Source organism: Manis pentadactyla, chromosome 4, assembly GCF_030020395.1.
Source record: "Manis pentadactyla isolate mManPen7 chromosome 4, mManPen7.hap1, whole genome shotgun sequence".
Taxonomy (NCBI): Eukaryota; Metazoa; Chordata; class Mammalia; order Pholidota; family Manidae; genus Manis; species Manis pentadactyla.
The window spans coordinates 128,322,406-128,899,121 of record NC_080022.1 but is presented as its reverse complement, the minus strand read 5'-3'; the positions used below and the strand labels follow the sequence as shown (position 1 = coordinate 128,899,121).

General features: G+C 42.9%; 1 protein-coding gene and 2 long non-coding RNA genes across 3 annotated transcripts; 1 reads left to right on the top strand and 2 right to left on the bottom strand.

Moving 5' to 3' along the window:
• The first annotated feature begins 140,485 nt into the window (after positions 1 to 140,485).
• LOC118931226 (dynein axonemal heavy chain 9-like) lies at positions 140,486 to 489,861 on the top strand. The gene is given in 70 exon segments (XM_057500855.1): positions 140,486 to 140,941; positions 148,337 to 148,533; positions 150,329 to 150,487; positions 151,882 to 152,012; positions 156,077 to 156,288; positions 157,812 to 158,045; positions 165,348 to 165,515; positions 167,182 to 167,298; positions 168,769 to 168,919; positions 177,596 to 177,710; positions 181,227 to 181,295; positions 182,754 to 182,880; positions 185,228 to 185,483; positions 186,544 to 186,785; positions 191,455 to 191,590; positions 193,725 to 193,921; positions 194,015 to 194,182; positions 194,185 to 194,441; positions 213,655 to 213,877; positions 214,512 to 214,678; positions 221,397 to 222,267; positions 224,733 to 224,863; positions 225,177 to 225,303; positions 228,980 to 229,132; positions 230,355 to 230,480; positions 231,599 to 231,838; positions 232,167 to 232,327; positions 257,394 to 257,550; positions 267,140 to 267,244; positions 272,765 to 272,922; positions 275,392 to 275,530; positions 277,526 to 277,813; positions 301,550 to 301,760; positions 306,108 to 306,235; positions 308,036 to 308,144; positions 309,344 to 309,491; positions 313,497 to 313,671; positions 317,525 to 317,698; positions 318,176 to 318,383; positions 328,928 to 329,093; positions 330,252 to 330,354; positions 330,914 to 331,153; positions 338,530 to 338,691; positions 342,002 to 342,204; positions 352,542 to 352,704; positions 354,785 to 354,908; positions 366,219 to 366,361; positions 366,733 to 366,894; positions 367,094 to 367,327; positions 381,797 to 382,057; positions 398,135 to 398,560; positions 403,945 to 404,064; positions 406,393 to 406,581; positions 408,989 to 409,224; positions 410,715 to 410,837; positions 411,843 to 412,047; positions 414,005 to 414,169; positions 418,879 to 419,019; positions 423,160 to 423,330; positions 425,061 to 425,183; positions 431,999 to 432,192; positions 434,356 to 434,504; positions 443,438 to 443,565; positions 446,135 to 446,362; positions 449,042 to 449,233; positions 450,089 to 450,280; positions 454,702 to 454,872; positions 460,372 to 460,554; positions 478,868 to 479,257; positions 488,833 to 489,861. Coding segments are annotated over 70 exon segments (13,467 nt in total). The 5' UTR covers positions 140,486 to 140,524; the 3' UTR covers positions 489,061 to 489,861.
• LOC130683436 (uncharacterized) lies at positions 464,987 to 468,288 on the bottom strand. The gene is made up of 3 exons (XR_008997157.1): positions 467,362 to 468,288; positions 465,237 to 465,377; positions 464,987 to 465,142 (listed from the first exon to the last, which is right to left on the bottom strand). It is a non-coding gene; the product is annotated as an uncharacterized LOC130683436 (long non-coding RNA).
• A 4,501-nt stretch (positions 489,862 to 494,362) lies between the features above and the next one.
• Positions 494,363 to 495,799, bottom strand: LOC130683435 (uncharacterized). The gene is made up of 3 exons (XR_008997156.1): positions 495,440 to 495,799; positions 494,648 to 494,755; positions 494,363 to 494,482 (listed from the first exon to the last, which is right to left on the bottom strand). It is a non-coding gene; the product is annotated as an uncharacterized LOC130683435 (long non-coding RNA).
• Positions 495,800 to 576,716: the final 80,917 nt, after the last annotated feature.

Below are 576,716 nucleotides of genomic sequence, written 5' to 3'. Positions count from 1 at the left end.
AATAGCTTAAGCTTTTCCTTTTGAAGGAGCCAGTACAAAATCTAAAAGTTATATAACTAATTGGGTCAGGCAGTAACTAACTTGCCTTTCTAATACTGCTCAATGGAGAACACTAGTTATAATTACCCTCTCGGAAAAGAATTTGGACACAGGTTCTCATGCAAGATTAAAGATAAAATAGAAGGTTGTCAAACTCAAGAGGATCCATGATTCCAGGTTCACGGGGTGATTGTCCTTATTAGTCACTGGCAATGTCATGTGTCGGTTCCTCTCCCAACCATATATGGAGAACATCATAAAGGATCAGAGTTCTAGGGCCCCCTGGGTGACACCCACAATTCACTTGGGTAGACCACTGGTTAGACCTAACCTGTTGCTTCTGATACACATATCTTTGGTCATATCCTTTCTCTAAGTCTAGGGGCACCAAAACTTTATGTGGAAGTGAAGTGGTAAGAAATCATCAGGCTCACAGAATTCTTTGTGTTGATGGAAGAGCTCAGCTCTCCTCATCCCCTGCTGTTGGCAGTAGCCACAACCTGTGGCTTAAGCCCCAGTTGCCTTTCAGTCTTCCAGGAGTCTAAAAATTGTCCCTGACTCTTATAGACCCCTCTTTAAACCAGCTTTGACTTCCTAAAGCATCAGTCCATGGGGTCAGGCTCTGGCAAGGAGGAGTGATCTCATGTCAGCTCTGACCTCACTTTTCTTTCTGGTGTAACACCCCTGATCAATAACACTGAGACGAGATGGGGTGAATTTACCCAGTTCCTTGAACCAGTATGATTCTTGAACATCACTCTGTGCCAGCAAGTCCTTCACTTTCTTTCATTCTCAACAATTCTACAAGCTAGTTTCTCTGATCTCCCTGGAACAGAAGAGGAAATGAAAGCTTAGAAAGATTAAGCACCTTGCCCAACTTTGCACGGCTCTTGAGCAGCAGAGGTAGTATCAGAGCTCAGGTCCAGCAGACTTAGGGTTAGGATAAGGTCTCACTCTAGAGCCCAACTTCTTCCCTGGCCTTTCTTGTTAAGAAAATGGGGTCATCCTGATAGCCTGCCCTCCAGTAACTTGGCTCATTATCTGGAAGTTTTGCAGTGTGGCCCCTGGCCTCTGCAGCATGGGTCAGCTATGACTAGGTTGGAAATGCACATTGTCTGGTTCCACCCTAGACCTACTCAATCAGAAATTCTGGGGGAGGGACCCAGCCATCCAGGTTTCAGTAGGCTGTCCAAGTGGTTCTCATGCATAAGTAAGGTCTGAGAACTCAGACTGAAACAGCAAAACAGTGACTACATTTAGTCTGTTTGGTCTCCTGTATTCTCTCACTGACCTTCTGCCTTTCATGTGTTTTAAAGATTTCTTGGATTGGTTTTGAAGCCCCTCATATTAGTTTTAGTTTGCCAAAATCAATTTTAATTCCCTGAGGATATCATAGACGTCCCCCCACCCAACTCCCCCAAGCCCAACATAGAGAAAGTCTCTATCTCAGGGGGACAACACCTGTGTGCTCACCTTGCCAGGTGAAGGATTTTCTGCCAGGTGCCTGAAGTTTTATTCACCACACTCATGAACCCAGAATCCCAAAGAGTACGTTCAAATATCTTCAGGCTTTCTGGGGTGCAGTGACTTAAAGAAAATAAGCACTCTGCCTCTCCAGCTTCCATGTTCTTTAATTAATGAAGGTCTACCATTTTATGATTCCCTTTGGGAAAGGGAATGTGATTTTCTTTTAGTTTCCTTTCCCCGTAAGGATATTTGGAGAAGATAAAGATGTTGTTCCTGAGTATATTGTCTGTTGCTTATTAATAATAAGCTATGGAAAGATGAGCTTTGAGATCTACAGAACTGAGTGTAAATATCATTTCCACTTTACTTTGGAGATCTTAGGGAAAAAATCAACTAAAATCTCTCAACTTTATTTGTTCACTTTTAATATGGAGAAAATAATACCACATAGGACTATAGTGAGAATTTTTTGGTGTTTGAGAGTTAAGTGTCCAGCACAGTGCTGGGTATACTGTAGATGTTAAATAAATACTATTATTATAGAGAATGAAATTGTCTTATTTCCTCAGGAGTGCAGGTATAGAAGGTATGGAAGATAAATGTGGCATAGGTTCCTCAAGGACCCAATTTCTTTCTTTGTTAAAAATACAAGTGTGATTTATGAAGACAAACCAAGTCGATTTAATCTCATACATGTTTTTTAGTTTCTAAGATACAGGATGATTCTGAAGGAAATTTAGACTCATCCTCATTCTTTGTATTCTGTACATCCTGCCAGCCTGACCTCATGTATCACGTCCATTCCCTTTATTCTTCAGTGCACTCCATGGGAACAGTCTGGAAAGCACTGGACAGTAGGACATTTTCCAGGGGCTGAAAGCAGTAAATACGCAGATGATGTTCCCCTGGGAGTCACTTTCTGACAGTTAGATGGGGACCATGTGGTAATAAAGAGCTTGCAGAGATGTCATAAATGGGTTCCTTGGGGGAAGACAGGACATGGTCACTCCTCATATGCTCCCCAACCATGAGAGCCTTGGGGTGCAATTCCCACCCACTGGGCTCCCTCTGCTCACAGGTCCGCAGATACACTAGTGCATATTCAGATGATAGAGTAAAAGAAAGAATCGGATTCTGTATCCCCTAGGCCGCCATCTCCTTCTGCTACGCCATTCCAAGCTGCCATCACTGATCCCCCTAGCTCTGGTCAGACTTTGAATAGCTTTCACTTTTCGGTTAGGATTCTGTTCGGCTGCAAGTAACAGGAAACAGACTTAAACTAAGAGGAATTTATTTGCCTCACAAAAGACATCTGTTTCTTTCCTTCCTGGTTGCTTGAAGCCTGGAAATTCCCAGCTGTCACCTCGTCCAAGCATTCAAGGGCAGAAGAGCAGGGAAGAGGGGGAGTACTTCCCCAGAAACCTACGTCTGCCCGTGTCATTTCCCCACTGCTGCTAGACAGTCCTTTCCAAACTGGGACATCGACCACGCCCGTGTGTTTGACTAACACCCATGCAGAGAGGCAGTTTGGGGTGCTCAGCTGGCAGCTCTTGGGTCTGGGGGAGTTTCTCCTATGTCAGCAGGGTGGACCAGCTTCTGTGGTTGGAGCACCTGGCCGTGGGTCTGGCTCTGTCCTGCAGACTCACCTGGCCTAGTCCTGGCTGGCTGCCTAGGAGAGGGCAGAATCATGGTAGGCCTCTGGAGTCCTGGCCTGAGAACTGGCTCAACATCTCTGCCTCATTCTGTTTGGCCAAAGCAAGTCTATTTGGCCAGTTCAGCTTCAAGAGCTGGAAAAACAGCAGAGTTCCCCACCTCCTTCCCATTGGGAGTGGGTGCAGTCACTCTGCAAAGAGCTGTGCACACCGGGACGGCTGCAGAGTGCACACTGTTCATCCCCCGCAGACCCATTAGCTAGAACTGATGCTGGGCAAGTGAGGGCTTTGCCTCGCCTGGCTTCTCCACTCCTTCCCTCCTCCTCTTCCTCCTCTCCTTCCCCCTCCTCCTTTTCTGCCAGCTTTACCTGACCCTATAATAAGGACAGCAGGGAAAAGGGTGCTGGGAAAGAGCATGGGAATAAAGCACCTGCAGTCCCAAGCATCTCATTTAACCCTCATCCTTGACTTTACTAATAAAGTTCTTGGACCAGCATCCCTATTAGACTGTCAGAAACCTCAGCCCCGATATATTCCTATTGGCATGTTCCAGAAGCATTCATTTTGACCCAGGCAGCCTCAAAATGGCATTGGGCTCCTGGTGAGGTGCTAAAGGTGCTGAGTGATTCAGAAAATACACCTCTTTTCTTTTCCTGCCCCTCCCCACCATTGAAATGTCAGTCAACTCAAACCTCTGCGAAGTATCTGTGTGTACAGAAGGGCACCCTGCCTCCTGGGCTCCCCTAGCTCTCCTCAGAAACATGCCCTGTAATAAGGTATGAAGAAAGGCCTTTGAAACCTTGCATTATAATACCTCTCCCTGAGAATTTTTACTTGAAGCCAAGTGATTTGTAAGTGGCATGTAGGTAAATATCAGTGTGGATGCAGAAACTGGCTGGCTACATTGGCGTTTCAGTGGCTATAATATGTACGTATACTGGGAACTGAATTAGGGGAGCGAACTACCATTTTCAGAGTATTTATCTTGTTTAAGTTGTTTTTATGTCTGACTTCCTCCTTTCACAATCTTTTGAGGTAGATACTTGTGTTCTCACTTTATGAATCCAAAACCTGCATCTCAGAAAAATCAAACTGTATATGTTTACATAGATAGTAAGCAAAAGAGTTAGGGTTTGAGGCCAAATCCGTCTGATTCTAAAACTTATGCTCCATTTTAGGAAAAAAACAAACCAAAATAAGAATTAAAATAAAATCGTAGAAAGGCTATCATTTGAAAACAGATTTGATTGGCAAACTGGTAACAGTAATAGTAACTACAACAGCCATGTTACTCCCATATATAAAAGAGAGGTATAATCTATATCTATTAAACCATAAAAAGTGAGTAAGAAACTCAATGATTCTGTTCACTAGATTCAAAAATTAGGGACCTAGTCCTTAGAGCTTGAGTAGGGTGATTTTCAGAAAGATCAAACTATTAATTAACAAAATAGGTAATAAAATTATTGTATGTTACCATCAGGAGATGGCTTATTCTAAAAACGTTAAGTAGGTTGAAGAAGCAAATGGATACATCCTTCAATAATTGTGTTTGAAACTCTGATTGCAGGATGACGTTGAGAGAGTGATGTTCACTTAGGACCATGCTGTTGATACCACCTGATGACCAACTAGACAGTCTGTTCATTCATCAAAATGGCTTGAAGGTTTACCTTGAGGTGTTGAAAAAACATCTCTAAGACAGGTTTTGCCTCTTATAGGCTGGGGCCCAACTTGAAGATGCAGCCTTCAGTCCTGTTAGGATTTAGCTAAGATGGTTCATATCAGCTTCTAAATAAAGTCACTGCTGGCATTTTGGTCATGGTAGGAACAGAGCTTCTAGAATTTGAGCTAGAGTCTGTGCCTTTGTGAAGTAAAATAATTCATAGATCAGAGGTCAGGATGTATGTGTCCATCTGAATAAATGCAGTCTCTATTATTATCAAGGGAGATATCTAGGAATTAACTTGGTCAGTTTTAAGGAAAGGCAGCCAGGAGAAGTACTCAAGAAATATGTGCATCTTGGGAGCAGGGCTCCGTGTGGAATACAGACCACATATGCCTTCCTTAACCCTCCAGCTTCAAAACAAGTGAATGATTCCAAATGTTGGAAGTAAGACTGAATATGTCAAATGTATCATCAAAAAAATGAAATAGAAGTCATGGTTCTTTTTGTCCTGTGACAGCATATTTTAAAAATCATTTTGATAGAGAATTTTTAAAAGAACCTGAGGGTCTTGGTGTCCAAGTAATGATGATGATACATCATTTATACCATCTCTACTTGGCTGGATCTTCTCTCTCAGCTCCATAAAGGGTAGGATGTTTTATCACGGTGGATATTTTAGCAGTATGACTCAGTTCCATGTTGCTGTATGAGAGACTTCTCTGTTCTACATTTTCTCCCACCTACTCTTCTTAACCATCCCTTTTATTTCTTTGTTCTTTTTTCTGTCTCCCCAACCCAGCCACCTCCCAACCCCCACCCAACACACACTCTTCGGCTTGATTCCGGGATCCCCACTTAGTGGCTGTGAGGTGCTTGACAAGTCTCATAACATCCTGGCTATTTCCTTATATGTAGAAGAGAAGTAATAACTGCTCTGCCCACCCCACTTTGCAAGCTGCTAAGTGCTATGTAAATATGTTTGCTGTGATGATTATTGCTCTAGCCCCACCTTCCATACTGTAGTAGAAACATGTCTCTGGTTGAGGCTGTCCGTCATTCTGCTTGCTGAAGAGGCTCATGTCATTCTGCTTGTTGAAAAACCTGCCTACTGTTGCCCTCGTGTTCTTGGGCTTAGGATGGATTTGTTCTTTTCCCTCTTAACTTCTAGAGTCTTGGTTATCTACTCAGTGGAGATCATTCTGCTTCTATTCATTCTCAGTGGCCAGCAGTTACCACTAACTGGGCTGCTGCCGGTCTTTGTACTCCTCTGCTCACCTGGCTGTCTTCCTTCCTCCCTAGCAGGAGATGGGAGGCTGCCAGGAATGGCAAGGGATGTGATTAAGTCACAAGGTATAACGGAAAGAGAAGGTAAGACAGGAACTGAGAAAGTACTACCATTGGGACAGTTTGGAGGGTATTGGGGTAATTCCAGAGCAGATTCTCTGTTGTTACCATAAATTCACTAAATAAATGTGAGATAATATCACTGTTCTAATTAGATGACCTTGGATGAACCATTAAGGATTCTGGATGGAGTGGAGACATTTTTGTGTGGCTCTTGAAAACACCATGCAAAGATTTGTTGAATTCTTAGAATATAGCCCCAAAATTTATTATTTCTTTGCCAAAATTGCCTGTAAAAATAAGTACCAAAAATAGTGACCTATAAATTTAATTAAACAATTAATTGTTTGATTTTTGTCTTTGGAGAGAGGGAATATAGAGTAATGGGAATGACACGGGGAGAGAATTCAGATCTACCTTTTCATTCCATTCCTGCCACTTTCTCCCTGGGTGGCCTTGAGCAGTAATAACAACTGCACAGCACTTGTCAGATTAGGGCGCACCTTTATGTTCATTGTCTCATTTTTACCTACCCATTGTGTCATTGTTTTATGGTGACATAAAACAAGCTTATGGACCTCAGCTGGGCCTAGGTCCTGCCCCTCCATGGGGATCAGTTATGTACTCTGAGCAAACCACTGACCTTTGTGATCTGTTTGTTTCCATACATGTAGTAGAGTTAGTAAAGCATTCCCAGATGGCTGTTTCAAGTTAGACCATGTGTGTAAAATGCTTTGCAAAATCCAAAGAATCACACAGCAGTTTGTGGGATTTGGAGAACCAGGGAAGAGTTGTAGACCTTCTGCTTGCAGGGTTCTCGCTAGAAGCAACAGAAACTAACTCTTTAAGTTAAACAGCAAAGAAGCATACTGGAATGCCATCACCGAGTTCACAGACTCAGTAGCAAAGCTGAAGATCCAGGCTCAGAAACTATCCAGGAATCAGTGGAAGGTGGGAGCCAGAACTGCAGCTATCACATGCCATAGGAGGAGTGTGACTGGTCACTGTTCTTGTCACAATAGGCCCTACTTCCACTACCCCTGGCTCCAGAAGGAGTTGAGACTGCCACCAAAAAGATAAATTCTACATGGTCACTTGCCTTACAACATTGTTTGTTCTAGATTCAGAGTCCTCGACGGGATCAGTCAATTGGCTGAGAACTGGTTATCTACCTGCTTGCAGTCTACTTGCCAGGATGCTGAGAGGGAATATCTAGCTAACCCTCTCAACTTCCAGGGTAGGAGGCAACAGTCTGCCTCCTACCCCTCCTGGGATTTCTGCCCACTAGGAAGCATTTTCAGAAGTCAATTTCAGGCACTTTGGGTCCCATGACTGACTGAAGCACCACACGTGACTGTGGGCAAGGCTAAGATTTGCTGTACCTCTTCATTCCCAGTCTCCTAGAGCTTTTTAGCATTTTACACTTCTTCATACAAATGTATTCAGGCCTTTGAATGAATGTCATATCTCTCCCATATACCATGCACTGTGGTGGGATTCCTCTAGCTCTCAAATTGTGAGTTTTTTTTATGTTAAGACATTTCCATGTAGCATTTTCCTGGTGATAACACCCTTTGCTAAGAACATTGTTTTCCCAATGAAATTTTAGAGCTTCAGATTTAAACTGAAGATTACTATCAGAAGTATGCTGCAGATTCAGCAGAGAGGTATAGCTGGAAAAAATAATTTGTTCAACAAAAAGAAAGAGGAAGTAACAGCACCAGGGAGATTTCTAAGCCCCATCAATGTCTGCTGTTCAACTTGATTATATAAACCAAAGAAGGGTTGTACAAGTCAAGGATTTATAGCTCATAACATGAATCTAAAGTTGTGTCACTTCACCACTGCCTAGATCTTACACTGCAAGCTATTTCCACAGATCATCTTTTATCTCAAAGAGGTTTTTTCTGACTTCTCCAATTATTGTCTGATTAGAAACAAAGAGAGGGGCCACAGATTCCAGTAAGGTGATGAATGAGTATCTTAGTCTGAGTTCCCTAGAAAATGGAGCTTGGGGTAAATTCTTAGGTGTTAACAGTATAGAGAGGAGTACAACTTACAGGGTGGTGGGTGAAGTGTGGAAAACTCAGGAGTGGGTCAGGAATGGCAAGAGAGGAAATACAGGTTATATCATAGCTTTTATAACAAGCAGAGGTTATTGCCCATCTCTCAGGATGTTTTCAAAAAGGCTGCCTTAAACTACTTCATGTTTTAATTGTCCCTCTTGGAAGAGGAAGGGAGAAGAATTTTATGCTAACTCCTGTCACTCTTTGGTTAGAGTTGTTCCATGTGACATCAACTCTCCTAGATTTCTGGGTTTACATCCTAGGCCCTCCAGTAACCACCTAGGAAGGCCAGATCCATGGCCCAAGCCACAATGTTCAAGCAGAGCCTGTAATGGAAGGCAGCCAGTGGCACTCGCCCTCTCTCCCCCTGCAGCCTCACTGGGTTAGCTGGGCAAGACATCGTATGTATTAAAGAGCCCCACAATGTCTCATGCCCAGGAGTGAGAGGCAAGCAGCATTCACAGAAAGACACAAGACATGCCTATGAGTGACATGAGGGACCTAGAGCAGCCACCAGAGACCCCAGTCAACTAAACAAGTGGACCACCACAAAGGAGAGTACAGAGATGGAAACATGCCTTTTGCACCTACAGAAATGCATTTGGGGTGGGAGATCTTCATGGAGTCTCACAAGTCCCATCAGCAGAAAAACATGGATAGTATATCCAGAGAGGTTAACAAACTAGGTTACATATATTAAGATAACCCAAAAACCTCTTCACTATGAATACTAAAAAGTTCTGTGTAAAATACAAATACATTAAAATACATGGGTGGACTCAAAAGAAAGAAGGAGAAATAATTGGCTGTAGGAAAAATGAGGAAATTTAAACCAAATTAGTAAATGTATGGACTAGTTTTGTATCTACTCTTGAAGGATAGAAAGAAGGGTTTTTTTTTAATGCCAATAGCCTGTGGTATTGAATAATTTTTTCTCCCGCATACAAAAAGGATACAAAACCTCAGGCATGAGCAAAGTGGGAAGCATAGAATCAGGGACCTCAAGGGACTGCATCCCTAGTACAACTAGAAAAAAATGTATACCCACCAGCACAAAACAGTAGCAAAGAAGCTTTTCTTTCACTTTCTGCATCTGGATGGGAAAAAATGTTTCTTCTGAAAAATCAAAACCAGGACTGCAGTTTTAGAGGTTTGAGGTCTGGATTTATATTTCTGGAAAGATAGAAGGAACCATCAAGGTGAAATATGTCATAAAACATATAAAAATTGATCCTGAGGCCATGATACTCCTAGGGGGCTCAGTAGAAGCAAAAACAGAAATATAGTGGAAAGGCAAACCACAAGATTTCTGAAGGAGAAAGGAACATTCCACAAGAGATCAGTTCACCAAATAGCCACATAAATTATTCGATAATGAGACTTCCAGAACTTGAACAGAGCAATCTAAAAAAGTATAGAACAAGTGTGTTTAAAATTACTGAAAATATGAAGAAAAAGGATTTGTCCTACTAATAACAAATTAAGGTCTTATGAAAAAAAGAACAGGTAACTTTTAAAAAGAACCAAATACAATTTCTAGACATCTGAAAAATAGTAACTGAAATTAAAAACTAAGTGGAGAGGTTAAATAATAGATTAAATACTACCAAAAAGAGAGTTAGTAGATTGGAAAATAATTAAAGGAATTTATACAGAATGCCAAGCAGAGAGAAAGTATACAAAGGAAGAGTTATGCTAAATAGTTTAAAATGTGAAGATCCCATATATAAGTCATATGTCATATGTTCCAGAAGGAAAAGATACAGAGACAATATGGGAGAAACAGTATTTTAGTAGATAATGCTAACGTCTTTTCTAACATTGATGAATGACTTGAATCCACCGATTTGAGAAATACAGTGACCTTCAAGCAGGTGAAATAATAAAAATCCAAAATCACAGGGAACATTTAAAGCAAGAAATTAATGACAGTTTCCTTACACAGGAACAAATTTGAACTGACAGAATTCTCAACAATCACAATTGTGCCATAATAATGTTGTGATGAAATGAAACTACCATCAACTTAAGAGTCTCTAACCTGCTAAACTGATTCAGGAGGTAAGACAAAAGAAATGCATTTTTGCACAAATAAAGACTAAAAAAATGTACTTTTATCAAATATCAACACACATACCAAGTGAAAAAGCAGACTACAACAGGGAATGCACAGTATTATTGACATAAAATTATGAAGCCCAACACTGAATTATATATTGTTCATCTGTTTAAAGTACAAAGCAGCATTGAGAAAACACAACCACATTTAAGATAGTAATTACTGCTGGTTAGGATGGAAGGGAGGCAGAAGGGATGGGAAAAACGGTACAGCTTCAGCTATGCCTTCAAAGTCATATTAAAAAAAATTAAAGTCTGGAGAAAAAATGGCAAAATATTAATGTCTATTGACTCTGGATTGAGGTACCTGGTGTCTGTTATTTTCATTTTGTATTTTCCGTGTGTTTGAAATATTTCAAAATAAAATTTCTTGAAGAAATAAATCTATATCAACTAGAAGAAGGAAGGAAGGAAAGGAGAAACAGGGAGAAGGAAAGAAGGGGCGGTCCGTCATGGTAAGCTCTTGGAAAGTGATAGGAAAAAAACTCAACCTTGTAGAAAGTGGAAGTCCATTCCAGTCTCGGTGTGAGGAGGTGACAAGGAGACCTGGATGTCAAGTCAGGGTCCTCTCAGCAACTGTATGATCACACACACAGACTGCCCCTTGCTGACTCTCACTTGTTTCATCTTTTAATTAATGGGGTCCCTTCCATTTCCAGCATTCTGTTGTTCTGCTTCCTTTGACTTTTTAGATGGCCACATTTTCAAGCATAAAAATCACTTTTCACTAGAGCATCTGTATTCATAAGGCTTTCTTTGTCTTCAAGTGACAGAGAATTCAGCCCCAAGTGGCTTAAGGGAGGTGAAAAATTAAATGGATTATGTAAGATGAGAAACTCAGGGCTAGGTCTAGCTTGAGGCACAGCTAGGTTTGGGGCTCGGAAACACCATCATGTGCCCGGGGTATTTTTCTTTAATCGCCTACGGTGGGCCTTTAGTTACACTAGCTTCTTCTCAGCCATCAAGTGTGATAGGCCAGATGGTGGTTGTAGCCAGATGGTGATGGCACTCCAGCTCTTAAATCCTCTTTTTCCATATAGCAAGAAAAGCAAAATCTCTTTCCCTGAGGCCCCAGTGAGACACTCATTGTGTCTCATTAGCTTTGATAGAGTTCTAAGCCCAGAACTGAGCCAGGCAGGGACCTGAGTGGAGGAGCAGCTCTGAGTTGAGCCGACCACGCTCGCACTGGGGCACAGGCACAGCTTCACTGTAGCCATTTAGAGTGTGGGGGGTGTCATTTCCCAGAGGTGTGGTTACCTGGAAGAGGAAGAATGGATATTGGATGACAATAAAAAATAAATAAATTGTCCACTGCAACTGACAATCAGGAGTGATTTCCCAAAAAGAAAAGTGTAAGAATTTTAGTCTCTTTTTATATGGAATGACAACAAATGAGAGAAAAATCTTAAAAGTGAGGAGTATTCTAAGCATAAGCAGGGGCCATGCAGGGACAAACGCATTGTGGCTTCTAAATCCCTGTTTTCGTGAACTAGGCAGAAGCTTATTTTGCTTGAGATGTAGCTTTAGGATCAAATGAGTTCTAATTAGAATGACAGGCAATAATCATGGGAAATATGGGAAATGACATGTTTCTCATAGTAAAAATGAAAAGGAAGTGGTTTAAGGGTTATGTGGATTTGTAGCAGACAGACCATGGCCTCTTATCAGGAGGTGATGGGGCATCATGCACACTTCTAGAGAACACTACTGTAGAAGATGAGTGTGTTTTTTGCCTGCAACTTTGCCCACAATGCCTCTGTCAGAAGTAGAACTTGAGATTCTGAAAATTATTTACCTTCACAGCACTGTAAGGAAAAAAATTTTATTTATTTTTGGTCCACTCTCAAAACCTAATAAATCTTAACTAGAGAAATCTTAATAATTTAAAATAAAAATAGCTATGTTTGTACCTAATAGGTGCACAGTAAATATTTGTTGTCTGGGATTCCCATAGAGTTTAATAATTCTGGGAATGGAGGAGGGTAAAACACTGAGGAGTAAGGGAAGACTGGGGAAGCACTTCTTTATCCTTCCCTCCTTATCTGCTGAACCAGACATTCTAGACCTTCCATGTCCATCTTCTCACCTGTTCCATCTTCCTTTCCCACATTCCTGTCCAGAAAACAGCAGCAAATCCCACATGGCAATCCTGTATCAACCCCTGCAGGGGCTCCAAACACACTACTAGAAGTGACATAATGCTCTGTGTTGTAAATTCAGATGTACTCAAGGCCCTGAGGATGGTGCCAAAGTTCCCTAAGGTTCCTCAAACGCTCAGAAGAGCCCTCTTTCATCCCCTTTCCTCTTTCCTCTTCTAAACTCCCTGACCTTCTGGCCCAAATTTATTCTGCCAGTTCCCATCTCAACCCCAGCTGGTTCCTGTGCCTCCCATCCATGCTTCACTGGCAAGTTGTATTCCTAGGCCCTCACTAATTAATTGATTAATCATTATTTTTTAAAACTACTCTCTGAACAATTTGCCTTTCAGGGGTTGTGTTTGTGATGTAATTTACATGCATTATTAAGCTAAAGGATTCCCTTCCAGTCAGAGGTAAGCACGTAAGGACCAACAGGAGGTGAAGAGAACAGCGTCCCTGCCCACCACGTAAATGAAGCAAGATAAAACCCCCAACATGAAGTATCCTGGCATCTATTCATGGCACCATGTTCTTGAGTGGGGAGCAGGGAGCAGCGCCTAAGTGCAGTTCAGCTGAATTGTGGCCATTTGTGGCCAGGCTGCCCCTGGTTCACTACTTTAGATTGAGTATAATTGTTGAGACCAGAACAGCACTCAGGAGCATAGCTGCTCACCACACACAAATGCTCCACCTGTAAAGGGAGGCATGAAGTCTGAGATGGGTGACGGCTAACATCTGCAGAGAATGTACCCATTTCCCAGCTACTAGGCCATGCTCTTTATGTGTAATACTGTTTTTCACCCTGACAACCCCAAGGCTTATTTCATATTCCATTTACACTAAAGAAAACAAGCACAAGGAGGTGGAATAATGTTCCCAAAGACACAGTTACTAAGCAGCGGGACTGAACTTGACTCTCCAATAATCTGGCTGCAGAATCTGATTTCACCCATTGTGCCAAACTGCCTTCTGATAAATTAATGGGAATAGGGGTGGGAGACCAGGATGTGCTCAGTCTTTTGAAACAGATGAGGTAGAGTTAATCAAGCATGAGGAAGTCTGAGGTCAAGGGATGCACACAGGTGTTCTAAAACGGCCCAGTCCCAGTGGCCAGGCTAGATTTGATGCTAGTACTGTCCCTGCTCAAACAAGCAGGCTGTGCATGGGGACTGGGTGGTGGCAGCAAGACTGCCTCCTTAAGGAAGAAATTGGCTCTGCCTATTGTGGCTTCCACGCCTAGCAGTGCTGGGCATATAGCCAGCATTTGTATTGGTTATCTACTGTGCTGTAACAAATTATCCCAGAACTTGGCTTAAAACACAGATTTATGAACTCACAGATTCTGTGGATCAGGAATCCAGGCATGGCTTACTTGTGTGTGTCTGGCTGACAGTTTCCCACAAGGCTGAAGTCACAGGTCGACTGAGACCACAGTCACCTCCAGGATCAACTAGTGGGGACCCAATTCCAGTTCACTCAGGGTTGGTTGGCAGGATTCAGTTCTTTGTGGCCTGTGGCCCAGATGCCGCCCACAGGTCCTTGCCACGGGCCTCTCCGACAGGGCAGCTTGCATCTTCAGGGCCATGAAGAGAGGGCCCAGAGAGAGAGAGAGATAGAGAGTACCAGCAGAAAGTCACAGCCTTTTTAAAACTAATCTCAGAAGTGATACTCATCACTTATGCAAGTCCCTGGATGGGGCTCCATTCTAGGGGAGGGGGTCCCACCATGGTGTTAATATTAAAGGGTGGGAATCATGGAGGCACCTCAGAGGGCTTTCCTTACAGTGTGCAAAGCCTATCTGCCCAACTGAACCTTGCCCATTAAAAACCCAAATATCACTTGTAGCAGTTGGGAAACAAAACCCATAAACTTAGGTTGTTATCTACATTAACCTTTCAGGTTGAAAGTGATTATTCAGTCAGGAACATCAAGACAGTTACCTGTGATCAGGTGTTTGATTAGAGGAAGGAAGGGGGCTACTCCTTGTTAGCACCCTATCACACGTACTAAACGTGAGTGGATATCCCAAGGAAGATGTAAAGTCCCCACCTTCTGAATGAAAAAACCAAGACTCACAGAATTAAGGAATTTTCTAAAGGTCCCTAAGCCAGGATGGGGTGGAGTTAACTCGGGTCTTCCTGGCATTTTTCCACTTACCTTCATCATTAGTGCTATTTGTCAAATAGGTCCTGTTCTACCACCCTGGGACCATAGAATGACTGCACTCGCTATACTTCCTGGGAGGGGTTGGGCCAGGAGACTGGTTCTGTCCCATGTGTTGTGCATACAGGTGAAGAGTCCAGGCCTGAGTTAAACTGCAAGACCCTTCAGAGGCCTCTTTTCCCTCTGCTGTGGCACCAGCAAAGTTTGAGTCCCTAAGTGACTAAGATGAGCAGACCCTTTCATTCCACCCCCACCAGCCCAAAAAGGGCATGTGGCATCTGGAGTTGTTGAGTCAGGGCAGGGAAGGGGGAGGATTCAAACTCTCCTGGCTGATGTGCCACTAAAGAGAAGACCAAGGAGCAGAGAGTGGGGGTCGTGCAGGCTGCCCCAAGGGGCTCTGGTTCTGTTTTGCCTGGCGGGAAGGCATGTTAGGCACTTACCTTCCCTTGGGTACCTGGGGTCCATGGGGTCTGGGTCCTGACAGACTTCTATTTCTGAATGCAAGTGGATAGAATCAGTACCAGAGAGCCAGTGGCAATAGTCAGAAGCAGTGTGGGAACCCTGCTGCCTCCTGCACTCTGAGCACTTGTGCACACACAACGCAGGGCTGTGTTATCCCTTCCAAGCCTGTTATGACACACACAGCTCAGCAAGAGGCTTAAGTGGTGCAGCATCCTCACATCGGAACAGCTTGTCCCCGAGGAGCCCTGGTGGCCACACCAGGCATTCACTAAGCTAGTGTCCCCTCCGCTGGTCCGAGGAGTGGCTCACACAGGGGTGAGTGTCAAGGTCTGGGACAAGTTGGGGAGGGTTCAAAGCACAGATAATTATGTGTCCCCAGCATCTGCCTCCCTCCCACACATCCACCCATTGGAAATGTGGAATTGCCTTCTCTTGCGCTGCCTGAGCCGTCAGCCCCAAAGCTGGTTCCTCTGGCTTTGCTCCTCTCCTCCATCCTCCATTCCACAGAGCAAAGCCACTGTCTCACCGTATGCACCCTGCACAAATCCTGGATGGACGCATTTCCCTCGGTGGGCTGTGTGTCCTCCGCACGGCAATAGCAGAGAGGCACCCTCTTTACCCCTCTGTCCATTTACTCCACACCCACCATCACACAGGGCTCTAGGGCTGTCTATCAACTGAGTCAAAGAAGTAACACTTTCAACTACATACTAAACCTAGTTTTTCCCATGCTCCCAGGAAAAAGCACCCTTCCTGAGGGAGTGACTGTGGACAGCCTCAGCTCTGCATTTTGCTTCTTTGTCCTTGAGGCCAAGATTTTTTTCAGAGTGATTCCTTTTTCAAGCTCCCACCCTGTGAATTTGTATCTGCCCCACAGGAAACCCCACTGCTGGGGCTGATCTCACCCAAGCGCTGACCATTCCATGTACCTCTCGGTGAAGTACTAGGTTATCTTAGCCCAAGGTACTCAGTCTATTAGTATGCCCAGAGCCTCTGGTACCACCTTCCAAGGTAGATATATGTGCTTTAAGGAGAGAAAAAAAACCACAGAGTGCCTCTTCATTGGCCTCATCTGTGTTTTCAGTTTCCACCTATGATATAGCCCTTAAAACATTGCTTCTGTTGCTAAATACAGTTGAAGCATCGCTGACCTGTCCAGCCACCCTTGCCCCTCATTTGTTACTCAGATGTAACAAACTGAGTTCACTAAATGCCTTGCCGCCAGCAGAGTGCCTCCCAGGTACTCCAGAATCCTAAAAGCAAATTTGCTTGTAAGAAAGAATATAAAGCTGCAAGTTCACACTGAAGGTCTAAGTTCTTCCATATGAGCATGGACATTGAACAGTCAGGGAAGGGAGAGGACAGAGGCCTTGAGATGGCAAAGGGATGGTTCATTGAGAAGAAGCTAAAAGAATGAAAATTAAAGCCAGATTTCTGTGACTTCACACCTATACAGACAGTGGGTTCTGCTGTTGGCTGTGAGCATTCCTGCTGGGACACTAGGTGGGGTACATGCCTACTCAGAGTCAGTGAGAACGGGACAGGCACCCAAAACATTCACCTATTATAAGTTCAAGTTCACTGCCTGATTTTTACGCTTAGCCTACTTCATCAAGCGTTCTGTTTATTTGTTTTTTGTTTTTTGTTTTTTCATTACAATTACATGAAGAACATTATGTTTACTAGGCTCCCTCCTTCACCAAGTCCCCCCCACAAATCCCATTACAGTCACTGTACATCAGGGTAGTAAGATGCTGTAGAATCACTACTTGTTTTTCTGTGTTGCACAGCCCTCCCCATGCCCCACCCCCACATTATACATGCTAATCGTAATGCCCCCTTTCTTTTTCCCAGCCCTTATCCCTCCCTTCCCACCCATCCTCCCCAGTCCCTTTCCCTTTGGTAACTGTTAGTCCAATCTTGGGTTCTGTGACTCTGCTGCTGTTTTGTTCCTTCAGTTTTTCCATAGATTAGTGAAATCATTTGGTACTTGTCTTTCTCTGCCTGGCTTATTTCACTGAGCATAATATCCTCTAGATCCATCCATGTTGTTGCAAATGGTAGGATTTGTTTTCTTCTTATGGCTGAATAATATTCTATTGTATATATGTACCACATCTTCTTTATCCATTCATCTACTGATGGACACTTAGGTTGCTTCCATTTCTTGGCTATTGTAAATAGTGCTGTGATAAACATAGGGGTGCATTTGTCTTTTTCAAACTGGGCTGCTGCATTCTTAGGGTAAATTCCTAGAAGTAGAATTCCTGGGTCAAATGGTATTTCTATTTTGAGCTTTTTTGAGGAACCTCTATACTGCTTTCCACAATGGTTGAACTAATTTACATTCCCACCAGCAGTGTAGGAGGGTTCCCCTTTCTCCACAACCTCGCCAACATTTGTTGTTGTTTGTCTTTTGGATGGTGGAGATCCTTACTGGTCTGAGGTGATATTTCATTGTGGTTTTAATTTGTATTTCTCTGATGACTAGCGATGTGGAGCATCTTTTCATGTGTCTGTTGGCCATCTGAATTTCTTCTTTGGAGAACTGTCTGTTTAGCTCCTCTGCCCATTTTTTAATTGGATTATTTGCTTTTTATTTGTTGAGGTGTGTAAGCTCTTTATATATTTTGGATGTCAACCCTTTATTGGATCTGTCATTTATGAATATATTATCCCATACTGTAGGGACCTTTTTGCTCTATTGATCATGTCCTTTGCTGTACAGAAGCTTTTCAGCTTGATATAGTCCCACTTGTTCATTTTTGCTTTTATTTTCCTTGCCCAGGGAGATATGTTCATGAAGAAGTCGCTCATGTTCATGTCCAAGAGATTTTTGCCTATGTTTTTTTCTAAGAGTTTTATTGTTTCATAACTTACATTCAGGTCTTTGATCCATTTCGAATTTACTTCTGTGTATGAGGTTAGACAGTGCTCCAGTTTCATTCTCTTACATATAGCTGTCCAGTTTTGCCATCACCAGCTGTTGAAGAGGCTGTCATTTCCCCATTGTATGTCCATGGCTCCTTTATCATATATTAATTGACCATATATGTTTGGGTTAATGTCTGGAGTCTCTATTCTGTTCCAAGTGTTCTGTTTTTTTAAAAAGGCTGAAGTTGAATGAATCAGAGGGCAGGATGTCACCAGAACCCTGGGGCCACTGCATTTGAAATGTATATTATATATGGGCAGTTCTAGAGAAAATAGTATCTGTCACAGTTGCTTAGCTTCAAGCAATGAAAAACTACTGCCTAACTTAGGCAGAGAAATAATTTATTGGAAGGACATCGGGCAGCTCATAAAAACAAAAGGAAGAAACAACCCAGATATCCATCGACTGAAGAGTAGGTAAATAAAATGTACTATATCCATGCAGTGGGATAGTATTCAGCCAAAAAAGGAATGAAGTCCTGACACATGCCAGCACATGGACAAAGCTTAGAAACATTATGCAAAGTCAAAGAAACCAGTCACAAGACATGTGGTAGGTTCCATTATTAGGAAATGTCCAGAAGAGGGAAATCTAGGGAGATAGAAAGTAGAGGTAGTGGGTGCTTGGGGCCGTGGAGCTGGGACAAATGGAGAGTGACTGCTAATGGGGATGGGGTAATAAATGTTCTAAAACTGATTGTGGTGATGGTTGCGCAATTCAGCAAATACATGAAAAAAAAACACTGAATTGTGTATACTGCCATTGGGTGGACTGCATAGCTCAATAAAGTTGTAATATATTTTTTAAAAGATTATGTATAAAAGCTCTTCAAAAAATAAAAGGGGAGGGTGGAGGTTCTGGCTGAGAAATACTCAGGACCCAAGACACTCGAGAGGGTGCCTTTCATGCACTGAATGACCTTCAACTGCTCTTGTCCTGATGTTCGCTTACTTCACTCAAGATGCAGAGTCTCAAGAGAGCATCTTATTAACTTGCTTGGGGATTTGCAGTCTAGACAAGACTACATTGAGTGAAAAGCGGGTAATTGCAAAAAAGGAAATCAGGAGGCTGTAACCAAGGGAGGAAGAGGGGATGAGGCCAAAACTCAAGCCCAGTCGCTCCCAGTATGCCCAGGGCCCATTCTGTGTGTCATGAGAGATGCCTTGTTTTTTAATTATTTTGACCACTCACCTGGGTCCATACTTATCACAGCCCAAATAAGTTTCCTCCCCAGTTTTCCTACAACTATTTGCAGTGGTATCTAATCCTAATGCAAGCTGATCTTGGCCTGAGCTCTGAAGCCCTCTGATCTGCTCCCCACCCCCACCCCCACCCCCAACAATTCCTTTTGCAGGCTGATAAAGATGGCATTCTCACTTTTCTCAGCAGAAAGCAGGAGGTGCAGCTAGACTCAGGCAGATCCATCTTCAGTTTCTTCCATTCTCCCTTGTGTCTCATCTAGGCTTTTTATTTTTGTACAAGAGAAACTTACATAAAATATCATTCTTATGTATTATTTAACTGGTACCTAGCAACATTTTTCCCACGTTAAAATTTTTTTTCCATTCTGTTACATCACTCTTGTCCCTAGTTACCTAACATATTTAAATAGCCCTTTAACCTGAAATGCAAAGAACAGAGAAGGAAGGGAGAATCTATCACCTTGTTTCTAAATCTCGGTACCCTAACCTCCACAGATTCTAAAGACTGAAAACAGCTAAAAGGTGTGGGTAGAGATACTATTACAGACTAAATGTTTCTATCCCACAGAATTCATATGTTGAAGTCCTGACCCTCAGTGGTGATCGTAGTTTTGATGAGGTTAGGGGAGATATTTTAGGTTGAGGTCATGAAGGCGTGGCCCGCTCTTTCTCTCCCATCTGTACAAAGAAGAGGTCATGTGTGCACACAGCAAGATGGCAGCCACCTGCAAGCCAGGAGAAGAGGCCTTCAAATGAAACCTCCCCTGCCACAACCCTCCTCTTGGACTTCCCAGACTCCAGGACTGTGAGAAAATAAGTTCCTGTTACTTTAAACACCCAGTCCATGGGATTTTGTTACTGCAGCCCAAGCTGACTGATACAGGCATTGACTCACACCTATGTGTTTATAGATTCACATGGTTTTCTATAAAATACACAGCTCTATCATCCTCTTTTAAACATTACCTGACAATTATTTATAGGTTTCTGACTTACCTCCATCCCATTCATCATCAGAAAGATTCCCACTGTTCATTTTCATAGCATCTCTGTATTTCTTCTTGGTTGTACCAAATCCAATTAACCACGTGTTTTGATTCTGCTGATCCTGCTAGACTGTAAGCTCCATGTCCAGGGCTTATCACAGTAAACGATGGAGAGACAGTTGTTGAGTGTTTAAATGAATGAATGAATCTTGATGTAGCTGAATATTACTGATTAGTAACTTCTTTTGCTTAGAATTCTAAGCAAAGAATTCTAGTTAAGACATTTCAAAAAGCCTAACAGAGTTGCAAGTTTGATCTTCAACTCAATGATACCCTTACAGACATCTGGCTTTTCCAACCATAAGGCCAAACTCATAAATGGCTGTCCATGTTGTGACCACCGCCAAGCAAAGCTGAAAGGCTTAGGGGGTGATGGGGGGAAATCATTAGCCTCTTGTGTATCGCACACATGTTGCTAAACAGTGGCTGTCTTAGTTTGTCCCCCTGACAGCAGAGCCTGAGAGAGGGACTTGGGTCTGGAGAGGGTGTTCTAAGGAAGCAAAAGTGAGACACAGGGTAATCAGAGAAGGAAGGAGAACAGGCCGACATCAGGTCCTGCGGTCCAAGTTGCCGCATTAACAACAGGGGCATCATTAAGCTGTGGTGTGTGGCAAGTACCCAGAATTGTCTACTTCAAGGATGGGATGTTGGGTCACTCATCCACTGGCTCTTGTCTCTTGTTGATTTGAGGACAGCCCCAAGCTACTCATCATTCTTCCAGGCTGTTGTGGGAGAAGATGAGGATTCCTGCCGGTTTGGAGAAGGCTCAAGACAGAAAGGGGGAAGAGACACAGTGCAGTCTTGAAGTGGGTCTACTCTTGCAGGGAACCGTCCCCCACAACTGTGCCTAGAACTGGAGGTGGGCTATCCCAGTGCCGGCCACCACAGCGAGCCACCCTGGTGGCTAGCATCAGCTCAGCATTTTTCTTCTGCAGGAGCACATTCCTTTTGTCCTTCACCCTCGACTCACGTCGGCAATAGACTTTACAGAGAACAGGTGGCACAGAGGGATAGGGCTCTTCAGTAGCCAGACAGGAGGATTCCCCTAATGAGGAGCAAAGCAATGGTCATTTCTCCTGGCCCTCCTAATGGAGATTCCCACTGCACATGCTTGCATGTTATTTTTAATGCCGGTGTCCTGTTTCTCGTACGCATTTTCCAATTCTGCAAGTGAGTCCCAAAGGCTAACAGGTCCTCGGGAAGTGTAGTGGTGGCTGTGGGGCAGCCCAGGCAAGGGGGAGTCGAACAGTGGCTCTGACTTGGGGGTTACAGACGGTTAGTGCTGCTGAAGGTGTGGTGGCAATGATAGCATTGGGAATAGGGTAAGGTGCCTCTGGCCTGATGGTATGGTGAGGCTTGGAGCCTTGGCAGGTGGAGTTAGGGTGGGTGAGGACTTCTGCCCTCCTATTGCCCACCCTTTCTCCAAGGTTCTCTCATACCCTCCCTCCCTGAGGGCCATCTCTGCATCACTCACCTCCATGCTCAATACAGGGCAGATGCTTGGTACCTGGTCTTGGTTTAATTATTAGCTAATTACTTACTTAAAGATCTGTTTTGACCTAAGCATTATTTTCTCAAACACTTTGGTCTGTTTTCATCCTCACAGTTCTCCAAACACTAAGCTACATTTAAAAATCTAAGTTGCACCATTAGTTAGGAGATCTGTCTACTTAGGCTGCCATAACAAAATAGCACAGGCTGGTGGTTCAAACCACAGAAATGCACTTTCTTACAGTTCTAGAGGCTGAGAGTCCAAGAGCAAGGCACCCGCAGGACTAATGGCCGGCGAGAGCTCTCCTCCTGGCTTGGGGTCCGCAACCTTCTCACTGTGTCACCATATGGCCTTTCCTCTGCGAGCATGACTGGAGAGGGAGAGTTCTCTTCCCTTTCTTATAAGGACACGGGTCCTCTCGAATTAGAGCCTTACCCTTATGTCCTCACTTAGAATTTATTACCTCCTTAAAGGCACTATTTCCAAATACAGTCACACTCACGGCTAGAGGCTTCACTATATGAATTTTGCACTGGCATAATTCAGTGCATAATAATAAGCATATGTAACAAGCTCATTGTATTGTAAAGGTGCTATTAATTCATCCTGTTGGAAGACAATTGGCTAGAGTATGACTCACCTTCAGGGATCTAATTGATAGATGATGAAGCAGAAGTTATGGGAAGGTGGGGCCTCCCAGAAGCTAACCCTGATACAGGGATTCACGTGCAAGGGATTTATAATGCACATCCTAGAAGGCCGCCTGGTAAGGGAAAGGGGAGGCAAGGCCACCGGGAGAAGGAAGGAAATGTGCACACTGAGGCCAAGTCCCAAGGACAGATCCCAGGGGGGGCTCTGGAGTATTAATTATTGGTAGAGCTGTGCTGATGGCGGGCTGGGCTTTCCTATTTCTGAACCTGTTGGTCAAGCTATGGGTTTTCATGGGGGACATGAATTTCTAGTTCTGTGCACCCAAGAAAATCCTTCAAAGAAAGGCAGATGTGCCCACTGAAGGCAAAATTACACTTAACCTAAAGAAGAGGTGCACAGAAAGGGTCCAGGACCCAAGGAATCAAGGTGGACCTTCAGTAGCATGTGCTGCAGATCTCCTGGAAGAATAAGATGTATCTATGACTGGAGGGGCTGTCAGCACAGGATCTGGCATTCTGAGCGCTGCTAACCTCCCAACCTGCCTCACCTCTCCAATGGAAGGCATGAAGTTGCTTGCTAGCCACTTCTTCCCACAGAGGACTTAGGAAAGCCCTAGTATTTAACAGTAGAGAGCCACCTACTTCCTGAGTACAAGCTTCAAAGACTAGTGGCCTCTCAGATTCCTGGGGGGAAAAAAGGTGTGGACTGGAGTCCAGCATAGTCAAGTAGGATCCTGGATCCACAGCTTACTAATTGTGTGACCTTAAGCAAGTGACACCATCACTCAAGTAAAGTAGTCACATCTAGCTCATCCTAAATGTCATCTATAGATGAGGACATTATATAAATAAAGCTGCTAGGAAATTACCCTGCACTCAGGAGCACCTAAAAAACATTAGTTTTTCCTTCCAGCCTCATCTCCCTTCCTTCTGAGGAATCAGTTGCACACCTGCTTCTGGAAACACAACTCTGCCTCCTCCTGTCTCTTTGGTTTAAAGTTTCTAACACTCTGGGGAGAGAGGGTTTTGTGGTCTGATGATGGCTCTTCCTTGCATGTTTTCTCATCTTTTACTGAGAAGGGAAGAGATTCACCCTCTTTCATAATCCAAAAGATACTGAGAGGATGGACCCTACTTGTACTTTGGTGGAGGAAAGGGGGCAACAGCAGAGGTGGGCACAGCCGGCTGCATCCCCACTGAGGAGCAGCCAGAGGTTCCTCGGTGCACTGGCATGGAGAATTCAATCATTCATTCATTTGTTCCCTCTTGGTTATGAACCTGCTTAGCGCTGTTCAGGAAACAAGAAAGATCAGGACTGGGAACCTGCCTTACAGGATGTTTCTCTCCTTTAGAAGCTAGAAAATGGGAAAGAAGTGCAGAAATAGAAGATTGGTAGAAACTAAAAGCTAGTATTTGCTGCTTCATAATTAGCACTCAACTAGCCCACAAAAGACTTTTCTGGGTTTATTTGAGAGGAGAGGGGATATAGAAGGTGGATAGGGGAAACTCTGTTTTACAACAAGAACATGCCAGCCCCTGATTCCTGCTCCTGATCCCTTCCTTCCCTGTCCCCTTTCTCCTCCACACACCCCTGCCAGTCTGGACCCACCCAGGAGTGAATGGAGAACCGGGTGGCATGGTGGAGAGCACACAGGACTTTGGGTCTGGATCCAGAGAGCCCGGGGGCTATTGATTTAAATTGTACTATATTGCTGACCTCTCTGTAGGTTTGGCCGAGCCATGGTTTCTCTAAGCTTCAATTTGCACTTGTACAGTGGGTGTAAGAACTGGGGATGATAGAGACCAAGGGCCTGAGTTTAGCAGTAGCCACATAAGGAATAGCGGTGTTTGGTTTGCCTTAACTGCCACCATCACTGCTGCCCCCATGACTCTGGGCTGCCTCCAGGGCCCAACAGTGGATAACTGGGCCTTTGGGTTTGGTCCTTGCCCACCCCAGGCACTCCCAGGCATGCTCATCTGCAGCTGCACTGAGCTGTAGGAGAGGGGAGATGGATACAGGAGGGACTGGGCTGAGCAAACCCTGAGCATCCAGTCTACTAAGGTTTCATCTGTCATCGGCATCCTTCCTTTAAGCCGACCCACTGCTCATTAGCACTTCTGTCCAAGCTCAGGCAAGGAAGTTGGAGGAGACAGGGCTAAATCCTGTCCATCGTGGAAGTTCTAAGCAGAAAAAGAAAGCCAAGATCTAGACCAAAGTTGGGTTGAAGTGGAAGGGCCCACAGTTACACTGAGGTCTGTGACGCTCTCTCCCCAGCAGTCTTGGGTATTTGAGTGGAGGCTCCATTTGACAGTTTAAAACACGTGCTTGACCCAGTCTGAAAAGCCTTGTCTTCAGGACTCTTGAAGGAGTCTCTGGCATTTGAAGAGTTTCTTTCTCTTGAAGCTGCCTGAGCCCTCAGACGAAGGCTACCCATCTTGACATTGAGCCTATGGCCAGGAATTTGCACACTTGGATTCTGTCTTCAGCTCCACCCTTTATTATGTCTGCCTCCACATCCCCATCTCAGAAATGGGCGGCATGATGCCCCTCACAAGGAGAGAGAGAGAGCATATTAGTACATGAGCATCCCTTAGCAGTTATTCTGCAAGGACTGAGCTTTAAACTATGCACGAGGCTTTGTTGAGTAACAAGAATATTGGAACTAGTACTCCTCCTCTTCTTCCCACTTATAATCGGTAATAATAATTCTTAATAGGAGCCTGCATTAAGTGGTTACTGCAAGTGCCAGGCCTTATAGCTTATCTCTTTTAGTCCCCACAGCTACTCTATAAGGTTGATCTTATTATTCAATGTCTATTTTCCAGATAATGAAACCAAAGCACAAAAATTGTATGTAACTTGCCTAAATCTATGCCTCTGGTAAGGTCAGGCCCATGGAATAAAAAGCTAACAGGGCACATCATTTGTCTTCAAGAAGCTGATAGTTTAGGGTGATTCTCCACCATAATAATCGCAGCGTAATATTTGTGCCATAACAGAAATGATACTAGGATAAAATTGTTCTGAGAACAAGAAGGGAGGTGTCCACTTTTCCTATTGAGGTGGATGGGGAAGGAGAAGGTCAGAAAAGGTTCAAGGGACCAGAGACATTTTAGCTAGACACAGAGGTACATTTTCCTTCTGTAAATATCTGTAGGGCTTCCAATAAATGACAAGTATAAAATAAAGTCAGAGAAATATAAAAAGGCAGTAGAAGAATCAACATAAAGAAAGGAAGAAGAAAGTAAAGTTTTTATCTCTTTGTCTGTTTCCATATTTTCCGAAAGGAGCCATAAGGAATTTTCACACAGGTGGCATAGCATATGTGAAATGCCCTTTGCCGAGGTTACGGGGGAAGCCTCAGTGAGACTGATGGCTCACCAAGCAGTCCACATGGAGGTCCAGGAGAGACCACTCACTATTTGTGAGCTAGGAGGGATCAACTACGTGGATTCAGATGCTTTAGACCAAAAAAAACTACCAATAATGACAAAAAATCTGAGCCCCCAATCTCAAGTCACCCAAAGAGAAAATTCTAGCTGCATACATAGATCTAGATGGAGCTTCTTCTCAAACAGGCAACACCCCCGGGGTACAATCTAAGGGAAGAAGGAACAGAGATTTATTTAACAATGTTTATAATTCTTTTGAGAAATACCAGGAGGCCACAAAGCAGTTAACATAATGATTGAAAATTAGTAAATGAGAATCAGATGGGACTCTGAGCTTCCTGGCAACCATGTCAAAAACGAAAAGATGATTGCTTAGATTCACCTGGTTATTAGAAAGACAGAGCCTTACCAGTTCCATGGAGGAGATCATGATTTTCTTGGTGTCAAATTCTAAAATAACTTTATTGCACAGGGCAGATAAATTATTAGCAAGCAGTGAGTGACAGTTTTGTAGAAAACAAAGGTGTAGAGAGGTACTTTTAATACATTTTTTAAATGAAATACTGTATTTTTATTTTTTTACTGGGCATTTGTACTTATATATTTAAAGCCATTTATTTTGAGGTACATACAATAAAATGCATGAATCTTAGTGTACAGTTTATGACTTATTGGCATGTGTGTACACTCATGTAACCATCACCCAGATCAAGATATCAACCATTCTCAGTAATTTTTCTTGCCCTTCAACGATTTCACCCACCCTCCAGTGCTTTCCCCTCTAGCAACCATGTTCTCTGTGTTTATGAGTCCATTTCAGTTTTGTTGTTTGCTCATTTTCTTTGTTTTTTAGATTCTACAAAAAAGTGAAATCATATGGTTTTTGTCTTTCTCTGCCTGGCTCGTTTCACTGAGTATAACACCCTGTCATGGCTCATGGCTGCCACTATTGGAGCTTGTTTGTACTAATTAATTCCTGGGGCTCTGACCTTTGGAATATAACCCTCCTAAACCAGTTCTCCAGCAGTCCTCCCCAGAAAGGCTGCTGTCAGCAAAACACTCCCGGACAAACAGTGAGTGGAAAGGAATTGCAGCAGACAGTTGAGGGCAAAATCCACACGTCGGCACAATGTGGGGGTAAATGTAGTTTGTTCCTGCGTCCAGCCTAGGACACCAGTCGTTGTTCTCCCTCTGTCTGGACGTCTCTCATCAGCCACTTGACCCAGCTTTTCCTGACCGGCTGCCATGGAAATTTCTCATCTCATGTTGCCTTTATGATCTTGTGCAAATCACTTTAATTCTGAGCTTCTTTTTCCTTGTTTGAAAACAGGAGTAGTATGTGCCTGCACATCTCCCACAGATGTGGGAGAAGCCAATAAAATATGGCTTCTGGTACCTTCTAAGTCTTTCAGTCTGACTAGTTGAAGCAGCAGAAACAGTCTCATTCCCAGCGTTTGCCTTCCTAAAAGTCTTCACCCTGTGATCCTCTCCCATCTAGACTCCGAAGGTCCCCATCTGAGCCCATCTCTCTCGGGCACCACATCAACTTGCTTCTTCCAAAGGGAAGCAGAGAGGCATCACTTTTGTCTCAATAACAATGTACTATTTTCAGATGTAGATAAAGCCATAGGCGTGCAAAACAAACAATGCACCCTTAAGCACAAGAAGTGGAGGTGACATTCAGAACCTGAGTCACCGGCAGCATTTACAGCTTTCTGAGGAGGGAAGGTAAGAAGGAAACAAAAAGAAAGGGTCTTTGAATGAAGAACGGCAGGCTCAGAAATTAGGGCTGAACTAATTTCACCCAATGTGGGGTAATTGTCTCATTCCCAAAATACTCTGGAAAAGTGGTGCAATCTGTGGGAATAATGAGCAGTTGACTATTTTAGCTTAACTGCTGCTGACCTCAGAGAAGACCCCCCACAGCTCCCCAGAATGGGCTGGATCAAACCTGGGAATGCAGCCTCTTGCCTGGAGTTAACAAAGATCTCTTAATGCCAGACTCATTAAAGGCTCGCCCTGCTCCAGCCTCCGCGGATTTTTTTTACCTTTCCAACTAAACCTTTTCAGAGAGGAGGCAGGAGTTTTGTTTCTCTCCATATATGAAAAATACCCTTGCTGATTGACAGATTCCTCCTCGGTCCCCTGCAATGGCTTCCCGGGAGAGCTGCCTCATTCACGGCCTTGTCACAAGGCTTGTCATCTCCTTAATGCATTTTTCTCCTTCCCATTTTCCTCCACTCCGAACCAGAGAGTCCCATGGCCGGCATGTTCTCTTCCTGATGGGAATACCCACATCGTGTAGGAGAGGGCATGCTCTGCAGAAGAAGGGCTGATAGACCAGGAGAAGGCTTACCAAACCCCTGAACAGCTGGGAGCAGGGGCAGCTCCATGACTGTGGCGCTTTGCACTTTACAGTGACACCCGGGACTCCACTGTAGCGGTCTATGGTGGGTCCCCAGGACTCGGTGTGCAAGGGCACTCAGTGGGGATACAATAACTGCCTTGTTAGGTGAGCTCCCTGGGAGCAGAAGGGGAAAAAAAAGAGCAGCAAAGAGGGAGCTAACTCTTTGGAAGTACGTCAGCAGCACCAGGAACTTTGCCCACATTATTTTATTTAGTTCTCAAAAGCGCTTTCATTATCGTGGGAAGAAGAGGAGGAAAGGAGTGTTTCTAACAGTTAGGTGTCTCCTGCCAAGCCAGCGTGTGTATGCCTCCATCACAAATCATGCCTTAGCTTTTTTATATGACAGTCTTGAACTCTATAATCTGAGTGTCTATTGTGTGTCCCACCAGACTTACTCCTGGAGGACACCATGCAAAGAAGACAGACAGATAAATGATTCCTCTGCTAAGGAGTTTACAGTCTCTTTGGAAAGAGAAAGAAAAAACAAGGAGAGAAGAAGAGAATTAAGATTTATTGCCTGCTTCTTGAATATCAGGCACTCTTCCTACATGATTTTGCTCAGGTTGCACAGTGGTCCTTTCTGGTAGGCATTAGCATCCCCACTTTATTGATGAGGAAACTGAGTCTCAGGAAGGTTAAGCAACTTTCTGAATTTTGTATAGCTAATAACTGGCTGTGCTGGAACTGGAGTTCTTGTTAAAGCCCTCTGGCCAAGTTCTGTGAAGATCAGTAAGACGGGAAGACAGTTGTTAAAACCTTTTGGAAGGGTAGAGTTTGAGATGTCCTCAGAGATTAGATGAAGGGTGGATGGGAGAGAGAAACAGATGGGATTTCATGTGTCAGAAAAGCAAGAGTCAAATCCTGGATTAGTTACATGCTGACCGCCTCGCGTGTTCAATCTCTAAAAGGATTCATGAGACCCAGTTTATATATATAGGACAGTTTCATTATAGGCTAAATATATAGCCCAGCAATAGCAGGAGAAGGTTTATGCATTCAAAGGGGCTTGGAGGTCTAGTGTGCAGGCTGACACACAGGATATGCGCTGTCCTCAGGCCTTGAACCACCACCAGTATATGTGCAAAACATCTCAGTGCCAGGACATCCCAAGTCCATTCATTGTGAGGGTCTCCTATAGTGAGCTAGTCATGTAGGCACATTCTATCCACAGGACCAGCCTTAGCCACTGAAACCACTCGCCCATCCCCAGCCTCCACTAAATCAAGTTGCAAATCATAAATTCAATTATTACTAAACAATGACAGGCTAAGATATCCTGCTCCACAATAACTCATGGACCCATGGCTAGGGAACATCATTTACCTTTAGTAAATACATGCCCATAGTGTTGGCAGAGGGCCAGTGGCTGTGGAGTTGAGTGTGTGTTCAGTCCAGAGCAGGAGGATTAGCCCATGCTGTGTAAGGTGAAATGCCCATGGGCAGTGGAGGGGCCACTGAGGAGACAGGACAGGCATGGGGCTGGAGTCAGGCCGTAAGAGGCTAGTCTGGGACGAGCTGACTATGGCTAGAAACACCTCAGTCCCTGACGAGAAATGAGCATGGCGGAAGCTGCTTCATAAAGCTTATGGCCCCCATATCAGGCAAGACTGGGCACAGGGATGAGGCAGTGACTGTTGCAACAATCCAGGTCATAGTGTTTTGAATTAAGGTGTTACCAAGAGTGGGGAATAAATGTAAGGTGGTAAACACAAAACTCAGGGAAGAAGAGAGGAGGCAAAAAATTCAGGTCTGAGTGAAGGAAAGCATGCCAGTGGCGAGTGGCAGAAAGTGGAATATTTGAAAATAGAGCTGGGCTGAGAAGAAAGATTACTGTAGGATGATTAAAATGAAGTTAGAGATACATGAAGCGTCCAGGTTGAAGATCGGTGGGAAGCTGCAAAAAAAGTTAGGAACAGAAATTGAGGCTTGGAACACTTGGAGGTCAGAGAGAGTGAAGAAATGGTAGATCTTATAAAGGAGGGAGTGGAGATCACAGATGTGGAAGACAGAATATGGAAAGAAGAGTAATCAACTTACCAAAGCAAGAGGGTGTTAGTTTCCTAGGGCTGCGGTAAAAAAGTGGCTTAGAACAACAGAAGTTCCCCCCCGACCAGCGCCTGAAAATTCCCTTCTCTGGGCTCTGTACGTGTGGGCTCCTTTGCACCGTGTTTTAAATGTCACCTTCTCAAAGGGCCTTCAATCCAAATTGGTCGTTTTTATATCAATTTGTTAACCTATTTGTTATCTATGCCTTTCCAACAAACACAGGAGCATCCTTAAACAGAAGGGTATTGTCTCATAGTTCTAGAGGCTAGATGTTTCCAGACCTGCTTCCTTCTGAGGGTTCTGAGGGATAATCCATTCCATGCCTTTCTCCTAGTTTCTGGTGGCAGCAGGCAGCCTTGTTCTTCCTTGGCTTGTAGCCATCTGCCTCTAATCTCTGCCTCTGCCTGCACTTGGACCTCTACTCCCTGGCTGTCTTCGTGTAAGGACACCCATCCTGTTGGATTCCAGGCCCACCTACTCCATTAGGACATCATCATAACTAATTACATCTTACAGCTACTGTGTTTCCAAACCAGGTCACATTCTGAGCCTCCTGGGGTCAGGACTGCAGTATGTCTTTCTGGGGGACAGAATTCAACCTCTGATGAAGAGTAATCCAAGAAAGCAGGGAGAGAACCAAAATGTAGGGAGACAAGGGACCACACCAACAGAGGAGGAATCTCAAGAGAGGACAGCTGGTCAGTGGTTTTGGAAACCCATTGCAATGCATGATGCCTTTCCTCCCAGTAGGCAGTGAGCCCTTGCCTTGTACACGCTGGGTGCAGGGTCACCATGGGCCTTCGGTGTTTGATGAAAATGTTGCTAATTCATTCATTGATAAGGAGCAAAGTAGACCAGGACAGGTGGGAAAATAAATGATAATAAAACCTAGATTTGGCAAGGGTATCCACGACCAGGTTCAACAGAATGACAAATGAAAGAGGTCAGACTGCTGGGGTTTGGGGAGGAATCACACTAAAGAAATGAATCCTTTCAGCAGTAAATGTGCTCCTAAATCCCCCTTCCCACTAGTCCAGGCATCTCAAATGCATGGTTTTGCCCATGCCCCTACCCCACCCCTTTCCCATTTTCCCATTCATCCTTTACACCTTTAAAATGATCTCAGGGTTTTTTCTCCACTGTACACAACCTGCTATCTTAACAGGCCATCACATCCATTGGGCATTTTCTATTTCTTATTTTCTTTGCTCTCTGGAAGAGGAGGAGATGAGAAATAAGTATTTATTCATATTTATGCATACACAGAAATATAAATACATGTTTATACAAATGTATTCATTTAATTTATTTAACAAGTTTATTTAGCATCTACTATATGGCAGACATGTTTCTATGTCCTGTGATTGCTCTTGAGGAGGTTACACTTAGTTGGGGAAGACAAGGGTTAAGTAATGAAGTGATAACTATGGTAGTTACAGAAACGTGTAACAACCAGGAGGGTTATCAAATCAAATGGAGGAATGTGATTGAGAGTGACCGGGTGGGGGTGGAAAGAAGGATCTGTCTGTAGAAAGGGCATTTGAATCAGAACAGAGACACAGACACACAGTTACCACAACCCAGGACAAGTTGCTCTGTGTTGGTTCAAGAGCTGAGCCAGGCCCAGGGTGCGGATGTTATATGGAGGCAGAATCAGGCACCATAGAACAAAGGCTTTCCAGGCCATCAGAGCTGCTGTCCATGGAATGTGCTGTATACGGAGCCATGAGGCATGGAAACAGACTTGTGGAGCATCTCTTCCTTCCTCCTCCTCCTCCTCTGTCTTCTCCACTCCCTCCTCACCCCCAGCCTGGATCCAGTTCTCTGGGAAACACTCCTCGAATTTCCTGGAGCCTAGAGCATAGTCAGGCATCAGCATGAGGATATAAGTTTTTGTTTGGACATAGTTTTCATCATTTGGGGCAAATACCCAGGAGTGGGATTCCTGGGTCGTCTGGTGTATCTGTATTTATTTGTATTAAGTTAGATCAGTAAGCCAAACTATTTTCCTAAGCAACTGTTATCCATTCAATTTTTAAAGTCAAAGCCTAGAAATGACTGTCTATCCCTCTCTTTCGAAACATAGTTCCCATGTTCGACTTATCTGCAGGTCTTCATGGTTCTACCTCCAAACATAGCTACAAATGGTCGATTTCTATCCATCTTCACTGCCACCAGCTCAACATAAGTCACCATTATCCTTGTCTGGGTGACTTTAGGAGCTGTCCACTCATCTCCCACGCCCTCTCTGCCCTCCCCACTGGAGCATATTCTCCACAAAGCAGAAAGTGATCCTTTTAAGACATTCATCTAATCAGGTAGCTCCCCACCTCAGGCCCCCACCAATGTCACGTTGCCCCTGGCCTTCAGGCGCTTTGTGATACGGCCCCGCCGCCATCCCAGCCTCTTTCCTCTCTGTGCTGTGGTCCGCTGGCCTTTGAATTCCAGACGAGCGGAGTTCACCCCCGACCAGCGCCTGCAAATGCCCTTCTCTGGGCTCTGTATTTGTGGGCTCCTTTGCACCATGGTTTAATTGTCACCTTCTCAAAGGGCCTTCAATCCAAATTGGTTATTTTTATATCAATCTGTTAACCTATTTGTTACCTACATCTTTCCAATGAACACAGGAGCATCCTTAAAACTGGCATCTCACCCAGCCTGCCACGAGTACCTGGGACAGTTCCTGGCATGTATTATTAGGCTTTTAAGATTATTCAGTGAATGAATGAATGAGTAAAGGATGACTACTCATCCTTTTTTTAATACTACCTATTAAAAAAAGTAAAGGAGAGGGAGTTTGTGGAGATTTGACAGAGGAGAACAGTACTAACCTCCTAAGATTAGGATCAAATGAGTCACTGCATGGAAATACCCTGCACCATGCCTGGCACACAGGAAACACCAAGTAAGTGTGAGTTTAAAAAATGGTAGTGGCACAAGGAAATTTGTGAGAAAGGAGGAGCTTTCACCTCCTTAGGAGAACAAATCTCTTCCTTCCTTCAATGAATACATACTGAGCCTACACAAAACGAAGCCCACGAGAACAACACAGGTTGCTCCAAGAACAGCCCAGAAATGCCAGTTCTCACCCCACTCTAGAGTTCTCTCTCCGTGACATCCCCACCCTCCACAGAAACCACGGGAGGGGGCTTGCATTCCACCTTTGGAAGGGTATTGCCCCCAGGGGGCACTGACTGGGGGCTGTTTGCGTCTGCAGTCATGCACACCTCCAGACCCTTGTAGTCATCGGGAACTCTCAGAAGTCTCTCTACACGCAAAACAATAAACATCATCTTATGATGCTCTCAAAACCACCTTTGTATCAGAGCTAACCCACTGTCTCCTACTGAGCCTGAAGGATTGCAGTCTGAGAGCAGAGATCCAAGTACGGAAGTCCATATTGTCTTCCAAGCACCCTCACCCTCTTTTCTCTCCTCTGAGTGTCCCGCTCTCTCCCCATCTCCCGCTCTCTCCCAGTCTCCCTACCTCACTCCAGCAACTTCAAATTGTCATGGTTGGAAAAGCCCTTTGTAAATTTAAACCCACCCCCTTACCTTTCGAGTGGTAATCTTTACCAGATGAGTCAGGAAGGTGTCATTGTGCATGGACGAGGCATTTACTAAATGCATATTTTTAAAAAGCGAGTGAGTGGGAGACAGAAGATTGGAAGGAGGAAGGAGAATATATCAGTGGCACTATGGGCCTGCCAGGTCCCTTCTAATTTCTCACCGTGGAGGGTGGTACAGGCTGTGTTCTGCACAGAGGCACCCGGCAGGGAGAGCCTTTTGCTCATTGGGGTTGTGGTCACCCAGAGGAGTCTCCCTTTTTCTAATTCACCCAAAGGTACCAAATAACCTGGCAGTGGCTCTGTGAACACCCTCCTTCGAAGACAGAAATGAGCAGAGTCTGGACTGGGAGCGAGCACAGCTGAGTCTCAACCTGGATTCCGCTGCCACCTTAGACAAGATGCAGCCGTTTTCCAGCTCGCAGAGGCCACATCCATAAAAATAATGTGTGTGGACAGGAGAGCTGTTTTGCAACATTTTACTTCATAGCTGCAGAGCCATGTCCTCTGATGAAATTATCTCAGAAGCCAGGAAGTGACGGAACAACCTTGAGGGTGTCCTTGGAGGTGGCAGGGGCCTGCACCTGCGTCCCCACCATGGCCTTGCTACACCCCTCCACACAGCCCCACCACAGTCAGGGTGTCTCTTTAATGTTCTCCTCATGCTGTATTCCTGTGATTTTATAAGAACCTGCCAAGCAGGAAAATATCCCCTAGTGATTGTAGGGAGTTGTGCACACATGGAAATAACAAGGCCCATGATTCCACTGTGTGGCCTGGCCTGTCAAATAAGTGATGCTTTTCAAGCCTTCCTAGCAGCTGCTCAGCGCCTGCCAGCTGCCACTCATCCACTGCTCTTCACTGAGGCTTCTACCCTTAGCCTCCACCTACCATCTCATCTGGGCCTCTGCTGTGGTCTATGCTCCCTCAACATTGGGAGAGTCTTGAAAGAAGTGAGGCCCCCCTGTCAGTTCCAACTCCCTTAAAGGCCTATCTGCAAATCTCTGCCTAATTGAATATTCCTGGTGGACAACTGAATATTTATTATATCAAAAATGCTCCACAGGGCCCTGTCTTCTCCACTATCTAAACACAGTCTTTCTAATGCATGCAACCTTCTCCAGGCTGTGGCCAGTGCCCCTTTCTCTTGCCCCAAAGTGCTGTCCCTGACACTCATCTCTCTGCCATGCACTCCTCTCCAATTGCTGTTAATTCCAACCATCAATTCTTTGTGCCTCCACCTGCCTCCAGTTTTCCAGAGGAGCCCTTTCTGTATTACACCACCCCCACCCCCATATAGACCACAGTTAGAGCCCAGGTTAGAGCCCTTTTGCAGAAGAGAAGCTTCCCATGAGCTTCATGAGGCTCATTTCTGCACAGGGAAATCCATTTTCCATCACCTTCCATAAAGATAGATGAGATACTAATGCTTAACAAAAGCAACATCATCACCAAAACAACTAGCATTTATTGAGTACTTACCATGTGTTAGGAATTGTCATAAATTCTTTACAAGTCTTTTCTTTCTCAAGTCAAACCCATGAGCATCTCCTGGGGAATAACAGAACTTTGTCAGGCTTCAGTTTTCTCATCTGCAAGATGGAGAAAACACCTGCCTGCCGTGCTGGTATGTGGCTGCAGTGATAAAAGGACATCAGCTTTGCAAAGCGGTTTCTGGGCCCTGGTATGAGTCCTCCCTCCTCGCCCAGCCTCTGGGTTTGTTGTCAGGAAATAAGGCTAACGGAGCCAAGGCTTGAGCTCTGAGCCCCGCAGAAACAGGCAGCAAGGGAGGAGTGGTTTTCTGTGGCCCTCCTGTTGAGCCTTGCCAACCAAGCCCCAATGAGGATGGATGCACCCATGTGTGGCAAGGCTGTGTACTCTCGCAGGAGCCCCAGCCATGCATACAGACAGTCATGGTGGCTGGGAAGAGGAGCTCCTTGGGGAGTGCTCTCACACTGGACCACAGCCCCTCATTCGGGACTGATGCCACCTTTGTGCTCTTGTACCTGTTGAGCGCCCGCCCAGGAACTAGCCAAAGTGCAGTGCCTTTCCCAGGCCCGCCTACTCTCCAAAGGAGCAGGATGGCACAGCACTGCCCCAAGACTCAGACAGGCTCCATGCAGAGCTGCCATGAACCCACTGGGTGATCTCTGACTGGTCACCCAACTTCTGTGAGTCCTGATTTCCCATTTGACAGAGGGACGTAATCCCTGCCTGCATCTTCAGACTGAGAATGAAACAGGGTCATGGTGCAGAAGACATTGCAAATACAAGACTCACTTCAAATGCCCCATCCATCATGAAGCCTTCCCCTACCCACCTGTGGTGGATTAATCTCATTCCTCTGGGCTGCATCTGGAATAGTAATAATGTGCCTTTGTTACAGCACTGCTCCCAGCCTGCCCTGAAGAGTAAGGAGTTATTCACATGTATCTGTTGGCCTGCTAGACCCATCTCCATGGGGCAGGCAGGCAGGATGGGACTCTTAACTCATCTGTACATTCACCACATATGCAGCACAATGTCTGGCACAGGGCAGATGCTCAATAAATGTTTATTGAAAGACTGAAGGTCATTGCTGCCTGGACTCAGTGTCTGTGTTATATTTTATGTGCCGTTCAATATCTGGAGGTAGGAGAAGCTGATTTCTTTTAAGGGCCCCACTCCCCAGCCTGGGGTCAGGCCCCAGTTGAGTGAGCTGGTGATGCAAGTGGGAAGTCATTAGAATGGTAGACAGCTGGGTTTGACACACAGAGGCCAGCTCCTCCCCTCCAGCATTTCCCTGTGTTCAGCCACAGAACACTTGGATGGAACCTGATGGAGTCTTGGAAGCAATTTCCTCTTGTCTCTGAAATTGCTTCCTTGTCTTCTGGGCAAATCCCTGATGGGGCTGGAGAGATTCCCAGCTGCTTAATATCCAGCCTGCTGATAGGGGAGATTGCTCATCAAAGCCCAGAATCCACACGAGCTCAGGAGGGAACTGTGGACAGCCTTGGCCATAGAGGTCTCAGACAAATGGCTGCCCAGCAGATGGGCCAGCATGGAGCAATGCACATGATAAAAGACCAGAAGATAGGTCCTGTGAGGAAAGGATGAAGCCACAGGTTTGAGGTATTGTGAGCAGGAACAAATAACAATGTGTAAGTCTGTGAACATTTTCTGCAAGAAGGATGGCAATGCCCGGCTCAGTGAGGCTGGAAACAGGAAGAGAAGGGCATGAACTGCTACACGAGGGACTTTGTTCAGACCAATTACCGAAGAACTTCCCACTGCCTGGCAGTCTGCACTGCTGCATGCTGGGATGGACTCCCAGAAGCCGCTCTGTGATCTGATTTTCTTGGTAAAAAGGATGGACTTAAGCCTAGCAGAGAAACCCAACAATGTTTGCATCTGAAAGGAAAGAAAGCTGTGAGCTTTTACACTTCTCCCTTCTGAGTGGATCCAGGACTGCAGGGTGACCCACCAGACAGAGGAGCCAGAGAGAACCCCAGACCTCTACACTTGCACTAGGGAAAACCCACATCCCTTTGACATATGTCTACCATGACCCCTGGGGCATGGGTGTGCCTGCAGAGAGAAGACGAGGCCCTGTCTATTAATCAGCTAATGACTGACAGAAAGCCATAATTAATGGATTGCAACTGGGATAATAAGTGTGCTTGCAACATAGAGGGACTTATTTTATCATAAGTTATTGATTAATTCATGAATGAATATTTGATGGTTTCTGTCTTCCTCAGGAACTACTAGAATGTCCAGAAAGTGTGAGTTGAATCCGTTAAGAATACTTGAAGCTGTTAAAAATTAGAATATTTGTTATAGATATAAGCCATCTTTAATACACAATTCAAAAGGAAACATTTAAAAATGTACCTAGGATTTGTTTCATAGGGAGGTGTAGTAGGACATGTATACATGGAAAGGGCTGTCATGAATGAAGTTTTTATACTCAAGGATCCCTAGCATCAGAAGGCACAGCATATGCCATGCAAAGCCACAAGGGGAGGCACCAGGGTCAGCGGCCAGTCAGGAGGCAGGGGCAGTGAGGGGGAAACATGGTTAAGAGCCTTCACTGTAGTTGTTTATTACACTGTAGGTGAGTCACGGTGAGCCGATTTAGCATTGGCTAGTTTGATTAATGTCGGTGGGCTTAGAGGCCACAGGGCTGACTCCAGTTGCTGGTTGCTTGGCCTTTGAGTGATTAAGGCAGGTCCATAGTGGTCCAGGGTTTGAGAGACCTGTGGAGGAGCTGGAGGAGAGGGGGTGTGGGCTGATTGGTTAGTCTGCATATGAAAGGCTTACTCACAGGCAAGTCATTCACTGTCTCTAGGAATTAGCTGACTTCCCAGTCAGTACCTCCCAGCAAGGCCCCAGATGCCAGGGCATCAAGAATACAGAAAACAAGAAAATATAGTTAGTATGACTCTACGTCCAAAAAGGTAAACAGGGGCACAGTTTACAGTTGTGCTGATGTTGGTGGTCAACTGGAAATCAGTGAACCTTAGAGAGATGCAAAAATATTTTAGGCAAAGCCATACAAAGGGATAAAAAAGGACCAGTAAGTTTAGAGAAAAAGGGCAATGTGATAGAAAACAGATTAAAGCTTGCCCATTACCCCCCTCCTCTCCTGCTCTGCCCTGGGTTGAGAGGGCAAAGTCACTGCGAATCTGTGACCTGTAAAACATGCCATGGAGGCCGAATGGTTTATTCAGTTAGGATGCCTGCTAAGGATACCATCATTAAGGGTTTCTCCCCATCATGGGCCAAGAGGTCTGTCTGTGTTCCAAGACCACAGATTCTCATCTTAACCCAGCATGTGTAGCCTCTGGGAATGAATCAGGCAACTGCTGAACCACTGCCACCCCACCATCAGCACCACTGAACCCAGGATGGGGTGCTGGGTGGCTGCCAACTGGTAATGTCTTTAGCAGGATTTACTCGATAGCCACTGCCAAAATCAATGCCGATGGTTGAACAGTCCTCTATGAGAGCTTCTGTTGGCTTCCCTCCTTGCAAAGATAATAAATACGGCTGACAGTGTCAACTGCAATATATAACGTAATATATAATATATAAACTGTATATAATTTGAAGAGCCCGCTCATTCCTTTGACAAACATTTGCCGAACACCTGCTGGAGCCAGGCATTGTGCTAGGTGCTGAGGCTACAGCAATGAGCAGGAGAAAGGCCGGTCGCGCCCTTGTTTAATAGAGGATAAACAAAGTAATGAGTTTAGTTAATTACACATTGTGTAAACGCAGTGACAGAAATAAACAGGGATGTGTGGAGGAGAATAGTAAGGGGGCCAACTGACAGGAAGAAGTCAGGTTTGGCCTCTCCGATGGGAAGTCACTTACACAGAGATCGGGAAGCAGAGAGGAGGCCAGCCTGTGGCCAGGCAGAGGAAGCGCTGCCTGCACAGATGGAATGAGAAGCGCACAGTCCCCAGGAAGGAAGAACAGGAGTTGTTCTAGGAACCAGACCCCGAGCAATGTCAAGGAATTTGGATTTTATTCCAGGGCAGTGAGAGGGTTGGAAGCAGGGCACATGACCCAAACAAACTAATGCTGTTGTTGTTTTTCAATAGCATTTGGGCAGCTCTACGGGGACTGAGTTTCAGGAAGGACAGAGGAGAACAGTCAGCTAGGAGGCTGTTGAAGGGACAAGTGGAGAGAGAGGAAGGTGCTTTGGGGGCAGGTGGATTCCGGGTGTGGTTTGGAACCAGCAGTGGAGGAGGGAGCGAGGGGAAGACGACCACTAGCCTCCCGGCTTCCAGCTGTGGCACTAGGTGGCTGTGCTGTTTTGCAGAAGGAGAAGACTGGGGAGAGAAGCCCCCAGGGATATTATCATTAGAATCATCACGACAAGCATTATTCATAATGCTCAGCCCCACCTCGGGTCTCAGAGAGCTGTTGGTAGCAATACCCAGGTTGGCCTTAATGTGCCCCTCCACTCTCTCTGGACGTACGGGAGTAGCTCTCTCAACCTCGGCACTATTGACATTTTAGGCTGGACGGTTCTTTTTCCAGAGGGCTTCCTGTGCGCCGTAGGGTGGTAAACTGCACCCCTGGCCTCCACCTGCTCCAGGCCAGTAGCAACCTCTCCCCCAGGTTTGTAGTCATAAATGTCCCCTAGAGGACAAAATTGGTCCTGCCTGAGAACCACTGCTCTGGCAGGCTAGGTCGGAGCACAGGGACTCAGAGGAGGATGCAAAAGCTCATCTACAGCACAGGGAGTTCTCTGGCCTGCCTGTTTTTGGCTTTGGGCATGTCCTGCAGCTTCTGGGCTAACAGCGGTCTGGGGCGGGGAGAAGGCCTCCCTCAGCAGCAGAAACACGCATCAAAGTGAGTACCAAGTGCCCATGGCAGGTGCTGCCCCACAGATTTATGTGACCCCCATGAGCACTCCTTCTACATGTAGGAAAGCAGAGGCCTACAGAGGCTGAGTCGCAGGCCTAGAACAAGGAGGTCATCACAGGCGGGAGGCAGGGCTGGAGCTCAGGCCTCTGATGCCAGGCCCTGTATTCTTGTTACCACAGTTACCTCTACTGGAGACTGAGGCTAACTTGAAATAGCATCTGGGTCACTGGATGCCAGACAGGCAGGAGCGGTGACACTCCCTCATGCCACCAGGTACGCTGGTCTTCCAATTTGGTCCTTGGGCTCAGGCCCGTGGGGACTCACTGGTGAGAGTCATGTCATTCTCAGGAGACCTTACTGGAGAGGGCCTGTGGGCTGCTGCACCTCACACCCAGCCAAAACCTAACCGCCCTCTCACCAGGGTCCCTCACAGCCTTGCCAGCCCCTTCAGCTTAGGTCCCACAAATCACAGCCACACCATTGCGGAAACACAGCCACCTTCCCGCTGAACCAAGCAGGCTTCCTTCAGACTTACAGGGTCTGAAGCAGGCATAATCCCCATTCCCTCAGTGCCCTCTCCTTGGTGCAAGTCTCCAAGCACACCGTCCTCCCCAGATGAACAGGGGGCCACCTCAGTGCATTCCAGACCCAAGTCCCAGTGGTTCCATGGGGGAGCTCCTGGGCTCTGTCCCCCAAGAGATATGGTGGACATTGGCTTCCTCTACTTTATAACAGTGATCTGCAACCGATCTAGCCCAAGAACCATGTCATAAGTGACAAGCAGCTAGTCTGTAAGTTCCTTGGGAATTGTCACATGCCATTTAGTATTCCTTATAGTTCCTATCAAATTCCCTTGCATGCATTCTGCACTGTGTACTGAACTGATGGGTAGGTGGAAAGATGGAAGGATGGATGCGTGCATTGGCAGGTGAATGGATGGATGGATGGGAAGTTGAATGGATGAATGGAAAGAAGGAAGGAGGCAAGAAGGTTCACGAGGCATTTGGCTTCAGGTCATGTCTTCTACCTAAGCTCACTTTCCCATTCAGAGAATCTTATTATAACTCATGCAACCAAGTCTTTGACTTTTGAGGAACACCAGTGGGACAGTATATAGGTTTATTTTAATTTTTAATGTGTTTAGTAATCAACAAGTTATCCACTTGAGGTTGGATGAAGAGTGAAGTCAGATGTTGTACTCACAAAGCTGATCATCACCATGAATTACTGCATTTTGTACCCTTGACTTTCAAATATGCCTTACGAAAAGCCTAAATGCAGAACACACAAGTGCTCCCTTTTGCAAGGTACTGTTCAGGAGCAGTGCGCCAGTCAAAAGCAGCCCATGCAGCTGCCAGACAGCAAATGGAATACAGCTCCACCGTGTGCTGATGTGGGTTCACCACGTCTTTAATCTCTGCAGCCCTGTCCCCTGTCCACAAAGTGGAGATAGTAGTGATATCTACCTCAAAAGGGGTCTGAATCAATGAGATAATGTTTGCAAAGCTCTAGACACAGAACTTGGCATGTCGCAAGCACTCAACAAATAAGAGCTGTTACTGTTCTTCAGTTTACCAAGTGGCTCCTTTAAAGAGTCAAAACCCTTTATGAATCTTTAAAAAGGTTTTTATTGAAAAAAAATACAGAAGAACAAAAAGAAAACCAAAGTTGCTGCAAATCCCACCATTTATAATAATTAAAGGTGTGGGAATTACTGCCCTTCTCCGATCCCACACTCCTTTGCTTAGATGCCTTTAATAGACTCTTTCCCACCATTCTGCTGTGCTTCACTGCATATCTTTGTGCTTATATACATGCATGCCTTCCTATATAAAAGCAAAACCACACTATCCATATTGGTCCGGAACTTATTCCGCTTGACAGCATGTCATGGAGAATGCTCATGGACAGCTCATTCTGATCTATTGTGCTCTTGTTTTAATAGCTGCAGAGTACTGTGCAGCATAAATGTGCCATCATTTATTTATCCAGGCCCTACTGATGGACATTTAGTTTGTAATCCTCATGTATCTCAAGTGTCATATAATGGGAAAAAGTCGTTTGCTTATACATTTTGTAAATCCCTGCCATGCACCTGTAAGTCATTTGGGAAAGAGATAGTGAACTGAAGACCATGCAGAGTATTTTTTTAAAATTTACAATACACTCTAAACCGTATGATCTACAGATTTCATGTTTTCTTCCTCCTAGTTGGATGAATTGTAATTGTTAATAACATAATTAGTCCAATCACCATGTCCACCTGGGTTCTAGCCCCATCAATCAAAGGAGAACTGTTTCTCATAGATTTGGGGTTTAGGAATGGGAGACCCTGTTTTCCAGCTTGCCTGAATGATTTCTAAGTCCCGCCACCTTAGGAAAGGTGTGGCACAAGGTAAAGCTGACACCCACCACTGTGGCTGACAGCTTTCCTTTGCACACAGGCCTGAATCACATGCTCACTTCCCCAAATGGACCGGTTGTGTTCCCTGGTGAAGGTAACCATGAAAGCTCAGAGCCCCATGGCTGGGGAAGACCCTGTCCTGCCCCCAGGCAGAGAAAACAATCAAGCCCAAAGGAAGTTTTCTTTGACCACTCAGTAGTAGAGGCCACCACCCCAGGAAGGTTTACCAATAACAGTGTCTGTCTTTTAAATTATTTTATTATTCATTATGCCTCTCATATTCATGCTTTGTTGCTGCTGTTTGCGTCTATATGGCATATGTCCTATATTAGATTTTCAGGTCCTAGAGGGCAGGGATCAGGCCACATATAGCATTATTTACTGTCTACTGTCTCCTGTGTATAACAAGCACTTACTGCATATTTTAAAACATTGCACTAAGTTAAGAAAATGACTTAGAGCCACATTGTTAAAGTTTGAGAGGAGTGCTTTCTGGTTTCCCCAAATCGGTATCTAGTTGAAGGAATTTCTGCATTGTGTAGAGGAGATAAGAGCAGTGGGCTTCCTAAAACACACAGCCTTCTCTGCCTCTAGGTGCTGTGCAGGCACAGGACAGAGAGGGTATAGCCCTTGGCTCAGAGGAGGGAAGGAAGGGGCTTTGCGGAGAGCCAGGGAGTTGATGTTTGGGAGGGAACTCAGAAACCCATGACTTAGACCTGGCAGGCTACTTTCTCAGCTTCCCTTGTTGCGATACCATTGCTGCCCACTCCCAGGGGAACTGGGAGCTTCTCTAGGATGCTGGAGTCATGCTCTGCCCTCCACCCACATCCTGGCCACCTGTCTGCTACCACCCTTCCCACCCACTCCCACCCCTGTGCTGGCTTATCCCTCAGCCCCCACAGCCTGCTCGCCCTCCTCTGCCCCAGTCCTGGGCTCTGGAGGAGCCCTGGTGTGGCGGCACTTCCCTGGGTCACCCTGCCACGCCCTTCTGAAGGGCAGCCTGATGCTGCTGCGGCTCACACACCTGCACGTGTGCTGAGCGCCCCGGCACATGCAGCCCGCACTCCTTCCCCCGCAGCTCTGAATCAAACACCCCTGAGAAGAGAGCTTATAATGGTCATGCTATCTTTGTTGCCCTCAACTCAACTCTGCTAATAGCAGAGACATTCCTTCTACCACCACCCCAAGCCCAGTGCTTGAAAACTCAAGCTGAAGAAGGTTCTCACTGAAACAGAGTCCTGGGTAACACAGGGAACTGCATGGCCCTGTGGTCACAGATAATCACATGGGGATTACAGACGGGCTCACTCACTGTCCATTTTGGCAGAACATTGCCTTCATGTGAGCCATCGGGCAACCCCACAAGTCAGAATGCTGACAGAAAGCCTGTAAGTGTTCAGATCCACTGGACAGAGAAGTCTCGATCTGAGAGGCTGGTCAGGGAAGGAACCTGAGGATGATTAACAGGCCGTGTAGGAGAAGGGGCTCCAGGAAGGGGAAACTATCCCCGAAGGAGGCAACAGCCCCCACTCCAAGGTGCCCTCTGCTTGGTGGCAGCTCTGGCTGTCAGTGCCATTTCAGAGGGTTAGGGGACCCAGCACTCACAGCCCCAGACCCACCTGCCCTGAAGTGACCTGCTCAGATATGGACATGCCCAACCTGACGTCCCCAAGGGTCTGTCACCACGGAGGGAAGAGAGGGAACTGCATGGTCCTGTGGTCACAGATAATTGCATGGGCACTGAAGAGGGACTCACTCACTGTCCATTTTGGCAAAACATTGCCTTCATGTGAGCCATTGGGCGACCCCGTGCTGGGGTTCAGTCCATGGCAAGGGCACTACTAGAACAAAGGGCACATGCTTGGAAATGAACCATCTTGGGTTCTGACTCCACCTCTGCTTGGTACTAGCTCTTTGTGCTTGGACAAGTCATTTGTCCAAACCTTAGCTCCTCATCTATGAAATGGCAAGGCTGGATGTAGGTGCCCCCAGCCCTCTCATTCCAGGACCTGCATTTTTGCTCAAGAACCCAACCATCAAACTGCTGACCAGTCCTGTCATAAATGGGTCTTAGTGGAGGGTGGCTGATGGAGAGGAGAGGGGGTTGTGTGTTGGGAAGGACAGTTCCCATCTCCCTCAGGCCCCATGCCCTAGGTTTTTCAGGGGTCTACAGTGAGAAGGATTAAGAGGGAGGAAGGAAGCCACATCGGCCTATTGCTACCTGTTACTCCACATGAATGCTCAGGTGATCAGAACCCACCATCCTCCACTCAGATGGTCACCAGAACCCTGCTGTCTGCATCCATTCTTTGAAGGGTTATCTTTCTCCCAAATCTCCATGCCAAAGCATGATATTAGTTTTCTGTTATTGTTCTAACAAATTACCACCAATTTACTGGCTTAAAACAGAGCAAACTTATCATCTTACAGTTCTCATGGTTAGATGTCCAAAATGGGTCCCCCTGGGCTAAATCAGGGTGTCAGCAAGGTGTTCCTTGAGCCTCTAGGCTGTGCTTCTGCCAGCTTTCAAAGGCTGGCTGCATTCCTTGACTCATGACTGCATCCCTCAATTTCTATCTCATTGCCACCTCCACTTCTGTGACCCTGAACTTCCTGCTCCTCTGTTCTCAGGACCTTTGATTTCTTTGGGTCGACCCACAGAGTCCAGGATCATCTCCCCATCTCAAGACCTTAATCTTATTCACAATTGCAAAGATAACATATTCACCATTACAGGGACATCCTTAGATTACCATTGTTCAGCCTGCCTCTGGTGTGTTTGCCCTGGAATCCATTTCTCGGTCACACGACAGCCTCCACCTCCTCGTGCCTGAGTCTCTGCTCCTCAGTCTGGCATTCCGCATCTCCAGACCACCCATCCCAGGCACCACCCTTCCTCCTTTCCTGCTCATCCTCCACAGCGCCCCCTTGCACAAGATTTTTTGTAAGCCTCTTTCCTGAAACTTTGGGTTAGGAGAGCAAAAATAAAAGCAGAGAGCAGGGAAGCTTCTCAGCTGATGTCAGACATTGTCAGTCTTGGAAATTCACTGGCCAGTACCCTCCACGGGGATTTTCTCACAGCCCGTGTTTTCCCCTGAGCTGGCCTCCTGCACCTGGCTCATTGCTCCTCCTTCCTGTTTATTTGTGACTCCTTCATGCAGATTAGGCTGTTCACCCCCATCTCCTCCTTCTGAGATGACTTTTTGCATGTCCCGAATGTCACCAAATGCCTGCTAACCAAAGGGCTCTGGGTTTTCCCCCTCAGCAGCCGCAAGGGAACACCAGAAGCTTTGAAATGGCAGGTTTTGCTTTAACGTGGAATAGCCCCTCGCTCATGTCAGTGATCTGACGGGAACATTACCAAGTGTATTTGACATGGTTCAGAGTTAGATCCTATGGGGACAAATACTTATTTCCCTCTTAAGTGTTCACTCACTCATTGAGTGTTTATTAAACATCTACTGTGCCTGGGGTCTGCTCTGAGCCTCAGGGTTTTAATGATAAACAAGTTAGCATGCACACCCCCGGCCCAACACCACCACACACATTTAACTTCACATATAGACCCCCCTCCCCCAACTGATGGATTTTAAAGATCAACTCTACTTTTGGTCACCTTGACCATATTTGGACAATGGTCCTTAAAGACTTCTCCGTGTCCTCTGTTGTTTATTAGATGGCAAAAATGTGTGCCAGGTGACTTTGTCTCTGCATAAATGAAGAAAAAACTAGAGGAAGGTGGGGCAGGAGAAGCCTTCCCCCCCATAGGTGTCTCAGTCAAATATAATGTAATGCAGAGCCTCTGAGCTGACAGTGGGCCTGGCCCTCATCAGGAGCCCCAACACACAGACCTCTCGCTCTCTTAACTGCTTCTCACTTCTTGGGGTGTGGGAGTATTTGATGAATTCAGGGCCTCTTCTTACAGCTCCTGTTGATGTAAGAAGAAAATATCTATGTTTGGAGAGCTTAGTTCAGCAGAATAGATACAATGTAAGTGCCTGAAAGCAGGGTTTGCTTTGGATAAGCCTCCTTTCAGATGGAGAAGAGCCGAGTATTCACTTTTCCCTCTACGTGTTCGGGTGTGTGTGGCAGACATCTTTGTACCTGTTAGACACAGCTTCTAAAACCCTTAAAGCTTTCACAATCTCCTTGATATTGGAGGTTGGTTCCTTTTTGTCCCTGAAAGCTTATTGAAGCATAAAATTTTAAAGCTGGAAGGGACCTTGGAGAACAGATGCATTATTTAATTTATATTTTTAATTTTTCCACTTCAACAACTTGGGGGAGATGAGTTTATCCACTCCTGCTCACTGGTCTGTTCATGCACTGCCCACTTGTGGCCCTTTCACCCCCACCCCACTCACCAGGCCAGCTCTCTCCTTGAAAACCCCTCCTTGGTGTTCCTTGCGTTGCTGAAACACCATCCACAGGGGTGCTGCGGATTCTCACACCTGTCCGTGGTCAGGGTGCGGCGAGCTTCTGTCTGATCCAGGTAGCTTAACTGGGTGATGAGGGCCAGGCTGCACATAGACAGGGCCCAGATTTTGTACGTTAAGGACAGAATCAACCAGGAGCATCCCCCAGGGCGTTGCCGACATGCAAAGGCTTGCAAGAAGATAGCTTACTGTGCCTGTTCATGGCCTGAGACCTCAGGCGGCTGCAGGCTGGTTTTCCTCTGCACACTTACCTCAGGAGAGGGGGAGCTCTGTGACCCCAGAGTTATTCCCAGTGCAGTAACAGGACAGCGCCTGGATTTGTCAGCATACAGGCCAGTCCAAGCCTGATTCTCAGAGGGGGAAGCTGGAAGCCCCTCATTCCTTTTCAGAGGAGAAGGAGCACTCTGATGGCACGAGCTGCAACCTCACACTGCCTACCCCTTCTCCCCTGAGGTTCCTGTCCCGACTGTAGGTCAGTGTCAAGGGAATGGGGAGGGGCACCCCTGTGCCCACTGTGAAGAGCCTCACTGTTCTGCATGGGCCCAGTGGGGTCAGAACCCACATGACCAGGGCAGCTCTGTGTTCCCATCCTAAGCTTGCTTGAGTTTCAGGCCTGACAGTACATGTGGCTGTGGGGAGACAGCCCTCCCAGCATTGCAGGCTGAGCCTGGGTCCCAGAGAAAGGCTGTTGCTTCACCTGCCACTGCCCAGCCTGCACCACCATAGCCCCTCTCCGCCACCCCCACCCACCTACCCCCGCCTGAGTCTTGGATCACATTCTTTTTTGATATCGTTAATGTACAATTACTTGAACAACATTATGGTTACTAGACTCCCCCTACATTCAAGTCCCTCCCACATACCCCATTATAGTTCACTGTCCATCACTGTAGTAAGATGCTATAGAATTGGGTCATGTTTTATCAGGCCAGTATTTCCTGCCTGTCCAAGCCCATCTGAGCAGGAAAGGCTGTTCCTGAAGAGGCCCCAACCCCCCCCTGTCCTGATTTAGATGGAATGGTGTCTACCATTTCCTATGAAGATAGCCCTTTGGGCCCCATGCCCTCCCAAAGACAGAAGGAAGCTGGGGCACACGCAGAAGGAGCCCCCTTTGGTAGGCTGAATAACGGTCCCATGCTAATCCCTGACACCTGTGCATATGGTATTTACGGGACAAAGAGGATTTAAAATTGGAAGATTATCCTGGATTATCCAGGCTGGTTTAATGTCATCACAAGGGTCCTTGTGATAGGGAAGCAGGTGAGAGGGTGCCCGCCGGAGAGATCAGAAGGGGCTGTGCTGTTGGTTTTGAGGATGGAGGAAGGGGACATGAGCCAAGAATGCAGGTAGCTTTTAGGGCAAGGGAACAGATTCTCCCCTACGGCTTCCAGAAGGGACTCGGCCCCATACTCCTTGATTTTAGCCCAGTGAGACACATGTCAGACTTCTGACCTCTAGAACTGCAAAATAATACATTTATGTTGTTTTAAGCCACTGAGTCTGTGGTACTTGGTTACAGCAGCAAACAGGAGGCTAATATGAGCCCAGGAAGGAGGAAGGCGGAGCACATGGTGAGGGGTGACGCCTCCTTGGGCCAGGCCCCCTTGATCCGAGGGGCCACGTAGGGGCCCCGGGTCTCCGCTGTCTTGGACCCGTATCTTGGTGCTCAGCTCTCCCCCTCCTCCCACCTTCTCTGACTGCTCAGCAGATCTTCTGTCTGACTGAGGGGCATCGTGGGGAAGCAGTTTGCTCTCCTCAGGTCTGCCACCTCTCCTCAGTGGCAGATGGTCCAGCTGTGGCTTCCCGTATCCTGGGTGTGTCAAGGTGCTGACTCTGAGTGGAGCTTCCATTCACGCAGCTGGGCCACCTCAAAGCACCTCTTCTGTTCTCTGATCCAAGTTTCTCCACTTCAAATGGCCAGTTATGAGTGCACAGTACCAGGGAGGTCCAAGGGCTCTCTAGGGTGGGTTTCTTAAAGATCTCAGGCCCCAGAGGCATATGTAGAAAACTGCTGATGCTCCTCCCCTCTCTCTTAAGAACAGTGTCCCCCTTAAGGAGACCCCCTTAAGATCACCCCAAACCTCCATCAGTTTGGATTCTTTTCCACAAGGATTACAGCACATGCTTGGGAACAGCCGGGATCCAGCCTTCCAGAGGTGGGCATCCCCTGCTCATTCTCTGTCAATAGCAGGTGAAACAAGATTAAAATGAGTCACAAAGCAGACATGAGGGGTGCAGTGGTTTGATTCAGTAAGCACTGAAGTCATAGCCTGGCATTTGAAGTCATACCAGGGAAGGCATGTGTGGTGGTAGGGCAGAAAATGGTCATCTGTTTTTCCCTGGCAAACGTGCAGTGCAGTGTCATCTCTGCCACTCTGTCCTGGCAGGAAGCAAACAGTAGATGTGAACTTGGTTCCGCATGAGAGGGTGAGCGTAGTTAGGGGAATGAATGAGGGAGATTGCAGCCCATGGTGGCTGGCAGTGGTGGGGAGTTGTTGTAATCCCTGACCTAGAGGAGCAAGTGACGGGTGGGGACTCCAGTTTCCAGAGAAGATATGGGAAGGCCACATACAGGAGCTGGAGTCAACCAGCAGTGACCCACAGGGCATGTGCTGTGGGAGCAGAGGCCCCAGCTGACTTCCCTCCACTCACCCTCCAGCCTCCTGCTGGTGACCCCTATTGGTCAAGCCCAGCTGGAACCCGGAGGGTCAGGGAATTGGGGATGCACACAGTGGGGATGGTGACGGTGGATTTGGGGAGCGAACAGAAGACGCCAACCAGCATGCTTACTCTGCTCCCATGTGCTGGCCTCCTTCTGTTCCCCAACACGCCAAGTTCCCTCTCATCTCTAGCTCAAACGCTATCTCCCTGGAGGAAGCCTGCCCTGACCTCTGGATCTAACGTCATGGCACCCGACCCTTATGATCATATCTCTGCAGCTTCTACCACCGTCTGTGATGAGCTTGCTGCTTGTTTACTCCTATGCCTTATGTCTCTAGACGGGGACTGGTGGATCTGTTTGACCCACTAGAATGAAAGCTTGGCAAGGGCACCCCGTTTTTCTTTTTCTCCACCACATCCCTAGCAACCAGCACTATGCCTGGCACATATTCCCAAACACATGTTGAATGGATCAACAAACTAACATTTATTGAATGAATAAACAAATGAATGAAAGGGAAATCTAAACCACGAGTAGGAGCTGTCCTGGTGGTGTGCTGCCATAATAGACATCAGAAGATGCAGAATGTGGCCAGGTTCACCCCAAAGTCACAGGCCCTGCCTGCCAGGCTGTCCCCCGACTCTGTGGAGTGTGTCCCCATGGTGGTGTTTTCTCTCAGGGTACTCCCCACTTGGGTTCCAAGAAGGGGCCAGACTCCCCTACACTGTTACCTACAAGACAGAAAAATCTGAGCTTTGGTTGGAAGGAAATGATACAACACAGTGACCACAGTTCTGTGCTGGAATCGTCTCCGAGGGTGCAGACTTACAGCAACTTAGGATCTGAGTGGGTACGGCATCCAGGATAGCACAGAAAGGGATCCCAAGGGGAATCTGACTGTACTACATCCGGGGCTATTCCAAATTGAGATAAGTCAGTTAAAGATAAGTTATTCAAATATAAATAAGTCATTTAAAGATAAGTCAGTTGCAGGAGAAGGGTGAAGTATATTAAAAATATGGAGTAATATAAAAGATAAACATAGCATTCAAGAATTAGGGATTAAAAATGATTTAAAATATTTAAAAACATGTAACTCTTAAATGGTATTTATTAAAATAGAGGACGTCATCCACTTAATAAATATGAGATAAAACAAGAGGTAGTAAGGGAAAAAATGTAGTGAGAATATTTGGTATCTTGATCTGGGTTATTGTCATGTGAGTGTACACACATGTCAAGATGCATCAAGCTGTACACTAAGATTTATGCATTTTATTGCATGTACCTCAATAATTTTTTCAAAAATAAACTTAGAAGTAAAAATTGCTCTGGATATTTATATAAAATTCTGGCTTCCAAAGCTATCCAGGTGTATGTGTATTTCATGTACATCTGAAATAAATCTAGCTTATGGAAAATTGAGAAATACCTTAATAATTATGTTATTACAATTTTGATTTTGATATATAAAATTCCATGCTCTCTAGCATGAGGGCACATCTATCTATCCATCTATATTTATATCTATACCTCATCTATATATATCTATATGCAGTTACAATGTTAAAGAAAAATTAAATATCATGAATATACTTAAAACAGGGGGTAGTAAAACGACAGACTGAAGAAGTTTTAAGGGCCTGGTAGGTTAAGGAAGAAGTGAATGCAAGCGCACATGCTATTGGAAATGGCAAGGAGCAAAACAGATTCCATGAAAAAATACCAACAAATGTGGTATTTAATGTAAAGGACCAGCTGGAGATGCTCTCCAGATGTTGAAGCAAACAGGAGCAAGAGATGGAAGCCAGACCAGACACATGGAGTTTGAGTTCAGAGAGTAAAAGCCAGCATATAGGTAAAGGGATTCTTCAAGAAAAGTAAAGGAGATTCATTTTCTTTGAAAGGAATCAAATCAATATGAAGGATAACACAGGACAGAGTAGAAGAAAACTTCCCTGAATTTAGGAAGACTTGAATGAGCAGATGGAATGGGTTCCCCAGGCATAATTAATTGAAAGTAACCAACACATAGACGTATACTGAATGTGACAAATGGAAAAAGCAACTAAAGTCAGATTTGCCACAGAGATAGCTAGAATGTGTGATGCAAATTCCAGAAAAGAGATGCTGAAAAGCTGAAAAGAGGGAGAAGGAGAAAGAAACAGAGAGAGACAGGCTGAGAGAGAGCAGCCACACATAGAAGAGAGAGAGACGTTTTGATCCGGGAAACACCAGCCAACGAAGGTGGTGTTGGCTTTTGAAAGCAGTGCAGAGGCTTCCTCAGATCAGCAGAAATCCCAGGAATGCCCACCTGAACACCAAAGAGGAGTCAGGAGAGTTCACAGGGCAGGCCTGGCACCCAGGTGGCGACCACGGAGACGATCCAGACATACAGACCCAAAAAATTACTGCCAACGCAGCTACAAAACAATGCAAATGTCATGATTCTTGAAAGCAAAGAAAACACACAAAAAACAAAACCATTGTAAGGATAATCATTTATCAATGTTATTCAGGGTCAAAAATTTGATAGAGTAACCACTGGTAAACCTGGGAGGAAGAGAGAAGATGAAATATGTGATAAACTGGACAGGAAAATACCAGGCAACACAAATTTTCAAAAGAAGTGTGGTACATAGCATTCAAGTGATAAGTCACTTACATGGCAGAGTCAGTTTTTATGAATGAAGTAAACAACCCATAATGAAGATCTAATAGGCCTATATCTCTTCTTGTGCATAATAGCACATCAAAATACAGAAAGCCAAAGTCGTCGGAAGGAAGAAAAACAGTGACGGAAATAATAAGGAGGGCCATTTCTCAAATAAGACCCTACTCATCTGCATAAATATTCAATAATTAAATATTTACATCACTAACCCACAACAAAGTCAAATATTTTCTTTTCTTGTGACCATGGGACATTTACAAAATTTGACCTTATATTGGGCGGTAAAGAAAATGTCAGAGAATTGACTGAACAAAAATGAACGAAAACAAATGACTTACAGAATGTGGATATAATTAAATCATTGGAAAGGAGTGGGGTGTAATTGATAAAGAAAAAATAAGACATTAATAAATTACAAAGCATAATGGGTTAGCAGAATTGAGCCAAGAGTCAACTTTAAACAAAATACAAATAAAATATACAAAGCAAGTGTCTTTAATTAATAAGAGAGAGCTAGAGGGAAAGACATGAATATAAAAAGTAAGGACCAATATAGGGTAAGAAAGCACAGATATAGAAAATAGGCTTGTTTATATCCACAAAAAAAGACATTTCCTAGGCAACTGTGAATTACCAAAATTAATTTCTAATACAAACGTTTAAAGGCCTGAATGGGTGGCAAATCATGGAAGGAATTGAAAAATTGGTCAATAAATTGTCCTCTGAAAAGAAACTAAGCAGAGTTCAATTTTCAGGCCACACTGGAGCCTTCTGCCGTACTGCACCACCAAGGCGAAGCCATGACATGTCTCTTGTCCAACTGAAGAAAAACTTTTTATTTTACCATCATAATGTCAGCCTCTTCTCTATCAGGTACCCTAAAATTAGCCTACCTTGGGTTTCTTCTCTCTATCGAAAAATCCTCCCACAGACCCTATTTCCTGATGTCCCTCTATAAGTACAATCAGTGGAACAAAATGATCCAGCATTCCCCACATTTTTAAAGCAGAGATAGGAGCTATTTTGTCAGGATAGGATTGGAGGAAGGCACAAAGACCTTGGAGGCGGGGACCACGGGGCACAAAGAAGCAGAGGTAAGGCTGGGGGAGCTGCAGCAGTGGAGGGGAAGGAGTCCAGAGCCCCCACATGTGGCAGCATGTACAGTGCTCCTGAATCCACTCTGGGGCACGGGGACAAGTTCTCTCTGCCAAGAAGGCAAGAGCCATCTAATGGGCGGTGACACGGGGCAGGCCATGTGTGTGCGTGTGCACTGGGCACTCAGCAGCCAGGCCCTTTGTGGATGACACCCTCTCTCATTAATTACCTGAGGGTGTCATCTTGGCCGGAGCCAAGGCCCAGGATCCCAGGAAATCCTAGGCATCTGTGGAATCGTTGGTGGCTTGCAGCCTGACCCACTGTGAGCATGCAGCCTTGTGCACTGGGCAAAGCCTCCTCTCCAAGATGAGAATCAGAAGTTTTCATGCAGTTATTACAATGATTGGAATAATGACCCACAAGAGCAAGGAGATTCAAGTTGGCCCCATTCCTAGGGGCAGACCCAGAAGATGGGAAGAGGGAGAGAAGAGGACAAAAGATAGGGACGAGAGATGCTTCGCCAGCACTTTTTAAAAAACACTCCTTCTAAATGCCTCTGGATTTGTGTTTTTCATCCAGGCTGGATGTGCTACAGCATTTTCATTCCATTCCCTTCCCCTCCCTCCCTACCTTCCCAGCACATTCTGTCCCAGCGCTGTTGATTTCTGTCTTGCGACCATTATGGAAATCTGGCTTCATTTCTCCTCCTAATTTATGATCTTGTTAACATGCCCACATGCCAAATGGTCCTGTTCTTCAGGTTGGGAGATAATGAGATAAACAAAAACTGCTGTAAGAAGCAAATAGGGGGAGTTCTTTTTCCTTGAATGGGCCGCTCTCCATTTCTACAAGTGGGCTTCGGAGGCCTCTGCTGTAGCTCCCTGTGACTCTAAGCAGGTGAACAGAGCTCAGCGGCACTCAAGTGGCCAAAAGGTGAGCTCTCGCTTCCGTGCAGTGCTGGAATGCTGTTCCAGAAAGAGACAGTGCCTCAGGGTCACCTGCCTCCCTGGTCCCCGGTAGCGCCAGGACCTATTTGTCCTTCCCTGCATAGTACCGCGTGCTTACCATGCTCACACCACCTAACATGGTCACCATGACTACTTATTTTTCTTTTTGCATACTACATTGTAAACTCTCTGGGGCCAGACACTGTATTTTTTGTTTTGGAACCCACAAGGCCTGATGCATACTTGGCAGATATTCAATAAATAATTATGAAAACCTCCACTATAAATATGCAAACTTCTGCTAAAGGGAAGATCAAGATGCTGAATGAATAAGTATACACCACCAAGTGGCATAACCAGCAGAATCTATCCGTTGGGCTGTCAGAGTCCCCAGTCCTGGGTGGAGGCTGAGCCACGTTATCTTTTCCCATGCCAGCAGAGATGCCCCTGGGGTGAGATCATAAATAGACACATTGAGGAAGCATTTTCCATCACTCTTCATCCACCCTGAACCCCGGCATCTGGGTACTAGGAGGAATCTCAAGGGGTCATCTTATCTACCTGCTTGTCTTCATCAGCTCTCCTCATAGCTTCCAGGAAGATAGCTGTCTGACATACCCTAAGAAGGGACAGTGGAGAACAGGCAGACTGCAGTCACTAAGTTTACACCAGTAAACCATGTCGCTCAGTGCAGTTGGCATCTAGCCCAAGGATCAGCAAACTGGGACTGCAGGCCACATCTGGGACTGCTTCCATAAATGAAGTTTTATTAGAACACAACCCCACTGTTTGTTAACACAGTCTTTAGAGCCACAATGGCAAAGTTGAACAGTTGTGACAGAGGACATACAGCCTACACAGCCTAAAATATTTACTCTCCAGCCCTCTTGAAAAAAAGTTTACAGACCTCCAATCTAGGGAAAACATAGGCAGCCCTGTTCATGCACCTGCATGAGTTTGCATGAGCACAGGTGGGCCATCGTCACATCCTCCAGCAGGAGGCACCAACAGCCATGGTGATAATGAATGAATGAAAGATGAACGAATGAATGAAATGAACGAATGAGGCTCCCAGTTGTACCAGGGGCTTTCCACCTCTCTTGGACATCCAGAGGATATGACACTCGCTGGGCCAATTTAAGTCTGAGTGTTACGGTAGAATTTACATTTCCAGTGCTGTTTTTCACCGTTTACAGATAAACTTTCTCACTAGCTTATCACTATTAACCATAAACATTGTTCCCAGGGAATGTTGTAGCATTTGGTTGGGAGGAGGATGGGGGCAAGGGAAGGGCTGGTAGCAGTCTTGTCCTGATCCCACATACCCAGTCACATATCCAGGAAATATCATCAAAACATAGGGAGCAGGAATGAAAAGCAGCCCCCTGCAGTAATTTACTCCTAAGATTAGGCATCAGCCAGAAGAACATGCTGATAGAGTTCCAAATAATAAGATTAGTCTCAACCAGAGGGGACTAATACCGCTGATTCTTCCTAAGACTGGAAACATTTCAGTTGAGCAATTTGCTCATGTCAGGACCCTTTTGTAAGGATCCTCTGTGGTTGGCCAGTCTCTCTTGAATTCCAGCTTGGAATGATGTTAATTTGTTTTGCCCCTTTCCGAGAACCTGGAGTCCCAACTTAGGGATGGGATCCTTTGCAGTAGCAAGTCACTGGTGACAACTCACCTTCGGGCCAGCTGCTCTGAGCACCATAAAGTGCCTCTCAGAAAACAACATTGGAGCCTGACTAAATATCTGCCTGGGTTGCTTTAAAAGGCAAGAACTGTTCAAATCTCATTCAGACTAAAGGTCAAAAGTCTCTCATCAGATGGGTTTTGGTTTTGGTGGGAGGCATCGGTCTAAAGAACCGAGAGTGTTGTAACATGGAAAGGGGAGAGTTATGTTTCCAGTGGAGAAAAACTTCTCTGACATTAGTTTTGCATGAGGCCAACCCTGTGAGCTCTCAGCTGTCTGAACAAATAACTAGAAGTAGTAATACACAGCAGCTGAACACAGGGTCCCCTAAGTGATCCTGAGGAAGTCTTGATGCTGTTTGTAGTCAGGAATTAAACTAAAGCTCAGAAAGGTGAGGTGAATATACAGCCAAACCTAGAATTCCTGATTCCTAACCCAACCTACTAACAGAATTACCACACTGCTTCTTTATATTACTCTTTCAACATCAGAAGCCTGACTGAGCAAAAGAAAAGGAAGGAGAAGAAGAAGAGGAGAAGGGAGACATAGAAGAAGAAGGAATTTGTGGCCTCATTTTGCTGAAAATGCCTGAAGTACTGGACTTCAGGCACGGCTAGATCCAGGTGTACAGATGGTATCACCAACGATCTATCTCTGCCCACCTCTCTGTTCTGCTTTGTTCTGCATTGGCTTCATTCTCAGACTCCTTTACATTCTTCCTCAAGATTAGCAGTCTCAGCAGGAAGAGAGCAAAGTCCCAGGGCCGATGCTCATTGGCTCTGATCTGCCTCGCTTGACTGTGTGCCCATCCCTAAACCCATTACTGCAGTTGGGAGATGTGATACTCATGTCCTCTCCTGAAGTCACATGGATAGAGAATGGGAAATGGGTGGTTTCCAAAGAAAAATGAGCATTCTGTTCCCAGAGGAAGGGATGGCGGATCCTGGGGAGCCAAGTCTGCAGATACCCATGCTGCTTCCTGCCAGGTCTGTCTCCCAAGCCTGAAGTCTTAATTTGGTGGTGTGTCAATCTTCCTGGCCTGGATCCCTGCTATGCAGGTTCTTCTCCTTGTTCACTGTTCTGGGCTAAAGAGAAGTGTCAACTTCTTTGAGGGTCTTCCCCTCACCCCCAATTAGCTGAACTTTCCTCCAATCCTGAGCCACATATCCCTTTATTGAATCCCAGATCACTCCTTCCACGTAGGGAGAAGTCTGCCCCAGACCCGCTGCTAGCCCCTTAGCCACAGTGCTTTTCAGGGCCTGACTTACATGGAAATCATTCTGTTCACACCTGCTTTTGTGTTTCTTTCTCCTATCCTAACGCCACCAGTTCTTCCTTGCTTTAAACTGTTTTTCACAAATCTCCCAATCTAATCAACTGAGTTTCTGGCATGCCCTTATTCATCAACACTTAAAACTAACTCTCCTTTGAGTATATAGATTCAGTCTCACTTGCATATAACAATAACACATTGTAGCGCTTAAATATGTTTTCTGTAATGTGATGTGGTACTTCATAGTTTGAATCTCACTTATTCTTCATGTTAATCCTGTAAAGTAGGCAATGGCCCCATTTATCAAATGCAGAAGCCACCTCAGAGCCTTCAGTGTGCCAAAGGGTGGGAGTGGGAAAGGGGCAGATCCGGGACACAAACACCAAGGCCAGCGTGCATCTCTTCAGCCACACACATTCCGAACCATGAAGCGAAGCTTAGCACAGTCCTCACACTGGGACTTTGCTCCCCAGGGACACTGGCAGTGCCTAGAGATGTTTTGGTTTAGCGGGACTGGAGGGAGGTGGGAGGGTGCCAGTTTAGTGACATCGAATGAAAACCAGAGATGCTGCTAACATCCTATAATATGGGGGACAGTCCCAGCCACCAACGCACCCCCTCCAACAGCAAAGAATTATCTGGCCCCAGAAGTCAGCAGTGCCCAGGCTTAGAAACCCTGGCTTCCGCATATGCAAAGAAAAGTGTTTCCGTCCGTAGCCCCTAAGGGATTTCCCTTTTGTCCTCAGCCATATGCAAACTAAGTCAGCCATTATGGTGATGTCCTCTTTATCTGATGGGGTGGAAATACACAGGCCTGTGTATGCGCGCAGAACCAGGGCTGGTGGGCACCCCCTTCTTCCTGCCATCCATTGTATTTTACACACGGCCAGAGCGTGACAAGGCTTTGTCCTGTGCTCATGGTTACGGAGCAGAGCTGGAATGCAGGGCCGGCCACAAGGCGCTGGGTACCCAGGCGTGTGGAGGCAGGAGACGGGAGAGAGGGGAAGAGAAGAATGGTGAGTAAAAACAGCAAGGGCAGATGGGGATAAGAGATGAGGCTGGATGGAGATGGGGAGGGTGGGAAGGACGTCAGGACCTGGGTGGGAATGAGAAGAACATCCCAGGTCTTGGGGGAGGCAGGGCCCTCCCCGCAGCCTCCACCAGCGGCAGGCAGTTCGGTTTTATTGTGAGTGTAATTAAGTCAGAAGCAGTTGCCATTAGTCACACTGTGCTCCAGAGGTTTCTGAGCCTACACGCTCTACTACACTCTGGAGAGGCTCGGCCGGTGGTGACATGGGTCCATATTCTGCAGCGGGAAGGGAGGGCAGACCTCCATCCCAGGCCTGCCCTCCTGTTTGTGTCTTGTTTCCTGCAGACTGGGCGATAGCAGGGCGGGAGGTGGGGGCACAACGGTCAGTGAATATGTGGGGCCAAGTCCAGGGGAATGTTTATACACAGGAGCATTTTGAGTTTGATGGCTGTGCAGACCTAGGACTCCGGCTCAGGCTTCGTGCCCCATCTCAACCTCTCTGAGCACAGAAGGTGGAGAGAGACCCTCGGGCACTGCCCTGGCTGCCCGTGGCGTCCTCCACCCCAGTGTCATGTCCCATTAGGGAAGTGTCCCAGCATGAAGATTCTCTAGGAGAGGACTAAGCTAGGGGCCAAGGCAATGGGGCCCTGGGGGCAGGCCCAGCTCCATAACTTCCCGAGTGGCCTGGAGGGTGAGACCTCTTATCAGCAGAATGAACCAGGAGATCTTTCATGGATATAATGGTCCTAAGTGGAGACTTTGCCAGGAGGAGTTGTCTATGGTGAGGGAGAGAATTTTGAGCTCATGGAACCATAAGGAAAACAGCCCAGGCGGTGTCCTGTTGATCAGATAGAGAGGAGTAATGGGAGGAAGGTCTGGAGGGCTCATGGGGTCCATATGAGCAGGGACTTATATGCCAGCTCAGATATGAGTGTCCGGTTTTGTGCAATTCCAGGGAAACTACTGGAAGTTCTGGGAAGTGAAGTGTGATGTGACCGGGGTCCTGAATGGGAGGCTGAGTGGGGGTTCCTGCCTGGATCTTCCTGTTCTTGAGCATTCCAAGTGCTCAATCAAAGGGGGACGACAGGTATGTGATGCTAAAAGGCCACAGAGGGTTGATACAGGTTCCAAAATGTTTCTTCTTATTACTCAATCAGGGTCCCATTGTCCAATCACCGCAACAGCATTAAGTTGAACGGGCCCTGACTCTGACTGATAAAAGTGGTGTTGCACTGACCAGCAAGCAGCCTAAGCTTGCTGATACCCTCGAAGGCAGTGCTTCAGGGGCCAGGAAGGCCTGAGGTTGAAGTCTCAGCTCTCCCCTTACTAAGGTGGGCATGTCCAGTGGGGCAATCTTTGAAGTCCCCAGTCATCTACAGAACTAGGATAGGGAGTAACTCCATGGAGTGCCTTGCATGGTGCATGGTGAGAGCCTCATAAACACGGCTGTCTTCTCTCCATTAATGCCCCCCTTGTAACATACCCCTGTGGGCATCCAGCCTTGGTGTCTCTTCACCTGACGACGGGGCAGGGCAATTTCAGCTTCCTCTCCAAAGCCCAGTGCCCTGCATGTCCACACTCCAGAAGCAAGACCCCAGCTCAGGGTCTCTGCATCCAGGCAGTGTTGCAGCTGCCTGACCCCTTTCCCCTCCCTCTCTTCCACTGACTTTCTCAGCATCACACACAGTGAACTTTCTTTGCAGGCTTCCATTCTGTCTGCTCTCATCTATCTGACAGTCTCTCTCAGTCATGGTGGCAGCCTCAATCACAGAGCTCTGTGACTGGTAGGAAGGGAGCTTGGAGGCCAGTCCATCCACACCTCAGCCTCATTGTGGCAAGTGGGGAACCCTTCCGTGATCCCCCAAGCACTTCAGTTTATTGCTTTTCCATGAACGGGAAGAATGTTCAGTAAGCTTTGGCTAATGACCACTGTTTGTTCAGAGGACAGTGAGGTCATCTCCTGATCCCTATGGCCACTTAGCCAGTTAGCCAAATATGGTTCCTGGACAGAAATAAAGCAATTCCTACTTGTTTGGAAACACACACACACACACACACACACACACTCTTTACACCTGTCCAAACCCCTGTGGTTCAAGAGCAGCCACCTTCACCTCTTCCAACCCCTCAGCAGGGGGTGGCCAGGCACCAAAGCAGGAGAAGCCCTTTAGGGTTGGTGATTCCCAGCCTCGCCAGCCTCAGAGTCTCTGGGCTCCCCCGTAGCCTGAGGCAGCTCATCAGTGCAGGCATCCCCCCGAGACTCTGGCCTTGGAGTTCCTGGCATATGGATAGAATGGAAAAGGAAATAATATTTCACTTCACAAAAAAAGTCAACTTAAAATATTTCCTTTACTGATTTCTGTTCTCCCTTGTACTTTTTTTTCACTTGTGCTTTTTTTATACTAATTTCTCATTTGAGTCAAAAATTATTTCAGCAGAGAAGTGGTGATTAAATCTGATAATTAGTAGAAATACCAATTAATGCAGGCTGCATAAGCATGAGGCAACCCTCATTCACATCCTTACTGGAGACTGGGGTTCAGCCAGGGGCTCCTGTCTCCCCCACAGGATCATGGTCCATGTGCCAAACAGGACTGGGGCTTTACCCTGTCACAGCCAAACAGGGGCAGGAGCAGAGGGCTTCTCTCCCTAAGCCCCTCTCATCTCCCTTACCCCACCCCCCTACTTCGTTAGAATCCACTGTCCTAACACCCCTCCTCAGCCCAGACCCCCCATCCTGTCACCTGCCTTTCCCCATCTGTGGCTCAGCGCCCTTACCCAGCCCTGTCACAGTGGCCTACTGTCCATCCCACCCTTGATTCCATCTCTGTTCCCTAAATTACTGGTTACTTATCAACCAGGTGTCTGCAGGTGTAAAGGCACCCCTCTGCACACCCAAGGAACTTCCAGCTAGTAGGAACTTCAGAAGGGGACAGTGAACATGGGCTTTCTCCAGATGTGATGTCTGGACTCCTGTATCAGGATCCCCAATGGCAAGGACTCTGAGCCGTTTTCCACTGCTCCTGACATGGTCAGGCCACTGTGCCATCCCTCTGAGAAATAAGTGATCATGTTGGTCCGTATGTTTTTGGTTCACATTCTCTCAGTGCCTTTAGTTTCAAACCATCATGGGGCTGATTTATCTAGGAAATGGGTAACAGTTGTGCTGTTCTTGCTGCAGGCCAGACTTTTAAAACACAGTTAGAAGCTGAGGAAAAGAAGTGTCAGTTATTAAGGGAGGCTGCATGTGGAGGATTCCCAGAGACTTCTCTAGGGCACCTCTTTCTTGTCTGACCCGTGGCCCCACTCAGACAGAACAAGGCCTGAAGCTGCTGCTGGAAGTCTACCCATTCATCCATCTACCCACCTATCCATCTGCCCATCCACCCACCCATCCATCCCTACATCCATCCACCCATCCATCCATCCCTCTACCCGTCCGTCCATCCCTCTATCCATCCATCCCTCTATACGTCTGTCCATCCCTCCATCCATCCACCTATCCATCCACCCACCCATCCATTGATCCATCCATCCACCCACTCACCCACCTACTTGTCTGTCCATCCATCCATCCATCCATTCATCCAATCATCCACCCATTTATCTCTCCATCCACCCATCCATTCCACAATTGCTTATTGGTGACCTCCTATGTACCAGAAATGATCTGGTACCTGCTGTTGTAGCCACAGTCTACTTGCCACAAAACTTAAGATTCTGCAAGCCTAATCTCCTGGGAACCAACTGGGCCTTTTATTTGGCAAACAAGGATCTCCAACCCAGTGAGATTCCAGATCCACAGGAGGGCGCCCCTTCTCTTACCACTGCTTTTTTTCCAACCAATCTTTAATTACCTGAAACTTCTTTTAACATTTTTCAGTCCATCACAAATGAAACTTACAAGCAAGTTTTCCAAGAGTTACCAACTTGATTTGGATTCATTATAGAATAAAATTAACAAGAAATCGCCCTAGCCCAGGGTGTTGTACGCTCAAATGCCCACAAGTGCTAGGCATAAAATGAGATGAAGTGGGATAGGTGGAAAATCATAAGGAGTGGTGGGGATTGTGACAAACTGGAAAACATAGTCTCATTTAAAGGAGCCAGCCAATTATTGATCTTTCTCCAATCATTTCCACATGGGAATGCAGATTTTGTGTGACTGTATTTTCTCATTTTCCAAGAGATGTCAGGAATCCAGATTTTGTATATAATTTCCTAATCTTTAAAACAATGAAGGCCAAAGAAATCTCTCTACAGGCAAGATTCAGTGTGCACACTGCCTCCCACAACTGTGGTCACTAAGCTATAGACTCTAGCAGGGATGAGTCCCAGAACCCTTTATATTTTTTCCTGAGGCTGTGACCTGGAGAAAGAAGAGAAGAGAGTGGTGTTGTGGACAAAGGAAATGGATGAAGAGCAGGGAACTTCAGTCATGGGAGACCTGCCTGGCTCATATTCTGAGATTACTTCTAGAAATTATTGTGACTCAGAGGTCATTTTCAAGTGCCCTGATTTTCATCAAGCCTGAGGAATGGGATGGAAGCGGTTGATTTATGGGTTATAACAATCACTCTGGCAGCTGTGAGGGGAAAGGGGTGGTGTGGCAGAGTCCAAAGGAAAACAGGACAATTGCTGAATAGGCTACTGTAGTAGTCCAAGCAAGAGATGACAGGTGTGGCTAGTTGTGGCTAAGGTGCACCAGCCAAGGGGATGATGATGCAAGGTAGCCGTGGCTAAGGTGCAGTGTGGACAGACAGGGCTGCCCAGCCACTTTGGGCTGCCAGCCTCGAAAACAGCAGAAAGTTTGTCAAACCACCAGGGAGACAGCATTTCAGGAACCAGTTCTAGCTTATCAAACATTTGTCCAAAATTCTACCCTTGACCCAACCACAAATTGTTACCATCCATGTTTCCCCAAACCCTGAGCTCTCTAGCCCATCCAACTGTTTTCTCTTTCCTTCCTTATACAAAGCCCTCTCTCTTGGGCCCTTTTCCTGAGTCTACTCCTCGATCCCAGGCTCAGACACTCCCTCTTCTCTGGGCCCTCACAGCACCACCCTCAAGTGTGGTTAAAGCCTGTTTCTCTTTCGCTGACATATGGCACAAGTCACTGGATACCTGCTCCCAGGCTGAGTTTTGAGGAGCAGGTGTTGGACTTTATTTCTTTGTATATTCATGCCTCTGCTCCCAGGAAGCACTTAAGAAACACAGGGTTTGGAGAAGGAAGAGGGCAGGAGAAATGGTTGGGGGACTCTGCCTGGCCTGAGGGCAGGAGAAAGGGTTGGGGGACTCTGCCTGGCCTGGCTCGGCAGCTCATGGCTCTCCTCTTCCTGCCTCTCTCCTGCACAGAAGGAATCCTCAGGTGGGCAGGTGGGGTGTGCTGGGGAAGCAGAGCTCTCACACTGAGCAAGGGGGTATCTTGTGGCTAAGGCTTAGCTATTAGCCCAAGGGAGCCTCTTCCTGTAGGGCCTTCCCTGATGGCCCCTCCATCTCTGAGCTGGCCCACCCCCTGTCCCCCAGACACCCTCAGTGCCCCCACATCCCAGCCATTCTCACCCTCAATTGGAATCGTCTCCCTGAGCATCTGTGTCCTGGGGGCCTATGTCTATCTTCTGTGAGAGAGAAGAGAGGGGAGGAGCGATGTAATAAGGGAAAGAAGAAGAAGAAAAAAAAAAAAGAAGGAGGAAGGGAGGAGAAGGATGGAGCCTGGATGGTCGGGCCAGACAGGCTTGGTCTGGAATTCCAGCTCACCCACATCATAAAATGTGTGACCCTGTAGGAGTTACTTTACTTCTCTGAGCCCAAATCCCGACATTTGTAAAAGACTGGCTTGAGGATTTGGGGAGGATCTGACATGCTTAGCATAGAGCCTGCCAAAATCGCTCAATAAATGTTTGTTATTTTTACTTCATTCTCATTATTATTACTAAGAGAGGGAAAGGGGAGGAGGGTGAACAGATGCTGCTGTCACCCTATCCTGCTGTCACAAGCTTATCCTGGGGACCTCTGGGGGTTTCGCTGGCAACAACTATAGGTGCTCCCCCTTAGCAATGACACATGGGTGGCTTCCTAAGGATGCATAAGTGACATCCAGCCACCTGAAGCTTCTCTTCTGGAAAGAAGGACAAGGATGCAAACCCCACATTTCCTGGGGAAAGGAAGTTCCCAGGGCCAAAAGTTCACTGCGTCGCTGAATTGGGAGAGACAGTGCAGGACACAGAGAGCAGGTGGTGGGAGCAGAGCTGTCCAAGAGGTGGTGCAGGCACCCTGGGTGGGGCCAGCGCTGGGCAGAAAGGGGCCACCCTGTAAGTGGGTTACAGAGCATCATCGTCCCCTCTTTAGGACCTTTCATTCCCTCCAGAGCATTTCTACATGTACTCCACCCTCCATGCCCCCATGCCTAAACCTCTTCTGCCTCACTCCCCTGCAGCGCGCATCTCCGTCTGCCTTCTGTGGGCCGCAGTGACAGGCTCCAAATAGCTCTCTGCCTTGGTAAAATGGCTCTCAGCTAGTTAGCACTGTGGAATGGGCTGATTTGTGCAATGGTGCTAAGGTCTACTCAGACTGCATGTATACTCATTCCATGCTTTAATAGGAAGCAATGCCTTACTTAGTTCCTGTTGAATAGTGGCTACGAACATTTGCATTATGTCTGTGGAGTCTGAGACCAAGGTTGAGAGTCAGGCAGGTTGGCCCAGAATGCATTGGCAGAGGGAAGCTGATGTCGTGGCACATGCATTCTCCCTCTCCTGTTCTTCATTCCCCTCACAGATTGCATTCTGAAGTGGGATGGAGGCCCCTCCTGACTTACAGGAAGTATCGGAAGAAGTAGTTTGGAAAATCAGCCTTGTGAAGCCCCAGAATATTTAGGGATGGAAGCAGGACTGTGAGGGGCACAGCTCCAGGGGCATCCCTCCCACTGCAGTCTCTGTGCACAGCCCATGTGGTCCTATCAGCGGTGCTGGATGGAAGGCATCTTAGAACCTTAGTCAACTACTTGACTTTATAGGTAAGGAAACTGAGGCATGGAGGTGAACTGACTTGCCCAAGTTTCTGTGGTAGCATCAAGTAGGGAACCTCCAGCCCAGGATACATTTTAACCTTTCCCTTGTTTGTTCAAAAGTCCAGCTCTTCCCTCCTGCACAGCAAAGATATATCCATAGGTAGCCACTGGTCCAGTTCTTCCCATACACATACAGAATGTATGTCTGTATATCCACTGGCTGTGTCCAATATGGCAGCCACTAAGCACATAGGGCAATTTAAATTTAAATTAATTCAAATGAAATGAAATTAAAGTTTCCTTTCCTGAGTTGCACAGCCACAGGTTAAGCATTCAGTAGCTGCATGTGGCAAGTGGGTACCATATTGGAATTTTTATCACCTCAGGAAGTTCTACTGCGTGGACATAGCTGGGATATAGCTTATACTTGGGTCCACAGGGAGACAGGGAGGCGAGGCAGAAAGAGTTGCTTTTTATTTTTAAGGTGTCCAGTGTGCCAAGCATGGTGGCAAGCTCCCTGTGTATACGACCTCCTTTGGTCTTCACGGTGCCTCTCAGCGATCCCGTTTTACAGGTGAACAACCTTAAGTCACTTGCCATGGTCGCACAGCCTGCCAGTGGTGAGCCAAGACCGCAGCTCAGGTCGGTTTGCCCTCAGAGGCCAGGTACTTAATCAGTAATCGCTACTGCTTCCAACAGATAGAAAAGCCTGTAGACCAAAGGGCTGCTATAGAGCCAAGAAACAGATGCCATTTTCAAGAAGGCAAAGACGATTAAAGGGCTCAGAACCAATTACAGGAATTAATAAGGCTTGTTTGGTGCTAAACGAGAAGACCCGGGGATGATTTAATCCCATCTCTGGGAATGGGAGATGGCTCTGTAGGCAGTAGTCCTCTGTGGGTGCTAAAGGCCAGAGAAGAGCAAAGAGGTGGAGCAAAGAGAATTCAGATGGTCACAAGGCGGGGCTTCCCGAGCACCGAGAAATGGAGAAGGCACAGGCAGACAGGTGCCACCTGCCACCTGGGGATATTCAGGGAGAAAGAGCCTCCAGTTACCTTCCTGTCGTGGTCCCAGTGGAGCCTCGCAGACAGTGGACAAGAACAAAAGAGACTGTGTTGGTTCTCTTAGTGGAGTAAAAGGAGGGGAAAGGGAGAGAAGGACAGATGGCAAAGGAGTTGCTGTGACTCTGGCCAGTGTCTTGCCAGGAAGTGGGCAATTCCTCGATGCCAACTCACTTCACTTAGTCCCTATTTCCACTTGGGTTATTTTCAGGTCCCTCTGCTTGAGCCTCAGGAGTGAAGGAAAGGCTAAAATGTCTGGAAATGGAACCCTATGGAAATTCAGTCTGCACTGACATACAATGTTGAAGAAGGTTGGGGCTAAGAGCATCTATTTGCCAGGCCCGGAGCTGGGTGTTGGGGTTTACAAAGCAAATACATCACCTCAACCCCCAAGGAGCACACACTGGTTTACTCTGATCCCAAGGGTCTGCCTGAACACAAGGCAGCTCCCTGGGATGGGTCTGTGCACAGAGCCAGGTCTCAAGATGTCTAATTGGTGAGTTTCAGGATCTGCTCTTTGGGGGAGACAGTGGGGAATGGGCAGACAGGTGGTTGGGAAGCTGGATTACCTTTGTTCAACCATTTCTTTTCATTTTATTTCTCCTTCTGACAAAAGTGCTATTAAAACTCACCCAAAGTTCCCCCTCTAAGAGCTGGCAGGAGTCTAGGGGTCATCTAGTCATACTCATATTACAGATGAAGAAACTGAGACCCAAAAAGGTTACGTGACTTGCCCAAGATGGCTCAGTCAGCTGGATGCAGGGCCAGGGCCAGAACCAAAGGCTGACAACATGGACGCTGTGATGGCAGTTCTGACCGCGCAGGGTGACATCCTTTGCCTAGTACCCAGCTCTGGGAACTTAGTCACCAAGAGTAACTTAAACAAAGCAAAACCAGGCTCCTGTTTGGTCATTTTCCATCCCTGGATTTTTCCAGTGGGACTGGAGAGTTGAGGTGGGGCTGGGGATCTGGACGGACAAGGGCCTTTGATCTTCTTGACGTCGCTGAGGTTCCTGAAGAATGTGTCCCCATTATCCCCACTGGTTTCCTTGCTCACATTGTCCCTGCTTCTCAGCCTGACGATCAGTTCTCCTGTCTTTGTCTCTGTGGTCACCGCCTGCTTCTTTCCACCACCTGCTTCTTTCCCCCGCTCAGAGCCCAGCCTCTGAGACAATTCCAGAAAGCTCTCTGAGGTTCCCTAGACCGTTTGACCTTGGAGATGTAATAAGGTTCTGTATATTGTTGCCATTGTCAAATGTAAAGCAAATGGCTGCATTTTAACTGATGATGTTTATCCACTGACCTCTGGGCTCTGTATCCTCTGCTCTGCTTTGTGTAGGAATGTACACTGGATGTGGCCAGCGTGGCTGCGGCTGGGATCTGTATTCTGTGTGCGTTTGTGTCCTCTGTCCATCCCTCTGGGATCCTTCTCTATGTACAAGTATGTTAATGTTACATTTTTGCAGCCTTCTGATGTCTGTCTCTGTGTGCATTTACCTTGTACCAATGTTTACAATATAATAAAAACAGAACCAAAAGAACACAATCCCTTCTGGCAATTTTTAAACTTAGGGGGTATGCTTACTTATCTGGGATGCAAGTGTGAGTTATTGCTGAAATGTTGGTGGGTGGGTTAAACATCTCAATGACCTTGGAAGGAAAAAAGGTCAGCAGGTAAGAAGGTGCTCCTGTGTGAGGAGGAAGAGGGAAGACTGGCTTCACAGGCCTTGCAGGTGAATCATTCCAGCCCAGAGCGCTCTACATGAATTCTCCAAGCGTAGGGCAGAAGTGTGGCGACTATTAGTAGGCCAAGTCTCCCGGTGTCAGTGGGAGCTCCATGGCCCCCAGTCTTTGGGAGGAGTTTTAAACCAGTCCATGAAATTTCACCTTGAGAAAAGCTCTTTCATCATGAGGAGGAGGCTGTCTTTCCCTTCTACTCTGCCCTCTCGCCGCTGATCACAGGAAGCCCAGGGAACTTAATGCATTCAGGGGAGACTAGGTCCTGTTGTTAAGGATGACCTGTGACTGAGTCAACCCCTACAGGAGTCCCCATGTCTGTACTGCCTTGACCCTCTGTCAATTCCGCAGAGGTGTGCTGAAAGCTGGGGCCACGTGGGAGATGGCAGACACAGCATCTGGAGGCTTCAGTCCCTTCTCTGCTTCTCTCCTTGGCTCTGTGCCCCTGTGGCTTCCTTTTTATTACTCATCCAGCAAACATTTACTGAGTTGCCTACTAGGTACCAGGCACTCTTTCAGGTACCAGTGATACAAACACAAGCAAGACAAACATGGTCCCTTTCCCTAGAGGGCTTGTCTTCTAGTGGGGGAGGTGGCCAACGACCCAGGCACAGGAATAAGACAGATGTGAGTCACAATCAAGGTCATAAAGTGGGGCTGGGTACAGGAGTGACATGCACATGCTGTAGACAGGCAGGTCAGTGAAACCCTCCTGAGAAGGTAAAATGGGCTTGGAGCTCAAGGACTGGTAAGAATCAGCCTTGAGAATCAGGCAGAGGAATACCACAGACAGTGCTTTGAAGTGGAGATGAACTTGCTGTGTTAGAAGAACAAAAACGGGGCTTGTCTGGAGACTCTATGAGAGCAAGGAAAGGAGCTGGGTTCGGGGAGGAAGACGAGGCCAGAAGAGAGCCGATGTCCTGGACCGTTGTTAAAGAGAGTAAGCGTTACTCTGAGCATGGAAGCCTCGGGGATTCCAGCCCTGTTGTAAGTGGGCTGTGTTTTACACTTGAGCAACACTTTGGAAACTTGAATGTGAGGGGTGGAGGAAGAGGAGTCTGGGATGCCTCTCAGCTTTTGACCTGAGCAACTGGATGAAAAATGGAAACTCTTGAGCCCATCCGTCCTCTTTCCTGCCTAACTCTGAGCATCTCCAACACACCCCACATGCCCACTCCTGTCCTTCTGCCCTCTCCCGTGCACATGCCAAGTGGGAGGGGGAAGAACTGAGAGAGACAGACAGACAGACAGACTACTGCCTTTTCCACATGCCTTTTGGAGGATGTCTCTCCTATAGTGTGTCTTGCTCCTTGCCTCTCAGGAGAGGATTTCCTTTTCAGGTGATCATATTAAGTTTCAATGAAGCGCTCATTTGTGAGAGTATTACATTAAAGAAGTCTAAATCAATCATTCTCATTTATAGGAATAATGAGCATTGGGGACAAGATTTTATACCTGAATGAGACAATAACACCATCTTAAACTCCTCCCGGGAAGGGTTGATTGCATGAAGCATCCATTGACTGTCAAAGGATGGGCAGGCAGGGGGATTTGGACTCCGAGGCCACACAACCTTAGTTTCCCAGCTAATCCAGATCAAAGGAGGGTGTGAAAGCCCAGTTCTCTTGCTGGAGGTTTATCCACACCCTGAGCATGAGCAGAAGTTGCTCAGTCACTGTTAGGGGAGCCCTTTCCTGAGAAGGTCTCCCAAGCCCATGAGCAATTCCGGGGTGGGGAACTCACTCGGGCATTCACGCAAAAGCACACACCCATAGCCAATGACAGCCCCACACATAATCTGCACCTGCACGGAATTTACCACCTACGAAGCACTCTCAGCCTCCTTCCCTCTTTGGAGGCTCACACAACTAGGTGAGGCAGACAGGAGCTGGAGCTTCAGAGAGCTCCTGGAAATGCCTGAGGCTGCCTCACATCCCGAGGGTGAAACTCAGAATGAGCACCTTCCAGGACTGTGGGGAGCTGGTTACTGGCCATGCAGACAGGTCCCCACTCTCACCTTCAGCAGCTGCTGCCTGGCCTGGAAACTCCCAGCCCTTTGGGTCACGCATGCTGCCTCCAAGAGACACCGAGCAAATGCATGAGTCCCTACACCAGCGAGAAGCACATAGCTGGACTTTTCCCTGAGGGAACGGGGTGAGTTGGATAGGGCGGACTCCCACTCCCGGGTAGCAGAGGGAAGGCTAAGGTGACAGAGGGCAAAAGGCAGGCTGTGGAGAGAGGACACACAGCTTCCTGGTATTCTGCCATCTGAGGAATGCTTCATGCACATTGCCCAGGGTGGGTGGTGGGGGTGGTCTTACTGGTCACCTCTCCCCTGGGGAAGAGACGCTTAGAAAGCAGCAGTCCATGGAGGAAGTGGCCAACTTGAGGTGAGAGATCATAGAGGAGAGAAAAGGAACATAGCCAGGGCAAAAGGCACAAAAAGGGGACATGGGTGAGAAGCATGCACTTCCTGCCTGCAGCTTTGCACAGAGCTGAGCCTTCAAGGGACACCAGTGATTGGCATCATCCCAGTGATGGAGCCCTGCCTCTCAGCCACATCACTCACTGCCCCTTCCCAAAGCTTCCTCCTCTGATTCTTGATATCACCTTCTCCAGGAAGCCTACCTTGCTGCCTACCCCTCCAAGGGTCCCAGTTCTCCCACTAGGATGCCATAGAGTAAGCTGTATATCCACTACCCTGAGTGCCTGAGAGGTCAGAGAGCCCTGTCTGTGGGAGAAGAGCATCAGCCTCTGTTCTTTCTTCAATCAAAGGCCTTCCTAGACTAGACAAGAACATTCCCAAGCAGAAACACCACCCAGTCTACCTTGCCACGTAACAGGGTTGGTCAACAGCAAGAGGAGCTTGCCCAACTCCACAAGTGTCTAGGCAAAAGCCACAACTCCTGGGATCCATCCAAGAGGTAAGGAAATTCCCTGCTGGGCCTGGTTCCTATGCAGAGGTTCGGAACCTGTCCCATTGGGAGGCTCTTTTGTCCTGTTCAGTGCATGGCAGAAACAGCACAGACATTTAAGAGGCAAAGGTTTCAATCCAAGTTTTCACTATATGCCAGCTGCCTGAATTGGGGTGAATAACTCACATCAGCCTCCAAATCCAGTGCAGGTAGCACTACCTGACCAGTGCAGTCCAGGGACAGCCAGGCCAGTCCCAAATGCAGAGGCGAGCCAGAGGCATGCAATATGGGGACTTTGGGGTGTCCCCCACTTACTGAACAGATTACATCACTGCTCTGACCTTCAGTTTCTTCATCTGTAAAAGAGTTTGATGTCTGAGGTTACCCCTCTCCAATGTGAATGTTCAGTGATTTCAAAGTACAACTTAATGTTGTACCTTCTTCTTTTAGAGTTAGAGTTCTACTCAAAAATCACCTCCTTGATCTAGATTTTGATGGCCCATTTAATAAAAAGTAAGTGTATTATGCCGGCCTTAATACATAAACACCTTGTCTCATCTTTGGGCCTGGAGGACTGTGCAACTCAGGTCAGTCTGTTTGCCTTCCTTTTCAGAGAAAAAAACAAAAAGAAAGAAAGAAAAAAATAGTCTCATCTCTTCATCTCTTTGGTGTTTTTTTGCCTTGGCCGCCAGGACACTCACAGATCAGTGCAGCTCCCAGTGATGATAATCAAAGCACATCACACCCCAGTAACAGCTGATTCTTCTACCTCTTGGAGTAAATTCTGTTCTTTATTAACCTTACATGCATAACTTGGTATGTTCATACCTCAGAAGACAAATCAGGTCCACTTGGAAACTGGCAACATTTAAATCACTTCAATTTTTTAAACATAAGTAACTTTATTACTGAAACAATATAAGTAGATTATAGACAAATCAGAACATACGAATTAGTCAAAAAAGCAATTAAAAAGGCCAATAATCCTACATCCAAAGATAACCTTTTATTATATATCCTTCTAGATTATTTACATGCAAACAATTCATATAAGTAAAAGGGAATTATATTCCATTATACGTTTCTAATATGCTTTGTTTTCCACTTAACATGTATGAATGTGTTAATTATCTATATTATGAGTTGTAAAGGCTGAATGGCCTTCTATCACTTGGAGTTCTATCTTATATTCAACGAATCAGCTATTGTAGACACTGAGGTTGTTCCCAGTTTTTCTGCTATATTAACAAATTTGCAGTGAACTTGGTCAGTTATTTTCTTAGGATCCATTCCTATTAATGAAATGCCTGGGTGAAATGTCTATATATTTTTAAGACTTTTGATGCAAATTACTGGGATTCATTTCCAGAAATTTTATAATAATTATATGAGTGCCTATTTCCTTTTCCTTTCCCAGGAAGCATGTGATTTTATTTATATTATTATTTCTCTTAACTTTTAACATCTAACAGATGGAAAATGGTATCTTATTGTTGCTTTAAGAGACATTTCTTTGCTCACTGAGACTGGATACTTTTTCATTGTTCATTGACCAATTATATTTCATTTATTCAACCAATATTTATCACCTTCTGTGTGCCAAACACTCTTCTAGCATTTCTTCTATGAATTCCCTGTTAATGTAAAAGGATACAACTTTTAACTGAGCACTTGCTTCTCAAATCTCTTCACTGTCAACCTATAACATGTCTCTGGGTAACAGATCCTATAAGAACACTTACGTAAATTCCCCTCCATCATACATGGAGACAGTGAGCCTCAGACCTCTTCACTGGCTTCCCTTAGCCTGCTGTGCACCTGCCTCTTCACCACGTAAGTAGAGAAATTTGAAGGGGAGGCCCCTGCAGGGATACCAGTAGCTGATCAGCCCTCCTGGTGCAGGATCGCCATCAGCGAATTCGCTCACTCTGGAGTCGAGCTGCATGACCAGAAGCTCCATCTCATTAGTGCCCAGAGCTGATCCCGAGCAGGCTGACTCATAGTGACTAAACTCACAGGAGACCTGAGCATATAAACCAGTGAGCCAAGTCCTTCATTTGTGAACCAGACATTTGCTGGACACTCTGGTACAGTTTATCCCTCAGGCAAGCTCCAGAAGCAGCCAACACCTCAGAAGAGTGCCCCAGGGAGCGGGAAAGCAGGGCAAGGGGGGGCAGTTACAGGATTTGACAGTATGCTCACTTCAGGCTCTGATGAACCCATTTGCCCCCCTCTGCCCTGGTCAGTGCTCGGTGGGCACTGCCAGTTTGGGCTCTGGTCACAGCTGCAGCCACCGCTTGCTGTCCTGTCCATCACTGGTCTTTTTAAAGTGATTGGGACTCACGCCTAACATTCTGATTTGAAGTTTCATATTCTGTTTCACTTTATTTCCCCTGTGTTCAGTACACGCATACTGACAGCTCATAGCGTGTCAGGCATCGGGCCTGAAGACTTGGCTTCTGGTGTGCCTGACGTAACGCAGTGGCAAGGTGCCATGGTATCTATCGGTCTTAATGTTTTTTAAGGGAAAGTGAGTAACCAGTTCTAATGATGCCCTCCTTTCTGGAGTGGCTTTTATGATACTTTGAAATGGTGCAGTGGGTAATGGCAGTGGACCTCTCAGCCACCTCGGCCCATCTCTGCTTTCAGCCACAGCTGGGTGTGACTGCAGGCTCCCTCACAAGGACAACCTTTGTGTCTTTGTGTCCTGTCTTAGGCACACCTTTGTGCTTGGTGCACAAAGGCCCTGCCTTATGCAGGAGAAGCCCCCAAACAAGAGCGAGTTTACACACCCAGGGTGGACTCTCAGCCAATGTGGGAAGGGAGCCAGCCCACAAATGCTCCAGCCGCCCTTCCCTCGGTGAGCAATGCCAGAGGCCCCACACATTTCTCAGAAGGACCTGGCATATAGCAGCCCAGGTCCTACTGCACATCCAGCCTCATTACACACCCTAAACATAAGGCTTGTCTTCCCCCTCCACAGTCCAGAGGCTGTCCCCCAGATGAACAGCAGGCACCACATCCTTGGCTCTACCTGTGCTTTTGAAGGGGTGTTGTGGAGACCAGGAGGACAGGTCTCAGGAGCACAGGGAGCTGAGAAGCCAGCACACAGAGCTCCGTGGACCTCCCTTAGAGACCGCAGCAGGAGGTGGTGTCCCTGCCAGGGAGTGCGAAGTCCCACAAGGCAGCCCCAGAATTCCCCTAAATCCTATTTGCGTGTCATGGGGAAGAGGCAGTGATAATACCAGAGGAACCTGCAGAAGATTCTCAAAGATCTAAGACTCTGTGTGTTTCTTGGGTTCCTGAGAAGCTGAGCCTGAGATGGGACTCTTGGGTGAGCGTTTTATTGAAGGACTTTTCTCAGTAGGAGGAGTAGAAAGCTAAACAGGGCTGTGGGCTAAGCAGGAGATGGCCTTTCCCCTGAGAACCCTGCATCACAGTCCAGTGTTGATCACGCTCAGGGCAGACGCCTGGCCTGGGCACCCCTGGTCAGACACTGAGGGCGCCTCCACCCCAACACTTCCCTAGCTTGGTGGTTCAGATTCTGGCCAGGGAAGTCACCCCATGAGCCAGGGGAGATGCACCAGTTCAACAAAGTGGCCCTGGATGGGACGCCGGTAGCATCCACTGTGTGTCCCTAAGTGAGGCGCTCGTGAGCCGCGAGGAAGACCGTTCTTCCCCCCCATTCTCCATGCTGCGCAGACTCCCGCTCTGGCTGTGTGCTCTGGAACTTCCCTTGCCCAGCTGTCTGGGTGACCTTTAATCTCTCCAACAGAGGTCGCTCAGGGGAGTGCCAGGGCTTCTCTCCAAATACTGCTTTTAGGTGTTGTGACATCATCCCAGTCATTAGCATGTGAATGCTCCTAAGGTCCCTCATTCCCTCCAGGGTCACACCCTGATAATTAGCTGTTTTTTTTAAAGTAAACAGCAGACTTTCTTCAAGTGTCATGTTGCCTCAGAAGCAAAACCTCTACCTCTGCTGCAAGGGTCTCTAACAGAAAACTCCGGGGGTCAGCCCAGCCAGCCTGGTGCTGGGGGCAGGTGTCAGAACAGCTCCTTGTAATAGTACCTCAGGGTCTAATTCCGCACCATCCTCAGAACTTCAGTTTAAGACGCTAGCTTCCAAGCCCTGCTCTGCTCCTCACCAGCCAAGTGACCCTTGATGACACACTTATCCTCCTCCAGCTGTGGTGAGATTATTCATTAGGTGAATAAGGATTCAGTTCCAAAGGACCAAGTGAGTGATGCACTGGCAAACCGTCTTCGGTGTGGGTGGCAACTCGGAGAAGGAACCCTGCTTGACAATGGTTGCTGTTTCTGTGGTGTGATAACTCCACCATGGCTGATTTCAAAGGACCCCTGGCTTAACAACCACCTCACAAAATTCCTGAATGTTTGAAAATCTGCTCAGGGGAGAAGCTGGGAGGTGGCTCTAGCATCTTTCAGAAAGGTGGTTACAGGTACCGGCCCATGTTTTTGAGAGAAATGGCTTAGGAAAGGGGCCACTGGGATTTTTCTCAGCCATGAGATAGTTCCTACTGGAATGTCCCTAAGGGTTTTGTCCTGATGCTTGTTCCAAACCTTTGGACATGTTGATAAGTAATCCCAGCACTCTAGCCAAGACCAACGCCTGTGTAACACCTCTGGGTGCAGGCATCCTGCTCAGAGATGGTGCTGAGATGCCCAGTCTATGAGGTTTGGGAATCTGGTACCACAGGCAGGAGTCTAGAAACCAGAAAGAGAAACTGGCAGGGGGCATCAGGGGGCAGCTCTGTGTTTAATGACATACGAGTCATAATGGTTGATAGTGTGATTATCCAGAAGGCCGCTGGAAGTGGAGCCTGCACCCAGACACAGCTGCCCTGCCTGTAGGCTGCTTTCCACCCATTCAATCTTGCCATAGACCTCAGCCCTTGGTCACCTTCCCCGGAAATAATCCACTAACACCAACAACGTTAGTGAGGGACAGTGTAAGATTCATAGACAATTTCATGGGGCTTCAAAGTCCACCTCAGACATATCTGTTGGCCAGAGTTCCCCTGACTCACGGCACCTCTCCTGGCCCTTTCTTGCCACCCTCCCTGCTTATATGTTGAGAAATTTCTGGTCTGCCCTCAGGCTTGCATCCCTGACTGGGTCCGCCCTTCCTTCATCATTGCTCCCATGCGCCCTCTGGGGTCTCCTCTCTGCCAGAGGGTTTATCAAAGTATTTCCTCCAACCCTTTGAAAGGTCCCCCTACAACTGCATTCTGTTCAAACCCTGGTCTCTGTTTCGTGCCATAGGAAGGGTGGGGCTGAGGTCCACATTTTAGATGGAGCACACAGAGGTGAAGGGGTGCACGGTCAAGGGCACACACCAGGTCTAGACTACCCGGTCCCCGGTCCCATTGTTATCACACATTAACTATGTGAGGATTGGCAGTTCCTTGGTTTTATTTCTGTGCCTCATGTGCTTCTACATAGAATGGAGATGTTAATATTGTGAGGACTGAAGGAGTGAATAGATGGTGCTTAGAACAGCAATTAGCACATGGTGACACTAGCTGTTACAATTATCGATAGAGGTCCATGATGAGAAATAGATGGACTCTTAAATGAGGAGGGTTAAAAAAAAGGCACGACAGAGATTTGCTGGGCTTTAACATGCTGAGCCAGGAAACACACACACACACACATACCCTGTGATCTATACAGGCTCCTTTCACTTGAAATCTATGATCACAGATCTCAAGTTTGGGGTTAATCCTCCTCCTAATCCTATTATTTTTCTCTAACAACTTGCCTCCCGCTCTGAGACAGCCATTCTCAACCATGTGGCCTATTGGCATCATCTAGGGGGTTTAAACTATCATTAGCTGACAAGTTAAAAACACTAAATGGAAACTAGACCACGGTTTGACCATAGTTGCTTTACACTGCCGTTAACACTGTGGCTGCCCCGGGCCAACCCAAACCAACTCCATCCTCATCAGGGCTGGGGAGGGGGCAGGTATGAGAGTGTGCTGAATGTCCTGCCGGTGATTCTCTGGGCAGCCAAGAGGAGGAACGTTCCTTTAGGATGATCCTTTCATGCTTTCTCTGTCCTCCAAGCCCCCCTGCTCCTCCTTCCTCCAACTCCCAGCTGGCAAACTCGTTTCACACTTCACAGAGAAAACTGAAGCTGCTGGAAGGACACATCCGCCCACTGGAGCTGAAGCTACCACAGTGGCTGCATCTGCGGGCAAGGCTTCTCCCTTCTCTTCAGCAAAGGAAGGGGTGCCTGTCCCCACCAGTCATCAGAGATCCTGGCCTCTTTGCCGTTCGCTCTTTCAGTTGCCCCTCTTTCAGCTCAGCATTTGCCTCTCTGGCATGGAGTCACTGCTCCTGGCATACACACATGTTCTGGTTTCTCCCATCTTGGGGAAGAACGACAAAACAGACCTTCTTCCTGACCCTTTATCCCGTCCACCTCTCACCCCCATGACTCCAGTCAAAAGAGCCATCTGTGTACACCCATGGGCACGGGCAGCAGGGTTTTCAACAGCCGAGCGGTGGAAGCAACCCGAGGGTCTGGCAGTGAAGACCAGATAAACAAAATGTGGTGCACATGCAGTGTAGAGGGATGGCATTCAGCAGGCGCTTCGGCATGGGTGAGCCTCGGGGGACAGTATGCTGAGTGAAGTAAGCCAGTCACAAAAGGCCAAATACTGTAGGGTCCACTGTAATTCCTAGAGACAGAAAGTAGAAAGGTGGCTGCCTGGGTCTGGCTGGAGGAAGGAATGGGGGGTTATTGTTTAGTGGCGTTGGGATTCCAGCTTGGCATGGTGGCAAGGGCTCAGTGGATGGATGATGGCCATGGTTATACACTGGGGGGAATGTACTTAGTGCCACAGAACTGTGCATTTGCAAATGGTTAAGATGGAAAATTTGATGCCATGTGTATTTACTGCAGTTAAAAAAATCACAGCTGTATACAACCGTATTCCCACTCTGACCTCCCGTTTGTTTCTCAGCCCACAGCCACTCTGGGTTCTACTTCCCCCACTGCACCAAACCTGCTCTGGCCAAGGTCACGTTGACATGCATGTGTACAAATCCAGTAAACTCCTTCCCTGCCCGCCTCCACTTAGACTCCCTGAAGCACCCCGCTGTCTCCCTGAGATGCTCACTCTCCTGGTTTCCATGACGCCATGCTCTCCCATTTCCTCCTCCTAGCTGCCCCCCTCTCTCCAGGCCTCGGGTTCAGGGGGTAGGTCTAAGGGTTCCTCGGTTCTCTCCTTGTTTCTCCTCACTGCGTATATGCTGCTCTTTTCCTGGAGAGCTTGTCCCCTGTCATCGCCAGTGCAGCCTACATGTCGGTGACTCCCAGGGTCGCATCTCCAGGCCCAACCTCCAGCTTCTTCTCTGAACACCAGACTTGTAAACTGCACCTCCTGCTTGATGTCACCATCTCGGTGTCTCATGGGCACCTCCCACTTCATGTGTTGGGAATGGAACTCTTGACTTGAACTGTGCAGCCACCATTCTTCAACTCTGCATAGCATCCCCATTTCCCTCATTTCTCTGGCCCCCATATCTAATGCATTAAGTAGATCCTGACAATTCTCCCTTTAAAATTATGTCTGGATCTGTCCACTCCTTGACGTGCCCACTACTCTTCAGTACCAAACACCATCTTTCCTCAACTAGACAGTTGTGGTGGACTTCATACAAGTCCAGAGTCCTGGATAATTCTTCTCCTCCCACCTTATCTCAAGCCTATCTTCTCCTTGCCCTCAGCTTCCATGCTCTAGCCACACTGGCCGTCTGGGTCATCGCTGTCTCTCAGCCATGCCTGTGCTCTACTTGGCTCGACTCCTTCCTGCCCCAGGTCCTATGCATGCACACATATATTCTTCCTTCTTCCTTCTCCTGTACTCCTTCCCCTCACCGCCCCCCATGTCCATTTGCATGGCTGGCCTTCTGTGTAAGTGTCACTTCTTCGGAGAGACACACCTTCCTTGATCACTCTAGTTAAATAGGTAATTCAACACACCTATGTGGTACCATCCATCCCTCAAGCCTAGTCTTGTCTTCTTAGGCTTTATCACCATAGTGATTATTTATGTTTGTTAACTCATTATTTTAATAATGAGTCTCTGCCAGTAAGTTCCAACCTCCATGAGCACAGACTCCTTCCTGGTCTGTTTGATTCCCACTGCATTTCTAGCTGCCTTTTGACCATGTCCACCCAGGACACACAAGGTACACTCAGTAATCCTTGTTTGACATGGGCACACGGTCACCATGGGACATGATGCCTTGGAGTTAAAGCTTTAGTTTAGATTAATACTTTTCTGGCCATGTTCCAGAAGTTTATAATCCTCAGTTTTCTCCATTTTTTACTTACTAACAAAAATTTAATTCTTTTACAGTAAGACTGGTGATCTCAAACAATATTAACCAGTGGATTATATTACTCGTCACAGCAAGTTTTTTAGTTTAATAATTAAATATATATTTTTTACTTAAAGCAATATTTTGTAAAAAGGAGTATTTATTTGGTATTTTTTTCACAAATGCCTAATACCAACTTAACCTTATTCTTAGTTTAGGCAAAACTTTCTTGGGATTTCAGGCTTCAATCAGCCTGACCTCAAACTATTTGCAGGTCATTTGAGAATTGCTGGCTACAGACTTTAAGAGATTCTTTCTTACAATGGCTGCCTTTTAAAAAGTTGCTTTGAAAAAACTACCTAGATGTTCACTCTTCTCTCCTAGCTTATCTTTTCTCTCCTTGAAGGGACAGAAAAGGAAGAGTAAAGAGGGAAAGCCTACTTAAAGAGAGATGTAGTTCTGACATTGTTTTTTAAGCCCAAGTGTCAGAACCAGGATCTGTCTGGTTAGTAGATGAAATATTTCATATAATTCAGGCTGTGCTTTTCTTCCTCATTCCAGTGAAGTATTTTCAACAGAATTTCTTTATACTGAATTGCATGCAATAATATTTTATATGTAGGCTTCTAGAAGCTTCTTTGCCTTATCAGGTCCCCAGGCCTTCAGATCACAGATTGCCTCAGATTCCCTGTCTTCAGAGCCATTTTCCAAAACAACTTGTATCCTTCACTGAACAGACCTGTTTAAAGAATATTCTTATCCATGTTTAAACACAGTTTCTCAGCAGATGTTTACACTGGTTTCAGCCTGGAGACTGATGCTGAGCTCTGAGCCTCTAAAAAAATCCCATGGTAAGTTTTCTAGAAGCCACCAACTAAGCCTGCTCATTACTGAGCACAGACAATGGGTATAGGCACATTCTAGAGCTGAGCAGAGAAATTGGAAAGATAAAAAAGAGAAAGAAGGAAGGGAGAGAGGGAGGGAGAAAGAGAGAGAGAGAGAGAAAGAGGAAAGGAAGGAAGGGAGGGAGGGAGGGAGGGAAGGAGGGAGGGAGGGAGAAAGAGCAAAACGTATGCTGTTTGCTCTGGCCAGATTTGCTGCCGTGGGACAACAGTGGATTCACCATTTTCATTTCTGGCAATTTATTCCTCCCATTGTCTGTGGGAGGATTAGAGTCTGCAAAGAGAATTTGACAAAACACCAAGAAGTGTATCTGTATAAAAATGCTGAAAGATCACTGCAGAAGCAGGCAGATGTGCCTCCTGTGAGCCTGGAAGATAGATATCCCTTTGAGCATTTGCAAGGCGTGAGAGAGAAGCAAAAGTTGTAGCTTGGAGGTTGGCCACTGACTAGAGTCAGGCTGACTCCCACTAATTACACTAATGATGGGAGTCTAATGTTGTGTGTATCTGCCTTGAAAATGGGATGCTTTGATATTTATTTAAAATGTGCTTGTGTTTATCTGTTTTATTCTCCATGTAGTGGGTGGAGAGTAGGAGTAGAGAGCTACAATCTTGAACTCTTTAAAAAGAGTTTAAACACCTTTCAGCTTGAACCATGTGATAAGGTCACACTTGTGCCATCTGGTCACAGGGCCCTAAAACTTCTGAGAAAGAGACCAGAATCCACCTCTTCAGTTAGGAATTGGCAATGAATAAAATCACAAGATAGCAACTTCTGATCAAGTGGGGGAGAAAAATAAGAGTCCTAGAAAGACAAGTTGTTTTCTTCCTTCTGTAGATTAATATGGTCCAGAATTATAAAAATAAAGTGCAGGAAGAGGCAGGCTGAACTCATGGATAACAGATGAGTAACATGTTTTAAGAAGCAAGATAATTCTCTGGGGAGTGGGCTTATAGGTAGTTTTGTTTTATTTGCTTTTTATATTCTGAATATTTTGCAGCAACATCAGTTACTTTTTTTTTTTTTTAAAGAAAACAGATTAGAGATGGTTTGGCTTTATTGCTTTTAGAACACTGTCTTGATAAGTAAGTCCTGCATATTCCAAAAACCAGACACAAGGAGCGGAAGGTTCTCTGCGTCTCACACATGGAAGGCCAGCAGGGTTTTGTTGTTGATGTGTTATTTGATTTTTATTGTTGTTCATGTTATGTCTCACCTTGTCACAGAAGGCATTAAAGGAGGGTTAAAGGCAAAAGAGGGCTTAGAAGGAAGAGAAAGTGAAACAAAGGTGGGGGATAAAGGAAAATCAGGGATTAAGCTAAACCATAGGGCTTAGCCATCTACTTGCCTGTGTATTAGGCCTGGCCATTCTAACAGCCAGGTGGAGGAATGGAATCTCTTAGGGTGTGTAGTTCATAATGTCCATAAGAAGAAATAATGTCCATCAGCTAAGAGATGGGTGCTTATTGGTATGAAGATCAAGCCTCTTTCCTGCAGCGGTTCTCATGAATGGGGAAACTGTGACATAATTAACAGGGTTATCCTGAATGATGATTTCGCAGGGTTGGTTCACATAAGGACCTTCAATGGACCGAGGGCATCAGAGGAAATGTCGGTAGACGCATTGGTGGCCATGTTACACTGTCCTGTGAGCACCCTGCTCTCTGCTGATTTAGCTGGCCCAGATATGATTTCGAATATCAGGATGAGTCAATGGCTTATATTTCCTCCCTACAATTCTCCCTGGATATTGTTTCTTTCAACCAAGCTACTGATGAATGTTGCATGGTGGTGAGCTGGGAACAGTAGTCCTGGGTGCTCTGCATCATGTAATAGACAAACAGGTCACATCTGCCTGAAGGAGCTAAGAGGCCTGGTGAGAATGCTAGCCTCATTCTTACAGCAGACCAAAGCCAAAGGTGTGCCCCAGACCATCCCCACAGACACCACTGCTTTCTGCCTGCTCCACAGATGTACAGGTGGGCAACCAGAGCATCACACCTGCATCCAAATAGCAGGGGCAAAATCATTTTAGCCTTCAAAGTTTTGGGGGCACTTTTGGCCATGTGCCTACCCCAGGCAAAAGAGAACTCTTAACACAGATCTTCGAGTTTGAACGCTGCCACATCATGGTACCTTCAGGGATAAACAATTTGCAAAATAAACAAGGTAACTTGTATGAGATTTTGTGCAAACTGGATAAGAATTAGTAACTCCTACCAAAAATAATACTTCAGAAGATGACCTAAGTCAGAGGTTGGGTAATATGTTTTGTAAAGGGGCAGAGAGTGACTATATTAGGCTTTGCAGGACATAAGGTCTCCAGCCTACTGTTCTGGCATGGAAGAGTCATGGACAATATGTAAATGAGTAGTGTAGCTGTATTACAATAAAACTTTATTTCCAAAATAGGCAGTGGGCCAGATTTGGCCCACAGACTGTAGTGTGTCAACCCTATGTCATTCTTTTTGGCAGTAATTACCCAAAAGGACCAGTTTTCTCATCAGGTTATTCCTAATTTAATAATCAAATATCATAAACAATATAAAAAGTTCATTCAGTATATAAAAAGAATGATTATCTTTCTCATCCCTCTAATGGATGAAAATGCATGTATACAAGTCACCCAACAGGAGGAGCAGAGCCCAGCATGCAGAATGGTCCCTAAGCATCCCTGGAAGCAAACACCGTTCTTCATTGCCCCATTCTAGCTTGTTTTTAAAACTCAGCTGTATGATGAAGAATTACTGCCAGACTCTAAGTAAAAAGGGGTCTCAGGTAAAACATCAAGTCCATTGCCTGGATTTGGAGCGAAAGGTGAATGCCTCCTGGTTTCATTCAGAATTTGAGCATCCACAGATTAGCTTCCCTCCCTGAGTCAGACCACCTTATCTGATCCAACTGTCAAATCTATAAGCAAGCCCCACCCCCAGACTTATTTATTACTGTTTGCTGGGTCATCATTTGTTTTGTTTTTAAAGATAAAGAACTTCAAAATAAACTTTAAACATCATAAAGTCCTAGAGAGTAAATTATAACCTTCCTAAGTTGTCTTTACCTGCCTGATAGTATTTATCAAACTATGCACTTATATCTACTGTAACAAAAATAAATATGAAATAATTACAAATAAATAGTATTTTTAAATGTACAGGATCTATATAAAGAAAATAGTATTTACTAAGGCACAAAATAAAGGATTTCAATAAATGGGGGATATATACCATGTCCCTGAATGGGAAAAATTTTCATCTCCAAGTCAGTCTATAAATGCAACAATGGAATGCTAAACAAAAATCTAAATTTGTAATTTCACAAAATAACAGTAAAATATATCTGGAAGCATGTTGCACTAGACTAATGTGTATGTATTACACATGTAAAACTTACATTTTACACATGTAAAAATGCAGATGGACATTTGCATGGCTAGATATTTAGATATTTAAAGGTAAAATAAAAATGTGTCAATGAAAACAACATGAGTGAGGCCCCAAAAGACAGAAGCAGCAGCATGGAATCACATGGTCCACAGTGGTGGTTGACAGGGAAAGCTCTGAGACGGACATCTGGTGGAAATAAATGTTTGCTTAACAGTGAAGAACATGCCTGTACTTCTGTGCACCGCGTGGGAACCCAGGGACAGCAGTGGGCATTGAGAAGCCCCCAGCTGGGGTCCATGTCCCAGCGAGATGCCTTCAGGCCATAGCAGCTGATGAGAGCAGCCTGCGTGCGCCGCTTTACCTCGGCTTGCTCAACACTCCATTTTCTTTAATCATCACCTGCTGCTAATATTTTATAAGATAGATGCCCAGTCGAAACCTTGATTTGCTCTAGTTTCTCCTCTGCTATCAAAATATTCTTGAAACCAGTGAATCATTTCTGGATGTAAATTCACAGACACTTCACTCTAAAGACCTCTCCTTGGCTGGGTCTAGGATGAAGATGGATTTACATAAAAGACAGGAAGGATTGTGTTGGACTCCATAGTTAACCACTTTAAAACAAGTTACACTCCAATCTCATGATGTAACACAATAAAATCCATGTATACTGAAGATAAAAATACCAACAACGGGACCATAAAAGAATAGGAAAAACAATATTCATGCCATCTGGGAATGGAAATGGTGTCTCTGAGTCTATCCCAATGCTAGGCTCAGAGTCTCTGCTCAAAAACTGCTTTTTGAAAGATAAATTAATAAAATGCCAGACAAAGCACAGAGAAACATATAGATAACTTCAACTCCATTTGAATTTAAGGTATTTGTGAGTCAAAAAAAATTAAATTACAACACAAATGATAAAAAGAAATTGGGATTAATGATGCATTATGTGGTAGATGTGGGCTTGATATCCTTTATACAGAGAATTCTTAAAACTTTTTTAAAAGTCAAAATAAGATGATCACTCTCATGGGGGAGAAATGAACAACAGAAACCATCAAACATATTTAAACATTTTCCAAATATATTTCCCCTGTCAAACATAGGGTAAACTTTAAAAAATGATTAATTTCACTAGTAATCAATGAAACAGATAGGGCTTCTCCACTTGGTGGAAATGGCTCTTCCTAAGAAGATAATACCCAAGGATCCTCAGATCCTGCACTCTTCATTCTAGAATTAAAATAAATATCAACCAGCACATTCCTGACGAGAAATGAAACAAAAATCTTTAAAGTTACATTCCCTTATAACCTAAAAATTCTAGAAATTTACCCCAGGGCAAACCATTAAGGGCATGCACAAAGGTCTGCCCACAGAGATACAAAGTATCCTTGACGATACCATTGTTCGGTACATTTTCACGATACCATTGTTTGTGAAACAACTGAACGGAAACAACGGAAATATCTAACACTAGGGAACTGGTTAAAAAAGAAAAACCTAACAACTATGATGAGGCATCTGTATGGCTAAATGCTAAGCTACTGTTTACCGTCGGCACAGAAGAGCTCATCACTGACTTTGAAAAATACTCAGTATTTTGTCACCAAAAAATCACATCAAAAGCAGTTCTGCATTCTCCCATTTTTTTTGTGAGCCAAAAATACGTATTATTTTAGTTCATTTTATTTTGGAGTTTTTCAACAATTCCATGTTAATTATATAGTTCTTAACAATTAAAAGCAGTGACAACTGGAGTGGTTTTCCGAGGGGAGACAGAGACGCTCCCAGAGACTCCCAGAGCCCCATAAATGAGCCCAGAGGTGTGATGCTTCCCGTGGGTCCCCTGGGCTTCATCACACTTGAAGGCATGGCTCAGAACACCCCGGTATGAGTTCTGGCTGCTCCGTCGGCCCGTCTGTTGTCAAGGCTAGTCATTTATTCAAGATGTTCCTTGCGGAAGGCTTCCCATACTCAGGAGGAAAAGAAGTGGTGTATGAATTTTTCACAGACGAAGCAAGGATATGCTTCGTAATGAGGGAGTTGAACTCTGGAGTGGTGGCAGACATCTCTCAGTCTAACAGGACAGCCTGCTTTGCAGTGGAACTGTACAGCAAATGGTGGATTTATTCATTGTCCTTTCGTCCCCAATCAGCTGATATTTGTTACTGTACCACAATGTTCAGATGGCCAGGATTCCCAGAAGATCAATAAAGTCTTTTTGGTTGCCTTAGTAACTGATATGAGTAGGATGTGCCCATGAAGAGAGCCATGGTGAAGTATCAGTGAGCAAAGCCTGGCTCAGGTCTGGTTGGTGAGGGTTAGACGGGGGCTCTGCAGCCGACTGTCTGGGTTCATCAGCATGTGCTATGCCCAATAGCCATGTGACCTGGTGGAGGACTGCTCTGTGCCTCAGTTTTCTCATCTGCAAAATGGGGATCATATTAGTTCCTACCCCTTAGGAGTTGCTGTAAAGAAGAACTAGAGCAGCATATGTAATAGACCTAGACAGTCCCTAAAGTTTACTGAGTCTTTTGAATGTATGATGCTGACAGTGATCAGTGGCTCCAGAAATCCATACTCTTGCCCATTCTAGGTGGGAGGCTGTTTTTTTCCAGTTTATTCCAGCCCCTGCAGGCTTCCCAAGGCACATATCCCAGTGCTCAGCACAGCATGATATCCAGGGTCTCCCCTGAGTATTATCAAGGGGCACTCCACATCCATCTCCCCTGGGCACCTGAAAATGGGTTTGTTGGTATGGAGGGGGACAGTCCTTCTGGAAGAGGTGGGGAGCATTTTATATAGAACCCCAAACACAGACCTTCTCAGGGACCTGAGAGAGCCTGTGAGTGTGGACAGCACACTGGGCTGTGGATGTCATCGCAGCTGAGCTGTGCCTGTCAGGCACAAAGTCTGGCTGACACAAGTGCTGAAGCCAAGAGCCAGTAGGAATGAGTCCCCCAGGGAAGAAATGTAACCGAGTATATATTATCAGCCTCTTTATATCTTCCACCTGGTGCTTTGCTTATGACACATAAAGACCATAAATTTCAGAGACCACAGTCTGGATGTAGCTCAGAGTTGATTCAGTCCTCCCATTATCTCCCACTTGGGTTCATACAGATAAACTGGACGCCATTTGAATTTAAGGTATTTGTAAGTCAAAAAAATTAAATTACCAGACAAATGATGAAAAGAAATTGGGACTAAGCGTCCTGTTTTAGTCCTTCTGTTATAACACATTACCACTGCTTGAGTGGCTTACAGACAACAGAAATCTATTTCTCACAGCTCTGGAGGCTGGGAATCCAAGATCAGGATGCCAGCACAGCTGGGTTCTGGCGAGCTCTCTTTCAGGTCGCAGGCAGCCAACTTCTTGTCATATCCTCACCTGGCAGAAAAGAGGCTAGGGAGCATTCTGGGTCTCTCATATAAGGCACTAGTCCCATTCATGAGAGTGCCGACCTTGTGCCCTCGTTGCCTTCCAGTGCCAGCACAGCAGGGCTTAGGATTTCACCCTGTAAATTCTGAGGGGACACAAACATTCAGTCCCAAACCCCTCCGACCTGACTTTCCTGTTCATTCTAGTCTTTCCCACCAATCAATCCTTAGTAAACAAGGTTGTTGTCATATCATCCCTGTGTTTGGGAACCAGTAGCCTTTTAGGATAAGTCAGAATCTTCAACCTGCCAAGAAAAATTGCCATAATCCAGCCTTATTCTTCCCATCTTCATTGCTGCCTTTCCCAGCACCACACCCCTGATATGTAATCCTAACCCTGTCCTGCAAGCTCCACCCTCACTCTTTATCCGCGCCTTCCTTCCTCTCATTTCCCATCCCCCCATCCGGAATCAGGTTTCTTTAATAGTCTTGTTCAAGGTTTACCTTCTTTATGAAGTTTTCCCTTCCCTAACTATACTCTGAAAAAATCTTCACAAACAATTGATGTACCCTCAGCAATTATAAATACACATATTTATTATTTCATTCAAAATATCTATGGAACATCTATTGTGTGCAAGTACTATTGTTTCAGACCCACCTCCATATCTCCCTAATTCCCCATTATAATGGACTCATTTACTTATCCAGTAGATGCTTATTGAGTGTAAGCAAAGCGGAATCTCTGTTACCCACCATCATCACAACACAGTGTGTTAGAAGGGACAAGACATTCATATAGTAATTATAACACAACATAGAAGAAAGTGGTACATGCCCCCAAGAAATTACACAGCATGAAAGAGCTCGTGAGAGAGACTGCCTGAAGCTGATGGGATTGACGGTTGTAATGGAAGAGGTAGCCTTTCAGCTCTTCTTGAAAGATGGATAAGAACTGAGCAAATGGCAAGGGCAGAAGAGACACATTCCAGGGAGAAAGAATCAAAGCATGGGAAAGTGACGCAACTCAGTGGAAAGACCAGCAAGAGGCTGTGTTCTGGGGCTATCCTAAGAAGGTCATGGGCAGGAAAGCAGGCAAGGGAAGGCAGAGGACCCCCAGCAGGTCCACTGTTCTCCAGAGGGCCATGACCCACAGCCCAGAAGCAGTACTCCTCATGACGGTCCCCAGAAAAGGGCAGTCACTGCTTGAACTGGTGGTCTCCTGTGTCCTATGTCCCTAGCAGTGTGGTCAGCTTTGGCTAGGCTGCACGCACTGATCTGATGATGGTTTTGAGATGAAGGAACAGAGGGGCTGCAACGGGAACCTGGAAGATTGCCATCAATGGGGACAAGTGAGGCTGAGGAAGAGCTGCATGGCTCTGGGCTGAGTAGAGGGCATCCTTTGCAGAGGGGCATGGGGTAGGCATGAGCAGAGATTCTGTAGATTAGAAACTGTATAAGCTTTGCTCCAAGTATCAGCCATTTTTTACCAGTTTACAAATCAAGAGAACTTAGAGTCCCTGGAAACACTGTCCAGCTCTGTCGTTGGTGGGGCAGATGAGTGTCTATTTGCACATTTGAACAAAGTGGCCATATAGTGCAGACCTCCAGAGCACTGTATTTGCAGTGTGTAGATATGAGTTTGAATCCAGTGTCAGCCACCCGATTTTCTGTGTAATTTTGGACAACTCAGTGTCATCTATAAAATGTGAATGACCTCACAGAATTGTCATGAGGCTTCAGTGATGTAATACTTGTAAATTACTCAGCCCAGGAAGGGTTTGATAAAACAAATGGTAGCTGATAGGAAAAAAGATGACTGTCTTTGCCCAAACAATAGAACTCCGTTTTACTGGGAGAGCAGTGTACGTGGTTTCTTGGGCTTGACTCCAGGCTTAGACTGTCCTCCAGTTGGTATTGTAATGTAAAGAACAAATATGAATATTGAAAATGGACCCAGATCACAAAGAAATTCACTTCTTAAAGGGAAATGTGATACCAGGTCCAATACACTCATAGCTCATGGTAGTTACAGGACAGATGCAGATCCTATGGTGACCTACTTTTGATTTGGGATATTTTGAGGTTTCCCCAAAGACTGTAGGCTCTCTAAATATCAATCACCCCTCTGTTCTATTTATTCCAACTGGAGTCACCTTTTGAGATATGGAGCCACTTTGTGTCATCCAGTAGATGTGTTGGGTGCCTAGATTGAATTCAGGAAATTATAGGATCAGGTGCCTGTGGGAGGAGAGTATCAAATTTGCCATAGAAACTCACACCAATCCCACTTCTGAGAGAGCCCACCTGACATGCCAGCTTGGCCCAGGGATAGAGATGAAGACCATCCCACCACCTCCCAATCCACCTCCTTGCATGCCTGGTACTCATACCCTAGCCTGGCCCCAGGCCATTCAGGGCCTTTCAAGGTTGACTGTCTGTGGGTAGGATTTAAACAGCTCTCAGGGATATGCCAGAATCCTTATTGCCAGGAGGAGGATTAGTCCTCTCCAGCCCAGGGGGTGGTAAATCCTCTTTTTGGGGTGATCACAAGAACCACTAGCAGAATAATCACAGCTCCAGTGCCTCCCGGCTCAGACCAGCCCAAGCCCTCATGAAGAAGCAAATCACAGCAGGTGGCAGGCAGCTTCCTGGGGAACCTAAAGTTTGTCTTTTTTAGTGGATCTGGCAGAAAACACATTGTTTTCCTGGGTGCGTGTGACATCCCATGTGCTGCCTTTCTTTTTTCCAGGCAGAATTGAAAATGAACATCCTTGGCAGAAGTGGGGAGGCAGAGCAGGTTCTCATGGGAGGCACTAGCACAAAGCAGACTCTCAGGGGTGGGACACCGGGGCTCCTGGTCAAAGCCTCTGAAGCGAGAGGAGGTAGAGCAAGACAGAGAAGAAGGGAGAATGGACAGGATCACAGGGATGGATGGCCTCACAATGTCCCTGGCAATCAAGTCAGCTTGGGAGGAATCCCACATCCTGACACAATGACTCACAGGTCTGCCTCTTTATATCAACCTTTTCATGCCACCAAGATTAAAAGGATTATGTTAAGATGAATTAGAGTGACAACGAAGGTTGTCACGAAGAAGTGCAAAGGATGGATTGGATTTGAGTTTGGAAAAGGAGGGTGCCTTACTCCTCTGCATGCTCATACTCAGACGCATAAAATATTACAACCCACACGTCTGGCGACCAGCCCAGAAAATCTGCCACTCTGAGCCTGAAGAAGAGTGTAGAGCACACAAAGAAAGAAAGTAGGACAGGCAATCAAGTACCATCACCATGTTCTCCTGCCCATTTTTGGCTGCCTCAAGATCTGATTCATTTACTCATTCATTCATCACTCAGAAAACTATACAAGTGCCTCCAAGGAGCTCAGCCCCAGGATTATTTTGTTAAGATAAACACTAAAGTAATGTGATCAATCTCCATCAGCAGAAATGTTCCTTGCATTAATAGTTGGGGAAAGGTGCCTTACATGCAGAATTTAATCATCTTTGAAAGAGTAAATGAATGAGATAGAGAAGCAAAAAAGCAAAGTAATGTTGATTAAGCACCAAATGCAAATGGTGGTGGTAATAAATGCTTTGGTTCTCAGAAGGGCAAGCCCCTTTCTTGTGCACTGCAGGACCTGAGGATGGCTTCATGGAGAGAATATGAGTTTTACCTTCAAGGATCGGAAAGGGTTGGAGGAAGCAAGGAGAAGAGTGACCCAGGTGGGAGATGTTCCCCAGCAAAGCACCCAGGTGGTGATGGGTGTTGGGAAGAGCAGAGGGAAAACAAATCCCTAAAAGTCAGTGCTGTGTGGGGTGAGTTGAAATGGGCCTATGCCTTGGGCAGCTTTGAAAATTGCAATGACATCTAGCATTTCTCAAAGTTGGGTCAGGATGCTAGCTGCAGAAGTACCACCCAGCATGCTTTTAAAAATGAATCCTGGGCCTGCCTTCAATCACCTAAATCATAATTCATGAGATGGAGAAAGAGCCCAAAATTGTTAATGAGTTCCTCAGGTGAATGTAAGGTATACCAGTTAAAAAGCCTTGGCCTTAGGCATCTAAGTTTTAACCTATTGGTCACGTTAACACTTGCAAGCTAAAGGCCAGGGCACAGTAGCATTTAAGAAGGACTGGCCTACCTGGAGTATTGCCAGGGGGATTCAAAGGGTCACTGACTCGGGGCAGAGGAAATCAGGAGGTTATCATAGCAATTCCAGAGCATGGTGATGAGGCCCAAGCCTTCAAACTGTCTCTAAGCAATATGCATATTACCTCTTCGTTTTGTAGTCTCAGTATCCCATTGATCAGTCAACATTTACATCTTTGGATATTATTTGTATCTGCAACCTTCCTGTGACTCAGTAAACAGAAACTGTTTCTGCTGTGTCTATCACTGAATTACCACAGGAATGTCCAATACTGAATGAATCTCTTTCATCCTCTCCCCATTCTAACACACAGACACAGAACTGCGTGCATACACATACATGCACGCAGTTCATTTGCTCCACAGAGAAAACTAGCCGCTTCCCTTCTCAGGTAAACCAGGCACCAGTGTGAGGACACTTCCTCTCAGTGCCAGCAACCTCCCAGCTGCAGACACAGGAGGCCATTCCGATTCTAAGAGACCTGGTGACTACAGGTGGTCCACATGTTCTCTTGCTTACCTGCTTCCTTCAAGCAGCCATGGATCTCAGATAGAGATTGTTCTGTCACTTTGTAGTCTTGTGGCACATCGATCGATGAGTCCTGAGTGCTAATTAATTGGTACGTTATCCAGCTCCATCCATCAGGAGGCTGATGGCCCTGACTGGGCACTGTGCCAAAACCCAGGACACTCTGAAGGGACGGTGGGGAGGAGGGAGGAAGACTGGTGGTAATTGAGGGAGTGCAGATGTGATCCATTGATAAGTCCAGGGAGAGACAGGATGCCAAATCTAAGAGACTGTATACACATCACTGTAGAGAGGAGCTCCAGGCAGAATCGTGACATCCTTAACCTGCCTATTCTTTGAACATCACCAATTCCACTCTTCTCCCTTCCACATCAACACCTAGCTGCCCACACACTCAAAACTCCATTACCTAGAATTCCATCTTCCCAAACCCCCATAGACCATCTTTGGATCACAGGATGCTTCCTCCATTTGACCCTTCTGTCCACTCCCCACTCTCCTTAGTCTCCCGGATGCTGACCTTTAGGATCACTTCATTGGGCTCTCTTGTTCTGTGGATGCTAGTTGGGTAAATGGGAATCCTGCAGAGAGATCACAAGGATGGAGGAGAACGAAGTCAGGGTGCTTGTTTCCCATGCTGTCTCCCAGTACACTCGCAGGGGCTGGGCTATGTTCCTCAACCAAAGATCGGGAGGTCCTGTCTACACAGCTCTACCTCCTTTGGGCTCCAGAAGCCACTCCCTCCCTTCACCACTCAGGCCCAGTTTGGATAAAGCCTTTCCATCCTTACCCTTCCCAAGGCACTGCACTGTCCCTTATGGGTTCCCTACATTCTGCTCACACCTCTAAAACAGTCCCTTTATTAATGCCCTCTGGAAATACTCAGTTGGATGTGTATCTGTTTCCTGACTGTGTTTGGGTAAAAAAAAAAATCCCCATGTCAAATAACTAATAAAATTGGTGGTTTATGGTTAGACTTCTCAGAGCCTTTAACATATATGGTGAATATGTGAGAACAAAGATACAGTCTTAGAATCCAAAACTTATCTGACCCAGAACCACCCTCCATTCTCCCTCCAATCCCAGAATTCAGAGTATTTCAAGGAAGCCCACTCTATCCCAGCAGCTAAAGGCAGCTAGTAAAGGGGGGACAGAGACACCAGAAAATGTATAGCTCTGTGCAACCTCTTCTGGAGAAAACAAGGGAGATTTTGTAAACAGCACACAAGCTTTCCAACAGTGAGGCATCATGAAAAAAATACAACCTAATATCTAGTCTTTACTCTGCCACCAACTTTGTGATATCAGGCAGGCCGCATCTCTTCCGTAGGTCTCTTTCCTCACCTGTGAAAAGAAGGAGCTGAACTGGATCAGTAGATTTTAAGTTTAGAGCAACTGGAACTGCTTCTTCAAATGAAATCTTAGGCAGAAGCCCCATACAGAAACCAAATGGAAACCAAGTTGCTCAAGGTGGGGTGGGACAGGGGGCAGTGCTGAAACGCCGCCCACTGGACTCCGCCACACCGTAGCCCTCGAGGAACTTGCAAGGAATCCACGAGATTTCCTGGAGCCAGATTTGGAGACACTATTCCTGATCCTGTGCTTATGGCAAAGCTGGCAAAAAGCCCCACATGGAATCTTCATTTTTGAAAATATGTCAGTTTTCAGCAACAAGTAATTCTGTTTGTCTCAGGGTAAAGGAGCTTTGGAGCCTAGTATATGCTCCCAAGTAGTGTCCTTAGTAGCAAAAAACTTTTCTTAGCCAATATTCTATTAAAATGTGTGGATGAGTGTAAATGAGATCTCATTCTGCCTGGATATAAAATGTTTGGCCTAAAATATATTTGGGAGTTCACTGATCCCCAAATGTTTGAAAACACCGTCAAGCTGCTGAGGGACCAAGGACCCAGGTCAAAGCTTCCGCTTCCTTCCTTTCTCCCTCCAACATTTTGGCTGAGCACTGAAGTCTCCAGGCTCTTTGGGAGACTCCACCAGCCTGGTGAAGAAACAGCTGGGGAATGACCAGGGAGGGCAACCCAACACCCAGGTGTAGCTGGCTGTGGTCCAGTGAGAAGGTTAGCAAGTCTCCCCATAGTGCAATGACAGAGCTGGACTAAACTGATAGAAAGAGCTATTTCAGTTCCGTAGAGATGGACCAGAAAACATACAACAATCTGAGAAGTGCTTGTGCTTGAAAAACTGCTGAACTTCAGGTAGCAATGGTGAGCATTTCTGACATTCTTGCCTGGGGCTCCTCCGAGCATTCCCACATCAGTCAGCACAGAGGCTCTTTGGCCAGGCTGTGAATGCTGGGAACTGGGCTGCTGTTAGGCCAAAAGGGACTGCCTGCACTGGGAGTGTTGGTGACACTCTTGCCTTCTCACCATGTACAGATGAGCGTCAGTACAACTAATGGCTGACTTCTCATCTAAAGCAACAGCCAGAGGCAGCTGGGAAGACCTATTCGAAATGCTCAAAGAAAACCTGTTAACCAAGAATTCTATATACAGTGAAATTAACCTTCAAAAGTGAAGGTGAAATAAAGACATTCTCAGATTAACAGACTGAGAAAATTCGTTGATCACAGATCTGACTTACAAGAAATAAACACTAAAGAAACTTCACAGGCTAAAGGGAAATGGACGCCAGATGGTAATTCAAATTCACAGGGGAAATGAAAAAACACCAGAAATGATAAATATGTGGTTCATGTGAGAGACTCTATACACATATTTGTCTCATGTCTTAACTTTTTTAAAAGAGAAATTTTATGTTTCAGTAATTTTAATACTGTTGGGTATACATATATATGGATGGATGGATAGATGGATAGATAGATAGATAGAGAACATGCATGACAATGGTCGTACAATGGAGGAGGGTTCATTGAGCAGTTCCCATGGACAAGAAGATTGTAATAAGTTAAGATGTGTATTGTAATCCCTAGAGTAACCACTAAGAAAAAATATTTTTTTAAATACAGTAAAAATGTCAAAGGAATTAAAATAGTACAGTATAAATACAGAGACATACCATGATCATGGATTGAAAGACTCAACAGAAGAAGAATGTCAATTCATTCCTGTCAACATCCTTGCAAGATGTTTTACAACTATACAGAATATTATCCTAAAATTTATATGAAAAGACAAAGGAACTAAAAGAGTTGAAATAATTTTTTAAAGGAAAAATAAAGTGGGAGGGATCAATCTTCTCAATTTCAAGAAATATCATGTATCTTCAGTAATCAAGGCTCTTTCTAGTATTGGCAGAGGAATGGCCATATAGATCAATGGAATGGAATAGAAAAACCAGAATTAGACCCACATAAATACGTCCAACTGACATTTTGAAAAAACAGAAAAGGCAATTTAATGGAAGAAAAAGAGCCTTTTTAAGAAGTGATACTGGAGCAATTGGGCATCTGTAAGCAAGAAACCAAAAATAAAAATAAAAATAAAGATAAAACAAAAGCTTCGTCCTCAACCTAAGTCTCATACCTTATCTAAAAATTAACTCAAAATGGATCATGGACTTAAATGTAAAACATAAAACTATAAAACATTTAGAAAAACAATAGAATATTCAGCACCAAAGGCTAGGCAAAGAGGTTTTAGACTGGACACCAAAAGCACAATCTATAAAAGAAAAAATTGATACATCAGACTTCATCAAAATCAAAACGTTAGTTCTGCAAAACAACCTGTTAAAAGGATGACAAGACACAGTACAGACAAAAAGAAAATATTTACAAACTGTATATCCTACAAACAACTATTATCTAGGCTATAAAAAGAACTCCCAAACTTTAACAGGAAAAATGCAAACAACCTGATTAGAAAGTGGGTGAAAGTAATCAAGAGACATTTCACTGAGGAAAATATACAGATGAAAAACAAGCACATGAAAAGATGTTTATCATCATTAGCCACTAGGGAAATGCAAATTAAACCCACAATAAGATATCATTGCATAGCTATCATAGCTAAAAATGGCTAAAATAAAAAAAAGAGACAACATGAAATGCTGACAAGAATGTGGAGAAACTGGATTACCCATTCATTGCTGGTGAGAATGTGAAATGGTATGGCCGCTTTGGAAAACAGTTTAGCAGATTCTTTAAAAAATTCAACATGCAACTACCATCCAATCCAGCTTAGTTGTGCTCCTAAGCACTTATTCTGGGAAGACGAAGACATGTTGACAAAAACCAGCACATGAATGTTAATAGAAGCTCTATTCAACATCACAAAACTGAAAACACTCCAGAGATCCTTCAACAGAGGATGAGCTGCAGTGTGTCCATCCTATAGAATACTTACTATTCAGCAATAAAAAGAAATCACCTATAAATACACTCAGCAACGTGGATGAATCTCCAGTGAATTATGCTTGATGAAAAAATACAATCCCAAAGGTTACATACTATGATTCCATTTATATAACATCCTTGACATGACAAAAGTATAGAAATGATGGAAGGTTAATGGTTGCCTGGGGTTAAAGAGTGGGTGGCTGATGGAAGGCAGTGTGGCTATGAAAGGGCAACATGAGGAATCCTCCTATGTTTGTACTTTGACTGTATCAATGGCAATATTCTGGTTCTGCTGTATACTATAGTTTTGTGAAATGCTACACAAGATAGATCTGTGTTTTTTCTTACAGTTGCATATGAATCTACAATCATCTCAAAGTAAAAATTTTAATGTTAGTAAATGATACAATAAAGGAAACATTAATTTTACTTATAAATCTGTGCTACGGGCAGGGCTCAGTGGGTATAGCTCATCTCTACTCCACTTGTTTTTGCCTGGGCAGCTAGAAGCCCAGGGGCTGGAATCATCTGAAGCCTTACTCACTCACATCTGACAGCAGATGCTGGTTGTTGATGGATAGCTGGAGCTGTCAGCTTTTCACATAGTCTTTGCACATACCCTGAACTTCATTGCATCACGGTGGCTGGGATCCAAAGTTGAGTGTGCTGAGAGAGAGAGAGCAAGTGAAAGCCGTATCTCCTTTTGCCACCTAGCCATGGAAGTCACGCCATGTGACTCCTCGGAGGCAATTCCAGAGCCCACCAGCTTCAAGAACAGGGAGAATACACTCTGTCTAATGGGAGAATGAGACGGTTCTGGCTGAGCATGTGCAACTAGGAATATAGCTGTGGCTATTTTTGTGAAATGTAACATGTCATAGCCTCTAAAGACTGATGTTTTCTTTTCCAAATCTATAAGACTTCCCCAGCTACCTAGTTTACATGACCAAATTGCTCCCTTATAATGATTCTTAATTTCTGGAGAAGGAGCTCAAATTGGCCCTCTTGAGTCATGTGTTCACACTTGGTCACATCAACCATGACCTAGAGCTTGGGCTGTGTGGAGGGGAGTAAGGTCACAGCAGATACTGCAACAGGGAGGTGGAGAGAAGGCAACAGAAGGCAGGGAAGTTTTCTGAGCAGGAGGACCCATTTTTAGCTATCAAGACAATCCAGAAAGTGCCAAAGCACATAAGGTAAATTTTCTTTAAAAACTGTTTGCTCTGTCAAGAGACAATATAAAACAACATAGCACAGAAAGGTTAGCTATTACAGAACAGGCAAAGTTTATCAGGCAAATGCAAAGAGAAAGCTGGGTTGGTAGTATAAATACCAGCTCAAGAGGACTTAAAGGCAAAAAAAAGGCATTAAATAGGACAGAAAGGGTTATTTAATGTTGATAAAGGGTGCAAGCCACAAAGAAGACATGAGCACATGAACCTTTTTGTGATGAATAATGTAGCTATGACATATGTAAAACCAATTCTATCACAAATACAAAGAGAAAATGACAGGAACACAACAGTAGCAGGAGACCTTCATATACCTCCCTCAGTCTTTGACAGATTAAGTAGGCAAAGAATGAGTTAGGATAGAGAGGAACTGAATAATGCATTTCATGTGTCTGACTTAATAGATATATGTCAATTCTGTACTCTACAGAAAGAAAATATACCTTTTCTGTAAGTATTCCTGAAACATTTATAAAAGTCAATCATATATTAGCCCACAAAGGAAATCTCAATAAATGCCAAAATAGCAGAAATTGTGCAGGCCCTGTTCTCTGACCACAATACAATAAAACAAAATTAAGGGCAAAACTTCAAGCCAACAGACCTAAACACTTTGAAATTTAACAACACTCTACTAAGAAACTATTGGGTCACAGAGAAAATCGAGGCTGCAGTTAGAGAATGTTAGGATACAATGACGGTAAGAACATTGCACACCATCGCTCATGAGAGAGCACCAGAGACAAACTCAGAGCTAAAGACCCTTACATCGGTAGCAGAAGAGAGTGAACATAAAGGGACTGAGGACTCAGGCCAAGAAAGTAGGAACAATAACAGTGTAAACCAAAGAAAATTAGGAGCCAAAAATTACCAACTCAAAAAGCATACAGTAATGATTTGAAGACAAGAAAATCCTGATAGGTATAAAAGGTAGTTCTTTAAAAAAGTATAGTAATGAATAAATTGTTAATCCAGAAAACATTAACTCAGAAAATTAATAAGGAAAGGGATATAATTTCACATATATAGGGTTTTTATTGAAGTTCTGTTATAATTTTAAGCTAATAAAAATGCCCAGTGCATTTATTTGAGAAAAATATAAAAAACTAAATTTAGAATTAGAAAACTTGGATGAATCAATATGTCAGGTGAATGTTGCCAAGTTGAGATGCAGATGATCATGTGTGATAATTAAGGATGTGGGCTCTAGCGCCAGCCTGTCTGGGCTTACATACCAGTTTCATGTGTTGGTCCAACTATTCAACCTCTCCAAACCTCAGTTTCTTAACTCTAAACTGGCGATGATAATATCTATCTCCTAGAGTTGTCATGCAGTCAACAAAATAACAAACCAGCCCCCTACCACCTTGTTAAGACTCCCAAAAAGGCACCAGATGTTTTTATTAATGCATTCAATCAAACTTCCAAAGAACAGATATTTCATATGCTGTATTAATAGTGTCCAGGTCTACAGAAAGATGGAACGCTATTCACCTGACTTTACAAAATCATGACCTTAATATAAAAACCTGACATAGTAGCACAAAATATACAAATTTTCTTTGGGAATATATGTGAATTAAATAAAACATAAGCAAACAGTGCTGTAATGAAAGAATGAAAGACCAAAATCAAATAAGGTATTTCCCAGAAATAGAGGAGTGGTTCACTCTGAGGCAATCTATAATCCACTTCATCTCTTTGCCAGCCGATTGGCAGTGTGTTGACCTAGAAGTGCTCTACTAGGTTATTTGCCTAAGGAAATGAGACATGCCCTCTTAAAGCCTTGTGTTCAGGGTTGTTCGGTGTAACATTATTGAACTTTTAAACAATCTAAATACACAGTAAGTCTATATATTAGATAAACATATGCTTAAATTACATGTAGAAATATACAGTGGACTTTTCTATACAAAGGACTATTGTGGAACCACATAAAATATTTCAAAGATTTCCAAATGTGAAAATATATTCAAGATGTGTTCTCCATTATGTATAAAGGGAACAGATTAAAAGGAGCATAAATAGCATGTTCACATATATGGAAACTACACATATTTAATTATTTATGTATATGTACATGTATATATAAACATTTAGGTTTAGGTTCTTTCTTTCCCTACTACAAAAATGCTGCAGTGAATAACCTCACACATTTGTTATTTTGTACAAGTGTGAGGATCAAATCACTGTATTTTTCTCCAATTTAAGACTTGTAATCTGATTCTCATTTGTGCATGATGAAATATGCAAAAGGTTCATCACAATATTGTGTGTGTGTGTGTGTAAACAGATATACAGTAATTTATAGTGAGAGGGAAACAAAAGGAAATATAACAAAATGTTAGAATGGTTATTTTAGGACAGTTTTAATTTTCATCTATGTACTTTAATTTTTTTCATTTAATGTCAATGTAATAAAAAAGATAAAATGTTAGCAAAATATTTGAAGTGATTCAAACAAAAGGAAATGCTTTGCACACAAAATATCCAGATTTAAGACATTTATCCTGTTTCTAAACTCATCTTTTACATAAATTATAAGAACTACTTCAAATAAGGCATTAAGGGGTTTTTGACAGCGTCTGGAGATCGGCAGGCCAATAATATACATTCAAATGAAAATCATTGTGAAGTTTAGCTTTTAAAAGTGTTTGTGAAAGTGTTTAGCACACAACCTGGAGCCCAATGGTTACCAGGAGTTATTAAGTGAACCTGAATTATCCCCCCCTTTCCTGGCAACACCTAGACTCTGCAATGGAAGACTGCAAGTGTTCTCTAACTGCCACTCCACCCTCAACCTGAGCTCTCTCATTTCTCAGGACTGTATCTTTGATGCGTTCATGTTGCTTAAAGACAAATAAACCAAGAAATAACAACAACAGAAAATAATACTAGTTTTCTTGTTGCCTCTAAGGACATGCAGAAAAACCCTGTCCTTTATCTGTCTGTCTGGAGATTTTCTCTTCTTGTCTAACCAAGCCCAATGTAGAGTTGATTCAACCTTTCCCAAGTGTTTTTTCCACAGATATAACTTAACTTTCTGTCTTGGGGAGGGAGAATGTCTTCATGTGAGGAATTCTGGCTTATTGCCAAAGCCACACCCCACTGGATGGTATCCATGACTATTGAAAGTCTGGTCTGCACCAAAGGAGTGATACAATTATTCCACTGGTCTGGGAAATTTTGTCTGGTAGGAGTACATAGGATAATATGTCTTAGAAATGTCCAGAACTAAGAGAAATCTGGACAAAAAAAAGATATATCATGGGTCTGGATTTAGGAGATGCTTATAGGACCAGGATTTAGGCACTCACTGGATATGGAAGATTGAGGGAAATGGTGATGAATGACTGAAGTTTCCCATTCCAAGCCGGTGAAACATTACTGTGGACAGAAGTTTTGAACTCTGGAGAATAAAATGAGCTCACTTGGGAACATAACGGTTTGGGCGGAGGGTAGGAATTTCAAAGGACTGTTCATACGTAGTTTAAAATCAAACCCTATAGACAGATGACCCTCAAGCTAGAGGTGTGGACTTGAGAACACTTAATTTGGGCAAGAAAGTAGAGCCGCATCTTCATGAAGACACCTGAGCCTTATGGAGCTCTGGTATTCAAAGACTAGAAGGGGAAGCGGGGTCTGATGGAGGGGCTGGAGAATGAGGAGCCAGAGGGTGAAATGCCAAGCATAGGGAAGACAGTGTCAACAAGAAGATGGAAGGAGATGGAAGTAGACCTTCTGGCCCTTATGATGTAGTTAAACCAAAGTAAAGGCCTCGTGCTTCCTCACCTCCTTGCTTTAGTTGAACTAGATGCAAGCACCCAGGAAAATAAAATACAATGCTGAGTCGAAGCAATAATACAATGTTGAAGTGTGCTTTAGTAGTAAGCCAAATCTTCCTTCAGATTTAGAAGTCCTTAAGGTGCCTTGAACTCTGGGCTTTGGCAACTATGACTATTAATTTTGCGGTTTGCTCAGTCTACATGGACTTTTGCATTATCAACTAAGAAAAATGCTTCGAAATATCAGGCTGTGTCATTTATAGGTAGGACAGAGTCTAGAACCTAGGACTCCTGATCCCAGGCAGTGGTGAAGTTCATGTCACCTTGCTGCACCACGTGATGCACCTGGACACCTGTATGTGGGTCAAGCCAAAGCCCCATCAAGAGTGAGCACCTTCAGCTGCGGATCCTGTTCCTGGATGCCCTCCCTAACACCCTCCCCCACCAAGGGTCTACTTGCCCTGCCCAGTTCCCCACCTCATATATGTATACTTACCAATACTCCCTAGGCTCCAGCCTCCATTCTCTTCCTCCACCCACATCTACCCCAACAAAGCTTCCATTGCTGGCCAGCAGGACCCACGAATGTGGGTGGATCACCATGGTGACAAAGCCCTGATGGTGAAGGAGACAGCAGCAGTGAGGAAGTTCTTTGAGCCAAACTGTCCCCTGCCCTTCATGTTTCCAGGGCATCAGAAGGCCAGGCTTTTTAGAAGTACTTTCTTGACTCAGAGGAGCATGTTAGAGGTCAAGAGTGGGGCTGCTGTGTTGTGAGACAATGGAATGCCTGAACTCTTCTTTAAACATGTCTTTTCTATGATTTTCAGGTGATCATCTGTATAACCATCCGATTTTAAGCAGTGCTACCCAGACCCCTACACATGGTGAGAGATGTTTGAGGGCTCTGGGCATTCCATCCTATTCCAAGGGCTTCATCCTTACTACTGATGCCCTCTGGGGCATCACACATTTGGCCACTGACTCACTGAAGCCAAGCAGGTGTAAGGAGCCAGATGCCTGCCCTCCTCCAGGGCCACAATGCCTCATTCTCACTTTTAAACCATTGTCCTCTTAGTCTTCTATCTCCAATATCAACAGTGACCTTCCACCATGAAAGGGAAGGAGGGAGGCCCTTTCTTAACCCATTTTTCACTTGCAATCTTTATCACTTCTTGCTGTCATAAATTCCATATGTCCACAGCAAGGAGTGAACACTCTTCTTTGCCCAGGGCTACTTGTGGTACCATTTACAAATGCCTTGAAACTTGGTAAACTACACCGATCCTCCCAAACCAGACCTGGTGACTTGAGCTTTAGCCTCCTGGCCGGGGAAGAAGCTGACCGTTGCAGATCATGGGACTGTCAGAATAATGCCAAAGGGTTACAAAACCATGTCTCCCTCTTAGAATGTAACACTCGCCCACCAGATCACAACTTAACATCTGGAAGTGCAGAGAAAAACTATTTTTGGTACCTGCTCAAACTTGACAAAACATAAGACAGCCATGGACATTGTGAACTATCAGTCATTCTTCTGTCTTTGCTGTGAAGGACTGAAAACATCATTAAATGTTAGAGAGAAACGCAAAACAAAGATAAATGCTATAGCTCATCTGGCAGAGAGACCGAATCACTCTCATGTCAGATTATGTTCTGCTTCAGCATTGAGATTGAGGGACATTATAATTAGGAGGACAGTAGTGGACTATTTCAATGTTCCCCTCCAGTGCTAGACTCCTAGTGGATACATGTGATGAGAACAACAGTTTAACAAGATCTTTCAGGTGGTGGGGGTCTAGGAAAAATTAGAACTAGGAGAAATTGCAGAGATGAGCTAAAAGAAGCTGATGCAATTGGTGCTGCTAACAATGGAAATAGAAGGGTTCAGATTGGAAACATTCTGTAGCAGAAATTGGGAAAATATAGTTACTAACTGAATATGGTTGATGTGAGTCAATTATGAGCAAAATGAAGAACCATCGTCAATTAGAAGAATGGGGGAGACTCAGTAACACCATCTGAGGAATCAAGAAAGCAGCCAGTGTGTACAAGGGATGGAGCCGTTGATCATGAGCTCGGATCTCCACACCTGGATCTGGATATGACCACAGGACATGCAAGAAAAATTCAACAGGCAGCTGTAAATGCAGACGTGAAGTCTGGAGGGACATTACAGCTGAAGACGTAAGGTACACTTTGGAAGCAGTAACAGAAGCCTTGGGAGTGTGGGGCAATCTGTGCAAGAAGGCTGAAAGAGAAAAGCAGAAGGCAGAGGCAGAGAGCCTGGGGGATGCCCCTGGTGATGAAGCAGCAGCAAGAAAAGGAGCCAGAAAACGCAAGCAGGGAGTGCTGTGCTTGCTCAGTAATATTCTGGAAGAGCAACGATGAGCTGGTTTTCCCCAGAAGGAGCCAACACAAGCATAGCCTTTGAATACAAAAGCAGGAACCATTCTTCCTTCCTCCTCTTCTTATTTGCTTTTCCCAACCAGTGCAAGGAGATGAGGGTAGATAAGGCCCAGTCTCTGACCTAGAGCAGCTCACAGCCTAGTGGAAGCAGGGTTTCCTCTGCATTCCTTCCTTGAATGTCACACTTTTCCCAGGAGCTGGTACAGTGACTATGAAGACAGGAGGCAAGACTGTCTATATGATTAACCAAAGAGCATTCATTGGATCCTTATTTTGGGCCACGCACACTAAGAGGGCAACAGAAAAACTGGAAAGCGAAACTTCTGCTGTCAAGGAGATTGTAGTCTTTGAGGATCAGCAAGACCAACTCAAGTCAAATGATTGGAGATTATGCAGACAATAAACTGGTGATGCCGAGAAGAAGAGCTGTCGGGGCTGGAAGAACAGAAGTCACTGGAGCTAAGATGTGACATTGTCATAGTGAAGGGTCTTGAGTGAAGGGAGAGCGGGCTACAGGAAGGGTAAGGAAGGGCATTGGAATAGGAGAGACAGCATGACCAAGGGTGCAGGCGCAGAGAGAGGCCATGGAAGAGCCAGCCTTCGCGTAGCAGCATGTTGTGGAGCACAGTGTGGAGTCAGAGCATCCAGAAATGTTGCATTCGGAGGTGGGTGAACTGAGTGATGCCCTCCATGGGAGCATGATGCCAACAGGCAGAGGGAAGATTGTTCTGCAGCAGAGCCAAAAGTGAAGAAACAAGAGCTAAGGGACTGGTCGCTATTACCCAGTTCTGGGTAGTGATGCTCCCCCCTTCCTGCCCACTCCACTTCCTGGCACCTTGTCCCGATCCATGCCAGAGGGGCACTTTCTGTACAGCATGTTCTGATCTCTCAGGGATGGAGGGTGTCCCCCACCCCCTCACATATGTACTGAGTTGGCATGAGCACTGGCTCATTGGCTGAGTGCCCTGGCTCCGTCCCCACTGTTGGGGGTGCCAGTGAAGGCAGGAGGGATAGAGAAGTCTTCCATGGCTCAGCACTCTCTTTGCCAAGAGAGATGGGAAGCCACAGTCCTCTGATACACTGGTCCAAAGCCAGAGCCTGCCCCTTCTTGGAGGCCCCAAACCGAGAGGATGGAGGACCGATGTGAGAGGTGCCCTCCCCCCTCATTCTGAGAACGGTACCACTGTTCCCCTGTGTGTTGACTTCTTGCTGTGCCTCAAGTCTGCCAAGCTCCAGCACATGCTTGTCTCCCTTCCCCATATCTCCACTCCCTTCTGCCCACTTCCTCACCCTCACCTGCATCTCCTCTCCCCCCCACACCTGTGCTATTGCTAATCTTGCCCCCAGAGCCAGCCCAGATCACTCTCCTCATCTGTCTCTCATCTTTTCTTCCATTCCTTCCCCCTCCCTTTTTCCCAGGGCTGGCATTGAACAACACTCCCTTCTCTCTCTTCAGATTTTGGAATCTCAAGGGAAGGAGGGAGAGAAGGGGCATGATGTGCCAAGTATTTTGCCTACATTCTTCCCTCCAGAGGCTCCGATATGGCTATAGGAGCTTTGGAGGAAGGAACTGCAATGAGAAACTGGCTTTTAGTTCCTAGTGGCTTGCAGGGTGCAGGTCTTGGATAGGCCCAAGTGGAAGGGACAATGTGAGAGGTGAAATGACATCACAGACAGTGTGCATGGAGTCTCACAGGAGCTGGTCCTGGACCCACTTCTACGGGCATGCGAACAAGAACAGTCGCTCCTCGTTCAAACTCAGGTTTTTCTGAGCGTGAGGGCTGGGTTTGCCTAAAGCCAACAGGGAGAAGACAGAACCTTCACACTGCTGTAGATGCTTTTATGACTCCCCTCAGCTCCAGCAGGCTTACACTTCCACCAGACAGACTGTGCAGGAAGAAGGAGTTTGCCCTGCCAGCGTGCCAGTGGCAGCTGAAGCAGCACCTGCCCCCAGCGTAAGGGAAACAGATTCACTCCCACTGCCTGTGTCCCTGCACAGGGTCCAGGAGAGCGGGGTGGGGATGATAGAACCTGGCCCCTTCCCTCCTGGGTCCTCACTAACGCCATGCACCCCTCCCTTCTTTTGCAGAGAAGCCACGGATGAACAACATCCTGACATCGGCCACCGAGCCCTATGACCTATCCTTCTCTCGCTTTTTCCAGAACTTGGCCCACCTGCCCCCATCCTATGAGTCTGCAGTGAAGAGCCACCCCAGCAAGTACTCCTCCCTAAAAAGGCTAAGTAAGTGGGGTTTTCCCTGCGTTGGGGTCTACCTCAGTGCCCCACGGTACCCCCCATGCTGCACTGCCTTGCCGTCCACCTGAGGGGACCAGTGGAGCCCCAAGAACAGAGATGTAGCCTGGAAGGCGAGCATAGGCAAGCCCCTTGCTGGTGTCCTGGATGGCGTGAGTCTATTCTCCCCAAAGACAGAAGAGAGGCCATGGAATCCTCAGAGCTGTTTTCCCACAGGAAACACTGCTTCAACTCAAACACCAGTTTAACTGCAAGAGAAAGTCTTTCCCTAGCCTCACCCTACAGCTGCCATCTTCAAACCGTGAGCCTTTCTCACTTCCCATGTCTTTTGGAGTAGAGGCGACCAGTGCCAGAGCTTTCTCTGAGACCAACCCGGACACCTGGCTGTGGACTGGCCCAGAAACGGGCTCCCCCCAGCCCAGCCCCCACAGTCCTGAGACCCTGAGACTCCCCACCCCCACACACGCCCACTTCATCACTTGAGTCTGGTTTATCCAATGATCCAGCTCTGCCATTTGAGTCTGGGGAGCCTTGGGGAACAGACGGACTTAACACATTAGGATGTCAAGAGGGTATGTGGTGGGACAGCTCTTCTCTCCTGGCTTTCTGAGTCTTGGGTCTCTGTCCCCATTTACACACAAGTCTGTTTTGATGGTCACCCAGTGCCGTGCTGAGCACTTGCCGGAAGCTACAGGGTAACCTACCCTGATAGAAAGCCCATGAGTCCACAGCAGCCACCTACAAGGTGGAACAGTGGGTTTCTACAGCTAGAAGTGGGGATCCCTAATTATCCGAAGAATCTGATGCCTGCCTGGGATGAGGAGATCAGGAGGCAGGGGCAACCTGCCAGTGACCTCCTGGGAAAACTGAGCAGAAGTCAACATTCCCACATTCTGCAGAGATCTGGAAGGCCATGTGTAGGAAGCCTTATTCCCAGAACTTGGGGCAAAGTGGGCTGTGTGTGTCCTGAGTGTGTTCAAGGGTCCAGCAGGCAGTGTGAGCTTGGCAGGGCCTCCTGGATGGAAAGAGGGTTGGGGGGTCTGGATGGGGCATGTATATAGGATGTTCTGGCCTGCTCATACTGCAGGCAAGCCAAGTATGTGGGCTCCACTCTGTGGCTGTGTGGAGGCTGGATGCCCATGTGCTGGCTTCCTATGCATTGGCTGTTACTCCAGAGAAGGTGTTACTATGTTCCTAAGTTACCAGCTACGCCTTTTCACAAGTGCCTCCTGGTTGAAGCATCTTATTTTATTCTAGCTGGAGTGTGATTCTCACTGGAAAGCTCCTTGGGTGTTTCCGCAAAGCCCAGGGAGCTATTCTGTTTCAGAACCATGGTGTGGCAGAAGCAGTAAAGACGCAGACTCTCAGGTCCCTCCAGACAAGGGGTTCTGAAGCAGAATCCGCATCTAACAGGATGCGAGGTGCGCACGTGCAGTGGACAGCACTGCCTCCACCCGTCTGGGCTGCAGGGTCCCTGTTCAGGCCCAGAGGCAGTGCTGAGGTCTCACCCCAGCTACTTCTCTGTGTCTCCTCTGCAGCTGACAAGGAGGCCGATGAGTATTACATGAGGAGGCGGCACCTGCCCGACCTGGCTGCCCGTGGTACCCTCCCTCTCAACGTCATCCAGATGTCCCAACAGAAGCCGCTGCCACGCGAGCGGCCCCGCCGGCCCATCCGGGCCATGTCACAGGACAGGGTCCTGTCCCCCCAGCGGGGCCTACCGGAGGAGTTCGGCATGCCCTATGACCGCATCCTGTCTGACGAGCAGCTGCTCTCCATGGAGCGCCTGCATTCCCAGGACCCACTGCTGTCCCCGGAGCGGATGGCCTTCCCAGAGCAGTCCCTGTCGCGGGCCATCTCGCACACAGACGTCTTTGTGTCCACGCCTGTGCTGGACCGCTACCGCATGACCAAGATGCACTCCCATCCCAGTGCCTCCAATAACTCCTATGCCACCCTGGGCCAGAGCCAGACAGCAGCCAAGCGCCAGGCCTTTGCCTCGCGCAGACACAACACGGTGGAGCAGCTGCACTACAACCCGGGCCACCACACCTGGTACACAGGCAGCAAGGCCGAAGTGACTGTGTGACTGGTGGGGCAGGGCCAGGCTGCAGGCAGGACAGGGCAGGGGTCAGGAGCGGCCTGGAGCAGAGCTGCTCACCCTGCACGGCTCCCTGCCCTTGACCCCTCTGTAGGCCTTGGTGATGGCAGCCTTTGCCCAGAAAGCCATACCCACCAGGCACACGGCCTGTGGCCTGGCACTGCACGCTCAGACTTGGGATCTACAGCAAACACTCCCACTCTTCCAGAAGAGTTGAAGGGGAGTGAGGAGAGGGTGAGGCCCCAGTCTCACCACCCCGACCATCACCAACCTTCTTCAGTCCCAAGCCCCCTCTCCCCCTCCTGCAGGCTCAGCTGCAGTTTCCTCAGCCAAGAGCCCCTGGCCTGGCCCTGGTCGGGAGCTGCCTGGGTTTGAACTGGCCAGCAGGTGCAGTCAATGGGCTGACCCACTAGGCTACTTGGTCCATTCATTGACTGAAATCCGCATCACAGAAATCTTCTAGTGCCTAAAAACTGCCTGCTTGCTCTCAGAGCCAGGGAGCTGCCGTGTCCATAAGCACAATAATGATTCTCTTCTGCCTGCTGGAACTCTCTGGTCCCCACCGAGTGGCCCTTCCTTCAGTGACCCCCTTGGGCCCCGTCTGGCCCTGTGCCCCTCTCCCCAGCCCCAGGAAAGGGGGTGTCCCTTCCTTCAGCTGCCTCCCTGTTGTTGGGAAGCCTGCCCAACTCTAGTTGGCTGCCCCACCCTCAAGGGCCCCCCACCCCTTCTCTGGAGGACTCTGCCCTACCCCTAGCCCTAGATGTTCAACTCCTGAGTTCTCTAGGGCTTTGCTGTAGCCCTCCCAGAGGAGAGGAGCAATAGGAAACCAGGACCTTTGGGGTGTCTCTGCAACCTGATTATCTCCACACTTCCTCCAGGCCTCTAGGTCTGAACTATGACCTGCCACTCAGGCCTTCCTTTCCCTCCCCTGCTCTGCATCCTGGAGGCATCTGCCCATGGCCTGAGTGGCAGGTGGGGAGGGCCACTGTGATGCCCTGGGTATCAGGAGCTCGCCATTCACATTGTCCAGGGCTCTGCCTGTCTCCCACCGTGACTGTCAGGCAGGATTGATGCAGATGCTCCCAGAAAAGTGGCTCAGCCCTCAACCAAGGGGGACCGCAAGTGGCTGTCCTGCTCCTTGCCTACTACTGTCTCCCTATCACTGCCCACCTGCTTGGCCTCTTCTCTGTTTAGAACCAACTCCCTCTGCCTATTTTCCCTTTCCCCACCTCCAGCTCTCCGGTGGCTCCATTACTCTCTCCTGGCTACTACTGCTTCAGGACCAATGCCTCCTGGGGATCAGAGCAACAGAGATCCATTAGCAAATGCAAACAATAGTACTTCAGGTTACTGGTCTGGGGCTTAACCTGGCAGCTCCCCAGTTGCTCCTCTGCAGGGGCACTCAGGCACCAGGCAGCTCCATTTCCTGTCGGGGGAATGCCACTGCCAGCCAATCTCAGCTCCAGATCTGCCTGGGGCATGGGCAAGGTGTGACAGCCTCCTGGAGGGTGGACAGTGAAGTAAACAGCATCCACTCCAACAAGACCAGAGCCTGGTGGGAGAGAAGGGGCTCCCCATGCTAAAAGCCAGGACACCTCCCTGGGCTGGAGCCAGGGGAATCAGCTCCAGACTATTGGGTGAAGGGATAATACTAAAAATGTGACTGTTGGTGCAGTCAGACTCGAAAAGCAGTGACCTTGAACTGGGATCTTTAGATTCCCCCAGTTCTGTATATATGTATGGCCCTTTAAAGGGGGTGGGGCAAGGAGAACTCCACAGGGTCAGTCCTGGGAATTTTTAATCCAACCAAATCCACAGGTCACAGATACATCCATTGACTGAGTCTTCTTACTTATTTCAAGAATTCCAAAGCTCTTTTCTCCCCTGGAGGCTCAGCATCTCATGAAACATTTGGGATTCAGGCTTGGGGTGATGAACAGAGCCCCCCAGTAACTCCACTGGATGGTGGCCCAGGGAGTTTGAGGCTGGGAGGTCAGGGATAACTCTCTACTGCCCTCCCCTACAAAATACATAAACCTCCTCAAGGGCTGGTCCCCAAGGGTTTATGGGAGTGCTCCAGAAGGCAAGGCTAAGAGGTGTGGGCTGGAGAAAATCACTGTAAATAGAGCAGTTGGCCATTCCCGGAAACAAAGGTATTGTATACCTGGCCCCCTGAGCCCACCATCCTCTAATCCAGCTGTGAAGCCTGCTTGCTGGTTTGGAGGGGAAAGTATGTGTGGGGGGAGAATCCCCTCTCCAGGTGTCCACACACATGTACACCCCAAACCAGAAAGCTGATCTTATAGATCAGATAGAAAGATAGAGGTATCATCTCAGCATCAGGCATTCCAGCCCTCAGGATGACACTTCTCCCCAGCCCTTTGTATCTCAGGGGTTGATAGGCTGATTCCAAAACACTTCTCATCCTAGCCTTACCACTGCTCACTTTAAAACCTATAGCATCAGTTGGATCAGAAAACTCTACCTGAACCTTTACATCTAAAAGATTCTCCTGCCTCACCCTTGGGTCTGGAAAGAGGGAAGGGAAGGATGGAGGGAGGGAAGAAAAGAGAGAGAAGCCTACAAATGTGCTCCAATTTAGTCCTTCATTTCAAAATCCATAAATTATGTCTTAACTGGCACACAGAAAGATCTCATTTATTCAGTTGCCCCATCAATGTGTGCAGGAGAAGAAAGCCGTAGTACCAGGCACACTCGCACAGCAGACAGGAGAAGATTCTGGGGCTAGAACCCAGATGTCGTGACTCCCAGTCCCACCAGGCCATACGTAGAAAGACCAGCCCTTCCCCAGTAATGGAAGCCCAAGGCCTGAGACTTCATTCTGCTTGTTTTGTTCTTTGTGAAAGTCTCCATCGCTCTGTAGGCAATGGACTGGGTCTGCACAGCTTGTCACCTGCCCTGAAGGTTCTCGCTGGTCTCCCTGGCCTTTGAGGGCAGTGAAGCTCCCACAGCCCATCATGCATTTCCACCTTTCCTATCTTGCTTCCTCCAGTTAACTCTTGACTCCATGAGTTCATAAGTCACAAAGGCTTTCCCAAGAATTCCTTTATTCTCCTAACTGGGCCTCTGCCCTCATAGCTCCCCAGTGTCTTGGGCGATGGGTCTGCCTTCTAAAAAGTTCCAAACCTTTCCTTAATCCAAATTTCTCCTCCCATCTTTCTACCCTCATACTCCAAATTTCCCATCTTAGCCTCAGTCTTCTGTGCCAGAAGTCCTTCCTCGTCTTCCTGGCCCTGCCTTCTTCCTCCATTTACCTTCCCCCATCCCTCATTTCTTTTCCTGAGTCCTGTTACACACTCTAGTTCTAAAACTTTTGAGCTTTCAGTGACAAGGAAAAACAAAACATCCCTCAGGTCTTTGGTTTGCCTCATTGGTTCATCCTCCACTTTCATCCCCTGCGAGCTGATACCCCAGGGCACAGAGCCACGGGCTCTCCCACTCTGGTCTTTGGGAGGGAAAGGAAAGAAGCTGCCCATCAGAAGCATCATGGTTCAAGAGCAGCTTTGATTCCTGTAGCCGGCAAGTCCCCTGAAGCTCCTGCTCAGCCCACCACTAGCCCAGAGGTGCCTTCTCTGGCCAAAGATTCATATCTTTGAGGGTCCTCAGCTGCTCTTTCACCTCACTTTTGCCTGTGCTGCTTGCGTGTGTCACAGATCTCCCTCTGTCCCAAAAGACTGGAGAGCCTCAGGTTCCCCAAGCACAGAGAAATATCCATTCCAATAATCCTACCACCAAACAATCCATTTTGTTCAGAAATACCTTGTCTGCCACCAGCCTCCCATCATCAGATTCCATCCACAAGCAACTGTGGACCCGACCCAAGGGAATCCCCAAAGGGCTGCTGATAGCTTGGGCCCTAGGAAGCAACTGCTCCAGGAAGAGTTGACTGGTCACCTCCTCTATACATTCCTCCACCATCTTCTCCAAACATGGGAAACTTTGCTCTGGAGTATTTTCAGGTAAGCTGGTTGTGTTTTACTGAAGTACATTTCAGGGATCAAATACTATTTCCTACAAATGCAGCATTTTAATGACTGATTCAGTAAGAAAGATATGTCTTCCTGGGCTTCATATTTGATCTCAGAAGGCAGCATACTACAGGAGGATCACACACAGGACTGAGGTTCTTGGAGACATGGGTTTGTCTCCATCTTGCCATGTGACTGAGGAGTCACATTCTTGCTCAATGCCTCAGTTTCCTATATGTAAAGTGAGGGCCTTTGACGACATGTGCTCTGAAGTTTCATCCAGCTTTCCACGCTAGGGCTTTCATTCCCCACTGTTGCCCCCTCCTTTCTCCCAATTCCTCCCTGCCTCCACTGGCTGCACACATCCCACTATGCCTGCCCCATGGTGATGAACCCCAAACAGCTAACAGAATCATTGCCAGAGCCTGGGGTGGGCTCCACAGTCTCAGCCACCCAGGAAGGCTTTCATAGCTGAAGGTGTATGGGCCTACCCATTCAATAGGTCACCAATCATGTGTCACATAGGCACACCTAAATCACCCTGGGTATCTGTGTCATTAGGGAGCTCTGAATTTGAAGTTTTCATGCTGATGTGGTCCTTAAAGCTGGAGGGAGGTGGTTCTGATTTCAGAGAGGGGATGGGCTAGAGAGAAAGGTCCAGAGGTTGGCTCACAAGGGCATAGGGTTTGTATTTGAGGGCAGTTTGGAAATGCATTGCAAGCCACAGAGCAGAATGGCTCTGTGTGGCAGTGAATGTTATTCTATCATACTCCAGAACCTGTGTCCTGAAGACTAAGTCTGGACGCCAGGCTCCATCCCAACCGGAGGAGGGGGAGGCATCACCCCTGGCTGCTAGGAGGTGGGCACCCACCCCATCTGAGCACTTTTCTAGCCCCTCCTCATGATGCTACTGTCCTCCTGGTGAAAGCTTGTGAAGCAAGAATCAAGAGTGTAAGTCAGTATCACCACACCCATCTTGTAAATCAGCAGACACGTCAGTCAACCTTCCGTCAGTCAGAGAAATAACATGACAGGTTTCCTTAACACCCTTTTCCCTGAGGGCAAGGAAGACCCCTGCTCAACTTTGCTGCCCACTCCTGCTGTGACCCTTGAATGCCACTCCACAGGAGGACTCATTCACTTGCTTTGTAGTGGCAAATACTCCTCTAGTTCTGTAACTCTACTAAACATTTTGTAGTAAAGAATTCTTGAAATTCTCTAATAAAAAGCAATTCTTACTATAATATTTTTAGTTCGGGAACACAATTTCCTAAAGGGGGATTAATGAACATTTTTATGCATTAGCCCAATTTATGGATTCCATGTTTATTATATGGTAGTTCTGATGAAAAGTACCTTTCTATCTATACCTTTCCTCATAAGTAAGCTTCATGGTGAGCAGTGCTCTTGTAACTGCTGCTTCTGTACAAATCTCATCATTCTACTTACTTGTCAAAGCACATTCTATATGTACTGTAAGCAGATATCACTTCAGTAAGATTTAGTCTTAAGGATTTTTCCACTTTTGTCAGTAACAGATATTTATGGATTAAAAAAAATAGGGCCGTTTCAACAGAACCTGTGTCTCCTAAAGTAGCCACATGCTTACTTACACAAACACAATGCCAAAACTAAAGGTAATTAAACATCACAAGAGGATGTAGAAGATCATTGGAGATGGAAATGGAGGCAAGAATTAACTGCAAATGGGAATGAGGGGACTTTTTAAAGTGAGGGAAGCACTTTAAAACTGGATTATGGTGATACCCACAACTGTAAAAATTTACTAAAGCCCATCAAACTGTACACTTACACTTGGTGAATTGCATGATATGCAGATTAGATCTTAATAATGCTTTTAAAAATGGTGAACAAAAGGAATGTAGGAAGGTAGGCTTTGGACAAGTGCCAGTGGACAAGGTACACCAATTCAAAGCAGAATTAAAGCGTAACTTTGTATCTACATTGGCCCGCTCTTGTACTGTTATGCTTGGACATCGGTCTCAGTTTAGTTTTACAGTTAACTCTGATAGTTACCATGGGTGATTAGAGTACAGGTGGTTAAACATCCATGCCATTTGAACTGGAAAAACAAGCTGAACCATAGAAATTGATTGAGACTTGGAGTCTTGCTCAAGACCCTCTTTCTCTGGACTGATTTTTTAATATTATTTTCTTTGGCACACAGTCACTTTTGCTGCTAAGGTCATATGTTGTTTTGTGTTTTTGAATTTTCACCATAACCTAGATACTGGTATGCTCAGGTTCAGCAAACAAAGTGTTGCCAAACAGGACATGGTCTTCAGCCAACTTCATTACCTTCATAGTTCCTAAAATCTACAGTCAGTTATATGCTCTTCCAATTGCCCAGCTCCTTCATAATTAAAACACTTCTCACTGGATGCATTGAGCTTATATTAAAAAATTCTTTTATTATCTCCTGTGAATGGCGATCTCTACCTAAAACAAAGTTACAAACCTGTTTCTAATATATAATTCAATACAAGCCTGTTTCTAATACATAATTCAATACAGACTATTCTAATACATAACACATAACCACACGTATTCTGAAATGTGCTTTGCTCACTACAGCAATAATTATTCCAGTGTTATTGCTTCTAAGTCATAAATGTCTCTAATGCATGATGACTCATAGCAAGTACACACAGACACACACATACATATTACAAGCACAGGAAAGCATCATTAATCTATATTCATTATTGCAAGGAAACCCAAGGGAAAACAAAATCCTAAATTGGAGCATTTTTTTAGAGAAATGCAATTTAATTACAATGCTTACACATACAAATTATGACTAAATTAAATTATCAACATGTTTCTTAGTAGAAACTCTCAGGAGCCCTTCCTATTGAACAAATAAGAATTATGCATAATTAATATAAAAATGGTCAAGAAGCATGGGTCAGAGAGTTGTGGACATGCTTTAAATGGTATCTGACATACTTTAAAAGATTCTTCTCTTAAATAGGCTAAATGTCCCCCCTTTAAATATCATTAACTCTAGCAATTTGTTCAACGTTTTCTCTTTGATTCTCAAAGGTAAACCTCAATTTAGTCCCCATCACAGTTGTCACTAATTTCAAACTGGTGAGACCTGAAAAAGTAAGATCTTAATATACTATCATTAACATGCCAAGGCCAGAAAAAACTCATGTTGGAAGGACTGAGATGCGAGGAGTCTCAGAAAGATTTCCACCTTCAATGCTACTTTGGCCACTGATCTTTCCCCTCTCTGGCTGAGCAAGAGAAGGAGGCACAAAACCTCTAAGGAGGAGTAAGAAAGATTTTCCTTTCAGATTCTAAGATGAAAACCAAGAACACTACTGTTTGGGCTGCAAAATGTGTCAGGAGTGGGCAAATCAGCAAAAGCAGAGGTTGGGAATGAGTTTGGAAAGTTCTAGAATGAGAGAATCAGTAACTTTTACACTGTGGACATGTTGCCAAATGTCACTGCCAGATCTTGGTTTCCTCGGCTATAAAAGTTGGGCTGTTAGACTTGAAGGTTCTTCCCATGTCTGATATATATCACTGAATTATCACCAAACAATACTCCAGTTCTATCTGGGCTTCTAGGTAGCTGAATGAACTTGTGAGTAACATGTGCTGGTGTCTTCCTTGGCCCCTCCCATCTCCACTTTCCCATCCTGTGAGAATAAGATGCAGTCAAAGACCACTGCACTGGGAGTCAGAAGACCTTGTCCATTGTACTGGTTGGGCCAGCATTTTACTATGTGACCTTGAAAGACTGACTTCTCCTCTTCAAGACTCAATTTTCTCATTCAAAACAAAGGGAGTAGTTCAGACAACTCTAAATCGCTAAAATCATTCTCAGCTTCATTAGTCTCTGCTTCTGTGACCTTGTCAAGATTTTGCAGGGAGCTGGTGAGTTCAGCAGGTACTATTCATGGCATGAGGGTGGAGTGGGAAGGCAGAATGATGGGAAGGAAGGAGAAAACCATTGGCTAGACTCACCGTTTATGAGATAGCATCTTCCCAGTTGCTGGCATATCTACCCTGTGTCAACAAGATAGCTATAGAGGAAGAAAAGGTATTAAGCCAGGGGAAAAATAAGGTCCTTAGAAAATTACCTTTTCTGTTTAACTTAACTTTTTGTGATTTCCCCAAATCAACGAGTTGTCTGTTTAAAAAATCCCAAAGAATGCATTTTCACAGGGAGTTCTCAACACTTAATCATTTTATTGTGTTTGCTCATAGAAATGGGGCTCAAATGTGTGTTTCAGAACCAGGGCCCTCTCCACAAAGAGGGGAGAAGTTCTGCTTCCAGCCTCAATCTCAGTATCAAGTCAAAGTTCTGGAGATACATGTCAAATATAGAATAAATGCCGGGATCATCGCCCTCATTCCCAACCGTCAGCATCTTAATGATTCTTTCTTGGACCATTTATAAGAGCGTCTCCTGCTGGTTCATCATGCCAACCATGGAGAAGAACTCCTCTGCAACCTAAGGGATACTGGTCCATATATTGGTCTTCATTCCAGACTTGGCAAAAACAAAAAACTGCCATCTAATCCAGTACTCCTCAAAGTGTTCCCATAGACCAGCAGCATTAGTACCACTGGAAGCTCATTTCAATGCAGACTGCCAGTCCCCACCCTAGGCTACTGAATTAAAATCTCTGGAGGCAGGACCCCAGAACTGGCCTTTAACAAGATTCTTAGATGACGTTATGCACATTAAAGTTTGAGAAGCACATCATTCTGCCTTATTTAGTCACTTCTGAAATTCTATGACCCTATGATAAGAATAAAGACATGAAATTTGGCATCTATCAATGGTCCCACAGTTGTGGTCAGGGAACCTCGGATCAGATACTCCAAAACAGCTGCGATCGTCCACCCTCGGAGCTGTGGGCAGTTGTTAGAAATGAAATGTAGGGTAAGTGCACACTGAGCAGCCTCTTTACAGTAGGACACCCTGTAAGTGTCAAAAGCATCCCATAAACAGAGCACCTGCTCTGTAGCTCCAGTCTCAGGACCCCAGAGAAGACAGGGAACAGAACATACTAAAGTGGATTCTGTGACATTGCATTAAAATATTTCCCTACAACAGGGTGATGATTTTAAACTATGGTGGGTTTTCCCTCTGTCCCTTGACCCCCACTGTTTCCCTACCATTCCAAACTATAACAGGAGCACTCTATCTTTCCCTAGGGAAAAGGCAGAGACCAGAGCAAGAAGTTTTGTTGAACCTTGACTTTTAAAGTTGACTTTTGTTAAGATCACAGTAGCAAAAATTCTCATGTAAGTGCAAAAGCCACATGGTGGAAAGACAGTGTTTTCTTTGATATTGAAACTGACCTTTGACTATCAAGAGCCAGGCTTGGTAAGAAACCACAGAGTATACTGCATATATAAGATGTGGCAGAAGAGCACGTCCCTGCTGTACAGAGCAGAGAGTGACACCTTCCTGCACTGAGAGAAGAAATTCAGGGAGAATTAGAGAAGAGAGCAAGAGAATAAAACATATATATCTCTGACACAGCCCTGACCCTGATCACCACTGTGGGGTGGGCTATTAGGGGTAAGAGGAGTGAGGAGATGGACAACAGAGCCCTCCAGATAGACTGGAGGATCTGAGAACAAAGTGGACTTCTGCTCAGCTTCCTGCCTAGAACTCTGAAAGGAAAAATTTCTACCTATACAGAGTTGAGCCCCTCCATCAGCTTGAACTCTAGGCACCAAGCCCGTAAGTGATGCCTTGGCTAAAAATTTGAAAGGTATCTCTGAAGATGGGTATCTTGGGGCTCACAACAGCAGAGGGCCACCATTACAGAGAAACGAAGACAAGCAAAATCTGCATATCTGAGTTACAGCTATAAATTTTCAAGGTGGTGCACCCATAGCTGGAGATGCAACATCCCTCCAGAATCGTGTCAAGCCTTTCAGTCTCTGCATCTCTGTACATTCTTAAAAATTACTGAGGACCCCAAAGACCTCTTGCTCGGGCAGGTAACATCTACATACACTTATAACATTCAAAATTAAAAAGATCGCTTAAAAATTTGTTAAATTATTTAAAAATAATAAAACTATGATATGCTTATTATATAAGTTTAATGAGAAAAACTGTATTTTCCACAAAGAATGAGAAGAGTGGGATTATTTTACATTTTTTTGTGGGCAAATTTCTTTAATGTCTGGCTTAGGCAAAGGTAACAAGATTTTGATCTGCTTCTGCAGTTAGTCTGTTACAATATCACACCTTATATGCCTCCCCTCACCCAGAGGCAGCCTAATAAATACAGAAGGAGGAGGAGAAGCACCAACAGAGGAAAGGGGGAAAGAAGCCCCCTCTTCCACTGCTGCTGGTTGGCCCAAAGTAAGCCCAGGCTTAGGCCAGCAAGAAGTTTCAGTTTCACACTAATTTGGAATTGTTGATATTATAATGAACTGGGCATATTAATTATTAATCTGAGGAGTTACCAAATGGCTTCTTATTTTCTAAGAATAACCTGAAAAGTAGGAGGTGGGAGAAAGGAATAAAGTTGCTTATTGATGGCATATAAGAATTTACATGCTTTACATAAAGGTTATATAGATACACACACCTAAATGCACCTATGGGACCTTTGCAAAATACTCCAGATTATTCAGGCTAAAAATTCAAAGGAGGATCACAAATTGTAGTAATAAGAAACTATATGACATCCTCGATAGACTATAAAAAGACAAGGCTTTTATTTATCAGGGGTAGAAAATCTTAAGGATAGATAGGAGATAAAGGGAAAATGGTGATGCACTGGACATTTGATTCTTTTTCCTACATCATATTTCATCCTGGCTACCATGCCAGACTCCTCGCAGCTCCTGGTAATACACTCCAGCTTACGTCAGCCACCAATGCAGCCACCATGATTCTGACCAGACCAAATAAAGTCCATTTCTTTAATTTCCAAATTAAAACTTAGGGAAAATTCCTTCCTTCTCAGGGAAAAGATATTAATTATATGAACCTGGAGCTACCAGTGACCTTGTCTCACATAACTTGGCAGAAGGATGCAGGCAGTAAAAAAGAACAGTAATGATAGCTAACATTATCAAGGATTACTAGACGCAAGGCATTATTCCAAAGCATGTTGCATGGGTTAACTCTTTTAATCCTCATGCCTCATGACAACTATCTGTTCCATTGTTAAGGAGTTTGGCTTCATCCTAAGGACTAGGAGAAGTCATTGAGGGGAGCAAAGGAAGCGTGGTGGCAAGATCAAGGTCATACCTCAGAGGCATCAGCAGAACAACTACTGTAAAAAATAGATTTGAGAAATTCATGCTGAAGGCAGGGAGACTACTGAGGAACCTAGCTGTATAGTGCCTGGAGATCCACCAAATCAGAACTTTGCTGCATCCTAAAATTTTCACTGCATACAGCAACTTATTGATAACTTAAAGATTCCAAATCACTTTTTGGTTATTAAACAATCATTTTTAATAATCCACATCATTAAGTTTTTAAAAAATATGTAGACTAATCAATTAGTTACCAGTAGATAGTTTTTGTCACAAGTACCGCTTTCTATTTGTCTTCCATGCAGGACTCTGATTATTCTGGTTATACAATGCTTTAAATATGAATTGTGTATACGCATAAAATGTGCAGATAGAAGAGTATGTAAATATACCAACAAGTCAATTATGTTATCACTAAGTAGTGGGACTCTATCTGATCTATAGTTTCTTTAAAATATTTTCTTCATGTTCTTGGAAATTTCTAATTTTCTATAATAAGCATATATTCTTTTTCTATTCAGAAAATAATCACCACATGCAATGTTATAAATATCATAAGATCACTATATGAGTGTGTGTAGTAAATTGAGTGGAAGAAAGTTACCCCCAAATTATTAACAGTGGTAATAAGTCTTGGTAATTTAAAATTTTCCTTTTACTTTTATGCATTTTTCCCAATTTTCTATAATGAGCATGCACTACCTTTTAAATAAAATTTACTGTTTTAATTTTAAGAAGTGGAGCTGGAGGACTCACTTTGAATAAAGATGCCCCACATTCCTGAAAGCAAAGCAGCAGATGCTGCAGCCATTCTCCAGTAGAACGCCTCTATAAAGGTGCCCCAGTAGTCACACAGAGGTTGGCTTAAATCAGGTAGACTCAGCTATGAATGGGAGGAGTACCACTGGGCACTCACCATAAGGGGCAAAGTCTGCCATCAGACTTCTCTGAACTTGGCCCCATTTTTCTTTCCTCTATCACCCTCTAACAGGCACAGAATGCATCAGTTCCATTTGTAATTGGGGGATCTGTGAGTTGGGGCTGGGCTGAGTGAGTAGCAGCTGAGCCCCTTGAAAAGGGCTTGCCTTCTCTGGTCAGCCCAGTCCCCATCACTCCCTACTGTATCCCTTATAAGACAATTATTACTGCTTTGAGGAGACACAATTTCTAGGCTGGCTGTCTTTCATATTAGTCTATTAGATCTACTAGGAAGTAGTGAGAACTACATCAGGTAGGAGCACATAAGCTCCATCTAAAAAGGGCTGCACCTCTCACCTCCAGCCGATCATTACAATGTGGAAACAGCAGCCCAGAATGGCCTTTCATACTGTTAGAGGACAAAATACACTAATTTTTAAATGATGGCAATTAATTCATTTAAAAAGAAAATACTCTCTGGGCCAAGGAGTTCTGGCTAAACACAAGATGTCTGTGAGCCATGGTTTGTTTTCAGTTGGGTGACTAAAAATACATAAGCTCCAAGTCCAATAGTCAGAGCTAAGATGTCTTATTCTCCCACATCTATAGCAGCTCTTAACCACTGATACTGAATATTAGGGATGGAACCTGTAATTCCAAAAAATAGTCTTGGCACCAATAAACAAGTAATAACCTTAAGCCAAGGGGAATGACCAGGGCATTTCAAGAACCCAGAAGTTAATGGATAAGAACTCTTGGGTACCAGCATCTCCCTTGGATCCTGAAAATTGGGGATGTAATCCCACTTCCTGGTAGGTCATGGGATATAGGTTTTATGGCTACATAAGGGGCTATTAAACAATGTGAGCCAAGCATATTCTACATGAACCTCTGACAGCTTACTTCACTGAGCTGGCCTGGAGCTATCATGTGCTTGTTTCCACAATGCCCTTCACAGGTCAATAAAGCTGCTGAAGATTCTGAGCTGGACTGGCCTTTGGTCTCACTGTGTTAGCTCTGAGGCCCCTGTGAAGCTGTGTCACCAAGAAAAAGTCAGGTAGCAGTAAATTGAAATCATGTCAAAAGACAGCAGAAAGTGAAAGACAAAATACCAAATTCCAAACACTTAAATCTCTCCCTCCAACTGTCACTTCTCAACCAAGAAATCTTGGAGAGAAATATATTCAATAAGAGGAGAGCAAAATAAAGAAACATAATTGTCTAGGGCCATGAAGAATTTTAGTGGCTTCACTGGAACTCACAGAAGACTCCATTTCTCTAGTTAAGATTGGGAGGAAGAGGAAGAGGAAGAGACTCCTCTCAAGTCTAGAGCAGAGCTGGTTTACTCAGAGTGCCTGGGCCTTATTAGACCTAGGCAACTCCATTTCAAGGTGTTCTCCAGGTCAGCTTACACTGACGATGGGGGGACAAAGATCTCGTAGGATGAGAGGCCAAATGGAGAAAAAAATGAGAGCGTGGCTTTCTTTTTGGAAAGACTAGCTCTAGCCCAGTCTTGTTTATGCAGCCCTGTGAGTAAACTTGCCTCACAAGCCTGTGTGTTGGGCAGTGGTGGTGGAAGAGAAATAGGGGAGTGTAGTGTAGACAGCCAAGGTGAAACTGTGGTTGGCCCCTCTGTCCACTAGGAGAAGTCCCTGCCCTCCAGACTTCTCTGGATGTGTGAAGAAAGGATGTCCCCAGGCTTCCCTTTAGACTGGGACCAAATACTGTTTTCTAGGAGTTGGTCAGTCCAAATCAGAGGTCCTCCTCTTTGGATTAGGGTGGGCACAGAGAAAGAGAAGTAGACCAGGAAGTTGCTTTGAGCTTCTGCCCCTTCGGAAACCAGACATTCTCCTGTCTTTCTGTTAACTTAAGGACTCAACTCAAGCCTATGGTCAACCAGTGGGCACTGGTGACCTTCCCTCGGAAGGAGAGCAATAAAGTGACAGAGAAGTCCCACAGATGCTGTCTACACCTTCACGGGCTGCCTTGCCAGGCTTCCCAGATCTCCTATGACCCCCCAAGGACCGGGGAAGGAGCAGCTCGCCCCTCACTACCACTCAGATAGTCCCTTTGATTCTGCTCTCGGAGACTGATGAAACAGGTCAAGCTAAGACTGTGAAAATTAGGTGTGTCCCCAGGCCATACTGGCCAACTGTCATTCTTCTATTTTTCCACAGACATTAAGCTTAACTCAAACTCCAGATAAACTCTTCAGAATGGGCTATACAAGATACACCAGAAAATAATCTAACCCAAAGAAAGCAGCACCTTCAATTCAAAATGCACAAATTCGTTGCCCTCCAGGGAGGTTTCACAAGATGAACCTCGCTGCTCCCACTGAAAAAGACACAATCTCCCTGTTTCCTTATTTACCAGGGTGCTAGTCTGAACATGCAGGTTTTTGATGTCACCTCCCACTTGTAAACACAGAGCTCACTTGTTAGACATCCCCGTGAAGGACAGGAGGCAGGACAGGAGAGCGCTGACGATTCTGGAGCCTGGCCACTGCTATCAGGGACCTTGTATTTACTCTTTGTGCTTCAGAAAACTCATCTGCAAACTGGACATTACAATTGTCTTAAGTCACAGGGGTTTTGTGGGGTATGAAATAAGTTAATACGTGGAAAAAACTTAAAACAGTACTTAGCCCAGAGTAAGCAGTTAATGAATAGAAGATGTGACTTACTTTCAGTATCTGGTGTATGTGTTTGTGGAGGAGGAGGGATTAATTATATAACTTTCTTCCTCTCTCAAGTAGTAACAGTCCCCCTTGTTATGGCAAGGTCTGAATAAAGAGCCTGTGCTTTGATCGTTTAGGTGGTCTTTACGTATTTCCACTTGTGTCATTGTGATTTTGGGCTGTTTCGGCAGAAAGCATTATCTACTTGGAAAAAATATAGGTCCCCACCCATGGTGAGCTCAGATACCTGGAAGATTTCCTTTATCCCAGGTAGAGGCCTGGATAGAGTAAGCCAGGGAGCATTTCTCCACTTTGAAGTTCTCAAACTTCAGAGTGCATCAGAATTAGCTGGAAGTCTTATGAAAACACAGGTGCTGAGAACCACTCCCCAAGCATCTGTTCCAGCAGATCTGGGTCAGGGACTGAGAATTTGCATTTCCTATCGTATACCAGGCCCTGTTGATGCCAGCCCAGGATCACACTTTGAGAACCCCTGGCCCAGCCCTAGAGCAGAACAGGCTGGCCCATTCCATCCCAGGGCTCTACAGGGCTGGGTCGGCTTCCCACTGGAGAGCCCTTACAGCCTCTGTGACTTCAGTCATGATCCCAGTATCTGAAGGGATCCTGAGGAGCAAGGGGCAGTGGCAGCCCAGTCTTCTCTCAGGAACTGTCACCTCTCCAGACACTTTTTCATATAAGTAAGAAGGTCTGAAGGAACAAAGAGAGAAAAGGAGGTAGGAGCAGAGAAACAGATGAAGACAGACAAAGTGAAAGGGAGAGAGGTAGAAAGGAGGAGAGTTAAGTGGGGAGAAACAGAGTCAGCTCTCCCCAGGCCTTGGCCCTGTGGAAGGAAAGGCATCAAAACAGCCCAACACTTCTGGACCCTGGTAACACACTGGAATCACATGGAGAGATTTTAAAACACAGCTCAGGGTTTGGGCCCCATCCCCAGACACTGCTTCAGTTACCCTGGGCTGGGCCTGCATACTTTGAAACATCCCCAGGTGACTGTAGGGTGAGAACTGGGCTAGAGAACTGCTCATCCAGGTACTCATGCTGAACCCTTGGAGAGAGCGTGCAGGTGGGCTCTGTCCAGTGTATCCCAGGAGGAACTTGACTCATCTGGTTCTGCGTCTCCTATTAAGAAAGGAGTTGTGGCTAAAAGAACAGGAAGACAGTGAAAAGGACCTGAGATCTTCCTCTTCCTGGAGGCAAACAAGAAAAATCAGGAACGTCAACTTTGAATTTGAGAGAAAATAGCAATTAGATAAAGACTTTAGGGTCTCTTCACTTCTTCTCAACTCTGTACCTTCAAGAATGGCATTCATTTTCCATCACAACTCTTTCCCACCTGAATCCTCTTCCTACGCCCACCCTCATGACCAGCTCAGAGGTAAACATCATCTTCCAGATGTTTGATAACACACACATTGCTTCATTCATTCACACAGTCATGACTGGATGTATATTTTGCAAATTTATAATCCCACTCCTGCCAGAAGGGCCAGCTCCCTAAACCTCTTAGATGTGTGAATTCCTCCAAAATCTAGAAGACCACCTCTAAGAACTAAAATTAATGCCAAGCTCCAGAATTCCCACAATCACTCAAAAAAAGAGCTGCGGAGGTTTTTTCAGCAGTTTTCCTTGCTCTGCCCACCTGTATCCTGGGGTGGAAAATGCACAGTTATACTCTATAGATTATTGTGATTAAGTGGTGTGTAGAATTCATTTCTTTTTAAATAGCTTCTATGCTTCATAGCATATTTTTGTTGAGACAAATATGTGTGAAAAGCAAGTGAGGGTTTTTATTGTTTCACTCATTTAATTAAGTATTTCTTTCATCCCCCTGGGAATTAAACATTGAATGGTGAATAAACACAGGGACATGTGTCCACGTTAATTTCTGGTTTACTGCCTTAATTCAATAACAGGGTGACAATCAAGAGCTACCTCTGTGACCTGGAGTCAAAGCGATTGAAGAGCCACCCTTCACATCTCCTCTAAAAATTGTTCTGGGAAGTGTTTCTCATGTTTTCTCTCTCAACTGTGCCCAACATGGATTCCTTCCCCCTGACCAATAAACATCTTCATCTCTTCTTTCTTGAAGAAATGTTTCTTCACCTGCCACTTGCATCAGCTGTGACCCTTGTTAAAGGAGGACAGAAAATGCAACTCAAACTGGCTTACAGGGGAGGGGCTGTCTTCGCTCATGTAAATGGAAAGCCCCGTGTGCAGGTTACAGCTCAGACATGTCATCAGGAACTGCTCCCTCTCCTCTGTCAGCTCTACTTCCATTGCCTTGGCTCCATATTTTCAGTTAGCCCTTCTCCTCATGGTGCCAAGACGGCCACATTAGGTCTGCTCTACATCTTCCTAGGTTCAAGTCCAAGAGGAAACAGGAAGCACTCATTTAACCCGAGTCAAACCAAAGCCTTGCATCTGACTCGACTGTTCATGGGATCACATCTCCATCGCCACATTGGTGACTGTGGACAGGGGACAGCATGATCCAGTTAGCTGAGGCCAAGTCACACGATTCAGCCCGACACTGGGAATTGAACCCTACCAAAAGTACCTGGGCTGGGGGTAGGGTACCCAGTGATTCAGGGGATGGAGATAGTTCCCCAAAGAACAAGTGGTGAACAGTTTAGTAGCAGGGTGAATGGGATGGGCAGGGGTAAAACACATGAACAAGCAAAACCATTGTTCTTTAAATCACCCTTCTGCTGACTTTGGAATAATAGGGAAAGTGCAATATGGAAAGTAACTAGGCTCCTAGAATGTAGAGAGCCTCTAACATTGTCCATCTTATTATTATTATTATTATTATTATTATTATTATTATTATCAATAATAACAAGTTTGGGTTGTCACTACATGGTACCTCTCTCTGAAGACAAGACTGCTATGGATAAAATGAGAGTTCCTGTGGCCAGGATTCTCACCTGGCCCTGGCTGACTAGCTCACTGCACACCTGTGGGCACTGCATGGCTGTTGACTCTATAAAAAGAGCACTGCCCAGTGCTCTGGGCATGACAATGTGGCAGGGCTGCAGGAGAGCAGAGCAGAGGCTGGAGTGGTGGCAGTGCCAAGGACCGACGCCAAGAGGATGGCTGTGTGGGATGACTGTGCAGAGAGGCCCAGAGGATGGCTGTGTGGGACAGCTGTGCAGAGAAGCCCATAGGAGAGCTGTGTGGACAGAGGGGCCCAGAGGCAGAGACTGGCTTGCTGCATATAGACTCGCTCTGAGTGAATGGGATTCTAGTGACAGAGCTGCCACCTGGAAATAAAGTTGGTTATAACCCTTTCACCCCAAAGAGCGTTCTGCTATCAATTTTCTTTGGTCACATTGAATCCATAGTGAACGTGGCCGGGGCTGAAACCCATTGGCAAGACACTGCACACTATCCATCACTGCATCCCCCAGGTGGTCAGAATGAAAGGCTAATGAAATTTCTGCTACTCCTACAGTCCACAGAGAACATGCTGGGTCATGAAGGAGAAAAGAAGTAGTACCATTAATAACCATTAATGAGAAAGCACAATATGGATTCGTTGTTTAAAATGATATCTAGCTAGGGACCTTAATGCAATCTCTCTGTCTTGCCTGAGGGTTTCAGCCCCAGGCAAGTTCACTTTTGATTTAGTGAGACTGAAAATTGACAACAGGATGTTCTTGGGGTGAAAGGGCTTTATTCCCACAGTGGCAGGTGAATCACTAGAATCCCATCCACCTCAGAGCAAGTCTGCATGCAGCAAGCCAGTGTCTGCCTCTGGGCCTCTTCTTCCCCACAGCCATCTCAACCTCTGTCCTAGGCACTGCCACCACTCCAGCCTCTGCTGTCCTGTAGCTGTGCAGCCCAGAGCACCAGGCGGAGCCCTTATATAGAGTCAGTAATAACGTATTGCCCACACGTGTTATAGTGAGCAAGCCGACAAGGGTCAAGTGAGAATCCCAGCCATAGGAACTCTCATTTCCCTATACTCTCCCAACTTTTCACTGGAACAACTGAGAAAATACACAAAAGAAGAATGCCCTTCACTTTAATGTATATGACTGATTGGCTACATGATTCCAGAATCTGCAAAGAATGACCTTTTACCCTCAAGCATGTGGAAACCACCAAAACACATTCTGAACTTAACTTCATGAAACTGAGACTACTTTATACCTTTCCCACCTTGTTTTCTTATGAACCAAAGATTTGGTAATATCTAATCTAAACTAGAAGTTAGCAAACTTTTTCTGTAAAGTGCTAAGTATTTTTGGCATTGTGGGCCATCCAGTCTCTGTACAGTTACAACTGTTAAGCTCCACCCTTGCAGTGTGAAAAAAGCCATAAATTTTTCATAATTCATAAATGAATAGGCATGTGTCTTGCCAATGGGTTTCAACCCTGGGAAAGTTCACTATGGTAGATTCAGTGAGACCGAGAAATGACAATGGAACATTCTTGGGGTAAAAGGGTTTATCACCTGGCTTTGTGCTACTATGTCTACATCCAGCAGTCTGCAGGTCTGTAATTCCCCCTCCTCTCACATTTGCCCAGAGCACTGATCAGAGCTCTTTATAGAGTGACTTGGTCAATAATAGCTATTGCCTACGGGTGTGGAAGCATTAGCCTAGCAGTAGGCCAATTACATCATCAAGGAGTTTAGGTTCTGGGTGAGGATCCTGGCCATAGGAGCTTCAGTTTTCTCCACAGCATGTGTGTGTTCCAATAAAATTTTATTTGCAAAAATAAGAGATGGGGTAGATTTGGTCAACAGGCTATAGTTTACTGACTTGCGATGTTAACAAGTGCTGAGTATGTGAAGTGACCAAAATAATGTTTCACTCCCTCCTATCCTCCAGCATAATCTTACCCCACACCACCCATCCTCATCATCTTTCTACAATCAGAAAAGAAACTCCCATAAAACAATGGGACCGGATGTAGGTGGAATTCTGGAAGGTATGTACATGGTAAAAGGAAAGGAGCGACACACAGCAGCAATTCACCAGAGAATTCCGCTTTATTAGGGAAAGTTGCTGGGTTATATAGGAAGGGGCATGGGGTGATTGTGGTGTTACTTCTACGGGGCTGGTGGCTATTGCCTAGGTGCTGCGATTAGGGGGGTGAGGGGTGATTGGGGTTCAGATGGGGCCAGCGGGAATCGAGGACCTGGAAGAGAAGCAGGAGTTTCGCCATCTTATGGGTGGGGGCCCTTCATTCCCCCCTTTCTCCTCTATGGGGTTGTGGACGTTGCTTTCTCTCTGACTGCTTCCTGCTGAACAGGGGCAGAGAAGGGAGTGAGGGCTTGAGGACTGGGAGGAAAGGGTTGATAGGACTCCCCACAGTAAGGACGAGTAGATGTGGACTTCTTCAGGTTGGAAATCAGTGAAGGTTCCCTATAACCATAGGTCGAGGACTTGTTGATTCCAATGGTGCCAGGAGGATACGGGTGTCAGAAGCCAGGTGTCTGCGGCCATTGTTTCCAGGAACAGTTTCCAGCGGAGAGAGGGGTCTATCTCAGCGTATGGTGAGGACGTTACGTGGGGGTGAGGGATCTTCTGTGGCTAAAAGCTGGTAGTTCCTGAGTAAAAGCTGGTTGAAAGTTTGATTAGAGATTTTACCGACTTGGGATTTGATAAACTTTACTATACAAGGTAAGAACAGACAGGCGAGAAGAATGATTATTATAGGGCCTGCAATGGGCCACAGCCAGGTGAGGAAGGGGTTTGTTAGTATTGAAGAGAATGGGTTGGAGGAGTAATACTGTGGGTACCGGGAGTTACCCATGTAGTGAATGGCGCAAGACCAGTAGGGACATCTCCGTAGGTGTCTGGCCATTGCCTGCAACAGGCTTGTTTTTGGTCATAGAGGAAGCAGAGGTAGGGAGAATAAAGGTAGCTGCTAGTGAACACTTCGGTGGAGGGAGGAAAGTGGAGGTATAAAGGCTCGGAGCAGCCTTTCAGAGGGCAGTCTGATGTGGCAATGAGGGCAGTAATTTTTGTTTGATGCTGTGTGTAAATCTGTCTGACTTTGAATCACCATACAAAGGAGGCTGGGATGGTGGGGAAGACAATAGGAATGAGGAAAAAAAGCGAGAGAGAGCGAGGGAGCAGTAAAGGAGGAAAAAGTCATGATTCGGGTATGGATGGCAAAGGGGGTGAACGGGATTTTGGAGGAAAGAGGACAGTAAGGTCAGGAGTCTGGAGGGAGGGAGAGTCTATAAACTTTTGTAGGTTAAGAGATCCTTTAGGTGATGTGGGGGCAGAATGGTAAGGGGCGCCCCGAATGTCAATTTATGGGCTTCCGTCTGCAAGAGCTGTCCAGCGGCTAATGCCCGTAGGCAGGGGGCTCATCCCCGAACTGTGGAGTCCAATTGCTTGGAAAGATAAGCTACTGGGGCAAAGGATGGGCCATAATATTGGCTTAGGACTCCTAGAGCTTGACTGGACCTCTCATGAATGTATAATGAGAAGGGCTTCAACAAATCAGGAAGATGGAGAGCTGGGGCTTCCACAAGGGCTCCACGGAGCTTAATGAAGGAGTGTCGGGGTGAGGAGGATAATGGTTCTTTAGGGGGGCCCTTGCTGAGGTCGTATAGGGGTCTTGCCAACAGGGAGAAGTTAGGGATCCATGCTCTAAAATACCCAGCCAGGCCTAGGAAGGAAAGGATTTCTGTCTTGGTTTTGGGAACGGGCAGGTCAGAGAGGAGCTGTTTTCTGTCTAAGGTAATGGACTTTCTTTGTTGAGATAGAAGAAATCTGAGGTAAGTGACAGAAGGGGAAGAGATTTGAGCCTTGACGGGGGATACCCGGTAACCTCTGGAAGCTAGAAGGTTAAGTAGGGAGGCAGTGTCAAGTTGAGACTGTTCCCACGAGGGACTGCAGAGTAGAAGATCGTCCACGTATTGTAATAAGGTGGACTCGGAGTGATCATGATGAAACTGTTTGAGGTCCTGAGCTAGGACCTGTCCAAAAATATGGGGACTATCTCGGAAGCCTTGTGGCAAAACTGTCCAAGTGAGTTGTTCAGAATGTCTTGTGTATGGGTCCGTCCAGGTGAAGGCAAAAAAATCTTGGGAGGAGGGGTCCAGAGGAATAGAAAAAAATGCATACTTGAGATCTAGAACTGAGAAGTGGGAGGCCGAGGCAGGGATCTGCGATAAAAGGGTGTATGGATTTGGGACTAAGGGATGGATAGGGACGATGGCCATGTTGATGAGGTGAAGGTCTTGGATGAGGCGGAAAGATCTGTTGGTTTTTTTAACAGCTAATATGGGGGGTATTAAATGGGGAGTGAGTGGGTCTGAGGTAATTTTTGTTTAAAAGATCTTGAATGATGGGTTGGAGGCCTATGAGGGCTGAAGTGGTTAGGGGGTATTGGGCCTGAAAGATATACTGAGAGGGGTCATGTAATTTGATAGAGGCAGGAGGACATAGAGCTACGGAGGGCTTGTAATGTCCCAAACTTTGGGATTTACAGGGTGTACGAGGGCAGAACTGGAGCTTTCATTGGGTAGAGGGGGGTCGTCAGCTATGAGGGCCATTAGAAAGGGAGTACTGGGGGCTGTGGGAGTGGATATAGTTATGGAAACATGGAGGAGAGAAAGGATGTCCCATCCTAGTAAAGGGATGGGACACTGGGGCATAACCAGGAAGGAGTGGGAGAAAGGTATGGGATTGTCTTGGATTGTGCATAAAAGGGGGGGGGTTTAATGGGAAAATCTGTTTACCTCCTACCCCAACTATAGGAGTAATGGCAGCCGTGGTAGGGCCCCGGTATTCTCGCAAGACTGAGAAGGTGGCTCCTGTATCTAGGAGGAAGGAGATGGGGCGACCGTCTACTATAAAAGTAACCCTGAGCTCCTGTTTGGTGATGGAAATGGTCGGGCGAGAAGCCCCTGGGCCCCGTCAATCTTCTTCTTCCAGCCCCACTACGGCGGGCTTAGGATGGGGGTTGTTTGTCCAGCCTCCCCTTCGGGTGGCTGGGCAATCAGACCCCCAGTGGCCCTTTTTGTGGCATCTGGGGCATGGGGTGGTAGTAGATCTGGGGGAGGGGCACGCCCTTGACCAATGTCTTTTGTCCGCACTTGAAACAAGCTCCTGGGGGGGCTTGTTTGTAGAGGAGTGCCCAGGTTGTGGTTTTATCAGCTGGGCCAACATTTGGAAATTGGCCTGATCAGCCTTTTGTTTACGGCGTTCTTTCTCCTCCTCCTGGTTATGGAAGACTTTAAAGGCCACTGTTAGGATCTCAGTCTGTGGGGTAGCGGGGCCCTTTTCTAACTTTTTGAATTTAGCTTTAATGTCGGGGTAGCTTTGAGCCAGGAAGTATGTCATAAGGACATGTCTCCCGTCAGGCGTTTCTGGGTCCAGGCTGGTATACTGTAATAGGGCTTGAGTGAGTCTGTCTAAGAACTCAGAGGGAGCTTTTGAAAATTGACTCTTTACGAGCTGCTTTTTTCAGACCTGCTATTAAGCAGCAGGAGAAGATATCTCGAGAGCAGAGACTCACGGCAGTGTTATAATCTCAGTGTGGGTCTTGTTCTGGGACAGCGGTGGGGCCAGGGGGATAGGTGGGGTCAGTCCTGTGGGTTTTGGTGTCGTGCGTTTGGGCAAAGTCCCAAACTCATCTATGCTCTTCAGGAAGGAGGGTATTGGCTAGGAGCATGAAAATGTCATGATGTGTGAGGCTGTATGACTGGAGGGTCTATTGAAACTCTCTGATATATGTTGTGGGATCAGTGGAAAAGGAACCTAGGCGTTTCTCCAGTTGGGCTAAATCTCCTAAGGAGAAAGGGACGTGAACGCGCACGATGCCTTTGGATTCTGCTACCTCCCGGAGGGGGGCGATCATTTTGGGAGGCCCTCGGGACTGAGTCTGAGGAGGACTGAAGGGTTCTGGCTCAGTCTGTGGGGGAGAAACAGGTGATGGGGGCAAAGGCAGAGGAGGCTCTTGGAACTTAGGGGGGGCTGAAAGGCTCAGGCTTGAACTGCAAGGGGGGTGAGGTGGGGGAGGAGATGGTGGTGGAGGAAGGGGGTGGGGCTGTTGTAGGAGAGAGCTAGGAGAACTTGGGGGGTGGCGTGGGGGGAGGAGGAGGCGGCGGCAGCAAGGGAGGCGGGAGGAGGAGGCGGAAAGGTTCCATATAGGGAATCTCCTTCGTTTTTCAGGCACTGGCAGTAGTTAAAGAGATCGTGAGTGATGTTAGGATCAAGAGGTCCCCCTGCGGGGCCATTGGTTGTGATTATCTAGGGGGTATGTCAGCCAATCTTGGGAGCAGTATTTGCGGAGAAGTTTTGGTTTTATATCAGACGTCAGGGAGAGGGTGGCTAGATGCTTGAGCAGGCATTCAAGAGGTGAACTTTCAGGGAGGGATGAGGAGGCTCCCATGGCTAAAGGACAGAGAAGGAGACAAACGGGAAGAGGAACGGAGACCCTCGGACTGGGAGCAGACCGCAAGGAGACAAAGGGCGTCCCCGATGATCCTTGGTGGTCTGCGGAAACTCATATACGAGTCGGTTTCTTAGGAAGTGTGGGTCGTCACCCAGACCTCTCTAAGAAGGCAGAGTGCCGGAGTCCGAGGTACCTAGTACTAGGAATTTTCGGCGGAAGGAATTTTCGGCAGAAGGAACGGAAGGTGGGGGGGGAAGGGAGTGTTCTCATCCGCAAAGGAGTCACCTCCTTTATGGCTGTTGGAGGAGGGGCCTGAGGGTCTACCGCAGCCGTGAAGGCCTGAGGCGGGGAGAGTTCTCTCCTCGTCCCCGAGTGTCAGGGCCTTGCCGGACGATCACAGTCAATGGCGCTGCGATAGCTCGGGGAAGAGCAGCCCGCTCTGGGGGAAAACTTACCCAAAGGCCAAAGAGGAGTGGTGAGTGTGAGGAGCCAGCGCCGGAAAAAGAGGATGAGGGCAAGCTGCTGCTGGTGTCCGGGGAAGACAGGGCCCAGTTGGGGTGTCCCATCTCCCGGGTTTCGGCACCAATGAAAGGAAAGGAGTGACACACAGCAGCAATTCACCGGAGAATTCCGCTTTATTAGGGAAAGGTGCTGGGTTATATAGGAAGGGGCATGGGGTGATTGTGGTGTTACTTCTACGGGGCTGGTGGCTATTGGCTAGGTGCTGGGATTAGGGGGGGGCGAGGGGTGATTGGGGTTTAGATGGTGCCAGCGGGAATCGAGGACCCAGAAGAGAAGCAGGAGTTTCGCCATCTTATGGGTGGGGGCCCTTCACTAGGAGGCAGTAAATAGTAGTATTTGCATGGTATAAAGGTATATTTCTCATGGTCACAAAACAGATTTTCACAAAAAATTAAAAATAATTGTCTTGCCAATGGGTTTCAGCCCTGGAAAAGTTCACTATGGGCTCAATGTGACCAAAGAAATGACAGTAGAATGTTCTTGGGGTGAAAGTGTTATACCCAACTTTATTCCTACAAACGGCAGGTCAATCACTAGAATCCCGTCTACTCAGAGGGAGTCTGCATGCAGCAAGCCCGTCTCTGCCTCTGGGCCTCTCTATCGCCACAGCCGTCTCAGTCTCTGTCCTCGGTGCTGCCACCACTCCAGTCTCATCTCTGCTCTCCTGCAGCCTTGCAGCCGTGCCACCGCATCATCCAGAGCACTGGGTGGAGCTCTTTATATAGAGTCAATAACAACGTGTTGCCCACGCATGTGTAGTGAGCTAGACAACCAGGGCCAGGTGAGAATCCTGGGCACAGGAACCTTCACTTTATCCACAATAATTATGTATTTAGAGACAGAATATACAGACATTGGCCAGAGCATATATAAAAGCATACCTTCACTTTATCCACAATAATTATATATTTAGAGACTGAATATACAGACAATGGCCAGAGCATATATAAAAGCCTAAATCTGATACATGATCTGCAGCAAACAGTCCAGGAAGCCAAATGTGGGGAAAATGGAAGTTCCTATGGCCAGGATCCTCACTGACCCTAAACTACTTGATGATGTAATTGGCCTACCGCTAGTCTAATGCTTCCACACCCATAGGCAATAAGCTATTACTGACTGAGTCACTATGTACAGAGAACTCTGCCCAGTGCTCTGGGTGGAACTGGAGACTGAAAGTGGATTATGGACCTGCAGACTACTGGATGCAGACGTGATTCTATTTTCCAATCTACCATCATGAGAATAAAGCTGGGTATAAACCCTTGTGCCCCAAGAACATTCTGTTGTCATTTCTTGGTCTCACTGAATCCATAGTGAACTTACCTGGGGTTGAAACCCTCAGGCAAGACACCGAACAATAACCCCTGTAGTAATCGCCCAAAACCACCAGAGTATGATTAGTAACTGACAATTTACTTAATTATTGCCCTCACTTCCAATTTAGGCCCAATTTAGGACCAAACACACACCCCTAACCAATCACATAAAATGCTTGGCCACTAGCTACCCTCCCCCGGCTTCCACAGGCCAACAGCCTATAATAGGGGCACCTGAGCCTTCTCTTTGTTCCACAAAAAGCCCTCCCACTCCCCTGCCTGCCTTTGTTCTATGTCAAGACGCAAGGGATGGTGGCTGACTCCCTTGCTAGAGCAAACTCGAAATAAATGACCTTTCCTTCTTCTCACTGGGGTGGTCTTTGTTAATTTCCAATACATTGTTGTTTTCCTGTAGCTAAGTTTAAGTTGCCTCATGAGATCCTATTCTAAATTGTTTGTTATCAATCTGGGGCCACCATTCTTTATAAGGCAGGGAGGGAACTGTCAGAATCTCCTTTACTATATGATTCTTTGTGACAATTTGCCACTGAGTGGAATTCACATGGCATTTGGAAGAGGGAATTGAAAGACATGCTGTTGTTCATGGATACAGCTGCCATATTCCCAAATAATACTACAGGACATCTAGTTAAATTTGTATGTTAGTTAAATAATTTTTAGTTTAAGTATATCCGATTTCCCCACACATCCTTATATGCACTATTTGGGGCATACTTATACTAAAAATGTATCTGTTATTTATCTGAAATTCAGATTTCACTGGCCGCCTCTCTTTTGCCTGTCAATCTCATTTACTTGGAGGACACAGTGGCCAGGTTCGGTGCCTTTGCAGACCTCTCCAAGAACTCCCGCTTTGTGGTTCTGCAGATATATGCTTTTTAAACACATGGCAGAGACAATAGTGTGAAAGGCATGTTATTTGTTTAATTTTCTTGTAAGAGCCACCCACTTAAGAGGGAGGAAAGGCTTAAATTGTATTGCTTGTTTGTTTTAACTCTGAGAGCTTGGCTTTGGGTATACAGAGCCGAGGACCACACGTCGATATTGTTAGTGACAATTTCTGTCGTTTTCCAGCTCCAACCCTCCAGACCTTCACTTCCTAGCTCTTCCCACAGTCATCTAAGTTCTACTTGTTATAGTAAACCCCTTATTTCTATAATACTTGGAGTGGCTCTGACCAAGCCCGGGCTGATCCACCCCTGCCCCCCGTCAGCCATAGGAACCAGTCTTTTGAGTTCCAGGAAATTCAGAATTCTTCCCGTTACCCTCTTTTCGGAGGGTTGTGAGTTCCTAGAGAGCTTATACCTACTGGCCATCAGAAGCGGGTCTATGTCTGTCTTTTGCCCTCACTGAGATGTAAACCATCTTGTTAGTCCTTGTAACCAGTCCGTGTAGACATCCACCAAGGCCTCCAGGGGATGCAGGTCCTGCTGTGTCCTTGTCAGCCTGACCCTATGCTGGCCCTCTAAGCATTTTTGTTCTCCTCCTAACCATGAAAAAGGCCCCTTGTCCCTGCAGCCTGTGAAGGCAAGGCAGCATTGAAAAGCCACCTTCTGGTTACTCTCCTCAAACCCGGCCCTCCCCCACTGCCGCTCTAGCACAGGAGCCAGGCTGCATAAAAGGACTTCACGTCCTCGAATTGCCCGTGTCTTCCCTGGCAAGCCAGGCTCGGGTGTCCCCTCCCCCTGGACACCCAAGCTCTCCCAGTAGCTTTCGTGTCTTCCCCCTTCCCCAGACTCTCCAGAAAGGATCAAGAATTCTACAGCTCTAACCACGTTGTCCTCTACTGTGCATGCCCACCCCTCCCCATCCTAGAAAGAGTTCTTAGCTCCTTTTAGGGAAATCTGCTCATCAGGTCACCAGGCACTCCTAGCCCTCTACCTTTTAGGATATACATTCTAGCCTCTCAGTCTTCCAGACCATGCTCTGTATATTCAAAGCCAAGCTCTTGGGATTAAAACATATAAGCTGTACAATAAATGCTTTTCTCCCTTTTAAGTGCTTGGTTCTTACCATGAAAGAAAAGAAATAGCATGGCTTTCACTTTATTGTCTCTACTATGTGTTTAAAACTATTCAGGAATTCAGTGGACTGTTTTAGGCTGTATCCACACTCCCCTAGGGCATTAAATGTCACTACCTCACTGAGTAGAGAGCCACAGGACAACATCAAAACATATAGGAATAAAAAACCTCAGTTAGTATTTCAAAATGTATCCCTTATAATTTTTAGCACATTCTCTCAATCTACACTACCAGAAAACCAGACCAGAAAGTACAAATGGAAAATAAGTAATAATCAAAGATTCTATAGATCAGTCTTTCCTACTGTAAAGGAACACATCACGAGAACTGAATGGGCTCTCATAATTCAGGCAAAAATTAATTCAGTGGGAGTTCGGCTATAACCTGAAACATTTTTAAGAATCACAGAGACAAAAAGAGAGGGGGACAAATGCCTCAAACAAACAGGTAGTTTCAAATGACACCTACAAAGAACAAAATCAAGCTGGCTTCAGACTTCTCTTCACTAAGTTTTGAAAAAGCAATGGAACAATTTCTATAGAGATTTGAGGGGAAAACAGATATTACCCTAAAATGTTACACCTGTGTAGTTTTGGCTGGAGATATGGACTTGGGAGCTAGCAGCATAAAAGGAAGAATTTTTACCTTGAATTAGCAAGTTCATACAAGGAGAGATTTTAAAGTGAGAAGGCCAGCAGGTCTGAGACAGATGCTTAAGCAACGTCAATATTGAAGGGATAGGTAAAACCAGAGTAGTCAAAGAGACTCAGGGGAAGAAGCCAAGAGGTGGGTGATTGCCATGGAAATCAGCAGTCTAGAATGTTTCACAGTGAATCAGGGATCTGTGTTGAAGAGAACCAAGAAGTAAAGAGAAGGGTTGAACAGTGTCTACTGAACCCAATGACAAGCCACTAGCAACAGACTGAATTATAAAAGTTGTGAAATTTAATCACTTAAAAATGTAAAGATATTTGATGTATACCCTTATAAATCTAATAAAATGTTAGCATTTCTATGAATAATAATTTACTTATTCCCAGTAATGGAAATGAGTAGTCCCACAACATTCAGAGTACAAGAAATGGCACATAACTTTTCTTAATTGTGAAGTATATCATACATACGCAAAGAAGCACATAATATATATGCACAGTTTAAGAAGAATGATAAAATGAAAACCCATAAGCCAGGTTAAATAAAATATCACCAGGACCATAAGGGGCCCCTGTGGGTCCCTCACCATCCCATGACTTTTCCCCTTCTGCCCCTGAAAAATGATCAAAATCTGAATTTTAGGATAATCATTCCCTTAGTTTTCTCTAGATTATATATGTCTAACAAAATATCATTTAATTTAAAACTAATAAATACTGAAAGGACTCCTCTGCAACTTGTCTTTTTTTGTTTAGCATTATTCCTTTTAGATTCTCCCATGTTGATGCATGGAGCTGTAGTCCACTCCTTTTCACTGCTGTATAGTATTTTATTCTATGAGTAGTATACAACACAATTATTTTTCCATCCTATCATTGATGAACAACTGGTTTGTTTCCCATGAATTTGCTCTCATGAATATGGAACAATTAATATTCTTATACATGTGTCCTGGTTGGAGCTCCAGGTAGCCTGGCCTCTCTCCTTCTACACGTGTACCCAACACATCTGCACATTTGTATTTGACTGTCTTCATTTAGTGGTATCCAAGATAGCAGCAAGGAGACTAACAATGCATGCATATTCTTTGAATTAAACCTTTATCACTATTTTGAATATTTGATTTAGAAACATTGATGTAGATTCAATATCCACAGCATCACAAGAAATTTCAACATACCATTTGTCAAGGAAGAAAGCTGCTCAGTTCTGTACATATAATGCCAACTGTTAATTTTTGAATGATTGTGAAAGGCTTTAAATTTTGCATTACTGGCTTGTGTGAACAAATTTCCTGTCAATGATGACTATCCAGAATTTGAAGGGATCATTACTAAAAAGTGTTGAATAGGAATTGTGCATGGCCATTTCAAGCAAAAAAATCTGACATAAAAATGTTATGCTCATGGAAGCAAGTCCAAATTTCTAGTTTATGAAAAGGAAATAATTCCATCTGAACAATCACACAAATTCAACTCTTCCTTAACACCATTTGTAGTTGCCGGCCTCTAAGATGTGCACCAATGAGTCCTGTCTTCTGGTATTCATGTGCTAGTGTAGTTCCCTTTTAGAGTGAATGGGGTGGACCTCTATAATGAGTAGGATTACACCAGAAATGACAATGTATCATAAGAGGTAACATGGCTTCTGTCCTACTCTCTCTTAGATCACTTGGTTCAGGGAAAGCCGGACATAATGTTGTAAGGACACTCAAGCACTCAATGGAGAGGTCCAGGTGTTCAGAAACTGAAACCTCCTGGCAACAGCCAACACTGACTCCACATCCAGTCAGAACCTTCAGATGATGCAGCCCCTGATGACATCGTATCTGCAATATTATGAGAGATCCTGAGCTAGAACCACCCAGATAAGCTGCTCCAAAATTTCTGACCCATCACAAACTATGTGAGATAATAAATGTCTACTGCTATTTTAAATAGATATTATTTGGAGTGATTTGTTACACAGTAAGAGCAAATATACTTGTATTTTTGTTTCCTTATCATAATTATACAAAATAAAGATGGTATTAATTGTTTTCAGTAAATCCCATACAGACACCCCTGCTGCCAAATCTCTTTCTAAAATGGAGATTAAGGTGTACAGTTGGGGGAAAAAGGCAAAAGCTGGCACTGTCAGTGTTCAGGAGGCTTCATTCTTAGACCTCTTCAAGGCATCTTCACAGGTTCCCGTGTTTGTATTTTTATGTATATTGGGACAAAGGGACAAAGAGGATGAGGGGCAAATAGGCCATGGTGGGGTGATAGAAACTTTATTGGAAGACTTTACAGGAAGTTAATGGTCCTGACTTTATTCTCTTTGTAAAACATGATTAGGATTGACACTTTTGGAAGTCCTAAGCATTAAAAAAATGATGCCTTCCTATGTGCAAAATACAAACTCTACCAACTATGGTATGTGTAGGAAGGCCTCAACATTTCTTTTCCCTGATGCTTTTTTTGAAATGCCAATTATCAAATTCATCTTAAAAATCATGTGTGTGTTTGTTTTTGTTCCTTTACTCCTGGTTGTTCTACTGTTGCTACGGCAATGATAAAACACTCTTTACAAACATAAAGATTCATTTTCTATGGGAACATTTTTCATCATAGCACCTCCTGTGCTATGAAATCAATCATTTTACCTTCTAGCTATAGCATTTCCTGAGGGCCTCTTGTTAGCCTCGCTGCCTTTGATAAGGGCTTATTCTGTTAATATGCCTTTGAAGCCCATTACAAGTCTTCTTTTTACCCAGAAATGCTGCTGTCTCTGGTTGGTGCCTATAATTAGGGAACAGGGCAGAAGGGAGCTCTTTCAAACCTGCAGTTCTCATGCTACCGAGGCTATATCTTTCCTTGTCCCATCTCACCTTACTACATGCAGAGGACCAGGTTATTTATATCCTGATCATGGAGGATTCAGCAGGTGGCAAATGCTAATTTTTGAAAGGTGTTTCACATTATTCCTTTTTGAAGACAAGGTCCAGATATACAGCAGGAATGGGAGGGTCTGAGCACCCTGCACATTTAAAACTGCTTTGCTGCATTTGAGAAGAACTGATTGGGGGCATACAGAAATCAAAGTGATCTCAGATTCTGAGTTCCCATTTGTCAGATGAAGCACACACTTAAGGCACGGACACAGCAGGACACTAAAAAACCTCTTAAAAATATAACTGGTAATATAATTCTGAGGCTGAGCTGTGAACCACATGTTGACTATTTAATTTTAAATTACTTAAAATTAAAATTTAAAAATTCAGTTCCTCAGCTGCACCAGCACACTTCAAATGCTTAGTGTCCACATAAGCATTGCTCTAAAGTATTTGCTTTCGTGGCAAATAAATTAAAAACATCACTGAATTCCTTTACATCCATTTTATGATCTGACATTATTCTTAAGTTTGAAGTACGCATTTGGGGACTAGGTGAGACATCCAGAATGTTTTCAGTGTCTGGAGACCTCTAAGGAATGTCATCTGACCTTAACTGGCAGGACCCTTAACAGCATTTATATCCTACAAACCAGTGCCCTAGGACCATCACCCTCCAGCACTTGCAATAGGAGAGACAACACGCTAAACGTGAGCAGCCGCAGGTCTCCTAGCAACAACGACGCTATCCCGCCCCTTCCCCAGCCTTCCCTCTCTTACCTTATTAGACAGGAAGGGGCGGGGCCAGGAATCCTGTGCCCAATAGGAGGGGAGCGGAGGAGGGAGCCCCGGCTGCGTTCCCGTCGCTAGGGAAACCGCTGCTGCCCGAGGCGACCAGAGGCCGCACGATGCCGAGCGCGGAGGAGCGGGCCGCGCTGGCTGAGGAGAACGCAGAAGACGAAGCCGGCGCCGACCCGCGCCTGCGACTTCTGGGGGCCTACGTGGTCCAGAGCCTACGGCCGGCTGCGGGCGCCTGGGAGCGCTGCGCGGGCACCGCCGAGGCGGAGAGGTTGCTGCACGCCTTCCTGGGCCGCGATGCTGCGGAGGGTCCGCAGCCGCTGCTGGTGGTGCGGCCCGGGCCCGGGGGCCTGGCGCTGCGACCCGGGCTGGACGCGGGACCCGACTCTGGCACGCCTCGCGCTAAGGGGCTTTTTTTCCTGCGCACCAGGCCCGAGCCGCCCGGGCCCCACAGCCTCCGCGGCTCGGTGCTCTGCGGGGACGTGCCCGCAGCCCCTCTGGAGCACCTGTCCGCGCTGTTCTCAGAGGTGAGGGTGGGTTGGCCCCGCGCTGCAGCAACTGGGGAGGTGGAGGGGAGGAGGAGACGGGGCGGCGGGGAGGGGCCAGGGGAGTGAGGCCAGGAGCCCAGTTTGGGGTGTCCGAGGAGAGCAGGATGGTTGGGGCGGGTCCCAGTTGGAGTGGAGGGGTGGGGCTGAGTGGGAACCGGACGGAGCTGACCCCTGAGACGTGAGGCAGCTGTAAATGAGAGCGGGGGAAATATGAGTAGGGGCCAGGTCAGGGTGAGAAAGTCTAGGGACTAAGCTTGCTTCAGGCCTGGCCTGCGTTCAAGCCGAAGTGAGGGGACGCTAAAATCCCAAGGGTGCCTGCTGGGTCTTGACCGCTTGCTTTTTAAGGCTGTGTTTCTTCATCCGTCTTGGACCCTGGTACTGGGAAGACAGGAAATGGTTAACAAAGGGGAATTTCTCTTGGGTCAGTGAGGTGAGGGAGGTGAAATGCTATCTATAGTGTTTACTTCTGGAGAAGATTTAAAAGGGAAGGTAGGCTGGCTTTGACTTCATCTTATTCATTCATCACACAACCGTGTGCCAAATGTCAGCCCTGTGCCAAGATAAGAAGTTGGGGCGTCCAGTTGGAAATGTCCAACAGGCATTTGGAGGGGTCTGCCTGGAGCTGGGGGAGAAGCTCTCCAGAGATATGGGTTATGGAGTGCTTCCATGAGCCCACAGCAGAAGCCTGGAGAGTGTGGGAGCTTTCAGGCAGGGTGCTCAGGAGAGATTCTTGGGACATTTAGATCTTTCTGGAATGGGAGTAAGCGTCCCTGTAAGTTGAGTGTGCATGCTTCTGGAGGCCCAATGCCCTGGATCCTGCACGCTGTGAAATAAGTGTTTTCAGAGTACTGGTTATGTGGTGTTTCATGTGACAGGTGCTATGGGGAATACCAAAGAAATAGAAGACAAGATCGCGCCCATGAAATTACTCATGTATTTAAAATATTTAAAGCTTGTATGACTGGGGTGGAGGTAGTTCTCTTAAAATATTTAAAGCCTGTATGACTGCGGTGGAGGTAGTTCTACGACTTGGCCCCAGTGTTGGAGCCAGGTTCTGGAGGCTCCCTGCCATGTCAAGTGTTAGCCCTTTAGCTGCTTTATCAGGAAGCTACTGAAGGGGGAATTCCAGAAGGGGCTAGAGTTGCTCTGAGGGGCCCAGAGAAGCTAGAAGCTAGGTTTCTCAGTAGATGGGGAAGTGTTTAACAGCCCAAATGGCTTGACTGCTGGGCATTGTCTGAACACCATCCCTGCAGAAGTCCAAGCTTGGGTAAAATCCCCTAATGTATGGTGGTGATGGGAAGTGCCATTGGGCTCAGAGGTGAGAGCTGTGTGGGTGGTCTGAGAGCCTGAACTAGCCTCAAGTGTTGCACTGGCTCCTGAATAAGAAGAAGGGAAGGATAAATTGAGAACAAAGTAACTTTTGAGGGATGAGGAGCAGACTGGACAAAGGTTCAGAGATGGAACTACACATGCATGTGGCAGACAGTGGGTCCATCCCAGGGTTGCAGAAGGAAATGTATCCATCAACAAAGGCAATTCAAAAGTGATTTTAAAATAATTCAAACCCTCAAATGTTCCAGAATTTTCATTGGTACATTGAAAGAGATTGGAAACAAACTGACCGTTCATCAGCAGGGTACTGGGTGAATGAATGAAGGTCTATCTATAATTAAAAGAAACGACTGATGTGCAATAATCCTTAAGATAACTTGTGTGTATCAGAAATACACATAAAATAAAATTCACTCTCCCATTAATTTCCAAGTGTAAGGTACAATATTATCAGCCACATGTACATACACTGTTTGTGCCACAGAGCCCAGAACTCCCCCATCCCACATGAATGAACTCTATACCCACTAAACCACTCCTTCCGCCTCCCCAGCCCTTGGCAACCACCACTCTACTTTCTGTACCTCTGAACTTGACCATTCTAGGCACCTCATGTAAGTGGAATCATGCAGTATTTGTAACTTATTGTAACTGGCTTATTTCTCTCAGCATGATGTCCTCAAGATTCATCCATGTGGTAGAATTCCCTTCCTTTTGAAGGCTCCATAAAATTCCATGTTATATGTACACATTTTGTTTATCCATTTCTCCCTGGATGGACATTTATGTTGCTTTCAGCTCTTGGCTATTCTGAACAATGCTGCAATTTAAATAATTTTTTTTTATTTTGCTGCAATTTAATAATTTCTAAGAGGTGCAGAATTGTATGTATAGTATGCTACCGTTTCTAGGTGGAAGATTCACTTTCAACTGCAAAGCTTTTGTAGTTTGTATGGTACCTCTTTTAAAACTCTAAATAAAATAATTGTATTTCTCAAACCTCTAACAACAGTCTTTAGGCCATTCACCCACTCCTCTGCCACCTTCTTTTTGTATGTGCCCTGAAGCTACTCCAGAGTCACTTCAGAACCCTGCCTACCCCTGGTGCCCTAAACCCTCCTGCCCCTCCCAGCTCTGCTGCCAACCCTCCCTGCTCCTGTGCATTGGCTGAACCAGGCTGCATGCTCCCCTTCAGCAGCACTAAAGTGAAGTCCCCACCTGCCTAAGACAAGGCTTCCTGGGTTGTGTGTGTGTGTGTGAGTGTGTGTGAGGGGTGGGGGGATGTTGGGAGGGGAGGTGTTAACCAGGGTAGGAAGCTATACCTTTTAACATTTTTGTCCCATTACACTAGTAGAAAGTAAAGAAAAAAAATGTTTCCAAGGAAGAACAGACAATTTAGTAACTAGTTCTTCTGCTCCCTTTCTTCCTCCTCCCAATCACTTTCTGCACTGCTGCCTGGTTATTTTTCCTACAGCTCTGAAAGATAGATGCTGTTGTAAAGTTTTGTGTTTTGGAGAGAGAGCATGGGATATGGAGTTGCATGGACCTGGGCTCAAATCCTGATTCCGTCACTTTCATCAGTGTAATGTGAGCAGGTCAGCTCACCTCTTCATGTCAAACTACCTTGCAGGGTGTCATGAAATTTAGAACTAATGTATTAGGGCACCTGGAACAGAGTGTGTGATGTTGTAGATATTCCCTAAAGGATAAGAATTATTGTTGGTCTGCATCCCATTTAAAAGTGCCCTCACTTCTCTGACTGTCCTGTCACCTTTCTCTAACCCAAACCTGACTCTCCTGGGAGGCGCAGCCTTATTTCCCCCACTGCCCTTCTACCTCTGAGCCTGGAGGTGAGACAGGTGTCCTTGCTCCTCTATGCTGCTTCTTGATTCATGTTGGAAAGCCTCCAGTTTAAATCTCATGCCATCAGACAAAGCCACCCTGTCTCCTCATTGCTGCACCAGGTCCTGATGACACTGACTTCCTTCCTCTGTGATTGGGCTCCCAGTCCACTCTGACCCTCCCCAGCATTACTCCTGTCTTAACAGGTGACCATTTCAGTAGACATACAAATGATCCTTCCAAACAGGTGGCCTCTGGGCTCCTTGAACCTTACTCCTCCCTATCTTAACCACCCTTTCCCACCCATTCCCAGACCTTGAATTACCAAACCATCCCTTCATGATCCAATTTCAGGCACCTCTTTCTCTGGCCACTGCTCCTGTTTTCCAGCTCACTCTATCCCTTGTCACTACAACAAGCTCGTGACCCTGCTAGAATCTCCATTCCGTGGCTCCCACCACCTTCCCACTGTCCCTCTCTCCCTGTTACCCAGCTGGAGTGCACCATCATTCTCCTCATTCCCTTGCTCCTGACTGACTGGCCTCTGCCCTGCTTTGTTGTACCTGCTTGGCAAGATCATAATCCTGGTGAAATCCAGCCTCTGCCTACTCCATACCTGCAGCCATGAAGCTGAGTGGGGCCAGAGAAAAAAAGCAACTGGCTCCGCTTTAAATTCATGGCCCCAAACCTCCAACAGGTTTATGCTTTCCGACTGACATCCCATACCTCCAATGCCAATTTTTTTCTTGTTCTTCATAATCACTCTTGCACACTTTCTTTCTTTTCCTCAAATATCCAAAATCTCCTCTATCAACCTCACTCTGTGATGCTTGCTTGGTTTAAAAAAACAGAAACAATAGAATAAAATTTCCGCAACTGCTTTTATCTAGCCCGTCTGCCAATAGCTGTACTCGGTGCTCTGCCATCCCCCCCGTGGCTGCAGACTGTCTGCTGTCACCTGATGCCCACCCTAGGACTAAAACTGCCGCTTTTGGACTAATTCTGCCCATTCTCACCTTGAGGTGGTCACTCCAGCAATCCTCCCCTCTCTCCTACATTCCTGTTTTTCCCCTCTGCACTAGATAATTCCCATCAAACAAAATCCTCATTCCTTCTGCCAACTACCATCCTATTTCTATGGTCCCCTTTCTAGCAACATGTCTAGAATCCATGTCTATTCTGGCTGTGTCCCCTTCTTTCCTTGTTTTATCTCATACACACTCACAGGGCTCTTACCTTCGCATTGCATGGAAGAGAAATGAAAGAACTTGCCAGTGTCTCCAGTGACCTCCATTAATTGGAGGCTCATTATCAGTACTCTTCCTGCTTGACCTGCGAGAAGCGCTTGACATAGCTCCTGATGACCCTTTCCTTTCTTCCCTTGGCTTTTAGGAGATAGCCTTCCAGTTACCTTCTATCACATGGCCACTCCCTCTCAGTGTCCGCTGATGGCACCCCGACTCCTTCCCAACTTCCTAACATGGGAACCCTAGGGCTTATTCCTGGGACATCTTTTCTCTACATATACTCAATTCCTTGTGGGCACTCACTCACCTTCAGAGCTCCACAAACAATCTGTACCTGACATCTACCTAATTTGTTACCTTTAGTCTTCTCTGAACTCCCAGCCACCATATCCAACTGCTTACTCAATGTCCCCAGTCAGAAGTCCAACAGATGTATCAAATGCTAATGTGTCCAAAAACGCATTCCTGGTCTTCTGTCGAGACATACTCCACCCTTTCTGTTCCCCACACCAGTTACTGGCAGTGCCGTTCCTCCTGTTATTCAAATTCCAAAGCTTGGAGTCATCCTGACCCCTTTTATTTTCTCACAGCCCTGTAACTAATCCATCAAGAAATCATGGTCGAATCTTCAAAATGTGTATAGGAACAGACCATTTCTTATATCTCCTCCACTACTCCCGTGCCAAGCCACTGCCTTCTGTGTCATAGCACAGCTTGCTAACCCATCCCTTTCTCTTGCTTAGGCTCCTGACAGTCTATTCTCAACACTGCAGCTGGAGTGACCCCACTAAAAAAGGTGTCAGACCATGTCAGCCCTTTTCTCAAAACCCTCCAGTGATTGCCGCTCCTCTGAGGGGGAAAATCAAAATCCCACAGGTAGGGCCGCCTGTGCTCTGACCTGCTTGACTCAGCCCTGCTCTTCTCCATAACCCTGTTCCTGTTTCACTGACCTCCACACTGCTCCTGGGCCACCCTAGGCATGCTCCCACCTCAGGGCCTTTGTGCTGGCTATTCCTTCTACCTGCAGTATGTTCCCCCTAAGGGTCTGTACCTCACCCTCCCTACCCTCCCTAGACTTTGTTCAAATGTTACCTTCTCAGTGAGGTCTGCCTCCCATCACTCCACTGAACAATTACAACCCCTCCAGCCCACATTCCTGATCCTCCTCACCTGCTTTGTTTAGACTTTTTTTCACAGAACTTGGTTGTTGACTGTCTCTCCCCTAGAATATGAACTTCATGAGGTCAGGAATCTTTGTTTTGCTCACTGACACACCTTCCCAGCACCCAGAACAGTACTAGCTCATAGTAGATGCTCAATAAATATTCATTAAATTATTGAATGCATAGTTTTTCATTTCATCGAAAGTCCATATTTATTATTTTTCTATTACTCAGAGCCCTCCAAAGTCCAACCCAAGCCCATCCACCACTTTTTCTCAGACAGCAAGTATTATGTTATCCTATGAATCTCTGCTGAGAGCTTCCTACATGCCAGACCTTAGGGAGGATGGTGGGTAAATAAAGACCAAATGAGATATAGTCCCTGCTTTGAGATCCTAGGAGAATTCTTGTTCATACTCTCTCCCCTGGTAGGCCTTTGCCCTGGGCCCAAAGAGTCCTTTCTTAACATAAATATGAATAAAGCTCAGTTTGTGACATTCTGTCTCTGTTCACCTTGTTGTAAGTTCTCAGTTCACTCTTTCCAGACAGGGCAGGCAAGGATCACCCTCCTCGATTCACATGCTGGGTCCAAGTATTCTGTGTCACAGCCACACAGACTCATTGGTCATGTATAGAACCCACCCAACCACATGAGTCCATATTTTCTTCTCAGTGTAGTTCTTTTTCCCATTACCTGATCCTCTGTTTTTCTTTCTCATACTCCCTTCCCATCATCTGAGCTTTTGACAGGCATATGTTCCTAGTGAGGTGTGTTAATTACAATTTCTTAAGTTGGGAGTGGCAGGAACCTCAATTTAAATTAGCTCAGAAAGTTCAGAGCATCATGATCCAGGGCCTCCAGTGATGTCACAGGACTTGGTCTCTCTCCATCTATAAACTCCCCCTAAGGGTCCACGTGGTAGCAAGATGGCCACCAAATATTCCAGGCTCAGAGAAAAGAGAAAGCTTCTCTCCCTCAAAAAATTTAGACAAGACACTGATTCTCATCGGCTCCGATTTGGCCACAGGTCCTCCCCTGGATCTGGAGATGAGTGCCAAGGAAGAGGAACTATGCTGGGTGGCCAAACCAACTAGTGTTCACCCTCCAGATAGATTCAAGGTCCTCAAGCTGGCTTACTTTTTTAAGATGCCCCCTTAGGCCACCTGTGGACAGAGTCATCCTTACTTGCATCTGTCCTGTGTTTTGCCTCTGGCCTTTGGGACAGTTTCAGTCCCCTCCTGCTCACCCTGCTGATGAAGGAGGGATTCCTGCCCCAGGGTTATGGGGATGGCTGAGCACACAACACTGGACAGATGGGACCAACAGCAGTTTATTCATCACATACTCACAGCCCAGAGGAGCCGGATACAGTGTCGTGCAGGGCCACATGGGGGCTGAATTTGGGAACAGAGTGAACAACCAGGGCTGTGTGAAGCCCTCTTTGTAGTATCAAGAGGGGGTGGGGTGTCCTGTGGGAGGATGGGATTGACTTGTTTGAATAATTCCACTGGCTGGCATGGACCTGAAGCCTGCTTCTCAGGGATAAGCAGCAGCTGGGCCTAGTCCTTTTGATAAGAAGGGCTGTTTGGCTAGGGGACCTTATCTGCAGGATAGAGTCGAGGCCCTCCTGATTTTACCAGGTGTCATAATGCTGGTTCCAGTGTCAAGCCCCACAGCACCAGCACCAGAGAAGGCGGTGGAGGGCTTTCTGGGTGTTTCTCAGATAGCTTTTCTTTAAGGTCTCAGAAGTAGAACACATGCCTTTCTTTCCCATGCATGTCTGTTCCAGGTTGTTATCCCTGTCTTGGCCAATGAACAGAATCACCTAGACTGGCCCCACGTGGTATGTCAAGATGTCCGGCGGCATGCCCACAGCCTCCAGTGTGACCTCCTGGTCATCCTTGAGCAAGTGAAGGGGAAAACTTTGCTGCCTCTTCCAGCAGGCTCAGAAAAAATAGAGTTTGTGGGTTCTGAAAGTGAGACCGTGTAAGTACCACCAGCCTGGCCATATGGGCCTCTGAGATATGGGAGATGCTGGTTTATTTGAGTGTTTTCTTTATGTTGTTCCTGACTGCACAGCTCCTTGTACTGCACACAAGCCCACTGTCTGCTCTGTTTGCCAACATCCTTGGACTGTATATTTCCACTAATTATCACCCTTGCCCTGTCCCTCTGCCTGAAGGCTTTTAATGCTCTCACAGCAACGTGGCCCTTCTCCGCTCAGATTATTTCAGGGCCAAGAGCAGTTACAATGGGGTCACTAGTTTGCTTAGCAGGACAGCATGTCATCATCGGCAAAGACCCAGCCTGGGGGTCCTGCGCCACTGCCCAGCATTCACCCTGCACATCATTTCCCTGCTATCCTACCCCCCCCCCAGCAGCTGGACACTTTAAGTCCTAGGGATTTTTTTCTTCCCCTGCAAAAACAAACGTGGCTTTGTTGAGGCTGAAGGCCATACTTCCTGCACCAAGGGCGCATTAAAACACCAGCCTCTTCTCCTTTTCAGAGTGAAATCCACCAGCTGCTTCTACTTACCATTCCTGCTGTGAGCTACCTTTGTTTTTTCCCATGAAAGGCAACCAGAATGGGTGTTTAACCCCTTCTAAGCCCTCCCTAGATTTATTTATTTTTAAAAAGTTGTATAATGGGCGATCTTTTTCTTTTTCTTTCAAGCCAGCCTGTGTCTCTAAATGATACATTTTGTCATCTTCTCTCCAGCACCTCTATGAGTGTGTGACAGCAGCTACATGAGGTTGGCCTGCCATGTTGCCCAAAGTTTCCAAAAATCTGACTCATTTTTATGTGCTCATGGCTCATGATTTGAACTGAAGAAGTATTGCTGGGATGCCAATGTACTTCATAATGAGTTTTTGCTATTGGAAGTAATTTGCTACATATATAATTTGAAGCAATTTCCCAGTTAACTGGAAAACTTACTGTGGTTTAATAAAAGTATCCAATTTTCAAAATAAATAAATTTAAATTACCCATTTCCTGTTTCTCTTGTATTTTAACATAATAACATTCAGTTGTAGTCAGTGTGTCCATATATAATTATTATTGAGTTTGTCTCCCTTTGTTCAAATTTGATAACTTCCCAGAAGGCTGGATCATATTTCAGGGAGGTGACTATCTTCTACCTTTAATATCTTCCATAATCCCTTGTGCCATATCACTGCTCAACAAATATGAATTTAACTAAATTAAGTGAATGTGGGTTTCTCATAAAAATGCATATTATAGATTCTCTTTGTGCATCAGTTGTGCCCTGGGTTCTTGGTATGAATGGTTGTCAGTTAAGACTTTGTGAAAAGGCAACCACAGTGTGTTTTGGATGTTCAACCCCTTTCAAAATATCCCTAATTTATTTATTGTAAAAAGGTGTATGAGGGGGAAGGAAATGCTTGGGAATTCCATTCTTCATTGGAAATATGAGGACAAAATGAAGTCGACAGTGGTGTTCAGGTGACTGACAGTCTGCCTTGGAGAAGGAGGTAAATGAACTGTTTCCTCTTGGGGCTCAGGACAGAACTAAGACCAAATGAAGAAATGGCAGGTCGTGAATAACTGTGTGTATGCCCATGCACAAGCATTTTGTCTGGGGAGGGAGGGCTTGTACTTTTCACTGACCACTCATCAGAGGCTATCATCTAACAAGTTACAAGTGCCTGGACTAAATGGAACTCTGACCTATTTTTAAAAGGTTTGGGGTTCTGTTTGGGGGACACCCAGAATTAAGTCATTTCCAGTAGCCCAGGGGATTTGTTGTGTCTTCCACAGCTTGGATTCCACAGATAAGTCAGTCATCTATGCAATCGAGTCGGCAGTGATCCAGTGGAGCCACCAAGTCCAGGTGGTACTCAGGAGAGAGTCTTCCCAGCCACTCCTGCAAGGGGAGAATCCCACCCCGAAGGTGGAGCTGGAGTTCTGGAAGAACAGGTAGGTACAAACCCTGGGGAGCAGATGGATACAGAGGATAATGCCTGGGGAGCCGGCCACTGAGTCTGCTGCCACTCCCAGATGTTTCCCATCACCCTAGGGCAGGCAGCTCAGTTGACAACTTTTCTATGCACAGAAGATGCATACTTTTCCCGAGGGACAGTAGCCATCCCTCCTTTCTTGGGCTACAGTCAGTACATCTTCTGATATTTCTTCAAAAACAGGCTCTTTCAGCTACTTGTAAAATTAATTAACTCTCTTTCATATCTTTCTTCTACCTGTCTGCTCCTTCTCCATTGAAAACTCAAGGCTATATGCACACACATTTTGTAAGGATCTAGACAAAAGAGGATTTTGGTGGTTAGCTGCAGAGCAGTCTCTCCTAGGTCCCAGCCAATGGTTAGGAGGGCTGGGAAGCCCTTTATCCACTATGTCCAAGCCCCACAGGGTTCCAGAAAGACCTAATTATTGCTCCTGCTCATTACCCTCCTTTCTCCCAGTCTGGCCTTGGGTTTCATCCCTAAGCAAGTTCACTATGAGTGAACCGAGTGAGACCGAGAAATGACAACAGAACGTTCTTGGACTAAAAGGGTTTATACCCAGTTTTACTCTCCTGGCAGTAGGTTGAGCACTAGAATCATGTCTGCATCCAGCAGTCTGCAGGTCCGTAATCCTCCTTCATCTCTGCCTCCACCAGAGCACTGGACAGAGCTCTTTATATAGTGACTCAGTCAATAATAGCTCATTGCCTACAGGTGTGAAAGTATTAGCCTAGCAGCAGGCCAATTACATCATCAAGGAGTTTAGGGTCAGGTGAGGATCCTGGCCTAGGGGCTTCAATTTTCCCCACACTCCCCATTTCCTGGTTCCTATTTATCATTGTGCTGATTAATCCTTTACTCAAAAGCAGACAGATGTTCAAGGCAATGTCCCTGTCCATGCTGTGAATGGATATTGTCCATGTCAATGACCAGGCATGCCTATAGGGCTCCAGCCCTGTCCGCACCATTGTGCTGGGTTGCCCCCCACCCGGTCCACCCACCTTGCCTGGTTTCTGACCTTCTGCTGACCTACTGTGGGGCCTTCCTCAGCCTTCTTCCTCTGACAACACCTCTCTCAACCTGCCCCAAACCTCACTGTGAGAGCTAATGACTTCCAGCTGCCAGGCTTTAAGCCACCAGATGGTCACAGTGGGGCTCCCTGCTGTTACCTCCTGGAGCTGCCCTTTGAACCTGTTCCCATCTCAGGCTTTGGTCCTCATGGTCCAGGAACAGATGCCCTGGCTGTTTGGGCCAGAGCCGGCCTCCCCTCTGTCCATGTGAGGGTGGGTCATCGCAGCATGGCTAGTGTTTCCTGATGTTCACCTGGCTTCACCCTTCTCCACCATGTTTCAGGTCTGAGGATCTGGAATACATTTACAATCAACTGAGAACGATAAAAGTGAGGGGCATGGCTGGGCTCCTGGACAAGCTTCGGAGCAGCTACTTCCCAGCTTTTCAAGCCATGTTCAGAGATGTCGTTGCAGGTGAGGACCAGCAAGTATTTTCATAAATACGTTTGACTGAAATTTTGTATTTAATGCTGAATCATCATCTGTCTCAGATTTCAGCAGCTTCCAGTCCTTCTAACCTTGCGCCCTGACATAATCTGGTATAGTGGCGAGAATTCCAAATCTCGAAGCAGGAAAGCAGCTACCCTGTGCTCTATCTCTATTTTATTCCTAGTGCTTTGTGACCTTGGCAGAGTCACCCAACCTCTCTGAGCTTTTGTGTGTACCATGATTATGACACACACACTAACCCTGGACTTCCTGGGCCACTGTGAGATGTTATCAGTGGCAGTACTATATTGACTGTGCTGAATTGTCCAAACGCATATTGTAATTTCTCACCTGGAATCCGGAATTCAGGTTCCTCCAGCCCCAGCTCCTTGAGAAGTTTGTTCCATTTCTAGCTCCATTCTGCTTGTTCTGTTCCTGCTGTCAGACAGGACTGCAATTTCCTGGCCATCTGAGTACCAGGCAAGATCCGCCCTTGTCAAAATTGCAAAGCCATCAAATTAGAAGTAGGTAAATTTTTTCAGGCTCCATCCCCTCTCCCCAGTGTACTTTCCTTCTTTCCTTTCTCCTATTGAACCTCCTCCCAGCTCTTCAGTATTATAGGTCAGAATGCACTTTTAAAAAGGTACTTGCAATTTCTTATGATTTAAGCTTAATCCAAGCAGTGATGTCCAAACCCTTTTTCTCTTCTGGAAAGATGAATTTACTCTGTTAGAGGTGAGAGAGCCCTGTGTCTGGAGCCCACTAGTCACACCTTGTCCCACCTTCTCTTCCTCATGCCTTGGGGTTTGGAAACCACTCAGCTAAAGGGGTGAAAGTTCCAGTGGGGAGTTTCTGACATGTGCTTATAACAGATAAAGCAGCATAAGTCGCTAGTCTTTCAGGTCCTTCTGGGCCTTAAAATCTTATCAGAGAGGCCACTCTACCAGCACCTGAAGCTAGCTTGGAATGCAGGCCCTCTTGAGGCCCTAGTTTATTGCTTCGCTGAGGGATTTTGTGTCCTGGAGGAATCAATAGTTGTTCCCAATTTATACTTCATTCAAATGGGACAGGTGTCCCCAGAGTGGTGTGTTTACCTCTATTGCTGTGAGGGATGACTGTGAGAGACGTATGGACAGGTCTATTAAAAATGCATGAAAGGGCAACTGTTTTTAGCAAGTGACACTAGTTTCCATTTGTGGTAGTGATTTGAAGTTTTCATTTTATATGATTTTATTTATCAATTTAGAGAAAAGTATTGGGTACTACAGATAGTAAGCAGACATGACATATCAGAAACGAGGGATGCAAATGACTGAAATCTAGAGCTCTGAAATAAAATAACAGGTAGTAAGAAAAGTAAAAAGTAGACTTATGAGTTGGCTCTTTAGAGCCCCAAATATATTTTTCATGTTAATTGATCCATAGATTATAATCATTCATATTGATTAATAGTTATAAAAGAATTTGATTCTTTTACAGTAGAAGATATGCTGGCAATGAAAAGAAATTAGAAAAAAAACAATACTGTTATAATAATACCAGATACACACTATTCTAAAATTAGAAATCCTTGAAATATATTGCTTACTTCCAATGATGGAAGAAAAGAAATGTTGATTAGAGAAGTTAGGTAGACTTGGCCTGAAATTTTGGTGGGGTCACCTGAGAATAAAAAGCTTTTAGAGGCTGGTGGTAGATTTTCTCATTTCTAATTCAGTTTCAGAGCATCTGTCTTGCTTTACCCTAAGTAAATGTATTTACATGTGCATTATCATTATTAGTCTCAATCAGGTAGTCCTTTGGCTACTGATGGACTGAAGAGGGGCAAAGGAGAAGAAATATTCCTGGATTAGCAGGCACAGATTAAAATACAGTGATACATAAAAAAGGTGGTTAAAATGATGTAGGAAAAGTGTGGGGAAAAGATTGTCTGCAATAAGAACCTTGGAAAGCTAGAGGCAACAGAATCCTGAAGGGGAGAAAACAGGGCAATGAAGACTAATTAGGGAGTTCTGTCTCTGGCCACCAGGGGCAGGATTGCTGAGAACAGCCTGGTTGTCAATCCAAGATCTTTAGTAGGCAGGTATGTAGAAGAGAAGTCAAAGTCCAGTAGTATGGTGGAACCAGCCTGGACTGGCTAGCAGTTTCTCGTGAGAGCCTGCTGTATGTACCTCTTTTCAAACCCCCTGCCCAACACTCAGTGAAGTCAATTTAGTAGCTTGAAATCAGACATGGTGGAAAGATTGGGATTATTTGCACCACAGAAACTGGCAAATGCTACAAATGAAGGCTTTTCTCCCCAAAAAGCCTGTTGTTAAAGATTTACCAGCAAACCACTAAACATCACTGTGCAACAGGCAGTTTATATTTGCATTTTTAAAAGGTGTGTATTTAACTCTGTTCATCTTTTCATCTACCTTGTGATCGAAGGTCATTGTACCCTGAACTGGATAAGCCAACCCTCAGATATTTCTGCACTTAAAAATTAGGGGAGTGCCTGTTTGGCTACAGGAGATTTTGCTTCTTACAAAAGACATCATAAAGAGAAAGTTACTCTGGCCTGGTGGTCTCAGCCCCTTTTCCTATAGCACATGTACAAGCAGGCATGTGCTCAGGAGAGTGGCTGCTAGATTCTGGTAGCGCCTATTCCCACGCAGCTGTTTTGATATTCACATCAGCTCCCCCATTTAAGAATCACTGCTTTAATCAATTTACCATGACATTTGACTTTCAAAATCCAATTCACATACTGCTTCCCACAGCTCCACTTGGGATATAAAGTACAGATGTACACATCACAAACTACTGTGTGTCATGAGCACCACAACCATCCAGTGAGGGATTTAACATGATAAATACGTGGGATAATCTTGATTTTGCTCAGCTAGGCAGGGCTGGCCAATTCAGAGGCAGACCCTGGGCAAGGTATTTGAGCCTTAATATCTTCACTTATAAAGTGGGGATAATAAAGCTACCTCACAGGGCTTCCTATGAGATGGTACACATCTAGTGAGTAGAACAATGCCTGCATATTGCAACTGTTTACTAAATCGTGCATATTTTGAGCTTTCCTTTAGGAGGAATGCAGAACTTCACCCACATAATATAACCTAAGAACATCTTCTCTCATAGGACAGTACCTGATTATCTTCTTCAGCCCAGGAATGAACCAACCTGTATAAACTCACCCTCTGGCTCAGTTTGTTCAATGGGCTTTGTTCAGTACCTTTTAAGTGGCCATACAGAATTAGTACCTGATGCTATGGGTTTTCCTACTTTCTGGTCTCAGGCACAAGATGACTGGTGAAAGGAGCCTGTTTTCTTGGCTGCGGTAGAAGAAAATGGCAGGAGATTTTCCTAGCTTTGAAAACAAATGGAGCCTTGCCACAGTCAGGCTGGGCTACTTCTCTGTTCCCTGTAACATCTCCATATGAGCTCAATGAGATTTCTCATTACCATTTACGGGACACCTGCTTTGGTCTGGGCACCGTGCTGGCTGTGTATGAAGAATCTCTTCATGCTACCTTCAAACCTTCAGAAGAACCTTTCAAATTTGTTACTGTTCAGACTATTTTTGAAATTCAGAGAAGTTAAATTTAAATATGCCCAAATCATACAACAGAAAAGCACGTGAAGGCAGATCTTTCTGATTCTAAACCTTGTCCTCTGTCACCTATTCTGTGTTTCCTCAGAGATAGCAGTACAGAAATTAGTGATCACCAAGTACCTTCTACACACAGAGCACCAGAGCAGGGCCAGGAGGGCCAGGGAGAAGTCCAGACACAGGAACTTTTGTGCGAGACTCCTCAGATGGTTATCCTTGCTATCCAGGGGTCTTCAGATTTCAGTATTTCCTCCTTAGAGCTAGGAAGTTTTTAAGAACCAGGCTTCTCTGTTCTCAAAGTTTAAGAAGAGATTGCAGCCAGTGCTTTACAGATCTTTACTTCCCAGGCACAGGGCTCCTCTTGGTGGCTAAGACCCTCAGTGGCTATGACACGCGGTGGCTGTGAGCCTCAGCAGGGAAGGTGACCATCTCCTATTCCTTCCAGCTCTGGCAGAGGCGCAGGACATCCACATGCACCTGAGGCCACTCCACCACCACCTGGAAGCCCTCGAGAGCATGGAGTTTCCCGAGGTGAAGCCACGGCTTCAGCCTCTGCTCCACGTGGTCTGTCTCATTTGGGCCACGTGCGAGTCCTACCACTCCCCAGGGCGGCTCATGGTGCTGCTCCAGCAGACCTGCAACCTTCTCATCCAGCAGGTTGGCTGCCCCAGGATCCCGAACAACCTGTCCCTGGGGGCTGGTGCACTGAATCACAGGGAAGAGGAAAGTGTGCACTTTTTTCAGGGCAGAGTATTATGGTGCAAAGGTTCTCACATTTGAATTATGTTACATCACAGCCAATAACTCCCCAAGCTGTTCTCATAGTGCTGGGATACTTGGGAGGACCAGTTTTCCTTTCCCCTCTGCGCAAGCCCTGGGGGAAAGTGAAGGGTGGGGTGGAGGAGACGAATTTTGACCTCTTTAATCACCTGTGCCAATGGTCTGGCGTGAAGTCAGCACCAGTTAGGAATGTTGCCTCTGGAGTCAGGCATCCCTGTGCCAAATACTGTATCACCATTTGGCAGCTGGGTGTGCCCTGGCAAGTTCCTTACCTGCTCTTGTGCCTCACTCCACGCTCTGTGCAGGGGTGAAGAGGACTGATCTCAAAGGGCTGCTGCATGGTTGTGAGGCTCCAAGGTGATCATGTGCAGCAAGGCTTACCCTGAGCCCTGCACTGCTGGGAATTCAGTGCCTGTGAGCTACAGAGTCGCTTCTTGAGTCACACACTTCATGCTCTTCCTTCTTAGGAACTCTGGTCGCAGCGGCCAGGGCAACATGAACCACGAGGAAGCCTTAATGAGGCTTGAGCAACCTGCCCCTAAAACTGGCTTCTTTTACCTCTAAGGAACTGTAACCTTGAGAAAACAATGAACATGCTTAAAAAGTATCAAATAATAACTCACATCTATGGAGAACATTGCAGGCTGCAAAACACAGTGGCATTTTCATGATCTCGGTCACTTTCAGATGCCCCCTGTGCAGGGAGAGCCTTATGAATTTATTAGTATGATTTAGGATGTGGGCTAAAACTTAGGTTTAACAAATTGCCAAAGGTCAACCAATACAGGGCCGGAAGCCAGTTATTGAGCTCCTAGACCAGGACTGCATGTTTGGTAGCCAGGACTCTTTTGGTTGAAAATATAAGGAAACCCAACCACAACTAGCATCAGCAGAATAATAATTTGTTGGCTCATGCCTAAGACTGGCTTTAGCCCTTAGATGATGCCACCAGGACCCAGTTATTTCTGCCCCTCCCTGGGGTGGGGAAAGTGACTATCTTAAGTTGCTCCACAGCCTTCCAGGTTCAAGTCTCTTGGAGACAGAGAAACAATTATAGTTCAAAGAATTCTTGCACTTGAATTATTTTACTCCAGAAAACAATTAAATCAGGAACCCTTGGGAAAGAACACTGTTCCCTGTGCCCCCCAGCTGGCCCAAAAGAAGTCTCGCTGTATTTTCTTACTTCTGTCCACTTACACACCAATCACTGGCAATCTGGTTTGAACCCAGGTCCCAGTTCACCTCTGGAAATGAGGACAGGAAAAGGTGCTTCCTGTATTATGTTTCCAAAAAATATTGCTTGGGCTAATCATTCAGTTCTCAGTTGTGGGATGGGCAAAGCTATGGGATGTCCTGTACCTGCTGGCTGGCATAGTGACACTCATCTGTTTAAATTCCAGGCCTCTAATTATCTCAGCCCAGAAGACCTCTTGAGAAGTGAGGTGGAAGAAAGTCAGAGGAAACTGCAGGTCGTCGTGGACACCTTGAACTTCTTCAAGCAGGTGTTTCAGGACCGAAGGGGGAATCTCCATACTTACTTTAAAAAGAACCAGGAAGTGAGGGAGTGGGATTTCCCGTCTGCTTTGGTTTTTGTGCATGTGGACGGCTTCCTGGGACGACTACTCATGGTGCAGGTGAGTGTCCTCCTGCACATCAGGCTCCCAGCTCCATACAGGAGTGAGTGATCCAGAGTCAAAGGGCAAAAGAGGAAAAGGACCAGCACGACCTGGGGTGACCCTCTGCTGGCGGAACCCAGAATAAGATTCAGTCAGTTTTGGGGTTGATCATTGGACTGACCTCATGTAATGGTGGTTCTGTTAGAAGCTTAGGAAATCCCGTTCATAGACTCATTTAGGAAGAAGGCCCAAGGAATCAGTCAACGAATTCAGCTGTTTTTCAATGTACCCATAATCTTCAAACTTTGTTTCAAATGAACTCTTGCTCAGAATTCCATGTGCAAGATGCAGGTGAGCTGATCTGCATGCAGCTGGCCATTCCCACTCAGCTACCGTGTCGACCTTCTCCTGCTGTACTCTCGCCCTCAAGGTGGCTCAGAAAACTGTAAGACTGAATCCCGGTGCAAAAGAAACAGGACTTTGGCTAAAAGTTGTGACTTTCCTGCAATTTTGTAAAGGTTAATATTAACCTTAGTTTAAGGGCAGGGTGAGAAAACAGGCTTTTTCCTTTCATTGTTTTCATCCTTAGACTTTAATATGCTTTGCTGGTCTTTTTCTACTTTACACCTCTGCAGGGAGGGTAGTGGACATAATAAAATGAAATAATAGTTTTCCTAAAACTTACTTGAGAAATTTGTGGTCAAGTTCAAGATTACTACAATAGCCACAGGGACCAAGAAGGAATTAGAATCATGTTTCCAGCTATGATCAGAGATTTGGGATGAAAAAGAGGGGATATGTTGAGAAGAGGCTGTAAGGAGTGGCATAAACAATGGGATTATGAGAATAAGGGTGTATGAGATTGAATGTGTTGGTTTCAGTTCAGGAAGCAGTGGTCTAGCGCTGGCACGGCCAGGAACAGGGCTAGGAGCTGGGGATACAATGATGGCTGAAACCTGGTTTTTCCTGTAAGAAGCCTGGTTTAGCCAGAAAGCAGGAGAAGGTACACAGACGAACGGAGGAGATCCAAGATGGAAAGACAGGAAACTTCACTGAGGTGTATGAATGCCATGATAGAAACTGAAACTGGTGTGCAAGGAATTGGGAGCAAAAACAAGAGGTCCCTGACTGAGAGGGGCTCTGAGAAAGTGTGGAGGGCAAGAGGAAATACGTTTTGAAACTGGAGTAGGAATTCTCCAGAGAAAGATGCTGGGGAAAGGCAGGGAGGCAGAGAAAATGTGTAAGCGAGAAAGCCGGAAGCTAGGTCTTAAGAAAGGCTCACCTTAAACCCTTCTCCAGATCATGGCGAGTGTAAATAATTGATATCTATCTTTATCCTAAATGCCTCCTTTTTCTGCAGCTGTTTCCATGACCGCTTGCTTGTGTTGCGCAGCCTCTCCCCTCCCCATCCCCATTCCTCTCCTCTCCTACATCAACCCCACCGAGGGCTAGCCCGGGGCAGAACCTCCCCCTCCAGCCTGTCCTCCTGCAGCCACCACAGTGGAGGCGCTGCTGGCCTTGCCTGGCAGCCACCCTGGGAGGGGAGGAGAGCACAGCTCCTAAGTGACTGTTGGCTGGAGCACACCTTACCCTGTGCACACGTGCTAATGATGTGACTTTGCATATAGACAGCTCTTCTACCATGAGGGCCCCTAATCTGCTGGGTATATTCAGTAAATATAAGCAGCGCCAGCCCCCAGCCTCCCCCGGGTCATTACCCTCACAATAGCTGGCTCAAAGGCTGCTGTTTCTTTCTGAATCAAGGGCATGGATGTGTAAAAAGCAGTGGCCCCAGTTTACTCAGAGGATGACTTGAATGTCACCACGCTCTCTGTTGCTCTGCTGCTTCCTCTCCTGAGTTTCCCCTCCTTTGCTCTGGTTTATTTCCTTGCTCTTGGGCCAAATGCCACCATTTCTTTTCTCTACTGCTTCTGGCTCGTCCTTCTCTTCTACTTTGTTTCCTTCGCTTTCTTTCTCTCTCTTGTTTTGTTTCCCCTTACCTCTGTGGTTCACCCTGAATTTCCATGCTTTTCCTTTTTCCTGTGGCTGCTCCTTTCCCCGTCCTGGTATTTCCTCCTGTCTTTCATGGTCCATCTCCCAAACCCATGCTCCAGCTCACCCCCTGCCGCCTGGCTCCCTATCTCTTCCCTGCTCGGCCCAGCACAGTGGACATGGGCTATTGATTACCCAAACATATTTCATGTAGCCCTTTAGTTAACATTCTGTGTATCTCTGTGATCAATGCCTGTTTGAAATGGGATTAATCTGCTTCTGTGCAGCAAGAATTAGGATGAACCCAGCCTTATTCATACCTCTTACTGTTCTAATGCATCCAATATGTGGCTGCCAAAATGTGGGCAGCTGCAATTAACAAATGCACGAAGCTAAGTTAATGAAATGACACGGATGCATTTATGCTTCTGCATGTTTGCATCCAGGGCTATGTTGTGAAGGATTGCTTTTCATCTCCTTAGTTCTTTTGGCCTTTTTTCCCCCTGATTTGTGTTGTTTTTCCTCTCTCTCTCTCTCTCTCTTTTATTTGAAAAAGTTTTATTTTGCAGATTGCCTCTTCCCTCTGGGCGCCTGCTAAAAGGAAGTGGGGTGGGGTGGGGTGGGGAGGGGGCCACTCAGCAGGTCTGCACTATGTGGAGTTGCTGAGTTCTCAGGATACCATCCTCCTCCTCTGCATCCCAGCCATGACACAGCTCATTTCTTACAGAGCCAACCCTTGAGGAAGGGAAAGAATGGGGAAAAAAAGAACTAACATGTTTCAAGAGCCCATCTCCAGCCTGTATCCTTACAGTCATCAAAAAATCGAGTTATTGATACCTGCACTTTAAGAAATGAGCACAGTTGAGAATGACACATACATTAACATGCCCACAGTTCCTCAGCTGAGGTTGGTGTAGCTAAGATTGTACCCAGAGGCTTGTGGCTGCGTGGATTGTCTCCCTGCCTCACTCAGCTGTCTCCCAGGGAGTTCTCAAGGTCCTCATCCATCCCCTGCCCTGTGAATGTTCCAGGCTTTTTCTCTGGTTCTATCTGCCCTTGTTCATTCTGTCTTTGCACACTCTATTTTTACCACATGATGTCTGGATCTTTTTTCCTAAATAAACCATTTGGCTTAAATTATCATTCCCATTTAATGAGAGGGCTTTGTTAGACTTGATGACTTACTTAGGAAATCACCAAAGTATATAAAATCTTTGTAATTTGAATAAATAGTCAAAAATCTAAGGGAAAAGAGTCATTCAGCTGTCTCTTGAATCCTTCCTTCACCCTGCCTTCTGGCTTGATGCTCCAGCACACACTCACATTCACGCATACCTCACACACCGTGCCCCACACACACACATGCACCAGGCACAGCTCCTATGAACACACATACCACACCTGTGCACACAGATCACCACCTGTGCACATGTGTGCTGCACATACACATACCCCACAACACATACATACATACACACAGACCACATATACCACCATCACCACCCCCTGGATACATACATACTCACATCACACACCCACACAGAGTTCATTTTTGTGCCATAATATTGTAGATTCCGCAGACCCCCTGTTTATGTTTCTGCCTGCAGCCTCCTCCCTCCAAACAATGCAGTAAGCAGCTTGGAGAGAACCCTTATTTCTTTCATTATGAAATTGCTGTAAAGCTGTGATTCACTTGGAGACAAAATGATTTCCTGCTGAGGCTTTATACGAGGTGATTAGCAGGGAGATAGGTAGGTAATAAGCTGACCTAATATACCCCGCTTTTTCCTTTGCTTTTTCCACCATCTCCAGCCCTCTGCTTCTTTTCTTTCTGGGCCTAATTGGGATGGCTTCTTTTTCCGGCTGCCCTAAGTGTGTGGTCACGTAGGAGACCATTAGCTGCATAAGGTCGGCCTCTGTCGAAAGGTAAAGAAAACAGTCTTTTCCCCAACGACCTTTTGAGATTTTCATCTATGAATGTCAGCTTTGTGCTCTCCCTTAATGAATTCTGGAGACATTTCTTTTAAGCTGTGGTATGGCCTCTCCTTCCAGAATGGGCTTGTGTTTGTGGGACTTGCCATTATTCCTGATTTTGATTCTATGCCCCACGGGCCATGGCATGAATGGAACCTTCCCCCTCACCCCCTCTAAAGGTTGTACAGCTCTTCATAAGAATAGGACGTACTCGGTCCAGTCAGCCGCCTGGGACCCTGTGCTCTTTGTGGCATCCGTCTGGAAACGCACACCTGTTTATCAGCCATGATCCACCTTTCATCCACACCAGATCCAGTGACATCAGAGTAAAGATAGTTAATTATGGTGGCTACTGTTTACTGAAGTCACACCAAGGCAGTCTGCATGTAACTCAGTAACCCCAAGGCAAGTTGGGAATTGAGCCCATCTACAAGTTGGAAAAGTAAGTGTCTTGCTTTAAGCCATATAAACCCCGGGGACTTTTAGCCCTTGATCTGGGGCACCTTCCGCAAGGCCTATACCCCTGAAGTTGACATTTTCAGCCTGTATGTACCGCGGTGAATTTCATGTGTTTACTACTGTGATGAATAAAAATGGATATTTAAAAAATACCACTTAAACCTCCTATTGGTGTAAATTGCCATTTATCTGCTTTGTGAGGACTTGTAAATAAAAAATGAGAAGAACTTACATTTAAATATTTTAAGACACAAAGATATAGTCACCATCATTATGATGAATCTGTTTCTGCAGTTGTAAGACAGTTTCTTGCCTTATTCAGAAATCTTCTCTATAATACTTCTGATGTCAAACTTCTACTAAAATCCATCCTCATAAGGAGAGCTTACTACCTCTCTTAGCAGCCCATTCTACAGTTGGACATCTCTGGATATCAGATGGTTCTGTCTTATTAAGTGGAAGACCACATGAAATTGTCATTTCTTGTAGGTCAAAATGGTAAACTACAAGAAATCTTAGAAGTTTAGCCTCCAAGTTGAGCTCGAACTTGCTTCCTTGTCCTGTTCACCCATTTGCCTTAGTTCTTGCCTCAGAGAAGCACCACGCAAGGTTCTACCTTGAGCTTTTGGCCAAATGCATTTGAAGGCGCAGTTCAGCCTTGGTTTAGAATTCTCTCCTCTTGTTTAGTTTTTCCTATTTTCTCCAATTGCTCCTGAGATCATGGTTCCTAGATTTTCTACCACCTTTTCACCTTCTAGAGGTACTGCTGTAGCTGTTAGAGTTCAAAGATCATATATTCATTCATTCCACAAATAATTCTTCAGTGTCCAGGACTCTTCCAGGGACTGAAGGGGGCTAAATAATATATTATAATGCCAGAGCATGGTAAGAGCTCTGGAGAAAGCTTAAGCAGGGCAGCAGGGCACAGAGAGTCCAGAGGAAAGAAGGAGTAGGATGGGGGGCTCATTTAATAGGGGAGTAAGGAAAGGTCTAAGACCTTGAATTGAACCTCAGGTGAATGTATTGCTCATTATGTGTTTGTTAAGTTACATAAAGTAATGTAAATATGTGTTCTTTTTGGTGATAGAGTTTCTCCCAAAATAGAATGACTGAATAAACATTTCTCTAATATCTATGATATATCTGTTAGATTGGAGATGGAACACCTCCCAGTGACCAGCCAAAACCATGCCTTAAGTATTCCTGAGGAAAAAAAAATAGTGCAACAAAATTATAGTCTAGTTTTCTGATATAATCAAACATATCAAGATGCATCTGTCTTTTAAAATGGTTAGAGAATATTTCCTAAAAATTGAAATTGACATCCATGGGATGATGAAAAATTGGTACCCAGGTGACATTCCATGGCAGGCACAAATACATTTCTCCTGTAACACTGATTCCAACTAAGCACTTGTTAAATGACTTAATTACTACTTAAGTCAATATCACTTAAGTAAAATTCATTTCAGCTTTCTTCCCAGTATATAAAGTTGAACGTGTTTTTAAATAAAGACTGACCCATTTCCCACGATCAGTGGCAAGAGCCTCCGGTTTGGGTGTATATCTTCCTTTGCTAGGCTGGTTCTTTCTTCTCTCTCACTTCAGCTACTTGCTGACAGCAGCCATGCCTGAACATAGCTGAGCTAAAAAGCATTGCCAGGTGGCTTCCCAAGATTGCCTGCATGCACCCTGCCAACCTGGGGGAGCCACTTCTTACCACTTCCCAGTGCCTCTGTCACTTCTATTGAAGTATTGAAGTTGGTGTCCCCACAAGAGAAAGGAGCTGGACAGGCCTCTGCAAGCCTGAGGGGTCACCCGTTGGCAGTGGCTGTGGGCAGAGGGCATATCCCAGGACCCTGTGGGGTTTTCAGCATCGTGACACAGTGTTCCTCCTTCTTGCCCTTCAAAATTCCTCAGAGTAAAACACCCTCTCCTAGGGGGCCCTGCCACATGTTTGCCAAATCACACAAAGGTAACTTTTATTTCCTTCTCTCCTATTGAAGAGGCATGCTCATAGGCTGGAAGTTGTAATGGGAAGAACATCTTGGTTTGGAGGTTTTTACATGAGATGTAAACACAATGTGTCATGTGAGTGTGTTCTGGAGGCTGCTGCCCTATCAGCTCTTTTGGTGGACTCGGGAGGGTTTCTCCCCAAGGCTTTGGGTTGCACTGTCCACCTTCACTTTATTCTGAGCACAGCCGGGACACTGGCATGTCAATAGCAGGGATAGTAATACACACTTACTGAGTATTTACTGTGTGCCAGGCGCTGGTCTAAATTCTAAGCCTGCGCTGACTTACTTACCTCTTACTATTATTATCCCCTTCCAGGTGAAGAAACCCAATGCAGAGATGTCAAGTAATTGCCCACTGTCACCCAGCTGACTGCGGGGTGTATCACACTGCATGTACTTGGCAAGAGCAGCCCGCAGGTTTCTTTTCTTGCTGAGAACTATTGGAAAGATCTGCTTTCCTCTCAGTATCCCTCAAGATAGCTGCCATTCTAAAACCAGATACAATGGTCTTTTTTAAATAGAGTTTTAAAAAAATCAGTAGTAAAGCCACCAGTTACATAAATGATGTTATTATATTTTAGTATTTATAAGAGAACACAAAAAAGAAACAGGTATAAATCTGATTTTTTGTTTGTGTGAATTTTGTCTATCTGTACTTTCTCTCTGCTTTGCGATTGAGTTTAGCCAGGAGTTATTTATAACCACCCAATCTAATAATAAGGTTACATACAAAACTTATCAGGCTTCACATTTTCCTAAGCAACCATCACCCCCACATGATTCTCAGCTCTTCCCATACTAATCTGAGTGTTATCTGCTGTTGTTATCATCATAATTATCATTATTATTTTAATTCTTTTATGAATTGTCCTTGTAGGATCTTCTGAACACAACCTTGGACTTCCACAAACTGGGAAAGCTTGAATTTAGTGGCTTCAGAGGGAAAGCCCTGAGTCAGCAGATTCAGCAAATGTATGAGGAATTTCAAGAGATGTACAGGGTCTTCTCAGAATCTTCTTATGACTGCTTGGACCCCCAAAGCACGGTAGGGCTTGGAAGGGCCCACCTGCAAGCTTTTCTCTCTCAGTTGCCTCCAGCCTGTAGAGTCTGGGTATTCCCTTGCATTTTTCCTGTGCATTTCCTTTGGCTCCAGAGTCCATGGTTTGATCAAGAGAGACTGCTCCTAATTATTCTTTGTGTTGGGAGAAAGGTCAGGGAGGGCCCTTCCAGCTCTTGACTATTCCAGGGCTTCAGGGATGCTGAGATGAGTATAGGGTGATCTCAGAGGCCCCGGCTGCAGGTTGCTCTGCCACTTTCAAAGCTTTAAGCTTCCAGCAGTGACTGCCACACAAAGGCGAGGCATCCCTGGGCAGAGTTTTATTTGTGGAGTGGGGAGGCATAAGTGATGCAGTCGTTTCTTATCTGTTTTTCTGATGTAACCCTGGCTCCCAAGAGAGTAGCCCTCAGGAAGGCCAGAGTTTTCCAGGATTGGGACACAAGAACCCACATCTTACCTGCAGCCCAGGGACTCTCAGATCTGTGAGTCCAAGTCCGAAGCAGAGACAAAGATGCGAAAGGGCCAGTACCGAGCAGCAGACGGAGCTCCCTGGGGAGGGGGAGGCTGGGTTACTGGAGAAGGAATTTTAAGAGCACGTGAGGGGAAGAAGGAGGAAACTGGAGGCTTGGAGCACCTTCAGACAGCTGGAGATTGTAGCTGGCCAAACCCCATAGTCACCACTTCCTAAAAATTCCATTAATCTAAAGAAGGAAGGAAAAAAAAAAGGTGGACTACAAAGCAGAATATATTCCATGTGTTTCCTAACACTATGGTAAAACAAAACAAAACAAAATTCTAGGCATAGGGAAACATACTACAATGTTCATGTGGCTGGGCTAGGAAAGTAGGAAAATACTATGTTTTTAATTTTTCTTTGTCTTTTCATAAGACTATGCATTCCTGTTATAAAGCAACAATATCCAATAATAATCATTTCACAAATTAGAGGTTTGATTTAACAACGTTTCTCTGAAAATTGCTACATTCTAAGAGAGAGAACAGCCTTTAGGTTGCCAGATGAAATGCAATAATTGGGGCATGCTCATACTACAAACGGTATTCAGTGGTCTGAAATTTAAATGTAGCTGTGTCCTGTATTTTTATTTGCTAACTTTGGCAACCTCAGGAACAATGGCTAGCTGCTGTCTCAACCAATTCAAATGCACTTAGAAGAAATGGTGTGTATTAGTTTAGTAACTTTGTTCCTCATGGCCAGATGAGTTTGTTTACGGTGAAAAAATAGGATTTTGACTCAAGGGAGGAAGGAAAGTAGATGGTTAGGATGGAATAACCCTGTGGTTGGGGCTGTTGTGCTGAGGCAGCCCTCACAGCGGCACGAGCTGGGGCTGTGAGTGACAGAGAAGGGGCTTCAGGAGGGGACAGGTGACACAGAAAGGGAGGTGACAGGGTGCTGGCCTCACACTTGACTCCCTTTGTCCTTTTGTCTAGAGTATCTGGGGACAAAAATGCTGCAATCATAGGGTAACTGATGACCTACAGGGATAACAACTAAATCACACCAAGGCAAATTTTAGAAAATTAAAATAAATCCTTAGTATAACTTACTGAAATACAAAGGTTGATAGTAAAGAGCATAGTGGGATTGGCCTTTAGAAAATCATGTTTTCTTTATGTCCATATGCTGTCTCTTTAGGAATTTGAAAATGATGTGTCTGAATTTAACCAGAGAGTAAAAGATCTCGACCGAAGACTGGGGACTATCTTTATTCAGGCCTTCGATGACGCGCCCAGTTTGGAGCATGCCTTTAAGGTTTGTGTGGTCGCATGGACCCCGTGCCCGATTCTTCCCCTACCCTCATCTGAGGAGAGTAAGGATGCTCTTCCAACTGTTTTGTTCCTGGTATTAATTAATTAATATCAGATATTAATTGTCCCTGATAGTTCATTGTGGGTGTCCTGGGGCCAGGGAGTATGCAGAACTGGGTTTCTCAGGTTGATTACAAATGCATTTCTGTAAACATGATGAGGAAGAAATATTTTTCAAAAGTTTCTTTTGGAGCGGGCTCTTTGGGCCTTATCAGTAGGGTACCCATTAGAAGTGAAGAAATCTAGTGGTCACTGTCCTGTAACTATGGCTGTGCAGGACAAGTGGCTACTTAATCACTGCTGTCAGGTTGGTTCAAGCTGGAACAAACCACTTGCCATGTTAATGCTTACAGAGTTCAAGTACAAGTAACTAGACTAAGAAGACCTGTGTCCTTGCCCTATGATGCCCAGATCAGATGGTACAAGCACATGGAGGGGAAGGTTTAGGACGATGAGCAGATAAACAGCTGCGTAACTGAGAATTCTGAGGCATGAGGCATGAAGATGTAGTAAAACACGATAAATCTTCTATGGAATATGAGGAGACCTATTATGTAAAGCCTTAAGGATTAGAACCAGAACTAATCAGTGCAAGTTACAATGAGCAGATTCTGGCTCAATAGGGGAAAGAGATTTTTGTCAAAACTGCTCAGAGATGGAATAGACTTCCTTGAGAAATTAAGTTTCAAGTCATTGAAAATATCTCAAACATAGAGTGGATGAATGGAGGACAATTGAAGAACAAGCTTAAACTCAGTTTGGGTGACCCTATGCTCTTCTAGAATACTGGGGCCCCCAAATTGCCAGGTTCATTAGCCACTTAGGGTGTTGAGTGTGTGTGTATGTGTATGTGTCTCCTTTAATAAATACCTGCTACCTGCTGTTCCATAACTTGCATAGGAAGACTCTTGGGACTCCTCTCTCCAAGCATTTGTTAGTTCTTAGAAATTTGTCAGAAGTTTGTTAGAATTGGTTCTCTCTGAAAGTTTTTCTTGCTCCCACTCTCAGACTTTAGCCTTCTAAATTCTCCTCAACATCCAGCCCACTTAGCATTTTTTTTTTCCATATCCATTTTCACCCTCCTCTATTTTCGGTCATATTTTATGTAGATCAGCTTAACCTTTCTGACATTTCTAGTTTTTTCTTTGTTTTATCCTTTATCCAGATTCTTACAACACAGGAGGGTCTGGTAGGTAATTCAACAGATAGGAGTCCTTCTTTAGAAGCAAAGGACAGGGGGGCAGACTATGAATACCCACCAATTAATGATTATTGATCCAGTTGCACAATAACAATTTCCTGACTCTCTTACTTTGGTAGGCATGTGAAAGGAAAGCCAGAGAATAAGATTTATACAACCACAGAAAGGTTGAATCTGTGACTTTCTCCTCTTCTTTCTCCGCCTCCTCTGCAGCTCATAGATATAGCAGGAAAGCTCCTTGAAAGACCACCAGTAGCACAGGATGTAGCTGATAAATACTTGGTGCTCATCCAAATGTTCAACAAAGACCTGGATGCAGTGAGAATAATCTACAGTCAGCATGTCCAGGAGGAGGCAGAATTTGGTAGGCTTGATGCCAGGGGGATGGGGTGTGGAAGGGGAGGTTCCATTCCTGGGAAGGGTACGCTTCACTCCTATTGTATTTATTAAATGTTCACTGTGTATCCATGACATTTCCAAGAAAAGTAAGCACAGCCTTCTTACCTGAAGTTCCAGACCCTCTTGGGTGATTTTAGAGTGCACTGAACTGCACATTTCCCTGTATCTGGGGCTGAGATTGGCAGGCTGACATCTTGATGGCTTCTAGTTCATTGAGACCTTAGCATAACGTATGAGTTGACCCTTGATCCATGTTGCCACATTGATTAATCTCCAACATACCTCAACCCACAACAGATTTGCACATGCCTGAGAAAAGTTGCTGATCCCTTCCAATGCCATAGCAACCATGCTTCTGGGGGGAGGAACCAGCAGGAGCCTGACAAAGGGTGGTCCCACGCCGAGATATGATGGCTGTATTTTTATTGCAGTTCTTAATCTTATCTGTTTGAAAGTTAAACACAAGATCAGTTCAGTTTTACAAATATTTCTTGGATCTTTGCTGTAAGCAGGACACATTTGTAGACGCTGTATGCAGAGACAGGCCATACTAAGGGATAGACTACTTAATACCAAAAGGTAGTCCATCAAGGAACCCACCATCCCTGAACAGAGTTAACAATAACACATAGCAGAGTATAAGTAGTGCTCGATTTGAGTCCTAAAGAACCATAACAAAACAAGATGAACTGTGGCTGGAGGATTCAAGGGAGAATGTATGGAGGAGGTGGCAAGAGGCAGAGCCCTGAAAGAGGGCATGGGCAGCCCAGGCCTCTAAAGCAAAGACAGGGGAGAATGTGGAAGGTGCCCAGTCAGACCTGCTTATAGCCAAACAAGGCGTAAGGAGAGAGATCAGGGCAGCCCTGGAGTTTGCGCTAGGTTGTGAAATGCTCTGCGTACCATATTAAAGAACCCAGAATTCACTATTCAGGCAATGGGAAATCATCCAAGGTTTTTAAGTATTGGAGTAGCAGGACTACTCTGTCTATGAACAGGTTTCATAGTGTGGCTATTAAGAATGCTTCCAGTTAAGAAGCTATTCTCAGGAAATCTGTTGGCCTCGGCTTTATGTGGGATAACCCTCATGACTTCATCCAGTCAAATATGGAATTCAAAACCTAGGATACCTTCAGAGGCCCTATTAGTTTTCCATTCCTGCCTGGCATGTCATCTCAACCTAGTGTCTTAAAACCACACACATCATTTTTCTACAGCCCCACTTGGTATGCCTTGGTTCTCCGCTCAGAGTATTACGAGGCTGGAATCAAGGTATCAGCCAGGCCGAGTTCTCATCTGAAGGCTCAGAGGGGACAAACCACTTCTGAGCCCATTCTTGCTGGTGGAATCCAGTTCCTTGTGACTGAAGGACCGAGGTCTCCATTTCCTTGTTGACTGCCAGCTGGGGGCCACTCAGCAACAGAAAGAGCTCCCATTCCTTACCAGCTGGCAAGGCTATGTAGCTGCCTCCATCTTCAAACCAGTAAAGGCACAGTAAATCATTCTCATACTTCAGATCCCTGACTTCCTCTTCTGCCACAGAAAACTCTCTGCTTTTAAGGGCTCAGCTGATTAAGACAGGCCTGCGAGGAGCCTCTGCCTTTTGCCATACAAGATAACATCTTCACAGGAGGGACCATCTCACTGTATTCAGAGCTGCTACCCACACTGCAGGAGGAGAGAATTATGCGAGGATGCAGTGTCATCCTAGAATTTTGCCTACCTTGGGGGCCAAGCAGAAAAATGGCAGTAATGGATCTGGGCTGAGCATGAGACATCAGAGTGGGGATGTCCAGGGTAAACTAAATGAAGGGGCCGCATTCAGCTTCACTTGCCGGTTGGAAGTGGCTGCTGATTGTTGCCAGATCTTCCAATTTTACAAGGGAAGCTGGAAACTGACTTTTTTTCAAAAAATGAAATCTTATAGTTGTTAAATCTGGGCCACTAATTATAAGCAAACAAACCTACTGTATGAATTAAAATAAGAATAACCAGGCAGGATCATGGGAAGATGTCAGCGTGAGTAGTTCAGAGGAAATCTCCTCCCCAAAACCTGTGGGCAGGTCCCCGCAACCAGCGCCCTGAGACAAAAGAAAAGCGAGTGCTTTCTGCAAGTCTTAAAAAGACAGGGACCCCATAGCTGGATGAAGTTGTCCTGGCAGCTGGGAATACTGGGGAAACTTAGGCACCCTAAATGGAGACAGTGCAGCTCTGAAGCCCCTCACAGAGCTAGGCAGCCTGCCAGTCATTCCTCCAACTGGCACAGACCCTGACTCACAGGCCCAGTAGCAGGAGAGTGGGAGTGCGCGCCGGGGGCAGAAGTGCTGGAAGGAACCAAGAGCAGATCCATGCGCCACAGGAGAGGCACGTGCTAGCCTGCAGTGGCAGGACCGAACAGCCTGGGCACGGCTTGGGCCCACCGGTGGCAATGAAGCCAGAGCCCGGTAGAAGCCTGTGTGGAAAAGCCCTGCGCGCACCAGCAGCGGAGCCAGAGGGAGTAGGCATGCTCCCAGGAGCTGACCAGAGTCCCAGCCCAACACACAGCCGCCCGGGCCAGACCCAATGGCTGCTGCTGCTACACAGCTGCCCGGCAGGGCCTCCGCTAGCATGGAGGAGTGCACCTGGCATGCCTGCCACTCCCTGCAGGGCTCCGCGCTGCTCTGATGGACACCCCGCCCGCAGCAGCTTAGGAGATTAACCCGGTGGCTGCTCCAAGAGTGCAGGTAGCCGTCACAGGCAGCGGAGAAGGGCAAGGCATCCAGCAAGCAGGAAAGGACTTTCTTCTCCCAGCTGACACACCTGCAACCTGCCTACAGCCACTGCTATTACCGTGAAAAGGCAAAAAAATCTGGTCCAGTCCAAGATAGTTACACCTGATAAAGGATCTGCAGAGGCAGACCTAACCAGTCTCCCTGAAAAAGAATTCAAAATAAAAATCTAAACATGCTGACAGAGCTGCAGAGAAATATGCAAGAGCTAAGGGATGAAGTCTGGAGAGAGATTACAGATGTCTGGAGGGAGATTACAGAAGTGAAACAAACTCTGGAAGGATTTATAAGCAGAATGGATAAGATGCAAGAGGCCATTGACGGAATAGAAACCAGAGAACAGGAACGCATAGAAGCTGATGCAGAGAGATAAAAGGATCTCCAGGAATGAAACAATATTAAGAGAACTGTGTGACCAATCCAAAAGGAACAATATCCACATTATAGGGGTACCAGAGGAAGAAGAGAGAGAAAAAGAGATAGAAAGTGTCTTTGAAGAAATAATTGCTGAGAACTTCCCCAAACTGGGGGAGGAAATAGTTGCTCAGAATACGGAGGCACACAGAACTCCTGAGAGATGAGATCCAAAGAGGTCAACACCAAGACACATAATAATTAAAATGGCAAAGATCAAGGACAGGGACAGAGTATTAAGGGCAGCCAGAGAGAGTAAAAAGGTCACCTACAAAGGAAAACCCATCAGGCTATCATCAGACTTCTCAAGAGAAACCTTAGAGGCCAGAAGAGAATGGCATGATATATTTAATGCAATGAAACAGAAAGGCCTTGAACCAAGGATACTGTATCCAGCACGATTATCATTTAAATATGAAGGAGGGATTAAACAATTCCCAGACAAGCAAAAGTTGAGGGAATTTGCCGCCCACAAACCACCTCTACAGGGTATCTTAGAGGGACTGCTCTAGATGGGAGCACTCCTAAAAAGAGCATAGAACGAAACACCCAACATATGAAGAATGGAGGAGGAGGAAAAAGAAGGGAAAGAAATAATCATCAGACTGTGTTTATAACAGCTCAATAAGCGAGTGAGGTCAGACAGTAAGGTAGTAAACAAGCTAACTTTGAACCTTTGGTAATCACAGATCTAAAGCCTGCAACGGCAATAAGTATATATCTTTTAATAATCACCTTAAATGTAAATGGACTGAATGCACCAATCAAAAGACACAGAGTAATAGAATGGATAAAAAAGCAAGACCCATCTATATGCTGCTTACAAGAGACTCACCTCAAACCCAAAGACATGCACAGATTAAAAGTCAAGGGTTGGAGAAAGATATTTCAAACAACAGAGAGAAAAAAGCAGGTGTTGCAATACTAGTATCAGACAAAATAGATTTCAAAATAAAGAAAGTAACAAGAGATAAAGAAGGACATTACATAATGATAAAGAGCTCAGTGCAACAAGTCCATATATAGATATGTATATAACCATTATAAACATATATGCACCCAATACAGGAGCACCAATATATGTGAAATAAATACTAACAGAATTAAAGGAGGAAATAGAATGCAATGGATTCATTTTGGGAGACTTTCACACACCACTCACCCCAAAGGACAGATCCATCAGACAGAAAATAAGTAAGGACACAGAGGCACTGAACAACATGCTAGAATAGATGGACCTAATAGACATCTATAGAACTCTACATCCAAAAGCAACAGGATACACATTCTTCTCAAGTGCACATGGAACATTCTCCAGAATAGACCACATACTGGGACACAAAAAGAGCCTCAGTAAATTCCAAAAGATTGAAATCCTACCAGCCAACTTTTCAGACCACAAAGGTATAAAACTAGAAATAAATTGTACAAAGAAAGCAAAAAGGCTCACAAACACATGGAGGCTTAACAACACGCTCCTAAATAATCAATGGATCAATGACCAAATTAAAATGGAGAATCAGCAATATATGGAAACAAATGACAACAACAACACTAAGCCCCAACTTCTGTGGGATGCAGTAAAAGCAGTCTTAAGAGGAAAGTCCATAGCAATTCAAGCATATTTAAAAAAGGAAGAACAATCCCAAATGAATGGTCTAATGTCACAATTACTGAAATTGGAAAAAGAAGAACAAATGAGGCCTAAGGTCAGCAGAAGGAGGGACATAATAAAGATCAGAGAAGAAATAAATAAAATTGGGAAGAATAAAACAATAGCAAAAATCAATGAAACCAAGAGCTGGTTCTTCGAGAAAATAATAAAATAGATAAGCCTCTAGCCAGACTTATTAAGAGGAAAAGAGAGTCAACACACATCAACAGAATCAGAAATGAGAAAGGAAAAATCACGACGGACCCCACAGAAATACAAAGAATTATTAGAGAATACTATGAAAACCTATATGCTAACAAGCTGGAAAACCAGGAGAAATGGACAACTTCTTAGAAAAATACAACCTTCCAAGATTGACCCAGAAAGAAACAAAATCTAAACAGACCAATTACCAGCAATGAAATTGAATTGGTAATCAAAAAACTACCAAAGAACAAAACCCTTGGGCCAGATGGATTTACCTCGGAATTTTATCAGACATACAGAGAAGACATAACACCCATTCTCCTTAAAGTTTTCCAAAAAATAGAAGAGGAGGGAATACTCCCAAACTCATTCTATGAAGCCAACATCACCCTAATACCAAAACCAGGCAAAGACCCCACCAAAAAAGAAAACTGCAGACCAATATCCCTGATGAACATAGATGCAAAAATACTCAACAAAATATTAGCAAACCAAATTCAAAAATACATCAAGAGGATCACACACCATGACCAAGTGGGATTCATCCCAGGGATGCAAGGATGGTACAACATTCGAAAGTCCATCAACATCATCCACCACATCAACAAAAAGAAGGACAAAAACCACATGATCATCTCCATAGATGCTGAAAAAGCATTAGACAAAATTCAACATCCATTCATGATAAAACCTCTCAACAAAATGGGTATAGAGGGCAAGTAACTCAACATAATAAAGGCCATATATGATAAACCCACAGCTAACATCATGCTGAACAGCGAGAGGCTGAAAGCTTTTCCTCTGAGACTGGGAACAAGACAGGGATGCCCACTCTCTGCACTGTTATTCAACGTGGTACTGGAGGTCCTAGCCACGGCAATCAGACAAAACAAATAAATACAAGGAATCCAGATTGGTAAAGAAGAAGTCAAACTGTCACTATTTGCAGATGATATTGTACATAAAAAACCCTAAAGACTCCACTGCAAAACTATTAGAACTAATATCGGAATTCAGCAAAGTTGCAGGATACAAAATTAACACACAGAAATCTGTAGCTTTCCTATACACTAACAATGAACTAATAGAAAGAGAAATCAGGAAAACGATTCCATTCACAATAGCATCAAAAAGAATAAAATACCTAGGAATAAACCTAATGAAGGAATTGAAAGACCTGTACCCTGAAAACTACAGGACACTCTTAAGAGAAATTAAAGAAGTCACTAACAAATGGAAACTCATCCCATGATCCTGGCTAGGAAGAATTAATATCATCAAAATGGCCATCCTGCCCAAAGCAATATACAGATTCAATGCAGTCCCTATCAAATTACCAACAGCATTCTTCAATGAACTGGAACAAATAGTTCAAAAATTCATATGGAACCGTTAAAGACCCGGAATAGCCAAGGTAATCCTGAGAAGGAAGAATAAAGTGGGGGGGATCTCGCTCCCCAACTTCAAGCTCTACTACAAAGCCACAGTAATCAAGACAATTTGGTACTGGCACAAGAACAGAGCCACAGACCAGTGGAACAGAATAGAGACTCTAGACATTAACCCAAACATATATGGCCAATTAATATTTGATAAAGGAGCCATGGACATACAATGGGGAAATGACAGTCTCTTCAACAGATGGTGCTGGCAAAACTGGACAACTACATGTAAGAGAATGAAACTGGATCACTGTCTAACCCCATACACAAAAGTAAACTCCATGTGGATTAAAGACCTGAATGTAAGTCATGAAACCATAAAACTCTTAGAAAAAAACATAGGCAAAAATATCATGGACATAAACATGAGTGACTTCTTCATGAACTTATCTCCCCGGGCAAGGGAAACAAAGGCAAAAATGAACGAGTGGGACTATATCAAGCTAAAAAGCTTTTGTACAACAAAGGACACCATCAATAGAACAAAAAGGTATCCTACAGTATGGGAGAACATATTCATAAAATGACATATCCGATAAAGGATTGACATCCAGAATATATAAAGAGCTCACATGCCTCAACAAACAAAAAGCAAATAATCCAATTAAAAAATGGGTAGAGGAGCTGAATGGACAGTTCTCTAAAGAAGAAATCCAGATCACCAACAGGGACATGAAAAGATGCTCCACATCGCTAATCATCAGAGAAATGCAAATTAAATCCACAATGAGATATCACCTCACACCTGTAACGATCGCCATCATCGAAAAGACGAACAACAACAAATGTTGGCGAGGTTGTGGAGAAAGGGGAACACTCCTACACTGCTGGTGGGAATGTAAACTAGTTCAACCATTGTGGAAAGCAGTATGGAGGTTCCTCAGAATGCTCAAAATAGAAATACCATTTGACCCAGGAATTCCACTTCTAGGAATTTACCCTAAGAATGCAGCACTCCAGTTTGAAAAAGACAGATGCACCCCTATGTTTATCACTGCACTGTTTACAATATCCAAGATATGGAAGCAACCTAAATGTCCATCAGTAGATGAATGGATAAAGAAGATGTGGTACATATACACAATGGAATATTACACAGCCATAAGAAAAAAACAGATCCTACCATTCGCAACAACATGGATGGAGCTAGAGGGTATTGTGCTCAGTGAAATAAGCCAAGCAGAGAAGGACAAGTACCAAATGATTTCCCTCATATGTGGAGTCTAAGAACAAAGGAAAGCTGAAGGAACAAAACAGCAGCAGAATCACAGAACCCAAGAATGGGCTAATAGTTACCAAAGGGAAAGGGACTGGGGAGGATGGGTGGGAAGGGATGGATAAGGTGGGGAAAAAGAAAGAGGGCATTACGATCAGCATGTATAGTGCATGGGGGGCACGGGGAGGGCTGCGCAACACAGAGGAGACAAGTAGTGATTTTACAGCATCTTACTAAGCAGTGGACAATTACTGTGAAGGGGTATGTGGGGAGACTTGGTGAAGGGGAGAACCTAGTAAACATAATGTTCTTTCTGTAATTGTAGATTAATGATACCAAAATAAAAAAAAAAAAAGAAGAACCAGGCTGTGCTAACTCTGGGCAAGTGCTTCACAGTCCACATGGCCTGTCTCACTTATAATCTTACTAGATTGTAATAGGAACCCTGAGGTTATTATTCCCATTTTATAGGTGAAAAGACTGAGCCCCAGAGAGATTAAGTTGTCTGTTTAAGGCAGCATTTCTCAAGCCTGACTGTGCAATTAGGATACTCTCAAGAGCTTTTATAAAAAATACAGGTGGGCTGGACACTGCCCCCACCACCCAGATCAATTAAATCTGAATGGCGAGGGCAGGGCACAGGTGACGCTGATGGGTAGCCGAGCTGAAAGTCACTGCTATGAGGTCAGAAAACCAGTGGGTGGTAGAGCTGCCTGGGGACCTCTGTCCGCTGACCCTGTTCAGTGTTCTCCCCAAGGCCACACTTTCTTATTCCTTAGCAGAACATGGTGATCTTGCAGGAACACCCCATCTCTGTGTGAGCACAGGTGACCTTAGCATGTGGAGGTAGACGAGACCAAAAGCAGAGGCTGGAGGTGTTCCTGGGGCAGAGTGGGGCAGGCAGCTAGAGCCTCCCTTCAGTCTGGCTGTGCTGTATTCCCAGGGTTCTCCTCAGTGCACAAGAACATGCCCACTGTTGCCGGGGGTCTCCGCTGGGTGCAGGAACTGAGACAACGCATCCAGGGACCCTTCACCAACTTTGGATGCATCACACATCCGTGAGTATCTTATTCTCAAAGGCAGGTAGCTTTAGGCTTCTGCTGCTGCTCTGGATTTTGAGTGTTAGTAGAAATGCAACTCACTAAGACACAAAAATCATACTCATTTATTTTCATTTCCTGCAATTGCCCAGTGTCTAGTCCATTTGGGCTGCTGTAACAACATACCACAGACGGGGTGGCTTATAAGCATCAGCAGTATGTTTGCCACAGTCTGGAGGCGGGAAAGTCCAAGATCAAGGTGCCTGCAGATACAGCATCTGGTGAACGGCTTCCCGTTTCATGACGGCTGTCTCCTCACTCTGCTCACATGGCAGAGGGGCCTCTGTGAAGCCTCTTCTACAGGGCCACTAATCCCATTTGCAAGGGCTCCACTCTCATAACCTAAGTACCTTGCAAAGGCCCTGCTTCCAGACATCATCACCCTGGGGATCAAGCTTCAACACAGAACTTTTGGGGGGACATAAACATTTAGTCCACAGCAACCACATAGCTGTTGGCCAAACAGTAACAAGATTGATATATTGGACTAATTAAGGGGCCTCTTGGTGTTAAATGAAACTTAATGGACCACTGTCTGACCCTTTCTGCTCTGTGAGGTTCCTTTTCAGAGGAAAATGAGTCAGAATTTTCAAGCCCCCTGGAATTCCTCCTCACAGCTGCCTCTGACACAATGTCTCTTTGGAGGCTGCTGGAAAACAGTGAAGCCTAGTGTCAAGCATGGTGTAAGGACTTTATGTATGCATCAGAACCCCGTGGGTGCCTATAAAAATGCAGATTCCCAGGCTCACCCCTCGCCCACTGGATCCCAGTCCTGGGATGGGACCTGTGAGTCTGCTTCCTTGGCAAGCCTACCCAGGATTCTGACAACTGACGGAGTTGGAGACCTGTGACCTACCTCATAGCTGCATCTGGAAGTCAGGCTAGTGAGCGCCTCTCGACTTGCTCGAAGCGAGAGGGAACATTTTGCCATGTTCAAGATGCTTCCTCTGGAGGCCAGTCTTTCCCTGAGCCCTCTCTCTAAAGGCTCAGTCTCATCTAGAGCACCCACTTTGGCAAACACAACAGCAACAAAGGAAGTGGAGGCATTGGAGTTACGGGCATTTTGATGCTAGGAAGGGCTTTAGAGACCCAAGGGCCAAGACCAAATGCTTTCAGGGGCCTGGAAGACAGTGCAAGACAGCCAGGAAGGAGCCCTGAGGGATATGCCATCCAGCCTGGCGAGCAGAAGAGCAGAATCAGTGTGAGCAATCTCCAGACTGTTGGAGAGAAGCTAAAAATCTGGATATGTATGTGAAATGCTCTACTTCAAAATTCTCAAGTATTCTACATTTTTTCAGACTCCACACAGATCACACAATCATGCTCCTGGGGCAGGTCTGAAGTGTCATGGGGTAGGAGGGTGGCAACCATCTGCAGCATCTGCTCTGATCTGAGTGAGAGCTTTGTTTTGTGGATGAAGAAACTGAGAGAAGCAGAAATGAGGTGACAAACCTAAATTCACAAAGAAAGGCAAGAAAAGAACTGGAACAAGAGCCTGGGACTCAGGGCTGCTAGCCCAGAGCTCTTCCTAGGGGCCCCTACCATGGGAAGCTTGGCGGCAGGGAGAAGATGTGAGTGGGTGGGGAGGAGTGGGTCTGCTTCTAGGAAAGTAGACAGCAGTAGCTGCCTGTGGTCTAGTTCTCTTGAAGCAGACTCCAACGTGTGTGTGCAGGAATTCAGAGATGCTCTTGGGAACAGCATCTGGGGGTTAGGGGAAGGGATTGGGCAGAGGGAGAAGTGAGCTGTGGTACAGTTGCAACAAGGCCTCAGCCCATTTTATGGGGAACTCTGGCCCTCTGGCATTGCCGGGCCTCCTACTCCCACATCAGCTTGTTGCTTGTTGTCAGCTGTCCGGGGAGGGGCCCAACTTGGGGCAACATGGCTTTTTCTGGCTGAGACTGTTCCCAAAGAGGGAGGCAACCATATTTCCTCTCAGCTGCCTTTTCCTGGGAGGGGCCCTGAATGGCACCCCACCATGTCCCCTACAATTCCCATGGATATGCCATTGGTTTTAAAAATGAATTCACATTTGTCTTGCACTCTCTCTATATAAATTGGTTAATTAAAGTGTTTTAGATGCCTCACCATGAAGTACAGTCTACATACAGGCAGTCAGTCCTCATTCCTATGACCTCTTGGGCCTTCTGGCCAATGCCACAGACCCCCCGTGTGAGAAGCCCCTCTCTCCTCTAGCCTCTTTCTGTTCCAGATACAAAACTGAAATCTTGGATCATGAACCTTGCAGAAATCCCACAGCTTGAGAGGGGAGCCCACCTCCTGGTCTGAAGCCCTTTGTACTTTTTACTGCCTGGCAGCCGCATCTGCCCAGTCACCATGTAAGGGAACTAAGCACCTGGAAAAAATGGCCAGGAAATCCAGGGCTCTCTCTGCAGGCATGAGGGCTTACACTGAAAGTTCAGGAGATCTTGTGAAGACACCCTGTATTGGTTTATAGAGCAAATGGATTTTAAAGAATCTTTGCAATAAGCTGCACCATTTTGCTAACAGAACAAACAAGACCAGAACCTCCAAGACACTTAGTGTGAAGGTTTCTGAAAATGATGGATATTTCACCAATTCTCCCAGGAGCTGGACTCTCCTGGGAACATACCGTGTTGCAAAGGAGTGTCAAAACTGGGGGAACAAGTGTGGGTAACAGTGCCTAGAGCCAGACTCTGCTCACATTCCTCTGTGGTCCTCACCATCCCTGTGGAATCTGAGTGTGTCTGTTCACGTGAATATGTGTACATGTGCATGTGTGTGTCTGCATGTATGTGCATCATGTGTGCCCAAGTTTGGGGGCATAAGAAGAAGAGGGAACCTCCTAGGAACATGTCAATGAGTAATTAGTAGCACGGTTTCTCATTGCCTGTCCTAGAGGGATGTCAGAGAGAGAGAAATGTATGTGTACACATACGCATGCTCACACACATACATACATGTATATAACAATGCTTATACATATGTGTTTGTATGGATAAACATTGTTATATACGTATATGCATATTATAAAACATTGTTATACACACATATGAAACACTTTTATATACATATACGCATGTATAATGTTATGTCACATAGTTTTGTTATGTTATAATGTATAATTATATATCGTTTTTTTTCCCTAAATATAAAATACAACAGCACCTAGAATTTTTCTTCCATGTCTCAATTTCCCTTTCATTCATAATTTTGAAGGACTTCATTTCCCTGTGCATGACTGGCTGGCTGGGGTGAGGGGTGGGTGGAAGGTTCTGCCATCGCTGTCATCCTTGGGGCTGCTTGTGTTTCAGAACGTGCAGATGCCCCCTAGTGGCCCACAGAGGATGTTCAGGAAGAAGAATGAAGGCTCATTTTAAGGGCATTTGGAAACCAGCTCAAGAAACTGTTCTTTATAGGCTGCAATTTGTTATTCAGACCATTATTTGGACTTCTTCTAATGGGGTGCCATTTTTTTCTCTGTTGTACGGATAGTTGCATGGAATCAGCTGAAGGAAAGTGCACGATACAAAAATATGAAGCCATGCTCTCCTTGCTGGAAAAGTAAGCACTTCTGGGATTGTCTTGTTCTGCAAATTGCACAGGCCCTGTGATGCCTTTTGCAGTCCCGAGTTGGTTCAGATCCTCATTGGCTGTGAAATGTCACCCTTGTTTTAAGTTATAAAACCCAATATCTGTGAGTACAGTGCTTCTGGCTTGCAGACACAGGGCCTCTGGGGAATGCAGCTCTATTCTAGAAACAGACACTTGTCCAGTGTAGTTTTGTTGGGAGCATGAACTTGGAAATCTAGAAAAAGTAGGGTGCTCTTCCCGGCACTCTGAAATCAGTGTGATGGGAAATCACAGCAGCTGCTCACTAAGCAGAAAGCAACAGTTTGTGCTGCACAGAGAGAAAATACGTTTTAAAAATATTTATTGTATCCTTCTATGGAGAAAGCATAAGAATGAAAATTTTGCAGGGGTTCATAGTTGTTCCTGCTTTAACGCTGCGGTAAGTCTTTTGGGGGCCCAGGGTCTGGTGCCCACACTGCCCACAGTTGCCAAATCTCTCAGTGATCATGTCACCACATCTCCTGGCTGAAAAGCCCTCAGGAGGGCCTCCTCCCATCCCTTTATCAACACATGCAAAGCAAAGCCTTTTGTAATGTGGCCCTTACCTCCCTCTCCAGCCTTGACCCTTAGCCCCTCTGGCCTCAGGTGTTCTTAGCATACACTCTGATGTTTTAGCTGTTTTTTACCTCCAGATTTTGGCCATGCTGTTGTTTCTGCCAGGAACACTCTTCTGCCGCCCAGCCACTACTCATCCTTACACTCAGCCAGGCATCGCTTCGGCCCCTCTTCCACAAAACCTGCCTGGCAATTTCCCTGTCACCCCCACCCCTGCCATTAGGTGCCTAACAGCCCCGTGCAGCTCTCTAGGCCTGCACTTGCTACACTCCGTTTCCCACGGCCCCTGCCACTAGCAGCCTTTACCACCTGGTGGGGCACTCCTGGTGGCTCGGTCCCCTTGCCCAGTGCAGGGCAGGTGTGCAGTCAGCCTGTGGAGACTGGACTATGAGTGTCTGTGAGCTGCCTGCAGATTAGTGTGAGAGCAGATCTTACCCAGTTACTTCTTCCCACATTGGCTGAGACTAATCACAACCTTTATCCCCTACAAAGACCTCATGGAGCCTCTCTTTCTGCTCACCTCTGATGAGCACCATTAGAAATGAGGGGTTACCTGCAGGAGCTACCATGCCTGGCTGAGTCAATGACTTTGACTTAAGAATGTATCCAGGTATTTTACTAATAGTATCTTCAGTTCATGGTTTTATATATATGTGTGTGTGTATATATATGAATGTACATATGTATATATACATGCACACAGATAGGTATGTTGTATATATGTTAATATATCTCTCTGTATAGATATATATGTTCATATATCTTTAGTAAATCATTGCTTGGTGTTTCGGGGGGAGGTGCTTATCAAGTGGCTGTTGTCTCTGATCTGCACAGATATGAGACAAGTCTTTATGATGACTGGTGTCAGACGGTATCAGAGAAGTCACAGTACAATCTTTCCCAGCCACTTCTGCAACGTGACCCAGAGACGAAGCAGATCACTGTCAACTTTAACCCACAGGTAAGTCAGGCAGCAGTAATTTCCTTTTGTGTTCTTGAAGAGTTTTGCTTAACTCTGCTGATTTCAAAGGCAAATGGCTTTTTATTAGAGCATATAAGAGCTGCTCAAAAGAATTTGCACCCCTGATTTCCTTTTCAGGATGAATTCTCCAGTGTTGTGTTTTCTTAAGTTGTCCAATATTCATATTTTTCTCCAGGGTTAGCGGATATATTTGCTTTGATTTTGCACAACAGAAAATATTGCAAAATAGTCTTTAAATTTTCATATGAGAACAGCTTTATTATGAACTTGACTTCCCATATGAAGTTAGGGAAGTACACATAAGATTAACTCATCAAGAAGTTTCAATATCATATTTTAGGTATACTCTACCTGAAATTCCGGAAGGTATTTAAACAGGTTACAGACATTGCTACCCCTCTTGGGACAGATAGAAAAACAGCATTACAGACCAGTTAGTACCAAACAGTCGATTAGGCCTACCTTGAATGCACACTCTGTGTGAAGGCGCTGACTAGAGGCTGGAGGGCCGACCAAATGTAACACTGGTTCCTGTTCTCAGGGAGTCCTCAGCTAGTTGGGAGCTAGAATCTCAACATGCACAAATCTATCTTTATTAGATACCATAAGGTGAACCTCAAAGGAGTAGCTTTGGAAATAAGAATCCAAAATAAGATTTTAGCGATTCTCAACCAAGGCAGTTTTGTCCCCCTGGAGGCATTTTTGGTTGTAAACTATGGGGTGAGTGCCAGTAGCACAGAGTGAGTAGATAGTGGGGATGCTGCTGGCTCTTTACCTTGCACCACAAAGAGTTTTTGTCTGCAAACGTTAGTAGTGCCACGGTTGGGAAGCCTTGGTCTAGATGATCCACGGTGGAAGACTGTGTGGATTACAGCTGCCATGGGCAACTTAATGCTGGAAAAAGCTACAGCCAAAAGTTAGCCCACATCAGGAAGTACATCATTCAGCCAAAGAAAAGTATTGGCCACCCCGAGCTAAAAGCAGCCACCTTCCTCTGTCCTGATGGCAAGCTCTCTGGGAATACAGTGTAGAGAGAGGTGAAAGCTAAGCCAATACGCATTTCTTCAAGTCACCTCCAGCCTGTGGAACTAAATATAAATATGTATGTATGTAATATCTCACCATTGTTTTAATTTGCATTTATTTGACCTCTGGTAAAGTACAAGTGTTCATTAGCTGTTCATGATTTTCCCATGAATTGCTTGTTCATGTCCTCTGCCTACTTTTGAGTGGAAAAGGCCTCTTTTCCTGTACATTTGTTAGAATATTTGATAAGTATTTTGTTAGATATTAAGAAATCTGTTGCAAATACTTTTACCAGTTGAAGTGTGCCATTTTGTTATGTGTATATTTTATGCCTCTAAATTTTATCTTGTATTTTGTGGTTCTGAATGGCTTTCTCTACCTCAATATTATATAACTACCCCACGTTTTCTTTTAATATTTGTTTTCATTTTTTTGCATCTAGATTTTTATTATCTGTCTTGAGCTTTATTCAAAATCAACTAGAGGCTGAGATCATTGTTACTGCCGAGTAGTTAGCCTTTGTCTAAACCTTGAGTAGAGTTGGCTAGGCAGTAATGAAGAACTGGCCCTGGCCCCCTGGAAGGAGAGTCAGGAGCCCAGGGCTCTTACACAGAGTGGGGAGTGGGGAGCAGTGATGGGTCGGAGGACTTAACAGCTTTTTGTTTTGTCATCCATACCTATGCACATCAGAGGTGCCAGGATGACAGATAATGAGAAATGGAGCCTGGAAACCCTTCCATAAACCTGTTTTTTCACTTGGCCACATCTGCTTGGCTTCTCACTTCTGCACTTGCCACTAAAGTCAGCATCCCACAGAAGTTCAGAAAAGCCTGGGTGACTTCCATTTTCTGACCTCCTCATATATTAAAACGCACAGACATGACAGCCAGGGGTTACTGACAGGAAGGGATATTTCAAATGATTCTTTTCCATGGTTAATATTGTACAGTGGGCATCTCCCCTCAGTTCTGTCCATGTCTGTCACTATGTGTTTGACCTCATTTGGAGAGGATACTGTTTGTCCCAGTTTGAGTCTTTTCATGCACATGGGTGGCCCAGACCAGATGAACCTTGTCCTTCAGACCACCAGCTCTTGATGGGAACTGGTTCAGCCAGGACGAGCTCCTCCTTCTGCCTGACAGTTTCCTTTTCCAAAACTAGGTTTAAGGAACATGTAGGAACAGGAGTTCAGAGGGGACCCAGAGGGTATTTGCATCCCTGGGTTTTTCTTGTCCTTGAATGACATTGCCGATACTCACTGCCATGGAACTACAGCCACTTACATCAGTTCTTTCTCCAGCTCATTTCAGTGCTGAAAGAAATGAGTTATCTCGAACCCAGGCAGATGAAGCACATCCCCGAGATGGCAGCAGCCATGTTCTCTTCCAGGGAATTCTATCGGCAGCTTGTGGCTAACTTGGAGCTAATGGCCAATTGGTACAACAAGGTTTTGAAAAGTCTGCAAGAGGTAGAATTTCCATTAGTGGAGAAAGAGCTGCAAAATATTGATCTTTGCCTGAAAGCTGCAGAGGAGACTCTCAACTGGCAAATGGAAGGTAACGGCACCACCTGGAGTCTGGGGAAAACATGGGGAGTCAAGATCCTAACAAGCTGGTAGATCCTCAGATGATACCCTGGTGATCTGGTTTGTATTTGAAACAGAAGTCTATCCCCTCAGATGTATATCCAAAGTGGAGAAGACAAGGGAGATTGGTGTTCCTTCTTCCTTCTCTTTGGAAATGATTAGTAGGCTTAGAACATTTTACTGCCAGGCACCTGGGGAGGCTGCACGATTGCTTGAGAGAGGCTCCATCTCTCACAGTCTCCAGCATATACTGGGCACTCCATGAATGAGGAATTTTAGTATATTACCACTGTTAATGTTCTTAACTAGACTATGAACATCTTAAAGGTGGGAACTTTGCATTCGCTTCTCTTGTATACTCTGATTCAGTTCAACAAATTTTCATTGATGGATTAACCTATGCAGGATTGTATGTGAGAGACTGTTAGGAGACTGACCCCTATCCTCAAATAACTCACATGTAGTGGGGACAACAGACATGGACAACCCAAATCACACAAGACAGGCTGTGAAAATAAGCCATCATAGACTTAAAAATAAAGTATGGTGAATCACAGGGGAGGGAGATTAATTTGCATTAGGATCCTCAGAAGAGTTAAAGTTTGAAAAGAAGGTCACAGTCAACTCACAAAAGTCTTGGAATGCCATATTAAACAAGTTGGAACTTTATTTCTTATACAAGGGGAATGATATTCTCAACATTTAATACAGTGAAAGTTCTTTAAAGAAATAAGACTCGATAACCCCAAAACAAGTCACCAAGTTGCCCTGCTGTGCCCTAGCACTGGCACCAACTATTGTTGTGTGTTTGGTAAACATCACTGTTTCTTTTCCTGAATAATCACGGTTCTGGTAAGAGCTGATTTTTTGATACAAGTAGGAGAAAAAGGCCCTTATGATAATGAAGTGATGTGTACAGAAAAAGTCTTTTGAAACCCAGTAGTGTTAAATCCCTGTCTTTCATTGAGACTAGACTTTTAGCTGTGCCCCTGTAAACTATCTCAGTTAACTGTATTTCTTTTGGGGAACAGGTATTTGGGATTATGTCAGTCAAATCACCAATAGTATTCATGATCTTGAACAGAGAATTCAGAAAACTAAAGACAATGTGGAAGAGATTCAAAACATCATGAAAACATGGGTGTCTCCAATATTTAAGAGAAAAGATGGAAAAAAGGAATGCCTTCTTTCCATGGATGATCAGCATGATTGAGTGCAAAAATCTTATAGTCTCATCAAAGAATCTGGCCTTAAGATTCACGCCCTTATTCAGGTAATAACCTCTCAGACACACATAACACTAGTACAGGGAAAGCCTCAAGAAGTGTGTTTGGGTGCAAGAAGTAACTTGAAAATTAGAACAGTCAATAGATGCTGTGTCTTCTGCAGTTAGGAATAGCAGTTTATACTCATAGCAAAAGAACTAAAACCAACAGAGAGGGGGAGTGAAAAGTCACATTCTGCATCAGTGTGTCAAAATCAGTGCTATGTTAATAATGACACCACTTAGTAGCCACTTAAGTCCCACACGAAACCTCAAAGGGGATGCCAAGGACAGAATCCTAAAGTGCCTGCTACATGAATCACCCCAGACTTGCCCATGCAACCTAGTGAGGACCTCCAGCATCATTTTTAGAACCTAACTTTGTAGAGCCTGATGAGGTGAGAGATTACCATGGTTCCCTAACTGCACTGGGTAAAGAGAAGAAAACAATGCAGAGGACTGCACTCCATGCAGTGAAGCTCTGCCCTGCCTTGTGATCAAGGCAACTTCCTGTCTTATCATCAGAGGCCGAGCAATGGAAAAGTGCCATAAATGGCCACCAACTCCAACCCCACTGGAGCAGCCATGGGGCAGTTCTGGCTGGCAGGCCTCAGGCACAAAGTCAATAATGAGTCACAGTTGGTAATTTGGGGTTACCTATGCTTTGAAGCATGGTAAGATGCTGCACTTTTGATTTTGTTCACTTTCTTTATCTGTTTTCTAATATGTTGTTTTTTTTATTTTATCTTTCTAGTTAACTGAGGGTTAATTTGCTCATCTTTTTTTCCTAGCCTGTCAGGGTAGAAACTTAGGGTACTGACTGTAAGCCTTTCTTTCTTACTAATGCAAGCATTTGCTGGCATAAATTTCCCTCTTAGCAGGACATTAGTGGCATTCATACATTTAATCTGCTTCATTCTCATTATCTTTCAGTTTAAAATTTTTTCTCTTGCAACTTCTTTAACTCAGTGGTTGTTTAGAAGTGTATTGTTGAGTTTCCACATATTTGGGGGTTCTCTGGATATCTTAATGAAATTGGTATCTCATTTAATTTCCTTGTGTTCAGAGAAAATACTCTAAGATTTCAATCATTTGGATTTCCCTGAGATTTGGTCCATGACCTAGAATATTGTCTATCATACTGCATGTTCCCTGTGCACTGAACAATATGTTTGTTCTTCCATGGGTGGCTGTAGGGTTCTGCAAATACCAGTAAGTTCCATGTGATTGGTAGTGTTGTTCTGATCTTCTATGAGCTTTCTGCATGTTTTGTCTATTTGTTCTTCTAATTACTGAAGGAAGAGTGGTAAAATCTCCACCTAGGATTTTGGGTATGTCCGTTTAGTCCTTTAGTTCTGTCCGATTTTTCATCATGTATTTGAAACCTTGTTAGTAGGTACAAACACAGGTTTATAATTATTACAACTTCCTGATGAATTGACCATTTCATCATTATGAAATTCCCTTTTGATTTCTGGTAATACCCCCTTGAAATCTGTTTTCTCCTGATAATACCATAACCTTTCCTTCCAGACTCACCATCCCTACTTATTGCCTTATCCATCTGTTCCCACTCTTTTACCTCCAACCCATTGCTCCTCTGGATTCGAATTTATTCCCTTATAGACAAGCAGCACATGGTAGAAACTTACTTTTCTAACAACTCTGCCTGCTAATCTCTGTAACGTTCAGACTATTAACATTTGATGTAAGTACTGGTATGGCTGGAGTTAGCTCTGCCGTTTTGCTATTTGTGTTCTACTTGCTTCATCTTCTTTGTTCCTCTACTCTTCCTTTCTCACCTTGTTATTGATGACATATTTTTTAGGATTTAATTTCTCATTGGCATTTCAGCTTTTGTTGTTGGATTACATTTGCAGCGGTGGTTCTATGTTTCTGCATGTCTCTTGAACTAGTCAAAATCTGCTTACAGTTTTCCCATGAAATATGAGAGATACCCACACTACAGTGTAACCTAGCAACATATGGTTCAATTCAAAACCACCCTGACCCCCATCTATCACAGTTTTGAGGTGTGCGTCTGTGTGAGTGTGTGTGCACGTATGTGAAACAAATCCCACAGTAGAGTATTATGATTTTTTGCTTTAAAATTTCAAGAAAAATGTTCATTGTGTTTTATATTTACCCACAAACCCACCATTTTAAGACTTGTTCTTCCTTTCTATAGAACTGAGTTACCATCTGTGGTCATTTGTCTTCAGCCTGAAGAACTTCCTCTGCTATTCCTTGTAGTTCAAGTCTGCTAATGACATATTCTCTCAGTTTTTGTCTATCCAAAAATGTCCTCATTTCACCTTTGTTTCTGAAGGATAGTTTCACTGGACGTGGAATTCTGTGTGGACAGTTTTATTTTTCTTTCAGAAGTCATCTCATTGTCTTCTACCCTCTATTTCTGATGAGAAGCCAGCCCTAATTTGCATCTTTGTTCCTCTATATGTAATCTATTATTTCTCTCAGGCAGCTTTTAATAGCTTCTTTTTAAATCTTTGTATTGTTTTCTGTTTGACTATGACGTGCCTAAATAGGTTTTCTTTATAGTCATCCAGCTCGGAGTTGGGGATTTTGTATTTCAAAATTTGGGAGTTTATATTTAACAACAGCATCTTGAATCTGTTTTTCCTCAGATTTAGGGAGTTTTTAATCAATTATGGCATTCTTGTCTGATAATGCTAACATTGATTTTATTTTCTGAGCCTGTTTTTTTAGTGTGACTGAAGTGTGTTTTTCTCTGACTTAAAATAAGTCTAAGGAATAGGCATTCCAAGATGGGTATGGCAGCTATTTTCTGAGTCTATTCTTATTAATTATTTTCTCTCTTGGTTAAATGTCACATTTTCCTGCTTCTCTGCATGTCCAGTAATTTTTGTATTATGTTCTAGTCACGTTGGATGCTGCTTTAGAATCTGGGTGTGATTTCCCTTAAGGAGTTTGTATTTTGTTTCGGCAGGCAGTTCACTTACCGCTTGATCTCGTCGATGCTCAATATTAAGCTTTGCTAAGGGAGGGTCTAAAGAGGCCTGACTCTAGATCAGAACAGTTCTAATCCTAAGCATATCATTTCTGGGGTCTAATGAATTCCTGGGTTACCTGCAGATAATTTCTGGTAGAGCACAAATGTCTTCTGGCACTGCATGACCTAGACAGTCTCCATTCAGCTTCGAGCCTCAGTAACTGTTCTCTGCCAGGCCTTGCAGAGCCTTACCCTAAATGTGGACAGCTTACTATTCAAGGGCTCAAGAGGACTCAGCAGCCTTAGCAGCCCAGCTCCAGTGCCACCTGTTCTGCCCGGCAGGAAGGGTGCTGTTACTGAGCTCCACTTCCTCATGCCGTGGTTGGGAAAGTGTCTATGTAGAAAGCCAGATGGTTGTGCAGCTCACCTGGATATTTCCCTCCTCTCAAGGATCACATCTCTGTATTGTTGGTTACCCAGTGGCCTAAACCAGTTGTTTCTTGTATTGTACCCAGTTCTATAGTTGTTTGTAGAAGAGTAAGTCCGATCTCATTCCTCTGTCTTGGCTAGGATCAGAAACTTGAGCTCTTTCTTCTTAGATCACAGGAAACCCCAACATGTCTGCTCCTTAGACCATAGTAGATCTGAGTTCGTAGAAAGGTGGAAAGTGCAGACTGAGGGAGGAAATAGAGTAGCCATGCAAAGCAGTCATGAAAACCGGAAGTTTTAGAGAAAAAAACAGACATGCACATTTTAATAACATCTGAGAGAAACTCTATATCATCACTGTGTTGTTTGTGTGATGATGGACTTTAAGTTATTAGGAAAATCTTCAACTGACTGAGAAAGGAGAGCTGTAATACACTTTAGAAACTTCAGAGTTTTGTCACTTAAAGGCAGGATCCCGAGGTTGTTTTTTATCCAGGGGGATTTACAACCTGGAAATGTTTGTAAAGGGATAAGTGAGTGTGAATCACCTAGAAATTTTACTCCTGCAAATTCATTACCACTCACTTTGGAGAGATAAGATGAATGGGAAGTTGCTGAAAAAAGGCTTAATAATGAAGATGAGACAGAGCAAATGGGATAACTCTACTTGTTACAACCACCAGGTCAGGAAAGACCGAGAAAGAGAACAAGAGCAAGAGAGACAGAGACAGAGGGAGAGAGACAGAGAGGGAGAATGTGGCATTCATTTATGTGTATGTGTTTTCTCAATTACTCCGTGTGATGAAGGTTTTGAGTTAAATGACAACACAAAACACTCCAGCTCATTTCTAGGGATTGTCTAGGAAATGCCTTACTTGCTTGAACCCCAAATTTCTTATAAGCCTTGAGTCATAACACCCCCCACCCTTGGTAATCCCTCTGCCTCCCCTGTCTTCTGTGCTGAGGCAGCCTCCTCCCTAGCCCAACAGCCAGTGTTTATGAGGTGCGCACACTGCACCCAGCAACATGGCCAGATGTCACCCTCCTTTCTCAGGGACAGGATGATACCTGCTGTTCGCTGCCTGGGTTAACTTTGTGTTCCTTCCAGCTGGTGGCTAAAACCATTAAACAGAATGGATCTGATACACATGTAATAGCAAAGTCTTCACAAGAATGCTTTTTTTCTCTATGTGTTCTTTTCATTCCCATTACTGGTGACTAGACCAGTCCTTCCATGTTATTAAACGTGGTTTAATAATTCCATTCTCTTTTTTGTAGAAAAACCTAGGTCTGTTTTCAGCAGACCCAGCCTCTAATATCTGGAAGACTTACGTTAAATACATCGATGACATGTTGCTGGATGGATTCTTTCTAGCCATTGAGTGCTCCCTCAAGTACCTCCTGGAAAATACTGGTATTTACTGGCTTATGGATGTGGGTTATTCCTGGAGAGATAACAGTCATAAAGTGTATTGACTTACAGTAAAGGGTAACTGAGCATTCTGTGACTTCTCCCAAAATGCTGTGGACATTTTGTGAATTACACACAGTAAAATAGCAAAGGTATTGAGTTTCTAAATTGTTCAAAAGGAAAAGACTTCTCTCCAAAACTTGGACAATAAACCAGGCTCTCAAACAGTGAGACCTATAACAAAAGCAAAACCATAAAATCTAATCAATCTAAATCAAGCTTCAGAAAAGAGGAGTGATTGAATTAGAGCCATGGGAAGCATAGTCAGATTGCTTTGTCTTCCCTGGTCCACCTTCCTGTTTGCCATCTTCTCAGGGTTGGTGAAGCCAAGACCATTCCCATGGCTTGGGCTGGATGCCCCATCCTCCCTCAGAATACAAATCCTGCCCAGGTCAAATGCTGCCCACTCTACCCAGGAATATTATCCCCCTTCTGACCTCTTAAAGTTGCTTGTACCAAGGTTATGGAACCACCAGGGCAGTCTGGTTTGGATGGTAATAATGCTGTCTTTGCATCTGACACACAGATTAGGTTCTCATGTTTGCACATGCGATGAAAATCTCATGTGGTCAAAAATGGTCTTGCAAGTCTTTAAAACCCTGTAGACTACATGCAGCCTGATCTATCAAATTATAAGTATCTAACACATATAATAATGCGGAATAATACATCGTGAGTACATACACAAAGCACAATAGTACAGATGTTTTAAAACTATCCTGTGAATGTAGTATGATTGCAGTGGTATTGGTAAACTTGCATTTCCCCAAGTTAAATATGTGTTTGATGGGACAAAATAGGATACATGATCCCTACAGTTTTGAAGGCAAGACCCTAGTCTTACATATCTTTGAGGATCCCAGGTTTTTTTTAGTTAGGGCGAATGGCTAAATTCTGGTAACAAAAACTCCATTTGTACTGTGGCTTAAATGACAAAGACCTCTATCTTGCAAGTGCTGGTCTAAGCTTCCTGCCATCCTGCCATTCTTCAGGGCCTCCTCTTCATTTCTGTGGTGGAGCTGGGTCACTGCCACATCTGCTCTCAAGCCTGTGACAGTGGGAAAGACAGAGCGTAGGGGAGAAGAGGCTACCGCCTCAGTGGCCCTAGCCTGAAAATGGCACCCGTCACTTCTTCCCACATTCCAGTGGTGAGGGAGTCATGTTACCACCCCAAACCGCAGGGAGGGTGGGGGAAGGTGGCCACATACCCAGTCAAAACTATTTCTGGGGAAGGAGGGAATAATGAATTTCAATGCATAGTCTCTGCTGCCCACAGTATCCAGCAAATAACAGTCTCCTAAATATTTCTACAGTCAAAAAGATACACAGAAATAAGTGGCCACTGATAAAAGTTTAAGCATTAATCTTGTCCTTGGAACATCTTGCCCCATGTTATATTTTGACTTAAATTTAGCAAGTTAGTCTAGTAAGCAATCAGGGATTTATTAATTATTGATACCATTTTTAAAATGTTCATCACTTCAGGACTACCGAATTAAAATAGGTTGTGTTTTCATAGAATAGGAGCTGAACAGATAGGATTATAACTTCTCTTTCCTTTTCCTGCCTAGTAACCACAGACAAGCATACCGCTGTTCACCTAGGGAGTGCCAGTGGGAGTGCATGCTTTGTGCCTAGGAAGAGATCAGCTGCTTCCAAGAAATTGACTTTGTAAAATCAACCTGTTCTCAACCCAAGGCTCTACTGTGTGCTCTGGCACCCCCCTGGCCCTGCCCAACCCAGGAGGCCTTGGGAATGTGGAAGGGGACTGGCTTGTGTTGATCAGTCACTGGGATATGCTCTCTGAAGACAAGGAGAGTAAATATCCTGCGATGCCCAGGACAGCCCTGTACAAGAGTTGGCCTGTTTAAAATGTCAGGAGTTCCCCTGTTGATAAACACTGCAAGACTGTCACCCTCACCTTTCCTGGGGTGTTAACAAATTTTACATTTCCATTTTCCTATACCCAAACAGCTTATCTAAAGGAAAGGAATGCACTGGGCATTTTTAAAACAGCATTGCAGTTTGCTCATTGTACCCATTCTTCTTTGTTCCATTTGTTTTCCTTGTTTTACAGAATGTCGAGTAGGACTCACCCCAATATTTGAAGCACAGCTGAGCTTAGCAATCCCAGAATTAGTTTTCCATCCATCCCTGGAGTCTGGAGTGAAGGGTGGCTTCCACGACATTGTTGAGGGTCTTGTCGCCAGCATTTTTGGAATATCATCCTTGGTGCCACGGCTTTCCCCACAAAACGGCTCTCCCCACTATCAGGTACTGGATCTGTGACCATCCTGCCTTCCAGCCAGCTCTGGAACTTCTTGAGAAATGTGGGTGTAACCTACCTGCCATTGTCTTGCTCCCCAGGTTGACGTGGAGGGCATGGCCCGTTTGGCCAGCATGAGGAGCACCCTCATGGAGAGGGTTCAGAGCATGATGGCCCTCTGCTGCAGCTATCGGAACACCTTCAGCCAGTATTCCTACCTCTACGTGGAGGACCGGAAGGAGGTCCTGAGTCAGTTCCTGTTGTATGGGCGCGTGTCCTCACACCCGAGGAAATTGAAGCCCATGCAGAAGATGGCATCCCAGAGAACCCTCCCCTCCTCCATCAATTTAAAGCACAGATCGACTCCTATGAAAAGCTCTATGAAGACGTGTGCAGGCTGGAGCCCATCAGGGTGTTTGAGAGCTGGATGAAAATTGATGTGCGACCCTTTAAAGCATCTCTACTGAATGTTATTAAGAAGTGGAGCCTCATGTTCAAGCAGCATCTTGTTGACTCTGTCACCGACAGGTAATAGAGTTGTCCCAGCTTTCTTCCAGTATCCCAAGCTGTTGAGAACACCATGTTTTTAATTTTCTTTATATTTCCCTATAGGTTCATTGGTTAAATTAAAAATTAAAGCAGCTGTTGGAAGTTCCAGGCTTCTGGACACCAGTGGAAACTTTCCTCCTGCCTTTACTTTGCTCACCAGATATGGCCTCTTTTTGTTTTATTTTCCATTTGGTGCCCAGTGTGTGAAAGGCACCCAGTAAGTGGTAAATAATGTTCTGTGCAATCATAGCAGATCCAGCCTCCCCTCACAACTCTGACTGAAATCTCTTTAAGCCTGGGAAGCAGAGGGCGTCTAATGGACCTCTTAGATTTTATTTCTACCACTTACTCCTTGTCTCAGATGATCCAGCTGGGCAATGCGGACGTCACTAAATCCACACATTCCTGATGCCTGCCTGGGCCATTCCAGCCATGTGATAGGACTGGATCTGACATTCTGTCTATTCCACTGTGGGCTTAGACTCCCCAGCCCAGCACCAGGCTCACCAGCCCAGAGCATCAGCCTCTGATAAATAATCAGTCTGGGCAGCAGTCCCCTGGTCACCTCACCTTCGCTTTGTCCCTGCGGATCTGCCACAGTCAGAATGTTGATCCCCATCCCTGCCCTGAATCTTGTGGGGAGCCTTGGTCTCTCTGTTCAGTGTTCAGCCTTTGATATGACAGCTGGTGCTCCAGGGGAGCCGACCTGTCCCCTCCCCTGCATTTGATGCTGCTCTTGGTTAAGGTACAGCCTCCCTGCTCGGTGAACTAGAGCTGTGAGCAGAAGGAAAATGGCCAAGTCGGGTGTGTCTGTCTGCAAGCAACACCCCAAGAGACTTGCAAGGCTGGTGGCCTACCCCTCCAGGCAACCCCAGAGAAGCACCACAGGGTGTTTTAAACAGGGCTTCCTAGGTGTTCTCTAAGAAGCCAGTTTTCCATGTTCACAAAAACTTTTGCTCTCCGAGGAGCTGAGAGGCAAGGAGCAGAAGCCCTGGTGGGCACAGGGGCAGCAGCAGAGGTGCCCCCAGATACAGCACCACTGAGAGCGGCGGCTGCTCTGGCTGTTCTTCACTGGTAGGTCGGATCATCCGGAGATACAGGGGTATGTTTCAGAATACAGGTTTAATTTTTATATAGGTGTGGCATGGCTAACAGAGAATCAGTAGGAGATGACTGCCATTGAAAAGATAGTTTGTTACACTTGTAGATTCCAAGAGGGAGTGTAAACCTGACATGGAGGGCCACACAGAGAAGCGCCAGGTTCCATCAGGAGGCAGAAGTGTGAGAGGGAAATGTGGGCAAGAGACTCCATTCTGGTTTCCATGGAGAAAATGGGCAAGGCAGAGTGAGCAGGTTTGGAACTGGCTTGTTTGAATCATTTCATCAGGCTCTGGGGCACAGCGGCTGTCTCTAGTTGTCTGACACCTGGCCCTGGGGGGCTAGGGCAGGTGTTTATGGTCTGGATGTGGGCGTTGGGTGGAGGAGATGGTTGGGGATATGGACTTTGGGTTGACTGGCTTTCTCACGAAAAGCATGCTCAAAGGCAAGTCCTTTCTATCCCTAGGAATTGGCCAGCCCTGGGAGGGGCGGTCCCTTCAGCATCAGCAAGGCCCCAGATGTTTGAGCATCAGGAACACATGGTTGGTACAGGGTGTAGTGACAGCAGCTGCCTTGTCTCTACCATGGAAGGCTTCATGGGATCTAACCATTTCACAGGATAAGCATGTCGTGGAGCAGTTAGGAGGCCTGAGTCCTTGTCCTTCAACCCCTATTTCACTGTCTCTGAAGGAAGGCAGGATGACTGGATTCCTCTAAGGTACCTCTAGTATTATCAGTTGGTGATTCCATAAATTGAGTGCTTTGCTACACTTTGGGAGAATGTGTTACTGTGTTCTCAAGGATTAGAAAAAATGGAAATAATGAGGACAATGAGAAACATTTATTATTGAGTGTCTGCTATGTGTCACATAATTATGTGATTCCCCCAACCCTTAATAGGTCAGGTGGAAGCCCCTCAATCCTGCCTCGCCTTACATCTCATACACTTCATTTACTGTCGGAAGCTCAGCCCTTCTTTATCAACTCTTCTTTTCAGCTTGGGCTGTTGTGATACTGTGGTTTATAATGAGAAATATGTATTTGGTCTTCATCCCCATCTCTGGCACAGAGCTCCTAAAACCCTTGGGTTTTCCTAAGTGGTGAGAGTGAGAAGGTGCTCTTTGTTATGTTAATGAGGTGACTTTTGGACCCATCTAAGGATGGGGGCAGGTTACCAGGAGGACAACCATGTGGTTAGAAGGTTGGGACTTGCAGTTCCACTCGCCTGGCTTTGGGGCATGGGAGGGACGGGAGGCCAATCGATTGCCAATGGCCAATTATTTAATCAATCTTTCATATGTAATAAAGCCACCATAAAAACCAAAAGTATGAGGTCCAGAGAGCTTCCAAGTTGGTGAACATCTGGGGATGTGGGGAGCATGGCAGACTCAGAGAGGGCTTGGAAGTTCTGCACCCTTTCTCCTTACCTTGGCCCTATTAATCTCTTGTATCTGGCTGTTCTGAATTCTGTCCTTTTATAATAAATCAGTAATCTAATGAGTAAATGGGTTTCCTGAGTTCTGCGAGCTGTTCTAGCAAATTAATAAAACTCAAGGAGGGGGTCATTGGAATCTCCCATCTATACCCGGCCAGTCAGAGGCAGAGATGGTAAATTGGGCTGTGACAGGTATCTGAAGGGAGAGCAATTTTGTGAGACTGAGCCCCTACCCTGTGGGATCTGATGCTACCAGATAGATAGTGTCAGAATTGAGTTGAATTGTAGGACACCCAGCTGGTGTGGGACAATTACCTGGTGGTGTGGGGAACGCTTCCCCACCCCCAACACACACACACATTGAAACTGGAATTCGAATCCTAGTAGCCGCCATAACAAAATGCCACAGACTGGGTGGCCTAGAAACCAGAAATTTATTTCTCCCAGTTCTGGAGGATGGGAAGTCCAAGATCAAGGTGCCTGTGGTTTGCTGCCTGTGGGGAGCTCTCCTGGCTTCCTCACTCTGTCCTCATGTGGCCTTTCCTCGGTGTCTCTGCACACAGAGAGAGAGAGAGATCTCTTTCTTTTTCTCATAAGGCCACTAATCCCTTCTGAGGAGCCATCCTCATGACCTCATCTAACCCTAATTACCCCCCAAAGGCCCCACCTCCAAATTCCATACCATTAGGGGTTAGGGCTCAAACATAGGAATTTGTGGGGCGCACACACATTAGGCTCATAACATCATCTAAATTCTCATCCCTGTTCAGCTCTTCATGCCCTGATCTGGCTCACCCCCGACCTTGCCCTCACCAAGCCTTCCCACAGATCTCAGAATCTTTCATCAGCAAACGCCCACTGTTCCCTTCATCATCCCCCATCCTCCTCTTTCTCTAACTGAACCCTGGCTCACTCTTGAGGACACTTCTTTGCAGCCCTCTCCTGTAGAGCCTGATTTTCCTCCTGTATCCCTCTGAGCCCTGGGCCTGGAGGCACTCTTACTGGTCCTTGCTTCTTCCAGACCATGTCTCCACCATCCTCCCTCAAAATCCCCAGCTTCCCTGGAGCAAGTTCTTCCAGACATCAGCACTTGCTGTGTGTCTTTGCTGCAGCTGCCTCCTGAGCTGTTAGCCATTCTTCCCCATCACTGCAGCTCTTACCATCTGGCTCAGCCTCCCTTCCCCACGCTTCTGCTGACAATCATCCCCAGGGAGCCAACATCCACATAGAGTCTCCATTGTCCCTGCTTCTTACTTTGCTGACCTCTCTCCCTAGTGCCCTTCCCCTCCTCTTTACCTCTGCTGCCTCATTCCATGTCGTGCTCTCCGTGGGTGGAGGAAAAGTTGCAGAAGTAATTTCTGTCCCTTCAGAGCCTCAGGTTCAAGCATTCCATTTTCTGACCACCACCTAGTATCCTTCCAACTCACGTACTTGGCAGCCCCACCACATACTTTCTTCAGACCCATCAGGATCCTCAATCCATTGACCCTGATGCTTCTCAGTGTGTCCTTGATGTTTTATTTTTCGGTCCCTAGTATAAATGAAATTTTAAAATCATGTTTTTGTGGAAATGGAATTGACTTTTGTGTATTGATTTTGTATCAAGCAATTGCTAAATTAACTTATTAACTCGAATAATTTGCTTCCTTCTTTGGGCTTACCATGGATATAGTCATCATCTACACACTTATGATAGGTTTATTTCTTTCTCCTCAGTCTTTTTATAAAATGCATTTCATCGCTATTTCTTATCTTGCCACACTATCTAGGACTTCCAGTATAATGTTGAATAAAGTGGTGATGGCAAGTACCCTTGTTGTGCCCCAGTCTTAAAGGGGATGCCTTTAACATTTTATTACTAAATATAACATTTGCCATGATTTTGTGTGTGTGTGTAGATTCTCTTTATCTGATTAAAGAAGTCCCCTTCTATTCCTAATTTGTTAGGAAGATTTAGCATAAATGGATATAGCATTTTACCAAGTGCTTTTTCTAGCTTCATTAAGATAATTCTGCTTTTTCCCTCAAAATGTTCAAATGGTGAATACATTATTTAATTTCTAATATTAAACTAACCAGGTGTTACTGTGATAAGCCCAACTATGAAGTATTATCTTTTCAAATATGTCCACTAGGTGATTTTGTTTGCAGATGTTTTGTTTAGTATTGATAGGTTTATGTTTGCAGTTGAGATTGGCCTTCAATGTTCTTTCCTTATAAATGAGTTTCATAAAATGAGTTAGGACATAATCCTTCTTGCTTATTCTCTGGAAGAGTTGATGTAAGATTGAAATTCTCTGATCCTTGAATGTTTTATTTAAATCTCCTATTGGGCCATCTGAGCTTGATATTTTCTTTGTGGCAAGAGTTTTACCTATAATTTCTCTAATAGTTATAGGAGTTTTAGGTTTTCCATTCCTTAGTAGGCCATATTTGTCTAGGAACGTACCCATTTCATGTAAACCTTTAAATTATTGTCATTAAATTTATAATATTCTCTTATCTCTTTAATCTCTATAGAATCTATGGTTATATTTCTTTTCTCATTTCTATTTGTTTTTATTTGCACTACTTTATTTGATCAATATTGCCAGAGATTTATAGAAATTTATCTTATGAACTCAGTGATCCTCTTTATTATAACTCAATTCCCATTGTAATTTATTCTCTTATGCTTATTATTTCCTTCTACTTTTTTGGATTTGTTTTCTGTTCTTGGCTAACTTATGATTCTTTTTTTTAATTGATTTTGAAACTTTGCCTTTTTCAATATAACTTTTAGTTATAAATTCCCTTTTTTTTAATTGAAGTATCACTGATAAACAATCTTATATTGGTGTCAAGTATGAATTCCCTTTTAAGTACAATTTTACCTACATCTCACAAGTCTTAACATGTAATATTTTTATTATAATTTAGTTCTAAAACAGTTTTAATATCCATTATGATGAGTTTACATACATTTAAAATTTCCAAACATAGGGTTCTTCTAGTTATATTTCTGTTACTAATTTCTAACAATCACACTGTGGTCAGAGAATGTGATACATGTAGTAACATGCTTCTGAAACTTGTTGAAGTTTGCTTTATACACTATCTAATGGTCAGTTTTGATAAATATTCTGTACACATTTGAATAGAATGTGTATTCTGTAGCTGCTGGGTCTAATGGTCTGTGCATGCCTATGTGATCAAATGTGTTAACTGTTTTATTCACATTCACAGTATCCTCACTGCCTCTTTTTGTCTGCTTAATTTATCAATTACTGAGATAACTGTGTTTAAAATTTCCACTTTGCTGGTAGATTGTTAATTTGTCCTTATATTTCTTTCACTTTTTGTTTCATTTATTTTAAGGTTATGTTCTGTGAACACACAGAGTTTGATTCTTTCTATCTTCCTGGAAAACAAACTTTTAGCCATACATTAATCTTCTTTATCTCTAGCTAGATTTCTTGTGTTGAAGTCTGTTTTGTCTTTTTTAATATGACTAAACCAATTTCCCTTGTATGATATTTGCCTAGTGTCTCTTATTTTACCTGTTGGCTTTCAACCTTTCTGTGCTTTTATATTAGGAGAGATTTTTATAAGCAGCATAGAACTGAATGTTTCATCTACCTCAATACTGACATTTTAACTAGATGTTCATCAACATGTCTTTTGCTATTTTTGGATCCATTTCTACTATTTTATTATATACTTTCCATTTGTTCTTTTCCTTTTAATTTTTTCCTTTCTTGCCTGCTTTTTTTGTTTTCTTTTATTTTTCCTTTTTCTAACGCTATATTCTTCCCTTCTGCTAATTTGGATGTTGTACTATTAAAGTCTCCAGTTATTATGGCTCCCAGTGCTTTTTTAATAAGCATCCTTAAAAGAAAGAAATTTGTCAGCATTATTACTCTCTTCACAACCAATGCAAAGACTTTAGAATAGTTTGAACTCAACTGTTCACTCCTAGAATTATATTCTGTCATTCCCAGTAATTTCAATTGCTCTCTAGTATTTAAACTCCACAAATTATACTTTCTTTTTATACACTCATTGTTTATTTAAATTTACCTACATATTCACCAATATCTTTGCTCATTAAATTTTCCTACATCACAGAGCTCTTACCTGAGATCTATCCATTAGAGGTTCCCTTAATAAGGGTCTATTGGTAGAACTCTCATGCTTTCTTTGTCTGAAAATGCATGTATTTTGACCTTGTTCTTGAAAAAAGTTTTTTAGAAGATAGAATCCTAGGACAACAGATATCTTCTTTATGTATTAAAGTATTATTCCACTGTATCCTGGCTTCTATTTTTTCATTGCCTAGTCACATGTTAGTCTAATTCTTTTTTCCCTCCCTTGTTTTGTACAAGTCTGTCTTTGCTCTGAAGCCATGTAAGTAATTTTAAGGTTTGTTTTTTTTTCCTTTTTGGCAATCTTCAGTTTCATGAAGAACCTATGTAAGGGTCTCTTTATATTAATTTTGCCTGGAATTTGTCGCTTTTTTAATCTCACATTTGGAGTCTTTTAGCAATTCAAGAAAATTCTCCACTAGGATCTCTTCAAAGATTGTTTATTGCCCATTCTCTCTCTTGCTTCCTCCTGGAGCCCTTACTACACTTATGCCAGATCTTTTCACTCTTTCATGTGTCTTCACAGTTTCCAGAGCTTTCAGTTTTTTGTCTATCTGCACTGCAGTTTGGAAAACTTCACGTTCTACACATAGAGCAATCTAATTATCTCTTTCACCTTTGTCTAAATCTCCTCTTTAAACCATTCACTGAGCTTTAAATTTTAATTATACTTTCCATTTTTAGATTTCTATTTGGTGATTTTATAATTTTGCTTGCTCATTTTTTACACTCTTTTGTTCTTTGCTCAAATTTTAACGCTTCCCTTTTGTTTATTCATTTTTTAAGTTGGAGAACATGTTCATTAGATGATTTTAAGACAACTTCTGATGTGTCAACTTAAAAGTTATTTTTCTCTTCATGCTGTAGATTCAAGGTAACATAACGGCCTACAGGAAATTATTAGCTTCTTTCTCCTGGAATTGTCCATCAACAAAGCACAGTATGATCATTTTTGCATTGCTAAAACACATATTAAAAGCTTTTCTATGCTTCCCTTCACAAAGTAATGCCACCACAGGCCATAATTTTCATGTTATCCACTTCAGTGAGTTTTGTCACTTGTTGGAATCCATCATTCAGACAAAGGTCCACATGCTATCACGGTTCTGGCATATTTGGAAAGCCTCTGAAATTGCTTCCATTCCTGACTCTGAGATAATGCTGAATTTATACTAATTTATACTTGAATTTAGTACTGGGTCAGGGGCAGGGTCTGTGACTTATTAAGGCTGTGTGGATTTATCTAGGTTTCTAGAGTGATTCCTAAAGAAAGCATGTGTGTCTAAACTGGCATATGGTGCTTAAAAGGATAAAGTTGTTTTTCTTAGTCTTGAATTGATGTCCGAGAAACTGCAGGAAGTTACTTTCTCCTGCTATATGGGTCAGACACGGTAAAGTGAAACACTCAAACAAGAACTCGTTTGACCTTTCAATATATTAAATATTGCTGTTTTATATTCTGCATCTGAATTCCAGTATCTGAACTCTTCACAGGTTTCGTGTCTGTTTCTGCTAGCTCCTACTCTTGGTGACTTCTTGTATGGGTTATAACTTTTGATTGTAAACCATGTTCCTTGGAATTTTATCTGTGGAAATCCTTTGAAGATTAGATTCTAGTTTTCATTCCTCTGGGAATGATTTGCTTTTGTTTCTACCAGTCATCCAGGGGATTCTTCCAACCCCAGACCACCTACACTTCAACTAGCAGTGGCCCACCTAGTGCCCAGGGTAAAGCAGGCAAGTTTCCCTACAGTCCCTTTCTGTGCAGTGTGTTTATTTCTTGTTCACTCTTGCTGTGTTGCAGCTTCCTATTAGCTTAGCCTACCCACCTTGTGTGGGCCCTCGGCTCAAGCAATCAAAGTGGAAGTTCAAGGTCTTCATGGTGCAGTAGAAACCGTTATATGAACGCCAACTTAAAACCTTGCTTGGTTCTTGCTCTTGACACATCTTCAGCCTCTGGAGATTCCTTAATTTCATGCCCTGCTAGTGATGCATGTTTTAAATGATTTTGAAATAGTTGCTTATGCCTTCTAGTTGTTTGAGCAGGAGGGTTACTCATGTCATCATGTACATCATACAGCTAGAATCTGAAGTCCGCCATTCCCCAGCTTACTCTGCAGTCAGCCTTTTACTAGACCAGCCCACTGAAACCACTCGTGTCAAGGTTGCTAATGGCTTTCACACGGCCACACCCTGTGGCCACGATCTGTCTTCATCTTCATGTGTACCCCTCAGGAGGAGTTGGCATAGCTGATCATTCCCTCTTTCCCCGTTTCTCCCTGTGGCTTTCAGGATACCTCATGTTTCTTGTTTTCCTCCTGTCTCACTGGCTGTGCCATCTTGGTCTCCTTAGCTGGGCTTGTCTCTTCTAGACCTCCAAATATTAGAATTCCTGAAACCTTAATCCTGAACTTTCTTAGCTATCTATACTCATATTCCAGGTGATATCTAACCCAGCACTTGAAGGACATCTGTGTGATAACTACCAAATTTATATTTTCAGCCCCACCTCTCAGGAACTCTCCACTGACTAATAATATCTCCCTGAAGTGTCTAGTGTCTGGGAGGCGTCTTAAACCTCATGTGTTTAAAACGTATTCCTCTTCCCCTTCTCCCTCCACAAAAACTAGTCTTCCCCAATTCTTCCCCGTATCTTTTTAAATGGTACCATTGTTCACCTCACTGCCTGGGGCCACTATTGATCTCTCTCGTTTCCTCACATCTCTCCCCTAATCCATCAGTGGGTCCTATAGGCTCTACATGCAAAATTATCTAGAATATGACCACTCCTCAGGTCCACCAGCCAGGTCAAAGTCGATTATTTTCTGTCACATGGACAATGATTATAGTCCCTGAAGCCCTCCTGGCTTCCATTCTTGTCCCCCAACCAGCAAAGCCAGCACCACCATCTTCATTACCACCTCCCGCTAAAACACATTCTCCTCCAGCTGCAGATCTTTTGCTCAGAATGAAATCTGGAGTGCTTATCATGGCCACTAAGGCCCTGCCATGTCTGGCCCCTTGCTAACTCTCTGCCCTCTTCTCCCTCCATTTTTTCCCCATTTGCCTCATGCTTCTGCCACATTGACTTTTCCCCTTTTCCTCAAACAAGTCAACTGAATCAGGTTCTGTGCCTTCCCTCATGCTGTTCCCTCTACCTGAAAACTTTTCTATTTCTCTCTGTGGCTCCCTCCTTCATGCCATTTATGTTTCTGCTCAAAAACCACCTCAATAGAAAGGCCTTTACTAACCACTCCATAGAGAATAGAGCCATCCTAAATAGTCTCTACCCATTTATAGTTCTCATCACTACCTGAAACTGTTCAGCCTATTCCATCCACTTGTTTCCTATTTATTTTTCCCACTAAGAGGTAAGTTTCAAAAGGGCAGAGCCTTTGTTTATCCTATTTATTCTCTCCTCAGGGCCTGGAAGCATGCTAGGGCTCATGTGTTAGACATATTAATTTTTTTCTCATATCATGTAATAGATAATAAATATATCTGAATTAAAGACAACTCTCACAATAACCAGTGGACAGAAATGATTTCTCCAATCTTATAGGTGAGGAAACAGGCTCAGAGATGTTAAATGACTTGGCCATGATTACACATACAACCCAAGTGTATATGATTTTAGACACCACAGTATTTTTGTGATTTATAGTTTTTTTGAAAATTCGAAAAAACATTACAAAAAACATTGCAAAACAGTACCAAAGTTCCCTTTCTGTGCAGTGTATTTCTATTTGTTTATTTGATTCATTTATTTACTTTTACCTTCACTCAGATTTCCCAAATGATAACATCTTGCATAACCACAGTACAGTCAAGATCGGAAAGTTAATATTGATGTATAACTAGTAACTAACCTGAATTTTTTTGAAAATTTCAAAAAAACATTACAAAAAACATTGCAAAACAATACCAAAGTTCCCTTTCTGTGCAGTGTATTTTTTTTTTTTTTAATAATTATTTTTTATTGAAGGGTAGTTGACACACAGTATTACATTACATGAGTTTCAAGTGTACAACACAGTGGTAGAACATTTATATACATAATTCTAGGTTCCATCTATCACCCTACCAGGCTGTTACAATATCTTGACTATATTCCTTATGCTATACATTACATCCCGGTTACTAATTTATTTTACCATTGGAAGTCTGTCCTTTTTTTTTTTTTTTTTGGTGAGGGCATCTCTCATATTTATTGATCAAATGGTTGTTAACGACAATAAAATTCTGTATAGGGGAGTCAATGCTCAATGCACAATCATTATTCCACCCCAAGCCTAATTTTTGTCAGTCTCCAATCTTCTGAGGCATAACAAACAAGTTTTTACACGTAGAACAAATTCTTACATAATGAATAAGTTACATAGTGAACAGTACAAGGGCAGTCATCACAGAAACTTTCGGTTTTGCTCATGCATTATGAACTATAAACAGTCAGTTCAAATATGAATACTGATTTGGTTTTTATACTTGATTTATATGTGGATACCACATTTCTCTCTTTATTATTATTATTTTTAATAAAATGCTGAAGTGGTAGGTAGATACAAGATAAAGGTAGAAAACATAGTTTAGTGTTGTATGAGAGCACATGTAGATGATCAGGTGTGTGCCTGTAGACTATGTGTTAATCCAAGCTAGACCAGGGCAATAAAACATCCACGTATGCAGAACATTTCTCTCAGAACGGGGGGGTGAGGTTCTAAGCCTCACCTCTGTTGATCCCCAATTTCTCACCTGATGGCCCCCCTGCGACTGTGCCTGTCTTAGGTTGTTCCTCCCTTGAGGAATCTTACCCGTCTCTGGCTAACCAGTCATCTTCCGGGGCCATACAGGGAAATGTGAAGTTGGTAAGTGAGAGAGAAGCCTTATTGTTTGAAAAAGTTAGCTTTTTACTTCTTTGCATATTTATGCCCTGTGGCTTCTATGCCCAGCATTTGTCTTGAGGTATCTTTACCACTTGGAAGAATTATGATACTCGGTAAATTTGATATGAGGCACAAATTCTATTTAAGGGTTGTAATTAGGAAGGAAGAAGAAAAGCTATAGAAGTAGCAGGCGGAAGAAAACATGGGAAGATTGATTATTTCTTTGATATATCTTCTTGTAGAGTAACTTCACCATGTATAGGTTTTAAGCTACTACTTAAATTGCACACACACATTAACATAATAGGAGTATAGTTACATAACCAAAGCATATCTGTAATTACCAGCCATCTGCAGTGAAACCAAGAAAACCAGTTAGGCACCTTAGGCATTTGTGAAAACTTATCTATGATATGGTGGATATTGTCCAAATGAACTTGAACAGTCTGAGAGAAATCAGACAAATTAAAACAACCCATTCCTGGGGACTGTTCACATGCCATATGTTCTTTTAACAATAAATAGTTTGTAGTTGTAAGACTTTGGAGCGCTACAATTTGCACTTCTCCAAATTCTTGGTTGAGTTCCAACAGTATAGATCCAGTCCAATTTTGTTGTTTTACTGTATGCACAGGCCAGCTTAGATATCTCCTTCCTCATTCCCATGGCAGGTCCAGGAACTGGTGGGATGAGTGCATCTACAGCTGTAGCAGTGCGTGGATCTTTGTTGGGGTTTTTTGATGATCATCTTCTGGCATGAGTCTTCCAGAGGGTGCAGATGTTGGAAGTTCTTTTTCATATCGTATCTTAGTTCATTTTCGGGGTAGCCCAATTAGGCTTTGATCCTCTGTATAAACACAAACAGACCCTTTGCCTACACTTTTATATGCCCTTTATACCCTTGTGTAGAACTCGTTGGAGGTTACCACACAGGAACTGCCCTTTTTTTTTTTTTTTTTTTTTTTTTTTTTGCTATCACTAATCTACACTTACATGACGAATATTATGTTTACTAGGCTCTCCCCTATACCAGGTCTCCCCTATAAACCCCTTTACATTCACTGTCCATCAGCATAGCAAAATGTTGTAGAATCACTACTTGCCTTCTCTGTGTTGTACAGCCCTCCCTTTTCTCCTACCCCCCCATGCATGTTAATCTTAATACCCCCCTACTTCTCCCCCCCTTATCCCTCCCTACCCACCCATCCTCCCCAGTCCCTTTCCCTTTGGTACCTGTTAGTCCATTCTTGAGTTCTGTGATTCTGCTGCTGTTTTGTTCCTTCAGTTTTTCCTTTGTTCTTATATTCCACAGATAAGTGAAATCATTTGGTATTTCTCTTTCTCCGCTTGGCTTGTTTCACTGAGCATAATACCCTCGAGCTCCATCCATGTTGCTGCAAATGATTGGATTTGCCCTTTTCTTATAGCTGAGTAGTATTCCATTGTGTATATGTACCACATCTTCTTTATCCATTCATCTATTGATGGACATTTAGGTTGCTTCCAATTCTTGGCTATTGTAAATAGTGCTGCAATAAACATAGGGGTGCATCTGTCTTTCTCAAACTTGATTGCTGCATTCTTAGGGTAAATTCCTAGGAGTGGAATTCCTGGGTCAAATGGTAAGTCTGTTTTGAGCATTTTGATGTACCTCCATACTGCTTTCCACAATGGTTGAACTAACTTACGTTCCCACCAGCAGTGTAGGAGGGTTCCCCTTTCTCCACAGCCTCGCCAACATTTGTTGTTGTTTGTCTTTTGGATGGCAGCCATCCTTACTGGTGTGAGGTGATACCTCATTGTAGTTTTAATTTGCATTTCTCTGATAATTAGCGATGTGGAGCATCTTTTCATGTGTCTGTTGGCCATCTGTATTTCTTTTTTGGAGAACTGTCTGTTCAGTTCCTCTGCCCATTTTTTAATTGGGTTATTTGTTTTTTGTTTGTTGAGGCGTGAGAGCTCCTTATATATTCTGGACGTCAAGCCTTTATCGGATGTGTCATTTTCAAATATATTCTCCCATACTGTAGGGATCCTTCTTGTTCTATTGATGGTGTCTTTTGCTGTACAGAAGCTTTTCAGCTTAATATTACTTACTTATTTTTGTAATTTTAATTTGTAAGATTTATCACTTACTCATTTTTGCTGTTGTTTTCCTTGCCCGGGGAGATATGTTCAAGAAGAGGTCACTCATGTTTATGTCTAAGAGGTTTTCGCCTATGTTTTCTTCCAGGAGTTTAATGGTTTCATGGCTTACATTCAGGTCTTTGATCCATTTTGAGTTTACTTTTGTATATGGGGTTAGACAATGGTCCAGTTTCATTCTCCTACATGTAGCTGTCCAGTTTTGCCAGCACCACCTGTTGAAGAGACTGTCATTTCGCCATTGTATGTCCATGGCTCCTTTATCAAATATTAATTGACCATATATGTCTGGGTTAATGTCTGGATTCTCTAGTCTGTTCCATTGGTCTGTGGCTCTGCTCTTGTGCCAGTACCAAATTGTCTTGATTACTATGGCTTTATAGTAGAGCTTGAAGTTGGGGAGTGAGATCCCCCCTACTTTATTCTTCTTTCTCAGGATTGCTTTGGCTATTCGGGGTCTTTGGTGTTTCCATATGAATTTTTGAATTATTTGTTCCAGTTCATTGAAGAATGTTGCTGGTAGTTTCATAGGGATTGCATCAAATCTGTATATTGCTTTGGGCAGGATGGCCATTTTAACGATATTAATTCTTCCTAGCCACGAGCATGGGATGAGTTTCTATCTGTTAGTGTCCCCTTTAATTTCTTTAAGAGTGACTTGTAGTTTTCAGAGTATAAGTCTTTCACTTCTTTGGTTAGGTTTATTCCTAGGTATTTTATTTTTTTTGATGCAATTGTGAATGGAGTTGTTTTCCTGATTTCTCTCTCTGTTGGTTCATTGTTAGTATATAGGAAAGCCACAGATTTCTGTGTGTTGATTTTGTATCCTGCAACTTTGCTGTATTCCGATATCAGTTCTAGTAGTTTTGGGGTGGAGCCTTTAGGGTTTTTTATGTACAGTATCATGTCATCTGCAAATAGTGACAGTTTAACTTCTTCTTTACCAATCTGGATTCCTTGTATTTCTTTATTTTGTCTGATTGCCGTGGCTAGGACCTCCAGTACTATGTTAAATAACAGTGGAGAGAGTGGGCATCCCTGTCTAGTTCCCGATCTCAGAGGAAATGCTTTCAGCTTCTCGCTGTTCAATATAATGTTGGCTGTGGGTTTATCATAGATGGCCTTTATTATGTTGAGGTACTTGCCCTCTATTCCCATTTTGCTGAGAGTTTTTAACATGAATGGATGTTGAACTTTGTCAAATGCTTTTTCCGCATCTATGGAGATGATCATGTGGTTTTTGTCTTTCTTTTTGTTGATGTGGTAGATGATGTTGATGGACTTTCGAATGTTGTACCATCCTTGCATCCCTGGGATGAATCCCACTTGGTCATGGTGTATGATCCTTTTGATGTATTTTTGAATTCGGTTTGATAATATTTTGTTGAGTATTTTTGCATCTACGTTCATCAGGGATATTGGTCTGTAGTTTTCTTTTTTGGTGGGGTCTTTGCCTGGTTTTGGTATTAGGGTGATGTTAGCTTCATAGAATGAGTTTGGGAGTATCCCCTCCTCCTCTATTTTTTGGAAAACTTTAAGGAGAATGGGTATTATGTCTTCCCTGTATGTCTGATAAAATTCTGAGGTAAATCCATCTGGCCCGGGGGTTTTGTTCTTTGGTAGTTTTTTGATTACCTCTTCAATTTCGTTGCTGGTAATTGGTCTGTTTAGATTTTCTGTTTCTTCCTGGGTCAATCTTGGAAGGTTATATTTTTCTAGGAAGTTGTCCATTTCTCCTAGGTTTCCCAGCTTGTTAGCATATAGGTTTTCATAGTATTCTCCAATAATTCTTTGCATTTCCGTGAGGTCCGTCGTGATTTTTCCTTTCTCATTTCTGATACTGTTGATTTGTGTTGACTCTCTTTTCTTCTTAATAAGTCTGGCTAGAGGCTTATCTATTTTGTTTATTTTCTCGAAGAACCAGCTCTTGGTTTCATTGATTTTTGCTATTGTTTTATTCTTCTCCATTTTATTTATTTCTTCTCTGATCTTTATTATGTCCCTCCTTCTGCTGACCTTAGGCCTCATCTGTTCTTCTTTTCCCAATTTCGATAATTGTGACATTAGACCATTCATTTGGGATTGCTCTTCCTTTTTTAAATATGCTTGGATTGCTATATACTTTCCTCTTAAGACTGCTTTTGCTGTGTCCCACAGAAGTTGGGGCTTAGTGTTGTTGTTGTCATTTGTTTCCATATATTGCTGGATCTCCATTTTGATTTGGTCATTGATCCATTGATTATTTAGGAGCGTGTTGTTAAGCCTCCATGTGTTCGTGAGCCTCTTTGCTTTCTTTGTACAGTTTATTTCTAGTTTTATGCCTTTGTGGTCTTCAAAGTTGGTTGGTAGTATTTCAATCTTTTGGAATTTACTGAGGCTCTTTTTGTGGCCTAGTATGTGGTCTATTCTGGAGAATGTTCCATGTGCACTTGAGAAGAATGTATATCCCGCTGCTTTTGGTTGTAGAGTTCTATAGATGTCTATTAGGTCCATCTGCTCTACTGTGTTGTTCAGTGCTTCCGTGTCCTTACTTATTTTCTGCCCAGTGGATCTATCCTTTGGGGTGAGTGGTGTGTTGAAGTCTCCTAGAATGAATGCATTGCAGTCTATATCCCCCTTTAGTTCTGTTAGTATTTGTTTCACATATGCTGGTGCTCCTGTGTTGGGTGCATATATATTTAGAATGGTTATATCCTCTTGTTTGACTGAGCCCTTTATCATTATGTAGTGTCCTTCTTTATCTCTTGTTACTTTCTTTGTTTTGAAGTCTATTTTGTCTGATATTAGTACTGCAACCCCTGCTTTCTTCTCACTGTTGTTTGCTTGAAATATGTTTTTCCATCCCTTGACTTTTAGTCTGTACATGTCTTTGGGTTTGAGGTGAGTTTCTTGTAAGCAGCATATAGATGGGTCTTGCTTTTTTATCCATTCTGTTACTCTGTGTCTTTTGATTGGTGCATTCAACCCATTAACATTTAGGGTGACTATTGAAAGATATGTACTTATTGCCATTGCAGGCTTTAAATTCGTGGTTACCAAAGGTTCAAGGTTAGCCTCTTTAGTATCTTACTGCCTAACTTAGCTCGCTTATTGAGCTGTTATATACACTGTCTGGAGATTCTTTTCTTCTCTCCCTTCTTGTTCCTCCTCCTCGATTCTTCATATGTTGGGTGTTTTGTGCTGTGCTCTTTCTAGGAGTGCTCCCATCTAGAGCAGTCCCTGTAAGATGTTCTGTAGAGGTGGTTTGTGGAAAGCAAATTCCCTCAGCTTTTGTTTGTCTGGGAATTGTTTAATCCCACCGTCATATTTGAATGATAGTCGTGCTGGATACAGTATCCTTGGTTCAAGGCCCTTCTGTTTCATTGTATTAAATATATCATGCCATTCTCTTCTGGCCTGTAGGGTTTCTGTTGAGAAATCTGACGTTAGCCTGATGGGTTTCCCTTTATAGGTGACCTTTTTCTCTCTAGCTGCCTTTAACACTCTTTCCTTGTCCTTGATCTTTGCCATTTTAATTATTATGTGTCTTGGTGTTGCCCTTCTTGGATCCTTTCTGTTGGGGGTTCTGTGTATTTCCGTGGTCTGTTTGATTACTTCCTCCCCCAGTGTGGGGAAGTTTTCAGCAATTATTTCTTCTAAGATACTTTCCATCTCTTTGCCTCTCTCTTCTTCTTCTGGGACCCCTATAATACGGATATTGCTCCTTTTAGATTGGTCACACAGTTCTCTTAATATTGTTTCATTCCTGGAGATCCTTTTGTCTCTCTCTATGTCAGCTTCCATGCGTTCCTGTTCTCTGATTTCAATTCCATCAATGGCCTCTTGCATTCTATCCATTCTGCTTATAAACCCTTCCAGAGTTTGTTTCATTTCTGCGATCTCCTTTCTGGCATCTGTGATCTCTTTCCGGACTTCATCCCATTTTTCTTGCGTATTTCTCTGCATCTCTGTCAGCTTGTTTATGATTCTTATTTTGAATTCTTTGTCAGGAAGACTGGTTAGGTCTGTCTCCTTCTCTGGTGTTGTCTCTGTGATCTTTGTCTGCCTGTAGCTTTGCCTTTTCATGGTGATAGGAATAGTCTGCAGAACTGGGACGAGTGACGGCTGGAAGGACTTCCTTTCTTGTTGGTTTGTGGCCCTCCTCTCCTGGGAGAACAGCGACCTCTAGTGGCTTGTGCTGCGCAGCTGCGTGCAGACAGGGCTTCTGCTTCCTGCCTGGCTGCTATGGAGTTAATCTCCGCTGTTGCTGTGGGCGTGGCCTGGCTCGGGCAGCTACTCCAAAATGGTGGAGTCGCATTGGAGCAGGAGCTGCTGGGAGGCTATTTATCTCCGTAAGGGTCCTCCCTGCTCCCTGCAGCCCAGGGGTTAGGGTGCCGAGAGATCCCGGATTCCCTACCTCTGGATTAAGTGGCCCGCCCTGCCCCTTTAAGACTTCCAAAAAGCACCCGCCAAAACAAAACAACGACAACAAAAAAAAAAACAAGAAAAAAAAAATTTTTTTTAATTAAAAAAAAAAATTTTTTTAATTAAAAAAAAAAAGGTGGTCGTTCGTTTTTCTTTATTCTCCGGTGCCAGCCTCAGGCCTCTGCTCACCGGTCTTTCTGCCCTGTTTCCCTAATATTGGGGTCCCTGTCCCTTTAAGACTTCCAAAAAGCGCTCGCCAAAACAAAGCAGCAAAAAAGCAAAAAAAAAAAAAAAATGGTCGCGCGCTTTTCTTATGTCCTCTGTCGCCCAGCCTCCAGTGCCTGCTCACTGTTCTTGCTGCCCTGTTTTCCCAGTATCGAGGGCCCTGCACTCTGGCCCGGATGGCGGGGGCTGGGTGTTCGGCAGTCCTGGGCTCCGTCTCCCTCCCGCTCTGCCTGCTCTTCTCCCGCGGGGAGCTGGGGGGAGGGGCGCTCGGCTCCCGCGGGGCCGGGGCTTGTATCTTACCCCCTTCGCGAGGCGCTGGGTTCTCTCAGGTGTGGATGTGGTCTGGATATTGTCCTGTGTCCTCTGGTCTTTATTCTAGGAAGGGTTGTCTTTGTTATATTTTCATAGATATATGTTGTTTTGGGAGGAGATTTCCGCTGCTCTACTCACGCCGCCATCTTCCGCCCCCTCCTGTGCAGTGTATTTTTATTTGTTTATTTGATTCATTTATTTACTTTTACCTTCACTCAGATTTCCCAAATGATAACATCTTGCATAACCACAGTACAGTCAAGATCGGAAAGTTAATATTGATGATAACTACTAACTAACCTACAGACCATGTTCATATTTCCCCAGCTGTCCTACTAATATGTTGTGTCTCTGGAGTCTCCATCAAAGTGTTCATCTTTGTCTTCATGACTCTGACACTTCTGAAAAGGCTCATATTCTTACCATCAGTGTACAGTCTATGCAGAGAGCTGCGCACATGGAAGGTTCTCCATTGCAATAGCTATATTTTGGGGGCAATAAATAAATCTGCTTTTTAAGGAGAGGCAGGAGAGTGGCTCCTCATGTTCTGTTTGTGTTTTGCTTAGCTTGGCCGACCTTGAAGTGTTCATAAAAAGTAGTGAGAGTGGCTTGCTCAAGGAAGTGGAAAAAGGCAATTGTAAAGGATTGGTTGAGATTATGGGACACCTTATGGCTCTTATAGAACGGCAGGGCAGCACTGATGAGATGTTTGCACCCTTAAAGCAAACTATTGAATTGCTGAAGACCTATGGACAAGAATTGCCAAAAACGGTGTTTAAGCAGCTGGAGGTCAGTGCAAAATTTGTTTTCCTAATAAAAGAAAGAGTGGGGGAGTTTCAGGATTTCAGAGTCTGGTGAGGTGGATTGAAAAAAATGAGAAACAGGGCATAGCAATTGCCCAAGGCCCATATTTTAGAACAATATGTATAAGGTATGTGTCATATCTAGCACATGGTGGAAACTCAATAAATATGAAACACTGTAATTCTGGAGGATATATGGGAGAATTGATGTGGACAAAGTGTGTCAGGTTTTTTTTCCAGAATTAAGGGTGAACAAATTATTTTCCTTCAGAGGAGAAAAGAGCAGATCTGAGGAGTGTTAAGGTGGTCTAAGAGGAAGTGTGGGGTGTTACAGAAAATAACCAAGTATTCTTGGAAAATATAAAAAGGGAAAGGGTTACTGGGTCAGAGGCTGAGGGCAAGAAGGATAGTGTTGAGCCCAAAGTATGTGATCGTCTATAGAACAACTGACTAGGGAGGTAAGTCAAGGAAGGGGAGTTGTTGAGAATGAACAAATGATATGACGGCATTGCAGCAGGTGTTGTAGCAGATGTGAAGATATCTGGGGTCTGTCCAATTTCAGGACTGTGATGAAGGGAGGGAACAATGTGGGTCTGACCACAGTGAGGTGTCCATTGCAGGAGCTGCCTGAGAAATGGAACAACATAAAAAAGATGGCCATTACTGTGAGGCAGCAGGTGGCCCCACTGCAAGCAAATGAAATGAGCGTCCTCCGCCAGCGGTGCACAGCCTTTGATGCTGAACAGCAGTGGTTCTGCGAGCGATTCCACCAAGAAGCTCCCTTCAGGTATGGATCAGTCACCATCACTGCCTCCTTACTTGTAAACATGGCACCTTTGAGTTACGGACTGTCTTTCTGTTGAGTTTGTGTTCTTCTAGCAAGTTAAGACTAGTTAACAGTCTTCCCTTCCATTACAGTTAGGATGTGGGGCTCGACTGGGCAGCATCCTCTCAGGGCCTGCATGAGATGACCACAGGTTGTACAAACAAAAGACCTTGCCTTCAAAAGTCTAGAAACTTCTGTGTCTCCAGGTCTATAAAGGGATTGTATGTGGTATAATTATGAAGTTTTCACTAAACTGTTGGTATTCTAAATTCTCAAAAACTCCTTTTCTTTTATGGCTGATAGAATTTTAAAATACTTTTGGAAGGCATTTTGGTAGCCTAAATTAGGAAGGATTTGAGGTGAAGGGTTTACTTCTTTCATAGCTTAGTAATGCTCAGACACCTCCCTACTTGTGATTAATGGGTCTTTACATAAAACAACTATAGGATGGGCAACACCATTCACATGTGTGCACAGTGTGCACGCACACATAGGTTCCATTCTCTGAGGTTTCCTCCCTTAGTGGGTAAGTCTGCTAGGGTCTGCTTCTGGTCTACTGCTCAGCATCAGAGGCTCTGAAATACTACATTGGGAGGTACATGTTAAAGCAACAAATGAAACAAACAAAAATCACAACTCTACTGAAAGAAAATAGAGCATAATGATTAAGTATATGGACTCTGGACTCAGGCTGTCTAGTGTCTAATCTCAGGCTTAATGCCCAGGTCAGGAAGCCACTCCATATGTCTGTGCTTCAGTTTCCTTGTCTGTAAAATGGGGTTAAAAATAGCATGCACTGCATTGGGTTGCTGATAGGATTAAAGCAATACCCTTTCCAAGTGTTTAGCATAGTATCTGGCACTAGGGTGACCAACCTTCTTGGTTTTCCCTTGACTGTTCCCATGTTACCACTGAAAGGTCACACATCTAGGGAAGTCCCTCTGTACCAGGCACATCGGAGCTGTTGGTCACCCAACCTAGCCCACAGTTAAGGGTCTACTTATTCTTACTGAATAATGTTCACCAAACATTTATTAAGCAGCTACTCTCCCCCAGGTATTATACTTGGGGCTAGAGAGTACAAAATGAGTGTGTTGAGAGGAAGGGAAGGGCAGATTTTTAAAACTGCAAAAGATGTGTATAGAGAGACAAAACACAGGACTCTGAAGCAGGGTGCTACCATTTCAGCTGCACATTAGAACCACCCAGGGAGCTCTTAAAACTTCCAATGTCCAGTCTGCCCCACAGACCAACTATATCAGATTCTCTGGGGGTAAGACCTGGCATCAGTAGTTTGTAAAGCTCCCCAGGTGTTTCCAGCATGCAGCCAAGTTTGAGACTGCTGCTCTAGATGGAAGTAACTGCTTCTCTTCTCAGCAATCAAACCAGGACGTTAAAACTGAGTCTGTCTCCCTCTAGAATAATTGCCTTAGTAGCTATGCCCTCATTCCTAAGAAACATCTATTGTTCAAAACACTTGTGGAACTCCTTTTGGTCATGCCGTTGAATTTTTAAAATTCAGCACTGGTCATGTAGAGCGAAAGCTGTTGAGGGAGGTAGGATATCAAGCTGAGTAATACTGCTTAGTGTTAACAATCACACCATGGCAGCAGCCATAAAAATAATGATACTACTAACCTTGGCATTAGTCTGTCTTAAGACTTTCTCTTAAGAAAATTTCAAAAAAGGAATTCCCAAGATGGTTTGGTGAAATGGCTTCCCAAACAGGCTTCTGAGATTGGTTGAAAGGACAATATTCATTTGCTAGTCATCTGATGGAAATCTGGTATTCCTCCTTCATGGTTACATTGTGTACGTGTATTGATTGGCTGTTGTTTTTTGATTTAGTGGCTGCACTATTTTTTTTCTCTTTCTTAGCACTTTATCTGCTGGCTATGAGGATATCACTCCCCTTAGGTGAGTTTTCCAAATTCGCATCTGTTAATATGAGATGCAGACAAATCTTTGGAAGAGAATGCTTTGAAAAGAACTGCTCACAGCAGTGTGGAAATCTAAAACATTACTGCAGTTTTGATGTATTTCTCTCCTCAAGAAAACCTTCAGGACTAGAGCAGAATTGCGGATTTACTGATGAAGGAATCTTCATGGGTGTCAATTCATTTTGTTTCGTTTCTTAGTTTGGTGTGTGTGAATGTGTGTGTTTAAAATGTTTAGATACAGTGAGTAGCAAATGAGTTTAGTTCTGGTTCCTTCACTTTGAGATCATTGATGAATTTCTAAAATGCAGCCTGTGGTGCATTCCTCGATGCATGCAAGTGTCTATTCCTAATTAGACTATAGGTTAAGCTCCCATTTATCTTGTCTTTGAGGAAGAAAAAGAAATAAAGTGTCTTATTAGGCCCTTGCAGTCTGACAGGTGCTGGGTGACATCACATTGCTTGGGTTGAGGTTCTTCATGTCCAAGTCACGTTTTACTTCCTCTTTTAGTCCAAACTCTCAGCTGTGTCAGCATATTCCTAGTTGAGCTCTCTCACTTCACAGTAATTGGCTAAATCATCATACTCAGATTCAAGGGCTTTCTAGAACTCTTAAAATTGGAGACTAATTCTCCTCTTTGAGTGAAAGGGATATTCTGTGCTTCCAGCAGCACTCTCTTGTTCAGTCTTCCGTGACCTTAGGAATGATTCCGGGACATCTTATCCATCTCAAGACCAAGGTAACTCAGGGGTTTCTTAGCCAAAGCATTTGACCCCTGCAGGCTCCAGCTTAATGGGGAACATTAGTGGCTTTAGTTGGCTGGCAACCAGATTCTGGCAATAGCTGCAGAGCCTTCTTGAAGACCCCCTCCCATTGGGTACTATCCTGCATGATGACTAGAGGAAGAAAGGCTTTCCAAATAGCCCAGAGAGCACACAGGAGGGAAGAAGGACCTCTGTCTCGCTTGGACAGCGTCTACCATCTCTTCAATCACTGGGGAAAAAAGCAACATGGGTCATTAAATCTCCCAGGGACATATCTATAGTTCATTAGACTAGTTTTAGACTAGTTCAGCTTGACCCTGTTCTTCCAGCTAATTTGACTCATTCACATGATTCAGGCTTCCATAGAACAAAAGAGGCTGTGGTCTCAACAGTGGAGTCAGCAAAAATGATGCAAGGGCTAGGATTTTAAAGTAATACACAGTCCCTGACCTCAAGGACTTACAGCCTCAGGACAGTTTCAAAAATGAGTAAGTAGTCATGTTCACTGAATGCCAACTTCAGCCCCCACTGGGAGGCAGTTCACACCCCCTAGAAGAGGGTGCTGGAGCCATCTTGAGAGTTAGCCACTTGTTCTCTTTCATTTTGGACAAGTCATTGGAAGGGACTGTTCCACTGCTCACGCAGATGGGGGCCACAGGATGGGAAGAGCTGAAAGAACACAAGTTCAGATCAGATGTGCTGAGTTGTACAGTACCTGGGGGGTATCAAGCAGAGGTGTGTCATCATTCGTTGTATACACGTATGGTCTGAGGTTACCCTTTACCAACTACTAGCTTCCCACAAAACAATTTAAGTCACTTACTGCTCTTTCTCTCTCTATGCTCAAGTCTAGGTCAGGCTGGCATCAGTCATTTTTCCAAGATCACATGCATGAACACCCTATTTCCATCTCTCTTAATTATGGTTTTATTCATCCAGACTTTCCAGACATTTCTCTTTTAGATTAAAATACTTTTGCATTATTATTTCAATTTCAAAGACTTAGTACACCATTTTCCCTCCTATTGCTTTCTTGTTTTTGTACTGTATTGCTCCCCTGGGTTTAGAGAACCGCTTGTAGTTTATTAGGCACATTAATCAGGTCTGTGGCTATCCTGACAATTCACACTACAGTGTTTAAATGGGAAAAAGGTTACCTGCCCTCATGTCCAGAGGTCCTTTTCACTACTTAGGCCAAATTAACTTTTATGTGTGCTTAGCTGCAGGAAATTACTGTCCACAAATTTAAACTATAAGCAAAAACTATGCCACAGGGTAGATGAAGTTCGGGATAGTTTTGACAAATGATCACCTCTTACAAATATTTGAGGAACCAAGGATGTTCATATGTGCTGAGGAAAGAATGGTTAGAAAGATCATTTATCTTCTTTTGTGTGCACCCCCAAAACTCTAATAGCACATATCTTACCTATTAAATTATTCTTGAATTTTACTCCATTAATATATTAAACAGCATGTGGGCTACTAGAATTTGTCTAGTCGATCTTGTGCTAATACCAAGAGGCTAAGTTCACTGTAGTCAAGATAAAAAGCAGAACCTACACACTGACAATTAGTCTCTGGAAATTAAGAATAAGCAGGACCATTCAGGTATGGTGATCTTCCCTGCTGGACTGCTTGCCTTGAGGATGTTACATTTCTTTCCTTCTAGTTCTTTCTCCACTGTTCTCATGGGAGAGAGGGTTCCTTGCCTATAAAGATGAAGGGCCCTCTTCAGCTCTGTCGTCTCCAAACTCATATTCTGTTCTGAGACAGCTGGCAGCTGGAGAACAGTGAAGACGTGCACTGTTGTTCAGCCTCATTCCCTTGAGGAGTAAATCCACCACTGTAACACAAGGGCCAAAAACTATTTAGATGGAACAAGCGGAATCAAACATAGCAAGCATCAAAGTTAATCTGACACTAATTTAATGGTATGCATAACTGATATTGTGTTGCATGACAATTAGGCTTAAGTGGTGAGCAGTTTGGGTAAATGACTCTAATTAGGATCACTTTCCATCCATCAAGTCCAGTATTTCCAAAGAGGACTGAGAGAAGAGGCAGTTCAAGAAAGGGAATTTGTATGCTGTCCTCTTCCTTTCTCCCCTCCCCTCCACATCCTCCCAGCCAATACACACATACGGATACGCACACTCAGTTGGAGGAAACGGCCAGTTCTCTAGTCATTCATGTCCTCTCAACTTTCCCCTTGAGGATGGACCCTGGGATGCCCTATTCTCATTTTAGAGGAACGCAGTGTTCACATGTAAGTCGTGGTGTCCCCAGTACCTAACACAAGCACATAGAAACAAGTAAACCTGAAAGAGGTGATTATGAAAAAGTGTAAAGAGAGATTGCAGAGGAAAATGAGAGGCTCCTTGAACACTGGGTTCTGTGTGCTCCTGGCCACAGAAACATCATCTGTGCATGTGGGTTCCTTTGTATGTAGAGTTCTTACATGGAGAAGCCAAACCAGGAAAGCAGGTCTGGGCGGGTGGCAGCATCGAGTAGGTTAACGCTGCTGAGCACCAGGAGCAGAGGACACCTGCTATACACGTTGGAGAAAAGAGGATGAGGGTGCGTGAATTAAAACTCCAAAGCTAGATACAGTGTTTATTGGGGCAAGTGCAGACCCAGGGGCCACCCAGGATTCAGGCAGAGCAGACCAGAGAGGGCGGAGGGGAGGCTGAGCACAGCCTGGAAAAGGGACTTAGATGAGGAGCCCGAGCTGAAGCACACAGTGAAGGAAACTGATGGTGACTGCGGAGTGCCTTGCTGAGGGCTTTGTGTTCAAACTCCATGGCTCCCAGCAGAGGTCCTCAGACTTGGAGGAAAGCACTGCGGGCCATCAGAGTCTCACCACAGACAAGGACACCAGCAGAGCACATTGGAGTCACCTGGGGTGCTTGTAAACTGCCATTGCGCACACCCCAACCCCAAAGATTCTGATTTAATTGATCTGGGGAGCAGCCTGGGCATGGAGATTTTAAAGCTTCCAGAAGATTCTAATATGCAACCAAGACTGAGAGCCACTGCTCAAGAGGAAGTGATGCCAGATGGGGTCAGTGCTGGACTTTTAAGTGCCAGCCCTCTCGCTTAAAGACGACTTCCCACTAGCAGCTCCTGGCAGGCTTTGGCTTTTAGCATCTGCGGTAACATGCAGTGCTCCTTTGAGACAGGTTGTCTGGAAGCCAGTGAGTGGCAGCAGAGTCTGAATGGGGCTCGAACAAAGGAATGACTCCCCTCTACCCTGGATAAGGGGTTGGGGGAGGTGGAGGAGAAGAGGAGCATTTTTACCTTCTCAGAAGTGAAGAAAAGATCCAAGCAGGGAGTTCCTCTTAGAGTGTCTTCCCTCCAGTGGGTTGTGTTCACTCTACTCCAACCTGCCCTGAATGTCTTTTCTTGCCAGGCTTTGGTGAAACTCACTGCTCTTTGCTCAGATACTAAGTGTTTGTGCCCAGCGAAATAGGCCAAGCAGAGAAAGACAAATAGTATATGATTTCACTTGCATGTACGATCTGAAAAGCAGAACAAAGAGACAAACAAAAAAAGCAGAAACAGACACATAAATATGGAAAACAAATGATGGTTGCCATACAGGAGAGGAGTGCAGGGATGGGCAAAATAGTTGATGGGAATTAATAGGGATGAACTCCTAATTATAAAATAAGTAAGTCATGGGGATGAAGAGTACAGCATAGGGAATATAGTCAATAATTTCATAATTTCATATGTTGACATCTGGTAACTACATTTATCATGATGAGCCTTTTATAATGAATATAATTGTTGAAACACCACGTTGTACACCTGCAACCAATATAATATTATATGTCAACTACACTTCAACTAAAAATAAAAAGTAAATATTGGAGTTGGTGGTACTTTGATGATCCTAGGAAATGGGCCTGTACAGCAATAATATTACTAATAAGTGTGCTGTACTTACAAAGGAAACACATTGTGTCTTGTAGATTTGACAGCATTGACCCTTATCAAATGCTGGATGCCTGGCACACTAAGATCCAGCAGATGGAATCGACCATGGCCTCCACTGCCGAGTCTGCCAGCCTGTTTGAGGTTAGCATTCCAGACTACAAGCAGCTAAAGCAGTGCAGGAAGGAGGTCTGCCAGCTGAAGGAGCTCTGGGACACCGCTGGGGTGGTGACCTCCAGCATCCATGCCTGGGAGACCACCATGTGGAGGGATATCAACGTGGAGGCCATGGACGTGGAGTGCAAGCGGTTTGCCAGGCACATCCGGAACCTTGACAAGGAAGTCAGGGCCTGGGATGCCTTCACGGGCCTGGAAAGCACTGTGCTGAACACTCTGACCTCACTGAGGGCTGTGGCTGAGCTCCAGAATCCGGCCATCCAGTGGCGGCACTGGGGGCAGCTGATGCAGGCCACGGGTGTGAGCTTCACCGTGGGTGAGGGCACGACACTGGCACAGCTCCTGCAGCTCCAGCTGCACCGCTTTGAGGACGAGGTCCGGGGCATTGTGGACAAAGCAGTGAAGGAGATGGGGATGGAGAAGACCTTGAAGGAGCTGCAGGCCACCTGGGCCAGCATGGAATTCCAGTATGAGCCCCACCTGTGGACCAACATCCCCCTGCTGCGGTCGGACGAAGGCCTCATTGAGGGCCTGGAGGATAACCAAGTGCAGCTTCAGAACCTGATGACGTCCAAGTATGTTGCTTTCTTCCTAGAAGAAGTGTCGGGCTGGCAGAGGAAGCTGTCCACAGCCGATGCTGTCATCGCCATCTGGTTTGATGTACAGCGCACGTGGTCTCATCTGGAGAGTATATTCATTGGATCTGAAGATATCCGGGCTCAGCTGCCCCAGGTACTTGCTAAGGAAACCCTGCCCTCTCTGTTCCCTTCCCGAGTCAAGGGAAGAGCACCCAGTTCCTTCGTCCTCTAGACCTTTCCTTCTCTGCTGCCTGCCTTGGCCTCACTCAACAAATGCTTGCTTCACGAGCCACCAAAAGTCAGGCAGAGGAAAAGAAAGAAGGTGAAATGCACACCAGTCAGTTTGTCCCTGGGTGGGTGGGCAAAAGAGAACCTGGATTTTAAAAAAGCCCATGTACACAAGAGAAGAGAGAGAAAATATTTTGCTACTGCAGTTTGTGGTGAGCTGCTCATGGGTTGCCCCATAGATGATTACAATGCAGCTATCGATTGGCAGAGAGCACTGTTTCCAAGCATATTCACATTCCTTCTCAGCAGCAAGCTGTTCTGTAACCCTCTGGCCTGTGCCACATGGTTAATACCAGTCTTCAGCTAAATATGAAACACGGAATTTCTCTAAAATATGCGTCCTTCTCTTTACTACCTTCCCTGTGGTTGATAGCCCTTTCTAATTTGTCCTAATTAATGTGCCATTAACTTAGCCCCTTCAGTGGACTCTAACTCATTAAAAGAATTTTTTTTTGGCAGGCTTTCTCTGGGTCCCTTCAGCAGAGCAAGGTCTTTGCTTACAAATTAGTTTAATTCCAAAATGTCAAATGACATCCAGGTCTTGCTAAAAAGTTTAAAGCACATTCCATCAAAACATTTTATTTTCCCATCTCATCCTGCAAAAGCATATTTAATGTAATAATACAGATTAAAGGTTGCACATTTGGAGTGGAAACTAACAGAAAACAATTCTGTCAGAGCTTTTGTAATTAGGCCAAATTGAATAAGCCAGGTTTTATTTATCTCCAGTGCTAGTGATTGAAGAAGAGCAGGTTTAATTATAAGGAGGTGAAGACATGGATGGAGGCTTTGGTAAAGACTTTAACGGAGACATTTGAGGACTTTCAATGAAATACAATAAAGAATCAGTATCATTAACTGCTCAACAGTGCCACAAATGTGTGTGTAAAATATGTAAATATGTGTTTGGATTAACAAAACAACAATAGAGACAATCTCAAAACAAAATCAGTCATCTTACAACCTAATTAGTAACTATTTTCATTCATTAAGAATATGTCCCAATTTTTGTTTATGTATATACATATTTTTACATAATTGCTGTTGGTGTAATTATAGTTCTCTCAATTCAGCTCTTTTTCATTTTAACATTTATGCTGGTATTTCCAATACTTTTATAACCTTGATATCTTTTCCACCCGTAACTGGAGCCAAGTATCTCATTAGGGAATCATAATTCACTTTACGTGGCCCTGTTAGTCTAAGTCTTCCTGGAGAGGGGTGGATTACAGAGGTCTGGGGCAGACAGGGCCAGCAGCGTGCTCCTGAGTCCGAATGCTGCCACTTGCAGCTGTGGGGTTGTAAGAAAGTCACCCTCTCTGTGCCCTGGTTTCCTCCGATGTAAACTGAGACTAATACTAGTACCTCTTTCAGGGAGTCAATTAAAACAGTGCACAGAGCACATACCATTGTAACTGTTGTTATATAGTAATAATAATACCACAAACTCTAGGTACCAGGTATTGAGCTAAAGTGCTTTACATATGTTATTGTCAGAATCATTTCAACAACACTGGGGGGATGTGTGTTTGGGAAAAATGATGACATCTAACTTTGACATCACAAGTGCTGAGGAAAAACCTAGTTTGGTTGCCTAAACTTCTGTATGGACCCAGAAAGAATACTGGATTCACTATCTACCTGACTTAGGAGTTCTGTGTTTGATGCCAACATTTCTCAAAGTGTGGTCCAGTGACCTCCAAGAGTCAAAAGTCAAGGTCAAAACTGTCTTAATAATAATGTTAAAATGTTATTTTCCCTTAAGACTTTCATTCTTCTATGAGCATACAGGGGAGTTTTCCAGAGGTTGCATGACATATGCTATCACCACACACTGAATGCAGAAGCAGAGAAGTGGATCGAGTCATCTCATTAAAGTCAGACATTAAAGAGATTTGCAATAAAGAAAGGAGAAGAAAAGGAACAATGCCATTTTTTTCTCTAAGTTATTTTGTTTGGGGGAATATAATTATTTTGGATAAAAGAACATGTTATGTTAACATAATGAGCTTAATATTGTTACTTTTTAAATGAATTAGCAAATATTTTTTAAATTTCTCAGCTTTAGCTGCTAATGTAGAAAACTGTATTGGTAGACACAAGAAACACCTACATACAGAAAAGCTTTTCATACTCTCCAGTGTTTTTAAATGGGTAAAGGGGTTTGAAGACAAAAATGTTTGAGAACTGCCGTTGGAGGTGAAAGGTATCGCTTTCTTAGCATCTTCAGACAACCTAAGAACAGGTTTCTGCTCCTGACTTGCCTCAGAAGGGGAGATTTTGGAACTGAGGGGGGTGGTAGTTAATGTTTTTCCACATTTTTATTTGCAGGATTCTAAAAGATTTGAAGGGATTGACGCTGACTTTAAGGAGCTAGCTTATGATGCTCAGAAAACTCCGAATGTAGTGGAAGCCACCGCCAAAGCAGGTCTTTATGAAAAACTAGAAGATATTCAGAGCAGGTGATGGTCTGTTAGCTGCCCCCTCTTGTAATGCAGGAGATGATATTCCCTTCTCCCCATTCTGTCTCTGAGCTCCTGACCTATTTAACTGCCCAAGTGAAAGAGTGAGTACATGTGTTTCTGTGTGTGCCTGGATTTGGTAATAGTATGGTGTTCATTCTGTTGGAAATGTATCAGTGTTTATGTTTGCAATACCTATGTTTCTTGCACTCGTTTCTGCATGTATTCCATATATTGTGTATGTTCACATCAAGGTCTGTGTATCTATGCACCTAGGCAAACTTAATTAAGAATTCTGTGTCTGTGCCCTCAGATTGTACCTGTGTGAGAAAGCCCTGGCAGAGTACCTGGATACCAAAAGGCTTGCCTTCCCTAGGTTTTACTTTCTCTCTTCTTCTGATTTGTTAGACATCCTTTCCAACGGCACAGCTCCACAACAGGTAAGCTGAAGGAGCATCTGTAGAAACGTCCAGAAGGCCTCAGGAGCTCCCAGCGGGAGAGGTGTGGGTTCCGCATGATGCCTCCTCTCTCTGGCAATGTTGCCAGAGTATCAGACCTGCATTGCCACCAGCATCATCCCTAACCTCAGAGCTTCTTCATCCCCCATCATGGCTTCCTGGGGGCCCTCCAGCCTATCAGGGGTGATGGCTCCCCAAAGTAGAACTGGAGAAGCATTGAGGATGGCAAAGGTGGAAAGAGCTAAGCTTTTACAGAGAATGCTGTTGATTTCATTATGAAGAGGGGTCCAGTGAACTGTGGTCCAAAGTTAGAGCTAAAATTCCCATGGGGAGATAAGCTTGGAAGTTGTCTTAACTGGACATTGGGTGGTTGTAGAAGGAGTGGATGTGAGCAGTCCAAACTTTTGGGTTCTAGCCCCTGGTTCTAGCCACTTGGTAACCACATAGTCTTTGATGTACCACTTCTCTTTGAGGAACTTTCCTCGTCTGTGAAATGGGAGATGCCTGCTGTGTTACAGGTTTTCAGAACATAGTAAAGTAACTAATTGAAGCACTCACTGTTATTATTTGGAGCTGTAGACAGTTCTAACCTTGAGAGGGCAACAGAATTATCTGGAAGAGTTGTAAAAATACAGATTCCTAGGGCCTGCACCACAGTCTCTGATTCAGTAAGTCTGGGTGGGGCTAAATAATTTGCATTTGTAAGGATTCCCCAAGCACTGCTGCTGGTCTCGGGACACACTTTGAGAACCACTGCTATGTATCAAAGGTCTGAACATCAGAACAGCTGATGGGAGGGGAGCTATGGCATCACTATTGTGGGTTCCTTTGCTTTCATCCCTTCTCACCTGCCTTGCCTGAGGGTTTCAGCCCTGGGCAAGTTCATTATGGTTTCAGTGAGGCCAAGAAATGACAACCGAGCAGTCTTGGGGTAAAAGGGTTTATACACGGCTTTACTCTCCCTGCAGTAGTTCGAGCACTAGAATTACATCCACATCCAGCAGTCCGCAGGTCCATAATCCTCCTTCATCTCTGCTTCTTCCCAGAGCACCGGCCAGAAGTCTTTATATAGTGATTCAGTCAATAATAGCTCCTTGTGTACAGGTGTGGAAGCAGTAGCCTAGCAGCAGGCCGGTTACATCATCAAGTAGTTTAGGTTCAGGTGAGGATCCTAGCTATAGGATGTTCCATTTTCCCTACATCACTGTATCAATTCAAAGATATCTTTCTCATCTGCATCAAACTCCATGGACGAATATACCATAGGTTTTTAATACTGTTTTGCAATTACAAATAACTGGCATTGAATAACTTTGAGGTTTGTATTGTTGGAGGTCTATCTTCCAGGTAAATTTCCAGAAGCCAGATTGCTGGGTCATAGGGTAAATGATGTGGTCTTGTTACATAATCCCCTCTATAGGAATTGCAGCCTTTTGTACCACCAGTAATGGATGAGACCTTCTCCAGCAGAGCCAAAAGATGGCACCAATGCATTAGTTTTCTGTCCTTGTCAGTGACTTTCTAACTTACTGAAATTATTTTTAGATTGTTGGTAAGTAATAAAGGGAGAGCTTTCTCTGTCTCTTTATCCGTGATAGTTAAAGCCTCTCTTTTTGTTACCTATAGATTCAGTGTTTACAAAGTAGCCCAGGCATGGTGGAGTTGAAATATTTATCACATTAGCATTCTGTTTTTGTAACTATGTATTTATTAAGTCTATGTATAGGAGGGTCAAAGATCATTGTCAGACCTTTTATATCTTTTGTACATGAGGTACTCATTCTCAAATATATTATTTTATTTTTTTCTCACTTGGTTTGAGTAAATCTATACGTAGATACCCCCTCTCTACGTCCCCAGAGATGAAGCATGGTAGAGTAATTCCCAATTCCTTCTATATCTGTGACTCTTTGTAGTTTTCACATGGAAGTGATTGAATGCTGGGGGTTGGAATTCACAGCAATTTCCCCTCAAATCCCTCCATACATAGCTCTGCTGTGTCTCAGAGAAGACTTGTGCAGACTGCCTACCTTTTAATTTCACCTTTCTGGGAAGCCTAATTTCTTTCTATTTGGATCTCTATGGAGATGAAAATTTCAATTAAATTTTTAGAAAAGATTTATGTTTACACATTTGCTTTATTTTGTTAATGTTCCCAAGATACACTGAGGTTTTTTCCTATCTGAAAACCAGGGCTTTCATTATCTTTAAAAAGTTTTCTTTCAGTATGCTTTTAAGTAACATTTATATTCCATTTATCTGGACTTTTTTTTCCTTCAGATTCATCCTACTTCCATAAGTTGAAATTCTGTTTTCTCTGTGCCACGTATATTTCCTTCATATAGTTGTACATATTTTTATCTCTTAGTCCTCCTCCTTAGCATTCTTCCACAGTTTCCCATGTTTATCCACCATGTTTAATTTTGGGTCATTTAGTCCTTCAGTATTGCTAATATTAGTATAGATCTGCTGTGTTGCTTTATTTCTCCACCTCTACCAACTTATCTTTCAGCTCATATTTCATAAAGTTCATGTTTCTTGCATTTAATTGAAAACAATACAGTGTGATATTTTCCTAACTATCCCTGTTTCCTTTAGTAAAGCTTCTAATATATATGCACATAATACAATGTAATAGTAAAATTATGTATATAAATAATTATATACTCTTGCTCTATCAGTTAAGTCCTCTTTTAAGTTGCAGGTAAATCCCACATTGGTGGTGGTGGTTTTCTTTTTTTTTTTTAATTCACTATTTTTTCTTCGATAAAGAAAGACCCATGCCATCAAGATATTTGTTCCGAATCACTGTGGGTGGGATCTTCTCAAGCACCTTCACAGTTTACTTCATTACACTTTGAATTCTTCTTCTCAAGCTCATAAACCACAAAGCTGGTTATTGTAAATTCAAGATCACAGTTCAGGATCCCAGCAGCCTGAAGATCTGGTATTTCTAAAAGCCCTACCAGAAGGCCAGTTTCTGATTATTTCCTCTCCAACCTGCCCTTTCCCTCCCTTCAAGACCATAGTGTGGCTCTACCTAGCCTCCCTCCTGGAAGTCCTTCTCGGGGCATCCCTAAGGGGGTTGTACTGAGAGATACTGGGCTAGGGAGAAGCCCTGGCATGGCCAGGCCTTCTGCTTGGGGTGAGCCTGCTCACCCTTCTATGGATCCTCCAGATACTGGTCTGTCTCATCAAAGCAGTTCCAACAACTGGGCGACTTCTTCCATAGGCCACTGTCACCACTGCCCTGTGGCCCTCTGGATTTGGGTGTGTTAGTGCTCTTCTGCAGACTCTCCTGTGCCTCTCTCCTGCTGCATAGTAGTATTTTCTTAGGATGAGGGTTTATGAATTAACCATTACTTTTTTCTTCCAATCTATTCCCATCTTTAGTAGATTAAGCAGAAATTAATCAAACTTTTATGGCTTCATTGGTTTGTAGCTACTACATGATTCCTGCTAGTTTTCTATTTCTTAAGCCACTTCTACACAATTCAGTTGGTTCCTGACTTCACGTCATCATTGTTCCTACAGGCTTCCTTCTAAATGTTTGGTATCCAATCTGGTAACAGTTATCACATGGTAGCTCTCTCAAAAATACTCCTAAGTAAATCCCTGGACACATTCTCCAAATCTTTGGCATGGTGTCCCTTCATAGGTTCAACGCCACCTTTCCAAACTCTTTGACAATATGGCCAAGATGCAGTTCCAGCTAGATGCCAGTGAGAGACCAACCAAGATAAGTATTGGCATGTACAGCAAGGAAGAAGAGTACGTGGCCTTCAGTGAGCCTTGTGACTGTAGTGGTCAGGTAACGTAAAAGTCCTTTCTCCTTATGTCTTCTCTGTCTCAGTTGTCTGCACTCAAATATAGTCAGCATCAATCTTCAGGATGACCTGTTTGACCTTGGGCCAGAACTGCTGTCTGTGCCCTGGGACTGCCAGCTTCCCTCCATTGACCCGATGTTGGAGCAGCCTCTAGCACCTGCTTTCCTCTCTCTGGGAAGGACACATGTCATGATTCATACACCTTCCCCAACCAAAGACCCCTGCAGAGAGGAGTAATATGCATGTAAACAACCACCTGAGTCAACAAGAAAAGGATTTTTCAATGATTGGCAGTGCCAGGAGACTTACAATGACAGCCCCTGGGGCACCCCACCAGGGAGTCAGGAACCCTGACATCTTCCCTGGGAGAAAATGCCCTTTGCCATCAGCCATTGTCCTGAGATGCCACTTATCTGTGCAAATACGCCTTGGAGCCACTTCCTCCCATAGCCCTACCCCTAACAGAGCCAACTACCACCCTGCTCCAAGAACTACTACTTCCAAATCTCCCATGATAATTCAGGAAACACAAAGCATGCAACAATTTTCTCCTTAAGTCTCCTTCCCATCTGGTGCCACGGCCACTAAAATATAATCCCTTCTTTGTTCATTATCGTAAATAATCCAGCAGAGCATTACCCCTGGGGGGTCTAGTCTAGTCCTAAGTAACACTTGAGGGAGGATCTCTTATAGAGTCCCACCTTCTACCACCCATATCTTGGAAGGCAGTTGCAGTACCAGAAAGGAATTGGACATTCTCAGTTTTATGAGAGGACCCTGGGGTTTGATTCAGAATGTGTTCTTTCTGCAGACCTGGAAAGCACTTAGTTGAAAAACATAAGCCTGGCTTACTTCTCCATACTCAGTGTGAACAAGGTTGTGAGAATCCACTGACTTATTTACACCCAGCTCAACCCAGATGAAGATTTGTATGAACTCTAGATGGCAGCCCCCCATCCCCTTCACCTGCGACTGTCCTGCATGTTCTAAATGGGCACCACCAGCTGTTGCTAACAGCCTCGTTCTCACCTATCACCATCTGGGTTACACAAACAAAATGTGTCCCTGTGCCTTCTGGCTGCCCTTTGGGGTTATACATCATGCTTGGGCTCCGTTCTCTTCACTCCCTCAGGCTGAATGGACAAAAATGCATATTACTGATCATATCTTCTTAGGAACCCAGCATCTAAGTCAGAGTTCTTTCAGGTGGAAATATGGTTGAACCACGTGCTTTCTCATATGAAGACCACCGTAAGGCACGAGATGACAGAAGGTGTAACTGCCTATGAAGAAAAGCCGAGGGAGCAGTGGCTCTTTGACTACCCAGCTCAGGTGATCTCCCACCCAGGACCTTGTGGGCCCCCATCCTCTGCTAGGCTCTTCCTCTGCTAGCTTGACCTCCTTCTGCCTTTAGTGGCTGTCAGACATGTGACTCACTCGGCCTGTGAGGGGTCAGCCAGAAGGAACTGGACTGTCAGCCATGACCTAATCCAAACAATCCCTTGGAGAATCAAGGGCTGTCCATCTTTACCCTCTTAGGCTGCAGTAGGGAGAAAATATAAACAATTCAACTCATTGAACCAGCCAACTCCATGTGTGGCAAGCCCTATGCTGAGTACCAGAGACACCAGCAGGGAGCAAGACAATACTACCCTGCCTCACCCACTGGAGTTTGCAGACTGGCGTGGGAGTCAGGCCCTTCACATGGGACCTGGCTGGATGAGAGACTCGGGGTACTCTGGGAGCATATGGCTAGCTAGTGGGCTCGGGGGACCCCTGAGGAAATGATATTTAAGCTGAGATCTAAAACTGGAGTGAACAAGTTAATAATGGAGAAGAGAAAGAGCAACTGAGCATAGGGAAGAGCATGGGGTAAAGGCTCAGAAGCAAGGAACAGCCTAATGTGTTTGAGGAATGGAGAGGAACTCGGTGTGTTTGAAGAAAGAGTGAGGAAGGGACCGGGAGCTTGAAGCAGCAGATGGACTCTGGAGAGGAAACACAAAGCCAATTCTTAAGACCATGTTAGGGGGTCTGACAGGATTCTAAGACACATCTGAGTCCTTTACAGGGTTCTCAGCAAGGTAATAAGAGAGAGGGGAGAACTGATGAGAATTTTTGAAAATGACTCACTGCAATGCACCACCCTTCCCTTCCCCTGGGAGCTACAGATATTGGTGGTAATGGAAGCAGTAGGAGTAGATAAGATTGTTCTCAACCAAGTGATCTATTTTGCAAGGGCAGAAAGTGCTTTTTTCCCACTGTGTTCCCACTTCACCTCTCCAAGGAATTAGAAGCATGTGGCTCACTCATCTAGTCCATGCTGGTTGAAGAGGGAGGGGAGGAGCTAGTGCCACCCACACAATCACTTGTGAGCTCTTGCTGGGTGATGAGTGGGCTGGTTGTGGAGACAGTCCTGGTGATGGCTTACTAAGTGCCTCTTGGTGCTACAGGTAGCCCTGACCTGCACTCAGATCTGGTGGACCACAGAGGTGGGCATTGCATTTACCAGGCTGGAGGAAGGCTATGAGAACGCCATGAAGGACTATTACAAGAAGCAAGTGGCCCAGCTCAAAACCCTCATCACCATGCTGATTGGCCAGCTCTCCAAGGGGGACCGGCAGAATATCATGACTATATGCACCATTGATGTGCATTCCCGGGATGTGGTGGCCAAGATGATTGCTCAGAAGGTGAGTCCCTGTTTGTGGGCAACTATACCATGAATACTGTGGCTGTGGAGAAGCTCAGCTATGGCCTAAACATGGGGGTCCCAAACTCTGCATTGGCCCAAGAGCTGGGAGATGATCATGGGGGCTACTCCTACCTTTTAAAACCCCAGCAAAACAATGCAATCAGAGCAGCTCATACTTTCTGTGCTGTGGGCACAGGGTGCTGTGCTCGTGTCTAGAGACAGCACCCAGGTCCACCAGTGCACTGTGTGTCCTGTGGCCAAGGGGCCACTTACTACCTGCTAACCTGTGGCTCACCCACCTATTCTACCCCTGCCACTCTCTCCAGGTGGATAATGCCCAGGCCTTCCTCTGGCTGTCCCAGCTGCGGCACCGTTGGGATGATGAGGCCAAGCACTGCTTCGCTAACATCTGTGATGCCCTGTTTCAATATTCCTATGAGTACTTGGGAAATACACCTCGCCTGGTGATAACACCATTGACAGACAGGTGAGTGTGGGCATCGGCCACTGACAGAGAACCCTACTGCTGTCTGGCTCAGGCCATCCAGTGGCCATCCGGGTCAAGGCCACTGGGACTTCCTGAGGAATTACTAGGTAGTCATACACACCTGAATTCTAACACCAGTTCTAACACATTCCAGCTGCTTATCCATGAAAAACCTGAACCTAATTCTTGGTCTCCTCATCTCACACCACACATGAGTTTTAAGGAGTTTAGTGTATAGATGCTCAGTGAATGATTCCTATTGCTATTTTCTTATCATTCAATGGCCACATTTATTCTGCACCTCTAACTCTGGTAACACACAGATAAAAGCAAGGTAGTCTCTACCATGAATGGGGTTTTTAATATTTTAGGGAACCATATTCTTTGTCATTCATATTAACTCATTTTTTAATGAATTCACACCAGACACTGAATGAGTCACTGGGAATACAAAGATGACTAAAACATTCTCTGCCCTTAAACTCCAATTCTAGTGAGAGAAAAAGACATATGTAGATAAAAATTTAAATAGCACCAAGGGAGAAACATTCAAGGCCATAGTATAAAAGAGAGCTCAAAGCCATAAAATATCCAAGCAAGTGACTTATCCAAGTAAGTATCCAAGCAAGTAAACTCTATGAGCACGGAGGGACACAGCCACTGTGGGATGAAGCGAAAAGGACTGGAAATACTTCAGGGAAGAGACGTATGTGATCTGGGCCTTAAAAGATGTGTAGGATTCCAATAGGATGGCTGTCACGGTATCCATGCAACTGTGCAGAAATCTGTGCGCTTGTTCTATTGAGAAGACCTATATCATTCACCAATTCTTAAAGTGGTTGAGGATTCCTAAAAGTTAAGAACTACTGATTGTGGAAAATGGAATTTTATAGGCAAAGACCTGGAAATGAGAAAACTCATGACATGTTCCTGGAAGAGGAAATAGACTCCTAATTTGGGTGGAGGTAGTTGGTCATAAGTCTAGGAAGATGGAGTCAGACTATAATGTGCTAAGAATATATTTTTTATCCAGTAAGTAGTGGTAAACTATTGAAAACTTTTCCTCAGAGGAGTAAAATGATGAAACTGTACCTTATGAAGATTTATCGGACAGAAGAACATGTGCAAAGGAGAGAGGAGATGAATGGGATAAGGTCATGGACCATGTGAGAAATGGTGTTTTAATTCGGCTGAGATTTCTGTAATTTCTGTTAAGAACTGGTGCCCCTTCCCCTTGTAATTCTGTTGAGCACAAAATTTCTTCTATTCCAAGAAGAGTTGCATATCTGCATAGCTGGCTCACCCTAAATAAGTGACTTGTCAGTAATGAAGACATTGTCTTAAGTTATGCATGTTAAAATAGCCAAATAGAATCTGTGCCCTCTTTTACTTAACTTTTTTGTATGTTTATGTGAAGTGTTGCCACCTGTATTCTGGTTAAATCCTCAGATATGTTTCCAAATGATGTTTAGCTAAATTGTAATCACTGTGCTCCTGGAATGAATAGGAGTGTGGGAAATCCAAAGTAGTTGAATATACCAATGTCATTCATAGACTAAGACCTCATGGTTCATCTCCCTCTGTGCTTTTCATTTATTTCATTCACCCAGAATCCCATACAGACCACTCCCAGTTGCTCTTGTGCCTCTTTTTTGTGAGAACCAATAGAGGTCACATCAGTAACTCCAGTTGCTCCCCAGTGCACTTAGACTGAAATATGAATTCCCCATGGGACTGAGTTGTTCTTGCCCACTGCCCTGATGCCTCATTCCTGCACTTCTGCCACACTGGCGTCCTTTCTTAAAATCATTTTCACATGGATCCCCTAACATGCGTGGTTCCCTCTGCCTGGAATTCCCTTCCCCATGCTTTCCATTCCACTGTCAGCCTCTCACCTTTTTGTTGTAGTCTCAGTTCTCAGGAAACCCCCCATGCCCACTCTTTCTAAAAGAAAACCTCTCACACACACACACACACACACACACACACACACACACACGATCAGCAATAATCATGATGGATCCTCTATTTATCTTCTTCCTGACGTTTCCCACATTCTGAAATGACCTTGCTTGCTTGCTGATTGGAAGCATTCCCCTTTGGAATGTGAACTCTTTTCAATCAGAGACCTTTGTCTTATTTACTGCTATGTCACCAGCATCTAGTAGATGTTGAATTAACATCTGCAGAATGGAGGTCCAATACTGAAGACCCAGACCATAAGAACAGGCAGAATCAAGAAGCGGAGGTTGGCTCAGAGGAGGACTCTGAGGACTCTGTGTGTGCCTTGGCTCTTGAAGAAGGAGCGCCAACTCTGTGCTCTGCTCTCAGCTAGGGCAGACCCTCCTCCCTCCCTCAGCTCAGGATGAGAGGTGGATAAGGTCTGTTGGGGGAACATGCAGGCTTCTCTGCAGCTGGGACAGTAAAGCCTGCAGCAGCAGCCCCGAGGGTTTCAGCACCTTAAGGGTTGTCCTTGGGCTTCATTTGGGCTCAGTTGGAGAGGTTCATTAGTGTGGGTTAAAGGAACAGTTTTCCCACCTCAAGCTGCATTCAGAGTGGATCCTCCCCTGTGTCTTTGTCTTTCTAGTGATTCTCAGCAAGACACCTACCCTAAACAGGAAGGAAATTTGATTTAGTGTCCTCTTTTGCTGTGAGATTTTCTACCTGCCTTGGGATATGACCTAATAGTTTGGGAATTTATATCATCTGGGACAGAACAATGAAGCGATTGTGCATTTGAGTAATTTGATTGATGTCCGTGTCTCACTCTGGACTTCACGTTCCGTGGTAACAATGACTTCGATTTGCCAGGGCTCTACCTCCTGGACCCAGCCCTGTGTCCCGCACATCAGAGGCATTCAGCAAACACTCCCGAAGTGCGTGCGGTGATGTGCGTTCTCAGCCTCTGCATCTGTGCCCCAGCTTCCCCATACCATTCAGAGTATTTCCTTCCTTTCCGCTGACAAATCAGACATTATTATTCCCGGTAATAAAAAGTACAAGACCTTTCTTTTCACTGGGTCTTCACACCTGCCCAGGAATTGAAAAAGATAATTGCCTCGCTGGGATGTAGAAGTCTCTCATACGCTAATGTTGAATGCTTCATAGAGGGAAAGGATGAAGTTTGGACAATGAATTATTTCTAAAACAGGAAATAATCACCTCTTTTATGAAATGAGCAAATAAGAACTCAAAGGTTTGCTGCAGATAATGGCAAATACTATGTAGACCTTGACCTTGTTTTGCACATTAGATGCATTTCCTACAAAGGAGTATGTAGTGAATATTTATATGGCAAATTCCATTTTCTCACTGACTTCCATTATTATCTCAAGAAATGTTTTGACTACAAAAAAATTAGCCTCAACACAGCAAATCACATTTTTTTATAGACTTTTTTAAATTTTTTTATTGAAGGGTAGTTGACAACAGTATTACATTACATTAGGTTCAGGTGTACAACACAGTGATTCAACATTTATATACATGATAATTCTAGGTACCAGCTATCACCATACCAAGTTGTTACAATATTTTGACTATATTCCTTATGCTATACATTACATCTCGGTTACTTATTTATTTTACAATTGGAAGTGTGTTTATATATATATATTTTGTGAGGGCATCTCTCATATTTATTGATCAAATAGTTGTTAACCACAATAAATTTCTGTATGGGGGGGTCAATACTCAATGCACAATCATTAATCCACCCCAAGCCTAATTTTCGTTAGTCTCCAATCTTCTGATGCATAACGAACAAATTCTTACATGGAGTACAATTCTTACATAGTGAATAAGTTACATGGTGAACAGTGCAAGGGCAGTCATCACAGAAGCTCTCAGTTTTATTCATGCATTATGAACTATACACAGTTCAAATATGAATATTCATTTGATTTTTAAACTTGATTTATATGTGGATACCACATTTCTCTATTATTATTATTTTTAATAAAATGCTGAAGTGGTAGGTGGATACAAGATAAAGGTAGAAAACAGAGTTTAGTGTTGTAAGAGAGCAAATGTAGATGATCAGGTGTGTGCCTGTAGACTATGTGTTAATCCGAGCTAGACGAGGGCAATAAACATCCACGTATGCAGAAGATTTCTCTCAGAACGGGGGGGTGAGGTTCTAAGCCTCACCTCTGTTGATCCCCAATTTCTCACCTGATGATCCCCCTGCGACTGTGCCTGTCTTAGGTTGTTCCTCCCTTGAGGAATCTTACCCGTCTCTGGCTAACCAGTCATCTTCCGGGGCCATACAGGGAAATGTTAAGTTGGTAAGTGAGAGAGAAGCCTTATTGTTTGAAAAGGTTAGCTTTTTACTTCTTTGCATATTTATGCCCTGTGGCTTCTATGCCCAGCATTTGTCTTGAGGTGTCTTTACCACTTGGAAGAATTATGATACTCGGTAAACTCAACATGTGGTACAAGTTCTATTTAAAGGTTGTGATTAGGTAGGAAGAAGAAAAGCTATAGAAGTAGCAGGCAGAAGAAAACCTGGGAAGATTGATTATTTCTTTGACATATCTTCTTGTAGAGTAACATCAGCATGGATAGGTTTTAAACTACTAATTAAATTGTTTACACACATTAACATAATAGGAATATAGTTACCTAACCAAAGCATATCTGTAATTACCAGCCATCTCCAGTGAAACCAAGAAAACCAGTTAGGCACCTTAGGCATTTGTGAAAACTTATCTATGATATGGTGGATATTGTCCGACTGAACTTAAACAGTCTGAGAGAATTCAGATAAACTAGAACAACCTATTCCTGGGGACTGTTCATATCCCATATGTTCTTTTAACGATAAATAGTCTGTGGTTGTAAGATTTTGGAGTGCTACAATTTGCACTTCTCCTAATTCTTGGTTGTGTTCCAACAGTATAGATCCAGTCCAATTTTTTGTTTTACTGTATGCACAGGCCAGCTTAGATATCTCCTTCATCATTCCCATGGCAAGTCCAGGAACTGGTGGGATGAGTGCATCTACACCTGTGGCAGTGCGTGGATCTTTGTTGGAGTTTTTTTTTTTTTTTTGCTGATCATCTTCTGTCATGAGTCTTCCCGAGAGTGCTGATGTTGGAAGTTCTTTTTCATATCGTATCTTAGTTCATTTTCGGGGTAGCCAAATTATGCTTTGATCCTCTGTATAAACACAAATAGACCCTTTGCCTACACTTTTATATGCCCTTTATATCATTGTGTAGAACTCATTAGAGGTCACCACATAGGAACTGCTTTTTTTTTTTTTTTTTAATCATTAATCTACACTTACATGACGAATACTTTGTTTACTAGGCTCTCCCCTATACCAGGTCCCCCCTATATACTCCTTTACAGTCACTGTCCATCAGCGTAGCAAACTGTTGTAGAATCACTACTTGTCTTCTCTGTGTTGTACAGCCCTCCCCTTTCTCCCACCCCGCTATGGATGCTAATCTTAGTACCCCTCTTTTTCTGCCCCCCCTTATCCCTCCCTACCCACCCAACCTCCCCAGTCCCTTTCCCTTTGGTACCTGTTAGTCCATTCTTGAGTTCTGTGATTCTGTTGCTGTTTTGTTCCTTCAGTTTTTCCTTTGTTCTTATATTCCACAGATGAGTGAAATCATTTGGCTTTTCTCTTTCTCTGCTTGGCTTGTTTCACTGAGCATAATACCCTCCAGCTCCATCCATGTTGCTGCAAATGGTTGGATATGCCCTTTTCTTATGGCTGAGTAGTATTCCATTGTGTATATGTACCACATCTTCTTTATCCATTCATCTATTGATGGACATTTAGGTTGCTTCCAATTCTTGGCTATTGTAAATAGTGCTGTGATAAACATAGGGGTACATTGGTCTTTCTCATACTTGATTGCTGCATTCTTAGGGTAAATTCCTAGGAGTGCAATTCCTGGGTCAAATGGTATGTCTGTTTTGAGCATTTTGATGCACCTCCATACTGCTTTCCACAATGGTTGAACAAGTTTACATTCCCACCAGCAGTGTAGGAGGGTTCCCCTTTCTCCATAGCCTCGCCAACGTTTGTTGTTGTTTGTCTTTTGGATGGCAGCCATCCTTACTGGTGTGAGGTGATACCTCATTGTAGTTTTAATTTGCATTTCTCTGATAATTAGCGATGTGGAGCATCTTTTCATGTGTCTGCTGGCCATCTGTATTTCTTTTTTGGAGAACCGTCTGTTCAGTTCCTTTGCCCATTTTTTAATTGGGTTATTTGTTTTTTGTTTGTTGAGGCATGTGAGCTCTTTATATATTCTGGACGTCAAGCCTTTATCGGATGTGTCATTTTCAAATATATTCTCCCATACTGTAGGGTTCCTTTTTGTTCTATTGATGGTGTCTTTTGCTGTACAGAAGCTTTTCAGCTTAATATAGTTCCACTTGTTCATTTTTGCTGTTGTTTTCCTTGCCCGGGAAGATATGTTCAAGAAGAGGTCACTCATGTTTATGTCTAAGAGGTTTTTGCCTATGTTTTCTTCCAAGAGTTTAATGGTTTCGTGACTTACATTCAGGTCTTTGATCCATTTTGAGTTTACTTTTGTATATGGGGTTAGACAATGGTCCAGTTTCATTCTCCTACATGTAGCTGTCCAGTTTTGCCAGCACCACCTGTTGAAGAGACTGTCATTTCGCCATTGTATGTCGATGGCTCCTTTATCAAATATTAATTGACCATATTTGTCTGGGTTAATGTCTTTATTGTCTAGTCTGTTCCATTGGTCTGTGGCTCTGTTCTTGTGCCAGTACCAAATTGTCTTGATTACTATGGCTTTATAATAGAGCTTGAAGTTGGGGAGTGAGATCCCCCCTACTTTATTCTTCTTTCTCAGGATTGCTTTGGCTATTCGGGGTCTTTGGTGGTTCCATATGAATTTTTGAATTATTTGTTCCAGTTCATTGAAGAATGTTGCTGGTAGTTTCATAGGGATTGCATCAAATCTGTATATTGCTTTGGGCAGGATGGCCATTTTGACGATATTAATTCTTCCTAGCCATGAGCATGGGATGCGTTTCCATCTGTTAGTGTCCCCTTTAATTTCTTTAAGAGTGACTTGTAGTTTTCAGAATATAAGTCTTTCACTTCTTTGGTTAGGTTTATTCCTAGGTATTTTATTTTTTTTGATGCAATTGTGAATGGAGTTGTTTTCCTGATTTCTCTTTCTGTTGGTTCATTGTTGGTATATAGGAAAGCCACAGATTTCTGTGTGTTGATTTTGTATCCTGCAACTTTGCTGTATTCCGATATCAGTTCTAGTATTTCTGGGGTGGAGTCTTTAGGGTTTTTTATGTACAGTATCATGTCATCTGCAAATAGTGACAGTTTGACTTCTTCTTTGCCAATCTGGATTCCTTGTATTTTTCTGTTTTGTCTGATTGCCGTGGCTAGGACCTCCAGTACTATGTTAAATAACAGTGGGGAGAGTGGGCATCCCTGTCTAGTTTCCGATCTCAGCGGAAATGCTTTCAGCTTCTCGCTGTTCAATATAATGTTGGCTGTGGGTTTTTCATAGGTGGCCTTTATTATGTTGAGGTACTTGCCCTCTATTCCCATTTTGCTGAGAGTTTTTATCATGAATGTATGTTGAACTTTGTCAAATGCTTTTTCAGCATCTATGGAGATGATCATGTGGTTTTTGTCTTTCTTTTTGTTGATGTGGTGGATGATATTGATGGACTTTCGGATGTTGTACCATCCTTGCATCCCTGGGATGAATCCCACTTGGTCATGGTGTACGATGGTTTTGATGTATTTTTGAATTCGGTTTGCTAAAATTTTGTTGCGTATTTTTGCGTCTACGTTCATCGGGGATATTGGTCTGTAGTTTTCTTTTCTGGTGGTGTCTTTTGCCTGGTTTTGGTATTAGGGTGATGTTAGCTTCATAGAATGAGTTTGGAAGTATCCCCTCCTCTTCTATTTCTTGGAAAACTTTAAGGAGAATGGGTATTATGTCTTCCCTGTATGTCTGATAAAATTCCGAGGTAAATCCATCTGGCCCGGGGGTTTTGTTCTTTGGTAGTTTTTTGATTACCGCTTCAATTTCGTTGCTGGTAATTGGTCTGTTTAGATTTTCTGTTTCTTTTTGGGTCAGTCTTGGAAGGTTGTATTTTTCTAGGAAGTTGTCCATTTCTCCTAGGTTTCCCAGCTTGTTAGCATATAGGTTTTCATAGTAGTCTCTAATAATTCTTTGTATTTCTGCGGGGTCCGTCGTGATTTTTCCTTTCTCGTTTCTGATACTGTTGATTTGTGTTGACTCTCTTTTCCTCTTAATAAGTCTGGCTAGAGGCTTATCTATTTTGTTTATTTTCTCAAAGAACCAGCTCTTGGTTTCATTGATTTTTGCTATTGTTTTATTCTTCTCAATTTTATTTATTTCTTCTCTGATCTTTATTATGTCCCTCCTTCTGCTGACCTTAGGCCTCATTTGTTCTTCTTTTTCCAATTTCGATAGTTGTGACATTAGACCATTCATTTGGGATTGCTCTTCCTTTTTTAAATATGCTTGGATTGCTATATACTTTCCTCTTAAGACTGCTTTTGCTGTGTCCCACAGAAGTTGGGGCTTAGTGTTGTTGTTGTCATTTGTTTCCATATATTGCTGGATCTCCATTTTGATTTGGTCATTGATCCATTGATTATTTAGGAGCGTGTTGTTTAGCCTCCATGTGTTTGTGAGCCTTTTTGCTTTCTTTGAACAGTTTATTTCTAGTTTAATGCCTTTGTGGTCTGAAAAGTTGGTTGGTATGGTTTCAATCTTTTGGAATTTACTGAGGCTCTTTTTGTGTCCTAGTATGTGGTCTATTCTGGAGAATGTTCCATGTGCACTTGAGAAGAATGTGTATCCTGTTGCTTTTGGACGTAGAGTTCTGTAGATGTCTATTAGGTCCATCTGTTCTAGTGTGTTGTTCAGTGCCTCTGTGTCCTTACTTATTTTTTGTCTGGTGGATCTGTCCTTTGGAGTGAGTGGTGTGTTGAAGTCTCCTAGAATGAATGCGTTGCATTCTATTTCCTCCTTTAGTTCTATTAATATTTGTTTCAGGTATGTTGGTGCTCCTGTATTGGGTGCATATATATTTATAATGGTTATATCCTCTTGATGGACTGAGCCCTTTATCATTATGTAATGTCCTTCTTTGTCTCTTGTTACTTTCTTTATTTTGAAGTCTGTTTTGTCTGATACCAGAATTGCAACACCTGCTTTCTTCTCTCTGTTCTTTGCTTGAAATATCTTTTTCCATCCCTTGACTTTAAGTCTGTGCATGTCTTTGGGTTTGAGGTGAGTCTCTTGTAAGCAGTATATGGATGGATGTTGCTTTTTTATCCATTCTATTACTCTGTGTCTTTTGATTGGTGCATTCAGTCCATTTACATTTAGGGTGATTATTGAAAGGTATGAATTTATTGCCATTGCAGGCTTTAAGTTTGTGGTTACCAAAGGTTTAGGGTTAGCTTCTTTATTATCTTACTCTCTAACTTAACTCGCTTGTTGAGCTATTATAAACACAATCTGATTATTCTTTATTTCTCTCCCTTCTTATTCCTCCTCCTCCCTTTTTCATATGTTGGGTGTTTTGTTGTGTGCTCTTTTTAGGAGTGCTCCCATCTAGAGCAGTCCCTGTAGGATGCCCTGTAGAGGTGGTTTGTGGGAGGCAAATTCCCTCAAGTTTTGCTTGTCTGGGAATTGTTTAATCCCTCCTTCATATTTAAATGATATTCGTGCTGGATACAGTAGTCTTGGTTCGAGGCCCTTCTGTTTCATTGCATTAAGTATATCATGCCATTCTCTTCTTGCCTGTAGGGTTTCTGTTGAGAAGTCTGATGATAGCCTGATGGGTTTTCCTTTGTAGGTAACCTTTTTTTTCTCTCTGGCTGCCTGTAATACTTTGTCCTTGTCTTTGATCTTTGCCATTTTAATTATTATGTGTCTTGGTGTTGCCCTCCTTGAATCCCTTTTCATGGGAGTTCTGTGTACCTCTGTGGTCTGAGAGGCCATTTCTTCCCCTAGTTTGGGGAAATTTTCAGCAATTATTTCTTCAAAGACATTTTCTATCCCCTTTTCTCTCTCTACTTCTTCTGGAATACCTATAATTCTTATATTGTTCCTTTTCGATTGGTCACTCAACTCTCTTAAAATTCTTTCATTCCTGGAGATCCTTTTATCTCTCTCTGCATCAGCTTCTCTGCGTTCCTGTTCTCTGTTTTCTAGTCCATTAATGGTCTCTTGCATCTCGTCCATTCTGTTTTGAAGTCCTTCCAGAGCTTGTTTTATTTCTGAATTCTCCTTCCTTAGTTCTTGCATATTTTTCTGCAAGTGCATCAGCATGGTTATGACTTTTGTTTTGAATTCTTTTTCAGGAAGACTGGCTAAATCTATCTCCCCAGATTCCTTCTCAGGGGAAGATGTAGCAGATGCCAAAGCTGTCTGGGTTAGTCTTGTCTGGATCATATTTTTTTGCCTTTTCATGTTGACAGGTGCTATTGACTGTCAGCTGGGAGGGCCAAAATTTTCACTTGCTACTGGCCTTTCTTTACTGGGACAACTGCGACCCCTAGTTGCTTGTGTTGGGTAATTGCGTGTAGAGTGGGTCTTTGTGTCTTGCCTGGCCGGAAGGGAGAAATTTCCCTTTCTGTGGGCGGAATTTGTCTCAGGCTGCTTCTCTGCTTTCGTAGCGCCCAGTGGGGTAATGGATGGGGGGGCTGCTAGACTGTTTGCCTCCGTGAAGGGTCTCAGAGCTGTTGCCCAGGGGGTTAGTGCACCCGGTTTTCCCTGTAATTTCCAGCTGCTGTACTGTGACCTGGGTTGTTTCTGTCAAGCTGTTAAGTCCCTGTCCCTTTAAGACTTTCAAAAAGTCCCCGCTTTTCTTTGTCACAGGGGCATCAGCTTCGGCACCCGCTCAGAGGTCTTACTCCCTATTCCCCCAGTATCCAGGGCCCCCTGGGCACGTACTGTGTCTGCGCTCTGGCCTGGATGGCTGGGGCTGGGTGTTCGGCAGTCCTGGGCTCCGTCTCCCTCCCGCTCTGCCTATTCTTCTCCTGCCTGGAGCTGGGGGGAGGGGTGCTCGGGTCCCACCGGGCCGGGGCTTGTATCTTACCCCTTTCCCCAGTCGCTGGGTTCTCGCTGGTGTAGCTGCAGTCTGGCCACTGTCCTGCGTCTTCTGGTCTCTCTTTTAGGGCTAGTTGTGTTTGTTGTATTTTCAAAAGTATGTATGTTTTTGGGAGGAGATTCCCACTGTCCTACTCACGCCGCCATGTTGGCTCCGCCCTCAGCAAATCACATTTTAAAGAGCGTTCGTTCAACTTTTGCTGGTGTTTAGCCTAAGTACATTTAATTCCCTCCTGCAAGGGGAATTAATCAAATTGACAGTTGATCCGTATAACCTCTGCACATTCCTTAAAGGCACACCCGCATTACAGCACATCCAACTGACTATGCCTGTTTCTTTGGAATTTCCTACTGGCTGGATGGGACTTAAATATATGAGTACAATGGCTCAGCCATTGTTGGAGGACTTTGGCCTGATGCTAAGTTGAAAAACTAAATGTAAATGTTTTTTTCAGGTTGAACAAAAGCACTGATCTTTGTTGTTTCTTATTCTTCGGGTGATTTGTTCCCCCTTCTGCTCCCTTTCGCTCACCTTCATACACAGACGTCCCTTTCAGCCCTGTGTTGTGTTAAGTACTATTTTAATCAACTGGTTTTCAATTTTGAGTACCTCTAAATTTCTTAGGAACTGCTGCAAGTAGGTAAAATACAATTGATTCATGAGTTTTTGAAGGTGATTGGCTGGACAAGGACACAACTAGCCAAGGTCATATGCTTTCTTTAAAGTTTTTAATCTGATATTTTTCTGGGAAAATTTAGTAACCTGTAAACAAAGAAAATACGAGTTGCTCAATTAATATTGTTAATATTTAGTCAGTGTCCTTTTACATGGAGACTTTGAAAAAGTGAAGTTGCAATCATATGCTCTATATAAAATATCAGAGATTGCTTCCTTTATGTAACATTACATCATGTGCATATGCTCTAGATATTCTTCTAACATACTAATAGCTGAATTACCTTCTATTTAGAAGTATTATGCAATATAACCACATTATGGAATATTTAAGTTAAATCTATGCTTTTACTATTAAAAATAGAGCTGCCATAGACTCGCTTACACATAAATTTTTACTACTCATTATTTCCCCAGGAGAGTCCAAGAAGCAAGATAATTAGATGATACATATTTCATATTATTCTTGGAAAAAAATGTTTTCACTCTTACTATCAGTTTATGAGAGTGTTCATCTCCCACCATCTTCACAGACATCAAGTATTATTGTTAAAAATGTTATTTTATAAGTCAGAATGTTATTGCATTTGGATTTGGACAGCCTTAATTACAAGCTTGAACATTTTTATGTGCTTACTGGCTATTAGATTTCTTTCTCCTGTGAACTGTTACCGTCATTGCCCATTTTATTACTCTTATACTTAGAAAGTCCTTGCCCATTTCAAGATCAGTTTAATATAATATTGACCTATAATATAGCTTATTTTGTTTTACTTTTTCTGTTACCTTTACAATTCTTTGGTAAACTTTTTGACTATTGAGTAAAGTGAGTGTTTTCATCAGAACATTTTGGTTACATGTGATAGAAGCCAAACTCATACTAACTTAAAACAGTAAAAGGACTTGTTATCTCTCATACCTGGAAAATGAGTCCAGCTTGCTGCAGTGTAAACAGGGAGATACCGAAGCTTGAACTCTCTGTCTCATATTGTGGCTTTGCTTTCTTCAGAATGTTGACTTCTTTCTTGCATAGAATTTCTTTCTTTGGCTCAAGATGGTCTCCATGCCCACACCTTTATGACTCCTGACCCAGAAGGAAGACAGTGTTTCCCAGTACCATATATGAGATTCCTTGAAGGGACTCTGATTGATCCTGTTTGGATCATGCTCTGAGCCAATCACTGTGACCAATGAGATTGAGTATTTTGCCCAGCCTGAGCCTTGTGTCCACCCCTGGTGATTGACAGCTCCATTGGAAACATCCTGTATATACATATGTGTGTGTGTGTGTGTGTGTGTGTGTGTGTGTATATACACACACATATATATAAACAATTTTATTGAGGTTTATGTTACATATCAAAAATTCCACCATTCCCTATGTACAATTCAATGTTTTTTAGTAACTTTATTGAGTAGCATAACCACCACCATAAATCAGCTTTACATTTTGATCCCCCTCAGAAAGAACCCTCATGCCCATTATAGTTAATTCTCATTCCTATGTCCAGCCCCAGGCAACCCCTAACCTACTTTCTTTCAATTTGTCTTCTTCTGAACATTTCTTATAAATGAAACTATACAGCGTGTGGTCTCTTGTGTCTGGCTTCTTTCATTTTGCACAGTGTTCTGGGGGTTCATCCATGACAGAGAATGTGTCAGTAGTTGCTTCCTTTTGTTTCTGAATAATTTTCCATTTAATAGATACAACACATTTTCTCTTTCCAATCACCAGTTGACAGACACTTAAATTATTTCTAGTTTTTGGCTATTAAAATAATGCTGCGGGGAACATTTGGGTACAAGCTGTTGGGTAGACATATGTTTTCATTTCTCTCAGGTGGCTGCCAGAATTTCTTGAAAATTTCTGGGTGGTAGGGCAGTTGTATTTTTAAATTTTTGAGAAACTGTCCAACTATTTTCCAAAGTGGCTGGATCATTGTACATTGCCACCAGCAGTGTATGAATGTTCGCATTTCTCAATATCCTTGACATTTATTACAGTCTGCTTATTTGTTATAACCATGCTAGTAGATGTGAAGTAGTTTCTCATTGGAGTTTTAATTTGCATTTCCCCTAAAATGACATTAAGTACCTTTTCATGTGCTTGTTAACCATTTGTATATCTTCTTTGGCATAATCTTTGTTCATATCTTTTGCCTAATGTTTGGTCTGTTTGCAAATATTTCATAGTTTGCAAACATTTTGTCCCAGTCTGTTGCTTATCTTTTAGTTTTCTTAATGGTGTTTTTTGAAGTACAAAAGTTTTTAATTTTGCTGAAGTCCAATTTGTCTAATTTTTCTTGTATGGACCATGCTTTTGGTGCTATAGCTAAGAAATCTTTGCTTAATTTTAGTATACCTTTAACTTTTTTCTCACTTGTGTATAGGGGAAATTTGATTTTTGTAAATTTATCTTCTATTCTTCTTTGCATTAAAAATTCTAAGAATTTTACTCTTGATTCTCTTGAGTTTTCTAAGTCACTTCTAGAATTTCTAATCATATTTGAAACATACACATAATATGAAGCATAATTATAACTGCTCAAGCTTAGTTACTAGATATGTTAGTTATTTTTGCCAGAGAGTTCACGTATCGGGTATTGCTCTCAGTTCTTTCTATCATGCTTTGAGAAAGACATTTACCAACTAGTGTAGGCAAAGGGAAAGATGATCCCTGGGTGATGAAAGATCTCATCTCAAATGGCACAAGGAATAGATCCTAGAATTGAGGGCATTTATCCTGAGGACAGACAATTTTCAAATTTCAAATATTAAAATGATGTAAAATGGATAGATGTGTTTTAGGCTGATGCTGAGGGTATTCTTCTCCCATTAATGCTGTTTGTCATGTTGATCTTGGAACCTATTAAAAGCTCTGGGTCTTTTTCCTGTGAGCTACCAGCTAACCACATCTCCTCCATTCTGCCTGTGTGGAAGTATTTGTGAGGTTAATTTGCATTTGTCCTTAAATTCCACTATTTTGGTCTACCCCACCATTTTCAATTGCTAAAATTATTTAGAACTTTGGTCTATCTTCTATCTAAACAATCGTTTCTTTAATTCAAATTGCCAATAAACATACTGAACATCAGAGACCTGAGTCCTGGTGATACCACTGGAGGCCTCCACCAGGTAGACTGAACATTACATCTGTGTTCATTCCTCAGCTATGATTATTGAACCATGTGGTAGGTAGAATTCTAAGAATAATCCCCAATGGCATTTTCCCTTATATAATCACCTCCCCTTTAAGCATAGGTGAAAACTATAACTATGATGGTGTCATTCTCATTATTTTGTTTTGCTTTATGGCAAACGAGAAATTATTCAGTTGCACTCAATGCAATCATATGAACCCATGTATCTTCTCACTGAGGGCAGTGTGGAGGTCAAAGAAATCTGAAGCATAGGAAGAATTTGACATGCCATTGCTGATTTTGAGGATGGAGGAAACCACATGTAAGGATGGTTGAATGGCCTCTAGTTGCTGAGAGATGCCCTGCCCAACAGCAACCAACAAGGACCTCAGTCTTACAGCTGGTAGGCACTTAATTCAGCAAAGAACTCAAATGAGCTTGGAAGCAGACTTTCCCCCAGAGTATCCAGAAAAGAGTCCGGCCAACTGATACCTTGATTTTGGCCTCTAAAATCCTCAGTAGAGAATGCACCTGGACTTCTGACCTACAGAAGGGAGGTAACAAATGAGCATTGTTTTAAGCCACTTCATGTGTGGCAATTTCTTACATGGCAATGGAAAGCAAATGCAAGCCAGCTGGGATCCCACCAGCTGTAAGATTAGCCAGACCACATTTCTGGGATAGCTATAGGATCTTCATAGCTGAAATCAAGATACCACACCATAGTATTTTCTTTAATCTGCCAGTTGAAGAACTATATCAAAAACAGAAAAGCTACATTTCATGTATTTTTTTACGTTAAAAAGTAATCCCTTGAAAGTGCTTGGCTTCCTATTTTTCAAGGTGTTTGTCATATCTCTTGTCTCCTCTTATTCTCACAAAAACCTGGAGGGGCAGATAAGAACAAAACCTGTAGAAATCATTTGCCCAAAGAAGTCAAGACTGACTTCAGCTCAATATCAGCAAGGCCTTTCAAACAATTAGAACTGGCCCACTGCAGAGGGGGCTGCCTTCTAGAATAACAAACCAGCCTTGCTGGAAGAAAAGGTTATGTGATCATATTTGAAGGACTTAAAATGCGAGTGAGCCTGGCATGGATAAAGAGCCAAATCTCTGAGGTCTCTTCCAACACCAAAGGTTCTGTGTTCCCATTAAGCAACCAAACTAACTCGATCTATTATCTGTGTTGGGGTTACCTGGCTAGGCAAGAGCTCTTCTTAAAAGATTTCTTGCCATTCTCACAATTGCTATTGTTTTTGAAGAAGCACATTTATCTGGATTCCTTTGTACAAAAAAAAAATAGTGTGTGGTACTTTTTTAAGTCACCAAGGTCTAATAACGTGACTAAGTCTCACATACTTTGCAGTAGAAGCAAGTTTTGAACTCGACTCCTGAGTCCTTGCCTTAAACCATTATGGCATGACCTGCATGCCCCCCCCACACTAAAAACAGGCAGAAGTAGCTGCCTTGGATGTTTAAACAGGTGGACAATCCAACAAGACCACAGATGGCAACTTAGAGCAGGAGCGTGTGTCCCGAAGGACTAGGACATCCTGCTGGCTTGGTGGCCCAAGCATAATACCCTCAAGCAGAAGAGGAAAATACTGCTTCTTACTTTTCTTTGTGTTTTCTCGTGGCTCAAGCTGAAGCCCCGCTGCCCCTGCCATGGTTATTACAAATCCTCAGACAGTCTGATTTCCCTCCCTGAGCCTCAGTCTACCCATCTGGGAAATAAAAGGATTGGGTCAGCTGATCTCAAAACTCCCCTCCAGCTCTAGAATCCTATTATTATGGGAAAAATATTTTGGCATTTCCCCCCAAGGGCTGCTTCTGGGCGTATTCAGAAGCTCAGTAGGTACTCAAAAACATACCCCATTCCACTGATTTTTTTTCCAGGAGATTCTTGAGTTTTCTCTGAGAATTCCATTTCTACAAAACTTGGGTCTTCAGATTCCTTGACAGCCCTCCAGCTCCAGAGAACAGAGGTCTGGGGTTGCCCTCTGGCTAGCAGAGGAGGCAGCTATAGAACAGAAAGAGGATGGAAGAGAGGATGGAGAACAAAGGCACAGGATCTGGGATTCTGCTGGTCCAGACAGCTGCCTGTCCTGTGGGAGGCACAGAGCTTTGGCAGGCCTCCAGTAGTTGTAGTAGAAGCCCGAGGCTGGGAGAGGTGGAAGGCATCGGGGCCAATCTGGAACCAGAACTCAGGCCAGGAGGGTGAGTATCATGAAGGCTGCACATAGGACTCCTTGAAGATCTAGCTACAAATGTTTGAGAAAGGAAAGATGCATTGACAAAGGTTAATAGTGACTGCATAAGGTGAGATGGGACTCAGCTTCTCAGCTTGCCCCTGACTCCCGTCACATCCTGGCTAAGATCCAGGCCAGCCTGACAGATCAACAGCTTAGTCCCTCTGGAAAAGTGAGATGGCTGTGTGAACCCAGCTCATCAGGGGTTACATGCAGTTCGTTCCCTGATCAGCTGAGTCCCATATTCCACTACACAGGAAACCTCCAGGTTCCTGGGGAAACTGTTACCTGGGCTTCACTTTCAAAGAGGGAGGTAGATACAGGAATTTCACACTTAACTAAAGAAGAATTCAGGAACTCACTTCAAGTCTTTGCAAACCACTTTGGTGTCCCCATCACCATCTGGCATAAAAAGTGTTAACTCAGAGATTCTCGTCAACTGTAGACATCAGATTCAGATATAAAGAGAATTCATTTTGGAGGCTTCCTCAGACTGCAAGTTGAGAGCATACACACAGTATTGATTTGCTAGGTATTAAAAAGTTAGGCCAGTGCACATTATTAACAGCTTTATTGAGGTATAAGTTACGTGCCTTAAAGTTCACCCATGACGAATGTACAATTCAATGATTTTTAGTAAATTCATAGAGTGGTGCAACCATTACCACAATCTACTTTTAAAACTTTGCCATCACCCCATCTGCAGTCACTCCCCACTCTCCTGCTTCCCAGGCAGCCACTGATCTGCTGTCTCCATTTTCTGGAGAAATGTCATAAATGAAATAATATAATATGGAATCTTTTGCATCTGACTTCTTTCAGTCAGCATAATGTTTTTAAGGTTCATCTACATTGTACCTTGTATCAGTACCTCATTCGTTTATATTGCTTGGCTACATCACATTTTGTTTATCCATTCACTGCAGATGGACATTTGAGTTTTTTCCAGTTTCTTGGTGTTATGAATATTGCTGCTGTAAACATTCCTGCATAAGTCTTTGTATGAACATATTCTTATTTCCCTTGGGTAAATCCCTAGAAGGGGAATTACTGAATCATACAGTAAGCTTTACTTCTTAAGAAACTGCAAAACTGTCTTCCAAATTAGCTGTGCCATTTTACATTCCCAGCAGCAATGTATGAGGTTTCCAGTTTTTCCATACCCTCATCAACCCTTGTGATTGTCTCTTTTTGATTATAGCCATTCTAGCTGGTATGTTGAGCTATCTCATTTTGGATTTAATTTGCATTTCCTCAATGACTGATGATTTTAAACACCTTTATGTGCTTATTACCAAAAGGCACATTTCAAACTCAATAGAAATATAAATTCTTTTTTTAAATTTTGGTATCATTCATATAAAATCACATGGGCAACACTGTGGTTACTAGATTCCCCCCATTATCAAGTCCCCACCACATACCTCATTACAGTCACTGTCCATCAATGTAGTAAGATGCTATAGAGTCACTAGTCACTAGTTGTCCCCATACTGTAGGATGCCTTTTTGTTCTGCTGATGGTGTCCTTTGCTGTGCAGAAGCTTTTTAGCATGATGTAGTCCCGTTCATTTTTTATTGTGTTTTCCTTGCCTGAGGAGATGCATTCAGGAAAACATTGCTAATGTTTATATTCAAGAGATTTTTCCCTATATGTTCTTCTAAGACTTTTATTGTTTCATGACTTACATTCAGGTCTTTGATCCATTTTGAGTTTACTTTCGTGTATGGGGTTAGACAATAATCCAGTTTCATTCTCTTGCATATAGCTGTCCAGTTTTGCCAACACCACTTGTTGAAGAGACAGTCATTCTCCCATTGTATATCCATGGTTCCTTTATCATATATTAATTGACCATATATGCTTGGGTTTATATCTGGGCTCTCTAGTCTGTTCCATTGGTCTATGGGTCTGTTCTTGTGCCAGTACCAAATTGTCTTGATTACTGTGGCTTTGTAGTAGAGCTTGAAGTCTGGGAGCGTAATCCCCTGGATTTATTCTTCCTTCTCAGGATTGCTTTGGCTGTTCTGGGTCTTTTGTGGCTCCTTGTCAATTTTAGGACTATTTGCTCTAATTTGTTGAAGAATGCTGTTGGTATTTTGATAGGAATTCCATTGAATCTGTAGATTGCTTTAGGCAGGATGACCTTTTTGACAATATTAATTCTTCCTAGCCAAAAGCATGGGTTGAGTTTCCATTTGTTAGTGTCCTCTTTAATTTCTCTCATGAGTGTCTTGTAGTTTCAGAGTATAGGTCTTTCACTTCCCTGGTTAGGTTTTTCTCCTAGGTATTTTATTCTTTTTGATGCAATTGTGAATGGAATTTTTTTCCTGATTTCTCTTTCTGCTAGTTCATCATTAGTATATAGGAATGCAACAGATTTCTGTGTATTAATTTTGTATCCTGCAACTTTGCTGAATTCAGATACAAGACCTAGTAGTTTTGGAGTGGATTCTTTAGGGTTTTTTATGTACAATATCATGTCATCTGCAAACAGGGACAGTTTAACTTCTTCCTTGCCAATCTGGATGCCTTTTATTTCTTTGTGTTGTCTGATTGCCGTGGCTAGGACCTCTGGAACTATGTTGAATAAAAGTGCTGAGAGTGGGCATCTTTGTCTTGTTCCCAATCTCAGAGGAAAAGCTTTCAGCTTCTTGCTGTTAAGTATGATGTTGGCTGTGGGTTTGTCATATATAGCCTTTATTATGTTGAGGTACTTGCCCTTTATACTCATTTTGTTGAGAGTTTTTATCATGAATGGATGTTGAATTTTGTTTAATGCTTTTTCACCATCTATGGAGATGATCATATGGTTTTTGTCCTTCTTTTTGATGTGGTGGATGATGTTGATGGATTTTTGAATGTTGTACCATCCTTACATCCCTGAGATGAATCCCACTTGATCATGATGGATGATCATTTTGATGTATTTTTGAATTCAGTTTGCTAATATTTTGTTTAGTATTTTTGCATCTATGTTCATCAGAGATATTTGTCTGTAATATTTTTTTTGTGGTGTCTTTGCCCTGCTTGATATTAGAGTGATGTTAGCCTCAGAGAATGAATTTGGTAGTATTCCCTCCTCTTCTACTCTTAGGAAAACATTAAGGAAGATGGATACTAGGTCTTTACTAAATGTTTGATAAAATTCGGCAGGGAAACGATCTAGTACAGGAGTTTTGTTTTTAGGTAGGTTTTTATTACCAATTCAATATCCTTGCTGGTAATTGATCTATTCAGATTGTCTATTTCTTTCTGGGTCAGACTTGGAATGTTGTGTTTTTCTAGAAAGTTGTCCATCTCTTCTAGGTTATCCAATTTGTTAGCATATAATTTTTCATAGTATTCTCATAAAACTTTGTATTTCTGTGGTGTCCATAGTGATTTTTCCTTTCTCATTTCTGATTGTGTTTATGTGTGTAGACTCTCTTTTTTTCTTGATAAATCTGGCTAGGGGTTTATCTATTTTGTTTATTTTCTCAAAGAACCAACTCCTGCTTTCATTGATTCTTTCTATTGTTTTATTCTTCTCAATTTTATTTATTTCTGCTCTAATTTTAATTATGTCTCTTCCTCTACTGACTTTGGGCCTCATTTGTTCTTCCTTTTCTTGTTTTGTTAATTGTGAATTTAGACTGTTCATTTGGGATTGGTCTTCTTTCCTGAGGTAGGCCTGTATTGCAATATATTTCCCTCTTAGCATGGCCTTTGCTGTGTCCCACAGATTTTGTGGTGTTAAATTATTATTGTCATTTGTCTCCATATATTGCTTGATCTCTGCTCTTATTTGGTCATTGATCCATTGATTATTTAGGAGCATGTTATTAAGCCTCTGTGTGTTTGTGGGCTTTTTCATTTTCTTTGTGTAATTCATTTCTAGTTTCATACCTTTGTGGTCTGAGAAGCTGGTTGGTACAATTTCAATCTTTTTTAATTTACTGAGGCTCTTTTTGTGGCTTAGTATATGATCTATTTTTAAAAATGTTCCATGTGCACTTGAAAAGAATGTGTATCCTGTTGCTTTTGGATGGAGTGTTCTGTAGGTGTCCATTAGGTCTATCTGTTCTAATACGTTGTTCAGTGCCTCTGTCTCTTTACTTATTTTCTGTCTGGTTGATCTGTCCTTTGGACTGTGTGGTGTGTTGAAGTCTCCTAAAATGAATGCATTGCATTCTATTTCCCCCTTTAATTCTGTTTAGTATTTGTTTCACATTTGTAGGTGATCCTGTTTTGGGTGCATACATATTTATAATAGTTATATCCTCTTGTTGGACTGACACCTTTATCATTATGTATTGTCCTTCTTTTTCTCTTGTTACTTTATTTATTTTGAAGTCTATTTTGTCTGATACAAGTACTACAACTCCTGCTTTTTTCTCCCTGTTAGTTGCCTGAAATATCTTTTTCCATCTCCTTACTTTCAGTCTGTGTATGTCTTTGTGTTTGAAGTGAGTCTCTTGTAGGCAGCATATAGATGGGTCTTGTTTTTTTATCCTTTCAGTAACTGTATGTCTTTTTATGGGTGCATTCAGACCATTTAGATTTAGAGTGATTATCGATAGACATGTACTTATTGCTCTTGCAGGCTTTAGATTCATGGTTACCAAAGGTTCAAGGGTAATTCCCTTACTATCTAGCAGTCTAATTTAACTCACTTAGTATGCTATTATAAACACAACTTAAAGGTTCTTTTTTTTCCCCTTCTTTTCCTTCCTCCTCCATTCTTTATATATTAGTTTTCATATTCTGTACTCTTAGTCTCTCCCTTGATTCATTTGGGGGTAGTTGATTTGATTTTGCATCTGTTAGTAATTAATTGTTCTACTTTCTTTGCTGTGGTTTTATTTCCTCTGTTGACAGCTGTTTACCCTTAGGAATACTTCCATCTATAGCAGTCCCTCCAAAATGCACTGTAGAGGTGGTTTGTGGGAGGTAAATTCTCTCAACTTTTGCTTATCTGAAAATTGTTTAGTCCATCCTTCAAATTTAAATGATAACATTGCTGGATATAGTATTCTTGGTTCAAGGCCCTTCTGGTTCATTGCATTAAATACATCATGCCACTCCCTTCTGGCCTGTTAGGTTTCTGCTGAGAGGTCTGATGACAGCCTGATGGGTTTTCCTTTGTATGTGATTTTTTTTCTCTCTCTAGCTGCTTTTAAAAGTCTGTGCTTATCCTTGATCTTTGCCATTTTAATTATTATTTGTCTTGTTGTCTTACTTGGGTTCCTTGTGTTAGGAGATCTGTGTACCTCTGTGGCCTGAAAGAGTGTCTCCTTCTCCAGATTGGGGAAGTTTTCAGCAATTACCTCCTCAATGCCACTTACTATCCCTTTTCCTCTCTCTTCTTCTTCTGGTACCCCTATAATGCAAATATTGTTCCGTTTGGATTGGTCACACAGTTCTCTCAATATTCTTTCATCTTTGAGATCCTTTTTTCTCTCTGTGCCTTAGCTTCTTTGTATTCCTCTTCCCTTATTTCTATTGCATTTACCATCTCTTCTATTATATCTAATATGCTTTTAAATCCCTCCAGTGTATGTTTCATTTCAGATATGGAATTTCTTAATGATTGAATCTCCATCCTAAATTTGTCCCTGAGTTCTTGAATATTTTTCTGTACCTCCATGAGCATGTTTATGATTTTTATTTTGAACTCTCTTTCAGGAAGATTAGTGTGTTCAGTTTCATTTGTCTCTTTTTTTAGTGTTTCTGAGATTTTTGTTTGAACCAGGTTCCTTTGACGTTTCATATTTGTATGTGGCACCCTCTAGTGCCCAGAAGGTCTAGTCTCTGGAGCTGCTCTGCCCCTGGAGTGATGTCAGGGTCGCATGGGAGTGGAACTGGTGCCTGCAGGGAGGAAAGAGCTGTTTCCGGCCTCCTGGCTGCAGTGCCTGTCTACACTGTCAGAACCAATGGGCTGAGCACACAGGTGTGAGCCTCTGCACTTTGCGTCTGTAGCTGCAGTAGGCAGGCCCTCCCTCTGGTTGGCCTGATGGCAGGGCAGAGACTGACGGTTTGTGAGCTGGTGCCAACAGGCCAGGAGGAAGGCACAGCAGGCTGCATATCACAGTGGGGTCCTCAGAGCTGAGCACCAGCCAAGGGACAGAGTGCCTGAAGATCCCGAAAGTTCCCAAACTGCTGGGTGCAGCACACCCAGACAACCCTGTCCACCTATCCTTTCCCTGCGCAACAAGCTCCATGTAAACCCTGCCCCTGCAACAGCCCTCTTGCTGTTAGGAAGCCTCTCAGACCGCCCACATTTTCCTTGGTCCCAGTGTGGCCTGATGTTGATCCCTGTCCTCCACAAAGGGCTGGAATCTCAGTCTCTCCAAGTATTCCACCTGTCTTAGCTTTCCAAGCCCACCAGTCTCCAGAGCACCATGCAGTATAGGTCTGTGTTCCCAAAGCAGATCTCCAGGGCTGGTTGTTCAGCAGTCCTAGGCTTCCACCCTCTCCCTGCTCCATTTCTCTTCCTCCCACCAGTGAGCTGGGGTGGGGGAATGGCTTGGGTCCTGCTGGCTCAAGGCTTTGGTTTGTTACCCTGTTTCATGAGGTCTGCTCTGTTCTCCAGGTGTATGCAGTCTCATGCAACTTTCTTTCCCGTTGCTCTTTTAGGATTAGTTGTATTAACTATATTTTCATATTATATGTGGGTTTGGGAGGAGTTCTCTGTCTCATCTCTCATGCCACCATCTTGAATCTCAGTCCAGTATAAAATCCTTTTTAAAAAACATCAGAAACAAGCTTAAACATGAGTTTACTTAATTGTCATTAGTAAAAATAGTCACAGAAGGGTTAAACAGATTGAAGGATTGATCCATTCATTCATGAATTTGTTTCTTATATAATTATTGAGGAACTATATGTGGGTGGAGCCATGCTAGATTCTGGAGATGAAGCACTGAATAAGATATAGACCTATCTTCATATACCATATGAAGATATATATGGAAGATGTGTATGATATATACTTTTGGAAGTTGAAGCAGTCCAGCTGAGGGACATCTCTTCATTTACCTCAGGGTGGAGGGTTCTGGGAATACTTAGTTGGTAATGTCAAATATGAGCCCAAAGGTGTTCTTGGCCATCGTCCAGGTAAAGATTGAAGGGGAACCTGATCCAGGTAGGCTGGAAGGGTTAAGGAAAGGAGAGAGAGGGACAAGCACAGTCCTATTGTGTCTGGATATCTTCGTCCGTTCAGGCTCCTATAAGAATAACTACAGACTGGAGGCTTACAAATAACAGAAATACATTTCTCACAGCTTTGGGGTCTGGGACATGCAAGATCCAGGTGCCAGCATGGTCAGGTCTCATGAGCTTTCTTGCTGTGTCCTCACACAGTGGATGGGCAAGGGATATTTCAGGGCCTTTTCCATAAGGGCACTAACCCCAGTCCTGAGGGCTCCACCTTCATGACTTCACCCCCCTCCAAAGGCCCTGCCTCCTATTACTATAGTCTGTGGGAATTAGCGTTTCAACCTATGAATTTGAGGGAGACTGAAATGTTCAGGCCAGAACACTGGGCAAGTGAAGATGGCTCTACAGGAGCAGGCTTCAGAGTCCTGGGGGTTTTGAGGAGGGAAACAATGAGAAGTGATCTAGAGAGGTAAGCAGGGGCGAGACCAGGAAGGGCCTGGAGGAAAGCCACTGATGCCCTTGGGGGAGATAGCCATGATCAGATGATTGTGTAGAAAGCTCTTCACATAGCACTGTGGGGAACAGACAGGAGTGGGGGGCTCTGGGCTTTCCTTTCTGGAATCTGTGTCAGGCCTCCCATGGCTTTGAGCCCCAGCCTATCTCGTGAGGACCGAAGTGGGCCAGAGCACTCTGTCAGGCCTCCCGTGTCTCTGAGAATGACCTACACCCTCCTGTGTTTGGCAGATGCTACATCACCCTCACACAGTCTCTGCACCTGACCATGAGTGGAGCTCCATCAGGACCTGCAGGAACAGGCAAGACAGAGACCACCAAGGACCTGGGTCGAGCACTGGGCATCATGGTCTACGTGTTTAACTGCTCAGAGCAGATGGACTACAAGGTACAGATCCATCTTTGAGAGGGACTAAGGCCAGGTTTATCCATGCCACCTGGCCCAGCTCAGACAGTCAGGTCTCTGTGCCCCTTCCCGGGGGTCCTGGGGGTCCTAGACCCCTGCAAACTTGTTGACCTCCCTATAACTCTCAGTACCGTGGAAACTGCTTCCACTGATGAGCTTTGGGACCACAGATGGGTTACCTCACCCCTGGGCTCTTCCTTTTGTCATCTGCAAAATGAAGAAGCTAAACCTGTACCCAAAAGCCTGCATTCACTATCTGACCTAGAACCACAGAAAGGTCCCTAAGTGGCCAATATAAAATGGTCATATAAAAGTCATTTGTGCTCTTCCCTGAAAGTGGGTATTTCTCTAGAATTTCTCTTAGAGAAAAGTATTCTGTAACGGCAGATTTGACTTCTGATGACAGACTAGATGAACCTCTGCTCCTAACAAGGGATGCCCACGAAAGATGAGTGTGAGGCTAATGTTCTTCATTCAGGCACTCATCATTTTCATGTTTTAAAAAATATTCCAGGTTCAGTGTCAGAGAGAAAAGCAAGAGAAGCTAGAGACCCATTAGGTCTCTTCTAAGCTAGGAATATTCTATTCATAACTGGACTTGTATGTAGATTCCTTTTTAAAAACATATAAAACAGCTTGTCTCAGAGTCTCACTATTTTTATTTTGTTTTATTGTACTGTTTTTGTAAACTGAAGTGCCTTTTGAAAACAAGAAGGTATGTAAATAAATTTAGAGTGGAAAAAATTGCATTAAATAGGTTAAATATTTATATATAAATCATGTGATATGTTAATTGCTAAATAAAATGTAAAAATAATTTTAGAGACTGCAAGACGATGTGTGCGGTTGCCACATATAGAACTCCTCAAATGTGATTCATCAGCTATAACTTTCATAATTTCTCTCATCTATAAAATTTTGCTGTGGAAAGAGTTGAAGAATCCAAGAGCACCATGTTTTTTCATAGCAAGCAAACAAAATGAAATTCAGACCAGAAATAGCTGTGTTCCCTGTTGTCTACAGACTCTAAAGTTTAACATGGTTCCTTTTAAGATAATGTTTCTTTTTAAATCAGACTGGAGGGAAAAGAATTGTTTCTGCTTTAAGGAAACAAACTCAGCGATAAGTATCATTTTAAGTTTCTAGATCCTTCTATAGTTAAGCAATGGCAGTATTACTGAAATCAGTGGTCTCCCAAGGGGAACATTTTGGAAGACACACTCATTTAGATGTAGAAGACCTGATATATTGATTGAAGAAAATCAGCCAGATTGCTTCAAAGTCATACCTAGCATAGCAAATAGGAAGAGATGAGCTGGCCCCGTGACCAAGGGTCACTAAGGCCATTCCACTCAATCCTTTCAGAATCTAGTACTGACCCCTGACCCCATCAATTCCTCTGACAGTCCAGGATGAGAGGAGGAGTCTGCCTTTGTTTGTTTGAACTGCAATAAATTTTGGTCATGTGAGTCTAGTTTAGGCACAGCTCAAAGCAAGGACAACAGGCAAAGCCACAGTGAAACACACCAAACAGAAGGTGATTCTTTCCCAGACACCAAACATCCTTGGTAACCAAACTGCATCACTGAGGTGTTTGCAAACCTCCTCTTCCCTTTGTTGTCCAGCGATTCAGAATATTGTTATCACAAGCTGTCTCTGGCAAGTTAATCTGAGTATCAGCATTGTTCAGCATGTGTTGGGTGTGATGGAAGGATAGCAAAGATAGATGATAGCTAGCTAGCTAGCTAGCTAGATAAATAGGTAGACAGATAGATAGATGATAGATTAGGTAGATGACAGACTCTCTCTTTTTCTTGATAGGTCTGGCTAGGGGTTTATCTATTTTGTTTATTTTCTCAAAGAACCAGCTCCTGCTTTCATTGATTCTATTGTTTTATTCTTCTCAATTTTTTTTTAGTTCTGCTTTAATTTTTATTATATCCCTCCTTCTACTGACTTTGGGCCTCATTTGTTCTTCCTTTTCTAGTTTCATTAATTGTGAGTTTAGACTGTTCAGTTGGGATTGTTCTTCTTTCCTGAGGTAGGCCTGTATGGCAATACATTTCCCTCTTAGCACGGCCTTCACGGTGACCCATAGATTTTGTGTTGTTGAGTTATTGTTATCATTTTTCTCCATATATTGCTTGATTTCTGTTTTTATTTGGTCATTGATCCATTGATTATTTAGGAGCATGTTATTAAGCCTCCATGTATTTGTGGGCTTATTCATTTCTTTGTGTAATTTATTTCTCATACCTTTGTGATCTGAAAAGCTGGTTGGTACAATTTCTTTTTTAATTTACTGAGTTCTTTTTGTGGCCTAGTATATGATCTATTCTGGAAAATGTTCCATGTGCACTTGAGAAGAATGTGTATTCTGTTGCTTTTGGATGGAGTATTCTGTAGATGTCCGTTAGGTCCATCTGTTCTAATATGTTGTTCAGTGCCTCTGTCTGTTATTGTCTGTCTGGCTGATCTGTCCTTTGGAGTGAGTGGTGTGTTGAAGTCTCCTAAAATGAATGCATTGCATTCTATTTCCCCCTTTAATTCTGTTAGTATTTGTTTCACATTTGTAGGTGATCCGGTGTTGGGTGCATAGATATTTATAACAGTTAAATCCTCTTGTTGGACTGACCCCTTTATCATTATGTATTGTCCTTCTTTGTCTGTTGTTGCTTTATTTATTTTGAAGTCTATTTTGTCTGATACAAGTACTTCAACTCCTGCTTTTTTCTCCCTGTTAGTTGCATGAAATATCTTTTTTCATCCCTTTACTTTCAGTCTGTGTATGTCTTTGTGTTTGAAGTGAGTCTCTTGTAGGCACCATATAGACAGGTCTTGTTTTTTAATCCATTCAGTGACTGTGTCTTTTGATGTGTGCATTCAGACCATTTACATTTAGGGTAATTATCGATAGGTATGTGCTTATTGCCATTGCAGGCTTTAGGTTCATGGTTACCAAAGGTTCAAGGGTAATTCCCTTACTATCTAGCAGTCTAATTTAACTCACTTTGTGTGCTATTACAAACAGAACGTAAAGGTTCTTTTTTTCCCTCCTTTTTCTTCCTTCTCCATTCTTTGTATGTTATGAATCATATTCTGTACTCTTTGACTATCCCTTGGGTGACATCTATTTATCCTTAGGAATACTTCCATCTATAGGAGTCCCTCCAAAATGCACTGTAGAGGTGGTTTCTGGGAGGTAAATTCTCTCAACTTTTACTTATCTGAAAATTGTTTAGTTTGTCCTTCAAATTTAAATGATAACCTTGCTGGATATAATATTCTTGGTTCAAAGCCCTTCTGCTTCATTGCATTAAATACATCATGCCACTCCCTTCTGGCCTGTAAGGTTTCTACTGAGAGGTCTGATGATAGCACGATGGGTTTTCCTTTGTATGTGATCTTTTATCTCTCTCTAGCTGCTTTTAAAAGTCTGTGCTTATCCTTGATCTTTGCCATTTTAATCATTATATGTCTTGTTGTTGTCTTCCCTGGGACCCTTGTGTTGGGAGATCTGTGTACCTCCATGGCCTGAAAGACTATCTCCTTCTCCAGATTCGGGATGTTTTCAGGAATTACCTCCTCACTGACACTTTCTATCCCTTTTCCTCTCTCTTCTTCTTCTTCTGGTACTCCGATAATGCGAATATTGTTCTGTTTGGATTGATCACACAGTTCTCTCAATATTCTTTCATTCTTAGAGATCCTTTATTCTCTCTGTGCCTCAGCTTCTTTGTATTCCTCTTCTTTAATTTTTATTCCATTTACAGTGTCTTCTACTACATCTAATCTGCTTTTAAATCCCTCCATTGTATGCTTCATTTCAGGTATGGAATTTCTTAATGATTGAATCTCCAACTTAAATTCATTCCTGAGTTCTTGAATATTTTCTGTACCTCCATAAGCATGTTTATGATTTTTATTTTGAACTCTCTTTCAGGCAGATTGGTGAGTTCAGTTTCATTTGACCCTTTTTCTGGGGTTTGTGAGATTTTGGTCTGGACATGTTCTTTTGATGTTTCATATTTCTGTGTGGTGCCCACTAGTGCCCAGAAGCTCCAGTCTCTGGAGCTGCTCAGCCCCTAGAGTGAGGTTGGGGGTTGTAGGGGAGCGGAGCTGGTGCCTGGGTGGGGAAGATCTGTTTCCTGATTCCCATCTGTGTTGCCTGCCTCCACTGTCAGAGCCAGTCAGCTGAGCACACAGGTGTAAGCCTCTGTGCCTTGTGTCTCTAGCTGTTGTAGGCAGGGCCTCCCTCTGGCTGGCCAGATGGCAGCGCAGTGACAGCCGGTTTGTGAACCGGCGCCATCAGGCCAGGAGGAAGGTGCAGCGGGCTGGGTGTCACAGTGGGGGGCCTCGGAGCTGAGTAGGCAGCCAGGGGGATGGGGCACCTGAAGCTCCCCAAAGTTCCCGAAGAGCTGGTTGGAGCAGCCTAGACAACCATGTCCAGCTCTCCCCTCCCCCGCACAGCAGGCTCTGTGCAAACCCCGCCCCTTCAGCAGCCCTCTTGCTACTAGGAAGCCTCTCAGACTGCCGACTTTCCTCTGATACAGAGTCGCGGGGTGTGGATCCCCTCCTCCACAAACGGCCGGAATCTCTCTCTCAAGCACTCCACCTGTCTGAGCTCCACAACGTCCTGAGCACCACACAGTGTCAGTTTGTGCTCCCCAGGCAGACCTCTAGGGCTGGGTGTTCAGAAGCCCCAGGCTTCCACCCTCTCCAGTCGGCCGTTTCTTTTCCGCCAGTTGGTGAGCTGGGGTGGGGGAAGGGCCTGGGTCCCGCCTGATTAAGGCTTTTGTTCGTTACCCTGTTTCGTGAGGTCCGCTCTGTTCGTGAGGTCTGTGTGAAGTCTGGTTCAGCCTTCTTTCTTGTTGCTTTTAGGGTTAGTTGTATCAATTAACTATATTTTCATTATTTCAATTAACTATATTTCACTATTTGTGGCTTTGGGAGGAATTCTCCATCTCACCTCTCATGCCGCCGTCTTACATCTCTCTAGGTAGATGAAAGAGAAGTAAATAAAGGATGGATAGGTAGATAATAGATGATAGATAAATGATAAGGTAAACATTGACAGGATAGACAGGCATGGGTAGGTATCTAGATGATAGACATAGATTGATTATGATAGAGAATAATCCAGTTCACTTGGAGAGTTAAGGAAGATATAGGAAATAATTAAGAGACATACTAGACAGTATGTAGAATGTGTGTTCTACAAACTCTTCTCCCTGGAAGAAGTAGGGGAAGAGCTACAGAATGGTCAGGAAAGACATCATGGAGGATGAGAGACCCGTGGCTGTTTAATGTGCCAAACAGGGGATGTAACATTTTAACAGAGCCTAACGCATTACAGTGTTAACTTTAAGGACACAGCCAAGTTCTCAGTGCTGCTCCTGGGGCCGACTTCATCCTGGGCTCTTGTCACAGAGCATGGTTGGGATGAGCAGAGGAGGGATAGAAGTCAGGGAGATCTGTTGTGCCTTTCACCAGGCAGCCGTGTGATGGGCTGTGCACGATTCCCACAGCAGCATGCTCTCCGGAGAACAAGCTAGAAATGAACACAGAGCACTGGTGAGGACATCAGAGTGGATGGGGGAGCAGGAGAAGATGGGAGATAGGGTTGAATAAGGGGAGGGACACAAAACCTCCAAGAGAATGAGACCTCAGTGGTGGGCGGCAGAGACACCCGCAGGCTTTGGAACACGGTAGCATCATGATGAAAACACAGTATTTTAGGAAGACTCCCTGGGCAGCCAGATGAAAGGAGACAGGAAGAGACTGGAAGGAACGAAACTTTGGGTGAGACCATGGCTGTCATTCAAACCAGAGGGCGAGGAGCTGGAGGCTGGGGTGGTAGATGTGGACAAGAAAGAAGGAGAGGCTCAGAAAGCTCCCATGATACCTACTGGCTATGGAAGGCGTGGGTGGTGAAGAGGGAGGCGTTCAAGAGGAGAGGGGCTGCTCTCAAGGACCCACACATCCCCTTTGCCGCAGGATTTCTATGTGGGGCTGTCAGGTCAGGGCTGGACACAGAACAGCATGGAGACTTGGGAAAAGGAAAGTTTTTGCTTTACTCAGTGTCAGTTGGGAAATCTATAAAACTAGCCACTTTCTCTGGAAATGGTTTTAGTGCTAAGACGTTCTTTGTATTATACAGCAGTACTTCCGCCTTGACCTCAATTTGGAGATGCGATTGCTGAGACATCAAAGGGTTTTGAACCTGAAAGAATCTGGAATTATTTGTTGACCTCTCTGCAGCATCAACGCTATAGGACACCTGCTCCCCCTTGAGAAGCGCTGCCCCCTTGGTTTCTGACATATAATCCCACAGTTCTCCTCTAACTCTCTGATCCTGCCTTCCCAGTCTTGTTTCTGGTCCTCTGTTTAAGTTCAAGTTCTCCCTGGGTACTGATGACTCCCAAATCTACCTCCCTGCTCATCGCCGTCTAGCCGTTTCTCCAGCTGGGCAGCAGAGTCCCCATCCGGATGCCCATCTCTCCTACTTGGTTAACCCTCTCTTTTCAGGCAGCTCCTACCCACTCCTGCCTTCCTCCCAGCCAGATCCCTCACCCCATCAAGACTGTCATCTCATTGTGCCTTGTGGTCCAGGGAGCAGATCATAAGACACCCTGATTGTATCATGTCTTCCTTCTTGGTTCCATCAGTCACCAATGTTATTTCTCCTTCAGCACCTCTCACTGCCACGCCTGTTGTTACTGTCCTGTCCTAGCCCAGAAGCTCACCATCGGATGGCAAGGAACACACAGCCTAGCTTATGGTGCCATGGTACGATGGCTGGTCACAGGACAGGGCTCTGTGGAGTCCCGGCCTCTGCCCAGGCCCTCAGGGGTAAAGTGAGGCGGTGGCCAGTATCTGCCTATGGAAACTACTCTTTTCTCTTTGATATATTGAATTTCCATTTGATGAAAGGGACCACAGCTTTAAAAAGCTTTTAGAATTACCGTTAATGCAGAAAAGTGTGGATTTTTATTTCTGAATGTCCACATAAGTATTGGTGACATTGACAGGTTACTTTATATATCTCAAATCTAATAATATAGACAGCATGCCTCATTTTATTGTGCTTTGCTTTATTGCATTTGGCAGATACCGCATTTTTTATGGATTGAAGGTTTGTGGCAACCCTGCGTCAAGAAGGTCTATGGGCGCCATGTTTTCTGACAGCATTTGCTCACCTTGTGTCATGTCTGGGTAGTGATATTCAAACTTTTTCATTATTATTGTATCTGTTATGGTGATCTGTGATCAAGGATTATGACTGTCTGAGAGCTCAGATGGTGGTTAGCATATTTTAGCAATATTTTTTATTTTGTATTTTTAATGAAATATATATAATATTTTAATTAAAGTATTTTTAATTAAGGTATGTATATATTTTTAGACATAATGCTGTTGCATAGTTAGTGGACTATAGTACAGTGCAAACATAACTTTTACATGCACTGGAAGCCACAAAATTCATTTGACTCACTTTATTGCAGTATTTGCTTTTTGTTGGTGTGCAACTGAACTCACAGTATCTCTGAGCTGTGCCTGTAATATACATTACTATGTATATCTCAAATATTATATATATATGTGTGTGTATACACATGTATGTCTATATACACATACTCACAAATATAATAACAGCAATATCTGTTTGCAGGATTGTTTTGAGCACACAAATGCAATGCCTGGAACTTATGTTACCTCTTTAGAGAGACTGTGACTTGCAGTCTGAAATAGCCACAGCACCCTCATTTTAAGACTCCAGTAGGACTCACCAGTATCTGATAGTTCTTTGTTTCTGTGTCATTGTCTGTTTCCCCCCTTATGTATGGAAGCCCCACAAAAACAGGGGCTTTGATTTTCTTGTTCACTGCTGATTCCTTGTGACCTAGGACAATCCCCAGCACATAGTAAATGCTTAGTAAGTTTTTGTGTTCGGGTTGGGGAATCAGTTCCTTAAATAAAAGGTGGGGGTTACTCTTCTTTCCTGACTTTTCAAAGTCTGCCCCAAATCCAACCTAGCTTATGTGATGTTAGACTGGTTCTCCTAAAATGTTGATTTTAATCATGTTTGCTTCTGCTCCAGGTCTCCAAAGAGCCCTTATAAAGTTCAAAGCTTTTCATAAACCAGGACTGCCTTTGCGTAGTTCAGCTTTCCAGCCAAAGTGACCCCTTAATGTTTCTCTGGACATATCTTATTTTGCTTATCCTATGTCCATAATCTTTCCTCCTTCTGGAAAGCCCTTATCTTCCATTCTGCAGACACAGATACTGTTCTTCTATTAAGCCAGTATTCTCAGTGTATTTTCTGAAGGTACCATATAGTTCTGTGAGATACCAATGCCCCAGATCCTCTGACTTCCTTTCTTGTGTTTCCACTACACTGTTTACCAGTATGCATTCTGAGAAAACCAGGGGACGTGAGGAGAGGGAAAATAAAAAGCCATATAACAAAGTTGAACTAATTTAATTTTGCCTTCTCAGGGCCCTTAAAATACTGAGAGACAGTGTGAATTGGCAAAAGTAGGTTATAGAATGCAGTGTTTCCCAAACTTGCTTAACCAAAACCACTGTCTTCAAGGAGCATCTCCCAGATTTGGCACTGCATGAATTAAACTTTGGAAAGTGCTGTTTTAATACAATCTGAAATGCACCTCTTTGACAAACTGATCACTCGAGTGCTTTGACCCCCCTCTTTGCTGAACTCCATAACACTTGTGGTATATTATCCATCAGAATCACTGTTCATATAGCAATTTATACATTTTATTGGTATACTTTATCTCCACAACCTAATTAGAAGTTCCTGGAGGGACTGAGCCCGTCTGTGCCTAGTACGTGAGCTGTGCACACAGCTGATGGTGAGAAAGTGCCCACTTAGTACATGAGTGGGACTTTCCCATTCTTTGTATGTTCTCAACACTTTAACAATGTCTCCTTGCTCATGGCCTTGAAGGTCTCCCTGTAACCTCTGTCTTTATATTGCTCTGTGGCTTACTAGTTCACACTGAATGCCCAGAATGGTTTCTATTTTTAGGACAGATATATCATCTTCCCTCTGAAATTCTTTGCTGTCATTTGAAAAGATTTACCTGTAGTTTATTTTCTGCAGATGTTATCACTTCCCATCCCCAAGCTCCAGCTTCCTATCACTCTGGAAAACCTGGGTACTTGGGCATGGATTTAAAGATACAAACTTTTGTTTTTAATCACTGCCTGCCAAAGGCTGAGTGGCAGGCTTTTTGTCTGTATGGTACAAGAAAAATAATATTTTATTCCTTTCTTGGGATTTTGGAAGCTACACAATCAACAGTAATGCAAACCTGATGGCATTTTAAAGGGATTTTAGTTCAAGTGTCTTGAAAAGGTTCTGTTTGAACCCATGTCTTATGTTGGCACCCATAGCCATAAAAAAGTCAATTGTCCTTGAAATTTTAAGTTAATAGAGTTTAGGGGGACTGAAAGTATCTATAATCAAGAGAATAAAAAATGACGTAGCCATGTGATGGTAAGTCTGGCACTGACACCAATCTAATCTTCATGTATTTTGTTTCAGTCTTGTGGCAACATCTACAAGGGCCTGGCTCAGACAGGTGCCTGGGGCTGTTTTGATGAGTTCAATCGAATCTCCGTGGAAGTCTTATCAGTGGTGGCCGTGCAGGTATGGGAGCTAGATGCTGTTCGGAGCCTTGCAGTCTGGATGCCACATGCTGTGGAAGTCTACAGCCTCTTGTTTCCTACCTCTCTTCACCCACTTCCCTATCCCTTTCTCCCCGGGCATTTCCCCTTCCCTCTCTGGACCCAGGCAGGGAGCAGCTTCTTTTATCCTCCGGTCTTGGGGTTCTTTCTCTCCCTCTCCCCTCTGCCTTTCTCACCACTCTCCTCTACGTCCTTCACACCTCCTCCTGCTGGCCCAGCCTCAGGCTGTCTTACAGTGTCCTTCCTCGAGAAGGCCATGTCCAAGAGCCACTGTCCCCAGTGCATAATGGGTAGACCCTGCAAATTGGCCTTATTTTGAAACAGCCCAGCATGAAGCCAGTAATGGTTTCTCCACAGTCAGTTCCCTTTTGTTTCTGAAGTTCTGCTTCTGAAATAAGTTCAACCTGAAATTCCCTGATGCTTTTACACTCCGGTCCAGGAACACACCCATAGGGGACACTCTCAAGGAAGTGGTCAAACCAAAGCCCAGGCAAAATCTGAGCCAGGACCGCTGAAAATCATACACTCAGCCAAGGAGAAAATTGCACCTCATTACTCATGCAGCAATCCAGGCTGGCATATTGGTTCAGGGACTGCACCAGCTGTGGCGTTTCTCTCCCCCTCTGCCTCTCCTCTGCTCGGCAGCTTGTCTGTCTGTGCTCCCTTTCCAGTAACTTCTACAAAAATGAGTACACTTTGGTGTCCTCGTAGGTGGGTATTTTCATGTCTCTGTCAGGGTTGTTCAAGCAGAATTGCATATCCAATTGGAAAAAAGTATGGCAATTCCAAAAGCAATCACTCTGCTATTTTGAAATGTATAACACACTTTTTTTCCTGGAATTTTGCCATTATTGTTGCAACTGACTCTCTAGGCCTTTTGGGTTTTCTGGGCCCAGGACGTGCTCCACTGGGACACACTCTTCCACTTTGTACGTCCAGCCCCTTGTCCCCCCTCCACACTCTGGCCAGAAGTCCCTGCCCTTCCCTCCCTCCTTGGTACGAGCCCCCACAGTGCGCTGGGCCGAGGTGCAAAGCAGCCAGAGCTGCAGATCAGTTGGCAAGGCCTTGGGAGCCCCCTAAAGTGGCGTTCCGAGTACTCAAGGCGTTGAAGAAATGCTGGAGTCCCAGAGCCAAGAGAGCTTTTTGTGTAACACCCTTTATAGGGGAGCTGAAGTTCTAAGGTAAAAACACAGACACATTTTAAAAATGTGAAAAGAGATGAGTGGGTTGCACTTCCTGAAGGCAGCAGATGCCAGCCTACCGCTGCAGGGAGGAGCCTGGCATGAGCCAAGTAAGATTTTAGCAACATGTGGCACCTGGAGGCAAAGGCTGGCAAAGAGGACAACACCACACACTGTAAGGGGATAAGGGAGAGGGTTGCAGAGAAAAGCTGGGAGGATTCATGTGACATAAAGCAAGCCGATGACCTCCCTAAAATATGTCACCAGCAAGGACTTTAATACTTCATGAGTGGGTCTGAGGCAAGGCCCTAGCCTGGGTGGGGAGAGACAGGGGCAGAACCCTCTGTGGTCCCAAGTTCCATTCTCTGAAGAGAGAAGTGTGCTCAGGATATCCAATCAAGCCCCCTTGACAAGCAAACATGGCTTGTACAGGTAATAGGACCAATCCTTTGAAATCAGGGCTGGCCTACAATATAGAGAAATAAAACCTCTGCATCAAAAATATAAGTCAGAAAGGAAGCTACATCAGAGATGTGGTTGTTACAGGTTGTGGAGGCTAGAAAGAAGTGGTAAGCCTGTTGCTCGTTGAAGGCCCATGTAGGGAAATGAGGTACAGGGCAGGGCGGCCCAGTAGCAAGGACACTTAGGTGGACTCCACCCCACCACAGACCTGCTGTGAACAATCTGCATTTGCAAGAGATCTCTAAAGATTCCTACGCACTGGCAAACTGGAGACATGCTGCTCTGGCTGCACATTAGCATGGCCTGGGCAAGTCTGAAAAAATAGCTAGGCACAAATGCAGTCTCCATGCCCAAAGATTCCGATTTCATTGGGCAGGACCTAGGCATAGAGTTGTTTGGTTTTGTTTTAACTTCCCACATGGTTCTCATGTTTGATGTTCAGTAAACTTTGAGAACCAGAGCTGAGAAGGAGACTAACAAGGAAGGAAACCATCTTGAGGGCTGGGGAGTTTGGTTCACATCAGGACCCACAAGATTGAGCGTGGCTGGTCCAGGTGGGTGACCTACAGGGACACGTCCTCTTCATGGCAGGTGGGGCAGAAGGGAGTGAGGATGCAGGGAGGGGACAGTCTGCAGCTATGAAGGGGACAGGGCAGCAGCAGGTCTGAGCAGAAATCTAAGAATCAGCTAGACTGCGGTGATTCCTGAACTTAGGCATGCATCAGAATCACCTGGATGGCTTATGAAAACTCACTTGGTCTTCGGACCTCACCCCCAGAGTTCCTGATTTGGCCCGTTGGGGGTGGGACCAAGAATTTACATGGGAATTTGGTAAGACCCAGAGACACAGTCTGTGGACTAGTGGACAAGTCACTTATAGCTCTTGGCCTCTGTTTTCTCAATGGTAAAATGGTAAAAAAGTCTAATCCAGATCCCAGTTTTCTCAACTTTTGGCACTATTGTCTTGGGCCTGATAATTCTTTGTTACATAGATGTGTCCTGTACATTGTAAGATATTTAGCCACATCTCTGGCCTCCACCCTGTAGGTGCCCCCTAGTTGTGCCCACAAGAATGTTTCCAGACATGGCCAGACATCCCCTGGGAGAACACTGGTTTCTACTAGCTCTGCATTTTTGTTTGTTTTCTTTAATGGGTGGCAAAGTGCCTTGTCTTATTTCCTGGGAACTTAGGTCTCTAAATTATAACAAACGATTATTTGCAGGGCAAAACAAATGACTCAGAACTGGTATACACTTGACAAGGGGCCGCATATGGCTGGGCACAGTCTTCCTTCTGGTAGGAGGCAATTTGGGGAAAGTGCTGAAAAGCACTGCTTTGGCACCAGATTGCCTGGTTTTTAACTCAGGTTGCCCCCCTTACCAACTGTTAGACATCTAGCAAGTTTCTCTTAACCTTTTATTTTGAACCAATTTTAGATTCACAGAAAAGTTGCAAAAATAGCACAGAATTCTGACATCTCATTTCCATAGCCACCACTAATGTCAACGTCTTACCTGACTGTAGTATAGCTCCTTAGCTGCCTTCTGCCTCAGCTTCCTTGTCTGTTAAACAAAAATCCCCCCATCTACACAGCTGTTGAGGGGACTGAATGGAATGATCATGCAAAAAGGCTGAGAAGCACTGGCACATATCAACTACTCAACAAACACCAGTTGTTATTTTGTTGTCATTCCCTTGTGGCTTTAAAATCTCCCAAAGCAGAGTTTTTAATGGAGAAACAGACGCCTAGGGTGAGGAGTGTAAGTGATTTCTCAGGTATCAGTCTGTACCTACTTGTGTGCACCTCCAGCCGGCTGGGCTTGCAGGTTAATTCATACAGTCCCAGCCCACCTGCTTCTTCCTCTGCCCCAGCATCCTGAAGGACCGCTGGAAGTTGTCAGGGCCTCCTGGCCCTGACCACTGTTACATTCCGATGGCTCATGCAGTGCACCTTGGCTGCTGCTAAGGCAGTGAGGAAATGCAAGCTGACCTGCTCCTGTCCTGCACAGGCTGGGCCAGTGGAGCCTGCTATAAGCACTAACACACCAACCTTAACTGCATTCCTCGAGTCTGCTCAACATTCAACCCCAAGGGCCCTCCTATAGCATTTTTACACAGAAGCACAGATGCCTGCAGTCCTCCAGGACATCATCAGTTCTCAGTGAGTGTGAGGTTTCTAGCCTTCAGAGTCACAGGAGGGCATGCTGAGTCAGAGTGAGTTGCAGAAAAGGTCCGGGGGTCACCTTTGCCCAAGGGTGCCAGAGCAATTTGTAAGTGGCAATAAGCTCACTTCCCCATTTCAATAACAAGGTGAGAGCTCAGTATATTTTACAGATGGGAGGATAGGGCTGGAGGAGATAACACAGGCTTCACCACTTCCATATCTCGCAGGGTGACAGGGTGGCAGAGGGCTTGGTGGCAGAGCTGTGCCATGACACCACGAGAAGCAGCAAGGCTCCATCTGTTGGTGGCGCACTGGGCACTGGAGACCACCTTTGCCAGAATGTCATTGACATTCTGTACACGGGAAAGAAGTTTCAGTTACAAACTAATTGCTGTGAGCTTGAGTGCATTCAGTCATCAGAGCTTTACTCTGGGAAAGAGCTGAGTCCTGATTGTGGAACAGGCACGTGTTCTGGCAGCCATTCCCTTCCAGGCACTGGAGAGACAGCTGGTCCAGCTGCTGTTTGTGGTCCGGCTGTCTCTCTGCCTCTTTCTCTTTCTGTCTCTCTCTGTCTCTCTCTCACACACATACCCATCCCTACAGTCCAGTCTCCACAGAAGCTGTGGCTACTCTAACCACCCTGAATGTAGCTGACAGGCTTGGGGCTCATTCAAAATCTTGAACTGAGCCTAGCTCCAGGCTTTGTATTCAAGAACCCTGAGAGGCTGGAAAGACTCAAAAACATTCTGGGGTCCAGCGCCCCTTTTGTCTTCCTCCTTTTGCTGCTGTTGATTTCTGCACACATTTTTCCAAAGCACCAAATGTGAAAATAAATGGATAATTTCATTTCTGTTTCTCCTCCCACTGCTATAAGAGCGATCTAGCAGGTAGATATGACCCAGTCAGGCTTCAGCTTCAATGTCCTCTGGCTCCAGACCACATTTAAGAAAAAGCCGAATCTCTTTAGAAAGGCCCCCGTAGCCCTTGAAGATCTGGCTCCAGCCTCCCTTTGCCACTTTGGCCCTTTCTAGTCACCACCATGCATGGAACACTCCATCCCTAAAGGGGTCACCTGTGCATACACAGTCTGTTCTAGAACATAGTCTGGGGAGTGGCTGTGAGGAGCTAAACCAAGATGAGGATGATCACATTAGCAGTTTACATGTGAGCTGCTATTTTTTGGCAGCATTTCCCAAATGCTAAGCTCTTTACAGACTGTATTTTGTTTAATCCTCTGAACAGTCCCAATGGCTTCATCATGCTGTGGCTAAGAGCCCAGGCCTGGCTCATCATTGAGAAATGGGGACAGTGGTATTGAAGTGCTCCCCTCAAAGGATCATGGTGAAGACCAAATGAGTTAATGCACAAAACATGCTCAGAAAGGTGCCTGCATGTGGCTGGTGCTAATACCCTTAGCTGTTTCCACAGAGGGGGCCGACGTTCAGAGAGGTCGGTTCACTCCCAGCCTCTTGGTAAGTGTGTTATGCATATGGATAAGGGCGGCCCGAGTTCTTTTAGAGGTGTAGCCAGGGCCCATCAGTACGGATCCAGCATGCAATCCCGTCCTTCACTGAAAGGGGCCACAGAGCAAGTGTGTGAACCATGGGTTCCAGCCTGAGCTGCCACCCGCCACTGAAGCACAGTGGAAGCATTTTCTGTTGACTTGTTCACCAGGTGAAAAGCATTCAAGATGCAATTCGAGATAAGAAGCAGCGGTTTGGCTTCCTTGGGGAGGAGATTAGCCTGAACCCCTCTGTGGGTATCTTCATCACCATGAACCCTGGCTATGCTGGCCGCACAGAGCTGCCGGAGAACCTCAAGGCCCTCTTCAGGTGAGCGTCAGCTCTGCCCCAGGCAAGTGCCCCAAAGAGAAGTTTCTTTTATTTTTCCCACTGAAAATGTATGACATATCTATCAGAAGAAATTTGGAATGCTTTAAAAAGTAGATTTTACAAAACCATCTTTAATGCTATTATCACTGATGAAATTATGTTTTGCTTAATTGTGTTCTGTTCTTCTTTATATGTATACTATAAAGTCATATTTGTAGTCTACATTTGTGGTCTACACACCGTTTCACATTGGTTTGTTTTTTCAGTTCACAGTCTATCATAATCCTAGCATAAATAGTGTCTTCTCTCAGGCAGTCTTAAGAAATCTTCTTTCATGACTGCATTTTATTCTATCAAGTGCATGGTTCACAGTGTAATTAATGAGTCCCCATAGTTAAATATTAGGACTGTTTCCAACATTTAAAATAAATTTATGCATAATGTGGTAATATACATCTTTGTATGTAAGTCTTTTTTTTTTCTGTATGCATGATTATTTTCTCTGGCTAGCTTCCCAGAAGTGGAATCACTGAGTTAAGAGGAAGGAACATTTTTAAGGCTCTTGATACACATTGCCAAATTGTTTTCTAAAGAGAGTAGTGCCGAATGACACCCTTAGTAGTAATGCATGAGAGCACCTCTTTTACTTTACTTTTGCCACCAGTGGGTATTGCCATGTGTGTAAATCTTCTTTATTGTGTGCAATAAAGAAAAAAATGCATTTTATAGCAGGGACTGGAGTCTCCATTCTTATTTCAGAAGAGAAACCAGCCCAACAAAAAGAAAGCAGAAAGATGCTTCTACTTCATGGCTTTTGATTTTCTGCCTGTGAGCTGGTACCTAACAGAGAGAGGCTATGGGAGCTCTGATAAAGCTGTTGGTCTTGTCTCTAGACTGAGAGACCCAGGCCTGTCTGTTTGGGGATGCAGAGGCTTAGGGGACTGCCGGGAAGCTCCTGTATACATTGGTCTCTCACATTTAAATGGTTCCCATGGTGGCAGATCCCTGTCTCACTTGGAGAGGTGTGTGGCTCTCCTTCAGGCAGATCCCCAGTTTATCCAAGAGCTTGTTGGAATGTCAACAGGCTGTCTAAGCTGGTACCACAAGATACAGGATTGTTTGCTATTTGTTTACACAAAGTGTTTATTACATAAGGCTTGTGCTACAAATAATGATGGGGGTGACTTATCACCCTGGTAAGAATTATTCCTTACATTGTGTTGCTGAATTTCAACGGAATACAGAAGAAAATTTGGGGGGACAAAACTGAAACATATTTGTAAAAACAATAAATGCAAACACCAACTTTAACATTAATTCTCACAAAACCCCTGAGATGGATACTATTAGTTTTCCCCCCGCTCAGTGAGAAAACAGAGTCAACAAATTGCCAGGGTAGATCCCTGTTACTGGGGTTAGCTAGTAACCCAACTAGTAAGCAGCAGTACCAGAGTTTGAACCCTGGCATCTGACTGCAGACACTCTGTCCCTCCCCATCTCGGGCCTGTCATCCTGGGACGCTCAGCAGAGCCCTTGGCATTCTTTCTTCCAATGTGGTGTGAACAGAGTGTTTCTTTTTCAAACTTGGTATGAGACCCTGTGTATAGTTTAGTATGTTGCCTTCATTAGTTAATGTTTTCCCATGTCATTAAATAGTTTTTCTCCTACCACATTACTTTTTGTGGCCACACTGCATTCTGCTGTATGGACGCATATTTAACTTTATTTCAGGCTTCAAAGTAATTTTGAGCATCTGAGCATTTGGTTGCTCCTTTGAGTTTGGATGCAATATGAAACAACTTAAAGGAAAGATGTAAGCGACTGATATGTTTTTGAAAATTTTATCTGTGTAGGAAAAATACAATTAAAGGAATATAATAACCTTAGGCTCCTATTACATACCTAATCAGTTTTGAAAGTGAGTAATTTTAAAATCAAATGTTTCTAGAGCTAGAAAATCACAGGAAATCCTTATGCACAGACAAAAATCCCCTTCTATAGTCTCCTATATGCCATTTTATAATGAGTGGGGTTCATAGGTACCTACTTTAGATCTCAGCATGAGAGATTTCCATGTGTCTGTGGTAAGTACAAGGGAAGTCTGAGCATCAGAGCTTGGCCTTAGCCCTTAATCTGTTATAGAAGATTACCAATCTAGTAATCCACTAATTGCTAAGGCTTTACTGATCTGTGCCTTGTGCAAGGCACACAGGATTCAGGTTGCAAGACTCAGCTATGGCCCCAGTTCTGCCCCTACCTGCTGACATCATCCATCACTTGGACAAGAGTTCACTTCCTTTATCCTTAGTTAGCTCATCTTTAAATTGAGGGTCTTTGATGCAATAATTGCTAAGGTCTCAGTTTTTGCACTCACAAATGCCTCTGTCCATGATCTCAGCCAGTGACTCTTGTCTTACAAGCTCCCTGTGGTTGGGAAACCTAATCGGCTCTCTGTCTCCTTGTATGCAGGCCTTGTGCGATGGTTGTTCCTGACTTTGAGTTGATCTGTGAGATCATGCTGGTGGCAGAAGGATTCATTGAAGCCCGGTTATTAGCCAGAAAATTCATCACTCTCTACCAGTTGTGCAAAGAGCTTCTCTCCAAACAGGTGTGCTCCCTAGCTAGACTGCTCACCGCTCCTATGTGATAGCCCCAGCTCTGGACCGGTTCTGGGGCCAGGATGTTAGGCAAACATTAGAGCCTTCTCAAGGACACTCACTCTGTGCTCAGCATATTAAAAGCTCTGAACACTTCTATAATAAAGATCTGTGTTCATTTTCTTAGCCCAGCATTTTTAAATGATTTGGTTGTGAAACTCCATTTTTTAAAAGAATACTTAGCAACCCCTTATAGATCCAGTGTCCCAAGAGAAATCCTGCAGTGGCAAACAAAACCCTTGGAGGCAATGGTCTTTATCTGAAGGGGCATGATAAGGGGAGAGGGTTGGAAAGAGAGAGTTAGGCAGTAAGGATCCCCACTTCTCACTGCCTCTCGTCCTTAAAAGGACAAGTAGGACCTATGGCAGGTCCCCCGGCAGGAATAGCACCTTAAAACATGACTGAGCACCTCTAAGTCTAAGCCTTCAGGGGAGAATTTCTTGCTGGCAAGGACAGCCATCAGGCTTCCCTGGGCTGCTCCCACAGACCCCTCTACCGTTCGGGGTTCTCTGGCTTGGATCCCATTTGCCACCACAACATGGGCTTTCTCAGCCCTGTGAAATCTGTCCAAGGCGCATAACCACCTCCAGCTGAGCACCTGAAGCTGCTCTTCATGCCAGCCCCCTGCCCCAAGCCTACTTCTCCTGAATTCCCCACTTCAGTACCAGGAACCATCATTTACTCACTTGCTAATTCCAGAACACTGCAGGTTATCCTCGACATGTGCCTCTTCCTCAGCCCTACCTCTTATAATGAATGAGCTGTTGTGCATTCTACCCCCTGGATATTTCTCACATGTGTCTCATATTCTCTCTACCCCTTTAGTTCCAAGCACCCACGTCTCTGGCTTAAACTCTTGGAACTGCTTCTCTGCAAGTTTCTCTACCTCTCCTCCAGTTCCTCAAGCCCATTCTTTAGCCACCAGCTAAAGTGATCATTTAAAAATGCTTCTCACTGGTTTTAGAATAAAGACCAATATCCTGATCACACCCTTAAAAGACTGTGTGGGACTCTGCCTCCCACCTACTTCCACAGCTCCGTTCACAGTCCTGCACTAGCCTTCCCTAATCTCAGTGTGCATTGAAGGTCAAAGACATGGCTGCTGTAATAGGCTGAGGAGCAGACTTCCCTGAAGAAACAACATTAAAGTCCTGACGGCATAGAATTCAGTGAAGCACAGATGAGAAAGAAGTGCAGCCCAGGCCAGAAGGACCAGGTTATCCACAGGCTGAGGGGCAGGAAGACAGTCAGTTTGGGGCAGAGCCACCTTGTCCCCTGTCTTCCTTGTGCAGTGAGTTGCAGCATGTGTCACAGCTCTCATTAAATAATGATCTGCTATGGAGCAAGGAGCAGAGCAGGGACTTGAATCTAGTTCTGCCTGAGTGCAGGCTCTGCTCTGTACTACACACTTGCCCCACCACGCTGCTTGGACACCTGGTGTCAGCAGTATGGCCCACTCCCCCTGGCATCTACTCTCAGGACTTGGGACCAGTGAGTTTTACTTTTGACAGAATTTTTAAGGAACTGTTTTTGGGGGAATTCCTTTCCCAGAGTGTTTGAAGGCCTCCAGAGTGGAGTGTGCGAGTTCAGCCTTGGCCATTTCTAAGAGCCAACAAGCTCCCTCCTTTATAACCCTTCTACCCTCTGGATGTACAAGGAGTAGCTAGACAGGTTTGGAAGTGGTTCTGTTTAGTTTCCCTGACCTCCAGCCCCTGTATGTCCTGCATCTGTGTTATTGTCATCATAGCTGGAAAACTATTGCCAGATCAGGAGCGATGATCCCGTGATCAGAATCTTCCATATCACTGGTCTTTTCCTGTGCCTCTGTCTTGGCCCCAGAAGTGACATAATCCTGATGGAATATCTATAACTTTGCACACACCAGCCCAAGTTCATGCTTTTCTGCAGCCCACAGCACTGGTCTAACCTGCACTACCATCCCACAGGATCACTACGACTGGGGCCTGCGGGCCATCAAGTCTGTGCTGGTGGTGGCAGGATCTCTGAAGCGAGGGGACCCTGACCGGCCCGAGGACCAAGTCCTGATGCGCTCCTTGCGAGACTTCAACATCCCCAAGATCGTGACTGATGACATGCCAGTGTTCATGGGCCTGATTGGGGACCTCTTTCCTGCCCTGGATGTCCCTCGGAGGAGAGACCTCAACTTTGAAGGTTTGGTTAGGAAGGCGGTGGTGGATCTGAAGCTCCAGGCTGAAGACAACTTTGTGCTCAAGGTACATGGGGTTTTTCCTCCCAAGATTTCTTTGTCTCTTGGTCCTTTCCTTGGGTGATGGGTTTCCTTTATTCTCAATCCAAGGGGTACTTTAGATGTACAAATGTGTATCAATTTAGTAATAGCCCAGTTCAAAAGCTCTTTATTAGGGCACTCACAGTGTGGAATGCATGGTGGGGAATGCAAGAGAAAGACAGAGCCCCTACCATCAGGGAGCTGATGTTCTAATGAAAGGAAGAAGACACATCTGTTGTGCTACAGCACTTGTTGCCTTCCTGCGAATTACTTCTACATGGTTATAGAGGGGTGATGGTACAATGTGGAAGTCATGTTGGTTCCTCTGCATTTTTCTGATCTTATAAATGTTTTGAAGTGATCAGGAGCAAGCTTTCTTACAATTAAAAAATTCCTAGTGTTAGGAAGACTGATATACCCCCCTGCAAGGTGTCCACATCCTAATTCCCAGGCTCTGTAAATTTGCTACATGGCAAAGGTCACAGATGGAATTAAGGCTGCTAATAAACTGACCTGGAGATGAGATGACCCTGGATTACCTGGGTGGCCCAATATAATCACAATGGTCTATAAAAGTAAGCAGAATGAATGTCAGAGTGACACCACAGGAAAGAGACTCGATTAGCCATTGGGGGCTTTTAGAGGGAAGAAGGGGCCACAGGCCAGGAATGGAGCAGCCTCTAGAAGGTGGAAAAAGTAAAAACAAAACAAACAGATTCTCCCACAGATCTTTCAGAAGGATCCAGTCCTATCAACACCTTGGTTTCAGCCCAGTGAGACCCATTTTAGATTTCTGACCACCTAAACTCTTAAGATAACTTGTGTTGCTTTAAGTCATTAAATTTGCAGTGGTTTGTTATTACAACAGCATTAGAAAATGAATACATTTGGCAGTAAATAAAGACTTTTAAAAAAAGTTAACTTTAGTGCAAGGGTGACCAGTTGGCTTTTGGAACCATGGTGGTGTTTACATTTTCTGGGGAGGCTGAGGGAAGGTGAAGGCATTTCCCTGTTGGGTTAAAACTGTAGATTAATGAAGAAGTGTTCATCCAGAGCAGATCTTTAGTTGTGATCCAAATGACCTTTATTAGGAGTGAATATACCCATGACCTACCTCCTTAAAAAGGAAGCACAGGCCCCCAGATTTAATGCTGTGAAGGATTGACCAACATGGGGCAAGGTGCAAGTGCTCTTGTGATTTAATTGTGCTGACATTTTTATTGGGATTAGGATATACTGTTAAGTTTTTAGGGCTTCAGATATAAAGTTCTGTACATGTTGAATGGTCTGCCCCAGTCCCATTTCTCCAGAAGTCTATTACTTTTACTGAGCAATTTTGTAGAAAGTAACATTTTCATGATACATACAGAAGTACCTGCTCACAAATAGCTGGGCTGTGGAGTTAGATGTGACCAGTGCCACAAAGGAGGGTCCTAGGGTACAGGGACATGGAGAGATTTTTTTTTTCTTGTACAATACTATCTTTAGAAATCACATGACCATCACTTCAGTGTTTATAAGTGTTTTTATGTTCAGTATCACATTTGATCCCCACAACATATTCAGCTAATGATGCAGATGAGGGACTTTACAGAGGAGGAAACTGGAATGCCGTTACTTTTCCAACATAAGCCACTAATTTATTTCACAGGACAGAGGGTGCTCCCCTTTGGGGACCAAACAGTCTGGGGGCAGGTTACTTCTCCACCCCAGGAGGTGCTTCTAAGCACACAATACTTCACTGGTTAGGATTAAGCCCTGGTGACTTATAAATAGAATCGCAAATTGGTATCTGCTTTCATTTCTGAGACCACGTTTTACAGAAGGAAGCAAGACATCACCTGGTCCTCTGCACCTGTAACTGTTTTTACCAGTGGGCTCATAGCTACACCCAATGTCTCTCCTCCCAAGTTCACTGGATAGATGTTTTAAAGGTAGAGGACAGGAGGGTCTGCCAGGTAGAGGGAAAGGCTCAGCAAAAGGGTAGATGGGGAACCATTGAGATTGTACAGTGGCAGAGATAGGTCCAGTGTTGCTGAGAAAAAGGTATTGGGGTAGTGGGTGGGTAATAGGACTGAAAAGATACTGTGGACCATAGTACAGAAGACCTTGCATGCCAGACTGAGGGTTTCCTCTTAAAGGAAAGGCTCTGAGCCAAAAAGGTGCCCCCACCCCGAGACGAATTAAATCTGATGCGGTTCCTAAGATGCAGGGCATGGGGCTGATGTCTTAGGATCAGGACAGTCCACATCTTCCCAGATAATCTGGGAGTTGGCTGGGGCAAGATGACCCTCCTTTCCCATTTTCTCCATTTTTTTTTCTTATTGAGAATCTGACCCTCCCTTTCCACAGATGTGTCAGTTAGCCCACATTCTCTTTTCTTTTTTATAACAGGGGGGAGAGTGGGTATCCCTGTCTTGTTCCTGAATTTAGGTGAAAAGCTTTCAGCTTCTCACTGTTAAGTATGAAGTAGGCTGTGCGTTTGTCATATATGGCCTCTATTATGTTGAGGTACTTGCCTTGTATACCCATTTTGTTGAGAGTTTTTATCATGAATGGATGTTGAATTTCATCGAATGCTTTTTCACCATCTATGGAGATGATCATGTAGTTTTTGTCCTTCTTTTTGTTGATGTGGTGGGTGATATTGATGGATTTTCGAATGTTGTACCATCCTTGCATCCCAGAGATGAAACCCACTTGATCATGGTGTATGATCCTCTTGATGTATTTTTGAATTCGGTTTGCTAATATTTTATTGAGTATTTTTGCATGTATGTTCATCAGGGAAATTGGTCTGTAATTTTATTTTTTGGTGGGGTCTTTGCCTGGTTTTGGTATTAGTGTGATGCTGACTTCATAGAATGAGTTTGGAAATATTCCCTCCTCTTCTACTTATTGGAAAACTTTATGGAGAATGGGTATTATATCTTCTCTAAATGTCTGATAAAATTCAGCAGTGAATCCATGTGGACCAGGTGTTCTGTTCTTGAGTAGTTTTTTGATTACTGATTCAATTTCATTCTTGCTAATTGGTCTGTTTAGATTTTCTGTTTCTACCTGGGTCAGTCTTGGAAGATTGTATTTTTCTAGGAAGTTGTCCATTTCTTCTTGGTTATCCAGTTTGTTAGCATATAGATTTTCATAGTGTTCTTCATAATTCTTTGTATTTCTGAGAGGTCTGTCATGATTTTCCCTTTTTCATTTCTGATTCTGTTTATGTGTGTAAATTCTCTTTTTCTCTTAATAAGTCCGGCTAGGGGTTTATCTATTTTGTTTATTTTCTCAAAGAACCAGCTCTTGGTTTCATTGATTTTTCTCTATCGTTGTACTCTTCTTCTCAATTTTATTTATTTCTTCTCTGATCTTTATTATGTCCCTCCTTCTGCTGACTTTAGGCCTCATTTGTTCTTCTTTTTCCAGTTTCAATAATTGTGACTTTAGACTATTCATTTGGGATTGTTCTTCCTTCTTTAAATAGGCCTGGATTGCTAATATACTTTCCCCTTAGAACTGCCTTTGCTGCATCCCACAGAAGTTGGGGCTTTATGCTGTTGTTTTCATTTGTCTCCATATATATATATATATATATATATATATACATATATATATATATATATATATATATATTGCTTGATTTCTGTTTTAATTTGGTCATTGATCCATTGATTATTTAGAAGCATGTTCTTAAGCTTCCATGTGTTCATGAGCCTTTTTATTTTCTTTGTAGAATTTATTTCTAGTTTTATACCTTTGTGATCTAAGAAGTTGGTTGGTAGAATTTCAATCTTTTTAAATTTACTGAGGCTCTTCATGTGGCCTAGTATGTGGTCTATTCTGGAAAATGTTCCATGTGTACTTGAGAAGAATGTGTATCCTGCTGCTTTTGGGTGTAGAGTTCTGTAGATGTCTGTTAGTTCTGTCTGTTCTGGTGTGTTGTTCAGTGCCTCTGTGTCCTTACTTATTTTCTGTCTGGTTGATCTGTCCTTTGGAGTGAGTGGTATGTTGAAGTCTCCTAAAATGAATGCATTCTGTTAGTATTGTTTCACATATGTAGGTGTTCCTGTGTTGGGTGCATAGATATTTATAATGGTTATATCCTCTTGTTGGACTGCCCCCTTTATCATTATGTAATGTCCTTCTTTATCTCTTGTTACTTTCTTTGTTTTGAAGTCTATTTTGTCTGATACAAGTACTGGAACACCTGCTTATTACTCCTTGTTGTTTGCTTGAAATATCTCTTCCCATCCCTTGACTTTTAGACTGTGTATGTCTTTGGGTTTGAGGTGAGTCTCTTGTAAACAGCATGTAGATGGGTCTTGCTTTTTTATCCATTCTATTACTCTGTGTCTTTTGATTGGTGCATTCAGTCCATTTAAATTTAGGGTGATTATCGAAAGATATGTACTTATTGCCATTGCAGGCTTTGGATTCATGGTTACCAAAGGTTCAAGGTAGCTTCTTTACTATCTAACTAACTTAACTCTCTTACTAAGCTATTATAAACATAGTGTGATGGTTCTTTATTTCTCTCCCTTCTTATTCTTCCTCCTCCATTCTTTGTATGTTAGGTGTTTTATTCTGTACTCTTTTGTGTTTCCTTTGACTGCTTTTATGAATAGTTGATTTTATTTTTTGCCTTTAGATAGTATTTGGTTGATCTGCTTTCTTTGCTGTGATTTTATTTTCTCTGGTGACATCTATTTAGCCTTTAGGAGTGTTTCAATCTAGAGCATTCCCTTTAGAATACCCTGTAGAGGTGGTTTGTGGGAGGCAAATTCCCTCAACTTTTGCTTCTCTGAAAATTGTTTAATCTCTCCTTCATATTTAAATGATAATCATGCTGGATACAGTATTCTTGGTTCAAGGCCCTTCTGTTTCATTGCATTAATTATATCATGCCATTCTCTTCTGGATTATAAGGTTTCTGTTGAGAAGTCTGATGTTAGCCTGATGGGTTTTCCTTTGTAGGTGATCTTTTTTCTCTCTCTGGCTGCCTCTAATACTCTGTCCTTGTCTTTGATCTTTGCCATTTTAATTATTATATGTCTTGGTGTTGTCTTCCTTGGGTCCCTTGTGTTGGAAGATCTATGGGCTTCCATTGTCTGAGAGACTATTTCCTCCCCCAGCTTGGGGAAGTTTTCAGCAATTATTTCTTCAAAGACACTTTCTATCCCTTTCTCTCTCTTCTTCTTCTTCTGGTACCCCTATAATGCAAATATTGTTCCATTTGGATTGGTCACACAATTCTATTAATATTCTTTCATTTCTGGAGATCCTTTTATCTCTCTCTGCCTCAGCTTCTCTGTATTCCTATTCTCTGATTTCTGTTCCAATAACAGACTCTTGTACCTCATCTAGTCTGCTCTTAAGTCCTTCCAGAGATTGTTTCATTTCTGTTATTTCCCTCTGGACTTCATCCCTTAGCTCTTGCATATTTCTCTGCAGATCCATCAGCATGGTTATGACCTTTATTTTGAATTATTTTTCAGGAATATTGGTTATATCTATCTATCTAGGCCCTCTCTCTGGTTGTCTGAGTGATTCTTGACTGGACCAGATTCTTCTGCTTTTCATGGCAATAGAGGTGGTCGTAGGCAGGTGGCGTGTGTGTCAGCTGGGAGAACAAAGTCCCCTCCTGCTAGCTGGTTGCCTTGCCCTTCTCCGCTGCCTGTGTTGGTTACCCACAGGCAGGGAGCAGTCTCTGAGTTAATACCCTGAGCTGCCAGAGGCAGGGCAGCCCTAGGGCTTCGGGGAGTGTCAGGTGCACTGGTTGTGCTCTCCTGTGGGAACAGTGGCCCTTCATACCTTCTGGACCTTGCTCTGGCTTCCTCTGCCTGTGCTGGGCAGCTACGTGCTGGTGGCAGCCTCTGGGTCTGTCCTGGTTTGTTGCCCACAGGGAGGAGACTCTGTGTGGTTGCTGTGGGTGGGGCTGTTCTCCTGCTGCTCCACAGCTGTGGTGGGTCAGCCAGTTTGCTTGTAGCACTGGCTGGGAGAATGAATGGCAGGCTGCTTATCGCCTTGAGGGCTTCGGGGCTGGGTTATCCTCCAGGGGGTTGGGGCTCCTGAAGTTCCTTATGATTCCCAGCCTGCTGGGATGAGTGTGCTAGGACGATTTTGTCCAGCTATTAATACCTTGTCCCTTTAAGACTTTTAAAAAGCACCCTCTTTTGTCCCAGGGGAGCTGGCTGTGGGGACCTGCTTGCAGTCTCTGTCTCGGATTTTATTTTTCCTTTTCCAGCACACCATGCAATGTGTGTCTGTGCTCCCAGTGCAGATTACCAGGGCTGCTTATTTAGCAGGCCTGTGCTTCCACTCCTTCCCCACTCTGATTCTTTTCCCCCCGCTGGTGAGCTGGGGTGTGGTGAGTGCTCGGGTCCTGCCACATCACAGCCTTTTATCTTACCCTCTTTGTGAGATGCTGAGTTCTTGCAGATGTAGATGTAGCCTGGATGTTGGACTGTATCTTCTGGTCTCTCTTTTAGAAATAGTTGTATTTTCTGTATTTTCAAAATATATATGGTTTTGGGAGGAGATTTCTGCCACCCTACTCATGCCACCATCTTGAGTACCTCCAGCCCACTATTCCTTTTTAAATAATGATGTCAGTTTTCTTGATGATCTACATGTGTTTATTTCATTTCTCCATACTAGTGTGTCATGTAGTAGTTGTAACTCTTAATTTACTTAGTTCTTTTTTTAATTTTTTAATTTTTAATCTTTTTTATTTTGTTATCATTAATCTGCAATTACATGAAGAACATTATGTTTACTAGGCTCTCCCCTATCCCAAGTCCCCCCCACAAACCCCATTACAGTCACTGTCCATCAGCATAGTAAGATGTTGTAGAATCACTGCTTGTCTTCTCTGTGTTGCAAAGCCCTCCCTTTTCCCCAACCCCCCACATTATAATTTACTTAGTTCTTAAACTGATCCAGATTAAAGGAGATGAAAAGACACATGATAACTAAGTGTAATGTGTGATTCTTCACTGAATCCTGTGATGAAGGTTTGAAAAAAAAAAAGCCTCAAAAGACACTCAATAAATTGACACAAATGGCATATCAGTGGGAGACAAGTTAAAAGTTTCATACCAATGATAAATTCACTGAAGGGGATAATTATTCTGTATGTAAGAGAATCTTCTTTTTCTTAAGAAATACACAATGAAATATCCAAGGCAAAAGTGCATGATACATTAAATACATTCTAAAATATTCAGAAGTGTATGCATATCATGTGTGTGTGTGTGTGTGTGTGTGTGTGTGTGTGTGTGTGTGTGTGTGTGTATTCATCTCTACAGAGGGCAGAAGGGGAGGAAGGAGACAAAAACAGGCAAAGAGATAGGAAAGAGATCATGAATGGGTGAGAAGGTTAATAGGTAAATATGGAAAAAGGGTATATGGTTTTTAAACATTTTCATGACTTTGAAAGGAAACCCCATAACCTTCATCTATTATCTCCTTCTCCCCTTATCCCCCCTATCCTAAGCAACCACTAACATACTTTCTCTCTAGTGGCTCTATTTTGAATGCTTCATATGAATGGAATCGTATGTGGTTATTTGTGACTGACAGCTTTCACTTAGCATATTATTTTCAAGACTGCTCCATGTTGTAGCATGTATCACAACTTTTTATTGCCAAAAATATTACACCATATAGGTATACCATATTTTATCCATTTGTGGCTTGATGGACTTTTGGGGTGTTTCTACCTTTTGGCTATTATATATATGCTGTGCTATATATAAATAATATAGCTATGAACATTTGTTTATAAGTGTTTTGTGGACCTTTATTTTCATTTCTCTTGAGTATATACCTAGAAGTGGAATGTCTGGGTATATGGTAACTCGGTGTTTAACATTTTCAACTGCCACACAGTTTTCTAAAACAGCTGCACCCTCCTTCATTCCCACTGGCAATGTGTAAGGATTCCAATTTCTGCACATTCTCACCAACACTATATTATCTGACTTTTTCATGCTAGCCATACTTGTGTGTGAAGTCTCATATCATAGTGGTTGCTTTGCATTTCCCTTATGGCCAATAATGTTGAGCATCTTTTCATGTAATCTTTTACTTTGAATGGCATTTGGGGAATGGGGAGGAAATAAACAAGTGTGTTTGGACTGCTGTGTTTAATTCAAAACATAATGACTCATTTTAAATGTGTGACAGAAAAAAATTTTCTTCTATATATGTGAAAACACATAGATCGATGTCAAGTCTATCATGTATAGTTTTCTACACCAGTACTTTCTGCATGTTATACTTAGTGTGTGATTTGGAGACAGCAATGTTGTACACCAGATTTGCTCTATAAGATTATTTTTTGTATGGGGCTGAGGGAGGAATTCACTCAAATGATTCAGGGTGGACTGAAAGGCAGAGTGTAATGGATTGCCAAAGCCTCTGCAGCTCAATGGTTTTTTTTGTTTTAATGCTGCTTGTGTAAGTATATTACGCAGATGATGACTATCAAAGAAATGTGAGTGCTTTGACATGCACGCATAGCATATGTCTAGGAGATGGATGACAAGATGTTTAAATGGGATTTTACACTTTAATCATGGTGTAAAAGATAGGATGTATGATACATTCCAAAAGATAATTGTGCAAGTTGGGTGAGGCATATATGGGAAGTTATGTTGTTCTGTCTGCTGTTGTGCATGTTTACATGTGTCTAATAAAAAGCTTTTCAAATAAAAGGTGTTGGGTGCCTCATAAGGACGGATGGATACCTGGTAAAGATGAGTCTGTCCATCAAGATGGGCATTTAGTTATCTCTCAATAAAGAAATTTCAACAACTGTAGTTCCTTTGAAGTTGAGAAGAAAACTACTTTTCATGTAACAGGAAGAAAGGAAGAATGGGAAAGTGTTATTTTCAAGGTTTTTTGATGAAAAGTCCCTCTCTCATGGCTTCTAGCTCCTCTGTGAATGGTGATGGAGCACACCTGCTAAGCAAGGAGAGGTGGTCTGTTATTTTGAGAAGGTGAAGAAAATTTGACATAGATTTCCATAGCATCTGAGAGAGCATGGACTAAGGAAACAGTAACCTAAGCTCCATTTATTTGGGGCACATGTTAGTAATTGGGATAATTATTTGTGTAATGAATGAACGATCTCCAGGTAATGCTGGGTACCAATTTATCATGGCACCACTAGACTTGTGAGATTTATTCCAGTAGTGATCAGTTACTTACAGGAAGGATTTCTGGAAAAGGCAGAGAGAGGATTTTACCAGAAAGGATGGATTAAAGGGGACTAGAGTAGTGGAGCTTTTTTACACGTTGGTTACCTGATAGACATCAAGTCTTCTTTGGAGGAGAGGAAGGATGAGAAGACAAGAATTTGGTGGTAGACAAGGAGTAAGTGGAAAAATGAATGACCTGGAGTTGAAAAATTAACAAGGGGCATACAAGTTGGAAGGACAAGGGTATGAGGCCAAAGAGTGGAATATCAGGCTATATTATTCAAGACGGCAGAATTGTTCCTGGAATAAGCTCTGCAGTGTGGCAGGAACTGCACTGGGATGGAAATAACGGACCCTGAGATGAGATGGTGTGATAACTGTGAGGCTGAGTTATTGGCTGGTCTGTCCCCATGGAGGTTGGAGCCCTCCACTGCCTGATCACCTCTTCCAAGTTCCCTGCCCCAGGCCCCATCCCACCTTGGTCCCTCCCTGGGCTTTCACAGAACCTTCATTCTTTCTGTGACCCTAAGCCTGAGACATGGTAGGGTCTACGATGGACCTCTGGACAAAAGAACCAAGTGTGGGAGTGAGAGTGGGCTGTGGTTGACACCTGATATTTTAATAGCCAGCATTCATAAATCTTTTTGGAAAGACTACCTCAAGCGCTCTGTAGGACACACACCCCATTTGTGAGTCCCGTTCTGGACAAGTGGAGTTACCTTTAACCCCGACCCCTATTGTAACTATGCATATGTGAGCAGTCTTGGCCAAAAAAATATTCTATGCAGGTTCATGGTGAGCCCCCAGATATCTGTAACCCCGATGCATAGTCTTGGATTCACCTCTGGTTCATGAGCAACAGGTGTTCTGGGGGAGATCAACCAGGCTCCACCAAGGCCATGAATATGAAAGGTGGCACGTCCATCCTGATAAATGAACTGTACATACTAAGGGAAAGATCCTGTATTTTGCCATCAAGCGTGGAAGGGTGAAGGCATGAAAATCACATTCCCCAAAGAAGAGGATGCCATGCGTGATGACATCCCTCTAAATACTGTTTTTGTACTCAGACCAGCCCACACCCTTTTAGTAAAAGGCGTCAGTATGCTGTGCTGTGGCCTGATCAGCCACAAGGAGGTAGAGCCTGGATTGACTGGAGGAAGTGGGGAGCAGTACAGGGTTATGATATGGGGATGACGAGATGTACCTTTTTCCACCTGCAAGGTCATTCTTTCCCCTCATCATCTTTTGTTGTTTTCCAGCTCATGACTAGGCCTCCTTTCCTTACTCTCAGCTTTATTTTACACTGGGAGGTAGATGGCTGCCTGGTCAACATTCCTACCAGTGACAGCTGGCCCATGATTTTGCTCTGCAGAAGCATGTCATCAATCAGGCAGCCTGAAGAAATACCCAGTATGGAGAACCACCTCTTCCCCAAGGTGCCTTTTCAGTAGGGAAACCTCACTGTCAAGGTGAAAGTATGCTTCCCCAACACAATAACATGACCCACGTGACAGATGCTTAAGCAGCATCTGTACAGTTTCCAGACCCTACCCCAACTATCCCAGGATCCACTGCAGCAATACCCACCCCAGACACTCCCATTCAGGGTTTATGCACCTGTGGGATCCTCTGGTTACTCACTTCTAAATGATGAGTAAGCCACTGCTTCTTCCTGAATGTTATCTTCTGAAAAATATACCTGTCCTTGACCCTCTTCAGATATGGACAACCTGTCCTCCCTAGCACTCTAAGGGGCATAAAACAGTCAGTGGGGAAGGTGTGAGCTGCCATACATTTTCAATAAGGCTAAGCTAAGAGATGGGAGACAGAACTCATCTCTTCAAACTTCGTCAGGAAGGACATGGGCTTTTGGGAACACATGAGATCTATTTCTCAACAAGAGCAACAGGGGTCATGTCACCTTTTAGAAGTCAAAGGAAGCTATGACTGAGGCTGGACTCTTTCTTTTCCCTAAGTACAAGTCCAGAGTTACCTAAAACCCATGCCCCCACAGAGAACACAGAAATCACTATTATTAGAGAAACATTTATTGGGGAGAATCAATATTATTCACAAGGAAAACTTATTTAGGGGAAGGAAATTCTCATTTCTGGAAAATTTGGAGAATTGTTTTCTTTATAAACTGTAAGACAGATCTCTGAATGCAGTGTTTTCAGCAGTGGTGAGAGCAGCAGGAGGCCCCTGGCAGGCTTGATGCCTGCTGGTGGGGCATGCATGGGGCACAGGATCCTTGTGGGGCATGGATGAGGTGTGCTTCTGAACCAAGAGCTGGGTACCTGTCTTACTCTCTGATCTGTAGAGTACTTGAAGGGTAACTGTGGCCAGAAGAGAGAGCTTCTTGGTGGCCACATTGGTTATTTGCCACTTTACTGGAGGGAGCCTTGTGGTGGAAAGATTGCCCCCAAGTGGGTGCTACCTATTCTTGCTGGTGCCCCATTTTGTTCTCTAAGAACTTCCCGGTGTCTGTCATGATTTTCTGAGCTTTAGTCATTCCACTAAAGGCAGCTCTACTTTGAACAACACCTTGGCTCTGTGCTGCTCTTTTCCTGGGGATTTTCTTTGCCAGGATAAATCTATTTAAAAAAGTGTTTCATTGTTTGGCAGAAATGGCTTTTAGCGGGCTGAGCCTTCTGGGACAGTGTCTGTGAAGACTTCCTCCCAAGTGTCTCCCTTGCCGGGGAACTCTTCTTTCCTGATTGGGATGTTCCCAACCCTGCATCCCTTCCTCCAGGCCCTTTAGCTGTGGAGCCTGGAGGACTTGCTTTCTTTGCACCTGGAGGGAAATTCCCACCCAGGCACTTCCTTAAGATACGCTTAGGGACACGAGGCTCTTGCTGATGCTCCATGCTGCTGCCTCTGTCCTCCACATGGACATGTAGCTTCTGGAAAGGTCCCATGTCCCCACTGGAAATACCCTGAGCATGAGTCAGTGAGGCCGTAGACATCAAACCATCTGAGGCAAGGGACATGTGAGTGGGTTGGCCTTCGGCCTGGGCATGTGTCTCACTGTCAAATTTTACCATCAACACATTCAACAGTTGTTGTCTCAGGTCTTTTGATTTAAGATCTCGGGGACCCAAAATATTTTGTGGGTGGTGTTCAGTTGTCACAGAACCATTCACATTTTTCATTTGGGAGCTTCCTGGCTTTCTGGTAGTCAAGATGTCACTAATTTGTCCTTGAAGAGTATCCACCTCTGCAGCCCTAAATACATTCCTGGACATACTGAGCTCAGAAACAGGTTTTAAAATCTTCTCTGTCTTCTTGCCATGTTGCATTTCTACTTCATTACTACACCTCACAGTCTTATACTCTCGCTCATATAGAGGCCCCACTTGCTTTGGGGGCAGCTCTGAGAGGCTCCTGTTGGCCGGTAGAGTCTGACTGTGAGTAGCTTGGCCTTTGATGCCGTGTATGACATGCCCAAGGGTCTGTCTGGCCTCCTTGATTCCCTGAATATCCTTGGCAATCTCATGGTTAATATTAGGGGGTGATCGTCTCAGTGTCTCGTCCTTCTTTGGCCACAAGTGAGGTAGCAGGGAGAGGATGCTGCAATACAGGGCTGAACTTACTGTCCCCACTCTGTCTCCATCAGGAGTAGAGCTCCCTCTACGGGGCTTGATTTGCAGCCTCTCAGATTTGGAGTTACCCCAGACACCAATTTGGCTGAGGAAGTGTAGTTGGAATAGGATAAGGAGTAGGATGAGACATTTTTCAATTTAAAAATCTCTATGGATTCAAGGACCCTAGGGGGGAAGTCCCCACACCATCCTCATATGAAACTTTTTAATATGAGCTTCCAGTACCTGCTTTACACTGGAACCAATGAAGGAAAGTTCCTGGAAGGTATTCCATTTGTAGTCTTCATCCACTGATGGTGGCAAACTACTCCGTTTAGATTGAATGTGGGATTCCTCAGGAAGCAGTCTGAATACATTCCCATGAATTCTGCACAGCCCCAGGGAGCTGACCCTCACTGATTTCCTCAGACTTCTTGCTCAGATGTACTCTTAGGATGTTCACAAGTTCTCTCCAGCCTTCATATTCCCCTAACCCCCTTGAGAGTCTCACCGTGTGACTCTGTAGTTCTTCCTCAGAGTCATATACCAGGTCCTCATATGAAGAGCCCTCTGGATCATGATCTCTCTTTGACCCAGATATCTCTAAAGAATCACTCGGTGGCATCATCTGTGATAAAGATTCTAGGACCCTGTGGGGCAGGCCCCACCAGTGTTTAATGAGCCTCTTTTGAAGGTGCTGTTCTAGTTTCTTCCGAATCTCATCACTAAGAGGAAATGCTCCAGGAAGGATAGAGAATGAAGCATGGGGCTGGGAGGCCTTGCAGATGGGAAAGGAAGGAGCCAGAGGACAAAATTTCACCTGAGATCTTTGGACCACAGCGGGTAAACCCCACGAACATTCCTGTTGCTTCTGCAACACATTCCATTCCGGCTCTTGAATTTCAGATGAGTGAGAGAGTCTAAATCATTCTGGGGTCCACGGAAACACACTTCACAGATCCTCATCTTGGATAGAGGACCAGATGGTGGGATTCTGGGTCGAGATGGAAGATGGGCCTGGGTCTGGCCATGAGAAACAGGTGGGGACTGAGCTTGTGGCAGCACTTGGAGCTGGGGCTGAGGGTGCTTCTCAGGCAAGGACAGAGGTATGAGATGAAGAAGCTCTGGGGTTTCTTGACCTGCAGAAGCATTCAAGATTGCATTGAATATAAAGACTATGGAATAGTCAACCAAGCCATGGGCAGCAGAGGACAGGACTCACTGTGTAGAGATGGGGACCCCAAAAGAGCTGGATACCTTCTTGCTATAATTGGTTCCCCAAGGTCTTAGGATATGGGGGCTGCTCATGCACATGCAGCTCCTTTGGTTTGCCTTTGCTGTTCCAAAAAGGAAGGGATGGAAAGCAATATGGAGGTTCCTCAGAAAGCTCAAAATAGAAATACCATTTGACCCAGGAATTCCACTCCTAGGAATTTACCCTAAGAATGTAGCAGCCCAGTTTGAAAAAGAGATGCACCCCTATGTTTATCACAGCACTATTTACAATAGCCAAGATACGGAAGCAACCTAAGTGTCCATCAGTAGATGAATGGATAAAGAAGATGTTGTATATATACACAATGGAATATTATTCAGCCATAAGAAGAAAACAAATCCTACCCTTTGCAACAACATGGATGGAGCTAGAGGGTAGTATGCTCAGTGAAATAAGCCAGATGGAGAGGAGAAAGACAAGTACCAAATGACTTCACTCATATGTGGAGTATAAGAACAAAGAAAAAACTGAAGGAACCAAACAGCAGCAGACTCACAGAACCCAAGAGTGGACTAACAGTTACCAAAGGGAAAGGGACTTGGGAGGATGGGTGGGAAGGGAGGGATAAGGCGGGGGAAGAAAGGAGGCATTACAATTAGCATGTATAATGTGGGGGGAATCACAGGGAGGTTCTGTGCAACACAGAGAAGACAAGTAGTGATTCTACAGCATCTTACTATGCTGATCGACAGTGACTATAATGGGGTTTGTCGGGGGGACTAGGTGAAGGCGGGAGCCTAGTAAACATAATGTTCTTCATGTAATTGTAGATTAATGATACCAAAGTAATAAATAAATAAATAAATAAAAAGGAAGGGAGACTGCTGAGTCATGCTTATCAGTGACTGTATCATTTTCCCAGGGAAATTTAGTTGGTACTCTGGCCTAAGTTGTTTTGGAAAAGAACCCCCTTTCTTTTCCTTTTCCTTCCATCGCAGGAAATCACTCCTCTTTTGGACTTGCCTCTCCAGAAGTGCCAGATGATCACGGCTGAGAAATGAAAGGTTTACGGACTCTGTAGGAATGACTGCAGGGTCTCCCCTATATGAAGAGTGGAGGGCAAGAAACTCTTGATTGAAATCACACTGTGACAAGTCTTTGGCATGAGCTTGCCCACAAGAACAGTCTGAAGTTGACAAGCTTGAATGATCAATGCCTCTGATTCTTGGGTCAAATGTGAACAACCCACCAGGGCTACCTGGAGAGGAGTTCTCTGGAACAGGCATCGATGGGATGGAAATCGATTTAGATGTAGTCACAGTCAAATTGCAGTCTAGTGGTTGTGCAACAGACATGCTTGGTAGTAGGTGAGGACAAGGAAATGAATCCATGGGATTCATTGTCCAGGACAATTCTGGTAAGGGGTTGATGTCTTGGGAAAGTGGGGAGGTGGTATTCACAGACAAAGCAGCCTCTGGGTAGAGAAAGGCAAGGGTTTGGGTTTGGGAACAATCCACAGGGAATTTAGAATCCAAAGAAGGAAAAGGTTCTGGTGACAGTGTGTGACACACAGGTGAAGGTGAGGAAAAGTCCACTAGGGGAGTCATTGGGTTAGGTGAGAGAATGCAGGGAGGTGGTGAGGAAGGCTCAGACAGAGAGGCTGGTGTTAGGTCTCCTGGGGGGACTGCTGAGTCAGCAGGGGACACACTGGGTGATGACTCAGTCACAGGAGCTGTGGAAGCCAAAGGGGACACAGAGAGAGTAGTACCTTCTAGGACTTCTGGGCACAGCAGCCGACTGACCTCAACAGTTGTGGTATTACACACTTGGCAGAAGGGGTCTGGACATAACAGTTGATGAAAGCAGGTAATATTGTAATTCTGGCCCTGGTGGCTGCAGGAGACAGGAAGTACAAAGCTGCAGCCAGGACCAGCTTAGGAGAGGGGCCACTTGCAGCCTGCTATCCCTTCACATTACCCCACAGCTATGACTTCACAAGAAGCTCAACATCCCCACACCAAGACTTCCATTCCCATATACTTTTCTACACCTACCTCCTCCAGTGTGTATGACAGCCTACCTTGAATCCCCCAAGTTGCATAGAACATACTAAAGAGGGATTGGGAAGGAAAGGGAAATACCTTTTTAGAAGAGCAATCAGCTGCTGTTCCTCCTCCTCTTCTTCTGTTGGGTAATAACTGCAAGCTGGGAAACCAAGAAGTGTGGATTATACAGCAGGTAGAAGCATAGGTTTTGTATAGGAATCCCTTTACAAGAGCCGCTTGGAATATTAGACTCTGAAAGCCCCAAGATTCAATAGATGAGGTCAAATGGTAAATAATAATAATAACAAGGTTCACATGAGTATGCCGCCATATTTTCAAAGCACAGTCACGTATGTTATGTGATGCTCACACCACCCATGTGAAGCATAGAGGTCAATAGTTTCTCGTAGAAGAATCTGAGTATCCAGGAAGTCAGAATACTTTCCCAGATCAAGAGACAGAAAAATTCTGACTCTCCACATCTCACACAAGTTTACCACCTATTGGGAATCACCAATACCCAGGTCCATCTCTTGCTTCGTGCCCATGAACGGCAGAGCAGGACATCTGACAAGTGTGTCAGGCCCTGACGGACTTCCCATGAGCCTCTCTAAGTGATATGCTTTCTGAGAGTAGCTAGACTCTCTCTAGCAACTGACACTCTCAGAGATCATAGACCTGGGACCTCATGGAAAGGACAGGAGGGGTCACTCTTGGAGCATGCAGGTGCAATAGGCAGACACGTACCCTTCAGTGAGCCACCTCGCTTTCTCCGCTGGGCTCTGCCTTGATGCTGAAAGCAGAAGGAAAAGAATGAGGGTCTGGGACTCATTTCTCTGACTCTTTTCTCTAGCAGACTCTGACATTCATTACCCAAGAATCATATGACTCTATTTTAACTAATACAATTCTGTGTTCCTTTTGTCAGTTTTAAAACTTCAAAATGCTTTCAATTTATACTTATTTTAAAAACTCAAAGAAGGAGTTTGCCTATGAGATGCACACTTGATATTCCCAGTCAGAAGGCCTCTGCTGGAGGCAGGCTTAGGCTCTGAGGCCAGCAGTCCTGTATGTGCTCCCTCAGATGGGACCATGTATCCTGGGACAGAGCTTGGGCTTCAGCCTCTGCCAAAGGCTCTCAGAAGCTTGGCACTGCTCTCCACATGCACGAAGGAAGGCTTGGTCAAGTGATGCAGGACATGAGAATGTAACTCAAGATCAAGTTCAGGAAACTTTATTTGCCTGCAGATCCCAAACTCTCTAAATTGCCCAATCCAGGGCTGCAAAATCACTGCTGGGGATTTTATCACAGTTAGTCGGTGAGCTTCGAATGGCAACAGTCCCAGATAAGCCCTTCACCCTGCCCAGTGTTTCCCTAGAAGGATGAAATTCTGTGTTCTCCTCAGTCTTCCCATCTTGAGTGTGTCTCTGAACCAACCAAATTCATTTTAAAATGTGGGACCAGAAGTGGAAATGACAGTGAAGAGGCCCTGTTGGGGGTCTTCCCAGGGGCCCTTACCTTGTTGCTGTATTGCACTTTCCCTCTGGTTGGGGCAGATAACATCCCCACCAGGTAGAATAGGGACAGAAGGATGAACCCCAAACCACACAGGATAATGAAGCTGGGGTTAATACTCAAGGTTCCTGAGCCAAAGCTCAGACTTGGCTGAATAGGGTTGTTCAGAAATGAAAGAAGGTTCCATTCTCTGAACTCCATCTTCCAAGCTACCTGAGGTAACTGAGCTCTGGGAGGGCAGGGGCTTGGCTTTAGTCCCAAGCCCGCATCACAGAGCACTGAGGAGTCACAAAGGGTGTCTGCTGGGTAGGGGGCAGCATGAGGAGGGTGTGCCCCCTGCACCTCCCACACCCCCAGGCCAGCAGATAACCCCCCCCCTCCTGGGACCTCCAGGCCCCTCTTCCCTAGCCTCACACCCTGTTCTCCAACTCTACCCTGTCGTATCATATATTACCATAATGAAACTTTCTGCTTGTTTCGTCGATGTTTCCTGAGTTCCCCTTCAATGTTGGGAACCTTGACTTGAGTCTCACCGATTCAACTGCCTTGAAAACCTGAGATACTGACTGGAATTTTGGCTTGTACCAAAGAACACTTATACCCATGATCTTGTATGTCCTCATATCCATTTTTCATGTAGAATCTTTTTGCTTTATGAACCAAGATATTGACCTTAAAGCTCTTTTACACTTACTTAGTTCTGTGAATGTTAAATAGTCAACTTAAGTTTTTTGTTTCAGTCAGTCTTTACCATTCTCAATCTGAGGGGCTGACCAAAATAATTAAAATGAATAATTCATTATTCAACATTCACGCAACTAAAATCAACATAAAATAAATGTAAATAATCCCTCAAATGATTTTGGTCTTTTAGTAAGTCTGTAGCACTTATTTTCCTGAAGTGAGTGAGGTTAAACTACATACAGACTTTTGGGCCATTCCATATACACATAAAAACACATACACACAACCTTTCACAAACTGATCTGGTATGTTCAAATCAAAGAAAAACATTTCAGTTCAACCCTTTTATTTTGATATTTCATTTTTAAAAATTCTGACCTTACTTCTAACTCTACTTTAAAGACAGACAGTTCCTACCCTGTACATGAAACCTCTAACAGGTGTACAAATCCCTGTCTTAGCTCAGGCTGGTACACCAAAAATAGCATAGATAAGGTAGCTTAGAGAACAAACATTTATTTCTCACACTTCTGAAGGCCAGGAGGTCCACAATCAATGCACCAGTATACTTCAGTGTCTGGTGAGACTCACTGTCCTGTTTACAGAAAGCTGTCTTCTCCCTGAAACCTCATGTCAGAGAGAAAGATTAAAGGAGCTCTGTGGGGTCTCTTTTGTAAGGGCACTAATCCCATTCATCCAACCTCAGGACCTGATCACCTCCCAAAGTCCCCACCAACTAATACTATCACATTGGGATTGGGGTTTCAACATTGAATTTGGGGGACATAGCATTCAGTGCACAACACTCCCAAAGGACAGGTAGGTCACACTCTGCTAAGCTATTGATCCCCTCAGTGCCCTGGAGGCACGGTGGGACTGAGGAGTCCCAAAGCCTTAGGACATCCTCCAATCTCCAGCAGCTTCATATGATTACCCTTGTGGGCCCCGTAAATATAATCTTCTCCTAAGAATTCCTTGCCCCAGAAAAAGCTTACAAAGCTCGGCTCTGTAATAACATCCCCACACATGTTCAAAAATCAAGCCCCCAGCACTTTCCTCAGGCTCCCTTGTCAGGTGTGCATAACCCCAGGGTTTCCCTCCTCTCTTCCTACACATTCCTTCCTAAACTCTTTATCATCATGACAGCTGTTCTCTGAGCTGCCTCCTCACTCCTCTTTCTTAAATTGTGATGCCCTTTAGCTGACACCCATGGCCTGGAGCTGTTGTTTAATCTCCTGTGGAAGAGCACAACTGCCTTGGCAAGGCAGAGCCTCTTCTCAATTATGCAGAAACAGGTAACCTGCTTTGAAGATAAAATCTGCCAAAGGCACCATTTCTTCCTCACCTTAACATTCAGCCACAGCCTGGTATTCATATAGTAAATATTTAGTGCTGGAAACAAGAAGACACAGGTACATGCAAGTCATGGTCTGTGTCCTTAAGGTTCTCATGGCTCTGGTTTAGGGAAAAGCCTGAGAGGTCAAGACTTAGGCGGCTGTACAGGTGCACCTCTCCGCCCAACTGCCCCAGTCTCGCCACGTTTATGAATCACCAAGTGAGTCTGGAATAGATCAGAGAAGCCATGGATACTGTGGATCATCAGTGGTCAAGCATATATCATGCCTCTTAGGAAGGCTTCCCTGCATGTCTAACCTCTCCAGTTTTCTCATGCACACTAACAGTTCTTTGAGAAGATAGTCAAAGAGCGGCTTTCTTTTTTAAAGTGTCATGTGTTGGCCAAATAACTTTCCATATGTTTCGGCGCTTTAAGTTAAAACCCACAAGAAGTTTCAGTCCAGAGGCTTTTCCCCATGTACCAATAAGACTCCATTCCAAAATTTAAAGGAACAAGATAACTAAAGGTACAACTTTTTTGTTTTTGTAAAACCAAAAATAAACTCCATTGATATTTAGTAGGAGAGGTTCATAGCACTTGCCCTCTCTACACTAACATAGGCTATAAATAATACATTTATTCACCTAATTTAGAAAGCATTTTAGTTTCAGTAATCTCACAACCACCCTCTGATGTAAGAAAGACAGGTATTATTGCGCCCCTTTTATCAAAGAAAAAACTGAAGCACAGAGAGGATAACTGACTCCCCTAGATCACTCAGCAAGTAGCAGAACCCTGACTACTTCTATTTTAAACAATGTTATAAGTGACTTCTTAAAATAAAAAGTACACAGTAGTCCTGAAATTAAAACAGTTGTGTGACTGAGAAGATTCACTTTTGTCCATTATATGCTGGCCAACTTGGGAAGTAAATAAAAGCTATTTTTCTTCTTCCATCACCTCTTAGGTACATTTTCCTCTTCACTCTTAGTGGCAGTGTTTTTATAGATTTTTCTCTATTGCCCTCCTAAAACCTGATTTTAAGAAGTATATCACATATGACACTCAGGAAGACATAAATGAATAATAAAAGTTTAAAATGTCATCCCTCCGAGACATAGAGCCGACACATTTTACATATATCTAACCCATAAACCTGATGATAAAGGTCTCAAAAGAACATTTCATGTGGCCATCTGGGGGCTGCACAGGTAGATGGATTCTGGTAGGCTGAGATGATCTCCTGTGGAGATCTTCCATGACATCTTCCCAGTTGACATATATCAACACAGAAGTCTGGTCCCAGATTTCATACTACACTTGGTCATATTGTCTCCAAGAAGGAATATTTTCCAAAAGCTGTAGTAGTTGAAAATATGCTGCTATTTCAGGAGACTCTGTGTAGGTAAGTCATTAGTTCAGAATTCTCATTTATTCTTAATTTTCTAAGGGCATTCTCAATGCTCTCCCATCCTGATCACTGTCCATGGGATGAGCCACACAGGGACAGCAGTTTTCAGGACACCAAGAAGCCTGAAGAAGAACAGATTCTGTAGCAAAATCCTTTAAAACTGCATTTAAAACAGTAGGAGCATATAGATGGGTCTTGCTTTTTTATTCGTTTTATTACTCTGTGTCTTTTGATTTGTGCATTCAGTCCATTTACATTTAGGCTGATTATCGATAGATATGTACTTACTGCCATTGCAGTCTTTGGATTCATGGTTACCAAAGGTTCAAGGGTAGCTTCTTTACTATCTAACCATCTAACTTTTAATTCACTTATTATGTACACTATTATAAACAGTCTGATGATTCTTTATTTCTCTCCCTTTTTATTCTTCCTTCTCTACTCTTTATATGTTAGGTGTTTTATTCTGTACTCTTTTGTATTTCCCTTGACTGCTTTTGTGGATAGCTGATTTTATTTATTGCTTTTAGTTAATATTTGGTTGGTCTGCTTTCTTTGCTGTGATTTTATTTTCTCTGATGACATCTATTTAGCCTTAGGAGTGCTTCGATCTAGAGCATTCCCTTTAAAATACCCTGTAGAGGTGGTTTGTGAGAGGCAAATTCCCTCAACTTTTGCTTCCCTGAAAATTGTTTAATCTCTCCTTCATATTTAAATGATAATCGTACTGGATACAGTATTCTTGGTTCAAGGCCCTTCTGTTTCATTGCATTAAATATATCATGCCATTCTCTTCTTGCCTGTGAGGTTTTTGTTGATAAGTCTGATGATAGCCTGATGGGTTTTCCTTTGTAGGTGATCTTTTTTCTCTCTGGTTACCTTTAATACTCTGTCCTTGTCTTTGATCTTTGCCATTTTAATTATTATATGTCTTGGTGTTGTCCTCCTTGGGTCCCTTGTGTTGGAAGATCTGTGGGCTTCCATGCTCTGAGAGACTATTTCCTCCCCCAGCTTGGGGAAGTTTTCAGCAATTATTTCTTCAAAGACACTTTCTATCCCTTTTTCTCTCTCTTCTTCTTCTGGTACCCCTATTATGTGAATATTGTTCCATTTGGATTGGTCACACAGTTTTCTTAATATTCTTTCATTCCTAGAGATCCTTTTATGCCTCAGCTTCTCTGTATTCCTGTCCTCTGATTTCTATTCCATTCTATTCCATAGTCTCTTGCACCTCATCTAGTCTGCTTTTAAGTCCTTCTATTGATTGTTTCATTTCTCCCTCTGGACTTCATCCCTTAGCTCTTGCATATTTCTCTGCAGATCCATCAGCATGGTTATGACTTTCATTTTGAATTCTTTTTCAGGATGTTTGGGTATATCTATCTCACCAGGCCCTGTCCCTGGCATTGTTTGAGTGATTTTGGACTGGACCAGGTTCTTCTACCTTTTCATAGCAACAGAACTGATCGCCAACAAGTGGTGCATGTGTGTTGGACTGATACTTAGAATATCTTCTGTCATCATGACTCTAAATCCACGGAGAACACAATGTATTCTGTAGTGAAAAGTATCTACAATCATAAAAGTAAGCCATTATTGGTCTTCAACTCTTATAATCATGGGAAATATAGAAGGTCTAAATATAAGTGCAGAACAGAATATAAATATTACCAAACATGGCAACATAAGAGAATAATGGGTCTGGCAGAAGAGAGGTGATGAAGAGGACAAGGACGAGTAAAAGTAAGCGTAAGTGTCCTTATATATTTATCTTACAGAAGATACTGTCAAAAGTTGGCAGATTAGTAGCAGTCAGAGAGTAGAAATACCCATTCATCAGTTGATAAATGGACAAACAAAATGTGGTTTACCTATCGAGTGGAATTTTATTCAGCTATAAAGAGGAATGAAGTAACTGGTACATGCTACAGTGTGGGTGGGCCTTGAAAATGCTGTAGGAGGCCATTCACAAAATACCACATATTTAATGAATCTATTTATAGGAAATGTCCAGAATAATCAGATTTATAGAGGCAGAGTGTACATCAGGGGTTACACAAGCTGAGGCAGCAATGGGCAGATGGGTGTGACCAGCAATGAGTATGTACATCTTTTTTTCCTTTTGGAGTAATAAAGTGGTCCTAAAATTGGAGAGTGGTGATGGTTGTATAATCCTGGGAATATGCTCAAAACCTTTGAATTTTATACTTTTAAAAGGTAAATTTTATGGTACTTGGGTTATATCTCAACACCACTGAAATGAACAAAATTTGATGGAACTAGAAAGCAATTTTAAGTCTTTCCAGTAGCAGGGAATTGGAAATTGTTGATGAAAAAAATCTAGGAATATAATACAGTCTCCTTTCAACAGCGAGAGCAGCCCCACCACCACCTCACCTTCCATTATAATCACTTGTCATGTCCACATGACTTGCTTCTCCATTGGACTCTGGGATCATGCCGAGCAGGATGGTCATCTCTGAATGCCCCTCACCTGGTGTACTCTCAAGCACTTAGTGGGTGACTAATAAATTATATGACTGAATGATGAATGAGTGAGTACAGGAATCATGTTGCCCCTGTGGTTAGGACCCATCCTGTCTTGAGGGGAGTAGCCCTTCCTCTGTTGATGTTGGTCTCACTCCAGACACCAGCCTGGCCCACAGAAGAGCTGTGGGGAGTAGGTGAGTGACAGATAGGTCCCTCTAGCTGAGTGCTGTGTCCCCCCAGGTGGTCCAGCTGGAGGAGCTCCTGGAAGTGCGGCACTCAGTGTTCGTGGTGGGCAGTGCTGGTGCTGGCAAGTCCCAGGTGCTGAGGTCCTTGCACAAGACCTATCAGATCATGAAACGCCGCCCCGTCTGGACTGACCTCAACCCCAAAGCCATCACAAACGATGAGCTCTTTGGCATCATCAATCCAGCCACACGAGAATGGAAGGATGGTAAGAGCAGGATACCCCTGGGGGAAAGTCCCCACTACCTCAGAGGCCCTCAAGCAGGTGTGAACATCGTGAGAAGAGCTGCAGAGGAGAGAACACTGGGCTGGTCTTTTTGGGATGGGAGAAGGAGGTGAAGCGAGAATCAAGGAAAGGAAGAAACCCTTTGGCTTGGAGGGGAACCTAGCCTTTGGGGTAGTCTCTTTGCTTGGGGACTTTGCAGCTGCCCCTTGAAAGGGGGCACTCACAGAGGATGAGGCCGCCTGGCATTCCCAGCTGCAGTTCTGTGATTCTGGAGCACAGTCACAGAGTCCCTAGCCAGGCAGTGGGTTTAAGACATGGGTGTGATAGGGAAGCCCACAGCCCATTCCTTAGGGAGCAGTGCACAGAGGGCACAGCCCCAGGAGAGATGGGGAAGCTGCCAAAGGGGACATACACCATCATTCATCTCAGGAGAGCCCTAGAACCCTGGTCTCTTCAACGATCCTGAGGGTTCCAAACCTTTGTTCACTCATTGCTGACCTCACCATCAGCAACGGGCGGATGTTGAAAAAGGGTCTATTATCACTGGGTGTGAGCAGAAAAGAAACTGAAGAGAACTCTCTGTGAGTGGATATGATCTCTTTCTAAAACTGATGTTTCAGAAATGAATGAGGACATCTCGGATCCCTCCTCATGTCTCCATGTCTGAATACATCAGGGTCAAACTGCCTGGGTTCCTAATTTAGAGCCTTCAGTCAGAGACCTAGAATAAGGGGAGTAGCATCTCTAGTTTTTATTTCAGTGACTATTAATGAGGCTTAACATCTCTTCCTTCTTACTGGTCTTAGTAATTGGCTCCTCTGTGATTTGTCTCCCCCTTATTATTTTCTTATCAGTTTGTACAGTTCTTTATATGTCAAAGCGATTAACCCTTTATCTGTTGTAGGCATTGCTAATGGTTATTCCCTATTTGCCATTTTTCTGCACACACTTCATGGCATATTTACCATACACTTTTTAGAGGAGGAAATTATGTCCATCTAGTCTTTTTAGAATGTGGAATTGTTACGTTGCTTATAACCCATTCTACCTTTCAGCTATACATTTAGTATCATAAATATGGTCCTAGAGATTCTTTTTATGTTTACATTTTTATCCATCTGGAATTTATTTTGGGGCTTGGTATGAGGTATAGAATCAATTTTATTTCCTTCCAGGTGGATAATTTAATGTGCCATTAAATGTGCCAGCAACATTTATTAAGTAAAGTGTCCTTTCCCTCTGAATTTAAACACCAGCTTGTCAAATACACTGAGATCTAACTGGGTTTTCTACTTTGTTCCACTCACCTATTTATCTAATGCCATTCTATTTTAGTCACATTTTATAACATTTTAATGTCTGATAAGGTAGGGCCCTCCTCAATGCTCTTTTGTAATTTTCCTGGCTAGTCTCAAGTACTTCCCATTCCATATCAGATTTAAACTCACATAATATAATCCAAACTTTAAGTGATGTTTCAATTTTAATTAGAGTTTTATTAATGTGTTCATTAAATGTTGAAAATCTGACATTTATAATAATCATAAATCTATATTCACTAAACAAGAGAACTTCCAAGTAAATGGAGTATGACTTTATTAAATGTCTCAGAACCACTTAATAAAACAGTAATATAGTATATTATATTAATGCATCTTTTTCAATATTAGATCCAGTAGACAGAAAAATAAGTATAGACCTAGAAGTGGGAAATATATCATCAAACTCAGTATAACACATAGTGATATAACTTTGCATCTTACAAATAGAAAATATTCCTTTCTTGGTAGGTTCATGGAACATTTCTAAAAATTTAGAGTTTCATTAGGAACAAAACAAACCAGAATGAATTCAAAAGTGTTAATGCAGAGGCCACAATTTCTAATAATAATGCAATAGAATTAGAAACAAATAGCAAGGAAATGACCAAAAATTATTTTACCACTTGCAAATCAAGAAATGCTCACTTAATCCTTGCGTTAAAGGGAAAATTAAATTTGCAATCCCTCTAGGAAGCAATAGAAAGAAAAACACTTCATACAAAACCTACAGGACACATCTAAAGTCAATAAGGAAAATCTCTAAACTCTGTTTTACAAGGTAGATGGGAAATGAAGAAAGTCATTATCCATCCTAATTATTCAAAGAATAATAAACTAAACCTGGAGAAAACTGGGAAGAAGAAACTTAATACAGATAAAAGCTAAAATTAGTGGAAAGAAGCAAAGAAAACCATAGGAAGGATAAATAAATAAAAGTCCATTGTGAGCATGATTAATGGGAAAAAAAGAGTAAAACTGTATCAGATAGGGAAGGAGAAAGAAGATATAACAGTAAATATAGACAAGATTAAAATAGAAGAGAATACTTAATTAGATGACACATACAAAAATCAGAAATAAATGGTCCACTGGTAAAGTATAATGTTACAAGATTTACTCAATATGAAGTAGAAAATGAGTTAACTAATAAAGAGGAAAAATTTTAAATATAGCCAGAACAAAAAAAGATAATTCCAAAATCATAAAAAGAACTCTCAATTCATTTTATGAAGCCAAAATAAACTTGATATCAACCTTTCTGTAGAACCAAAAACAAGAGCCTAATTTCACTTATTAATATAGATTCAGAAATTCTCAATAAAATATCAGTAAATAGAATCCAGTACTGTAGAGAAAATGGAAGTTCCATGACCAGAATTCTCACCTGACCTTGGTTTGCTTGCCCACTGTGCATGAGCAGTGCTGGTAGGTGCAGGCTTGCACACCTGTGGGCAGTGAGATATTAGTGACTCAATGTAAGGAGCTCCACCCAGTGCTCTGAGGCTGTGTGACTGCAAGTTGGTGGAGAGGCGGGGAGGCAGAGACTAGCCTGCTGTATGCAGACTGCCCTCAGGCAGACAGGATTCTAGAGCTTGACCTGCCACCATGAGAATAAAGCTGGCTATAAATCCTTTTACCCCAAGAACATTCCATTGTCACTTTTCAGTCTCACTGAATCCAGAGTGAACTTGCCTGGGGCTGACACCCTCAGGGGACACAAACACTATCTCAAAAGAACAATATACTTTGACCAAGTAGAATCTACTCTAGGAATGTAGGGTTACATTGATGATTTTTAGAGTGTTTTTTAAAGTATTAATTATTTTTCTAAGTATTTTAAAGTACTTATTAAGTATTTAAGTATATAAGTATTAAGTACTTATTTTAAAGTATTAAAGCATTGAAACATTAAAGGAGTAAATCATTTGATCAATCAACAGATGCTAAAAACTCACTGGCCACTCCTAAATTTTTTTTTAAATTCTAAGTAAAATAGAAATAGAAGGAATCCCTTAAATATAATAAATACTCTTAACCTAAAGTCAAAAGAAAAAAAAAAGCATTCTTAATGTTGAGAAAGTAAAACCATTTTCATTGAAATCTGGAATAAGTCAGGGAGACGTATTCAAATATTATTAGTCAGGGTTGATTGGTGGGATTCTAGAAGATGGAGTAAGACAAGAAAATGGAATACGTGGTATAAATTGGAAGAATGTAGAAAAATCATTATTTTGCTGATAAAACTTTATTCCTAAAGAAGTCACGAGGTATTATTGAAAAATCACTAGAATTAATAAGAACATTTATTAAATGTAACTAAGTATAAAATAAATATACAAAATTTGATAGCTTTTCTCTATACTAGCAGTAGCCAGCTAAAAATGGAAGTACAAAAAAAACAGTCCCATTCACAATAGCAATAAAAACTATGAAATATTTAGGAATATATTTAGCCAAAGTGATACACTGAAAATGCTGTAAAATTGTATTAAGGAACATAAAACAATATTTGAATAAATGAAAAGACATACCATATTATTGATTGGGAAAGCTTGGTCTCATAAAAATCAATTCTATCCTAATGAAGATATAAATTTCCTATAATGCCAGTTTAAATCACATTCAGCCTTTTCTCAAAGTCTGCATTTGACAAGATTTCCCTGGGCTGCAATTACAAAGGATGAAAACCTTACCTAAAAAGGTTTTATGTAATTCCATCATGTCACAGTTGCCTGTTGAAATAATTTGCTGAGTCCCTTGTCACGTAAAAAGCCTGTACTATCAGGCATTGTTGTTTTGTGTAGCTGTTCTTCCTAAAAGTCAGACTGGAGCAGAGAGAGAAAGTGGGAGTTGTCTCATGGCACTGTCAAATCTTAGTAAAAAGATACAAAACCAGTTCTGACCTGCCTTTCTATTTACACCTTCTGTAGCTTATAGGGAAAGGCTGTGCTGAGAAAAAGAAGATTGGTGGTGAAATGGAAAATAAATTATCCATGGTTCCTTTTAGGATTGTTTTCTTCCATCATGCGGGAGCTTGCCAACATCACCCATGATGGGCCCAAGTGGATCTTACTGGATGGCGACATAGATCCAATGTGGATAGAGTCTCTCAACACTGTCATGGATGACAACAAGGTATCAGTGGGGAAGGGGAGTCTGCGTCATCCCTACTCGTCTATGAAACCTGTACCCCTGGCACATTTGGAAATCTTGATTCCACACAGGGCTGGCCCTGAGTACAGAATTATTACCAGTGTCTTTATTTTTTTTATCTATTCCAGCTTTATGGAGATATAATTGACATAGAACATTGTGTAAATTTAAGGTATACAATGTGATGATTTGAAATATGCGTATATTTTGAAATGATTACCACAGTAAGGTTACTTAACACCTCCATCACCTCATCTGATCATCTTTTTGTTGTTGTTTTTGAGAGCTTTTAAGTGCTAAGATCTATTCTCTTAGCAACTTTCAAATATGCAATACAGTATTAACTATAGCCACCATGCTGTACATTACATCCTAGGATTAATTTATCTTATAACTAGAAGTTTGTAACTTTTGACCTCCTTCATCCATTTCCTCCACCCACCTCATCACCCCCAATCCTGGCAACCACTGTTCTATTCTCTGTTTCTACGATTTTGTTTCTTTTAGATTCCATATATACATGAGATCATATAGTATTTTTCTTTCTCTGTCTGATTTATTTCATGTACCATAATGCTCTCCAGTTCCATCCATGTTGCCACAAATAATGGGACTTCCTTCATTTTATGGCTGAATAATATTTCATTGTGTATATGTACCATATTCTCTGTCCATTCATCTTTCATTGGACACTTAGTTTGTTTCCATGTCCCAGGTATTGTAGATAATGCTCCAGTGAATGCAGGGGCACAGGTATCTCTTCAAGATCCTGGTTTCACTTATTACTGGTGTATTTAATAGACATTTCAGAATGGACTCATCTGAATGAGCAACTTTCACTTACATTGATGGCCCTGTTTTTAGCACTGCTGTCATTTCCTTCAAAATCTTCTGCATGTACATTAATTTAATATTTAGAGCTGAAAGGAATCTTAAATCATCTCATCCAATCTTTGTTTTTTCTTTCCAAATAAGGAAACTAAAGATCAGAAATATTCTGAGCTTGTCAGACATTCTCAATGGTGACACTCTTTATCCATGGAAAAAATATTTTTATTTTGTTTTATTTTGATATCATTAATATACAATTACATGAGCACCATTGTGGTTACTAGATTCCCCCCATTATCAAGTCCCCACCACATACCCCTTTATAGTCACTGTCCATCAGCATAGTAAGATGCTATAGAGTCACTACTTGTCTTCTCTGTACTATACTGCCTTCCCCATGCCCTCCTATATTACGTGTGCTAATCGTAATGCCCCTTATTTCCCTTATCCCTCCCTTTATATTTTTATTTTTTATAAGCAGTGAAAACTAACTGAATGCCAATAAACTAGCTATTAAGCTGGTGGCTGCTCCTAAACTTGCTCAGAAAGCACATCCATATTAGAAGTGTTACAATGGTTTCTACATTTATAGGATTATTAGAATAAATGTATGTTCTCCCAGAGGGATGACCTAAAGAGACACGGTAGTAATAAGAAGCCTAAGCTTTTTTCCTTTAATAATCTTATTATTCCATTATGGCCTAATTCATTCAAATCACTGACATCAATGTAAGTTTTTTAGGTAACTTATTTCCTGACTCGGTATACACACAGGGGTGGGAGTGGTGAGAGGCAAGAGAGAGGATTGTTGTAGAAAATTTAGAAAACACATGTAATCACAAAGAAGAAAGCAATCATCTGTAATTCCTACAGGAGAAATCCAGCAAATCCCCACCAGCTGGCCATGTACCCTAACTCCTCCCCACCTGGTGTCCCCCCCATTGTTTCCAGGTGCTGACCCTGGCCAGCAATGAGAGGATCCCTCTGAATCCCACGATGCGGCTCCTGTTTGAGATCAGCCACCTGCGCACGGCTACCCCAGCCACCGTCTCCAGAGCAGGTATGGCATGAGAAAGGACAAAACCACAGAACTGCTCGGCTGAAAACAGGCGCTGCCAGCATCACACATGACCTGGCTGGCATGGCAGGAAGTTCCCAGAGGGAGCCAGGCACCCACCAGCCAATCCTCAGCCCCAATCCACATCCATGAGCATTAGCAAGCGCTCTCAGGCTGGGGCCCTGTGACCGTCCTAATTCAGAAATATTATGGTAGGGAAGGGGAATGGCCTCTGGGCTGGACAACTGTACACAAGTGCCTCAAATTAGGCTGCTTTCAAGCCAGTGCTCACCTCCATGACAATGGAGGTGACAAGCTTTGCGACTCTCATGACATCCTTGTGAAGATAACAACTTTATGCCTTAACTTTCCTCTAACACCCAAGGCCAAATTTATTGGCAGGCTAGAGGGTAAAGAGATCTCCACCATTGTGTCAGATTCCCTTGCAGGGACCTGTGCTGAGGTTGTGAACAGGGCCCAAGAGACTTGCCTCTCCCAGCTTATTCATTTCCAAGGAGCACTGTAATGAATCACAACCTTGGTGGCTTTGCAAACAGCAGTAATTTATTTTCTCTTTCTTCTGCAAGTCAGACATCTGAAATCAAAGTGTCAGGCCAGCTGCCTTCCCTCTGAAGGCTTCAGGGGAGCACACTTCCTCGCACAGTCTGGCCGAGGCACTCCTTGGCTCGTGGCCTGTGACTCCAGGCCCTGCCTCCATCTTCACGTGGCCTTCTCTGTGTGTGCCTTTCCTCCACTGTCTCTTAGAAGGACACTTGTACATGTTCGACCTAGATAATCCAGGATGATCTCATCTCAAGGTCCTGAATTACACCTGCAAATGTCCTTTTTCAACATAAGATCGTGTTCCCAGAGTTGGGACATGGACAAATCCTTGCGGATCCCACCATTTGACCTGCCACACACTTCCACACCATGCCAGGTATGCCTAATGGCATAGCCTTTTCTCTTCTTGAGCCTAGACTTGGCCTTAGGATCCTTGCCAACACTGCTTTCCACCAGCTGTTCTCAGTCCAGAGCTGGCCCCAAGAGCAAACCCACTTGCCCCAAAGTCATCAGCCAGATCTCCATTCTTTTGAAGTCCAGTGTTCTGTATGTTTTCTAAACAGAGAAAACAACTCTGGGGTGAAGACTATACTGACATCTGTGGAAAACTCACTGAACAATATTCTCTGTGCTCCCAGGGATCCTGTACATCAACCCAGCAGACCTGGGGTGGAACCCTGCAGTGAGCAGCTGGATCGACAAGAGGGAAATCCAGACAGAGTGAGCCAACCTAACCATTCTATTTGACAAGTATCTTCCAACCTGCTTAGACACACTCAGAACCAGGTAGGTCACAAAACACAGGATGTAACGTGTTAAAGCTGCAGAAGAACCGGTTGGCTCACATCTGAGGCCCCCCCGACACTGTGTCCTGCCCCTGAAGTCAGATGTCTCTAAGCATTCCCGTGTGGGTGTGGCAGATGGCAGAGGGGAACACACACTAGGATGGCCACGGGATGCCTATTACCAGTCAGGCAAGAAGCGAGGTGGGTGAGGAGGAGGAAGGTGGCAAGTGCCTCCCATGAGTGCATGTGGGTGTATCCGACGGAGGTGGCAGGTTGTAATACACAGCAATCCTGAAGTCCGTTGGTTTGCAGGACACACAGCTGGTCCTCCTACAAATGGCCCAGAGGCCAGGCCAACAGACCTAGAGGTCAGTGGCCCTCGATACCCACTTTCTGTTCCTGGTCATGTATGTTCACGGCCCACGTAATGCAGGATCAGGTAGAATGCATCGTTTGGCCAGTCCTGCCCCTCTGGACACTGTGAGTTCACCTCTCCTCTTACAGGTCTGCAGGAGCAGAGACAATAAGCCCTGGACACATCACATGAATAAGAGATTATTCCTCTTAACCAAAAGGATACTTACAGCCACAATATCACATGTTTCTGCAAAGAGAGGTTCCAGCATTAGGCCCCTGCTTTTGTTTTACATTCTCTTTCTTGGTCAATTGATGCATCATTCTATGAATCAGGAACCCAAATTTGTGGTTCCTCCAACTTCAACCATCAGAGGCTGGTGCCTTGAAGGCAACGTGACTCAGAGATGCACAGTTCTTAAAGGGTCAGCAGATTAGGGTCAGGATTGTTTTGGGGAAATTAAGTCCACCACTCAAAATGATCCCTGACTCCTTTATTCATTGGTCTGTTAAGCACAGGATGGAAAGCCACTGACACACACAGAGGCAGAGGTGAATGAGTGCCCCAGGCCCTCTGACCGCACATGCCTGCCCTCACCCTATCAAAATCCACCCACGTTTAGAGTGAATTTTATGTAACTAAAACCCAAGTTGCAGCTGAGCCATTGACATGTAGTATATTTTTAGATATTTAATCACACACATATTAATTTTGATTTTGAAATTTTTATATGCCAGGGTCAGTAATTACTTTTCCAAATTTCACCATTTTCATAAACCCATGAAAAGCCTTCAGCCCCTCGTGACCTGTGGGCCCCGTGGCCTTGGCGAATGAGATAAAGCAGCCCTGGCAGCAGGCAAAGTCTGGAAGTGGGAATGGTGGCTAGTGTCTCCTGGGGGCAAGGGCAGCAAAGAGGTCAACCAGAAGGGAGATTTTAGGAAACCAGCATACACCTGTTCTTTGTCATTTGCTGAGACAATTGTCCAGTTTGTCTTTTGACTAGGAGGCCATTCCTCACTCTGGGCATTTAGAACAAGAGATGCCAAACTCTTGTCTATATGGGTATGGGCAAGTGTGTGTTCGTGTGCATGTGCAAACCTTGGAACAAGCTTTGAAGACACTAACTGTACTAAATCTCTCCAGACACAACACCCCCCAGTCTCTGAATTCTGGTTATCAAGGAAAAAGCACAGCTGTCAATTATGGTTATCTCATTTCACTCTAACAGCATTCCTAAGAGGGCATAATATCCCATAGACAAAGAGCTGGGGTTCCACGGTGCTCCCTCGGGGCCACAGCTAGTTAGTGACAAGGTGCACACTTCAAAGTCTTACTGGTATTTTAATCTGTCATGACATCATAATGCTGGCTTTGTAGGGCCCTGTTACTATGAAGCTGTGTGAGGTCAACATAGCGTGATTTTTATACTGAATGAGTGGGCCTCGTAAGGGATGATTATAAAGCAACTTATTTTGTTTCCCACTGTTCCTTCAAAACCATTTTATGTGGCTGGTTCTCCTCCTACCCCTGGATGACACCTACGTAAACACCCATGACTTTACCCGTCATTGTCCAGTAATAAAAAGGCATCTGATCATTTGTAGTCACACAATTACACAATCACACATGCGTGCACAAACACACACATGAAAATTTAAAGTAAACACACAGTGAAAATTTTAAAAAGCAGACTGCATTTAAATGACACTTCTCCCCTGGCCCATAGCTCAGACCATCTTCCAGATGTCACCCTCAGTGCCAAAGGGAAGTGTCCTTGACTTCCTCTGTCCTGACTCTACCAGTCACCCCCTCAATCAGCTGTAGCTTCTGACCTGTCAGGGCTGAAGGGTGACGGAGAGAAGAGAGTAAGAGGGAGGAAAGGCCTTAATGACTGGCTCTGGCATGGCCTTAGTTACCCTAACTGTGGCAGATCCAAAACTGAAGATTTTGAGTCCTTGGGCCGCTTTCCATCACTGGGGATCTTCCACGTGCCTTCCTTTGAAGAAAGTAAATGCATCTCCATCATCCTGTCTTGTATAACTCCTCATGCAAACTGCTCCTTTGGCCGGCATCTAAAGCAGCCCCACATTCTCATGGCTCACAGGGGGATTCCAGGAAATACTCGCCCCTCCCTGCTTTGATAAATGGGAGCACAGGCTGCCCCAGCGAGCAACCTCCTCGCTCCGCTGTGAGATAAGCCAGTCTCTTCAAGGTTCTTCAAGTACAGGTCCTTTGCCGCTTCAGAGTGGTCCTACTGAAGCCCTTTCTCCAACTTTATTCCGGGTGAGCACCTGCCTTCCCCGTGGGTGAGGGGACACTTATCGCCCACCAGGTGTTCTCTGTGTGCCAACTGCTGGCCCCTCCGGCATCTCCCACTTCCATCCTCTCTTCCTGGGGAGTATGAGAGGCCAGGGTTGTAACAGCCTTTACAGGCGCCCCTGGGTTGCCTGGATGTCAGTTTGGAATGGTCAGCCTAGTCGGCCCCTATCATCTTGGTGCCTTATTCAAAACTCCACCTGAGACAGCTCCATTTTAACCTTCTGTTGCAAATATGTGTCAAATGAAGAAAAGCCTCTCAAGTACTCAATTTTCCCCTTACTCATGGAAGCCTTCACTACTGGACTACTTCAGAGTGTCATTGTGAGACAGCAACTAGACTGAGAGCAGGTGTAAGAACCAAACACTGAGGAGAATGGAATGTGAGGGAGCGCTGAGGCCCAGTGCTGGAGAATGACTGAAGGTCTCAGTCGGCGGTGTCATTCATCCTGTAACAGGGGACCTGCTCCTGTGTGGCCTGTGAGCTCATCTTGCTGTGGGAAGCGGCTGCGAGGGCAGGTGTGCAGGAGAGGTTGAGCGTGTGGGTATGTGGGCACTCTGTGTGCATGGTGGGCTGAAAGTGCCCTTGTGCATACATATGTGTGTGCCTGTGTGTGTGTGTGCATGCGTGTGGATGCACACATGCTCCTGTTCCCTTGGGCACAGGTCACCTTTGTGCATCCCTTGATACCTGCCTTTCATTCAAGACCTCCAAAGCCAAGGTTAAGAGGACAAACACCAGGCCAAGACAGAGGCACAGGGGCATAGTCTTGGAAGACAAACTCCATCAAGTAAATCATGATTTACTTGTAATGATGTAAAATAATCATTTGTCCACTCTGCACTCCTCCCACCCCAATATAAGACTCTGGCCCCAAGGGAAACGTTTTCACTGTGTTTTAGTTACTCCTCTGAGCAGAAGGAATGGAAGCAGCAACCTCAGAACGGCACCCATATTGACTCGAGGTGCTTTCTGGCAAAAGAGAAAATTCTGAGATATTTACTTACATTTTCACAGCTGCCCAAATTTCCCAAGGATTGAGAGGGGTCATCAGTGTTGAGAGGAAGGAAGAGGGAGGTGAGAGTATCAGAGGAAAGGGTGATAGGAAAAGGAACCTTCCCAGAAACCTTCTGGGCCCTTACTTGTCTGCACAGCGAGATGACCCAAAATAGCTGATGAGGATGCAGGCTGAAGAAGCGTCTGGCCCTCTGTAAGCCCTAAGAGTCTGGCAGGTCATGAGCCCACCAGAACCAAGTGGCTTGCACAGCCATCTGACCATGCTTCTAGGATGGAAAATGCAGTGTTCTAGAGCACATCTGGCTCTCTCTTTGCAGATTTAAGAAGATAATTCCTATCCCAGAGCAGAGTACGGTGCAGATGCTCTGCCACCTTCTTGAGTGTCTCCTGACCAAGGAGGACATCCCTGCAGACTGCCCCAAGGAAACCTATGAGCTGTATTTTGTGTTTGCTGCCATCTGGGCATTTGGTGGACCGATGGTCCAAGATCAGGTAAGAGGCTGGGATGCAGAGAGCACCTACATCCATGTCCACAGCAGCAAAACCTGATCTTCCGGCAAAGATTTGGGAGACGGGACAACTAAATGTCAGGATGAACATGAACCCACCAGATGCTTTAGTTATCCACGCATTGCTCTGCTGAAGACATGCATTCCCATGAAAAGGTGTCCTGGGGGAGGCAGGTGAGATTTTGATGTTTCTTGTTGAGTTAGTGACTGTATCGCTGCTTTCCTGGAGAGCTGCTATGTCTGAGCTTCAACAGCTGGAGGGTACTGTGCAAGGTGATGTGAGTTTTATAGGTGGAAAATGCTGTGCTGTAGAATGAATAGGAGGAATCCCTCTAGCCTTTGAAAAGTCCCCCAGAAGTACGAGTCCAGAGTGAACCAGCATGTCTCCTTACCCTTAAAATGCAGAGCTGTCCACAGAAGTTTAGACCAAAAGTTAGTTGCTGGCTGGGGGTAGGAAACCAAAGCAGTATGTGTCTCATAGCGTTGGCTGCAGGAGCCTCATGCAGTTCGGAGTTAGGGATGTCAGGCTGGAGTATCTTGGCATCCTTATGCCCTAGCTGTTCCTGTATTCCCAGCCTTTTTCTTTACTTAATTTCATCCAAATAAAAAGCACTTTGTCTAGAGATATCACATTCAAGGTTATGCAAACCAGTCTTTGACAACTGACTCTAGCTACCAGGCGATGTCACATACAGGTTTAAGAACATGGACTCTAGATTTGAATTGTAACTCGGCCCCTCATTATGACGCATTGGGCAAAATTACTTAACCTCTCTCTACCTTACTCCCCTATGTGTACAAAGGAGATGAGGGTGGTGATGGTACCCAGTTCCCAGGATGGCTGTGAGGATTAAGTCAAGAGACACTATTTTACTTGTCTGGCATGAATATGTGCAAAACACTTAGTCATGCTGGCACATGCGTGTGTTTGTTATTCATATTCTCCTGCCATAATATCCAGGTTCACAGCAAATATCTGGTACCTCTTGCATGACAGGGGAGCAATCCAAGCTGCCGTGGTCGAAGAGTTAGGATTTACTCCTTTTGGTCTGACTTGATTGTGGGCTTTTTGGAGAGCGAGGAAAAATGTGTCAGCCTCCTGGGACAAAGCCTTGTTCTAAGAATCCAGAGTAGAGGTGAGCTGGGAGAATTCACAATTAATTTAGAATTATCAATTAATTTCTTTTCACAGACCCTGGCTGTAAACATCCAGCCCCCCTCCCACCACCTGCTAACATGTCCTTTTGTGCTCCAAATTCAGTAGGAAGCTCTCAAGAGCTCCTGGGACCAGGCCTTTCTCCATTTCCTTCCCCAGAGCTGGTGCTGGTGGGAAGGGGGAATCTTCACAGGCAGGAGGAGGCTGGACAGAGAGCTTGACATCTGAGAGTTTCATGCTGTCTGTTCTGTAGCCCCGGGAGCTTCTCCATGGACTGCCTCACTGACAGTTATATTTCCCCTTTGAGGCAAGGAGGCAACAAGTCCAGTAGAATGGATGAGAGTTTGCGAAAGGCAGAGACCCAGATGCATAGGTTAGTGCTTCCCATCAAACCCACTCCCTGACCTTTCAGCTGCTGAAATGCCAGACAGCAAGCACTGCTGGGCATCCCCACTCCCAAGCAGTAGGGTATCAGGATGAAGTACTCGGTCAATTTTCTATCTCTGTATGGAAAACTGTAAATCCACTCAACTCTTTTCTATAAGCTCGGGAGAAAGCATCCCTCCCATTGTCCTGGGCTCTGGAGTGCCTGGAGCTTTAGGCAGCCATGCTGGCACATGCAGAGAAGACAAGGGCAAAAGCTTTTAGCAGCAGGGGTGGTCCAAGACCCCCTGCACAAGCTGCCTTCAAGCCAGACACCAAAAATAGTGCTGTAAATTGAAAAGTAGGAAGTTGGCCAAAAGACTCACAACAGGAACACCAATGGTGCTTACATTTAACAGGCTGTCATTAAAGCAAAGCAGAAATACAAAATGCAGCCCATACCTGGGTAGAAGGTCCAAAAAAGGCCGGGGCAGGGGGAGGTTTTTCCCTAAATGCTTTGCAAGGATCACAGGATATAGTCTCTCAGAGAGCACCATACTGGGAGAGTGAAGCCTGGGTTCAAATCCCAATTCTTCCAGATGCTTCTAGATGTGTAACCTTTGAGCTTTTGTCTTTTGATACATAAAAGAGGAATAATTTTCACCAGGATAACTTGGAGGCATTGTGAGGATCAAATGAGGTGATGTTGCATTCCAAACTCTGCTACGGTCTGTGGAGACAGCCTCAGGGTCCCTGAGGTCAAAGGGCAGGAAGGGAGCCTGAGGATTGTCTGAGTCTAAAGGAGAAGGGGTCTCTGCACTTAAGGTCACTGCTGCAGAGACACCCCCCCTGCCCCCCACAAAGAGCTGAACTGAGAAAGGGCCATCGAATGACTCAGCAGAGGTGACCTTGATTATATTACAGTGACCAGTTATAGTAGAAGGCAAGGTCATGCTCCAGCTTACAGGTGGTGAGACGATGTTGGTACAGCCCAGCTAATAGTTTGGTTGAGAAGCTGACTGAGTAACTCAGGTGAGACTGGAGACGAGGAGAGAAGATCCATCGAATCTTCTTCTTTCTAGAGGTTGCCTTCATCTCAGATTTCCCATCTAAACCTAAAATCTGGCTTTTAAAGGTCCTCAAGAATTTTATCAATGAGTTAAAAATAGGGATTTTTTCTGAGGCTTCCAATTGCAGAGAACAATACTGAGAGACACAGTGTACCCTTAATCAGAATAAGAACAGCAAACAAATCTGTCCTCACAGTAGAGCCTATTTCCATTCTCATTTTAAAGCAAAATAATTCAATCCTATTTACCTAATGGGTAGCAAAATGCCGAGTACCATTCTTCCAGGTCCAGCTTCATTCCCACACAGCCAGCTTCCTGGTGTATCCTGCCTTTGCACTTCCTCTCTGGCCTGCCCTCCAGGAACATTTCCTAAAATGCCCAATCTCAGTCTCTTTTCTTTTTTTAGATTTTTCCTAGGTCTGTGTGTTCAAAGAGGGTGTTTGAGGTCCTCCCCTAGAGGGTTGCTAGTAGCACTAGTTTTGTGGCTGGTGGGAGGTGGGGGTGTGCACGTGTATGTGCACATGCATATGGGTGTATATTTGGGCTTGGCCACGTCAGACAGTTTGAGCACACTGAGTGCACAGTGCTATCCTGAGAGGCACAGGATCTGATCTGTATGCACGTGAATTATATGTCTCCACCCATTCCTTTTGTCATGAAGACCCATTTGTGTTTGTCTTTGCTGCTCCTAGACTTAGAATTTTAGTTCTTGAGGACACCTTAGAAGTCTTTTCTTGGATCCTCATTTTATGGATGGGGAAATGGAGGCACAGAAAGAAGTGGGGCTCCTCCCACCCCACCACCCTGTGCCCCCAGCATCAGTGGTCACCGTTTTATTCTTGCCGCTGACTGCCATCCTGGGCATTGCTCAGTCTCAGGGGTCTAGGAAGACAGAGCTCTATCTCGTTGGGAGATCCTGACCACACTTGCCCACCTTGTGGACGCAGGCTCCCACTGTCCTCCATGTTACCACCGGTTTCCTCCCGTGCACCCCACGAAGCACTGGGGTGACTCAGCTGCGAGGTCCAGCAGCTGAGCATGTTCATGGCTGAGGGCTGCCAGCTGGGCTTTGTCAGGCTGGTCCTGGGGGGAGCAGTGTCCTTCCTGGAGGAGTAGGTCCACTGGGCAGGCCTGCACAAACCGGGCCACTTTGTGTCCCCTCCCTGACCTCTGCCTGATGCCAGGGCGGCTCGTCCAGCTTACCAGCTCTGGGAAACCATGCACCCTAACCTGCTTTGTTTTGGCAGCTTGTGGACTACCGGGCAGAATTCAGCAAATGGTGGCTGACAGAGTTCAAGACAGTCAAGTTTCCTTCCCAGGGAACCATCTTTGACTACTACATAGACTCAGAAACCAAGAAATTTGAGCCTTGGTCCAAGCTCATCCCCCAGTTTGAATTTGATCCCGAGATGCCTTTGCAGGTGAGTGTGACCAAGTGAACAGACACGTGTGGTCATCCCAGGACCTGCAGAGGCTGCTGCCCCTTATGGGAATCCAAGTGTTCTGGCCTTGCTAGGAACTAGTCATTCCCAGCTACACAGCTTTTCTAGGGAAATTATAGGCACAATGCAGTATAAGATTCCCCCAAAAGGCTCTTGATTCCCAGAGCCCCCCAGCATCCTGTGGGCAGAAGGTTAAAAAAAAAAAAACTAAAATATATGAGAGAAGCCACAGGGAGGCAGACAGAGCTGGAAGAGGACGGGAGGGGATACTCGCTACACTGAGGGGGAGTTATAGGATGGCCTTACCATAGCTATGAGGGGAGACACTCCTGCCCGCAGTAGTGAGCCTGCTCCGCCCTGCCAGCAGCATCCCTCTTCTGAAATGGTCCAGAACGTTTTGCAGTGAATCTCTCTCTCCCACAAGCCCCTGGCACGCTCATCGTGTTCCCGTTCCAGGCTTGTTTGGTGCACACGAGCGAGACCATCCGAGTGTGCTACTTCCTGGAGCGGCTTATGGAGCGGCGGCGGCCAGTCATGCTGCTGGGGACCGCGGGCACCGGCAAGTCAGTGCTGGTGGGAGCCAAGCTGGCCAGCCTCGATGGCGAGCAGTACCAGGTGAAAAACGTGCCCTTCAACTACTACACCACATCAGCAATGCTGCAAGGTGAGGGGCACGCTGGGGAGCCAGTGACCCCGTCCTTGACTCTGCGCTGGTGCAGAGTGCCAGGCACTTGCTGGGTGGGCTTGGCTCCTGAGGCCGCACCGCTCCTCCCTCTCTGCTGCCTTTGGGCCGCCCCCCTCCTCTCTCCCACAGCACCCCTTAGCCCCATGCCCTTTCCTGTCCTTTCCCTACATTCCTCCTTTGCCTGTGCAAGCTCCTCCAGGCCCCAAGTTCAACACACAACAAGCAGTTCAGCACCTGGAGGACAAGGAAAGCAGGAAGCCATTGAGAGATTTCGGCAGGCTGGTAGGCTTCTGTCAGTGGAAGCATCTCTAGAGATCATTGTGTTCACCCTTCCTATCTTATAGATAGGAAACTGAGGCTCAGGTAATAGTAAGAGATTGCCCAAGGTCACCATCAGGCAGCAAGGCTGGCAGGTGCATCCAGTCTTTGACCACATGGAGCACGCTTCTCACTGGCTTTCCACGCCTGGCTGCAGCCTCAGGGTCAGGGGCTCATTGCAGGGATTTCCCTGCCAGAGTCACTTCCTCCCTGACCCTCACTCCCAGGAGGGTCCCTCACCCCACCCTGCCCAGCTTTCCCAATGAGATCCCAGTGCACAGCCACACCTCCAGGGCAAAATCCCCCAGAGGTGGGGAATCAGCACACACCTTCTTGGGATGGGCAAGTCAGAAGCCACAGCTGATAGGAGACGTGAACCTTCCATTTCCTCCCTCGCTACATCACCTGGGCCTTAGGTCGGCTGACTCACAAAGTGAGCTTGCTGAGCCTGGACCACTTCACTCCCCCAGTCCTTCCTTGGCACCTGTTCACATGAACCCAAGCCAACCAGTATGGGGTCGCCAGTGCTCGGGTCCCCCCAGGGTCCCACAGGAGTGAGAGAGCAGGTCAGTTCCACCTCCTTTCTGCACTGCCTGCCAGCTCTCCGGGCATCGGGGTCTGGGGCTGGGAGGCCCAGCACTGACTCTGCTTTCTGCATCCCAGAGCAGTTAGCAGACTCCCGCCTCTCTGTCACACTGGCCTCCAGGCTTCAACCTGCTGGGCTGGGAAATGTTTCACAGGTCAGTCTCGGTCCACCAATTGATTCTAGCTACCCCATGGGTGGTAACAAGTAAGACAAAGGGGGTGAAGACTCAGGTCAGAACTTGGCTGGTTTGTCCACAACGTGGGCATCTTCTGAAGGAAGAATGTGAGGCTCTTCACCATGTAAACAGGTACAGGTATGACACACTTCTAAGAGTAATCTGCATTAGCATTTGTCTCCAGCATCTCTTAAGTCTACACAGTAACAAAACAGACCAAGCCCTGCTCTGTATGTCTGCCAGCTTCCGTAGTACAGATCCTCCCACCATGACCGGTTGCAAGTTACTGATGCAATGAACGTGGTCAGTGAACATGGAGTCAGAGATGCACAGTGGCGCCCCAGTTATCATATCTCCACACTTTACAGATGTGATAATGAAAGATGAAAATAACCTGAAGAGCATAGATGATGGTGAAATGTGGTAAACTAATTTGGATGTCATAAGTTTTGTATAGTTATTACCTTTGTTTCGGATACAATTTACTTAATTGTATGATTGTCTAATTTTTTTTTCAAACAATGGCTGTGTTTACCAACCAGCTCTCAAAATTCCCTCCGTGTTAGCAATCAGCTCTGAAGAGACAGCTCTGGTAAACAGCTAGCTTCCTCTTTGCTCCACAAGGCCTCAGCCCCCACCATGCCGCACAATGTCATAACCGTCCCTCATGGCTCCACACCGTCGCGTTAGTGCCCACCCGTGACCGTGAGCAGGCTCTACACACCTGGCTGGAGCTCGCCAGGTCTGCCTAACACAGTTTCCCTTTCTTGTTCATGGAAACATACACGTCTACATCTACCTGCAAGCCTTGATTCCAAGGTCTGATCAGATTATCAGCTCTGCCTATTTACTCCGATTCTGAATTTACTGTTTACTTAATACAACTACACTAAATAATAATGATAATAATAATGATAATTATTATTATTATTATTGGCATTTATCAAACATCCATCAGGTATGTGCCCAGTGCTAACCTGAAGTTAGACTTTTTTTCTTTTTTCTGAGGTTAGACTTTTACACAATTTTTAATCGCTTAATCTTGCACAAACCTGTGAGGTTAAGTACTTATATTATCCCCATGTTATAAATGAGAAAATCAAGGCACAGAGAAGTTAAGTAAACTACCTGAGGCCACACATAAGTGGAGGAGCCAGGGTTTGAACCTAGACAGTCTGACTTCAGAGTTTGTGCTCTTAACCACCAGGCTACCTCTCTGGTAAGAAAATGTTTTGAAAAGTGAAATAAATATTTGACATTATTATTATTATTTGTGGTGCTATTTGAGAATTCTAGAGGGTCTTTTTCCTAGAATCCTACACTGATTTTATAATTCAAAGAATACATCAAATAGAGAGTAAAACTTCATAGCCAAGGAAAAAAGCTCACTGCTCAGACCTCTTGTTCTTACTCTGGGTCCCTCAGCTGGAGGATTTTCTCCTTCCTTCCTGTTGGAACGCAAAGAATTATTCAAAACAGTCACAGAATGCTGTCAAATAGAGCCAGGATGGACACTGGCTCCCTACCACAGCTAGACTTACACCAAAACACAGTGCTCTCGGTCTCTTGTTAATTCCCTGGTGGCCTCTCGGTCCCAGCGCTCCTCTCACACTAGATGATGGATGAAGCAGCTGTCCGCTACCATCACCTCTCCAGAACTAACTAGAATTGGTGGGTAACTCAAAGCACCAGGGTAGCCAGCATCCATGTCACAAAGTCCATGTAGCAAAGCTCATGCCCTTACCTCTGAAAAGCACGGAATTCCTTTACTTGGGATCTCCTGCCTCTTACTTTAGTCACAGTCCAAACAACTTTGTTTATCTGACTTGTTAGCCTAAAACATTTTAGAAGCAACAAAATGGTAGGAGAAAGGGTGGTACTAACATAAAAGTGGGAGCTGGATACTTGGTATCCAAGAGGAAATAGAATTTTTACAAAAGGAGATACAGAAACTCAGAGGGTAGCTTCTCTGGCATTAGATGAGAGGCTAACTATTCCACCCACATCGTGAGCCCATCATGCTTCTTACAGCCCAACATTTTCATTGCTGTTTGTACTTAAGACCCTATGTAATAAAGAAAAGATTAGCTTTGGTGTGCTACAGTCTGCTTTAAATGACAGATAGTACACCCAGACAGATGTGCAAGATGTGTGTTTATAATGTATATGTAATGGCAAAAGATGGGAAATGGCCTAATTTTCTATAGGATTGAATCCTAAGCATTACTACAAAGAATGAAGAAATTCTGTATGAATTGAGTTGGAACTATTTCCAAAGCTTTCTGGAGAGAGAAACAAGATACAGGAGAGTGTATATAGTAAGCACCAGATTGTGTCTTGTTTAAAAAGAGATACATAAAAATTTACATCTATATACACTCACGCATCTATGCTTCTATATACTTAGTATATCTCCAGAAGGCCATACAATCAACTGACAACAGCGGTTGCCCGTGGCGTGGAGAACTGGATGCTAAGAGTAGGAAGGGGAATTACTTAAACTTTTAAAAAATTATGAAATATTTCAAGCATGCAGAAAAGTACAGAAAATAATACAACAGATGTCCATGCACCCACCACCCAGACTTCACAGATGTTAAAATTTTGTCATTCTGCTATGGATCTTAGCATCGCAGCCAACACCCACCCCCATCCATTCCTCCTTCTTGCTCCTTGGTAACCAAAGTTGATGTGTATCATTCCAAACTTACACTGTGGGTACATATAGGTACCCATACAGATACACAGTACTGTTGTGTGTATTTAAATTTTAAATATGTATCTTACTGTAACTTTTTTAGAAACTTCTTAAATCACTGTCTGTTTTCATGCATGCAGATCTACTTCATTACTCTCATTGCTGCATAGAATTCCATTGTGTAAAGAAATCACAGCTCATTTATTCATTTCCTACTAAAAGGCAGCATAACTTTTTAAATGTTTTCCCTTTAGAAAAAGCATTATTGAGTTATAATCGACACACATTACATGGTACATATTAGAGGATATACCTTGATAAGTTTTGAAATATTTACACAGCCATGAAGCAATCACCACAATAAAAATAATGAACATAACCATCACCTCTGGAAGTTCCTCATGTCTCTTGCTAATCCCTCCCTCCGTCCCAGTCCTTCCACCCTCCCCTGTGCCTAGGCCAACACTGATCTGTTTCTGTCACAGTGGGTTAGCTTGCATTTTCTAGAATTTTATATAATGGAATCATACGAAATGCACTCCTTTTTTTGTCTGGCTTCTTTCACACAGCATGATTTGAGATTTATCCATGTTGTTGAGTATATCAATAGTTCATTCTTTTCATTCCGGAATAGCAGGGTAAAATATGTAAAACACTCAGAATGACTCCCAGCAAACAGTAAGTGCTGAGTAAATGGAAACTGTTATTATACTAATATTAAAGATACTTCTCAAACTTAAGAACCTATAAATATTTTTTAATAATGTCTAAGCCCCAACTGCCAAAACAAAAGAAGCAAGCAAGCCCCTTTTGCTGGAAGGAGTTTAACATAAACTGTGCTAAAGCAAAAGTAATGTTTTTGGAAGAAATGTTCCAACTTTCAAATGGGCAGTAACCCTGCAGCAGGTCCATTCATTGAGGGCTTCAGGGGAATATTTTGCAGCTCATTCATCCTGCTAGTCCACCAAAAGCCATTTTTCTCGAAATCAGATGTTCTTTTATAAAGGAGGCAGTTACTCCTTCACTTCTCTCTTTCACTACATCCAGCGCTGGGGTTCCATTGAGTACTTTCTAAACACAGATTCAGGACTCTTTAAATACAAATGTTGGTTGTGTTTCAAGGCATTGACATTGCTCACCAGTGTTGATAGCACATGGTTTATTTAATGTTTGAAGTATGCCAAACCTTGTGCTGAGGGTTTTACCCCCTTCAGTTCATTTAATCATCCCCACCCAGTGAGACACTGTATTAGTAATGCTTTTGACTGCAAGCAGCAGAAAATCTGACAAGAATGACATAAACAGAATTTTTTCATGCAACAAGAAGTCTTGAGGTAGGCAGTTGCTAATGCTAAACCAATGGCTCAGTGATATCAGTGCTGTAATATCTATTATTAGCTGCTCCCTCAGGATGGCAGAACGTGTGCTACTCCAGCCATCACGTCTGCATTCCAAATAGAAAGATAAAGGAGAGACCTAGTGCCCATGTCAGGAGATGATAGTTCTCCAGGAACCCCATAGCTTTGTGTCTGTGCCTTGTCGTTCAGAACAGCGTCACACAGCCACATCAGCTGGAAAGTGACTGAAGACAAGAAAGCTGGAAATGGTGACCATCACAGATCTGATGATAGTCTCATTTTTACAAGATTAGAAAATGAGGTTCAGAAGTGTAAAGTGACTTCTTGTAAAGTCATACAGTGCATTAATAACCAACCTGTCTTATTTCATAGGACTCTAGTGGCCTTCCTCTCTGATAAGCCTGTAAGTCATGCATCTTAATTTCCATAGTAGAATGCCAACTTTCTTCTGTTAGTCTGATACCTAGAGCACAGGGTTATCTTTCCCTTTGATAGGAAATAAAATAGCCCCTTCAGTTCTTCTTTGAAACACTCAGACTTCAACTGACTACCCGCCAACAGCTACACAAAGCACAGATTAGTAAACCTGACATCTCAGGTTAGAGGCAGAGATCCATCCTCATTCTCCTCCTCCTCTGAGCTCCGCAGACACACTTGCCTCGCTTTCATTCCCTCCACAGATTACAGCCAATGATCGGTCCTTGGGTTTTGTTAAGAGTTAGGGTGATAAAAGATAATGTTAAATTACTTTTGTATCTTCTGTAAAATCTCAGTTGAAGACCATACCCATCTAGTAGCCTGATTTATCTTTGTGAGTATCCCTGATATATGCCTTTTAGAACTTACTGCCTGGGAAAACTTTTTCATATGAAAGTAGAGGTAGATTTGTGCCAGTAATCTGGATTGGCATGTAATTAAATACAGATTGAGTCCTGAGCTTTCAAGTAGGCAGGTCAGAAAGGGAGATGTGAGATACATTTTTATTGGTTATAGAACTATGTACTTCTAGGTTATTGGTGCAAATAAGTTTCTTCCCCTATAGTATCCCTTTTTAGTCTATATTTTAATTTGTCTGTTTTACGTCTACTCAAATACCTCAAGCCTCTTCTCATTCCTTTTGAAATAAAAGTAATTTTTAAAATGAAAAAATTCACAATGGCCCATAGACAGGCTAGTTTAGAAAGAGACAAGGAGAAGCAAAGGTCAAGGTGTAAAGAGAGTGGGACAGAGATGATGGCCTCCACAATTCTGAATTCTCTCACCATCCAACTGCAATTTAAATTGTTAGTTCAACAAATATTTGAGTGCTTAATTACACTAATTAGATAGGAGCTCAGGTGTCTGAGTGTAAACATATCTCTGTAACTTGATCATTAAAAGTTTAAGCTTGGATGGCACCGTGAAAGATCTGACCAGACTCTCAACCTTGAAGGAGCAATGAGCTTCCATTATCACATATAGACAGCTCTCTTCTTCTTACCTTAATGTCTTCCAAAAAGGAGATGACACAAAATTAAATCATCAAATATTTATCAGCTAGTGGGCAAGAACTCTGCTTGGAATGGGGGAAGTGAATTTCAAAGTATAAGGAAATTGAAAACAACACATTTCAGACAATAGAGAAAGCATTCCATAAATTTTGGTATCTCCAAATTATGGAATGCAATGCGGCAATTAAAATCATGTTTTAGGAGGATATATATTATCATATAAAGAAGTTTACAATATGTGTAATGAAGAAATCTTTTAAAAGCAGAAAATGCAGTATAATTCTGATTTTGTAAAGGAAAAATCTAACAGAGCAAATAAAGTAGAATGAAATATACCAAAATATTGGAAGTAATGCTTACTACTAGGTGATAAAATTATTTGCAATTTTTATGTTCATCATTATGATTTCTATGCTTTTTAATCTTTAAATAAAGAATATGTATTATTTTTTAATCATGCAAAACATGTTATTTTTTTGAAAGAATAAATGCAACGCCCTTACTTTTCAAATTCCCAATACACCGGAAATGTCTTAACAAGCGAAAGATTAGACTATATGGAAGGAAAATAGTTAAAACACAGGTATACAAACCATGTTGGTACAAAGTAAGACATGATTAATTGCTAATGTACTCCTGTCAAAATATGATCAGGCACTGAATTAACTAAACTGGGGATTTCTCAAGGGCAGAAGCCATGAAAAAATAATGTTTAAGAAGTAGTTTGCAGTAGTGGTAACAGGAGGTAACCTGGGTTTAAATCCTGGTTTTGCCACTCAGTAGCTGTATGACCTTGGATAAAATCCTTTAATTTCTCTAAGTTTCAGTTTTCTCATTTGTTAAAAGAATGTTTTAAAGGTGTTGGTAATACACAGTAGGCTTTATCTGAGGGATCATTGATAAAATGCATGTCCTGTACTCCATATAGAGCCAGTCAACATTTGCATGTATGAATGAATGAATGCACTGCTCTCGAGTTCAGAGACTGGAGAAATCAGGAGGACTGGAATGGTTGGTACACCCTAGAGAGGGATCAGGATGTGAGGACTCATGGGCTCTCTCCCTGAGTGATACGAAAGAAGTGTTGGAATCAGTATCTGTAGATAGGAGTTCTAATTCCAGCAAGGTATTTAACCTGCCTTCACTTCTATTTTCTTAATTACAAAATACAGATAATATACCTTTCTTTGCCTATTCATGAAATTTGTTATGCTAATAAAATTCATTCATTCATTCACTTAATACATGTTTTTTGAGGAGCCTACTATATGCTAGATAATGTTCTAGGTGCTGGAGTTATGACAATAAGAAAAACAGAGAAAGATTCCTGTCCTTAGGACATTTATAGTGTGGAGGGTTGACATGACACAAAAGACAAATAACTAAAATATCCAGAATATTAAGTGGTGATAAGTGTTGTGGAGAAAAATGGAGCAGGGACAGGGAATAGGAGGTAGGGGGAAGCATAGAGTTAGAGTATCAGGGAAGAGTTTTTGTGAAAATGACATTTGAATAAATAAATGCCTGATGGAAATGAGCAAGCAAACTGTGCTGGCACTTGGGTGAAGAAGATTCCAGGCAGAGCACACAGCCAGAGCCAAGGCCCTGAGGCAGTGAGTGTGTTAGAAGCAGGATCGCTGGAGCAGGAGGGGTGCAGAGGGGGAAGTAGAAGGGGAAAATGGATGCAAGGTCTGCAGATGTAACCAGATTGGCTTTGTGCTAAGTGAGGGTGATGCCACTGGAGAGCTGACTCTGGCACAATCTGATTTCCATCTTACAAGGACTCCCCTGAGTGTGCTTTGAGAATACGGTGAAGTGATTACTGGGGGGGAAGCAGGACAGCTGTTAGGGAGGATGTCTCCTTTACCAGGTGAGTGACAATGGACAAGGAGGGTAGCAGCGGAGATGGTGAAGTGAGGTAACAAATGAGAACCCACTTTGAAAATGAAGTCACTCTTCAAATGTAGGATGGTGATGAAATGGTGCAGAAGGAATGGCGAGAAGATATGAAGAGAGGGCAGCTGGTGCTGCTCCACGCAGTCATGGCCAAATGCCATGCTGCAGAAATTCAGTGAGATGGTACAGATGAGCTCTGCACCCGGCTATGGACTTGACTCCCAGAGTGTGTTCATGACAATGCAGAGCCCAGATTGTGGTGGGAAGGTCACATACTTTTATGTCCCTGTGTTTAGTGCCTTCAACATCAGCATGTTTGCTGAAACTTAAACTTCTGCTCTTGCAATTCTGCCTACAAATGGAAGGACTTGCTACCATTCCATCCTCAATGCGACTTGGAGCAAAGCTTGGCCAAGAAGGGATCAAAATGTGTATGCCTTTCCCAGGGTCGGGGGTGCTCTCTTTCTTGGGAGTACTTAACATCATCCTTTTAAGATAATCCAGAGCATTCCAAGGCCACTTCTTGCTAACTGACATGCTTTTCTTCTCAAAATCCTAGAAGCACAAAAGGTTTAATCAACCCAAATTACAGGGTCTGCTTAATTCCAGGGGTTGACTTGAATATCACCACTTTGGGAGGAGGAGAAACAAGTCTTCCTAAGGAGAGAATTTCCTACTAGAAGGACTGTTGCCCAGAACAGGCCCTTGGCAGCCCATTAATTATATTTCATTTTGACAGATCTCATATAGAGTTGTTATATCTTTAGGGGGGAAGGAGGTGCTGGGTGATTAATTGGTTGATAGTGTATTTTAATTGGATGCTAATTTAATTTAAATGTAATTCATATTTTAAGCACTTAATTCAACTCAGGACCTGAAAAATTAGAATATTCAAGCTACTTGAAGGAACTTGTCTTTCTATCTGTCACCTTTATATGTCTATTGACACTTTCTCCTTGTTTACAAACTTGTTTTTTAAGAGAAGAAATCAGATGGTTCTTAGCACTTCCAGCTGTAATCGGAACTGTTGATTCTTGTAATATATAAATATTTAATTGCTTTACTGGAAAGAAAAGACACATATATCCACCCTATTACTTAAAAGTTTGTTCTAAACAAGTCCTGTCAGGCTGGAAAATGGTACTGTTTGGTTCTTTCCTCTGGCTGGATAATTGAAGAAATAGCTTCTCAAGAGAGTCTATACTTCGTCTCCAGGAAGGTACTGAGATGCCCTGATAGATGGGCCTCAGAACCTGCAGGCAGTGGGGCAGTGCCCGTCATGATACTTGGAGGATTCTGGGAAATTACTCTGAGGCTGTTGTTTCTGTTCCCCCACAGGAGAACCACAGGGAGTGAACTCTCTGAGAACACCTTTTATGACATATCCAATAATCCCTCTTACATCACAGGGGAAGGAGGGCCCCCACCTACCCCTGGGATGGGAGCCACATCCTCACGCTCATCCGTGTCTAAGGTAGAGAGGCCAGATCTACCCAGGATCTGGCTATCTGTAGATTTTTGGAGGGTAGAGTACCAGTATTGGGACTATGAAGGTCTCTTCTGGTTCTACCAAGAAAACCGGGGACCACAAGTATGATAGCGGGAGCATAGGCTTTGAAATTTAACTGCTTTGGACTTGTTTCCTGACTCTATCTTAGAAAAGTCACTCTTCTAAGTCCCTGTTCCCTCATCTGTATATTAGGATGATAATACTAATCTTGCAGTAATGTTATAAGGATTCAATGAGATCATAAATGTTTGTAAAAACCTAACAGTGCACAAATAAGATGTTCAACACCTGGCCAGTACTTCCCTGCTACTGCCAGGTCATTTCCAGCTTCTCCTTCTGGTTCTGTGGGGTGCCTGAATCTAGTAGTAGCTGCCACCATCGTTTGGAAGCCTGAGCACATTGCACCATTGCTTGACCTTGACATCCATATTCGCTGGATACTAGCACCTGAGGTTTGAACTTCTTGTTTCACTAACTGGCTCTCTTCCTCAGCTGTCCTGGAGAAGCCTCTAGAAAAGAAGGCTGGCAGAAATTATGGCCCCGCAGGCAACAAGAAGCTTATCTATTTCATCGATGACATGAACATGCCCGAGGTGGATGCCTACGGGACTGTGCAGCCACACACGGTCATCAGGCAGCATCTGGACTATGGCCACTGGTAAGAGCACACGCAGAGGGGGTGGGAAAGGCCCAAGGCAGAGCTGAAGCCCAGTCTATTCTGCTGGGGCTGCCAGCCTCAATTGATCTCTGGTGCCAGCTGAGAATCCCCATGGCAAATTGCATTCCTCACAGGCTTGTTTTCTAGAAAGCTCTTTCAGAAAGGGCATTAAAACCCACATAAAAGGTTTGGCCAGAGAAGATACATGGCTCTCATGTAAGGAAAAAAGCCTCCTCTTTTAGATTCATGGCCACAAATCCTAACTGAGAAGTAGAAACTTCCCAGGGATTCTCCCATACTGCCTATGCATGCTCACATCTCCACTCTCAGAAAAGTCAGTTTCATATCTTCTCCTCTCACCTCAAACTTCCCACCCACCTCTGTGAATGATCACACATGCCATCTCCATTTCTTGCTTGCACAACTTACTTGCACCCCCATGCATCTTTCTGTCCCTCCTGCTGACACATCTGCCCTGAGGCTTAGCTGTCCACCGCACCTTCACCCCACTCTCTCCAACCTCCTGAGATCCTCACTCCATCATCTAGCCCCCGTTTTCTCCTGATTAGCTCCTTCTCACCAGTATTTAAACTTGCATAAATTTCTCTATTGAGTTCAGAAAAATGATTTTCTAGTTACTGTTCTCTCTCTCCCTACATAACCAAATTTCTCTGCGGTTTTCACGTTCTCTTCTCCCACTCACTCCCCGGCCCACTATTATTTACTTTCTGTTTTCCTCAACTTTACTGAGCTGTTTTGCTCAACTGCTCACTATGTCTTTATGTGAAGTCTGACAGACCTCAGATGTGGGTCATTATCTTTTTTATTCTCTCGACAGCACTTGACATGGCTGATGGCTCTCTCCTTTTGGAAATACTGACTTCCTTTGCTTTCTGAGGTGCCACACACCCCTGACTTTCTGCCTCCCATTTTTCTTAGTCCATCCATATGGTCTCTTCTTCCTATGCTATTCCATAGATATTAGATCCCTCAGGATTTTGTCCCAGGCTCTTGTCTCTTTTCAGTCTCTACCAATGGACCAAGACATTCATGTACTCAAGTGCATGAATAATAGGGCACAGCCCACCACACCTTCACAAGGCATTCACCTGCCTGGGCCCTCACACAACTCTGACCTGTGGTTTCTGACTGTTCCAGGTATGACCGGAACAAGCTGTGCCTAAAGGAGATCATGAATGTACAGTATGTTTCCTGCATGAACCCCACTACAGGCAGCTTCACCATCAACCCACGGCTTCAGGTATGGGAGTAGCCAGTATGTGAGTCCTAAACACTTCCTTACCAGGGCAGATGTCCCTTGATTTTAAGTAATAATTGGCCCTTCCCTGTCCAGCTTCTTAACGTGGTAAATCACACAGGATGCTGACTTGTATTTCTAGCGGGATGAAGAAACTCCTAGACCCAGAGTTATGAAGCTTTTAAAGCTGAAAGGGGTCATCAAGTTCATCTGATATGACTCATTCTTCAGGATAAGAAAACTTCAGGGGGATGAAATGACTCTCCCAAGCTCATGTGGGTACTCAGTAACATTGAGATTTGGACTCACATTCTCTGAGTTCAGGTTCTCTTCTTACTACCCCATACTGATGTCTTTGACCAAAGGTCCAAAGCCCATTATTCCCCCAGTCATTTTAGCTCAACCTAAGTTTGGGTTTAGGGTGAGAAATGTGACCAGTATGTAGAATTCAAAGCCTTATAGGAAATCTTCATAGTGTTATCCAAATCCGGAGATGGTGATTTTTATTCTGTGGTAGATGTCTGACTCCGGGTCCTTCCATATACCTCTCTTCCCGGTGCAGCGCCATTTCAGTGTGTTTGTCCTCTCCTTCCCGGGAGCAGACGCCCTGTCCTCCATCTACAGCACCATCCTGAGTCAGCACCTAAAGCTTGGAAACTTCCCAGCATCCCTGCAGAGGTCCATTCCCCCGCTGATCGACCTCGCCCTTAACTTCCACCAGAAGATTGCCACCACGTTCCTCCCCACAGCCATCAAATTCCACTACATCTTCAATCTCAGAGACTTTGCCAACATTTTCCAGGTAGGTCAGTCTGTGCCAGCCAAGATGGCTGAATAATGATCTAGTTTCTTCCATTCAGTAAAACAGTAGTTAATGCCAAACTCTTAGGCAAGGGCTCAGTTCCTATGGACGCATGAACATTAAAAGGTAAACAGAGTGAGATGGGTCCCATAAGGAAGGACTTCAGCAAAACAGAGTTCTGTTTGCTAATGACCTTATTTCCCAGTAAGCAGAATGCATTTCTGAGTTGGTTCCTTCCGGCTGGAGAGGGCTCAGCATCTTGGAGATAATATCATATAATGATTTCGGCACACCTAGGAAAGAAAATGACACAGAAGACAAAGCTGAAGCTATTTTGCAGGCCCTGGTGGTATACCTATTGTTCTTGGGATAAAAAGAAGTCCCCCAAATCATGCAAGATAGATTTGCTTCTTGAAGAAGCCATATCACAATATCTCTAAGACACCATCTGCCAGTGCTTGGGATGCCTCACTTGTAAAATATCCAAGTTCTTTTCCAGGGCAAAGCCATTTCAGATCCTTGCAGCTGCTCATCTGAATAGTAATGGCCTATCTCTGCCCTTTGCTTCTAGTTGCTTGGCCCTTCACTGTCAGAGTCTCAGAGGGCAATGCAGCAGACCCTGGCCTCTCTTCCTCTTGGTCAGGTACAGCATCCTCACATGGCAGAGGCCACAACTTTCTCATCCTCCACAAGAATCTGCAGAAACTACTTTTCAGAGAGATCACTCCCAAGATTGCACCAAGCCATTATTGGGTGAAGGATGCCTTTCATACCAAGCAGTGGCCACACCTGTAGGGAAAGGTCAACAGGATCAGGGAGAGAAGCATGACCCTGCAGGGAGCACATGTATGTGCAATTTGTTACCCAGACTCTGGGGAACCTAAAACCAGCAAAGCTTCAGACCTGAGGACTCAGGGCCTGCATGTTCCAGCCAGGACTCTTGGTCATAAGGAGCAGAAGCCTACTAAATGTTAGCTCAAAGATCCAAGAGCTGTGCTCAGAAAGGCTTTAGGGTTCTAAAGATGGAGCCACTGAACCCACAGCAAGGTCAAGTCTCAGAATACATGTGAGTTGGCTCAGGGCAACATTCTTGGCCATATACCTCCCAAGAATAAACTCGGTTAAAAATGAAGAAGCAGAGACCCACAAAAATTATACAGACTTGCTTAAAACACCCAGCCAACCAGTGAAGGAACTGGAAAGCCCAGGAGGGTAAGTCTTGTTTCCCTGGCCCCATTTCTCTACCTGACCCAGGTAGGCTGAGTGGCAACCCCCTGGGCTCTATGTCCCAGCCAGGCATCTCTGCAGCTTGCCAGCTGTCAGCCACCTGCCACAAGTGTGGGAAAGCACATCCTCCATGGACCACATGCCTCCTTTCAACCAACAGTCCTTCACCCTCCTCTTCCAGAGGGTGTTTCAAGCTCATAGCTTGACCTCAGCCTCCCTGTGCTTCCCTCCCTCCCTGCCTGCTTGTCTACAGGCTTGACAGAAGAGCCTAAGGGGATGGTTGAATGCCCACTGGGAGACAGGCACTGCCCAGGGGTCATGCTGCTTTTCTTCATCCAGCTTGCTCCAAGGCTCAGTCATTCAGACCTCCTCTGCACTTGCTCGTGCTGTCCCCATCAGGACAGAATTTGATAGAGCTCTGAGCAGCAGCCATCATTAACCATCCCCATCTCAGTGTCGCACATAACTGTCTTTGCACATGACATGCTCACTTTGACTCTACCTTTAATTGTCAGTCAGCCTGAGTGATTGGGGTAAGAAGGCTGATACACCAGCTGACAGCACACCCCGCAGTCAGACACAGTCCTCAAATCAGGATTCCTGGCTGGTGCTTCTTCCTGCCCCATGCATCTCATACACGGTGGATACTTAGGGGAGCTGGGAAGGAGAGAAGGGCTGAGATGTATGTATGGTGGAGCCAAAGGGACCTCATATAATTTCTTTCTCTAAAATAAACTTTTCTTAAAGTACAACATACAAGTAGAAAAGCATGCGAGTCATAAGCATACAGCTTGGTTAATTATCACAAAGCCATCACACCTACGTAACCACAACTCAGATCAAGAAATAGAACATTGCTATCATCGCTGAAGCTCCTGATTTTTCTTACTTCCATTCCCTCTTTCCTCCTCCACCCAGAGGTAAATATTGTCTGGATTTCTAACATAAGTTATTTTGGCTTATTTTTGAAATTTATGTGAATAGAATCATATGATAAATATTCTTTTGTGTCTTCTGTTCAATATTATACACCTGTATATAGAATTACGTTATTGGTAAATAATAATTATAACAATTTCTTTCTTTCTTATCCTTAATCTTGTAATTTCTTTTTCTTCTCCTATTGTATTGGCTACAACTGCCAGTACAATATTGAAGGGAAGTAGTGAGAGTGGCATCTCATTGCATTCTAAATTTTAGGGGGAAAAGCTTTTAATAGTTGACCATTAAATAAGATGCTTACAGATTTTTGAGGATACTCTGCCAGATTAAAAAAATTTCTTCCTGTTTATAGTTTACTGTTTTAATCACAAACATATGTAGAAACTTAAAAAATGATTTTTATGTATCTGTTGAAGTAATTATATTGCTTTTTTTCTCCCCCTTTTCTGGAAATACAATGTTACATTGATTATTTTTTCATGTTAGATCAACCTTGCATTCCTATAATCCACCCAACTTAATTGCTACCTGCTGAATGTTTTACATTTTGTTGGATTCTATTTGCTTTTTTTGTTCAATTTTTGCTTTTATATTAATGAGATTGTCCTGTAATTACTTTCCTTCCAATATTTTAAGGTTATGAGGTCCTCATAAAATACACTGGGAAGCGTTCCCTCTTTTTCTACTCTCAAGAAGTTGTTATAAAACATTATATTGTGCCTTCTTTAAGTGTCAGAAGAATTTACTGATGAAACTTTCTGTAGTTTTCTTTATGGAACATGTTAAATTGTGAATTCAATTTCTTTAATACCTACTAGACAATTCAGATTTTCTATTTATTCATATATCAGTGTGGTAAGATGCCAATGTCATCAATTTCTAATTTATCAGCATAAAATTATTGATCATATCCCATTATTATCTTTTAAATCATCTATAGTATCTCATATTATACCCTCTTTCTTATTGTGGATATTGATATATGTGTGCCTTTTCTGTTTTTCTGTTTTTCTCTTTTATCAGCCTTACTAGGGAGTTATCAGTTGTGCTGGTCTTGTTAAAGAAACTGGGAAGTATACCAAAATTAGGTTTTTTATTTTATTGACTGTCTCTATTTGACATCTGTTTTTTATGCTATTAATATTTGTTCCTTTCTTTACAATCTCTTTCTATTTACTTTGGATTTGGGGTTAGTCTGTTCTTTTTCTAACTTCTTGGCATGGCTGCTTAGGCCATTAACTGTCAGCCTTTCATCTCTTCTAAAACACTCATTTTAAGGCCAAAAATTTCTCTGTAATTAAACCATTAGCTGCATTATGCAAGCATTTTATACATTGTATTATTATTATCATTTACTTCATAATGTTTCTTAATTTCCCCTATATTTCTTTAATCTATGGGATACTTTGAAATATAGTGCTTTATTTTCCAAAATTTAGAGATTTTTCTAGTTATGTTTCTCTTATTGATGCCTGCCTAGCTTAGTTCTACTGTTGTCAGAAAATATGCTCAATGTAATTTTATTCCTTTGAAGTTTATTGGGATTGGCTTTATGTCCCAAGATATAAACAATGTGCACTTTTTTAAATAATGCATTTTGCATGTGTTGGGTGTAGTTTTATCAATAGGTCAATTAGGTCAAACTTGTAAATCATGTTGTTTAAATTGTCTATATCCTTACTGATTTTTTTTTTGTCTGCTTATTGTGTTCATTTCTAAGAAGGGTATGTTAAAATCTCACTGTAACTATAGACATGTCAATTTCTCCTTTTATTCCTGACATATTTATATATTTTGGAATGTTGTTAGATGCACGCAAATTTAGAATAAGTGTATCTTCCTATGGACTGACCCTTTCCTTCTTATTAAATGCATTCTTTATTTCTAAAAATGGTCCTTGCTTTAAAGTTAACTTCCTATGGTTTTAGTATGGCTATTCCATACTAATTTTTTAGTCAAACCAGTCATACTAATTCTTTTAGTCAGTATCTTCATGCTATATTATCTTGGAACTTCTTATCCCACATTTTCCTATTTAAGGAAATCTGTATAGGCAGCATACAGATGGACTTCTAAAAAATATTTTTAAAAATTTAATGATTTTTTAAAAAATCAGTGTCTTCTACTTAAAATGTTTTTAGTGCATTTATATTTGATGTTATTTTATATAATAATATATTTAGGCTACTTTATACTATTTGTTTTCAAGATGTCCTACTTATTCTGTTTTCTTCCTTCTCTTATATTCTGTCAAACTAATTTATATTTAAAAAATTCTTTTTATTTTCTCCCTTTTTTTAGCATGCTGTACATTCTTTTGTAATTCACCTAATGGTTACCAAATGCATCATTTTATCCTCTTTTCTTTTATGTTAACACTTTTATCAACTGTCATACAATGTAAGGATCTTAGAAAAATTTACCTCCCTCCAATTTTTGTGCTATTGTTATTTCTTTTAATTCAGTTTATATTGAAAACCCATAATACACTAATACTTTTGTCCTAGTAAGTCTGTTTATTTAGATTTACCCACATATTACTTTTCCCATTGTCCTTTATTCCTGATGAATATTTGTTCTTCCTTTTGGAATCATTTTTATTCTGCCTGGAGAACACATTTAGTATTTAGTTTATATCTGCTAGACAAGAATCTCTAAGTTTTTATTTGACTGAAAATATATTGATTTATTATTTTCGGAAGAATTTTGGGAGGAGGTTTAGAATTCTAGGTTGGCAGCTATTTTTGCTCTACACATTGAAGGTGTTATTTAATTGTTTTCTGGTTTCCATCATTTCAGTTGATAAATAATCTCTAAGTCTTATTGTTCCTTTGATGTACACATATTTATTTTTTCACTTGCCTGATTTTGAGATTTACTCTTTGTCTTTGATTTTTCAAAACTTTCACTTTTATGCCTAAGATGACTAAGGCAGTATTTTTTTGTATTTATCCTGCTTAGTGTTTGTAGCACTTTTGAATCTAGTTCAGTGTTCAGTTTTAGAGATGATGCAGCCAGTGTGTCCTCAAATATTGCTTCTGCTTCTCTCCCTTTTTCTGGTTTTCCAGCACATTTTGAGACCTTTTCACTCTCTCCTATGTCCTTTATGCTCTTTTCTTTTTTTAAAATTTTTTCTCATTGCTGCTCAATCTGAATATCTTATGCTAATCTCTCTTCCCATCCACTAATTCTTTTTTCAGCTGTGTCTGTTCTGCTGTTAGCCCTATTTGAAATGTTCTTAGTTTCAGTTACTGTAACCTTGGGGTAATTTTTAATTTGAGACTTTGCATTTGATTAATTTTAAAAGTTCTGGTTTTCTGAAATTCTTTACCTTATCATCTAATTTCTAGTCATATTCATCATAGTTAAAGTCTGTGTCTGATTATTGCAAGACCTAGATCTCTTGTGGGTCAGTTTTTTCTTTGGTTTTGGTCCTATTTCCTGTTATTCCCAGTAATTTTTGCTTGATTGCCAGACATTGTGAGGTTTTAAATGTGCAGATAATTTGAGGGTTGAGATGGCATTATTTTCCTTCATAGATTATATACTTCTGTTTCTGGCAAGCAGCTACCAGGGATTGAGAAGATTGAAGCTGAGCATGAGTTTCTGTAAGGATTGATTGATCTGTGTTCACTCATACCCCTAGTGTGTAACCCTTGGAGGTGGTCCCTTGGGGTTGTAGCTCTGACCCCTTCTTGGTAATCACTGAACTCCAGTTTTTATCCTCCCTTCTCCATGAGATGAGAAAACTCTACTCAGTGTCTTGATCTCTCACTTGTATCTGTCTTCTCAGTTTCTGAAGCTACTGCTCATGATTTGGCAAATTTCTGAAGAGAAAAAATGGTGTCAAAGTTTGGGTTCATTTTTCTTCCTCCTCTTCTCTCTGGTATCTTAGCCCCCACTGCCTTGGTTACTTTCTAATGCCTCTAAAATGATTAAGCTTTAAAATAATTTTCTTGTTTTCTGTAGTTGACCTCAGTGGGTTGGTCTGTGATCAGCTACTCTGCCATTGCCAAAAGCAGAAATCCTGATGAAGGTTCTTGCTATGTTACAGTAATTGAAGGTTTCAGTATCAACCCGTTCATTCTTTCAGCAAGCATTCGTTAAGAATCTAGCATATGTCGGGCACCATTCTAGGTACTAGTAATACAAAGATAAAAATAAATAACATCCAAATTACGTCTTTCAATTTCCCTGTCCTTTGAGACACTCACCAGGACCTGGAAGAAGGAAACCTGTGTGAATAAAAATAATTTTAGAAACTAATAGTTCTTCTGTAATAGAGACTTATACATAAAGGGTTATGTGGGGTGCATCAGAGGGAATGCTGTTGGGCAGGAAAGGTGATGTCATGCATGACTTCAACAAAAACATATCAATTGAGTTAGATCTTTAAATGTGAACATAGCAAGCAAAGCAAAAGGCATGAAGGTACAGAAAGTGTGCAGGGATATTACTGTCAGTAATGAGGAACATCCAAACGGCCACTTTTCCTCTAAGACAAGAATGAGGGCAATGAAGGCAAACAGGTATAGATGACTTTGAAGTTTCTGGATTTGTTGAGGTTGCCAAAGGGCTAATCTTGGTGGTCTCCATTTGTCAATGAAAGAGAAGGCTGAGACATTAGCTAATAGCAACAGAGGAAGGTGACAGAAAAATTCAAAAAGAATAGCAAATACCTGGAACAACCCCTGTGTTATATAGGAAGGAGAACCTACTAGAGATGAATAAATAGATTGCTGACCTGCAAAAGTTAACTATATTCATTTCCTCACTTGGTCATCAATTTTTCATAAGTGATTGTCACCAGGACTCATTTTCAAAGTGACACTCGTAGAATTGGAATACAGCAGAGAAGGCACCTTTCCCCCCATTATTGTGGTGATTCAGAATGTAGTGGTTAAAATTCCAGATTCTCACTTCAGGCACACCTGGTTTCAAAACCTTGTGGTTTTGAACTAAAGCCTTTTACTGCATGCCCTGGGCATGCTTCCTGTCTTTCTGAATCCCAATCTCCACATTATACAAAATGGATATAATAAAAATTACTCTGTAGGGTCATCACGATGGGTAAGTGAACTTTGTCTGGCAAAACATCTAGTCCAGGACCTGTCACATAACTGGCTTCAATAAATTATAACTGTTGCAGTTTTAAATTGTTGTTCATGGTTTTGTTTGTTTTGTTTGTTTGTCTATTCTCCTTAAAGGGCATTCTCTTTTCCTCAGTGGAATGTGTAAAATCCACACAGGACCTAGTAAAGCTCTATGTGCATGAATCAAATCGAGTTTATCGGGATAAGATGGTGGAAGAGAAGGACTTTAATCTTTTTGATAAAATCCAGACAGAAGTGGTCAAGAAAATTTTTTATGTGAGTATTGCCTTGCGAATTTTTCTTTACAGTTGATCATGTAACTGTGCAGCTGATCCCCCAAATGATAACATTTAGCTCATAAATGGGGAAAAAAATCAGAGATTGGATAAGGAAAGAAAATCTTTCATTACTTTGCCAAGATGAACTATGTTGAGGCAAGAAGAGACCCAAGTTAATCGTGGAATTTCAGCGGTAGGAAGAGATCTTCAGATCCAAGTACTCATCTTCTACTAATTCCTCTGAGCAGCATTTCCCAGGATGGTCGTCCCAGTTGACATGCCAGCCTCCCTGGAGATGCACAGCCTTTCCCAGAGCAGCCATTTTGGAACTGCTAATGTCTGAATATATGGACCAGGTTTGAAATTTGGAACCTTTGGAACAATTTTAAAGACTAGAAATTGATTTTAAGAATGATCTAAAGTGTATTTCCCTGTCCGTCCATCCTAGGTCTACATGACAAGCCTTCAGATATTTTAAGACCATTTATCTTCTCTTTCCTGGGTCTCCTCTCCTCCAGGCCAAATAGCGTCTGTTCTCTTAGCCACTTCTGATGTGGCTTGTTTACCAGCCTGGAGAAATTTGACATCATCTTGATTAGTCTCCTCTCTGTTCTCCTTTCTGAAATCACAGCGCCCAACTTTCATAACACAACCCAGTTGGAGTCTGACTGAAAAAGCAGGGATCATCATTCCTCTCTTCTTATATACCGCAGCTTTGTTATACTGCTTCCCAAAATGTGTCCTGCTGGAGACTTGTACTATGATGTACTCATTGGAAAGAAGGTATCTGTAATGAAATAAATTGAGAAAAATACTTCATATTATATCCCTTTCTCGGAAATCCACAGTGCAGTCAGCACAGTAAAGCCCTGAAAATCTTGAATAACCCTGATTCATTTATCATTTCCCACATGTATTGGGCCCTAAAATTCTTTTCCCTTCATAAAACCTATTAATAGTTTGCAGAATGAATGGTCCATAGAATATGCCTTGGGAAGCACTGATACATTAACACAGCCTAAGATCATATTTATATTTCTTAATGTCAAAATTACCCCACAACTAACACAGAGCCTTCTGTTGAGAAAAGCCCCATATTTTTCACACATACTGCTTGACTGCCCCCTCTTGAATTTAGAAATAATCAAATCTTGTATTTAAATGTACCACATTGCACCTATGCTCACCTTGCTAGATTTAGCTCCATATTTTTCCCTGGGAAGATCCTGGGTCTACCTCTGAGAATATTACAGTCCATCCAACCTATATGACAGCCTTTTGAATGTTTTGACAGCATATCAAGTAGTTTATCTCTGTCTGCCCTTTGCTAATCCAAACAGCCTGAATTCCTCCACTTTCCCATCCTTTTTATATGGCCTGATGTTAAGTACTGCCACATCTTAAATGCCCTTCTTTGAGCATGGTAGAATTTGCCAGTTTATGTATCCATTGTTAGCTCTGCAAAAGAGCTTTGAGTATCTTCTGGTCTGAGCTAGTTCTTTGAAGAAACAACACTCAGTCTTTGAAACAGAAGTCATTATGTGGGTCTGTATGCTAAGGGCACATCCTTTTGATCACAGACCCAGATATAATTAATACTGGCATTACCTTTCCACAACATTTCAAATGCCAGCCTCAAGCACTTTTGGCTGCACCAAATCTTGGTATTGGTGTTAAAGAAAAGTTGCCATATTTCCACCAAGGAGGTGATACCATCCTGTTTCTGCCATAAAAGCTTGAAATTCTTTAATTCATGGCCCTTGTGCAATTAAAAAGTTTTTGATTCACTATGTGGCTGGGTTTCTCTCCCTTTTACACAGCCTGGTTCTGGTCATAAAATCAGAGGTCTATTGTTTTGTTTATCAAAGAGTCTTCGCAGACCAGGGCTTTCAGGCCTGCCCTTCAGTGGCCGCTCTGCTGGATCGTTGATGTAAAATGCCTGCCATCAGGACTGATTCCCGGGATATTAGCCCATTTTCAAACTGGACAAATGTATTCCCACATCACTTTCCTACATGTTTTTTTACTGCCAAGAATGCTCCCTGCATTGCATTAAATCTTCTCCAAATGTCTGGATACTTATCGTTACTGTCTGGCAAAGCCAGAACAGTTTAAGGGTTTTCTGTGGTCCTGAAACCACTTTCATGTACATAACTGTTTGATAATTCAACTCTTTCCACTTCTTTCTTCTTCCAACAAGACAGCAGCCCTGGCTTCTCTGTAGATGTCAGCATATCCTCACTTTCCCTCCATTAGGTTTGGTGCATCTTGTCTCTTGGGCTTCTAGGGTGAACCCTACAGTGGCTTGTGCCCAGGATCACGGCCCTGCTGGTGAATAGCATGCTGATTACATCTCCCCGGGTGGCTCTCCCAGTCTTAGACTTTGGAGAAGAGAATGGCAGGTGGAGGCAACTGCTTGAACTGATTCCTACTTATGCATTAGAAAACCTGTTCTTTCTCACACTTAATTCCTCTACATCCTTTCTTTTGAAGTAGCAGGCATTTGAGTTTTGATAAGTGATTCCTTTCTGAATTAAAAATTTTAAAAGTTACCTCTTCAAAACTTAGAGGGTAGATTGGTGGAGATGTTAACTCCCTGTCTTTAAGTTAATTGAGTTGTACTGGGTATTTATTAAACCTGGTGAGGTTTATCCTGTGAGCAAGAACTGACACACAATCCCAGATCTTTGGGAAAGTTTTTATAGTAGGGGGTTCTATTATAAATGTTTTATGAGATTATCAATGTCCCCATTAAACAAACCAGTCACCTAAGAATGGCTCGTGGTGCATTTTTCAGAAACCAAGCTCTCTGAGCTGAGCCTATGAAGTTGGGGTTGGCAGCCTATAGTGTGCAATCTCACAGGAAGCAGGAAAGGGTGTTTTACAACACTGCTCTGGATTGGAGAGCAAGACCTGTTGGATTGGATGTGGGGACATGAGGCCACTGGACCATGGACTCCTTCACCCAGCACTGCTGAGGTCCCCTGCTTAGGGACATCCATCCACGTGTCCCCATCCACTCCTCTGCTGAGACCCCGGGCTCTTACTGTACATGTAGGAAAGGCACTCCCACCTTCCATTTCACATCCTCAGCCTGCAAGGAATGGCAGACATCATCCGTGACTTCATGGGGCTTGGAAACGAGTAGAGCTTCCACCCTAGAAGGAATTCTCAAGAAAACGAAGCGTTCAAAGCAGCAGCAACACTCAGCTTTCGGGGAGTGTTCAGAGAGGAAAACTGAATGAGGTGTGTCTGCTCTGTGGGGACCAGAACCAAGAGTAAGAAGGGTGCTTGTGTCTCTTCTCCAGGGTATGGAAGGGACTGTGGAGCAGACACAAAGCCGGGACGTGTATTGTCATTTTGCAAATGGCACTGGCGAGCCCAAGTACCTGCCGGTACAGTCGTGGGAACTTTTGACTCAGACTTTGGTGGAAGCCCTGGAGAACCACAATGAAGTCCACGCAGTGATGGACCTGGTGCTCTTTGAGGATGCCGTGCGCCACGTATAAGTGTGCTTCTCTCCTGCCTTCCCTCAGCTGCCTCCTCTTCCCAGTGTGGGGCCTCGTTTGGGCATTAGAGGCCACTCTGATAAAACCAGGAAAGCCGCAATGACTCCTGCCACGAAGGTCAAGGTGGCAGCTGATCAGAGCAGCAGCTGCGGCTTTGGTCCCCCGCCCTTGTGGGCAGCATGGTGCTGAAGTCAGGCACAACTGGGTTTATGTCCTTGTCTGCCGTTGACAGTCCCCAGGCATGATTACAGTGACACTAAAGAAAATTTGAAAATCATAAAAGAGGCACAAGAACAGCTCAGAACTTGCATCCCCACCCCCTACTAGTCTAAGAGCCAATTTTAATGAAATTGAAGGTTTCTGCTTAAGTGCTCACATATTTCAAAAAATCAAATATCCTTTTAGGTGTCACTGCTGTCAAATGAATCACTCACAGTAATCACCAAGCCTCCCAGATAATTTATTCTCATACCAATGCTATCCCTGTACTGCTCTTTACATCCCCCAGTCTGGGTCATATTTACCATCCCTCCCTGCCTTCCAAAATCTTTCCACCCTGTCCCCCACCCCCGGTACTCACTCTTTAGCAGCAAAATCTACTTGAACTTGTCTGAACTTTCTATCTCTGAGGCATTCTAAGTGAAACTGATGACCTCTGAGTTGAGGAAACTGCTTTTTCTTCCCCATTCTATGTACCCCAGGGTCTAGAGAGAGGGACACCCTCCTCCCCAACCCCACACCAATGGCATGTTTAAACCATTTCCCCTTTTATTCTCTGCAAAGCCCAGTTCTTTTGAAGCTCATTAACTGGACTCTCATTCTCATTATTCCTCTTAACTGTCATCCACTGACAGCCCGTTACTCCCTGTCATCTGCAAACTGCCCCAGAGGTTGGAACGTCTTCTTCCTTCCACCTGCCTTTCTACATTCCTGCCTTTCTCTGTCACCTCGTCTTCCTGTTCCCTGGCCTTCTTAGCTCCAGTGATCCTTTCTTCCACCCCGTCTCAGCTGCCCCCTCATGGGCTCCTACCCAGAACTTCTATCATCAATAATGAGCCCACTGCCACATCTCATCTTCAGACATCTCACTGTCTGGCTTGTACCTCCTACCCATCCACTCATCTGCTCTAGTTTCCATTCTAGCTACTCTATTTTTCCCATTTTATTAAGGTATAATTGACATATAGCATTGTATAAGTTCAAGGTGTTCAACATAATGTACATGTATATTGCAAAATTATTACCATGATAAAATCAGTTAACATCCATCACCTCACAGTTACAATTTTTTCCTTGTGATGAGAATTTTTAAGATCCACTGTTAGTGACTTTCAAATACACTCTACAGCATTGTTAACTATTCCCCGTGCTATACATGACCTCCCCAGCACTTACATATCTTATACTGGAAGTTTGTACCTTTCGACCTCCTTCCCCTAATCCCCCCACTCCCCATCTCTGGCAACCACAAATCTGTTCTCTGTTCCTGTGAGTTTGTTATCTTTAGATTCCACATAGGATTTGTCTTTCTCTGCCTGACATACTCCACTTAGCATGATGCCTTCAATGTCCATTCATGTGGTTGCAAATAAAAATATTCCAGCTATTCTTTTCTGTTGGTTGCTTGGTACAGGTATATTCATAGCTACTTTATTCAAAATAGTCAACACTGACTCAGCCCAGGTGTCCATCAACAGAACAAAGTATTTTAATGAAATACCACTCAGCAATTTAAAGTAACAATGTGATTTATACAAAAATATACTAAGCCATAGAAGTCTTATGCAAAAAGGACACACTGTGTGATTCTAGTCAGATGAAATTGAGGACAGGCAAAACTAGGGAGCAAAATTCAGAACAGTGTGGGTGGGGAATGACTGGGAAGGAAACTGAGGGAACTTCCTGAGGGAATAGTGTTCTCTGTCTAGATAGGGGTTCAGGCTATGCAAGCACATACATGTGTCAAAACTCAGAACTGGCACATTTGAGGTTTGTGCATTTCATTATATATAACTGTCTCTTCAATAAAAGAACAGGAAGTCAGTGCTGAAGTCTAGTTAATGATGTGCATGCTGAAATGTTTAGAGATGAAGAATACTGAGGTCTGCAATAAGTGCATCAAAAATAAGACAGACTGATGAACGAAGAGTGCGATGGATATTCCATCTATTCTTTTTTTTTTTTTTAAGAAGTTCACACTTCATTTAATAATGGCCACTTAAAAGTGGCCACTGAAGGCTTTTTTTTTTTTTTAGATAATTATTTTTTATTGAAGGGTAGTTGACGCACAGTATTACATTACATTAGTTTCAAGTGTACAACACAGTGATAAAACATTTATATACATAATTCTAGGTTCCAGCTATCACCCTACCAAGCTGTTACAATATCTTGACTATATTCCTTATGCTATACATTACATCCCAGTTACTTATTTATTTTACCATTGGAAGTCTGTCCTTTTTTTTGTTTTGTTTTGTTTTTGTGAGGGCATCTCTCATATTTATTGATCAAATGGTTGTTAACGACAATAAAATTCTGTATAGGGGAGTCAATGCTCAATGCACAATCATTAATCCACCCCAAGCCTAATTTTCGTCAGTCTCCAATCTTCTGAGGCATAACAAACAAGTTCTTACATGGAGAACAAATTCTTACATAATGAATAAGTTACATAGTGAACGGTACAAGGGCAGTCATCACAGAAACTTTCGGTTTTGCTCATGCATTATGAACTATAAACAGTCAGTTCAAATATGAATACTCATTTGGTTTTTATACTTGATTTATATGTGGATACCACATTTCTCTATTATTATTATTTCTAATAAAATGCTGAAGTGGTAGGTAGATACAAGATAAAGGTAGAAAACATAGTTTAGTGTTGTAAGAGAGCAAATGTAGATGATCAGGTGTGTGCCTGTAGACTATGTGTTAATCCAAGCTAGACAAGGGCAATAAAACATCCACATATGCAGAAGATTTCTCTCAGAACGGGGGGGTGAGGTTCTAAGCCTCACCTCTGTTGATCCCCAATTTCTCACCTGATGACCCCCCTGCGACTGTGCCTGTCTTAGGTTGTTCCTCCCTTGAGGAATCTTACCCGTCTCTGGCTAACCAGTCATCTTCCGGGGCCATACAGGGAAATGTAAAGTTGGTAAGTGAGAGAGAAGCCTTATTGTTTGAAATGGTTAGCTTTTTATTTCTTTGCATATTTATGCCCTGTAGCTTCTATGCCCAGCATTTGTCTTGAGGTATCTTTACCACTTGGAAGAATTATGATACTCGGTAAATTTGATATGAGGCACGAATTCTATTTAAGGGTTGTAATTAGGAAGGAAGAAGAAAGCTATAGAAGTAGCAGGCAGAAGAAAACATGGGAAGATTGATTATTTCTTTGACATATCTTCTTGTAGAGTAACTTCGGCATGTATAGGTTTTAAGCTACTACTTAAATTGCGCACACACATTAACATAATAGGAGTATAGTTACATAACCAAAGCATACCTGTAATTACCAGCCATCTCCAGTGAAACCAAGAAAACCAGTTAGGCACCTTAGGCATTTGTGAAAACTTATCTATGATATGGTGGATATTGTCCAACTGAACTTGAACAGTCTGAGAGAAATCAGACAAATTAAAACAACCCATTCCTGGGGAATGTTCACATCCCATATGTTCTTTTAACAGTAAATAGTCTGTAGTTGTAAGATTTTGGAGTGCTACAATTTGCACTTCTCCTAATTCTTGGTTGAGTTCCAACAGTATAGATCCAGTCAAATTTGTTGTTTTACTGCATGCACAGGCCAGCTTAGATATCTCCTTCTTCATTCCCATGGCAAGTCCAGGAACTGGTGGGATGAGTGCATCTACAGCTGTAGCAGTGCGTGGATCTTTGTTGGGGTTTTTTGATGATCATCTTCTGGCATGAGTCTTCCAGAGAGTGCTGATGTTGGAAGTTCTCTTTCATATCGTATCTTAGTTCATTTTGGGGGTAGCCCAATTAGGCTTTGATCTTCTGTAATATTCCATCTATTCTTAAACTTCAAGACTTCATTTCTGGAGGCAGCTACTTTCTCAAACTGCCTACCATGTCTTTACTTTCCTCAGTCACCATAGACCCATCATCCTGATTCAAGCTTCCCTAACTTTCCTGTCATCGCATCCATATGGCAAAATCCCGCTCTAATGAAACCCCACTGTCTTCACATCCCATACCTTCCCCGGAGCACCTGACGATTACTGAAGAAACACCATCATCGTGTTGACTGGAGGTGCTTCAGATTTGCAGCCACAAATATCAAACGGGCTGTCAACTTTGCTGGAAACCCTCCTCCACTACCCTGGGCAGTTTGCTCTCTTTCCCTCCCTGTGATGACTGCATGACACATTTTTCTTCTCAAGTGTCTAACACTCCTCCCCCTCTCTTCATTCCTGGCTAATGAGCACATCTCCTATTTCGCTGAGATAGTGAAAGCAACCAGAAGTGAATTCTGTCATCTCCCTGCTATCAAATCTAACAGCCTATCTGCATCCCACCTGCAAAGTTGCTACCAAAGGCCAATCCCTCCACATGTGCACCAGATCCCATCTCTTTCCCCTTATCCATGACTTTGCTCCTTCCTGCACTTACCCCTTCTCTCTCCCCCTCTTTCCTATTTTCTTTTCCCTCCTCTTCCCTCTTACTCCACCATCATTAATTCATTGGCTTTTGGATCTTATCCATCAATATATAAACATATTGTGTTATCATTTACCAAAAAAACAACAAATCTATTCCTGGACTCTTAGAGCCTTTCTATCTCCTACCCCCATTTCTCTGCTTCTGTTCACAACAAAACTCATCAAAAGGGTTCTATACCTGTTATACTTTCTCACTTCTCATTGGTCCATTTCTTACCACTTGAATAAAAGAGCTCTCATCAAAGTCACAACAGTTCCAGCTCTTGCTAAAGTCAGTTGTCAGTTCTGGGTCCTTGCCATGTGTTACTTCACCGCCCTGCTGCATTTGTCATGATTAATTCCTTTATTTGCCTACCTCCATTCATCTATCCATCCACCCAACACATACCTGCTCAGTGCATGGTGTTAGTGTGAGCATGGGCATCTCTGTGTTACTCACTTCTGGAGCCGCAATACCCAGGACAGTGTCTGGAACATAGCAGGTCCTCAATGTAAATTGTTAGCATGTCATATATGGGACAAATGATGGAGAGAAAAACAAAGAGAAAAGGGGGAGTGATTGCAAGTTTAAAAAGGGTGGTCCTGGAGGCCTCCCTGGGACGGCAGCATTTAATAGGACATGTAAGAGCTGCACTTACCATAGAATCATCATGGGCCTGTAGCATCATGCTTTGCATACACTGATTCATTCAGTCCCCACAGAAAAAGTGAAGAAAGCAAGGTCTGCTATTCTCCCTGTATCATAAATGAGGATACTGATGCCCAGAGAGAGGAGGGAAGTTGCCTAATGTTACACACCCCAGACACAGGCAAGCCAAAGCTCATGCTCAGGCACATGACCATCACCCTACCACGCTCCCCATATGCTTTCCTGTCCCCACCTGATCCAGTGTAAGCTCCTGAGCACACAGACTAACTGGCTCACGCTGAGTCCCCAGTGCCCTGGAGACTGTCTGCTGCATCACAGGTGGTCAGGAATAAGGCTTCTAGGATGTCTGTTCACTCACCTTGTGAAACTTCTGTACAGAAGTATTTTCCCTCCTCTCCAAGAGCTACCAGAGCCTGTGTCATCGTCCTGGAGTTGAGACAAATCTTCGTCCTTTAAGCGTAAATTTAATTTGGGAGACTAGCAAGTGATTCAGTCAATGCGCCTTCCAACATGGGTGATCTAACTGACTAACACTGTTTCAGGAAAAAATAAGGCTATGAAAACTGACTTTTCTCCCAAGGCTGCTAAACAGACTCTCAAGATAGTTTCCCAGGAAAAGTCTTAATAATGAACTTCCTTGAGGAAGCAATTCTGAAGAATAAAGTGTATTTGGATATATAACGTCCTGCAGGTTTGTTTAGAAATATCAGCGTCCCATGACTTCATCCCTGCTACCCCTCCCTCCCCTCCCTGGCGCTCCTCGGCCCTCTTGGCTGCTTCAGCCAGCCAGATAGAGCAGAAGCGGGGCCCCAAACGACACAGGTCACAGCTGCAGGGAGCGCCCACGGCCTCGCAATACTGCACACGGGGCCCAAAGCACAGGCGCCGGACTCAGTCCAGGAAGGTCCTGACTTCTTACACCCGAGCGCCCGCCGGCGCGGCGGGGACGGAGTGCGCACGCGCTGTCTCAGGACCGACCCACCTGGGCTGGCCAAGGAGCTGTGGTTACAGGTGCAATGAGGCGTAACCTCACCTTGATTTTTTTATCCGCCTGTATCTTCTCACCTCTTGAGTGCTTAACATTTTCTTTCGTTTGATTCCCCTACACCTTTCCCAAGCTTTGCTGCTGTCTCTTTCCACTGCTCTCGTGCTTAACCCGTAATGGAGCCCTGTGTGGTGGTTAGGGGCACAGGCTCTGCAGATAGAGTCAGACCCAAGTGCAGATCCTGGTTCTGCCACTAATTGGCTGTGGTGCTTTGCAAAGGACACAACTTCCCCAAGCGTCAGTCTCCTTCTCTGAAAAATGAGCATGATAAGAATGCCTACATCGCAGGTCATTGCTGTCTGTGCCAAGTGCTTTGCACTTAAAGAGCTGCCCAGAAATGTTAGACTTTTTTTTTGAGTGGTTTTCTTTTCTCAGTGGTACCATTTGCCCTCCTATTCCTTCACCATTTCAGCAGAGTCTTGTACTGCTTTTTCTTTCAGCTTTACCCTGGATATTTTCCCCGGCTTTTGGCATAATCTTACTCTACATTTTTCCTTGTTTATTCACTCCCACGTGTATTTTTTCAGCCTCCTCTCTTTTTCTTTTAGAATCACTTCTAAATCATTAACAAAAAAGGAACTTCTGATGTACTCTCATGTCCCCTTTTTTTTTGTGTATCTTATCAGTTCTCAAGGGTGTGTGTGTGGGGGGGTGGTCTCCAGTGAGCCAGCTTCCCCCAGCTGTGCTGTGGCGCATCTTCAGCTTTTGTTTTTAATCGCCCAGAAATTCAGTAATGGGCTTAACTTAGACTGCCTTGGTTTTCTGGCCCAGGAGCCCTTTAGAATATTGATCTTCCTTTAAAATTTTGTAATTTAAATGCAGAGTCCTTTGCGCTCATCAGAGGTTGTTGATGAATCCGCAGCCAGAGCCCAGGGCTGACAATTGCAGACTTCTTTGGAAACTTCATCACTAATGATGCATTTCCCTCTTAGATACCGAATAGCACAGCCCATGCTAAGCTGAGTTCAGGCCCTCCTGAACAGAGCTGGGTGCTGCAAGCCCCCCTCCCCCTCCTCCTGCTCCTTGCTTGCCTCTCTCTTCCATTAACCCATTCCCGCCCCCTCCTTTTTTGAATTAGAGGAGAGGGTTTGTATATCTTGCCACCATTGTTTCTCCTTTTATCATTTAGTCAGGCACCATCTAATGTAGCCCCAAAGCAGGTGGTTCCTTGCACCTAGAGTAATGAATGATTCCATTCATCACCCCAAAGGTGATGCTGAGTATAAAGTATATGTAATTCTGCTTAAATTTAACAAAAATGTATCGAACACCTTTAATATGCTAGCACCCTAGAGAATATGAGTACACTCTTTGGATGTCTAGAAACTATGGTTTAATAAGGGGGCAAGAGAAGTGTAAATCTATTTGATATAAGATGAAGTATCACAGATAATTATAAGCTGAAGAAAGAAATGCATGAAAGAACTAAATATAGGTCAATAACTCCTGAATATGTAGAGACTTAAGTTTTAACTACATAGATTTAGTGATATACAAGTTTAGGTCTCCAAAGCTAAAATTTTCTGTAATCTAAAAATACATGGAAACTAACAGGTAAAAGTGACAAATTGGGGGGATAAGTTAAAATATACATAGAGGGGTCATCTCACCAATCTGCAAGAACACTTCAATGAGAAGCGACAATGGATATGAACAGAAAATTTACGAAAGAAAAGATACATAACAATTCATAAGAAAAATGCCCAATTCCCTAGAAATCAAAGAAATAAAAAACAACAACGTGTTCAACCACCAAATTGGCACCAATTAAAAAAAATAACACCCAGTGTCAACAAGGGTGGGGGCCATACTTTCCTGCATGCTGGTGATGGGAGTTGTTGACTCATACGTACTTCTGCTCGGGATTTCTTTCAGATACCAAGTTCTTTCCATGAGAGAGCTGAAAGAATGAGGATCCACATTTAATTTACTGATGCTAATTATGACCAAGTTATCAGTATGTGAAAGAAATTTTCAGTAAGAAGAAACTTCAAACCACAGAAGCCCAACATGAGCCCTTTAATATCATACATACTCCCGTTTGGTTGACATGTCAAAGCTCCCAGGCCAAGACTTCCCCCTCAGCCCTTCCTCCAAACTGGAGTTAGCTAGACCTTAAGCTGCTCCATCCTTAGTTAATTACCATTGCTTAATTTGAACATGGTATTTTTCATTATAATATCGTTAACACCAGACAGGAACACAGGGTTATAGCCCATGCAATTCAGCATCAGATGTAGCCTCTACACTTCTTGGTTGGGCTTTACCTGAGTTCTTGTTCTGCATAACTCTTTTGTTCCAAAGATCACCAACCCCTGTTGACTCTTCTTCCTTACCCTTTTCTCCAGTGGCTTGATTGCTGTGTTATGTTTCCCCAAATTCACTGACTTAACACGGTCTAATTCAACTAACATAATCTAACATATTCTCATCCTGCAGTATAATAGATTCACATTTTGATCTACCCTACTTAAGATCTAAATTGGTGACACCATTCCAGGGGGATACTTTTCAGCATGTATCAGAAGCTGTGAAAACTGCTCTACTGTCTGACTTGGCAGTTTTACTCCTAGGAACTTATGCCATGGGCATAATTACAGATACAAATTAAAAATGCTTCTATCACATTGTTTGTAACTGGAAAATGTTGGCAACAACCTAAATATCCAACAGCAGGCTACTGAAGTTAAGGAACTTACTCTCTGCAATGGAATATCAGTCTACCATTAGTAGCATGGTATAGCAGATCACTCAGTGACATAGTGAAATAATAATAGATCGTTAAATGAGAAAAGGGTTCTGAGACATGATGTTCAATATACACTGTGAGCCCAATTTTGAAAATACAGAATAGAAATATACTGAGTTTTCAGGTGTAATAAATGAATATACACATAAATGTACACTTATAAACATACAGACACTAGAAAAAAGTCCAAACGGACACATAATTAATGTCAGTGGTGTTTTTGACTAATAGTAGAATTGTAGTTTTTTCCTGTATTTTCTGCATTTTGCACCAAGAATAGTCATTGTTTTTAAGATGAGAAAAGAAGAGGGAATAGGGGTTATTTTTATAGAGAATGGAGGTACTTTACATTAGATATAGACGTAGTGCTGAGGGGAATTCTAGAAAAGACTGGCGGTGTTTCCTGAAGGGGAGGCTGTGGACAGCTTGATGGAAGACTAGCATTTGGGGAAGGCCTGCAGGGGTGGGAGGAGTGGGTTCCTCTGGAGGGCCTGGTCTAAGCCCAGGGCCAGGGAATATTTCCCCAGTGCTGACTCCTGAGGGTGGTAAGTATAGCTGCAGAGGGAGGAATACAGAAGCCAAGGAAGTGGGTGTCTTCTAGGCTGACACAAGGATCCACAAATATTCATTTCCAGGGCATCAACATCCAGAAAGGATAAAAGAAGGATGGAAAAAGCTAAGCCAGGGCCCTCTGCTGTTCTGCTGACCTTAATCTGCTCCTTCTTTCTGAAAAGGAACAAATTGTTCTGTTCCTGCTTGTCCTCTAGCCTTCCCTGATGTTTATTCCAACGGTACATTTTCTACTTTCCTTTTTCCCATCCCCTCCTTTTGCTTAAATGCACAAATAGGTGAGGCACAGTGAAGTGGGGGATTGTGGCATAGTCAGGTTCAGCTGGGGAGATGTGGGAGGGTAAGCCCAGGTCCCCTCCTGTGGCCATCACAGGCCCCCCAAGTCCTGCCTGGCTGCTGGGAGATCTTCCACCACTGCCCCTAGTTAGCCAGCGGCTTTGGCTTAAAGCAAAGCAGGGACGACTTCAATCTACTTGGACAAGAAGGTGAGGCTAGGTGTGGGGACAATTTAACTCAGATTTCCTACAGCTCAGCCCATGGTGTGCCTCCAAGGAGGGCTCCAGTTCTCACTGGGACCAGGAAGCATGCTCACCCAGAGGAAGGTTGGATCACAGCCATATGCCCTGCTTCCTTCTCTTTAGCTGCCATATCAATCGTATCCTGGAGTCCCCCCGGGGAAATGCTCTCCTGGTTGGTGTAGGCGGGAGCGGCAAGCAGAGTCTGACAAGGCTTGCGGCCTTCATCAGCTCCATGGATGTATTCCAGATCACGCTGCGGAAGGGCTACCAGATCCCAGACTTCAAGGTCAGAAGGCCAGGCGGGAGTGGGGAGATGGCAGCCTCTCCAATTACCCTCAGCTCTCTGTCACTCTTCATTAGCTCTTCAGTTCCCTTGCCCACAACCTCCCCTTAATCGTCCAGCCATTTTCTTCTTAGATTTTGGACTAGTGACATGAGGGGCTCTTTTCTCACTAGACAGCCTGAGAACACTGGCCTTCACAAGGTTGCATCTGTGAGGACTCAGCTGCTTTGTTGCATCTGGAGAGCCTCAGCTCCTGCCCAAACCAGAAGCACTCATCTCCCCTCTAGCTCCAGTAGGAGGAATTCTGACACTCTGCCCAAGTTTCATAAGAAATTCATATTTTAAAAGATGAGTTCAGGAAGCACCAGCCGCTGAGACCCTCTGTGACATTTCCTGGTTCCAGACATCTGGCAGGAAGGGGCCACAGTGCACACTCTAGAAAGCGGAGAAAGGCATTATATAGGACCTTCAGAAGGCGCTTTGTCCAACCCCGCCCTTTAGTCCAGGGCCACAGTAGAGGAACCGTAGGGAGCCATGTAAGTTCCATCAGGATACTGCTCCTGCTGTCCCCAGGACAATGTCAGCCACACAGAGCCAGACTTACCACCTACATAATCTCTTCACATCGTATAAGGTCATTCACTTATATGATGATACAGAGTAACACAGATGAGCAGGGACGATTTCTGACCGTTTGGAAAACTATTAACCTCTCTGTACAAAGCAGGAGCTCCAGAAGCTATACAGGAGCCACAGTGGTTTTATGAATTAATGATCATCACTATTGAACTTTATTTAACTCCTCCTTCATAATCTCTCAGCCAGTGGTACTCGCTGCTATAAAACTGCAGGTCATCCTGTCCATGATTGGCTAAATGTAAGGTCGTACACCAAGTTCACATGAGGTCAATCTTCAGTGCTTCCAAAAAAGAGACTATAGTGCATATTTGAAATATGCTGTTACAGAATGATCTAAGCAGGGGTTCCTCAACCTTGACTATATACTGGAATCCCCTTTGAATAATGCTGATGCCTGTATCCCACCCCACCCTAAAAATTCTGACTTAGCTAGTCCAGGGGGTGGCCTGGCATCAGGACTTTTCAAAGTATCCCCCAGTTAATTCCAATGAGAGTTGAGAAGCATTATCTTAGGTAATTCTCTTAAATGAGGTTGAGAACCACTAATCTAAAAGAAATTTCACTAACTTTAAAGGGGAATTATTTGGATGCAAAGGAAGCTCAGCTGTAAGGAAATGTATGAGGCTACTAGAGAATAAGCTTTGAGAGGTGTGAGAGAGAGAAGAGCAAGACTGAGGCTGATGGCTGAGCTTTGTGAAAGGGAAACAGCAAAGGAACCAAGACTGGCTACGCTGGAGAATTCAGGGGTTGGCATCCTAGCCCAAAACTTCATGCACCTATAATTTTGAATGAATCTGATTTCCTACCAGATAATGTGTGTGTGTGTGTGTGTGTGTGTGCATGCGCGCGCACGTGCATGCAATGCACCATGCATGTGTTCCCCGGTATATTTTTTCCAACACAAGTCTTTTGCTGGAGCTAATCATGAGAACTCAAGACTCTGCTAGTGTAACACGTTTCTCCCCAAGGCCAGTATCCCCAAGTACATGACTCTTCTGTCAAGACCAACAACAATCGCCTGCCTTCTGGGCAGGTCATTCAGTTATATGATGATACAGAGTAACACGGATGAGCAGGGACTATTTCTGATCCTTTGGAAAACTATCAACCTCTCTGCACAAAGCAGGAGCTCCAGAAGCCACACAGGAGCCACAGTGGTTGTATGAATTAAAGATCATCACTATTGAACTTGACTCACCCACCTCTATCGGGATCAGTGAGCTTTATATCCAAGAGTTGCCTGCTTTTTCCTTTTCTCCTGGGAATAAGACATATTTCCCTGCCTGTCAGGACAAGATAGAACTCCTCCCTTCCTCCATTGCCATTTTTCTTTATTTCCCTTTAGAGTAGATAAGAAAATGGTCCCATTCCTAAAGAGTGGGTTGGGCATTTCTTTCAATCGGACCCTCTTCTTGCAGATCTCTGATATTGATTGTTTCTGCAGGTGGACCTGGCCAGCTTGTGCCTGAAAGCCGGGGTAAAGAATATCAGCACAGTGTTCCTCATGACTGATGCCCAAGTGGCTGATGAGAAGTTCCTTGTGCTCATCAATGATCTCTTGGCATCTGGTAAGTGACTTCTTTGCTCTTGAGTGTCTAATAAATTTCCCCTGGAGTCAGAGTCATTCCAAGATGGAGTTTTGGTCGAAGGTTGGAAGAGCAAGGTCATGGCAGTGAGAAAACTGATACAGTGGACTGTGCACTGAGGTCCTTCTAGGGCTGGTGCTCTGTCTGCTGTCCTGGCTTTCTCATTCTCATTTCATTTCAAAGCAGACAGACAATCTTGGGGCTCTCTCACTGGGACTGGACTGTTGTAAAAGAGCAGGTCAAGAGGGTGCTAATCTGCTTAGGCCAGAGAGAAGGTGCTATCCCCTCCCCATATGGAAGACAGACAGAAACTGGAAAGTGCACAGTATTTTAGGTAGCTCAGGCATTGGCAGAAATATGTACACTCATTCACAGAATGTACACATACAAAGTCTATACAACAGGAAAAGATTAGGCTGCCGATTTAATTAACCAAGGATCCAGAAGTTTGTGGAAGCAGAGTGAAAGCAGTAACAGATGTGGAATATGTCTAAAATGATTTCCTTGGTTTCCAAAGAACTTGACAGGGGCTGCCAACTGCTCTGTGACACCATCAGTGCAAGATAGGACTGAAGGAGGAAATTAAATTATTGATACTTTACTGTCCTTATTTGTTTAGGAACTCAGGACTTATGTCAGACATTCTGGAAAAAAATCATGTGTATTCACATATATATATATGTATGTATGTGAAAAGATGTAAATATGTGCATAAATATCCAAGAATATAAGACAATTTAGTATATAAATTATACATTTACAGAAATGTGGGGTGGATTGCGTGTGTGTGTGTGTGTGTGTGTGTGTGTGTGTGTGTGTGTGTATTTATATTTAAACAATTGAAGGTAGAATATGCTTTCCTGGCTCTAAAACCAAATTTAGCATCTGTTAAACTACCTCTTCATCTGGATTAAGAAAACAAAGTCAGTGAACAGATGTTCCTGAACAAAATGTCTGCCTCTAGCTTTCCAGAATTTCAGAAAGCCCATTTATCCAAAGTTCATCACTGGCTCTTTTACTGAATACTCTTTAGTACATAAATTACAAAAACCATGATCACGATATTTCTCTGCAGTCTATCCCATGTCATATGTAGTATGTTTCAGGATGACTACTACCATTTAATCCCTAGGAACTTCCCTGCTTCAGAATCACTGCCTGCTTCAAATTCTGTGCCCTAGTACCCCAGGTCACTTTACTGTCACTTATGAAGAGCTCCTGGTCCCTGGTCCAGATTGTGCACTAGCAGGCTCTGTGAGCAACCTTTGGATTGTTTCTGATGAAGACCAGAATCCCAGATTTCTTACTGTGCTGGCTCAAGTATTACACTGATCCCACATTTTCATTTCTTTCCCAACTTGTTCTGTTTAAGTGAGCTTTATATCCAAGAGTTGCCTGCTTTTTCCTTTTCTCCTCCAGTACATTAAGTTTTTCCTTTCCATTATAGTGTCTTTTTAACATCCCACCATTTTCTATAGCAGTCTTTCACCTACAACAGTGCATCGACTTTTATTATTTCATCAAGTGATAAGAGAGGGGTCCAACTGCCCTCCCACCCTGAAGCTGTGCCCTAAAGTCTAATTTCTAAAATAATCAAAAAAGGTAAAATTGTGCTTCCAAAGACTTATAGCTTTGGAGAGTCTAGGCATGTTGCCAGCCTCACCCTGTATCTCAATTCGCTCCAATTCAGCCAGGTCACCTTCTCCTAAAATAACATCTGAGACACAGAAGATGTTATACTTTTACCAATTGAAATTTTATTCCTCAATTAAGTATTCTTAATTTTTCATTTAAAAGATAACATTTTCAAGTTCAAATGAGTTTCTGAAGCCCTGCCCAGTGAAAAAGTAATGCATCAGCTTGCTCCAAAATCATGAAGCTTCAAGTGCATATTTCCATTTTAAGGCTTCTCTATAAAAACAAGATTTACATACACATGTTAAAGTGGATATACAATTAAAAGTAATATTATTCTTTTCAAATCTTCCTTTCTTTTTTTTCCTAAACCACTCTCACTGGGAGAACAAGAGCATATTTTAGTTCTGATTTTCCCTGGCAAATAAATAATTTCTGGCTGGAAATTGACTGTCAGTCTAGGGAAGGTTGTGGAGATCCATCAGAACCTCCCCCATTCCCTTAGATTTTCAGTTTTATGGGGTTGTATAATCACTCCACTCTTAGATAACATGATAGAGACTATGAAATTACATGTTGGGCTCCCTTACCATTAACTCATCCCTCTTTAGTTATCTACAAGTCCTGTTCTATTGCAGATAGAGGCACAGTAAGTAAATTCCACTGATTCAGCTCTCCCCCAAAACATCTTTCTCAGTAACTTAATTATCTCATGCCATAGGCTATCTGGTTTCTTTCCACATTTCTTTAGTTCATTGTTTCATCACTTGATTTCCTGACACCAATTCCGAAATCAAACCATGATAATGATTCAGCTCATAAATCCCACTTCTGACACCTGCCAGACATCTCAGAACCCATCATTATGCCAGTTGCATCTCAGGTGGGTTACAGAGTGATAGGAATAAATCCTATGCACAAAGTTAAAAAATTAAATATGGTTCCTGGTCAGATTTGCAAAAGATACATAATTGTATCAGAAGGAAGTGGCCACATAGATTAGGAATAAATTAAGCATGTCTTTGAGTCACATCCCTTGGCTGCCAGAGTCCTTAAAGGGTGTCAACTGCTGGTTGAAATTATGCATGAACTGTTGACCCTTATTGAATCTGGAAAGTTCAATTTTTACTATGTCCTTATTGCCCTGTTATAATAATTCCTAAAGAATGTACACTGGCCCTCAAACACAGATATTCTTAGAAAATGTGTTCTCTCTTAGTTTTTCAATCAAGCTCAGAATCAGCAAGGTCTTATCCTAATATATATAGAGAAAACAAAATCATTCTCTAGCTTTCTGGCACAGCACATCTGCTTCCAGCTTTCCAGCATTCCAGAGAGCCCATTTAACTGCAGTCCCAGTCAAGAAGGCCCATTCTGCTCCAGATGTAGTGTCTCTCCTTTTCTAACTCTGCCTGATTTCATACTTCATTTTATTTTAGGATCCTATATTGGGTTTTCCTTTTGCTTTTTGAAAAGCTTAATTATTCCATCCAAAATTAAGATTTCTCTTCCCTGACTCAGAATAGATACCCTTCCATTTATTCATGGATTCAAGCCATTTATTAAACCCCCATCTTCCAATCAGTAGGTGCTGTGCTCAAAGCTGTGTATCATAGAGCTTATATGCGATCCATTGGAATAGTTCATAACCAATGGCTCCCCTCTCTTGTAACAGTATATGTCTCTCCATCTCTAAACCAGACTGTCCTTTTTATATTTGGGCCAAATATCCTCTTGGCATATGTAACATGAGAAGTTCACCATGTCTTCCAGATGCTTTCGGATTAGATCCCAGATTGCCATATTAGTGGTCTGCACACATCTTCATGATAATGTAGCCTAGAAGTATTTATAACAGACTTGGCATGAGATTGCTCATCTCCCATGAAAACCTGGAGTTCCTGATGGACTATCTATGCTTTATATAAGCTGAAATCTGGCCCAGTTTCCCTGAAAAGGGAAAAGAGAAAGTGTGGGGCAAAAGAAAAGCTGTCAAGCATGTACCAGATTACCTGAGCATATTTTGTGGTCTCTGTGGATCCATTCACCAGATGCATCTTCAAACCACAAAGAGCACAAATTTAAACCCGCACCTGGTGTCTCTCCAGATCCAAGAAGAAATGCCTAAAGGGTAAGGCAAAAAGATGCTTGAATAATCACCATTTTCTTTTCTTTCTGTGGTACTGAATTCCCACATGAGTTTTTTGAGACTGTGCCTTTGTGCATTCTCCTACATTGCTAACCTCTCCCTTACCACCTATATCCAAGCTGTAATCAACTGCCACCAGTTTTTACCTCCTATTCTGAATCCATATATTCTCTATCATGACCATCATGGCTGCACTGATCTTTTCATCTTTTGTTTCAACAGACGCAGACACTACTTTAACTCACCTCCCTACCTAACAGGCAATACCTCTTCCAATCAGTCCCCCTCTCTGGTTCAAAAAAGTCTATCTATACTATAATTACTCCATTAGCTCCTAACTGAACGCAGGGGAATATCCAAGCCCCTTTTGTACAGAAAAATAAATTGTCTTTGACCTCTGTATGATCTTGTAATTCCTAACTCCTTGAGATAATTCTCTATGCTGTTTCCTGACATCCTTACTTAATCACACTGTTCTTTTTGAACTGCATGCCCTTCTCCCTTGTCTGGATTAACTTCTACCCATGTTGTAAGACGTATATGGGGTGTCACCTCTCTAGGAAATCTTCCCCAATCACCTGTCACCCCTGGCATGAGGAACATCCCTCCATATTTCCACAGCACTCCACTGCTGCACACACCACCATTGTATTGAAACAACACCATACATTTATGGGAGGCAAAGACTGTGTTGTCTGCTGTTGGTTAATTATTTGTTATTAAACAATCTGGAGATACAAAATAAAAAGAATTAAGTATATACCATCCAGTTTAGAAAATAAAGCCATACTGATAGAACTATAACCCTCTATAGATACTTATTTTCATCATTTATATTGTCAGCAATTAATGTATTTCTTGGCCCATAATCAATATTCAGGAGGTATTCATTGAACGAAACTGGGTTCATATCATGAGAATGATGTGCCATCTTATATATTACATATCACCATTGGACATGTGGTGAGGTTGCCAGGTATGTAGACAAAGGGGCAGGGAAAAGGGTACAGAAATTCTCAATCATCATATAAGTTGCTCACAGGGGTGGTAGTACAGCATGGAGAATATAGCCAATGATTCTGTAACATCTTCCTATCTTGACAGATAGTAACTGCTCTAGTGGAGGTGACGATTTAATCATGTGGGTAACTGTTGAACCACTGTAAACCATTGTATACTTAAAACCAACATAAGATTGGATATCGATGATACTTAATTTTTTAAAAAGAAAAGAGGGCAGTAGGACTGTGATAGCCACCACAGCCCCTTGCTTTTTCTCCCTTGAGACCTGAGAAATATTTTGGAAAACAGTGGGTCTATATGAGGCCAAAGCCCTGAAGCCAGTGTGAAGCTAACTGGCTCACAGTCCTTTTTATTGCCAAGCTCCAATGAACTGAAGCATCTTAAGCCATCAGGATCTCCTCCCCCAAAAGCAGTTATTACCTCTGAGACCCCCAGACTTACACAGAGTAGATGATGCTTACTGTGACTTGTGAGATATTTGGACATGTTAATGATCGCACGGCGCCTGCAAGCACTTGGAGGCAGAAACAATGTCTTCCAACTTTAGGTCTCTGGAGGGTGCTTTTCAAATATTTGTTTTCACTTCTCTTCTTCACATCAGAAAATCCCCTCTGGCAATTCAGTCTCCTGTTTTCAGCATGACTACCTACATCATGCATAAGTGACAGGAACACTGTCAGGAGAAACTGGAGGGACAAACCTGAAATGCAGATTTTCCTCCCAATTCAGAGGTGCTCAATGCCATCTGGCAGTCTTCTTAAGAGTTCTTGGAATCTTCTGACAAACAGCATTATCCTAAGGGCCTGGAAAAAGGCTCTAAATGGCCTGGGTGCTTTCAACATCCTGGCGGTAAGGGTATCACATAAACCAAAGTCAGCAAACTTTTTCTATAAAGGGTCAGAAAGCTAATATTGGCAACTTTCAGACCATGCAGTCTCTGTCACAACTACTCAGCTCTGTCATTGCATTGGGAAAATAGCCATAGACAATCCCTAAATGAATGAGTGTGGCTGTAAGCAATAAAACTTTATTTATGGTCAATAAAATTTGAATGTCCTATAATTTTCACATATCATTAAATATTATTATTTTAATTTTTTTCAACCATTAGAATTCTAAAAACCATTTATTCCTAGCTTGCAGGCCATGCAAATAGAGGTGGCAAGCCAGACTTAGCCTGTAGACTATAGTTTGCCGCCCAGTACCCAGCAGGTTATACATAAAAACACCAAAAGGACAGAAGTCCTACATATTTCAAATAATAGGTGAAGAACACAGAGTCTATGATTACAAATGTTCTGAAACTGAAGGGAATCCAAGTCCTTACTGAAGGGCTCTAGCGTGTTAACAGACAAGAAATGCAGACTATCAGAGAGGTAAAGGAGAGGGGTATATCGGCCACGGCCAGCCCCTGATGCTGGAGGAGTATGGCTCACGCCAACTCCATTTGAATGTTTCCCTTTTAAAAACTTCCCTGAACTCAACTCCCAACACATGCTAAATACCATTTCATTTCCCTAACAGTTTTCTCTGACTCCTATTTTTATCAGATAAGACTGAAATGGATTATTCCATTAGTAAGACCTTGATTTTGACAAATTATAGCCAAGGGCATTTTATATGCATGCTATGAAATATCTCAACAAATGGAAATTAAATCAAGTTTGTCTAATTAAGGGAAGAAAATAAGTGATCATTTTCATGAGAATTCATTTGTTCATTTGACCTTGTAAATGATTAAGCCTAATCAGTGTAAAGGTCTTACTAAACTCCCAGCTACTAGATTAGTGCTGTCAGACTACGAAGACCAGAAACTTGTTGGAAATTGGTGTAAGTTTCCTCCAGGTATAGCAGTTCAAGGAAGTGCTGCAGCCTCCCCGACAGAGTCATAATTCCCATCAGTCTGATTAGTCCCAAACCATCTGGCAAGCCTCCCATCTTTGAGGACGTCACCCAAATCCCTAAGGAAGTGGCATGAGTAGGGTGGCCTCGGTGGCTTCTTCCATCTCTGCCATTTCCACGGAGTTAACGTTTCTGTGTTGATTATGGAAGAGGGAAGAGGCATGCGGGTGTGGAGAACTTTAAAGGGGAGCATGTATATGACTTCAGCTCCTGATGGCCTCCATACCTACCAAATGCTTTGTCCTGGAAATGAGAAAGAGCTTTTCTGATGCCCACAGACTACCCTGGAATGAGCCACATTCACCTTTACATCCTGCCTAGTGTTGTCAACATTTCACCAGCTCTTCCCTTAATTCTTACCTCCCTCAACCTCCTCTCTCACATTGAGAAAACAGGTCATTTAGTTTCAGCCTTGCGAATACCTGTATACCTCACCGTCCATCTCTATTTCCTTGTGAACATCTCTTTTCCTCCAATATTACCATGCTTCCTTTCCAAGGCCAGTCCTTCCATCTGCACCAGGAACCCACCTCTTGGTTCCTGATTCACAGTTCTGCCCTGTCTGCTTTCTTCTTTCATTGCTGCCTCTCCCTTATGGTTTTTACATTCTCAACACTCACAATTTACTTTCTTCCCTTTATGTTTTCCGTATTTCTTTATAACATATCTTGGACATTCAGAAAGCAGCAAAACAAACTCCCATGCAATCACATACAATGTTGCAAAATAGAATCTTCTGTGTGCATGTTCAAGAGTTTCTTTACAGTAGGTGCCCCAAAGGACTGACTTGTCTGATATGTGCATTTCAACTTTACTAAAAAATGCCAAATTGCTCACCAGAGTATACTCGCTGTAAATGAACTGTCTGGCCAATACTGCATGAATACCTGTTTGCACCTAACTTCTTCAACACTGGATTTATGTGACATACTAATTTTTGCCAGCTAGCATGAAATGAAATCTCATTGTTTTCCTTTCCCTTTTTTTCTTGTGACATCAAGCATCTTTTCAAGTTTTATTGGCTATTCCTCTTCTGTGAGTTGCCTTTTTCTAAATTTGCCCTTTTGCTCTCATGTTCTTTGTCTTTCTCCTATAGATTTATAAGAGTTCTTTATATATTCTGGATACTAACCCTTTGTTCATTATATGGGTTGTAAATATCTTTTTGAGTCTGTATATGACTTTTTTTGTCATGCTGATTTAGTTTAAACGTTGTAAAATTTGTCTTTTTTATGCTTTCTGCTATTTGTGCTGTTTCACAAATTTTGTCTTATCCAACATCATAAAAATTATCTCGTTATTTTTAAATCATTATTGTATCACTTTTCTTATATATGACTTTCACCCACCTGGTATTTATTTTTGTATAATGTTCTAATTTTATTTTTTAATGGTGATACTTAATTGTCTTAACATCACTTATTGGTTAATCCATCCCTGTTTGCACACTGATTTTTAGTATCAATTTCATATTTGTGTCTGGGTCTGTTCCTAGGAGTTGCTTTCATTGTTCCATTCATCCCGGTATCAATTTCACTCTGTTTCAATCATCATAGCTCATAAAGAAACCTGATTTCTGGTAGGGCAAATCCCTCCTTTTGATTCTTCTTCAGAAAGTCATGCCCATTCTTTGCCCTTTGCTCTTCCATATAAATTTTAGAATATGCTTGTCAGGATTGAAAAGAAACCCATTTTATTTTTTATTGGAATTACATTTTTACGATACTGGTAATACTAAGTCATCCACCCATGAGCACAATCTTTCTTTCCATTTATTTAGGGTTTTATTTATGCCCTTCAATAGTATGTTTTAGTTTTTGTATCAACATCTGGCCCCTCTTTCCATGTACAACCATCTGCCTTACAAGGTATTCACAATGGTTTTTGCTGGTATTCTAAATAGCTTTTTAAGTAACCTTTTCTTCCTTGAGTACAGCCATGCCATTTTATTTCCGATCCTGATTTGCATCCAGCAAGCTTGTTGTTGGACATGCTTATGAGTTCTGATGGCTTGTTTATATTCTTTTAGTTTTTCTATGTAGAAAATTAGATTTTGAGCAAAAAAGTTTTATTATTTCCTTAAGTATCCTTATACATTTTCCTTTTCTTGATCTTTTTGCATAGTCTAGGAACTCCCATATAACGTTGAATAGAAAACATGCTAGCAATCATAATTGTCTTTTTCTAGATTTGAAAGAGAATAGTTCAGTATTTCACAGTTAGGAATGATGTTTGCTCTGGATCTGCAATAGATATATATTTTCAAGTGTTAACCTAAAAAATAAATGTAAGTTATTTTATTAGCAGAAATGGGTTTATTCGGGAATAGCAGAGAATTGCAATTTGGGACAAGGCTCGCACAGCAAAACCATAGGCTCGTTCAGAGAACAAAGGAGAGGAATGCTCTTTCATAGAGAAAAGCAGGGAGTTGAGAGGGGCTGTTACAAACAAAAAGTCTATGGAACTGCGAGTCGTTAGTGTAGTGGCTTCCCATTGGCTGAGTTGTAATGGTCTGTCATTGGCTGGGCTATTGGCTGTTACAGGATAGGAGGACATCATCCTTACTCCTGCTGGGATAGAAAGCGTATCTAAATCAGAATAGCCCTGCAGGTCTACCTCTTCTGTGTCTGCAACTGACAAGGAGTGGTTGGTGTGAGAGCTCCCCCTGCAGGCCTCTAAGCTCCATGACAGTGAGGTTTCCCCTAATTAATTTTCACAAGGTTAAGAGTAATTTCATTTATTCCAAGTTTACTAATAGTTTTTAGAAATTTTGTACGTCTTTTTTAACAGTCATATTGTTTAACCTCTTTAATCTTATTAATGTAATGAATTATTTTCGTAGAATTTTTCTAATATTTAACCATAATTGCATTTCCAGGATAAACCCTACTTGGTCATCCTATTTTTATATATTTAATTAAGATTTAAAAACTTTTTTTCTTCTCATGCTGCATTATTAATACAAGATTTTATCTAACTTTGTGAATCTTGCCAATCTTATAAAAAATAATAATTAGGCATAGTTTTAAAGTTCATTTATAGGGTTGAGTGTTCATATGCTGGCCAATCTGATTTGCACAAACAAAACAATAAGTAAACATAGCTTCAGTGTACATATCTGTTGTTACAAGTAAGGTAAAACATTTGTTCACATGTTTAAGGGGCATTTGTATGTCCTGTACTGTGAACTCCACTTTCATTTCCTTTACCATATCTCACTTTTGAAGTATTGATCTTCTTTATTTGTAGAGTTTCTTTAAATTTTAAGGAGATCAGCCATCTAACTGCAATGTAAGTTATACATATACTTTCTTTTTTTAACGTTTTTGAATGAGAACATCTAAGTTCTACTCTCTCAGCAAAGTTAGTGTAGTGTTATCTATCAACTATAGTCACCATGTTATACATTAGATCCTTAGACTTTATTCATCTTACAACTGAAAAGTTTGTATCCTCTCACCAACCTCTCCCTATTTCCCACTCCACCCCTCCAGGCCCTGGCAAACACTTTCCACTCTCTGTTTCTATGAGTTTGATTTTTTTTTAGATTCCACATATAACTGATGCCATGCAGTATTTGTCTTTCCCTGTGTGGCTTACTTCACTTAGCATAATGCCTTCCTGGTTCATTCCTGTTACTGAAGATGACAGGATTTCCTTCTTTTAAATAATGTTCATGTATTTTTCATATATGGATGTGTATATGTATATTTTTTACACATATATGTATATATATAATTTTCTTGATCCATTCATCTGCTGATGAACACTTACATTGTTTCCACACCTTGGTTATCATGAATAATGATGCTTCAGGAAGCATGGGAATACAGAAATCTCTGAGCTGTGGTTTAATTTCCTTTGGATATATACCCAGAAATGGGATTGCTGAATCACTTAGTGGTTCTATTTTAATTTCTTGAGGAGCTTCCATACTGGTTTCCATAGTGGCTGTACCCTTTGCATTCCCACTGACAGTGTAAAAAGGTCCCCCTTTCTTCATATGCTCTTGTCTGTTTGATGACAGCCATCCTGACTGGTGTGAGATGCTACCTCATTGTGGTTTGATTTGCATTTCTCTGATGATTAGAGATGCCGAGCACCGTTTCCTGCACCTGTTGTCCATTTGCATGTCTTCTTTGTAAAACATGCATTTTCTTCATTGGTTCTTTTGGTTTTGTTATTGCTATTGTTATACCTTGTCTATGTCATTTTTTACATAAACTTTATATTTTTCATATAATTTATCAATTTATATGTATCAAATGTATCTGTCTTTTAAAGCATACCAATTTTGATTTATAGTTAGAAAGCCTTTCCTCACTCAGAGTTTATGAAAGTATTCCCCTCATTTTTTCTATCATTTTTATGGTTTTACTATTTTATAGTTAAATCTTTCCATTCTTTTATGTATCATTCCCCAGCCCTGGGTTTGGAGTCCATATGGTGTCCATTCAGTTTCACCAGCAAGAGTGGCCTAAAAATCAAAGGCCATGTCTTCCAAGGTTGGATAACCTCTCTTGTCCAATTGTACCATGTGGGGAGATGCCAAAGCTGCCCACCTGTGTTCCATTTCTTCCCAGGAGAGATCCCAGATCTCTACTCTGATGATGAAGTCGAGAACATCATAAACCATGTGGGGAATGAAGTCAAGAGCCAAGGTCTGATTGACAGCAGAGAGAACTGCTGGAAGTTCTTTATTGGTCAGGTCCGACGACAGCTGAAGGTACAGAGGGTTTACTGTCCAGGGTAGGCAGGGCCAGTGATGGGTTGTGGAAGCCTCTGCTGCCATTTTGGACACAGCTGTCCTCACTGACTGTGCTGGGGGTGGGCAGCAAGGGTGCAGTGGCCTTCCAGCCTGAGCACCTAGGCAGGGGTGCCCTTCTGATCTGTTTCCTGTGCAGTGGCCTCCCTCTTGCCTCACACAGTCTCAGTATTGTTAATTTTTTGTTAATAAGACTGACTAGCAATTATAGATGTTTTTTCGCTGTTGAGTTTGCTTCCCAGCTTCCTGGGAAATAAAAAGCCTGATGCCAGTCTGTCTGCGGATGCTTCTCGAAAAGCTTCTCGGTTCTCCCCACCCTTCTGACTTCTCAGGTGACTCTCTGTTTCTCCCCTGTGGGGAACAAGCTGAGGGTCCGCAGCAGGAAGTTCCCAGCCATTGTGAACTGCACAGCCATCGACTGGTTCCATGAGTGGCCTCAGCAGGCACTGGAGTCTGTCAGCCTCCGCTTCTTGCAGAGCACAGAGAGCATTGAGGTGAGAGGGAAAAGGAGGCATTCCTCAAGATCCTCTCCACCTCAGATCACAAGGAATTCTGTGTTCAGAGTTTCAGGGGTCAAGCTCAGGCTTGGACAGAGTTGCTGGAGCTCAGTTTTTCCACACTATCAAGCATGGTAGGCCGTCAGCTCCAGTCTTCACAGCCAGACCATCCCTTTATTTCCTGCTTTGATTTCAGCCTAAGGTCAAGCAGTCAATCAGCAAGTTCATGGCTTTTGTCCACACAAGTGTCAACCAAATGTCCCAGTCTTACCTGAGCAACGAGCAGCGCTACAACTACACTACTCCCAAATCATTTCTGGAGTTCATCAGACTCTACCAGAGCTTGCTGCACAGCAAAGGGAAAGAGCTCAAGTCCAAGATGGAGCGGCTGGAGAATGGGCTGCTGAAGCTCCACAGCACGTCTGCCCAGGTGAGCCTTAGCGGTCAATCTCTGCTGCCTGCAGAGGGCCGAGGGGGAGTGGGGGCTGCCCATTTCCAGACAACTGGAGGGATCACAACCAAGGTCCCAACATCATTCATGGTCTTCCAGAGAAACAGGACCAAAAGTTACAGCTGAGCTCCCCCAGCAGCCGGGTGTGCCCTCGACTGTGGTCTGCCCTGCTGTCTTTCACTGACACGAGAATCCCGATCCCCTGAAGCACCTTTCTCCCTCTTCACCATTTCCTCCCTTTCTGCTGCTTCCTTTTCCTCTCCACCCACTTCCCTTCCATCTTCAAAACCAAAAAAGATGACTGGTTGGGAGAAATGGTTGCAGAGTGATAGCAATTTTTTGTTGTTGTTTCTTGTGTCTTACTATATGGTCTATCAAAGAGCCACTGGAACCTAATTTCTTAAACAAATCCTGTCTGATCTTATGCACCTCCTCATCTGTTCCTAAGTGGCTGTCTATCAAAAGTAGGCCCCTGTCATCCTGACCTTGTTATATTTTTCTACTAACTCTTCCAAAGGGATGAGTTTATTCTAGTCAATTTTCATTCTTCCCTTGAGAACTGGGGACAATTCTAGCATCCTCTCTGCCCCTGCTTATGCCCATCAAATATCACTGGTCCCTTGAAGGCCCCATTTTGTGCTCTGTTTACCAGCAGCAGCAGCCTCTCATTAAGATGGTGAACTTTCATACCTTTCTGCACAGTGAAACTAAGATTTTGATCAATTTAATTCTTGGACATCACATGGTCTTGCCAATGTCTAAGCCTTTCACTTACTGTCATTTTCTAAGAATGTTGCTTTTGGAATAACTCTGTACTGAACTTCCTTATTCTGACTTCTCCTTTCTACCCACTTCAGTTTCTTGGTTCATAGATGTACTATTTCCAAATGAGTTCATTCATTTTGTGGGATGCAGTGAGCTCTTGCAGTCTATACATAGAGATTTTTTCTGCTTGGGTAAGTCTTCTTCTATTATCTGGGATTGTTCATCTGGTCTGGCCTCTCCTCCCAGAGCAATGATCTTCTAGATGGGTTCCCTGTGCCCCGTATCTATTATGTTCTCACTCATTGTTTTCATCCCTTTGGCCTTGTTCTCTACATTCCAGGAGAGCTTTCCAAGTTTAGCCTCAGTAATACTAATTTAATAGTGTGTAATATTGCTACTGCTTCTCCTGCTTTCAGTGACAACTTTAATGATGCCATTACATTTTTACCATTCTATCAGCCCTTCCTCATCTTGCCCCTTTTCCCTTTCCAACACATCCTATTGCTTTTTTATTTCAGCCTGTGTTTCTGCAATGGTATCACAGAAACCATTCTACAGTTGATGCCAAGCAGCTTTCTTCATGTTTTTTGTAGATCTGGTTAATGAGTCATTTCTAGAGCTATGTTATTCTTCCTCTTTTATACTGCTATTCCTTTCCTTGTTCTGTATTTATATAAATACCTCCTGTTTTCTTTATTTCCTTGCAGGCACAGTGAGATCTGTTCAAACTCGATGTTTGTCAACAAATGGCATGTAACAATGATCTAAGACACTACTCTCTTCCCATTTGTGTCATATCTAAAACCCCTTCTCAGAACAGCGCAGGACAGGTTGAGGTACATAGATCCCAGTCCAGGTAGTAGCAGTTTGCCTGTTATACATGTTTGTTGTGGAAAGGAAGCATCTTCTCTTCCATTTACTTTTCATTTCTTTCCATCTCTGAACTTCTAGAGAGTAGCATAAGGTAGAATCCAGAATGAAGTCCTACCAGATTTTTTCCCATACCTCCCACCTCTTCCTCTTTCTGTCTTCCCCAACATACAGGGCCCTCAGAACATTCTTCACCCCCACCAGCTCCTGTCTGCCTCCTACTCACTCATCCTTTGCGAATTGCTGATCAGTCTGTGTAGAGCACACTTGCTAGGGAGCAAGTAATGGGAAAGGTACTCCTACACTTCACAGAGCAGTGCACACAGTTCTCCTTTATGCAGCCCTTTGGCCTTAGGGCAGACAGTGAAGAAAGCATAATGTCTGTTCTTGTGTTTTTAGGGATCTCTAGTAAGGAGAAGATTGGTTATTATGTGCTCTCTAACAGAAAAGCCTGGTTGTTAGGTGATCTCTAACAGGGAAGACTGGTTGTTAGGTGACCTCTAATAAGGAGAAGTCGGGTTGTTAGGTGATCTCTGAAATGGAGAAACCTGGTGGTTAGGTGATCGCTAACAAAAGCCTCTTATTAGGTGATTTCAAACGGAGAAGCCTGCTTGTTCGGTATACTCTAATAAGGAGAAGCCTAGTTGTTAGGTGATCTCTGACAGGGAACCTGGTTTTTGGTGACCTCTGATGGAGAAGCCTGGTTGTCAGGTAACCTCTGACAGAGAGGCCAGGTTGTTAAGACAGCTCTGACATACAAGCTTGATTATTAGGTTATGTCTGACAGAGAAGACTGGTTGGAAGGTGACCTCATAAAGAGAACACTGGTTGTTAAGTAATCTCTAAGATGGAGAAGCCTGTTTATTACATGACCTCTTACAGAGAAGCCTGGTTGTTATGAGACCTCATAAAGAGAAGTCTGGTTGTTGGGTGATCTAACAAGGAGAAGCCTGTTTGTTAGGTGAGCTATTACAGAGAAGCCTGGTTATTAGATGACTTCGGACAGAGAAGCTTGGTTGTTACGTAATCTCTGAGAGTGAAGAATGGTTGGTAGGGGACCTCATAAAGAGAACCCTGGTTATTCGGTGATGTCCAGTCAGGATTAGCTGGGTTGTTAGATATTCTCTGACAGAGAAATCTAGGTGTCAGGTGATCTCTAAAAAGGAGAAACCTGGTTGTGATGTGATCTTTAATGAGGATAAGCCTGGTAGGTGACCTCTGACAGAGAAAACTGATTGTTAGGTGACAACTGACAGAGAAGCCTGGATATCAGTTTATTTCTGACAGAGAAGCATGGTTGGTTGGTCACCTCTTATAGGGAAGACTGACTATTAGGTGATTTGTAATCAGTGGAAGGCTTGTTCTTAGATGACCACTGACAGAGAAGTCTTCTTAGGTGATGTCTGACAGAGAAACCTGTTTCTTACAGAGCTCTAACAGAGAATCCTGGTTGTTATGTGACCTTATAAAGAGAAGACTCGTTGTTGGGTGATCTAATAAGGAGAAGCCTGTTTGTTAGGCGAGCTCTTACAGAAGCCTAGTTATCAGGTTTTCTCTGATAGAGAAGCATGGTTGTTAGGACACCTCTTAAAGGGAAGACTGATTGTTAGGTGATCTCTAATAAGTGGACATCTTTTTGTTAGATGACCTCTGACAGAGAAATCTTGTTGTTAAGTGACATCTGACAGAGAAACGTCTTTGTTACATGACCACTGACAGAGAACCTTGGTTGTTAGGTGATCTCTGACAGAGAGAAGCATGGTTTTAAGGTGACCTCTGATGGAGAAACCTTGTCAGGTAACCTCTGACAGAGAAGCCTGGATATTAAGACAGCTCTTACATGCAACCTTGATTATTAGGATATCTGTGACAGAAAAGACTGGTTGGTAGGTGACCGTGTAAAGAGAAGACTGGTTGTTAAGTGATCTCCAGTAAGGAGAAGCCTGTTTATTATGTGAGCTCTTTCAGAGAAGCCTGGTTGTTATGTGACCTCATAAAAAGGAGACTGGTTGTTGGGTGATCTTATAAGGAGAAGCCTGTTTGTTAGGCGAGCTCTTACAGAGAACCTGGTTGATAGGTGACCTATGAAAGAGAAGCCTGGTTGTTAGGTGACTTGTGACGGAGGAGCTTGTTGTTCAGTGATCTCTAATAAGGAGGAGCTCGGTTGTTAGATGTTCTTTCTCAGAGAAGCCTGGTTGTCAGGTGAACTCTCATAAGGAGAAACCTGGTTGTGATGTGATCTGTAATGAGAATAAGCCTGTTAGGTGACCTCTGACAGAGAAGCCTGGTTATCAAGTTATCTCTGACAGAGAAACATGGTTGTTAAGACAGCTCTTACATACAACCTTGATAATTACATGATCTGTGACAGAGAAGAATGGTTAGTAGGTGACCTCATAAAGAGAACACTGGTTGTTCAGTGATCTCTAATAAGGAGAAGCCTGTTTATTATGTGAGCTCTTACGGAGAAGCCTGGTTGTTAGGTGACCTCTGAAAGAGAAGACTGGTTGTTAGCTGATTTCTGATGGAGAAGCTTGAATGTTACATAGTCTCTGACAGAGAAGACTGGTTGGTAGGTAACCTCATAAAGAGAAGCCTGGTTTTTCAGTGATATCTAATAAGGAGGAGCTGGGTTGTTCGGTTTTCTCTGACAGAGAAGCCTGGTTGTCAGGTGATCTCTAATAAGGGTAAAACTTGTCTGAGGTGATTTTTACTGAGGATAAGCCTGGTAGGTGACCTCTGACAGAGAAGACTGATTGTTAGGTGACATCTGACAGAGAAGCCTGGTTATCAGGTTATCCCTGACAGAGTAGCATGGTTGTTAGGTCACCTCTTATAGGGAAGACTGACTGTTAGGTGATCTGTAAACAGTGGAAGGCTTGTTGTTAGATGACCTGTGACAGAGAAGCCTTGTCAGGTGATGTCTAACAGAGAAATCTGTTTGTTACATGACCACTTACAGAGAAGCTTGGGTTAAGGTGATCTCTGACAGAGAAGCATGGTTTTAAAGTGACCTCTGATGGAGAAGCCTGGTTGTAAGGTAACCGCTGACAGAGAAGTCTGTTTTTTAAGACAGCTCTTAAATAGAAGCATGATTATTAGGTTGTCTCTGACAGAGAGGCATGGTTGTTAGAACATGTCTTATAGGGAAGACTGACTGTTAGGTGATCTGTAATAAGTGGAAGGCTTGTTGTTAGATGACCTCTGACAGAGAAGTCTTGTCAGGTGATGTCTGACAGAGAAACCTGTTTGCTACATGACCACTGACAGAGAAGCTTGGTTGTTAGGTGTTCTCTGACAGAGAAGCATGGTTTTAAGGTGACCTCTGATGGAGAAGCCTGGATGTAAGGTAAACTCTGACAGAGAAGGTCAGTTGTTTAGAGAGCTCTTAAATAGAACCTTGATTATTAGGTTGTCTCTGACAGAGAAGACTGGTTCTTAGGTGAACTCATAAAGAGAACATTGGTTGTTGTGTGATCTTATAAGGAGAAGCCTGTTTGTTAGGTGAGCACTTATGGAGAAATCTGGTTTTTAGGTGACCTCTGAAAGAGAAGCCTGCTTTTTAGGTGACTTCTGATGGAGAAGCTTGATTGTTACGTAGTCTCTGACAGAGAAGACTGGGTGGTAAGTGACCTCATAAAGAGAAGCCTGGTTGTTTGTTTATCTCTAATAAGGAGGAGCTGGTTTGTTGGTTTTCTCTGACAACAAGCCTGGTTATCAGGTGATCTGTAATAAGGGAAAACAGGTTCTGAGGGGACCTGTAATGAGGACAAGCCTGATAGGTGACTTCTGACAGGGAAGACAGATTGTTAGGTTACATCTGACAGAGAAGCCTCGTTATCAGGTCATCTCTCACAGAGAAGCATGGTTGTTATGACACGTGTTATAGGGAAGACTGACATTTAGGTGATCTGTAATAAGTGGAAGGCTTCTTGTTAGATGTCCTCTGACAGAGAAGTCTTGCTAGGTGATGTCTGAAAGAGAAACCTGTTTGTTACATGAACACTGACAGAGAAGCTTGGTTTTAAGGTGACCTCTGATGGAGAAGCCTGGTTGTTAGGTATCCTCTGACAGAGAAGGCAGGTTGTTAAGATAGCTCTTAAATAGAAGCTTAATTATTAGGTTGTCTCTCAGAGAAGCCTGGTTGGTAGGTGAACTCATAAAGAGAATACTATTTGTTGGGTGATCTAATAAGGAAAAGCCTGATTGTTAAGTGACCTCTAAAAGAGAAGTCAGCCTTCCAGTCTTCTGACAGAGAAGACTTGTTTGTAGGTGACAGAAATCAGCTAACAACCAGTCTTCTCTTTCAGAGGTCACCTAACAACCAGGCTTCTCCGTAAGAGCTCACATAATAAACAGGCTTCTCCTTATTAGAGATCACTGAACAACCAGTCTTCTCTTTATGAGGTCACCTACTAACCATTCTTCTCTGTCACAAGACAAGACTGGTTGTTGGGTGATCTAATAAGGAGAAGCCTGTTTGTTAGGCGAGATCTTGCAGAGAAACCTTGTTGTTTACTGACCTCTGAAAGAGAAGCCTTTTTTTGTTAAGAGACTTCTGACAGAGAAGCTTCGTTTTTACATAATCTCTGACAGTGCAGCCTGGTGGTTAGGTGACCTCTGAAAGAGAAGTCTGCCTTCCAGTCTTCTGACAGAAAAGACTTGTTGGCAGGTGGCCTCATAAAGAGAAGACTGGTTGTTGAGTGATCTCTAATATGGGAAGCCTGTTTATTACGTGAGCTCTTACAGAGAAGCCTGGTTGTTATGTGACCTCATAAAGAGAAGACTGGTTGTTTTGTGATCTAATAAGGAGAAGCCTGTTTTTAGGATGAGATCTTGCAGAGAAGCCTTGTTAGCTGACCTCTGAAAGAGAAGCCTGTTTGTTAGGTGACTTCTGACGGAGAAGCTTGATTGTTATGTAGTCTCTGACAGAGAAGACCGGTTGATAGGTGACCTATTAAAGAGAAGCCTGTTGTTCATTGATCTCTATTAAGGAGGAGCTGGGTTGTTAGGTTCTCTCTGACTGCAAGCCTAGTTATCAGGTGATCTGTAATAAAGGAAAACTGGTTCTGAGGTGACATGTTATGAGTATAAGCCTGGTAGGTGATCTCTGACAGCAAAGACTGATGGTTAGGTGACATCTGACAGAGAAGCCTCGTTGTCAGGTCATCTCTAACATTGAAGCATGGTTGTTACGACAAGTCTTATCGGGAAGACTGACATTTATGTGATCTGTAATCAGAGGAATGCTTGTTGTTAGATGACCTCAGACAGAGAAGTCTTGTCAGGTGATGTCTGACAGAGAAACCTTTTTGTTACATGACCACTGACTGATGAGCTTGGTAGTTAGGTGATCTCTCTCAGAGAAGCATGGTTTTAAGTGGACCTCTGATGGAGAAGCCTGGTTGTTAGGTAACCTCTGACAGAGAATGCTGGAGGTTAAGACATCTATCTATTAAATAGAAGCTTGATTATTAGATTGTCTCTGACAGAGAAGACTGGTTCGTAGGTGAACTCATAAAGAGAACACTGGTTGTTGGGTGATCTAATAACGAGAAGCCTGGTTGTTAGGTGACCTCTGAAAGAGAAGTCTACCTACCAGTCTTCTGACAGAGAAGACTCATTGGTAGGTGACCTTATAAAGGGAAGACTTGTTGTTAAGTGATCTCTAATAAGGAGAAGCCTGTTCATTATGTGAGCTCTTACAGAGAAGCCTGTTTGTTATGTGACTTCTGACAGAGATGCTTGGTTGTTACATAATCTCTGACAGTGAAGCTTGGTTGGAGGGTGACCTCACAAAGAGAAGCCTGGTTGTTCATTGATCTCTTGTAAGGAGGAGCTGGGTTGTTAGGTTTACTCTGACAGAGAAGCCTGGTTTTCACATGATCTCTGATAAGGGGAAACCTGGTGGTGATGTGATCTCTAATGAGGATAAGCCTGCTAGCTCACATGTGACAGAGAAGACTGATTGTTAGGCGACATCTGACTGAGGAGCCTGGGTATCAGGTTATCTCTGACACAGAAGCATGGTTGTTCAGTCCCCTCTTATAGGGAAGACTGACTGTTAGGTGATCTGTGATCAGTGGAAGGTTTGTTGTTAGATGACCTCTGAGAGAGGTGTCTGGTTAGGAGATGTCTGACACAGAAACCTATTTGTTACATGATCACTGACAGAGAAGCTTGTTTGTTAGGTGATCTCTGACAGAGAAGCATGGTTTTAAGGTGACCTCTGATGGAGAAGCCTTGATGTAATCTAAACTGTGGCAGAGAAGGCTGGTTGTTTAGAGAGTTCTTAAATAGAAGCTTGATTATTAGGTTGTCTCTGTCAGAGATGCCTGGTTGGTAGGTGAACTCATAAAGAGAACACGGGTTGTTGGGTGATCTAATAAGGAAACGCCTGGTTGTTAGGTGACCTCTGAAAGATAAGTCTGTCTTCCAGTCTTGTGACAGAAAAGACTTGTTGGCAGGTGACCTCATAAAGAGAAGACTGGTTGTTAAGTGATCTCTAATATGGGAAGCCTGTTTATTACGTGAGCTCTTACAGAGAAGCCTGGTTGTTATGTGACCTCATAAAGAGAAGACTGGTTGTTGGGTGATCTAATAAGGAGAAGCCTGTTTTTTAGGCGAGATCTTACAGAGAAGCCTTGTTGTTAGCTGACCTGTGAAAGAGAAGCCTGTTTGTTAAGTGACTTCTGATGGAGAAGCTTGGTTGTTACATAATCTCTGACAGTGAAGCCTGGTTGGTAGGTGACCTCATAAAGAGAAGACTGGTTGTTCGGTGATCTCTTATAAGGAGGAGCTGGGTTGTTCGGTTTTCTCTGACAGAGAAATCTGGTTGTCAGGTGATCTCTAATAAGGGGAAAGCTGGTTGTGATGTGATCTCTAATGAGGATAAGCCTGCTAGCTCACATGTGACAGAGAAGACTGATTGTTAGGTGACATCTGACAGAGGAGCCTGGGTATCAGGTTATCTCTGACACAGAAGCATGGTTGTTCAGTCACTTCTTATAGGGAAGACTGACTGTTAGGTGATCTGTAATCAGTGGAAGGTTTGTTGTTAGATAACGTCTGAGAGAGGTGTCTGGTTAGGAGATGTCTGACACAGAAACCTATTTGTTACATGATCACTGACAGAGAAGCTTGTTTGTTAGGTGATCTCTGACAGAGAAGCATGATTTTAAGGTGACCTCTGATGGATAAGCCTGGATGTAAGGTAAACTGTGACCGAGAAGGCTGGTTGTTTAGAGAGCTCTTAAATAGAAGCTTGATTATTAGTTTGTCTCTGACAGAGAAGACTGGTTGGGAGGTGAACTCATAAAGAGAACATTGGTTGTTGTGTGATCTAATAAGGAGAACACTGTTCGTTAGGTGAGGACTTACGGAGAAGCCTGTTTGTTAGCTGACCTCTGAAAGAGAATCCTGTTTATTAGGTGACTTTGGACGGAGAAGCTTGAGTGTTACGTAGTCTCTGACAGAGAAGATTGGTTGGTAGGTGACATCTGACAGAGAAGCCTGGGTATCAGGTTATCTCTGTCACAGTAGCATGGTTGTTCAGTCCCCTCTTATAGGGAAGCCTGACTGTTAGGTGATCTGTATTCAGTGGAAAGCTTATTGTTAGATGACCTCTGATGGAGAAGTCTTCTTAGGTGATGTCTGAAAGAGAACCCTGCTTGTTACATGACCACTGACAGAGAAGCTTGGTTGTTAGGTGATCTCAGACAGAGAAGCATGGTTTTCAGGTGACCTCATAAAGAGAAGCCTGGTTGTTCGGTGATCGCTAATAAGGGGAAAACTTGTTCTGAGGTGATGTGTAATTAGGATAAGCCTGGTAGGTGACCTCTGACAGGGAAGACTGATTGTTAGGTGACATCTGACAGAGAAGCCTGGTTATCAAGTTTTCTCTGACAGAGTGGCATGGTTGTTAGGACACGTGTTATAGGGAAGACTGATATTTAGGTGATCTGTAATCAGCGGAACGCTTGTTAGATGTCCTGTGACAGAGAAGTCTTGTCACATGATGTGTGACAGAGAAACCTGTTTGCTACTTGACCACTGATAGAGAAGCTTGGTTGTTAGGTGATCTCTGACAGAGAAGCATGGTTTTAAATTGACCTCTGATGGAGAAGCCTGGTTGTTAGGTAACCTCTGACAGAGAATGCTGGTAGTTAAGACATCTCTTACTTAGAAGCTTATTAGGTTGTCCCTGACAGAGAAGACTGGTTGGTAGGTGACCTCTGACAGAGATGCCTGGTGTTGGATGACGTCTGACAGAGAAGCCTGTTTGTTACATGACATCTGATGGAGAAGCATAGTTATTAGTTTAACTCTCACAGTGAAGCTTGGTTGTTAGGTGATGTGATATGGACAGGACTGGTTGTTAGGTGATCTATATTTGAGAAACCTGGTTATGAGGTGATCTCTAATGGAGGAGCCTGCTTGTTTGATGACTTCTCACAGAGAAACCTCATTGTTATGTGACCTCTGACAGAGAAGTTTCGTTTGTAGGTGACCTCTGATTATGCATCATGGTTGTTAGGTGACCTCTGATGGCGAAGCCTGTTTCTTCAGTGACCTTGTTGGAGAAGCAAGGTTGTTAGGTGAACTCTGATGGAGATGCGTGTTTGTTATTTGACCCCTTACTGAGAATCCTGGTTGTTAGGAGACCTCTGACACCGAAGCTTGATTGTTTGGTTATCTCTGAGAGAGAGGACTGGTTGTTAGATGATCTCTAATGGAGAAGCCTGGTTGTTATGTGTTCTCTAATAAGGAGAAGCCTGGTTGTGAGCTGATATCTAATAAGGAGAAGCCTGTCTGTTAGGTGACCTCTGATGGAGAAGCATGGTTTTTAGATGACCTCTTATGGATAATCCTGGTTGTTAGATGGTGTCAAATAAGGAAAATCCTGGTTGTTAGGTGATCTCTAATACAGAAGACTTGTTGGTAGGTCATCTCTGACAGAGAAGCCGTGTTTTTAAGTAACCTCTGACAGAGAAGCGTGGTTTTTATGTCACCTCTGACAGAGAAGCCTGGTTGTTAGGTGATCTCTGATGGAGAAGCATCGTTGTTAGGTGTGACCTCTGATGGAGAAGTGTGCTTGTTAGGTGACCTCTAATGGAGAAGCCTGGTTGTTTTGTTAACCTCTGACGGAGAAGTGTGGTTGTTAACTGACCTCTGTCGGAGAAGCCTGGTTATTAGGTGTCCTCTGACAGAGCAACATGGTTGTTAGGTGACCTCTGACCGAGAAGCTTGGTTGTTAGGTGATCTCTGACTGGTTGTTATGTGATCTCTAGTGTAGAAGCCTGGTTATTAAGTGATCTCTAATGGAGAAGCCTGATTGTTTGGTGACCTCTGATAGAGAAGCATGGTTGTTAGATAGCCTCTAATAGGAGAAGCCTAGTTGTTAGGTTACCTCTGACAGGACGCCTGTTTGATGGAGAAGCCTAGCGGTTAGTGATCTCTAATAAGGAGAAGCCTGGTTATAAGGTGATCTCTGACAGAAAAGCCTGGTTGTTAGGTGATCTCTTCTTGAGAAGCCTTTTATACCTTTAGGTGAATCTGTCTGCATCTGCACATAGTTCATGGAGAGTCCTCCCAATTCCCCAGGTCAATTTCAGATCAGGAGGGGAGGATACAGGAGAGAAGAGGAAGGGAAGGAAAGACTGAGGAGAGGAGAGAACATGAGAGGGAGAGAGAAAAATGTATGATTATATGATATGTTTCTCAGGATCCTTTTGATGGCAACTGACCAAGATCCAACTGAAGTTGGTTTAGCTGAAACAAAACAAAATAAAATGAATTGATTTCTATAACTGAAAACTGAGAGATAGAGCTTAGTTTGGACAAAGCTGGACTAGATACTCACTTGATGTCCCTGCTCAGGCAAGCAACCCCCGTGGTCCTGACATCCTCAGTCTTAGATTCTAGTGCATGAAGTGCCTCTTCCCTGGTGTTCTCAGCCAAGTTCCTGGGTGAATGGTCAGTGGCTCTGACTGGCCTCTTTGGTCAGTGGTTTGCTTGGGGTTGAACTGATCTCTGTGACTTGGATATGCTCATTGGCCAAGCCAGGATCAAATGACAACCACTGGAGTCAGCCCCACCAATCATGAGGACATGGGAAGGGAATGTCCTCCAAAGTAAAGTCAGACTATGTTACCAGAGCAGAGATGAGAAGTTTTTATTAAGCAGGCGAGCATAGCAGATGACTACTACAGAAGGGAAATGCCTCTACCCAAGAGGAAAGCCTCCCTGACATGAAAATTCATACCAGAAGTTGTTGGGTGAGTGGAAAGATTCCAAGTCGAGAAGGAGCCTATCTCTAGACCTCCAGGCCTCAGTGGAGTGTCTGTTGGTGATGCTCACCCTGGGTTTTCTGCCCTTCTTCTGGAGCTCTGGGGAGAGGGTCTTTAGAAGCTTGGCCTCTCTCTTTAGCATCATGAGCCTGGTCCTTGAAGAAGGAAGGCTCTACTCTGTGGTCACCCACTCAGTGGACATCTCCACGCCTGCCTCACATGGTCAACATTCACTGGGCTGGGAAGACTGAGGGAAAGGCTTTCCTCAGTGTCTGTGGCTCTCTCCCTCTCTTAGTCTTCCTATCTGGGCATGAAAGTGTCCACATAAGAAGAAATCCAAAGAGTGGCTTGATTGCTTTAAATAAGGGGAAGAGAGAAGAAACAATTCTAAAGCAACCTATTTCAATTTCCTGTTCTATAGCAAAAGAGCCATAAAATGAACCTGTTATGCCCTATGCTCCGCTTTGTGGGGAGCAGCCTAATTCTGACTGGTGGGACCCAAATGTCACTCCATGACATGGCATAAAAGCTATAAAGCCCTATTCCTGGTGCCGGTGGTTATTTACCTTGGGCCCGAGGTCATAAGCCATATCTGCAATCATCAAAAAAAACGATAACAATAAAAGAAAACCCACTTCAATTTTCTCAAATCTCCCAAGATTTAAAAAGGAACAAAAAGTAACTGGTGTGTTTGCTGACGGGAGTGATTATGTGGTTCAATCATTTTGATTTACAATTGCATCTTTGTCCTTGTAGAAATAACTCCCTGCAGCTGAACAACAGGAGATGGAAATGGATTAACCTCCCCACATGGGAATATAAAATGTGTTCTAGGGAGCAGGCCTCCATTTGAGGTTAATGCAAAGTCTCCAGTTTCTATGAATACACCAAATTAAAGAGCATTCTCTTTTCTTTTCACTTTCTGATTCTTTTCTTTTGGTCTGCCAGGCAAAGGGAATTATCAGCAGCGTCTAAGCCTCTGTTTTATTTTCCCCTTTATGCATTTTGCATCGTAAAGCATTTGAATCTGTTTGACGTGTGTCTGGAGCTCTGAAGTAATCTTTGGTTGCTGCATGAAATAGACTGCAGAGAAATGAGAGACAAGAGGTCATTCTGGAATGTAAAGTTTATGGACCATAGTGCAAATACAAATGGCTTTTTCACTTGCCAGATATACATATATCTGAGTGGTCTCTGGATGTGACGGGGCCAAAATATTAGGCCAATGATTCTCAAACCTAGGCAGGCATGAGAATCAGCCAGTGGGACTGTTAAAATTCAGATTGATGGGCCCTACCTCCAGAACTTCTGATTCAGTTGGTCAAGGATGAGCCTGACATTCTGCATTTCTGTCAAGTCCCCAGGGAATGCTGATGATGTTGGTGCAGGGACCACACTCTGTGAAGCACAGGAGGCTATTTCTTCATCTCCAGCTATCAGAGAAATAGAAGGTTTCCTTGTTTTTGGTATTTCCATCACTTCATTACTGCCTCCAAAACTTACATGAATACAGAGATTGGATGGGGGACCCCAGCTGGTCTGGACCATTAGGATTCTTGCTGTCCTTGCTGTGCCTCTGTCCATGTATTTCTTGTGAGGACTGTGGAAATAAACTAAGGCCAATCCAGTGAGAGCAAACAAAAGCTGTTTACTCAGATTGCCCTCACAAGGAGGTCAGCCACCGTCGTTTGCACTTTGCAGAAACTTGAAGGCAGGGAGAAGAGGGGGAGGGCTTTAGAGTGGGCAGGAATGAAAGGCCATGCATGTGCCCTGATGGAGGCTGCTGGCCTGCAGGAACTGGAGGCAGGCTAACTAGAAGTGGGGCATCCCGTGTGATCAGAAAGGGGTACATGTTTGACATTCTCTGGTTCATCCTAAATTGGATGCAGGGACAAAAATTAAGGAAGCTGCCAGTTACTAATCAAATCCTGGCCATTTGGGGCCAGCTGTTATACAGGTTATTGTCTCCCTGAATTGTCTGCTGTAGATAATAGGTTGGTTTTCTGGACATGTTGTTGCAAGCTGCAGGTCAGAGTTCTACTTTTACATATGGCCTGGCCACTGTAGGTTCATATAGTCAGTCTCTCAGGATGCTCAGTAGACCCTCACATTTTATAGTATGCTAAATTCTTAGTACACTCCACATTGGCCAATTTCAATTTAATGATGACTGATTTGTATTAAGACTCCACCATGTGTAGAGTATTATGTTAGGGACAATACATTTTCTAAGACATAGGCACCCAATATCAGTGAGAAGCAGCCTAAGCCATTTTGGGCATCAAGAAGAAAGAAAGGTCAGATCATGTGTTGCTTAGAACTTGCACCGCAGGTGCTATAGAGGGGAAGGAAGAGAGAGGCCAGTGTTCCTTTCCTCTCCCAGGTCAGGGAGCCTGGTCCCAGGTGAAAGCTTAGCCTTGCACCTTGACCTCAGGAGTTGGCACTCTGCTCTGCAGGGTCAGATCCCCAAGACCGTGTTCCAAGTCCTTCTACCCGCAGTAAGCCCATTGCCTCTCTGCTGCAGGTGGATGATCTGAAAGCCAAGCTGGCCACCCAGGAAGTAGAGCTAAAGCAGAAGAATGAAGATGCAGACAGGCTGATTCAGGTGATGGGCGTTGAGACTGGCAAGGTGAGCAAAGAGAAAGCCATCGCGGACGAGGAGGAGCGGAAGGTGGCCCTCATCATGCTGGAGGTGCAACAGAAGCAGAAAGGCTGTGAGGAAGACCTGGCCAAAGCAGAGCCAGTGCTCACAGCAGCCCAGGCAGCCCTCAACACCCTCAACAAGGTAGGGGAACCATCTGCCAAGTGTGTTTACCCCTCAGTGCAGAGCAGACTCCTTGTCGGACCCAAAGACACCTCAGTGTCTTTGATACAAGGACAAAGTTGGGGCGACTTAGGGCGGGATCTAGCTGCCCCTGGTTTATTCATTAAGCAAACAAACATTTATTTAAGCTGACTGTATCTCAGGACCGATGAGCTACCAATGAAATCCCAGAGATGTGAGCCTTAGAGCCAATCAGGACAGGAGAGGCCAACCAGGCCAGACCCCTTACCTCACTGATGAAGCCAGGACCCAGATAGGAAGGAGGACTGACTTACCTGCAGTCACAAACCTCAATATTAGGGCTGGACTTGAACTCACATCTTCAGACTCCATGCCCAGAGATCTTGAAGCTCTACATCTCAGGGTCATTTTTTGTGCTATGTACTATTGGACATGAGCCTTTTAAAGCCCTGTGAAAATGTTTAAGATGATGAGACTTAAATGAGGTGTTGGCTCCAAAAAATGAAAAAAAAATCTACAAAATCAAAATTAGCAAGTATTCAATTGTCAGCAACATGTAACTGCATCAACTAAATTCAAGTCACATGCATAACCATTTGGTGGAACAAACCTGACTTTGGAAATGTATTCATAAGGCAATTTTGTTTTGATTGTTATATTTAGTTTGTGTGTGTCTGTGTGTGACTGGAGGAAGGGGACATGAGGCTAGCTGCTGCTTCCTTTTATTGTTTTCCATAATTAGGCTTCTTTTCCATTTGTGTAGCAATGGCTGAGGGGCAAAGGGAGAGAGGATGAAAAAGGCGCAGACAGACTGAGAAGCTGACCCTTTCTCTCCCAGACCACTTGCTAGGTCCTCTGAAGACCTCCCATCATGCACTGGGATCCCTCCCCTGCAGCTGGCTTTCTCCTCCTTCTCCTGAGAGTCTGATAATGCACTTGCCCTTTCACCCAAACCACTCGGTCAAGGCCTCAGACAACCTATTGCCAGCTGTGCTGTGTAAGCACCTCACCTCTGGTCCATGCAAGAACCCTGTGCCTCTTTTCCCCAGGCACACCCTGAGAGCATTGGCCACCCATGCAGCTAACACCCGAGCTCCACATTTGGAAGCAACCAGCTATTCTCATGGACTGTTCATGTCTGGGGTATAAGTTAGACCTCAGTCTACTGTGATACTCAAAGCAAAAACATGTAAGGTCCCCAAGTGGTCCCTCTAGACTTGATGCAAAAGTGGCAGATGCCCCACATCCTCCCTCAAAGGCAGAGAGTGGGACTCACCAACAGTTCCTACTAGAAATTCCTTCTTCATCTCCAACGCCCTGACTCTTTAATCCCCTCAAAGCAGGTGAAGTGTTGAAGAGTCAGAAGCACTGGGCTTCTGAACCCTGATTTTATTAGTTCTGCCATCTCATACCTCACTTTGGAAGGCAGCAGCTATTGGCTTAGCACCTCAGCAACTTTGGCACTGAACCAGGAACTCTGTAAAATCCTGTTGCATATAGTTACATAACAGTTGTATTTAATGTGAGATATGTGTGCATTTTAGTGTTCATGAGGAAGGGTGGTAGGCACCCTAAAAATAAGAGCACATACGACCTAGAAAGGACTCAACTGGGCTATACCCTACATCAATAGAAAACACAAGATTTCTCCTCTAGGGGTTTTAGGGTATCTGTGGGGAGGCCAAGAAATGGAGGTGTATCCCAGCTATGCTGCCACCTCTCAGCCTGAACCTGTGGATGCAGCCAGACTGGGCTTCCCCCTGATCCCTCACAGTGTCACCCATTCCAACCTCTAGACCTTTGATTAGACTACCCTCCCCTTCCCAGTCAGTTAGGATCCCTCTCCTTTCATTTCATTCTGCCTGAAACCTACTCATATTTCAAAATCAAACATATTCTTGATCAAGCTCTCCCTTTTCTGATTTCCAGAGCACAAAACACATGAGACAACTTTATTAATGCATGCTCATGAAGTTTTACTGGTCATTTCCTGCCAATAAGACTAATGTCTTCTGTAAGATGTCTTGACACAGAGATTATATTTTCTAGGATGCCTGAGACAGGAGACTGGCTGTACTGTTTACTCTGTGTGGCCCTGGGAAGGAATTTCTCTTCTCTGAGCCTCCATTTCCTCATCTATGCATGGAGGTAACAGTAATCTAGTCCCTATTAGGTTGTGATGCCAATTAAATGAGATGCTGCATGAAAAGTAGCAAACAGGTAATAGCCACTCAGTGTTGTTATGTCATCATAACCAGAGTTATCACTTTTTTTCCCACAAAACTGGTTGCAAAGTAAACACCCATAAGTGTTTTGGGTTCATTTATTGCCTGGTTAGTTAGTTAACTGGTTATTGGTAGAACTAAATTTGTAGAGAAGTAACTCATGGAAGTGATGGGATAGCACTGGGTTTGAGAGTCCGGCACCTCTGCCGCAGAGAAAGTGTTCCTCATTCATCGTGAGTGCCTGCTGTGCACCTGGCAGTGGGGCACGCTGGCTTCTCACCATCTGTGCAGCCTGCACAAGAGACTCAGCTTCTAGAGCCCTCGGTTTCTTTCCTCTGCTGTGTGGAAAGGGGTGAATAGGAATTAATCCGCTCTTTATCTCACACTCCCATTGAATCTACTGGCAAATCCTATCAATTCTGCCTTCAAAATATATCCAGAATTCAAATGCTTTCTATCTTTTCTACTGCAACCACTCTTGTCCATTATCATCTCTTCCCTGGACTATTGCAATAGTTTTTTATTTTGCCTCTCTGTTTCCACCCTTGCTCAAGTCTGTCCTTGTTCAATACAGCCATCTGAATAATCTTTTTGAAGCAGCTGTTAGACCATGTCATCCCTCCGTTCAGAATCTTCCACTGGCTTCCCACCATGTTCAGACTAAGGACCAAAGTCCACACCATGGCTTGCAAAGCCCTACGTGACCTTTCCCGGTCCACCTCTATTACATCAGTTACTACTCTGCCTCTTGTCAGCACTTCTCCACCCCTGCTGACCTCATGTCTCAAATGGCCCTGGTACAGTACCAGCCCAGGGCCTTTGAGCAAGCAATTGCCTTGCTTCTGTGTGGAATGCCCTGCCCCCAAGTATGACTCTCTCCTCTTCTTCTGTCTGGTGTTTGCCTAAAAGTTACTTTATTGGAAAACAAATAATAAAATTATTTATTAATCTCAGAAAAAAATGTCAGTATACAAGAAAGAAGGTCAATGATATTTATAATCATAATCATGTACATGCTGAACATTAATTTCACTAAAAATTTGATATAACCCTAATCAGAGGGGGACCATTAGAAAGGAAAAGAGGGCAATAAACTAACTAATTATTAGTAGGTATTCACTTGATAATGTCTAAAATGAAAAAACACTAACAGCATAAGCATGTTCTTTATGAATAAGGAGAGAAATCTAGAAGTGATGATGGAAGAAATTGTAAGCAGTGGCTTCTGGAGAGCTGGTGTTGGACTGTAGTGGCCAAGTGCTTTGTTCTAAGTCTTTTAGCTCTACTAGAGTTTTTAAACTGTGTATTTATTATGTTAACAGACATAAAAAGTTGAAAATATCAGTGGCTTGAGAGTACAGAGGAGAGCATGACTAACTGCCTGGCCAGGTGGGAACTAGGAAGATAAAGTCCATGAGGCAAAGAGTATAAGGATGAGCATCTTACTAGAAGGAGCAGAAGAAAGAAAAGACTATTCCAGAAAGGCGTGATGTTTGTGAACTCATGGAGGCATGCAAGGGTGTGGTGTGGCTGAACTGTGGGTACACAGGTGGGTGCCTCCAAAGGTTGTGTGGAGATGAGTGTGGTGCACTGATCAAATTGTAACCCATCAGTGGGTCTCACACAGCACTTTTTTTTTAGATATAATTGATATATAACATAAGTTTCAGGTGTGCAGCCTAATGATTCAACATTGTGAAATGACCACCATTAGTCTACCTAACATCCATCCACACATAGTTGCAGTTTTTTCTTGTAATGAGAACTTTTAAGATCTACTCTCTTGACAACTTTCAGATACATGATATAGTATTATTAACTATAGTCACCACACATTGATTACATCCCCAGGACTTATGTATTACACAGCAGGAAGTTTGTACCTTCTGATCCCCTCACTCATTTCGCCCACCGCCCACCTGATGAAGTGGATCAGACTGTAGCTCATGTGGTAAGTACTGCATCATGAGCCCAGGAAACTTCTGGAGTATCTCCAAACCCTTCTGAGCTTACAGGACTATGGTATCTAAGGCTCACTTCCCCATTTTCTCATCATTTTCAAAGTTAACAATAACAATAAATCTTTAGTTAATACATAAAGAACACCTGTAAATCAGAGCATGGTAGTAAATCTGTGCACATTTTAAGTCTCTGCTTTGACAGTTTTATTTCACTTTTATTGCTAAACTGAAAGAAATCCAGGATGACTTTTCCTGCCTTACTTAAGGAAGGGTTTTGTTTGCAATTTCATGGCCCTTTTTCTCCCTACATAGTTACGTGGTATTTTCTGTTTATTTCCTATGCATTTTTTACAGAGAACTTATTTTTTTATTATACAAATAACATATAATGACATTTTCACCATTAGAAATAATTCAAATAGTATAAAATATACAGGGTAAAGTATAAAGGCACTACTTTCCACTCCAGCCCTAGTTCTTTCCCAAGAAGGAACTCTTGAGGAGTCATTTGAAGTGTCTCTATTCCTGCAGTGTTTTTATGCCCTTATATTTGTGCAACCACACATATAAAACATATCATATTTTAAATACAAGCAGATAATGCAAACTTACTCTCCCGCATAAAATGAGACCATTTAATGCCAGTATAATACATTGATACCTTGTTTATTAATGCTTACAATATCCTATGCAATAATTGTATTCTATTTAGCTATCCATTGTTGAGTGTTTAATTTGTTTTTTTTTTTCCAGTACAAAAAGCCTTGTACATACATCATTATTACATAGGTGCAAATATTTATCTGGGTCCCGTGAGAAGTGCATTGCTTGATAGAATAACATGGCAGGCTGAAGAATGCTTCCTCCACCTGCAAAGAGATGCACATCCTAATCTCTGGAACCTGTGCATTTTACCTCATATGGCAAAAATGACTTTGTAAGTGGGATCAAGTTCAAGGTCTTGAGATGGGAGGTTATCCTGGATTATCAGGTGGGCCCTAAATGCAATCACAAGGGTTCTTAAAAGAGGGAGATGAGAATGTCAAAAGAAGAAGATGACATAATAACAGAAGCAGGCTGGGCGTGGGGGCAGGTGATGCAATGTAGGGCCATGAGCCAAAGGATGAAACCAACCTTTAGAGGCTAGAAAAGGCAAGGACCATATTCTCCCCAACAGCCTCTGGAAGTAACTAGCCCACCAACACACCTTAAGGGTAGGATTTTTGACCTCCAGAACAGTAGGATAATAAATGTATGTTGTTTTAAGCCACTAAATGTGTGGTAACTTGTTACAGAAGCAATAGGAAATGCATATAAACAATGTGCTCCTTTTTTTATAAATAATGCCCAACATCTGTCAAGAGTGGTTATTCTTGTTTGTAAGTTATGAATACTGTTTTTCTTGCATCCTCGCCAACGTTAGATATTTTCAATCACTTCAATTTTCCTCAAGAAGAGAGCAAAACATTATTCATCTTTAAAAATTTATAAGTGGTTTCATTCTAATGAGACTGGTCATCTTTTCAGCTATTTATATTCCTTCTTTTCTCTGTTGTTCAGAGTCTTCATCCATTTTCTTTTAGGTGGTCTCCCTTTTCTTATTGATTTATTGTTTTTCTTTATCATTTCTACTATTAATCCCTTGGTATCCCTGGTATATATGTTGTAAATATTTCCTCCCTGTCATTTGACTTTTAACTGAATATCAACAAGTAATATAAGAAGCAGATTTTATAATCAATCAATTTTGAAAATTCTAGAATCACAGAAATACATAGACTCCCTTCCTCTAGGACTTCTTAAGACCTTTTCTTATGTAGTAAGCTTGATACTAAAAGTGATTGAAATAGTACAAGAAAGTAAAACCTCAGATTACTCTAATTTATGAATAATAATGTGTGACATCTTTGTAAAATACTTGTGAATCACACGTACTCTGCCACCAACGGGTAAGTCTTCGGTAGAGAAGACTGTTCATATAGCCACACCTACCCACAAATCAAAGAAGAAAAGCTCTGGTGTCATTTTGAGGGATGTCAAAATGGCACTTAACACAATTCAACAGTCATTCCTTATTAAAGCTCTCAGTGAAGTAGGAATAAACAGGTACTTGGATATTTTGCTAACAGATGGCAGTCAATCCCAATCCAAGGGTAAAACATCCTATCTAATGGCAGAACATTGCAGGCATTCCCATTTGCAGAAAAGGCACAATAATGATCCTTTTCACTACTATTACTAAAAAATATCTAGAATTTCTAGCCGGTGCAATAATAAGTGAAAAATAGTAACTATGTAAATATTATAAAATACCAGACAAATGTATGGTTATTCATAGATGTTCTAAAAATATAACAACAAATAAAAGGGAAGGGTGCCCTCTATAAAATAGTCCCTTAAACTTAATAGCTTTTTTAATATCAGCAGTAGCCAAATCAAAAATGTATTTCAAAATAACAGTCAAACACAAGGAACAAGTAAGCATAAATTAATTTGTTGGAACCATGCAACGAAAACTACATATCTTCATTGAGGGGTATGAAACCAGGCACGAATAGACAAATATAAATACCAAATTCATGTATAAGAAGATTCAATTCTGTAAAGATGCTGCTACTAATAATTTAAAAGTTAAATACAAGTCAAATTTAACTCCTGTTTGATTTTTAGTTTATTCTTTTCTAACATCATTATAAGTTCATAGCATTTAGCCAGCTATTAAATAGTTAATAATCTAAATGTCCAACAATAAGGAGTTAGCCAAATTATGCTTACCTAAATGAGAGAAAACAGGGCATACTTTATTGAAATTCATGCTTTACAAAAATAATGACATGAAAACGTTTAAGATACTTTTCAGTGAAAATCAGGTTAAAAAAATAGTATAAACAGTGATTGGTGTGTATATATATGTATATATATACACACACACACATATGAATGAGCCAGATATATGTTAGTTCATATATATATTCATTCATTATCTTTCTTTTCTGTCTCTCTCTGTTAGTCTGTTATATAATCTATATAATGAACTATACCAGGACCTAACCAATGTTTATCTCTGGGGAGTAAATTCATGAATGATCCTTGTTTTCATCTTTGCCAAATATTTCATAATAAATATTTAGTCTTTTAATAAAAGGACAAAACAGTGTCATCTTGTAAAAGAGTTAACAATAAGGAAGAAAACAAAGCTATAAAAGAACTAGCAAAAATTATCATAAGGCCATAATGATGTTAATGCATGTGAAAGACCCTTCTAAGCATGGAAACAAAGGATGCTATTAAGACATCATCTGGAAAAGGATTATTAAATTTGGCTGCATAAAACCTAAATTTCCATATATCACAGAATGTCATAAACAAAACTTGTAAATTTAAAAAAGAAAAGAGTTAATACCTTAGTTCAGTATGTCAGGAGCTCTTATAAACTGTGCTGGATCTCTTTGTCTCCCCTCCCATTCTCTTTCCCCTTCCTCACCATTTTTCTCCGTGACCTTGGAGAATGACTTTCATGGATGACATTCAAGGCCCTTCCTTGCCCTGTAGCTTCCAGGCATCTTTGGCCAAGATGAGCACCAGCAGGAGATTGCAGGAAGGGAAAGAGAGTGTGATCAAGATATTCATTCCTTTGGCCCCAACCTGCCTTCAGCTGAAGGTTACAAGCTCCTGCCAGGTTTCCTGTCCATGGGATTGTCTCTGCCCCCCAGGTGCTGCTAGCCACAACTTCGCAGTGTTGCTTCAGGCCCAGGGGTGGACATGGAGCCACCCAGTTCCACCAAGCCCATCATTACTAGACCTGGGTAATACACTGTCTCTTAGGGTCCTTCAATCTATGTTCTTCTAAATGGTTCTGTTGGATTTCCCCAGAGGAGGACGCCGCCCCAAATCACTCACGAAAGGCGTCTCTTGATGCAATAAGCAAGAGGAATTTATTTAGAGACCAGCTAGCTGGGGTCCAAGTGTCAGCCCGACGCAGCGGGTCTCAACAAGGACCTCGAGCACTCAAAACCAAGGGTTTATATAGCATTTTCAAAACACTTAACTCTTAGTAATTTTCCACAGCTGCACATTATCTTTGCAAGACATACATCCTGGGGTTAAGCGAGAGCAAGGTAAGGCCACTCTTCAATTGTTAGGGAGGTTCTGCACGATAAGCTTGGTATGTAGGATTAACTGACCAAGGTTAGCTGACTGAAGGCTACAGCTGCCCCCATCCCGGTGTTCATGATTAACTTGTTTTCCAAGGCCTTACCCAGTTCCAGTTTTTTTTTCTTTTAAGTCACAACTTCAGAAAACTGCTTCTAGGCCCTTAAGATGGCTACTCTTATGCTAACTTATTCTCATTCTTACAGTTCCTTTAGTTAGCTCTCCTCAAATTAACCAGTGTGTTGTGTCATCTTTATGCCTGCAGGGATGCTGACTAATTCAGTAACCAAAAAGAAAAAGACAAACACCCCAGTGGAAATGTGGGCAAAGGTCAATATCAAGCAATTCATACAACAAAAAAGTCAAGTAGCTTAAAAACATGGAATGTTTAGCATCACTAGTAAACATGTATATGCACATATGTACACATACATGAACTAAACCAATGTTATGATACCATTTTCAGCCTACCAAAGTGGGGAAAAAAATTTTTTTAATAATGTTACAAGATGTTGAAAAGGGTGGGATTGTTTATTCACTCTCTCAAACACCAATGACTGGAACTGGAACTGGAGTTTCTGGGAAATAACATGATCAAATGTACAAAGAACACTAACATGTTCCCACCCTTTGACCCAGCAAATGGACTTCTAGGAATATTATCCAAAAGAAAGAATCCAAGATTTTCACAAAGATTTATATTGAAGAATTTCTAGCAAAGTATCATCCATAATGTAAATTAAACAAATGACCTAGGTTTCCAGAAATTGAATATGTTTGGCATAAATTGCAGTTCACTTACTTGATGGTATACTGACTTTCAAAACCCTGTTCAAGAAGAGTAACTAGTGAGTTTCTCTCATACCTCTTTTTAAAATGATCAGTAAGTGTTAGGCTGGAGAAAGGAAAAACAAGGACATGCAAACAGAACAGAGAGATGCCATAGGAGGAGAACAGACCAGACCCCAAAGTCCATGCCGTATATGGAAAGGGGACAGCTCTCCCTGAATTCCATCCTGATGTGCCAACTAAGACCCGGATGTCAGCCTCCTCCCTCTTGGAAGGAAAAAAGTTTCTAGTTGACTATTATGTCCCCTTTAGCCAATCATACCTCTCAACACCCCTTAGGATAGCTTGCCCACTCCTCCTCCTCCTAATCCCTTATAAGCGCCCCACCTCCCTGACCGGGTGTGACTTCTCTAGCCTCTGACAAGAAGGCCACAGAACGTCACCCGGGGTTATTTAAATAAATTACCTGGCCCTTTGTTGCCTCTCTTTGCCTGCTTATTCCGGCTAGAATTTATCTTACATATGGTGCCGAAACCTAGGAGGAGTGTGAGTGTGGGGCCCTGACCAGCCACCGGCAGCCCCGCCCCCTCCTTCCTCAACCCGGGACCTCAGCCTGCTCTCCGCTGCATAGACTATTTTCTGGTGTGTCCCTCAGTTTCCCCCAGTCTGCTTCCCTTCCTAACTCCGTTTCACCTGGTCTGTCCGAAATCGTAGCTATGTCCAGGTCTGGGCATTCAGCCCATCCGTTGTGAGTATCCGGGATACTCGCCCCTGGCCCTGCGGTGGGGGAGACATCCCTCACCCAGGCTCCCAGGCCGTCTCCCCTGACTTGGTGCGCTTGGGACGCTGGGCACTTCTTTCAGCGGGATGTTTTTTGGGAAATGAGTGCAGAGATGAGGAACCAGTCCATGAAATCAGAGGCTCAGACCCTGCTGCGGTATCTCATTTCTAATCTGGCTACTCTGTTTGTCCCAGGAAGTCCACAAATGGAAGTTAGTCTTCCATTGCTCTGAAGCTGGGCCTCAGTATCCCTTGGACAACCAATCTCGCTGGCCCCCTGAGGGAACTTTTGATTTTAGCCTCCTCACCGACTTAACTAATTATTGCCACCAGAGCAGAAAGTAGAATGAAATCCCATATGTGCAGGCTTTTTGGACTTTGCACTCCCGTCAAAACCTTTATGTTAAGTGTTCTATAACTCAAGTTCTCCTAGCCCGATCTCCAGTTAAAGATTGTCAGCCTCTTATTCTGCTCAGTCCTTCCTTTTCAGATCCGCCAGAAAACCTCAGTCACCTGCCTCCCTCAGCTCGCAATCCCCTCCCCCTCTCTCCACCACCATCTTTAAGTCCTTTGTCTCTCCACATGTCTCCTCCATCTTAAAGTCCTGCATTCTCAACCATGCTGTTGTCCTGCTCTCCTCTTCCGGTGGCTGCACCACCCCTCCCCCTCTCCTTCCACCTTCACCGCCCTCTTCCCCCACCAGAACACGCCCCTCCCACCCTCTAGTTCCAGAAGCCACAGACAAGAAGCTGAGAAGAAAGACGGCAATTGGATATCAGTGACTCAAGTCTTTGTATCAGTTTGTCTATCTGTGTATATGTTTTTATATGAAAAGTGTTGCTGACTGTAGTCGTCGTATCTCAGTTTGTACGTTTGTGTGTCTAGGTGTATAGATGAAAAATATTTTATTTAAAAACAAGTGCTTGTGAAGATTAGGCATTCTGGAACTTCCAGAGAATCTAGTAAAAAATGTTAAACTTTAATGCTAATTTGAGTTTAGCTGAAGCAGGCATGTCCTTGTTGTTATCAGCTGCCTAAGTTTACCTAAGGTCATTTAAGTCAATGTTATCTGCTAAATCTTTTAAGACTTTGATAATAACTATGTAATGTTCTTTATTTGCCTTTGAAGTACTTTGTTGTCATTCTAGTTAATTGGATAAGTATTGCTTCATAGCAGCCTATAATCCTATTTAAGCAAGTGCCTTAAAACTTTTAACAACTTCCCAAAATCAAATTCAAAAAAGTGCTTTTGCCTCTAGTTAACTCTGATATTTTCCAGAGAGCCCCTAGAACATGTCAGAAAACCTTTTACTCATTGGAGAAAGTATTTGGCTAATTTTGATTATTTATCTGATATATAATTACCTGCTTAATTGCCTGGAAAGCACTGTCAAAAGGAATAATGCTAAACTTTGTTACTGAATGTTTTGTGTTACAGAAATACTGAATTTCCTGCATTTTGTTTCAAATGTTGTTGATAAAGTGTTTTAAGCTTTTTCTCTTAAGCTGACAACAGTTTAGTAAATGACTGCCTTTATAAGCAGAATTGAAATTTTATTTTTCTCTCTACCTGATCCCTCCAGAATTTAAAAACTCTCAGTGACTATTTTTATATTTCATGGCAGTATGTTTATTTGCATAAGTTAAATAAGAATCTGCTTTCCTTGTAAGAGGACCAATTAAAATCACTGGTTATACTACCAAGGCTTTGACTGGAATGTCATACCTGAGAGACATGTGTGTAAACTCAGATATGAACAGACGGCTTTAAGGAACTAAGGTTGACATAAAGCCAACAAAGCCCCTTAGAAGAACTGGCCTGGTACCTTGCTTACAGAGTTCCCAGCAGCCTTACCAGGTGAGTAAGGAAGGTCACTTCCTGGCAGGAATGTCTTGAGAACCTCAAGAAGAGAGGATTTCACCCAAATGTACAGGTACTGCAGGCACAACCTAATGGCAAGTCTGGCTTGGCTTTCTGGCCTCAAGAAGCCTTTGAAAGTCCAATCTGAAATTCCTTATAAAAAGTTCCAGCAAAGCATATTTAAAAGAGCCTATGTAATCAATTGCTCTTCTTGCTGCACTTATGTAAATAATCAAGCCAACTGTTAATTATTTTCTTAATTTGGCTACTTCTAATAAAAATAAGGGTGATTTTAGAGAAAAGTATTGTTTCAATAATGCAGTCTTATCTATACTAAATCCTAATACTAGTCATTGAGATGTAAACTCGATCCAGAATTCCGGTTCCCTATAATGACCTGGCTAATGCCCCTACTGGGCCCCTTTATAACAGTTTGTGGTTTACTCTTAGTTATCCCTTGTATCCTCAGGTTCCTCCAACAGCGGCTAACCCAGATGACCCGGGCCGCCACCAACCAGATGTTACTTCACCATTACGCACCTCCTCCCACTGAACCCCCTCCTTCAGCCTAATACCAGCCTCAAACCCCCACAATGCCCCTTGTCAGCCAGAATAACCAGATTGAGTCGTCACCCATTATGACCAAAAGGCTGGAATGTTAGGCTGGAGAAAGGAAAAACAAGGACATGCAAACAGAACAGAGAGATGCCATAGGAGGAGAACAGACCAGACCCCAAAGTCCATGCCGTATATGGAAAGGGGACAGCTCTCCCTGAATTCCATCCTGATGTGCCAACTAAGACCCGGATGTCAGCCTCCTCCCTCTTGGAAGGAAAAAAGTTTCTAGTTGACTATTATGTCCCCTTTAGCCAATCATACCTCTCAACACCCCTTAGGATAGCTTGCCCACTCCTCCCCCTCCTAATCCCTTATAAGCGCCCCACCTCCCTGACCGGGTGTGACTTCTCTGGCCTCTGACAAGAAGGCCACAGAACCTCACCCGGGGTTATTTAAATAAATTACCTGGCCCTTTGTTGCCTCTCTTTGCCTGCTTATTCCAGCTAGAATTTATCTTACAGTAAGTTCTGCCTGCAGCATCCCCAAAGACCCAGTCACTGCTCACCACCTCCAGTGGCCCACTCAGCCTTAGTCTCCCACCTGGAGAACCACACATCTCTCTGATCTGTCCTTCCTGTCCACTCCTGCCCTGCCACAGTGGGTCCAGTCCACAGGGCAGCAAGCCCCCGAAGCAAAACTGGATCATTCCCCTCCCTGCCTAAAATCCTCCAAGGGCTTCCCACTGAGGTCAGAATGAGATCAACCCCTGCCCGTGGCTCTGGGTCCATCCCACCCCTATGGTCAGGCCCTGACTGCTTCTCCTCTCATCGCCACTCTCCAGAGCCCCACACCACACAGCATGGCCATGCTCATTTTGTTTCTGGCCTCTGCACTTGCAGACTTTCTGCCTGGACTGATCCCCCTGCAGGCCTCTCTAGTGCTGTCTCTTTCCTGTCATTTGCATCCCAACTGAAATGTCAGGTTCTCAAAGTGGGCTTTCCAGACCCACCTCTCCCGCCAAAATGGTATCAGCACTTCTCAAGTGTCCACTATCCCATTTGCCCTGGTTTTTTTTCCAAAGCACTTCTCAGTATCCAAATCATCAAAGGTTGACTCTTTGCTGCTGATTTCCACAAACGAGCAGAAGGACTTCACCTTTCTCGTTCACCATTTGCCATGAGTGACTGTGCACACATCTTTTCATTCAGTTATTCACTCAACAACAACCTGTTGACTGCTTTCTGTGGGCCAGGCCCTGCTCTGGGTGCATTGCAATGCATTCGTGAACAAAGATCCCTTCCTCTATGAAGGTTATATTCTAACACAGGTGAGAGTGAGAGACAGGAAGCATAATGAAAAGTAATTTATACAATCGATTAAAAAGTAGCAGAACTCTGTGGATAAAAAGAATAGCAGAGAGCAGAGTAAGGAAGTGCTCTGGGGCTGGAGCTGGAACAGCAGGGAGGAGGAGGCAGAAGGCTGGAGGGTGCAGTGTTGAAGGTGATCAGGGTGGAGCTCCTTGAAAAGGAGGCATTTGCATGAAAACTTGAAGAAGGACAAATTCATCAGGCAGATACCTGAGAAGAGCGGTCAGTGCCCAGCCCGCCACAGCAAGCCCCTAAGGAAGGAGTGGTGTGGAGGGAGGGGAACATGCCTGGTGCTTGTCACTCAAAACCACATCTGCCTGCTGAGAAATCTTTCTTAATTCTGTGCCCCTATTCTGCCAATGAACCACATCCTCTTGCCCCATGGGTACTGACTACAGGAGCCCCATCTAACTAAAATCATTTCCCAGAACTATTTTGACTTACAGTGGAGAAAAGGCCACCTTCCTTTCTGGGTGCAAATGATGGATGGGAACCTGGAGCTGCCAAACTTACTCATGCGGTTTGATCGTTGACCACACATGTTGCTGAGTACTTACTGCATGTTCACTTCTTTTCTAGGCACCAGGGCTACAGCAGTTACAAGACAGATGGGGTCCCTGTCCTCAGAAAAGAGGGGAAGATAGTAATTCAACAGGAAAAGGTGGCAATCATTTCCGATTGCCCTGAGTTCTCTGAAGACAGTCAGGGTGTTTGGGAAGGAAGTGACTGGGAAGGGGAAGTTTGCAGTATTTCTGAGTGTGGGGCATCTGAATTGGGATCTTGATGGATGAGAAGCGATCAGCCAAGCAAAGGGTTAGGAAGAGGTGTTCCAGGGAGAGGTCCTGAGGTGGGAATGAGCTTGGCAATCAGTACGCTGGAAAGGGAGGACTGTGGCTACAGCTTAGTGAAAGATGGAGAAAGTGATGCAGGGTGACGTCAGAGAGGTACATCATAGGCCTTGTAACACGAAGAAACCAGTGTGTCAAACAGAAACCCGCTCAGGGAGAAACAGAAACAAGAGAAGGTCCAGAAAGTCCTGCAAGCATTCAAAACAGTGCCACACCTCCTTGCCACAGCTCCAAGCCCATCCTCCCAGATTCATGAACCCGAAAAATTCCCCTCTGTGCTCAGCTAGAGTTCTTGCCACTAATACCAAAAGGGTTGAGATCAATAGGTAGATGCATATGAATATAAAGAAGACTGGATGGAATTGGACTGAAATATTAACAATGATGCATCCGGGTTATAGAACTCAATTTCATCTTTACGCATTTTTATATTTTCTTGATTTAGCACATGGAACATACTTAAACTATCTTAAAATTGTGGGGGTTTTGTTTCCATTGCATTTTCTCACACTGCCCACTTTCACCCAGAGGAGGCCACTACGACGGGTCTCCTAGCCTACCACCCGCCAGGACTGTTCTTCCTTCCTGCCCCACCAAGTGTGTCATGACAAAATGGGGAAAGTTTCAAAAGTACATGGAGTGTTTTCCTAGGTGCCTCCATCAGTTGCTCAAAATAATCCCCCTTGCCTGTAGATCTCTAAGCCCAAGAGCACCTCACATTCATGTAGCACAGGTAGCTAATCTTTGAAATCAAGATTTTCTCCCACTCACAAAATCAGCCCCGAAAGCCAGGACTTTTGAGGTCATAGGCTTCTCACTGCCAGTGACAACTACCCTTAAATCAACTTCATATGCGTTTATGACACAATTTCACTCACAGATTGGTGGCTCCCTTCGCTCCCAATTTACAGATGAAAACGCCGAGGCCTGGGACATTTAAGTGACTTACCTGGTCAACCCTTCCAGCCACACGTTTCTGGAGCAAAGGACAAACCTCCATCTAGCAGCAGCAGTGGCCGCACAAGTCTAGCTTTCTGTCTGAATCATTTCTCAACAGAAAATGCCACTTTGTTATCAGGACAGTCAAGTGTAGTTAGGACAAGTTCATGGAACAAAGCAGTTTAATTAAAGAAAAACAAATTAGGTTACAGCACTATTCTCTTCAATCCAGAATGGAAATTAATTTGTAATAACTTTATCTTTTATTCATGACATGCTGCATGCTTCAGAGTATGTAGGCATTCTTATATTTTTCAGCTGAATGTGGAATAATTGTGTGTCTCTAATGGGCTGCAAGCCAGTTAAAGTGCTGAAGAGCTAAAGCCGAGGCCCGGCTAACCGTTCAGGGGAGCTGGGAGCCCCTGGGGACTAGCTTTGCGCTCCTTCTGACCAGTCACGGTATTTAACATTCAGAAGGCTGCTGCCGGCTTCAGAGCAGCCTTCTCAGATTGATCACCCCAGAGTCTGACCCTGTTAGTGGCCGAGGACAAAGAAAGCCATTCATTTTCCTCTAACAACCTCCCTTCCTCTTCCCAGACCAACCTGACAGAGCTGAAGTCATTCGGTTCCCCGCCCCTGATCGTCAGCAACGTCAGCGCTGCGGTCATGGTCCTCATGGCCCCCGGGGGCAGGGTGCCCAAGGACCGGAGCTGGAAGGCCGCGAAGGTCACCATGGCCAAAGTGGATGCTTTCCTGGACTCACTGATCAACTTCGACAAGGAGAACATTCACGAGAACTGCCTCAAGGCCATCAGGCCCTATCTGCAGGACCCCGAGTTCAATCCCGAGTTCGTGGCCACCAAGTCATACGCCGCTGCCGGCCTCTGCTCTTGGGTCATAAACATTGTGAGGTTCTACGAGGTGTTCTGTGATGTGGAACCCAAGCGCCAAGCATTGAGCAAAGCCACCTCAGACCTTACTGCTGCCCAGGAGAAGCTGGCAGCCATCAAAGCCAAGATCGCTGTAAGTGAGGCCAGAGGCCCCAGTCCCCAATGGGGAGCCTTTAATACACACGCTCTCCACCATTCCCCAGCACCAATGTCCTGATTTTTTTTTTTTAATTAGGAGAACCAAATTGTTATGCAAAATCAGAATTTTCAGTAGAGGCAATTTCTAAAATTTATTTCTCAAACACTGTGTAGCCCAGACAGGACAAATCCTCTGAGCCATTGATTTGTACTTTGGTCCTAAAAGCCGTTCTCCTTTTCCTTGGAGGAAAGAAAAGATGACAGATAGATATGTACACTAGACGAACACTGTTATCCACAGAGCCAACAGTTGTCTTTTTTACCTACAAATGAAGTTAACACTTTTGCACATCTGATAGTGAAGAACAAAAGGTCAAAAACTGGAGGTTCTTTTTCTCCTTTGAAATGTATGTTTAGTGGCCTCCCTTCACCTTTACCTTTTATACCCCTATCAGTTCTGACCAGCTATAGGCCCAGCCTTATGCTTAGCAGTGTGGACAGGTGGACCTGCTGGGTACAACCAAAGTAAGAGGTAGAAATAGGAATCCTGTAGGATGGCATAGAAGCTAAAGATCCATGGGCAGACTTTAGTTCCGATCCAAGCTGTAATCATTCCTGATGTGCAACCTTTAGAATGGTCTTTAAATGCCCAAACTTCAGTTTCCTTAAGTAAGATGGATACAGTTAATGGCCCCATGTCAGAAGATTGCCCTTGGGATGACAGGAGACGCACAGGCAGAGTGTGAGCCTGGATCCTGCCCCTAGTATCCATGGGGCCCCCGCCACTGCTGTGGTTACCATGACCAGCACCATGTTCCCTCCACTCTCCTCTTGCTCCTTCTTCTCCTCCTCCAGCCACATGTGCTATCACACGCATGTACATGCTTGGTAATCGGTCACTACATGATCAAGTTCAATCCAGAACATTTCCTGAATCTTTCACTTCCACATATGCATTCTAAGCAAAAAAGATTCCTGCTGCAAATTTTTTGTGATGATCAAAAGAGGTTTACAGCTTGCAAAAAGTAAGATTGTAGATATGATGCCTGCTTCACAAGACATGGTTTTATTTATGGTTAGGTTAAATTTGATGGCTAAAGGTACTAATTCAAGGATAATTGCAACCAATCTCTATAAAGAAAAATGCCTTGGCAACGTGACTAATCTTTCAATGTGTTTGCTTTATAAATCCAGATGTTTATGGGCATGTTTGCTTAAAACAGGTGATAATCACTGTTGCAATGACCGTCTTCAAAGAACACCGAGTACAAAACACCGTAACATCCCTGTGACTGGTTTTTAGAGGGAAAGCCTTGATAATTCCCATATTCTTCAGTCTCTTCCAGAAAAGTGTTATAAGAACTATAGTTTCAGATTCTTTACTCAAGTTATTTTAACTAAAAGAACATTTGGTGCAAAGGGAATGTTTTCAAAATGTTTATACCTATTCAGTAGCCAACATTCATATGATGGGCCCACTCAACCTGTGATATCTTAGAAAAACTTGGCTACCTTAGGGAGGCATTTGTTTTCTGCCAAAATAGTTTTTGAAAAAAATGTATTCTTGCTTTTAACAAGCTCTTTTCCATCCTTTGCTTATTCACATGTCTTTCAATATCTCAAGAGTTCAGACACTCCCTGTTAGTAATAGCAGAAGAAATAGGCTGCGACTGATCACTAATAAGGAGGCCTGCCCAGGACAAGGAAATTCTTCCCTATATGCCACTGAGGCCATTGCCAGCCTTCTCCAGTTGCACTTCCCACCAAGCCTTATTATTAGCATTTTAGGATAATTCTAAATAAATAATTTTATATTCAAGATGCATAAGGTAAAAAAACGCATATTTCAAAACAGATTATACAAGGTGATTTCAATTTGGTCATATACATATATATAAAATTAAAATACATGGAAGTATGGATTGTGATGGTTAAATCTGGGTGGTCTATTTTGGATTCTTTTTATCTATGTTTCCTTATTCTCTGTAATGAATATATGTTAATGGTGCAGTTAATAAGAACCATAATAAGAAAAAGAAGTAAGGCCTTTTCATTGAGCATGTACTCACACATAAGTAAAACACCAGATAGTAGAGAAGGGCTTCTAATGAAAAATAACAGCATCCTTGCTCTTTTATCCTTTTGTCTATTTCAGCACATTATTAATGCCACTCAGAGCTTGCTATCCAGTGGCCTAACGTGTTCCATTGGCCCACATATAGTGTTTGAAAATGATTTAATTAATTTCCAAATTTAACACAGCAGGAGAATTTTGTAAAAAACGTGATTTCTGGCCAGCCTTAAAATAATTAGAAGAATCCCAAATATCACTGACTGACCCGGGAGTTAAGGAGCAGTTTTCCATTCAAGCAGACTGTTTTGCTGCATTTTTTCATAGTCCCCACCACATCCTACTTTTTTCAACACTAGACTTCCCTGACCAGTTTACATTATCTTCTGGCCTCTACTCATGTGAACTGTTGACTGCTGTCTGTATACTGTGCTGATATCCCTATTTCTTGATGTCTCTTATTCAGGCAGTTGACTTTCTCCTGGAGGAGGCTCTGCAATGTTCATCCCCATGTCTTCCCAGTATCATTATGACAAGTGTTTTCAGATGGAGGAAATTGAATTTCCTCCATTTCCTGCTCCATCCCTGAGAGGCGGCTCCCTGAGAGCCCTCAATTTTCAAGATGAAGTTACTGCCTTTTCCTGCAGTAATTCCCCCTACCTTCCACCTCCCAACTTCTTTTATCATTATTTATTATTAATTTTGCTTTTGAATCACCAAGCCTGAGAATATCTACATTCTGTTCTGTAACCAAAATCAAGTGTCCCATGCTTTGTCCACTGACTGATTCAAAAAGGTGAAAAATTAGTGAATTCCATTTCTATTCTCTGAACCTGGCTATGTTGTTCATTGCAGGTCTAACTGCCACACTAGAATTTCATTTCCTTTTTTTAAAATACAATCTTGTTGCCCCTGTTCTTTCTGGCTTCCTCTATTGTTTTTGCATAGCCTCAATTGATTTTGAAACTCACCATCCAATCCAGGATGATGTCAAGTCTCCCTTTGCCCCCAAGACTTTTCTCCCTGGTACCCAACTCAAAGCTCCAATTACTGCTGGAAAGTGCACACATTCACTTTCTTGGGGTGGTTCCAGTGATTTCTGGGCCCCATGCTCTCTCCTTTGTTGCTTTCTTCTCTTGTTTCACTGTGGGCCATTCTTCGGTAACTTGCTCAGAAATGTTAGGTAAGAGGTAAATTTTCCAAATGATTCCAGTTTGGAAATGTCTTTATTTTTAAACTGAGCTAAGAATTTTGCCAAATATTGAATTCTGGTGCCAATTTTTTTCCCTTAGAATGCTGAGTGTTTCATCCTCTTATCTGGTAAGAAGTCTGATGAACTTGGTTTACAGACTGTGTTTCCACCTTTCTGGAAGTGTTTGAATTTTTTCTTTATTCTTGGTATCTAAAACTGCCCATTGATTTACTGAGCTGCTGTTCTTTTTTTATTCATTGTGTATGGCATATAAAGACTTATTTTTCTCAGTTCTGGAAGAGGATTCTGTATGATCTCTTTGGTAACACCGCTCTGTTTCCTTTTGGATCTAATTTTCTGGAATGCATAATGGTTAAATATGGGACCTTCTCATGGGTCCTCTGTTTCTCTCATCTTTTTTTCACTTGACATTTTCTTATGCTTTCTAGATTTCCTCAAATTCATCTTTTAACCCTTCCCTGGAATTTATTATTTTTTATGTTAACACTAATGATAATTTCCACAAGTTTTTGGTTCTATGTTTCTTTTACTAGCATCCTCATCTTGTTTTATGGATGAAACATCTTCATTCTCCCTAAGAAACTCATCATGAAGGATTTTATGCTTTGTTGTTGTCTTTGTACTAAAGTTATCTCTATTTCCCAGGTCATTTTTTCCCTCTTGTTTACCTTAATCTTTTTTACCTTAATCTAGGCTTTCATCAAGTGTCATCTTGTCCTTTCATGTTTTTGAGAATAGTGATCAAAAACTGATGATAGATCCTCAGGCACGGGCATAGCTGTTTTAATGAGAGATTTTGTTTTCAAGATTAGTTGAATTATACTGGATGCATCCTAAATGCCGGCATATGGCATCCTTTCTCTGTCACTATTGAATCTCCTGCTTGTGACATAAATGCCTGGTAGCATTGCGTGCTGGGCATGGGGGTGGAGATACAACGTGGAGGATCGACAGGCTTCCACTTCACCCTCTTATTTTTAGCATTACCCCCAATCACAAATGACATTTCCAATTCCCCAGTGTGTACGGGGCTTTGTGTAGTGGATCAGCTTCCCCTTTGGTGACCTAAGGCCAAATCTAGGTTGTAGCTTCCTCTTCCCTGCTCTGGTAGTTTCTGCCCCTCTACCAGTGTGGTCTTCCATAAATCTATGGGCTCCTGTCACCTTCCAAAGGCTCTCAGCAGTTGCTTGCTGTTTGGGGCTGATGACTTTTTAAAATCGTTTCCTAATCATTTTAGAGAAGTCTCAGGAAGAAGAGGAAGTAAATGAGTGTGGCCTGTCTGTCATTGTTAATTGGATGGCTTATCACCTGCTTTTCAAACTGCTTAGCTATATAAACTTGGTGCATTATTTATTTCTCTTGTGACTTGGTAATGAGTGACGGTGCAGCCTGAACCCCAGTTATTGCATATACATGGGACATATTTGGAGGTATCTGCCATGTGTCTGTGTGTCTTTGTGTATGCAAATATGTATTCTGGGGGCAACAAAATCTATGTATGCTTCCATTCTACATTCTTAATAAACTTTGAAAAAAAATTGATGCCATGTCTTAGAGAGAAGTGTTCCTCTACTTTGGGATAATTAGAAAGAATAGATGGGATTAAGTAAAACTTATCACGTGATCCTAGGACCTTAAAGCAAGAGGAGGACTTGGGTTGCAGACAGACATGATGCAGCAGATGGGCCCCCTGGGGATCCTTCCCACCATTTTCAGCCCTCGCCAGGCTCCAGGATACTTTTGCTTCTAATAGGAGAACCTGCACTTTTGGCAGGTTACTGGAACCCATTTTTCCCCAAAACAAAGAGAGACAGGATTTATGCACCTGGTCCATGTACGTCTCCCCTCCTAGCCCTGAACCGGTGATGGAAGTGCTGGAGTAGGAAAAGCCCTCACTTGGCAGGACTGCTGTGGACGGCCAATGGGACTCTGCCTGAGATTGCCCCTAACTGCTCTCCTTTCCCTCCCTGTGCTGCCTTCCCCAGTCCCTTATAGCTTCCTTGGATATAGTCCCTTCCTTGGATCCTACCTCAGAAGCTGGAGATGACTTAGGGTGATAGAATTACTGATAGACCCTGTGTTTCTTCCTAAACAGCACCTTAATGAAAACCTGGCCAAACTCACAGCCAAATTTGAGAAAGCAACAGCAGACAAACTCAAATGCCAGCAGGAAGCTGAAGCGACCGCAGGCACCATCTCCCTTGCAAATCGCCTGGTGAGTGTGAGCCTCAGCTGCCTGAGCTTTAATCATATTAGCCGAGCTTGTCAAGTGCCACAGAGGTGCAAAATAGATGAGCACAGCTCAGTGGGGCTTTGACTTTGGGGGAAATGTTAAAATGTGCTGGGATGCAGAGACCGAACACTGAGAAAAGTGTGATGCATGCCCCTGTCTGGTCAGCAGTTTGCCTTCAGAGATGGTTGAGAGGATGGTAACACTGGCTCTGTCAGGAGGCCCATGGGAGCTGTGCCATGCTTATATACACATGCACCTACCAGAGGATGCATTACATGGCAAAGCTAGCATTTGATAGGCAAAATCTGAAGCTCTTTTTCAAACCTGTGCTATGTTTAATAAGGGTGTGACCAGGATTAGGCACTGAGATAGAAGCATGAGACCAATGGCCAATTGACACTGCACATTTCTAACCATGACCTTGACCATAGGTACACACACACACACACACACACACACACACACACACACACACATATCTGGCCTCTTGATAAAATGAATCTGAAAGAGCAGGATGCTTCTATTATGGGTGTCTGCTGCTGTATAACAAAATACCCCAAACCTTAGTGATTTAACACAGTAGCCATTTCATTATATCTGGAATTTAGATTAGGAATTTGGGCAGGGTTCAACTGGTGAGCTATTCCACTTCATGGGCACCTACTAGGTAGGACCATGGGTGTTACTCAGCCAAAGGCTCAGTTGGTTTGGAGGTCCTTCACATGCGCCTTGGCAGGGAGGACTGGAAGGATGGGCTCAGCTGGTCCCCTCTCCCTCTCTGTGCAGCCTCGGGTCTCTCCAGCACTAGTCTAACGTCTTACCTAGTGACTCCAAGAGCCAGTGTTCCAAGAAGAGGAAGGATGAGGTCCCAGTCTGTTAAGTCCTGGGACCGAAAGCCAGCACATCCCTTCCACTGTGCTCTATTGGTCAAGGTAGTCATAGATTCAAGGAGAGGAAGCACAGACACTAGTTCTTGGTGACAAGAGGGTCAAAGAATTCACAGCCTTTTTAAGTCCCCCATGGCTCATATTTCTCATCACAAATTATTAAGATCCTGCAAAGCCATTTCCACTGGGTATGATTTCTCTTCAATCAAGAACCTTCACAGTACCTTCCTCACCAATGAAGGAAAGTGGAATCGATACCTCTTCACATTTATCCCAGCCACCATTTATTTATATAACAAAGCCAGATTTTCAAGTCTAGGGAGAAATGAGTTATAACAATCACTGCACCAAGCCATGCCTCGGTGCAAAGAGGCTGTACCACAGTGTGTGCCTGCAGCTGTTTACTGAACCTGCTGCTGCAGAGCTTTGAGGTGACTATTTTAACGGAACAATTTGGTGTGGAGACTGCTCCTCTGCAACTGTGCAAAAGTAGTCCAGCCCTCCTAGCTGGCCTGACTTCTACTCGGGTCCCTGTCTGGTGTCCAGAACTCAGCACAACTGGTGCTCATGGGAGGCAGAGTGGAGCTCTGCTCTGGGATTCAGGCTCTCTGGTCTCTGGAGACACCCTCGTGGTTCTGGCAAGACACTCCAACTTTCTGCTCCTGAAACCTGAAAATGGGTGTGGGGGTGTTTGTGCTGGCAGGTTCCTAACATCTCTCCCCCAATGACATTCTGTCATGCCGCCTTTCAGAGAGAGACGGGTAAGTCATAACACAGACGCCAGGCTCCACCCCACAGGAACCGACCTCTGAGAAATGAAGTGCTCCTCCCCCAGGGCGGGGGTGCCCATGCAGAGCTGCGCCAAACCTCAGGCAGAGTCAGCTCACGTTCTGGAATCCCGGTAATTCGCAAACATGCCCGTGTTTCAGGACTTCTGCCTCTGTGTCTAAATTACCAGGTCTATCTCCCCACCCACTGCAAATTATTTATAGTGCATGGAATTGATGTTATTTATTATCAGATCCCCAGCATTTGAGAAGGGGAAGTGAGAAGTGCATAATTTTCTAATGTGTTTTACAGAACAGACACTGTGGTAAGTGATCAACATACACGCACACGGACATATTTAGTCGTCCCAACAGCCCTTGAAGGTGGGTGGGGCTCATCTCCAAACCTAGAAAGAGCAGAGCCTGAGAGCGTGCATTCTAAACTTGCCATCCTCCCACAGCCCACACAGTACGCAGCGCAGGGACTTGACGCCGGCATGTTTGCTGTGGCCGGTACAAACCCCCACTGATGAACAGTAATTGATGTTTGCGCCTTCCTGCTACTAAGCATGCACGGCCCGTTCTTGGGGAACAAAACCATGGCTCTACAGAGACTGTGGAGTGACAAGTCTTCTCTCTGGTCTTTGAAATGGCAGGTAGGAGGACTCGCTTCGGAAAACGTGAGGTGGGCAGAAGCTGTGCAGAACTTCAAACAACAGGAAAGGAAATTATGTGGAGACATTTTACTTATTACGGCTTTCATTTCGTACCTTGGCTTCTTTACAAAGAAATACCGGCAGAGCCTCCTGGACGGGAGCTGGAGACCCTACCTGAGCCAGCTGAACGTACGTATGGCCTGAACTCACCCTCAGCATGCCAACCTGTGGGTACCAGTGCGCTCACGTGCCCATGACACTCACCCACATCTTCTGGTCCCTCCTCGCACACTTCCTCACCATGGCCTGGGCATCCCCTAGGGACCTCTGGGAACCAGGGGTGACAGAGACACCCGTGTCCTGCCACATGCCGTCATCGCCATCCTCACCACTGGGCCCCCGAGGCCAGCATCCCTCCTCCTAATGGGGCCCCCTCCACGGGATTCCCGTCCACTGCCCAGCAGGCTGCCTCCTGACACTCCTCAAAACCAGAAAACCTGAGAGGCACAAAACCCCTGTGTTTCCCTGCTCATGAGGCAAAGTTCCTAGTAACGGTGTGGGCACCTTGTTATGGGCCCCAAAGCTACATGGTCTGTGCCTGTGGCTCACAGACACCCTTATGAAATGTCTCTACTTCTCCCGTGTGCACTTAGCTTGTCCTCTTCATGTAGGCAAATGGATTTTACTCCCAACCCCTCCTTCCACACTGACATGATGAAGGGGGGAAATGCTGGTTCCTGACAGAAGGGGATTCAGGGTTGCACCAGAGCCTATAGTCAGAATAATTCCTAAGGTTACCTTGACACTTTTCAGAGGCTGCGATCCACAAATGCTCAGCATGTCCCACCAGTGCGCTAGACAGGAAGTACAAAAATCATTCAAGACCAGGATGCCTGCAGGAAGTTCATAGTCCAGTAGAGGAGATTAAGTGATTAGGCCCATAGAAAACAGCTGCTGTGAGTCAGCACATAACATTCACTGTGCACAGTAGGGGTGGTGTTCCAAAATTCACTGGTAGGTGTATCCTTAGAACAGAAAACCCATTTGTGTAGTGATGGCTCATTTCACGGATCAGCTCATAACATCTTATTCACTGATGATGTTGAATAGTGCTGTCCAAGCTGTTACAGTACTAGGAGACAATCAGAAAATAAAGCTGCTCCTTATTCATCTTGAGCACTGTGGAAAAAGAAATTGTCAGATGGCTGATCTCTAGCTGAGTGGACGGAGAGGAGGAACCCATGGACAGCTTAGCAAGGCTTTCTCTAGCTCTGTTTGGTGTTCCTGAGCATTTCTGTGTGATGAACCCCTTTGTCAGGTAAAACCTGTAATTCTTTTCACAATAATGTTTTTTAGTACATAGAATAGAATGAATAAGATGACAGAGGAAAACAATTCTATTGAAATATATTTCTGATCCCAGAAGAACTGCCAGGGGCAGGTTTCCCTCCCCACATTAGTACTGGCTGTTTGCACCCTTGGTGGGGTGATTAAAGGGACAGGAGATGACTTGAAGAGGTTTTCCTGAGGTGACCAGGGAGACAAATGTCAGAGAAGAGAGCGACAGAGACGTTACAAAAGCCTACATGTGAACCTTGAAAACATTCTGCTAAGTGAGAGCAGCCAAACACAAAGGGTCACATACCGTAGGATTCCATCTATGTGAAATATTCACAACAGGTAAATCCACAGAGAGCGGGTTAGTGGTTGCTGAGAGCTGGGGCTAGTGCGGAACGAGACTGACTGCTAAGGGTCAGGCGTGTCCTTTGGGAGTGATGGAACTACTTTGGAACTAGGTAGAGCTGACGGCTTTACAACCTCGTGAATGTGTGAAGCACCGTCCCACTGGGCACTCTAAAGTGGTTATGTGAATTTTACCCCAGTGTTTTTTTTAAAAAGAGTATTGTTCCCACTGAAAAACAGACTTGTGGGAGAATTAAATGAGGTGGAATAGTCAACACAGAAAGAAAAGGAAGGGTCTGGTGCACACATAAGAGGCATGGAGCAAGGGCATGCTCAGGCCTGATGGTTTGCTCACTGCCTCTCAGCACACAGCAGCAGGCGGGTTTCAGGCAAGAAGCCCTGGGAGTGGGGTGTTCCAGGCAGGGAGAAAGTTTTGCAAGCTGGGCCTCTGTGAGCAAGTGGTGAAAAAGAGGAGAGGAGGGAGTGGGTACTGTGGGCTGGCATGGATGGAGAAAGCCCACTGGGGGCGGGGCCTGGTTTGTGAAAAATACACAAGAGACACAGATACGTCGTAGGGAAGTGAACTGTTACCAGGGGCATGCGCATAGGAAACTACTGGTTAAAGTACTAATAATTATGGTAGAAATTTGATTTAGGAGAATATACTAAAGAACAAAAGATCACACAGGCTGAGCTAAGCTGGTGGTCATCCATCAAGAGAAAAAAAGACTATCAGGAGTTTACAGAAACCTGCTTCCAGGAATAATCACCTGGCCAGAAAAGCACTCCTCAGGGAGATTTTGATCTCGCTTCTAAAGGAGTTGTGTCATTTTAGTGAGCAGCTGGGTATTCCGCCCCCACATGAGAAGGCCTGCCTCCGTTCTGAGCATGCGTGGTGTTTCTCCATCGTCAGGTACCCATCCCAGTCACGCCCAGCCTGGATCCCCTGAGGATGCTGACGGATGATGCTGACATGGCCGCCTGGCAGAACGAGGGCCTCCCTGCAGACCGCATGTCCATGGAGAATGCCACCCTCCTCGTCAACTGTGAGCGCTGGCCGCTCATGGTTGACCCTCAGCTACAAGGCATCAAATGGATCAAGAACAAATACGGCGAAGACCTGCGGGTCACCCAGATATGTCAGAAGGGGTAGGTGGCTGAGCAAGTAAGTTTCCACTTTGGCCCTTTGTATGCAGAGAAAAAATGTTATGAGCAGATCTGAAACCCCAGGGGACTGCTTCCACCCTTCTAGTCTCTCCATGATGTTGCTCGTGTTTCTCCTCATATTTTAGGGAACCTCCCAATGCAAGATGCTTGGGCCCGGAGTCTCTGCTTTTCTTGCTCATTAGAAATCACATGCCCCAGCCTCCCAACCTGCTCAGGGGTCCTTTCTCCACCATCCTTGACATTCACCTCCCGTCTCCCGTAAATACTCCCCACCTCCCCTAACATCATGATCCATCGTCAGACAAAGCTGTTGTACAAAGCGTTCCTCACATTTAGCCAAAAACTGCCTCCTTCAGCACTCTCCCACCCATGTTCCTACCTCTGCCTGGAGCCACATGGAACAAACCTGAATGCTCTGTCCCCTGAGGGATGACATGACAGTCATATGCACAGCAGCCAAGCTCATTATGAAACCTTCAGAGCCCTTTGCACCGGCCATGCAGCTTTGTGCCCACCTGACAGGGGAGTTATGATGTGAAGAGACATGAATGACAGGGATCCTCTGCCCATCACCCTCCACACCTCATGGGTCCAGCCTCAGCAGCTGTCACCTATTGCTTCATTAACTCTGATATAACTTAGCTTTGTAGTTTCTGTTCTCAATTCTTGTCATTAGGATACATGGAAAAAATAAGAGGGCAATGGGGGAGAGGAAGAGGGACAGAGATCATTTGTGAGGTGGTTGAATGGGCAGTCTTGGTGTAAGGGACTTTATCTTAGATGCTTCCCTTAATCCACACAACTGACAGGGTTAATGTTACTGGTGCCATTTCACATCTGAGGAAACTGTGGTACACCATTGTAAAAGCAATGGCTATTTGTACAACCACATTTACAGCAGCCATATTCACAATACCCAAAAGGTGGAAGCAAACCTAGTGTCCACTGACAGATGAGTGCATAAACAAGATGGGGTGTGCAGTGAAATGTTATTCAGCCTCAACCCAGAAGGAGCTCTGGCACCTGCTCCCACATGGATGAATCTTGAGGACATCATGCTGAGTGAAATACGCCAGTTACAAAAGACAAATACTGTGTGGTTCCACTCACATGAGGAATGGAGAGCTGCCAAATTCATGGGCACAGAACTAGAATGGTGGTGTCAGTTCTGTGGGGAGGGGCACTGGGGTATAGATTTTCAGTTTTGCAAGATGAGAGAGCTCTAGAGAGGGGATGGTCGCAGAGTAATGTGAATGCATGTGATGCCAGTGAACAGCGGTTAAGAGGACAGATTTTATGTTATGTATAGTTTACCACGATGTTTAATTAATTAATCAATTTTAAAATTGAAGCCATCCAGGAGAGCGGTGCCTCCAAGTTAACCACTGTGTCTCAGAGGCCGCAATTATCTCATTAAATTTCCTGTGAATCTACACCTTGCCACAGGCTTTCCTGCCCAACTTTCTCCGCAGCTACCTTCAAACTATAGAGCGTGCCCTGGAAGCTGGAGATGTGGTGCTAATTGAAAACGTAGAAGAGTCCATTGATCCTGTTCTGGGACCCCTGCTTGGCAGAGAAGTCATTAAAAAAGGACGGTAAGTCTCAGCCACGTGGCTGCTCCTTGGTGAGGAGCTGGTTCACAGCCCCAGGCAGATCTGTGGGCAGATTGTACTCTTCCTAGAACATCCTATCCTCAACTCATGTCAAGTAGTTCCTGGTAGCCCGCACACGTTTCTTTCTTCCAGAAGAGGACTATTTAGCTGCCCTCATCTCCTAGAGAAGGTCTCCTGGAATAACTTCTCTGCCGGCAGTCAGTGTCCTCACTGACTTCTTCTGAAAGGCACGGTGCACTATTTGGGAGGAACTTTAGAAGGAAAGTGGTTGACAAGCAGACTGACTTAAGGATGCACATTTTATCTCATGCAGGATTGCTTGACTTCAGAGCCCCTCACCCGCCGCCCAGGCCATAAACCTTCTTCACATGTGCCTAAGATCTGCTCATTTTAATTAACCATTTTCACCCATGGAAGTTATTCTCCATTAGCCAATAAAAAAAGTAAGCCCACAGTGCCAAGAACAGAGACAGAGAAGACTTAGTGCTGGGAGAGGCCCAGCGGCAGAGACCAGCTTGCTGCATGCAGACTTGCTCTGAGTGGACAGGATTCTAGTGATTGACCTGCCACCATGGGAATAAAGTTGGGTATAAACCCTTTCACCCTCCCAAAAAAAAAAAGTAAGCCCAATTTCTCATCTGTTAAGGCACCTTTGTGCAAACTACGAGGGTGCCCCTTCCTGCAAGCACTTTACTGCCATCTGCTGGAAGTGTTTCATCAGTACAGCTCTGTATGGGCTGCCCTGTCAACCGCTCCCCCTCCAGTTGCATGCAAACACAAATCGAACAGGGGGACCATGAGAGACAGTCTTTCACCCTCCCCCTGAGGACAAAGATCCTAGGGCTCAATCCAGACATTCATGGGAGAAATCCATCTGAATGTGGCAATACTGTTTACTGTGCTTTTACAAAAAAACCATCTAGAATTCTGTCACGACCAAATCTCACAGGAAGGTACCCCATCTTCACAAAAGCCTTTGTGTTCCAGATTCATTAAAATCGGAGACAAAGAGTGTGAATACAATCCCAAATTCCGGCTAATCCTTCACACCAAGCTGGCCAATCCTCACTACCAGCCGGAACTGCAAGCTCAAGCCACTCTGATCAACTTCACCGTGACCAGGGACGGCCTGGAGGACCAGCTGCTGGCCGCTGTGGTCAGCATGGAGAGGCCAGACCTGGAGCAGCTAAAGGTAGGTCAGGTGTCCACCAAGGGAAGGAGGAAGAAAATGCTCTGCCGCTCAGTCCTGCAGTGCTCCCCATCTGGGAGAGCAGAGCAGCAAGGGCTCTGCTAGACCCGGAGCACCAGCCCCTGGAGCCCCAAGCTGGGACATGGGCTGGAGTGAGCTAGAGAACAGAGAGGCAGAAGATAGCTGGGAGAACAGACACTCATCGCCGAGAGCAGAGCCTGGCACAGGGCTGTGAACATGAGGGCCTCTCATCACACATGGTCACATGCCTGTGTCCAGAACTAAGTCAAGTTCAGTTTTGCAAGGGCAATGGAAACAGGTTTTCAACCATGTTAGGATTAGTGTCTTAGTCAGCTCAGGCTGCTATAACAAAATACCAATAGGCTGGGCAATTAATACAACAGAAATGTATTTTCCCATGGTTCTGGAAGCTGGAAGTCCCCGACAGGGAACCAGCATGGTTGGTTTCTGGTGAGACCTTTCTTCCTAGCTTGCAGGAAGCCCCCATCTTGCCATGTGCTTACAGACGTCTTCTTTGTGTGTGCACAGAGAGAGAGCAAGCTCTCTGGTCTCTCTGATTAAAAGGGCACTGATCCCATCAGACCAGGACCCCACCCTGTGAGCTCATTTAACCATAGCCACTGCCTTAAAGGCCCATGTTCAACGCAGTCACATGGTAGGGTAGAGCTTCAGCATAGGAATTTGAGGGGGGACACAATTTAGTCCAAAGCAAGTAGTATCCCTTTTTTTCTCTCTTTTGACCTACTTGGATTGTAAATTACAGGTCAAAAATTACAGTGCAAGTGACACTGGGTTCAGAGCTCCCTAAGACTGTTTCCTGCTAGCATTCATTTATTGAATGGATACCTGTGGCACTTCAGCTCCGTAACAGGCAAGAGTCCAGGAACTGAGGCTTTGGCAGTGAACAGGGAAAACCATGCATGTCTCTACCACCATGGAGTGGAGTGGAGGAACAAAGAAAATAAGAATGCAAACAAAAATAATGTCATTTCAGGTATTGATAAGAATTTTGGAGAAAATAAAGCAAGGTGATATTAGAGCACCAGAGTGCTTGTTTAAACTGGGAGGTAAGAAAAAAGAGTCTAGAAGAGGATATCATTTGAGCTAAATCCTAAATTATTTGAAAGCCTCTGGGCATAGAGCATTCCCAGCAGAGGGAGCACTGAGCCCTGCCCTTGAGGCAATGAGGAAGGACTGAGGTATGTTTTTTAAAAACAGAAGATGGCCAGGGTGTCTGTGGCTGAAGCCTGCAACAGGAACACTGTTCTTTGCAAGGATGCAAAAGCCATAGTACCAGTGGGTACATAGGAAACCCACTACAGCTGCCTGAAGTTACCAGCCCCCAACAGACAGAGTGTCCAGCGCTCTAGGATAAGGAATCTAACAATCAGAAAGGGAAGATGAGGTGGAATCTGCTTGGGCACCAGCGTCCCCTCCAGCCTTGAGAAGGACTTCTAACATGATCTTGTCTAAACTTTGTAGACTAGTTCTGTGAATTTTTTTTTCCAAAAAAATGATAATCCACAGGAGAGCTATTTCTCTGGGGGCAGCCAAGTGGTGACAGAGAAAACCCTCCAGAGAACTAAAACTTGTTCCTGCCCCTGAATCGCAGAATAAGGCTCCGTATAGTGATCAGACTGTGTATCAGCCCTGTGCTGAGCATGGGACAGCACTCCTCTGAGAGGTGCTGGGCTTCACCCGGCAGATGCCACTGAAGTGTTAAGAGGGTAACTTAGCCCAAGGTCCCAGGACTAGTAAACGGTGCAGTAGGGACTCGACATACCCTCTTGTCTCATCTGCTCGTGGTGTCAAGCACTCTGCTATTCTGCATCCCTCTAAAGGAAGGAACTGGACCCCATGGTTTTTATTTATTCATACGCACCCCGAGAGTAGGATGCTCTGGGCTTTTCTGCCTGACTCCCTGACTTGGTATTTGCAGTCAGATCTCACGAAGCAACAGAATGGGTTCAAAATCACCCTCAAAACGTTAGAAGACAACCTGCTGTCCCGCCTCTCCTCAGCATCTGGGAACTTCCTGGGAGAAACAGCCTTAGTAGAGAACCTGGAGGTCACCAAGCAGACAGCTGCAGAAGTGGAAGCAAAGGTAAGCGGTGCTGGCAGCCTCTCCGGGAGGCAGAGGCCCTCCCCCTCATCTCTGAGTCTGACATTGCAAAAAAGGAAGTCAGAGTAACAGATGGTTTGTCCATCTTCCCTAGCTTCCTCTAGAAAGTCAAGCCAGGCAGGATTCTTGAAATGACTATCCTGTACCCTCCTTAGGGAGCTCCCACTTTCTGGGAAATACTTTTGACGACTCAACTCCACAAACGTGTGCTGAGCCCCTAAGTCTGTGTGGGGCCTTGTGTTTGTGCAGGGGAGGGTAGCTCCAACTTCATGCCTCAGTCAGTTGGTGGAACTGCCCTGAAGCTACTGCTGTCAAAGGTGACTGGTTCAGGCCTGATTGCACCCTGGGAAAACCCCACCACCCTGCAAAAATCTCCTGATTTTAATGAGAAACTTCACCGGCTTCCCAGGAAATTCAGTTCTCAAGAACAGTATCATCCTGGGAAACTCTTGAGTGAGTAGCTTCCATCTTTTATTTCACAAGGCTTTTATTCCCCCCTATGGGGGACTGGAAGGCATGGCTTGATGCGGCCAAACCCCTCACTCTTCCCCAGGTGGCTGATGAACCTATACATGACCTTTCTTATTCTTACTTCTGCTCTTGGATCAGAAGAGTAATTAAGATACTGGTTTTGAGCAAGAAAAGCCTGTCTGTAACAGTGTCCAGGAGCAATACACCTTTGAGGGAATATACTCACTGTCAGGTCACTGGGATTTCTCCAGGTATAAAGGACTCTGTTCAGGTAGGGGCACAGTAGGAAAAATGAGAAGTAATGATGGGCAGGGCAGATGAACCAGCTCATGCCCACTATGGGATCAAGACAACGAGGGTTGGAGTGGGAGCTTGAGTGGAGGGAGGTCCAGTCTCGTGTTGTCTCCGTGGCAGCTGTGTGACCACCAGGTGTTACTCTTGGTTCTCTGTCACCTCCGTATCTCTACATAGGGCCATAGAGTTTAAAAAAAAAAATTATAGTAGAGGTTCCCCTGCCTCAGACAGGAGAGAGGGAAGGACAGGACCCAACTCACACAGAAGGAGTAGGTCTGCAACAGACTCAACCACAGGGCTGTCCTCTCCCTGCCTCCTCACCCCTTCCATCTGTGCCCTCCTCTTTAAAGTCAGTGGACATTTACAGAGTGCCTGCTATGTGCCAAGTGTCCCATAGAGCCATCTTCTCCTTTTTTTGCTTCCTTTTTACTTCTTTCTCTGTCTCAGTCATCGTCCAGTGAGTACTTACATGGAGGCAGCTCTATTCCAAATTCCATGGCAAAAGTTGGGAGCACAACACTGAAGCTTGTCTGAATCCCAGGCTTCCAAGACCTGCTCCTTCAAAGGAGAAAGATGAGAAAAGGGGCAATTACAAAGCTGTGGTGCTGTACTGGAGGAAGCCCAGGGATCCAGCAACACACAGAGGGAAAGGGCTAACCCATGCTGGGTGAGAATGAGAGGTGCTCCCCTTTCCTGGGGCCAGACGCTGAGAGAGCATCAGGGTGATGGCCCTGGTCATGGGAGATGAGGCACGGAAGGTGCGGTGTGTTGCCATTGCAAAGGGCTTTGTAAATCATGCTAAGAAGTTTGGGCTTTTAGATGGGAGCTGGGGATCATGAAAGAGGTGGGTTTTCTCCTCCTTTTTAGACAAGAAAGTAACATGATCAGAACTGTGCTTTAGAAAGATCATTCCAGCTATAATTTGGAGGAGAGTTTGGGAATGCAGGAGGAGACAAAGTAGTAAAAAGTACAGTAATTCAGATTCGAGGTGTTGGTATCCTGAGGTTGGCAGTGTTGTGCAAAGAAGTGGGCAAATTCAAGGATGTAGAATTGAAAACTTGTTAATTATTACATATGTTTATATGTGGATATAGGTATAGTCAACGAAAAGTCTCAGCTTCCAGGAATAAATATCTAGGTAGGTATTGGTGAGAGCATATGTAGATTTGGTGATGAGAAAATGCGGATTTTAGTTTGTGTTGTGTTGAGTATGGAATGTTATTGGTTCAGTCACATGGGAATGTCACCTAAGGTCTTAGATATATGCTCTTGGCTGGTGATAGGGTACTGAGAGTCATCAATGAGTAGCCCTGACCATTGAGACTGGGAGTGGATGAAGTCACAATAATGAGACTGAGAGTAGAGCATACTAACACATTGTAAGGAAAGTACAGAAGATGTAAACAATGGGACAGAGCAGAGAGATGGTGGGGGAAGCAGGTACATTTGGTATTATGAAGGAAAGCATTTCATGAGGGCATGTCAACAGGTTGAATGATGCTGAGACCTCAACCCATGGCTGACATGTGTCCACTGAATTTTGCAAAGGGGAGTTATCAGTGATCTTGGGGAGCGTGATTTCAGTGAATCAGCAGAAGCAGAAGCCAGACTGCATTAGAATGAAAGTAAAATGGGAGTTGAGAAAGGGGAAGTGAGTAGAAACCACTCTTAAAGAGGCCAGAGGAGGAAAGGGTAGAGATGGAAGGGGCTGTAGCTTAAGGAGGATGGAGGACCCTGAAGGCGTTTTCTCCTGAGATGAGAGACTGAGCATGCTAAGCTCCTAGCTGGAGACGGGAGGATGCATGGAGTGTAAAGGAAAAGGAAGAGGATGAGAAGTTGAATAATGAGTGTAGTGGGGTATGCAAGAAAGCCGAGGAAATGTAATGCAGGTCACAGATGAAGAGATTACCTTTAGAAAGACAGAGTTAGTGGAATGGGGGGCAAAGATGAGTCTAGAAATGGTCCATGAATCCATGTAGACAACCAGAGTAGAGAGGCAAAAAATTAAGGGAATGGAAGGGGAGGCAGAAATTAAGGAAATTCCTTGCTGATAATGTCTTAAAATCGGTGAAAGCCTGAATGAAGCCCCCCTGAGAGTACAGGAGCGGCGGTGAGGGAGGGGGCTTGGGGAGAGGGTGAAGGGATACAGTAGCAGTTGTGAAAAATGGGAATGAAAGTTGACCAGGGAAAAAAGATTACTGGACAGCATTAGGGACCCAGGTGAGCTTAAAAAGTGCAAATCTGTGAGTACACTGTTCTGAGTAATTAAATGGTTTGTGTTCATTTCTGCTCCCTTCTGATTTTTGTCTTCTAACTATTGTATTTGACCAATTTGCATTTATTAACATTTTTGATACAGTAGAATTTATTTTTACTGTCTTAATTTGTGTTCTCTGTTAACCATATCTTTTCCTCCTTTCTTAATATTTCTTTGTCATCTTTTATCCTTCACTGATTTTAAAATTATTCACTCTTTTGTATTTTATTGATTAACCTTGATTGCTTCATTTATATGTAAAAAATATATTTTCTTTTTTATGCGACATAACAATACATATGCTGACTTAACAAAGTGTAAAATTGAGCAATACATCTAGCCTCTTCTAAAACTGTATACGAACTTTAAAATACTCCAATCATCCTTTCCCTCTGTTACTGTTTTTTAATGTCTTGGTTCCATCTTGCTTTGACCCCCTACTCCCAAACCAGTTGTTTTTTTAAATAGTCTTTGCTATTTAGAGCAACCATATATTTAAGAAATTCTTGCATCTTATTTCCTCCTTTTGGATTAAAACTGAATCCAAATTTTCTATCACCTTACAAGGAAATTGCTTCTAATTGAAGCCAATATTTATTTCTCCAAGGGCCTGTGGATAGTAAGCATTCTCTGAGGTCAACAAGAGCTCCGGTCTGCTGTTGGTCTGGGGGAATTCTTAACTAAAATACCGCCTCTCCCTCATCCTCTCTATTCTCTACTTATTTCATTATTCCTCTCTGAGCTATTTTTTTAACAATTTCCTCAGATCTGTCTTCTGGTTTGCTTAATTCTTTCCAGCTCTAGTCCCTTCTTTAACCTGCGCACTGAGTTTTTCATTTGAATAGCTGTATTCTCATTTTTAGAAACTCCAGTTAGCTCTTCTTCAGATGATGCCTTTTCCTTTTTATCATGTCCTGACTTTACGCATTCTTTTATGTCCGTTCCTTTTCAACAGAATTAGTTAGTGACAAGCTTTAAATTGTTCAGTCATCTTTGGCTCTTGGAATACTGATCCTTCTGGGATATGAGTGGAGAGTTCTTCTAATCGTCCCATTTGGTAAACACTTGCTCCTGGAGTGTGTAACTGTTTATTGATAGCTCATCTTCCATAGGGATCGTTTTATTTCCCTGTGGGACACTCACAAATTACCAGTAGTTTCACTGTGTTTTGGAGCATCAGGCACATCATACTGAGGTTTGTATGTAGTGGCAGATTCTTCCAGAATCTGTCTCTGATGCGTAGGCCTCTTTTCTTATTTTTGTCTCTGATAAGAAATTTTTTGAAAATAGACTTTTCCATTGAAATTCTTTGTGAATTTACATATTAACTCTTATACACATATGTATGTGTGTGTATATATAAATATGTGTATGTGTTTCCGTGAAACCTTTCTCATTAGCAATGGAGCTTGGAAGATTGCGTGGCCCACAGTGCCCAGCTGGAAGAGCTGACCCTCTGTCCCTGTGGAAGACTGGAAGCGCATCATCCCCTTCTTCCCTGAAGCTCTATCAGGGAGCATCACAGCAGCTTCCCAGTCTCCTAGCTGCTCTCCCCACCCCCGTGTGCCCCACCCCACACCCAGGCACACAGGCACTTACACACAGAGGCCAAGCTGACTCTCAATCCCTGTTTGGTCTGAACAGTGGACCACTGTTTATTTTCTAACAGGTCCAGGAGGCCAAGGTGACCGAGGTGAAAATCAATGAGGCCCGAGAGCACTACCGGCCCGCAGCTGCCCGAGCCGCTGTGCTCTACTTCATCATGAGCGACCTCAGCAAGATCCACCCAATGTACCGGTTTTCTCTCAAGGTGATTTTTACACCTGGAGCTTTTTGCATAACTGTAATAAACAGCAGCTTATAACCAATGCTCCTGTCCACAGGGTTTATCCATGTGCTTCATTAGGTATGGCAGAGCTTTACAGTGAAATCCAGGGAGCAGCTGCAGTGCCTACAGGACACACCCCATCTCTTTAACTGGTCTTTCAGGGCTCATTGGTTACTTTGGCTGGAGCAGAAGGAGACCCCATGCAAGTCCTGGCCTCACTCAGTCAGAAAGCACATACTATGCTCGTTGAATGTGTGGAAGGGGATACCAAGAAATATCAGCAGTGATCCTGGCCCCTAAAGAACTTAAAAAATAATAGGACTGATTAAATGTGTGTGTCACTCACACTGGTTAAAGACCAAAGCAGGCAATGATAATAGTCCAATTTTAAATCACTTTTCTTTTTGCCCTAATATCCTCAAAGCTACTGCTTTATAGTTGCTGAAATATTTCTAAAACCAAAGACGTTAGTAAATTCTAAGTGCTGACTAATCTTACTCATGAAAAAATAAAGACATATAAATTTTAAGTGCACTGCTGAAATCATATCCTTCTTCCCCTAGGGCATTCACCAAAAGAGCACAATTGACGAGGCATTAGGGGTGGTAGAGCATTTCCGAACAACTTCTTTGGTTTGACCCAGCAGAGAGGACATGGACACACACACACCCCACCTTCCGTGAAGCTAAACTGCCATATGGAAGCCAGTGTATGGGGATGGAAATGAGCACCTGAGGATGGATGCAAGCAATCCAGAGGCCCCCGGTACCTGGGGCTTATTTAATTGGAGGCAGCGTTTCACCATTTCCCAAACTCTCAATCAGAAAGAGTCTCTGCAGACTAAATGAACTGTTTGTAATATTTTTAAAAGAAATCCAATGCTTGGCCTCATATCAGGCCAAAGCAACGTATGAAAAAATTATGAAATATTTTAAAACAATATAAAAGCATGATAAGCTAATAACTATAAGGTAACCCACCCACCCTAGTTCTGAGAGCAGTTGAAATCTACCTCAGTGACTCTCGTGGGTGAAAATAAATCAAATGAAATCAAAGAAAATATGTTTTCAAAAAGATGCTATATTTTGTACCAACAGCATCCTGCTGTGGGACTGTTTTGTCATTAGAAGTTTTATTTATGGTGTGTGCGGTGGGCACATTTTGCCCCATACTATTAAGAATTGCCAGGGGCAGCTGTTCTTTAACCAGCTTGGTCACTGAAAACAGATTTACATGTCTAATGACAAGCGGTCCGAATAAGGACCTTCAGAAGTACCAGAAGAGTGCACTTCCGTGATTTGACCAAACAACTAACCACTGGAGTTTTCGTAGCCTTGGCTTTTGCTGAGGTTGGATTTTACAGCTCCGGTTCCAGGCAGAGAGGACAGGCATTCTCAGAGCATGGAAACCACAGACAGGCCGGTGGGTAGGAGCCACACAGCCCATTTCCCAAAGCGTTTTGAGCAGGAATATTTTTAAATGTGTGTGTGTGTTGCTTTTAGAGAAGCAAAACTCTCCAGGGGCTGGTATTGAATTGCTTGGAAGTTCATAACATGGTTAGAATGGAGTTAAGTGATAGTAGAAGAATTTTTCTTCAAAACTCAGCCAAAGACTAGGAGAAGGTTAATAAGACCCACTTGCCGGTGCCAGAGTGTCTCGGGCGAGGAGACACCTCGCTGGGGTTTCCTGCAGACTGAGGGGAGGCCCGCCCGCTCTGTCCTGGGCATGGTGTGGAGGGGCAACACTTAAAGGATAATGTTTCTCAAAGACACAGGACAGGAAAGAACCCAATAGTCAGAAGCAGATGGAACACAGGACCCTGGTCTCAGACAGAGGTCCAAAGGTGTGTGAGCTTCTTTTCATTGGTACTCAGGGCTTTTCAAATACCTTCACCAGTTGTGAAGATTTTGAAGTAATTTTAAAAATTAATCCCAGCTGATTTCACACAAATACAAATTTCTGGCTTCTCACTCACCCAGGGAGGTGTCTTCTCACCCAGGACTCCTTGGCACCTGGAAAGTGTGCCCTATTACCCCTCTCCCAGTCTTCAGCTGAGTTTTGAAAAAAAAAATCTTTTATTATCACTTACTCCATCTTAACTGTGTTACGAACTTCCGGGCTTAATCAAAACTGTCTTCTGAGATAGGTTTTGCTTCTGTAAAAGCAAATACACAAATTTTGATATATTGCTGCTTGAAATGCTTTGGAAGATTCGGTAGCAGGGAGCTCACATTCCTCGTGGCAAACATTCACTCACTGGGGTCAAGGAGTGGCCGCTGCCTAAGCAGGCACATGCCCTCTGCAGTGCCATGCTCCCTGCCCCTCCCAGTTTGGTCTTACACACCTGGCCCCTGTAGCCACTTGGGTTTGGGACCCTTGGTATAGAGCATCCCTTATGTTTGCCTAAACTCTTTAGGGCATTGGTAAGACACAGTCCTTCATTAAACAAATCTTTTCAGAGCTGATTATATGCGAAGAGCAGGGCAGGACTCTGAGAAAGGTAAGAAGTTAGGTAAGGCCCAATCCCACCCTCAGTGTGCTCACAATGTGGAATAAGTGAAAAGACTTAAAAAATTCAAGATAAGGCACCATAAGATCCCTGAAAGGAGACAAGAGTAGTCAGAGCCAGCACTGCAGAGACCAGGCCGAGCACCAGGGCTATGCACACACTGAGTGTAAGGGGGAGGAAGGGCCTTTTCAGGATGGAAAGGAACAGAGGGCTCAGATGAGCTCAGTGTAAAGGAAATGCCAGATGTACCCAGATTCTACATTTCTCTTCAGGTCTTTTCCTGAATTGTGAGTCACTTTGCTTAAACTTAGTAAGAGTCTCTATTCTTTACTGATCAGTGTCATTTTGGTTAAACAGAGGTACAGAAAAAAAAGCCACAGTAACCACCTGGGGAAAGTTATAGACTCGGTCTCCACTGACCTGTCCTACAGGTGGAAATTCCCAAATTACTCTGCAGGGTGCTGGGGAACATTATCGGCCTCTAACAGGCTGGGGTCCTAATCTAACACCTGCCCAGTGAGGGTAAATGTCACTATGGACTGTGCTGAAGGTGCTCAGGAGATTCCACCAGGATCAGAGAAACTGCATGATGACAAAAGCCTACAAGAGCTTCATGAACAAGAAACACCACGGAGGCATGAAATTGAGAAATTCACATTCCTCCCCCCCTTTGCAAGTGACAAAATATCAAGGCACAAATTTTATATGGTTTCAATTGAGACTCCAATACCTGATGTTAGAAAGACCAATAAGATTGCTTTTCTTCTCAAAGCCACAAAAGGAAAATAGAGAAAAGACTGGGAATTTGCACAGCCAAGAATTGAAAAAGGCTCAATTGCATCTTGATTTTCCTTTAATGATTCATTCTATTCATATCATATTCAACATGTAGCATCCTGAATATGTATTTTTATAAATAGTCTACATCCAAGTTTAAAACAATGGAAAATTGATTAATGTGTTTCTTATTTTATCGTATACCCATGATGTTCAGAAGATGGAAACAGAGCAGTCTATGCTCTCACCATTGCAGGAAGGGTCCATGAGGGAAAAAAAGTTGTACAGGGCTCATCGTATGACTGCAGAGTTACTGGGAAGAAAAACCAAGGACATATGAGGTTCTGATTATCACCAGAAGGGAAAATAATTTTAAAATATTCTGAGTGCTCATTATGTACAAGGGTCTCTTTTAGACAACGGATTTGTATAACACATTGGTCCCACCATCAAATTTAATAATCTAGTGGATAGGATAATTAATCCCAGCTGGTTATTGGTGACTGTTTCCTCTTTATTTGGGTAGTTATCCAACAAACTTATTGGACCTAAGTTAATTATTTTGGCTACACAATATTTATTTCTCACTGTTCAAACTGTAGGCTCTTATCTCTATGCCCCATAGCTTTGCCCATTTTGTGACAATGCAATGATTCATTTAGGCAAACTAAGTAAAGGGCTAATAGCATGCTTTCTTGTACCACTGTCCCTTCTTGGCAGGATATACTAGGAATGCATTTCTGTGACTGGCAAATATAATATTCTCCACAGGTTAGACTACTAGCTATATACAAAGAGAGCTGTGAAAATTACCAGTGTCCCCCTTCTGCCCCCAGGCCTTCAGCATCGTCTTCCAGAAGGCTGTGGAGAAGGCGGCTCCCAGTGAGAGCCTCCAGGAGCGGGTGGCCAACCTCACAGACAGCGTCACCTTCTCTGTGTACCGGTACACCACCCGCGGGCTCTTTGAGTGTGATAAGCTGACCTACCTTGCCCAGCTCACCTTTCAGGTAAAAGTGGACTGAAGAAGCTTCCAGAAAACAGTTCATTTTCTAGTGCCCAACCAAAAAGTGTAAAGAAACATTTTTTCTTTCAAACATCACTTCCCATAGTATTCGGAGAAGACTGTTAAGCTTTAAGCAGTTATATACGACAAGCTGGTCAATATGCAGCTTGCATGCTACAGCGAACATCATCCCACTCATGGCCGACCAGCTTAATCAACCATCGTACTTTATCTCTTTGGCCCTGGATGACCTAAGATCTTCCTCAACATGCCCTCCGCAGGCACTACCAGTAATCAAACTGGCACCCAGGATGAAACCCTGTTGGCCATACCAATAACTACATACTTTATGAGAAGCTGTAAGAAATGTGTTCACGTATCCCTCATTATTTATGTACCTTTAGGGATACAAGCTTAATGTCTCAAACCTCCCCTGGAATAAGAAATTGCAAATGCCTTAAAAAGGTCCTTAAGAATTACAATTCTCAAAGGTATGGGAGCATCAGGGATTTTGAAAGCTAATAAGAAACCTGTCTTCTACTTACTCAGCATCAAAAAAATGTGAAAATTTACTTCCTTGTATTCATCCCTCTAATCATTTAGGATTGGGGATTGTTTGCCATGTGTAAACTGGGAGCATACACTAGATTATCTTCCAGGCCTCTTCCCATTCTAAAACCCAGCTGTTCTATGAATGCTTCTGTGCTGACTCTGTTCCAAAGCCAGAATTCATGGGGGGACATGAATGTGGCTTCTCCCTCTCACCTCCATACTCCTCGTCCAGCCCAGATGACAGCTCAGCCATCATAAAAAGACTTGAGCCCCAGGAATGAATATTTTCCCTCCTGCCCCTCATTTTTCCCTGTCCCCACAGAGCTTCCACCCCTAGCTTTCACTCTTCTCTCTTCATAAATATTTTAAGCTCATTTGCAAGGGCTTTAGCCACCTCATCTGCTATTTCTAGCCTGTTTTCTCCTTGGAGAATTTTCCTCAAATTGACTAAATGGTTTTTTCTTAGTGAGCCTTCCCATCTGTAACTCCCCATCACAGAACACCATTTGAATGGGGGAGAACAATTTCCCACGCACCTCTCAGCAGGAAGCATTAGCTCTCACCAAGCCAAATGCCTCACCCTCCCCTGCACACACCTCACCAATTCCTCTCCCAGCCCTCTCCATTTCTATTGCCCATTCCCTAGAAAGCCTTCCCTTCCATTCTAGGTATTCCCATCTCTTAACTTCCTCAAGACTCAGTTCAAAGCCACTTACAGAAGGTTTAATCAAATTAATTCCCCGATCCCTGCGTGCTGGCCACTTCCCCATTCTGGGACCTTATTAGCATTATAGATTCATACATGCATTTCTCTTTTGCATATATTCATGCTACTTGACGTTCTCCTCAAATCATGTCATTTGCATCATCTTCTTGGTTAGATTGCAGGAATGTGTTCCATGGCATTCAGGATTGATATATAAAATGCTTGCTGAGCAAGATACATAGTCATTCACTGTGTGCATTTAAGCCACCCTGGTCCTTGGGGGCAAGATGCACACAGAAGTGATGTGTGCAGATATACGCTTTCTTCCACTCCATCCTCTTTCAATCACCAAAACTGATGGGTAAACTCTAGAGTTAGAAGCAGCCATGATTACACCAAGTGACAACCCCTGAGATCTCCAGGCCGCTGTGAATACACAAGCTGAATAAATGCAGTGTCATTCTTCTGCGTTGCAGATCCTCCTCTTGAACCAGGAGGTTCTTCCGGCTGAGCTGGATTTCCTGCTTCGATCTCCCGTGCAGACAGGTGACACCAGCCCAGTGGAGTTCCTCTCCCATCAGGCCTGGGGTGGCATCAAGGTCAGTAGAAAAGGGTCAAGTTCTCACCTCTTGGAATATTTTCCTTAGTGCTCATCCCCAGGACGTCAGTGGGCTCTGTTTTGGGGTTCAAAGCAAGGAACTATATTATCATAGATGCATCCCTTTACCTGCACCCCTGCTCCCAGACCTCATGGGAAGGCTTTACAAAGAAGGCACATATGTGGTGGTGAGAGGCTCTGCTGCCAGGATGTGCGGGAACAGGAGCTCCATGAGCTTCCCTGGCTCAGCTGAGCTATCTTCACCCTCCCAGCGCTTAGGGCTAGAACATGGGCTGTGCCGTGAGGCCCTGGGACTGGTGTAGAGAGGCTATGACCTCACTTCTTTAAGCAGACAGATGCCAGGGCTCTGTTCAGGCCTCTCCATGAGAATCTGAACTCAGCCTCAGCGCAGGAAAAGCATTCCAGCCTGAGATTCTCAGCGACTGGTAATAGTTCACATGTATTGAACACCTGAGAAATGCATCACGTTGCTTCCTTCTCTCGTTCACCTGGACATTAGGTATCACTTGTTCCCATTTCATGTATGAGGAAACTGAGGTCACAGAACCTAAGTAGCAAATCCGGGACACAAATTCTGGTCTGTCTGATGGCAAAAACTATTTTCTTTCTATGTTATACAGTGTAGTTTACTTGGGATCCTGTGCACACTGAAAAGAGCACAAACCATCAGCTCCTTTCAGTAGGGACCAATGCCTGCAGTCACAGGCCTGGCACGAAGCAGGACATGTTTGAACACCAACTCCAGAGAGTCCAGGTGGGCAGCTGTCCAGTCCACACCCGAATGAGGCCCCACAGCAGGCACTGGTGCACAAAATGAGTCCTGTTCAGGATAGCCCATGCTGGGTGCATTTTATACATGTTTCATAGCACAAACAAGTGTGAGTCTTAAAGTAGTATGATTGACTTTCTTTCTCTTTATATTTTTTACTATTTTTTGAGCTAATACAGATTCACATGCCATTATAAGAAACCATAGAAATATCCCTTGCACCCTGTATCCCCCAGTAGTGACATCTTACACTCCTCTAGTACAATATCACATCTAGGAAACTGACCCTGATTCAATTTACTAATTTTATTCTGTCTGATTTCACCAGTTTTTCACATACTTGTGTATGTGTTTAGTTTGTGATTCGTGTAATCACTACCCCAGTTATGATATAGAAAATTCCACCACTACACCACTACAACACTACATGTTGCCCTTTATAACCATGACAACCTCTTCCCTCCCCGAATTCCTAATGTCTGGCAACCACTAATCTGTTCTCCATTTGTATAATTTTGTCATTCCAAGGATGTTATATAAATGGAATCATACAGTATATAACCTTTTGGGACTGGCTTGTTTACAGAGCATAATTCTCTTGACATCCATCCAAGTTGATTTAATCTATAACAAAAGGCCAGACCTTAATATTTATATGTGTGCTGTCCTCTTCAAAGGAGCCATTTCAGGAAATTTGAGGCTAATTCTACTCATGCCACCATTGCCCAAAATACTTTCTAACTTCTTTTCCAGAGTCTGAAGCTATCCTTTTAATCATCTTTAGGGCTGTGTCTAAATCAGGAGTCATCAACCTTTTTCTGTACAGAGCCACATAGTAAATATTTAGGCTTTGAAGGCCAGACTGGGTCACAACTACTCAGTTCTTCCAGTCACACACAATATGGAAACAAATGGAAACTAATAAAACTTTATTTACAAACACAGGTGGTGGGCCAGATTAGGCCTGCAAGCTGTATTTTGCTGATCCCTGGCTTAAATAATAAAGGCATGATTTGACTTTTATTAACTTCATTTGTTGTTCTGGACAGAATCTGGCAAAAAAGAAGGGAAATACTATATTGAGAAAGAAACAAGTGAGAGCTCTATTCACAGCAGCAACCAAAATTATAATGTGCCAAAATGCCTGAGATTAGTTATAATAAATGCAGAGCAAAAACCACCAACTTTCCTAGGCTATGTAAGATCAGATATGAATGAACAGGCATACTCCATATACTGTCAAAAGAAATAGAATGCACATTATGTATGTAATTTAAATTCTTTCTAGCAGCCATATTAAAAACATAAACCGAAATAAATGAATTTTAATAATATATTTTATTTAACCCAATACAATCAAAATATTGCCATTTTAACATGTGATTAGTATAAAATTATTAATGAGGTATTTAAAATTTTTGTACTAAGTCTTTGATTTCTGGTGTGTACTTTTTACATACAGCTCATTTCAATTCAGATGATAAATTCTAATTGAGAAACATTTGACTTGATATGTACTTAGATTTCATAAAATTTAAAGTTAAAACAGTTGATTCAGATCCCCAAGCTGTTCCAAACATACTTAAAAGTTTGCCAAATACTAAAGCAATTCCCAGTTGCTAAACTTAAAATTTTAAATTATTAAAATTAAATATAATTAAAAATGCTGTTCCTCAGTCACACTAGCCACATTTTATTTGCTCAGTACTCACATCTGACCATGGCTTTTTTGTGGGACAGAATGCCTCCAGAGCTTGAGAATACTGACTCATAGTCTGATGCCTTTAGGGAGAATAAATTTTGGAAAGCAGTTCTGAATGAGCCCATTTTCAATGATGGGCTAGTTAACACAGGGTCTGGAGTCAGACATTCCTGGGTTTGAGTTCAAGTTTGAGGATGTGTGGTCTCTGCCATGTTACCTGACTCCTCTGAACCTTTGCTCCCCTCTCTGTCAAATGGCCATCATAATACCTTGGTCACAGGGTTATGTCAAACACACAGTAACTGCTGAGTGAATGGAAACTGATTATAGTTTTGGTTACAGCTGTTGTGTTTGTTTCCAAGAGCTGGGCAGCATAAAACAATAGAAACTTATTCTCTTATAATTCTGGAGTCTGGAAGTCTGAAATCAAGGTATCAGTGGGTCATGTTCACTCTAACACTTTTAGGGGGAGATCCTTCATTGCCTTCCAGCTCTGGTGACCCCAGGTATTCCATGGTTTGCACACAGCTCCAGTTTCCGCCTCCGTCTCCACGGTCTCCACATGACCGTCTTCCCTCTGTGTCTTTGCGTTTGTTCTTACAACACCAGTTGTATTGGATTCGAGCCCATCCTAGTGACCTCATCTTACCTTGATTACATCTGCAAAGACCCAATTTCCAAATATAAGGTCATATTCACAAGTCCGGGAAGTTAGCTCTTCAACATATAATTTGGGGACACACAATTCGCCTAATAATGGTTGTGATTATTAATTACCTAGCTAAAATGTGTATACAGGCTGTGGTTGATGTGGGTAGTGCCTGATAGAATTTGCCCAGAAAAGGAAAACTTTAAGGAATTGTGAGTTGTCCAGTTGGGCCAACTCTTGCTGCTTTTCCCTGTATTATCTCACAAAGCCCTCTGCGGCGAAAGTCATAAGGAATAAATGATTGAAAAGCACTCTTTATGGCTTTCATTTTACGTTCTCAACTCAAAAGCTGCAGGGCAATTTAGTTCCTGTGCTGTTTTCACAGAAGGATTGTTTGCTCTGCTTTGCCTTTTTGTTTTGTTTTGAGGGCTAAGCTTATCTGGCTGCTCAAAGGCTTTTGCAAATGAGTGAGGCTTAAGCTCTTTCTCTGAGTTTTGTTACGTGGAACAGCAAGGTCCAGAGCCATCAAACTCCAGCACAGTACAGGACGTGAGCAGGTAAAACACAGTACAATGTGTAGTGCACATCGCTGAAGCCTTTGATGAATGTTCTTTTTAAGTGCTCAGTTGGATTTTAGCCTAAAGAAACAAAATAATAATTGAATGGCACATGATAAGAAAAAATTTTAAAACATTCTATCTGATGAGGAAGGTTGATTGCCTTGTTTCTCCAGAAGAATAATAAGCAGGTAATGAATGAAGTCTTTGTGATAAAATTTTGCTTTTATTATTATTCTTTGTAAGGATTTTTTAAGTCTCATCAAATGCTGAACTTTAAGGTATGTTCTGTTCTTCATTATAGTCTCATCTGTGAACATGCTCATTTATGGGCATGTTCTGTTCTTCACTATAGTCTCATCTGTGATGCATGCCTTTGTTAACCTTTAAAAAGGCCCCTCACTACCACTCTGGATGCCAATTTAGCACAGTTGTATTTTGCTACACAGTCCAATGTAATTAGGTTAATTAGTCATTTCCATTTAGCTTATTAGAAGGCTAGAAGTCCCTTTCCCTCATTTGGAAGATTAAATGTTGCAACTGTGTTCATTCCAGAGCTTGAAGAAAGTGTGTTTCAGACCAAGCCATGGCAACTGGGAGTCCTGATCACAGTGTAATTTGCCCGGTTTTGTGGTGACACCAGAGGGGGTAATGGGATTGGAGAAGGGTTAATGATGATACAAGCTGGGAAGAGGAGTGAAGTGACTGCCTGAAAGGAGATGAAAGTCAGTTCCTCAGCCCAGAGAGAAATAATTACAGTAGCTGCAGCTTTTCTCAGCCTGTCAAGAGCCCTCCTGCCGGCTACCCAGATGTCAAACTTTATTAATTGAGCACTTTCTAAGTGCCAGACAGCTTGCTAGGCCTAAGGCATACAAAGATGCCTAAGAAAGGTCTTGCCCACAGGGAACTCACTATCTTGTGGGAGTAACAGGCAAATGAACCAGCCATTGCAATTCAGTAACTGCAGGAGCCCTGAGAAAGCATAGGGGAGAGCTTTATAGTCTTCAAAGCACTTGTATCTACATTAGAGAAGGAGCTGAAGACAGTGATTACTTGCCTTCATTTTCCAAATGAGAAAATCAAAGCTCACAAAGGTTTAAAACCAGGTTCCAAATCATAAGAGGTGGAAATGGTATCAGAACTCTCATCTCCTGGCATCTCCACCACCATCGACTCACCACTCCATGCCACTTCTAAGCACAAATGAAGGTGCATTCCCTGCTCTAAGTGGTCAGGGTGACGCTAGGAAGCCACAGAAACTGTTTGAAGGGGCATGTAAAGGCAGGATGTGTTCATTCGCATGGGAAAAGAGCCTCAACAGGCCCAGGTCAAGTGTATATGTCCTTCTCCAGATCTACCTTCCCCTTGTCACCCAAAAAAACTCCTCTACTACTTGCAGTCACACTGGTTTTTATCATGCCCCACAATTTCCCCTCTCCAGACTCGGGCTCTTGTTGATCTTTCTGCATAAAATGCCCTTCCTTCTCTCTACCTCTATCTCAGTCCAACAGAATTCAGCATACCTATTACGGCCTCCCTCATCTCTTCTTTCTCCTTGACTTAGGACTGTGAGCTCCTGAAGGTGTGTGTCTTTTTTGGTGGTGTTGTTCACCTTTGTATTCTCAAGAACATGTAATGGGCATTCAACAAATGTCAAGTGAGTGAATGAATGAATTCAAGTAGCAAGAATGCATTAAGCTCCTTAAAATGTATGGTACTGCAGTAGGTGCTTTGGACAGTTTAGTTTTTAATCTCATTAGAGAGACTAAGCATACAAGCCAAACTGGGAAATAATGGAAAGACTGCAGGTAACTAAGTGTCTGAGTTAGTGATGCTTACGTGGGCACTCTGAAGAAAGAGGATAGGCACCCACCCCAAAATTCTGTTCTGATGTCAAGGCCACACACATACCAAAGGGTATGAAATTTTTATTACTTAGATGATGAAGCTTTCTGGGGAAAGCAGGGGAGCTCTTGAGAGGTCTGAAAATGGCTTGGGAGAAAGCCAGGAAAGGAAACTGCCTTGGGTTTTTTGTGTTAGTTTGCAGGTTTATGTTAGATGAGGGTTCCTGTGTGCATGGGCAGGAGCTTACATGGTACAACTTGCTTCTAGCACCAAAGGAGGGAGTGACCAGGCTTACTTATTAGCTTGTCCAGATAAGGAGCAGAAGAGAAAGAGGGATGGATAAGGCTTAAAAGCTATTAGCAGTCCAACATTTAAAAATTGAGTCAGATTCTTTATTAAAGACATGAACTCATGAGTGGTTCTAAGTGGTTCACTTAAGGGGAGAAGGCTATGTGTCCTAGGTGAGAGAGGATGTATCTGAGGGAGACTGCTGATTTTGAACTGGACCTTAACAATGTGTAGAGTCTTAACAAATAATAATCATGACCAGCACAAGAAAAGGCAATAGAGTTTTGGTGAAGAAGAGAACAGCACCTCTCACATGGTAAAAATAGTGTCAACAAAGAATTGAGATGGAAATGAGTCTGGCACATTTCCAGGTTGGGCACAGGTATAACTTGAACAAAGGAGGGAAGTAAGATACCTGCTTAATTGGATGGGTTGGAGGGAAGCACTAAATGAAGAGGTTTGATTACCAAGTTATGCATTTAGACTTAATCCTTATGGAAGCTAGCAACTCATGGAAATTTTTAGAGTTGACATTAACACAAAGTCAGCAATTCTAGAGATGTTTTGAGAGAGGAATTGACAGGAGTTGCTGGCAGAGTGAGTATGGAGATGAAAGGGAGGAATCAGACTTAAAGTGTTTGGGCTTCATGACCAGAAAAGGCATGGTATTACTTCACACTCTTCTCTCCATGTAGTGCCCTGCAGAAAAGTGCTGCTCAGTCTCTGCTATGTCAGAGACTGAGAACCCAAACACTTTATTTGCTAACCCTTGCGCGTTGTTGGAGCAGTCTGCCGAAGGTCAGCTGATCAAAATCCTTCCGCTTCCTTGAGTTTACCTGGGGGGGAATCCAAGGCTCCAGACAAGAGAATAAATGAGCCAGAATTATGTCTATAATACCATCTTGTCCCTGACCCCCAACAAAATGCCTATTATAGCTTTCTGGAAAAACTGCATGTCAAAGAAAGATTCTCTGGAATTTCCCAGGCACTTTCATCAATGGAAGAATTCTGTAATCTGGATCGGGACATTGAGGGGTCTGCCAAGAGCTGGAAAAAGTTTGTGGAATCAGAATGTCCTGAGAAGGAGAAGTTCCCACAGGAGTGGAAGAACAAGACAGCCCTGCAGCACCTCTGCATGATGAGGGCCATGCGGCCGGACCGGATGACCTACGCCATGCGGTAGGGAGTAGAGGCCAGTGGAAAGGCCCAGGGTAGGCATGGGGCAATCTTAACATGGCCCAGCTAGCAGGACTGAGCACAAAGGTCATGTGCTTGTAGTAATGGGAGCCTTAGTATAAACATCCACAACCCCATGAGGCCTGTTGCTCTGTTTACCATGTGTTTTCTTAATATCTAAGTGAACATTTTCAAAAAAGGTGCTCATTGACATCAGCATTAAGAGGGATGCTGGTCTCCTCAAATGTGGTAGGAGATAATGGAATCCAGAGAACAGAGGGAAAGATCCTCCTTAGCAAAAAGAACAGCTCCTTCATCACAAAAAAAAAACAACAGGAGAGAAAGATAGGTATGGCTGTAGGTAAGGTGGCAGAGAATGGCAGAAAATTGAGGATTTTGTCTGATGACTTCTATTTTCTCTGAGAGGTAGGGAGGAAGATCATCAGTTGAGTTTGTGTGAAAGGGAACGTGGCAGAATTGGATATTTGAAGAGAGTGCAGAAGGCTTGAAACAGGATCTGTGAAAAATCAGAGGAAAGACTGTGTAGGAAACCCAAAGAATTTCAAGCAGCATTGAGGGCCCACCTACTTACTATCCCACATTTGTATTTGTGTCCTGCATTTGTACCAACCTTCACCATTGGATTATTTTCTACAGCAGCGTCCAACAGCCTAGATGTAGATTCAGAGTTAAGTCGATCTGAAGCACAGGTCATTTCAAGTTGGTATGTCAAAAAAGAGTTAGGCAGGGGATGTGAGAACATTGTCATAGGTCGTGCAACATATAGAGATGGAAAGCAGGTAAGTAGTTGCCTGGGACTAGAGGGTAGGAATAGGAATTATCTAAATAGTCATGAGTGATCTTGGTGGTATGATGAAGATGCTTTAAAACTGGAAGTTTTACAAAGTTGTACAATTCAGTAAATTTATTTAAAATTATTGCATAGTACATTTAAAATGGGTGACTTTTATATTGTGTCAGGTATACCTTAATAAAGTTAAAAAAGAGAGAAGCTATAGGCCACAGAGTCTACACTGGATAGGAAAGAAATGAAGAGAGTAAGGGGATAATAGCAAAAACACCAAGAAACAAAAACAGGGAGGACAAAACGCTAAAAATCCTTCATCTGTAGTGTGACACCAACACAGGCACAAAATAGGTGAAGTAAGGGTGAATTGCTAAATTGCTAATAGAATGTTTTGGCCAGAGTGGGATGTTTCCATGTAAGATCTCAGACATAGAAAAAGTTACCAAGTAATGAGAATGATGAGGCTGTGGCCATGGTATTAGGTGACTGAAGTGGGGAAGAAATGAAGATCATTAAGAATCTGGAGGATTTTCCACATAGATGTTGATGTCACTCATGCTGGGGGAGAAAAAGTCCACGAGCCAAGCAGCCCCATGTCCAATGAGTGAGTAGAGTTACCAAAGGAATGACAGGTGACACTGATGTGCTGGGGTAGTGGGGATGCGGCGGGGAAGCTGATTTTCAACAGAGCCACGAGAGTGAAGTGATGGTTTAGAAACAGCAGTCATCAGTGGGCAGGACCATGACCCCACCTTCCAGTCCTGAGATAGGTCAGATGTAGGAGAATGAGCCTAACTGCGAAGGCTACAGGGAAGGTCATATCATTGGGGAAGAGTTAAGGCCGGGAGTTGGGCGGGATGGTAAGTGGGTGTAGCTGCAAGGCTTTGCTTGTTTGGAAGGACCATTGGTAAGTGGAATAAGATGAAAGGAAACACAGAGAATGATAGAACATGTGGGAAAAGAACTTGAGGGCCTCTAATCTTAAGTAGGTAGAGAGGATCTCAGGGATACGAAGTAGGCAGGATTTAGCTGCTGTAAACTTCCAGAAGGCATTGGTCCTAGCAGTCTTCTCACGGACAGTAGTGATGTGGCTGGACACCCAGGCTTCACAGGGAAGTCAGCGCTGGCTTGGATGGATGGGGATTCAGGAGTCCTGATCTAGGTAAGCAGGCTGGCAACCAGCACATACGTTGTAAATGTTGACTGAATAGATAAGTAGCCAACTTGGAGTCAGTCCTAGCTCTGTAAGTACCAAGCCCATGACCTTGAGAACATCCTTCAATTTTCATAGGTCCTCCATTTCTCAAATGTTATTATTTTGTGACTGGTATACATATATGCACTTCTTTTTCTGGCAGAGACTTCGTTGAGGAGAAGTTAGGAAGCAAATACGTGGTGGGAAGAGCCCTTGACTTTGCAGCCTCATTTGAGGAATCAGGACCAGCCACTCCCATGTTTTTTATCCTGTCTCCAGGGGTAGACCCACTGAAAGATGTGGAAAATCGAGGTGAGGAAACCTCATTGTGGAGCTGAGGCTGCACCAGCCCCATGAATTTTCACTCTTTGCATCTGTCAGTGTCTCTCTTCTTGACTCAATGCTCATTATGCAATATTCCATATTTGCTAAACATACAGAAGTCAGAATCATTGCTGAACCAACAACAGAGGATCCTCACCAGAGAAAGGACTTCTCTGGGCTGCATAAGGTAGAAGCCACAGTAACAGGCTCATGTGACCTTGTCCTGCCTGCCCCCCAGCCACCCACCCCTTCCCCTTACTTTAGCTGGAGCAATCTTTCTGAAATACAAGTATGAGCTTTTCACAGCTTCCTATTGCCCTCAGAATAAAGCCCGAACTCCTTAATATGGCTGGCAGAGACCTGCATCCTCCAGGCCCCTCTATTTCTCCAGTCTGCCTTCCATTTTTAGTTTCCTGTTGCTGCTCTAAAGAATTGCCACAAAGATAGAGGCTTATAATAACACCAATTTGCTATGTTACAGTTCTGGAGGTCAGAAATCATAAATGGGTCTTACTGCTTCCCTCTTTTCCTTATAAGGATTCCTGATTACACTGGGCCCACTCCAACAATCCAGGATCATTTTAAAGTAAATTCCTTAAGATTTTCTAGATACAAGATTATATAATCTATGAATAGAGATAGTTTTACTTCTGTTCCAATCTGGATGCATGTTTATTTTTTTTTCTTGTCCAATTGCCCTGGCTAAAATTTCTAGTACAACATTAAATAGAAATTACAAGTTTGGATGTCCTTGTCTTGTTCCTGAGCTTAGGAGAAAATTATTCAGTCTTTATCATTATGTGTGATGTTAGCTGTGGGTTTTTTGTAGATGTCTTTTATCAGATTTATCAGATTGAGAAAGTTGCCTTCTGTTCCTCGATTGTTGAATTTTTTTCCTTTTATCATGAAAAAATGTTGGATTTTGTCAACTATCATTGAGATGGTAATATCATTTTGTCTTTTTTTCTATTAACATGGTATATTACATTAATTGATTTTTTGACATTAAATCAGCCTTACATTCCCACTGGGACCTGGTATATAATCCTTTTTATATACTGTTAGATTTGATTTTCTAATATTTTTTGAGGACTTTTACACCTATATGCATAAGAGATATTGTCCTATTGGTTTTTTTTCCTTGTGATGTCTTTGTCCAGTTTCAATATCAGGATAAGACTTATAATGTACCCATCAGAATGAGTTAAGAAGCGTTGCTTCCTCTCCTATTTTTTTTGAAAGATTTTTGTGGAAGATTGATATTAATTATTCATGATTGGTAGAAGTCAGTGGTGAATCCAACTGGGCCTGAGCTTTCCTCATGGGGAGTTTTTTAATTACTAGTTTAATAGCTTCTCTTACTATAAGTCTATTCATATTTTCTACTTCTCCTTGAGTCAGTTTTGGTAATTTGTTTCTTTTCTAGGAATTTGTCCATCTGAATGATTGAATTTGTTGGCAAATACCTCCCAAACTTCGATGTTTATTTCCTCAATTGGCTATATTAATTTAAATACTGTTAGTAAAACTTTTTATTCCCTAAATTTTACATAATTTCTCTTAACTTCCCTCTAGGTAAACTGAGACTTCCATTTTCCAACTTGTACTAGCTACAGTTTTAATTTTACACAGTCAAGGATGAATATATATTCCTTCTTAATTTATTCCATCATTAATTTATTCATGCCTAGTATATGGTTAATTATAATATCTGAAAGCCATTAAATAGCATTTATATTATAATTAATAAGTACATGTGATTTGCTGCAGAAGAAAGTAAATGTACTAGGATTGCATTTCCTTCTTTATGAGTCCAATGTCATAATCCATAATCTCTTGGGGTCTCTCAACAAAGAATGTTCTCAGCATTAGAGACTCAAAGTCATGTGAAATTTTAGTTTGCTTTATATTTAGATGATGATTTTATTAGATTGCTTTTCATTTTTCCTGAAGTTTCTAAATGCTTTTCCCTTGTTCTTAAGAAAAGAAACAAATGCCCCCTCTACCATTACCACTATCATCTCACACTTATTATTGTATGTATAGAAAACTATCCACTTTATTCTTCTTGAAAATGCTTTACCTAGAGCCCACTTATATCCGGTATTAAAACAGATGAATTGCATTTAGCCTCCTAAGAAATTATCACCCTGGGGCTTCTTTTCATTATATTCTAGTTTTGTTCTACTGTCTTTGTCTTTTATTTTCAGTTTTCACCCTACTTTTCCTAGCATAAGCCATCCAAAAAGAACCATGGGAAGGAAAACTGCTGAATCCTTGGGTGCGTAAAAAGGCTTCAATTTTGCCCATATACCTGTTTGATAGTTTTGTTAGGTCCAAAAAATTTTACTCAAAATGTGGCCACAATGCTCAATATCTCCTGGAAATCAGTTTTGTTCATGTGAGGTCATATGCCAGTAGGATGCTCAGTCACACCTGAGCCATCCTGACCTAAGGCATTTCACAAGCAGTTCCTTTTATCTGAAATACCTCTCCCCAGCTCTTCAACAGTTCAATGTCTATTCATCCTGCAGGTCAGCCTCTCCTGATCTTCTCCCTGCAAAATTTGGTTCCCCATTATACATGTATTTGCTTCAGAGCATTTAATATAATTCTAATTAAATTCTTTTATAATTTTAATGTATGTTTTCCTACCTGCTTGTCACTAAAATCTTGATGTCATCTTGCTCATCATTTTTAACTAGTGCCTAAAAGTGTAACTAGCACAGAGAATGTGCTCAATAAATACTTGTTGAATGAATTAACGAACAAATGAATGAATGAACATCATAAGAACTGTTGTCATAGCTGTTATTCCTGACTTCTACTTCCGTAGAGTTTTGTATTTCTTCTGTCCTCTGGAGGTTTTATTCCTTTCATATTGACCAATCTGGTGTCCTCATTCTTATTTAACATTTTCCTTTATGGAAGCTTTTATATGCCCTATTTATGAACAATTCCCTATTGTTCTTTGTCACTTGACCTCCAACTATTCCATCATGTAGTTTGAAGCTTCCTGTCATTTCCAACAAGCTGACCCTTCCTGGATCCATATTGGTTATCTGCCTCTGAATACATTATCTCAGCCCTGTCCTTGCCTTAATGTTAGTGCATATTTGCTTACCAGAGGCAATACTGGTGTTCATCAGCGAGAGATTGCCCAGGCACCTGTGCCTCTTTCTCTCTCTCTTCCTCCATCCTTGCCTTCTCAATGGTTGGTTTATTTTCTAATTCACCCATTTAAAACATATGCTTGGGTGACATCCATGTTTTCTGCATCTTGTTTCTCATCAGTTTACCTGATGGGTTCTTATTCTCAAGTTTGGAATCTACATGAATGACACAAATGCATTCCTCTTTCTCTCTAGCCCCAGCTCAAGTAGACTTATGGCCTCTACACTCAGGCAGAGCCTGTGTATCAGACAGTTCCCTGCTTTACTCCGTTTACACTCTTACAAACCTTAGTATCCTTTCTCATCTTTGCATATGTGATTTATGTCCTTAACTCCTTCTCTTCTCTATCCTTTTGTTCCCTCATCCTCATTCCATCCCCCCACCCACTAGGCACAAACCTACAGATGAAAAAATTCGGAATATGATTTTGGGAGTTCTCTAAGCCCCTGAAGCTCATCCACTGACCTGCAATTGGAAACCTGTACTTTTCTGGCACTTTGTGCCTCTTGGTCTCCTCCAGGGTTTTCCTTCCTCAACAATTTTGAAAGAGAAGAGGAAGAGGAGAAGGAGAAAATTCCATCCACCCTTCTTGGCCTCTGTGTTAACATGAAACCTACCCCATCTATTCCCACTGTTTCCCCACTTTTCCCTCTCGGATTAACCCTTTAGCAGCACTTTCTCTGTCTTTTCTCATCACCTTCTTTCTGAATCAGCCACACTTGCATATCGGCACATTGGTGGTTGCTCTTGCTTCATCTAACAGCACTCACTCATCGCTTCCAATGCCCATCGTACCTTCCTCCTAGGGTTACTGTAAGGATAAATGCAAAACCTCAGGTGGGGATGTAAGACCTCCCGGCCTTATTCCCGTCTGCGCTTCCCCCCCGGCAAGAAAACGAGGGCCACGGTAGATCGATGCAACAAGCAAGAGGTTTATTATTCCAGCTAGCTGGGGTCCAAGTGTCTGCCCGACACAGCAGGTTTCAACAAGGACCCAGACCACTCAAAGCCAAGGGTTTATATAGCATTTTCAAAGCACTTAACTCATAGTAATTTTCCACAGCTACGCATTATTTTTGCAAGTCACACATCCTGGGGGTTAAGCAAGAGCAAGATAAGACCACTCCTCAATTGTTAGGGCAGTACCGCATGATAAGCTGACCAGTGTCGCAACCGCCCACAGCTTGGTATGCACGATTAGTTGACCAAGGGTCACAGCCGCCCACAACCCGGTATTCATGATTAACTTGTTTTTCAAGCCTTACCCAGTTTCGGTTCTTCTTTCTAAGTCACATACTCAGAAAATGGCTTCTCGGCCCTTAAGATGGCTACTCTTATGTTAACCTATTCCCATTCTTACAGGGAAAGGCTTTTAAATGTTAAAAGCACAGTGGTATCGTACGGCATGATAATGAAGATGGAAATTTGTTCTCTAGACAGACAGCTCGGTCTGCCCTTCTTTTCCATCCTGCTGCCATACCCTTTGCTAGCACAGCTCTGTCTTGAGCCCTCCACAAAGAGGGCCCCCCCCTTTCCACCCTAACACAGCACCTTCTCTGGTCTTGCTTTAACCTGACTCCAGCACAGTCTTGCTTGGTCTCCATCCTCCTTTGTTCAGCTACCAGGCTTTGCCAAAACAATCCTGTTATCTCCATTTTGTGATCAGAAAAAGCTCTATCTACCGTCTTTGCTGTCCACTGCCTCTTTTTTCTCTTTCCAACATGCGGGTCAAAACTGTTAGCTCACTTTGACTTTTATAAGCCTACTACCAGGTGTGTCTAGAGAAAGAGTTTTCAATTTTGTCTTTGCAGCCAGATTATCAACACTTTGCTTAGAGTCTCTTTTTCATTGCTCCTGGCCTCTTTCTCTTGTCTTTAACAGTCAGTTGAAAGTTGATCAGGTTGGAGCATGTGCGGTGTTTAGAAAGCAGATTTGAGATTGGCAGAGCATCATGTTCTGTGTTGAGAGAGACTCATTTGGTCATGTGCTAAGGAGCAGGAGAGCAAACAGAGAGGTAACAACTGAGGATACAAGAAGAGACGGTATTCAGAAGACAGATGAGTGGCAGGCAGGGAGGACACCTCTTCCATCAGGGAGGCACAGAGATGGAGACGTAATAGGGGTGTGCAGAGATGCACACAATATGGCAGTGAGTTGAAGGAATGTCTGCCTGATGGCATGTGTTTTCTCAGGGAGTAGAAAGTGAAGCAAACTGCTGACAGTGAAAAGGGTGAGATCCCTTAGGAATTTTAAAGAAAGGGGATTTCTGGGTACATGAAAAGATTACCAAGCAGCACTGGGGTTGAAAATCATGAATTTTTGGTGGTTCCAATTCACCAAATGTATTCCTTTTCTCTTTTATTAATACTAGATTCACTCAGGATTGAGGTTTTATAAACAATTGGGCAACACAGAAGTAGAAGAGGGCAATGGAGTTGAAGATCTTGTGAGATCATCATTCCAATTAAAGATTAAGGATTATTGGGTCCACATTAAATTAGGAGGAAGGTAAATGTGAAGAGTAGAAAAAATAGAGGAACCAGTAGACTGGACATTTCACTGAAGTATAATATTAGGTGAGGAGGGAGTAAGAGAATGAACTATCTGGAAAGTAGGAAGTTATAGTCATAAGTAGACATGAAGAAATAATGTTTTAGACATGGGACGGTTCTCAGTGAATAAAGGCTTGGGTGCAGCCATTGGGAGTGGGAAACAGAAATGGAATGGAGTTAAATTCTTTGAAGATGAGAAAGCTTGAGGCTGGATGTTGGCTGAGTCATCCATAGTGACATTAACATTTACCGAGATAATGATGAAATAGGAAGTATGGAAGATTTTCCAGCAAGTTCCAAATCCCCTAATAAACATGAATCTCACTGGGAGGTGAGAAGGCATGGAACATGTTTGGAGATAATGTAAGCAGATGATATGTGCTTTAAAAGAGAAAGGGTTTTTATATGAGGAACAAGAGGAAATAGCCTACAAGGAACAAGAGTAGACTAGAAACAGGTCTGCCTTCCACCCAGCCCCACCAGCACGTGGACCCAGGGAGAGGGCCACGGAAGCTGCACTGTCCTCAAAGTGATGATGGGGTTCTTGTTTGCGGAGCCGAAGAATGAGCTTCACAAACAATCAAGGTAGGAGAGCAAGGTACAGGCTTTTATTTAGAGATAAAGTGAGAGAACAGAGCTCCAGGCTCACGCCAGGAGGGGACAAGAGAGTCCGTAGTGGTGCGTTGCCTAGGGGGTTTTATAGACAGTTGAGGATTTTTCGAGAACATGAAAAAAACTTAGGGGTGTGGACTTGTTAAGTGGTCTCTGAATATTTAGAATTAACTTAACACAAGCAACTTCCTCTGATGATTTCTCCCTGAGATACCAGCATCTTGGTCTGGGGGCACAGGAAACAAGGCCACCTGCTCATCCCCCCAAGGTGGGCTGAGGTATTGTTTGCTAAAGAGTAAGTTAAGAATTTCTGATGTCTTAACTTCTTGGGTATTAAAATGCAATCTTATCTTTAAGGTGGAATCCTTTCTGCCTTTTACTGTGTTGTTTATGCCTGGGCTTACTTGCTAAATTAGTTGCCCAGTTTGCAAAATCACTTCATCAGATCTGAAGGAGGAAAGACAGCACATAGGCCTGGGCCTTTTGGTTTGCTAAAGAGAACCTTACACATGATTATAAATGGTTAGCATAATAAAACATGTGCTACTCTTCTTTGTCTGGGGAACATTAACTGATTTCACTGAAGAATGATTCAAGAGCTCAATGTTTAACATAGAGTTTTAGCTGGGGGGTTTCCTTGCATGCAGTTACATTGCTCTGACTGCAGATATCCCACCCTGCCCCCTCCGGAGGCCCTCACCCTACTCTGACTACACCCACTCAAAAGTACTGAAGGTGAAGGGTACACAAGGTGAAGATGTCAAGGTTTACAACGGGGCACCATTGTGGGTAACACCACCATAGGGAAAGTTGAAAAGAAGATCAGAAACAAAAAGATGAGTTAAAGGCCGTGGGAGTGGGAGGGGGGTGGAACCCATACCGCAAAGTAATGTGAAGGTAGAAACCCAAGTGAGTGTAGTTGGCTAGATGACCCAGCAAGGCATCTTGAGGGCCTCAACTTGCAAAACAGAAGGGCTCTGCAAGATGGCCGCAGCACGTCACAAGGCCCGCGTGCCGCGCCATCATCTCCAGCTGAGTGTCCGGTCAGTTGAGAACCCCACCGGTCTCCCCGTTCTCCACATCTCCGGCATCCATTGCTTTGTCCTCAGGCTCCTCATTATGCCTCAAGCCTAGATTAATGCAAACTGACTCTAGCTGGCCTGCGTGGTGCTAGATTTTGCCTCAACAGTCCTCCCACTCTGCAGTTTTCAAACTAATCTTTATTAAGCCCCATTTATCCCATATCTTGCTAATAAAGAAAAGAAATAGGCTCTTTGGTGAGTAGAAATTTCACCAAGGCTATCTAATAATCCCAGCACCTTTTATCCTGGTATTTTCTCGAATAAATTGTTTATATCCCTTGTTCTAAAGTGCCAACTAGGATTTTTTGGATTTAATAAGGGTATGTCTTGGGGTCAGATTCATCTCAGTTGAATCTGTAATAACTATTCCTCACTACAAAAAGTTATCATGCTGCTTTGTCATATACAGTGGAAGGAGATGCTGTATTTTTCTCAGTACTTAAAAGAAATATCCAAATTAAGAGTTTTCTTTAAATTTTCTTACAAGTATCAAATGGTGTCTTCAATTTTAGTTCCCCTGAAAGTACATTTTTGAAGTACAGATTTTTTTTTCCCCTTTTTAAATTTCTCCTTTTTTCTCTTGTATACTTCATCTCCCTAGAAAAAAATCACTCAATGATCCCTTCCTGGTATTAAACACTTTTATGATCCTTTTATCTGAAACATATTATAGTTTCCCTACACTTCATCCTATAGGGCTGTTCACAGTGTCCAAGCAGAATTAGGCGTCTATATGAAGGTCATTTCTTCCTTTGTGTGAAGTTTTTCTGGGGCTTCCAGAACAATGCATGAGCACTGGCCTCACTCCAATGATACGGCTGTGATATTTGTGTTAGTGTAGCAGTTTCCATACTCCGTTCCTGACACCAGCAACCCTTTATCTAGATACACTTATATGTGTACAGCCAAGCCCCTCCTTTTCTTGCCTCTTGCCTCTCTTTACTCTAATTCATGCAAAACAATGAGCTAAAACATTTCCAGGTGTTGGAAATAAGAGGGGAGTAGGTTAATTCTACATAAAGTCCAGGAAGTCATAACTCCCTGAATCCTGCCCCTACTGGCCACACCTCCCAGTAAAGTTCCAGGGAAAATATATATTCAGAGGACAAAGCAAGTCAGCAGACGCCACACTCCCATGCTTGCTACCCTTTGAGCCTTTTCATTCTGTAGGTAGTGAACCAATGTGTGGTCCTCACATGAAGCTGCACCAAAAATCGACAGCATGTCTACCCATTCTTGTAGATGAAGTGAAGAGCGGCGGATGAAGCAGTTTTGGTCTAGACAAGGGCTTCCTTTTACATGGGAGCAAAGAGCCTGGAGATATAGCCCCCACGCCCACCCCACCATGAAGGAAAGGGGCTGGTATCTGAGGCTCAGGATATGGATTCAGGCATGCCTGTGTTTGGGGAGTGGTGTGGAGATGTGCACTGCCTTATGAACATGCACCAACACAGATCAATAGACACAAGAGATAATCATAACAACCCCATGCTCCTTTCAGGTAGAAAACTCGGATACACCTTCAACAACCGGAACTTCCACAACGTGTCTCTGGGGCAAGGACAGGAGGCAGTGGCTGAGGCTGCCCTGGACCTGGCCGCCAGGAAGGGTCACTGGGTTATTTTGCAGGTATGCTCCCTCTGCCCTGGTGGGGGTCGTGCTTGACCCTAAAACCCTCTGGACCTCACATCACAATCTCTGGGCTCCTTTCCTCACTCATCTACCTTTCCCTCTACACCCCCACCCCTTTGGCTTGCTGGTTTCTCTTTCCATTTGTCCTCCTTCCTGTGTTGTCTTCCTCACCCCACCTCCTGATGACTCCTCTTTGCCCCCACCCCACACAGGCTTCCGCCACTCTTGTTTACATGGAAGCTGATGCCTGTTTTGATACACGCTCAGGACACTGGCGTGCAGTTAAAGACCAAGGAAGCCAATTCTTTTTTCAGCTTTTGATGTTTTCCCGTGCATTTCAGGAAATTGTCCTCTACTGTACCTTTCTATTGTGTTACACATTATATGTCCTTCATTACCTGTGCAACCAGAACATCACACTTCTAACTAGAAGTTAGCCTCTTCACTGACAGTTCATGTTGGTGCATGGAAATCTGGCCATTTCACTGAATGCGTATAGGAAATAAAGGCTACCCCCTCTTCTATCATGGCCTGTCCCTTATTCCTGATCTATGCTGCATGGATACTGTGGCCGTGGTAGAACAAGTGGCTTACTTCTGTTTTCCTCCTTAACACCCTACAAACCTCTATTTGAGTGCCCGTGGCTATGTTGAAATGATTTAGTAAATATATGAGTATGTCCTTGCCTACATGTCCTTAGGGAGAGCTATGTTTCTGAATCACCTTTTAGCACCCAGCACACTACCAGGAACATAGTAAGCACTCAACAAAAGCCTGTTGGGAAAAATAATCATTGAAGAAATCAATGAAACAAAAAATAAATGAAAAAAAGGAAAACAAAGTTACTCCATCCTCTCCTGGCTTTAGTTACCAGAAACTTCCTCTGGCTCCTGACCCGTTACAGCATCACATCTTGCTGCGGGGTTTCCATCCAAATCAGCCTATTATTAATTTGAAGCCTAGCAATGGAGGGATCTGCCATTCCCTGGGACTCTTTTTCCAGCATCAGTGGGGATATCAGGTGAAAAGATAACAACAGCTGGGTTCCTGCTCCCTCCCATGTGATCAGCATGGTGCTGGGCAAGTGTGTCCCCCACAACCATCTCAGGATCATTTGCCAGAGAACCCCCTTCTGGGCCCTGGCACCTTTGGGAACCCAGCCATTCAGACAATGAACAGAGTGTCTTGCCCTCCAGCACATATCGGCAGCGCAGGGCCCCCACATGCACATTGATGTGGTTTCCTGAGAGCTGTCCAAGATCAAATCCAGAAACTGAATTCCTGAGGAAACAGAGCACTCATCTGTGGGTCTCCAGTCCTGCCCAGCTGACCGAGTCCTGGCCCTCCAGGCAGCCCACTAAAATCTCGACTCCAACAGAATGATTATAAATGAATTCTTTAACAAATTTTCATTTCAGTAACCACTACTAACTCAGAGCATTTTATTGTATAGAAACCTTTCAAATACATTCCCTGTAGTTATTTGCAGCAACTCTGTGATATAAGTATGGCAAACATTATTGTTACTTCTCTTTTCATAGAAGAGAAAGCAGCAGTCAGAAACCAGATTGCTCGGCCAAGTAGTGTGCTCTGGGCCAATGTGTGTATTTAAGGCTCTCTGAGTGGCTGTCCTCAAATATCTATCGAGGAGCTTTCATCTGCCATCCTAATGAAACATATTGCAATGAAGGAAAGTGACTATCCTTACTGGCGTGAACGTGCATTCTGCAAAGTAGTGCTGAGAAATAGATGGAGGTTCAGATAGACAGGCAGACAGCAGACAGGAACCAGATGGCGGCTGGAGGAGCACGGCTCTAAGAGCACACAAAGGCGCTCGGGCTTGGAGTAGGGAGTCCTCCCTGAATGCACACAGCAGCATCTGTGTGTTTTGAGAAGATAAGTCTGTCAACAATTAGCAGAATGGTTGGGAGAAAGAGAGAGAGGAGTGGAGAGAGCTAGCTAGCAGAAGCTTAAGTCAGTGCTTTTCAAATTTTAACATGCGTACAAATCACTGGAGGATCTTCTTAAAATGCACTGATTCAGTAAGTCTGGGGGACAAGGAGTCTGCATTTCTAACTAGCTCCCAGGTAATGCCAAAGTGCAGGTCCATGGACCCCACTTTTGAGTATTAAGGGCTCAAATAAGCAGGTATCAGATATGAGAATCTGCACTTGGAATGTAACTGCGTGTTAGACTCAAAATGTGGCCCCCAGACCAGCAGCATCAGCATCACGGGGACCTTGCTGGAAATGCAGATCTCAGGCCCCACCTCAGACCTGCTGAATTATACACACTGGGGCGGGGCCTGATAATCTGTTTTAACAAGCCCTTCAGGAGCCTTGGATACATAGTCAAGTCTGAGAGCATGGTATTAGATTTAGGACAGGGATGCGGTTCAACTGAAGGATACTAGATGGCCCCATTACTGAGAGCCCCAAGACTCATGCTGCCATGTGACTCACTTGACGCTGGGGCCAGGTCCCTCCTCGAGCTGCCTTCCCCAAACCATTCATTGCAAACAACAAAGCAGAGGCCTGCACTGAAGGGGGTCCTTCCTTCCCACCAGAACATCCACCTGGTGGCCAAGTGGCTCAGCACCCTGGAGAAGAAGCTAGAGGAGTACAGCGAGAACAGCCACCCAGAGTTCAGGGTCTTCATCAGCGCGGAGCCTGCGCCCTCCCCTGAGGGTCACATCATCCCCCAGGGCATCCTGGAGAACTCCATTAAAATCACCAATGAGCCTCCCACGGGCATGCATGCCAACCTGCACAAGGCCCTGGACAACTTCACCCAGGTGAGGCCCCAGGTGGGAGGGAAGAGGAGCGCCCGCCTGCAAAGAGCAGATTCAGCCAGGTGGGAGACAAGCGTGCAGCCGGGAGCAGGGATGGAGCTACTGGGCTGTGGAGCAACTGGGCCCCTGCACAGCTGACTCCTCCCAGTGCCTGCTGAGTACAACCAGCTCTCAATTCCCAATATGCCTGGGGGAGCCAGGCTTAGGCCTTTCACTGGAAAAACTCTGGGGGAGCTATCTGTAAGGCTACATGTTAATTAAATATCCCAAGTTGGAGAGGGCAAGTTGCTATAAACCTAATTGACATGCTATGTCAGTCACACGCTTACGACTAAGCATACTACCTTCAAGAAGGAGGTTGATGCTCATGTTCTGGTGATAAGAATTGATATCTGCATGCATCTTGAGTATCATTTTCCTAAATGGGCCTTGCCTAAACTCCTAGATACTCCATACCAGAGGCCAGAACTGCTAAATTTTCTAGATGTTATATTCACATAAGGGAAATACACATTCTTAACTTGAAATCTACAGCCTTCTTTACAGAAGGTGTAGCTGGGTCCAAGAAAAGATTTCTTTCCTGAAAGGCATTGGGCTGCATGACAGTGTGAATGCACATAATACCACTACAGTATACACACTTTAAATAGTGGAGATGGTACATTTTATATGATGCATATTTTATCACAGATTTTTAAAAGTTGAAAAAAAAAGGCAGTGAGCTGTACTGGAAAGCCAGCTGAAGGAAGCCCCCAGGCACAAGGACAAAGAGGCACACCTTCAAATGCTGAGACTGGTGACAGCAGCACAAAGTCAGAATAAAACAACCATTGCTAATCAGCAGGGCCCTCAGGGAAGCAGGAATAAAAGAGTTCAGCTCTGCATTTGTCCCTTAAATGGTTAAAATGGGGCTTGGGAGGAACAGGAGCTGCTGGCTTTTCCTAGTTCCCACTCTTGGGTTTATCTCCTGGCATACCTGACATTGTCTTGACGCTCAGGCAGCTGGGAAGACAGTCCAAGAGCTGCCGGCTTCTCCTGGTTCTTCTATGCCTGCCACAGGTGGCTGTTTGGGCATCTATAGCCATAGTCCGTAGCTCATTCAGAGAAAGGAGATTGACTTATGAGTGTATACATCCTTCTCAAGCATTTTAATTGTTCCATTCTGCTTTTCCACATGCCCTGGAGCAGAGGCCCTGGTGTGACACTCATGCTCCTCACTGTGTGCCTTCTAAGCCCCCTTTTAACCATTTAAGGGACAAATGCAGAACTGAGCTCTCTTTCTTCCCGCTTCCCTGACAGCTGTCAGGGGTTGATTGTTTTCTTCTGACTGAGTGTGCCCCTGTCGGCCAGTTTCAGTGTTTGCGTGCCTTCTTGTCTTTGCACTGAGAGGCACTTTTCAGAAGGATCCAGTTTCTTCAAATGTGTCAAAAGTAACAAAGCAGGCATCCTCCAGCTCTGGGGAACAGCTCTGTCCAGAAAGCAGTCCTAGGTCCCTGCTCGCACTGGACACTGACTTTGTCCTCTGCACCACTTCTGACCTTTCTTCTCCATGCCTCTGTGCCAAATATGGTACCAAAGGCACCAGGATGACCCCCACATATCCAGAGAGAGGTAGACTGTCGTGGGCCCTCCACAGCCAAACCAGACCTACCAGGAGCTTAACCGGCTTGTCTCCTCTGCTCCTCCTGCCCATGTGAGCAAAGTGCAAGGACCAGCTGCTGGTAGGAACACCAGGCCTGACCCTGATGAGCGTGCATGAGCTTTGGAGGCGCCTCTCTTGGGCTCCACCTGCAACATCTTGCTCCTTGCTGAACATACAGGGTCTCACTCAGGGGAAATTACTTTTAATTCCAAAGAATCTAGGGATTTTTGTCCTACCATCCCTTCAAAACACAGCTTCCCACATCTTCTTCACCTTCTTAAGACCCACCAAGCAGAATTCTATTGCCTCCCTCCAGACTATCTCCTTCTCTTCTCGATCCATCCTGTCTTTCATCCCCTCTCCATGATCCATGTCTTTTCTGCCAGCCTGCGCCCTGCAGTCAGGACCCCTCTTGTTTCTGCTGCTGCATATCCGGCTTCCCCCTCAGGAGTAGTGGAGCGGTTAGGGGGGTGGAGGGCATGACACTCCTCTGTTCCTTGTGCTCTGACTCCCATGCTTGCCCCCCTTCAGCATCTGCTCAGCAGATGAGCTGGGCATTCCTCTCACGCAGGCTAATTACACCTCCTGAGGTCCCATGTGGGGCCAGACACCATGGCAGGAAAGGAAGAAGTTAGAGAGGCTGCTGTGAGAGTCCTCACCCACACTCTGATGCAAAATGACATCACTGTGAAGAACGCAGTGCTCCGGGGCCCACTGCCCTGTTTTCCATCAGCTATGCTTGGGAACTTCATTAGTATGTCCATATGTGCGAACCCTAACTGTAAACTGAACCCCACTATAACCAGAATCTAAACCTTAGCTCAGATTCTAAACTAAAACCCAACGCCTTTGCAAGGTCCCCCGGAACCCCGAGCCTGTGCCTGTCTGCTATGCAAGCTGCAGTCCTACAGCAGCTCAGAGCTAAGGAGGATACACGGTAGCTTAATCCAACGCAAGCCCCAGTCACAGTAGCCACACCGCGGCTTGCCCTGAGTAATGGCGTGTCTGTGTCATCACTAGGGGCAACACTTGCCTTTCAGGACACCCTGGAGATGTGCTCCCGGGAGACGGAGTTTAAGAGCATCCTCTTTGCTCTCTGTTACTTTCATGGGGTGGTGGCCGAAAGACGAAAGTTTGGGCCCCAGGGATGGAATCGCTCCTACCCCTTCAACACCGGGGACCTCACCATCTCTGTGAATGTGCTCTACAACTTCCTGGAGACCAACGCAAAGGTGAGGTTTCCAGCCAGTGCAGGGGGCACGGGGTAGATGGGAAGGGCCACCCCTGAGGAGGAGAGTGCAGCACCCACACAAGGAAAAAGGGGCATGCATGCTGGGCACCCTCCCAAGCGGTGTGAGGAAGTGCGAGTTTAACCCCATGGCTGATCTGGAATGACCTGAGGCCAAGAAGAGTGCCCTACAGAGGTTAGGGCCAAGAGAGCCCAGGAAACCAGACTAGTGACTCACACCTGGTGGGTGTCAGTCCCATGAGTGCCCTTCCCAAGGCCACCAGCCCAGGGCATGCACAGCCTTGCAGGGGTTGTGGATTGTCAGGAAGAGCCCCCCACTCACTTCCACACTGCCACCCCCCACACTGCCATCCCTTCCTTCGCTCCACGGAGGCCAGGCTTCCCCAAGTGGTTTCCCTCCTAACTTTGACACCATTCAACTCATGTACTCTATTCCTTTCACTATGAACTTTCAAAGGAGACAATTAATTATTAGCTAATTAGTGGCAGGAAATTGGGGAGGTGCCCCGTTCCTTGCTTTCTTTCATTTGGCATTTGCCTATTTAAAAGACTCAGGTAGAGCCCAGATTCATGGCCACAGTTAATGACCACGAGAGAGGAAAGGCCTTTATGCGAGGGGGCTGGCATATACCTTCCCCCCCTCACCCTGTGATGCGATACTTCAAACATTTAACGGGCCCCCAAACATGCCTGACTTTGCTGGGCACTTGGGGTGTGCACGGGAGTAAAACCTTGCTCCTAGTCTTGAGAGGCATGCCATCCACGGCTTACACTGCCTGTGCATCAGGACAGCCGCGATGCCCGTGTGGAGGTCTCCCTTTCTTTCCCCCTCTCTCAGGTCCCCTATGATGACTTGCGCTACCTCTTTGGAGAGATCATGTATGGAGGCCATATCACAGATGACTGGGACAGGAGACTCTGCAGGAACTATCTGGAGGAATTCATCAAACCAGAAATGCTAGAAGGAGAGCTGTGTCTGGCCCCAGGGTTCCTAGTCCCAGGAAACATGGACTACAATGGCTACCATCAGGTGAGGCTCTGCTCTTCCCTGCCAAAGGCACTGATGGCGCTCACACAGGGTCCGCTCTTCCCTCGCTGCAGCCCCACAGGACATGGGGTGCTCAGAGCTGGGCCTGTCTGCAGTGTGGGCCTCAGCCCCAAATTTGCCCTGTTCAGTTCGAGAGCTATAGGATTTCTACCATCAAATATCAATGATACAATTGAGCCTTTGGAGATCTTTTCATTCTTGATGTTTGGTTCAATAATTCTATTTGTTGCTCTTATTTACAAATAACATCTGGGGTATTCATTAGATTATTTTCATTCAGTATATTGGCAAAGCCATTAGGAGCAAAATTTCAGTAAGAACTTAGCCAGCTTTTAGTGTCATTCCTATTATTCTCAATATCTTCAGAGGGACATGATCTTGTGGCCAGTCCTCTCACCCCTCCTACTCTGCTAGTTGCTGTGAACACAGGTACATATGCTCACATACACACACACAGCAAGAAAAACGTTTTCATGGAGCTTTTTCATACTATTTCTTTGGTTTTGCCTATTGCTACAGCTATTTTTAAGGAGCTCATCTTTACCTTTTTAGCCTGTCATGAAAAATATATTGAAAAATAATATCATTTTTAAAAATTAATTTATTTATTTTGTTGTCATTAATCTACAATTACATAAAGAAGATTATGTTTACTAGGGTCCCCCCTTCACCAAATCCCCCCCCACAAACCCCATTACAGTACTGTCCATCAGTATAGTAAGATGCTGTAGAATCACTACTTGTCTTCTCTGTGTTGCACAGCCCTCCCCATGCTCCCCCTACACATTATACATGCTAATCGTAATGTACCCTTTCTTTTTCTCCACCCTTATCCCTTTCCCTTTGGTAACTGTTAGTCCATTCTTAGGTTCTATGATTCTGCTGCTGTTTTGTTCCTTCAGTCTTTCTTTGTTCCTATAGTCTTTGGGTTTGAGGTGAGTCTCTTGTAAGCAGCATAGAGATGGGTCTTGCTTTTCTATCCATTCTAGTATTCTATGTCTTTTGATTGGTGCATTCAGTCCATTTACATTTAGGATGATTATTGAAAGATATATACTTATTGCCATGGCAGGCTTTAGGTTCGTGGTTGCCTTAAAAGGTTCAAGGTTAGCTTCTTTAGTATCTTACTGTCTAACTTAACTCACTTATTGAGCTATTTTAAACACTGTCTGGTCATTCTATTTTTCTCCCTTCTTATTCCTCCTCCTCCATTCTTTATATGTTGGTTGTTTTATTCGGTGCTCTTTTGTGCTTCCTTTAACTGCTTTTGTGGGTAGTTGATTTTATTTTTTGCCTTTAGTTAGTATTTGGTTGGTCTGCTTTCTTTGCTGTGATTTTATTTTCTCTGGTGATATCTATTTAGTCTTAGGAGTGCTCCCATCTAGAGCAGTCCCTCTAAAATACCCTGTAGAGGTGGTTTGTGGGAGGCAAATTCCCTCAACTTTTGCTTGTCTGGGAATTGTTTAATCCCTCCTTCATATTTAAATGATAGTTGTGCTGGATATAGTATTCTTGGTTCAAGGCCCTTCTGTTTCATTGCATTAAACATACCATGCCATTCTCTTCTGGCCTGTAATGTTTCTGTTGAGAAGTCTGATGATAGCCTGATGGGTTTTCCTTTGTAGGTGACCTTTTTCCTCTCTCTAGCTGCCTTTAAAACTCTGTCCTTGTCCTTGATCTTTGCCATTTTAATTATTATGTGTCTTGGTGTTGTCCTCCTTGGGTCCTTTCTGTTGGGAGTTCTGTATACTTCCATGGTCTGGTTGATTATTTCCTCCCCCAGTTTGGGGAAGTTTTCAGCAATTATTTCTTCAAATACACTTTCTATCCCTTTTTCTCTCTCTTCTTCTGGTACCCCTATAATGCAGATATTGTTCCTTTTGGATTGGTCACACAGTTCTCTTAATATTGTTTCATCCCTGGGGATCCTTTTATCTCTCTCTGCATCAGCTTCTATGCATTCCTGTTCTCTGGTTTCTATTCCATCAATAGCCTCTTGCATCTTATCCATTCTGTTTATAAATCCTTCTAGAGATTGTTTCATTTCTGTAATGTCCTTCCAGACATCATCCCTTAGCTCTTGCATATTTCTCTGCAGCTCCATCAGCATGGTTATGAGCTTTATTTTTAATTCTTTTTGAGGAAGACTGGTTAGGTCTATCTCCTTCTCAGGGTTTGCCTCTGTGATCTTGGTCTGTATCAGTTTCTTCTGCCTTTTCATGGCGATAAATATATTTGTGGGGAGCTGGCACATGTGTTGAGTAAGAGAAAGTCCCTTCTTGCCAATTTGTGGCCTTCCTCTCCTGGGAGAACAGCAGCTTCTAGTGGCTTGTGCTGGGCAGCTGCGTGCAGACAGGGTTTCTGATCTTGCCTGGCTGCTATGGAGTTTATTTAGCTCTGAAGTTGCTGTGGGCGTGGCCTGCCTCAGGCTGCTTCTCCAATATGACGGAGCCACGTCAGAGGGGGAACAGGCGGGAGGATGTTTATCTCCATGAGGGGCCTCCGAGCTGCGCTTCGGGGGTTTGGGCACCCAGAGTTCCCCAGGATACCCTACTGTTGGGCTAGGTGTCCCAGGGCACTTCCGTCCATCTGTGGGGTCCCTGTCCCTTTAAGACTTTCAAAAAGCACTCGCTTTTCTTTGTCCCCAGGCGTGCTGGCTGCAGGGACCCACTCACAGGTCTTACTGTCCTGTTTCCCTAGTTTCCAGCACCCCACGCACGCACTGTGTGTCTGCGCTCTGGTGTGGATGGCTAGGGCTGGCTATTTAGCAGTCCTGGGCTCCCTCTCCCTCCCCGCTCTGACTCCTCTTCTCCTGCCGGGAGCTGGGGTGAGGGGGCACTCGGGTCCCGCCGGGCCGGGGCTTGTATCTTACCCCCTTTGCGAGGCGCTGGGTTCTCGCAGGTGTGGATGTAGTCTGGCTGTTGTCTTGTGTCTTCTGGTCTCTCTTTTAGGATTAGTTGTATTTGTTGTGTTTTCAAAAATACATATGGTTTGGGAGGAGATTTCCACTGCTCCACTCACGCCGCCATCTTGGTTCTCCTCTTGAAAGATAATATCATTTTTAAAACCTCTTTTATGGCTTGACTTTTGAACATGCGTGAAAGGACTTTGAATGCCAAACTTAAGGGAAATACCAGTCATAGAAACACTAATTACAAGTTTTAAAATATCTTTAATTCATAAAATTTAAGGAGGTAAGTCATAAAACTCATTAGATCCAGAACTGGACCAATGAGAACAAATTAAAACCAGTAAGACTCTTTAAAGAAAGTAAGAGGAATTTTTTTTAACTACTTGACCAAAAGGCATCAAGACTTTAACCAGAAAGTTGTGCAAGAGCGTCCCCTAGTGTCCATGACACAATTCGACAAGAGGCTGGAGCCGTGCTGGGCATCAATAACGTGGTTTGTCCATTTCCAAATCACTGCAGTAGATTTTCCTTTTCTTCATACCTGTCTCTCATCTGTCCATTAACAGGTTGTTATAGGGAACCTACCAAGAGCCCAGGATTGTGCTGGGCTGGGTGCTGGAAGAAATACAAAAATAAACACACAAATTTGCCTTTAAGGAATGAGCAACATTTTATTAGACTAGACGTTAATAACACCAAGAAAACATCAAAATCAAATCAGAAACTAAACTTGAGGGATGTTTTCTCATTGTGACAGAAAGAACTGGGAAGGAGTACTTGGAGACCATTCAGAAAAGAAAGTGAGCTGGAGAGGATTAAGAGCCGGGGAGGACTTTTTTAGGGATGGCAGACTGTGGCCCATCATAACTGACCGCAGAGAGGAGTCATTTTGGTGACGCAGATTTAAGTTTTTAAAATTCTAATAATTTCCACCAGAGATAGGTACTCTCCAGTTCACAGCAAAACTCACCTCATCCCACAGCCCGATTCACACATTTATTCTGTATGCCTGTCCCTATGTTTGTGTTCAGCTTTCTGATTCCTGATTTAGAGAAACCGAATTTAAGGGGAAGTGGGCTGGGACCCTAGAAGAACTTGGCCACAAACACCAGGTTGGGATTAGTATTTCTGAAGGACACTGAGCATCCTTCTTGTGCATGGAGGGACCGGTGTATATCAGGCAGCGGTGAAGGGCGTGAGATTGGGGATAAAGTCCTCTAAGCTTCCTGGACAAGAGAATGCTCTTGTGAATGTGAAAGTCTGGAAAACCAGCCCACATGCAAAAACTGATGGTGTGATTAAAGGCTGGGGAGAGGATGTGCGCTAACAGGTAGAGAATATGTGACCGGCGTCGGTTGAGTGTGCTCTCCTGATGGGCCAAAGGGACACTGCTGCCAGGGGCCTGCTCTGGCCCACCAACTGCCCTTCAGGGCAGATCCAGAGTGGGAGAAGGGAGGTGCTGCTGTTTAATGGGCTTGCCCTCGACTTGCAGTACATCGATGCTGAGCTGCCCGCAGAGTCGCCCTACCTCTATGGCCTCCACCCCAATGCAGAGATCGGCTTCCTGACCCAGACCTCGGAAAAGCTCTTTCGCACGGTCCTGGAGCTGCAGCCCCGGGACAGCCAAGGTGGAGAGGGGGCAGGAGCCACAAGAGAAGAAAAGGTCAGCCCATGGGTCACAGGGGGGGCCCCAGTACACAGCACCGCGCTGTGCACTCCTTCCCCTCACACACGGCTGGCCAGTCCAGCCTTGGCATGCCTGCCCCTCACCTCCAGGGGGCCCCCTCCCCGGTCATGTCACCCGGCTGGCCGTCTGGTTAAATCATGCGAAGTCCCTGTCCTTGGGTTTGGCCGTTTGCTTTGCTAGTCCACCCAAAGTCCATGTCTATTCGGTTTTTCTGCCACAGTGAAGAAAGGGCAGGACTGAACAATGGTGGTTTGGGAACCTTGAAACTGACTTCACGATGGGGGGGCAGCTGTTCCTAAACGCCTCCACCATCATCCCACCAACCGGATGCTCAGGCAGATGAATGCATTCTTCAGAATGAAAGTGCCTTCTCTCTGTGCGGAAGAGTTAATCTGACTTCCAATGCACAGTTAGGTGCTGGTGAGCACCGGGCTTCCAGAGTGTCAGGAAGGTAGTGGGAATGACGGAGCCGACCGGCGTGAGGTGTGAGCTGTGGGACAACCAGAGGCAGTCTGAGGGCTCTGCTCCTGATGGGCCCAGCCGAGGGCAGAGAAGGCCCAGGGCACCAAAGGGAAACTTTTCCTGGGGCATGCAAATCCAGCCCCCAAGAGATGGACGCCGCTCACCCCACCTGCACTCCACAGGACAGCCTGGGTTCTTGTAATCTTTACTTGGAGATTCCATTGGCCTTACCAGGAAACATACTTGGAAGATTCGGGGTTAGGAAACCAGGGTAGTTACCAGACTTTGAGGCACCAGGGATCGATTTTAGGAAAACAAACTGACTGATATTAAAGGGGCTGGACTTTTGCTTAAAGGTATGGAGTGGTGTCATTAAAATAGTAGTTCTTAAATTTTCAAATACCTCAGAATGAGCTAGGGAGCTTGAAATTCAGACTCTGATGTCTGGGGTTAGGCCCAGGAATTTGCACCCTGGTGACTCTGATGCAGGTGAGCATGCACATGAAAAAGCTGCTCTAAATCATGTCACTCAGCCTGTTTCACTGTTTGATGCATAAGATATCATTTGAGAACAAAAGGCAGAGAAGACATTTTATGTGGCCCAGAATCCAAACCACCTAGTGTGAAAAATGTTCCTAGCTCTAAAAATGAAAAAGGCTGAGACTATATAAATAATAGATTTAGGATTCTTTAGGCGGGGTTCAAAGAAGCTTCTAGACCTTGTTATTTCCTTATCACCTTTGTCCAGCTCAGTAGAGTTGGACATGATGAGAAATGATGTGTGCGTGTGGGTGTGTATGTGGGAGGTGATGTGTGTGGGTGTGGGGATGGATGTGGGTGGGTGTGGGTGCAGGTGTAGGTGTGAGTGTGGGTGTGTGTGGGTGTTTGGGGGTTGTGAGGGTGCGTGTGGGTTTGTGGGTGTGGGTGTGGGTATGGGTGTGGCAGAAACAAGTGAGCCGTGCTCACTGGCCACGACCGTGGTGTGCGGGAAGCAGGTGTGTGAGATAGCGTGTGTGTCAGCTGTGCAGTGTCCCGGTGCTCGCCCGGGACAGTCAGCTTCTCACAGCGCCCGCGTGTTCTCCCGAGCCGTGCTCCTTCACATGCACAGGACAGCCCCAGAGGAGCAGCACACAGCCAAAACTGAGGGAGTGTTTGTGTGTTGAGCTGGAAATGAGCCAGAGGCTGCACACATCCACTCACAGACTACTGGCCCAAATCCCTCTCATGTCCACATCTACATGGAAGAAAATTCAGGAAATGGAGTGTATAGCTGGGCAGCCATGTGCCTAGGAAAGAGAGAGAAGAGTCGGGGGGCATGGAAGTTGGGCAGAGGACGCCAGCAGTCCACCACAGTGTTCAACCCAAGCTTGCATTTTCTCTGGGACACCATGGCTCATTGGATGACCTGAGCTGCGAGTGCTGCATGGCCCCAAATGCCTCTGTTAGGCAGATGAATCTGCCATGAATCAGGGGGGTACCCAGCCATTTTTGTTTGCTAGGTTGCTATAACAAAGTGCCACAGACAGGGTGCAATCAAATTATTTTCTCACTGTTCTACGAGCTAGAAATCCAAGATGAAGGCGCCAGGAGGGCTGGTTTCTTCTGAGGCCTCTCTCCCTGGCTCAGAGATGGCTATCTTCCCGTGGGGTCCGCAGTAGGCCTTTCCTCTGCACTCCTGTGCCCCTGGTCTCTGTGTGTCCAAATTTCCTCTTTCTGGAAGGATTCTAGTCTTACAGATTTGGTGCCGTCTTAACAGCCTCATTTTAACTTAATTACCTCTTTAAGTACTCCACATACAGTTACATTCTAAGGTACTGGGGGTTGGGACTTCAACATATGAATTTTAGAGGCTCACGACTGAGCATGTCCCACTGGCCTCTGGACTCCACCCCTCCTGCTTCTGTGGTGAGGAGCTGTCTGTCCTCCATGTGCCCTTGACTACTGGATTTCTTTAGGATCGAACAGCTGGTGAGTCATAAGGAGAGAGGTGAAGCAGGTTCCCTAGCTCCCTAATCCTTGGGAGAATGCTTTTATGATCTTATGAAAGCCTTATAAAACCTTTAAAAAAAAGGCAACTCAGAATCTATAAAGGAAAAGATTGAAAAATTTGATGTCTTAAAAACTTTTTAATATTTGCAAAGCAAAAAATATCCTGAACAAAGTAAACTTGGAGAACCTATCGGCAGCACAGATACCGGGAAGCGGACAGTTTTGCTAGTCTACAAAGAGCTCTTACATATGAAAAGAGAAGGAGAAAGAAGAGAGGAGGGCGAAGAAGCCTGGACACAAAAGAAATTCACATAATAATACAAATGGCCAATAAAAATAGTAATATGTTCTCAGAGTCACTCACAACTAAGTGAAGTTGAGTGACATCTCATTTTTCACCTAACAAGGAAGGTTTTTAAATGTGATAATATCCAGTGGTTGAGGACATAAGAAAACACACATGTTCCTCCTTGTTGGTAGAGGTTTTACTTAGAGGATGATTTGACAATAGCTACTGGCATTTTAAAAGTTCTTACTTTTTACTCATAATTCTATCTTTAGGAATTCAGCCAGTGGAAACACTCAGCAGTGCACAGATTTGATGATATATTTATATGTATCTAGTGCAGCATTGTTAGCAGTAGAAGTGATAAACACACCAAATATCCATCAATAGGGGAAAGATGCAATAAACTGCATATGCTGAAACAGTCACATACATACATATATATACTGTTAAACAAAAAAGGACATATCCATACATACTAACAAGGAATGTGTCCAAGAGTTATTGTATAGATTAAAAGAACACAGCTGAAAGAGCCATGTGAGGTATGCTTCCCTTAATGATGGGTGGAGAAAAGGGCAGGGAGGTGGGGGGGGAGGGAAGAGGAAGGCGGGAGGAAGGCACCACAGACGGGCATGGTGTTACATGGACGGAGGAGGAGCGGAAGGTGGTGGAGAGTTGTATGCACTGAAGGACAACTGCAGGAACTATAAACCAAAAAAATGAACAGGTAGCAGTGGCTTTTCTTCCCCTTTGAAGGGAAGAGGCAAGATGGTGGGAAGATTTTGCTCCCGATATCCTAAGTATCTGTATGTTTAGATTTTTGCGGTAAGCATTTCTCACTTTCCAAAAAAGGAAAAAAGGCAGAGGAGTCCCTGTGTGCAAATAAAGCAGACCGCGTCCCTGGGGCCCGCTGCCCCCTGAGAAGGGGCAGAAGTGGGTCCTGTCTGCAGCTGTGGGTCTGCTCCCTTCGCTGACGGGGCCCTCACCAGCACGCCTGCTCCCCGAAAGCTCCACAGCCCGATCGGAGACAGAACAGAACTGCTACCCCACGTCCAGTGGACTTTGGAACAAGGCCTCCAAGCTATCTTTTTATCTTTTTGTGAATAATGTCCAAATGGCAGCTCACTGATAGAGGGCTGTTTCTTCAAATTCAGCTCCAAAGACAGAAATATGATATAATGTTAGCCGTTTGTCTTCTACCCCAGCAGCAGCTTTCAGCTACCATTAAAATTCCATCCCAGTTTTTGCTATGACAGCACCGGAGACCCATTTGTGACAGGGTGATGAATTTTTACCTCTTTTTTCTAACATCAGCTCTTTTCCTAGAGAATGTATTGTGTGTTAACAATACAAGGAAGGGTGAATATTAATCATCCTGTACATTTATGTAGTGCTTTATAGCTTTCAGATGCTGCCACGTCCATCAACTCAGTTGATTTGATCTTCACATCAGCCTGGGGAGTTGGGGGAGAAGGGGCAGGTAGAGAAAGACACTCTTAGAAATTTCTGTACATGAGAAAACTGAGGCCTAAATGACTTGCTTAAACTCACACTGGTAATGCATAACAGGACGGTTTTAACGCAGTCAGGGCTTTCTGGCTGCAAGCAACAGAGACCAGTGTAGCTAAAATGGACAAGAAATAGCTCGTTATATCAAAGGAATCGATCGGGGAGAGGCTCGCCACCACAGTGGCTCTAGGGGCCCCAGGGGAGCCCCGTCAGAGCACTTCCATCCTGCCAGGGGCTCCAGCCACAGCCTGGCCCTGAGTCCGAGGCTGGACACGCAGAAGCTCCTGCTCCTGTGGAAGATACTCTGACCAGCCTGCTTGGGTCACGGGAGGGCTGAGCTCCATGACTGTACCCAAAACAGGGAAGAAGGGGTAATTTCACAAAAGGAGATGGGGAAGTTACAGACAAAAGGGAGACAGAAGGCAAACAGGCAAAAATAACAGCCGGTCACCACAAGCCTTGAGCTCAGCTGGCACGACCAGGAAGGGCTGGCACTCTCCTTGGCCTGTGCTCTCCCTCCCCTCCTCCCTCTCTGCTGGCCACATGTGCGGTTATGTCTCCACTTGTTTCATTTTTCTTCCTCTGCTTACAGACCTCCTGGCCTTACTCATTCACTTCAAAATAGTAGGTGCAGCCTTCAGCTGCTCGCTCCAAGGAGCCCAGTATCTCAGTTGCAATTTTCCAGGAGAGAGACCTTGGATGTTCCGGCTCCCCTGGTCTAATTAGCTGGCAGCTTGTGTGGTAAAAGCAATCGTGGGGTGGAGAGGAGATCCACCTGATAGAGGGGGGTGTCTCTTCTAGGACCCAGGGGCAGACACTGCAGTGCAGCCTCACGGGACTCAGAATGGGCGTGTGTGTAAATATATATACATCACTGCTGCTGTCCCATGGCCCCCGATGACCGCCCTTGGCTATCCTAGGCTTTTCTAGTTTGATTCCTACAGCCAACTGGGTCAGTTTCTAGGTTTTTCCAATTCCCAATTCTTAGAAAGGCATTTGTGTTCACCTTTTTAAACTGGGCATACAAGCCGCAGGGAGCCAGCTAGCCTACAGAGAGGCCATCCCATGGTGGGTCCACACCTCCGGCCTAGCTGACCTGAGCAAGCGGGCACCAGTGTGGCCCAGGGATGGATGATTGGCCTCTTTGGGGCCACACCACAAGGGAATGGAGCCCTTCTGGAGAATTAGAGGACCTTCTTAACCCTGTGTTTCCTGTTGCGGAGCAGGTCAAGGTCCTCCTGGAAGAAATACTGGAGCGGGTGACAGATGAATTTAACATCCCAGAGCTGATGGCCAAAGTGGAGGAGCGCACCCCGTACATAGTAGTTGCCTTCCAGGAGTGTGAACGAATGAACATCCTCACCAGAGAGATCCAGTGCTCACTGAGGGAGCTGGACCTTGGCTTAAAGGTGGGTGAGGTCTTGGCAGGGGAGACATTGCCAGAGGATGGATCTGGGCCCCCTGGGGAGAGAGGGGCACCAGGAAAGCAGGTGACTGAGAGCAGGTGTTCCACAGCAATCTGAATGCCCAAGGTGTTGCTCCCAGAAACCAGAAGTGGGCCATGACCAGCTGGCCAGCATGGGCAAGCTGCCCCAGGACACTACACTGCGAGCACCACGCAGGAGAGGTCCTCACAGCCCGGTGTCTTGTGCTGACATAGGTTACGTTGCTTTCGTGGGAGGCAAAAGTGGTGCTGGGTAAAAGTACAGGTTCTAAAACTGGACTGCCAGGGATCAGCTACGAGCTCTTCCGTTGCCCCATGGTATGGCCTTAAAGTAACTTTAATCTCTTGTGTCTTAGTTTCTTCACCTCCAAAACAGGGATAATGGTCCTATGACATAGGGCTTTGGGAAGGATTCAATAAATTGATGTACATAGAAGGTTTTGAACAATGTCCAGCACATTGCAAGTACCCCCAAAGTACTAGCTCATAGTATTATACTTACTGCCCCCTCAGGGCAAAGGAAGGAATTTTAATCTTTACAACCTCAAGGTGGTCTCAGAGATCCAAGATATTGCACAAGCTGACATTTCTCTTGAGCCATGGAAGAGTCTACTACTTTTACCACTAATTCCTTAAACAAGCTTATTTTGTGTACCATGAGATAATTATGTCAAATGCCTAGCACAGAGCTTACTAGGTAATCACCTTTACTACCGTACACCTGAGTGATATATGAATGGGAGGACTTCTGGGTCACCTTTAGGAGCTGAGGGAGGTGACCGTTGTCAGTTTACGTTGGCACATTTATGAAAAGAATGATGACCCCGGACAGAAGGAAAGTGAGAAGTCAGTTTTGTGGCCAACAGTGAAAGCTCAGCCCAGCCCCGGAATCCAGGGGGAGATGCGCTGCTGTCTACCATTAGCGCTTGGAGTTCATCATCCACAGTCTTGTGTGCATATGAAAAACAACTGAGATTCTGCACATCTAGTCACACAGACACTAGGAAGTAGGCCTCAAACTCCAGGTTAGTGAGGATTTGTTTTTAACTGTTCATTTCCCTTCTCCTTCCAATATAGTTGAAGGGACATAAGGAGATGGGAGAGGCAGAAAGGAATGTTGGGGACTGACAGTGTTTGGGAATGGTTCCAAATGATGTACCAGCTTGTAATGAGAAGACTACAAAACTTCATAGAATAATCTCAAATGTAAATAAGGACTCTGCTGTCCCACCGTGCAGCCCATTATGGAGGTACGCAGGTGTATATTAGCAATTATCTTGAGTAGGTTTGCTGCAATCTTAGCTTATTGAATCCATGCAATTTGGTGCAGTCTGTTTATCCATTCAACTTCCAATTCATCCACTGAAATTTCTTCCAAGAGCCTTCGCTGTGATGGAATCATGAATCACAGAGCATGCTTGGGCAAAGATGAAGGGGGCAGGGAGGAAGTTTCTCTTTTCTTTCAGTCCAATTCAAGCCTTGCTGATGGATGGGCTCTTTGGGCAAGTCCGTGCTGGAGGCACGGGGAGGCTGGCAGGGCAGCCTTCCACTCCAGAATGACAGGGTTGGAAAAATGAGTGCACAGATTGTAATGCAGGCAGGATTCATGAAGGGCCACACGGAGAGACGTGGGAGAAGAAAGGAAGAAATGAGTGCATGGGATCAGGGAAGGCCCTGGAGAGGGGGCATCGAGGGCGCCCAGAGGCAGGGTAGGATTATGTACAAGAGGTGGGGATGAGAAGAGTCTTCCTGGCGGTCCGGGAGTTCACCTGCTCTCACCTGGATAAAGGGTCTGCTCAGGCGAGTGGCAGTTACATGGGGAACTTCAAACAGTGGCGGCAGCATGATGACCCAGAGACCCAGACGCAATCAGGGCACCTGTATATTGCTTTTGTCTCCTGGCCTCTCCGTGAAGTGGGGAACAGACGGCGCCATCTCCATTTTAAATTGCTGTCATGAAAACCCAGTCTCATAAGGATAGGTCCCCCCTCTCTGGCCTGGTCATCAGACACACTGGGGGATTTATCCAGCTCATATCCCCATCTTGCCCTCTGGTTCTACCAACCCCTGGAGCTGGGGTGAAAACTATTTTTAACCAGCAGCCAGGCAAGTGTCATGATGAGCCAAGTTTGTGGAGGACAGCGTTAAGGCAAACAGGTGGAAGGAAAGGATGGATGGGTGTGTTCATGGAAAAATGAAATGGCAGCAGAGCTCAGGGAAGGGAGAGTGTTTAAGTCTAGGGAAGAGCTGGCAAGAAGCGAGAGCAGGAGAGGGACAGCAGAGGGAGTGGCTTGAACAGGATGCACAGGACCTCCTGGCCTGTGAGGGAGAGGCGAGGCCCCCTGGGACAGGGCCCACTGCATGGAGTGACAGCCATTCAACCCCAAGCTTCCTCTGGCCGCCGGGGGCAGGCATGGTGGGCTCTGCGGGCCAGCTTCCCCGGCAGGGCGGGGAGGGAATCCCCACTGAGGCTCTCCTCCCGTCCTTGCTTGCTTTCTCTCTAACAGCCACTTCAGAGTTCTAGGAGTATTATAGGCAAAGCACAGGGGGATGTGGGCAACTCATGCTGCCCAGCACATGAACTGGGTAAAAACCCAAACGCTCTGCCCAGACTGGGCACCCAAGTTAGAAAACGTCCATCTTTTTAAATTATTAAGTCAACACTCTTAGGATTTATGATAAAGAAATGTTTATTATACTCATCCTTAACTGGCTGGGTGGGAAACCATAATGCTACCCAAAAAGTATTAGCTGAACCAAGAGGCACAGCGTGCTGAGCTGCTGAAGACTGGGGAGCTCAAAGCGCACAGCACACGAAGTGGTAGGGGAAGGCAGGGTAGTCACCTAGGGAGGTCAGCTAGCTACAACCATGTCCCCACGGAGAGGAATTCCCTTGGGAATTACCACGCAGGCATCTGGTTCTCAGCCTTTCGCAGTGAAGAACCAGGTCCACAGCTGAGTGGTCAAAGGTACTGACTCCTACTAACCAAACATACAAAAGCCTGATACACGCAACTCCCAAAGGCCAATTTATTCCTTTATAATAATAACTAGGTGTAGCATTCAAAGGGCCATATACTGATGGCTCTCTGCCCCCAAAATTCCCTTCCTGTGTAGGAAAACTGCATGAGAAGCTAAATTCCCAGATCTGCACTGTCTAATACAGTAGTCTCCAATGACAGGTAAGCATTTGAAATGTGCTTCATCCAAACTGAGATGTGCTGCATGTAAGGAAACACCATGGCAAGCCTAGAATCTGGGCAGGGCTGGGAACTATTTTTATTACAAACGTTTGATAGCATCAGACTTTTTTTCCTATGCTTTCAGTGGCTGTTTGACAAAATTCATTTCTAAATATATGAAAGATATGTTCAGACTTAAAGCCTGGCTGACTGACTTACAGAACTACTCCAACTCTTTACCCTGATGCCTGTTCATTTATTTAGTGCAGGCCTGAGAGGTGTGCCTTTCCTTGACCCTTTAAGGACTCACAATCCTCATCTCCCCAGGCAGCTGCCCCAGCCCATAGGCATTTGGTCTGCCAGCCTATCAGAATGCCCAGATGGACAGGCTGCCATCACCCTCTGTCTGGAAGCCACAGTGGGAGGGGTGGACCCATATCATTTCTACATCCCTCCCCATCTCACCTCCCGTGTTTCATATAAATGAAAACTGATTGCAAAGACCACCTTCGCAGGGAAGGAAGAGCAGCCAGGAGCTGACCCTCAGGACAGGATGCAGCCTGCAGCACCTCGAGAAGGGAGTAGGTGGGAGTGGCTGGCCTCCTAGGGATTGGATGCTGGCTGCCTGCTGCCAAGCCAGAGCACCAGCTGCTTCAGACAGACCAGAGCCGCCCTTTCCAAAGGGACATCCCTGGCTCTCCAGAAGTCGAGCTATGAATCTGAGCTTTTAACAAGCACACTAACTGAAAAGAATGAAGGCCTGAAGGAAAAAATAAGGTTATTACTCTATATGACATTCGAGAAAGGTTATGGAAGCATTTTTATAGGGATGAATAAAGTGGTTAAGGTCACAGCCATGTAGCCCTCATATCCACAGTAAGGGACTGCCCGGCCGTCAGTTCTCCCTGATCTCCCTGCAGTGCTGACAGAGCAAGCCAGTCACAGGACCCTGAAATGCAGCATTTTTCTTAAAAGCATTCAGTGTTTTCTCTGTAAGTTTTCTTTTCTATGAACTCTTGACCTGTGAGCAAGTTGAAAGAAGAGAGGCGATGCAAACTCCACAGTCCAAGCAGGTTTATTGCTCAGCCTGAGAGGGAGCCCTCTGTCCTGGCCAGCAGAACAAAGGAAGGAGGGTCTCTAACAGGTCGAGAGGCGTTTTATGTCCAGGGCTTTGGCAGGATCTTAGAGGGGAGGGGTCAGGGGAAAGGTGGGCGTGTGGCCTGCGGACGTGTCTTCTGGAGGATGCTTGTAGCCTGGGGAAGATGACACCTAGGTCTCTCTGAGATGGTGGGTGAGCTTATTCGAAAGGTGGTCCTCAGGTCCCGATTCTATCATAAGTAGGTGCAGATATGAACTGGGGTTACACAGGACCTAGGCAGGAGGCGTTAGAGAAACTCAGGCCTGAACAAATGTAAACGGGTCTCTCTATGGGTACAGCTTGAGCCTCTAAGCAGGGCCCCCTCACCCCGGGTCTGGTCACAGAAGCTTCCTGTCTGCCCATCCCAGACCCAACAAGTGTGCCAACATCTTGGGGAACTAGTTTTTTTGTGAACACTTCTCAGAAAATGCTGTTCTTGAGTCTGTAGATGCATTTCCTCCTCCTCTTCTCCTAAGAAAGGGACGCAAGTTATACTTAGCGAATTTGGGGCCAGGTTCTCTCTGTTTCTTCTCAGCCCCTCCTCTGAAAATGAGTCATTGCTAAATCAGGTGAACGTCATGGGAATATCTGAGTTCAGAAACCTAATTACAAGGTGAATCCTTTCCTCTTCTAAATTTTTCCTGCTTCATTCTCAAACTGGCAAAAACAAAGAGAGAGTACATTCTTTAAGGCTCTATTACTGGCGCTTTCAAGTACAAATGCAAAATCATTGTTAGAATATGTTGGAATCACATTATAAGCAGGTAAAAGAAATTTTTAAAAAGAAAAGTTAGATATTTTCTACTTTTCTGTTGTCAAAATGATTTCAGATTTCCAAAGAATGTTAAAAATTAAGTATTTCATATATATTTTTTATAGTAAGATTTTATTTTTTAGAGCAGTTGTAGTTTCACAGTAAAACTGAGAGGAAGGTACAGATATTTCCTGTGGACCCCTCTGTCCTACACCACAGCCTACCTCCCAAACCACAGTGACCCTTTTGTTACAGCTGATGAACCTACATAGACACATCATAATCACCCAAAGTCCCTAGTGTCTCTTTTACATTAGGGTTCCCTCTTGGTGTACATTCCATGGATTTGGACAAGTGTATCATGGCATGTATCTACCATTATAGTATGTTACAGAGTAGTTTGACTGCCCTAAAAAATCCTCTCTATTGTGTTTTAATCTCAAGCACATCATCCCCTTACAATGAAAATCAGAGAAACAGAGGCTTATGTGGCTCACTGTTTTCAGAAATGGCACATCTCTGCACGAGGCATGGTGCCAGGGTGAGTGGTGGACTCAGCTGGGGAGATAACTGGGTAACAAAGGATTCTCCAGACAAGCAAACGATGGTGGCTCTGTCTGGGTTCGTCTGTTTGTCTCACTCTGCCATGGTCTTCAGGGGAAGTGCCAAAGGACCAAGACATTGTTACCACACTTACTCCAGTACCGCTGACCCAGTTCTGTTAGGTCATGTTGAGGGGCATCTCCAGGATAGGGACCTTTACTCCTTCCCCATCGCTCATGGGACAATCTTCACATGTACAATATACATCCATAGATATACCCGGATTTAACAAAATCCCCATTTTGTGGAAAAGTGAACTTATTTTAGTGTATCATTTATAATGATATAAGTAAGTTGGCCATTGGAAACTTCTTAAAATGATTATGTTCAAAGGAAAAATAAACATGGCCTCTGTCTTTTTTAAAAGTCTATTGGGTTTTATTATTTTGTAATGAGTCTGATTTATGTACATATCTTCTTAATCACAGTTGGGCAGAAAGTGTGTACTACTGTATGCCTGTAAACATGTTTTATTAAAACTGCAACATACAGAATTTTCAACATAACCCTGGCAAAACACAGGTACTGATTGCAAGACTATCTTCACAGGGAAGGAAGAGCAGCCAGGGGCTGACCCTCAGGACAGGATGCAGCCTGTAGCCCCTCAAGAAGGGAGTAGGTGGGAGTGGCTGGCCTCCTAGGGATTGGATGCTGGCTGTTTATATTACCAAACAGAAAACTTAGCCTTTCTCTCTAGACCAGCACTGTCCAGTAGAACTTTCTGTGATAAGGGACTCTTCCAAATCTTCATTAAGGTCACATGACAAGGTCACATATTGAACACATGAAATGTAGCTAATATGACTGAGGAACTGATATTTACTTTTATAATTTGCACTTAAACAGCCACACAAGTTTGGTCATTCTTGTTTTAGACATGGTAGTCCTAAAGCATCTGCCCTTGGGTACTACAATGTAGAGCCAAGAATAATGGGTAAAAAGTTGCCTTGCAGCTATGTCTGCTACAGAGAATATCAAGTAGTTTTCCCATAAAGAACAGTCCCTCATCCTGCCCAAAGGTGAATTCAAGCCCCTCCCCATCAAAATGCTTGCAGCTCTTAAAAGCCATTTGTCCAGTCCACCGTAAATACTAACAGTTCTCTGACCTCTCTCCTGGTTGTATTAGTCAGCTCAGAATGCTATAACAAAAATACTGTATGCTGGTTGGCTTAAACAACAGAAATTTCTTTTCTCACAGTTCCAGAGGCTGAACATCCAACATGAAGCTGCCAGATGATTTGGCTTCCTGGCTTGCGGACTGCCACCTTCTCACTGTGTGCTTACATGGCAGGGAGAAAGGGAGAGAGAGGAGGGCAAAGAGAGAGAGGGAGATTTTCCTCTCTTTCTTACAGGACCACCAGTCCTACTGGACCAGGCCACCTTTGTGACTTCATTTAACCTTAATCATCTCTTTAAAGCCCTATCACCAATGCATTCACATGTATTGTGAATTTTAGGGGCTTCAGCATGTGAATTTTAGAGGGACACAATTCAGTCCATAGCAGGGCTCTTTTCCACCTGCCAAGACTGGAGGTGGAGCTGCCTCCCATAGACAAGTTGCTGTATTAGCCTGACTTACCATTAGACCTAGACTAAGACTGAAGGCTGGCCTGGACCCCTCCCCCAACAAAACTGAAATGCAAGCCTCCCACAGATCCACTGATTTTAAGTAAGTTAACTACTCGAGAAAATGAATCCCAGCACTATTTAAAGGAAGACAACAAAAGCCAAAACTCACTAATGTGAAATTCAGTGTCTGACATGAACAAATGATAGTCATGTAAGGAAGCAGAAATATATGATCCATATCCAGGAGAAAAGTTGATCAATTGAAATGGAGCCAGAAATGGCATGGATGATGAAATTAGCAGACAAGGATGTTAAGATAACTATTATAAGTTCGTTCTGTATGTTCAAGAAGATAGAAGAAAATAAGAGCATGATGAAGTGGTACTGGAAGATATAAAAATACCCAAATGTAACTTAAAGAGATAAAAACTACAACATCTGAATGAAAAATTAACTTTGGGAGATTTACAAATGATTAGGCACTGCAGAAAGAAAGATCATGAACCACGAAAACATAGCAATAGAAATTATACAAAGTGTGGGGAAAAAGAAAAAATACTGAAAAAAGTGACCAGCACATCAGTGACCTGTGATATAATCTCAAGTGGTCTACTATGTGTGTAATTAGTAATATGTGTAATTATCCCAGGAGGATAAGTTGGACAGAAAAAAAAATACATTTAAAGAAAGGAATCCTTCAACAAAACAAAAAAGCAACATACAGTATGGGAAAACATTCTTAAATGATAAATCCAATAAGGAGTTAACATCCCAAATATATAAAGAACTCATACAACTCAATACCAAAAAAACACAAATAACCCAATTAAAAAATGGGCAGAGGACCTAAATAGACATTTTTCCAAAGAAGACGTACAAATGGCCAACAGGCACATGAAATGTTCCACTTTTTGATTTCATCAAGAAAATGCAAATCAAAACCACAATGAGATATCACCTCACACAAGTCAGAATGGCTACTATCCAAAAAAAAAAAGAAAAAAGAAAAAGCAAGTGTTGGTAAGGACATGGAGAAAAGGGAACTCTCCTGCACTGTATGGAATATAAATTGGTGCAGCCTCTATGGAAAGCAGTATGGAGGTTCCTCAAAAACTAAATAGAAATACTATATGACCCAGTAATTCCACTTCTAGGAAATTACCCAAAGAAAACAAATCACCAAGATATACACACCCCTATGTTCATTGCTGCATTATTTACAATAGCCAAGATATGGAAGCAACTAAAGTGTCCAGCAATACAGGAATGGATAAACAAGAAGTGGTACATATATGCAATGGAATATTATTCAATCATAAAAAAAGAAATCCTGCCCTATGCAATAATATGGATGGACCTACAGGGTATTATGCTAAATGAAATAAGTCAGTTGGAGAAAGACAGAATTTCATTTATATGTGGAATCTAAAAACAAAACAAAACAAACAAAAAGCAATAGATTCACTGACACTGAGAAGTGGCCAGTGATTACCATGGAGGAGGGGCTGGGGTGGAAAGGTAAAGGGCATAAAATCTCAATCATAAATTAGTCACAAGGATGAAAGTACAGCATAGAGAGTATATTCAATAGTTCTATAATACCTTTCTAGGTTGACAATAACTGCAGTAGTTGGGGTAAGTATTTAATAATGTAGATAACTGTTGAATCACTATGTTGTATACTTGAAACCAATATAATATTGTATATAAATGATACTTCAATTAAAAAATCAAAAAATAAATGTTTCTCATGAAAAAAATACTTAAAGAAATAACAGCCACAATTTTGCAATTGGATGAAAACTATAAACCCATTGACACAAGAAGCTCCATGCAGAAAAGCCCCATGCAGAAAAAGCCAAATGAAAACTGTAAAGGTACCTCAATGAAATTGCTGAAATCTGTGCATAAAGCAGCCAGGGGTCGCAGGAGAAGTACATACAAAGAAACAAAGAAAAAGTGACAACACACTATTTGTAGGGAGCTATGCAAGCAAGAAGACAGTGGGAAAATATCATTAAAGTCCTACAAGTACCAAAAATAAAAACTATACACCTAGAATTCTTTGACCAGCAAAAAAATCTTTTCAGAAAACAAGGTAGAGTTTTCAGACAACTGAGAGAATTTGCATCCAGCAAGCCTAAAGTACAAGAAATGTTAATTTCTTCAGAAAGCAGGGAAATGATACCATATAGAAATTTTAATCTACACAAAGAAAGGGCAATGTCCATAAATGGTAAATGTCAGAAATAAACATTTTTCTCATTTAAAAAAATTGATTCTTTAAGACAAGAATATAATTACTGTGAATTTTATAGCATATGTAGAACCAAAATCTATACCAACAATAGCATGAAAAATGAGAGGGGTGAAATGAATGCACATTGTGTACAATTCTTATGCTGTATGTGATAATATTATGCTATATGGTATATTATTTGAAGGTAGACCATGATAAGTTAAAGACACATATCCTTAATCCTATAGTAAGGCTCAGCAAACTATTAACCTGCAAGCCAAATCCAGCCTACGCCCTGTTTTTATAAGACATAACCATGAATTTACACATTGTCTCTGGCTGCTTTTGTGCTATGATTGCAGAGTTGAGTAGTTGCAACAGGGATCACATGGTCTCCAAAGCCAATAATATTTATTGTTTGACACTTTACAGAAAAAATAGTTTGCCAATCCCTGCTCTAGAGCATCAACTAAAACAAGTAAGTAAATGCTGCTATATTGGTATTACATTAAATACAAATGGTCTATGTGCCCAAAGTACCAATTAGAATTGTCAGATTATATATTTTTTTAAAAAGCAGGACCTAGCAATATGCTTGTGTCAGAGGTCCTGTCCCCAGATCACTCCCACATTTGAAGAGCTACTAGAACTTGTGGATCTCAGAAGATGGCTGTTCGTGTGGCTCAGCAGGTGCAGTCAGGAGAAATCCATCTGCAGATGCCCTTATGCTATCTTCCCTTCATGAGTGTCACACAGAGTCTGATCCTAAATCCAGAGAAGATATTTTTAGGAATGAAGGGGAAATTAAGACATTTCACATGAAGAAAAATCATAAGAGAATTTGTCACCACCAGACCAACCCTAAAAAGAATGCTAAAGGAACTTCTTAAAAAAAACAGAAAGTAAATGATAAAAGAAAGGTTGTTGGAAAATCAGGAAGGAAGAAAGAACACAGTAAGTGAATATATGAGCAAATACAGGCTTTCCTTCTCCTCTTGTGCTTAACAGCTGAAGCAAAATTTGTAACTAATGTGGTTCTAAATGTATATAGAGGAAGTATTTAAGGCAATTATAAATGGGGGAGTGTAAAGGGATGTAAAGAGAGGTTATGTTTCTGTACATCACTTGATGCCATAGTAGAAAATGATGACATAGTAGACTATGGTGTTATATACATGAAACATGATACCTAGAGCCACCCTATAAAACCAATAAAAAGAGATACACTCAAAAATACTCTAGATAAATAAAGCAAATTTAAATATATCAAGTAATCCACAGCAAGGCAGAAAAAAGAACACAAGTGAAAAACAGAGAAAACAAAAAATAAAATGGCAAATGTAAGCCTGTAGATATCAATAATTGTATTAAGTCTACATGATCCAATATGCCAATTAAAATAGAGAGGTTGGCAAAATAGTTAAAAAAGAATGAGCTAAACAGAAATACCATTTGACCCAGGAATTCCACTTCTAGGAATTTACCCTAAGAATGCAGCACTCCAGTTTGAAAAAGACAGATGCACCCCTATGTTTATCGCTGCACTGTTTACAATAGCCAAGATATGGAAGCAACCTAAATGTCCATCAGTAGATGAATGGATAAAGAAGATGTGGTACATATACACAATGGAATATTACTCAGCTATAAGAAAAAAACAGATCCTACCATTTGCAACAACATGAATGGAGCTAGAGGGTATTATGCTCAGTGAAATAAGCCAGGTGGAGAAGGACAAGTACCAAATGATTTCACTCATATGTGGAGTATAAGAACAAAGGAAAACTGAAGGAACAAGACAGCAGCAAAATCACAGAACCCAAGAATGGACTAATAGTTACCAAAGGGAAAGGGACTGGGGAGGGTGGGTGGGAAGGGAGGGATAAGGGTGGGGAAAAAGAAAGAGGGCATTACAATTAGCATGTATAGTGTGTGGGGGCCTTGGGGAGGGCTGAGCAACACAGAGAAGACAAGTAGTGATTTTACAGCATCTTACTACACAGATGGACAGTGACTGTGAAGGGGTATGTGGGGGGGACTTGGTGAAGGAGGGAACCTAGTAAACATAATGTTCTTTCTGTAATTTTAGATTAATGATACCAAAATAAAAAAAAAGAATGAGCCAATTCTTATGCTGTCCCAAATAAACTCACTTCAAATATAATATAGGCAAGAAGAAAGTAAAAGAACTAAAAAAGATATGTCATGCAAATATTAATCAAAAGATAAAAAGCAGGAGTGACTTTATTCATATCAGATACAGTAGACTTAAGAGCAAAGAAAATTACCAGAGACAGTGAAGGATGTTATATTATGATAAAAGGGTCAGTTCACCAAGAAGATGTGGCAATCCTCAACACGTACACAATAAACAACAGAGCTACAAAAATATGTGAAGTAGGCACTCTACAGAACTGAAAAGAGATACAGAGAAATCCCCATTTATAGCTGAAGAATTCTGCACCCATCTCTCAACAACTGATAGAATAACTAGACAGAAAAATCAGCAAGAATATAGAAGTTAATTATACCATCATCCAACAGGACTTAATTTACCCCAAACCAGCAGAATACACATTCTTTTTAAGTGCCCTGAGACATGTACCAAGATGGATCATATGCTGGGCTATAAAACACACATCACCAAATTTAACAAACTTGAAATCATACAGAATTTATTCTGCAACCACAATGGAATCAGCATAGAAGTCAGTAACTGAAAGTAAACAGAAAAATCTCCAATAAGAAATACAAATACCTATATTTTTTTAGAAAAACAAAACACACTTCTATGTGATCCATGGGTCAAAAGGAAGTCTAAAGGAAAATAATAAAATACACTGAACTGAATGAAAATGAAAATAAAGCATATCAAAACTTGTGGGACATTGCTATAGCAGTGCTAATCGAGAAATTCATGGTATTAAATGCACGTGTTAGAAGAGCAGAAGTCTCACACTTATAATCTCAGCTCCTACCTAAAGAACCTAGAAAAGCAGAGCAAAATAAACCCAAAGCAGGGAGAGGAAAGAATAAACATAAGAGCAGAAATCAAAACAGAAAACAAATTGAATCAATGAAACAAAGAGCTAGCTCTTTGAAAATAGCAGTAAAATTAACAAATCCCTAGCAAGACCGACAAAGAATTGAAAAGGACTCAGATTACGAATATCAGAAATGAAGCAGGAGCTATCGGTTCACATGCTGCAGGCATCCAAAGGGTGTCTTGAAACAGTTCTACACACATAAATTCAGCAACTTAGATGACATGGACCAATCGTTTTAAAAACACAAACTACCACAATACCACAATGTGAAAAGGAGCATTTGAATAGGCCTATAACCATTAAGAAAATTGGATGTGTAGTTTAGCCATTCAAAAAAAAAAAAAATCCCCATGCCCAGAAACTTTTCTGGAGAATCTATGAAAAATTTAAAGAAAAATTAACACCAGTTCTACACAATCTCTTCCAGAAACAGAGTGGAAATAAACACCTCCCAATTCATGATGTGAAGCTAGGATTACCCTGATACCAAAACCAGCCAAAGACTAGTACAAAAATACAAGTAAAACTACAGACAATATCACTCACAAATTGCCAAAATTTTTTGTGCAAAAATTCTGACAAATTATTAGCAAAGGGAATTTTGCAATATATAAAAAGAATTATTCACCATGGCCAAATGACCAAATACAAAGCTAGTTCACTATTCAAAAATCCATCATTATAATCCACTATATTAACAGACTAAAAAAGAAAAATCACATGATCATATCAACTGATACAGAAAAAACATTTCAAAAATTCAACACCCATTCATGACAAAACTCTCAGAAAAACAGAAATTGAGGAAGACATTCTCAACTCAGTAACGAGCATCCTCAATTACACTATCATATATGCTATATAAATTATGCCACACATAATTACATATATTATATATATAATTATACTATATATATTATACTATAGCTAACATTATACTTAATGGCAAAAGGTTAAATGTTCTTCCCCTAAGATCAAGAATTAAGGCAAGGATGTCTGCTCTCACCAGTCTTATTCAACATAGTGCTAGAAGTTGTAGCTAGTACAATAGGGAAAAAAAGGAAATAAAATATATCCAAATGGGAAAGGAAGAAATAAAATTGTACCTATTTGCAGATAACATGGCTGTCTACATAGAAAATCAAAAGAAGTCTACAAAAGCACTCCTAGAACTAATAAGTAAATTAGGAAGGCATCAGGATACAAGAGAAACACAAAAATTAATCATATTTCTACATACAATCAATAAAAACATGGATGCCAAAATTAAAAATATAGTGCCATTTATAACTGCTCAAAAATGAATTAAAAGTGCAAATCTAACAAAACATGTACAGGACTTGTATCTGAAAATTAAAAAACACTGAAAAAAGAAATTATAGAATATATAAATAAGTGGAGGACCCTACTGTGTCAATGGATTATAAGACTCAACATAGTGTGTCAATTCTATGCAAATTGATACAGTTTAATGCAGTTCCCATCAAAATCCCAGCAAGAATCTTTTGTAGATATGACAGAGTTATTATTCTAAAATGTATGTGAAAAAGCAAAAGAACTGGAAGAGTGAAAATAATTTTGAAAAAAAGACTAAAGTGAGAGGAAGCAGTTTACTTAATTTTATAATTTATCATACAGTTACAGTAATCAAGACTGCATGGCAACGGTGGGTGGATAGACACACAAAACAAAGAAGTTGTAGATAAACCTTCCCAAATATCCTGATTTCTGAAAAAGATGCAAAAGCAAGTCATTGGAGGAAAGAGAGCCTTTTAAACAAACAGTGCTAGAATAATTTGAAACAATAGGCAAAAATATTAACCTCAAGCTAAATTTCACATCTTATAAAAAATTAACTCAAAATAGACAAAGAATTAAGTGTAAAACTTACAACTAGAAATCTTCTAGAAAAAAAAAAGCAGAAGAAAATATTCAAGCTCTAGGGATAGGAAAATAGGCAAACTTAGATTTGACATAAAAAACACAAGCCATAAAATGAAAAACTGATAAATTGGACTTCATCAAAATTTAAAATCTTTGCTCTACAAAAGACCCCTTTAAGAGAATGAAAAGAGAAGCTATAGACTGGGTAAAAGTATTTACAAACCATGTATCTGAAAAAAAGACTAATATATAACTAACTCTTATTAGTCAGTGGTTTGAAAAAAATTAGAAAATAGGCAAAAGATATGAAGACATTTCACTGAAGAGAATATACAGTTGGAAAATAAGTACATGAAAGATAGTCATCATAATTGGCCATCAGGAAATGAAAAATAAAATCACCAGATACCACTGCACACCAATCATAATAACTAAAAAAATAATGACAACTTCAAATGCTGGCAAGGATATGAATGAAATGGGTCACTCACACACTGCAGGTGAGAATGTAAAATGGTACTGTTAGTCTGGAAAACAGGCAGTTTCTTTAAAAACTAAACATGCAACTACATACAACCTATCAGTTACACTTCTGGGCCTTTATCCCAGTGAAATGAAAACTTATTTTCACATAAAAATCTGTACACAAATGCTTACAGCAGTTTTATTCATAATAGCCAAACCCCCTAGAAACAACCCAGATGGCCTTCAACCAGTGCGTGGTTAAACTGTGGTATATCTATATTCTATTATAAATGTCCTACTGTTGCTGTAATAAGTTACTACAAACCTGATGGCTTTAAATGATTTATCTAACAGTTTTGGAGGTCAGAAGTCTGAAGTGGGTCTCACGTGGCTAAAATCAAGATCTGGGCAGAGTTGTATTTATTCTGCAGGCTCTGGGGAAGTGTCCATTGGCTTGCCTTTCCCAGCTTCTAGAGGCTGCTATATTTCTTGACTCATGGCCCTTTTCTCCATCTTTAAGAGTAGCAGTGCAGCAATCTCTCTTTGACTCTGATCCTCCTGCCTGCCTCTCTCCTCTAAGGATCTTTGTGATTATATTAGGCCAACCTGATAACCTAGGATAATCATCCTATTTTAAACTCCCAACTTAATCACAGCTACAAAATCCCTTCGGTCTTGCAAGGTCACAAGTTCTAGGGATGAGGGTATAGCTATCTCTGGACGGGTTATTATTCTGCCTACCACACATATCATGGACCACTATTCAGCAATAAAGAGGAATGAACTATTCAGTACATGCAAAAACCTGGATGAATGTCCAGAGAAGTATGCAGAATGTAAATCTAATCCTAGAAGGTTAAACGTTTTATAAATTATTCCATGTATATAACATTCCTCAAATGACAAGCTTACAGTCAGTGGTTACTAGAGGTTAGGGAAAGAGTGGGGACAGAAGGGAAGTGGGTGTGGCTATAAAATGGGCAACATAAGGGATCTTTGTAGTGATGGAAATGTTCTGTATCTTGACTGTATCAATGTCGGTATACTGTCTGTGATATTGTACTACAGTTTTGTAAACTGTTACCATTGGGGGAAACTGGGTAAAGGGTACACAAGAGCTCTTATTTCTAAAAGTGCATGTGTGTCTATAGTTATCTCAAAATGAAGTTTAATTTAAATAGAAAGCAGAGGGAATGCTTTTCAACAAATTTTATGAGGCCAGAATTAACTTCATACCAATGCCAAAGACATTATGAGAAAGAGGTAAACATTCTTTGTAAATAAACAGATGCAGAATCCTTACCAAGATGTTGGTAAATCAAATCATGAAATATAAGATACACAGTCGCATAGGGCTCATCCCAGGAATGCAAAGTTGGTTTGAACATTCAAAAATCAATGAAGTTCACTATATTAATGTATTAAATAAGAAAACCATATGATCTGTGAAAATGCAAAAAAAAATCATGTGACAAATTTAACACTAATTCTTGATTTTAAAATATCAGAAAAATAAGAATAAAAGGGATTTTCCTCAATCTAATAAAGGACATCTAAGAAAAATTTAACATCATATTTAATGGTGAAAGACAATGTTTTCCCTCTAAGTTTAGAAACTAGGCAAGGATTTCCACCCTTAGCACTTTTATTCATCATTGTTAATAAGATCCTAGATAATGCAGTAAGTCAAGAAAAAGATACATAGATGGGGCCTCATAAAATAAAAGGTTTGTTGATCAATTTTTTTCCATTACAATAAATTGGATCTTTATATTTAATATTATTTTATTAAATAATCAGCTATTTTTAGGGAAACTTTACTATTACATAAGTGACAAATTGCATATAATAATGAATTATCACACAACTGCAGGCATGAGGAAGACCGTATTGTCTCAGAAACTTGATTTCGGCTCAAATACACAAGTATGATTTTACAGCCTCTTTTCAGAAGCCTCCTCTGGAGTGGAGGTTCCAAATAAACAGAACAGTTTTTCTATTTTATCCCAATAACAACATTCATTTCAGCAGACCCTTAAGGAAGTCTACCAGGAGAAGCTTCTGTTCACCTAATTTTGGTGTGGTTAACATGATAAACCTTGGCGGCAGATACAGGATACTTGTACCTCCTACTGAATCTTGAAATGGCTGTCCCTAGAAAGTTCATACAGAAGTCATTAGCCCATTTCCTATAAATTAGGGGTCAGAAGGTTAGTTTCCAGCTGTCATTTAGGACCTGAAGTATGTTCATCTTTTAAAGGGCATGTGCAACTCTCTTTAACAGTTCCAAGAGTTAAGAGAAAATGTTGGACCTAGAATTACATGGTGCAATCTCCCATCCCACAGGCAAGGAGACTCCTGGCCCCAGGAACACCTCTCACGTTTTGGCAGTCAGCACTTAATGGGTGGCCAAGCTGTCTTAGTCTATCTGGGCTGCTATAACAAAATAACAGAGAATGGGTGGCTTATTAACAGTAGAAATGTATTTTTCACAGCTCTGGAGGCTAGGAAGTACAGGATCAAGGCACTGGCAGTGGTTATAGTGTGGTGAGAGTGCTCTTCCTGGATCATAGATGGCCATCTTCTTACTGTGCCTTCACAAGGCAGACCAAGGGAGCTCTCCAGAGTCTCTAATCCCATTCACAAGAGTTCCACCTCATGATCTAAGCACCTCCCAGAATCCCCACCTCTTAATACCATCACACTTAGGGGGTTAGGATTCAACATATGAACTGGGAGGTGGGGAGAAGAATGCAAACACTTAGTTCATAAAAGGTCTTGTTGGGTACCTTAAGCCCTGTGCAGAAACCACTGCAATAGAAATGGGGTCATCAACAAATTGCCAGAGATGCTTGGCATAACCAGTTACAAAGTTTAAAGATGCTTCTTGGTGAACACCTTTTTTTTCATGTAGCAATTTTATCTAGCAATTCAAAGAGGGTCCCTTAAAGTTGACTATGTATCTAAGCTTGATTTTTCAAGGAAACCCTTGATTTGGGGGATACAGATCTCATAGGCATCGATTTCTTGTGCTTCTAAGCTGTAAGCAAAAGCCTGCAGGGCTGCTGCAAAGTCTGGAAGAGAGTTGTGGAACTTCAGCTCTAGGGTAGGGATGAGCCAGCATGGAACCCACAGATGGTCTGAGGTCCCCAGTGGACCTTAACTACTGTCAGTAAATAGATGGAGACTCTGATCACTAGGGCAGGGAGAGTTTTAAAGGACTAGCCTTTATGAAACAAACCTTTCAAATCAAGTATTAAACATGAAAGTCACTGTGTCACCACTCCTCGAGTCATCTCCTGTCTGCCTGCATGCCGTGAGCCAGAGGTCCCCAAGGCCAACTGTTTCTGGGGACTTGCTGCCCCCTCACTCTTTCCCTCTTGCTCTTTGTCTTCAGGGGGAGCTGACTATGACTGGTGACATGGAGAACTTACAGAACGCCCTGTACCTAGACACAGTGCCAGAGCCCTGGGCCAGGCGAGCCTACCCTTCCACAGCAGGCCTGACAGCCTGGTTTTTGGACCTCCTCAACTGAATCAAGGAATTGGAGGCTTGTATAGGAGACTTTGCAATGCCCTCCACTGTGTGGCTGACAGGCTTCTTTAACCCCCAGTCCTTCCTGACCACCATCATGCAGTCCATGGTCCGCAAGAATGAGTGGCCACTAGACCAGATGGCCCTGCAATGTGATGTGACAAAGAAGAATAGAGAGGAAGTCAGGAGCCCTCCTCGGGAAGGGGCTTACATCCATGGCCTCTTCATGGAAGGTGCTCACTGGGATACACAGGTAAATCCTGAGATGAGCCGAAGGGCATCCTGTGTGGGATGATACGCATTGTCTCTATTAAGTGTGATTACTCAGAGGGGTACTCCTGAACCTTTTAACCTAAATCAACTTTTCTTGAAGTTGTCAAGCCATTTTTATGCAGTGAGGGATGGTACAAAGAACACAAACTCTGCAAAGTGGAGTGGTTAAAAGCATGGGTTCTGGAACGAGGCTGGCTGGATCTGAACGCCAGCACCACCATTTATTAACTGTGACCTTGGGATGTAGTTCTGTCTCTCCAAATCTCAATTTTCAACTATCAAATGGGAATAGAACTGCTGTGAAAATTAAATGAGGTAATATATGCCTGTCACATAGGGAGTGCTCAAAAAGTGCTGGAGTCATCTATCCCTCTGCTGTCACCTGGGGTTGTCAGTTCACCTCCCTGGTCCATTTTCCTCATTCATGAGCTCTAGGAGAGCAGGAATATGTTCTACCTTTTATGTTGTCTGTTGTCTGCAAAGGGGTGTCAGTAGATACCATTTTAATGACATTCTGAAAGGATTCCTCACTGAGGCCTAATACAAAATTGAGTCACAATAGGATTAGAGATACTTTGTTATGGATAGGAAGCTGGCAAGCAAGCAATGATGGCCGGGATAAATGACATGAACAAGGATGGATAATGCTAGAACAAGTTTACATTTATTATATGCACGATCTGAAAGGACTACTTAGTCAAATAACCCACTTGGCAAGTGACATTCAACTATTCCTGGCCATCAATACAAAGCTAATGATGAAAAGCTGTTAGAAAATCTAGAAGATCCTAGGCCATGTAAATATATATATGGGGCTGTACTGGACTGCAAAATATCCTCCCAAAATTCATGTCCACTCAGGACCTCAGAATGTGACCTTGCTTGGAAATAGGGTCTTTGCATATATAATTAGTTAAGATGGGGGTTATACTATAGTAGAGTAGGCCTTAAATCCAATAAGGTCATATTGGAGACACAGAAGAGAATGCCCTGTAAAGAGAGAGGGAGAGACTCAAGTGATGCATCATACGCCAAGGAACACCAAGGGGTGCCAGCAACCACCAGTGGTGAAAAGAGGGGCCTGGGACAGTTTCTGCCTCAGAGCCACCAGAAGGAGCAAACCCTACCTACACCCTGATTCAAGACTTCTAGTCTTCAGAACTGTGAAAGAACTCATTTCTGTTGTTTTTAATCCACCAACTTTGTACTGATTCATTACCAGGAAAACAATCAAGAGCCAACAGAAAAGACAATAAAGTGGACAGTGTTAAAACAGCCTGACTCCTGAGAAGGAAATCAGCTCTCCTCTCTCCACATGAACATTTCTACAAGAATCTGTCAGTGGTGACCACACAGACTGTATTAGGTGTAGGGTGGCCTAGGGAGAGCCAGAGCTAAGATACCAAAAACACCAAAATGAGGGAAGTACAAAAAAGATAAACGGGGAAGGAGCTCAGAAGGAAGAGCAGTGGCACTGCGGGGGTGGGAGGTGCTGCTGATTCTAATCTGGTTTTTTCAAGAAACTTGTTTCTGAATAATAGTAAAAACTTCCCAGAAAGCAATACCTGCCTACCCAGAACTCATTCTCAGCATTTCTATCCCAGAAAGATTTCAGCAAAATGGAGGAGTAAGGATGTCTTAAAATCCTCTCCTCCAGAAAATACTAAGAACACTGGCCAAAAAATTGTGAGTATCAATTTTTTTCAGAACTCTGTAAATCAACCAAAGGAGAAGAAGTGTTTATTGAAGAAAAATGGCTGAAATCTGAGCACAAGGAAGTTCTGTGACCTTTAACCGGCCCTATTCCCATCCCTTCCCCTGCCCAACTCTGGTAGCCTTGAAAACCAACAGGTCACTGTCACAGCGGAATCAGCAGCCTAGAAGCCCCTGGAGGGAGCAAAATAGAACCTTCAAAGCCCCATTCCCAGGAAACTGCCCTTATCTTCCCTCTCTGGAGGGGGGCGGTCTCTGCAAGTCTGCACTGGAGCTCAGTTCTGTTAGTTCTGTTACCCATCATGCTTCATATCACCCTCTAACAGAACTAAAGAGGCACATCCTTGCCTTTAAATTTCATGGAAAATGAATCAAACTCTACTTATAGTATAAGGGGCTCAGAGTCACCTGGACACAACTGTGAATCTGTGAATCACTCTGGATCAACCATTGCCAAATGACGTTTCATAAAACATTAGTGCCATAGGAAATAAATACATTGCAAATTAGAGGGACCTATAGTCAAGTAAGTCTGGGAAACACAAGGTTAAATAAAGTTCAATTGTTTTCTTTACCTTTAGCACTTCTCCTTGTCTTCTATGTGCTAGTGTACACTATAAAGCTTTGAGTCCATTTCCCAAGCTTATCTGACCAAGGAACCCTTTTGTTACTCAGAACATTTCTCAGCACTAGCAGGAAAAACTTAGCTCTCTTGAGACATCTGTCTTGCCAGTGGATTTCAACCCCTGGGCAAGTTCACTATGGAGTCAATGTGACCAAATAAATGACAGTAGAACATTCTTGGGGTGAAAGGGTTATAACCAACTTTATTCCCATGGTGGCAGGTCAATCACAAGACTCCCATCCACTCAGAGTGAGTTTGCAGGCAGCAAGCCAGTCTCTGCCTCTGTGCCCTTGTGCCCACACAGCCGTCTCAATCTCTGTCCTTGGCTCTGCCACCACACCAGCCTTTACTCTCCTGCAGCCTTGCAGCTGTGCCACTGTGTCACCCAGAACACTGGGCGGAGCTCTTTATACAGACTCAATAATGACATTGCTCACACATATATAGTGAGCTAGCCAACCAGTGCCTGGTGAGAATGCTGGCCACAGGAACCATCACTTTATCCACAACATCTCAGAAACCATAAAGAAGCCCATTTGGAAAGCTACAGAATTATGTCTCTATTACATGAGTTAACATAGAACATAGCTGTGTCTGCTCAAAAAGTCAAAATGTTTGAGGGTGGATGAGGTCAAAAATGAAACTGATCAGGACACAACCAAAACCTGAAAATCTAGAGCATTTGCTGGCAGGAGCTGTGTCTTAGCCATCTTTAAATCCACAGCACCTAGCACAACATCTGGCAAATAGTTACATTCAATATGCTCATGGAATGAATGAATGAAAAAGTAAGAGGGGGGTGAGAATATTCAAGATGGTGCCATAAGAGGTGAGACAGAGAACTCCTCCCAAAACCACATATAATATGAAAATATAGATAATACAACTACTCCTAAAAGAGCAACAGGAAAGAAGGCTGCACCAGACTGCATATACCTGGAGAACAGAGCAGACCTCAGGGAACAGGGTAAGGTACCAAAGCCTTGATCTGGTGGGACCCAAGCCCTTCCCCCACCAAAGTTCAAATGCGGGAGGAAGAGAAATGGAGTGGGGGAGGGGGTGGAAGCCTAGGACTGCTGAACACCCAGCCCTGGAGATCTGCTTTGGGAGCACAAACCTACATTGCATGGTGCTCTGGAGATTAGTGGGGTTGGAAAGCTAAGACAGGCAGAATACGTGAAGAGATTGAGATTCCAGCCACTTGTGGAAAACAGGGATCTATATCTGGCTGAAGTGGGACAAAAGAAAGGTGGGCACTCTGAGAGACTTCCTAACAGTGAGAGGGCTGCTAAAGGGGCAAGGATTGCACAGATCTCACTGCTCAGGAAAAAGGAAAGGTAGACAAAATTGGGTACACTCTGCTCAGCAGTTTGGGAACTTTCAGGAGCTTCAGGCACTCCATCCTGCTGGCTGGCTACTCAGCTCTGAGGCCCCCCACTGTGATTTGCAGCCTGTTGAGCCTTCCTCCTGGCCTGCTGGCACCAGCTCACAAACCGGCAGACCCTGCCCTGTTGTTAGACCAACCAGAGGCCCCGCCTACCACAGCTACAGACACAAAGCGCAGAGGCTTACACCTGTGTGCTCGGCCCACTGGTTCTGATAGTGGAGACAGGCACTGCAGCCGGGAAGCAGGAAACAGCTCTTTCCTTCCCTCCAGGTACCAGCGCTGCTCCCCTGCAACCCCTGACATCACTCTAGGGACTGAGCAGCTCCACAGACTACAGCATCTGGGCACTAGAGGGCACCACATGCAAATATGAAACATCAAAGGAACCTTGTTCAGACAAGAATCTCACAAACACCAGAAAAGGGCCAAATGAAACTGAACTTACCTATCTTCCTGAAAGAGAGTTCAAAATAAAAATCATAAACATGCTCATGGAGGTACAGAAAAATATTCAAGAACTCACAGATGAATTTAGGAAAGGGATTCAATCATTAAGAAATTCCATATCTGAAATGAAACATACAATGGAGGGCTTTAAAAGCATATTAGAAGTAGTAGAAGAGATGGTAAATGGAATAGAAATTAGAGAAGAGGAATACAAAGAAGCTGAGGTACAGAGAGGAAAAAGAATCTCTAAGAATGAAAGAATATTGAGAGAACTGTGTGACCAATGCAAATGGAACAATATTCACATTATGGGGGTACCAGAAGAATAAGAGAGAGAAAAGGGATAGAAAGTGTCTTTGAGGAGGTAATTGCTGAAAACTTCCCCAATCTGGGAAAGGAGATAGTCTCTCAGGCCATGGAGGTGCACAGATCTCCCAACACTAGAGACCCAAGGAAGACAACACCAAGACATATAATAATTAAAATGGCAAAGATCAAGGATAAGGACAGAATATTAAAAGCAGACAGAGAGAGAAAAAAGATCACATATAAAGAAAAACCCACCAGACTTCTCAACAGAAACCTTACAGGCCAGAAGGGAGTGGTATGATGTATTTAATGCAATGAAGCAGAAGGGCCTCAAACCAAGAATACTCTACCCAGCAAGGTTATCATTTAAATTTGAAGGAGGGATTAAACAATTTTCAGATAAGCAAAAGCTGAGAGAATTTACCTCCCACAAACCATCTCTACAGTGCATTTTGGAGGGACTGCTATAGATGGAAGTGTTCCAAAGGTTTAATAGCTATCACCAGACATAATAAAACCACAGTAACGAAAGTAGAACAATTAATTACTAAGCAGATGCAAAATCAAATCAACTACTTCCAAAGTCAATCAAGGGATAAACCAAGGATACAGAATATGATATGTAATATATGAAGAATGGAGGAAGAAGAAGGAAAAAAAAGAACCTTTAGGTTATATTTGTAATAGTCTAATAAGTGAGATAAATTTGACTGTTAGTAAGGAAATTACCCTTGAACCTTTGGCAACCACGAATCTAAAGCCTGCAATGGCAATAAGTACATACCTATCAACAATCACCCTAAATGTAAATGGTCTGAATGCAATAATCAAAAGACATAGAGTCACTGAGTGGATAAAAAAACAAGGCCCATCTATATGCTCCCTACAAGAGACTCACTTCAAACAGAAAGACATACACAGACTGAAAGTAAAGGGATGGAAAAATATATTTCATGCAACAAATAGGGAGAAAGCAGGAGTTGCAGTACTTGTATCAGACAAAGTAGACTTCAAACAAAGAACATAAGAAGAGACAAAGAAGGATATTACATAATGATAAATGGGTCAGTCCAAAAAGAGGATATAAGTATTATAAATATCTATGCACCCAACACAGGATCACCTACAAATGTGAAACAAATACCAACAGATTTAAAGGATGAGATAGAATGCAATGTATTCACTTTGGAGACTTCAACACACCACTCACTCAAAAGGACAGATCAACCAGACAGAAAATAAGGACACAGAGTCACTGATCAACGTATTAGAACAGATGGCTCTAACAGACATCTACAGAACACTCCATCCAATGGCAACAGGATACACATTCTTCTCAAGTGCACATGGAACATTTTCAAGAATAGATCATATAGTAGGCCCCAATAAGAGCCTCAGTAAATTCAAAAAGATTGAAATTGTACCACTGAGCTTCTCAGATCACAATGGTATGAAACTAGAAATAAATTATACAAAGATAATGAAAAATCCCACAAACACATGGTGGCTTAGTAACATGCTCAAAAACAATCAATGGATCAATGACCAAATAAAAACAGAGATCAAGCAGTATATGGAGAAAATGACAACAATAATTCAACACCACAAAATCTGTGGGACACAGCAAGGCCATGCTAAGAGAGAAGTATATTGCAATACAGGCCTACCTTAGGAAAGAAGAACAATCCCATATGAATAGTCTAAACTCACATTTAATGAAACTAGAAAAAGAACAAATGAGCCCCAAAGTCAGTAAAAGGAGGGACATAATAAAGATTAGAGCAGAAATAAATAAAATCGAGAAGAATAAAACAATAGAAAAAATCAATGAAAGCAGGAGCTGGTTCTTTGAGAAAATAAACAAAATAGATAAACCCCTAGCCAGACTTATCAAGAAAAAAAGAGTCTGCACACATAAACAGAATCAGAAATGATAAAGGAAAATTCACTGTGGACACCACAGAAATACATAGAATTATGAGAGAATACTATGAAAATGGTATGTTAACAAACTGGATAACCAAAAGAAATGGGTAACTTTCTAGAAAAATACAACCTTCCAAGGCTGACTGAGGAAGAAACAGAAAATGTGAATAGACCAATTACAAGCAAGAAAATTGAATTGGTAATCAAAATACTACCTAAGAACAAAACATCTGGACCAGATGGTTTCACTGCTGAATTTTATCAAACATTTAGTGAAGATCTAATACCGATTCCTCCTTAAAGTTTTCCAAAAAGTAGAAAAGGAGGGAATAGTTCCAAACATTATATGAAGCCAGCATCACTCCAATACCAAGAACAAGCAAAGACACCACAAAGAAAGAAAATTACAGACCAGTATCCCTGAAGAACATACATGCAAAATACTCAACAAAATATTAGCAAACTGAACACATAAATACATCAAAAAGATCATCCATCATGATCAAGTAGGATTTATTCCAGGGATGCAAGGAGTGTACAACTCTCGAAAATCCATCAACATCATCCACCACATCAACAAAAAGGACAAAAACCACATGATAGTCTCCACAGATGCTGAAAAAGCATTCAGCAAAATTAACAACATCCACTCATGATAAAAACTCTCAACAAAATGGGTATAGAGAGCAAGTACCTCAACATAATAAAGGCCATATATGACAAACCCACAGCCAGCATTATACTTAACAGCAAGAAGCTGAAAGCTTTTCCTTTAATATTGGGAACAAGACAAGGATGCCCACTCTCACCACTTTTATTGAACATAGTTCTGGAGTTCCTAGCCAGGACAATCAGACAACACAAAGAAATAAAAGGCATCCAGATTGGTAAAGAAGAAGTTAAACTGTCCCTGTTGGCAGATGACATGATAATGTACATAAAAAACCCTAAAGAACCCACTCCAAAACTACTAGATCTAATATCTGAATTCAGCAAAGTTGTAGGATACAAAATTAATACACAGAAATCTGTTGCACTCCTAAACATTAACAATGAACTAGCAGAAAAGGAAATCAGGAAAACAATTCCATTCACAATTGCATCAAAAAGAATAAAATACCTAGGAATAAACCTAACCAAGGAACTGAAAGACCTATAATCTGAAAACTACAAGACACTCATGAGAGAAATTAGATACCAATAAATGGAAACACATCCCATGCTCATGGATAGGAAGAATTAATATTGTCAAAATGGCCATCCTGCCTAAAGCAATCTACAGATTCAATGCAATCCCTATCAAAATACCAACAACATTCTTCACCAAACTAGAGCAAATAGTTCTAAAATTCACATGGAACCACAAAAGATCCTGAATAGCCAAAGCAATTCTGAGAAGGAAGAATAAAGCAGGAAGGATTACGCTCCCTGACTTCAAGCTCAACTACAAAGCCACAGTAAACAAGACAATGTGGTACTGGCACAAGAACAGACCCATAGATGAAGAGAAAAGACTAGAGAGCCCAGATATAAACCCAAGCATATATGGTCAGTTAATATACAATAAAGGAGCCATGGACATACAATGGAGAAATGACAGCCTCTGCAACAACTGGTGTTGGCAAAACTGGACAGCTATATGCAAGAGAATGAAACTGGTTTATGGTCTATCCCCATACACAAAAGTAAACTCAAAATGGACCAAAGACCTGTATGTAAGTCACATGAAAGCATATAACTCTTAGGAGAAAATATAGGCAAAAATCTCTTGAATATAAACATGAGCAACTTTTTCCTGAAGAGGAAGGGAAACAAAATAAAAAATGAACAAATGGCACTACGTCATGCTAAAAAGCTTCTATACAGCAAAGGACACCAAGAGCAGAACAAAAAGGCATCCTACAGTATGGGAGAATATATTTGTAAATGGCATATCTGACAAGGGGTTAACATCCAAAATACATAAAGAACTCACACACCTCAACACCCCAAAAGCAAATAATCCTATTAAAAAAATGGGTGGATGATATGAACAGACACTTCTCCAAGGAAATTCAGATGAGCGACAGGCACATGAAAAGATGCTCCACATGGCTAATTATCAGGGAAATGCAAATTAAAACCACAATGAGTTGTCACCTCAAACCAGGTAGGGTGGCAACATAGAAAAGACTAGGATCAACAAATGCTGGAGAGGATGTGAAGAAAGGGGAACCCTCCTACACTGTTGGTGGGAATATAAACTAGTTCAACCATTGTGCAAGGCAGTATGGAGGTTCCTCAAAAAACTAAAAATAGAAATACCATTTGACCCAGGAATTCCACTCCTAGGAATTTACCCAAAGAATGCAGGACCCCAGTTTGAAGAAGACATATGCACCCCTATGTTTATCGCAGCACTATTCACAACAGCCAAGAAATGGAGCAACCTAAGTGCCCATCAGTAGATCAATGGATAAAAAAGATGTGGTACATATGCTCAGTGAAATAAGCCAGGCAGAGAAAGACAGGCACCCAATGATTTCATTCATCTGTGGAGCATAAGAACAAAGAAAAAATGAAGGAACAAAACAGCAGCAGACTCACAGAAACCAAGAATGGACTAACAGTTGGCAAAGGGAAAGGGACTGGGGAGGATGGGTGCAAAGGGAGGGAGAAGGGGAATAAGGGGCATTATGATTAGCACACATAACGTGAGGGGGGCATAGGAAGGCAGTATAGCACTGAGAAGACAAGTAGTGACTCCAACATCTTACTATGCTGATGGACAGTGACTGTAATGGGGTATGTGGTGTGGACTTGAGAATGGGGAGGGGGGGACCTAGTAACCACAATATTGCTCATGTGGTTGTATATTGATATGAAAATAAAAAATAAGAGTGACTCAAGACTTACCAAGGATTAATTTGTATAGGGATAAATAACAGCTTTTTGGAACTCTCTCCTTCAGTAAGTGATTTAGGCTGGAAAACAACAGAAATGTTTTCCAGGTATCAGATGCATTCCATCATGGGCTAATGACAAGACTACAAGGCAGCCAGGCCTCCCCCATCTTCCATCTACGGGGTCTTCTAACGGGAAGGCTGACTGGCTGGCTGGCTGGGCATTGGGTCTGTTCTGAAGCAGCTCCTCGTGTTTTTGTCCTCAGGCTGGGATCATTACAGAGGTCAAGCTGAAGGATCTGATGCCGCCCATGCCTGTGATGTTCATCAAGGCCATTCCTGCAGATAAGCAGGATTGCCGCAGTGTCTACCCTTGTCCGGTGTACAAGACCTGTCAGCGGGGACCCACCTACGTGTGGACTTTCAACCTGAAGATGAAGGAGAACCCATCTAAGTGGGTTCTAGCTGGAGTAGCTTTGCTTCTCCAGATTTAGCTTCCTGCAGAAAAAGAGTAAACAAGGCTGGGCTAGAGGCTGCCCAGGGGGGCAAGTGGGTGAGGGGTACCACAGACACACAGAGAGGTAAAAGAAATCTTAAGTACTCACAATTCTGTAGAATTGTTTTAAGGAACTAGGCAAGAAATGTCTAAAGTGAGGCTGAGCTGGAGGAGTGTGGGCCCCAAAACCGGGGAACTTTTCATAACACTTTCCTAATAAAGTGATTTATTCTTCAACTGTCTGGAGGCTTTCAGAGTGCAGTCGTGATCCTAGAGACCAGAGAAATGCACCAAATTGCCTGAGCCCTGGCGCTATTACACAGCCCTGTGCTCAGCGCTCTAACCCCCAGCTCCTCTGTGAACCTAAAGCATTGGCATCACTCACTGAAAAACCCCATGTGTGCTTTTTAACAAGCTTCCCAGATGATTTGGGTGCACATTATGGTTTGAGAAACTTTACTCTGGATCAGGGGTCACCAAACTCTGTAATGGGCCAGACAGAAAACATTTGACTTCTCAGGGCATTTGTTTCTGTTGCAACATCTCAATTCTGCCCCTAAGGCCCAAAAGCAGCCAGTGACAATACATAAATGGGTGTGGCTATGGTCCATAAACTTTATTTACTGAGCCATATTTTGCTGGTCACTGCTCTAGAGGATAAGGGAATGTGTATGTGATATTTATCCTTCATTACCTCACACTTCCATTCAATAAATTCATATCTAACACTATTTGCTGAGAACATACTTGTGAATGAGGTAGGTTGTTCCCTTGGATCACTATCATCCTTCAGAACCATTCAAGGGGAACCCAAGGAGAAATCCTTAACCCTTAATCTAAAGCTTTTTAACTTGTAAGTTTTCTAGCTTTTTCTCTGTAGAACAAATGTGCACTGGAAGCTCAAAGAATTCCACAGTTTCACTGAGTTTTAAAGAGCTCTATAAGGAAGCTTGTTTGGTAAAAAGTCTGGGAGGGCCCATAATTCTTCTAGAATTATTACCACATATCCTTGAACTTTTTCTGGAATGAGTTATTTAAAACAGTGGTCCTTAAACTTGAGCAGGCATCAGAATAACCTGGAGGGCTTGTTAAAACAAAAATATTGCTGGGCCCCACTCTTCAGAATTGATGATTCAATAAGTCTAACAAATTACCAATGCTTCTGGTCCAGGGACCACTTTGAGAACTGTTCTTTCAAGACAGAACATCCCACCTACCTACAAATCTCTGCTATGTAGAATACAGAATCTAATGGCAATTCCTCCGTGATTTTCCTGCTTTCTGTCCTGTGGCTCCTGTATCTCCCACAGAGGGACCTTATTCCTCATCTCCATGATGTAAGAGTTAACAAATTCCTCTGGAATCCAGGAATTCAAACTTGAGTTTTGTCTCTCATCAACCAGTACTTCCCACCTGCCAACAACTTGCAGTTTCATGCCTACAGTTTAATGTCTGCAGGCAGATAGCTCTGCCCTCCTCATGAGCATCCTGCTTCCTGAGCCTCACCAAGAACAGTAATGTAAAAGCAGGCAAGAGGAGGACCAAGACGGAAGGAAGGTGACGTTTCGCCACACAAGAGCAGGACACTTTGGAACGTGTATCTTTTGAAGACAAAACCAAGTAGGTTAGTTATGTGTCAAACCTCTAGACAGTACTATAAATTAGATCTGTACTAGTGAGTTCTTCCTAATACCTTCAGACAAAATGAGAAAATAAAGATAACTTTAAAAGCACAGTATGTTTTCGGCAAAAATGATAGCCTAAGTGGGATGGCAGGATAAAGAGAGGCAGCCTGAGGCAAGTGGGAAGTGAGCTCAGGAAAAGGCACCCAGGACAGACTTACCTGAGACAATGCCCAGTGCTGGCCAGGCTCTCACACCTGGGTACCACGTGAGCAATTTCCTATCATTGTTCAGCTGACTGATAAACTTGATATGTTTGTGTGGGATGATATAGGAGCTCAATTGCCATCTGGGGTCTTTGCTGAGAAAATGCACTATATGAGTTACAGTCAACACACAGTGGACACTTCAGACACAAATGAGCTAGGGAGTAATGCTAAGTTTATTTAAAACAAGGGACACCTGAAGTTAGTTTGGCACCTGTATGACAAAAAGAACACATGAGCTCACTGGTACTCTCTGCCCCGCTTCCCACAACAGAAGTCCTTCTCCAGAGGCCTATCCGAATTTCTTCCCATGAGTAGCAACTGGGGCTAATTCTTCCCGCTTAAAGCTTCCCAGATGGCACCTCTACAATGAGGTCTCCAAGTGACACATTTTTCCCCAAGAGGTGCAAAAGAAGGAACTTTCAGAAGGATGATGAGTATCTTTCTCCTGATACAGAAGCAAGAAATTAAACCAGTATGAAATCCAATCCAGAGGCTTAGAATGTCCTCCAAGTCCAAAACCACACCAGCATAGGTACTCCCCTCTCCAATCCACCAGAAAGAGAACAGGGATAGACGTTAACAAATGCAGCCTCCCTGGAGGATGCTAAGGGTTTTAAATGGACCAGAAGATGGAAAATGGCTGTGAGAGCTTGGCTATTGAAAGGACTTCTTTCCTAAGTGCGATCTTTGATGCTTATCAAGGCTCGAGCTCTAGCTGAAGCTTTTCCCACAGCGGGTGCACTTATAAGGCTTCTCTCCAGTGTGAACCCTCTAATGTCTATTAAAGTTGGACCGTTGAATAAAACTTTTCTCACAGATGGGACATTTATAGGGCTTCTCTCCTGTGTGGATTTTCTCATGGTGGCGCAATCCTGAGAAGTCACTGAAGCCTTTCCCGCAGTAATCACACTTACAAGGTTTCTCCCCCGTGTGAATCCTTTGATGCTTCACAAAGTCTGAACTCCGAAGGAAGGCTTTTTTGCAGGTGGGACACTGAAAGTACGTCTCTCCGGTGTGACTTCTTTGGTGAAAAACAAGCTGAGAATTCCTGTAAAAGGTTTTCCCGCACTCCCTGCAGGTGGGGAGTTTCTGGGCCATGGGGGCTCTCAGCTGCCCGCTAGGGGAGGTCTCTCTCTTCTCTTCAAGCCACAGCACAGACAGTTGTCCCAGATGAGCATGAGGCAAATGCGTACTACCCAGAGGTAACATCCATGGAATATACATTTCCTCCCAGTCTTTATTTAACCTATATGTATGCAAGTCTGACATAATTGATATCATATTGTATATACAGTTTGGTATCTGGCTTTGCAGCATTTAAATTGCAAATGGTGGTATTTATCATTTTCACATGGATTCTCCCATTCACAAGCAACCTAAAAATTCATGAAATGCACTGATTTACTAAGGTGTTAGTGGAAAAGTGAGCTCCTTGATCTATACTTGAATCTAGCATTCACTTGAGCTTCATTAACTCACATAACAGGGAAAATTGTGTTATCATGAATTAGGTTTCCAGCTATTACTACTTACAGTGCAAATAGTAAAGATTTTTATTTTGCTGGTAGTATTTATTTTCAACTATTATAAATTACTCTATGAATATCTAAAGAACCTATTTACCATCCCTTCTTGTATTCATGTCTTTCAAGTTATTTGCTACAGATCCACGAATCTGCCAGAGAATTAGACCTGAACTTGTTAGTTCACAAAACTTCAGAATATTCCTCTCAAATGGCAAAAGTAGTTTCTCATGTCTTTAAAGAAGTCTTAAAAATGTCATGGTCCATCATGGAGATGTCATAATAAACACATAATAATATTTCTATATCAGTATCCCACTATTTTAGTGATTTGCCTTTTTAAAACAACAGACTCATAATAGTCACATATTGATGAAGCAGTCTTCTTTCAATGCCTCGTTACTATTCTTACAGCTTTTTGACATTTACACCCCTGCTGGCCTGATTTAATTATGAGCTCTTCTCTGGTAGATCAAACAAAACAACACATACGGTCTCTCCATGACTTCTGTCCCATGGTCTCATCCCAATCTGGAGACTGCCTAACTGCTGTAGCTTTCAGATTGGCCCAGTCCTTTCCCACCTTACTGCTCACTTCCATAGCAGCCCAGGGCTTGTCCCTGCACAGCTGGACTCCTGCACCAACTTCCCACAGGGCTCCTCTCCTCCACATGTTTCCTCCCAGTCTCCTGCACTTGGCTCCTCAACCTCTCTTCTTCCCACATACCCTCTCTCTCAAGAACCTACGATGGCATTTCTTTACCTTATCAAGGCAGGCTGGCTTTGTAAACTCTCCATTCTGGTTCAAGGTAAGCTCTAATGGGGCCCAGTCAGCAGGTGGGATAAGGGAGGGGGGGAGAATGAGTAGGAATACATGAGCTATAGGTCACAAATAAAAACCTACAACAAAGAAGATCTCTGTGCCTTTCACTCAATTTTGCTGTGAATCTGAAACTGCTCTAAAAAATAGTCTATAAAACAAAAATCCTAGTGCACAATCTTTAAAGCAGTATTTTCAAGCTTTTCTGTCTGCTACCTACAGCAGGAAATATATTTATAATGAAACATAATGCATACAACATATTTGGGCCAAAAATTTCCTGAAATACTTCCTACCCTGACATCTAGTATTGTCTATTTGCAATCTGATATTTTCTATTCCATGTTATCATTTCACTTTTTAAAATGCTGGTTACAACCTATAATATGATTTTACAACACACAAATTAGTTGTGAAATGAAGTTTGAAAAATACTGCTCCAAAGGAATCCTTGTGAAATAGTATTACGGTAAATATATCACTTAAAAATAAAATCATATATATCATTTGATATTTGCTCTCTCTGTAGTATATTAGCAAAGGAAGAGAACTAATTAGATCCCACTGGGGAGAAAGATGGCTTGTCATGTAATTCTCATCCTTGATCCTTTTATTCCTGCATGGTCCTGGGTACTTTTGTATATGCAACAGAGAGAGAGAGTGTGTGTGTGTGTGTGTGTGTGTGTGTGTGTGTGTGTGTGTTTGATAGTTAGGTTTCACATAACTGCAGTGTTTTAAAAAGAGTGAAGAAGACAGTAGTTTTAAAAGGGCATAAGGGGTGATTGTTACATTACATCAGAACAAGTTCATATTTCTTCTTCCCCAGTCTTAAGGGACAAGATTTATATGAAGAATCTGTCATTCTTGCTGTTTAATAACTGTGAGGTGCATGGAGATTAGCTAACACATGCTTTTCTGTTTATTTTGTCTTACTTTGTTGACGGTGGGTTGGTAACTATTCATTACAACCAAAATACGTAAAGACAAATAAGAGTTCAGAAGGGCGACAATATTTGTGACACATCTGTTTCTGTAATGGGATCTATTTGTATCTTTAATGGGCTTGATCTGTTCTGATCTTTACTCTCTCTGAGAAAGAAACTGTCACATCACAGCAGACAAGACTGACGGCAGCAGATCCAATGTGTGGTCCTTCTTCCATGATTAAGTATGTGTGTCAATAGCCCTACAGACAGAGATGAGGAGACCCGAACTTGGTATTCACATGGGACTGACCAGATCATGGAGTGTTAACCAGTGTGATAGAAATCAAGTCCTAATACCTCTCCACCATCTCCAATTTACTGACAGGAGGCCAGAGACAGTTCAGGCCCAGTGAGAGCTCACTCACCTATGCAGGTGGGCCTCGGGATTTTCTCACTGACATGAAAGTGCCGTCCTGCCAGCTCATCCCCATACTCTGTTAAATTAGTCGGATCAGGCTTAGAACTGGAAATGCCTGACACAGAGAGATAACATGTGGGTCCAGATGAACAGGGAGGTCTAGGCACCAAGCTGTGTCTTCCAAAGGCACACCCTGGGCGTGAGATGGAAACTGAAGGCTCTGGAGACCACTTAAAGAAACTGATCTACAAGGATGTGCAGAGCTTCTCAGACACCAGTACTCACAAGATGACCAGGATATACAGTGAAAGCCATAAAAAGAAGTCTGGGCGGGTGACCAGGAGGGCCTGCAGCCCACCAGGCAGGCTTGTCCAAGGCTCACGATTGGGACCCCAAGAAGGGTGGGTTGGGACAGTGTGGTTCAGTAGAAAAGAATGCAGACTCAAGAGCCTGCCACACTGAGTGCCACTGTGACTCAACACTCAAGAGCCACGTAACAGAGAGCAAGGGACCTCACCTGACATCCACTTTCATCGCCTGTAAAACGGCGACACCATTGCCCATCCCATGGGGCACAGGAGTTAGCTTGTGTCATGCACCGATGGCAGCTCATGGGCACAGAACACTTTCAGGGCAAGGAAGCTGCAGGGCTAACCCCACTATCTCCAGTTTCCAGCCCTGTCTCTGAGAACTCCCTTCAGCCAGGGAACTTGAAGCACAACAGCTGTTTCCAAAAGTGCACAGAAAATGTCTAACCATTTTTTCCATCTCCTTCCACCAAGCTGGCGTGCTCCCTTACCTCCTGAGACCATTTTCCCATAGGTCTCCAGCATGAGATCCCAGTATTGCTCCTTCTGAGTGGAATCCAGGTGCCTCCACTGCACCTAAAAAAAAATACAACACAGTGACTCCAGTGGAGGGCCTTGAACTCTGCCTTCCCCGCCGACAGGGAAGCTGGGAGGAAAGAGATGTGCCTCGGATCCCAGCCAGCAGAGATCTGCAAGATCACAGGAGGGGTTCAAGGGAAGAGGCCAAGGGGAAAACTACATCAGTATTTCTTACCCTTTCTGGATTTCTTTAAATTGTATGTGTTTAAGAATGGACAACACAGAGAAGACAGGAACTTTTTCTACACTGTCCTTTTCTTTTTTTAACTCTTTTAGTCCTTATAATTGAGGTCTTTGAAAAGTTGAGAGTCTAATATTCCCAATATTTCATTAAAATTGGGAAATTCAAGAGGGAAAAGAAATGTTAAAAAGCAATTTGTTGCAAAAGCAAATGCAAATCAGCAAAATGGTGGGAAGAATCAACAATTAAGTCGACTGAATTATAAGCCTCCAAAATGATGATTGGCAGGTGCAGAGCAGAGAGAGGCATGGCCAAACACACTTGGAATCTCCCAGTAGTCCTGGTTTTAGGGTCTAATATTAAATCAGTTGTCCACCCGGTTAATAGGAAATTGATGGGTTCTCTGGAGTGAGGTGTCCCTCAGTTCTCCCCCAAATAGGCCCTTTCTTCTTCTCCTATGGAACTGGAGACTGTAGCGTGGGAATGCTGGGAAGCCTATTGAATTAGCATCTCCTTTTGCGAATTTGAATTTCTATCATCCCACCAAGGAGCTGACTGTCAGAAACTGTTTATACAGGAATGATTGACAGCATAGTCTTTGTAGTCAGACATAGAGGGTTTAAGGGCTAGCTCTGCTACTTTCTAGTTGTGTGATCTTTAAACAAGGGAGTTAAAAGCCTCAGTCCTCACCTAATTATAGTACTGAACTCAAATAGCTGTCATGAGGCTTAACAGAATTTAGGCAAGTGTCATTTGTTTACAAAGCACATTGCACTTTCCATTCATATCATTCATACAGCTTATTAAACAATTTGGGATATGCATATGTCTGTGTGTATGCATGTGCATACACATAGGTGCTTGATTAATAGTTGCCTCTACTAGCATGTAAGTTCCAAGAGAAGAGGACTCTCCATTGTACTTTCCAGTCCCTGGGACCCTGACCAACAGAGAATAAGCAGTCAACATACATTGTCCAGGTGAAATAAAACCCTCAGCAGTCAGCCCTCAGTAGGTGATTTATGTTGGGAGAAGCAGCATATGCATCTATGTGATGCTCAGTCTCTCTGACTCAGCCCCGAGGGTTTGCAGAGAGAATTAAGGGATTCTGTACACTCTCAGGAACCCCAAAGTTGACAGTCACCTATTATTGTCATGAAGGATGAGAATATAGGGAGCAGAAACAAAGAGAGAAGAAGAGGAAGTCATCCTCCTCTCATACACAATATACCACTCAGGGAGGCCATGCTCAGGCTAATTCAAGCCTGCCTTGTAACATATCAAGGGAAGTGGGAATGGCTGAAAAAGAATGGAGATAGCAAAAAGTCTCTTATTATCAGATAATAAGCAAAATTTTGAAAAAGAAAGAGGGATGGGATATTTTAGGGTGAAAAAGATGAAAATGTGAAAGTAATCTCAATATATATGACTAAATACGGAACTATTACCTGAAACCATATTTTAAATATGAATTTTAATTTTAATGTTTAAACTCTGAATTGTTAGCACCTTATTTTGTTAATCTGTGAATGAAGTTACCTTAACAACCTCCTGAAAATAAACCAGCTTGAGCAAACACTGCTGAACACAGGGGTTCTGTCTTGGTGGTCAGAACATACAGATACTTAGTCTGGCACCGGAAGAGGAAAGGATGGATGTGCCAAGCATGGCGATATCTGCTTGGCTGCCTGGCTTGCTGGGCACAGGTCCTAGTCCACGGGCACCATAATGGCAGCTACCAAGTACAGTACAAAGCAGGAAAAACACAGCCACCAAAATCCCCAAGGGCCACAATCTGCTCTTCCAAAAATAGAGTTAAACCTTCCTAAAGCCAGCTTTCCAGAGGTATCTTCCTCATTTTTAACTTTCAGAGATCGGGCATTGCCACGACCTGTTTCATCAAAGTAAAAGCTAAAGGTGTTTCTGACTCCAAAAACACCTTCTTTCAAATCCCAGATCAGTGTGTAATCCCTTGCTTGGGGTCCTTGGATGAATTATTCTTTGATTTTTATCTCAATTTCTGCACTTTAACCTATAAAAGTCAAATACCCTTTAAAAAGGGTTTTTATGGTGTTGTGAATATGTTTCAATTAAATATTTTCATTGCAAAGGGCAGTGAAAGACACAGAACAGGTACTGCATGAGTGATGGATCACTCCTGCTACTTTTCTGAAATTTAAGATGTTTTCCTAGATTGTGGATCTTTCCTTAATTCTCCAGCAAATCCTATTCATCCCATTGCAATTGCATTGGTTTACTGTGCTCTTAGTCATTCACAGACTGCCTTTTTTCACCCCATAATAGTTTCTATTCTAATTTCCCATTTTTGCATGTTATCCAAGGAATAAGCATCAAGTAATTGCAAAGAAATAATAAAATAAAATGCACACACACACACAATCTAGTCAAAACAATTAGAGTAGGCGGGCACTTCTGCTTTCAAGATATTTCCCTACTAGAAATGCAGTAAGTAAAAACATGTAGAGATACACAAAAGCATTATTTTGGCTAGCAGAGAGAAAGGAGAGAACACTGTTAAGAGTTAACTGGTTTCTACCTGAACAATAGATCTGCCCTAACTACTCCTGAATGTTGAAATAGATTTTTGGTCTTCATTTTTAAACAAGTAAGATACATTTATGGAGAGTTACAGTGATTGTACTCAATAAATATTTCATATCCTCCCACCTGATAGCAATATTTTTAGAGTAGTTTAGTATTTGCTGTACTAAGAGTGGAAAAAAGGACATTGAGAAAGTAGAGAAACAATCTTTTAAGGTTACAGTTTACACAGCATTCATACTGAACATAAGGATTTCTTAACATAAACTCTCTATAAATATAATACCTAAGTATTAAAGGTTAATATCTAAGTATTTAAAGGTATGATTTAAATAACATTTTTGATAAGAGGTTTGGGTGACACCAGCATTTTATTTTTAGTATATTACCTCTACACTTTCTTATAGTACACTGAAAGAGAAATATTTTTGAAGGTCTTAATAATATAAGAATATCACAGATAAATTTGGTTTGTCCCATTTCATGTTTGTTTTTGTTTTTCTATACTTAAGACCACTTTCTCTTAACTTTATGTATGTCAATTTTTTAAAACTTAATATAAATAATAAGCAGTAACATAATCCTTAGGAAAACCACATATGATACCTGGATAAACTTTCCATTGTTATAAGTTCCATATGAGCAGGAATATGATCTGTTTTGCTCAAAGATATAGTCTCAGCTCCTAGAAGAGTGCCTGGTATATAGCAGGTGATCAATAAATATGTGTAAATACATTATTAAATGCTTAAAAAATAATAAATCTCCAACTATCTGAAATAGAGTTCTAGGGAAGGAGACAGGAGAAAAAAAGTTCAGAAGAACTGACATCTTAGTATGAGCAACTTTGTTTCTAAAATTGAGGGACTTGGTAAAGCAGATTCACAATATCCTCCTGGATAATTCATAGAGGGATTTCATGAGTCTCAGAGTCCGTGTCTAATTCTAAGACTGCATTGGTTCATAAATATCAACCAGGAGATGAGAGGCAGAAAATATCTTTGAAAAGTGTGTCTCTCCTGCCTCAGGCAGATTCTGGTAAAAGCGAGCTGACAGTGACAGGCCGAATTCTCCCTGCCTTGTGAAATTTCCAAACTATACTACTCAGTTATAATCACTTTAAAGCTTCAGTTGGCATTTATTTCACTTATCATTGACCATTTCTGAAATGTGAAAATTTTTCTCTGGGTATTTTCTTCCTTATAAGTTAGCATGCATTGTATAGAATAGAAAATTTGTCCTAAATGAATTTATTATTCTCACCTGTGCTCTGAGAAAGGGCTTTAAGATTCAGGATGATTGATTGATGGCAGAGCTCTGATTTGGAACCAGTGTCATTTGTCATATTAAGAACTACTATAGTGAAAGGAAAACTTTTCCCAGATAATAGAACTTCAGACTGACTGGTGACATCCTACAAGGCTATAGCAGCAAACTGAACATGGCTGTTCATGACTGTGCTCCTCAGTGTTGCTGATGTAGGTAGTGTGTGTTTGTCATTACTTCCAGGAGTTTTGCTCAGTCTGCACAGGGCAGAGGGCAGGTACCCATGTGTCTGGTTTTGGTCAATGTTGTGTCATTGGTGCCTGCCACAGTGCCTGGTATATAATAGGTGCTCATTTTGTTGCTCTTGAATTAATGTATAAAGTTAATGTTAGCACTGAGTGGTGCCAGGTTAAATATTAGTGATAAGAAACAGATCAGACCATCTTTGTAGTCAGGGAGCCTCAGTTTAATGGAAGAAGTAGATGTGAGTGATTTTTATGCACTTGGGTGAAAACTACTTGTGCTGCCAAACAGCCCAGACCCACAGCAGCACAATGGAAGGGCACATACTTCAGACTCATGGTGGGCAAGATCAAGGAAGGTTTCCTGGAGATGGTCCTGGAGTTCACTGTTGAAATAAATCTTAGACTTAGGGAATTAGAAAAGGAGAAAAAGTTATTCCAAAAGAGACAATACAAGCAAGTATGAACAAGACTGTTCCATTCAGTATATCCCTAAGTTAATATAGCAAGAAGGAACTTTCCTCTCCATTTTCTTTCATTTTAATATCCACTCTTTCTCTTCTTTTTCCCTTTATTCTAACAGCAATGTGAACACCACCACAAATATATGTTTCCTCCAAAGAAAGAATTTAAGTTACCAAAAGAATAATAATTACAAGGACTCCTCAAAATGACATACATTTCAGATCCTCATTGACAAATTAACTTCTCCTGTGTCTTCTAATATTGTTTTCTCTTTCAGCGCTTTGGGTTTTATCTGGAAAATCCTCTTTTTACAAAGGCTGTATAGTCCTACACTTTCAGCAGAGGGCATTGGTTTGAAAGTGTAAGCAAGATTCTCTGCACAATGATAGACTAACCAGCTTCATGGTTATTTAATTCATTCAGGTAAAACTTATGGTTAAATTGCATTCCTGTTCAATACAGGGTTAATTCTTCTAGTTTATATCTTGAGAATATTTTTTAAACATTTATTTGATATTCACTCATTTATGTATTATTAAAATACATGGTATTTTTAAAAATATTACAAATCTCTCAGTTATTTAAAGAATAGTACCAATACTATGTAAATTAGTCCTTTTAATACTGGTGAACCACTTAACATGGAATGAGGGGATATTGGTTTGTGGCACTGTAAGACTTTTCATATACAGATACATATAGCAAACTGTGTGTGTGTGTGTGTTTTTCTCAGGAAAAAAAGGTCAATACACTAGCACATGCATTTCCAGTTTTGGTTTGTGTCACTTTGTTTCTTAAGCTTTTCACGTGTTAACTTTTCTTTTCAGCTGTCTACTTGATCCCTATTTCCCAAGAATATTATATGGCAATGTCAAATAGAAATACACCTAAATGAAAAAAACTGCACAGTTTCTGTTTTCATATTTGTGAGCTTCTTAAGGGCAAAAAGGGCCTCTTTTTTCTTTTTTTCATCTATACTCTTAGCTTCTGGTACATGGTAGGACTCAAAATTTATTACTTAAGTATAGTGTATAATTGTATGCATATATTCATATGTATGCAAATTAATGTTGATAAGGAATAAGTACACATAAAAAATAATTATGTCTGTTAAGCTGGTTAATTTAAATTTTTATTGAAAATACTGTTATTTTGCAATTAAAGAAAGTGTCATCAGATGACATCTTTAAACAAACCAAAAACAAAAACCAAAAGCAAAAACCAAAAGCAATAAATATGTGTGTATATGCTTTAAAAAATGCTGTGTAGCATCAAAAATAAATTGCTAGTAATTACTAAGGGATTAGGAATATTGAATATGTTATATTCACTGTAGACTACAAATTTAATGGGAAGTATATACTGTATATAGACATTCCCACCCACTGTATTTCACAGGATCAACATTGAAAGAAAAATGAATTTAATTGTTGATGTTAGCTAACTTCAATGAATGTTTTCCTCAATAATTGTTATTGATATTATTGGTAGTTGAAATTCTGATAAAACTGTCATTTCTATTATCTCATTTCTAATTCTTGAGAATGATTCAAATTTCAGATCTTGTAGGAAGAAAATTATTTCATTACAAACATTTTTTAGGTAATGGAAGGGGCTTTTTTTCAATTTCCAATGGAAGTTATGGACTTTTTAAAAAATTAATGAACTTTCTATTAAATGTGGGCCAAGGACATCAAATGTAGCTATAAGCATGGAAAATAACATTTGAGTAATGGACATTTAGTCCCATCTTACACAATGAAATTAAGTTTCTAGATTTACAAGCTAAGGCTGGCTCTGTAGCTGATGGGTGACAAATTGACATAGAAGAAGCTAGGCTAATGATTATGTGAATCCAATTACAATTACTTTGTCGATTCATTATGTCCATGTCGATTTTTTATTACTTAAATTTGTACATAGATTACTAGTAATAGTTTCAGTCAATATGATTGAAATGAATTATGTGGAATCATGGTAGTCTAGTCTTTAAGAAAATATACAGTTTTTACTTAAAAATATGTCAGGAAAACTACATTCTGACCTTGAAAGTTTTGCTACCTCTACCCATGGCTCTAAATTTTACTCCTTTAGAGACTGTATTTGTCAAGCTACAAACAAGAAAACAGAAACATCTCTGAGTATTTAAAATAGGAGGGAATTTAATTTAGAAAATTAGTTATGGAAGAGCTGAGAAACCAAACAAGGAATAGAGATGAGTAACGACAGGGAGGCACTGTCTTCCCTAGAGCAGAGAAATGAAGGGAGGAGGTAATGGTACTGGAGTCAGGGCCGCAGTCTCCTGTTTGCACCTGGATCCATGACAGGGTTTTTCATTGGGTTTTGCATGGTGGTGGGGGGAAAGGAGAGCAAAGGATAAAGAGGAAACAGTGGTGAAGCAGCAGGTGAAAAAGGACTGGCTAAAGGAAAGCTACTTGCTGTTGAGGAGGAGGGGTACCATTTAGGACACTAAATGGCAGCAGATATTGTGTAGTTGAGGAAAGGGCAGACATAAATATGCCTCATTTGTTTAACCATTCATTCAGTTAGCAAACATTCATTGGATACTGATCTCATTGTTGGGAGAGAGGGTGTGCTAGGAAAGGTAAAAAATGAAATCTCAATTTCTGTGGGCCAACAGTGCTTAAAGCCTTATAGAAGACACTGGGATTGCAACATCAGTCTGGATACACATGAGATTTAATAGAGAGATGCTTGGTGGGCTACTGGAGCTCAGAAATATAGGAATTAAATGAGAATGACAGTCAAGAAAAAAAAGGGACTCAATTTTGATTTAAAGATATTAATGGGATATCACTGATTGAAATGAATGCTGATGGCTGTGCATAGCCATAAAGATATAAGAACATATATTTTGACAGTGGGTTCATAGGATTTTAAGAAATTTGGAATGACTAAAACAAAAAAAAGCATTCTTGTGGTATTGAGTGATGTAAGAGAGTCAGCAGAGCCCCGTGGGCTGAACTCATTGATCATTTTGCCCCAGTCAAGCCCTGCCATGACCAGCTACCTTTGACATTTGTAGAACTTGTAGAACATGCCATTATAGATAATGAAAATGAATCTTAACATTTGAAAACTTTATTCGATATTACACCTCCACAAAGAACTCGTGCCAATGACCGTCTTTTTATAGCCTCTACTGGCCTGCTTCACAACTATGAATTGCTCCCATTACTCCGGAACCTAAGTAAAGTTTTACTGAGGTAAATTAATGGTCCTATATATTCTTTGACACTCCTAATATCCATAGTTGTAACTACATCCATCTCCTTGGTCTGGGCAAACTCTAACCACTTTGACCAATAAAATGTGAAGAAGACCTGTGCAAGGTTAGGGACTATAACTTAAGGAACTCAAATTCCATTTCCCACCTCTATGAGCACTACCTGGGAGGACCGAGCGTCAGGTGAGAGGCCCACCTACCCTGAGGCAGCAAGTGTAGGTGCTCTGAGAAATCCAGATTAGCCCGTCCTCCGTAAATGGCACCAAGTAAGTGAATAAAGTTAACTTGGATGCTCGGACAATCCCCTTTTATACCTTATTGAAGACTTTAATCAAAATCATGTAAAGGAGAAGGAGCACTTAGAAGAACTCTGCCTGAATTTCTTTTTTTCCCTTTTTTATATGATGAGTTTATTTTACGGAGGAATTTTAAGTTTACAACAATATTGAGATTAAAGTACAGAAATTTAGGAGGGGGAGCCAAGATGGCGGCGTGAGTGGAGCAGCAGAAATATCCTCCCAAAACCACATATATCTATGAAAATATAACAAAGACAACCCTTCCTAGAATAAAGACCAGAGGACACAGGACAATATCCAGACCACATCCGCACCTGAGAGAACCCAGCGCCACGCGAAGGGGGTAAGACACAAGCCCCGGCCCGGCGGGAGTCAAGCACCCATCCCCCCAGCTCCCAGCGGGAGAAGAATAGGCAGAGCGGGAGGGAGACGGAGCCCAGGACTGCCGAACACCCAGCCCCAGCCATCCGGGCCAGAGTGCAGACCCAGTAAGTGCCCAGGGGACCCTGGATGCTAGGGAAACAGGGCAGCAAGAACAGTGAGCGGGCACCGGAGGCCGGGTGCCGGAGGACACCAGAAAAGCGCACGACCAGTTTTCTTTCTTTCTTTTTTTTTTTTGCTGTTTTGTTTTGGCGAGCACTTTTTGGAAGTCTTAAAGGGATAGGGCCCCCAATACTAGGGAATCAGGGCAGCAAGAACAGTGAGCAGATGCCTAAGGCTGGCGCCAGAGAATAAATAAAAACGAGCGGACACTTTTTTTTTTTTTTAATTAAATTTCTTTTTTTTTTTTTTTGTGGTCGTTGTTTTGTTTTGGCGGGTGCTTTTTGGAAGTCTTAAAGGCGCAGGGTGGGACACTTAATCCAGAGGTAGGGAATCCTGGGATCTCTGGGCACCCTAAACCCTGGGCTGCAGGGAGCAGGGAGGCCCCTTATGGAGATAAATAGCCTCCAGGCCACTCCCCCTCCAACGCGACTCCACCACGTTGGAGCAGTGGCCCGAACCAGGCCACACCCACAGCAACAGCGGAGATAAACTCCATAGCAGCCCGGCAGGAAGCAGAAAACCTGTCTGCGCGCAGCTGCCAAGCAAAAGCCACTAGAGGTCGCTGTTCTCCCAGGAGAGGAGGGCCACAAACCAACAAGAAAGGAAGTCCTTCCAGCCGTCACTCGTCCCAGCTCTGCAAACTATTCCTATCACCATGAAAAGGCAAAACTACAGGCAGACAAAGATCACAGAGACAACACCAGAGAAGGAGACAGACCTAACCAGTCTTCCTGACAAAGAATTCAAAATAAGAATCATAAACATGCTGACAGAGATGCAGAGAAATACGCAAGAGAAATGGGATGAAGTCCGGAGGGCGATCACAGATGCCAGAAAGGAGATCGCAGAAATGAAACAAACTCTGGAAGGGTTTATAAGCAGAATGGATAGGATGCAAGAGGCCATTGATGGAATTGAAACCAGAGAACAGGAACGCATAGAAGCTGACAGAGAGAGAGATAAAAGGATCTCCAGGAATGAAACAATGTTAAGAGAACTGTGTGACCAATCTAAAAGAAACAATATCCGTATTATAGGGGTTCCAGAAGAAGAAGAAGAGAGAAAAAGAGATGGAAAGTATCTTAGAAGAAATAATTGCTGAAAACTTCCCCAAACTGGGGCAGGAAATAATCAAACAGACCACGGAAATACACAGAACCCCCAACAGAAAGGATCCAAGGAGGACAACACCAAGACACATAATAATTAAAATGGCAAAGATCAAGGACAAAGAAAGAGTTTTAAAGGCAGCTAGAGAGAAAAAGGTCACCTATTAAGGAAAACCCATCAGGCTAACATCAGACTTCTCGACAGAAACTCTACAGGCCAGAAGAGAATGGCATGATATATTTAATACAATGAAACAGAAGGGCCTTGAACCAAGGATACTGCATCCAGCACGACTATCATTCAAATATGACGGTGGGATTAAACAATTCCCAGACAAACAAAAGCTGAGGGAATTTGCTTCCCACAAACCACCTCTACAGAACATTTTACAGGGACTGCTCTAGATGGGAGCACTCCTAGAAAGAGCACAGAACAAAACACCCAACATATGAAGAATCGAGGAGGAGGAATAAGAAGGGAGAGAAGAAAAGAATCTCCAGACAGTGTATATAACAGCTAAATAAGCGAGCTAAGTTAAGCAGTAAGATACTAAAGAGGCTAACCTTGAACCTTTGGTAACCACGAATTTAAAGCTTGCAATGGCAATAAGTACATATCTTTCAATAGTCACCCTAAATGTTAATGGGAGGAATCCACCAATCAAAAGACACAGAGTAATAGAATGGATAAAAAAGCAAGACCCATCTATATGCTGCTTACAAGAAACTCACCTCAAACCCAAAGACATGTACAGACTAAAAGTCAAGGGATGGAAAAACATATTTCAAGCAAACAACAGCGAGAAGAAAGCAGGGGTTGCAGTACTAATATCAGACAAAATAGACTTCAAAACAAAGAAAGTAACAAGAGATAAAGAAGGACACTACATAATAATAAAGGGCTCAGTCCAACAAGAGGATATAACCATTCTAAATATATATGCACCCAACACAGGAGCACCAGCATATGTGAAACAAATACTAACAGAACTAAAGGGGGAAATAGACTGCAATGCATTCATTCTAGGAGACTTCAACACACCACTCACCCCAAAGGATAGATCCACCGGGCAGAAAATAAGTAAGGACACGGAAGCACTGAACAACACAGTAGAGCAGATGGACCTAATAGTCATCTATAGAACTCTACATCCAAAAGCAACAGGATATACATTCTTCTCAAGTGCACATGGAACATTCTCCAGAATAGACCACATACTAGGCCACAAAAAGAGCCTCAGAAAATTCCAAAAGATTGAACTCCTACCAACCAACTTTTCAGACCACAAAGGCATAAAACTAGTAATAAACTGTACAAAGAAAGCAAAGAGGCTCACAAACACATGGAGGCTTAACAACAGGCTTCTAAATAATCAATGGATCAATGACCAAATCAAAATGGAGATCCAGCAATATATGGAAACAAATGACAACAAAAAACTAAGCCCCAACTTCTGTGGGACACAGCAAAACCAGTCTTAAGAGGAAAGTATATAGCAATCCAAGCATATTTAAAAAAGGAAGAACAATACCAAATGAATGATCTAATGTCACAATTATCGAAATTGGCAAAAGAGGAACAAATGAGGCCTAAGGTCAGCAGAAGGAGGGACATAATAAAGATCAGTGAAGAAATAAATAAAATTGAGAAGAATAAAACAATAGCAAAAATCAATGAAACCAAGAGCTGGTTCTTCGAGAAAATAAACAAAATAGATAAGCCTCTAGCCAGACTTATTAAGAAGAAAAGAGAGTCACCACAAATCAACAGTATCAGAAACGAGAAAGGAAAAATCATGACGGACCCCACAGAAATACAAAGAATTATTAGAGAATACTATGAAAACCTATATGCTAACAAGCTGGGAAACCTAGGAGAAATGGACAACTTCCTAGAAAAATACAACCTTCCAAGACTGACCCAGAAAGAAACAGAAAATCTAAACAGACCAATTACCAGCAACGAAATTGAAGCGGTAATCAAAAAACTACCAAAGAACAAAACCCCCGGGCCAGATGGATTTACCTCGGAATTTTATCAGACATACAGGGAAGACATAATACCCATTCTCCTTAGAGTTTTCCAAAAAATAGTAGAGGAGGGAATACTCCCAAACTCATTCTATGAAGCTAACATCACCCTAATACCAAAACCAGGCAAAGACCACACCAAAAAAGAAAACTACAGACCAATATCCCTGATGAACGTAGATGCAAAAATACTCAACAAAATATTAGCAAACCGAATTCAAAAATACATCAAAAGGATCATACACCATGACCAAGTGGGATTCATCCCAGGGATGCAAGGATGGTACAACATTCGAAAGTCCATCAACATCATCCACCACATCAACAAAAAGAAAGACAAAAACCACATGATCATCTCCATAGATGCTGAAAAAGCATTTGACAAAGTTCAACATCTATTCATGATAAAAACTCTCAGCAAAATGGGAATAGAGGGCAAGTACCTCAACATAATAAAGGCCATCTATGATAAACCCACAGCCAACATTATATTGAACAGCGAGAAGCTGAAAGCATTTCCTCTGAGATCGGGAACTAGACAGGGATGCCCACTCTCTCCACTGTTATTTAACATAGTACTGGAGGTCCTAGCCACGGCAATCAGACAAAACAAAGAAATACAAGGAATCCAGATAGGTAAAGAAGAAGTTAAACTGTCACTATTTGCAGATGACATGATACTGTACATAAAAAACCCTAAAGACTCCACCCCAAAACTACTAGAACTGATATCGGAATTCAGCAATGTTGCAGGATACAAAATCAACACACAGAAATCTGTGGCTTTCCTATATACTAACAATGAACCAACAGAAAGAGAAATCAGGAAAACAACTCCATTCACAATTGCATCAAAAAAAATAAAATACCTGGGAATAAACCTAACCAAACAAGTGAAAGACTTATACTCTGAAAACTACAAGTCACTCTTAAGAGAAATTAAAGGGGACACTAACAGATGGAAACTCATCCCATGCTCGTGGCTAGGAAGAATTAATATCGACAAAATGGCCATCCTGCCCAAAGCAATATACAGATTTGATGCAATCCCTATGAAACTACCAGCAACATTCTTCAATGAACTGGAACAAATAATTCAAAAATTCATATGGAAACACCAAAGACCCCGAATAGCCAAAGCAATCCTGAGAAAGAAGAATAAAGTAGGGGGGATCTCACTCCCCAACTTCAAGCTCTACTATAAAGCCATAGTAATCAAGACAATTTGGTACTGGCACAAGAGCAGAGCCATAGAACAATGGAACAGACTAGAGAATCCAGACATTAACCCAGACATATATGGTCAATTAATATTTGATAAAGGAGCCATGGACATACAATGACGAAATGTCAGTCTCTTCAACAGGTGGTGCTGGCAAAACTGGACAGCTACATGTAGGAGAATGAAACTGGACCATTGTCTAACCCCATATACAAAAGTAAACTCAAAATGGATCAAAGACCTGAATGTAAGTCATGAAACCATTAAACTGTTGGAAGAAAACATAGGCAAAAACCTCTTAGACATAAACATGAGTGCCCTCTTCTTGAACATATCTCCCCGGGCAAGGAAAACAACAGCAAAAATGAGTAAGTGGGACTATATTAAGCTGAAAAGCTTCTGTACAGCAAAAGACACCATCAATAGAACAAAAAGGATCCCTACAGTATGGTAGAATATATTTGAAAATGACACATCCGATAAAGGCTTGACGTCCAGAATATATAAAGAGCTCACATGCCTCAACAAACAAAAAACAAATAACCCAATTAAAAAATGGGCAGAGGAACTGAACAGACAGTTCTCCAAAAAAGAAATACAGATGGTCAACAGACACATGAAAAGATGCTCCACATCGCTAATTATCAGAGAAATGCAAATTAAAACTACAATGAGTTATCACCTCACACCAGTAAGCATGGCTGCCATCCAAAAGACAAACAACAACAAATGTTGGCGAGGCTGTGGAGAAAGGGGAACCCTCCTACACTGCTGGTGGGAATGTAAGTTAGTTCAACCATTGTGGAAAGCAGTATGGAGGTACATCAAAATGCTCAAAACAGACTTACCATTTGACCCAGGAATTGCACTCCTAGGAATTTACCCTAAGAATGCAGCAATCAAGTATGAGAAAGATCAGTGCACCCCTATGTTTATCGCAGCACTATTTACAATAGCCAAGAATTGGAAGCAAGCTAAATGTCCATCGATAGATGAATGGATAAAGAAGATGTGGTACATATACACAATGGAATACTACTCAGCCATAAGAAAAGGGCAAATCCAACCATTTGCAGCAACATGGATGGAGCTGGAGGGTATTATGTTCAGTGAAACAAGCCAAGCGGAGAAAGAGAAATACCAAATGATTTCACTTATCTGTGGAATATAAGAACAAAGGAAAAACTGAAGGAACAAAACAGCAGCAGAATCACAGAAGTCAAGAATGTACTAACAGGTACCAAAGGGAAAGGGACTGGGGAGGATGGGAGGGTAGGGAGGGATAAGGGGGTGGGGAGAATTAGGGGGTATTAAGATTAGCATGCATGGGGGTTAGGAGAAAAGGGAAGGCTGTACAACACAGAGAAGACAAGTAGGGATTCTACAACATTTTGCTATGCTGATGGTCAGTGACTGTAAAGGGGTTTATAGGGGTGACCTGGTATAGGGGAGAGCCTAGTAAACATAATATTCGCCATGTAAATGTAAATTAGTGATACAAAAAAAAAAAAAGGCAGTTCCTGTGTGGTAACCTCCAATGAGTTCTACACAAGAGTATAAAGGGCATATAAAAGTGTAGGCAAAGTGTCTGTTTGTGTTTATACAGAGGATCAAAGCCTAATTGGGCTACCCCGAAAATGAACTAAGTTACGATATGAAAAAGAATTTCCAACATCAGCACTCTCTGGAAGACTCATGCCAGAAGTTGGTCATCATAAATCCCCAACAAAGATCCACGCACTGCTACAGCTGTAGATGCACTCATCCCACCAGTTCCTGGACTTGCCATGGGAATGAGGAAGGAGATACCTAAGCTGACCTGTGCATACAGTAAAGCAACAAATTTGACTGGATCTATACTGTTGGAACTCAATCAAGAATTAGGAGAAGTGCAAATTGTAGCGCTCCAAAATCTTACAACTACAGACTATTTACTGTTAAAAGAACATAAGGGATGTGAACATTCCCCAGGAATGGGTTGTTTTAATTTGTCTGATTTCTCTCAGACTGTTCAAGTTCAGTTGGACAATATCCACCATATCATAGATAAGTTTTCACAAATGCCTAAGGTGCCTAACTGGTTTTCTTGGTTTCACTGGAGATGGCTGGTAATTACAGGTATGCTTTGGTTATGTAACTATACTCCTATTATGTTAATGTGTGTGCGCAATTTAAGTAGTAGCTTAAAACCTATACATGCTGAAGTTACTCTACAAGAAGATATGTCAAAGAAATAATCAATCTTCCCATGTTTTCTGACGCCTGCTACTTCTATAGCTTTTCTTCTTCCTTCCTAACTATAACCCTTAAATAGAATTTGTGCCTCATATCAAATTTACCGAGTATCATAATTCTTCCAAGTGGTAAAGATACCTCAAGACAAATGCTGGGCATAGAAGGTACAGGGCATAAATATGCAAAGAAATAAAAAGCTAACCATTTCAAACAATAAGGCTTCTCTCTCACTTACCAACTTTACATTTCCCTGTATGGCCCCGGAAGATGACTGGTTAGCCAGAGACGGGTAAGATTCCTCAAGGGAGGAACAACCTAAGACAGGCACAGTCGCAGGGGGGTCATCAGGTGAGAAATTGGGGATCAACAGAGGTGAGGCTTAGAACCTAACCCCCCCGTTCTGAGAGAAATCTTCTGCATACGTGGATGTTTTATTGCCCTTGTCTAGCTTCGATTAACACATAGTCTACAGGCACACACTTGATCATCTACATTTGCTCTCTTAGAACTCTAAACTATGTTTTCTACCTTTATCTTGTATCCACCTACCACTTCAGCATTTTATTAAAAATAATAATAATAAAGAGAGAAATGTGGTATCCACATATAAATCAATTATAAAAATCAGATGAGTATTCATATTTGAACTGACTGTTTATAGTTCATAATGCATGAGCAAAACCGAAGGTTTCTGTGATGACTGCCCTTGCACTGTTCACCATGTAAGAAGTTATTCACTATGTAAGAATTGGTTCTCCATGTAAGAACTTGTTTGTTATGCCTCAGAAGATTGGAGACTGATGAAAATTAGGCTTGGGGTGGATTAATGATTGTGCATTGAGCATTGACTCCCCTATACAGAATTTTATTGTTGTTAACAACCATTTGATCAATAAATATGAGAGATGCCCTCACAAAAAAAACAACAACAAAAAAAAAAGTACAGAAATTTCCCAAATAACCTGTCCCTACATATGCATAATGGTACATGTTTTACCAAGAATGAGCCCATGTTGACACATCATTCTTTTCCAAAGTCCATAATTTACCTTGGGGTTCAGTTTTTCCTATCTTGACACCAGTTCCCATTGTGGTTTCAGCTCATGAGTCTCAGGTCTGGTACCTATGTCTCCCTGTATCCACTTGCCTTTCTTTCTAGGCTTAGAGGGAGTGGTTTGCTCTGTGTATCTGCCTCTCTATGAGAAGAACTTGACTTTTCAACCTGTTTAGCTTCTTACTTGTTAAGAAGGAGTGGTGACTTGCAAGCTCCTTACATGGGGAAGTGGAAACTCAAAGTCTCCCCAATTGTATTTCTAACACCAAAACCCCTGCCAGACATAATAACATGTTGTTTTAAGGCCCTATGCTTTGGGGTCATCTGTTACACAGCAGGACTCACAAGTGTTTTAATACAAATCTTGACAATCCAATTAAATTAATGTATTAATAGAAAATATCAATATATAGGCAAACCCATATATTGAGCCATTATTTTTCCAAAACAAAATTGATCTCTTTTGTTCAGAATCATAAGTCTTGTTCTGTTTTGTTTTCCCCGCTAAACAAAGTACACAGTCAATCTGAGGTGGGCCGCCTTATCTTGCTGGTGGCTGTCTGGCAGCTGGGAATTGTGAAATATGTAAGGAGGACCTAAGGACACCTGTTCAAGGTAGTCATGGGTCAGATATTCAGACACCAGTTGGTAGGAGACCTCAGGCACTGGTAAAAGGGGCAAGTGGGAGATGTGAACAACTCAGACTGGGAACTGTGGTGATGTGAGGATCAGGGAAAGGCAAGGAAAATGAATGTTGATAAAATAAATAAGCTGAAGACTTTCAAATTAGCTTGAAATTGTTGTGAGCCAGTTCCAAGATGCATCCAGATTTGTTGGGGTCAAAAAATCTGCAGAGTATAGCTGGTTCTAGATGTATAGGAGCATAAATTATGTATGTCTTGATTTAAAAACTAAAGAAAGGAGGGGGAGAAAAAGGCTGCTTTTTAAATTCCTGGGCATGTTTAAGTCTGTAAACCAGTAACACAATGCTATATGAGAAATTTTCCTTTCCAGAGCAAGCAAGAAAAATAGTATAAAATCATACCACAGCGACCTATTAAATGAAATGGGTTGAAACTAGTCGGCATCTTCTTTAAAACAAATTTCAAACCATTTAGAGTGACCTAAATGTCCAGGGTTTTTTCTTTTTTTTTTTTTTTTTACTTTGCTCTTGATTTTCGCTTTGGAATGTTACACATCTTTTGACATGAGGAAAGGCTTCTGCATAGAGAATTGCCTACTACTAAACATGTGATATCATGCTCACATGCTCACATCGCTCTTCATTTTGTTATTCAAAATTAAATTTCTGGAAAGAAAGATTATTCTTGAGTTTCTAAGCCTTTGTAATTTCTGCCTGAGCCACTGCATATGAAAGTTTCTTCCAAATTACAGAGTTCATACCAAGAAGAGCCTCTCACATATCTTCAGATCTATTCTATTCCATTCTACTCTATTTTATTCTATTCTATTCTCTAACATCTATGAAATGGCCAAGTCCTCATTTTCATTATATAAATTAATTTCATATTGGCCCCTCCCAGCTATATTAAGATAAATACCTATGTATTTAGATTTATTATATAGCAAAGAATGTATCTTCTCTTTAGATAGATTAAAATAAAATGTGTGAACTTTCTAAAAAGCAGTATCCATGTATCATGTAAGTGGAATGTCTACAAGAAATTAACTAGCAAATCATTTACAATAAGCACTCAGTTGAGTTATAAATATTATATCCCAGTGTACATATTCCCTTCTTCCTTATAATGAGAGCATGAATGTCATGTATTAAATCTATACACCTGAATTCCAACACACTTAAGTGTGATTCTGTGACTAATTTTTTCCAGTAAAAAGTAACTGACATGTAAATTCTAAGAAATCTCTTTATATGGTAAGGGCATTCCCTTAATTTGTCTTTTATTACTTTCCCCTGGCTGAATTGTGAGCATAATATTAGAGGATATCATGTAGTAGATTTAGAAATAGAGTCCATGCATAACAGATTCATAAAGTAGAAAGAACCTGGGTCCTCAACATAGTAGAATCCCATTCCAGCCTCTGAAATTACCCAAATCAGATGTAATAGATACATCCTTTTCTAATCTATACTTTTTTTGGCTGCTTATAGCTGAACCTCAGCCTTACTAGCATATAAATTATGTTATATGATATTGTATATGATATTATATATACTTATTATAAATGATTTTATATAATTATATAATATATGGTATATAATAATATAAATATATAAATATATATACACATAATATATAAATGTGTGAATATAAAATATATGAAAACGTGTGTATATATATACTCAAAGAATATTACTTGCTATTCTCTTCTCCTGTGCTTTATAAAAGTTTGTACTTCTTAATATAACTTGTGACATCTTCATATAGTCTTTTGATATAACCAGAGACCAAATATACATTTTCATTTGAAAAAAATGAATGAAAGAGCTGTCACTGGTGTCCAGCATACTGCTGTGATTTACCAACTTCAAGGATAGTTCTGCCATTAATTGGAGATATAGTATCCTAGTTTTTAAATTAGAAGTAAGCCCTTCTTTTAATGGAATGTTATCAAGCTGACAAGCAGAAACTAATCTTGGGGCATAAGATGAGACTTGATTAAGACCAGACTACCCCATTCATAGAAGTAAAGATATTTGTAGTTTTCTATTGATTAGTTCTGCTTGAAATTAGAATGTTATTTCCACTCAAAAACTGATTTTTTTCCATTTCATTCATTAATAGCACAGAATTAGCCAAAGAACCAGAAATATGTACCATAACTCTTAATTTGCAGAGATAGTCTTCAAATTCAGAATTGAAATTTTAAAATGTAATCCATGACATTGAACAAAGTATCATGATTATTTATGTTCTTATCATCATGATAATTAAGGGATTTTTATGAATAGGTATTAAAGAAAACAAAAAGCCTTTATATTTTCTGACATTGAAATTAGTTGTTTCCTTAATAAACCATTTCAGTTATCTATTGTATAAAAATACAGCCCAAACATAATGGCTTAAAATAATGCCTACTTATGTCTCATGTGTCAGAGCACAGATGGTGGTTCTCCTTTTCCATGTCACATCTGCTGGGGTCATCAGGTTACAACAACAGCTGAGACTTAGGCTGAAGTTAAAAGGTAAGAGAAGGTTTCATCATGTCTTCCAGTAAGTGCTTATTTTTGGCTTGGGCACCTCAGTTCTTCTCTACATGGACTCTATTCTTTTCTTATTTCCCAAGTTCTAAGAGCAGTAGAGAGGAAACTTCCATGTCTTTTAAAGCTAGACACAGAGCTAGCACAAGTGCCTACATTCTGTTTGCCAAAGCAAGTCACAAAATCAGTCCATATTAAAGGAGAGGGAAAACAGACATCTCCTGTGAGAAGAGTGGCATATGCATACAGAGTGAAGAAGAATTCTGAATAAATATCCAAAGAGCCTTTTTCATAGTCCACCTCTGATAAAAAGAAGTCACGCTTTCTCCAATTAAAAAATACATTCACCCACTTCCCTGGGACACTCACCTAATACTGGGTCAGGCTCAAGTCCAGGATCTAGTGATCTGCTTTAATTCCAAACATGGATGAAGGTGTTTCTGCTCTTAATATGGAGACCTGTAAACTAAAATGGTAAGTTATTTATGTCGAAAAAATATAACACACAATTCTAAGACAAGAGCAAGTTAGCTACCACATAGTCCTCTTCAAAAGGCTGTGGTTGAAAGTAAGTCACTTAGCAATCATGCCTAAGGTAATTCTGAGACCCAGCCAGCATAGGCAGGAAACTCCCCTTATTAGAGCTTATTTGGGAGTTGTTTCCTAATCGATTGTTCTCCATGGCTACTATAATAATTCACTCAGACTTGTGAGGTAGTTATTACTTTCCTCATTTTCACAAAAATGTGTTCAGTTTTATAAGGGATAAATAGTGAAAAATAAACACGATGAAACTACATCACTCTGACCAAAAATTCCGTATTTTTCAGCACATCTGGAAATAAATAAGATGATAAACAGAGACAAAAAACAACAGCAGAGAGGGAATGTCAGTCACAGAAGGGCAATGTGGGAGAAGGCAGGAGGGATCTCTCACCATCAGTTTTCTTGTATCCACTAATTTAACACCGAGGGGTAGTACGTCTGTGTTTATTTCTCTCTGAGGCCAAATTTTGTCATAGACACCATAAGGGTTTATACCCCATGATCTTAAGGGTTTGAAACATTTTCTAAAATCCACTAGTGACTCTAATTTTAAAAAAATGTCTCAAATACAAATTTTTCCACTGTTTTCTCGAACCTGCCTAGGACAGCAAGTAGTACCAGACAGTTTGTTTTTCTGGCTTAAAATCTCTTCACTTGTTCATCCTCTTTTCTGAAATACTGCATCTTTTATTGCCACTCTCACTGTTATTCACCTGTATCATTATCCTTTTGTTATTTCCATTCACGTAGGGAAAATATATATCCACAGGTTAAAAGACAAGGTACTGAGGTCTCCACTGTGTGACCAGGCTTCCCAGGGAAAGTTTGGAGCGATTTCCCAAAAATCAGAAGACACTAAACTTCTCTGTTTAATGTGACTCAGTACAAGGTTTTCATGGAATGAAAGTCCCATCTGTAGGATGATTACAGAACTCCACTCCTTGTCCACCCCTAAAAAGGCCCATTGGGAAGTATTATAAACACCAACTGCTGACTCTAGGTTAAGAAACAATCCATGACACCAGGATAGGAAAGTTGAACTATGAACAATTTTGATCATTTCATTGTTTAATATTCAGATGCTATTTTAGAGAATCCAGCTGAGTTAAATTGAAAAAACTCAACAATAAATTAGTTGCCATAAATCCCAGAGAATAATTTTCAGAGTAGATATTCTACACAGTTTACTAATGTTAAGTATAAGGCATATCTCTTCTTACTGTACTTCACAGAATACTGCATTTTTTACAAAATGAAGGTTTGTGGCAATCCTGCTTTGAGCAAATCTATCATCACCATTTTTCCAACAGCATTTGCTCATTTCTGTCTCTGTGTCACATTTGGCTAATCTCACAATATTTCAAATGTTTTCATTATTATTACAGTGATTTGTGATTCTGTCTTTCTGAAAGCTCAGATGATGGTTAGCATACTTCAGCAATAAAGTAGTTTTTAAGATGTGGGCATTACTTTTTATTACAGATAATGCTTCTGCTCACTGAACAGATGACAGTACAGTGTAAGCATAACTTTTATATGCACTGGAAACCAAAATATTCATTGGAATCACTTTATTGGTATATTCATTTTATCACATGGTCTGGGACCAAACCCACATACCTCTGAGGTGTGCCTGTAAAGGGAGAACTGATAGCCCTCCAACCTTTCATATTACATTGGTATCCTCCATCTTTTTCTGATAATTGTTCTTAAGTACCATAGAAAACTAAAATTATTACTAGGGAAGAAAATAATAAAATATCCTAAAGTAGCTTGTTTCAATATCTAAAAGCAACGAAGCAGTCACACTTTTGAATGTCAACAACACTTTATTTGAAGTATTTATTTAATCCTAATGGCAAGCCAAAGAGTTAAGTGACATTTTTGTGCCCATTTTAAACCAAGGAATCCAAGGAATGGAGTGTATATGTTCTATGCCTAAAGTAATATTGAAAGTAAATGGTTTTGAGATTCAAATCAATCTAATTAAAAACACATAGATTCTATTATTATTGTTTTACAGCTAAGTACACTGAGGTACAATGAGTTCATGTAAATTGTTATATGTCACATAATTCCTAAGCATTAGAGCCCAAGTCTGAATGTAGGGTGCCTGATGACAGAATTTTAATTCCTGACCATTAGGTTCTGCCATGTTCAGCCTATCAGTTCTGAAAACCTTTAACTGATCCATATAAAAACTTGAAATTTGCAGGCATCCACACATGTGCTTTCTTCTTTTTCTTCTGTTATAGAAAGAAGGTTTTCCAACTTTTACATAAGCTCAGTTCCTCCATGTGTGTTTGAGAATACAGACCCATCTCATTTCCCTCATTTTCAGAAACCTTCAACCAGCAATTTTCCTTAAGGCCTGAAATGACTTTCAAAATAATTTTCATGACTAATGAAGGAATAAAAACTGATGGTGTATATGTCTTTTATTGAAAATTGTTTAAAATGGTACACTTTGTATAGCATGTGAAATGTTATATTTAATTTTGAATATGTAAACTGTGATTTCACCCTACTACAAAATAGGATTGTTTCATACTGCAAAGACTTACAACCACAAATAAGCATGTGGGTTTAAAGTATTTATAGTGATATATGTTTGGCAGTTTCTGAGTTATTTCTGATAATACCTCTTTGACACCTATTCTCTGGATTAGGAGAATGTTACACAAAATTTGATCTCTGAATTGGAAAAGAATGGTATTATTCAATGTAAGCAAGAAACATCAGCTCAATGTTAGGCCTTGGGGTGGATGTGGGGGAACAGAAGTTATTCCAGAGTTGTTCAGAATTCACCTATTAGACCAAATGTAGTCACAGGGATTATAAATAATTAATTTCTTATGCAACTTATGTGTGAAAGGAGAAAGACAAAACAGTGGAAAGCAAAGAAATATCAGAGCATGGCAGACAATACTTGCTCCTCTCCAATGCAGGATAGCCCTTGCTAAACATAAAAAGATTCATTTCTTAAAGACCAGAGGTAAAAGTGGTTCTGTACTCTGCCTTGCCATGTGTTGCATTTTTTTAGAACTTTTGTCACATCCTTGTACAGGGATGAAGCTATTTAAAAATGCAAGAAAAAGAAAAAAAATAATGTCAGAGAAAGAAATGTATAAAGGCTGATCAGAAGATTTTCTGATTAGAGAAATAATTCTATTCTTTGGATTTATTAAACATAATCTAAAATGATATTTGGGCAACCGTGTATGTGTTGATACATGTTCTGTTCAATATGGTTTGTAATGATGAAACACATAGACAACCAAAATATGTATCAGTAGAAAAAGTGGTAAATAAATTAGAGTACATTCATACTCAGAGTACTCTTCAGCCACTAAAAATAAGTAGTTAGATGTGGCACATTGTATTACTGTTTGAAATATTCCCTGTCTATTCTAAAATACTTACCTGCCTTGATGATGGCCAATTTGGCTTCGAATCTTGCTTCACCAGTGAAATGTGAGAAGTGATATGGGTAGCTTTTAAAGTGAGATTTAAGAGAAAGTGTGTCCCTCATTCTCTGTAAGGAGAATCATTGTTCCAAACTGGGGCTGCTCCATCGGTCTGGGTGCCACAGGGAAGAATTCATGGAACTTGGTGGCAGTTTCCCCTTCGTAGCTGTCTAGTAAATAAACTAGTGTGATGGTGATAAGTTAATTAGATTCTGAATTATAGAGTCACTTGTTATTAGCACAGCATGATTTATCCTAACCTGACTGATTTGTGTGTATAGTCAGAGTGGCTGGGCAGTGGTGGAAACCCAAAGGTTGCACATGCTAGTTGAGTCTTGCAGCTCATTTGTAGTATTAGTTTTTTCCTCCTTTAACAGGTTCATCATATCTCAAGCTGGGTTATACAGTGGCTTAACTCTAATTATAGACTTAGTAAACAGGAGGGGCAGATAGGGAAGGTCCTAAGGAAAGCAGATGCTGTCTTGTGGAGGAAAGGCCTATACATTTTTTTCCATGGTAGGGGAGATTATCGCTACCATTTACAGACAGGGGTGAGCCAAGTGTTCAGATTGAAGAGGTTCAGAGGATTCATTGGAGTAAAAAGTCTTCACATACACCTGCTCCGATGTCTCCATGGTCATAAAATATAATGGTATTATATTAGCCATGAATTGCTAATATTATCTGCCAAATATTTTCTGATATCATTCTCCAGTATCATAATATATATCTTATGTGCATATTTAAATATGCATTTAAAAATATGCTTTATTGTAAATAGTGATATATGCCCTTTTAAAAAAAGTTTTATATCCATTTTCCAATACTAAATGAGGACCTTGTGTCAAGCATTTTGAGTTATGTCTTCATACCTAGTTCATACAAATACTCAATGAGTGCTTGATAGATGAATGACTATGTGGTGATTCCCCTCAGTAAAGAACAGTACTTTGAAAGGTGACATTTTTTTTTTTTTTTTTTGAAAGGTGACATTTTATGTGCTGTTAGAGGCCAGTGTAGATATGCAGAAAGGTAGCCTTGAGCTTGGAGTACTTGAAGTATCCCTGTAAAAGAGATTCATCTTATATAACCCTGAAGAAGGACACATTATGTAGACACAAAATGTTGCCTGAAAAATTAAAATATTCATTCACATGCAGAAAGTTCATCTGGATGAAACTAACTTTCAAAAGAGAAAATTTGTGTAGCACAACATGTTTCCTATAAACAGCCACTGTTGTCCTCACAAAATTCCTGGTCTCTCAGCCTGTGATCACTGTAATGCTATTACTCAGTTTTTAAAAAGCTAAAACCCAAAAGACCACGTGGCAGTATACTATGATTTAGAGTTATAAACAAAAGCTGAACAATTTTATTTAATGGAAAATGCTAAGCAGTTCATATTAAAACTGTCTGTTAGCTCTACTCAGGCTCAAGAATGACTTGAACAGACATCAAGCTGAAAGCATCTAACCAGTGGTAAAGACAACACAACCCAATTTGGCCTATTCTTCAAGTTAACTATTTCCAAGTTGCTCTGCAATAAATGACATATAACAGTCATAGGAAAGAGCATGATATCAATCATTCCAAACTGTTTTCTAAGGAAGATCCAGATTTTCAATTAATATCACCTTGGCCTGCCCATGGAACCAGCCTGTAAAACAGGCTTATCTCTCTAAAGATTGTACAAAAATAAAACTTTCACTTTCAAACCCATTTACCCCTTGGGCTAACATTAAACATTGGGAGTTTCTTTTTTTTTTTTTTAATTGAAGGGTAGTTGACAACAGTATTACATTACATTAGTTTCAGGTGTACAACACAGTGATTCAACATTTATATACATGACAATTCCAGGTACCAGCCACCACCATACCAAGCTGCTACAATATCTTGACCATATTATCTATGCTATACATTACATCCCGGTCACTCATCCACTTTACAATTGGAAGTGTGTTTATATATATGTATATATATATATATATATATATATTTTTTTTTTGTGAGGGCATCTCTCATATTCATCAATCAAATAGTTGTTAACAACAATAAATTTCTGTATAGGGGGGTCAATACTCAATGCACAATCATTAATCCACCCCAAGCCCAACTTTCGTCAGTCTCCAATCCTCTGATGCTCAACGAACAAATTCTTACATGGAGTACAAATTCTTACATAGTGAACAAGTTACATGGTGAACAGTGCAAGGGCAGTCATCACAGAAGCTTTCAGCTTTGTTCATGCACCATGAACTATACACAGTCAGTTCAAATATGAATATTCATTTGATTTTTAAACTTGATTTATATGTGGATACCACATTTCTCTATTATTATTATTTTTAATAAAATGCTGAAGTGGTAGGTAAATACGAGATAAAGGTAGAAAACAGAGTTTAGTGTTGTAAGAGAGCAAATGTAGATGATCAGGTGTGTGCCTGTAGACTATGTGTTAATCCGAGCTAGACGAGGGCAATAAACATCCATGTATGCAGAAGATTTCTCTCAGAACATGAGGGGGGAGGTTCTAAGCCTCACCTCTGCTGCTCCCCATTTTCTCACCAGATGGCCCCCTGCGACTGTGCCTGTCTTAGGTTGTTCCTCCCTTGAGGAATCTTACCCGTCTCTGGCTAAACAGTCATCTTCCGGGGCCATACAGGGAAATGCTAAGTTGGTAAGTGAGAGAGAAGCCTTATTGTTTGAAAAGGTTAGCTTTTTACCTCCTTGCATATTTATGCCCTGTGGCTTCTATGCCCAGCATTTGTCTTGAGGTGTCTTTACCACTTGGAAGAATTATGATACTCGGTAAATTCGACATGTGGCACGAGTTCTATTTAAAGGTTGTGATTAGGTAGGAAGAAGAAAAGCTATAGAAGTAGCAGGCAGAAGAAAACCAGGGAAGATCGATTATTTCTTTGACATATCTTCTTGTAGAGTAACTTCAGCATGGATAGGTTTTAAACTACTAATTAAATTGTGCCCACACATTAACATAATAGGAATATAGTTACCTAACCAAAGCATACCTGTAATTACCAGCCATCTCCAGTGAAACCAAGAAAACCAGTTAAGCACCTTAGACATTTGTGAAAACTTATCTATGATGGGAGTTTCTTATTACTATATTTTTTCTTTCCATCCAATAGTCTTAAATTCATGTATGTGCAAGAACAGTTTAGTTCTTGCTCCATAGCTTGCTAAATTGAAGAAATTACTGGGCTTATCCTACAGCAAGTGTAACTTTAAAATTCTTACCAGATCACCATATGGATGAAACATACATACACACTGGCCTGATTACCTGAGCCTAGTCTGTCACTATATAACTGTGTCTATAGATCAACATAAAGTATTTCTCAAGGGTTCAATCAATATACATTTCACAAGTTGTTTAATTTACAATAAATAAATGTAGTTAACTGTAAAGCAGCTTCAGCATCACCTGGGAACTTGTTTAGAAATGCAAAATATCTGGCCCCATACTAGGATTACTGAATCAGAAATGCTGGGGACTTTGCAAAGAAATTTGTGTTTTAATAGTTTTCCAGGTGACTCCAGTATGCTCTAAGGTTTGAGAAACTCTGCTCTAACTACTAAACTTTGATGTGAAATTTAGTATGATAGAAATATATTGCTTTACACAGTTGCCTGGAATTACTAACTGCCACAGGGTATCATAATCATCGCCCACTTATAGGTCACTATGTGGATATTCATGTCTAGGCTCAGACCCTGTTTGTCTAGGTACATTAGTCAAAATTGTGAATTTTTTTACTGAAAAACTCCTTATGCTGCCTAATTACCTGATGATGTGACAGAATGAACAAAAGAAAATTACTTTATCTTTGCTAAGATTGAAATACATTGTTTTTCAACATGAAGCATTATACTGTAAATGAAGGTGATAGGACCACTAGTACACAAGATCCCCTCCAGATATGAGGGGACCATATGAATACTAAAAACACTGCCAATTATAAATTTTAAATGGGATAACTACACGTAAAAATGATCCTAAAAATGTACTAGGGAAGTACAGTATTCTAACATTATATTGGGACATAGCTGTGATAACAAGAACATGTACTCATCAAAACATATGCCTGCAATTTAATAATCACAGAACAAACAGATGAAATACACAAACTTAATATTAAGGGACAATTGATGTAGCATCTACAAGAGCCAATCAAATGATTTTTTGCTTTGAACAAAATGACTCCATATGAATGTTATACAAATGATAGGGTAGAAATCATTTTTCCCTAAGGTATTTATGGAAGATATAAACAGACGTAGATGTGTTACTTTGCATGTTAAGATGACCAAATGGAATCATTGTTTATTAACTGAGCAGTTGCTTAGTGGCGAGTAGCAGTTAATTTAATCAGTCTTGTAATCCTGATTTATGAATAAGGATTTTGTGATAAGTTGATGTTGAGTTCTGAGAGCACATCAGAATTGGGCCATGGGGGACCTTATACCTTAATTTAGCATAATGAGGTACTGAAAAACTCATTCACTGACATCAACTGGAAAGATGATTCATTTAGACAGTAACATAACTTTATTTTATCTGAAATAAATTATTGCAAAACTGATTATTCCTAAGTATGAAATTTTAAAATATTCTACAATTACAAAACTGTAAATCTAGGTAAATACCCTGTATAAATGTTTATATACATTTGGGGCCACTGAAAAGAGAAGCAAAATTATCGTTAGAGTCTGGTATATTAATTCACTTTCATAATATAGATCTGAATGTCAAGAAGAAGGTTAAAATGTATTTATTATATGGACACATGTAAAACATTTCCATGAATATTTCCATCTCTAAAATATTAGAGAAAAACCTCTAATACTTCTGTTTAATGGCAATATTTTGAATGCATCTGGATTAAGGCAATCCAGATGTAATATAGTATATCCTATCCAGAGTAGCCAGTGGTGTGAATATTTGTGATGATTCAATATTTGGTATTTTAGAAATAAGGTCCTAAGACTGAGATCACGACTCCTCCATCATGTGCTTAATTAAATCATTCAATAAACACTCGTTGAAATGTTTAATTTGTCCTTTTCACTGAGGATGACATAAGAATTTAAATATAATAAAATAAAATTAAGGAAATGTAATTCTTAAATGTAAGAAGCTGCTTAGTCTAAAGAAAAGGGCAAAAATGTGAACAGCCATAATAGGGGCATTTAGTCTGCCCCTAAATGATACAGTATCCTAGTGGAGTTTAAAACTCTGCTGTGGTTTTTAAGAGGACCCAGGGCATGAGAGGAATGTTCTTTGATAAGAGGCTTTTTTTTTTAACTTTTTTTCTGAGGAAACAAGAGCTTTATCACTGAGAACTGATAAAGCATTTAGAATTTGAAAATATTTAATAAGACTTTATGCTTTGCTCAGATAAGACCTTCAAGATGTGAGATGTAAAACACTTGTATAAATCTAAGTTAAATTTTAATGTAAACTTAATTAACTTTATCTTATTCATAAAAAACTCTTTTCAGTTAGAGCATTTCACCTGACATGACATTTAGAGAAAAAAAATCTATTTTCCTAGTACTTTATAGACTTTTGCTTTAAGAATGATTTAAATGCTTCCTCCTTCATAAAACCTTGGGTACACATTATATTTGCAGTTCTGTTTATTAATGCCTAAGGGCTTTGTATATTAATGTTACATAATGTAGAAATGCACTGCAATGTGTTCATTATAACTGAATAATTTGCTTTATATACCTATTTACTTGTTTAAAGTGTACATTTAGAGTTTAGCATTCCTGGAATACGGTTGTTCTCGCACTTTTCTGGAGTTTGTGGTAAATTTAATTCATCAACTCAATTATGGTTCGTAATGTCTTCTAAGTATCAGACAGTAGTATAAGAAGTAAAATTACACAGACATAATCTAAATCAAAGAAAGCAAATTAATAATTCATGGGAAATAAAACCCATTGAAACTGACATTAATCTGTCAAATTTTTAATTTGCCAAAACAGCATATTAACAGGATTACCCTCACTATTATTTTAAATGTAAGTGATTGGAGATCAGTGCACCACAACTAAACCATATCCTTCATACCTACTTCTGTTGGAAAATCCATCTGTGTCCTAACAGAAGCTAATGTGGAGATACCCACAGAGCATATATGCTCAGATTTGTAAATAAAGTAACAGTGACTTACCCCTGTACTCACCATCTTCTTTTCCTTCCCATTTTGCTGCTGCCCCTCTCCTTCTTTCTCTTGTCTTTGTTTTATGTCATTTTTTCCTATCCTCTCTCACTATCTAACTCCTCTGTTCTCTACACTCAATTTCTCAAATCCTCTCAGGAAGGAGAATTTAAGTAAATGGTGAATACCTGGTGTCCATTCCCAAGAGTGTTTGTGGTTTCAGCAGAAATGAGAAATCACTTCTTGCTAAATGGTGGTTGAAGGCAAATGAGAAAAGTAGTGGAAGATAGGTTGAGTATTTCAGGAGGCTGTTAACAATGTTTTAATGCCTTTAACTCATGCCACTCAGGCAACAGTTAGAGGGCAAAGCTGATCTGAAACTACAACCACCAATACACTGTCCTTTTTCTTCTTCATTGAAAAATTTCTCCTTTAGTCCACAATGTTGTATACATCCCACATTTTCCACTATGTATAAACAACTAGAAGTATGAGATTTTACTGAAGTTGAAAATGATCATGTGAATATACTTCTGATGTATCAGAAATTATTTTTCTATATTGTTAAATCCTCTCATGATATCAGAGCTTCATGGATTCAACCAGATGACCAATATACTGTAGGAAAGAGAAGCTACTAAGGGGCCAGAAGTGTTACATGGTAAAAGAGGCAGAAAAAGAATACTTTTAAGAAAATTATTTTACAGCTTTAAATATAGAAACTTCTCAACCAATTTACGTAAGAATTTGTTACATATATGTATCATTTTCTTCTCAATATTTTGTTAATCCTTGTCATTTTCTGGAAATATAACTTGAAATATTTTTTGAATGCAGATAAATTGGGTTCTTTTCATTATTTAAAAAATGAGATAGTGAATTCTATAAAACTGGTTGGGCATCTATTTTCCTTTCTGTAAAGGGTTTGATTGATATATGTTCTTCAATGTTATTTTACAGGTTCAATGAGAGTACATGGGGATATGCACTTAAACATTATTTTACTATGCAAATGCAGGAGATTCTTTAAAGCCATCTATTTGAAATTCACTTCCTCCATTATCAATGAACTGGTATTCACTTTTCAAAAATGTATTTCTCAAGGAATTTTTGAACTATTTTATGAGAGTATGAAAGTATTATTCTTTCTCTTTGAAGAAATATGTTGTACCTTCTTAACTCAGAATCTTATATTTTTCAATCTTTGTGTCATGTGGAACTATACTTAAGGCCAATTTTTCCTATAGGTACATAGCTGTCCCTTTAGGTCAATAGAGAGCAACTCATTGATTTCACCTGAGGTAAAATATTTGTTTTGTTTATTTAAACATTATAGAAGCAAAAGCTCCTTAAGTCTGTTCAAGAGGGGGATCAGCTTATGTTTTCTAGTATGTAACATGCTGTCAAAAGGCAAGGTCTTTATAACATTTCTGAAATGTGATTATCACTGGACTATTTTGTCAAAATAAACATTTTATGTAAACCTGCTTAAAAAGGAAGAGAAACGGATATTGAGAACAAGAACTAAGCACTGGTCATTAAAACTAGTTTCCTTTTGCTCTCTGGAAAAAGAGATCTGATTACATTTTTCTTAACTGCCTCTACCATGTTTTTCTGGTAACGGATGGAAGCTCTCTAATTTCTATTAAGTGCATAAGGAGTTTTTGCTATAATAAGCTGGTTTCTCTTTTGAGACTCTCCTAAGCAAACTTGATATGCTGATTTGCTGATCACGTGTGAATTAAAATTTGTAAAATTCTCAAAATAAACTAGAAAGTACTTAATTAGAAAACTTTGCCCAGATTAAGGGGATAGCCTATGGGGGTTGAAAGAGTTGTGGAGAATCGGAAATGTTTCAAAGAGAAACTAAACTTTGAAGTGAATTTAGAAAGAGAAGGATTCAGCCCAGTATAGGAATCTGGGAGAGACTGGGGCAGAGGCAGTGGCAGGAACAAACACGGAGACACGTGAGGGGAAACAGCATGGATGTGGCAAATAGGGCAAGACATCAGCGGTGACCCGGCAAGAACAGAGATGCTGAGGAGCCTTGTCTACCGTGTTAAAGACTTTAAATCCTACTATGCATGAGAGGTAATAGCTTTCTGAGTTTATTCGAAATTTACTATAGACAGAACATCTTATATGAGATTTATATCCCCATAACCGAATGAACGCAAAGGTCTGACTCAGGGGCAATGATGTTGAAAGCAGCAACGACAGATTCTCCCCCTTGAAAGCTTGGGGGTGAAATCCTAAATCCTTTGCAACCTGAAAGACATATTTCAGAATGCACTGCCAGATGTTACTGATGAGAAGCTGTATTTCTCAGAAGAGACTTCTATTTGCCAGTTTCAGGGATTTAGCAACATGTTCAGGTGTCCAAGCACAGTGCTTCCACGTCCTCCCAACTGTTGCTTTACTAATAGGAAAATCCCGAAACAATGAAGCAGATCTTACACATCTAATTCCGGAAATCCGAAGCAGGGAATATAAGAGATATTGAAATAATGATTGTACATTTATTTATGATGATACTGTTAAAATAAATATTTCACTCTAAAGATTATTCCACATTCCACAGCCACTATTCTTTTCCAGAGTTTATCACCTCCTCTGAACCATTGCAGGTGCCTATCACACAGATCCCCTGTCCCAGTTTTTCTTCGTTATCTTGCCTCCTATTCCACAGATTGAATAGTTTTCTGCCCAAAAGGCAGATGTGCCCATTTCCTCCTTTCTCAAATCCCTCATATCTCTCCAAGTCTTACTTGGTTAAGCCCAGTCTCTTTACCATGGCACACAAAGCTCTCCATGAACATTCCTCTTAGTTACCACTCTAGACTTACAGCAGTCAATATGAGTCCATAAGAGTTTTATATCACATTTATTATTATCACTCATTACCTTTGCTTCTTAAATCCATATTTGCACATGAGAAGACACATTCCAGACTAGCTACAGAGCAAATTGCAGCCTAATTTTCATAAAATCCTGAAGAAGGAAAGAGAGATGGGCTCCAAATATCCTTCCAGAAAGCAGGCTTTATTTAGGCTGAAAATCAGTTCTGCTTATTATACAGAGATTAGGAGGGGAAGAATGTTTATGACCCAGGGGGGAGTTCCAAGAGGGAACGAAGAGACATCACCAGGCAGCAGATGATTTTACCTTAACTCTGCTGATTAGAGAATAAAGGATCAAATGGATTTTAGATTCTAACCCACCATTCACAAAAATCCCCGCCTCCATTAATGGGTAGTGAAGAGAAAATCCAGAAATATAACTTCAGTATTATTTCAGTAGTATTTCCTCCTAGAAAAGGGAGAAGGAATTTCCTATAAAACCATAAGGAGAATGAAGTATAAAGAAATCAGGCCTTTTCTTTTTCCTTGGTAAATGCAAGTCCATTATAAAATGTATGGTTTCTCCTTTCATTAATGTATGTAGTATTTTTTAACAACTATAATTACACACTGTGACTATGTTGGTTTATATTGATTTTTTCTCAAACTTGCACATTGTAGGATTTATACTTTATGGTAAGTCTAGTTCCAGGCACTGTTCTAGATGTTTATGGTATGTCAGTGAACAAATGAGACATGATATCTCATTTGACGTAGCTTATATTCCAGTAGATGGAGATAGCCAATGATTACAAACTAAATATTAAATACATCTCAAAAACATATTTATATGGTATACTAGAAAGTTAAATGCTATAGAAAAAATAAAATAAAATATAGTAAGGTATTTAGAAAGTTAAATGTTATAGAAAAAATAAAATAAAATATAGTAAGGTTTTTAGAAAGTTAAATGTTATAGAAAAAATAAAATAAAATATAGTAAGGTATTTAGACATTATGGGAGAGAGAAGAAAGGGAAAGCAGGTTGCAGTATCCATTGGAGGGCAAAGATAACATTACATCCCAAAAATTAAAAGGTATGAGGGGGTAGAGGGAAATGAATATGGGCTTTGGAATCATTAAGATCTAGGTTATGGTTGTGTTTTGTAACTTACTAGCCATATTAGTTTCCTTAGCCCCTTCATAGAAAAAGTAAAAATTGAAATACATACTGTTAATGTTTTAAATGTAACAACATTTGAAATGCTTGAAAAAGGACTTGCATATAATAAACACTATGGATGTGTTTCTTAAAAAACATCTTGAGTACACGATAGATGATTAATTACATAAGACATTGAATACTAACATAGATTCAAAGTTCTCTGACCCATCTTAGCCAGGTGCCCTAACTTTATGAGGCTCCAGATAATTTACAGGATTTTGCATCCCATTTGTATTGCTATATCCTGTGTAATTGGTTGCATTTGTAGATTCAATGGAAAATAAGTAATTCATATTTAGCAACAAGGCAGAAGAATGTGTTACAATTCCCAGAGTTATTAAAAATGAATTCATATAAAAATATTTTTTGAATAATGGAGATTTGGAAAAGCTAATATGTGGTAGTTTACCTGCTGAATTTGAGACAATTCTTTTGGTTAAAGCAAATATTTTCACAGGATTTTGGGGACCAACAGCCAGTACAGTTATTATACTTTTTCAGTGATATGCTCAAAAATTGTGTCCATTCAGCTGTGAAATAGCAGGATGATTTGCTCAGATAGAGAGGACCATTACATTCAATCATACTAAACTGGATAAAGTACCTATAGAAAATATTCATCAATAACTTAATAATTCCAACACCTACACAATTTTATTATGTATTTTATGCCTAGCTCTTCAGCAAGTTTGCTCATGATATGAATAAACAATCAATTCCTGTGCATGGTAGAAGGAAGCATAGCTATGGTCTGTCAAGTCAATCACACGATGAACCATAATGGCTCCTAGAGAAGCATTGTTTGGTCTGTTAAAGAGTGAGTTCAAGTTCTCAACTGGGTAGAGCATCACTACTTTTAAAGAGTAAGGCTTCCCAAAGAAAGACAGATTGGGAAACTAATTCAAGGTGCTTTGGAAGAGAATACAGAACCTATTTTTTTTTACTTAGTAGAATATGTAGGAGAGGATCAAGCATCAGCATCAGTCATTTGTTTATTCACCAGTATCTCTCACTATTACAGTTTAAATGGTTATTGAAACACAGTTTTTATTGTCATTGAGCATATTATCCAGTGAGAGAAATGGGCAATAAGCAATAACACAGGTAGAGAGATAAACGGAAAACCATGATAATGAAGACTGAAATACAACAGTATGTGCCAGCATAGCATTAAAGATGCTTAAAATATTGAATGCTTCTGTAGCACCTGGTAAATACTCATTACCTAGGTCACCCTGGCCCATTTCTCTGAATCTTTCTGTACTTACCATTATCCAGAAACTAAAGGGTTAACACCTCTCCCAAAAGGGCAGCCCAGCATTTAGCAACAGTTCTACTGGTTCTTGCTTGCTGTTATGTAATTTGTTACACATCTAGGTAAAATACTTGGAAGAAAAATATAATATGTTAAAAGAAATACAATTGTATGTCAAAATTACACCAGGATGATCAAAGATGGACATCTTTGAGAAAATGGAATTACAGCTGAAAGCTAAAGAAGAAGCAAGAGCCAATAAATATTCCTAATTGTGGAGTCTTTTACACAAAATGAGCTTGGCCATGCAAAGGTCCCAGGCTGTGAAAGAGCTTGGCACAGTCAATCCACAAAAGAAAGACAAAATTTATTATAAACGACTATTACTTGGGGCAAGGTACATAAGATAACGTCAATGTGGTTGTGATCTTGACATATCCAAACTTATCTGCTGTGAAAATGCAATATTCAGTTATGAACTTCTTCATGATTGGTGCACAACATGCTTGCATTGAATTCTTAATATACTGTGACAAACCTAGTCCTAAAAGTGGAGAATACAGTAACTACTTGGAAGTAGATTGAGTAGCTAAGAGCATGGCCACTGCCTGATCAAAATATCTCTTCTGACAATAAATTCTAATAGTAAAGATGAAGTTCAGGAGACTTGAAATGGAACATCAAAACTATGCTGATGGACAATGACTGTAATGGGGTATGTGGGGGGGACTTGATAATAGGGTGAGTCTAGTAACCATAATGTTGTTCAAGTAACTGTACATAAATGATATCAAAAAAATACATTTTGGTGCACTGCTGTATGCTAGAAATAGGTTTACTGATGACTACAAAAATGTTTAAAGAGGCTTTTTAATATGAGCCTCATGAAGTCAGGGATTTTATCTTATTTTATTTTGTATTTGTTGGCTGTTCTCTAGCTAAATAATGACACTAAATAAAGGTGTGGAGAAAGAAAGAAAAGATGTATGGGAGGAAAGGACAGAAAAGCAAGTTGCGGTTCTCTCCTCAAATACTATGCAAGTTATAAAATGCCTTCAATTTAATAGGTTATTAAAAATCTGTTGGAAGATTGAATAAAGGGGGCTGATTTAAGAAATCATAGGCCACCCTGTGTACATGAGGCAGTCCAATCTAAAATCTATCATTGAGAAAATAGGTGATACAGATCCTTTCATTCTCCCACAAAACACCAAAAAAACATAACACAATACATATATAATACATGCTATAAAGCCAACAACAGAAAGAAAACCATGTTCTCTTGAAAGAATAAAAGGAAAATGTTACAAAAGATATCCTAAGAGAATACCCATTACTTTAGATATTCTTACATGTCCAAAAGTGTCACATATATACATACCCCAATTTAATAGAAATGATCTCACTTACAAAAATTTGTATTCCATATAATTCATACATTTGAGAAAATTTCAGTTTGTCTGCTCTTTCTTCCAAAGGAGACTTATATAACTTTAATCTATTAAAATGAAATTCATTTTTAGTAGCACACTACCCAGATGTTAGGCTAAACTATTGCCACTTAATTCAGAAACTAAATTGGGTCCATACACATGTGTTAGTGATTCAAGAGCAGTTCTCTCATTGTTAATCACAAGATAACATCATTGATAGGACCAGCTGTTGTAACACAAACCTGAGGGTCAAAATTAATCTTAATTTTAATGTTTTATTTTGTGTGTGTGTGTGTGTGTGAGTGTTTAGGGTTATTGACTTTCCACCTCCTTAAAAAGATGGTAAAGAGGCAAACAGACATGATCTGTATATGTATGCTATCTACATCAAGTGTTACCCACAGCATATAAAGTAGCGTAACTGAACAGAACACAAGTGCTTAGTAAATACTTAAAAGGAGCTGAATCTTGTATAATAGCAATTCAATTCTAGCATTGTTCTTCCTGTCACTATTGAGTACTTCCATCTCATTAATTCATTAACCTAATTAGATGAATAATCTTAAACATATTAATAGTCTGAATGATCTTCAGTATTTTTAAAAAGTCATTCCTATTAAATTTCTTGAACACACATCCCTAAATATGCTCATATTTTTAAAATTATGAATTATGTCTACTCAGGAAGTGGTCAAAAGGACCAGCTCTGAAGCCAGGTTGCTTTGATTCTGTCATGGTTCTGACACTTTCTAGCTTTGTGACCTTAGGTAAGTTATTTTGTCAGTTGCCACTGTTAACTTCATCATGAGATGAGTAAGAATGTTTATACAGTTGTGGTGAAGATAGAATTGTTTACTCTATGTTTTACATGCTAACAACGATGTTGGGCATATATTAAATACTCAGTAAGTAAGGGATATTATTAATACAGTATTGTTATTATGATTGCTATACTATTGCATTATAAACAAGTCCCCAAATAGAATGGAATAAAGGAATTACACACACACACACTCATGGACATATACGAGCTATGTCTATATATCATCTGTATATCTAAATCTGTATCCATATCTGTATCTATACAGAGAGAGAGAAAGAGGAAAAGAAGCAGGGATTGGGGGAGAAGGTCTAACATTTTCTTTCCATAACCCTTTTTAACCACCCCTCAGGTTTCTACATTGTTCTAATCATTATGTTTTTGTGCATTGTTGTTGGTCCTAAGGTGATGGACAGGTTACATATTTTAATAGTAGTCAAATAGCAACCCTTTTTTGTATAAATGTTTCTCCTAGAATTTCCCAACTGTGGTTCACCTTTACACATCTTGCCTCACTGCTTTATCTCTTAAGGTCTTTTAATTATGCTGCTCTAACCGAAGTTCCTGATCAATGTGTCACCAAAAGTCCCCAAGTCTTGGGACAATCCCATACTACCTTATTATGACTTTAGAGAGGTCGGAATGTTTGCAATAAATCAAAGTTCCCTGGATCTGTTTCACCTACGTGTTTAGAGAGTCAATCTACTTGATCTGGAGCTTACCTGCAGTAGTACAGTCCCAGTTGTATCTCCAAAAATGGGCAGTGCCACAGGGAGTCAATGTGGACATGAATATGTTGATATTTAGCTTTTGTTGCTTAGTACTTCCCCACCAGTCTGTCTTTGGATAAACTGAGAATTTAGGCAGTATTCAGCAACATATGCTTGCCCCCACATCCCTTCAGTTTAGCCCAATATTACTCAAGATTGAGTTTTTAAACATCATTTTAAATTGTTTATTATATCTGTTAGACAAAATATCTATTATATGTCAGACACTGCTGACTGCATTAAAAACATAATGGTGAGGGAAACGTTCTAGTCTCTCACATCAAAGAATATTGAACTGACTCTCCTCTGCTTATATTCAGCGCATTCTAACGTGTGAGTGAGAATGAATGAACTGGAGTGCACATAATTGGGAAAAAAGAGCTGCTTCTGACAGTTCATGCCACTTTGTGTGCCTTGGGATGAAAATCATTAAAATACTGCAGCTTTCCTTGTTTTAAGAGGAACCATGGATTTGGACTATATTATCTTGGTTCCTGGTATAATCAATTTTCTTGAGTTGAATTATGACCTTGGTTTGTGAGAATTTTGTTTGGAGCTTATTGCTTTGAATAGCTTTGCTCCTTCCATATATCTGATGTCTTTTCTATTTCTTGATACTGAGAATTATAAACCAGGCTGGGTTTTACTTTACACTTGACTTTGAGGAAGTTTGGAACCAAATTTACAACTCAGTCACACAAATAGATTGAATATTATGACCCTATTATCAGTGCATTTTTCTGCTGCCCTCCACTTGCATCCTTATAGTCTGCCTCCAGGTCACACCTTAAATTATAGTTCATATTGTCTCTGGACTTATTATGCCCCTGTTTGCCTTTAACATTTTATCTGTGTTAGAAGCTTTAAGTACAAAAAGATAGGTTTTATGATATTATAATCTATGTTATCAGAGAAGCCTAAAATAAGATTTTGCAACTTTTTAAGTTAACTTAATTTTAAGCAAGTAATACAAATCTAATTAATAAAGCCCTTAAGCCCTCAAGAGTCTTCTGTTGATTCAACACTGTGAAATCATACTCCCTTAATATGTGTTTTTATGACTTTAATGCAAACAGGTGATACCTTTAGGAACAGGATCAACTCTATCACAACATGGGACATGATCTACAATTCCAGTAATCATCTTGACTTACTCTTTCTGCAACATTCCTACTCCCAAGATTACTTAACTAGTTTATACCAGGTTCACTGAGGCCCTGAACAGTTTAAACAATGGAAATCCTGGGAGCTGGTGGCTCTATATCTTTAAAGTCATATTTGCTATTTCTGCTGGAATTTATTATCTCTGCCAGATCACAAGCTTTCTGGACTGCTTAATTTTACTCATTTTATGATATGTCAATAGCAAGTAAAAGAAAAGTAAAAACCATATTCATTTTTATTCATCAAATATTTATATGCTTATGATGTCTCAATATTCCAAGTGTTTTATGAATTTAATTACTAATTTAATTCTCATGACAATCATATGAAGATATTTCTATCATTACCCTCATTTTACAGAAGTGGGATTTGAGGCATAGAAAGGTTAGTAAGTTGCCCAAGTTATAGAACCTCTAAGTGGTAGAGTCAGTATTTAAACCTCAGCTCTTCTGTTCCAAACTTTATCTGCCACCGAGTCAGCTCTGCTGTTTCTCCAGAAATAAAAAGCAACTCAGGAATTAGCATGTTCATAGATAGAGAAAATGGGCTAAGTTTGATTCTGTATAAGTAGTTTTGAACATTCACTGTAGATAACATTAAGAAGGCTGGATATCAGCTCGCCAATGCAATATGTAAAGTTCAAAGAGAGTCAGTCCCCTTCTACTCCATAACCATCTAACATTAGTATGTTACATATGACACAACCAATGAACAAAGATTGGTGTATTGTTATTAAAATTCACACTTTATTCATTTTCGTTATTGTGCACCTTATATCCTTTTTCTATTCCAGGATCCCAACCAAGATACCTCATTACATTTAGCCAGTATATCCCCTTGGGCTTGTTTGGTCTGTGAGTTTCTGAGATTATCCTTGTTTTGATAACCTGATCAGTATTGAGGAGTACTGATTAGACATTTTCCAGAATAACCATCAAACAGATTTGTCTGAAGTTTTTCTCATGACTAGACTGAGATGATATGCTTTTGAAAGGAAGACCACAGAGGTAAAATGTCATTTTCATTTCACAATATCAAAGAAACATGCAATCAACGTGATATATCACTGCTGATATTGAATGGAATCACATCACTTAGGTGGTGTCTGTGAGATTTCTCCAATGTAAAGTGGAACTGATGCTGTTTTGAGAAAGAAAGTCCTATGCAGCCAACATTATAAGAAGTGAAAAGTTATATTCTACTTCCTTGAAGACAAAGAACCTGCATAAATTCTTTAGAGTTCTCCTGCACAGGAGTTTGTCAATCCTCCCCCAAGTAAATATGCATTGAATCATTTATTATATCACTATGGACTTCGGGATATTCATTTTTTACTTTGGGTTATAAGCAAAACTATTTCTTTTGTTGATCAAACTGATCTTTGGTGACTGGGAATTCAAGTTCAGTTGGTTCCTGTATACTTTTGACAAACCCCAATTATTGTGAGGTATGTCTTAAAGATGTTCTTACTTTTTGGCCCTGTAAGATTCTTTTATATATTTCCTGCCCCAGTTTGAGAATCAGTCTTTTCGCTAAGGAGCCCTACTCCTTTTTGGAGGGATGGCTTTAGAAACCAGCATTTAGCCACTAGGTATAGTCACTGACTTTGGGATGTCACTGTTTCTAGTACCACACAGCTAACAAAGGATATACATGTGTTAATACTGACGCATGTATACACACACATCTATAAATATTTCCATATGTAGCTATCTGTAAATGTAGCGAATGAAGCATGTATTCATTTTGATGTCTAATCCATTATTATCTGGATTACTTGCTTATCTGTAAATTCTCACTCCAATGATGTGAACCCTGGTCCCCACCATCTTCCATCCTTTTACTGAAATTGTTCAATTCCAGTTTCATAATTTTCAATCTTGCCCCTGAGAGAAATAACTCTGCCAACTAGAATGCAGTACTTTTGGACAGTCCTTTTTGCCCTGAGGTTTACAGATACTCCACTTCTTTCCAAAATTACTTTAGTCAGCACCTTTCTATCTCAAACCCTTCAGTGGCATCGTTTCATACGTTTGTAATGTAGCTAGATCGATTATTTTTTTCTTGGTATTCTGCCTTCTATGCTATCATCGCCCAATATCTTAAATTATATTTTAAGAATGTGCATACATTAAGTTTTACTCTTAGTGCTTAAAGTTCTAAGTTCTCCAAAGGATAGTGTCGTGTATTCCTTCCTTACAGTACCACCTAGAATGGTTTACCTTCCTAAAAATGTCTCTGTGCTTCACCTATTCAACTCTATCCCTCTCCCTCTGAACCCTTGGAAGCTACTGATTTGTTTACCATCTCTGTGGTTTTGTCTTTTACAGAATTTAATATAATTGGAATCATACAATATGTAGCCATTTCAGATTACTACTTTTACATAGTAATGTGAATTTAAGACATATTTTCATTGTTTTCTGGCTATGAAAATAGAGTAAAATTTATCTTGATTTTTTTTCCCATGGATCATATTTTTGCTGTGGTATTTAAAAATTTATCATCAAACCCAAGGCTACAAAGAACATCTCCTATATTTTCTCCCAGAGGTCTTAGTTTTTCATTTGTCAATCAGATATATGATCAATTTTGAGTTGGCATTTGTGAAATGTGTAAAGTACGTTTCTAGGTTGAATTTTCTGCCTGTGAATATTCATTTGTTCCACATCAGGCATTGAAAAGATCATTCATTCTGTGTTGGATGGTGTTGCTCCTTTTTTAAAGATCAGATCACTCATATTTATGTGGGCCTATTTCTAAGTTCTTTATTACATTACATAGATCTATATGTCTATACTTTCACCAATACCCACACTGTCTTGTTCATGGTAGATTTATAGTACAACCTGAAATTGGGTAAGTGTTCTCAACTATGTTCCTTGGGCATGTCTTTTGTGATGATGCAGAAGTAATAGAGAAAAATTCAAACATAAGCACTTTACGAATGTGTGTTTACATTATGTCTGCTGACATCCTACTTGCCAACATAAGTGGCCAATTTCAAGAACAATAGGAGGGGAAATATACTTCATCTCCTGATGGAAAAAGAATCCTTAATTATATGCAAAGGCATAGTTCCAGAGAGGGATGAAAAACTGTTTTCATCAATTAAATTTACTACATTCTAATTGCTTTTGCAGCTTTATTTTCTTCATAGCACTTACTGCTATCTAAAATGATCTTTTGATATTTATACATGATTTTTTATATTTCTGACTATAACATAATCTCTATAAAGGGATGGAATTACCTTCCTTGTCATTATACCTCGAGTACAAAGAAAAGTTATTGCTACATATTTAATAACATATTGTTATAAATGTATAATATATAATCTTATATATTAAGAAAAGTGGGTGTTATATAATCAACAACATTTGATGAATAAGGAAATGAATAAATTTATTCTGATAACAGAACAGCATTTACAAAGCAAATTTTGAATGTTGACAACAGGAATTTAAGCCATAACTAAAGGCTGGTGTTGTTCCTAAACTTTAACAGGAAAAATGCCAATTTAAAAACAATTTAGATGTAGACAAGGACAGAAAGATAAAGGAGAATTATAAATTAAGAAGATAATTTAAATGGCTTCTCTTATCACCTGTTTCTCCTGGACTTCTCTGTATGCTTTCCCAGCATAAACACAACTGCCTCCTGGGAATTCTGTTGTCCCTTATCAGCTGGGATGCCTAACTCTCAATTATCCATTTTTATGTCTACCCATCTATTCGCTGGCTCCTCATCCTACTCTCTTTGGCCTGACTTGGGAATTTTATAGTATTCTCTGCTCCGATTTTATTTGCAACTACTTCTTTAGTGACCACATGTACTCACATATTTCCTACTATGCTTTTCATAATACATGTATTAATTTTCCATTGAATAGCCCATACTTATTCCTGAATCCCATGTATTTGTTTCTAAGTGAAAAGTTGCTTCCTGAGCCTGGACATAATACTTGCACCTTTAGTTTCAAAACCAAGCTTGTTGTCTCAATTCCACAATTCTTCGCAGTGGTCCTTATTTTCTGAGCTTGCCTCCCTTACCTATTTACACTGACACTATATCAATCATTGAACCCTGTACATTCCAGCACCAGCATATCTTTGGTAGATGTTTCCCTGTCACTTACTCTATTTTCTCCATTAAAACCTCTCATATACACAATAAAACAGTTTCCCAATTGTGAGATGGCTTCGGTCATTCTCAGAACCATCTTAAGCATAACTCTAAAGACTTTTCAGATTAGAAAACACAGAATGCTTCTTAATCTTTGCTGAGAAAGTAACAAGCTTTTAACCTGGAATTTAAATTCCTCTGTGATCTTCTCTTTCTTCCCCCTTACAGTATTCTTGGTGACTATCTCTACTGTCATTATTTGGAAGGGAGCAAGAAGGCAGTTTCTGGTCTGTGTAATATTCTTTTCTGAATCTAGATACTAGTTATGCATATATTAAGTTTGGATAATGTATCAATCTTCACACACTGCAATGTATGCTCTTTATATGTACATTATACTTCATTTAACAGTTAATGATCATAGAGAAGATGAAGGAGGATGTATTAGTTAAAGCATTCTGTTTTCCTATATTGCTCAAGAAGAGACTACAGCTGTGGATTATATTTAGTTCTAAGACACCCATGCCTTCTAAACAGAAGTCACTCATCAGTACATTTCTTTTTAATTTACTGAGTGTCTTCTATTTACCAGTCACTGTTGAAAATAAAGAAAATACATCAAAAAAAGTACTTGCCCTAGAATAAATTACAACCTAAAGAAGGAAGTTGTGTAATAAATAAAGAAACAAATATTTTTGATAATGCAGACTAGTTGTGAGTTCTATGGAAATGTGATAGATCATGTCTTCTAGACTGGAGAGTAGCAAGCAAGGGTTATCAGGTATATTTCATCAAGAAGATATTTTAAATGAAACATAAATGTTAAATGGAAGATAGCTATGTGAATTGCTGCAAGAAGAATATTACAGTCAGGAATATCAGAGGTTCTGAGATGAGAATGAAGTTGCTCTTTTTGAGAAAGGAGAAAAGGACATGGTGGGTGGGTAATAGTTTATGTTAAAGAAATAATTGGAGTCTGATTATATAGGCTCTTTTAGGTAAAGAGCTTACATTTTATTTTAATATTAATTGCAAAACAGGTTGGAAGGATTTGTTGTTGGGGTATGGGGAGAGAGAGGCAGGTCAAAATATAAGCCTATACTTGGAGTAGGTTGTAAGATCAGGAGTAAATTACATTGTATAGTGTTGATATCATCAGAAGGCATTTGCATCTAGCAAACCCCTAGGTAAGCAGTGACCTACAGATTGGAAACAATTATGCCCAACATTACAAAATGAACATGTAGTGATATTGTGTTGTACAGTAAATGTACAGATCCTGCTGTTGGGACTGGGTAAGCCAAGCCTGAGAAGAGGCTGCTGTTTGTTTTCAGTATTTGAATGCAGTGATATCTTATTTTTAAAAACTGCACTCAAGAAAGATCAATTAAGGCAAACTCTACCTTAATACTGGCATAGATCTAATTTTTTGATATGTGATGTCATAAGAAGAGCTAAGATTTGAATAAAGAGAATATATGGTCCTTGGATAACAAGATAATAATAATTGTTGCTCTCTACCTAACCTGAATATTTAATGTCTTTATTTCAAAATATATGGGTTTTGGATCCTGTTCAAGATATTTTTGACCCTATCACATTGATTATCCCCATTATTCCACAGCAATATGTAAAAGAGAGGACACGTTTAAGCTGCTCAATGCCAGCTGGCTGGTTTCACTCCTGAAATGGTAATTTGTGGCTTTCTGGTCTCCTGTGAGCCAGAAGGGAGCACTCAGTCAAAAATGCCCATAGAAACAATAATTCAATCTATTTCATTTGATGTTTCTTTGCCAGTGAAATAGCATGTACCTTTTTCTCTTCACTGCCATAAAGGGAAAGAAAAAACTAAAACATATATAAATATGCATCATGTTTGTTAAATCATTCATTGAGAGAGTCTGTTGAGTCCTTCCATGTGTCAGAACTAAGGTACATATTGATTATACAATATTGAACAAGATACACACATTGTCTATGATTTTGCTTATGTTTATTAATTAAAATGGTAATGATTATAAAGGTAACAAAGTGATGAATTTGAAAAACATTTCTAGGTGCTATTCATTCACTTTCGCATTCTCTCCACTATGTTTCACCACCCCCAAACCCATCTTTTCAGATGCTTGTACTGTCTTAGACCACTTGGCAAGGCATAATCAGTAAGAAAAGCACGTCTGTCCAGTTTCTAATGCATGTCTCTAACAATAGAAAGATACTTTTTAAAATTGTATGCCAAATATGATTAGAAACATAGTTCCAGGGACTGAGGATGACCTGACCTATGTTGTAATTTCAACCCTCAGGGTGCCCTCTGTTTAAATGGAGATTTTATAAAAAGGAAATAATAGGAAATGTTTTAAGAAGTTTATCCCTGGTACATTTGAAGCACGGGCTATAATTTATTTTCTGTGTTATTTTCTCAAGCAGAGAATAAAGTCCCATGGCTTCACTGACAAAAGTGAGTTAAGTAATGAGGTCATCTCTTTGTCCCACGTTATTCGGGGGACTTAGTCCCAGAAACTAAAACCCTCACCTGTGTCTCTCTTATCCCTGAAGCCATAACTTCTATCACTGAATGAATATTAGTAAGCCATCTAAACTGCTCCCAAATTCATATGAGTTTTCCCCTATTGTTTTATGTCCCTCTTCATTTTGTCACCTAGGATTTCACCTTCTTTCATTTGAGCTCAGATTTGTATTTCTGGCTATATTTTATCTGCATTTCTAAATTTTTTTGATAGTGAGAGCTGGGTGGGAGAGAAGAGCATAAGGAATTGTCTTAGTTCATTCTGCCTTGTTTCCTAAATCAGAATTTATCCATGTGAAAACTTTGAGTCATGGATTTTCATATATAAAATTCTAGTCATCATGCCAGAACTAGTTGTTTGAAAGGAGCAAATAAAATGATCGATGTGAAGGATTCTCCAGATATTTTTTTTAATTGAAGTGTTGTTGAGATGCAGTATTATTTTGGTTTCAGGTATACAAGTAGTGATTTGACAATGTACCTTATTAAATGTTCACCATAATAAGTGTAGTTACCAACTATCAATATACATATTTATTACAATATTATTGACTATGTTCTCTATGCTGGACTTTTTATCCTCATGACTTATTTATTTTATAATTGGAAGTTTGTACTTCTTTATGCCCTTCACCTATTTCACCCTCCCCCTAATCCACAGAATCTTATTATTATGTGAAATAAGTTAATGTTAATATTTGCTATACTTTATTATCATCACATCAGATTAACTCCTGTCCTTCAATAAGACTGAGAGTCAGTGGGAGTCAATAAATATCAGGGTTTGATCAGCGATAGTAATATTTCCTTACATAGGGAAATTGAGTAGGTTTTGGGTAATTTGAGAAAGAGAACATATATTGCTGAAGAGGGATTCTTAATAAGGTGGGCTGTTGTTAACAGAGAGTTGGCAGGCCATTATTAGCCTATTTAAACCCTTCTTATTTGAAAATGATATAATTATCATCTAAATAGTATGTTTCTCATAAAAAAATGGTTAATTTCTCCACATTGTTGATTCAGTCCGCAAAGGCTTTCTTACTGCCTGCTACCATTTAGACACTAGGCATTCATTGGATTAATAGTAAGATAATTATGGTGCAAAAATAGGCAAGGAACTATTCTCTTCAATAGGGATTTAAAAGTAAACAGAGAAACCTCACAAATTCAAGTATAATCTGAAGGAAAGAATAATAACTTTAGAACAGAGAAAATCAGGGGTATCTTGGTCAACTAGGCAACACTGAGGAGGTAAAAATTTAGCCAAGACCTGAAGCCTCGGAAGGAGCTATGCCAGAGTAGATGTCATTTGGCAATTGGATATCAGGGTCTTGGATTGGGAGATGTCTGGTGGGAGACACATGTTTGTGAAAAAGAAATCTGTGTATAGACGGGTAGTGGAGATTCTAGGTGTGTACAAGATAGCTCAGCAAGTAGGAATATAGACTGAGAGGATGCAGTGGTCCAGGGCAGAGCTTTCAGGACCTGCTGCATTTAAAGGGAAAGAGGAGGAAGATAAGCCAGAGTAGCTGGAAAACCAGAAAAGTGAGTCCTAGAAACCAAAGAAAAAGCTAGTTCATGGGGACCGTGGCAAACAATGGTGAGGCTTGCCAACAGCCCCATTCAGAGGTGGGCCAATGATGGATTTGAGAACATGGAGGTCTTTGAGGACCTCTGGGAGAGCTGTTTAGATGAAGACTTTAGTCTATGCTCATCCTTTTGCAAAATTAAATATTTTCTTCATTAGCAACATCCCACTGTCTATCAAAGACAATATCATTTTTCTGTACATTTAAACTGCAGTTCTTCTACCCACTGAATATAAGAGCTCATTATGATACTTAAGAGTTTAAAAATTCCTTGCAAGATAGAGGAGCCAAGATGGCGGCATGAGTAAAGCAGCAGAAATCTCCTCCCAAAACCACATATATCTATGAAAATATAACAAAGACAACTCTTCCTAGAATAAAGACCAGAGGACACAAGACAACATCCAGACCACATCCACACCTGCGAGAACCCAGTGCTTCATAAAGGAGGTAAGATACAAGCCCCGGCCTGGCGGGACTGGAGCGCCCCTCCCCCCAGCTCCCGGCAGGAGAAGAATAGGCAGAGCGGGAGGGAGACGGAGCCCAGGACTGCCAAACACCCAGCCCCTGCCATCCGGGCCAGAGCGCAGACACAGTACGTGCCCAGGGGGCCCTGGATGCTAGGGTAATAGGGCAGCAAGAACAGTGAGAGGGTACTGGAGGCCTGGTGCCGGAGGACATAAGAAAAGCGAGCAGCCATTTTTTTTTTCTCTTTTGTTTTAGCGAGCGCTTTTTGGAAGTCTTAAAGGGATAGGGACACCAATACTAGGGAAACAGGGCAGCAAGACCGGTGAGCAGATGCCTGAGGCTGGCGCTGGAGAATAAAGAACAACCAGTGGCCATTTTTAATTACTTTATTTATTTTTTTAATTAAAAAAAAATTTTTTTTTTTTGTGGTCGTTGTTTTGTTTTGGTAGGTGCTTTTTGGAAGTCTTAAAGGGGCAGGGCGGGACACTTAATCCAGAGGTAGGGAATCCGGGGATCTCTGGGCACCCTAATCCCCTGGGCTGCAGGGAGCACAGAGACCCCTTACAGAGATAAATAACGTCCTGGCTGCTCCCCCTACACCACTTAGGAGCAGCAGCCCGAGCCAGGCCACGCCCACAGCAACAGAGGAGATAAACTCCATAGCAGCAAGGTAGGAAGCAGAAGCCCTGTCTGCAAGTAGCTACCCAGCACAAGCCACTAGAGGTCACGGTTCTCCCAGGAGAGGAGGGCCACAAACCATCAAGAAGGGAAGTTCTTCCAGCCGTCACTCGTCCCAGCTCTGCAAACTATTCCTATCACCATGAAAAGGCAAAACTACAGGCAGACAAAGATCACAGAGACAACACCAGAGAAGGAGACAGACCTAACCAGTCTTCCTGACAAAGAATTCAAAATAAAAATCATAAACATGCTGACAGAGATGCAGAGAAATACGCAAGAGAAATGGGATGAAGTCCGGAGGGAGATCACAGATGCCAGAAAGGAGATTACAGAAATGAAACAAACTCTGGAAGTGTTTATAAGCAGAATGGATAGGATGCAAGAGGCCATTGATGGAATTGAAACCAGAGAACAGGAACGCATAGAAGCTGACATAGAGAGAGATAAAAGGATCTCCAGGAATGAAACAATGTTAAGAGAACTGTGTGACCAATCCAAAAGAAACAATATCCGTATTATAAGGATATCCAAAAGAAGAAGAGAGAGGAAAAGGGATGGAAAGTATCTTGGAAGAAATAATTGCTGAAAACTTCCCCAAACTGGGGCAGGAAATAAATGAACAGACCACGGAAATACACAGAACCCTCAACAGAAAGGATCCAAGGAGGACAACACCAAGACACATAATAATTAAAATGGCAAAGATCAAGGACAAGGAAAGAGTGTTAAAGGCAGCTAGAGAGAAAAAGGTCACCTATAAAGGAAAACCCATCAGGCTAACATCAGACTTCTCAACAGAAACCCTACAGGCCAGAAGAGAATGGCATGATATATTTAATGCAATGAAACAGAAGGACCTTGAACCAAGGATACTGTATCCAGCACGACTATCATTTAAATATGATGGTGGGATTAAACAATTCCCAGACAAACGAAAGCTGAGGGAATTTGCTTCCCACAAAGCACCTCTACAGGACATCTTACAGGGACTGCTCTAGATGGGAGCAATCCTAGAAAGAGCACAGAACAAAACACCCAACATATGAAGAATCGAGGAGGAGGAATAAGAAGGGAGAGAAGAAAAGAATCTCCAGACAGTGTCTATAAGAGCTCAGTAAGCAAGCTAAGATAGGCAGTAAGATACTAAAGAGGCTAACCTTGAACCTTTGGTAACCACAAATTTAAAGCCTGCAATGGCAATAAGTACATATCTTTCAATAGTCACCCTAAATGTTAATGGGCTGAATGCACCATTCAAAAGACACAGAGTAATAGAATGGATAAAAAAGCAAGACCCATCTATATGCTGCTTACAAGAAACTCACCTCAAACCCAAAGACATGTACAGACTAAAAGTCAAGGGATGGAAAAACATATTTCAAGCAAACAACAGTGAGAAGAAAGCAGGGGTTGCAGTACTAATATCAGACAAAATAGACTTCAAAACAAAGAAAGTAACAAGAGATAAAGAAGGACACTACATAATAATAAAGGCCTCAGTCCAACAAGAGGATATAGCCATTCTAAATATATATGCACCCAACACAGGAGCACCAGCATATGTGAAACAAATACTAACAGAACTAAAAGGGGAAATAGACTGCAATGCATTCATTCTAGGAGACTTCAACACACCACTCACCCCAAAGGATAGATCCACCGGGCAGAAAATAAGTAAGGACACGGAAGCAATGAACAACACAGTAGAGCAGATGGACCTAATAGACATCTATAGAACTCTACATCCAAAAGCAACAGGATATACATTCTTCTCAAGTGCACATGGAACATTCTCCAGGATAGACCACATACTAGGCCACAAAAAGAGCCTCAGAAAATTCCAAAAGATTGAAATCCTACCAACCAACTTTTCAGATGACAAAGGCATAAAACTAGAAGTAAACTGTACAAAGAAAGCAAAAAGGCACACAAACACATGGAGGCTTAACAACATGCTCCTAAGTAATCAATGGATCAATGACCAAATTAAAATGGAGGTCCAGCAATATATGGAAACAAATGACAACAACAACACTAAGCCCCAACTTCTGTGGGACACAGCAAAAGCAGTCTTAAGAGGAAAGTATATAGCAATCCAAGCATATTTTAAAAAGGAAGAACAATCCCAAATGAATGGTCTAATGTCCCAATTATTAAAATTGGAAAAAGAAGAGCAAATGAGGCCTAAGGTTAACAGAAGGAGGGACATAATAAAGATCAGAGAAGAAATAAATAAAATTGAGAAGTATAAAACAATAGCAAAAATCAATGAAACCAAGAGCTGGTTCTTTGAGAAAATAAACAAAATGGATAAGCCTTTAGCCAGACTTATTAAGAGGAAAAGAGAGTCAACACAAATCAAAATATCAGAAACAAGAAGGGAAAAAATCACGACGGACCCCACAGAAATACAAAGAATTATTAGAGAATACTATGAAAACCTATATGCTAACAAGCTGGGAAACCTAGGAGAAATGGACAACTTCCTAGAAAAATACAACCTTCCAAGACTGACCCAGAAAGAAACAGAAAATCTAAACAGACCAATTACCAGCAATGAAACTGAAGCGGTAATCAAAAAACTACCAAAGAACAAAAGCCCCGGGTCAGATGGATTTAGCTCGGAATTTTGTCAGACATACAGGGAAGACATAATACACATTCTCCTTAAAGTTTTCCAAAAAATAGAGGAGGAGAGGATACTTCCAAACTCATTCTATGAAGCTAACATCACCTTAATACCAAAACCAGGCAAAGACCCCAACGAAAAAGAAAACTACAGACCAATATCCCTGATGAACATAGATGCAAAAATACTCAACAAAATATTAGCAAACCGAATTCAAAAATACATCAAGAGGATCATACACCATGACCAAGTGGGATTCATCCCAGGGATGCAAGGATGGCACAACATTCAAAAGTCCATCAACATCATCCACCACATCAACAAAAAGAAAGACAAAAACCACATGATCATCTCCATAGATGCTGAAAAAGCATTTGACAAAGTTCAACATCCATTCACGATAAAAACTCTCAGCAAAATGGGAATAGAGGGCAAGTACCTCAACATAATAAAGGTCATCAATGATAAACCCACAGCCAACATTATATTGAAGAGCGAGAAGCTGTAAGCATTTTCTCTGAGATCGGGAACTAGACAGGGATGCCCACTGTCCCCACTGTTATTTAACATAGTACTGGAGGTCCTAGCCGTGGCAATCAGACAAAACAAAAAAATACAAGGAATCCAGATTGGTAAAGAAGAAGTTAAACTGTCACTATTTGCAGATGATATGATACTGTACATAAAAAACCCTAAAGACTCCACCCCAAAACTACTAGAACTGATATCAGAATACAGCAAAGTTGCAGGATACAAAATCAACACACAGAAATCTGTGGCTTTCCTATACACTAACAATGAACCAACAGAAAGAGAAATCAGGAAAACAACTCCATTCACAATTGCATCAAAAAAAAAAAAATACCTAGGAATAAACCTAACCAAAGAAGTGAAAGACTTATACTCTGAAAACTACAAGTCACTCTTAAGAGAAATTAAAGGGGACACTAACAGATGGAAACTCATCCCATGCTCGTGGCTAGGAAGAATTAATATCGTCAAAATGGCCATCCTGCCCAAAGCAATATACAGATTTGATGCAATCCCTATGAAACTACCAGCAACATTCTTCAATGAACTGGAACAAATAATTCAAAAATTCATATGGAAACACCAAAGACCCCGAATAGCCAAAGCAATCCTGAGAAAGAAGAATAAAGTGGGGGGATCTCACTCCCCAACTTCAAGCTCTACTATAAAGCCACAGTAATCAAGACAATTTGGTACTGGCACAAGAACAGAGCCACAGACCAATGGAACAGACTAGAGAATCCAGACATTAATCCAGACATATATGGTCAATTAGTATTTGATAAAGGAGCCATGGACATACAAAGGGGAAATGACAGTTTCTTCAGCAGATGGTGCTGGCAAAAGTGGACAGCTTCATGTAGGAGAATGAAACTGGACCATTGTCTAACCCATATACAAAAGTAAACTCAAAATGGATCAAAGACCTGAATGTAAGTCATGAAACCATTAAACTGTTGGAAGAAAACATAGGCAAAAACCTCTTAGACATAAACATGAGTGCCCTCTTCTTGAACATATCTCCCCGGGCAAGGAAAACAACAGCAAAAATGAACAAGTGGGACTATATTAAGCTGAAAAGCTTCTGTACAGCAAAAGACACCATCAATAGAACAAAAAGGAACCCTACAGTGTGGGAGAATATATTTGAAAATGACAGATCCGATAAAGGCTTGATGTCCAGAATATATAAAGAGCTCGCACGCCTCAACAAACAAAAAACAAATAACCCAATTAAGAAATGGGCAGAGGAACCGAACAGACAGTTCTCCAAAAAAGAAATACAGATGACCAACAGACACATGAAAAGATGCTCCACATCGCTAATTATCAGAGAAATGCAAATTAAAACTACAATGAGGTATCACCTCACACCAGTAAGCATGGCTGCCATCCAAAAGACAAACAACAACAAATGTTGGCGAGGTTGTGGAGAAAGGGGAACCCTCCTACACTGCTGGTGGGAATGTAAATTAGTTCAACCATTGTGGAAAGCAGTATGGAGGTTCCTCAAAATGCTCAAAGTAGAAATACCATTTGACCCAGGAATTCCACTCCTAGGAATTTACCCTAAGAATGCAGCACTCCAGTTTGAAAAAGACAGATGCACCACCATGTTTATCACTGCACTATTTACAATAGCCAAGATATGGAAGCAACCTACATGTCCATCAGTAGATGAATGGATAAAGAAGAAGTGGTACATATACACAGTGGAATATTACTCAGCCGTAAGAAAAAAACAGATCCTACCATTCGCAACATGGATGGAGCTAGAGGCTATTATGCTCAGTGAAATAAGCCAGGTGGAGAAAGACAAGTACCAAATGATTTCACTTACATGTAGAGTATAAAATGCTGAAGTGGTAGGTAGATGCAAGATAAAGGCAGAAAACATAATTTAGTGCTGTAAGAGGGCAAATGCAGATGATCAGGTCTGTGCCTATAGACTAAGTATTAATCCAAGCTAGACAAGGGCAACAAAACATCCACGGATGCAGAAGATTTCTCTCAAAACAGGGGAGGTGAGGTTCTAAGCCTCACCTCTGTTGATCCCCAGTTTCTCACCTGATGGCCCCCCTGCGACTGTGCCTGTCTTAGGTTGTTCTCCCTTGAGGAATCTTACCCATCTCTGGCTAACCAGTCATCTTCCAAGGCCATACAGGGAAATGTAAAGTTGGTGAGAGAGAAGCAATATTCTTTGAAAAGGTTAGCTTTTTATTCTTTGCAGATCTATGCCCTGCGGCTTCTATGCCCAGCATTTGTCTTGAGGTTAAATGCCAGGTCTTTTAAATGCATATATTGAATATATCATTTCCAATAAGTACCCGAGCTATATATTATTAGCCTGATTTTTCTGTTGATAGCACTAAAATTAAGTACTTAAGTAGTTATTCTGAAGTCATGTATCAAGTAGCAGAACTAAAATTTAATTCACGTTTGCCTAATATCAATGCTCCTATTCTTACCCCACCTCAACTGATGCTGTATTTTTCCAAAGAGAATGGTTTCTACTGAGTGGAAATAACAGTTTCAGGCTGGATCAGTCCATGCTGAATTTTCATTCTAGTATTTACTAAAAGTTTGTTTTGCTTTCAGTGGATTACATTTTGTTGTCCTTTTCTCCTCCTTTGCTATGTGAGAGTGGAAAAATAAGAGAGAAGGAGATGGATTGAAGTAGGGAGAGAGAAGAGAGGTAAAGAGCAAGAGAAAGAATTTGATACTTTTCATTCTTTCTCTTTTCTTCCCTGCGGCCATCCCCCTCTCTTTCCCCTGCCTCCCCCCCCCATCACATATGACGATTCCAAAATATATCCATTAAGAAGAGTTTGTTCTCCTTGACTTGTAGTTCTGTAGTGAGTGATGAAGAAAAAACTACCTGGTAGACATTTTCCAAAATGTGGAATTTCCATGTTCGGTGATCAGTCACCGTCAGTCCAGTCTCCTCCTATCAACTTCAGCAGTATCCAAACACTTGTGCTTTGTTTCATTGTATTCAGAAACCTTATTTCCAGAAACACAAAGATTCTCAATTACAAACGATTTGATTTCAAGTCCTCAGAAATTTCTTCAAAAATTATGAACAGTAGAGGTTTATACATAAGAAATATCACCTCTAACTCCCCCACCTAAAGTAACTATGTTATCGATGCCACCTTTTATTTCCTTTTTTAATGTGAACAGCTTGTTTTGCATAGTCATAACAACCATCTAAATAATTTGTATTTTATTCTTCTACCATAAACATTTTTCACATTCCTAAAACATACTTAGGAAATGCTCTCTCCATGACTAAAAATATTTCATGATATTATATTATTATTTAATTAACCATCCTACTTATATTTATCCATTTATTCATTTTCTTTCTTACCATGTAAAACTTTAGCATAATTGAAGATTATTTACATCAAAGAGGAAATTCCAAAGTGAAAAATTGATCATAAAATTATTTAAGATATTTTTTCTTTAAAGCTAAAATCTCTGCATCAATTTATTTTACAACAGCATTGCAAGAAAAAGAGCAAAATGACTTAATGTCATCATGTTCTAGCCAACAGTGAGCTTATTTTGTTGTATTTGTTTGGCAAATAAAAATGGTGAGGATGACATCAGATATATGTAAATATGTCAGAAAAAGTCAATGCAGAACTAAATTTCTTATAAACTGGACAGATCACAATAATCAAAATAAATCTAAGTATAATTTAGTGGATGTGCATGTCTGTGTCCCTGTGCAATGTGTCTGTTATGTGTAAGGAAACTGTTATAATAATGATAATAGGTGGGCAAAGTATATTAAGAATGTAGCATGTTCCAGGTACTATGGGCTTTATATTGTTATTACATTTAATATTTACATCAACCTCATGAAGTGAATTCTATTTTGAGGTCCTTGCCCTTTTAATGTTGGAATGTTGACAATAAAGAATAGGACACCAGGAAATTGATAGGGAAGATTTACAAGGACAGCAATCTAGCCAGGGTGGCTCCCCTCTGTCTCCTCCACTCCTCAACACAAACAACAAAAAACACTCCCTTGATTTCCTGCTCTGCCAAGCGCAGTTCCCAATGTTCACTGCCTAAACTCCCTCCCCCTTGCCTGCTCGCTTGCTGTGCATGAAGGAATGTTATAGATATAGAAGCAGAAAGATATTTATTGCTCCCTTTGCCTTTGATTGGGGCTCAGACTTTTGGGAGATTACTCTCCTCTGAGCCCGCCGGTGTGAAATAAAGCCTCAACACTCCAAGACCTCTGAGTGCTGCTTGGTTCTTCTGTCAGTGATCCAGTCCAGGTTTTTTCAGTATTTTCATTAACATTTGGTTCCCTGACTGGGAAACCCAACTGCTCTGGCCTGTTGTTGACACCGGTTTGGGGAAAATGGTGGGGCGGTGATGGAACGGGAGATTGCAGTGGAGAAGGTGCACCCTGCCTGGTCTTTCAGCAGTCTCACGCCCAGTCACCTTGGGCCAGCCCTGCTCCACTGTTTCCGCCCGACTCAAGGAGGCTTAGCAGGTGAGGACCTGGTTCCAGAGTTGAATCCTGTAAGGCCCTGGGGCCCCTGACCCAGCCAGTCCCACCTGTTGGGGGTGGAAGGGGAGCCTGAACACCTCTGGGAGACTTATTAGAAGTCTCACAGGTAGACATTCCCAGGGGGGGGAATGTTTAAACTCTGGTCTGTGTGTGTGTGTGTGTGTGTATGTGTGTGTGTGTGAGTGTGCAGGGCAGCTAAAGTCATTCAGTCTGTACTGACTCTGTGATCCCACGGCCTGCACTGTGGAATCTGCATCGGCCCTCATCTGCTTTCACGGTCAGCCATCATGGCATATTGATGATTCAGCTTTGGCTGACCTGGCCCGGGACTTATACGGGTGCACCTCAGTTAAGGCTGGCCAAAGTCTCTGCGAGGAGCATGAACACACAGGCATCTGACTGGTCTCCTCTCTAGAGGAGGCACTCCTCCCTTGTCTGTTGTCGCAGCACCGTCCACGGACACATCATGGGGTCAGGGCATAGTAAACCCACAGTCCTTGACACTATGATCAAGAATTTCAGGAAGGGATTTTAAGAAAACTACAGAGTAAAATTAACTCCTGGCAGGTTGAAAACCCTGTGTGAATCTGTATTGCCCACCTTTAGTGTAGTGTGGCCTCCAGAAGTAACCCTAGATGTCCCAACAATTCGCTGAGCCTGGCGGGTCATCCCTAGAGATCCAGGTCATCCTAATCACTTCCCAATACTTTAACCCCTGGTTAAAAGTTGCCCAGACTCTTCCCCCTTGGGTGTGATTCGGTTGCAATAGGCAAGGACAGGGTAGGGTCTTAGTTGCCTCAACAAAGAAGCCTACAAAGAATCAACAGAAGCCTGAGCCTCCACACATTTTTACAGGTGACCCAGAGGAAGAGCTAATATTGCCCCCACCTTATGTGCCTCCAAGGCCATTAGCACCCAGTCCCCCTGTCCCTGATACCCTGCCACCATCAGCCTCCCTACCAACTCTAGAACCAGTGAACCCACTCCCCACTGGACCAGCAGCCAGACTGAATCCTCAGCTGGGAGCAGGCACCCTTCAGATGCCAGGGCAAGAGATGTGGGGCCTGAAAGACATATTAAGTATGGATCCATCCAGCCCAGCCAGTCAATGTTTTACTACCAACCCTTCTCCACAACTGACACCCCATCAGAAAAGCCACAAGCCCTGGTTGATCTTATGTAATCCCTCTTCCAAATCCATCAGCCAACCTAACAAAAACCTTTCAACAGCTTCTCCACACCCTGCTCACAACAGAAGAGAAGAGGCAGGCAGGGTCCTTGGTTGGGGTGCATGGGCTGAAATTGCTGTCCTGGAGGAGCACCCCAAGAGGGACTTCACCTCCCCTGAGGGACAGCACCAGATCCACCAATATAAGGACGCCCTCCTCCAGGGGATCAAAGCTGGGTCCAGAAAGCCTATGAACATGACTAAAGTTTCTTCAGTCACTCAACAACCAGAAGAGTCTCCTGGGGACTATTATGAGAGACTGTGTGAAGCTATTGCTTCTACACCCCTTTTGACCGTAAGACACCAGGGAGCCAACAGATGGTAAACACCTCATTCATGGCCTAAGCTGCCCTCAACATCAGCTGAAAGCTCCAAAAACTTGAGGGCTTCGCTGGGATGAATATCACTCAGCTGATTGACATTGCCAACAAAGTATACATGAACAGAGAAGTTCAAGCTGACAGGGATGCTGAAAAAGAATGAAGAAAAAGACCAGTCTCCTGGCAGCTGTTCTGAAAGAGAGAGATGGGCAGAAGGCAGAGAGAAGCCAACCACTTCTCTCTGAGTGGGCAAGCCTGGGACTCCCTTAGCCAGGGACCAGTGTGCTTACTGTAAAGAAAAAGGGCATTGGAAGAATGTATGCCCCAACCGAGGCAAAGCCCCAAGGCCCAGTCGCTGCCAGGAGGAACCCCACGGGGAAAGACTCATTAGCCTGGCAGAAGCAGACTCAGATTGACAAGGACCAGGCTCTCTCACACTCGAACCCCATGAGCTCACAGTCAGAATGAAAGTGGGGGGGCCAAAACATGACTTTTATGGTTGACACAGGGGCAGAACACTCTGTGGTCACCCTCCCTGTAGCCTCCTTCAGTGAAAAATACTGCAACTATTCTCAGAGCCACAAAGACAGCGGCAGTACCCTGTCTCACAAGAGGTGAGAGCAGGCATCCAGGAACACCTGACCAGACTCAGAGAGGCAGGCATTCTAACCGAGTTCCGGTCACCCTGGAACACCCCACTTCTACAGTCAAAAATCCAGGAGAGTACCAGCCTGTTCAAGACCTGAGAGCCATTAACAGAGTGACTGTTTATTTACATCCTGTGGTCCCAAATCTGTACACTTTCTTCAGCCAGATCCCAGAGAATGCCAAATAGTTCACTTGCCCAGACTTAAAGATGCCCTTTTCTGCCTCTGGCTTGCCCGTCAAAGCCAGCTCTTGTTTTTCTTTGAATGGACTGAACCAGACATTGGGCAGCCGATGCAGTTAACCTGGACACGGCTTCCACAAGGGTTCAAGAACTCACCCACTCTCGTTGGAGAGGCTTTGGCTGCAGACCTTGCCAACTTTCTGAGGGAAGCTACACACCGAGCCCTCCTCCAGTATGTAGATGACCTCCTCCTTGCCAGTGACACCCAGGGAAATTGAGTGAAAGGCACAAGGGCCCTCCTGCAACTCCTGTCTGACTCAGGATACCAAGCCTCATGGAAAGTAAGCCTGCATTTCTGAATAAGTGAATGCAGATTCTTTTTGTTTTTATTAGTCTGATGATGCCTTTGTTAAGAAGATTTATCCAGGTGAGTATATTGGTCACAATTCTGAATCTCATTTCACTTATTTAATACAACTGTCTCATCCATCTTTGCATACTTAACTTGACTTCCTCCTCCCTCATCATTCCAGGTGCAAACAGAAGTAGAATTTGCATGGAGAATTTGGCAAACCATGTTTTTTACACTGGCCATAAAAAGCATCAGATTTCCAAATGTACATTTGCTCAAGCATGGAAACCTAGAAAAGCCAGTTTGGAATGTATTTCTCAATAGAGAAGGCACTTACATTTTGGGGGTTGATTGTTCTTTCCTTCACACCTGATCCCTTGGGACTCAAGAATTTCCTACTATTCCTTGGCATTATATGCACAAGAATATTCCAGGGGTAGACAAATTTAGACTTAATTGCCTTGAAGTTCTGTGATAATGTTTTCTGGTGGAGGATCAGGGGAAAGAGCAGGATAGAAAGGATGCCCATAACATTTTTAATGCTACAGAAGTCATTAACTTTGGGGATTTGTCCTTTAAACTGCTCATTAAAAAAGTAGTCATTAGCCATGTGGGCCACCTTACAGAGTTCTTGAGCAAAGTCCTGAAATGTGAACTTGCAGAGCAGGATAGGAGAACAAGTGACATGCTGAGTCTGCAACATTTAGTGCACAGTAGTTATAAGGACTGGGAGCAATAGTGTTCTTGGATAAAAGGCTCTAAATGTAGACAATTTGGACTATGAAGTCTGGATGATATCCTACCAGGAAATGGGAAGTCAAATTTTGGCTGGAAATGATTACTTTTGCCTCGTTTTGATTTAATTTTTGTGTATTATGTAATATTGTAAGACCTCTGATTTAGAAAAACACCTTTTTAGGCTGACTGAATAATTTAGAGAAATATGCAGTTTGATGCAACAATTCATGAAAGAGACCCTGGCAGTGAACCAAAGATTTTTGAAAGTAAGAGGAGAAGCAAAACCTAAAATAAACACAGGCTGGTGTACAATATCTGATCTTTCCCAATCCCAAACCCCACCCCCATTTTTATTAGAATTCTTAGAGGACCTGATTAGATTCTCTGCTCCTCACTGCCAAGAGTCTCTCAAACCCTGACAGCCAAGCTATGGGCGCTGTCCAGTGCCAGAAGGTGGTGGGAATGCCGTCCCTCTGCCAGCTGGAGTCTGTGACCAGGGGAAGATGGCTTCTCAGTCACCAGTTGCCAGGATCTCATGGCGGCCAGAATGCTGATGTTCTCAGGTTCTCAGGGCACCACTCTCTGCAACATAACCGTGTAATTCCATGACTCTGCAGATGACATGTGTGGCTGAATAAGGAAATCCCAGCCCTTCCTGCCTGGAGTCATGGCCTCTGCCTCAGTCTTACCCAACTCCAAATAGTGATGTAAACTTGCCTGTTTGGATCACTGTGGACAAAGGCTAGTGGTAAGTAGAAAGGGCCATCAGAGTCAGGCATGCTCATTCACTGCTGGCCCCACCACTCACTAGCCATGGGACCTTGACCTGTATGACATTCGTCTGTAAAATAAGGTAAGAGCGCCCCCTACATCACAGGGCCGTACTGGCGATTGTATGAGATGACTCACACACCAGAGCTCTAAGCGCTCAGCCAGTGGCAGCTCTTCCTGTTGGTGGCAGCTCAAGAGTGCCACAGCCCCTTCCTATTTAGAAGGTGGCTCTAGGGCCAGTGGCAGGGTATCCCCTGGGAGCTAGTTAGAAATGCAGACCCCTGGGCCCCACCTTGAACCTGCTGAATCAGAATCTGCACTTTAACAAGATCAACACATGATTCAAGTGCGTATGATTTTGCTTGATAAATTCGGCCCGGAGGATTCTTGCTCTCAGTGTGGCCCCCTTGATGGTCTTCAAGCTCACTTCCATTTCTGAGATTCGTTTGCCATGAAGTCTCATTCCACACCCTGCAGCCAGGTTGTCCTGTAATAGGGGAAGGAAGTCATCTGAGGAGGAATCCCTGAGTCCTGAGGGATGATGTAGGGATGTTTAAGACTCCAGAGACCTGTCCCAGATGTCCAAATGTTGGAGATTTGTCCATTTCAATGAAACTTCAATACTGATCAAACAAAGATGAATGAAACAGTGCCTGGCTTCGAGAATACAGTGCCTGCCATGCAAATGGGAAGTGCCATGAGTAGATTCTGAGATGAGTGGAGCAAGTTTAAGGGAAGTGAGCCTTGTCTCTGAATGCAAGAGTCCTGAATGGCTTCCTGCAGGAGTTGAGATGGTCCTCGCAGGGCAGGAACAGGGTGAAAAGCCATAAGTGGGGCGAGTTGGGCTTTTCCAGTGGGGGTGGCTCCAGAACCAAGGCATGGGACTGGAAATGTCAGTGTTTTGGGGGGCATAGGATGCCTATAGTAGGGCAGCAGGAAACAGAAGTGTAGACAGGTGGCTTGAGACAGTGTCCTGAATCCTGGGGTTGAGGACAAAATACAGGCTGAGATAAAAATCCTAGTTTATTTTCACTACATAACCTCCTCCTTCTCTCTACTCTTCTGCCTTTAAGATAAAACCAAGAAGCAAGACAAACACAAAAAGCAGGTCCCTGTATGAAAGCTGCCTCCATGGCAAACTTACGGCCAACTCCCTGGCCTGTATTCCTCCCACCAAGTGTTCTCCTTTGCACACATCATGGTGTAGCTCAGGCTTCAGCGCTGAAAGGAGTCAGGAGGGCTCATGGATTCAGCGCTCCAAGGAGGCTCAACTGTGGCCTCACCTGTGGATTTTGTGACTTGCAGTTTTCATAGTTTCACTGTGTAAATCAAAGCATTGAAGATTAATAAGACCCTTTGTTCTCTGGTATTCTGGGGTAAGAAGATATCTCCTAAATGTGAATGATTGTACAGAATAAGGCAGGCAGCTTTTCTCTCTGTGTGTTCTCAGAGTGGCTTATTCTTCTGCCCACACTCTAAGATACTTGCAAGAAGACCTTCCATAGATGTTCACTGTGCTAGAGAGGGGTCACACTTTTCTGAGATGAGCAGCAGATCATGTATAGCTCATACCTGAAGGCCTTTCTACCAGCAGTGCATGAATGTGCAGACTGGGCTTCACAGGGGCCAGAGCTCAGAAAGTATTCATTCCTCCAGTAAGACTGATGTCAGATTCTTGTTCTCTTCATTGCTTCCCAGTGAATCCTTTTGCTTTTGCCCTTGGAGAGTAATTGTGGGGGAGCAAAAAGGTTTTCTGATCTTTTACCAAGAGCAATTGAATGCAGGCACCTGAACCCTGAATCTGTTCGGCTGAAATAGATGGAGCCATGGCACAGATACCACCTGTGCCCAGATTGAATCAGGGCAGATGTGATGGAAGCTCATGCTTGTTCAGATGGAGGTGTGGGCTGCCCAGCAAATGGCAACCTTAGCTACTGAGGTGCTCAAGTAGAATCCTTCATGCTGTGCTTGACATGTTTCTCCTTCACCACCCAGCAAATCCATTACCATTCCATCCCATTCCCTTAACCTTGCTTGGTGCTTGCCCCTTGTTACCCAGCATCTGAGCTCACACATCCCTCCCATTCCATCTAAACAATTTGCAAAGACCTCCTAGATGGAGTGCCATTCTTGCCCCACATCCTGTTCTCCAGCTGAGCAACCAGAGGATTTAACTTATTCTAACCTAATTTAACCTGACCTAACCCAATTTCCCTAACCTAACCTGAAGCTTAGATCTGTTGTCACCCTCTGCTTTATAAAACCATAACAGCTCTCTAAAGGAGCCAGAGTCTGAAATATGAACTCTGGCTCTTTGGAGCAGCGCTTGCCCATCATAAAAATACTGGCTGAATTCAAAACTCTTAAAGGCAACATGTGCATCCTTTTCCCTCCCCTCCTCTCTCCATCAATGACATGTCTCAGGAGCTAAGTAAATGTGGCATGCAAGCTGGTGCCACCTGGCCCCTGCTTACTGCCTGAGCCTCTTACTGTACTGCTCCCCTTCCTGTGCTCTGCACACTAGTCAAAATTGGTTTCCTCTTTGTTCTTCCCTCCATAGGGTCTTTGCACAGACTGTTTCTTCTGTCTGGAATGTTCTTTCCTTACGGTCCTTATCAGACCAATCTACTCATTGTTCAGGTCTCTGCTTGAATTTCAATTCAAGAAAGTCTTCCTTCACCATCAGATGAAAATCATATCTTCCATTATATTTTCTAATTGCATCTTTAGTATTTCCTTCCCCATACTCTTCAAAAAGTTACTTTTAACTTGTACAATTTCTTGCCTGATGTCTATCTTTGCCAATAAATGTGTGAGCAGGAACCATGACTGGGTATGTTTACCACTGTGTTCCCTGTGGTTAGCACAGTGCCTGGCACATAGTTGATGCTCAGTGGGTATTTGCAAATGAATGAATGGATGGATGGATGGTAGGGTAGATGAATGAATGGATGAATGAATTGAAACAACACTATAGAAGGCAAGAGACCTGAATTGTTGCAATGAAATGTGGTCTTGAAGAAACTGCCTCATTTCTCTGGCTTGCATCTCCTTACCCGTAAACCTCTACAAGATGCCATTTCATCCTGCTATCTCAGGATTTTGTGCATGTGTACTGAAACACAGGAGAGAGGATGGCATAGGCAGTTTCGCACACCTTTCTCCAGCAAACTCCAGAGCTTATCTTCACTCCCTTAGTCCTCTTTGAGAATTGATACCTCTTTATTTTTTATTGTAATCTTTACAACTCCAGTCACATGCATTTTAAGTGCAAAAGAAGAATACAATATATTCACCATTCTTCATTTGCTTTTTAAACTTAATTTCACTTGGCTATCTATCATTCAGTATCTGCACATACAGATCTACCTCAATCTTCTTTTTTCACAATGGCTGTTTGATAATATATCTTACTACACAATCATTTATACAACCAGTATTAGGCCTACCACTTGCTTCTTTCTACTGAATTTTTGTCTTTTGAAAGTTTTTATTTAGAAATAATTTCAAACTGACATAAATGTTATAAAAATAGTACAAAAATTACTGTATACCCTTCAAATTCTCCAAATTTAACATTTTCATTTTAACACTTTATCATTCTGTCTCTGAATACACACACACACACGCTATATATATAAATATGTTTTCTGTCTATGAAATATTTGAGAGTGAGTTTCAGATATAATATTTTACCTCTGTGCATTTCCTAAAATCAAGGGCATTCTCTTATATAGCCACAGTATGATTATCAAAATCAGAAGATTAATTTTGATAAAATACCACTACCTAATCTACAGCTTTTATTCAAATGTGCTACTGATATCCTTTATAACAGAAGAAAAATGTTTTGTCCTGATCCACAATAAAGTATCATTAGGTATATTTCTAAGTATTTGAACTTCTTTATTAAATACTACTTGTAACTGGGGTTTCTCTACCATTAGGACCTCCTATTGGTTTGTTTGTGTATATGAAGAGCATTAATTTCTGTATGCTAATTATATATCTTTCTGTCTTAGTGATTTATTTTTAATTATTTTTATCATTGCCATTCTACGTATGCTATCATATCATATGCAGATAGAGGTAGTTTTGCTTTCTATACTCTATGCCTCTCATTAATTTCTCTTGGCTGATTGCATTGGCTTAATACCATTAGTACAATGTTGAACAGTAGTGGATATAAAAGGCATTTTTGCCTTGTTTCAATGTTAGAGGAAATGCTCTAGAGCTTTCCTTAAGATACTGTCTTTAGGACCCCAGTAGATAGATACACAATAGATAGATAGAAAGACATGTAGATCATATATTGATTCAGATTAATGTTAGAAAAGTGCCCTTAATTCCTATTTCCTTGAGTTTTTTAAAAATCAGAAAAGAGTATTGAGTTTTGTTGAAAGCTCTTCATCATCTATGAAGTGGTAATCTATAAGAGGTAATTTTTCTATTAGATTTATTAATATGATATATATTATTAATGGATTTCCTAACATCATCATTCCTAATAATCTTGCACTACTAGAATAAATCCCACTTGGTTACATTGGATTATTTTTTTAATATGGTATTGGATTCTATTAATGTTTCATTTACTATTTTTGTATCACTATTCATGAATAACACTGGTATATAGTTTCTTTCTTGTATCTTTATCATGTTTAGTATCAATGTTACACTTGCTTTATTAAAGGAATTGGGAATTTTCCTTTCCTTTCAGTGCTGTGGAACCAATGTACAGCATAGGGAATATATAGTCTTTTAAGTTTTGAAATAATTATTCTATAAAACAATAAGGGCCTAGTGCTTTTTGGTTTAGTTTAGTAATAACTGAATTTTTGTCTTTTGAAAATTCTTATTTAGAAATAATTTCAAACTTACATAAATGTTATAAAAATAGTACAAAAATTACTGTACCCTTCAAATTCTCCAAATTTTAACATTTTCACTTTAACACTTTATCATTCTGTCTCTGCACACACACACAGACACACATGCTATATATATATAAATGTTTTTTGTCTATGAAATATTTATAGTAAGTTGCAGACATAACACTTTACCTCTGTGCATTTCCTAAAAATCAAGACATTCTCTTATATAGCCACAGTATGATTATCAAAATCAGAAGAATAACTTTGATAAAATAAAAAACTGTGTATTTTTTTGATATTTAATTCATTTTTTGCATTGTGGTATTTAAGTTGCTTTTATTTTATTTCTAATAGTTACCTTTGTAGTTAATGTTTAATGCTTCTAAGTCCCAAGTGTTTATAATTAGCCTTTATCACCTGGCTTCTCAGTTTTTATTGATATCCTTTAACTTACAACATTTGCCTGTGCAACAATCAGTATATTCATTCTACTTCCTTCTGCCATTTTTTAGGTGCATTATTTGTACTTTGTCATTTATACCATCTTTACATTGGTGATCTCCCCTCTTACTCACCTACATTTTAGTATTTGAGATCTATAATCTCTTACCTATCTATCTGCTTATCATCATTGTTTCCTCTGAAGTTTTCCCAGTCATCTCTTGGTTGGATGAAATTCATTTTGCAATAGATTTCTTGAAAAGGGCTCATTTGGAAGTTCCTAAGAGAGTAAGTCTTAAAAGTTTTTTATTGGTATTTCAGTTGGTTTTTACTATTTTTTCTAGTAGTTACCTTTGTACTTAATGTTTAATGCTGCACTTACAGATCTTGCTCAATCTTTTCCCCTCCAATGGATGCTTAATAATATTTAATTTTATACTATCATATATAAATCATCTAGAAAATATATAAGAAAAAATTTTACCTGTGGTGATACATTAGTTATTAATTAAAGTTATTGTGATTATTTCACAATATATACACACATCAAATCATTGCATTATACTCCTGAAGTGAATACAATGTTATATTTCAATTATATCTCAATTTTTTTAAAAAAAGGCTCATGGTTTCAGTTCCCAAATTCTTGTTCTTTGAAACTGCAGTTCTCTAGCCTTGACACTTGAAGAAAACTTTGGTCATAAAATTCTAGGCTTACTTTCTTTTCTTGATTTTTTTAAAAATGGTGCTTCATTATTGCCTTGTTTTGTATGTCATTTTTTGAGATGTCTGATGACAGTCTGATTCTTCTCACTTTGTAAGTTATTTGATCTTTTTGCTTGGAAGACTTCAGAGGTTTTTTCTTTGTCTTTGAAGTCTTTTAGTTTTACTAGTGCATCAGAGGTGATCATTGTACATTTTCCAGGTACCTGTTGACAATCTCCAAATGTACTGTCAGAACCTCTTGTAATGTAAGGAAAGTTTTATTGAATTATACTTTTATATATCTTCCAGTTTTGTTTTTTCTCTTAGAAGACTCCAATTATAAGCATGCTGTTCCTTTTTTTCCTGCCATACAGTGGTTTCACCATCTAATTCTTTTTTGCTTTCATTAGTTCATTTTCATTTCCTTGTACTTTCTTGCCTTTCATCAATGTATGTTTTATTTTAACTCTGTTCTCCCTTAGTCATCCTGTACGTTAGTGTTCATTTTTTCTTTTTCTTCTAGGTCTTTCCTAATTTCAGTAAATTCTCTTTAAGATTTTATTTGTTTGCCATTTGTTTTCAATTTTTGAATTTCCCTTTCAGGGTGACCTTTTTTTTATATAATGCAAATGTGCCTTTAAGGCCATTTAATTCATTTTGAAGTTTTGTGTACAGTTTTCTTCTGCTTCATGGCTATTTTTGTGTATAGATAGAAGAAAATTATCATTAGTAGGGGTGTTTGGATTCTCATTTTATGTTTTTTAATAGATTTGTGTATATATATATTCATATTCCTTCTATGTGTTTTCAAATTGTGGGCAGTGTATAAGACTTGTTCTAATGGTAGCTTTTCTATTAATATAGAAAGTAAATTTTCTTTAATGGGCATTATTATTATTATTAAAGATATTTTCCCTCTTTTGTCTCATAAGATCCCACCCTTCTTTTCCTCTTTACCAACTGATCTCCAAGGAGCTCCTCTCCCTTCCTTTCTACCTTCTTCTTTCCCAGAAACAATTCTTTAGGAGGCTGTCACTTGAATAGCATGCAGGCAGTAGTCTGACCTATCAGGGCAGTCCTTCAGTATTTTCACCCTTAGCATGAACTTTCTTATTCCAACAGTAGTTGTAGATCATTCTTAGACCTACTGCTATCTTCCCTCTTCTCTCTTCCACATAGTTTTTTCCAGACTCTCCTTGTTCACCACAGGAATTGCAGGAGGAATGAAAAGGTAACTTGCTGAGATTTGTTATGTTTCTTTTTTAAACTAAAAGTAATTTAAAATCTGGTATTTTCTGTTTTCTGGTTATACTGAACATACAACTAGAAATAACAGGGCTGTAATTAATGCTTTTGGTTTTATGATATACCAGAGAGTTGGATAGGACCCACAGAATGTATACATATGTGGATACAGCTATGCATGTGAAGCAAAGTCTTATTTGATCAGCCTTAGTTCATGAGCTTATGTGTAATGTAATAGTCACTTCCTGCCTTTGTTGCTGACTTTGTAAACCCTAACCAGTGATTACGAATTCTACTAACTGGATGTAGAACTAATTATTATGTCATTGACATGCTGGAGTTATATCATTACCCCCTTCATCATGTTCCTATAATGGCAGATGCAGGAGGACAGGAATCAGAGCAATGTTTATGGAGATAATGGGCCATGCAGGTGAGGGATTTTAGCAGATGGTGATGCAACTCTTCAGGCAGAGAACTAGAATAAACTCCGCTGCTAAAGGTCCCTGATAAAAAAATTAATGAATCTCCAGGTATGAAGACTTTTCTTTTTTTCACTCTCCTTTTTTGCTTTTCTCCAGAATTTTATCCTGTGGACTTCCCACTCTAACTTGAAAGTCATTTCTTATGATGCTAGACAATAGTTTCTCCTCAACCGTGCCTTGTCTCCTTTTCTGGGTATAGTTTCCTTCCTCCATTCCCCAGATATGCACATTTTCCAAGCTCTGTGCTAATCCTCTATTCCCGCCTGTCTCCTGTCATTATTCCTAGGTCAAATACACAAAGTCATTTCTCCCAGCCTTTGTCTTTTTGATGAAGTAACTCCTGGAAGGTCTTTTAGCAGAAAATTGACATTGGGAGTGGGAAAGGAAGAGACATGCCTGCATTTTCTGCCATCACTGCAAATTCAGAATGTCCTAAGGAACACCTGCATCTTTCCTCCAAACCAACTTCTATTTTGATGAAAACTTGTTGACATCATTTTCCTCTCGTGGTCCAAACCTGAAGCATGCACATCCTTTTTGCTTGATTCCTTTGATGCACACTTGCTGATTATTCTATGTTCAACACATCTTTTGAATTTTTCATATTTGTCTATCTCCCCAGTGTAAACATTTTTTCAGCTCATTAATTTAATAGCTGCCTAACTGGAATCTGCCTTGACCCCTGTACCTTCCCACAGCCCATTTCCAGATTTTTCCTTCTTCAATATCATGTTCAGCAAATCATCATCCTGCTCAGAATCCTAGAGTGGCTCCCCATTTCTTGTATTTCTTCCATTACATAGGCATTTAAGATCCTCCCCCTTCCTGGCCTTTCTGATTGGCCTTCTACTTAGTTCAGATCTTATATGGGTAGCCTGCCTGTTCTATTGAAACTTTCACTGTATAATATTCTTTTTGCCTCCATGAAACCTGAACTCTTTGATTTCCCACCTTTGGACATACATTAAATTTACTCATACTTCATGGCTCTACATAAATATTGCTTTCTTCCATGCATTTCAGTCTCCAAGAGTTTTCCCCACATCCAAATCTCCTTATCAAGTCTACAGGGAGCTCTTCTTAATCCCACTAGAGATTGATGAACGAAAAGACAGGGTTCCCTCCATATACACCAACATCAAAGAATATGGGCAGGGCATCCACAACAAGCAGTCCCATCAGAAAGGAGAAGAAAGGAAGGCACTTGTCAGGCACTGGTCCCTAGCAATTTTGAAACTTCTCTGTGCAGACATAGTAAGGGCCCCTGATTTGGGTTGGGGAATGTTTCTTAATGAGGCTGCTGTTCCACTCTCTGGAGGAGCTTCCTTGTTCGGTGTTCTCTATGGCTCTCAGCTCTGTTCCCCCAGGGGACTTCACAGTTTCCTTTTATCTTCCTTGGCCGTATCTGAACTCAGTGTTGAGGATACATCCTCCTTAGGAACTACACAGCTCTCTCAATCAACCCACTTCCCACTGCAAGTCCAAAGTCCAGAGATTCTTTACAGTCCTGAAGATTGTCAAATTCCCTGTCCCTTGCAGTTCAACTCTGTCCTCATAGGAGCTTCCTTACCTATTTGATTCCAATCATCTCCACATGCTGGTAAACATCCATAGTTCTTGAGATACAGTCCTCAGAACTGTTTCCTTTGCTTTCTAGTCTCATACTACTTCCCCTCACTTACTGGGAGGCATTCTGAGCCTATCAGACATTGTGGGAGAACATACCTTTACATTCTTTACTCTCAGTTGCTTTATCCAGTTAAAGTACTGATCTTCTCAGCTCACCTGGGAGGGGAAGAGGGGCAGGGAAAATGGCTCACCAGCTCTCAGATGCTCCACTTTGACGTGATACATTTGACTTCCATTCATTTGTCATTGGTCAAAGCAAATCCCGTCGATATATCAAACTTCAGAAAAGTGAAGACATGTACTTTTCTTGCACTGGGAGGGAAAGAGAGCCAGATAAATTGACAAATAGTATGGAGTGTGTCACTTCTGGGTGGAAACTCTAAGCTACAACTGCAAGGAACTGAGGCCAGCCTCGGTAAGGGAATTGATTGGAAGATGCCAAAGAGTGCAGGTTCTTCCTTTGTGCCAGGATCAGACAAATGCTTGGAGCACTGGTAACTGCACTCCATGGAAGGAATTGTGCCCTGCCTGGAAGCTTCTGGATTGGCTGCCTCACTGCCTCCTATTCTTTGACGTTGGTATCCTGAAACAACTCCCTTGTGCAAGAGGGAGGGTTGAAAAAAAACCTCATTAATGTGGGATCCCAGAGAATAAATGCCTGCGAGACCACACTAATCGGTGGTCACACTAAGGCAACTAACGCTTCATAAAGCACTCTACTTTACATTCACACTCACTGGAATTACTCAATTTGTTAGAGGACAATCACTCCCAAGACTCACAGTTCACTGGAGAAGGCTCAAAAGCCATCAGAGAACAGGGTGGAGTCCAAGCAGTTCTCTGTGACTTTTATCTCATCCCATGCATACTAATACTTCCTAGGAGCTACTATGATGCAAAAAAGAGCTGAGATTCTGATTTGTCCTACCTTTTTGGTAATTGGCAGGTGCAGGGGCTCATTCTGGAAGTTGAAAGGTAGCACAACAAAACTGTTGATACTATTTTTGATGAGATGGATTTCAAGAGAGAGGTCAAAGACTCAGATGACTTCCCATCAACCCAACGTGGGTTCTGGAAGTGGCCTGGCAGTGTGGACTGCCTGAGAGTCGAGGCTGCTGCTGGGCAGGTGTAGGCGTGGAGTGGCCAAGACAGGTGCTGAGGCTCAGCCAGCTCTTCATTTTGATTCATTGGGTCCTCTTGTTTTATGGAACTTGACAGTACTCGTCATGGCTTTTCATGGTTGACTACCCGCATAGTACCTAATTACAGAGGAGATTTTTAAAAGCAACAATGAACACGTTTTGTAAATGTGTTCTCAATCCATTCCCTCCCCAGGTAATTGGAGGCAGAGAGAAAGAAGGGCTGAGTGGTCTTCCCAGAGGCCTCTTGTCAATCAGTCCCTGGCAGGTCCCCCTGGGGACACTCAGGAACACTGTCACCTGGAAAGCCCGCTGCAGGAGCAGCAGGGTGAGTGCCCCAAGGCCCTTACACCACACCCCAGGGGCATAAAGCTCTCACATCTGCTTTCTCATTTCTGTGTGTGAGGGCTTAGGCACCACTCAAGAGCTAGGTAGGAAATTATACACTTCAGCCAAAGAAGCAAGGTGTTCTGTCAAAAGAAAAAATAAAAATATCGAGCAGCTTCTAGGGAGATCAGAGCCAGATTCAAAAAGCTCCTGGCACAGGTGATTCTGAGTATTTTCTTTGTTCTTTTGAATGACAAGAACAGTTGCAATAGGAATAACATACTTTTTGTTCATTCATCTCTTCACCCACCCATTCATTCCTTCATTCTTTGCATTTGACACTGGCTGGGGATTGGAAGACTCTATTGACAAGAGTCTCCCTGGGCAAGGAGTGGCACTAAAGGACCTGGAGCAGGGCCCTGATCTGGCTCACCAATGACCCAGATGGGGTGGAGATGGACCAGAGGCTTGGTGCCTCTGTGTCTGAGGGCCCTGCTGCTCACTTCAGTGCCCTCCCAGTGGAAGAAGAGGAAAGAAAATGCCTGTGCTTAACTTACATAGCCATTACTTTAAGTTTGGCCAGCCACCTCCATTTGCCCTCTTGCTGCTTATAAGGGCCTGGAACTCTGTACCTACTACCAGCTATGGGCCATTTGGTGAAGGAGGTCCATGTGAGGCAGGAGAGATTTTCTTATAAGAACCTGAGGATGCTCAGGGCACATGATAAGGCTCTGTTGCACTGGACGATGTGCACCCCCACCCCCAACACACACACAAATGAGCACAAGGAGACTTAAACTGTTTGCCCCTCCACTATCCTTTCTGAAGAATCACAGGGAAGTCATGAATCATTTTATAGCACAGGATGACCTCATTTTGGGGCTCATTTATTGTCTCCATCTGTTCCCTTGGCAATTACTAGGGGCTATGCAGCCCTCACACAAAATCCCTGAGCTTCATAATGTTCCCTTTCTCAGTGTGTAGCCCCCTTATGTGAGAAGGGGGAGCATCTGCCTCCCTCCCCTACCTTCTGCATGGGCTCCATCTGAGCCGAGTCCCTCCACTGTGGGTGCCCAGTCCAACTTTATCTGCATAGTAAGACAGTGGCTTTCAATTCAAGTTGCTCTTCGGATTCACCAAAACTTAAAACCCTATGCAGATGAAAGGCTCCTGAATTATAATCTATAGAAGTGCCAACCTATGACTTTGATAAGCTTCCCAGGCAATGCTGATGCACAGCTGTGGTCAGTGCCTCTAACTCTTCATGTGCTTCAGAATCATGTAGGGATGTCATTGAAATGCAGATTCTGATGAATCAGGTCTGGGTGGGCCTGAGATGCAGCATTTCTGACAAGTCCCTGGGGTGCTGCTGGCCCAGGGGCAAACTTTAGGTGACAAGGTATAGAATGAGAGTTCTCCATCCTGGGTTGTACATCAGAGTCCTCTTGGGAGTGTTTAAATATCCTTTTGCCCAGGTCAAACCCCCATCCAGTGAGGTCATAGCTTCTGGGGCTGAGATGCAGACATTAGTAATTTTAAAGCTTCCCAGGTGATAACTTTGTGCAGCCACAGTTGAGAATTCCTGGTCCAGGAGCTGTTTCCTACCAGAGTGGTTCTGTGATCCACCTGCTTAGCTCCCATCCCAACCACAAACCTACTATCTACTCTCCAAAATCCATTTCCCAACTAGCTGAGCACTGAGTATTTTTTTCCAGACAGCTAGACAATCCATATTATCATCTTAGAAAAGCTCATTGAATTATAACCAATAGCAATATTAGCAAAGCATGTATCTAGTATATTAAATTTGCACAGAAAATTAACACAGTGGCTGGTTGGTGGTTTCTTGGCTTCCCTTCCTCTGGTGGAGCAAGTTGCATTGTACGTTTACGCAACCACACAGAGTGGCGTACATAAAATACACCACGTGCATGGGATTAACCCCTCACTCATACAGTCCCTCCATCTTTGTCTTCCTGCCCTTTTCCATTCCTGGTCCTTCCTTAAGAACCCTAATGAATTAGTACCTTGCTTCCCTGCAACTTCCACTTTCCTCAGCATCATCTGTACATGGCATTCCTCAGAATGCTCTTGCCCACCTCATTGGCGTGGCTGGCTCCTACTTGACTTCCATCTCTTTCTTAACTGTAGAAGGACCTCACCTTTCCAGACCAAGATGGGCACTGCAATTCTAGGCAACCCCTCTGTGCTCCTCCAGCAGCCCGTGGGAATGTCTACTATAGTTCTTAGTATATTGGGCAATATTTGTTGACTTTCTAACTTGTTTCACCCACTAGATGGTGCACTCCCTGAGAGTGGGAGTGGCTTGTCCGCTGCTCAATCTACATTATTTTGCACAATGCTCAGAACACAGCAGAACCTGCAACAACATTTATGGAATGAATCACTGGTTCCTCTTTATTCTTTCTGGTTTCTCTATTGAGTTGTATAAAATGCACAGAAACTGATCTGTTTTAGTGTGATTCTGATGGGTTATTTGCTCAACCAGTCCATACCCGACAAAAGTGTAGTTGGAATGCCCAGTCCTTCCAAAACCCTGCCAATCATTCTGCTGTGTAAATAGGCACAGGTGATTGGTTCCAATCAAAGTCATTAGGGTGGTTCTGGAATGATCCTGCTGCCATATGTAGATAATTATGGCAGCAGTCTGAAGTTTGGATGTTAGCCAGTCTAAATAGCATTAGCATGAGGAATTTGCATAGAACAAAAGGAGAAGGATGGCACCATATTGGGACCTAAATAATAATAGCTAGCACTTACAGAGCAATTTTCTATGTGCCAGGCATTCCTCTGAGTAGTTTTCATATGTTAATGCATTTACACAACACAATAGTTCTATGAGAAAAGTATTATTAGCATCTCAGTCTTATAGTGGGGAAACTAAGGCACAGAGAGTGTAGGTAACTTGGCGAAGATTATATAGCTAGTCAGTGGTGGAGTCTCCAAAGGGAGCAGGTGACTAGCTTCACATCTGTGCTCCTCACTCCTGCACTGCACGAGAGAGTGGGCTTCTTCCAAGATAAACCATGAATCAGATCTCACAGTATGACTGTTAACATTCCCCGTAGTTCATGTATTCGTAAGTAAGAGACCTCACTTGACCCCTGGAAGCAGAACGGACTGTCAGGTTCTCCGTCTTAGTAGAGTAGCCGGCCTTTAATTTTAGGCATATCTATTTCATTTTTTTTTCTCTCTCCAAGATATATACATACACACACATCTCTCTCAGGGAATAGAGGCTTAGGAGACTTCCATGGACAACTTATCTGGAAACCCAAAATAAATTTATTCAGAATGAGAACAGTTTTACTGTGTTCCTAGAATTGAATTTGCTTTTGGATACAAGACTGGGATGCTGGAATAAGGAGTTTGGCTGATGGTTTCAGAGTCTAAAATACTCCTGTTAATGGTACTACTCTTTGTCCTTACTAATGGCCCTTTTGGGGATCAACCAGGAACCTAAGACCCCCCTCCTGTGCTCTTGGGGGTGTGTCCAGTCCCCTTCAACATGAAGAAAATAAAGAGTGAGGGGGTCCTTGTCACACGTTCAAGGACCCTCCTGTGGAGTGAGTTTGCCCTCGTTTCTGGAGTCTCCCACCTTGTGTGAGAACCATCTCGTTGGTGACCTCATACTTGAAAAACTAAGACTTGGAATCAATGTTCTTCCCTGGCCATCTTCTAAGATGTGGTCTCCCTGACAGTCTGTAGACAGATAGGACTGGATGTGCCCAGACTATGTAGACCACGTCTGAAGTCAGGGGAAGAATCTGGGAGCAGATGTTTTTAACCACGTTCCCGACAGCAGACTCTTCTGCTGTATCCAGCCAGGTGAGGGGCTTCATAATGGCTTCCATATTCACTGTGCTTTTATGCTAGGTTATGGGAAACCATTAGAGGTTCATTTGAAAAAATAAAAGTTGTATCAGTATCTGTGAGGCAGTGGTTCTCAAAGCGTGGCCCCCAGACCAGCAGCGTCAGAATTACCTGGAAATTTGTTAGACATGCAAATTCTTGGGTTCGGCTCCAGACTCATTGAATCAGAAACTCTGGGGTGGCGATCAACAATGTGTGTCCTAATAATTACCTCCAGGTAATTCTGATGCATGTTCAGGTACATAATTAAAACATGCTTCTTAATATATGATTTCACCCAAGGAGAAAGATGCAAAGGGTACATCTAAGTATCATGTCCTCATAGGATATCTCAGCTTGCTGTTACCTAGAAATGGAGTTCCGTACCAGGCATGAAACTTCAGTCAAATGGTCAGGAGCCAGACATAAACTGCTGGGAAATTAAAACCATTTGTTCATTACTGACTCCAGAAAAATACCTCCCTGGTGTACAAACCATTATTTGCCCATTGATCAAGGCAGGTGGGATATGGTTGAAGTCTGATGATTAATTCAGATGGTTCTTACTTGGAAAGGCTCAGCTGTCTTCCTTGTTCACAGCTGCCTTATTGAAACTATGATATTAAAACTGTGAGAATACTGAAAGTTAATTCAACTGACTGACTTTAATCACCCAGAGTGATAGGATGCACTGAGAGACCTATAAAGACCAGGGCTTCCATCAAATCCAAATGTTACTGCTTTTGACTGGGACTGTTGCAAGACTCACTGAGCAAATGGGACAGGCACAGTGTGACTTTTAAAATTAGTTACAAAGATCAGAATGTAAAAAAGCTGGAGTGATTTTTCTGAGCATAAAGTGTACCCTTTCAGGACTAATTAATTTGATGAAATTACTCATTAGACCCATGTATCATTGTGTCATTATAGCTGCAGTGTCTAAAATAGCTTAAGCTTTTCCTTTTGAAGGAGCCAGTACAAAATCTAAAAGTTATATAACTAATTGGGTCAGGCAGTAACTAACTTGCCTTTCTAATACTGCTCAATGGAGAACACTAGTTATAATTACCCTCTCGGAAAAGAATTTGGACACAGGTTCTCATGCAAGATTAAAGATAAAATAGAAGGTTGTCAAACTCAAGAGGATCCATGATTCCAGGTTCACGGGGTGATTGTCCTTATTAGTCACTGGCAATGTCATGTGTCGGTTCCTCTCCCAACCATATATGGAGAACATCATAAAGGATCAGAGTTCTAGGGCCCCCTGGGTGACACCCACAATTCACTTGGGTAGACCACTAGTTAGACCTAACCTGTTGCTTCTGATACACATATCTTTGGTCATATCCTTTCTCTAAGTCTAGGGGCACCAAAACTTTATGTGGAAGTGAAGTGGTAAGAAATCATCAGGCTCACAGAATTCTTTGTGTTGATGGAAGAGCTCAGCTCTCCTCATCCCCTGCTGTTGGCAGTAGCCACAACCTGTGGCTTAAGCCCCAGTTGCCTTTCAGTCTTCCAGGAGTCTAAAAATTGTCCCTGACTCTTATAGACCCCTCTTTAAACCAGCTTTGACTTCCTAAAGCATCAGTCCATGGGGTCAGGCTCTGGCAAGGAGGAGTGATCTCATGTCAGCTCTGACCTCACTTTTCTTTCTGGTGTAACACCCCTGATCAATAACACTGAGACGAGATGGGGTGAATTTACCCAGTTCCTTGAACCAGTATGATTCTTGAACATCACTCTGTGCCAGCAAGTTCTTTGCTTTCTTTCATTCTCAACAATTCTACAAGCTAGTTTCTCTGATCTCCCTGGAACAGAAGAGGAAATGAAAGCTTAGGAAGATTAAGCACCTTGCCCAACTTTGCACGGCTCTTGAGCAGCAGAGGTAGTATCAGAGCTCAGGTCCAGCAGAGTTAGGGTTCGGATAAGGTCTCACTCTAGAGCCCAACTTCTTCCCTGGCCTTTCTTGTTAAGAAAATGGGGTCATCCTGATAGCCTGCCCTCCAGTAACTTGGCTCATTATCTGGAAGTTTTGCAGTGTGGCCCCTGGCCTCTGCAGCATGGGTCAGCTATGACTAGGTTGGAAATGCACATTGTCTGGTTCCACCCTAGACCTACTCAATCAGAAATTCTGGGGGAGGGACCCAGCCATCTAGGTTTCAGTAGGCTGTCCAAGTGGTTCTCATGCATAAGTAAGGTCTGAGAACTCAGACTGAAACAGCAAAACAGTGACTACATTTAGTCTGTTTGGTCTCCTGTATTCTCTCACTGACATTCTGCCTTTCATGTGTTTTAAAGATTTCTTGGATTGGTTTTGAAGCCCCTCATATTAGTTTTAGTTTGCCAAAATCAATTTTAATTCCCTGAGGATATCATAGACGTCCCCCCACCCAACTCCCCCAAGCCCAACATAGAGAAAGTCTCTATCTCATTGGGACAAAACCTGTGTGCTCACCTTGCCAGGTGAAGGATTTTCTGCCAGGTGCCTGAAGTTTTATTAACCACACTCATGAACCCAGAATCCCAAAGAGTACGTTCAAATATCTTCAGGCTTTCTGGGGTGCAGTGACTTAAAGAAAATAAGCACTCTGCCTCTCCAGCTTCCATGTTCTTTAATTAATGAAGGTCTACCATTTTATGATTCCCTTTGGGAAAGGGAATGTGATTTTCTTTTAGTTTCCTTTCCCCGTAAGGATATTTGGAGAAGATAAGATGTTGTTCCTGAATATATTGTCTGTTGCTTATTAATAATAAGCTATGGAAAGATGAGCTTTGAGATCTACAGAACAGAGTGTAAATATCATTTCCACTTTACTTTGGAGATCTTAGGGAAAAAATCAACTAAAATCTCTCAACTTTATTTGTTCACTTTTAATATGGAGAAAATAATACCACATAGGACTATAGTGAGAATTTTTTGGTGTTTGAGAGTTAAGTGTCCAGCACAGTGCTGGGTATACTGTAGATGTTAAATAAATACTATTATTATAGAGAATGAAATTGTCTTATTTCCTCAGAGTGCAGGTATAGAAGGTATGGAAGATAAATGTGGCATAGGTTCCTCAAGGACCCAATTTCTTTCTTTGTTAAAAATACAAGTGTGATTTATGAAGACAAACCAAGTCGATTTAATCTCATACATGTTTTTTAGTTTCTAAGATACAGGATGATTCTGAAGGAAATTTAGACTCATCCTCATTCTTTGTATTCTGTACATCCTGCCAGCCTGACCTCATGTATCACGTCCATTCCCTTTATTCTTCAGTGCACTCCATGGGAACAGTCTGGAAAGCACTGGACAGTAGGACATTTTCCAGGGGCTGAAAGCAGTAAATACGCAGATGATGTTCCCCTGGGAGTCACTTTCTGACAGTTAGATGGGGACCATGTGGTAATAAAGAGCTTGCAGAGATGTCATAAATGGGTTCCTTGGGGGAAGACAGGACATGGTCACTCCTCATATGCTCCCCAACCATGAGAGCCTTGGGGTGCAATTCCCACCCACTGGGCTCCCTCTGCTCACAGGTCCGCAGATACACTAGTGCATATTCAGATGATAGAGTAAAAGAAAGAATCGGATTCTGTATCCCCTAGGCGACCATCTCTTTCTGCTACGCCATTCCAAGCTGCCATCACTGATCCCCCTAGCTCTGGTCAGACTTTGAATAGCTTTCACTTTTCTGTTAGGATTATGTTCGGCTGCAAGTAACAGGAAACAGACTTAAACTAAGCGGAATTTATTTGCCTCACAAAAGACATCTGTTTCTTTCCTTCCTGGTTGCTTGAAGCCTGGAAATTCCCAGCTGTCACCTCGTCCAAGCATTCAAGGGCAGAAGAGCAGGGAAGAGGGGGAGTACTTCCCCAGAAACCTATGTCTGCCCGTGTCATTTCCCCGCTGCTGCTAGACAGTCCTTTCCAAACTGGGGCATCGACCACACCCTGTGTTTGACTAACACCCATGCAGAGAGGCAGTTTGGGGTGCTCAGCTGGCAGCTCTTGGGTCTGGGGGAGTTTCTCCTATGTCAGCAGGGTGGACCAGCTTCTGTGGATGGAGCACCTGGCCGTGGGTCTGGCTCTGTCCTGCAGACTCACCTGGCCTAGTCCTGGCTGGCTGCCCAGGAGAGGGCATAATCATGGTAGGCCTCTGGAGTCCTGGCCTGAGAACTGGCTCAACATCTCTGCCTCATTCTGTTTGGCCAAAGCAAGTCTATTTGGCCAGTTCAGCTTCAAGAGCTGGAAAAACAGCAGAGTTCCCCACCTCCTTCCCATTGGGAGTGGGTGCAGTCACTCTGCAAAGAGCTGTGCACACCGGGACGGCTGCAGAGTGCACACTGTTCATCCCCCGCAGACCCATTAGCCAGAACTGATGCTGGGCAAGTGAAGGCTTTGCCTTGCCTGGCTTCTCCACTCCTTCCCTCCTCCTCTTCCTCCTCTCCTTCCCCCTCCTCCTTTTCTGCCAGCTTTACCTGACCCTTTAATAAGGACAGCAGGGAAAAGGGTGCTGGGAAAGAGCATGGGGATAAAGCACCTGCAGTCCCAAGCATCTCATTTAACCCTCATCCTTGACTTTACTAATAAAGTTCTTGGACTAGCATCCCTATTAGACTGTCAGAAACCTCAGCCCCGATATATTCCTACTGGCATGTTCCAGAAGCATTCATTTTGACCCAGGCAGCCTCAAAATGGCATTGGGCTCCTGGTGAGGTGCTAAAGGTGCTGAGTGATTCAGAAAATACACCTCTTTTCTTTTCTTGCCCCTCCCCACCATTGAAATGTCAGTCAACTCAAACCTCTGCGAAGTATCTGTGTGTACAGAAGGGCACCCTGCCTCCTGGGCTCCCCTAGCTCTCCTCAGAAACATGCCCTGTAATAAGGTATGAAGAAAGGCCTTTGAAACCCTGCATTATAATACCTCTCCCTGAGAATTTTTACTTGAAGCCAGGTGATTTGTAAGTGGCGTGTAGGTAAATATCAGTGTGGATGCAGAAACTGGCTGGCTACATTGGCGTTTCAGTGGCTATAATATGTACGTATACTGGGAACTGAATTAGGGGAGCGAACTACCATTTTCAGAGTATTTATCTTGTGTAAGTTGTTTTTATGTCTGACTTCCTCCTTTCACAATCTTTTGAGGTAGATACTTGTGTTCTCACTTTATGAATCCAAAACCTGCATCTCAGAAAAATCAAACTGTATATGTTTACATAGATAGTAAGCAAAAGAGTTAGGGTTTGAGGCCAAATCCGTCTGATTCTAAAACTTATGCTCCATTTTAGGAAAAAAACAAACCAAAATAAGAATTAAAATAAAATCGTAGAAAGGCTATCATTTGAAAACAGATTTGATTGGCAAACTGGTAACAGTAATAGTAACTACAACAGCCATGTTACTCCCATATATAAAAGGGAGGTATAATCAATATCTATTAAACCATAAAAAGAGAGTAAGAAACTCAATGATTCTGTTCACTAGATTCAAAAATTAGGGACCTAGTCCTTAGAGCTTGAGTAGGGTGATTTTCAGAAAGATCAAACTATTAATTAACAAAATAGGTAATAAAATTATTGTATGTTACCATCAGGAGATGGCTTATTCTAAAAACGTTAAGTAGGTTGAAGAAGCAAATGGATACATCCTTCAATAATTGTGTTTGAAACTCTGATTGCAGGATGACGTTGAGAGAGTGATGTTCACTTAGGACCATGCTGTTGATACCACCTGATGACCAACTGGACAGTCTGTTCATTCAGCAAAATGGCTTGAAGGTTTACCTTGAGGTGTTGAAAAAACAT